Raw genomic sequence first — 414,870 nt, forward strand, 5'->3', positions numbered from 1 at the left:
GGGCAGGGAGCCAAGAATGATGGGGAGCAGAACTGGACGCCCTTCTCTGAACATACTGGATGTACTCTCCTGATGTCAAGCCCCACGGGTGAATGTGTGGAGGGGTACACTCTGTAGCTCCCTCCCACCATCCTAATGTCAGGAAGGACAGATTTGCCCTCAGGGTTCTGGAGAGAGACTAATTGCCTGTGGCAAGATGAGAATAGCAAAGTCAAGTGAAAATTGAAAGTGAGTTATGTTTCTGAATTCTCATTGGGACCCTCACGCCTGGTTTTCTACTGAAACTTGACTGAGACAGAGATTAAGTCAGACTATTTTTTAAAAGATTCCCTGAGTGAACCAATTTTTAGCATAATTTGAGAAGAGAACAGTAACTCTCCGGATACTGTTTCCTTTGAGTACAATACCTAGAGAGGCCTTTATAGATCTTAGATACTATGCCCCATATAAATTATTAAAGTTGTAAGCATTTTAGAGAGTTACTTTAAAGAGAACTTAAAGAAGTCCATTTTTCTTAGTTGTCTTAGATGCTACCTGTACAGTAAGAGTGCATGCAGTTCACATGGTTTCTGGTAATTAGGAAGCTGTGTTAACTCCTGGAGGCCAACTGGGAAGGCCTCTAAGACTGAGGACTCTAAGAAATCATTGCAGTTTAATTTTCTGGAATTTATGCTACCAAGACATGAACTTTTTGGAGTAAAGGAACTTGCGCACTACGAAACAGATGTATAGCATCACTCGGACAGATGGAGAAGCCTCCATCCTAGTCACAAAGCACAAGGAGTTGGGCAGTTTAGTAATCACTGGACTTTTATGTTACCAAGAAGTCACTCTGATGGTTTCTTTCTCCAACTCTGATTTCATCTGATTTATTTAAAGCTTGTGTGTTTTAGGCCAGCCATGGTGGCTCACGCCTGTAATCCCAGTGCTTTAGGAGGCTGAGGTGGGCAGATCGCTTGAGCCCAGGAGTTCAAGACTAGCCTGGGCAACATGGTGAAACCCCGTCTTTACAAAAAGTACAAAAACTAGCTGAGTGTGGTGGTGCGCACCTGTAGTTCCAGCTACTCAAGAGGCTGAGGTGGGAAGATTGATTGAGCCTGGGAGGTTGAGGCTGCGGTGAGCCATGATCCTGCCACTGCACTCCAGCTTGGACAACTGTATTAGTCTGTTTTCACACTGCTGATAAAGACATACCAAAGAGTGGGTAATTTATAAAGAAAAAGAGGTTTCATGTACTCACAGTTCCACGTGGCTGGGGAGGCCTTACAATCATAGCGGAAGGCAAAAGGCACATCTTATATGGCAGCAGATAAGAGAGAATTGGGAACCAAGTAAAAGGGGTTTCCCTTATAAAACGATCAGATCTCGTGAGACTTATTCACTACCACGAGAACAGTATAGGGGAAACCGCCCCCATGGTTCAATTATCTCCCACCAAGTTCCTCCCACAATATGTGGGAATTATGGGAGCTACAATTCAAGATGAGACTTGGGTGGGGACACAGCCAAACCATATCATTCTGCCCCTGGCCCCTCCCAAATCTCATGTCCTCACATTTCAAAACCAATCATGCCTTCCCAACAGTCCCCCAAAGTCTTATTTCAGCATTAACTCAAAAGTCCACAGTCCAAAGTCTCATCTGAGACAAGGCAAGTCCGTTCTGCCTATGAGCCCATAAAATCAGAAGCAAGTTAGTTAATTCCTAGATACAGTGGGGGTACAGGCATTGGGTAAATACAGCCATTCCAAATGGGAGAAATTGGCCAAAATAAAGGGGCCTTAGGCTCCATGCAAGTCCATAATCCAGCAGGGCAGTCAAATCTTAAAGCTCCAAAATCATCTTTGACTCCATGTCTCACATCCAGGTCACACTGATATAAGAGGTGAGCTCCCATGGCCTTCGGCAGTTCAGCCCCTGTGGCTTTGCAGGGTATAGCCCCCCTCCTGGCTGCTTTCATAGGCTGATGTTGAGTGTCTGCAGCTTTTCCAGGTTCACAGTGCAAGCTGTCTGTGGATTTACCATTCTGGGGTCTGGAGGATGTGGCCCTCTTCTCACAGCTCCACTGGGCAGTGCCCCAGTGGGGACTCTGTGTATGGGGGCTTCAACTCCACATTTCCCTTCTGCACTGCCCTAGCAGAGGTTCTCCATGAGGGCCCTGCCCCTGCAGCAAACTTCTGCCTGGACATCCAGGCGTTTCCATACATCCTCTGAAATCTAGGTGAAGGTTCCCAAACCTCAATTCTTGATTTCTGTGCACCTGCAGACTCAACACCATGTGAAAGCTGCCAGGGCTTGGGGCTTGCATCCTCTGAAGCCATGCCCTAAGGTATACCTTGGCCCCTTTTAGCCATGGCTGGAGTGGCTGGGAAGCAGGGCACCAAGGCCCTAGGCTGCACAAAGCAGGGGGATCCCTGGGCCCAGACCACAAAACCATTTATTCCTCCTAGAACTCCGGGCCTGTGATGGGAGGGGCTCCACAAAGATCTCCGGAGACATGCCCTGCAGGCATTTTCCCCATTGTCTTGGAGATTAACATTTGATTCCTTGTTATTTATGCAAATTTATGCAGCAGGCTTGAATTTCTTCTCAGAAAATGGGTTTTCTTTTCTATCTCATTATCAGGCTGCAAATTTTCCAGACTTTTATGCTGTATTTCCCTTTTAAAACTGAATGCGTTTAACAGCACCCAAGTCACCTCTTTAATGCTTTGCTGCTTAGAAATTCCACCAGATACCCTAAATCATCTCCCTCAAGTTCAAAGTTCCACAGATCTCTAGGGCAGGGGCACAATGCCACCAGTCTCTTTGCTAAAACATAGTTTTACTCCAGTTCCCAACAAGTTCCTTATCTCTATTTGAGACCATCTCACCCTGGATTTCATTGTCCATATCATTATCAGCATTTTGATTAAAGCCATTCAACAACTGTCTAGGAAGTTCCAAACATTCCCACATTTTCCTATCTTCCTCTGAGCCCTCCAAACTGTTCCAACCTCTGCCTGTTCCCCAGTTCCAAAGTTGTTTCAATATTTTTGGGTATCTTTACAGCAGTACCCCAGTACCTAGTACCAATATACTGTATTAGTCCATTTTCATGCTGTTGATAAAGACTTACCTGAGATGATAATTTATAAAGAAAAAGAGATTTAATTGACTCACAGTTCCACCTAGCTGGGAGACCTCACAATCATGGTGGAAGGTGAAAGGCAAAAAGCACATCTTACATGGCAGCAGACAAGAGAGAATTGAGAACCAAGTAAAAGGGGTTTCCCTTATAAAACCCTCAGATCTTGTGAGACTTATTCACTACCATGAGAATAGTATGGGGGAAACGGCCCCCATGATTCAATTATCCCTCCCACAACATGTGGGAATTAATGGGAACTACAATTCAAGATGAGATTTGGGTGGGGACACAGCCAAACCACACTAGCAACAGAATGAGACCCTGTCTCAAAAAAATAAAAATAAAGCTTGCATATTTTAGCTTTAGGGGCCTTATTTCCACTGACATCATGTAGACACTATTTGGCAAAAATTAGGTTCATTTACAGATTGAGGATTTAGACACTCTGCTACTTCTAATAAAATTTTATTTGTGCTTGGCTGGGATCACTTAGAAAAGGAAGGAAAAAAAAGCACTGCCATTTGTTGTCTGCTAATAGTAAGCCAGACAGCATGTGAATGCTCCACCTGCATTATTCAACCTCTGCATCACAGCCACCAGATAAAGGCATTCAGGCACTTGAGGGTAGTATTCTGCCTGGTTCCATTTTCTGCCACTCTGTTTGAAAATTGCAGAACCAACTATTTCCAACTGAGTTTAAATTGCAGGATTGAAAATTATTCTTTTTTCTCTAGTTAGTTCTAAATAGAAACACTTTTATATTGAGTTGAATAAAGTTAAAAGTATCCCTTAATATAGAGCAACTGCATGTTAGGTCTTAAATTTTACATTCTTAGGGATAAAAAAGGGGACAATATAGCTCCTATTTGTTGAATGCTTCACATCAGGCACTGGCTTTATACACATTGTCTGCAATTCTGTCAACAATCCTCAGAGGTAAGAATTAATTATTCTCACTTTATACAGGAGGAAATTAAAGTTTATCAAGATTAACTTACCTAGGGTCACACAGCTGGAAAATGATGGATACCATCCCCAAATATCCTACTGTACTTCTAGCTCTATATTATTCTGTATATATTGTAAAAGCTAACATGTATTCTGTACTTACATGGACAAAGCACTCTAGGTATTTATCATATACTATATTAACTCATTTAATCCTTGCAACAACTGTATGACATGAGTACAATTATAACCCCCGTTGAACAGATAAAGAAACTAAGGAACAAAGAGGCTAAATGTTTTTCCCTAAGCTCAGTAAGCTGGGAAGTAGCAAAGTCAGAATTCAAGCCCATCTGTCTGCCTTACTCTTAACCATATGTGGTATTTCTTATTTACCTTAGGAACTTTCCATCTTACCTACTTTTTGGACTTTAAGACCATAAAGGACTTCCTCTGCTGAGGACCCAAACTGAACCCCAAGGCCAGACAGTATTCTTGATATACCACTGTATGCTGCACAGGTATACCTCATCCCCTCACCCCAACTCAGTGTCCCCAAGTGGTGCTATTTGTATCATTTGTCTATTTTAAAGACTATTATTTAGTTACATAATAGAATTAGGTAATTCTATACATGTCATTCTTAATTAAATTATAGTTTTTAATTTTATGTTGCAGCTTTTAATTAGATGTATGAGATATTAATTATTGATTTTGTTTATTCAACATGCATCAAGAAGCAAACTACCATATGTCAGGTGAAGATGCTTGTGTTCATGGTACATAAAATAAGGAGTAGCCCTTACAGTTAGAGAACTCAGTGAAGTGGATAGAAAGACAGTGAACACACTTGTTATGAGTATTAGTCTGTTCTCACACTGCTAATAAAGACATACCTGAGACTGGGTAATTTATAAAGGAAAGAGGTTTACTGGACTCACAGTTCCACATGGCTGAGGAGGCCTCACAATCATAGTGGAAGGCAAAGGAGAAGCAAAGGCATGTCTTTACATGATGGCAGAAAAAAGGGCATGTGCAGGGGAACTCTCCTTCATAAAACTATCAGATCTTATGAGACTTATTCACTATCATAAGAACAGCATGGGAAAAATCTGCCCCTATGATTCAGTTACCTACCACTGGGTCCCTCCTACGACCATGTGGGGATTTTTACAGTTCAAGGTGATATTTGGGTGGGAACACAGAGCCAAACCATATCATTATGTTTGAGGGCTGGAGAAAAAACAATAATGGGCATGTAGCACCACTTAATAATTGATATTATACTATACTGGTGGGTGTCAACACTTAGAATCAGTGGCCTTCTAGCCTAACTGATATTCTTCCTTAGTGCTAAGTCCTCTCCACATTAGTGAAGGAATGGCTTGATTGAAAATTTGATTTCAGCATACAAAGTGTATTCTACAGTGTCAAAGACAAATTTTCCTAGTTCTCACATGTTTGTTCTTCTCAAGATTTCAGATGGTCAGGATAATGGTTGTTTCCTCTATTGGTTCAGGACAATAGGTTTGTACCTGACAAAATACTGTCTCTGGGTTCTTTGGAGTGTAAAGACAACTCCAGACTCTTTGGGAAGGGCCTTGGGAGATATAAATAAAAAAATCCTAAAGTTGTGGTCACCAGTTCCAGGGATCTCAAGAGGGTCAAGGTCTACCCAGAAATTTGACATTTTGGTGAGGCACGGTGGCTCATGCCTGTAATTCCAGCACTTTGGGAGGCCGAGGCAGGCAGATCACAAGGTCAGGAGATTGAGACCATCCTGGGTAACACGGTTAAAACCCGTCTCTACTAAAAACACAAAAAATTAGCCAGGCGTGGTGGTGGGCGCCTGTAGTCCCAGCTACTCAGGAGGCTGAGGCAGGAGAATGGCATGAACCCAGGAGGCGGAGCTTGCAGTGAGCCGAGATCGTGCCACTGCACTCCAGCCTGGGCGACAGAGTGAGTCTCCGTCTCAAAAAAAAAAAAAAGAAATTTGACATTTTGTTTTGCATTTTTATCCCTTGATTTCTGGATAATTAAAAAATAATTTAGTATCCTTTAATTACAAATAAATGAAAGAAATAAAAAAGGTGATCATTGAAATAATTAACTGAAATAAAAGATATCCTTTTATATTAATATGGTTTTGTAGGCCCATGGGATCAGTTAACAAAAGGCAATTATTTGCATACCATCCTCATTTTCACCTACAAAGTCATTTTCTATTGCTTGTCATATAATCTAGAAGTCATATTTCTAGTATGATTTTACTCAAGAGAAATTAAAACATATATCCATACAAGGACTTGTATACAAATGTTCATAGCAGCCTTATTTATAATTGTCCCAAATTGGAAACAGCCCAGATGTTCATCAGTTGGTGAATAAATTGTGGCACGCCCATGCAATGGAATATTACTCAACAATAAAAAAGAATAACAGGCCGAGTCTGGAGGATTGCTTGTGGCCAGGAGTTATGACCAGCCTTGGCAATAGAGTGAGACCCTATCTCTACTAAAAAAAAATAATTTCTACAAATTAGCCAGATATGGTGGTGCATGCCTGTAGTCCTAGCTACTTGGGAGGCTGAGGCAGGAGAGTTGCTTGAGCCCAGGAGTTTGAGGCTGCAGTAAGAGCTATGATTGTGCCACTGCACTGCAACCTGGGCAACAGAGCAAGACCCTGTCTCTTTTTTAAAAGTCAATAACATACATGTGACAACATCATAAACCTCAAAAGCATTATGTAAATTTAAAAATTCATCCTCAAAAAACTACTACCATATAACTCAATTTATATAAAATTTTAAAAGATGCAAAACTCTCATGACAGAAAAGAGATCAATGAGTCGTTGCCAAGAGTCAGAGAGTATGGGAGAGAAGCCGACTGTGAAGGGGCATGGGAATCTTCTGGGATGACGGAAATGTTCTATATTATGACTTCAGTGATGATTACACTACTGTATACTTTTGAGATGCATCTAATTGTGTACTCAATATTGGTGAATTTTATGTCTATTAAACCTAATAAAGCTGATTTCAAAAAATCATTCATAGGCTGGAAGTGCTGGCTCACACCTGTAATCCCAGCACTTTGGGAGGCCGAGGTGGGTGGATCACCTGAGGTCAGGAGTTCAAGACCAGCCTGGCCAACATGGTGAAACCCCGTCTTTACTAAAAATACAAAAGTTAGCCGGGTGTGGTGGTACATGCTTGTAATATCAGCTACTCTGGAGACTGGGGTGGGAGAATAGCTTGAACCTGGGAAGTGGAGGTTACAGTGAGCCAAGATCGCGCCATTGCACTCCAGCCTGGGTGACGAGTGAAACTCCATCTCAAAAGAAAAAAAAATTCATAATTGCACCATACAGGAAGAAATCCTTCATACACTCCCATTTTAGCTCTTCATTTCTGCATAGTAGCAGTATAGTGGCCTGGGATTGGGCTGCTTACATGTGAATCTTGGTCTACCAGTTGGTAAGTGGCTGGCTTTCAACAAATTGCTTATTAAGCCTCAGGTTTCTTCACTTACAAAATGAGGATAATAATTGCACCTGGTCCACAGGGTCATGACATGGATTCAGTAGAAAGCTCAGCAGTGTACCTGACTTAACAGTTGTTCACACTAAGATCTTTAAACTTTACAATGGTGAAAAGGCAATATGCATTCCATAGAACTCATACAACCATTTTGTTCTTAACTTTCAGTAAAATATTCAATAAATATTCAATAAACTAATTCAAAAAATTACTTTATTACAAAATAGGCTTTGTGTTAGAGGATTTTGCCCAACTGCAGGCTAATGGAAGTGTTCTGAGCACATTCAAGGTAGGCTAGGCTGAGCTGTGATGTTCAGTGGATTAGGTATTAAATGCATTTTTAACTTACAATAATTTCAACTTATAATGAATTTATCAGGACTTGATCCCGCCATAAGTCAAGGAGCATCTGTACACCAACTGTTGGTTATTATTTTTCATCCCCACAAGACAGATATAGTTCTGCATTTCTCATGCAGATTCTACAGGCCTTTATTCTAATTTTTTAATGTGCCAATTTTATCATATTTGGTTTCTTCAGTCTTTAATATATTCATGTAGATGTCTGTGAATTATAGTCTATCTATGCTTGTAGGCTTTAAAATATATTTAGTCAATGGTGGGTAGAAATTTTATTTTAGCTTAAAAAATTAATCTTATAAAATGCCTGCTGACATTTCATGTAAGAATTCTTTTACTCAATTCATGTTTTTCTCTTCTTCCCTGTGGAGTATATTTATTGACTGCAGATGGAAGCACATTGCTAAGGAATGGAAAGCTGCAAGATAGAACATGCCCTTCACCTGCGTGGTTGCATAGAAACCAGTCGTTTGTCCAAATCTTAAAGAACTCAAGTGGAAAGCATACTTAAAAATGTAAAGGTTAGAATCACAAACTACAGTTTGAATTGAAATGACTGAAAGATTGTTTCAAGAATATAAGAATTCTATCTAAAAGAAGTGAATGAAAGGTATATTCTGGTAAGTCCTTTATAATTATGATTTTGAACAAACTGCTTTAAATTATGCTATAGCATGAACTGAGAAGGAAAAAAGTGAATAGAAGGATATCAGGATTGCTGAAGCACAGAACCCAGAACAACAGTCCAAACCAATGATGGAGGTGAAACTAAGATAGCAGCCACAACCAGAAGTTGATTCAGAAAGAATTAATTCGGGCTGGGTTGTGGTCATTTATACCTGTAATCCCAGCACTTTGGGAGGCTAAGGCAGCTGGATTGCCTGAGCCTAGGAGTTTGAGACCAGCCTGAGCAACATGACAAAACCCTGATTCTACCAAAAAAAAAAAAAAAAACTAGCCTGTGGTGGCAAGCGCCTCTAGTCCCAGCTACTGGGGAGGCTGAGGTGGGAGGATGGCTTGAGTTCAGGCAGGGGAGGTTGCAGTGAGCTGAGGTCCTTCCACTGAACTCCAGTTTGGGGGACAGAGCGAGACACTGTCTCAAGAAAGAAAGAAAGAAAGAATTGGCTGGGCATGGTGGCTCACACCTGTAATCCCAGCACTTTGGGAGGCCAATGCAGGTGGATTGCTTGAGGACAGGAGTTCAAGACCAGCCTGGCCAACATGGCGAAACCCCATCTCTACTAAAAATACAAAACTTAGCTGGGCATGGTGGCCCGGGCCTGTAATCCCAGCTACTTGGGAGGCTGAGACAGGCGAATCACTTGAACCCAGGATGTGGAGGTTGCAGTGAGCCCAGACTGCCACTGCATTCCAGCCTGGGAGAAAGAAAAAAAGAAAGAAAGGGAGGGAGGGAAGGAGTCAGGAAGGAAGGAAGGAAGGGATTGATTCAGAGACAAAACAGAAATAGACCTTGTTTTTCGTGATTAAAATATGCTAAAAGCAATAGCTAAGATTGCAGCTGAAGAGTATGAATATAATAGTAGCCCACAAAATACCACAGCATTGTGGTTGTTGCTGTCGTTGGTCTTAGTCTTTGTCTCTATCTTGGTTTTGGTATAGATATTATTGTTTGCAAGGTACTAAACTAGCTCATTATAAATTTCAGGTTAAAAAATAAGCAGCAAGGATATCTGGAGACATTCTGACAATAAATGCAATGATAGAGCACTAGCCTTTTCACTATAGACCAATAGAAATGGAAGCAGTAGTTGTGGGGCATGAATATACAGACACAAGAATCAGTGGCACAGAATAGAATTTCCAGAAACAGATACCAATGCACTTATGCATTTGTTAATTTAGTATATGACAAAGATCGCTGCTGTGGTTTGTATGTGTCCCTCAGATTTCATGTGTTGGCAACTTAATCCCCAATGTGATAGCATTGAAGGGTGAGGCCTTTAAGAGGAGATTGGGGCTGGGCACGGTGGCTCACATTTGTAATACCAGAACTTTGAGAGGCTGAGGCGGGTGGATCACTTGAGGTCAGGAGTTTGATATCAGCCTGGCCAACATAGAGAAACCCCGTCTCTACTAAATATACAAAAATTAACTGGGCATGGTGACCACACCTGTAATGCCAGCTACTTGGGAGGCTGAGGCAGGAGAATCGCTTGAACTGAGGAGGTGGAGGTTGCAGTGAGCTGAGATCGCCCCACTGCACTCCAGTCTGGGTGACAGAATGACACTCCATCTCAAAAAAAAAAAAAAAAAAGGACAGGAAGAATGATCTGAGCTAGCATAGTCAGCACATTCAGCCCACTTCCTATTGTGAAGCCCTGTACCACCTGGGATCTGTAGAGAACCCCCCCCAACCCGCAAGAAGGCTCTCACCTGCTGTGGCCCCTCAACCTTGGACTTCTAGTTTGAGGTATTCTGTTATAAGCAACAGAAAACAAACTAATATAATGGCATTTCAAAGTAGTGGAAAAAAACATGACATTCAGTTAATGGTTTGAAGGCAACTGGAGAGTTATTGAGGTGAAATATTATTGAATCCTCTCTTATAATACATCAAAATATATTCCAAGTAGATCAAAGTTTACAAGTAAAAATAAAACTGCAAAAGTATGAAAAGAAGTCATGTAAGAATTTTTACATAAATCAGATTGAGGAAGACCTTCTATTTTTAACACAAAACCCAGGGGTGAAACAGTATTAATAAAAAATTGATGACTTCAACTTCATAAAAATTTGTTTAAAGCTTCTAGGTCAAAAATCATAGGCTTCGGTGGAATATTGCTGTAAAAGAAATTTTTTAAAAACAGAAAAAAGAAAGAAAAACTACAGGCAAGGTCAAAAGATAAACCACAAACCTGAGAAAAATATTTGCGTCTCCTATCACAGACAAAGGACTTATTTCTTGACTATATAAGGAACTCTTAAGCATCAATAAGAAATAGATTAACAACACTATAGGAAAGTAGATTAAAATTTTACATAGAAAATATAAAAATAACTAAACATCATTGAAATATAGGAAAGATTTTTCAATCACTCAAAATAAATGCAAATTAAAACTACACTGAGAAGACTTTTTAAAATCTATGAGACTGGCAAAAATAATAAAATTATAAAACTGTCTTGGTGAAAGTATGGAATTCAATTTGGCAATATCTTTGGCATATATATATCTTTTGCCCCAGAAATTCCACTTCCGGGAATTTATCCTACAGATACTCTTGTACATGCAGAATAACATATGGACTAGATTGTCATTATGGTATTATCTGTTAAAAAAAAAAAAGGACCAAACAATCTAAATATAACTGGTTACATAAATTATGATACAGCTTTCCAGTGGAATAATAAGCTTCTATTAAAAAAAGAGAATGGGCTGGGTACAATGGCTCATGCCTATGATCCCAGCACTTTGGAAGGCTGGGAGGATTGCTTGAGCCCAGGACTTTGAGAAGACCAGCCTGACTAACATAGGGATATCCTGTCTCTACAAAAAAAAAAAAAGAAAGGAGAAAAAAAAGTATGTGTACTATGGTTTGGATGTGGTTTGTCCCCTTCAACATTCATATTGAAATTTGATCCCCAGGCCGGGCACGGTGGCTCAGATCCGTAGCCCTAACACTTTGGGAGGCCGAGGCAGGCAGATCACTTGAGCTCAGGTGTTTGAGAACAGCCTGGGCAACATGGCGAAACCCCATCTCTACAAAAAAATACAAAAATTAGCTGGGGTGGTGGCACGTGCCTGTAGTCCCATCTACTTGGGAGGCTGAGTTGGGAGGATGGCTTAAGCCTGGAAGATGGAGGTTGCAGGCAGCCAAGATCACGCCAGTGCACTTCCAGCAGAGCCAGACCTTGAAAAGAGAGAGAGAGAGATAGAGAAAGAGAGAGAGAGAGAAAGAAAGAAAGGAAAGAAAGAGAAAGAGAAAGAAAAAATTTGATTCCCAGTGTGAGGGTGTTGAGGGGCGGGGACTAGTAGGAGGTATTTGGGTCATGGGGAAGGACTCCCAAAAATAGATTAATACCCTCCCATGGGAATGAGTGAGCTCTTCCTCTCCCGGGAATTGATTAATACCAGAGAGAGCAGGTTGTTAAAAGTCTGGCTTCCTCAGTTTGGTTTCTGTCTTCTGCTTCCTCTCTCACCATGCGATCTCTTTGCCCATGCCCACTCTTCTTCCACTTTCTGCCACAAGTTGAAGCAGCACGAGGCCCTCACCAGATGCAGCTGCCCAATCTTGAACTTTCCAGCTACCACAATTGTAAGCCAAAGGAACCTCTTTTTTAAAATAAATTACCCAGCCTCAGGTAGTCTGTTATAGCAGCACTAAATAGATGAAGACAATGTGCTAATAAGAAATTTCCAAGATTTTCAAGATACCTCATGTGAATAAATATATCATTAAGTGAAAACAAGACACAAAACAATATGCAGAGTATAATTTATTTATTCACATATCCAACAAATACTTTTGAGCATCTGCTATGTGTCAAGCATCACACTAGACACTTGGGATAAATCTATAAGTAAAGTAGTCAAAGGTCTCAACCATAGTGGAGCTTACACTTTGTTAAGGGAGATGGTCAATAAACAACAAACATGCACAATATATAGTATATTGGAAACTGGTAAGTTCTATGATTAAAAGAAAAAGTAGAGCAGGCCATGGGAGATCCAGGGGCTGCCTGTGGGGAAAAGACACTATTAAATATTGTGGTCGGCCGGGTGTGGTGGCTCACGCCTGTAATGCCAGCACTTTGGGAGGCCAAGGCAGGCAGATCATAAGGTAAAGAGATCGAGACCATCCTGGCCAACATGGTGAAACCCCGTCTCTACTAAAAATACAAAAATTAGCTGGGCATGGTGGCATGCGCCTGTAGTCCCAGCTACTCGGGAGGCTGAGGCAGGTGAATCACTTGAACCCGGGAGGCGGATGTTGCAGTGAGCTGAGATTGCCCCACTGCACTCCAGCCTGGTGACAGGGCAAGATTCCATTTCAAAAAAAAAAAAAAAAAAAAAAAAGTGTGGTCAGGTTGGGCCTCAGAAGGCAAGATTTGAACAAAGACTTGAAGGAGATGAGAGAGTTAGCCAAAAGAGGATCTGGGAGAAGAGAGTTGCAGGCAGAGAGAGCTAGAAAAGGTCCTAAGGCAAGAGTGTGTCTGGTGAATGCAGGGAACAGAAGAGGCCAGCAAAGCAGAGCAGAGTGAGCCAGAAAGAGCATGAAGGTAAGGAAGATAAAGCAGGCAGATCAATGCAGGGCCTACATGCAGGACTTCATCAGTGCAGGACTTTGAAGTGTATTCTGAGTAAAAGCAAACAATTATAGGGTTTTGCTTGTTTTGTTTGTTTGTTTGTTTTTGAGGCAGAGTTTCGCTCTGTCACCTCACCAGGCTGGAGTGCAGTAGTGCCATCTTGGCTTACTGCAACCTCCGCCTCTCGGGCTCAAGCGATTCTCGTGCCTCAGCCTCCCGAGTAGCTGGGACTACAGGCACACACCACCACACCAGGCTAATTTTTTGTATTTTTAGTAGAGACAGGGTTTTGCCATGTTGGCTGGGCTGGTCTTAAACTCCCAGGCTCAAGCAATCCACCAACCTCGGCCTCCCAAAGTGCTGGGATTACAGGCGTGAGCCACTGTGCCCGGCCTACTTTTTGTTTTTGAAGCAGGGTCTTGCCCTGTCGCCCAGGCTGGTGTGCAGTGGTGCGATCTCGGCTCACTGCAACTTCCACCTCCCAGGCTTAAGGCATCCTCCCACCTCAGCAGGGACTATAGGCAGGCGCCATCATGCCCGGCTAATTTTTGTATTTTTTGTAGAGACGGTTTCGCCATGTTGCCCAGGCTGGTCTCTAACTCCTGGGCTCAAGCGTTCCACCTGCCTCGGCCTCCCAAAGTGCTAGGATTACAGGTGTGAGCCACTGCACTGGGCCTATTGTAGGGTTTTGAGAGGAGTGGCATTTATGACTTACAATTTAAAAGGATCTCTCTGCTTGGTGGAGAACAGACTGTGAGAGACAAGGTGGAAGTAGAGAGTGTGGTGAGGCAGTGGTCCCTGTGAGAGATGCTGGTGGCCAGGACTAGGTGACAGGAGAGGAGGTGGTGAGCAGTGGTCAGATTCTGGAAATGTTTCAAAGTCATCAACAGACTTTCCTGACAGACTAGATGTTAGCGTGAAAGAAAGACAGGAGTCAAGGGCGCCTGAACAACCCGAAGGCCGGGGTTGCTATCAACTGAATGCGCAAGCTACAGGTGGAGCTTATTTGAAATATTTATTAGACATCCAAATGATTGTCTAATCAACGTCATCCGTAGACGGTATTTAGAGCCGTGAATATGACATGTATTTACTATTTGAAAAACAAATTTGTATATTTGTTTATGTATATATATTAATGTGCATATATATAATATATATAAAATATATGTATAGGTATATGTATATATAATGCCTCTTTTCTAAACATAGGCACAAAAACTGGTCACTTTGGTTACCTCTCAGAGAACTGAGTGGCTGGAGATTGAGGGTTAAATGGAGTCTTATTTTTCATGGCATATCAATTTAAACCTTTTAATTTTGAACCATATGAATATATGATAGTTTAAAATTAAAATAACATTTAAAAAATAATAAAAATTACAAGCCACATTATAAAGCTGCCACAAAGCTGTGGCTTAATGGTTTTTTATTGTTAATTTTTCAGAAAATGCTAAGATAAATTAATTTTACTAATTCCAAAGGTATTCATTGAATACCTACCACATATAAGATACTGAATTTTTTTTTTTAATGGAGTCTCGCTCTATCACCCAGGCTGGAGTACAAAGGCACGATCTTGGCTCACTGCAACCTCAACCCCCCGGGTTCAAGCGATTCTCCTGCCTCAGACTCCCAAGTAGCTGGGATTACAGGCGCGTGCCACCACACCCGGATAATTTTTGTATTTTTAGTAGAGACGGGGTTTCACCATGTTGGCCAGGGTGGTCTCGAACTCCTGACCTCAGGTGATCTGCCCACCTCAGCCTCCCAATGTGCTGGTATTACAGGCGTGAGCCACTGCACCCACCTGTACTGAAATTTTTAAAAAACCTACACGATGTGGTCTCTTCTTCAACATGATAATGTGTTGAATCTGAATGTAAATCTAAATCGGCCTTTTAGAACTAATTAGTTGCAAAAGTTACACCTTATTAGGATTAGCAAGCAGCTGGTTTTGTAAAACACAGCAGCTGGGGTTTTTGAACACATAGTGTGTAGTTCATTATCTGGCTATTTCTGACCCCAGAAAAAAATTCAGAATTATTTTATGACCCCAAACTAAATTAAATATCTTATAAGGGTTGATCATATGTAGAAAAGAAAACCAATACTTGATCTACCATTTTAGCTCTTGCTCAATACTTTCTGGGTTAAAAAAATTTTTTAATATAGGAAAGTCCAAAGACTAGTATGAGAAACACCTATGGCTCACCACCCAGAATTAACAAATATCAACATTTGTTCATGTTTGCCTTGCATATTTTAATAACACATCTAAAATGGTGCAGATAAAATGTAGGTCTTCTTTATTCTTCCAGTCCCATTCTTTCTCCTCCATAGAGATAACCACTCTCCTAGAGAGAGTGTGCAACCTTCCAGCATAAATAAGATATAAATTTTAAATAAAAGCTATTCTTTTCTACACGTTATTCTGCAACTTGCCTTTTTTTTACCTAACATTGCATTTTGATCTATCCATGTTGACATATGTCACCGTTTTATTTTCTAGAGAGACGTGAAATCATAGCAATTTTTATTTTTCATAAGGACATCATATATGAATTAGAATAGGAATGTTTGCTAACTGCCCTAAAACATAAAGATGGTGCTCCTGAACGCTACACCAGTTGCCCCAGGGCACTGTAGTGAACTCACAGGGAGGCAGCCGGACATTTTTAAATTTCAAGGGAAACACAGTGACATTTGCCAGCTACCATGCAAACTGCCGTTATTAAATTGTTTAGACCCATTAGGCACTTGCTTTGGCCTAGGTCCAGAACAATTAGGTACTTCTTTTGGCCTAGAGTTTCCATGAAAAAAACTACTGAAACACTAAAGATGCTGGGAACCAAGAAAGTTTAAGAATCTCTGTAATAAGAATAAGAAATCTATACGAGGCTGGGCACGGTGGCTCACGGTGGTAATCCCAGCACTTTGGGAGGCCAACAAGGGTGGATCACTGGAGGTCAGGAGTTCGAGACCAGCCTGGCCAACATGGCAAAACCCCATCTCTACTAAAAATACAAAAATTAGCCAGATGTGGTGGCGGGCGCCTACAGTCCCAGCTCCCCAGGAGGCTGAGGCAGGATAATGGCTTGAACCCGGGAGGTGGAGGTTGCAGTGAGCCAAGATTGTGCCACTGCACTCCAGGCTGGGCAACAAGAGTGAGACTTTATCTCAACAAAAAAAAGAAAAAAACTATACAAACTGCTGTTCTCTGTCAGGCTCCACTACTCTGGTGTGCAACTGCAAGAATTACAGACAGAGTGCCTCAGAGAAACTGACTGGCCTTGAAAACCTAAAACTATTCATTGATAAAAACAGTGAGTGATGATATGGAGCACCTGGAAGGAACAGTTTGGTGTTACAGCTCTAAAAATCTCCAGCAAACTCTATTAGGTGAGCTTCTAAATTATTTCAAACATATGATTTTCATCAAAAATGCCCCTCATGCTGTGATAAAACTTAAATGTGCATCTGGCTATTTACCTATGCAAAGGGAGGGCAAGAGTTGAGAGGGATCAGGTAGAGCAATGGGTGTTGAAAGGCTGCAACTGAAGAAAAGGAAGACCTCAGGCATGGTTTTTAATGAATAGTCAATCAACCTATTTTACTCACAGGTGGTACTTCTGAGATTTAACCTATGCTTCATCCCTCCTGAAAAACCGGAACTCAGCTTGAGGAATATTTATTGAAAACTTACCCTCATTTTTACTTAAAAGGATAGCATCAGGGACCCTATTTTAGGAATACTGTGTCAGCCTAAATAATAACCAGAGACAGACTCTCTAAAAGAAAGGATATTTATTTAAAGATAGAGCATTGCAATGTCAGTATGCATGCCATAGTAAACTATGTGTGTGTTCAGGGAGGTAAAGACAAAGGTTTTTAAAGGGAAAAAATGAGGAAGATTACATCATTGTTTTGAAATAATTATCCGTGGCTACAAAGATCAACAATAGGGGTGATGCCAGCCTGAGGTTGGACAGGCAGTAGTGGGACAGGTGTCCTTGCAGAGGTACTTTTTATATAAGGTGGCAATGGCCTTTGTGCAAGGTTGTGGGTTTTGCAGTTTTTTGTGACAGTTTTTGTTACCAGACATACACGGATGAGAACCCTCTCTTTGTGGCCTTCCCGGCTCTATTTGTCATGGTTTTCTTAACTTTAGCAATTCCATTTTGATTCTAACAACTATCACACTTGCATTTGTGCTTATATAGCACCAGGAGTACTATCAGGACACTTTGAGTTTCCCTGCAGAGGGAAAGGTGATTGAGTAGATAGGAAAGATGACAAAGCTATTCTCCTCAACCATGGACACATCTGCACATGTAATCCCAGGGCCAAGGCCACACTTGGCTTGCTTCGCTGATCTCTCTTTTACATAAATTCCATTTAGCATTTTGGCTACCAGATAAATTTCTTTCCATTTAAATATAAAAAGTCCTATCAGAGGAATGAAGGATTGCAATTTTATAAAAGGTCATAAGGAGAGGTTATAACAATCTTTAACAGGAATATGAAAAAGCCTGAGTTTGGGGGAAATTTTCTGAACCTGAAAAAGGAAGAAACAGTAGCCATAAGGGGAAATGGCTTTTGAATTTTAACAAAATGAACTTCGTATGTTGCTAAAAAATATGAGCTGAAAATATACTGCTTTTTTTCCCTGAGTTATACCTATCTCCTGAAGGACCAAGAGTGGCCCGTGTGATGTCACTTGGCAACACTAATCGATGAGATGTCTCGATCTAAGGCATCTTAGCACCAATAACAAAAACATTTTAAAATCAATGATTATATAACCTATTCCTATTTTCTTTGAGAGAAGAGCTCTTCCTAAAAATACCACCAACCATATTCTCTTTCAGCTACAAATGAATTCAAATGTAATTTTTTTCTATAACATTAATGTCAGGTTTTATGACCCACTGCAGAGAAATAAATAGTTTAAAGTGTTTTTGGACTACTGGCATTTAAATGGAAAGCCAGCCTTAAGGTCGTGTGTTAGGTCATGTAAAGCCTGAAGCTGTCCTAGGTCAGCGTCAGATTCCGAGTCATGTTTGCCTAGTCCGCACATGACTGCAGTACTTGAATAAGTGCCTACAGCAGACATTTCTCATTTTCCCAGAACTATGATTTGTAGGTAAAGAAATGGAACTGTGGTGTATCCAACATCATGTCATATATGCTAAGGTAAAATCTGGCACTAAATAAGAAAAATGGTTTAACTCTTAAATGGAATGAAACTTTTAAAAAATCTGATTTTTTCAGCTCTTAAATAGGGAAGTTAGGCTGGAGACAGTAGGCTCAGTCATCTCTTAAGCATTCATGGAAAAACCTACTATGTGTAGTCATTTTGCTAGGGTCATGGGGCCTACAGAGACATATCAGACAGTAGTAGGAGATGATAGGTTCATAAACAATAACAATAACAGCACCATGGCACATGTATACCTCTGTAACAAACCTGCACGTTCTGCACATGTATCCCAGAACTTAAAGCAAAGTAAAAAAAAAAAAAAAAAGAAAGAACAGAGAAAAAAAAAATCTTAACCTGTCTCTTGACTTAACAATTCCACATCTAGGAATCTGTTTTGTACAATACTAGCAAGGATACATAAAAGTATGCATACAGGATGCCCACTGTAGCATTATGTGTGGTGGCAAATAAAAGCACTTACTAGAAAATTAAAAAATAATAATAATAACAGCACAATGCCAAATTGGGGAATGCCCCAATAAAGGTATTAACAAAGGACTGTGTGAGTTCAGAGAAACATAATGGCTAGTTTTGACCTGGGACTTGAAGGACCAGTCCAGTTTCAACGGACAGATTTGGTGAGAAGATGGGGGTAATCTAAGCAGAGAGAAATATATGAGGAAGTGTACAGTTAGGAAAATGTAATTTAGAATGATACATAAAAGGGGGCCATGAGAAATAAAACTGGAAAGAGAGGTCAGGGGTTAATCATGGAGGCTCTCCAATACCATGCTAGAGAATTAGGAAACAGGCCTAGCACTGTGGTTCATGCCTGTAATCCCAGCAACTTGGGAAGCCAAAGTGGAAAGATCGCTTGAGCCCAGGAGCTCAAGGCTGCAGTGAGCCATGGTCTAGCCACTGCACTCCAGCCTGGAGGACAGAGCCAGACCCTATCTCTTAAAAACAAACAAACAAACAAACAAACAAACAAACAAAGAATTAGGAATTTATTTGCCAGGCAACATGATCACGAACACCTTCAAAATGGACCAGAGAGATGTCCACAGTAAAATCAGAAATAGAGAACTAAATCAACCAAGTGATACTGCATATCCACAATGCAGGAAGCTCTTTGTTCAGTGAAGAGATACTTGCCTATTAAGAAAAAAAAGCAGGGGGCGGGGAGAATGAAAGCTTTTTGTTATTTTGTCCATTATTGTAATTTGGAACTGTTTTCAAATGTTTGAGAGAACTGAAAGATTAATGAAATAATATATGAAAAAGCTTTGCAAATAATAGTCCTTTTTATTTAATTATTTCTTCTCAAGTAACATGAAACAATTTACATGAGTAGAAGAATAATATGACATTAAGGACATGGAACAGAAATGTTTTATCCATATAGAAACTATAATAAATTCAGGTTGAATATACCTTATCCAAAGAAGTGTTTCAGATTTCAGATTTTTTTGGCTTTTGGAATATTTGCATATAATAATGAGATATCTTGGGGATGGGACCCAAGTCTAAACACAAAATTTATTTATGTTTCATATATACCTTATACACATATGCTGAAGGTAATTTTGTCAATATTTTAAATAATTTTGTGCATGAAACAAAGTTTGTATACATTGAGCCATCAGAAAGGAAAAGCATCACTATCTCAGCCAACCATTGGACAACCTGTGGTTGTTTGGCATCACCATCATTTCTGACTCTGAAATTATATGCTCAGGCCGGGCACGGTGGCTCATGCCTATAATCCAGCACTTTGGGAGGCCAAGGCAGGTGGATTGCTTGAGACCAGGAGTTTGAAGCCAACATAGCGAAACCCCATCTCTACTAAAATTATAAAAATTAGCTGGGTCCGGTGGTGCACACCTGTAATCCCAGCTACGATGAGAGGCTGAGGCAGGGGAGTTGCTTGAACACAGGAGGCAGAGGTTGCAGTGAGTGGAGATCACACCATTGCACTCCAGCCTGGGCGACAGAGTGAGATTCTGTCTCAAAAAAAAAAAAAAAAAAAATTATACGCTGCTGATAGTCATTTTCATATACTTATTTATACATAACTACTTATTAAAAATATGACATACATATCTGGTATGCGCAGAAAAGATATATTGCAGCTGAAGGTGGCTGGGAAGGTCTTTTTTCCTTTGGGGATGCTGAATAAACTATGTAGTGGGCCTTTGCTTTGACTTTTGGCATAAGGATGCTCAACTTGTAATATTCTTCAGGCCAAAGTGAGGGAGGAAAAGAAGGGTGCAGTGGGGGCAGGAAGATGGAAGAAGGAAATAGGAAAGACAAAAGGAAAAAGGGAAATGGGCAAGAAAGGAAGGCAGCTGGAGGGCCGCAGAGAGGCCTCATAGGAGAGAGACATGGGGGTGGCAATGCTCAGGCATACAGCTAGCAGGAAGCTTCCCAAGGTTTCTCATTTGTTCACTTCCCTCTCTGACAGCTTTCTCCCATATTCCATCACTGGCACATTCTCTACCGTTTTGAGCTGAATACTGCTTGCTCCTCTACAAAGCAAGGATTCGTAGAATAAAGAGAACCTAAAGGTTTTATTTAGGCCGTGATTCACATGGTGATAAGACTCTTAACAGCCTATGAACGAATAATGATCTTAGGAATTATCTACTTTTGCAAAAGGCTTTCTACATATATAATTTTACTGCAAGGACACTTCACTGTTATTTTTTATATTTTTATTTTATTTATTTTTTTTTTGAGACAGAGTCTCGCTCTGTTGCCCAGGCTAGAGTGCTGTGGCGCAATCTCGGCTCACTGCAAGCTCCGCCTCCCAGGTTCACACCATTCTCCTGCCTCAGCCTCCCGAGTAGCTGGGACTACAGGTGCCCGCTACCACTCCTGGCTAATTTTTTGTATTTTCAGTAGAGACGGGGTTTCACCTTGTTAGCCAGGATGGTCTCCATCTCCTGACCTCATGATCCAACCGCCTTGGCCTCCCAAAGTGCTGGGATTACAGGCGTGAGCCACCGCGCCCGGTGTCACTTCACTTTTAAAGAGCCTTCATATCTGTCATCTTATTTGAGCTTTCAGTTACACAGGATGAACATTCTTATCTTCATTTTACAGAGCAGAAGAGATAAAATGGCTATAAGGCCTTCCTAAGTAAGGGATATCCATCTCCAAAAGGATCATCTGTGGCCATTTTGATGTCATCTTGGTAGAAACTTGAGGATCTGAGTGGATCAGATGTCTGGGGAGTGAGTGAAAACCACGTTTAGTCTTGTTAAAACACCAATAATATTTTAAAATCAGTGATTCTATAACCTGTTCCTGTTTTTTTACTTCAGTGTGGGAAAGAGGTGTGCTATTTAGTGTAGTGAAAAGGGTACTGGGCTGAAACAGAAGATCTGAGTTTTAATAGTAATAATATTATTAGTTAATAAAAATAGCTATGTTTAGTGAGCACTTATGGCATGCCATACACAGCACTAAGCCCCTTAGTCTTATTTCTTTTCATCTCTACCACAACTGTATGAGGTCAACACTATTTTTTTTTTTTTTTTTTGATAAGTGATGTAGCTAAAGCTAAGTGAGCTGAAGTAATCTGGCCAAGGGCTTCAGTTCAGGCTCTGTATCATTCAGACTATTTATACCCTTTTTGAGCTTTTCATTTCTACATCTGTAAAATAAGACCACTGAGATCATTTGAGAAAAGGATAAAGACATGGAATATGCATCAACATAAGAGAGTCTGTTACACTATGTCAGGGGTCGGCAAACTTTTTCTGTAAAGGACAAATAGGAAGTATTTTAGGGTTTGTGGGCCACACAGTCTTTGTCAAAACTACTCAATTCTGCCATTATAGAGCAAAGGCAGCCTGAGATGATACATACAGGAAGGAGCATGACTGTGTTCCAATAAAACTTTATTATAGATTTTGAAATTTGGATTTCATGTAACTTTCACATTTCATAAAATATTATTGTTCTTTCAATTTTGTTTAACTATTTAATAATTTTAAAAAATCATCCTTAGCTTGCAAGCCATACAGAAACAGGCAGGGGCTGGTTTATGGAATGTTACTCTATTTGGAGATATCACTGATATCCATGTTTATGATTGGCACATTTAAGTGATCAGAAAGGAAATATTTTTCAAGTGGAACAAACTGTTTCATCTCTTCTCACCAATGACCACTGACCCTACAATGTCTTCTACTTTTGGTGTGTGCCATATCAGAAGAAATTGCTGGAGCATGTAAGAATCTTTATATTTTAAGGCTAGCTGAGCTGAGGGTTCAGTAGAGGGCAAAGACCAAACTGATACCCAAGGCAAGCTCCAGAAAAGAAATTTCTAGGTAAAGCATTGTTGCCTGATAAAGAAATAGTTTATTTTTTAAAATAAAAATAAAAACATCAATCAAGCACTTAATATACATCAGTGAATAGCCTTTGAGCTCCTACAAGCATGGGTCTGGGTCTCCGCAAGGTAGTCAGGCTCTTGGCACCAGTAGGCAGACAGGTTTGGAGGCAGCACCAGCAGAAGTGATCCCGAAGGCACTGTCCTCCACTTTGTCTCCACATGCAGTCTTCCCAGTGATCTCCCAGTCACTAGCACCCCAAAAGGCAGTATCTTGAAACAAAAATGCGTGTACCACCTTTCTCATCCACACTCACAGGCCCATGTGCACATGCATATGGCATTGTCAGGATGAGCGCCTAGTGAGAGCCCCTTCATCTTATTGGCTTCTTTTGAACTCTTAGACATCTGGGTGCAGTGATTCCTTTCATCTCTCGATACCCTGACCAAAGGAGTTGGTTTGCGGACAGCTATTACTTGTACCTATTATTGTACATGTAAATATGTTATATGGACTAGTTAGACATTATGGTGTCCATTTGAGGTATGTCTTAATCTGTTTCAGCTGCTATAACAAAGTAACATAAACTGAGTAGCTTATAAAGAACAGAAATGTATTTCTTACAGTTCTGGAGAAGTTTAAGATCGAGGCACCGATTTGGTGTCTGATGAGGGCCCACTTTCTGATTCATAGATGGCTTCTTCTTGCTGTGTCTTCACATGGTAGAAGGGGCAAGACAGCTCTGGGGCCTCTTTTATTTATTTATTTGGAGATGGAGTCTCACTCTGTCACCCAGGCTGGAGTGCAGTGGCATGATCTCGGCTCACTGCAACCTCTACCCCCTGGGTTCAAGGGATTCTCCTGCCTCAGCCTCCCAAGTAGCTGGGACTACAGGCACCCACCACCACGTCCAGCTAATTTTTGTATTTTTTAGTAGAGACAGGGTTTCACCATGTTGGCCAGGCTGGTCTTGAACTCCTGACCTCAAGTGATCCCCCTGCCTCAGCCTCCCAAAGTGCTGGGATTACAAGTGTGAGCCACTGTGCCCAGCCTGGGGTCTCTTTTATAAGGGTACCAATCCCATTCATGAAGGCTCAGCCGTCCTGACCTAATCATCTCCCAAAGACCCTACTTCCTAAAACCATCACCTTGGGGATTAGGTTTCAACATGTGCATTTTGGGAAGACGCAAACATTCAGACCATAGCAAGGAGCAAGGCTTAGGAGCAGGTCTCATTCCTGGAGCTAGTAGCTGAAGGGGAAGGCATCTACCCAAGAGAGTGGTCATCTACAATGTCCATCATATGTACAAGTTCCAGGCCTTGATAAAGGAAATAGAAATTCTCACACCACTGGAAACTTCCACCTCCTCCTGCACCCGGCTCTCTAGGGGCTTGACTTTGAAGAGAAAGGTGCCAGGTGATTGCTCTTCTGTCACAAACATAAGAATGGAGCCACTGCAGGAAGGAGGGTCAAAAAATTTATTTTGTTCAAGCCTTGGAGAGCGAGCCACATCTTGTAACCAGATTGTGGTGCTCTATGTTATGTACTTGTCCTATTACCCTGGACGTTAGTAAATGTTCCAGCCTTGCCTCAGGGTTGCTGTGGGTTTGGGAGCATTGCCCCCATGAGGTCAGTTCTGTGATGGCAGCAGTAACTCATGAGATCCCCAAGGGAAAGAGACATCAATAGTTGAGAATATGCAATCCTTCTGTGAACCTTCGCCCTCCTGTACCAATCCTACAAAATTAGGAGTCATTGTTCTATGAGAGAAGGCCATCTTCCTCATGGTGTATTCACTGCAATTTCTAAATCCCCTTGTAAATAAGCTGTTTGTTTGTTTGTTTGTTTGTGACGGACTTTTGTTCTTGTTGCCCAGGCTGGAGTGCAATGGCGCGATCTCAGCTCACCGCAACCTCCACCTCCCGGCTTCAGGTGATTCTCCTGCCTCAGCCTCCTGAGTAGCTGGGATTACAGGCATGCACCACCACGCCTGGCTAATTTTGTATTTTTAGTAAAGACTGGGTTTCTCCATGTTGGTCAGGCTGGTCTCGAACTCCTGACCTCAGGTGATCTGCCCACCTCGGCCTCCCAAAGTGCTGGGATTACAGGCGTGAGCCACCGTGCCCGGCTGTAAATAAGTATTCTTACACAGTAGGTGCAAGATGATAGCATATAGGTTAGACATAGGCTAGAATCTGTGGGACCTTAGGCAAGTTACTTCACCTCTCTGTGTTTAGCGTTCTCATCTATAAGATATATATAATAGTACTTCTCTGAAAAGGCTTCTTGTAAGAATTAAATAATATATAAAAATGCTTAGCACAGTGCCAGGCTTATAGTACATGGTTAACACAAGTTCCCTATTATTGCTATAGTACCTTGCCAAACTTCTTTTTTATCAGCCTGATTAATGGGGGGGAAACTACCTTCTTCCTCGGGTCTTCTGATTTCCTGGAAAATTAGTAAACTGTAGTAAAACTATGGACATCAGTCCCTAAGATCATAGCACTAGGCTAGGCAATGTGGGAACTTCAAAAGAATTTTAGAACATAGTTCTCGTCCACCAAGTGCTTACAAGTAAGTTGGAAATGCAGATACGTGGGTTTAAATCTTGACACTACTGTTTAATAACCTTAAGGACCTTGAGCAAGTTTTTTTTTAAATCTCTCTAGGCCTCAGTTTCTTCTTTTTAAAAATGGGGATTATAACAGTAATCACCTCATTGAGTTAATATGATAATTAAATAAGTGAATAGAAGGAAAATGGTCCAACAGTGTTGACATATGGTAAATGCTAACTATTGCTATCTATCACCATGAAGCAGTGTATGTATGAGGAAGTGCCCACAGGAGTGTGCCTCCGGGATGAAGCAAAGCAACAGAGATCCAAGCAGGAGAGGCTGCAACAGGCTGGAGATATGCAGAGTCTTCATGGGGGAGGTAAGACTTAGCTGAGTTTGCAGGCTAGGTAAGCTTGAGACAGGCAAAGACACGTTCAGGAAGAAATAGCATTACCAAAAATACTAAGAAGGAAATTGGCAGGGGCATTTGTTACTACAAACTGCCTTACTAATTCCAGCATACCAGGATTCTCTTTGAGACTTGCAATGCGTAACAGGTAAGTGCTTAATGAATATTTTCCAACTTGTAAAGGACACAGGGAAGTGTGGATTATTCCTTCCCACCCCCAAAATTATTTTACGTCAGTTTCTTGAATTCTGCAAAATTCTCATCTAAATTATTGCAGCTAAGTTTATGCAGTTGTATAGTTGGGGGTGGGCAGTGGGAGAATTTGTAGCTGTAATATCCTGTTTTGACAGTAGGTGGCTCCCTTACATATATGTAAGAAAAGTGGCACTGTGGTCTGTATAGGAAATCACTTAAGTCACTTGAGTAATTGTCACATACTGTATGTCATTGAGGCTGAACATGGAGGCAGTTCTTCACATTGATTTTTGTATGAAAGATGACATTAATGCAGCAGAAGGAACTTTCTTCCTTCTTAGGAACTATGCTTACCTCTTGAGGGTGACAATCTGATTATTATTCTGGGAGTGAAGGTCAGATCCTTGGCAGTACATGTTCCCTCAACTTCTCTCATAAAGATTGGCATTCAGCTTTAACAGTACCTCGTTCATACATGCTATAGACATCACAATCTGGGCTTCTAACTACTACAAAATTATGCTAGAACTTTAGTAATGGCATGGATAACCCACCAGGAACCTTTTCATTTTACCATTCCTTGATATTTAGACTCCACAGACATCAGCTTCATTTCATTCAATATCAGAAATAAGTAGTAGCTCCAGTTAGTCTCTCTTTTTCCGTCAAGTGGACCTGCTTAAATTCTACAGCTGGTAATCTCAGCTCCATTCTGGCCAGTTCGACCCATTGTCCCATCCTGTTACTCCTTATCGATCTGAGGTTTGCTAGAATCCTCTGTTCTGGGGTACTGTGGGAGAAAGTCTACAAATAGAGCAAATCTGGGCCACTGCAGATTTCAATCACATGTGACTAAATTACAATCAGATCATAAAAATTAGTCTGCAACACTGATATTGATTACAAATTTTATAAGTATCAATAAACTATGCTCTCATTTTTGGTACTTCAAGTCATTTTTATTACTAAGTTGCTGACAGGGATAACCTATTTTTTTAAATGCCTAATGCACACATGTATCATTGTCCATCAGAATCAAAGACAGAATTTGTACATAATATTGAAAAATGGAAAAGTGCTTGCTGCACATGGTATTTTAGATTAGCTACTTTTGCAAAGTGTGTACCCCTGGACCACCTGAACTAGAATAACCTGGAATGCTTGTTAAAATGAAAATTTTCAGCTGGGCGTGGTACCTCATGCCTGTAATCCCAGCACTTTGGGAGGCTGAGGTGGGCGGATCACGAGGTCAGGAGATGAGACCATCCTGGCTAACACGATGAAACCCCATCTCTACTAAAAATACAAAAAATTAGCCAGGTGTGGTGGCACATGCCTTTAGTCCCAGCTACTTGGGAGGCTGAGGCAGGAGAATTGCTTGAACCCGGGAGGCAGAGGTTGCAGTGAGCCGAGATCATGCCACTGCACTCCAGCCTGGCAACAAAGTGAGATTCTGTCTCAAAAAAAAAAAAAAAAAAAAAAGAAAGAAAGAAAGAGCAAGGGATGTCCTTAACCAGAAAAATGATATTTATTTTTTCATTTTCAGCAAACATCATACTTAAAGGGGTAATGCAAGCATTTATTTTAAGCTAGTGGAACTGAGTATTACTACTGCTACTATTCAAAATTGAACTGGAAGTTTTAATTAGAACAGTAAAAGAGGGAAAAGACATGAAAAGTAAATGTACTGACTGATACTACCTGACTTCAAGGCTTACTGAAAAGCTACCAGACAGTGTGGTATAAGCCAAAGAATAAATAAATAGATCAGTGGAACAGAATAAGGAGTCCAGAAATAGACCCACACAGACATAGTCAATTCTTTTGAAAAAGGTGCAAAGGCAATCCAAAGGAGAAAAGATAATATTTTCAACAAAAGGTGCTGGCACAACAGGACATCCAGAAGCAAAAAAGAAAAAAAGAAAAAAAAATGAAGACACAAACTCTATAGCCTTCACAAAAATTAACTCAAAATGATAACAGACCTAAATGTAAAACACAAAATTATAAAACCTATAGGATATAACAGAAAAAAACTAGATGACCTTGAATTTGATGATGATTTTTTAATAGAATACCAAAAGCATCATCCATAAAAGAAAAAATGGATAGGTTGGGCTTCATGAAAATTGAAAACTTCTGCACTGCAAAATACCTTGTTAAGGGAATGAAAACACAAGCCACAGACTTGGATAACATTTTTGCAAAACACATATGTGATAAAGGACTGTTAACCACATCATACAAAGAACCCTTAAAACTAAACAATATGAAACAAAAAACCCAACTTTTAAAATGAGCAAAAAATTTCAACAGATATCTCACTAAAGGAGATATATAGATGGCAATTAAGCATATGAAAAGGTGTTCAACATCATATGTCATTAGGGAATTGCAAATTAAAATAACAATAACATACTACTACACACCTATTAGGATGGCCAAAACAATACATTTACAACAACAAATGCTGCCAAGGACGTGAAGAAATTGGAATTCTTTTCTCTGCTGACATGTGGGAATGCAGAATGGTATAGCCACTTTGGAAAGCAGTTTGGCAGTTTCTTACAAAACTAAACATAGTCTTACCATGTGGTTCAACAATTGTACTCCAGTAAAAAGATCAGTGGTTGCCAGGGGTTGGGGGAAGGGAGGGATGATAGAGCACAGAGCATTTTTATAACAGTAAAACTATTCTGTATGATACTGTAATGGTGGATACCTGTCCTTATACATTTGTCCCAACCCATAGATTCCACGGCACCAAGAGTGAATCCTAAACTATGGACTTCAGGTGATAATGATGGGTTCATCAATTATAACATGTGCCACCGTGGTGCAGGATGTCAGTAGCCAGGGAGGTTAGGTGTGTGGGGATAGGGATAGACGGGAACTTTGTACTTTCTACTCAATACTGCTGTGAACCTAAAATTGCTCTAAAAAATAAAATTTATTAATTTTTTTAAAAGTGGGGACAAAGTCTTCCCTGGAACCTGTCACAAGACATGCCTATGACATGCTTTTGGTGTCTACATATCAAGCCAGCTTTTTTCCACTTAATTAACATCTCATATTCATTAAACAATTATTAATAAAATACCTACCATGGGATAGGCATTGTTCTAGGTACTAGGAATAAAGTAGCAAATGAAGCAGATATTTAAAAACTCAGATATTTCACATCTGGGAATCTGAATAAATTACATGCGATACAAAAAATTCTTATACTCAAATAACTCCACTGTTATTTATAATGGTGAAAACTTGAAAATATACTACATAATAGTGGGAATACTTCAGTAAATTATGACACATCCACTCAATTGCATATTATACAGCTATTAAAAATACAGCCCATAATAAGATATAAAAATGTCTGTGTTGTAATGTTGACTGTAAAGGAGTAACATAAGATATGGTAAGAATGTAGATAAGGTGAGTCATTACATGAACATGTTAACAACATTAATCCTTTGTTAATGAATCTATGGGTGGCAGATTTGTACTCCCAAATTTTCATAAAGAGCATGTCTTATTTTTATAATGGAAAATGTCCCAATAAAATATTTTTAAGCCTAGACACTTAATATTTGAATTGACTAGCCAAATCTTCATGCTTTTAATGTCGTAGGTGTGTATCTAATAATTGCTGAAGCTGGAATTTCCTTCGTGTGCAGTCAGCCACACCTCGCTATACCTGTCAAACCATCTCAATTATCCACTCCAATTGTCATGCCTCTCGTGGGTTAGTTGTAAATGGAACACAACTCTAGCATGACATTGCGACTTAAAAGAGCATATCCAGTATTTCGATGATCATTCTGGAAATATATTTCCTCTTCAAAGTTTTTACCTGTCAGTGAGGCATTTAAATTGGGGCATTCTCTTGTTTCTGAAGTCTGATAAAATCTTGACCTTAGAATATTTATTGGTAATATTTATTCATTCACAAAATTAGTTCTTAGCATATCCTATATGTCAGGCATTAGTCTAGAGCTGGGGCTAGAAAAATGAATAAGATTGGGTTCCTGACCCCAGCCCAGGCTCACACTGTAGTAAAGGGAAACAGACATGAACACTAGGTGACATGGAGTGTTAGGGGCGCTATGGTAGAAGTCTGCAGAGAGTGCAATGGGCGTCCAAATGAGGAAGTGATCACTTGCACAAGAGTGGGAGGCTTGGCTGGAAAGGCTTCTCTGAATAGGATGACATTTGATCTGTGTTTTGAAGGGCATCGTTGGCAAGGTAAGTAATCCAATTAAAGGAGGTTGCCTCAGCTAAAGCACAGTATGCTCAAAGGTGCGGATCATTTGAAAATTTGAGTTCAGGTGCAGTAGGGGTAAGGTAAGTATCCAACAGAATTTTCTACAATGATGGAAATGTTCTATATTGTCACTGTCCAATACGGTAGCCTCTAGCCACATTTGGCCAGTACAACTGAAGAATTGAATATTAACTTTCATTTAATTCTAGCTAATTTAAATTTAAATAGTTTCATCAGTTAGTGGCTACCATATTGAACAGTGCAGGTTTAGAGATAAACAGAGGCCAGTTGCAGGAGGGTCTTGCATCCCATTGAGGAGGACTGAATTTTCTTCTGCAGGGCCTTCTGTGGTCTGCAGAAAGGGCAGTACACAGGCAGTAATATTATCAGCTTTGCCTGTGGGAGTGCCCCAGCCTGGAAGCAGATAATACAGTTAGGAGATTCCCATAACCTGCCTGAGTGAGAGCATTAGTAATTAGGGAAGGAAATGGATGTGAGACTTGCTGAGAAGGGCTGGACAGGCTTAGTGACAGGTCTGAGTGTGAGGGGAGAGGGAGTGGGGGAAGTGGGATCAGGTTTGAGCCAGCTATTAAATCAATGCCAATTCATCCCATAAAGAATGCAGAGAGTGGGACAGGTTTGGAGAGTGTAAGGAACATGGCTGTGCTGTAGCCAAGCAGGCATAGGGTAGCAGGAATAGGCCGAGGTAAACAGCCTAGACATCTCAGCGGGATTGGGGTGCAAGTGCACAGTCCTGTGTCTTATATAGTCACAGCCATGTAGGCATAACATAGAGCAGCTCCCCACCTGGCTCTCAGCCACTAGTGTTTGTGTAGTGTATAAATGTAACACTGACCCTGTGAAGGGGCTGCTGAATAAAGCCATGTCTCATTTACCTGCTGTCTCTCCAGTGTTCTTCCAGCTCCCTGCCCCACATCCACCCACTGTCCTCAGACCTCAGCTGGGGCTGCACCCCAACCCTGAGTGTGACAGAGAGAAGATGAGTGTTAGAGATCATGATCCTGAAGTGCTGACGAGAAATTCAGGTGAGTTATTACTATCTTTCTTTCTTTTTCTTTTCTTTTCTTTTTTTGAGATGGAGTCTTGCACTCTGTCTCCCAGGCTGGAGTGCAATGGCGTGATCTTGGCTCACCCCAACCTCCGCTTCCCAGGTTCAAGTGATTCTCCTGCCTCAGCCTCCTGAATAGCTGGGATTACAGGCAAGTGCCACCATGCCTGGCTAATTTTTGTATTTTTAGTAGAGATGGGGTTTCTGTACGTTGGCCGGGTTGGTCTCGAACTCCTGACCTCACGTGATCCACCCACCTAGGCCTCCCAAAGTGCTGGGATTACAGGCATGAGCCACTGCTCCCAGCCACTTATTACTATCTTTCTACTTGCATTGTGCCAAGAGGAAACTGACAGTTCAGCCCTCGTCAACTGAGAGACAGTTGAATTAAAGTAATCTGATGGCATCTCTGGCATTTATTCAGCCATAAGAAAACAGCTGCTAAAAGTGGAATGCAGCTTTTTTAGAATTTCAGCAAAGGTGGAAGGAGATCCAAAAAATTCCTTCTTAGCTGTGCATGGTGGCTCATGCCTATAATCTCAGCACTTTGGGAGGGCGAGGTGGGGGATCACTTGAGGCCAGGAGTTTGAGACCAGCCTGGGCAATATGGTGAAACCCTGTCTCTACTGAAAATACAACAATTAGCCGGGCATGGTGGCATGTGCCTGTAATCCCAGCTACTTGGGAGGCTGAGACACAAGAATCACTGTAACCTGGGAGGTGGAGGTTGCAGTGAGATTGTACCACTCCACTCCAGCCTGGGCAACAGAGTGAGACTCTGTTTCAAAAAAAAAAAAAAAAAAAATTCCTCCTCACAAAATTGAGGACTTATGGACTACAGAGAAAGGCAGTTTTCTTGATGATTGAGAAAATAGTATGACTTTAATAAGGGTTTAGACTGTCCCAAATTAAACTTCGTCGTTGGGATTCATGCCGTAATGCTTCCCATAGTGGGAGGGAATCATAAAGATGAAATTCAAACTGGAGCCCAGTCACCATCCCCCATACCCACCTCCACTACCTGCTCTCCTAGGAAGCCTGCAAGCCTAGAGGTCAGCTCAGTGGCCACCTTCTGAAGCCCAGGGCACCATTGGAAGCTGCCTAGTTTGAGGCACGGATGGAAGAGGAAAACACTGAGAACAACATCCCTCTTCCTGAGGAATGCATACAAGGGTGCTTGGGGGTGGGTTGGGGATCCCAAGGCAGGAGAGCCAAAGCTGGAGTCAGAGGAAGCTCTTCTTCTGAAACCTGTAATTTCAATGTCTTTTCCTTTCCCTTCAAAATTGTAATTTCCTTCTGAAATCATTCTAACCCTTTAGTAAAGACATTAATTTAAAGATGTTTAAAAATCTCCCCCCACCCTCTTTTTTAACCTACTCACTTCTATACTCACCTCTTTAACCCAGATGGTCAACTGTGACTATTACATCCCAGGCTCTCTTCTTAGGTGTGGGGAACTCAACAAGGTATGCTCCCTGTCTTCAAAGAGCTATGGTCTAGTGGGAGAGACAGACAGGAAAATAGACTTCCATAGAGTATTGAGAGCTTTGTCAGGTGTAAGCAGTGGGGGAATGGAGAAATGGGGAGTTACTGCTTGATAAGTATGAAGTTTCTTTTTGCAGTGGTGGAAATGTTTTGGAACTAGTTAGAGGTGAAGGTTTAGGACCCTAAACCCAGTATCGCCGGTCAGAGAAAGTTTCATAGGAGAGATGGCTTCTGAAGACATGGAGGAATTAATCAGATGAAGAGGAAAGGGGACATTCAGAGATAGAGGGAGTAACCTCTAGGCAAAGGTCTGGAGCCCAGAAAAAAATGGAAGTTAATGCAACATGGCCAGAGAATGGCAACAGTGCAGTCTGTCAGGAGAGGAGAGGCAGTTGTGAAAGCTGAGGTTGACATTAACGGCTTCGTATACCATGCCAAGGAGTCTGGAGTTACCCAAAGACCATTGAGAAACCTTTACAAGGTGTTGAGCAGGGAATGACATGATCAGATTTCTATTTTTGAAAGATAAGTTTAGGCAAATAATTGGGGGAGTACAAAACTGGAGAGGCAGGGAGCTCAATTAGTTCTTCATTGCAGTCATCTAAGCAAGCAAAGACAGTTGCTTTAATGAACGTGGGAGAAGTGGGAATGGAGAAAGCAAGTTGGTTCAAGAGAAGTTAATAAAGACTTGGTCATTAGTTAAGGATTGGGTAGATGGGTGCGAGGGTGGGTGAGCAAAAGACAGGGAGATATTCACCTTTAAGAAAAGCTACACAGCGACATTTTCCACATATACAAAATAGATCAGTAGCACATATCAGAGTTGCTCATGGTGGGCTGCCAATGCATGGCTGATATGCTGTCCTTCACTCTCTAGAGTTGAGAATCATTGCCACACATGCTACAGTAGCAAAGATTTTGATGCTTTGAATCCTGTTTTCCTAATTAAGACCATGTGGTATGTGTATGAAGTTGCACCTGGTTTATAATTCTAAGAAAGAAGAACCACTATTGCCCCCACTTTTTATAGAAGCTTGATGATTATAACAGAATTCACTGATTCTTTTTTTTTCATTTTTGTGCTCTTATAATTTTGACTTCTTTTGTAATATATAAAAAAGCCCTATGCTTGTTTATCTTCCTTAAATGCCTCAATTACCCTCCCTGATTTAAGTGGTGAAAATCTGATGCTAAGGTCCCTTATTTCTCCACTGACTGATTCATGCGATGGAGAAAGAGATGGAAAATGAAGAATTAAGGCTTTCTTTCGTCATTCATCTTACCTTTAAAGATTCTTGGCCAGGTGCTGTGGCTCATGCCTATAATCCCCAGCACTTTGAGAGGTCAAGGTGGGAGGATCATTTGAGCCGAGGAGTTGGAGATCGGCCTGAGCAATGTAGCAAGACTTTGTCTCTACAAAAAAATTTAAAAATTCACCAGGTGTGGTGGTGCATACATGTAGTCCCAGCTACTCAGGAGGCTGAGGCAGGGGGATCCCTTGAGCCCAGGAGTTCAAGGCTGCAGTGAGCTATGATCACACCACTGCACTCCAGCCTGGGCAACAGAGAAAGAATCTGTCTCTTAAAAAAGAGAAGAAAAAAAGAAAAGGATTCTTTTTTTGTTTTTTTTTTTGAGACAGAGTCTGGCTCTTTCGCCCAGGCTGGACTGCAGTGGCGCGATCTCGGCTCACTGCAAGCTCCGCCTCCCGGGTTCACGCCGTTCTCCTGCCTCAGCCTCCCGAGTAGCTGGGACTACAGGTGCCTGCCACCACGCCCAGCTAATTTTTTGTATTTTTAGTAGAGACGGGGTTTCACCATGTTAGCCAGGATGGTCTCGATCTCCTGACCTCGTGATCCACCCGCCTCAGCCTCCCGAAGTGCTGGGATTACAGGCGTGAGCCACAGCTCCCGGCCAAAATATTCTTGATAATTACAAAGAAAAGTAGATTTTTAAGGGTTAGACAGGACCCTTGAACTCAAGAAGCTATGCTATGTTTGTATCAGGAAACGAAACTATCTGCTTTTTTTTCTGCCTTTTTGTATCTGTGCCCATGTAAATAACATTTGAAAAAGAATCTCCATGAAGAAGATGGTTAAGGAATAATCTTGTGATCCTCCTGACTAAAAGGATATGGGAAAGTACAAGAAAATAGCTCATGCTTATCCTAAGAGAAACGGAAATAAGGGTGACTTGCATTGTCTTACTTGTTCCATAATTTCTTTCTCATTATTGACCTGAAATCTCAACTTCCCTCTCCGTTATCAAGCCTTTTTGTGGAGAAGGAAAGATAAACTGGAAAAGGAGATTGTCAGCTAATTCCAGGACTCTGACTTTCACAGTTTCAAAATCGATGCCCTACATGTAATATACAGGTTGTGTTTTTTTTAAAAAAGGAGAGCTGTTGTGAAGCACATGGATAATAATGGAGAAAGACAATGAAAACAAAGTGAATAACACAATATATATTTTTTTAACTTTTGAGGATTTTTTAGGAATACAGCTCTGTTTTAATGCTTAACATCCACAAAGCACAACTAAAAGTAGAGAAGTTCTATATTATTGAGCCTTTATTTTTTATTATAAAACATATACAGAAAAGTCAGTGTAACATATATATTTATATATACATATATACATATGTGTATAAATACATATGTATATATACGTATGTGTATATGTGTATATATGTACATATACATACGTGTATGTGTATATGTGTATATATGTACATATACATACGTGTATGTGTATATATGTACATATATGTATGTATATGTGTATATATGTATATATCTATACAGTTAAAAAATTATAAAGTGAATAGCCATGTAACTACTATCTAGATGCAAGTTAAAAACTAGAAATTTTTTTTTCCCACCCTGTCTTACAGTGCTGAAAAAATTAGAAATTTTAAACCAAGAGTACACTGCCACTTGCATGAACTTCAGGGAATCTGTATATTATCTGAAATTATATATAAAATTAGGGGCTCTATGAATTTTTTGGGAAAAAGAGTCTAGAATTTTCAGAAGCTTAAAAGAATTCCCCTCATTTTAAGTACTTATAAGAGCAATAAGACTTAAGATGGCTCCGTAACTTAGTAGCTTTGCAGTCTTAGACTAGTCTCTTGCTCTCTGAATATTGATTTCTATATCTGTAAAGTGAAATAATAATGTTCACTCTCATGAGGCTGTTTTAAGGAACAGATGAGTTATCTATCTGTGAAATAGCTTTGTAAGCTCCAAAGTACTCTTTCAAATGTTAATTATCTATCTTTGTTAGCAACTGAAAAATTTAGCTTAGATCTTCACAATATCTAAAGAACTGCTGGCTGGGCCGGTGGCTCATGCCTGTAATCCCAGCACTTTGGGAGGCCAAGGCGGGCAGATCACTTGAGGTTAGGAGTTCAAGACCAGCCTGGCCAACATGGTGAAACCCTGTCTCTACAAAAAATACAAAAATTAGCTGGGCATGGTGGCACATGCCTTTAGTCCCAGCTACTCAGGAGGCTGAGGCAAGAGAATCACTTGAACCTAGGAGGTGGAGGTTGCAGTGAGCTGAGATTGTGCCACTGCATGCTAGCCTGGGTGACAGAGTGAGACTCTGTCTCACAACAAACAAACAAACAAAAAAACTAGTAAATTGCTTTTGTTGCTCTACATTGGTTTAAATGCATGGTCTAGCATGATAATGCTAGTCTGGCAATACGCTAGTTCCTGGTCAAGCCAACCATTCTTCAAGATCATGCTTGCTCCTGAGCTGCTGAATAATTTCCAAAGAAAATCACTTAACATGGCAAAATGCTTTCACTTTAAATTCATGATCCTGACACTCAGATGCACATTCATTACTTCTCAGTAATTACTGAAAGTTACTGAAAGTTTCTAGTAAGCCCACCCACTCTTCTACCCTCCCAGATGGTTATTTCCTATTAGCCTCTCTCCAAGGTTACCCAAGGTTCCACTTCTGACCATGATGGAATAACAAGGACTGGACTTAACTTCCTACCACAAACAACTAGAAAACTGGGCAAAATATATAAAACAACTGTTTGCTATTATTGCCCCCAAATTTCTGCCTGGAGGCAGTTTCCAGATCCTGGGCATAGAAAGGTAAACCCACTGCCTAGGGACTTTATTGAGTTGAGGAGACAGAGATCAGAGTTCACAGATGTGGAAATTGAAGGGCAAAGTTTTGGAAGGGATGAAGCTATACAAATAAATAAATAGAATTCATAAATCTGAGACTTTGCTAAGTACTTGGCTGTTCATGTATGGATTGACAATCCACACAGTCGAGCACAGAATGACCAGGGAGTATAAGCTAAATAATTCTTAGAGCTCACAGAGGATGAGAAGACATTTGAGCTCTGACCAGCCAGAGTGAAGAGTCCTCAGTGAAAACCAAGGAATTCATTGAAGACCTCTGAGCAGTTATTAATTAGTAGTAAGGTCAAATTATTTCTGGAATGAAGACTACTCTAGACCTACCCTAATAAAGCTTAAAAACAGTCCACAAATGAATCAAACTCATCCACAAATAACTGGCTGAAAAAAACAGCACAACCCTTCCTAAAGGGGGACAATTCAGACACTGAACAAGGATGCAATTCACAACGTCCAGTATTCAATAAAAAATTATTATTATTTTTTGTTGTTGTTGTTTGTTTTTGAGACGGAGTTTCGCTCTTGTTGCCCAAGCTGGAGTGCAATGGAGCGATCTCTCGGCTCACTGTAACCTCCGCCTCCCAGCTTCAAGCAATTCTCCTGCCTCAGCCTCCCGAGCAGCTGGGATTACAGGCGCCCGCCACCGTGCCCAGCTAATTTTTTGTATTTTTAGTGGAGACGGCGTTTAACTATGTTGGCCAGGTTGGTCTCAAACTCCTGACCTCAGGCGATCCACCCACCTTGGCCTCCCGAAGTGCTGGGATTACAGGCGTGAGCCACCGTGCCCGGCTCAATAAAAAATTATTAAACATGCTAAGAAGCTCAACTCATTTGAGCTTAAAACTTCTTAAAGCCTGAGGAAAAGGAAAAATATATAATTCTCTCTTTAAATGTTGAACAGTTTGTGACATATTAAAGATACTTAATCAGAAGAAATTAATTCTACAATATTCTTAAAGGCAATCTTTTAGCTTTTAGATAAAAAACATTTGATAAAATGGGTTTCACTTCTTCTAGGATGACTTCCATCACAATTCTATTTTAAGACTGTTTTATGTAGATTTGTAATCTGGTGTTTTGAAACAACATAAAACTTGGTTTCTCTTTTAACAAAACTGAGAAGAGTTCTCATGCCTTCTTTTTCTCAAGGTAAATATATCCAGTTCTCTCTATCTTATTCTGACAAAATTTTTCTTATTCTCTGGATGCACTCTGGTTCCTCCGTGTTTTTTAATTAAATGCCATTGCTGCCGTGTTAAAACTAGGAACAAATAGTTCTACAAAGACTAGAAGTCCAATAAACCATGGGAGTATAAAATATATTGTCATAGTTGATGTTGTCAATAATAACCATGATAAAGGTCATAAAATACTAGTTTCTAAAATTTATGAATCCTTTTATCTATGTCAGATGCTGTGCTAAGTGCTTCATGACGGCTATCTCATTTTACTCTCACAACTCCACGAGATAGATACCATTGTTTTGTTTTATAAATGAGAAATTTAAATCACTGAAAGGTTTATAAATGAACTCTTTCCACACTTATACTGTATAATAAGCCACTCAAAAACTCAGCGGTTTAAAACAATACTCATTCATTATCACACATCTACAGGTTGACTGGAGTTTGGCTGATCTAGGCTGGGCCCTAGTTGGGCATCTCTGCATCTTACTAAAAGATCGGTTCAGGCAATTCTGTGCCATATGCATGTGATTCTGGGACCAAAGAGCTTGCTTTGTATGTACTTCTCATGGCAATGATACAGGCACAAGAGAGAAAGCAGAAATATGGGGTCTCTTTAAGATCTTGGATCTGATTTGGCACACCGTTGCTTCACCACAACCTATTGGCCAAAGCAAGTCACATGGCTAAATTCAAAATCAAGGATTGGGGAAGTATACTCCACCAAAGTCCATGGCAAAGGTGTGGATGCTAAGAGGCATGAAGGATTAGGGAGAATAATTCAATGTAGCACAAAACGCTAAATAATACTTCCAAAGTCATACCCATTGTAGCAGTCAGGGATTCAGTTTGGCTGAATGTAGCAAAAAACCCAAATAATAGTAGCTTAATAAAATAGGAGTTTATCTTCTCTCATGCAAAGTCTGGAGATAGCCAGTCAAGAAGCTGATAGGGCTGTTCCATGACGTTACCAGGAACTCAGGTTCCTTTTTCATTTTTGTTCCACCATCCTTAAGATGTGACCCTCATGTTTATGTTCACAGCAAGGCTGCTGGAGCTTCAGCCAGCATATTCTCATTTCAAGTAGAAAGAAAAGGAAAGGCAATAGACATAAAATGGAAGTGCTTTCCCTGACACCTCATCCAGTGATTACACTTACATCTCATTGGCTAGACCATGTCACAGGCCACTCTCACTGAGAAAGAGGTTGAGAGATTTTTTTTTTTAAAAGAGAACACTGTCATTCCCAACACAGGGTTAAATTAGTAACAGAAAGAGAAGAAAACATTGACATTAAGTAGGAATTAACAGTATCAAACATACTTCAGGGAGTATTTGTGCCAGGATTTGCCCATTAGTTTAAAACTATACTTAATATGATGGTATTATTCTTACCATCTTAAAAGATATTTAATATTCTAATATATAATATATGCTCATGGAAGACATTTTGGTAGCTATCTTAAAGTATAAAGAAGACAAATCAGCCATAAGCCATTACAAAGTTACAACCACTGTTAAAATTTTGCTATCTCACCGTCCTTTGGTTGCTTTACCTTGTATACTTACAGTATATTTGTATATCTAAATTGGGTTCATTCTCTACAAATAGCCAGTCTCATCTCCCTTGTATTTTTAAATTTTGTTTTATAGATCATAAGACAATATATACTCATTATGGAAAAATCTAGAAAAAACAGAAAAGTATAAAGAAATAAAAGTAATTTACCTATAATTCCATCCTTAGATCTAATTGCTTGCTGTGATTTTGAAAAACTGACCTACACTTTTTGTGCATTATATGTATGTCAATATAGTTTAAGTCATATTATATAAAAATTTCGCATTTGGCTTTTAACAAATATAAGACAAACACAAGGTTTTTGTTAACATAATTTTAAATACCTGCCTGATATTTTACTTAAATAACGTGTTTAGATTTCTAAGGCTGTGCTATTATAAATCTTGTTACTCTGAACATCTATTTTTACACAAGCTTCTTCCACATTCCGGGAACATTTTCTAGAAGGCGGAAATAAAATTGTGTTATATTATGATGTATATTCTTGAGTTTTTGTGTTGATTCATTTCCTAGTAATCAGGGAATGTCCTTAAGCAAAGCATATTCTGCATATTTGTTTGCAGTTTGAGAAAAATTACTGTTTAAAAATAAAACCTTGTTGTTTGATGCTCTCCTTCTAATGAGTATTTAATCCTTTTTCACACTTTCACGTCTGAAGGTGGGCCTAACGATATTATCGTTAAGGGATAAAACCTCATTATTTTGACTCGGACACTAATGTGTTCTTATCATGTGCTTCTTGAATGAGCAGTTTTCTCTTCGGGCATCTTGGAGCGTTCTGTTACAGACTTCCTTTGAACAACGGGACATGAAATAAAACCTCGATACTTTTTACTTTTGTTTTTTAAAACTAGATACTTTTACAAGAACTCTATTTGCCCAGGATACAGCCCTTCCGTTTTCCCAGCCTCTCCAACTGGCTCCTCCCTCTCCCCCACCCCGCTTTCAAAGCCGCCTCATCATTCCCACGCTAGCAAGTTAATATCCTTATTTACGAGAACTTGTGTTTCACAGTCTTAACCACGGAGGTTAAGATGTCTCTGCCTGAAATTCCTTTGTTTTTAAAGTTTTTCCAGCCCATCTTTTGGGGGAAAGACCCTCAAAGTGGGACCCCGCCCCACCCCCACCTGGCCCCGCCCCCTCTGGTCCGGAGCCTTCCATCTCCATGGTTACGCGGCGGTGGCTGCGAGCGCCCAACTGCTCCGACCGTCGCGGTGAGGGCCCCAGGACAGAAGCAGACAGACACGGCTCCTGCTGTCGATTCCGATCCAGGTCAGCCTACTCGGGGCTCCGCGCCCTTGACCCGGAGGCGTACCCCGCCAGGCGGCGAGCTTGGGGCGGCTGGCGGAGCTCGGGCGGCTGGAGGACCGCGTCCTGCCTCGTCGAGACTTAGCTCTCAGTCTCGATCCTTTAGGCTGCGCCGCCGCAGAGCTGGAACAGCGGTCCATTCCTGCCGGAGGCGCCACCCCAGGGCTGCAGGGCTGCCCTCTAGCCTTTGCGCGGGTGCCTGAGGCCTCCCGCTTCTGTTTCGCTCCACTGGCTACCCCAGAAGCCGGACCTCGGGAGACTTAGTAATTGGAGGGTGGGTGCAGGGAAGGTGCTGAGCCGCGTCCCTAGCGACCCGGCAGCGGCGCGCATGCGCACACAGATCCGGAGCGCGCACACAGATCCGGAGCGCGCACACAGATCCGGAGCGCGCACACAGATCCGGAGCGCGCACACAGATCCGGAGCGCGCACACAGATCCGGAGCGCGCACACAGATCCGGAGCGCGCACACAGATCCGGAGCGCGACGGACTCTCCCACTGACTGGCACTTGCGCATGCGCTGCCTGTGATCTTGGAGTACTGATTATAAGCTGTTTTAAGCGATTCCCTTAAGCCGCGCACTGTTGTAACCACTAAAAACAGGACTAATTTAGTCCTCACACCTCTGGAAAGAAGTGAAGCAAGTGCCCAAGGTCTCACAGCTGGACAGTGGTCGGGTCACCATGGAATCCAGGCAATCTGGTTTCACTGGACAAAATGCCTAGTGCTTCGTACTCATCCATTGGAAAGCTAATAATGCTGAGGAGTTGGCTTTATCTACCTGATATTGCCTTTGTTATACTCTACATGCCAACTTCCATTGTGCTTAGTTACTGATATTCAGGAAAATCAGAAAACTCGATCAAAACCTACCACTTTTTCCTTATAGTAAATGCTTTTTTTTATCGAGAGTCTGAACTCTATTTTAGATGTGCGGAAAAGATCATTTTAATGATCTGAGCAAGAATTGTTTTCCAAGATTCTAGTACAGTTCTGAAGGGTCATTTAATGAATGTGGTGGAATAAGCATTTCTCCTTTTAAAGCTGTACTCTTGGGTTTCTCATTAATTTTACCTCCCTCCCCTACAAATACTGCTTAGCCTTTTTTTTTTTTTCCTGAGACACAGTTTCGCTCTTGTTGCCCAGGCTGGAGTGCAATGGCACCGCAACCTCCGCCTCCCGGGTTCAAACGATTCTCCTGCCTCAGCCTCCCAAGTAGCTGGGATTACAGGCGTGTGCCACCACTCCCGGCTAATTTTGTATTTTTAGTAGAGACGGGGTTTCTCTGAGTTGGTCAGGCTGGTCTCGAACTCCCGACCTCAGGTGATCTGCCTGCCTTGGCCTCCCAAAGTGCTGGGATTACAGGCGTGAGCCATCGCGCCCAGCCTGCTTAGCCTTTTTTTTTTTTTTTAATTAAGAATATCATGATAGGAATATATGTTTAGTGACCATAATTTAAATAATTGAAAATGTTATTTATCAAATGTTTCAATTATTTGAAATCCCAATCGTTGTCTGTCTTCAATAAAGTCCTTCATTTTTAAAAATAATGAAAAACAGGAGAGGCCTAGATACTAATAAAAATGCTAATAAGCTAATAGATGATATTATGACTGTTTACAAATACAATATTGCAGAAATCAAAAGAGGAAAAAAATAAATTTGCATAAAACCACGGTTTTTTTAAAAAAAATTGTTGTTTTATTTAGCCAGAATGCCTCCAACTCAGGCCGAAAGTGTTATAAGGAGTATTATACGAGAAATAGGACAAGAATGTGCAGCCCATGGAGAGATTGTTTCTGAAACTCTGATTGCTTTTATGGTAAGAAGAAATATTTTTGTGATTACTGTTTTATTAAGAGGTTTTTTAAGATGTGGTGTCCATTTTCCCCTTTAAATTCTGTGAGGCTTTCATAAATGTTTTTCAGTTGAAGCATAACGAGATAATTGGACAAATTTGTGAAAACATTTTTAAAAAGTTTATAGAGCATGTGAGTTCTAGATTTATAGAGACATTTAGAAGACCTTGATGAGTTTTGGAAACATCAATAATGTTCTCCTGTGTGGGAATTTTTTGACGTGTATTTTTGTTTGCCGTTGTTAAAAATTACTCATTGCTGTGGTTTCTCTGTTCTTGCTTTTGGTTAACAATACACAATAAAAATACAATAAAATATGCCATAGTTTCCCAATTGAAAACCTAGCCATTGCTTTCAACTTATTTCCCCATATAACTTTTCTAGCACCATATTCAAGTTTGATGTTTGTTGCTTCCTTTTTTCAACCTCTAACAAGGGTACTGATGAGTTCAGTAATAAGAAGAATAGTTGGAAAACCAACCCCAACGTAATCAAGAGGTAGTTGTTTAAAAAATGGAAACATATTAAGCTAATAATATGAAATAAAATTGCTTAATGGATTCTTTCCTAGTTAATGGACTCGTTCCTACTTTTTTCTAGGTGAAAGCTGTTGTCCTGGATCCAAGTAATGGCTTTAACATGGATAGAACCCTCATGAAAAGTGATGTGCAGAATCTTGTTAAGGTGATTACCCAACAGTCCTCAAATTTGCAATTACTTATTCTCAGTTGTAAATACAATATTTGTATTAGTCATTATTGCCTTCAGCTGCATGAAACAAAAGCCCACAAAATAGTAGTATACACGAGATATTTTTCTCATAACACAAAATCTGGAGAGACATAGACCATTCTTCCTGGCTTCCTGGGGCACACCATCCTTGCAATATGGTCATCTGGTGGTCAAAAGATAGCTACCCTGCCTCTAGGCAGAAAGAAGGGGGAAAGACAAAGGGCAAAATATGTGTGCCAATTGGGTCTATCACCTTCTATCCAGAAAATAATAATTTTCCCAGAATCCCTCCCATCTACTTAACATTTATTGACCAGAATGATATTGTAAGTGACCCAGGGACATTTCACTTCTTTTTTCTTTCTTAGATGAATAAATCCTTGCCCCAATCCAAATTGAGGCTCTGTTAGTAAGGAAGGAAGGGCAGGGAAATTGGGCAGGTAGCAGCATCTGCTACAGTATTTTAGTGAAACCTTGTTACTAATGTCTTACATTGCAAACATTAACTAGTTCGTCATATACTGTGAAGTTAAATAGAACTAAATTAATTTGCATTTCTCTAATGCTGAGTGATGTTGAGCATTTTTTTCATGCTTTTTGGCGATTTGTATGTCTTCTTTTGAAAAATATCTATTCATGGCCTTTGCCCACTTTATAATGGGGTTATTTGTTGTTGTCGAGTTGTTTGAGTTCCTCGTAGATCCTGAATATTAGTCCTTTGTCAGATGCATAGTTTGTACATATTTTCTCCCATTCTGCAGGCTGTCTTTTCACTCTGTTGATTATTCATTTTGATGTGTAGAAGCTTTTTAGTTTATTTAAATCCAATTTGTCTATTTCTGTTGCATTTACTTTTAAGTCATGAATTCTTTGCGTAGGCCAATGCCCAGCCCCCTAGGTTTTTTTCTGTTATTTTTATAGTTTCAGGTCTTACATTTAAGTCTTTAATCAATCTTGAGTTGTTAATTTTTGTATATGGTGAGACATTGGGATGGGTTTCATTCTTCTGCATATGGTAATCCAATTTTCCCAGCACCATTTATTGAATAGGATGTCATTTCTCCAGTGTATGTTTCTGTTGACTTTGTCAAAGATCACCTGACTGCAGGTATGTGGCTTTGTGTCTGGATTTTCTATTCTGACAATGAGATACAATCTTACACCAGTTAGAATATCTTTAAAAAGTAAAAACATAACAGATATTGGTGAGGATGCAGAGAAAAGATGGTATAAAGCTTGTTCTTAGCAATAGGGGAAGTGATTGTGGCAGTCAGAAATTTTATTGGAAAGCCGTGGAAGAGAATCCAGGAGGGGCAGAAAATAAGTTGTTCTCCTTGTCATGACCCAAGAAGAGTTTTCCATTCCCCCCAATTCCCCAACTCAACTAAGTTGGAAAGAATCAAGCCAATATACTTTTAGTACGACAGGTACATAAACTAACAACATATGTTATATTCAAGTGACAATTTTTTTCTCAACTAAAAATCATGTGGATGAGCTATTTTTTTAAGTGTGCATTTTAGAACAGTACTTCTGTATGTGGAGGGATCCAGGTGCACAGGCTTCTGCAAAGACATAGTGTCCAATCCTCAGTCTTGCATTCTCCCCTCCCTCCTCCCAGGAAAGCAGGGCTGGTGCTCAGGGAGATGGGTTGAGAGTGATGCTGCCAAGTGCCTGCCAGCTGCAGTATATTCAGCCTACAGAGTGAGCAGTGAAGGAAGTGGGGGAGGGAGGTGACCAGTAGAGATGAGAGAAGGAAAGAAAAACTGAGGTTGATATTCAATATAAAGAGGCAAGGCAGAGAAGGGGAATGAGCCATCTATGTGGGGGCTCATAGGAGAAAACAGACCAGGAGAAGAAATATCAAGGGTAGAACCAGAGAAATTTTGTGAAGAGAGGGGGGTGGTTGCAGCAGCTTTTTAATTTTAATTTAATTTAATTTAATTATATTTTATTTTTTGAGACAGAGTCTCGCTCTGTCCCCCAAGCTGGGGTGCGGTGGCATGATCTTGGCTCATTGCCATGTCCACCTCCCGGGTTCTCAAGCGATTCTCCTGTCTCAGCCTCCCGAGTAGCTGGGACTACAGGTGTGTGCCACCATGCCTGGCTAATTGTTGTATTTTTAGTAGAGACGGGTTTCACCATGTTGACCAGGCTGGTCTCGAACTCCTGACATCGGGTGATCTGCCCACCTCTGCCTCCCAAAATGCTGGGATTACGGGTGTGAGCCACTGCACCAGCTGCAGCAGCTTTTTATAAAATAAAATGAGGAGTGTTGTTCAAGGCACAAATAAATAGTAATGAGGAACTCTAGAAGAGTTTTAGACTGGAATATAAGCTTTGTGGAACATTTACCCACATTTAGACTGCTCAAACTAACCAAAACATCAGGTTTCTTGCCTTCAACTAGACTACTAGCCACCTGGCATGATGATTATTGGTTAACTCAAGGGAAATAACTTATTACTTAACAAATGTTATTGGTAGTAAAGATATGGAATCAACCTAAGTGTCCATCAACAGATGATTGGATAAAGAAAATGTATACACACATACACACAATGGAGTTTTATTGAGCCATAAAAAATAATGAAATCATGTCTTGTGGCAACATGGATGGAACTGGAGGCTACTATCTTAAGTGAAATAACTCAGAAAGTAAAATACCACATGTTCTCACTTATAAGTGGGAGCTCAATAATATGTACCCAGGGACATAGAGAGTGGAACAGTAGACATTGAAGACTTGGGAGGGTGAGAGGGGAGCGAGGGATAAGAAATCACTTAATGGGTACAATGTCCACTATTCAGGTGTTAGCTACCCTAAAAGCCCAGGCTTCACCACTACACGCAATATATCCATGTAACAAAATGACACTTGTACCCCCTAAATCTATAAAAATAAAAAAAGTTATTGGTTAAATAAACTATAAAGCCTGAAGTCCTCAAGGAGAAAAAAAAAATAAAAGGGGTTATTGGTGAATCAATATCAGGAACCACTGCTTTTCCCTTTATTTTTGAAAATAACTTTAGGAAATACTTGACTGTCTCAAAAACTATAACTAGAAGTATTCATGGGACATTCTTTTCTAGCTTTGTATGACTCGGCTATTGGATACTAAAAATCCATCCCTGGACACTATTAAGATGCAAGTCTACTTCGATATGAATTATACGAATCGAGGTAATGTATACTACCTATTTTTATACTTAAAAAATTTCATACTGTGTTTCAGCTAAGAAGGGCTTCATTTGGTTGACAATGAATTTAATTGTTTAATCAATTTAACAATTTAATTTTTGGCAATCAACTTTGAGGAATACAACGTTAGAAATGCTAAATGAAAAAAAACCATTGGCCTTTGTGAGTGTTAAAAGTGAATTCCAATTATTGTGCTCATAATTATTGTTTCCAGTGGCACTAATACATAATAATTAGGAATTCAGCCCATTGAAGTTAAAAGTTTTTAATTTATAGATTTTCTTGTTCCTGGTTTATGTTATTATCTCATTATAATTACCTAAATTATGTAACTATTCAAAAATGAACGATGGGGAGTTTAAGTTTAGAAAACGTTTCAATATGTAAATTTTTTTTGAGACAGAGTCTTGCTCTGTCACCCAGGCAGGAGTGCAGTGGCACGATCCACAGATCACTGCAACCTCTGACTCCCATGTTGAAGCAATTCTCCCACCTCAGCCACCCGAGTAGCTGGGACTATAGGTGTGTGCCACCATGCCCAGCTAATTTTTGTATTCTTAGTAGAGACGGGATTTCACCATGTTGCCCAGGCTGGTGTCGAAATCCAGGCCTCAAGCGATCTGTCTACGCCTTAGACTCCCAAAGTGCTGGGATTATCAGTGTGAGCCACCATGCCTGGCTCATTATGTAAATAATTTAATGCATACATCAAAGACAAGTTGGAAACAAAAGAAAAAGGAAAATGTAATTCTCTATGGACTGCCTCTGCACCTGCTATATAAAACAAGTCTATTTCTCTATGGACTACCTCTACCTCTACTGTATAGTACAATCATTATTAACAATTTGGTGATGTTTCTCTTTGTTAGTTTCAGTTATGCTACCTATGTAAAAGTATATATCTTGCGTTTTTGCTTAATAGTGAAATTTTAAAGCAAGAAATAGTCATATAATTGATAAAATTTAACCTATAGATTTTTAAATTTGTTATTTAAACATATTTTTAATTTGCAAAAAGTTCTCAGTTGGTTTTGTGGCAAGGGTATAGGTATAAACTGTGCGTGGTGGATATGTTAATTATTGACCTTGTAATAGTAATATGGGTTGTCTTATAGAGTCATTGCAGAATTGTACTTGCAACAACTCAGGGAACATAGTGTCCTGCCAAAGTGAAGCCTGTCCCTCAGCATATCACAGGAGGAATGAGGAGGGATACAGTTCTCGATGCAACATCGTATTATCAATAATGCTTTTCAGAGGAAATTTATCTAGAACTGAAATAAAAATACACGTAACCGAAAGGAACATATATACTACATATATATTTCTGCTACTATATATGCTTATGTATAGTATACTACATGTGCTTACATATAGCATAAATATATAATATGTATATATTTATTTTTTCATATAGTATTAAAATTAAAATATATAATATATATTTTGTAGAAATGGTCTTCTTTATTTTCTGCTTAATTGGGAGGTTTTAGCCTTTTCTGATATCTCCTGTTTAGTTTGGCTGTTTAAAGTCTTAGGTGTTTTGACAAAGTATTCCATTTAAGTCACTGTAATAAATCTTCCCTCCTGGATTTTTGTCTTGAGGCTACATGCTGGCCACTGTTTTTTATTTCATTATTACAGCTTAAGAAATTACTTGTTTTCCTGAAGTAGAATTGCCATATCCAATCCAGTTTTTCTCTAGTTCTTACGTAAGAAGAATTCTAAAAATTAAATATATAGAACATTGTTATTTGGCAATTTTAGTGGAATTTCTCGAAGAACATCACCGGGTCCTAGAGTCTAGATTAGGCTCTGTTACCCGAGAAATTACAGATAACAGAGCATGTGCTAAAGAAGAATTGGAAAGCCTCTACCGGAAGATTATCAGCTATGTGTTACTCCGCTCTGGCCTTGGATCCCCTACAGACATCAAGACTGTCAGAGAGGTAACAGGTAAAAAGTATAACCAATTTCCATTTCATAAGTGAAAATATATGGTCATTGTATTTTATAAAACATGTTAAATTAGAAGTGTTAAAGATTGAAGTTCCCTTTTTATCTGAAAAAAAAAAAAAAATCAGCACAAATGAGTTAAAATGTACCCAGTCTCCTTTTACACTGTGTATCCATTCTAAAACTCAAGTAGCACCTCTAGAAAGTGAAATATTGCTAATTTTCCTAGAGCTGTACATATCTAGGCACCTATTACACCCCATTAGAGAAACATTGATAGTAGGATTGAGGGTACCAGGCTGATTGAGTAAATGGAAAAGCTGAAAACGGATATTTCATATTGATGAAAGAAATTGAGTCTGTCATTTAAAATGGGTGATGGAATGGGGCACCATTTTATCCTTAGGAAGTCTTTGCCCTCTTTCATCCTTTAAAATGAGGAATAGGAAAAATGTCTAGCTCTCCTATGGCTTTCTTCCATAATTATTTTAAAGCATCCATTTTTTGGCTCAGATCCCTAATTAGAAAGCTTGTTTTCATGCCCATTGCCAAAAAGTTACTGCTGGATGCTTAATTATTAAAAATGGACATGAGGCAATGGCATAACTCTCAGTAATCCAGCTTTGATGCGTGATAAGTTTTATTATGTATCCTATAATCAGGTATCAGTAATTTAAAGAATCATATAAGTAACTCAGACCCTTAACTTGCTGCTAAAGAAAAACGTTATTTAACGTCTGATATCTTTATTCTATCATTTTGTTTTCCTTTTTTTTTTTTCTGGTTTATTTTAGCTGCTCTACAGAGTGTTTTTCCTCAGGCAGAGCTTGGGACATTTCTAACTCTTTCTAAGAAGGACAAAGAACGCCAGCTGAAAGAACTCACCATGATTGTTACTGGAATTCGTTTATTTAACAGAGACTGTGGAAAAGGAGGAGAAGGCATTGATGATTGTAGGTATATCATTAGATTAATTCTAAAGGTTATGTATGTTTAAAATTTAACTTGCACAGTGAGGAAAATAATAAACAACACACCACTGGCATTCTTAAATTTAAGATTTGCATTTTTTACTGTTTCCTTAAGAATAACTACTGTTTATAATGTGTAGTGATTTTTACTTTTGCTGGGGCAAGACTTTACATTTTATGTACCATGAAGCTAGTAGGAGAAAGTGAATCAGTGAAAGCAATGAAGGGTCCTGCTCAAAGCTAACCTCCCAGTTCAGCAGGGCTTTGTGTTCATTACTGCAAGTCCGTAACCAAAAGGGAGTACAATTTAGTTATTTAAAAAATAAAAATCTTCCTGAAAACAGTTCCTGGTGCAGTTAATGGAATGAAAAGATCCACGAGGAGATATTTCAAATCTCTAAATTCGGGGGCATTTACTTTGTGGTTATATACTTAATGCATTCTTTATAAGTTTGAAAGTACTTATGAAATATTTAATGAAGTACCTACCAGTAGAAGTAACTTCCTTATGAAATTTGGTACTCCTGTAGGCCCACTGATAAGGTGTTAGTGTCTTTCACCAAATCACTAATCTAGTATAAAAGGGTAATTTTTTCTATTTTAAAAACTGTTCTAAAAAGTCAAATTTCCATTTTCATAAATGACCCTCCCTTGCTAGACTATTCTGTCATTTTTCACCATCCAGATGAGTTTCTTAACAAACGTTCCTTTTTTTTTTTTTTTTAATAACTAGAAAAGAAGATATACAAAAGGAAGGGTCAGTGGCTTTTCTGGAAGCACATGGTTAACAACACATAATACCAAACTCTGCCTATTCTCTGAACTCTTCTATATTTAGTGGCAAAAGCTGACCTACTGTAACTGGGTTATCATTCTGTTAATATCTTTTGTTTGAACTTGTTTTAGATTCTTTTTTTTTTTTTTTTTGAGATGGAGTTTCGTTCTTGTCGCCCAGATTGGAGTGCAGTGGCGCGATCTCGGCTTACTGCAACCTCCGCCTCCCGGGTTCAAGTGATTCTCCTGTGCTGGGATTACAGGCATGCGCCACCACGCTCAGCTAATTTTTGTGTTTTTAGTAGAGACGGGGTTTCACCATGTTGGCCAGGATGGTCTCAATCTCTTGACCTCGTGATCCGCCCGCCTCGGCCTCCCAAAGTGCTAGGATTACAGGTGTGAGCCACCACCCCCGGCCTAGATTTTCTTTATGTTGTGGGACCCAGGAAACACATGCCTCATTATTACTAATTTGATTGGGGAGAAAAACCCTAACTTAATGTTTAAAATGTAACTACTTTCTAGGCTTCTTCTCCTTAATTGTTTTTAGTCTCCTTTATGGCTGCCTTTTCATACTCTTACAAACAGTGCCAGCTGTTCTCCATGTAGCAATCCCAGCCACCATGCAGCATATTGATTACCAGCTTGAGACTGCCCGGAGCCAGGTATACCGCTACACAGCCATCCTTGAGAAGGCAGCCAACGACCCACTCATGAGGGCTGAACTTCAGCCATATATGTTAAAAGAAGCGCTATATAATATACGACAATATGAGGTCTTCCTTCAGATCATTTTGGTGAGTTAAGTTCATAAGACCTGACCTTTTCTATATAATGCAATCTCTTTATATAAGGCCACATCAGGTAGAACCAGGTCACTAATTAAGGAGAAAACCTCAGTAACTGCTCGGTTTATATTGCTTTGGTAGAGTTAGGAATCAAAATAGAAACAGAAAAGTTGGGTTTTGATTTTAATGAAAATATTTTGGTAGAAGTTGAATTTGTATTTTTTCATTGGTACTTGATAATATGATTGTTAGCATGCTGTAGTTAAACAGTGGTGTATATGTAAGTAATACTATGTTTATTTTAGTTCAGAGCAAGTATGTAACATTGTTTGGCAGGTAGTTGCCTTTCAAATAATTTTTGTGTAATTATTTGTTCTCACTGTAACAACTGGTACAAAATATTTTTTTAAAGGTTTTTTGTAGGCCAGGCAGAGTGGCTCATGTCTGTAATCCTAGCACTTTGGGAGGCAAAGGTGGACAGATCGCTTGAGCCCAAGAGTTCAAAATCAGCCTGGCCAACATGGCAAAACCCCATCTCTACAAAAAGTACAAAACTTAGCCGGGCACAGTGACATGTGCCTGTATTCCCAGCTACTCAAGAGGCTGAGGTGGGAGGATCACTTGAGCCCAGGAGGCAGAGGTTGCAGTGAGCCAAGATCACACCACTGCACTCTGACAGAGGGAGACCCTGACCCTGACTCAAAAAAACGTTTGTTTTTTTTTTTGTTTTTTTTTTAAATATAGATTGGAGTCTTGCTATGTTGTCCAGGCTGGTCTTGAACATCTGGCCTCAAGCAATCCTCCTGCCTCAGCTTCCCAAAGTGCTGGGGTAACAGGCATAAGCCACCATACCTAGCCAGATAAGATTTTTATATCTGGTGTTTTTAGATCTAATGAACAAGCCAAACAGTATCCCTAGAGAGTTGAAAAATATGGTAAAGTGGTGGTTATAAACTTTTTAAAAAGTAGCAGTGACCTTTCTGTCAGATAGAAACTTACTCAGAATCTTACAAATATAAAACAGATATCTACATAAAGGGACTGGAGGACCTTTTCACTAAGGGATATCCCCTTGACACTCTAGGGTTGTAAGAAACACAGTCTGTTAATTACTGCATGATGGCAGGTTATGTTCCCACTTGTCACCGTTTACTTTTACACAACCTCTGTTTTCCAGTAACTATGAGATTCTCGGTTAGTGGAACTGTCTTTTGTATGAGTGAATGCTAATTTCTTGAGGGATAGAATAGGATGTATTCTGACCACCTCTTCTTTTTAACTTGCATTGTAATGACTTGGTCCTTCTATTGGATGCACTTGGTCTGTCCTCTCTCCTTACCTAGCTGTTCTGATGACATGACTTCATTCAAACTAGGGGTTGTCCTCACAACTAGCCTATCTAATTGTCTTCAGGAGGAAGGATCCTAGCTGGGAGGCTGAGGTTAGAGAACTGCTTGAGGCCAAGAATTCAAGACCAGCCTGGGCAACATTACAAGACCCTGTCTCTACAAAAAATAAAATTAGCCAAGCATGGTGGTACTAACCTGTAATCCCAGCTACTTGGGAGGCTAAGGTAGGAGAATTGCTTGAGCCCAGGAGCTTGAGGATACAGTAAGCTTTGGCTATGCCACTGCACTCCAGCTTGGGTAGCCAAGGAAGACCCCATCTCTAAAAAGAATAAATAAATAAATAATAATAAAAACCAAGTCACACTCTTGGGGTGGATATTTCCCTTTACATTACCTTGTGGCTATCAGCCTTATGTTAACTAGTCAGCTACTAAGGGGATTTTGTAATCAATTTATTTTGAAGTGCATGTGAGTCCACAGGAGTAGAACTTCACATTCACATTTGTCACCTGTATTCAGAGGTGATATTATAAGAAAGAACCTTGAGAAACTGTCACACAACTGTAAGGATGTTGCAGAAGATGTCATTCATTATATAGAATCTTCTCATAGCTTGCAATCATGAATCCACCAACTAAGTCTTAAATTCTCATTGGCGTTCTACTTCTCACAGCTGGAGAGGACAGTGAGTAAAATGTAGAAATGATGAGTGTGGTCTTTGCAACCAGACTACATGAATTCTAATCATGACTTTGCCACTTACTAAATCTGTGTCCGTAAGGAAGCTGCTTAACTTCCCTGTGCCTTGGTTTCCGTATCTGTAAAATGGGGTTATTCATAGTCTTCACCATGTAAATAAGGCGGCATAGTGCCTGGTGCAACGGCTCAATAAAGTGATGATGATGTTGTTTATGATTATCATCATCATCATTGTTAGGGCCTTAGCTGAACAGCTGTGATTTCATTTGTCTAGTGGAACAAGCTGAAGAGCTTTTATTTTTCCATACAGTATCTCATTTCCAAGCTCCTTGCTGCTCACGTTGTTGAGAAAGTTAATTTTCTTATCCAAGCACTCTTTATGGCTGTTTTGTACTGACTTTAGTCAGGATCAGGATGAGTTTTCTTAACTTTCTGATTCTCTGCTCAAACAGTCTTTTTTGTTTTGTTTTGTTTTGTTTTTAAACTATTCAGTCCTTCCCCATCAGTCTTAGTGACAATTAAGGTTGATTATTATGAAATGGATATTGGTTTAATCAGTATTATCTCTAGATTATAAACTGCATCAATTTAAAATTAGCCAAGATTTTTCCTATATTAAAATCTATGAATATTCGTTTTAAAGTCACATTATTTGAACTAATTAAAAATTTTAAAGTAGCAATTTTGATTTTTAAAAATTCTCTCATCAAAGTTTCAGTTTATGTGAACATTTTAAAAATCCAATATAGGCCGAGCGTGGTGGCTCACGCCTATAATCCCAGCACTTTGGGAGGCTGAGGCAGGCAGATCACCTGAGGTCAGAAGTTCGAGACCAGCCTGGCCAACATGGTGAAACCCCGTCTCTACTAAAAATACAAAAATTAGCCGGGCATAGTGGTGGGTGCCTGTAATCCCAGCTATTCAGGAGACTGAGGCAGGAGAATCGCTTGAACCCAGGAGACAGAGGTTGCAGTGAGCTGAGATCGTGCCACTGCATTCCAGCCTGGGCGACAGAGTGAGACACTGTCTCAAAAAGAAAAAAAAAATCCAATATATAGCCTGGGTAAGATAGTGAATTATTTTGTTTTAATCAGGCCTTTATCTTCTGCAGTGAACACATTGAAATATTCTAGAAAAGAAAAGGGAGTGATGATCGTAGTTTTGTTGACTCTTAACTGAGAGAATAAAATTCCATCTTCCATGGGCTTTTAAAGTGCAAGGCAGACACCAAAGAGGGAAAGCTGCATGTTATTGTGCAAGTAAGAGCTGCGTTTGACAGCACATTTGTTAAAACCTGTAAGTCAAGATTTTTGTAGAGTTATTTCCCCCCAAGCTATTTTTGCAGGGCCCATTCACAGACACACAACACAGGGCTTCTTGATTTTTCTTGATAAGGCAAGTAAAAAAATCAGTTAGGTGGAATTTGTGCTTGTTTTATTATATTTTATTTCTGTTGTAATAAGAACATTAAACATCAGAGATTCCATTCTAATTTCTGCTTCTATAAGTTTGACTAGACTTGTTGAAAATTGTCCGTGGAAGAAAGTATGAGGAACTTATAAAAAGTGTTTAAAAGGTAGGGGGAAGGGGAAGAAGACAAAGAAACATGCTGGGATCACATGCTTTTGCCAAACATTTGAATGTTATGATAAAATTTTTTTAAGTGATAGCATTTTTAGAGGACTAATATTATAATTAAAAACTCTAGATGGGCCGGGCGTGGTGGCTCACACCTGTAATCCCAGCACTTTGGGAGGCCGAGGCAGGCGGATCACCTGAGGTCAGGAGTTCAAGACCAGCCTGGCTAACATGGTGAAACCCCATTTCTACTAAAAGTACAAAAAATTAGCCAGGCATGGTGGTGCGAGCCTGTAATCCCAGCTACTCGAGAGGCTGAGGCAGGAGAATTTCTTGAATCCGGGAGGCAGAGGTTGCAATGAGCCAAGATCACACCATTGCACTCCAGCTTGGACAACGAGAGCGAAACTCCATCTCGAAAAAAAAAAAAAAAAAAGGCCGGGTGCGGTGGCTCACGCCTGTAATCCCAGCACTTTGGGAGGCCGAGGCAGGTTGATCATGAGGTCAGGAGTTCAAGACCAGCCTGACCAAGATGGTGAAACCCCGTCTCTACTAAAAATACAAAAAATTAGCCCGGTGCAGTGGCAGGCACCTGTAATCCCAGCTACTTGGGAGGCTGAGGCAGGAGAATCGCTTGAACGCGGAGGGTGGAGGCTGCAGTGAGCTGAGATTGCACCACTGCACTCTAGCCTGGGCCACAGAGTGAGACTCTGTCTCAAAAAAAAAAAAACAAAACAAACAAAAAAACAACTCCAGATGATTGTGAATAAATTCTTTTTAGTAAAATGTAAGTAGAGTAATTTCTAGGACATTATTAGAAAAAAAGCAAGAAGCTCTGTGTGCCTACTCTGAATGGATCCTGCAACTACAGCTTGGGGGAGGGGTCTAGAGTATTTTTTTTCTTTTTCAGACAGGGTCTCGCTCTGTCACCCAGGCTGGAGTGCGGTGGTGCAATCTCGGTTTACCTCTGTCTCCAGGGTTCAAGCGATTCTTCTACCTCAGCCTTCTTGGTAGCTGGGACTACAGACACGCGCCACCACGCCTGGCTAATTTTTTTGTATTTTTAGTAGAGACGGGGTTTCACCATCTTGGCCAGCCTGGTCTCGAACTCCTGGCCTCAAGTGATCCACCTGCCTCAGCCTCCCAAAGTGCTGGGATTACAGGCGTGAGCCACTGCGCCCAGCCTTAGAATATTTTTTTATTTTTATTTTTTTATTTTTCTTTTTTTTTTTTGAGACGGAGTCTCGCTCTGTCGCCCAGGCTGGGGTGCAGTGGCGTGATCTCCGCTCACTGCAAGCTCCGCCTCCCGGGTTCACGCCATTCTCCTGCCTCAGCCTCTCGAGTAGCTGGGACTACAGGCGCCCGCCACCACGTCCGGCTAATTTTTTGTACTCTTAGTAGAGATGGGGTTTCACCGTGTTAGCTAGGAAGGTCTCTTATCTCTTGACCTCGTGATCCACCCGCCTCCGCCTCCCAAAGTGCTGGGATTACAGGCGTGAGCCACCGCGCCCGGCCCAGCCTTAGGATATTTTTAATTGTAGGTTTTAATAAGTATTGCATGTCGAATGCAACTTTTATTTTGGAGAACGTATGCAAATGTATTCCTGTTTCTTGTTGCTGTTGCATAAATCTTAAAAGACTTTAAAGACTGCATTTTCGTATTGATTCCTAAAACAAAACTTAACAAGCAAGGGGGAAAAAACTCTATGAGGGTAGACAAGAGACCTATTTGATATAATAGATAATAGTGTATGGAGGAATAAAGCAGGAGGAGGAGTAAAGCTTAAACAGCAGTATGGGTAAAATTAAACAGGATACACGTTACATTTATGAATAAAAATTTGTTAGTTGTAATACAATGATAATAGTTGATAGTACTCATGAAGTAATTATTTTTGTCATTTAAAAGAGTCTAGAAAGCATATAATTAGGCTACATACAGATGTCTGAGAATTCAGATGCACCTTTTTCTCTTCAAATAGATGTCATTCTTTTATGCTATACTGATAAACCCACACCACAACCATTTCTGGTGACATCTTGGGCAACACAGTATAATGGTTAAGAGCTGGGCTGTGGGCTCAGATGGTTTGGGATCCACCAAGATTGCTACCCCTTATTAGCTGCATATACTTAGACAATTTACTTACCTTACTATTCTTTGATTTTCTCATTTGTACTTATCCCTTTTTGTATTTGTAAGTATTTAATGTGGTGCTTAGCACATAGTAAGAATAAATATAATTATTTTTTTTTATTTTTTTGGGACAGAGTCTCGCTCTGTTGCCCAAGCTGGAGTGCAGTGGCTCGATCTTGGCTCACTGCAACCTCCGCCTCCCGAGTTCAAGTGATTCTCCTGCCTCAGCCTCCCGAGTAGCTGGGACATAGGCAGGTGCCACCACGCCCAGCTAATTTTTTTATTTTTAGTGGAGATGGGGTTTCACCGTGTTAGCCAGGATGGTCTCGATCTCCTGACCTCATGATCCGCCTACCTCAGCCTCCCAAAGTGCTGGGATTACAGGCGTGAGCCACCGTGCCTGGCCAAATATAATTATTTCAAATTCAGTGTTTAGCAACTTATTTTCAGACCATGATTGTTGTATCAAATATATTGTTTTTCTTTCAATGCTCTGACTTTTAAGATTTTCTGCATTCTTCAATGCGACTTTTTTCTGTTTAATTTTTCATACTTTATTCCTTGTATCAATAGATTAAGAAAGTTAAAGTTTCCCAAGTGTTGATTTATAATGTTTGTGTCATACAAAAAGTTCAGTTTCACAAAGAGTAACATTCAGTGATCTATTTAAATGTAATTTTAATCCTTATTTTAAGGTAAGGGCTTTACAATAAGCTAAATACACACAAACCTGTATATCCTGAACTGCAAAAGCAGATTCCATAGCCATATATGTTTTAATCAAGTACACATTTCCACAGTGAACAAGTACTTAGAAATATGTTAATAGAATACTATCCCAAATGCTTATCCTGTCATCAACTTTTAAAACTGTTCTTGCTACTGAAAGCATTTATTCTGAGAAGATTTAATCTGATATGGGAAAATGAATTCTCCTAAAACTTAACAGATAGTATTTTATAAGCCTCAGAAGGTTTTAAATCAAAAATGCCTTCCAACAAGCATTCACGTGAAACTTTTAGTTTCTTGAAAAATAATCACTCTTGTTATAAGAAGAAAAGAATATTAAGACAAATTTTCTTTTAAGACAGATACAAATTCTTACAAAGAACCGTATTTTTCTATATCATCTCCTTAGAAGGATCACAAACCAGTTCACTACCTTTAATAACCTTTCAGTTTACTGTTGTCCAAAAACTTTAGGATACATGAAGCATGTCTTAGTTATCATAAAGTCAAATATATCTTTTAGATCTTGCATAATAAATAGCTACAGTATAGCTTACAATGGCACAAATATAGCTAACATATAAATACTACTTCATCCTTTAGATAGTCAAAAGTCAGAAGGAAATAAATGGTTTACAAGGTACTTTAACTTATTATGTGTGATCATTGAAACCCAAGAAGTATTTCAAGTATGCTTATTATGTAAAGACAGGCGATTAAAGGCTCAAAGATCACCGTAAAATTGAAGGCATGAAAATAAAAACTGAAAACTTTGTGTTTCTCCATCTTTCAGTTACATGGCTTGATATCTATCAGGACCTTACTATAGAAAATATACAGTTAATATATGTACTTCCCCCAGACGATAATGAAGTTTCAGAAAGTACAAAAGGTGTCAAGATCCATAGTTTACTTCGTCAAATGGTTTTCCAGTTCATTTCAGTTCTGCATTCATAGTAATCAAGTCTTTAACCCTAGCAAACTTCCTTAGGTCCCTTCAAATCAAGAAAACAATATTGTAAACTTGTACTCAACCTCATCTTCCAATTCACATTGCCTTGTGAGTCATTTCAATGATGAACTCTATGACAGGGTCTTCAAGAATATCCCCTGCTCAGTACAAGGATTCTGGCATCCCCTAAACCACATGGCATACATCACAGGTGAGATCTCACTAGCTTGCCAACCTGCAGTGCCCTGCTGGCTCACTCCTAACAGGTTTTTCTCAATGTGATTTTATTAAATCTTGTTATCAACATAATTTTCAGAGGAACCCCTAATTAATTTTATCATTGAGGAATAGGAAAATAACAGCTATACAAAAACGGATTCTTGAGGATCCATTTCTCAAGAATGCAATTATATTTAAATCTAAGAATACCTGTATACATTTAAGAAAAATTATACCTATTGTATTTCAAAAGATTCATCCATCTCACAAATATCTTGGGAGCCCCATACATATGCTGGTACTGTTCTAGGTGTTGAGGATCTTGCGGAGAACAGACTTCCTGCTGTCATTGAGCCTACTTTCAGAGGATGTGGGGAGCAGGTATGGTCTGAAACACATATGATTTTTATAGTAGAATTATAAAAATATTAATGCAAATTATGTTGTTTTCACAGTCAGATATAATTACTGGTGCTCAAGAAGTGGAAATGATGACAAAACAGTTAGGAGCCCATCTGGAACAACTAAAAATGACCATAAAATCAAAGATAGCGGTCCCAACATCACAAGTCTTTGTAAGTATTTGTCATAAACTTTGACCTTAAGGTGAATTTCCTTTTGAGCCCTATAATATTGGATCGCAAGTCATTATAATTATATTTAATTTCTAAAAATATAATGTTTTGTATAAATTGATCCTGTTCTTTATGGTTACTTTGCCGTAATAGTGTGCTATAAGTTGGATGAGAGAATTCCCCCACATAAGCAACTGCTACTAAAGGAACTGCAACTGTATAGTATGATAACCATATCAGTATTGGCTGTGACAACAGAAATAATCATTGTACTGTGGTTGAAAATGTATTCATAGTAGCTGGTCAGAAATTGCCTCCAGTACAGAGATGATGTAACTTGTGACCTTTCTGAAAAGACAGATAATAATCACTTTGTTTACCAGGCCTGCACTTACATTGAGTTTCTGATTATCTGCACCATTTTATGGACAAACCTGGCAAACCTTATCTGGATAAGGAGGTATAAAATGTATGTGCAGTATTATTTTTATTTATTTATTTATTTACTTCAAGACGGAGTCTCGCTTTGTCGCCCAGGCTGGAGTGCAGTGGTGCAATCTCGGCTCACTGCAAGCTCCGCCTCCTGGGTTCACGCCATTCTCCTAGCTCAGCCTCCCGAGTAGCTGGGACTACAGGCGCCCGCCACCATGCCCAGCTAATTTTTTTTGCATTTTTAGTAGGGACAGGATTTCACTGTGTTAGCCAGGATGGTCTTGATCTCCTGACCTCGTGATCTGCCCGCCTCGGCCTCCCAAAGTTCTGGGATTACAGGCATGAGCCACTGCGCCCAGCCTATATGTAGTATTATTATAGAGGATATGAGGCTGTAATAACTTTCTGCAGTCATCCCCAGTATTTGGTTTAAAAACCAAGAAACAAAAGGCTAAATTGTTTAACTTAGATGTGGGGCCTTATTGATTTTTTCATTTGTTCTATAAGTCAGTGACCTTTAATAGGAATAAGAAACATATCTCACTGGCCTCAAATATTTAACTTGCAGCTCACAAAACATGGCCCAAGATATATCTCTATACTTTCCAGGTTCTTTTGCAATGATTTGGCCAGAAAAAATCTAATTATAGTGAGTCATATTTAGCTTTTTAATTTATTTTTTACTTTCTTAATATTGTTATATTTTATTAGATGATCAGTCAGGAAAACAAACAAAAAATGGTCTTCAGTGACACTTTTGTGTTCATTCTCCTCTAAACACATCTTCAGCATCTGATTTTTGGTACTTATGAAGGTGTTTTTTTCTGTATAAATAGGTGTTAACTTGGTGTCCTTGCAGGGTGCGTGGGGGGAACTTTCTATTTTGCCACCTTGCTCCACCCTCCTTTTTTTTTTTTTTTTTTTTTTGAGAAGTAGTTTTGCTCTTTTTGCCCAGGCTGGAGTGCAATGGCCTGATCTCAACTCACTGCAACCTCCGCCTCCCGGGTTCAAGCGATTCTCCTGCCTCAGCCTCCCGGGTAGCTGGGATTGTAGGTGCCCACCACCACGCCTGGCTAATTTTTGTATTTTTAGTAGAGACGGGGTTTTGCCATGTTGGCCAGGCTGGTCTTGAACTCCTGCCCTCAGGTGATCCGCCCACCTTGGCCTCCCAAAATGCTGGGATTACAGGTGTGAGCTACTGTGCCTGGCCGTATTTTTTTTTTTTTCTTAAGACATTTTTCCCTTGGTTTTTTGAGGTGAAGAGTCCATAAATCTTTCTTAGGTGATCACATGTGTTTGGCTTTTTAAAGTAAACTAACTTTATAATAATCGTACTAAAATAAAATGCTTTGAAATAAAATGCAAGTTTATTTTCTCATAATTTATGAGTTAAATGTCTATCTAAAGTCTACTGTCTAAGTTCGTAAGACTTTTGCTTAGGGAGAATTAACTTCTTTACAAATGACAATTGTATTTATCTTAAAGAGTACAGTGATTTATAATTTTATTACACAGTTGCATTTTGAATATTTTTTTTCTCTTCCTCAGCCTATCTTCATTGCACTTTCTACTCTGTGGACCAGCTTGCAAGACGAAACTATTGTGGTTGGTGTCCTCAGTAATTTATTCACTCACATTCAGCCATTCTTGGGTGCTCACGAACTATACTTTCCTGAGAGAGTGATGCAATGTCATCTTAATGGAGCGACTGTGAAAACTGATGTGTGTAGAATGAAAGAACACATGGGTAATGAAAATCATCCATTATTTCCTCTTCTTTTTAAAATTACCTCTAGAATAAAGTCACTCTTTTGTTCTAAAAATTTCATATCTTTCTGATAAAGCATTAAACATTTTTCTTGATTATAAAGTACTAATGAGGGCCGGGTGTGGTGGCTCACGCCTGTAATCCCAGCACTTTGGGGGGCCGAGGCGGGTGGATCACCTGAGGCCAGGAGTTCGACATGGCAAAACTCCGTCTCTACTAAAAATACAAAAATTAGCCGGGCATGGTGGTGGGCGCCTGTAATCCCAGCTACTGGGGAGGCTAAGGCAGGAGAATCACTTGAACCTAGCGGGTCAGAGGTTGCAGTGAGCCAAGATTGTGCCATTGCACTCTAGCCTGGGTGACAGAGTGAGACTCCATCTCAAAAAGAAAAAAAAAAAAAAAGCACTAATGTTTATGAGAGGAGATGTGGAAAACAGAAAAAATGTAAACTGAATAACTTACTGTCCAGCAATAACCATTCGTAGTGTTATCGTTCATGTTTTGGTTAACAATCATTTTTTGTGCAGATGTGTTTCTATTGCAGTCCTAGTAATTTTATTATTGATTTGTTGGAGAAAAGAATATTAATCATTGCTATTTTGTTGCAAATAAAGCTCCATTTCTTTAGAATGTTATTTGTTATATATCTACCTCAGATTCAAGTTGGGAATTTACAAACCAATAAATGTTATCCCTGTAAAATTAATTGAGCTTATTTAGGTCCTTTAGAAGATGCATTGATTCTTACAGAAAAACAATCTTTATCAATAAACTTTTAACCATTTTAGACCCTTCTATCTTAGCTAAAGATACTTTAACATTTATGAGGAATGCCAAAAAAGAGCTTGGGACTTGAGATGTTGATGTTGCATAAAAAGAGAGTTTTTTCAGAAACTGAAATTAATAATTTACTCTATGAATTTTCTTTTCAAATTCTATTTTTTAAAGATGAAAAATAAAAATATAGCAGTCATTTCCCAAACTATTAGAATTCATAAAAACTGAAAACTAAACCAGAAACTAAAAAATATCCTTTCAGTTCAAGTTTTTTATTGCTCATTTCATTTCATTAAAGCAGCATATGTAAGCAAATATTAAATGAAATTGAAAAGTTAAAGTATCTCCAACAGTGTATATTAAGCTAACCATATTGGCAAGACTGTTTACCTGCAACTTCTTAGATTTAGATGTGTCATTTTCTACCATACGTCAGAACTTTTTATTCACTAGAACACTATTAAATTACCACTCCATTGAATTGGTCAAGCCAGTGTTGTTCTAAAAGAATTTCATTTACACCTGCCACATATTGTCATTGTTAGAGGCTTTCAGGCATATCAGGAAAAAAGAGAGAGGATTTATTTTCTCTAAATTATGCATTTACTTTTAGTGGTAGCCACAAGATCGTTTGTGGTGCCTGCTTTTTGGGTTTAGAACCAGGCACAGAAGTGTACGTGAGATTGTGAAAGCTAAGAAACTTCAGGAACAATGTTTTATAAATACGTGGTATTATTTGTGTAAAAATTTATTCAGTTTGCTTATCAAATGTAAATAGGTAAGCTAACCAACATAGGAAGAATTTTTAAAAATATAAAGAACAAAAATTACACACCTTGTTATCAAAATCAGGTAACATTTTCTTGACTTTCTGCTCAGAACCTTCTCTGTTGTTTCAAGAAGCAATAGTCCTAGTTTATAAGCATCATATTAAACATATTTTGCCACCTAGCATATTATTAAGAACAACACTATATTGAATGAGGTCAATATATCTCTTTCTGGGTCACATAGCAGCCAGTCTATTCTGCTCAACTCCTTGGGTTATTTACTCTGCAGCAGCAGGAAGCACCACACACTTTCGGAAGTGCCCCAGTCAGCTTTTCTCTCAGCAGCAGAGCATGCTTGTCAGAAATGGCCTCTCCTTTCTGTTCTTCATTCTGGAGCAAAATCCTACCTCCAAGTTTGCCCCAGAAACTTACGTGACGTTATATGTCACTGAGGTCATTTGTACTTCTTTGCTTGAATAGACTTCCTCATAAATCTGGTTTTGTGAATATCAAGTTTTTGCCCATCGGGAAAAGTACAAAGCAATAAAAAGGTAATGTTTAGAATGAGCTACTGCTGATTTATTTTGGAAATTTAACCTTCTCACTGAATTAAAGCTTTTCTTCTTCTCCTTCATTTTAGAAGATAGAGTAAATGTGGCAGATTTCAGAAAACTAGAATGGCTTTTCCCAGAAACAACAGCAAATTTTGATAAACTGTTAATTCAATATCGGGGATTTTGTGCTTACACGTTTGCTGCAACAGATGGTCTTCTCCTTCCAGGTATATCATTGGAAATGAGACTGCTCTCCTTTCCCCGATTTTTTCTTTATATGGAGTTCTGTCATTGTCACTTGAATATTCACTTTAAAAACTTTATGGAATCTAATGGTGAACTAACAAAGGATCTACAAAGATGATCCAGACAAAGTCTTCATTTTGGAGGTGCTCTGGTAGACTGACATAAGCAAGAAATTATAAGTGATTAGTAATGGAAAGTGTATATGTGTTATGAAATATGGATGCTGCAGTACCATTGAAAGGGGATGACTCATATGGCCAATGAAGAATTCTAGAAATGTTACACGACATTGGCTGCATGCAGTGGCTCACGCCTATAATTCCAGCACTTTGGGAGGTCAGGGCGGGTGGATCACTTGAGGTCAGGAGTTGGAGATCAGCCTGGCCAACATGTCGAAACCCTGTCTTTACTAAAAATACAAAAATTAGCCAGGCATGGTGGCACACGCCTGTAGTCCCAGCTACTTGGGAGGCTGAGGCAGGAGAATCACTTGAACCCGGGAGGCAGAGATTGCAGCGAGCTGAGATAACTCCACTGCACTTCAGCTGGGCAACAAAGTGAGACTGTCTCAAAAATAAAACAAAAGAAATGTTACACAACATTACTAAAAATATATCTTCCAAAGTAATTACTGAAAGAGCAACACTTATTTGACATGTTTGTTAAAAAATATTCTTTGTTACTTTGCAGTTATATTTCACTGGCATAGATAGGATTTCTCTGTTAGACGCCTATAAGGAAATGGCTAATATCAAGTAAAATTTCTCTATGATGTATATATTATTAGAGCTTCTCCAAAATAAAGAATAAATCAGAGATAGAGATGAAAGAAATTATCATCCAAAAAGTGCTGTGTGAATTGTGAATAAGAAAAAGCCTGCCAGGGCTAGAATGAAAACAGTGTGACAAGATTGTGTCTTAATTTACTTTACGCCATTAACCTTATTTTTCTTCTTTCTTCATTATTTTTTTCTTTATTTCTTTTGTTATGTTTCACAATTGGGTATTTTTTCATTAAAAATAACTATTGGGATTGTGGGTATACAGGCTAGAGAGAACACACAATTGGCTCATTTAAAAAATGTTATTACATTTTTGATAATGGGAATAACAAAATATTTACTGTGGGAAGTTGAAAGTAATATTCTGAGGCCCAGTGAGGGTCACTGATACTGGGGAGAAAACAATCAAGAGCCATGCAGAAGTAAAATGCAATGGAATGTAGATAGTTTCCTTTTCTTTCTCCTCCCTCCCTCTCTCCCTCCCCTCCTGCCTCCCCCTCTCCATTCCTTCCTTCCTTCCCTGTTTCACACAAATAAGAAGGGAAAGGAGAAACACGGATGTGGGGTGATGGCAGAGGAAGCAATGATATGGTTGGAAAAGCTATGGGCTAGGGTTCAGAAGAGCCTGGTCTGTGTCCTTAGTGAACTAGGTAACCTTTATGAAATCTCACACCTTCTGTGGACCTCAGTTTCTCCTCAAGAAAATGAAAAGGATCAACCAGGAGGTCTGTATGGTCCCTTCCAGGGTCTCCCAACTCTGGGTCTAAGAAGAAAGAGGGTGAAGTAGAAAAGTAGAAGAGCTTTTGGGGCCATGAGTTTCATATTCCTCTCTGGATAAGTGAATTCTGACGATTTCTGCTTACTACATTATTTCTACTTCATTATTTTCTGGGCAGCAGCAACCTGCATTACCTCAGATGAATTCTGTAGAACTTCCCTTCTTCCATTCAGGAGTGGAGACCACATGCCTTAAATCCCAGGGTAACACTGGCACTTACCAGTCAGAATCCTTTTCCGATGACTTCATTGACTTCATTGCCTACCACGCTTTGCCTCGTTTGCTCCACTTCAGTGGCACTGGCTTTCTTGCTGTTGTTGAACAGTTGAAGCCCACTTTCACCTCAGAGCCTTTGCACTCTTGGAAAAACTCTGCCTCCCAGGTTGCTAATCGCCTTGCTGCCTCATTTTATTCAGCCTTCCCTAATCACTCAATTTAAAATATCAATTGCACACTTCTTCCTTTTACTATGTATTTAACCTGCTTTATTATTTTTTTCATGTAGCACATGTCACTCTGTGACCTATGATATATTTGTGATTTTTTGAGAGCAGGGAATTTGTTATCTTCTATAGCCTTAGCACCATGAACATGGTCAATAACTATTTGTTGGATAAATGAAAGAATAAATGAGTAAGACAGTGTTGCTCTTTCTAATACAACTTCCACAAACTATGTGGATATTTAATTATCTATAGTCTATGTAGTATCTTTTTACAGTGAAAAATATTTGCTAATATGCAAATTTGAGTTTTGGAAAAGATGTCCCATTTTTGTAGTTCTTACTGGGTTATTTTAAACATAGTCCTTGCAGTAGTTAGTTGAAGTAGCTTTGAAAAATCTACCAGATGAGTAAGTGGCTTTTCATAAAAGATTTTTACAATTATTATATCTGGATAGTGGAAAGTATTTTTACATAAAATACAGTTTAAAATCATACTTTAACATAAAAATATAATTAGTATGTATTTCACATATCATTTAAAAATGTATAAATTAAAATGATAATTATAACATTTTAGCAAAATAAAAGCATAACTGATATGTTAAAAATGGAGTGGAAGGGGCTGGGCGTGGTGGCTCATGCTTGTAATCCCAGCACTTTGGGAGGCCAAGGTGGGTGGATCACCTGAGGTCAGGAGTTCAAGACCAGCCTGACCAATTTGATGAAACCCCGTCTCTATTAAAAATACAAAAATTAGCTGGGTGTGGTGGTGCACACCTGTAATCCCAGCTACTCAGGAGGCTGAGACAGGAGAACTGCTTGAATCCAGGAGGCAGAGGTTGTAGTGAGCTGAGATCACACCACTGGACTCCAGCCTGGGTGACAGAGCAAGACTTCGTCTCAAAAAAAAAAGGAGTGGAAGGGCCAGGAACAGTGGCTCATGCCTGTAATCCCAGCACTTCGGGAGGCCGAAGTGAGCAGATCGCTTGAGTCCACGAGTTCGAGACCAGCCTGGGTGATGTGGTGAAACCCCATCTCTACAAAAAAGGTTAGCTAGGTTGGGAGACACATGCCTGTAGTCCCAGCTACCTGGGAGGGTAAGGCAGGAGGATCTCTTGAGCCCGGGATGTTGATGCTGCAGTGAGCTGAGACTGCGCCACTGCACTCCAGCCAGGTTGATAAGACGCAGTCTTATCAACTTATCTTTTGAGACACAGTCTCAAAAAAAAAAAAAAATGGAGTGGATGAGGAATGGCTCTATGGTATGTTACAAACACAGAGTAACAATATTTCTTTTTCTTTTTCTTTTTTTTTTTTTTTGAGACAGTCTTGCTCTGTCACTTAGGCTAGAGTGCAATGGCACGATCTCAGCTCACTGCAACCTCCGCCTCCCAGGTTCAAGCTATTCTCCTACCTCAGCCCCCTGAGTAGCTGGGATTAGAGGTGCACACCACCACGCCCATCTAATTTTAGTATTTTTAGTAGAGACGGGGTTTCACCTTGTTGGTCAGGCTGGTCTTGAACTCCTGACCTCAGGTGGTCTGCCTGCTTTGGCCTCCCAAAGTGCTGGAATTACAGGCGTGAGCCACCATGCCCAGCCAGAATAACAATATTTCATAAGTGATCAAGACATTTCATATCTAATTCTTTTTTTATTTTCAGGAAATCCAGCAATTGGAATTTTAAAATATAAAGAAAAATATTACACATTCAATAGTAAAGATGCTGCATATTCATTTGCAGAAAATCCTGAACATTATATTGACATAGTTAGAGAAAAGGCCAAAAAAAATACAGAGTTAATTCAACTATTGGAACTTCATCAACAGTTTGAAACATTTATTCCATATTCTCAGGTAAGCAGGGTCAATATTTTATGAATTTATGACATTTAAAAATATAGTTAATTTAAAAGTTGTATTTTGTTGTAGAATGCTTCCCAGGTCCACACAGAGAGAGTCAGATGAGGGTCTTTACAGGTTGTCTGAAAGGGATTCATATCTGAAGATGAAAACTAATTGAATCAAAGAATAATGAAAACAGGATATGGAGTCAAATTGATGAATTAGGAAATGGGGAAAATCTGAATCAGAACAACTTCATTGACTTATAAATAATTGAAGCTGCAGTATATTTCTGTATCTGAAATTGGAGGAGCTCAACACAGATAACACAGATAGTAACTTATACTCAGAGCTGCAAAACAATTTAACAGGTTTAAATTGTAGTAGTCTGAAAGGCCACAGAATGGATCTCAAGGTGGGTTTCTTGTATGTCTGTGCCTATTGATTAATTCATTCATCTTATTTAGTAAGCCACTTATTGTGTGTCAGTAATTATTCTTGGCATAAGGGATTTCATGAAACAAAACAGATAAAAATCTCTACCGGTTTGGAACTCACATTTGAATGCCGTATATTCTAATGTTCTTCCTCTTTGTCTCTCATTTTCGTTGTTCATCTCTTTTTTTGTTCTTTTTAGAGGCAAGGTCTCACTCTGTCACCCAGGATGGAGAGCACTGGCACAATCATAGCTTACTGTACCTTCCAACTCCTGGGTTCAAGGGATCGTCTTGCCTCAGTCTCCCAAGTAGCTGGGACTACAGGCAGGTGCCACCATGCCTGGCTAATTTTTTTAAAAAACTTTTTTGTAGAGATGGGGTCTCGCCATGTTGCCCGGGCTGGTCTCAAACTTGTGGCTTCAAGTTATCCTCCCGCCTTGGCATCCCAAAGTGTTGGGATTATAGGCACGAGCCACCATGCCAAGCCTGTTGTTCATCTCTTAAGTGGTCTTTCTTTCTCTCCTGTCTCTTGTTGAATTCCTCTCTTTTAAACTCACTAAAATGAAAACATTTTGAAATACATGGTTTAAAATGTCTGTTGTTTCCTTTTTTTTTTTTTTTTTTTTTAACCAAGTCTTGCTCTGTTGCCCAGGCTGGAGTGCAGTGGTGTGATCTCAGCTCACTGCAACTTCCGCCTCCCAGGTTCAAGCAATTCTCCTGTCTCAACTTTCTGAGTAGCTGGAACTATAGGCGGACACCATCACGCCTGGCTAATTTTTGTATTTTTAGTAGAGATACGGTTTCACCATGTTGGCAAGGCTGGTCTCAAACTCCTGACCTCAGGTGATCCACCCACCTTGGCCTCCCAAAGTGCTGGGATTACAGGCGTGAGCCACCACGCCCGGACTTGTTTGCTATTTTTATCAACATTTTAACTCTAAAGCAGGTGGGCTTTGTGCCATTGACCTGGCCAGCAGAGATCCAAGCAGTAAGTAGTGAGAGGACTGTTGGGCTGGTGACAGAGGAGCACAGAGGATGGTCTGAACACACAGGCAAGAAGACCAGAAACAAGCTAGGGACTAAGTCATCTGAGGAGGGTGGGGGGAAGTATGGTAGTCAGGACCATGGACAGCTCAGTTGGTGCTGCTATTCTGACATCGTGATGTGCTGTGTTCTGACATTGTGTTATTCTGACATCGTGATGACATCGTTGATGTAGCACTCCAGCTCCCCTTTCCAATGAAGCTATTCTGCAGAGTCCTAGGTTCCTACTGTTGTGATGAGAGATTGGTCTCGTCTACAGTGCCTTTCTGTATGTGAGCCAAATAGTAGGTAGGCCTACAATTTTTGTTTCCACTAAAAAGTTACTCTGAAAATGTACTAATTTAACTTCATTATAAGGCTTGTCAGTTACCCATAATCCTGCGAGGACGTGTTAATACCTCAGTTTGTAATATTTGCCAATTTGATGAATTTAAAATGGTACTTATTATTGTTTGTTTTTTTTTCTGAGACGGAGTCTTGCTCTGTTGCCCAGGCTGGAGTGCAGTGGCGTGATATCAGCTCACTGCAACCTCCACCTCCCAGGTTCAAGCAATTCTCTGCCTCAGCCTTCTGAGTAGCTGGGATTACAGGCGTCTGCCAACATGCCTGGCTAATTTTTGTATTTTTAGTAGAGACGGGGTTTCACCATCTTGGTCCAGCTGGTCTTGAACTCCTGACCTTGTGATCCACCTGCCTTGGCCTCCCAAAGTGCTGGGATTACAGGTGTGAGCCACTGCACCAGGCCCTTATTACTGCTTTATTGTGCATTTTTCTGATAGTGATGTTTAGCATTTCTTCTTATTTATCTGTTCAGGTTTCCCCTTCTGTACATTGCGTATTTATAACTTTTGCCGTTTTTTTTTCCATTTGCTGTTTCTGTTTTTAAGTTGTTGATTGGCAGTTCCTTGTCTATTCTAAATATTAATCCTTTATAAGTTATAAAAGTTGCAAATGTCTTTTCCCAGCCTGACACCTCTGTTAACTTTGTAAGTTGAATCCTTCATTGAAGACACATCTTTAATTTTAATGTAGTCATATCTATTAATTTTTTCCTTTACAGATTGTGCTTTTTTTAAAATCTTATTTTAGAAATTCTCCTCTGTCCTAGGATTATTCTTTACATTTTATTTTTATTTTATTTTTATTTTTTTGAGACAGAGGCTCACTCTGTAGCCCAGGCTGGAGTGCAATGACATGAACATGGCTCACTACAGTGTTGACCTCCTGGGTTGAAGCAATCCTCTTGCCTTGAGCTTTTGTGTAGCTGAGACCACACAGGCATGCACCAACCATGCCTGGCTAATTTTTTTTTTTTTTTTTTTTTTTTTTAGTTTTAGTTTTTCTAGAGACGGTGCCTCACTTTGTTGCTCAGGCTGGTCTTGAACTCCTAGGCTCAAGCAATCCTCTTGCCTCAACCTCCCAAAGTGCTGGGATTAAATGTGTGAGCCACCACATCCAGCCCATTTTCTTCTTTTTAAATTGTCAATCTATATAACAGATACTCTCTAAAAGGAAATGATATTTGTTCAGGACCAGGCACTGCAATGGGAATACACTTGCCATAGTAAACCATGTGTGTATTAAGAGAGGTAAAGAAAGACAAAGTCTGTTAAGGGAAAAATTAGGAGGATTACATAATTGTTTAAGATAATTATCCTGACCAGGCGTGGTGGCTCACGCCTGTAATCCCAGCACTTTGGGAGGCTGAGGCGAGTAGATCACAAGGTCAGGAGTTCGAGACCATCCTGGCCAACATGGTGAAAATCTGTCTCTACTAAAAATACAAAAATTAGCTGGGTGTCTTGGCACATGCCTGTATTCCCAGCTACTCGGGAGGCTGAGGCAGGAGAATCGCTTGAACCAGGGAGTCAGAGGTTGCAGTGAGCTGAGATTGCATCACTCCACTCCAGCCTGGCAACAGAGCGAGACTCTTGTCTCAAAAAAAAAAAAAAAAAAAGATCATTATTCTTGGCTTAGTTGGACAGGCAGTTGCTGGGCAGATGTCATCACAGAAATATTTTTTCTGTGTAAAGTTGTGGTGGCCTTTGTGCAGGATTGTGTTTTTTGGAGAGTCTTTTGTGATAATTTTTATTGGGGATTTGCCACAAGAGCCCTTCCTTCATGGCCGATTTGCCACAAGAGCCCTTCCTTCATGGCCGTCCCTGGCTCTATTTGTCAGAGTTTTTAACACAAGTGACAACATTTTTATTCTGACAACTTTCACACAATTTATTTTTTACATTGAGATCTTTAGTCTATTTGGAGATAATAAAGGATTCTAATTTTATTTTTCTTCATGTAGTAAGCCAGTTTTCCTAACACGATTTACTAAATAATGTAAATGTATTTCCCACAAAATACAGTGCACCTCTATTGTATTAACAACTTTCATATGAAATAGGTTTGTTTCTAGGCCTTCTATTCTGTTGCATTGGTCTATTTATCATCTCTATCCTAATACCACACTGCTTTAATTACTATTGCTTTGAAATGTATTTTATTATCTGATAAGGAAGCTCTCTTCTTTGCCTTTTAGTTTTCAAAATTTTCCATGTAAGTTTCTTAATGAATTTGCTAAGTTTCCCCAAAAAATCTTACTGGAATTTTAACTGGAATTGCATTAAACTAATGAAATAATATGTGGGGGAATTTACATATTTATTATATTGGATTGTCCCATCAATAAAAATACCATTTGCATAGTGTTTTTTCCTATGGTAGTTTCATTAATTATGCCTTCATAAAACTTGATGGATTTAGTTATATTTTATTCTCTACCTATTTCTAAAATAGTAGTTGAGTTTTTGCCATTCATGTATGTATTCCTAAATAATATATTTCTGTGAAATGACCTCATTTTGCCCAATTTTCTGTTAGTTGATTTCTCTTTATCTTAGTGATTTGCAGGAAGTGTTTTTTCAAAATTGTATTTTGCTTATGAATTCTTTGTTAAATATATGTTTTGAAGATATGTTTTCTTAGTTTGTAGCTTATGTTTTCATTCTTTTTGTGGTGTCTCTTGATGAACAAGTCTTTTATTTTAATGTGTAATTTGTCATTATTTTTTCTTCATGTCTTGTTTAAGAAGTTCTTACGTATTTTGAGATCACGAAAATATTCTTACCTTTTTTTAAAAGAAATATGTTTTGTCTATTATGTAGAGCCTTTAGTCCACTTGGATTTTATTTTTGTTTGTGGTGGGAGGTAAAGATCCAATTTTATTTTTTTCCCATTTGTAGTGAAATTGTCGTAGACCATTTGTTTAATAGTCTCTCCTTTCCTCACTGATCTACAGTGTCTTATCAATAACCACAGGCTTAGTTTTGCACTCTCTATTATGTTCAGTTATTCAATTTTAAAAAAAATCCTATACTGATATCTTCAATAGCTTTATAAGTCTTGATATCTGGTAGAGTAAGTTTTCACATTCTTTCTTCTCCGAAAAGTCTTGTCTGTACTAGAATCTTTACTTTTATAAATTTGAGAAGTACATAATGAAGTTCCATTAAAAACCCTTGAAGGAATACTGATTGAAATTGCCTTGTATATGTAGGTTAGTATGAGAAGAATAGACATTTTTACAACATTGAGTCTCCCTATCCAAAGCATCAATGTAGTTTTATAATATTTCCTATCAAAGAATTGCACATTTTTTGGTTAGATTTATTTGTAGGGACTTTATATTTTTTGTTGCTATTTTAAATGCTGTTGATGCTTAGGATTGAATTTTAGTTCATTATTGCTTATATTATGGAAATGCAGTTTAATTTCTGCATATTGATTTTATATTCAGCAACCTTAATAAACTCCCTTACTAATTCTAATAATTGATATTTGAGAGTCTATTGATATTTAGAGTCTGTTAGTTTTTTTTTCTTAATGTGGGCCATCACAATATATGCAAATGATAATTCCTTCCCCTAGACTTTGTATTTTTTTTAACGCGATATTGCTTTATTACAGGAGGTGAGTGTTGTTGTGGGGAGCGAGGGCATCATGGTGAAGAAATAAATCAGAGGACTGCAAATGCAGGGAGCGATAATGTTAAAATCGTAATATGCAAAATGAACAATTGCAATCATTTTCTTAAGACTCAACTCATAGATGGAAAATTTTAATTGCTAATGCAGAAAGCATCTGTATGAAGTAGAAACTGGTTTTGATAACATAAGTAGAGAATATCTAGAAAATGGAGGTAAATTAGATGTAAAATTCTGGCAGCAATGTAATGTCCCCAGTGGTAAGGCTGAGGCCAGCATCTAATGAGGATGAAAGTTCTGTAGGGAATTTTGGGTGGTACTTGGAGAAATATTACACTATGCGTAAACCAAGCTGAATTGCTTTCACAAGTGTTAAGAAGTATCATATAGTAAAAGGTTTGTTTGTTTTTTCTACAAGCACTCCATTTTCACAGCAAGAGTGGTACAGAATACTTAAACAAGGAAGAGAGTATTCATGGAAGATATAGTATGTAGCTCTTTGATATACTAATGCATAAAATTCAAAATGATTAAACTATAGTACATGTGGAGCTTTTTACAATGGCAAGGTGGTGGTTACAGAAAGCATGGCCCTAGGGTATCAGTCTCTAGAAAGCAACCACCACCCTTCTATGTGTGTTCTCATTTTTCATTTTTCTTAATCAGCTCTGCTGTTGGCTGCTTCTTAGCAAAACTGGTAAAAACAAAATTGTAATCATTGAACATAGTACTCTAGCAATCAGGACATTTAAAATCTTCCATATTCTAGGGGCAAAGAAGGTAGTGAGTGACATTTAAAACTATGATTTACAAGCAAAGTGGTAAAAACTTTTCCTGCATGAAAGACTTCCACAACTTTCCCAATCAGGTCATCACAGAAGGTCTGACTTAAGGTGGTTTTGAAGCCAACGTAAAAAATTCTGTTTCTGGAGTGATGTGAATAGTCTGGTAAATTCCATCCTATTTCATTCCATTGATTAAATACCCACAAGGATTTAACAGTGTGGCAGAACCTAGTATTAGGTCACTATTTCCACTCTCATGAGTGACATCCTTTGTAGTGATGCCATCATTCATGTAGGACTGACTCATAACTGCTTGGTCAAGCTCACTATCAGAATTTCCAGGGTTTAATCTGTTTGCTTGCCAGATTCTCTGGGAAATCCAAAGTATATACAAGTACCAACAGTCAGAATTCACACATTCCATACAATATGTCGTTCCACTTGGGAAAATTACATTAAGAAACTGTTTCTTCCTAGAAATTCTGGTGTGGGCACACTTGGTGAGAAGGCTTCATGAAATTTCAGGCGAATAAGAGAAGCTTTTCATTGAGCCAAATCCGATGTCATCCCTAGCAAACTTCAACAGGGGAACCAGTGCTTTCAGCAAAAGTTGGTCCCATATGTCTTCCAAATAAAATGTCTCTTGGAGATAAACGTGCTACTGTCACTGAGTACATAAGCTTCCTGATTGTCAGTTTTTGTCACACTTATGATGGAAAATTGCAGATCCTTCCAAAATATGTCACCCTCAGATCTTGGAGTGGTGAAAAGACTTCCAGATTTTTGGTTTGCATCGGGTTGCTGCCAGGAGGACCTCCAGCAGCTTCTAGGTCCCATTGAAAAACTGTGCAACTTCCATCATCGTGAGACTAGAGAACAATCAACAACCACAGCAAATCAACTAAATGAAATACCTTTTTCTTTTTCTGCTGCTGCTGCAAATTGTTCAGGATGTGTTACATTCTGGTTCCTTTTTTGCTATAATTTTATATTGATATTTTTTAAGGATTAAAAACTCTTCCTGGCTTTTTCTTTCTTTCTTTTTTTGGTAAGTAAAAGTTGAATTTGAGACAGGAAATAGAGGCAGATACAGTTCAGTCTCCTGTAGTCTGTTGTTTCACCATTAGAGAGTAGAGTGAGCACTAGCTAATGTTGCAGTACGTACTGTGGAGGACTGTAGATGTCATTATACTCTTTACTTTTATCTTACTACATTGACAAGCAACTCTAGTATAGTATCAAATAGAGGTAGCGAAATTGGGCAACTTTGTCTTCTTATCCCCCCAAATAATATTTCTGATATTTCATAATTGCAGTGTTCATTGTAGCTTTTTGTGGATTTTGTTTTATTAGGTTAAGGGTTTCCTCTCTAATCTCATTTGCTGAGAGTTTTTTATATGAATAGTTATTGAATTGTATCAAATACTATTTCTGTGTCTTTTGAGATGATCGTTTGGCCTTTATCCTTTAATCTGCTAATGTGGTGAATTATATTATTTCTAAGATTAAGCCAACTTTGCATTCCTGGGCTCAATCCAACTTGGTATAGTTTATTTTATTTATTTAAAAAATACATTCTTGAATTCAGCTTTTTAATTTTTCTTTAGAAGTTTTACATTTATATTCCTCAGTGCAATTAACCTATGCATTTCCTTTCTTTTGCTGTCCGTTGTTTAGATGTGAAAGTTATACATGTCTTATAAATGAGTATGAATGTTTTATATTTTCTTTTCTCTGAAAGAATTTATGTATAATTGGAATTATCTGGTAATGTATGCTGATAAAGCTCTCTGGGTTTCTTTGGTTGGAAACATTATAACTATGCTAAATTAAACTATAAGTTTAACTACTTTTGTGATTACAGGAATTTTTTCCAGGTAGTTTGTTTCTTTTGTATCAGATTCAATAAGTTGCATTTTTCTAGGAATTTATTCAAATCATCTAAGTTTTTAAACTTATGAAGATTTCACAATATCCTTTTACTATTTGTTTAAACTCTACATTATCTTATGCTGTCTTTTAAACTCCAGATATTGTTTATTTGAGTCTTCTCTCTTTTTATTTTGATTAATCTTGCCAGAGCACTAGTTTCTCAGTCTTTTTAAAGAATCAGCATTTGACTTTATTGACCCTATTTCATGACTGCTTTCATTTTATATTTTCTTTTCTGATCTTTATTATTTTCCTTTATCTAGTTCCTTCATTTTATTCTGTTTTCTAACTTTTAAAGATAGATGCTTAGCTCATTAGTTTTTAGCCTTTCTTTTTAACTTAATGCAATAAATTTCCTTTTTACTATACTATGAGAGTTGTATGTCACATAAGTTTTTTAAAAATGATTACAACCTTTATTTTAGATTCAGGGTGCAAAAGTGCAGGTTTGTTACATGGGTATATTGCATGAAGCCGAGGCTTGGGGTATGACTGATCTTGTCACCCAGGTAGTGAGCATAGTACCCAACAGTTTTTCAGCCCTTGCCCTCCTCTCTCTCTCCCCACTCTAGTAGCCCCCAGTATCTGTTGTTGCCATCTTGATGTCCATGAGTACCCAGTGTTTAGCTCCTACTTATGAGTGAGAACATGTGGTATTTGGTTTTCTGTTCCGGCATTAATTTGTTCAGGATAATGGCCTCCAGCTCCATCCATGTTTCTGCGGCATACTTTTAAACATAGCTATTTTCATCATAGTTCGGTTCTGAATGTTTTCTAATTCTCTTTAGCATTTCTTCTTTAGATTGTAGGTTATTTATGTCTGTTAGTTTACTCACAAAGAGTTTCCATTTTGCAATGCAAAGCTATTATTGATATCTAATTTTTAAAAAGAATCAAGAGACTTTTAAAATTTGTTTTGAATATTTTTAAGGTTTAAAAAGTGTTTAAAGTTTGTAATTCCTAGTAGGAAAACATTATCTGAATGGATACGCTAATGGCAAACCACTGTAAAATGCTTCAGCTGCATTTGGGGTAGAGGGGTGGGGATTATTCTCAAAGCACCCCAGTTCTCTTGATGAGAAGGTCAGAGGTACACTGGTTTGTATTGTTGCAACATGCATTAGGTGGTCCAGGTTGCGTTTCCTTCACCAAGGGCATTATTTATCAGAAGGGCATTACGCTTGACCTACAAATTTGGCTGACAATTTACTAATGAGATTTGTAACCTTTCCATTTTACTGGTATTTTGACATACTTGCTGGGTTGTAGGCCACATCCTAGAAGGCCACCATAACTTCTGGACCCTGTATGGCTGCAAGAACCTCTGGATCACTAAGAATGTCATTGAGTTCAGGCATTCCTGCCATTCCAGGCATTCCTTCATGAACATTAACAGGCCTTCCCACAGGAAAGCCAGCTGGAAAAGAGAGCCTACTGAGTTCCTGATCCCTCTGGGCTCTCTCATGCTCTTTTCTGAGCCTTTTTAACTATTTTTTCTTTGATCGCTCACTCTTCATGGTTTTGCTCATACTTTCTCTGATGTTCTGCAATTTTCTAGGCCCTAGGTTGAACTTCTTTCAGCATTGTGCTAGCATCTTTGTAATCCAATTTACAGACAAGGGGCAAGATCATGGGCTGCTTCTTCCCAGTGGCCCAGAAGTCTGTGTGTGAAAAGCGCTTGTAAGGCTCACCACTTGTAAGCCTGGGCTGAATCAGGATTTATTTCAATGGCTCTGTTACAATATCAGATGGCAGCATTTGGCTTCTGTAATTCGTTGAAGACACTGGCTCTCTTTGGCATGTAGAATGGTCAAGAGAGGATTCAGCTTGAAGGCATCTGTGAATAAGTCAATGGCTTTCTACGGTTCACCATCATTTAGGGCTTCAGTGGCAGCCACTTTCTTATCATTTGCGTAATCCATCATCTGTTATAGCTGCATTTTCATCTCCCCTTTCTTTTTTATTTTTAAAATTTATTTTATTATTACGTTTTAAATTTTAAGTTCCAGGATACATGTGCAGGACATGCAGGTTTATTACACAGGTAAATGTGTGCTGAGGTGGTTTGCTGCCCCTATCAACCCATCACCTAAGTATTAAGCCCAGCATGCATTAGCTATTTTTCCTGATGCTCTCCTTCTCCTTGCCCCTCCAGCAAGCCCCACTGTGTGTTGTTCCTCTCTGTGTCCATGTTTTCTCATTGTTCAGCTCCCACTTATAAGTGAGAACACGTGGTGTTTGGTTTGCTGTTCCTGCGTTAGTTTGTTGAGGATAATGCCTTCCAGCCCCATCCATGTCCCCGCAAAGGACATGATCTCATTCCTTTTTATAGCTGCTTATTATTCCATGGTGTATATGTACCACATTTTCTTTATCCAGTTAACCATTGATGGGCACTTAGATTGATTCCATGTCTTTGCTATTGTGAATAGTGCTGCAGTGAACATACACATGCATGTATCTTTATAACAGAATAATTTATATTCCTTTGGGTATATACCCAGTAATAGGATTGCTGAGTCAAATGGTATTTCTGGTTCTAAGTCTTTGAGGAATCACCATACTATCTTCCACAATGGTTGAACTAATTTACACTCCCACTAACTATAAAAGCATTGCTATTTCTTCACAGCCTCACCAGCATCTGTTGTTTCTTCACTTTTTAATAATCGCCATTCTGACAGGCATGAGATGATACCTCATTGTGGTTTTGACTTGCGTTTCTCTAATCAATGATATTGAGCTTTTTTTCATATGTTTGTTGGTTGCATGAATGTCTTCTTTTGATAAGTGTCTGTTCATGTCCTTTGCCCACTTTTTAATGGAGTTGTTTGTTTTTCTCTTGCAAATTTGTTTAAGTTCCTTATAGATTCTAGATATCAGACCTTTATCAGATGGATAGATTGTAAAAATTTTCTCCCATTCTGTAGGCTCTCTGTTCACTCTGATGATAGTTTATTTTGCTGCGCAGAAGCTCTTTAGTTTAATTAGATCCCATTCATCAGTTTTTGCTTTTGTTGCTGTTGCTTTTGACATTTTTGTCATGAAATATTTGCCCATGTGTATATCCTGAATGGTATTGCCTAGATTTTCCTTTAGGGTTTTTATAGTTTAATAGTTTTGGGTTTTACATTTAAGTCTTTAATCCATCTTAAGTTAATTTTTGTATAAGGTGTAAGGAAGGGGTCCAGTTTCAATTTTCTGCATATGGCTAGCCAGTTCTTCCAGCACCATTTATTAAATAGGGCATCCTTTCCCCATTGGTTGTCAAAGATCATATGGTTGTAGGTGTGCAGTTTTATTTCTGAGTTCTCTATTCTGTTCCATCGGTCTATGTGTCTGTTTTTGTACCAGTACCATGCTGTTTTGGTTACTGTAGGCTGCAGTATAGTTTGAAATTGGGTAGCATGATGCCTTCCGCTCTGTTCTTTTTGCTTAGGATTGTCTTGACTATATGGGCTCTTTTTTGGCTCCATATGAATTTTAAAGTAGTTTTTCTAATCTGTGAAGTATGTCAATGGTGGTTTAATGGGAATGCCATTGAAGGTATAAGTTACTATGGGCAGTATGGCCATTTTCACAATATTGATTCTTCCTATTCATGAGAATGGAATGTTTTTCCATTCGTTTGTGTCTTCTCTGATTTCCTTGAGCAGTGGTTTATAGTTCTCCTTGAAGAGGTCCTTCACTTCCCTTGTTAGCTGTATTTCCAGGTATTTTATTCTCTTTGTGGTAATTGTGAATGGAAGTTCATATCATGGTTTGGCTCTCTGCTTGCCTGTCGTTGGTGTATAGGAATGCTTGTGATTTTTGCACATTGATTTTGTATCCTGAGACTTTGCTGAAGTTGCTTATTACCTTGAGAAGCTTTTGGGCTAAGACAGTGGGGTTTTCTAGATAGAGGATCATGTCATCTGGAAACAGACAGTTTTACTTCTTCTCTATTTGAATATCCTTTATTTCTTTCTCTTGCCTGACTGCCCTGTCCAGAACTTCCAGTACCGTGTTGAATAGGAGTGGTGAGAGAGGGCATCCTTGTCTTGTGCTGGTTTTCAAGGGGAATGCTTCTAGCTTTTGCCCATTCAGTATATTGGCTGTGGGTTTGTCATAAATGGCTCTTATTATTTTGAGGTATCTTCCATCAATACCTAGTTGATTGAGAGTTTTTAACATGAAGAGATGTTGAATTCTACGGAATTCAATATTGAGATAATCATGTGGTTTTTGTCGTTTGTTCTGTTTATGTGATGAATTACGTTTATCGATTTGCATATACTGAACCAGCCTTGAATCCTGGGGATGAAGCCGACTTGATCATGGTGGATAAGCTTTTTGATGAGCTGCTGGATTCAGTTTGCATCAGGATTGCATTGAGGATTTTTGCATCAATGTTCATCAGGGATATTGGCCTGCAGTTGTTTTTTGTTGTTGTATCTCTGCCAGGTTTTGGTATCTGTATGATACTGGCCTCAAAAAATGAGTTAGGGAGCAGTCTTTCCTTTTCCATTGTTTGGAAGAATATCAGAAGAAATGGTACCGGTTTCTCCTTGTACCTCTGGTAGAATTCAGCTGGAAATCTGTCTGGTCCTGGGCTTTTTTTGGTTGGTAGGCTATTTATAACTGCCTCAATTTCAGAACTCGTTATTAGTCTATTCAGGATCCAACTTCTTCCTGGTTCAGTCTTGGGAGGGTGTATGTGTCTAGGAATTTATCCATTTCTTCTAGATTTTCTTTATTATTATTATTATTACTATACTTTAAGTTCTGGGATACATGTGCAGAACGTGCAGGTTTGTTAAATAGGAATACATGTGCCATGGTGGTTTGCTGCACCTATCAATCTGTTATCTACATTATGTGTTTCTCCTAAGGCTATCCCTCCCCTAGTCCACCAACCCCTGACAGGCACCAGCATGTGATGTTCCCCTCCCTGTGTCCATGTGTTTTCATTATTCAACTCCCACTTATGAGTGAGATCATGCGATGTTTGGTTTTGTGTGATCATAGCCCACTGCAGCCTCAAACTCCTGCTTCAAGCAATCCTCCTGCCTTGGCCTCCCAATTAGCTGGGACTACAGCCACACGCCACTGTGCCTGGCTTTAGAATCTCTTTTTAACTTGAGTTTTCATGTGCCCTTAATTTTTAAAGATTTTTATTGATACATAATAAATGTATATATTTGTGGGGTACATGTAATATTTTGATACATGTATACAATGTATTATGATCAAATCAGGGTAATTGGCATATCCATCACCTCAAATGTTTACTACTTCTTTGTGTTGGGAACATTCAGAATCCTCTCCTCTGGCTATTTTGAAATATAAAATAAATTTTTGTTAACTATAGTTGCCCTACTGTGCCCTAGAACACTAGAACTTATTCCTCCTATCTAACTGTAATTTTGTCCCCATTAGCTAACCTCTCCCCATCCACTTCCCTTCCCAGCCTCTGGTAACCACTATTCTACTCCCTACTTATATGGGCATGATCTATGGGATCAACTTTTTTAGCTCCTACATGAGTGAAACATGTGATATTTGTCTTTCTGTGCCTTGCTTATTTCATTTAACATAATGTCCTCCAGTTCAATCCATGTTGCTGTAAATGACAGGATTTCATTCTTTTTTATGGTTGAATGATATTCTATTGTGTAAATATACCATATTTTCTTTATTCTCCTGTTGGTGGACACTTAGGTTGTTTCCATATCTTGACTATTGTGAGTAGTACTGTGATAAACATAGGAGTGCAGATATCTCTTTGACATACTAATTTCCTTTCCTTTGGATATATGCCCAGCAGTGGGATTACTGGATCATATGGTATTTCTATTTTTAGTCTTTTTGAGGAGCCTTCATACTATTTTCCATAATGGCTTGCATTCCCATCAAACTTGCATTTCCATAAAAAGTGTATGAGTTCCCTTTCCTGGGCCAGGCGCGGTGGCTCACGCCTGTAATCCCAACACTTTGGGAGGCCGAGGTGGGCAGATTATGAGGTCAGGAGATTGAGACCATCCTGGCTAACATGGTGAAACCCCGTCTCTACTAAAAAATACAAAAAATTAGCCAGGTGTGGTGGCAGGTGCCTGTAGTCCCAGCTACTTGGGAGGCTGAGGCAGGAGAATGGCATGAACCCAGGAGGCGAAGCTTGCAGTGAGCCGAGATCGCACCACTGCACTCCAGCCTGGGTGACAGAGTGAGACTCCATCTCAAAAAAAAAAAAAAAAAAAAAAAAAGAGTTCCCTTTCTCTACGTCCTCACCAGCATTTGTTGTTTTCTGTCTTTTTTATAATAGGCATTTTAACTGGAATGAGATGATAGCTGATTGTGCATTTCCCTGATGATTAGTGACATTGAGCATTTTCTTACATACCTGTTGGCCATTTGTATATTTTATTCTAAGAAATGTCTCTTCAGATCATTTGCCCATTTTAAAATTGGATTATTTGTTGTTTTTGTTTTGTTTTTGCTGAGCTGAGTTCCTTGTAAGTTCTGGATATTCATCCCTTAATGGATAGTTTGCAAATATTTTCTCCCATTCTGTAGGTTGTCTCTTTTCTCTGTTGATTGTTTCTTTTGCTGTGCAGAAGCTTTTTAGTTTGATATAATCCCATTTGTCTATTTTTGCTTTTGTTGCCTGGGCTTTTGAGGTCTTATCCAAAAGATCTTTGCCCAGACCAATGCCCTGAAACATTCTTCCAGTAGTTTCTTCCAGTAGTTTCATAATTTTGGTTCTTATATTTAAGTCTTCATTTTGAGTCAATTTTTACATATGGTGAGAGATAGAGGTCTAGTTTCATTCTTCTGCATGTGGATATCCAGTTTTCCAAGTACCATTTATTGAGGAGACTGTCCTTTCTCCAGTGTGTCCTTTTGGCACCTTTGTTGAAAATCAGTTGGCTGTAAATGTGTGGATTTATTTCTGGGTTCTGTATTCTATTCTATTAGTCTCTGTGTTTTTATGCGAATACCATGCTCTTTTGGTTACTATAGCTTTGTAGCATATTTTGAAGTCAGGTAGTGTGATGCCTCCAGGTTTGTTCTCTTTGCTCAGGATTGCTTGACTAGTCTGGCTCTTTTGCGGTTCCATATGAATTTTAGGATTGTTTTTCTATTTCTTGAAGAATGTCATTGGTATTATGATAGGGATTGCGTTGAATTTGTGGATCACTTTGGGTAGTATGATGTGACTTTTTAATGTACCATTTCTTTATAAATGTGTGTATATATTTCCTTTGAATAAATGAAAATGTGTGTGTGTGTGTGTGTGTGTGTGTGTGTGTGTGTGTAATTTTGGAGCTATGATATAGCCACTTACCACAAAAAGTCTCAAAGCTACTTATGGCAAAAAAAAAAAAAAGGTATGTTTCACCCTTCAAATTACCACCAGATTGAGAGGCAGAGCAAGATGGCAGAATAGAACCCTCCAGTGATCATCCCCCGACAGGAACATCAAATCAAACAAGCATCTACACAAGAAAGTACCTTCATAAAAGAATTAAAAATCAGGAGAGCAATCACAGTACCTTTTTTAAACATCATACCAAGGAAAGAGGTACTGAAGAGGGTAGGAAAGACAGTCTTTAATTGCCTATACTACCCCTCCCCGCATGCCCCAGTAGCGGCCACGTGACACAGATAGAGAATCTGTGTACTTGGTGGAGGGAGAGCAAAGTGATTGTTAGGACTTTGCATTGGAATTCAGTGCTGCCCTGTCATAGCATAAAGCAGTACAGGGCAGAATTCGGCCAGTGCCCATGGCGGGAGCATTTAGACCAGCCCTAGCCAGAAGGGCATTGTCCATCTCAGCAGTTGGAACCTGAGTTCTGGCTAGCCCCAGTATCATGGGCTATAGTGTACTAGGGTCCTGATAAACTTGAAAGGCAGTCTAGGCCACACAGACTACAGTTCCTGGGCAAGTCCTGGTGCCATGCTGTGCTCAGAACCAGTGGACTTGGGTGCATGCGACCCAGTGAGACACCAGCTACGGTAGACAAGGGAGTGCTTGCATTACCCCTTTCCCAACTCCAGGCAGTGCAGCTTGGAGTTCTGGGAGGAAAGGGAAGAGTACAGAGGACTTTGTCTTGCAATTTGGATACCAGCTCAGCCACAGTAAAATAAAGCTCCAAGCAGAGTCCTGAAGCCCCAATTCCAGACCATAGTTTGTGGATGACATTTCTAGACCCACCCTGGGCCAGAAGGGAACCCATTGCCCTGAAGGCAAGGACCCAGTTTTGGCAGAATTCACCACCTGCTGACCAAAGAGCCCTTGGGTCTTGAATAATTATCAATGGTAGCCAGGCAGCAGTCACCATGGGCTTTGGGCAAGACCCAGTACATGCTGGCTTCAGGTGTGATCCAGCACATTCATAGCTGTGGTGGCCACAAGGAGAGACTCTTTCTGCTTGAGGAAAGGAGAGGGATAGTAAAAACGGCTTTATCTTGCAACTTGGGTACCAGCTCAGTCACAGTATAATAAAGCACAAATCAAACTCCTATAGTTCCTGATTCTGGGCCTTAGCTCCTGAAGGGCATTTCTAGATCTGTCCTGGGCCAGTAAGAAATCCGCTTCCCTGGCGGAGCTTGCAGTGAGCCGAGATAGTGCCACTGCACTCCAGCCTGGGCGACAGAGCGAGACTCCATCTCAAAAGAAAAAAAAAAAAAATTCCGCTTCCCTGAAAGGGGAGGCCCGGTCCTGGCAGGATCTATCACTTGCTGACTAAAGAGCCCTTGAGCCTTGAATAAACATCAGCAGTAGCCAGAAAATAGTTGCCACAGTACCAAAACCCAGTACTGTGCTGGCTTCAGGTGTGACCCAGCATAGCCCCAGTGGTGGTGTACAAGGGGGTGCTTGCATCACCTCTCCTCCCACTCCAGTTGGCGCAACATGGGGAGAGAGATTTTGTTTGCTTGGCAGAAAGTAAGGGAGGAGAACAAGAGACTCTGCCTAGTAATCCAGGGAATTCTCCCACATCTTACCCAAGACCACCAAGGCAGTACCTCTGCGAGTCTGCAACGGTCACAGTGTTACTGGGCTTGGGGTGCCCCCTAATATACATAAGGCTGCAATGACCAAAGTCATAGATCACAACACTCAATTCCCTTTGAATACTTGGAAAGCCTTCTCAAGGACAGGTACAAACAAACCCAGATTGCTAAGATTAGAATAAATACCTAACTTGTCAGCGCCCAGACATTGACAAACATCCAGAAGCATCAAGACCATCCAGGAAAACATGACCTCACCAAACAAACTAAATAAGGCACCAGGGACCAATTCTGGAGTGACAGAGATATGTGGCCTGGCCTTTCAGACAGAGAATTCAAAATAGCTGTTTTGAGGAAGCTCAATGAAATCCAAGATAATGCAGAGAAGGAAATGAGAATCCCATCAGATAAATTTAACAAAGAGATTGAAATAATTAAAAACAAGAAATTCTGGATCTGAAAAATCTGACAAATCAAAGAATGTATCAAAGTCTCTCAATAAATACTTGACCAAGCAGAAGAAACAGTTGGTGAGCTTGAAGACAGGCTCTTTGAAAATACATAGTCAGAGGAGTCAAAAGAAGAAAGAATAAAAAATAATGAGGCACATTTACAGGATCTAAAAAATAGCCTCAAAAGGACAAATCTAAGAGTTATTGACCTTGAGAAGGTAGAGAAGAGATAGGGGTAGAAAGTTTATTCAAAGAGATATTAACAAAGAATTTCCCAAACCTAGAGAAAAATATCAAAATTCAAGTATAAGAAGGTTATAAAACGTCAAGCAGATTTAACCCAAATACTACCTCAAGAAATTTAATAATCAAACTCCTAAAGGTCAAGGATAAAGAAAGGATCCTAAAAGCAGCAAGAGAAAAGAAAGAAATAACATATAAAGGAGCTCCAATACATCTGGCAGCAGATTTCTCTGTGGAAACTTTATAGGCCAGGAGAGAATGGCACGACATACTTAAAGTGCTGAAGGAAAAAAAAATTTTTTATCCTAGAATGGTATATATCTGATGAAAATATCCTTCAAACATGAAGGAAAAATAAAGACTTTCCCAGACAAACAAAAGCTGAGGGATTTCATCACCAGACCTGTTCTGCAAGAAAAGTTAAAGGGAGTTCTTCAATCTGAAAGAAAAGGATACTAACAAGCAATAACAAATCATCTGAAGGCACAAAACTCATTAATAGTAAGTACACAAATACAAAATGTTATAACACTGTAATTGTTGTGTGTAAACTATTCATATCTCGAGTAGGAAGACTAAAAGAATAACCTATCAAAAATAGTAACTATAACAACTTTTAAAGACATAGTATAATAAGATTTAAATAGAAACAACAAAAAGTTAAGAAGCGGCAGTGGCTGGCTGGGGGATGAAAAAGTGTAGAGTTTTTATCAGTTTTTTCTTTGCTTGTTTTTGCAATCAGAGTTAAGTTTTCATCAGTTTAAAATAATGGGTTATAAGATGTTACTTGCAAGCCTCTTGGTAACCTCGAATTTAAAAACCTACAATAGATACACAAAAATATAAAGTAAGAAATTGAAACATACCACCAAAGAAAATCACTTTCACAAAAAGGAAGACAGGAAGGAAGGAAGAAAGAGAAGACCACAAAACAACCAGAAAGCAAATCACAAAATGGCAATAACAAACCCATACTTATCAATAATAACACTGAATTAAATGGACTAAACAATTCTCCAATCAAAAGACAGAGTAGCTGAATGGATTTAAAAAAACAAGACCCAATGATCTGTTGCCTACAAGAAATGCACTTCACCTATAAAGACAAACATAGACTGAAAATGAAGGGATGAAAAAAGTTATTCCATGCAAATGAAAACCAAAAAAGAGCAGGAGTGGCCATACTTGTATCAGATAAAATAGATTTTAAGACAAAAACTATAAAAAGACACAGAGAAGATCATTATATGATAAAAGTATCAATTCAGCAAGAGGATTTAATAGTTATTAATATATATGCACCCAACACTGGAGTATCCAGACATATAAAACAAATATTAGAGCTAAAGAGCGAAATAGACCCCAATACAATAATAGCTGGAGACTTCAACATCCCACTTTCAGCATTGGATATATCTTCCGGACAGAAAACCAGCAAAGAAACATCAGACTTAATCTGCACTGTAGGCCAAATTGACCAAATACTTACAGTACATTTTGTTCAAAGGCGACAGAATACATATTCTTTTCCTTAGCACATGGATCAGTCTCAAGGATAAGACCATATGTTAGGCCACAAAAGAAATCTTAAAAATATCAAAAAATTGAAATCATATCAGTAGCTTCTCTAATCATAATGGAATAAAACTAGAAATTGGCTGGGTGTGGTGGCTCATGCTGTAATCCCAGCACTTTGGGAGGCCGAGGCAGGCAGATCATGAGGTCAGGAGTTTGAGACCAGCCTGGCCAACATGGTGAAACCCTGTCTCTACTAAAAAAATATAAAAATATCCAGGTGTGGTGGTGCATGCCTGTAATCCTAGCTACTCAGGAGGCTGAGGCAGGAGAATTGCTTGAACCCGGGAGGCAGAGGCTACAGTGAGCTGAGATTGCGCCACTGCACTCCAGCCTGGGTGACAGAGTGAGACTCTGTCTCAAAAAAAAAAAAAAACAAAACAAAACAACAAAAAACCCTAAAAATCAATAACAAGAGGAACTTTATTATTTTATTTTTTTATTTTTTATTATTTTTTTTATGGAGTCTCCCTCTGTCGCCCAGCCTGGACTTTAGTGGCATGATCTCTGCTCACTGTAACCTCTGCCTCCCGGGTTCAAGTGATTCTCCTGCCTCAGCCTCCCAAGTAGCTGGGATTACAGGCATACACCACCATGGTCAGCTAATTTTTGTATTTTTGTAGAGACTGGGTTTCACCATGTTGGCCGGGCTGGACTTGAACTCCTGACCTCAAGTGATCCACCCACTTCGGCCTCCCAAAGTGCTGGGATTACAGATGTGAGCCACCACACCCAGACTGGAACTTTGGAAACCATATAAACACATGGAAATTAAACAATACGCTCCTTAATGACCAGTGGGTCAACAGAGGAATTAAGAAGGAAATTAAAAAATTTCTTGAAACAATAAAAGTGGAAACACAAAAGCAGTAGTAAGAGAGAAGCTTATAGCAATAACTATCTACATGAAAACAGTAGAAAGACATCAAATAAAGAACCCAAGCATGCATCTTAAAAAACTAGAAAAGCAAGAGCAAACCACAGCCAAAATTAGTAGATGAAAAGAAATAATAAAGATCAGAGCAGAAATAAATGAAATTGAAATGAAAAAATATAAAAGATCAATAAAATGAAAAGGTACTTTTTTTAAGAAAAGATAAACAAAATAGACAAATTGTTAGTCAATAGTTACACTTTAGCCAGGCTAGGAAAACATGAGAGAAGACCCAAAGAAAATCAAAGATAAAAAAGGAGACATTACAACTGATATCACAAAAATTCAAAGGACCACTAGAGGCTACTATTAGCAACTACATGCCAATCAATTGGAAAACCCAGAAGAAATAAATTCATAGACACATCAAACCTACCAAAATTGAACCATGAAGAAATACAAAACCTGAATAGATCAATAACAAGTAAGGAGATGAAACCCTTAATAAAAGGTCTCCCAGCAAAGAAAAGCCAGGGACCCAGTGGCTTCACTGCTGAATTTTACCAAACATTTAAAGAAGGATGAATATCAGTCCTACTCAAACTCTTTCAAAAAGTAGAGGAAGAGGGAATACTTCCAAACTCATTCTACAAGGCAATTATTATGCTGATACCAAAACCAGACAAAGACACATCAACAAAGGAAAACTAGAGGTCAGTATTGCTGGTGAACATTGATGTGAAATCCTTAACAAAATACTAACAAACTGAATTCAACAACACATTAAAAAGGTCTTTCATTATGACCAAGTGGGATTCATCCCATAGATGCAAGGATAGTTCAACATATGCAAATCAATGTGATACATCATGTCAGCAGAATGAAGGACAAAAACCATATGACCATTTTAATTGGTCATATGCTTTATCAAATGCTGAAAAAGCATTTGATAAAATTCAACATCATTCTATGATTAAAAAACCTCAAAAAAACTGGGTATAGAAGGAATATACCTCAACACAATAAAAGCCATATACAGCAGACCCAGAGGTAGTATCATACCGAACGGGAAAAATGAAAGCCTTTCCTCTGAGATCTGGAACAAGACAAATATGCCCACTTTTAACACTGTTATTTAACATAGTACTGGAATTCCTAGCTAGAGCAATCAGACAATAGAAATGAAGGCATCCACCTCGGAAAGGAAGAAGTTAAATTATGCTTGTTTGCAGATGATATGATCTTACATTTGGAAAAATCTTAAGACTCCACCAAAAAACTAATACAACTGATAAACAAATACAGTAAAGTTGCAGAATACGAAATCAACATACAAAAATCAGTAGCATTTCTGTATGCTAAAAGCAAAGAATCTGAAAGAAATCAAGAAAGTAATCCCATTTTCAATAGCTACAAATAAAATTAAAAACCTAGGAATAAACTTAACCAAAGAAGTGAAAGATCTCTATGAAGATAACTATAAAACATTGATGAAAGAAACTGAGGTTGGCTGAAAACGCAGTGGCTCACACCTGTAATCCCAGCACTTTGGGAGGCTGAGGCAGATGGATCACAAGGTCAGAAGATCGAAACCATCCTGGCTAACACAGTGAAACCCCGTCTCTACTAAAAATACAAAAAAATTAGCCACGCGTGGTGGCAGGTGCCTGTTGTCCCAGCTACTCAGGAGGCTGAGGCAGGAGAATGGCATGAACCCAGGAGGCGGAGCTTGCAGTGAGCTGAGATTGTGCCACTGCACTCCAGCCTGGGCGACAGAGTGAGACAACCTCTCAAAAAAAAAAAAAAAAAGAAAAGAAATTGAAGAGGACACAAAGCAACATGTTAATGGATTGGAAAAATTAATATTGTTAAAATGTTCATACTACTCAAGCATCTACAGATTCAATGCAATCCTTATCAAAATACCAATGACATTCTGTAAGAAATAGAAAAAATAACCTTACAACTTATATGGAACCACAAAAGACCCTGAATAGCCAAAGCCATCCTAAGCAAAAAGAACAAAACTGGAGGAATCACATTACCTAACTTCAAATTATACTACAGAGCTATAGTAAGCAAAATAGCATGGTACTGGCATAAAAACAAGACACATAGACCAATGGAACAGAATAGATAACCCAGAAATAAATCCATACATCTACTGTGAACTTATTTTAAACAAAGGTGCCAAGAATATACGTTGGGGAAAGGACAGTCTCTTCAATAAATGGTGCTGGGAAAACTGGATATCCATGTGCAGAAGAATGAAACTAGACCCTATCTCTCGCCATATACAAGAATCAAATCAAAGTGGATTAAAGACTTAAATCTGAGACCTCAAACTATGAAACTATTAATACTACAGGAAAACATTGGGGAAACTCTCCAGGATATTGGACTGGGCAAAGATTTCTTGGGTCATTCCCCACCAGCACAGACAACCAAAGCAAAAATGGACAAATGTGATCACATCAAGTTAAAAAGCTTCTGCACAGCAAAGAAAACAACAAAGTGAAGAGACAACTCACAGAATGGGAGAAAATATTTGCAAACTATCCATCTGATAAGGGACTAATAGCCAGAATATATAAGGAGCTCAAACAACTCAATTAGGAAAGAATCTAGTAATCCAACTGAAAAATGGGCAAAAGATCTGGATAGACATTTCTCAAAAGAAGATATACAAATGGCAAATAGATATATGAAAAGGTGCTCAACATCACTGATCATCAGGGAAATGCAAATCAAAACTATAATGAGATATCATCCCACCCCAGTTAAAATGGCTTATATCAAAAAGGCAGGCAATAACGAATGCCGGTGAGGATATGGAGAAAGGGAACCCTAGTACACTGTTGGTGGGAATGTAAATTAGTAAGCCACTATGGAGAACAGTATAGAAGTTCCTAAAAAAACTATATAGAAATACCATGTGATCCTGCAATCCCACTGCTAGGTATATACCCAAAAGAAAGGAAATCAGTATATCAAGGAGATATCTGCACTCCCATATTTATTACAGCACTATCCACAGTAGCCAAGATTTGGAAGCAACCCACGTATCCATCAAAGACAACTGGATAAAGAAAATGTGGTACATATACATAATAGAGTACTATTCAGCTATAAAAAAGGAGATCCTGTCATTTGCAAAAACGGATGGAACTGGAGAATATTATTTTCAGTGAAATAAGCCAGGCACAGAAAGACAAACTTCATATGTCCTCGCTCCTTTGTGGGAGCTAAAAACTAAACTAATTGAAATGGAGATAGCAGAATGATGGTTACCAGAGGGCTGGTAAAGGTAGTTGTGGGGAGTGAGAAATGGGGATGGTTAATGGGTACAAAAATATAGTTAAATAAAAGGCGTAAGATCTAGTATTTTATAGCACAACAGGGTGAGTACAGTCAGCAGTAATTTGTTGTACATTTCAGAATAACTGAAAGAGTACAATTGGAATATTCATAACAAGACATGATGACTGTTTGAGGTGATGGACACCCCATTTACCTGATGTGATTATTACACATTGTATGCCTGTATCAAAATCTCTCATGTAACCTGATAATTATGTACACCTACTGTGTACCCATAAAAATTAAAAAATACCACCAAATTAAGTTTACCAAGTCAGTAGTTCTCAAATTTGTTCAAATTGTAGAGTTCCTGGAGCTGATAATTCATTTTGATGAGTATTATAAATGTTGCTATCTTAAGTTTAATACATGTAATTTTTTGCTTAATTAGATGTTATACAAAATTCTAATTTAGAACAAATGATTGCAGGAGCCAACTACTTTGAAAAATTATGAGGGGAAAATTTACAATAGAAAATTTTAATAATTTTTCTGCAAATTAGAAAATGCCATTCATTTTACTCTGAATTCAAAACTCTTCCGTTTTTTGTCTGTAAGATGAAATCCAAATTTTGGGGACTGGTGTTCGAGGCATACATGTCTTTTTATCCTTCTATTTCTACTAATTCCCTCCATGACCTCTCTGTCAGAAAAATTGTGAGTTATATACTGGTTTTAAAATACTTGTTCTATATGCTCTAGTCTTCTATTTGTTAAAAGATAGTTTTCAGAAATGGGTAAAATTATTGTCATGCAGATAAGCAGATATAAAAGTCAACATGTGTTAAGAGTAATCTATTCATTAATCAATGAGGGGACCAGGTAGATGTTATAACCAGTTCAAAAGAGAACCCTAAGAACAGACACATTTATAGATCAGGAATATTCAAATGAATGTGTAAATGGAGGCAATGCTGATTTTTCCACATGGGGAAAGGGAAGTCAGTTGAACGTCTACAGACAGGATATACTGTGCATGTCTACAGACAGAAATTATTTGGTCTTGCTATCACTCACTTATAACTTACAGAGTTGTAAGATACCCCAAGGACAGTGAAAGGCTAGAATCAGACGACTGGAAAGGTATGTTGTATGTGGATAATGCCTCGTTTTCCACTAAAGCATAATTTTTTCCTATACACCTGGTCTTGTTTTTTCCTGTCTTTCTGGATATTTAATTCCCACCTGTTCTTCAGTGACCTTTAATATCTGCAGAAATGAGTTTTATCTCTGTCTTTTTCATGTAGTCCTTGCTGTCTAATTTACTTGCCATTTACTTGTATGGTACAGTATTATTAACTATCTTTTTAGCATTTTTAAAATCTACCTAAATATATCATAAGATAATTTTATAGTCAGAAATTATATCAAATGTTAGACACTCAGTGATTATCTGTTGTTTGGAAAGAATATCTTCTCCCTCCTTTTTACTGTGACCTAAGTACCTTAAACCTCTACCACTCCCTCCAACAACGTCAACAATGTCATGTCCAGCACCATCATGTCTTGTTTAGCCTGGAATTAGTGAATTCTTAATATTGGGTTCCCCAAAAGAAAATCAGTATATTCAACTAAAAACAAAGCAAAAACCTTGGATAATAACCTGCTATGTATGCATAGCTTGAGTTCAACATATGTCTTAAAGAGGTTTTGATAGTTCAAATAGATGTGATTTTTACCTAATAAAGCTATTTTCAATTTCTATCCATTTTCAACAGGTATTTACTCATGTTATCAGTTGTGCAAAGTGGGGAGGGATATTTGACTTGGGAATGAGGGATGTTTTCTCCTTCCAAAATACATGTTCTACAGAAAACCAAACACTGCATGTTATCATTTATAAGTGGGAGCTAAAAATTGGGTACACATGGACATAAAGATGGGACCAGTAGACACTGGAGACTGCAACAGTGGAAAGAGTGGGAGGGGGGCATAGGCTGAAAAATGAACTAGTGGGTACTGTGGTCACTACCTGGGTGATGGGTTCAATCCTGCCTCGAATCTCAGCATTGTGCAATATACCCTTGTAACAAACCTGCACATGTGCCCCCTTGAATCTAAAATAAAAGTTAAAAAAAAACACCCCCTACATTAACAAAATCACGAAGCCATAATTCCCAGAAAAACAATTATATTCAGCTCATTAATTATGTGTTTATTTTCTTTATTGGTATTTACAAGTATATTCCATGTCCAAAAATTATTGTTTTTTAAGTGTTTTGTTAGTTTTAGCTAAATATTTTAGTTATCAGTAAATAATGTTTATTTTTTACAAGCACTAACTACAAAACTCCACTTCTTTAGATGAGAGATGCTGACAAACATTATATAAAACCAATTACAAAATGTGAAAGTAGCACACAGACGAATACACACATACTGCCACCAACGATTGTGAGATCATATGAGTGGAATGAATGGGAATTAAGAAGAAAAGCTATAAAATTGGTTTGTAACAATACTTTCTAGAATTATTTATATGTTGGGGAATTTTAATCTATTGTTACTCATAGAGTTGGTAAATTAAATTATTTATATAAAATAATGAGTTTTATACAGAGTTCTTTGCTAACAAAAATATAATTTATAACTTGCTAGGTTTACATTATAAGATTGTCTTCTAATTTTAAGCATATATAGAACAATGATAATATCTATATATCTATCTGTCTATCATCAGTTTTAAAACTTGGTGCTAGTATTTAAAGCACTCCCAACTTCCTTTAATCACTTAAGGTATACCATTCTTTTTTTTGTTTGTTTTTTGGACCTTTTCTATTAAAGCATAGATATTTTCCCCTCAACAACATATTATCTCCAGACCCTGGGCACTCTCATCCTTCTGATTCTCAGTCACCTTAATTACAATATAGATACCTACCCTTAAAGCCTGTCTTTGAAACTCTCATCCCTGTCCAACTGAGTGAAATTACCCCCACCATCCCCTCTTTATGGTATCTTGTCATTTTAAACAACAAATATTTATAGTATGGAAAAAATAAAATATTTTGTCTGTAGCCCCTTTTTAGTATATTTTATCCATCTCTTTAACTGAAATCAGGTGTGGAAATAAACAATGCCTACCCAAATGAGAACAAAGCAAGGCTATTTATTTAGAGCTTACTGTAGCAAGGGAGTCAGACACTGTCACTTGTGTTTGGTAGACTCAAAGCATGCAGGGGAGTGGGAAAGCTTTATAGTCAGAAAAGGGGGAAGCCTTCAGATGTTCTCTGATTGTAGTTTGTTAACATGAGAAAGCTGGAAGCAGGCTAACTAGAAGCAGGGCATTTTATGAGATTGGTTTGGTGAGCATATCTAGGTTTCTCTGGTTGGTCCTGAGTTGGGGCAGAAGGGGCCAAAAAATGGAGAAGTTGGCTAAGTCTTCAACATTCTGGGTCAACTGCTACAGCTATAGAGGTTGAGACTGGCTTCCCTGACTGGTTGATGTACAGGCTGCAAGTCAAAGAGTTCTATTGTCATATATGGTCTAGCCTTTGTCCATTTGTATATTCAGTCCATTTGTATATTCAGTCCCACTGACCACATTATTTCCTTTGCTACTCACTCTGGTGGCAGCTTTTCAGTTCCCTGGCATGAGGAAGGATCAGTTTCCCCATATATCTTCCAGATCATTGTTCCATTAGTATTCCTTCCTATCAGTTACTCTCCTGTAGTTCATGAAATGCCCAACCCCCATATTATTTTCTATTATCTACTAAACTCACTTGAGTTCATTAGATTTATTGGGTAACATATATATCCCACTACTTTGTTCTAGCAAGTGATACTGTTACATTAAAAATATTTCAGTACCTCCTTGTAAGTGGTACCTCCTTGTAAGTGGTGTAACAGAAGTGAAATGAAAATTCTACTAAATTAACATAGGTGATATTTTATGTTGCTTTTGAGATACAAATAGGCAAAGAGGAGGAGGGAAGTGATGGCTGGATAGGATAGGAGAGATAGAGGTGACAGCATAGGTATGGACTGGAAATGTTAAGAGAATGGGGTATTCAGGGGTCTGAACTTCATACTGACTGAGCCCTCTCTTCCCATTCCTCAATCTCCACTTAATTCTGACTCTCACCTTGGGCCTTATTATTCCCTAGAACTGTATTATATTGAATGCCAGCTCCCCAAGTGTCACCTACCTAACCTGTGGATAAGACAAAGCTGAGTTTATTGCTTACAGCCATAAGGGAAAACACCACCTCAACAGTGCTTTGGCAGTGTCTCAGAAGAGGAACTGCAAAGTCAGAATTGATTGAGAATTTGAAGTTTGCTAAGGCAGGTCTTCCAATGACTGAGGTGGACTGGGGGTAGGATGGAGGTTTGAATCGGATTGGGTAAGGATCATGAAAAAGCAGTCCAGCATTGGTGGGAATAGCAAGAAGATTTTTTGAGGCAAGGGATGCAGACTCTTAGGACTGAAACTGTGTTTTGATGCTTACTACTGAAGAGTTGACACATCTCTCAGGTACTACTGAAATGAGCAATCAAGTTATTTGCTTAGGCAAGAGTCTCTTGGAATGGTAAAATCATGCTAATGAAGACAATGGAATAGTAAAGTCATATTAATGTGGACAATAACCTGGGTATTGGGGAGTAGTTTCGGTTCTCAGTCACCTGCAGTATCTCAAACTCTGAAATGTTTCCTCTAATTCCAGGTGTCACCTTCTTCACTCACATGCTATAATGCCTTTTGAGTTTTTTCTTGGCTTTTACTATAAGTGCAGCAACCTTATTCTTCTTTTTATAAGCTCCTCCTTGCTTCCCAGCCTGAGTAATCTGTTTAACCTCATGTTTACTAATAATCTATAAAGGGAGTAAGCAAAATGTAGAATACTGTAAAATACAAAATGGAAAGCATCAGACTCTTTTATGTTAAAAATCTAGGGTGAAGTCCATTTTTAAAAGATAATACTGTATAAATCTTATATTTTTGTTAAAAGAAAACAAGTATAGTGGAAAAATCCAAGTTATATGAATCTCAAAGTATAATAATGAAGGAATTAGATTATATTAATAAATAACTGGTTGAGTTCACTGTAATTTTGAATCTGTATGTTTTTTGAGGTCAATTTTCAACATTTTACATATTTTTCTACGTCTTGGTAAGGGATATTTAATTTTCTATTATGTTCTAGATTTTCCAATGTTTTATAGAAAAAATGCTATGTTATGGAATTAATTTCTTGTGGATTGAAGACAAAAATAGGCAGATATTAACTGGTATCTGATAATATTTTATGTTATTTGTTCTTTAGAGAAATGTTAATTCCTGTATTCTCTTTCTCTTTAGGCTAATTTGCGCCAGAAAGTTACTCACTCAGTACAAACTGATCTTAGTCACTTGAGAAGAGAAAATTGTTCCCAAGTGTACCCTCCAAAGGACACTAGCACCCAGTCCATGAGGGAAGACAGCACTGGGGTGCCCAGGCCTCAGATTTACTTGGCTGGTCTTCGTGGAGGAAAGAGCGAAATCACCGATGAGGTCAAGGTGAACTTAACTAGAGATGTGGATGAAACCTAATTACAGACAACGTTTTAAAATAGATGCTACTCAATTATGAACAATAGCAAGTACTTAAAGGTATATTAACATCTATACAAATTAATTTTGTAGGGGTGGCACATTCATTGGTTGTGTGACTGTTTATTGGGTTCCCATATTTTATCAAACTGTTTTCTGTAACACATTTTTCATTCTGTTGAAATTGAAAAATAAAACTGTCCATTTATCTTTTATTTGTTAGAAAAATTTGTCAGCATTAAGATTGAAATTATGATAACATTTAGATATAAATATAAGATTATTACTGGAATAGAAGTCTATTTCTAAACCATATTTAATGTTAAACGTTACAAACTTAAAACCTAATCAATATTTTCAGCTCTGTTAGCTATTAAATGTTAACATGGATTAAACTGATATGTAACAAAACCTTACTAATTTGGAACAATTGGAGCAAAGGTCCACATGATGTTTTTTTCTTTCTTTTTTTTTTTTTTTTTTTTTTGAGACAGGGTTTTGCTCTGTCACCTAGGCTGGAATGTAGTGGTACAATCACAGCTCACTGCAGCCTCGACCTCCTGGGCTAAAGCAATCCTACCTTAGCCTCCTGAGTAGCTGGGACCACAGGCGTGTGTTACCACACCTGACTAATTTTTAAAACAATTTTCTGTAGAGACAGAGTTTCACCATATTCCCCTGGCGGGTCTGGAACTCCTGGGCTCAAGAGATCCTTTTGCCTCAGCCTCCCAAAGTGATGGGATTATAGGCATAAGCCACCATGCCCACCTCACATGGTGTTTTTCAAAATGTAGAAATTTGACATAAAATTTGTATTTCTGGCCCTTCAAAAAAAGAAGAAATCAGAATATCTGCTAACACTTGGCCAGCATTCCTGCAAGTAGTAGCTTTGCCCATTCATAGGGCAGGCACTTTCAATCCTCCATTGCCTAATCTAGTTCCTGCTGCCTTATGGGCCTCCCACGTCACTGCTTTGCCTTATTTGCCTGACTGCATAGGCAGTTGTGTTTAAAGCTCCCATGAATTGCTGGTAGCTATATTTTATAACTGTGGTTTTATTACTGTCTTACATACTTCTAATACCAATTCATGGATAATAAAGCTTCTAGGAAGGGCTGTTTATCTTGCTTTAGTAGCTAGGAGGTCATTTGTATTTGGCGTATTTTTTTCTGCTCAGGTGACCTTTTACTAAGGCATTTGTATAATTTGCTTTCTGTGTAGCTTAAATGTTTTTGTTTATTTGTTTTTGAGATGGAGTCTTGCTCTGTTGCCCAGGCTGGAGTGCAGTGGCGCGATCTCGGCTCACTGCAATCTCTGCCTCCTGGGTTCAAGTGATTCTCCTGCCTCAGCCTCCCAAGTAGCTGGGATTACAGGTGTGCACTACCACGCCTGGCCAATTTTTGTATTTTTAGTAGAGATGGGGTTTCACCATGTTGGCCAGGCTTGTCTTGAACTCCTGACCTCAAGTGATCTGCCCACCTTGGCCTCCCAAAGTGCTGGGATTACAGGTGTGAGCCACCGCACCTGGCTACTTAAATGTGATTTATACTATGAATATGCTTTCAAATCCATTTTCTGCATATAAACTTCAAACAAACCTACTTCTAATTTTTTGTGATTTTCATACCTGTAGTTTACAAATGATGTTTAAGATAGACTGGCTGGCTGTTAAGGCAGGGCCTGGAGGAGTGGGGTGATACTAAAATTTACAAATTCAGGAATGTCATTTTATCTGTTCAATTAACCCTTATTTGATTCTGCAAGATTCCTAAACACAGAAAAGAATGGCTGTAACCTGAAATTTGGGCTTATCAAGTTAAGGCTTGGAAGTAGAATGGCCAAGTGAATAAAAATACCAAATCCAATTTAAAAACCCAATCCTAATATCAGACAGTCACCTGGTAAGTACAACAGAATAAAGGGAGCTACATCCAATGGAAAACTCATCCTCTCCCTGGACCTCCACCATCTATTCAAGCCCTATCCTTCTGAAGATTTCCAACCATATGCTGAATTTAATGTCTGATGGTCACCCCCATTTCAGCAGGTCACAGATCAAAATAACTTTCTCTGCCAAACTTGTTTCTTTCTCTTTATTTTCTTCTATTTTCAAAGGCATCACTGCCTTACTCAGTAGCATAAGTTAAAAACTTCCTGTCTTTCTCCCCCTACACTTTACTAGCCTTCAAGCCCTGTTCATTTGACCTGAATTGTCATTGAGATTCATGTCTTCCTATTCTCACCTCCCCAGCAGGACTTTGTCTTACTGCCTGGGTCACTGCTCTCTCCATTTTTCTATATGGTTCATCAGGATGTTTTCTCATGCATAAATCTGATCCTGTCATCTGGCCTCCTCTTCCCCACAGCCTTTGCCTCAGTTGCTTAAAAGTCACCAAGACTCTTGTCCGCTTCCTAGGGAATGAACTAAAACCTCCTTCATGTATTATGTAAAACTTTTTAAAATATGATCTCCATTTATCCTCCAGTTTCCTCTCCTACTCTTCCCATACTCTCTCCACACACCACACACATTAGCCAGATTGAACCAAAACTCTTCAAATAGGTCATGGTCTTTATTTTTTTTATTTTTTTGAGATAGAGTCTTGCTCTGTTGCCCAGGCTGGAGTGCAGTGGCGTGATCTTGGTTCACTGTAACCTCTGCCTCCCTGGTTCAAGTGATTCTCATGCCCCAGCCTCCTGAGTAGCTGGGACTACAGGCATGTGCCACCATGCCCGTCTAATTTTTGTATTTTTAGTACAGATGGGGTTTTGCCATGTTGGCCAGGCTGGTCTCGAACTCCTGACCTCAAGTGATCTGCCCACCTCGGCCTCCCAAAGTGCTGGGATTACAGGCGTGAGCCCCCACGCCCAGCCCAAATAGGTAATGGTCTTTTATACACCTACTCTTAACTTGTGCTTTTCACACTCTGCCCTGGAATGTAGTCCACAGGTACAGTCCTCAAAGAGTGTGATCAGACTTTATCTTTTCCATGAAAGTTTTCCCCATTTCTTGTGAGCAAGTTGATTGCTTCCTTCTTTGAATTTTCATTGGATTTTATTATTACTTTTATTATAGCACTTAAAATAAATTGATGTATAGATAGTAGTGCATCTGTATTCTTCCTGTTAAATTTGAATTTCTTGAGATTTGAATTATGCATTAGTCATCTTTATATCCCCTGGCATTTGTATCTTGTTGGATAAATGAATGAATTAAAAAAAGAAGGAATGAAAGGGCAAACTGGAAGCAGGGTATTCGTTGAGTGATTATTTGAATAGTCAAGGTGGGAGCTAATAGAATTCAGCAATAAAGTAGTTATTGCAAAAGGAGAGGGAGAAAAATGGTAAAGAGGGAAAAGGAGATTATTTTTGAGGAAGTACTGGCAAATAAAGTTGAATAAACAGAGTTGGTTGGTTTACTTTCTGGAGGACTTTGAAAGCCAAGCAGAGAAACATTTTGCCTTCCTGTGGTAGGACATTAGAAAATCATGGCAGATTCTTGAGTAGAATATTGATTGTGGGAGAGGGATACTCGCTTTGGAGAGATGGCTAGGAAGCTCCTGCAAGAACGGGGCATGCATGATGGGGGATGTTGGGGGGCAAATGCTAGATTAAATTAAGCGGACAAGATATAATATCTCAGGAAAAGGAAGAAAAATTCAAAGTATGACCTCAGGCTTTCTGCCCTAGGAGATAAAGGATAACTGAGAAGGGGAGCTGGTTGGTCAAAAAGGATAACATGTTCAGCACTAGAAAATTTGAGTTTAAGAGATGACAAGGATAGTAAAGCAGAGGTGATAGGAATTTGGGCTGCACAAAGATAATTTGGGAGGTCATCCCCATGAGAATAGGGGTTACATGAGGAGGAAGAGAAGACAAAATAAGACAGAGTAGCAGTCAGAAGAATAGAAAAAAGATGTAAAGTAAGCTCTGTGATCATGGAAGAAAAGTCTAGCTCTTCTACTTACCAGCTGTACCACTTAACACCTCTCTGCTGCAGTTTCTGTATCATAAAAATGAGATAATAATAGTTCCAAATTCATTGATTGGGTTGTCATAAGGATTAAATAAGTTAACACATAAAAAGCACTTACCTGGTAAGTGCCATGTCAATCTTAGCTAAGAGAATAGAGATTCTCCAATGTTTCAGGTCTATTGTACCCCCTTGCCCATTTTTCTGCACTTTTTGTTTTCTAGCCCTCAGTTAATGCCTAGAATAATGCTTGGCACATTATGACTTTCAAAAAATGGTGAATAACAAAAGAGGATGATGGATTAGAGTTATCAGTGGAGTAGGCAATTGTCAAACTCTCTTTTCCTAGAGTTGGCTTGAGTGGAAATACCATTGATGCAAAGCAAGCATAAAATGGTAGAAATAGGTACAAACCATCAGTGACTGGCAGGAAAAGGAAAGAGGGATTACGGTAATGAAAAAAGAAAAGAGAGGCAAGGGATAGTTAAGCTCAAATATGAAATGTCTGGATACACATGATTATTACTCATGTTTAATTCCTAATCCAGACATTGAATTTTACATTATCTCCCTGTATCCTTTTATCAATTATAAAATGTGACAATTATTGGCTTTTTAGTCATATTATACTGTAGGAAATAATTGCTTTAAAATAACAATAACTTGGGAGGCTGAGGCAGCAGATCAGGAAGTCAGGAGTTTGAGACCAGTTTGGCCAATATAGTGAAACCCCGTCCCTACTAAAAATACAAAAAATTAGCTGGGTGTGGTGGTGTGTGCCTGTAATCCCAGCTACTCAGGAAGCTGAGGCAGGAGAATTGCATGAACCCTGGAGGCGGAGGTTGCAGTGAGCCAAGATTGTGCCATTAGACTCCAGCCCAGGCAACAATGCAAGACTCTGTCTCAAAAAATAAAAATAAATAAAATAAAAACAATAACTTAGCAAATAGGTTTTGGATGCTTAATAGCACAATGAAAGAAATATGCTTAAACTGTCAGGGAAATAATTTTCTTTTGGTATCTATATCTATATATGTTCTTTATGGTTAACTGCTTACTATTCTTTAAACATTACCACATTTAATAATCTATTATATAGCTACCATATTTGAATTCAATTATAACCTCCTTAAGCCTTTTGGTATTTGCTTCCTCACAGCCTTTTTATTTAATTAAGTTCATACTTTTACTTTATTACCAATGGATACAGTACTGGGCTTCTTTTTATATACATCATTGAGACTAGGGTAGCTCTGATACATGAGCAGGAAATGGAAGAGAGCAGGGGATTGAGGCAAATACTGTAGTTTTCTAGTGACAATCAGAAATCATTAGGGACTCAAGTGGCATTAGCAATGGCTGCTTGAAGCACTGTAAGGTTATCTTATCAGGCACAGGGGCTTGTATCTCATATGTTAAGGATTGCTGCTGCTTTCTCTAACCAGAGTTGTAAGGAAAACTAGGCACACATGAAAGAAAGACATTAAATCAATATTTTTTTCCTCCAAGACTGAGGATAATTCAGAGTGAGAAAGTAAAAATTAGTTCAGAGTAAGACTGTAAATAGCTGCTTGGTCATTAATTGAGCTGGGATAACAAACCCAGGTAAACCCTGCTGCAAAGTTAATGGGAAATAACTAAGTATATGCTGACACTATAAAGTATAATAGCAAGGCCCTTCTTTGAGTGTTTGCTTTCTAATTCACTGAAAAACTTTGTTCTCTAAAATCATATACTCTAGGAAAACTTGCTGCTTGAAATTACATCAGTAAGAATGAAACACCCTACTTTTGCTTGGGGGGATCTACATCATTTTCATACAAAGAAGCAGCCTCAATTAAGGGGCTCCTGAATACAACATTCCACATCTATGGTAACTTTGTAGTTTTCAAGAAACAGGATCCTGAGACTGTTCTACAGTCCCTATTGGATACATATAGTCCTGCTTTGAGTTTATCAAACACTGCTTCCTTTAAATTTCACCTAATCCCATCCTTCCCTAAAATTCTATAAATTTATCTTTTTTGTTTCCTGAGATACCTCTGGTGTTCAGTTTCCCTCATTGGAATGTGTTTTAGGTGGTTCTTGCAGTGCTATAAAGAAATACCTGAGCCTGAGTAATGCATAAGAAAATAGGTTTAATTGGCTCATGATTCTGCAGCCTGTACAGGAAACACAGTGCTGGCATATGCTTCTGGGTAGGCCTCAGGTAGCTTTTACTCATGGTGGAAGGCGAAGTGGGAGCAGGCACATCACATGGCCAGAGCAGGAGAGAGAGAGAAAGAGAGAGAGAGACTTTTAAAACACCAGATCACCTGTGAACTCAGAGCAAGAGCTCACTTATCACCAAGGCGATGGCCCAAGCCATTCTTGAGGGTTCTGTCCTCATGATCCAGAGCTCCCACCAGGCCCCACCTCCAACATTGAGGATTACAATTCAACATCACATCTGGGCAGGGACAAATACCCACTTTATATCAGAAGGCATCAGTAAGCTCAACTTTGTCAGACTATAGTTTGGCAGATTTGTCCTGTTGGTATTGGGCTAACTGGGTTAGGACAAAGAGGCATGAAAATCTAGTTAAGTTTGATGCCAGTGAAGTATAATAGTCTTTTGAGGCAATGAAAATGTATAAGAAAAGTAGGATTCAACAGCATGATGTTATGTGAACCAGAAATGCCACAAAAATGGCTCAGCAACATTTGACCCACCACTTTAATTGGGATCTCTGTGTGTGTGTGTGTGTGCGTGTGCGTGTGTGTGCATGTGTGTGTGTGTAAAATGCGCTTCCTCACCAGAAGGAATGATAGTTCCTAGTTGATTCTACCACCTAGGACAGGAAAAAACAAAACCTCTTGTTGCCAGAAATTAAAACATGCTTCAAAAAGCTAGTGCAGGCCAGGTGTGGTGGTTCACACCTGTAATCCCAGAACTTTGGGGGGCTGAGGTGGGAGGATTGTTTTAGGTGGGGAGTTCGAGAACTAGCCTGGGCAACAAAGTGAGACGCCCCCACCCACAATCTCTACAAGAAGAAAAAAAGACAAAAAAAAAAAAAAAGTAAAAACAGCTGGTGCAGACTTGAAAACAGAGGCAGGCTTACAAGTGCCTTTTGGAACAAATTGAGCATTTAGAAATTATACTTAATTGATGTAAGCTGACACTATAATGATAGTCCAAAATGGGACAAGATAAACCATACAAAGCAGTAGCTGTAAAACGAAGGACTATATGATATAATATTTTTAATTTTTAAAATTAATTTCACGTACATATATGAATATTGTTTAAATGTATGCATAAGTACATACACAGTAGAGAACTGAATAATTCTACTAGTGGAAACTGTATCAATTACAATAAGGGAAGATTAGCACCAGTGAGCACACTTACTACCAGGTAGAGGAAAAGTCCAACACTATTGCAAAATGAGATTAATCAAATGTCTGCCTCTACAAAGTCAACTCTGGTCTCCTGGGAGCCCCTCCCAATATTAATATGATGCTAATAAGGCATGCAAAATGTTCCAACAATGTTAACAGACCAGATATATCTATATGTATATTTAACAAGACAATGGTATACAACCAACCCTCTAAAAGGACAATTTTGGGGAAAGAACATGCTGCAGAAGGTGTGGGCTGCTGGGCAGCTCAGAATCTTGCATCCCTATTCCTGTAAGTGCTGAGGTATTTTCATATTATTTTAAACCAATCCACATATCTTGAACATCATTTATTTCACCAATGAATTATTTCTAATATCAATTATGATAGCTAATTAACATCCCCTAGTGAAAGTGGAGATTATAGTGGTTAAAATGCCTGTTGATATATCTAATTTTTTTTGTTTTTTGAGACGAAGTCTCGCTGTGTCGCCCAGGCTGGAGTGCAGGGGCGCAATCTCGGCTCACTGCAATCTCCCGGGTTCAAGTGATTCTCCCGCTTCGGCCTCCTGAGTAGCTGGGATTACCGGTGCGCGCCACCACGCCCGGCTAATTTTTTGTATTTTTAGTAAAGACGGGGTTTCGCCATATTGGCCAGGCTGGTCTCGAACTCCTGACCTTAGGTGATCCATCTGCCTCGACTTCCCAAAGTGCTGGGATTACAGGCGTGAGCCACCACGCCCGGCCGATACATCTGATTTTTTAAAGGCCGTTTTGTTGTGCGAAGATCATTAGTTAGAATGCCTGGCTGGGTAAATACAACCGATGACTGCTGACGATATGGAACAGGCACAAGACTTCTGAACGATATGTAGAATAAATTATAACTTATCTAGAACACAAGGTAACAGTGGAAGATAATGAGCCAGGTGGAAGTTACAAATGTTGCCGCAAGTAGTTTCTGTTACTTTACGAGTTCTGGGAGCTTCTCTAACAGCTTTGACAGGAGTGAATCCCCAAGGCTAAACCCAAATCCTTATTTGCCGCCTACTCACGCCTTTGTGAGGACTACGATTCCCAGACGGCAACGCTCCCTTCACTCAACTTCCTTAGCTGGCGGGGAGACGCAGTTTACAGAACTACCTCCCCAACCGAATTTCACACACCTGTCACCTAGGACGCGGCCGGGAAGGCCTCCCTTCGATCCGCGTTCTCCCCATTTTGGGGTGTAGCTTGGATTCCTGAGCCCAGTTTTAGTGCGTGGCCGACCGGGAGGCCGGCGAGGCGCTCTAGGCCGAGCGGCTTCGTCTCTATGACCACAAGGGGCGGTCCCCGGTGTCCTGCGCGGGGGCGCGGAGGGGGCGGGCGTCAGTTCCGCGGGGGGCTGTCGGGGAACCATGGCTGCCCCGAGAGGTGAGAACTGGGTCTGCTGGGAGTGGGGAGTCCGCGGGGGGCGGCGGCGGGCGAGCATCTGCGCTGGTCAGCCCCTGTCGGGCAGCGGAGCACCCTGGTTGCCCAGTGCCTCTGGGGCCTGGCTGAGGCGTCAGGAGTTTGCGTGGAGCCGCTCCCGGCAGTCAGGGCAGCCTGCCTTCCGCTGCGGCTGCAGTCTCCGCGGCTGACTCCGCGCTGGGCAGGTCGGAGTCAGAGACCGCACTGACCTCCACTAGCTGGGAGTGGGTGGGAACCGAATTCTGACAGGCCGGGGCTGCGGCGGACCCGGAGAGAGGCCAGGGCGTGGGTCCGGGGCTGGACCGCATTACCCAGCGAGGCAGGACAGTTCTTCACCCTGGCCCCGCGGCTCCGGTCTCCTCTGCGCCTCCTACCCTGTGGATGCTCAGAGGCTTAAAGGCAGGCTCCGGGCGCAGATCCCATGCGGCGGCTGGGCCATGCAACAACCACTAAAGACATCACTGGGGCGTCAAAACAGCACTGAAATCGTAACGAAAGGAAGATAACAGTCGTTAACAGTTCCCACCTGTATGCTGTGTGTAATTATAGAGAATGCTGTATGCTGCTATTTGGGGTGGAAGCTGAGATCCACCTCCCTCCTCCTGAGGGATGGCACATTCGGGTGAAGGCGTATTTGTTGACTAATTGACATTTAAGGAGGGCGAGTCTAATTGACTCCGCACCACTTTTTGCTGAGCAGTGTGTGTAAGTTGGGACCAGAGGTGGATTCTTTGACTGTGGTGCATTAACCAGGAGAAGTTGGGCAACACCCGGATTCTTGCTCCACCCTTCCTCCATAGAGCACTTGGCTTCACCCTTGAATAAATATTGAACGAATACATAAGGAATATCTTCTTGCGTGGGTTTCAAGTTATTTTCCCTGTTGCGGGGTCCATGTTTCTCATCAGGCCCTGCCCAGGGGCATTGTCTTTAGTTGCATATGCTTCTCTTATGTCTTCTTTCTGTTTCATTTCAAATAAGTCCAATCTTAAAAGCCTTTTTTTGTAGCAACACAGGAAATAAAAGAAAAAGAAATAGAATTGTTTTGATAACTAAAATGGAATGGGGATAGCAAAATTGATCCGAACGAAAACTTATAAATTACAGAAGTCAAATCATTACTTGAAATAGCTGCAACAATGTAAAGGTTTAGGCTTATTGCCAATACATATTTGTTGAGCCTTGATTGTAATCCTAACAAAACTACAGTTTCCATAGTTTCCGAATATCCACAAAGGATTTATCTGGGACTTACAGAATTTCTAAGTTCTTAAGTATTACAAATAATGTCCCCATAAACTATAGTAAAACATAACCGAAAAAAAACATTTTAAACTGTAAGTTTCTTTTGGGGGACATTTCCACACAAACACTATATGGGAGCTAATAGAATTTCGTGAGAAGCAGGGAACAATGCAGGGTTAAGATGTGGCTGCCAGTTGAGTTGTGGGCTAGCTTTATAGTTACTGGCATTGGGTGTGATTTGAATTATTTGCCCAATTTGAAGTGATTACATATGGACTTTTGCTGTTACCCTGAAATAATTGAAATTGCTAATAACTGAAGTTTTATACTGGAGAATTTGTGAATGGAGTGAACAAGAAATAGTTTGGTCTGATGTTAAACTGCCAGAGAAAATCGTACTTAAAAACATTTAGTATTTAAAAGTTGAAATACGTTTAAAAACTGGTATTCCATGTCAAAGCCCAATCTGTTTTGCACATACCTAAACTTATTTGATTACCCTTCCACTTAGATCAGTAGTTATTTTCAAGAATATAATATATATTCCCATATACTCACTATGCAAAAAGGTATTTTTTCAAGTTAATGACAATATTATAAGTCAGAATATGTTTGTAGGCTATCAATATTTGGTTTAGTGTTTAAATATTCACTTTGTTGTTTTTGGAATCAGGAACCTGTACAGTAGCTAAAATAAAGTACTTTTTAGTTTATCAGCCCTAACTTCTCTTATTTATGAAAGTGTTGATAATCTAGGACATGAGATGGCAAACTTTTCCTGTGAAGGGCTGGATAGTCTCTTGTCATAACTACTCAGATCTGCTGTTGTAGGGAAAAAAAAGTAGCCTGGATAATTTAGAAACAAATGAGCATGGCTATGTTCTAATAAAACTATTCATGGACACTAGAATTTGAATTTCCTGCAATTTTCACATATCACAAGATGTTATTACATTTTTTATCAACCATTTAAAAATGTAAAACAATCGTGAGTTCACAGGCCTCATGTAAACTGGCGACATATATAGTTTGTTCACCCTTTATCTAGAAGATGGGAAGTGCCTTCTCTTCTACTGATTAAAGGTTATTGCTGTATATTTTTGAAGTCATATTTCTTCCCTTGTGTAGGAAAGTTTTAGAACAAAGGAAGTATTATAGTGATCTCCTTCACTTCCTTTTATATAAACACTGATTTTTTGGCTCCTCAGATCTTTTGGAAAGAAAGTTTAAGCAGTTAAAAACTATTTCTTCTGTTTTACTTTTTATTTAAAACCTGATATGGTTTTTAAAAATTGCCTACAATTCAGAAAATATTCTTTAATGCACTCGGGAAAATATTTATATTGAAGAACCTGTTTCCTTGTAAGATCCAACCATACTGTATCTAAAGATAATCTGTTTGAAACTCCTGTTTTATTTCCCTATGAAAACTATCTTTGAATTGTGATTAGGCTCCCAAAGCAGTGAACAAAATCTTACTTAGCATATAATGTAGTTAAAGTAGCAGGCTGGAGTCACCTGGTGTCCTTCTGGTTCTTAACCTGGAGTTGTCAAAGTATGGCTCTGGAAAGCCTAAAATATTTGTTTCTGGCCCTTTGCAGAAAAATTTGCTGATCCCTGTTTAACCTTGAGCCTAAAGATTTGAATGGAGGTGAAGGGGAACTGGGGGACAATAGGTGGGAGGTGGGTGAGGAAAGTAGAAATAGTTTGATCCTTGGGTGATGGCAGTACCCGAGCAGGTCTGGGAATAAGGAAGTATGAGGGAGACTTGGTACCCACTGCTTATGGTTTTACCAAAGGTCTTGGACAGGCTCTGGTGCCTGAGAGATGGCTGCTGCTCAGATATACTTGCAGGCAATTCTTAAATTAAGTGTTTATATGTTTCCTGCATTTCTAGTTTTATAGAGGTGTGTTCTTAATATTCTTTTCCTGTGTTATGAATTATTGTTTTGTATAATGCAATGAAATGAGTGGCTAGTTGTAAGTTCTTATTGTGAAAAAGTTTTATATTAAGCCCCACTCATTTCTCAATTATTATTTTCTTTCTGCTGCCTTTAAATCTAGAATATACATTGCTGCAGTTGGTTTCATGCTTTGCATCCACAAGTTTGTAATCATAAAAATATTTAAAATATGTGCTGGGGCCAGGCGTGGTGGCTAATGCCTGTAATCCCAGCAGTTTGGGAGGCCGAGGTGGGTGGATCACCTGAGGTCAGGAGTTCGAGACCAGCCTGGCCAACATGGTGAAACCTCTTCCCTACTAAAAATACAAAAATTAGCTGGGTGTAGTGGCGGGTGCCTGTAATCCCAGCTGCTCAGGAGGCTAAGGCAGGAGAATTGCTTGAACCCGGGAGGTGGAGTTTGCAGTGAGCCGAGATCACGTCAAGATCATGCCACTGCACTCCAGCCTGGGTGACAGAGTGAGACCCTGTCCTAAAATATATGTCTGGCACGGTGGCTCACACCTGTAATTCCAGCACTTCAGGAGGCGGAGGTGGGCGGATCACTTGAGGTCAGGAGTTAGACACCAGCCTGGCCAACATGGGGAAACCCCATCTCTACTAAAAATGCAAAAAATTAGCTGGCTGTGGTAGTGCACGCCTGTAGTCCCGGGAGGCTGAGGCACGAGAATCGCTTGAACCTGGGAGGTGGAGGTTGCAGTGAGCTGAGATCGCGCCACTGTATTCCAACCTGGGGGACAGAGTGAGACCTTGTCTCCAAAAAAACCCACCACCACCACCAATATATATATAATGTAATTTATAACATCCTGAACTAGAATCAGTACGCTACATAGTCTTGCAATTGGGGCACTCCCTAGGAACAAAACTTATGCCTAATTGGCTGATGTTTAAAGTCAGCTGTGGTGTGTGTGTGTGTGTGTGTGTGTGCACGCTCATGTAATTGGCAAACATTGTTTTGAAAAAAATTTTTAAGCATGAGTTTTAGAAAATATTTTGTGCTTGGAATTGGAAAGTATTTTTAGGCTATAACTAGTTTATTAACTTATATATACATATATTGTCTACTAAGTAATGTCTTTGTTGCACGTATTTTCCAGACAATGTCACTTTATTATTCAAGTTATACTGCTTGGCAGTGATGACCCTGATGGCTGCAGTCTATACCATAGCTTTAAGATACACAAGGACATCAGACAAAGAACTCTACTTTTCAACCACAGCCGTGTGTATCACAGAAGTTATAAAGTTATTGCTAAGTGTGGGAATTTTAGCTAAGTGAGTATAAATACTTATAGTGTGTTAAATTATTTTTCTACCTGGTGAGGGTATTTGTTAGAAAATTCAAGCTACATCTTTATATGTTTAATTGCTCTGGGTCAGTGTTTCTCAACTAGGGGTGATTTTGCCCCCCAGAAGATTTTTTAGTTGTCACAACTTGAGAGATGCTACTGGCATCTAGTGGGTGGAGACCAAGGATGCTGCTAAACATCCTGCAATCCCCATGACAGCCTCACAACAAAGATTTATCCAGCCCCAAATGTCAGTACTGCTGAGGTTGAAGAACGCTGCTGTAGAATAGAAGTTGGCAAACTATGTCTCATGGGCCAAATCCAGCTTGCTCCCTGGTTTTGGTGTAATGGAGACTGACTGGCTTGCAAAGCCTAAAATATTTACTGTTTGGCCCTTACAGAAAACAATTATTGACTTGTGTTTTGGATGAATATAATAATAATAACATTTCTTGAGTGTTTCCTATGTTAAGTGCTAGGCACTGTGCTATGTGTTTTTTGTGTTTTCTCATTTACTTCTTCCACATTTTCAAGGTAAGTACTTTACCCCTGTTTTATTGACGCAGCATCTGAGGTTCCTTAAGATTACACTGTTAATATGTGGCAGCACCGGGCTTTGAATCAAAAACATCATGCAAGAATTGTTTAGCTAAGGATGTGGTATAAGAGAGGGTTAAGAATTAGGGGCATTGGAGGAGATAGACCTAATTTTAATCCTAGACTGAGATTGTGGCTGCATACACACTTGTAACCTCTTTAAGCTTCAGTTTGTTCATTTTTTTAATTTGAGAAAATAATATGGGGTGCTGAAAATTAAATAAAATCTAATAGGTAAATTACCAGGGGAAAGATTTATGAGATGGGGACCTATAGGAGTCATTGGGGCAGTTAAGAAGTCATACAGGTTTCAAGATGTGTGTTGGTGAGTGAAGGGAAGCAGGGAGGAATAGTGTTGTGTGTAGGCTTTTATGTAGAAACAGACATTACATTTAAATATTGAAATGTTACACGACATTGTGATTGCTTCAGCTTCAGCAGTGTGTGATGAGACAGTTGATAATGCAACTGCAAGCATGGCTATCATTTTGGGAAAGATACCGAGTGAAAGTGTTGAAAATTGGTTCTAGATCTTGAAAAGGCTTATACTAATCCACTTGAAGTAGTTCGAATATGAAAAATATGTGTTATAAATAAAGTTTCAGTGCCACACACAAAAAAACAGCACTCGAATACAAAATTTTCTTTTTTTCTTCTCAGCAAGGCAGTTTTCCTTCTATAGAAGGGTGTGCCCTCACAGATGGAGCAATGGTGAGCGCACACCTGGACAAGGGAGGAAAAGGGGACTTATTCCTTATGCACGTGGCCTCTATGGCTCTGTCGTTCCCCTATTGGCTAGGGTTAGACTGCACAGGCTAAACTAATTCCAGTTGGCTAATTTAAAGAGAGTGATGGGATGAGTGGTTTGGCGGGAAAAATGGTTATGGCAGAGCAGGAAATCGGAATGAGTCAGGGTGGAGAGGGTAATCAGAAAAGGTTGCTTTACGAGGAAGTTAAATTTAAAAGTAGAAGGCAAAGAATTGAACATACTGACATACTGATTCTTCGAAGAGAAATTTAGAACTCATATCTAACAATCCCCTCCTCTTGCATTTTCCTTACACCTCTTTCTCTTCAAACTTCTTTAACATGCCTTGGCTTAGTTCTGCTCAATTTTCCGAAAGAAGAAGCTTCTCTGGATAAGGTGGAGGATAGTTAAGGGAGGTTTTAGTAAGTGCCATTTCTATGAGCACTTACTCTGCACCAACCCACAGATGCATGGTATGACACAGCACCCGACAAGAATAAGTACACCCATTACAGCTGTGAGGGAAGTAAGAATTGAGGCTGTTATTCCTTTCCATTTACCGAACCACTTTTCTAGCCATCCTGTAAAGGGGTCATTTACCCCTGAGCTGCTGGCTAACTCATTGGACAGAGCAGTCAGACCTTGCAATGCCTTTGTTATACTTCCATTAGGGGCAGTGTTGTTTGGGATGAAGGCACAACATTCAGTTTTAATCATGATGCAAACTCCTCCTCTTTCTGCTAATATCATGTCTAAGGCTATCCTATTTTCCCAAGCCATCTGGCAGTTAGTCCCTAATTGCTCAGCTATTCCTTTAACAGCATCTCTAGTGTAGTTCATAAATTGCTGTTGGTTATAATAGATGTAGTTTATCCAATCTATGTTTTTATTAATTGTGACCCACCAAAATATTGACTCAAATCCTGCAGCTATTTGATTTCGGGCTTTAAATTGATCTGGTATTCCCCGTGGGACTCCAATTGCATCTAAATAGACATGAGAGTTGAATGACCTATAAGGAGCTTCTCTCACTTTATGATGTCTTATTTTTCCTTCCTCTGGTTGATGAAATGCCAGAGTAAAAGGGATAGCCAATTGAACTAGAGCATAACTACTGCTCTAATTATTTGGCAGAGTGTCCAGTAAAGGTCCTCCATAATACCACCATACATCCGCTCAGGGATGAATAAGGGCAGATTGACGGGTCACCTCTTGGAAGTGCCTAACTTCACTGCATCCTGTTAAGTCTCCAAGAAATGCCAAATTTTTCCCCGTGTCGTTAGAGACACGAGGTAAAATTGGTTTTGGAAGATGGAGGCTGGATGGCCCTTGGGGGCTGACCTGCAGGGTGTTGGACTTCAGGAAATAGCAGAGAAAGAGCTTAGCACAATTTGTTATTCCAGGCAGTAGAATCTTGAAAAAGCTACCATGCACTCCATGTCCACTTGATTTGAGGACCATCCCAGTGGAAAGGTAACAACCTGGGCCTCTAGCCTACCGTGCACACAAGTGTAACAGTTACTTTTGTTTAAAGTGTGAATGGAATATTTAATACATTTTAACCAGGCATTTACATCTTTATACCCTGTCAATAGCTATGGTTTGCCTTAGGTCTCCTATTTCTACTACTGAGACCTTGCTTTTGTCATTTGGCATGAGGCGAGGCATAGTTTTATTTCGTAGGTTTGTGAAAGGGGCAGTTGTAGGAGGTAGAGCAGGGAGAACAAAGCGCATCTTAAAGAAGCCTATAGGGTCCTTTCCAGTGACTTCTGCTCCTAAACCATAGAAACGCTCTAAAGTGGGGTTAGAGTTGCTAGTGGTAGGAACAGTAATGGATATAGGCACTGTGTTAGGAAAGGAAGGAAAAGATAGATAGACTAAGCTTTTCTTAGCTTTAATTTGGTAAGGCTTGATCCAGGAACAATGGTCCATGATTCTGATGGTAATGGTGCTTGCTTGACTCGGGTGTGATGTGTCCATCCCCCTTCTGTGGTACAAACCATAGTCTTGGTGGTTAGCAGCACAAGGTAGGGTCCTTCTCAGGCTGGCTTGAGTTTTCCTTCTTTCTACCCTTTGATGAGGGTGTGATCCCCAGGCTAGTGCCCGTTTACCAGAAATTCTAGGGGTGGTACCTGTGCTAAAAGACTTGTAGTTTTGAGGGAAAGGAAAGTGGAAGATAAACCAAGTATATAATTTATGAGAAACTGATCTTTTGTTTTAAATTTGGGGACACCAGGCTGGGCGCGGTGGCTCATGCCTGTAATCCCAGCACTTTGGGAGGCCGAGGCGGGTGGATCACCTGAGGTCAGGAGTTTCAAGACCAGCCTGGCCAACATGGAGAAACCTTGTCTCTACTAAAAAATACAAAATTAGCCAGGCTTGGTGGCACATGCCTGTAATCCCAGCTACTTGGGAGGCTGAGGCAGGAGAATCGCTTGAACCTGGGAGGCGGAGGTTGTGGTGAGCCGAGATCGCGCCATTGCACTCTAGCCTGGGCAACAAGAGCGAAACTCTGACTCAAAAAAAAAAAAAAAAATTGGGGGACACCAGCAGTGGACTTTATAGTCCTTAGTGCCTTCTTCCTGAGAAACTTCCTTTAGAAACTTCCTGAGAAACCTATTTTTATTAGTTTTTAGACCAAAGAAAGCCAAACACCATTTTATATTTGACAGTGCTTCCTGTATGATTATACCAGATAAGCTAAATTTCACCTTTATATTAGTGTATTATTAATATTAAACTCAATTTTAATAAAACCCTGTAGACATATTTATCCGATTTTAATGTCTGACCATAAGGTAAGATTTCCATAGACTCTTTTTAACCTTTTATAAAATTTGTTAAAGAGCAGTTTAGTGTTTTTTAGTGTTTTAAGAAAAACCCATTGTGCTTTTATTTTAATGTCCAGTTCACAGAAAAACTGGATGATACCCCTTTAACTTTAGCCAATATGGTTACACACAGAATTTCCTTTACAATTAACATTTTAAAACTTGCTTAAACGCTCAAAACAAAATTTTTTTTAACCTTTTAATGTAGGTAAAAATCCACATTCTATGCCTCCTTATTATCCTTTTACCAAAAGTATATTTTACTTTCATTATACACCTTGCACATAAACTGTTTCTTCAATAGTTTTACATTCAGGAGGCCTAATTACTTTTAAATTATACAACATTTCTTGCATAAGTTCCCTTTTATAGCATTTTTCATGACTTTCGCAATCTTCGACAGGCCTCAATTTTCTGACTTCCTGTAAACATCGCTTTCTTTAAATAACCAGTTAATTTATTTTAGGATAATAATTTACCATATAACATTCTTTTTATATAAATTCTCCCCCCCCTCCTTTTTTTTCCCCCAAGATGATAACCATTCTTTTCCAAAGCAAACTTCCTTCAGGTCTGTGGACTAGACTGCCTAAGGCCACAAGATTAGAAGTTAGGATAATACATATTACACTGCTAACTTTTGGCAAACTTTACCTTTGTGGAAAACCTTGTAAGTTTGGTATTTCAATTATCCTTTGCTATTAATAAGACTTTCTTTAGTTTAAATTAACTTAGAATTGGTATAGACCACTCCTTCCTGATTCTGTAAGTACTTTAAGGCTTAGCTGAGTGCAAACAGCTTACCAACTATTAGGCAATTTTCCTAACTCTACTTCTATAAGAGTTTCCCTATCACTTACTGAATACCCGTTGTGGCTTTTTCCCTCAGTCACACGGGAGGAACCATCTATCGTCCTGTCCTGAAGGGAGTTCCTTCTAGGTCTGGTCGGACCTTTATATGGTAATTAATTAAGATTTAGATCCCCTGTGAGGAAACCTGCTGGGTTAAGGGAATTATCAGTGGTTAATGTTAAATCATCTTTTTCTAACAGAATAGCCCCATACTTTAAGATTTTTGAGTTAGTAAGTTACCTTTTTGTCTTAGGATACTTCTGAACTGGGTGAGGTGTGCTCACAATGAGGTTTCCTCTAAAAGTTATTTTTCTACTTTCTTCTGTTAGCAAAGCAGTTGCCGGTACAGATTGAATGCATTTGGGTCATCTGCGGGTTACTGGGTTAAGGATTTTTGATAGGAAGGCTATGGGTCGTCAGTGATCTCAGTGCTTTCAGGCTGTGCCCTTGTTTACACTGACAACAAGGTGGTATTGGAGTGTTATAGAGTCACGGAGAAGACCTTCAATTATCAATTATAGGTTTTAAATTTACCCTAGCTTTTAAAGGAATAGGGTACACTGTTTTTATTACTTCTCTCTGTCTCTCTCTCTCTCTTTCTCTCTCTCTGACTCTCTGTCTCTTTCTCTTTCTCTCTCTCTCTCTGACTTCCTTTCCCAGTTTCTCTTTCCTCTCTGCTGGTCTTTCCCTGCCTCTGCCAGCCGCTTATGCTGCTGTTCTTCCCTCTCCTCCTTCCCCTAGGGGAGCGACCAGTGGGAGTGGAGTTTAGCCTTTCTTTCCCCCGAGAAGAAGCGAAAGGGGAGTTCTGAATATTTTTCTTACTACTGGAGGTTTCTGTGAGGTTCAGCCCCCCACAATGGGGATTTCTCACCTCACTGAGGTTCAATGTACCCCTATTGGGATTTTTCACCTCTTTTGAGGTTCAACCCCTCGTAATGGGGATTTCTCAGTTCTTTGAGGTTCAGCCCCTGAAATTAGCGGAAGGCTCAACCCATCAAACCAGGGGTGTCTTCCCTCGCCTGTCCTGGAAGACTCAACCCCTCAAACCAGGGATGTCTTGCCTTGCCTGCCGTGGAAGGCTCAACCCCTCAAACCAGGGATGTCTTGCCTTGCCTGCTCCGGAAGCCTCAACCCCTCAAACCAGGGTGTCTTGACTTGCCTATCCTGGGAGGTTGACATGTTTCCTCCCCTTTCCCCCTCTGAAGGTCCCTTGCACACTTCCCACTCATGTTGTCCTCTCTGGCTGCTCCCCCAAGGGAGAATTAGGCCCTTCTTAGTGTTGGCGTGCTGGTATAAATCCCACAGCAGGATCCGCCCTAAGCCATACGAGGTAGCTGTGGAACTGCAGAGAGGACGCACTCACTCCATCCAGCAGTAGGACTTGTCACCATCCACACAACACCACAAGCAGGGTTGTCTGTGATCATTCACGCACACACACATTCAGCCCTCCAGACTTTGACCACCAAGGAAGTACTTTACTGGCTCCCGTGGTTTCTTCTTCATTGGTCTGTGCACAGTCATTGCTGTGGTATGTGAGGATCCTTTACCTCAGGTTGCCAGCCGGTTTGGTTTCTTTCTGTGTTGCTGAGAGCTCGGGTTATTCCTTGCACTGGGCGGGTCCTGATTTCTCACCCCTGAGGACGCCACAAGGGGGCGGGGTGCACCTCCTCACAAGAGAGAACCAGAGACCGCCTCTGGAGGGGAATGTAATCCCAGATGAGCCCCTAAATTGTTATAAAGTTTTGGTGCTGCAAAAGAAATAGCACTCGAATATAAAATTTTCTTTTTTTCTTCCCAGCAAGGCAGTTTCCTTCTATAGAAGGGTACACCCTCACAGTTGGAGCAGTGGTGAGCACACACTTGGACAAGGGAGGAAAAGGGGGTCTTATTCCTGATGCACGTGGCCCCTGCTGCTGTGTCATTCACCTATTGGCTAGGGTTAGACCGCACAGGCTAAACTAATTCCGATTGGCTAATTTAAAGAGAGTAACGGGGTGAGTGGTTTGGCAGGAAAAATGGTTATGGCAGAGTAAGAAATCAGAATGAGTCAGGATGGAGAATGAACAGGTAATCTGAATGAATCAGGGTGGAGCAGGTAATTGGAATTAGGGTGGAGCAGGTAATCGGAATGAGTCAGGGTGGAGTAGGTAATCAGAATGAGTCAGAGTGGAGAGGGTAATCGGAAAAGGTGCTTTACAAAGAAGTTAAGTTTAAAAGTAGAAGGCAAAGAATTGAACGTACTGACATGCTGATTCTTTGAAGAGAAATTTAGAACTCGTATCTAACAGATGAATAAAATACATGGCCAGACTGTGGGCCATTAAGAGTGATATGAACAGTTAAGAGGAGCAGCAAATCAAAGGGCCTAGAGCTTTATAATGGTCTTTTAGATTTAGTGTTTGCAAAAAAGTAAAATATTTTCCAGGTACTCTGAGTGTTGTCAATTCTTTGTACACATATTAAAATTGGTAATTCAAAAAGAGTAAGTAGATGAAAGGCAAACAGGATGTTATCTAGTCTGTTAAAACACAGGTTGGATGTCAGTGTTTTATTTGCTGTGATGGAGAGGCTTCTAAATATCAGAAAATAATTGTTACAAAAAATGTTATGAGATGATTTGTTATATGCACAGGAAACCAAAGTTGATTCATGTTTGAATTTATATTTGCTTGAAAATTCTTTTCCCATGTAATGTTAAAATAATTGTGTAGAGCTAAAAAAATGAAATTAGACTTTTTTCTTTGCTTTCAAATCAAGGAAGACTTTATCATCTCACAGAAAGGATGACAATTTCAGGATATTATGGGAGGCTGTGGAAGAATTATATTAGAAATAACTAAAGGTTTAGAACTTGAACTTTCTCTTCAGAGGAGAAAAATTAAGAAGAACTTAGATCTTGGCCAGGTGTGGTGGCTCACACCTGTAATCCCAGCAGTTTAGAGGCCAAGGTAGGAGGATTTCTTGAGCCCAGGAGTTGGAGACCAGCCTGTCAACATGGTGAGACTCCATCTCTACAAAAAATAAAAAAATTAGCTGGGTGTAGTGGTGTGTGGCTGTAGTCACAGCTACCTGGGAGGCTAAGGTGGGAGGATTGCTTGAGCCTGCGAGGACCTGCAGTGAGCCATGATTGTACCACTGTACTCTAGCCTGGGCAACAGAGCAAAACTCTGTCTCAGAAAAAGAAAAAAAAAAATTAGAAGAACTTAGATCCTGATGATTAAAATAGTGTATTTCCCCCATATTTCCAGAAAAATACTGCAGAGTTAGTGTAAAAATTAGTAACATTTGCTCAATGTTGATTTGAGTTTTCTGGAGAATGAATACAGGGAAAGGAAAAGAAATTACTATTTAAATGGAAAAAAATTAAACTTCATTTAAAACTATGATTAAATGAAGTAAAAGCTTCTTCCTTTTTGCCCATTCTTTACACTGTGATAAAGTACAATAACTTTATAGGGTTGATACAAAGTATTATACTAGAACTTCAATTTTTTTGGAACTGTGCAAAGCTTAATCTCATTATAGAGCAGTCCATTTGGTGGTTTGTTTATTTAGTATGGTCTCTGATGCTGTTTGCTCAGTAATGTTCTTTGCTTAGTGAATAGTCTTGGCTAATTGTTAAAGTACATATATTATACGGGAGTGGGAGGTGGGGGCAGAAACTTATCGAAGTAGCACCTGAAACCATGTTTTGGTTATAATTAAGGTTCACTTAGATAATAACATACCACTGCCATATTCAAATCTGTGTTTCATTCCTTCCAAACATTGGAAGCAAATAGTCATTCTAAGTTGTTTCAAGGTATTGTTAATAAGATATAATGGGACAGTCAGGTTCACGCATTCATTTATTTAGTTAGAAAATACCTATCAAACCTCAATTATATACTCAACACTATTCTAGTGTTTTCACTAGAACACTGCAAATTAAAAAGGTGTAGTTCTGCCCTCATGGACTTATAGTCTGTTGGAGAACCAAATATTATAATAAATAATAAATAGGTGATGTTATGAGGGAAAAGTAGAGGGTGCTACAAACATGCATGATAGAGGGCCTGCATTTGGATTAAAGGGTTTCCTCTCTGAGGAAGTTACGTTTAAACCTAGACCTGTCAATTGAGTAGACTTTAGGCAAGAAAAGAGCAGAGAGGAGGCAGAGAACTGCGTGTTTGAAATCCCTGAGGCAGAAAAGTCCTTGACTTTGGTGCTGAGATGAAGCAGGAGAGGTCATCAGGGTATCACAGTAGTAGTATGGACCTGTTAAGGATTTTAGATTTAATCTGAAGTGCATTAGAAAAATCATTGAGTGGAGCCAGGTGCGGTGGCTCACACCTATAATCTCAGCACTTTGGGAGGCTGAGGCAGGTGGATCACTTGAGGTCAGGAGTTCAAGACCAGCCTGGCCAACATGGTAAAACCCCATCTCTACTAAAAATACAAAAATTAGCTGGGCGTGGTGGCACATGCCTGTATTCTAGCTACTTGGGAGGCTGAGGCAGGAGAATTGCTTGAACTTGGGAGGCAGAGGTTGTAGTGAGCTGAGATCACACCACTGCACTCCAGCCTGGGTGACAGAGCAAGACTCCGTCTCAAAAGAAAAAAAAGAAAAAGAAAGTCATTAAATGGTTTAAGTGAGGGACTAACATAGAACCCATGTTGAGAGTCACTTTGACCTCTTTGAGAATGAATTAGAAGTAGGGAAACAATAGAGGCAAGAGATAATCAGCTAGGATGACAGCACAGGTCACGAAGAGAAGTTAATGGATTTGAGTTATGCTCTGGCAGTAGAATCTGTAGGACTTCGTGATGGGTTTGGATAACCTGCTCCTAGGGGATATACAGGGTAGTTTCCTGTGAGCAACTGATCACATTTTTGTCAATTAATCAATACAATAACCTTGTTTTGTGTGTGCTTCAATCTAAAGACACTTTATTTAATGTACATTATTGATTAATTAGCATTGAACTCATGGCCAACAGCACTATAACATGCCTGAACAAAGCTTATCTATCACATGTATTTTCTCCATAATATATAGCATATCCTTCTTATACTTAGGAACATCAGACAGTGCGTCAGCCCTACAATGCTTGGGAGCCATTTAAACAAAATCACCAACACAAAGCACAAAAATGCAAAAAATGTGGTACTGAATAGATTGCACTTGTTTATGATCTGAAAGCGGAAACAAGGCAGAATGTTAACTTGTTCAGCGTCAGCCAGGAATGTGCACACTTGGTGAATCAAATTTTTTGCCACTCTGCACATGTCTGCCAATGACTGCAAGTGTTACCAGCATTGATTTGGGGGTTACAGATACATTTTAATGAGTGGAGAATTCACACGTACAGTCCATGAATAATAATAATCAACTATAGTAGGGGAAGGAAAGGGAGGTATCAGGAAGCATATCTGTGTTTCCTAGTATAAACAATTGGGTAGAGTTATTATTATTTTTGTTTTTTGAAACAGGAAAAACAGATTTGGGGGAAAAAGATATCAACAGTTTGATTTTGGGTAGGTATAATTTAAAGTTTTTAATGTCTTGAGACATCCAAATGGGCAGTTGGATTAAATGGGTCTGGAACTCAGAAGAGAGGTCTGGGCTAGAGATATAAATTTGGGAGTTCTTATCACATAAAAGTATTTAATCTCATGGAATTGGAAGACATTGTTAAAAAACAATGATCGTGTAAAAACAATCTTATTTGTAATGTCATTTGACTCCATGTACCTTAAAGATTGCTGTTTTCTGGACAGGATAACCAGAAACCCCAGGACTAATATAAAGAGGAACACATGATAGGTGTGCTCTGTTTAGAGAAATGGAAGGCAGCTTGTTTAAGAAACAACAAAGGAGTGCTTGCTTTGGCAGCACATAATACTAAAAATTTGGACAGTACAGAGAAGATAGCATGGCCCCTGTGCAAGGATGACATGCAGATTTGTAAAGCATTCCACATTCAAAAAACAAAGGAGTCAGTCTGGTACTGAGGCAGTGCCCTAGAACTTTGTAAGAGTTAAATTAAGCAGGCCAGGGTAGGTATAACTCAATCAAGTGTGCAAATTAGAATCTTCAGGTCCCAAGAATTTAAGCAGAGGCAATTGTAGCTCCATGGATTGTTCTTGGTGAGGTTTTGGAGATCTGAAGTCTAGTCACACTCACTTCATGTGTAAGAACTTTGAGCCTGGAAAGGGACTAATTCATACAATCTCTGACTAAAAATTTTGTGTGACCAAATGGATCAGCAAGGTTCCAGATCCATGTTTTAAATGAAATGCCAGTCTCTTTTTCAGAATTTGAGGTGGTAGAGAGGTTCTATAACCAGGTAGTCCTTTTTGGACAGAACCCATGATGGCAATCTAGGTCAAAGGGCTGAGACCCCATTGTCTTTTGTTCTTTCTCTTGCCTTTAATGCCTTCCTTAGGGTAGCTGTAGATGGGTTGCATGCCATGAGGCATGGATATCCTAACATTCACATTAGTATGGTAAAAGTTTTGTAGGCTGAAGGGTATAACTGGTTTGCTAAAACATTGGAAGACAATAGCTTAATTCTAATTCCAAATATTTTCTTTGTCCTGGTTATATGCTGTGGCTTGGATGTGATTTGTCTCCACCAAAACTTATATTGAAATTCTATCCCCAGTGTGGTGATGTTGGGAGGCGGGGTCTAGTGGGAGGTGTTTAGGTTGTGGGGGCAAATTCCTCATGAATGGTTTGGTACTGTTTTCCTGGTAGTGAGCTGTGGCTCTCAAGAGACAGGATTAGTTCTTGCAGGAATTGATTATTTCTCGGGAGTGGGTTATAAAGCCAGGATGCTCCTCATGTTTTGCTCTCTTCACACGTGTCCACCTCCCCTTAGACCTTCTCTGCCATGTGATGCAGCAGGAAAGCCCTCGAAGAAGCCAGGGCCATGCCCTTGAACTTCTCAGCCTGCTCAACTGTGAGCTTTTTTTTTTTTTTTTTTTTTTTGTAGATGGAGTCTTGCTCTGTCATCCAGGCTGGAGTGCAGTGGCGCAATCTCGGCTTACTGCAACCTCCGCCTCCAAGGTTCAAGCGATTCTCCTGCCTCAGTCTCCTGACTAGCTGGGACTACAGGCATGTGCCACCACGCCTGGCTAATTTTTATATTTCTAGTAGAGACAGGGTTTCACCATATTGGTCAGACTGGTCTTGAACTCCTGACCTTGTGATCTGCCTGCCTCAGCTTCCCAAAGTGCTGGTGAGCCACCGCGCCTGGCCAAATTTTTTTTTTTTTTTTTTAATACCAGTCTCAGGTATTCTTTCACAGCAACGCAAAGCAGACAAAGACAGTATTTAACATATTTAAAAGAGAACTCTATTAAACATTGTAAATGCACACTGGGTGTAGTGGCTCACACCTGTAATCACAGCACTTTGGGAGGCCGAGGTGGGTGGATTGCTTGAGGCCAGGGGTTAAAGACCAGCTTGGGCAACATGGCAAAACCTCATCTCTACAGAAAATACAAAAATTAGCTGGGTGTGGTGGTGTGCACCTTTAGTCCCAGCTACTTCAGGGGCTGAGGCAGGAGGATCGCTTGAACCTGGGAGGTGGAGGCTGCAGTGAGCTGAGATTGTACCACTGTACTCTAGCTTGGGGGATAAAGTGAGCTCCTGTCTCAAAAAAAAATTATAAATGCAATTTACTTGAAAATTTTAGGATATTTAACTTCTTAGAAGAAATACAGACTTGCTTCAGTGAAGGGTGCCTGATATATATTGTCATCATTTTTTTTTTTTTTTTGAGATGGAGTTTTGCTCTGTTACCCAGGCTGGTGTACAGTGGCGTGATTTCGGCTCACTGCAGCCTCCGTCTCCTGGGTGCAAGTGATTCTCCTGCCTCAGCCTCCTGAGCAACTGGGACAACAGGTACACACCACCATGCCCAGCTAATTTTTGTATTTTTTGTAGAGATGGGGTTTCACCATGTTGGCCAGGCTGGTCTCGAACTCCTGACCTCATGATCCACCTGCCTCGGCCTCCCAATGTAATTTTTATTTGAAAAAAAGGAAAAAGATATTTCTTTCACGTTGGGGTAAAAGAACAGAAGGCAACGGTGCATATGTTGCTGTGGTCTCCAAGAAAACTAGGCAAAAAATATGAGGAAAGCACTGAAAGTGTATTATTGCTATAAATTTAAAATGCCCTAGAAAAGCCAAAGAAAAGAATAATGCCCCCTTTTGGGACTTTGAAAAGTATTTTTGAAAACCTCATGAGTAGATGTCTTCTTTAGAGAGCAGGTAGCTATACTCTGTAGAATACCAACTAGTAATCATTGTCAAAATGTGTTATGTAAAATGCCACACATCCTCCTTTAAGATTATATTTGCTGCCTTCAGTTATTCAGAATTGTTGCTATTGAGAATGGCAGGCTGCCAGAGGGTGAAAGTGTTAAGGAAACACTCTTTGATGTCCAGCCTTAGAAACAGGTGAGGGAAACAAGCTGGTAAATACAGCTTATTTTCATTTCATTCTTGTACATGTTGACTAACCCTTATCCAAAGTGCTTGGGACCAGAAGTGTTTCAGATTTCAGGATTTTTAGGATTCTGAAATATTTGCATTATATTAATTTGATACGAGCATCCCAAATCTGAAAACCTGAAATCCAAAGGGCTCTAATGAGCATTTCCTTTGAATGTCATGTTGGCATTCAAAAAGTTTTAGGTTTTGGAACATTTCAGATTTTGAATTTTCAGATTTGGGCTACTCAACCTTTATCTTCATTTTGGCTGAAACTATTATTTCCTCTTCTTTGATGAGAAATCTTAGGCTGAGGGAAATTTTAATTTGCCAAAGGAACCTAGAAAGTAATTGACAATGACAGGATTAGAAGACAAGTTTCTTGAACTCTGATTTTCAAATTATGAGTCTTTCAGAAAAATGAAGTAATTAAGTATTTTTGATTAAGACAAAGATAAGCACAGTGGCGTTGTTAGACATTTCAGTAGTTTACAATAATTTTTTCTCTTAACTTTTTATTTCCAAATGTTAACACTTTGCCATGTGTCTTCTTCATTCAGGTGGCTCTATAATAAAATACCATAGACCAGTTGGCTCAAGCAACATTTATTTCTTACATTTTTGGAGGCTGGAAAGTCCAGGATCAAGATGCTGGCAGATTAGGTGTCTGGTGAGGGCCCTCTTCCTAGTTTGCCGACTGCTGCCTTTTTGCTGTATCTTCATGTGATGGAGAGAGAGATGGCTCTGGCCTTTTCCTCTTCTTATAAGGCACTAATTCCATCATGAGGACTCTACCCTCATCACCTCACTAAACCTAAGACCCTTCTCCAAATACTAATCACATTTGTGGATTAGGGCTTCAACATATGAATTTTAAGGGGTAACACATTTAGCCCATAGCACATTACACATACAACAAAACATTTTTGTTTTATGACATTCTTCTATTTGTGTGAACATGTATAGAATTTTTTTCTGATTTGTTTTAGAGTAAGATTTAGACAAGATGCTTCTTTGTCCCTAACGTTCTTCAGTGCATGTTTCCTAAAAACAAGGACATTCTCTTATATATAATCAATAAAATTATCGAAATTGAGACATCAGTACTGATATAGTACTATTACCTAATTCACGGACCTTATATAAATTTTTCCAATTGCCCTCCAATGTCCTTTATAGCAAAATAGTTATTTTTCTTGGACTTCAGTCCTGTCCAGGATTACAGTTTGCTTTTAATTGTCATGTCTCTAGTTTCTTTTAATCTAGAGAGTTCCTCCATCTTTTTTTTTCATGTCATTGATATTAACACAGGCCATTTAATTTGTAGAATCTCTCAAATTATGTTTATTGAGTTTTATGATTAAATTTAGGGTTTTTTTGGGTCAGGGATATCATAGAAATGATGCGTCCCTTTTAGTGCAGTATATAAAGATGTACGTGGTATCTATTTGTTCCATTACTGGTAATTTATCTTGATTTTTTTTTTTTTTTTTTTGAGTTGGAGTTTCACTCTTGTTGCCCAGGCTGGAGTGCAATGGCATGATCTCAGCTGACTGCAACCTCCGCCTCCTGGGTTCAAGCAATTCTCCTGCCTCAGCCTCCCAAGTAGGATTGGGATTACAGGGATGCACCACCACACCCGGCTAATTTTTGTATTTTTAGTAGAGATGGGGTTTCACCATGTTTGCTAGGCTTGTCTTGAACTCCTGACCTCAGGCGATGCACCCAGCTTGGCCTCCCAAAGTGCTGAGATTACAGGTGCGAGCCACCACACCTGGCCTAATCCTGGTTTCTTGATTAAGGTAGTGCCTGCTAGGTTTCTCCACATAAAGTTACCAGTTTTCTCTTTGTTATTAACAAGTGTCTTTTGGAGAGATACTTTGAGACGAGATAAATATTCTCTTTCTCATCACACTTTCACCTACTGGTTTTGTGGTCTGATACTGTTGTCAAATGATAACTTCCTGATACTTCATCATTACCTATACATTTATTGGCATTCTACTCTAGAAATTTCCCTTCTTCCCCCCTTTCTCTCCCTCTTTGTATTTATGTGAACATGGACTCAAGGATTATTTTATTGTGCAGGTTAGAATCCATTATTATCATTATTTTGATGCTCAAAATGTCCCAGATTTGCACAGTGGGATTAAACAGTTTCTTTTTAGCATATCTTGTTACAGGCTTTTCTTGTACTTTCCCTGCCCCAACCCTGAAATCATACATTTCTTCAAGGATCCTTTATTCCTTTTTTTTCCAGAATGGTATTTGGAAACCAGAATCTAGGCATTTGGTATACACATTGATACTGGAGTATCATTACTTTAGACCCTTTTAGCAGAGCTATGAAATATATATGCATGTGTATGCATAGACACCTATCTAAATCTAGTTGTGTGTGTGTGTGTGTGTGTATAACAAAGAGTTCTACATTGATTGATACCACAATTTTGATCTAACATCACTGTGTTCATTCTAAACTTCTCCTTACCCATGTTTGTTCCCTTATCTAATGGTGAGGATTCTAGCTCCCATTATGCTCAAGATGTTTACTTATTTGCTCAATCCTAGAATAGATAAGGAGTAGTTTCAGAATTTCTAATATTTACCTGAGAAAAAAACAAACTACTAACTGAAGTATGTATTTGTATGTAGTTCTCTTTGTTTTAGTTTTACAGCATACAGTAAAATACTGTGTTTTAGAATATTTGAGTTCTCTTTTTCTCCAAGTATAATTTTGTAGACAGTTGTTTTTGGCTTCTGTTTGTATTTAACTTGAGATTCCCCCATCCTTGTTGATTATACTTACAACACCCTGGAAGTTTTGGCATGTGAAATTATACTTATTTCAATAAGAAGTTAGAACTGGAAAAGAAAAAGGGAGTGTGGGAAGGAATTAATGGATGGCTACTTTGATAGATAAGGTTGACGTGGTCAAAGTAGTAAATGTTATGTGCAAGAGATTGCTGGGCCTTGTGTGTGATGTACACTGTACCCCACTTTCCTTTTTTTTTTTTTAACACAAGTATTTTACCTTAGAGGTGGTTTTATGTCAGTACATAGAAATCTATCTCATTCTTTTTAAAAGCTGCATGGTATTCCATTATGTATAGATACCATATATACCAGTCTGTACTGATGGGCATTTGGGTTGTCTCCAGTCTTCTACTCCAACACAAAGATGTAATAATTATCTTTGTACATACACTGTTGTGCATATGAATTATTATATCAGATAACTTTTAAATTAAAAGAGAAATTAGTAAATTCTGTTTTGAGGGAGGGGCAGATTAGCAGTTGGATATTGCGAAAGCTGTACATGTAAATAAGGTGATTTTTTTTAAATATTTGAATTTTTTTTTTTTTTTTTTGAGACAGAGTCTCGCTCTGTTGCCCAGGCTGGAGTGCAGTGGTGTGATCTCAGCTCATTGCAAGCTCCGCCTCCTGGGTTCATGCCATTCTTCTGCCTCAGCCTCGCGAGGAGCTGGGACTACAGGTGCCTGCCACCACGCCTGGCTATTTTTTTTTGTATTTTTTAGTAGAGACGGGGTTTCACTGTGTTAGCCAGAATGGCCTCGATCTCCTGACCTCATGATCCGCCTGCCTCAGCCTCCCAAAGTGCTGGGATTACAGGCATGGGCCACTGCACCCGGCCAAATATTTGAATTTTAAGTTATCAATTTCTAAGCTATAATTTGGTTGAAAGATAAACAATACAACATTTAAAAGTACTTTTTCATAAAATTAATTACTGCTGCAATTCACGGGAAAATTGTTATAATGCTTTACTAGACTCTATCACAGCTGTTAACACTAACAGTTTAGATTTAAACCTGTCATTGTTAGTATAAAGAAAAGGAAGTGAAAACACTTTCATATTGCCTTGGAACAAAGGAACAAAGTCAACTTTTTTTTTTTGAGACAGGGTATCACTCTGTCACCCAGGCTGGAGTGCAGTAGCGTGATCTTGACTTGCTGCAACCATCGCTTCCTGGGCTCAAGCAATCCTTCTGCCTCAGCCTCCCCAGTAGCTGGGATTATAGGTGCGTAGCACCACACCCAGCTAATTTTGTAGACATGGGGTTTCGCCATGTTGTCCAGGCTGGTCTCAAATTCCTGGACTCAAGCAATCCGTCTGCCATGGCCTCCCAGCATGCTGGGATTATAGGTGTGAGCCGCTGCGCCAGCTCAAACAACTTTTTATTGTTTGCTATTCACCATAGTTTATAAAGACTATCCCTAGCAGGATGTGTAAATGTTAATGTACATACACTTTGGGTGTGTTTAGTAACAAACCAAATATATCTTAACTTTGAACTACATACCCATATTAAGACCAGAGAAAATTATTCTACTGTTTCATAGTATTATCTAGAGAAATTAATGTATCTGTCAAATACTTATAGATTATCCAGCTTTGTTTATTTCTCCTTCTGGGTTTACATTTTCAGTACCCTTTTGTACCCATGCTATAATGGGTTCAGGGTGTTGGGGAGGAAGTAAAAATCATGTCCCTCATATGAAGGGTATTTTTGTCCTCAAATTGACCTCATTATTGGTTTTTTAACCTAGCCCCTCAAAGTCTTTTTTTTTTTTTCTTTTTTGAGACAGAGTCTAGCTCTGTCGCCCAGGCTGGAGTGCAGTGGTGCGATCTTGGCTCACTGCAAGCTGTGCCTCCCGGGTTCATGCCATCCTCCTGCCTCAGCCTCCCGAGTAGCTGGGACTACAGGTGCATGCCACCACGCCCGGCTAATTTTTTGTATTTTTAGTAGAGACAGGGTTTCACCGTGTAAATCAGGATGGTCTCGATCTCCTGACCTTGTGATCCGCCCACCTCAACCTCCCAGAGTGCTGGGATTAGAGGCGTGAGCCACCGTGCCTGGCCAATCAAAGTCTTTTTAGGTGAGTTAATTATACTTAACTTTGTAGATGATAAGAAATTTATAAACAAAATTTAACTTTCTTAAGCTCATGAGTAACTTCTGCTGTGTTCCATTTTGCACAGTGACTTGGTAACCTAGCCAAGGATTTTATGCCTCCTAGTAGTTCTTGTTAGATCAGTAGCTGGAAGAATGAGGCCTACTTTTGACCAAACAGAGGTCAGAAAGAATGGTTTCAGCTGGTTGATAGGAAATTTAGTGGGAGAGGCAGCAGCAGAATCTCTCTGCAGTCAACATGGAGCTTCAGAATTTCTTCAGGTAACCAAAGGTTGCACAGGGTCTATTCCAATGATAAAAATAAAAAGAATTGTTCAAATAGAAAATTTAACAAGGAAGACTATATCTAAAAAGAAATTTAATATATGTTTTTGATTATATACGCTCTTTTGTCCTAGCTAGCAGTGTCATTTATATAATTAATAAATTTGTTTTTAACAGAGGTGCTCATTAAGGTGCTTGTGATTTGATTTCTAAGAAAGTAAGTTGAGGGCCAGGCGTGGTGGCTTACGCCTGTAATCCAGCACTTTGGGAGGCCGAGGTGGGTGGATCACTTGGTCAGGAGTTCAAGACCAGCCTGGCCAACATGATGAAAAACCCCATCTCTACTAAAAATACAAAAAATTAGCCAGGTGTGGTGGTGTGCACCTGTACTCCCACTTACTTGGGAGGCTGAAGCAGGAGAATCACTTGAACCCAGGAGGTGGAGGTTGCAGTGAGCCGAGATCACACCACTGCACTCTAGCCTGGGTGACATGGCTAGACTCCATCTCAAAAAAAAAAAAAAAGAAAAACCCACCAAAACAGAAAATATAAGTTCCGGAAAATGGAAGAAAAAGTAACCTTTTTACAATATATTACAGTATATTTAGGACTGATCATTTGTTTCTATCTCTTTCATAGTAAAACAAAACGATGATTACTAGTGTTTTCTAGCAGATATATTGCTCTTGTTACTTTTATGTAACTTCAGTGAGTAAAGCTAAATATAAGATTAAGAGCTGTATTCTTAATAAATACATTAACTTAAGCAGGATTTAACCTGATTAATACTGAAATTATTTACCCTCTTCTTTAAAACTTTCTGTGTGGTGAGATTCCCACATATTCTTTCCAATACCTCCTAAATCTCCTCTACTTTCTGATACTTTTCTGTTATTCTCTTTTACTAGTTCTTTTAGCATCCTCTGTTTTTTTTTGTAACTTATTTCAAAATATCTTATGTAACATTGCTATAATCTTTGGTACTACAGTGATATTTGCACTTTCCAGCAATTAACATTCTGGTATACCTTGGTTTCTCTAATGTCTACATTAGAGAAGGAACCAGAAAAAGATACCTTGGCCATCCTGACCGTGAAAAAATAGCTCCTAAGCATCCAACAAAAAGGATATGGCCAAAAGAGACAGATCTGAAGGTTAATCCTGACGCACTGTACTTTACTTTTTGCTCCACTGAAGGAAAGGAATACTCAGATTGGCTGCTAATTTGTTTCATAAGCCCTTCTTTTTATGTGAAAAGTGAGGGAGAAGTGATAAGAAAGAAAAGAGTGGGGAGAAAAGGGACCACAGCAGCCTTTATTGGTGCAGGTATCGTGATTATTTGGAGTAGCAGTTGGATCCTTAAGTAGCCCATATTCTGACAGGACAAAGAGAATCAGCCCTGTTTTTTGGAGAGTCAAAAGGTCGTTTGTTACCAGTGAAGGCTTCTAATGTCTTATTTTTTTCTTTTTTTTAAAAGAGATGGTATCTTACTCTTTCACCCAGGCTGGAGTGCAGTGGTGGCATCATAGCTCACTGTAGCTTCAAACTCCTGGGCTCAAGTGATGCTCCCACCTCAGCCTCCTGCGTAGCTGGGATGATAGGCATGTGCCACCACTCCTGGCAGTTTTTTTTTTTTTTTTAAGAGAAGGGATTTTCCTCTGTTACTTGGGCTGGTCTCCAACTCCTGGCCTCAAGTGATCCTCTTGCCTTAGCCTCCTGAGTAGCTGGGATACAGGTGTGAGCCACCACACCCACCAAGGCTATAATATATTTAACAGGTGGAGGTAAAGTGGCATTGCCCATAGCTGGGGATTAGGGAAAGGATAAATAGCCATTATATTGTAGCTTTTGAGGGTTTAGCATGAAGAATCTTACACCAGGAGATAAATGAATATGGGAGAAGGTGGAGTGTGAAGCATGGGCACAAACAGCCACCTCTCAGCAGTTCCTTCTGGGTATCACCTTAAAGACACATCATCAGTGTATGAGTCAGCATTTTAGAAGGGCACTAAAACTTGCACTTCATACAGTCTGTAAAATTTATATCTATGCTATCATGATACTAGAGATAATTATAATGTTCAGTTATCTTCTCTGATACATCACCTTATTAAGGTGATTATTTTACATTTTAATCTCTTTTTCTCTAATTTTTTCATCAGTTTTATAATTGAGGAGAAAACATTTTGAAAATTATTCTTTATACTCTATTTAAGATGTTGGCCAGGTGCAGTGGCTCATGCCTGTAATTCCAGCACTTTGGGAGGCCGAGGCAGGAGGATCACTTAAGGTCAGGAGTTTGAGACCAGCCTGCCAACATGGAAACCCCGTCTCTACCAAAAATACAAAAATAAGCCGGGCGTAGTGGCCTGTGCATGTAGTCCCAGCTACTCAGGAGGCTGAGGTAGGAGAATCCATGAACCTGGGAGATGGAGGTTGCAGTGAGCCGAGATTGCACCATTGCACTCCAGGTTGGGTGACAGAGAAAGACTCCGTCTCAAAAAAAACAAAACAAAACAACAAAGATGTAAGGAAAGTATATGGGGCATCTTAGATTTGCATTAAGCAGTTAAAAAAAAAGGCAAACATTAGTTTAAAGAGCCAATCTTCAGAAGCCTGGAAAACTCTCCTACATAGATTTTTTGGTGGAAAATCTGTGGTATTTTTGGTATTCTTCTGCTTTTCGAATAGAGTTTGTAGTCCACCACTAGGCTGTGTGCGTTCCTTTTCAGCATATAGACTTAACACTGTGGTGTGGGTTTGGATTTGGTAATACAAAGAGATCTGTAACTAAGAAGGATGTCTTTTGTTTCTGTGGCTTAGGTCAAAGTTCCTGTCTTATTAATTAAGCATTTTCTTGGAGGTAGAATGTTCTACAGCAAATAAATAGGCACAGGTTAGTCAATTTAATATAATGGACTTTTGCTTTCTCTCAGAACTTGGGCAATTATATTTGCAGCATTTAAAAATGAAAAAATTCAACTCACAACTGTTGATTCTAATATATTAACCAAAAATACAGAATCTCATTGTAATTATCAAACTTTGAGTTGGAACAGAGCTATTTCACCAACAAAGTATTATGGTTTTCTTAAGGATATCGTGAGCTGCAGTTAGGACCATTATTATAAAGCACTTCTTTTGGGGTATTGGTGCTTATTATAAAACATTGCTTTATTTTTACTTTCAGGAAATCAATGAGCTGATTTATGATACAGGAAATACAAGCCAGATTAGCCACGTCCTTCTGAAATAATAATAGCAAAAATAATAGTTAAGAGCATGCATAATCAATATGCAGTCAAACAGTAAACTTTATGTACATTAGAGATATAGTTTACTTTTGTTGGAGTTAGTAAATTATTCAGATCTGCTACAGAATTATACAGATATAAAGTATGAGAATATTCTTACATAAGGATTTATTATCTACTATATTTCATAAGTACTAAATTCATTTATAAATAATACTGACCTGACTCTTCCTAACCCACTTAACGAACTACCAAAGCCTTTTTATTTGCAATTAAATCTATTGTAATTTAAAAAAAACTTTAAAAATAGGCCAGGTGCAGTGGCTCACGCCTGTAATCCCAGTACTTTGGGAGGCCGAGGCGGGCAGATCACTTGAGGTCAGGAGTTTGAAACCAGCCTGGCCAACAATACTAAAAATACAAAAAATTTAGCTTGGTGTGGTGGTGGGTGCCTGTAATCCTAGGTACTCAGGAGGCTGAGGCAGGAGAATCACTTGAACACGGGAGGTGGAGGTTGCAGTGAGCTGAGATAGCGCCACTGCACTCCAGCCGGGGCGACACAACAAGACTCCATCTCAAAAATAAATATAAAAATAAAAATGGATATGCAAACTGATCAATTAAAAAGTAATCAGGGTGAACTTGATGAAATAGTTAAAGTAGCAGGGGATGAATTTTTTTATAGGTAATATCAACAGTTTTCCTAATCTCATTATTCAATATACTCAGAATCTCTCAGAGCTTTGACTAGAGATAGTGGTAAATCTAGTTGTTGTCATATTTTCCCAAACAGAACTATAATTTTTTAAAGAGGATACATTATTGGTATGTTTCTTTTAATCTAAAACTAGTTAGAAATTATTAGTTTGCTAAATTACAGCAAGCATAGTATGCTTGTCCTGTGTTTGAAGAAGTCTTATTAAAATAATACTCTTTAATTTTCTTCCTTACCACCCTCTCATCTCCCCCTTTTGTTTTCAAAGAGAAACTGGTAGTCTGGGTAGATTCAAAGCATCTTTAAGAGAAAATGTCTTGGGGAGCCCCAAGGAACTGTTGAAGTTAAGTGTGCCATCGTTAGTGTATGCTGTTCAGAACAACATGGCTTTCCTAGCTCTTAGCAATCTGGATGCAGCAGTGTACCAGGTAAGTGGAGTTAATGATAATGAAAAGCACAGAATCTTTTATGGTAAAAAGAGTTTTTATTAACTCTTTATCATATTATCAATTTTTTTTTTTTTTTTGAGATGGAGTCTCGCTCTTTCGTCTAGGCTGGAGTGCAGTGACGTGATCTCAGCTCACTGCAATCTCCGCCGCCCAGGTTCAAGCGATTCTCCTGCCTCAGCCTCCCGCGTAGCTGGGACTATAGGCACATGCCACCACACCCAGCTAATTTTTTGTATTTTTAGTAGAGATGAGGTTTCACTATGTTGGCCATGATGGTCTTGATCTCCAGACCTCGTGATCCACCACCCGCCTCGGCCTCCCAAAGTTCTGGGATTACAGGTGTGAGCCACCGTGCCCGGCCATTATCAAATATTTTTTATTGATAATTTTATCAATGATACCAGAAATAATATATTTGTATCAGAGACTAACATTAACTGAATTTATTAATTCATTCTCTTTTTTTTAGGTGACCTACCAGTTGAAGATTCCGTGTACTGCTTTATGCACTGTTTTAATGTTAAACCGGACACTCAGCAAATTACAGTGGGTTTCAGTTTTTATGCTGTGTGCTGGAGTTACGCTTGTACAGTGGAAACCAGCCCAAGCTACAAAAGTGGTGGTAAGAAACAAAATGCACACCATAACTTCCCATAAATAGAAAACTTCCTTAAGTCTTATACTGTTCAGTTACATTGATGCATGCAGCATGACTACATTTCTTTGATTTAAAATAACTTTTGCCTTATAGATAGGCCTTTTTTCTTTAGCATATTATTAGGGATAATAATACTTATTGGTTGTTTCTCAGAGGAGAATATGCATAAAATATGTTACAGATGGAACATACCTTAGAAATAATGTGTTCCATCCCCTCCATTTTATGGATGACAGTCCCCAAAGAGGTGAAGGAACTTGTCCTAAATTAGTTAATAGCTAACTTGTGACCACAACTGTGCCAGTTTCCATACTGTATATGTTTAGAACTTCTAGACCTCTTTCAAACATCTCAGAAACACTGGGCAAGGTTTTTCTGCATCTAGTTTTCATCTTCTCTCTCAACTGTCAGTCTCTGGCACATCTCCCTACTGTCAGTGATCAGGATGACAAGGGAAGGAGTGTTCTTACTGATAATTGATAATTATCTTTAGTTTTTAAGAGTTAATGTGAAGGTACATAACAGATTTTTAAAGAGTTAACGCTAAGATACATACATGATTTTTTTTCTTACATTGTATGCCTCAATCAGTTATTTCCCCAAAGAGAAACAGGAAATGGGATGCCAGTGAATAGTTTTGTGAAGGTCAGGAGTTTCCTACAGTTGAATATTTACTCTAACTTTTAGCAAACAGACTATGGTTCTCTTAGGAATGGAAGGCGGCTGGGATGTACAGTGCTTGTGAACAGTATCATATCCCCACCCTCCAGGTCCCCTCCTTCCCCAATTAAAACCCTACTGTTTCTTTCTATAATATGGTTTCTAGACAGACTTCCTGATCCCTGCCTTCTGCCCCTACACTTTTCCTTATATTTTTCTCCTAGATGCATTCATCTGTCATTATTTCTCAATATATCCTAAAACCCCACTGTCTCCCAATGTTGTCTAAGTAATACGAGGCACAGTTTGGTAATTACCCCTTTGTTCTGAATACCGGAGACTTGTTATACAGTCATGCATCGCTTAACAAAGAATGTAAGTTCAGGGTTCTGAGAGATGCATCATTAGGTGATTTCACTGTTGTGCAAACATCATGGAGTATACTTACACAAATCTAGATGGTATAGACTACTTACTACACATCTAGGCTGTACAGTATATAGCCTATTGTTCCTAGGCTACAAACTTCTGCAGCATGTTACTGTGCTGAATACTGTAGCGAGTTGTAACACAGTGGTAAGTTTAGCGTACCTAAACATAGAAAAGGCACAAATATAGTTTTATCTTACAGGACCGCTGTTTTATATGTGGTTCATCATGGACTGAAATGTCATTATGTGGTACATGACTGTTAATTTCTGGGGGGCAGGCAAAGTATCTATTTTACAATTGATCATAAACCACTACATGTAACTGTGTCACCCAAATAGTTTGTCTCAAATGTATCTTGTATCCCTCTCACCCCACTGTTCCCTCAATCTGTCTGCACTGCCATGCACTCCTCCACTACTGGTTAAGTGGGTTCCAAGTGTCAGGACTGGAATAGACTCTCATTGACACTAGAACTCAAACTCTGGCTTATTCTAAACCAGAATGCAGGTTGAGTTTGTATTTATTAAGCTCTTCTTGTTAGCTTTGGGTCATTGCTCAGCCCCTTGAGTTATTTCCAGTTCTTACCCATTATTAGCTTCTCCTTTGGGTATTACGCTTTCCAGAGTCAAAAAAAATATGCCTTCTGGGTCTTTAATGAAAATTTTAGGTAGAACAGGACCAGAGTTCTGTGGCTGTACCTTTAGAATTCTCTCTAGCTTGATCTTTTTCTTGCTTACTGAACATATCATCTCTCATAGTTTTTATGGGTCAGGAATTTGAGGGTGCCTTAGCTAGCTGGTTCTGGCTTGAGGTTGCAGTCAAGATACTGGCTAGGGCTGCAGTCAACTGAAGACTTGACTACGGCTGGAGGATCTGTTTCTAACGTGGCTTATCTATATGCCTGGCAAGTTGGTATTGGTTGATGGCCTAGCTTGATTTTGTTCAATTAACTACCATTTTTCTGTATGAGCATTCACACACTTACGGATTGTACCTTTATCCTCACTACAGTTCTGTGTTGTCTATAAAAATATTATGTGGCTGGTCGCAGATCACCAGGTGAGGAGTTCGAGACCAGCCTGGCTAACATGGTGAAACCCCGTCTGTACTAAAAATACAAAAACTTAGCTGGGCGTGGTGGCAGGCGCCTGTAATCCTAGCTACTCAGGAGGCTGAGGCAGGAGAATCGCTTGAACCTGGGAGGCAGAGGTTGCAGTGAGCCGAGATCGCGCCACTGCACACCAGCTCGAGTGATAGTGCGAGACTCTGTTTCAATAATAATAATAATAACAATAATATGCAAGTCTGTCACATTTTTTGCCAAACATTATCTCTATGGAATTCCCCTCATCACTTAACATTAGGAGTCCTTTCAGTAAGGAAATCTGGTATGTTTCACACTTGGTGAAGTCACACTATTTTCCACTGATGACCATTAAGCTTTTTAAGTACAAGTCATCTCTAAATCTGTTCTAACATTTTGCTGGTAATCAATGTAACAATAACAGCTGCAATCATTTATAATGCACTAAATACTAGCATTATCTAAATGCTTTATATACACTAACTCACCTACTTTTCTTGATAGTCTTTTAAATTTATTTAGCTAGGTAGTCTAGGCGGGGAGAATTGCTTGAGCCCAGGAGTTCAAGACCAGCCTGGGTAATATAGTGAGACCATGTCTCTACAAAAAAATTTAAAACTTAGCTAGATGTGGTGATGCATGCCTGTAGTCCCAGCTACTTGGGAAGCTGAGGTGGGAGGATCACTTGAGCCGAGGAGGTTGAGGCTGTAGTGAACCATGATTATACCACAAGATCCTGTCTCAAAAAGAAAAAAAAAAAAAAAAGCTTTCTTTAATGCCTTACAGGATTTTTTGCAAGCCTCCACTTATTCTGAGTTTTCGATTTCTTGATACTATTCTTAAATTCCTGGTTAGATTCCTCTTGGTGATCTGTACTTCGGCTTTGTTCTTGTAAAATCAGAATTCAGTGAAGATGCCCTTATTTAGATATGTTGATTTCCTTATGTATTCTTTTTTTTACTTTTCACCAGAACCTCCTTCTTCAGTAACTCTTAATCTCTCTTGAATGTTCTTCTCACGAGCCATGGAATTCTAACTTGAAGTTTTACATTTTTGAGTTTTGATTTATTCAGGACTGGAGCACATGTCTCTTAACTGTGCTGTGTTTGGCTCATGCTCAGATCACATGGTTGCTTTCTGCCAAAGTTCCCATCACATCTACTTCATCACCCAGCAGTTTCTTGTCAGAATCAAGTCCAGATAAGCTGTTTCCATCACTATTTTTCCTAACTGTAGAGACATTCAACTGGCAGGAAACTAAGTCAAGAATTTATCAGGCACTCTATTTTTAGCAGTTGGAGCTTCCCAGCAGATGTTGGGATAGGTGGTATCTCACACTATGATTTTATTCTATCTATGCCAGTCTTGAAATTTGTATTATAGGAAAGTATACTTGTTAATAATGTATAGTCTATAGCAGTGGTTCTCAAACTTTAGCGTACATCAGAATCAACTGGAAGGTTGGTTGAAACAGATTGCTAGGCCCATTCCCATAGTTTATGGTTCAGTAGGTCTGGGGTAGAGCCTGACAGTTTTTATTTCTAACAAACCCCCAGTGGTGCCACTGCTGCTGATCCAGGGTCCATACTTTGAGAACCACTGGTCTACAGTGTCTTCTGTTTCTCCTTTTATCTTCATGCAAACAATTTAGACCAAGCTTGCTCTCTCAGGTACCATAAAGTGGCACTTTTCTTATATCAGGCTTATTTATTTTGAACAAGGTATATACTTCCTTGTCATATTACAGTCATGAATCTCAACCCTCTAATTTCAGTGATACTATTGAGATAGTATTTATCTTTCAGGAAAGACTGATGAAAGCTCCTGACAGTTTAGAAAAGAAAGAGAAAATAAAGTGAAACAGAGGGTTAGGACCCATATACTTGGATCTGTGAGCACTGGTCTCACACTATTTTGGTTATATATACTTGTCAATTTTGCCTATACATAACAGAGCTGTGTATTGTAATCTTCTTTATTCATTTAGTATGTATCTTAGTCCATTTTCTGCTGCTATAACAGAATACGCAGAGTGGGTAACTCATAAAAAACAGAAGTTTATTTGGCCCATGGTTCTGGAGGCTGGGAAGTCCAGAACACGGTGCTGGCATCTGGTGAGGCTCATTCTATGGCAGAAGGCAGAAGCGATCCCATGTGACAGAGGGAAGTGGGCTGAACTCATCCTTTTTATCAGAAACCTGCTCCCTCAATAACTAACTCATTCCCTCAGTAATGGCATCAATCCCTTCTTGAGGACAGAGCCTTCATGACCTAATCATCTCTTAAATGCCCACCTCTTAATACTGTTAGAACGGCAATTAAATCTCAACATGTGTTTTGAAGTTGACATTCAAACCACAGCAGTGTGTATAGACAATGTATCTGGTACACAGAAGGTATACTAAAAATTCAATAAATTGGGGAGTCTTAAGAGGCAGCACTGTATCCTGTAGGTGATGAGGAATAAATAAGTTAAATTGTTATCATTTTCAGGATTGATGCTATAAGCTCTTAAATTAGAGTGATAATAGAAATTAAAATTAAGTAGTATGCTGACTTGGCCTGTTCAAAAGTTCATGCTAGAGTGCTTATTGGTATTAGGAAACAGTGGGCACATATTATATTAAGCATATACTATGGCTGTGATTTGAGGGACACATTTTTCACTTAAGCCAAGTGCCCTGGTTAATTTCTGGAATGGTCTTTTTGTTTAGTTGTCTTATTCTGTAGAATAGCTGTGTCTGATGTGGAATATACTTTTAGTAAGACTGTAACAGGTTTTTGTATTTATTTGTTTGGACTCTTGGATGAACTCTGTTTATTAGTCACTAAAAATAACTTTAACAATTAATATTGCAGGTGGAACAAAATCCATTATTAGGGTTTGGCGCTATAGCTATTGCTGTATTGTGCTCAGGATTTGCAGGTAAATCATGAAAGCATTGTTTTATTCTTTTGTCATATTTTTCGAAAACATCAAACTTTAGACACCAGTCTAGTTTATCTTGCTTTCTCAGTTTTATTCCCATTAAACTTGATCTTCTTGCTTATATTTAGTTTTATGTCAGCTGTTTTTCCAGTAAATGTATAGCATTGTTCAACTAAGTTCAGACTCAGTCCCTATTCATACTTGCAGTTAACTACTTCTGTTATCCTTGACCATCTCAGTCCGGCCAAAAACCCAAAAGTAAATGAAAAAAGACTTCTGAAAATGGAGGAAATTAGTCTTCAGAAAGCCCTTTCCTTTTTTCTGGAACTGCCACTATCAAGTCAGATCCTGCTGCTTTAGGTTGTTAATGTTACCAGCTAAGTATCTTTTTTTCCCCTATAACCTCAAGTTCTTTCTCTGCTTTAACAGGTTAGGAGCTATGGAGTAGGATCATGAGGTGGGTCGAGAGTACCTTAGAAAACATAATACATAAAGCTAATAACCAAACAGGGAGGAAAGACAACACAAAATCACTAACATCAACAATCCACGGAAGTCTGGCGTTGTATGTGTAGGGACAAGCACTCCTCCAATGCATCAAGATAAGAAAGTATGAATATTAAGTGTAACATAAAAAAAGTTTTAGAAATAGTTCCAGCAGAGATTTAGTTTTTAATATATTCTGCTTAAAGCTTTTAGTAGAATATATTAGTTATAGCTATACATCTTTATTATTTATTTGTACCTATTTCAAGTCAGGACTATTTTTGACTAGGAAAGCAGGCTGAATACAGAAGTAAAATACTGCTTGTAAATAAGATGTTTTATACGAGGGGAAAATTTAAATTCAGGAATATACTTACTGATAGCATTGTGTTCTAGAAACCAACAAATTGGGAACAAAAATTGAGTTACCTAAAAAATATGCTATTTGATTTTTTGCAATATTTTGAACAGTTAAATGATTATGTCCAACATTTTATTAGTTCACTCTCTTAATACACAATTGAGGAAATGGAGGGTGGTTTAATATCTCTCTGTGTTTACGGTAACTGAGCACTGGATAAATGCTTCTCCCAGAAGGTAAAATCAGAGGTGAAAATAAGAATAGCTATTTTATGTTCCCATTCCAACAGACTCATCAAAAATAATCTTGTTTTTCGTTAGACTTTTTAGTTGATAAGTACTTCATTGGCAGTTCCTAAGTCTCTAGCATGATATTTATAACTAAAATCTTTAATGGCTTTGTAAAATATGCATTCATTTTAAGCATAAATCCAGAGATAGGGGACTTTTGTTGGGGAGGGGTATCATGTACTCCTTTGAAGTATCTGAAAAAATCTATGGACCTTCAACTCCAGAAAAATGCACATATACACAAAATTTATTATCCAGTTGGGGAGTTCATGATCCTTCTGACCTTGTGTATGAACTTGGCTTGTGGAACCCTGCTTTAAAGGAAAATGGCTTTACACAGCAAATTCTACTTCAGTTTTGGTTGTTACTCTGAAAAGATTCCTAGTGGTGATTATAGATTATATTGCAGAATTAGGAGTATTCATTAGTAGGCAGATATTACAGGGATGTGATTAAGATAATTCACTCTTAATGTAGTTTTTCAGCTGACCAAAGCAAATGACATACTGGCATTAAGTAGTACAGAGAGCTTTTGTGGTCTTACTGCTCTAATAAAGGCAGAAACTGTCTTAATTTAACAGCCTTCTGTTAAATGTAGCTTATAAACTTCCCAATTAGTTATTATTCTATATACTCTGTAAAAACATAAATTTATAATGTACAGTATGTCATGTGTCACACAACCTACATAATAAATGCACATTTAAGTAAAGTATGTTTTGTTCCCCAAATCATATACTTTATATATCTCTAGGGTATTGTTCTAAATGAAAGACATTTTAAGTTAATTTATAGTAATCTTTAATATTTGCATGTCTAATTTTCTTTCAGGAGTATATTTTGAAAAAGTTTTAAAGAGTTCAGATACTTCTCTTTGGGTGAGAAACATTCAAATGTATCTATCAGGGATTATTGTGACATTAGCTGGCGTCTACTTGTCAGATGGAGCTGAAATTAAAGAAAAAGGATTTTTCTATGGTTACACATATTATGTCTGGTTTGTCATCTGTAAGTATCCAGGAATTAAAGGTTCTTAGTAGATCCTTTATTTTTTTTTTAAGTTAGATGTCCATTTTAAGCTGTTATAACATTTTGAAATTAATCCTTTGATACTGTAAATACCAGTTTGAATATAATTTTCATTTTGTTGACTTAGTTTTGATTGTGAAGGCAAAATTGCTTTGGGATAGCAATGCCCCAAAATATCTAACATTAGCAAAAAATGTGTAAAATTTAATAGACCACATAGCCCTCTGGGCATTGTTTTGGAAAAACAGTGTTATATAGGAACTACCAATTTTAGTACAAACTCTCAGATGGCTCCTTCTAAGGAAAACAGTATTTTCCTTTTCCTAGGTAAAGTATGGCATCTCTGGGGATGAAAATTGCCTCACCATTATGTAATGTTTCATTTATTTGAGTGATAAGATTTTATTTCTCTCTGTATACAAGTTCTTGCAAGTGTTGGTGGCCTCTACACTTCTGTTGTGGTTAAGTACACAGACAACATCATGAAAGGCTTTTCTGCAGCAGCGGCCATTGTCCTTTCCACCATTGCTTCAGTAATGCTGTTTGGATTACAGATAAGTATGTCTTAGTTTGTGTTGAGTTTTTAACATGGAAGAGCCTCCCATTTCCTTGATTCATTTAATCCCTTATTTAAAAGTGGCAGTTGGTCATACTGTTTACAGAAATTCCTAGCTTTGTTACTACAGTTTATTCCACCAGTACAGCTGTTCATAGTTGTGTGGGATGTGGCTAAGCAGTACTTTGGTTGTTTAGGTGGTCTTAGAGGTTAAGACGAGGGGTGCTAGTTCTATGTGAAAGTGAGGGGACTTTTTTTGCAGTCAAGGCCTCCCTGTATTTTTAGGTATTGTATATAGGACAACTTGAGTGTCTGAATGTGAGAAGGTACTCAAGGAAATACATATAAAGACTTTAGGAAATTATTTTCAGCAGTCAGTTTAAACTATATTGGCTCATTATTTAGAAGAATGTAGAAAACATCTTTTAGTCCTCCCTCAGCTTGTACTTTCCAACTGCTTTGCATTTGGGTGTGAGACGGTTTTGAAAACAATCAAAATCTAGATTTTGTCTTTTGTATCTTTGTTTCATTCAATATGTAATTAATACAAAACTCATTAATATAGCTGGCATTCCAGTACCACTGCTTTGTTAGTCCTAATATAATTTTCCCAACTCTCACACCCAGCATTAATTTGGCTTCTAAATTATTTAAGCAATGATATTGACTTAACATTTCAGGGTGCTTTTATAGTGTAATAATTTTCTTTACTGATCAATTATTATAATATAAACCAATGTATGAAGAATATCTGTTAAATATATTAAGTAAAAGAGACCTGGCTTATATTTACATTTCATTTTAAAATTGACTCCTGTATATAAATGGAAATAGTGTTGTAGAAATTTTAGAAAACCATGTATAGTCTGTGGCAAATCTTGCCTGTACCATTTCTTAACTGTGCAGCCTTGGGGAAGTTATATTCCCTGGGTGACACTTTCTTCATCTGTAAAATGGGAATAATATCACCTATTGCCTAGTGGTGTTTTCAGGTGAAGTGCTTAGAGTAGTGTTTGACACTACTTACCAACCACTTACCATTTCAGTATCAGGTACTTATAGGCTTTCCCTTAGATGTTTTTCTACCTGATTTGGGTGAACTTTTAGCTGTAATTCTGATCTATCTTTATGTTCAACAAAATCCTTATACCATTGCTCATAAGAAATATATAGGAACAGTAGAAAATGCTTTTGTTTAATGTTCTTACTGATGGTCAACTAGCATGTCTTAGCAATCTTTCAGTTAACTGTTTAGATACAAGTTTTTATCCTACCTTCTCCTTTTTTGAAGGCAAAGCTGGTCTTTTTTAGTTAGGAGTGAACTAAAATAAAGCTTGATGTCATATAAATATATTTATTTGTCAAGTTAGGACAAGTTATGATTTGGTTTCTTGCATCCTGATTTTTAAGATTAAAATGAAAAAAGGTGCCGGGCATGGTGGCTCATGTCTGTAATCCCAGCACTTTGGGAGGCTGAGGCGGGTGATAACCTGAGGTTGGGGACCAGCCTGACCAACGTGGAGAAATCCTGTCTCTACTAAAAATACAAAATTGGCTGGGCACGGTGGCGCATGCTCCTCCCGGCTACTCGAGAGGCTGAGGAAGGAGAATTGCTTGGACCTGGGAGGCAGAGGTTGCGGTGAGCCGAGATTGCGCCATTGCACTCCAGCCTGGGCAACAAAAGCGAAACTCCGTCTCAAAAAAAAAAAAGATGAAAAAAGGGTTAAGACTAGTAGGAAATGTAGTTTTATTCAGTAAATTATCGCCTCATCTCCGATTAAGAAATTATCAATGGTTTGAATGATTGGTCACCTGTCTTTTACTCTAAACTTTCACAGGTTCCTGGTTGTCACGGAAAAGCCAATCCTACCACATTTTCTTTTGTACTTATATATATTTATACTTACATTTAAAAAAAATTATATATTTTATAGGGAAATTAGTTATGTTCTTTGTCAGAGTGGTCAGATAGTGTCAGTTAGGCATACTCATGTTCTAAAAAGTCTGTAATCAGTGATCAACAAAACACTGCCTTGATTTTACCCGCCCTGCCTCCCCCTCTCCTTTTTTTTGGCTGTAATGGAAGACCTTTCTAAACCTTGCCATCATAAAAATATGATCTGATAGTGTAAACCCACAATTAAGAGTTTTCAAAATTTTAAACTGATCATTAGGCATTTTAAAGACACACATACAGATAAAGCTATTTTTTTTTTTCTTTTCAGCACTCACCTTTGCCCTGGGTACTCTTCTTGTATGTGTTTCCATATATCTCTATGGATTACCCAGACAAGACACTACATCCATCCAACAAGGAGAAACAGCTTCAAAGGAGAGAGTTATTGGTGTGTGATTTTAGCCTCACGTGAGACTCCTTTTAAGACTAAACCATTTGCATTAAACTAGAGCCTTAAGTCAATCTCAGAAGGTAGCATAAACAAATAAAAATTAACTGTATGGCATGATCAGTGCGGTTATGTGGAAACAACAACAAACAAACGAAGCTATCTGAGTGAACTGCTAATACAGAAACTTAATGTAGACCTGTTTGGGGTCTACTATTGTTTTAGAATGAAGGAATTGTATTATTGTGTGTATATATAATTTGTAAATAAAAAGTATGGAGATGATACGGTGTTAAAAAAAATCATGGTAAGGCTACAATACTCAAGTAACAAGGTTTGGGACAATGTCTAAGGGTTAAAGTGCCAAAGCCATTTCTGTACTAACTGTTCTCTTGTTCCGGTACCGGGGAGAAGGATGACCCCTCCTTATTCTCCAATTCATGTACAGTATTTTGTCCTAGCAGCATAAAGACCTAGCTCTTTTCTTACAAGAGGCAGAAACAAGACAGGCTAGTTCATAAACAAACTGTGTAACTTCTCAAAATGAATCTATTTCATAACTCGGACAATTTCTGGGTGGTGACTGAGTACCCCTTTAGTGAGTACCCCTTTAGTGCTATATTTGTGCCATTCATTATCTGGTTCATATTTCTTTTCTGTTAGATGATACACATTTCTTCAAAAAAATTTCTAATGTCACTTTTGTACTTTTTTAAATAAAGTATGTTTAACTGTTGGGCTCTCAATAATTTGTGAAATTTCAGTGTTTTCTATAATGTTAATGGGGAAATTCAGCAATAAACTTTATTTGTAAGAAAGAATTGTTTAATCACTTTATATTATAGATATGACCATTAAGATAATGCACTTTTATTTTCTATATGTAGAAATGCACTTTTATTTTCTATATGTGGAAGTCTATCGGTTAGGGTTCTCTGGCTGCAAATCAACTCAACTCTGGCAAGCCTTAAGCAAAAAAGAAAGAATTTTTAAGAAGGTCCACAATCAGGGCTACAGGCGTCTAGGTTCTAAGAATTAATGGACAGTTGTCTTTTCAGCTTTTGTAAAGATCTGGCTTTACCTATTACTGTTCCTGTATGGTTTCACTCACGATTCAAATACTCGGGAAGACACTACTGATCTTGGAAGGGGAAAGTTTCTTCAAACAAGTAGAGAGGGATATTGGATGTGTAAAACATGTCCCTACTTTATATTTTTATCCCATGGCTGGTTTATGCTAAGAAAAATGTGACACTACTTTAAGTCGAAAATTAGCTATCTGGGAGCTAATTCACTTAAATTGGAACTGCAAGGCTGAATCTTTTCTAGGACTAAGAAGGTAAGCCATAGTTGCTAATATGAAACAATTTTCACTCTAACTAGAGAAGCTTCAGTTGTGCTAACTTGGTAAATAGACCGTCACTGGTATTCAAAAGCCTACTATTAGCAACATTTAGAATAAATTATAGCAGACCTGAATGGAAATGCTGGCTGATGGGAATGGCCGTACTGATCAAACACATCACATCCTACTCTTGTTTCCTAAGCCATGCTCATGTTATCTAATGAAGCCACACAAAAATATGAAGATAGATACATGAAGGAAACCATAAGAAACTCCATTTCAAATTATGGTTGAATTAATGGACTACATTTTACAAAAAGATCCTAATTCAACGTCTTTACAAGTAATTCCTTCCTATTAAAATGTATTTAGTTCCTGAATTCACACAATAAGAGTTACCTGTGTGTGTGTGTGTATATATATATATATATATATATATATTTTTTATTTATTTTTTTTGAGACAGAATCTCGCCCTGTCGCTCAGGCTGGAGTGCAGTGGTGCGATCTCGGCTCACTGCAAGTTCCGCCTCCTGGGTTCACGCCATTCTCCTGCCTTAGCCTCCCGAGTAACTGGGACTACAGGCCCCGCCACCACGCCTGGCTACTTTTTTTGTATTTTTAGTAGATACGGGGTTTCACCGTGTTAGCCAGGATGGTCTCGATCTACTGATCTCGTGATTTGCCCGCCGCAGCCTCCCAAAGTGCTGGGATTATAGGCATGAGCCACCACGCCCAGCCCTGTATATATTAACTCAAAGGGAAGCACGAGGTCTATTGTCTCTAGGAGTAGCTGTCAGCTATATTGACAGAACGGTGCTTATTTTTGATCTCCCTATGTTTACTCCAAACTAGCCACAATTACAAGAAAATTGATAATATTTTCCCCTCACCAATTCTTTTATTTCATGAAAACATTAAATCATTTCAGTTATAAGAATAGTTTCTGGAAGAATGACATGGTAAGAAACTTCAAGCCAAAGTTTAAACTCAAATCCTTTAGCCCCATTAGACCACAATGCTTTGGGTTTAAAAAACTCAATGTCTATTTAAATACCTACTGACCATGAGAGAATTCAGATAACTCATTTATTTAAGGATAAAGACTGAATAACTTGACAAGTCACATTTAATACAGATTCTGACACAGAATAATAGTTTAACTTTGGCTGGGCGTGGTGGTTCATGCCTCTAATCCCAACACTTTGGGAGGCCAAGGCAGACAGATAACCTGAGGTCGGGAGTGCAAGACCAGCCTGACCAACATAGAGAAACCCTGTCTCTACTAAAAATACAAAATTAGCCTGGCGTGATGGCACGTGCCTGTAATCCCAGCTACTCAGGAGGCTGAGGCAGGAGAATTGCTTGAACCTGGGAGGTGGAGGTTGCAGTGAGCCAACATCACACCATTGCACTCCAGCCTGGGCAACAAGAGCGAAACTCCATCTCAAAAAAAAAAAAAAAAAATTTAAATTTATTCTGAACAGCAAGGCATCTCAGAATAGATAACTAGAATTCACTTGACATTTTAAAAGCCATTTTAATGGAAATTACATCCTACATACAGGTGTTATTCCAAGAAGTTTCATTCCATTGGCTAGGACAGAACGGACAGCTTTGAAAAGATGAAGTCTGGCCTACAAAATAAATCAAAGAATGATTTAAAATATTCAGTAACAGGAATGTATTCAATACATGAGAATGGTTTTAAAGGTTATTCTTTCTAGTTTAAAGCAGGAACAATATGTCAAAGTGCCCTAGAGTTACTATAGGCAAGAGAAGATAAATTCCTGGCATCCCTTACAGTAAAACCTGTACATAAAGTGTCATGGAGTGGGAGTGATAGTATTATACAGTATGGCTTCAGATAAGGGGAACTTATCACTGTAATATTTCATGTAGGAAAATGTGCTTTATAGTCTAGTATGTTGGGAAGTATATACACATTGATTGTTACAGCCTAATTATTAGCTAAGGAAGTATACTGCTACAGTTGAACAACAGAATGCTATTTTAGAAAAATTTACAAGACTGACTTAGTAATATTAGTCTCAGGAGCTAGGGATTATACAGAAAACATTCAACATAACGTACCCCAGCCACTTCAGGAGGACTATCTTTTATTTGTAGTGTTTTGTGTGCCACAGCTGCAAGATGACTGAAACAGGAAGAGAGAAATCACGATAGTACCAGCAGTAATTTCCTGTTGTAAGATATGAGCTTGATATCTAATCTTACTCCTTCAACTTAATAAAGCCCAGAACCATTAAAGGATGTATTCAAAATTGTGAAGTTGAAACTGGAATTCAAAACTCAAGCTTTAGATCTTGGCCCTATTCTACTACTAAGAGGTGGGCAATTCTTAAGATTATGATTTCGCAGGGCGCAGTGGCTCACGCCTGTAATCCCAGCACTTTGGGAGGCCGAGGCGGGTGGATCACAAGGTCAGGAGATCGAGACCATCCTGGCTAACATGGTGAAACCCCGTCTCTACTAAAAATACAAAAATTAGCCGGGCGTGGTGGCATGCGCCTGTAGTCCCAGCTACTCGGGAGGCTGAGGCAGGAGAATGGCGTGAACCCAGGAGGCAGAGCTTGCAGTGAGCCGAGATCACGCCACTGCACTCCAGCCTGGGCAAGAGTGCGAGACTCTGTCTCAAAAAAAAAAAAAGATTATGATTTCAATGTTAATTTTACAAATATAAAGAATCCTTTTCTAATCATTTTTCCTCATTTAGGCAGCCTACAATCCAATGTATAACACAGCATGGCCTTTCCCTCTGTACAGTGAGGTGGGTAGAAACTATCCACTCTCCACACACACTGGCCACTCTTTAAAGTATCTTTTTAAATTTAGGTATGGCAGCAAGTATAACAATGTGCCGGAGAAATGATACTTAAGACATCAGTTTTAATGATAAAATGACATTTCATAAGACTTGGTATATTAGCTGGGCATGATGGCACGTGCCTGTAATCCCAGCTACTAGGGAGGCTGAGGCAGGAGAATCGCTTGAATCCAGCAGGTGGAGGTTGCAGTGAGCCGAGATCACGCTCCAGCCTGGACAACAGAGCGAGACACCATCTCAAAAAAAAGAAAAAAAAAAAAAAAAGACTTTGTAGCTTCTTCACCTCTGTATGTCTTAAGTGTCATTTAAAGGAAGAAAAAAATCCTTACATAAATCTAGAGAAGACAAGGTAAAAAGTATAATCAAGAAAACAGTCCTGTTAAGTGTCTGATTTCAATACTTGTTGAGTAAAAGCAACATTTCCTTTATTAAATGGCTTTACAGAAGATACAGCTGCTGCTGCTATACAAGGGTGGACTCAATTTTGATTTCAATTTGCTAAAATAGACACCATGAAATTGTCATTAAAGATTAGAAAAATTAAGTTTTCTAGCTTATTTTTCTGTGCCTCTGCTTAAAATCCCTGTATGGACCCCACCACCCCGAAAATAAGTTTAAATGCCTCAGTACATGGCAAACAGGTTTATACACGCTTCATTCATCAGCCCTCCCAGGACAATGCTTATGGATCCTTTAAAATGTATTATTACGTTCTTGCTCAACTCTGGGCTTTCTTCTTCTTCCCAGCCACATTCCTTCTGATTAATATCTCCTTTCCTCTGAGAAGCCCTCTCTGATCGCTCAAGGCTGGGCTGGTTGCCCTAACACCATCTCTTACGTTCACTCTAACATAACACATGCACTGTGCTGTAACTGTAGTTGTCAGTTCCCATTCTCCAGTCTACAGTGACAGTACCTTGTATCACTGAATGAATGAAGGAACATTAACTGCTAATTTGTATAGATGAAGCAATAATTCCTGTAACTAAAAGCACATCAAATTTTAGGCCAAGGAATTTGTTTACAGGAAACCTTTAGATGAAAGAAAGGTCTCAAATGCCATTAACACCTGAAAACAGGAAGATTATAAAGTACCTTAAAGTTAGAAGGTAACTGACGATATGCCTGGGTTGAAAGTCCTGAGATGATTTATAAAGCACCTCGTCGAACCTAAAAGATGACAGGAACAGTGAACAGGAAAAGACTGTACACATTACACTAAGACATTAGACATTAAAAGATTGTGAATATAAGGTTGACTCGACACGATTAAGAGTAGAAGGTATGGCCAGGCGCAGTGTCTCACGTCTGTAATCCCAGCACTTTGGGAGACTGAGGTGGGTGGATCATGAGGTCAGGAGTTTGAGAGCAGCCTGGCCAATATGATGAAACCCCATTCTCTACTAAAAATACAAAAATTAGCCAGGTGTGGTGGCACGCGCCTATAGTCCCAGCTACCTGGGAGGCTAAGGCAGAAGAATCACTTGACCCCGGGAGGTGAAGGTTTCAGTGAGCCGAGATCCAGCCACTGTACTCTAGCCTGGGCAACAGAGCAAGACTCCGTCTCAAAAAAAAAGAAGAGTAGAAGGATATGAAAAAACTGTGTGTACATTTGAAGGCAAAGGAACATTTTTCTTTCTTCCAAATTCTTTGATGGCAGGGACTTTCTAAATCATCTTGCTATTTCCTAGACCTAGTCCACAGCAAAAACTTAAATCATGGCTGGTGAATGTAAAAAGCCTCCAGCCATGTTTAAGAATATAAAATATAAATTAGCAAAGTCTACCCTCAATGCTAAGAAAACCCAGTTGGCTTATTTTTCCGTACATTCCCTATTGTACATGTGAGTAAATTTTTCTGATTCCAGGAAAGAACCACTGACTACTATATGGCAATCAAAGAAAACCACCTTGTTCATAACCATCCACATCCCTTCTAGAGACTAATCTCTGGCATGTTTGGCTTCACCAACAATGCCCGTCAGAGCTAAAATGTGTGGGTGTCTTGCCTAGCATGGGAGCATCACATACATATATGTATTTGAGATTGTGAACCGAAACCAAGAGGCAAATGAAGGACTTACGGTCTCTGGGAAGCTGCACAAAGGCAGGTATTTTCCTTCACTTACCACAGAGAGCAAGAAGATGCTCTTTCTCAAACTAAAACTAAAAAAGGTTATGCTTTTATAAGGCTTTATGTGAGCTAGAGGCAGCTAGACATGTGCGCTATTCATCAGTGATAATATTCTGAAGACCCAAAGACTGTCCTCCTTGGGCATTGGCTTAATCTATGCCCTCTGTCCTCAAAATGCAAATAATCACTTTTTAAGGCATACCTTTGGGAAAAGTCTAGAGGCAGAAGGCAGCTACTGGACTGTTGACTCTACTGGGCAGCAAAAATGCTAATAGCCATTTTGATAAGCAGAAGCACACTTGATGATCCCTGGAAAACATCATACCTGAGAAGATGCTGAAGAATTGAAACAGACTGTGGCTCTTGTAAACAAGCAGTGTTGAAGTCATTCAGGTACCCACATCCAAAAGTCTCTTCCAAACTTATCAAAAGTTTAAAGTTAAAAACATCAAAAGATTAAAAAGTCATACAAGGGCACAGAGCTGCAAGTGATGAACATGACCTTATAATACACAATTTTGGTCTCCTTAATATCCATACACAGTGGAGGTAACAGTATATTTTTCGACAGGGTTATTCTGAGGACTAAGATAATACACATAAATGTATTTCTAACATAGGTGCTCAATAAATTTTTTTTTTTTCCTAAAAGAAGGTCTACTCTAGTCAGATGTGAATAGAAGATATTGGAAAAGCCCAGAAAACAGGGCCTCTGGTCTTAGAATCACAGGACCTAGCCTAAGTAAGCACAGTGCAGCACAAGGTTTCCCTGCAGCCTCTTCTCACCTGTGGAGGCGGGCGTGTGTGTACTGTAGGAAGACTCCTGTGTCCCCGCGACTCTGGAAAACACGATCCCAGCTGAACTTGTAGTCAGATAAGAGTAAACCTTTGAAGTCCTAAAACGACAGAGGAAATCTTCACTGCTGGGATTTGCTCTAGTACCAAACAAAAGGGCCTCACAGGTAGGAGTCTTAACAGACCTGAATAATGAGTGCTGCGAGCCCGACCCTCTCTGCAGTCTCTTGTGGGTTCTTGAGTTCTTTAGTTGCTGAAACAGACAAAGGCAGCTATCTTTAGTCTACATGACACTGTGCCAATCATGGATCCAAGTGAAGGTAACATCTGCCAAAAATGTATGCTGACAATCAAGAACAGATTCAGAATGAGTAATTACTTGCCTAATTTAGGCTATTTTACCTTTGATAATGACATTTCCCCTGCCTACATTAAAGGGAAAGAAATCCAAATTTATTTATTCAAAAGATACTTGTAGGAAAAATAAATTTGGATTTCTGATTTTATATATATATATGTATGTGTGTATATATATATAAATATATATGTGTGTGTGTGTGTGTGTGTGTGTATATATATATATCTATATATATCTGATACTTAGTTTTCCAAGGGTGAAGGTTAATTAAAGTCATAAGGACTGGTGACTTGTATCCAAATTATAACATAGAAACTTCACGTAATCACCTAGACAACAGAATGTCAGTGCTCAAGCTGTTCATGAAAAGAGGACCAAGGTTATAGTAATTCAGATTATTGAAGTGACCAATTCCTGAGTAGCGAGTATAAAAATTCTGGCACCTCTAATTAGTGAAAGGTATTTTTGACAAAGTTAGTGACACTTCAATGGAGGGACAGACATAATAAATCACACTGCCCAAAGTCCAGAATAACATAAAAGTGGCACGTAAGTTATGACTTTAATAAGAAAAAACTGAATTCACTCTTAATTGAAGCCATGTTCTGTAGCATCCTTAATTGAATCTCATTTAAAACATCTTCCAGGAAAGTGACATCTCCTCTTCGAGTCTTCATTCCCTGTACTACTCCAAAGGGCACGTGCTGGCACCTAAAAGAGTGGGCATCTAGTTAACTGAAAGCTAAACAAGAGCTGCTGCTGAAAGCATATAATACCTTTCAGAGAGTGGTTTGAACTTTAACCATCAGAGCAGAGTTTTTAAAAATTAATAAAATGAAATTGATGTGATTTGTATGCTACAAAGGACGTTAAGCACAGCTTCACTTTATAATCACCAGCATGTGATTACACTACTAGTTGCCTTTAGGAGAAAAAGGAGATGTGGATTAAGAATTTTGAAAACTAAGCCACTGAGAGCAGATAACTAGTAAAAATACAGTTATTTAATGTTTATAAGGTGGAAATTATTATAACCAAGACATAATACAAAAATCAAATCTACCTTTCCACACCAGTATCTTGAAACAAAGAATTGAAATCTGAGTGAAAAACTTTAACCACTAGGTACATTTTCAGGCTCAGCTGACCCTGCACAGACAATTAAGAACCATGCAGACATTACCTTTCTGCCCAGTCATATCCCATGATCTTCAGCATTTGGAATACTTGCTGAAAATGCTTTTTTTGTCCTTTATCTGTCTTGGGAAGAAAATATATATAAAATAAAAGAATACTGACAAATTAATGTATAAAAATAGGTTGGACTTGAATCAAATTAAGATATTTGAGGTCTGACAGACTAAAGTCGTCAATTGATATGTTTTAACTAAACACAAAGAGGATGCCACAAGAAGAGTGTCTAAGTGGACTGCTCTACAAGGGAGGGAAATAAGAGCCATACAACTCCACCGAGTCAGTAGGAAATGTGAACTTCAATCTTCTGAGTATTCTATTTAAGTTTCTGCCCTCTCGGCTATTATGACCCTGGTCTCTGAGACCAAAGCTAAACTCTAAATAAATATTTGATGGTAACTTTCTTCTAAGTGGAAAGGAAGGTTTCACATGATAAGTAAGGAAAGGGGAAAAGATACTAGAATACCACTCAGCAATAAAAGGAACCAACTACTGACACACAGGACAGCCTGGATAGTTCTCCAGGGCATTCATTATACTGAGTGAAAAAAGCCAATCTCAAAGGTTACATATGGTATAATTCCATTTATACAACATTCTTAGAGTGACAAAATTGTGCTGAAGAACAGAGCACTGGCTGCCAGGGGTTAGGATTGGGTGAAGGTGTGATTATTAAGTGGCTGACCACGAGGGAGTTTGTTTTGTGATGGAACAGTTCTATATTCTGAATGTGGTGATGGTTACATGAATCTATACATGTGATAAAGTCTCATAAAACCATAGCCACACAAACATTTACAGGAGAGTACATGTAAAAGCTGGCGAAATTTCAGTAAGGTCTCTATCAATGTTAATTTCCTGCTATTGATAAAAGTACTATGGTTATGTACTATCTTTGGGGGGAAACACCGTACTATTTTGAAACTTCTTGTGAGTATTAAATTACTTCAAAATAAAGTTATTTAAAAACAACTGTTGAGCCCAAATCAGAATTGAAAAATAAAAAACAAAAAAACTTGGTATTATAGTGACCTGTATATATTAATTTCACATAACCATCTTACTGATTCAGGTAATTTTTTCTTACTATGAAGCAATGTAAACTTTTTCATTTTTAAGTGTTTAAACTTTTAAATAGAAGTTGCCCACTTTAAACATACTTAATGTTGACTTCTCTCTGTAGTTTTCCATAGTTTTTCAACATGGCATCCAATTTCTACCTCTGTAGTTTTCATGAGTTAAGAGATCATAACTTTTTGTTCTGATTACTTACCACATATATCATTGTATCAAAATTATACTTGTCCATTCGATCTATAGCAGCTGCAAGATCTCTGAAACAAAGTGGCCATAAACCAAGAGTTACTAAGCAGATCCGGGTAATAATTGGTCTTACCTATTTAATAGCAATGAGCATTTTCTAATTAAGAATTTAAATTATACCACAGCCTGAGGAATTCCACCCACACTTAGATAATCCGAATATCATGTTTTGATATAAAATGATAAAAATAGGTTTGGGAAAAACAACAATAAAAACACTGGGAAAAGCAAAACCTAAAATAAATATAAATAAATAAAATTAATACATAAAAGTTCTACAACAAGTAGTAATAACAACTAAAATAGCTCTGGGTGAAGTGTCTTGTAGATAAATGTTTTATGATTAAGTCTCTACTAAAAAGAATCACCTGTTACTTCTCTGCAATATATTCTCTTAATGAACATATTTAAAATATAGATGATGTAGTAAACAGGTATTGTCTAGATACTCTCCTATTAGTATTACTAAGGACTTTCAAAGTCTTGGGTCAGTCAGGGGGAATACCTTCTAACGCATTTAAAAGACCATAAAGTCGGCCAGGTGTGGCGGCTCACGCCTGTAATCCCAAGCACTTTGGGAGGCTAAGGCGGGAGGTTCACGAGGTCAGGAGTTTGAGACCAGCCTGACCAACATGGTGAAACCCCGTCTCTACTAAAAATACAAAAATTAGCTGGGCGTGGTGGCGCACGCCTGTAATCCCAGCTATTCAGGAGGCTGAGGCAGGAGAATCGCTTGAACCTAGGAGGTGGAGTTTACAGTGAGCGAAGATCGCACCACTGCACTCCAGACTGAGCAACAGAGCAAGACACCGTCTCAATTAAAAAAAAAAAAAAAAAAAAAAGACCATAAAGTCCTTTGACAGAATTTCTATCTCTTTTATCTCTGATTAGATACAAATATCTAGTTTGCATATGAAATAATGAAAAACCATAAAATTTCATAAACCAAAACTTCAAGTCAAGGATTATGAAATATTAAAATTTAAAATTAGAGCTATTTTTGATTATATATGATACTGGAAAGACTGAAAAAATTTCTCGATCTTTCAAAATGTTAGGGATCATCAAAATGTCATTAGTACCTATCTCATGATCCTGACATTGCACAGAGCATGCATTCTCAATGAAGGCAAAAACTGGCTAATTTTTGTGTTTTTAGTAGAAATGGGGTATCATCATGTTGGCCAGGCTGGTTTCAAACTCCTGGCCTCAGGTGATCTACCCTCCTCGTCCTCCCAAAGTCCTGAGAATACAGGCAAGAGCCACTGCATATTTTTTGTAGAGATGGGTCTCATTATATTGTCCCGGCTGCTTTCAAACTTCTGGCCTCAAGTGATCCTCCTGCTTTGGCTTCCCAAAGTTCTAAGATTACAGGCGTGAGCCACTACAGCTGGCCAACAAAAAATCTTATTCTTCATGCATAAACCACAGATATGTATACAATATATACAGAGATACAGAATATCTGTGGGATAAAATTTCATGAGGATTGGCAATTAGGAAAAATATGGCTGAAAAGGTTGCTTGGAGGAATTATAATTTTTAAAATGTTGAGAAACAGTTGTAGAGCAGATTATCACAAAAATGATGTCACAAATAGACACCTGTTATATTTTTTTGGTTTAAGATAAGGACAAAACAAAGGGAAATTTTTTGATTCAATCAAAAAACAAAAAAGAATAAGAAAAATTTCTAGGTTGAGTTTGTAGAAACTGAATTTCAAAGCCAGAAGACGTGCTAGGTCATTTAGTCCAGATCTCTCATTTCACAAAGTAGAGAATCATGGCCCAGAGAGTTAAACGACAGTCCCAGGTCTCCAGCCTCACACTCTGTTCTTTTCAGTATTCTCCTGCAGTTTTGTCTGCTATAACAACTTTCATTTACATCCCCCACACAAAGGTATTCTATAAGAAACCCATTAGAAGGCAGAAGCAACTGACATTAAAGCAAAGTGAAAAAATCAAACATTTCAATAAGTGGCAAAAAGACAATTATTTTCAAAGAAAAAAGAGAAAGTACAGGTGTTAAGGTAAATACACAGAAAAGTCTACATCTAATGACAGCCTGAAAAAACACCAAATTAGGATAGTTATAGAGACTTCATGTCATAGGGCCCCTTTTCTGACGGGATGTTTCTTTTTCCAAAGAAAAATATAGGTGTTGAAAAACTGACACCTAATGATAACCCAAAAAAGACACTAACCAGACCCGGATAGTTACAGAGCCTCTGTTCTCAATGGATACTTCTTATAACCACTGTGCAATAGTTTATTTACTTAATCTATCTAGCAATAATTAGTTGATACAAAAAACTTTTCTAATATATATATTTGCTTATCTAGAAAAATAATGTACCTCTTAGATATATAAGCTCTTCTCACTTCCTAATCCCAATTGCATAGAAATGGTAAAGGGAAATGTCGAAAAGTAATAGAAGGTAAGAGATGAATTTCCTAAGGGGAAGTTAAAAGACTTAATTGGTTGCTTAAAGTTGTTTGGAACAAATTATGGTAGTTAATATAAAACAACAAAGTATCATGACTTTGTGTTACAAAAGTGATTTGTGACCTAATATAAAATTCTGGCCTGGGAGACACTTTTGCCAGCAGTGCTTCTCTTTCCTATTAGCTTTGTCCCAGAAATAAAGGTGCTGATAAACCCACTTCTTACTGATGAACAGAGATTGGCCCTTCCACAAAGGTCAGTCACAGAGATGGATGGGAAAAAAAAATGTGACATGGCTGCTTTCTCCCTCAGCCTGCTTTACCAAATCCCAATGAGTTCTGGTATTTATGTGCATGTAAGATGTTCTTTACAGCATAAGGAAACCCCTGAGCTAATATGGTCATCTTTTAGTATACATTTCCTGCCAACGTGCCATTGTAAAATACTTTTAGTTGATTATGAAGTACTTCAGTTTTACAGTTTATAGAATAATGTCATCAGCTGTGGAATCCGATAATGCATAATTAATTGTACATAGTGTTTCATCTGAAAGCAACAGATTTAGAACCAAATGTTGACCCTCACAGAGGCTACAAACCTGGTTGCATAGAGAGAAGTCCCATCACTTCGCATTACAGTACAAATTGAGGAGGGGTCGCCATTCCCAGAGAGATCTACTACAGCCGTTCCTTTTCTAGAAATTCGAAAAGGTAACTCTGAAGCAACATAATAAATTCAGACCTTTAAAATTTTAATATCTAAAACATTAGCAAACCAGAAGCTATTTTTATTACCCACGTTGCAATGAGCAGTGCCAATTCAAGCTTTAATCAACAATGGAAAAAAACAAGAATATGACCAAGAATCTCTTATGAATGGGTATGATGTAATTAATATTTGGTTATCTTAGCTTTTAAATCTGTAGCTCTGGATAAGGTACTCAGAGATAAATTCTTTAATATACCCAGTTGAAAAATGAGATGCAGCTGCATTGTAACTATGAAATGTCACACATTCTCCTTCTAATTCATGGTATTATAACATTCAATATTGGGATAATTTTTAACATGCCACAAAGTACCCAAGTATTAAAACTACAGATTTTTGTCTTTCCTGTATGACCAAAATTTGGAATCTGTATATGACAATCTAAAAATTTTCCTTAAGGACATTACCGAGGATGCTATTAACTATGTTTCACATCTTCCTTACAAATATGACAGGAGAAAGTTTGCTTTGGTACTATGAAAAGTGACATGTCTCTTAAGCAATTGGTTTGCCTCTACATTATAGAGGTCTGGGCTTCTTTCACTGCTATTTCTCTGTTTAGCTGACAGGAAGCTAAAAGCTAAATTAGAAAACAATTAGGCAAGAAACAAAATTAAAGGCATCCAAATTGGAAAAGAAGTTAAATTGTCTCTGCAGGCAACATAATCTTTTTTTTTCAATATGATCTTATAAATAGAAAACTCTGAATATGATCTTATAAATGGAAAACCCTGAAGAATCCGCCAAAAACTGTTAGAATAAATGAATTTCATAAAGTTGCAGTATAGAAAATCAACATATGAAAATCAGTAGCCTTTTTTTCTTTTTTTTTTTTTTGAGACGGAGTCTCACTTTGTTGCCCAGGCTGGAGTGGTGCAGTGGCACGATCTCAGCTCATTGCAACCTCTGCCTCCTGGGTTCAAGCAATTCTCCTGCTTCAGCCTCTCAAGTAGCTGGAATTAGGCGCGCGCCACCACGTCCAGTTAATTTTTGTGTTTTTAGTAGAGACAGGTTTTCACTATGTTGGCCAGGCTGGTCTCGAACTCCTGACCTCATGTGATCCGCGCCCCCGGCCTCCCAAAGTGCTGGGATTACAGGCGTGAGCCACCGCGCCCAGCCAAATATCAGTAGCATTTCTATACACAACAACAAACTATCTGAAAAAGAAATTTAAAAAAAAATCCCATTTATAATAACATCAACAAAATTAAAATAGGAATAAATTTAACCAAGGAGGTAAAATATCTGTACACTGAAAACTATATAACACTGATGAAAGAAATCAAAACACAGATAAATGGAAAGATATCCTGTATTAATGGATTGGAAAAATCAATATTTAAAAAATGTCCACACCACCAAAAGCAATCTACAGATTCAATGCAATCCCTACCAAAATTCCAATGACATTTTTCACAGAAATAGAAAAATCAATCATAAAATTCATATGGAACCACAAAAAACCTCCAAATACCCAAAGCAATATTGAGCAAAAAGAATAAAGTTGGGCCAGCTGTGGTGGCTCACGTCTATAATCCCAGCACTTTGGGGGGCCAAGGCAAGTGGATCACTTGAAGCCAAGAGTTCAAGACCAGCCTGGGCAACATGGTGAAACTCCATCTCTACTAAGAAATACAAAAATTAGCTGGGTGTGGTGGCACATGCCTGTAATCCCAGCTACTTGGGAGGCTAAGGCAGGAGAATAGGTTGAACCTGGAGGTGGAGGTTGTAGTGAGCCAAGAAAGCACCAATGCACTACAGCCTGGATAACAAAGCCAGACCCTGTCTTAAAAAAAAAAACAAAGCTAGAGGCATCGCACTACCTAATCTCAACATCTACTACAAACTATAGTAATCAAAACAGCATCATACTAGACAAAAACATAGGACCAATGGAATAGAATAGAGAGCCTAGATACAAATTCACACATTTATGGTCAACTGAATTTTTTTTTTTTTTTGAGATGGAATTTCACTCTTATTGCCCAGGTTGGAGTGCAATGGCTCAATCGTGGCTCACCGCAACCTCTGCCTCCCGGGTTCAAGTGATTCTCCTGCCTGAGCCTCCCAAGTAGCTGGGATTACAGGCATGCCCCACCACACCCAGCTAATTTTTGTATTTTTAGTAGAGATGGGGTTTCTCCATGTTGGTCAGGCTGGTCTTGAACTCCCAACCTCAGGTGATCCGCCCACCTCAGCCTCCCAAAGTGCTGGGATTACAGGCGTGAGCCACCATGCCCAGCCAGGTCAACTGATTTTTGACAAAGGTGCCAAAATAACACAATAAGAAAGGGACAGTCTCGGCCAGGCACAGTGGCTCACGCCTGTAATCCTAGCACTTTGGGAGGCCAAAGCGGGTAGATCAGGAGGTCAGGAGATTGAGATCATCCTGGCCAACACGGTGAAACCCCGTCTCTACTGAAAATACAAAAATTAGCTGGGTATGGTGGCACGCGCTTGTAATCCCAGCTACTTGGGAGGCTGAGGCAGGAGATTCGCTTGAACCTGGGAGGCAGTGGTTGCACTGAGCCAAGATCATGCCACTGCACTCCAGCCTGGTGATACAGTGAGACCCCGTCTCAAAAAAATAAAAAGGAAAGGACAGTCTCTTCAATAAATGACACTGAGAAAACTGCATATCCATATGCAGAAGAATAAAACTAGATCCCTATCTCTCACCATGTACAAAAGTCAATTCAAAGTGGATTAAAGACAAATCTAAGACCTGAGCTGTAAAACTATTAGAGGAAAACACTGAAGCCTTGGCAAAGATTTCTTGGAGCTAGTCCTCAAAGCATAGGCAACAAAAGCAAAAAATACACAGATGGGATTGCATAAAACTAAAAAAGCTTCTGCACAGCAAAGAAAACAATCAACAAAATGAAGAGACAACCTAGAGGATTAAAGAAAATACGTGGAAAACATGTATCTGGTAAGGGGTTAATGTGAAAATATATAAGGAACTCAACTCAATGGAAAAACAACAACAAAAAAACTAAACCAAACCAACACCACCACTACCAAAAAAAAACCCAACTAAAAAGTGGGCCAAAGAAGCCATTATTCTCAGTAAACTAATGCAGGAACAGAAAACCAAATACCACATATTCTCACTTATAAGTGGGAGTTGAACAATGTGAACACAGAGACACAAGGAAGGAAAGAACACAGACTGGGGCCTGTCGGGGGATGGGGAGGCGGGAGAGCATCAGGAAAAATAGGTAATGGATGCTGGGCTTAACACTTAGGTGATGGGTTGCCAGGTGCAGCAAATCACCATGGCACACATTAACCTACGTAACAAATCTGCACATCCTGTACATTTGCCTGGGAACATAAAAAAAAAAAAAAAGTGGGCCAAAGACCCGTATAGACATTTCTCCAAGGAAGGCATACAAAAGGCTAACAAGTATATGAAAAGGTGCTGAACATCACTAATCATCAGGGAAATACAAAATTAAAACCACAATCCACAATAAGATATTTCTTCACACTTGTTAAGATGGCTTTTATAACAAAAAAAAAAAAAAAAAAGATAAATGTTGGCAATGATGTGGATAAAAGGGAACCCTTGTACACTGTTGGTGGGAATGTTGGTATAGCCATTATGGAAAACAATGTGGAGGTTCCTCAAAAAACAGAAAACAGAACATCCATATATATGATCCAGCAAACTCACATCTGGGTATACAACCACAGAAAATGAAATCAGTATGTCCAAGTGAAATCTGCCCTACCATGGTTATTGTAACATTATTCACAATAGCCAAGATGTGAATCAACCTTAATAGATGAGTAGACTTTAAAATATACAACAGGTAATATTCAGCCTTAAAATAAAAGGAAATCCTGTCATTTGTGACAACATGGATAAACTGAAAGGACATTATGCTCAGTGAAATAAACGATGCACAGAAAACAAATACTGTATAGTCTCACATGTGGAATCTAAAAAATTATAATCATAGAAGCAGAGAAGTAGAATGGAGGTTACCAAGGGCAGGGAATGGGGAGATGTTGGTTAAAGGCTACAAAGTTTTAGGTAAACAGGAGGAGTAAGTTCTGGAGATCTATTGTACAGCATTGTGAGTATAATTAACAATAATGCATAGTACACTTGAAAACTGCTAACAGGGTAGATTTTAAATGTTCTCATCATAGGTAAGTACGTAAGGTGATGGGTATGTTAATTAACTTGATTTCAACATTTCACAGTGTGCATATATCAAATCATGTTGTACACCATAAATATATACAATATGTCATTCATCAATTACAACTTTTTTTTTAAAGAAAAAACTCTGACATAAGCAAGAAAACAGAATTCTAGGAGGGATATGCTAACACCATCTCTGACTTCATATTACTTTTCCTGCCCCTACTTCCTGTTTTCATCATTTTCCTCATTTATAAGCCTGTTATAGTATACTTATCTTCACACACTGCCTTAAATATTTTTTGAAAAGGCAGGGATTTCTTTTAAAAGGTAAAACTGAATCAGAAGATAATAAGATATATTTCCTTTTTTCAGTTATATCATTATCAGGTTATATGACCTTAAGTAGGTCACTTATATTTTCTGTGCTTCAGTTCCCAGCCTTATAAAAAACAAGTAACATCCTTTCTCCAAGCCTGAACAGCTTTTGCTATGGAAGCAAAATACAGAATGTGGGAAAGTACTCTGAACAGGAAAAAGCACTATAAAAAATCCCAAGAAAGCTGCACATTGCATTCTGTTGTCCTTACTCAAAGGATACATCAATAACAATTTCAAAGAACAAATAATTTTACTGAAGAATAGTAACCTGATCATACATTGTTTTCAGTAGGAGTCCTTTACTCTCCAGCAACTTTAAGACCTCTTGAGATTTTTCACGATAAAATGATTCTCCTGAATATTCATCAAAATATACTCCCAGACGCTAAAAGAGTTCAGAAACAAAAAGACAAAGAAATGTTAATTGAATCTCCTATTCTTACCCTAAGGCAAAATTAAGGATGCTCTACCACCTGTCACACACATGAACACAATAAAAATTAAATCAAGGGCTGAGTGTGGTGGCTCATGCCCATAATCCCAGCACTTTGGGAGGCTGAGGCAGGAGGATCACTTGCGCCCAGGAGTTCAAGCCCAGCCTGGGCAAGATGGCGAGGACCTCATTATTTTTGTTTAAAAAAAAAAAAAAATCACTCCTCTTCTCAAACCTCCTAATAGTTTCCACTATACCAGTCAAGTCCTCACAATGGTACTGTGCTGTGCAATACAGTAATCACTAGGCCCAAGTGACAATCTATACTGTTAAACTGGAATTAAGCAAAATTGAGAATTTAGCTCTTCTGTCACACTATTCACCCTTCAAGCCACATGTGGTTGGTGGCTACTTAAGGAGACGGCCACAGATACAGAAGATTCCCATTACCACAAAAAGCACTGGACAGCCCTAGAGAAATCCTAGAATCATGCCCCATATGCTACTAGCTCTTCAACCTTCTCCTGTCGTTCATCTTGCTTACTTACTCCAGTCACACGGGCTTCTTTACAAAACTGTCGTTCCACCTGAAGACTCCATACCTGATCTCCCCAGCTAGCATCTAGAACCACTTAATAAAAACATAGTTGTTTCTTGCTTTATCTTTAATTTGTTTAGTTTGTGCTGTCTCTAGGCTAGAATATAAGGTCTGCGAGAACAAGGGTTTTCCTCTTCTATTCGCTGTTGTGTATTATCCCCTACCCACCAAATGTTTATTAAATGAATCAGTTTATTAACCATCACATACCAGCCTAAGGAAGTGAAAGAACAAAAAATAAATATGAAAAAGTGAAGGAATGCTAGAACAGAAAAGTCAGATAAAAATGAAGTATGAGAATATCACCTGACACTGCTTCAGGATTATTTTGCAGTTCTTTCAGCCCAAAAAAAAAATTTGAGTCTTAATTTTAAATTCACCTACAAATCTATTTTTAAAACACAAGCTTAACACGCAACTTTACTATGCAGGTAACAGCCGAGAGCTGCACTGCATCATGGGAAAGCAGAAGGGAGGGTCAACCAATACCTTGTAAACCCGAATGTACTCTTCAATGCTCAAGTCCCGAAATTTTTGCCACAGTGAAAGTGCTTGCACATCGCCCAGTTCCAATCGTTGGAAGAACTCCTGTGCTGCTTTTGCTACACTTTTATCATCTGCTGCTTCTTTATTAACTTGTACATAAACCTAAAAGTACAATAGTACATTAAATGAAGTACATAACAGGTCATTGTTATCTCTAACACGGAAAGAAAGCAAAAAAAGCACATTCTGAGAATTCTCATTTAAAATTTTCCAAGTTGGGTACATTACAGAGTGTAACTTTTTCTTTTTTGCCATGGGCCCCTGGTGAAGCATATAGACCCCTTCTCAAAATGTTTCTAAATTCATAAAATAAAATACACAGGGTTACAAAGAAAAGAATTACTCTGAAATAACCAAATAGCCAAAAATTAATTTGTGATATAGTAATGGAGGAAAATACTCAATTTCCGAGAGAGGTCAGGGAAAACAAAGTATAATTTTTTCTTTCCAACTAAATCCACAGATCCCCAGGGTAAGAATACCTATTTAAGACTAAACTGGCATTTCTTCTGTTATTTTTCAAAATGCCATATTATTATCCTGTAACTTCGCTGAAAAAGGTTGAATAAAGTAGGATGGCTCGATCTGGCAAAGAAACAGCTAACGGATGATTTAGCATTTGTTTTAATCAAAGATTTTAAAACTGTTCTCTAAATAGCTTACTGTGTAAAGACCAATACAATAGGTGATCTTGGTAAAAAGGACTGCTTTTGGATAGTTAGTATAATTATACTCTAAACTTAAGATCCTAAAAACTGTGTTGAGCACCTCTTCTGGAGTTTTATTTTGCATCACCTGTCTTAGCTGGTTTAGTTCCATACTCAGCCAAGAACTAGGGTGGAGTTGATGGTTTATTAAGGGCTCAGGCTTACTCTTCCAGCTCTAGGAATCTGTGTTCCCAATGTAGTTTCAATCATTTTTCAGTCTCCAAAATATAATGTTAATAAATGACATTAAAATATTAATATTATAGTTCAAGTAGTACTGAAGTTATACATATGGACAAATATTTACAAATTGTAACTCACCTGCAGGTTGAAACATCAATGATAACTTTACTATATTATTTCCAGAAAGCTATTAAAGTCTCATGAAAGCAATAAAAATTGGTGAATAAACTATGAAAAAATAAGGCTTCTAAACCCTTACAATGTTATTATCAAAACATCCGGACAGCAGTATTTGGATAGGAAAAAATGATTTTATTGCTGGAGGACACATTGGCTTATACCCACTAGATACTACCAACAAATGGGACAGGGCATTAAACATCTCTCAAGGTAAAAACGTTTCACCTTTCATAGATGATCTATGTTAATTACTGGAATGACAGACTTAAATAAATAAATACTGCTAAATAAAGTTAAAATTACCTTTTTTTTTCCCCCTAGAAAAGAGTTAACTAGCAGGTCTGATACTGTTATATTTAAAACATCCTGCTTGCAAGGTTGGCCACTGGCTGGCATCTATTAACTTAGATTTTTGGGAATGTCTCCACCAACTTAACTGATAAAAGTGGTCATTGTGCCTACACTGTGGATGCAAACAGTACAGCTTAGGCTGAACTTCTGCTTTCCTTCTGGGAGTTTGGGATTTAGGACATTCTAAGCAGAGGGTACCTACATGACCAACTCTCAATAAAAACCTTGGACACAGGGTATCTAATGAACTTTTGCCAGTGGACATTTCACATGTATTCTCATAATTTGCTGCTGGAAGTATGTGCACCTTGTGTGACTCCACTGGGAAAATTTGGGAGTCTGGAAAGCCTGGTTTCCTCTGGACTTTACCCCATATATGCCTTTTCCCTCTGCTGATTTTGCTTTGTATCCCTTCACTGTAATAAATCATAGCCACAAGTAAGACTATGCTGAGTTCTGTGAGTCCTCTGCGTGAATCACAGAATCGGGGGGAGGAGTGGTCTTAGGATACCTGACACATCATAAAAAGGTGATGTTTATGTAGTCCTATTAGTAAGTCCAGAACAACACATACAATGTCAGTTAGAAAACAAAGAAGACTTTGGTAAAGTATGGGAAAACAAAAAGGGTCCCCATAAGATAGTAAACTGCGGACTTCTTGACTTTTGAATGACACAGCCATTGACAACTGCTTAACGGTCCAGTATACAGATGTTAAAAACATAAATATATATTCACAAGTGGTTTCTGATTCTATCTCACACACATACATACATGTGCACACAAGTTATAAGCAAACACATGCAAAATGTCTTTATTTTCACAAAAGAGTTTAGTTTCTTTTTTTTTTCATAAAGCCTTTCTTCAGGGTGAAGTTTCTTTGTTTTTAAATCTAGGACTTTAAACTCAAATAACCAAACATTTAAAAATCTATTATGCATTATGATATGACTATTTTAGAAAAAACTTCACCAGAATCTTCTCTTTCTTAAAAAATAGAAATAATTAAAACAAAAAGCCCTTAAAACGTGAATATTCTTAGTATTTCCGCAATATGTACTTATAAAACAAACATTAGTGAAAATCAACTGACACTATCAAAGAGAAGAGCTTTAATAAGCACTTCCCAATATACCTATAAATGCACAATATAAAACTAAACAGTTACCATGTACCTTTTTAATTAACCCTTGGAAAGTACGCATTTTGAAGATATCTTCCTTTTAAGGCTAAATTTAGACACAAAGAGATAAAAAGGCAATTTTAAATTTGGGCTTCATAATAAGGCAGCATGGCTTAGTAAAGTTTTTGAGGATGGAAACACAATTTTTCTCTTAGAAGAAAACACAAAAACCAGTTGTGTTTCCTTTAGGGAATAAACTAAATGTCTCAGACTTCCTTAAAAAAAATTAACATTCCCTTTTCACTATTTCTAGATGTTGGGCCTGCCAAATAGCGTAACATTTTATTTTGAATTTAACTCAGATAATTACAGTAAGCTCTTGGGCTGATCTGCCCAAATATAAAGAACTAAGCATGAAAATTAAAAGTAGTATGATAAGCCTTTCTTATCCCTTTAAATTTGATCCTAGAATACCATTAGCCACATGGGCACAGTTTAACTCCTTGATGTGGGGCTCTAACCCCACTTCTAGCCATGCTTATCTTAGAAATACTGAGAATAACTGCTAAGGATGGTTAGCAAAACTTAGAAACCACAGACCCTTTTTTCATATATTTATGTCATCTTAAAATGCACTGAATTTTTACCTAGTTTAGAAAAGAACATGTAAAAATATTCATGATTATAATTTGAACAACTTCATTATGTTTAATGCTGTTTCACTGATCAGAAATTTCTTAGCTGCTAGTTGATTCCGAACATGAAATGAAAAATTAAAGACATTCAAATGTGTTTATATAATTAAAATTGAATGTATCAATACTGCAAACAGTTAATAATAAAGCCAAAATGTGGTAGGTAAAAAAATAACTAACTTGAGCTATTTCATGAGTTATCAAATTTCTCCTCCTTAATACATTAGTAGTAGGATATAAACTGTATTTCACCTTCCATTAATCTTTTCATATTTAGAATCTCCTACTTTTACTCTATGTATATACATAACCACATTCATTATATCTTACATCTTTATTCAGGGATGATAATTATTAACTCCTTGTAGAGCACCACACACAAGCACCTAATAAATGTTAACATTTCTCATGCTGATAAAAGTATTTTTTGCACATTTCAATGGTGTCAGATATTTACTCAGCTATTAATGTGTACTTTGTTCTTGCTAGGTATTTCAAAACTCATTCTAAGAGGAAGACTAAGAGGACAATGACACACTGTAGTGCTGTCCCAAATAAGCAGAGAGAGAGTAGAAAAGCAAGCAGTGTTGGGAAGGGACAGCAGGGAGCAATGGCCAAGTGGAGAAACTGCCAGGATAGAGGAAAGGAGAATTACCTGGAATGGGGAGGAGATGGGGAAGACTTCCAGAAGAGCAGAAGCTAGGAAGCCCCTGGGGTGGTGCAGGCCCACAGTGGGAAATGGTTCACGGTGTGTCTACATAGCGATCTTGTCTCTAGACCTGTGGACAGGGCAAGGACCACCAGCTAATGTTTGTCACACAAGAAGAGCTGCATGCCTCCAAGCATCACACAGGCTGGGATACTAAACATGTAAGAGACCAGTGTGCACTGAAGACAAGAAGAGTCCTCTAGGACTGTCCTAGGAGACACATAAGAGCCTGGGGAACTTTGCATGATTTAGTAGGTGGGAAATTCAATGACTTACACTGACTCTTACAAGTGATAGCTGGAATCAGATTTTCTTATCATTTAAAAACTATTTCTTACATATAAATGTTATTAAGGAACAAAATTCATACTAGCCATAACAGTAACATTCCCTGGAAAAAGAAATGTAACTTAAAACAATGATGAAATCTTGAACGCAATTTTTCATAAAATAAAAACTTCAACTGCATAAATATCCCTACATATGATGAGAATTTAGTCTTGAATTATTTACTTAAAGTTGAGAAATTGGAGACTCTAAAGTTAGGAAAAACATTGTGTCTTGAGGAATAGATACTAATTCCATGTTTTTAAAAATGAGAGCAAGTAAACATTATCACTCATTGAATCGGTGCTTTGATCTTGTCCTATTTAAAAAAATTTTTTTTTGCCTACTGATATGGGGAAGCTCAGGGTCAAAACTATTACGTAAATTATCTAGTGATACACTAACCCCTCACTATTTTTCTTTTATTAAATGCCCATCACTGTAATTACCTTAAATCCTGCTAGAAAGGGGCAAGGTAGAAATACTGAAATAGAACCTTTGGAGGCCATTTTGAACTTAAAGAAATTTTTATACTATTTGTGTTATTATGTAACTGTTTTGTTTTTTTTTTTTTTTTTTGAGACAGAGTCTCGCTCTGTTGCCCAGGCTGGAGTGCAGTGGTGTGATCTCAGCTCACTGCAACCTCCACCTCCTGGGTTCAAGCGATTCTCGTCCCTCGGCCTCCTGAGTAGCTGGGATTACAAGCATGCATCACCATGCCCAGCTAATTATTTGTATTTTTTTTTTTAAGTAGAGATGCAGTTTTGCCACGTTGCTGAGGCTGGTCTCAAACTTTTGAGCTCAGGCAATCCACCTGCCTCAGCCTCCCAAAGTGCTAGGATTGCAGGTGTGAGCCACTGCACCTGGCCTATGTAACCTTTTTTAATGTCAGTGCTAGGATACAGGCTAATCCATATTTTATTGGCATGATATTTATCTCTTATAAGAGGCTGCCCTTACATTTCATAAGAATGGCTATGGTTACAAAAGCCATATTAATAGGCAATATGCAATGAGTCAAGTTCTATTAATAAAACCTTCTATAGCAAAAAAAAAGGTTAATATGCTTAGAGATACTGTTAGATAATAAAGTCTATTCAAATAATTTAAATCTAAAAGGAAGCCTGATAAGTTACCTTTAAAAGTATTATTTAAATAGGTAAAAGTAAATGATGACACCCTCATATCCATGATTCAGATTTAACACTTGTTAACTTTTACCATAAGAAATTACTTTTTGCCTGGGCGTGGTGGCTCACACCTGTAATCCCAGCATTTTGTGAGGCCAAGGTGGGCGGATCACAAGGTCAGGAGTTTGAGACCAGCCTGGCCAACATGGTGAAACCCCGTCTCTAGCAAAAATACAAAAAAATTAGCTGGGCGTGGTAGTGCACACCTGTAATCCCAGCTACTCAGGAGGCTGAGGCAGGAGAATCATTTGAACCCGGGAGGCAGAGGTTGCAGTGAGCTGAGATCACGCCACTGCACTCCAGCCTGGGCAACAGGGCAAGACCCCATCACGAAAAAAAAAAAAAGAAAGAAAAAAAAAGAAATTACTTTTCAATATAAGTGGAAAGGCTTTTTGATATATTGTCTAAAGCTTATTGCAAATGTTTTCCTGAATCACTAATGTGAATTCTAAATAAAAAAAATATATTAGTTATTTAACAGCCAATTCACAAGGGAAGAGGAACTATAACAAAACTACTTCCCTGTTTTGTAACCAAAAAAACCAAATTAGAATAATTAAAGAAAAAGTTTCAAATGCTTGCCAACAAAATCCTAGGTCCCACGTACAAAACAGCTAGATGTCATGGGAAAAGAATGCTATAAGGTACAGAGAAAAACCACTAGTGAAGCATATGCACCAAAATGGAAATGCAATAAATGACTGTGGGTGTTAAATATTTTCATCAAAGAAATTCTGAAACTATCATACAATATCATTTCCAAGCTAGCTGAGAAACTGAATATACTAATACTGATTATAGTGCAATTTAGAGAATACTGATCATAGTTCAATTTAGAGGAAGGCAGGCCATAAAATCTGCTACTGGATGGCCTATGCCAAATTCAAAACAAATATGCCAGAAGGTTGAAAGTGCCAAAACTAAACTACTAATTGTGTCCCTGGTATAGCAACTCAAGGGATGAAAGAAAGGAAAATTCTATGTACATAATTAAACCAATGGAAATCAATGGTTCATAAAGCCATTCTATAGTGGGGGTGTGGGGACATTCACTGCATAGAGCACTCAGGAGCCAGACTACCTGTGCCGGAATCCTGGGTTTGGCCTGTGGTTTCCTCTGCAGTAAACTATGTTAACAAAGTAAGTTAAATTCTGACAAATGGTAATTAGTGTATCCTATAATAGTTACTTATTTCCTGGACAAACAATACATTTTATATTCCACAAATTATATATAATTAGAAAAGGGGGCAAAAGAGAACTATAAAAGCAAATTCATTCAGGCATTTACTGCAAGCCATAATATTTAGGGTTGTGGATAAGGAAGGTAAGGAAGACATGGTCCTTCCTCTCAAAGAGCTCACTACTAACTACAACTTGATATGGAAAAAAAACAAGGGTTCCATCAAAGCTTTGAGAAAACAGATTTTCACAAATAAGAAAGAGTAAATGCAGATTATCTTAAAGTTTTCCTTCGAATAAATCAGCCAACATTATTTACCAATACACCAAGCACTTTCCAAGCATAGAATCACGATCTCTGACTTTCTGGTCACCTTTCTGGTGACCAGAAATAACGATGGGGCAGAGTCTCTGTATTACCACCTACGCTATTTGTGACATTGCAGGGCAAGCAAAGGCATCTTTCAATTATTAAATAAATTGAGTTGTTGACATTCAGATTTTCTTTTAGAAACAGAATAACATCAACATTTGCTTAAAGCTCAAAAAAATTCCTCATTTATGCTAACAGTTGTTTTTGAAAGTAATCCAAAGTGACAAATGTAATTTTAAAATGAAAACAGAGTCTATAAAATTTGCATATATAATAACCTGTAGGCTGCCATTTTAGGCTTTGCATATTTTCTGTCCTGCAAAAGGAGAAGGAAAAGAGCAACTGAATACTCTAATGGTCTTGTCGTCTATTACAAATAGCAAAGTGGGTGTATCTTGCCTTCTTTTGTCTTTAAATGCAGTTTCCCAGTGAATCTATTCGGCAAAAGAACACTAATGAAAGCAACACCATTATTATTCGACTTTTTAGTTATTCACAGAAGTACCTTATTGCCCTTATTCCTTCCATATGTGTACCCATCAGTAAATAACCTCTAACATAGATGTTGATCTTCCACTATTTTTGAGTCTCTAAAGGCAGGAAATTATATTAAACTGCATAGAAAGAAATATATTCTTAGGTTTCTGTGGAGTTTGAAGACAGATTCCCCTGAAATATTTAAAATATTGTACAGCCTCAGCAACAGTGAGACTTCACCTCCACAAAAAAACCCACAAAACCTACACCTATATATGGCTAGGCACAGTGGCTCATGTCTGTAATTCCAATACTTTGGGAGGCTGAGGTGGGAGGATCACTTGAAGCTAGGAGTTTGAGACCTGCCTGGACAGCATAGCAAGACCCTATTGTTATTTAAAAAATTAAAAAATAGGTTGGGTGTGGTGGCTCACACCTATAATCCCAGCACTTTGGGAGTTTGAGGCAGGAGGACTGTTTGAGCCCAAGAGTTTGAGACCAGCCTGGGCAACATAGGGAGACCCTGTCTCTATAAAAAATCAAAAAATTAGTTGGGTGTGCTGGTGTGTGCTTGTAGTCCTAGCTACTTGGGTTGCTGAGGTGGGAGAATCACCTGAGCCTGGGAGGTCAAGGCTGCAGTGAGCCGTGATTGTGCCACTATATTCCAGGCTGGGCAACAGAGTAAGATCCTGTCTCACATAAATAAATAAATAAATAAATGAATAAATAAATAAATAAAAGATAAAAATAAAATGTCATAGAAGACAAAGGTTTACTATTTGCAAGATTAAATAAAAACTTTTGAGGTGGGGAAGAAGAAAGATAAAAAGAATAACTCTCACATGTCATGCTGCACTCTAAATCAATGACACAAGGTCTCCAAGCAGGTATTTGTATTTTCTGCAACATGGGGTGTCTCTGTGTAAAAAGTGAAGTAGAGGTTCCCCTTCAAAGACACTTTCCTCCCCGTCTAATTAAGGACAAATAGTGACTTCTCTTAGAAGTAAAATTTATTCAAAGACCTGTCATAACATCCTTAAATATCTGCTAGCCGTAATAAAGAAATCAATATACTTTGTGTTCTTAGCTCCTACAATTTAGCCTAAATATCTGCCTTGGCATGCTTACATTGGTCCAAGCAAGCATTAGGTGACAGCCTGTTCCTCTTCCTTATTTGGAGGTGTTTTTACCTTTCTCAGCATTTCACAAGTTACTTCCTGCTTCCTTTGTTCTCCCCTGCCTTTGCCTCTTTTGAAAAGTTAAAGTTGCTAGCCAATCGGGACAAATACAGAATGTGAGGTTCCGTTCCAGCCAATGGAAACCAGACACAGCAGTAAGGTGGATGTGTCAAGTTATAAATGACCCTGTCTCCTTTGTTCGGTATACTCTCGTGGCAAAACTGCTGGCGAGTGTACCCTTTCTGCAGAGAGTAAAAATGGCCTTGCTGAGATAATTAAATTTATGTTCAAGTGCTATTTCTTTGTGGCACCGGGGAACAAGCATGCTATTTCTAAATAAACATTTTTACATATAACATCTGTGGGCCTGGATCTCATGAAAGATTAAGCTTGAGGTAAAATTATTCAAGTGTAAAAATAAATAAATAAATACAGTAAAAACTCCAGGCACTAAGGGAACATACTTTATAGACAACCATGAAGAATTATTAATTTTTATATTCCTCCCTATCAATAAAACTCTTAATGGGAAAGAGAGAAGAAATCTTTTGGTTAACATGATAAATCAAAATGCAGTCATTTAGAGTGCAGTGTTGGCATGGACTCAGGGGAAAATGGCAAACCTTTAAAGGTCTTTAAGAACTGGAATATGGGCTAGGTGCGGTGGCTAACACCTGTAATCCCAGCACTTTGGGAGGCCGAGGTGGGCTGATCATGAGATCAGGAGTTCAAGACCAGCCTGGACAACATAGTGAAACCCTGTCTCTACTAAAAAATACAAAAAAAAAATAGCTGGGTGTGGTGCTGGGCACCTGTAATCCCAGCTACTCGTGAGGCTGAGGCAGAACTGCTTCAACCCAGGAGGCAGAGGTTGCAGTGAGCCAAGATCACACCATTGCACTTCAGCCTAGGCAACAGTGTGAGACTCCTCAAAAAAAAAAAAAAAAAAAAAAAACTGGAATATGTTTTTGTTCAATTTAACTGCAAAGCCAGCTGCAGGAAAAAATCACGTTAACAGGAAAATGATGAAGCACCCTCTGTGGCTTAAGCTGGAGAAGTAAAGCATTATTTTTGCAAGTGCTTTTTCTCACACACAAGCAGAACATGTTTAGTCTGATCCCCTGATCTGTCACCAATATGGCTGACTTCGTATCCGCGTTTCCACTGTGAGGCCCAGAAACGGCAGAGATAACAACAGGGACAACAAAAAGGAAACACATCCCTGGAGATTGTTTGGACAGGAAGGGCTTTATTAATAAACTTCAGGAAGAACTGAAGATAAAGAAGCAAAGTATCCAAGGGACTAAATGAAATAGAGTAGGCAGAAATTCACCTTGGACAAAAGCCAGGAAAAGGAGGTGAAAGATGTAAATGGAAAAAGCACACACAATTTCAGAGAGAAATAGACATGCTGTCCCCCACACCAGAAAAAGAACAAAAATACTCATTTTTCAAGTCTAATTGATATACAGTTATTACCACGAAAAAAGCTGCAGTACATATTAACTGACAGAAAATTGAGAAATTTCTGTGTCGAATAATTATCTTGCATGTTTATTCTAAAAGATTCTATACCTGAAGAAATACTGTCCCAAATCAACTAAAAGGACATTTAAAAAATCTTAGATTAGGAAATAAAAATAACCTAGTAAAATAAGTGCAACATTTTCTTTCTTTCTGAGACAGGGTCTTGCTCTGTTGTCCAGGCTGGAGTGCAGTGTCATGACTACAGCTCACTGTAGCCTTGAACCCCTGGGGTCTAGCAATCCTCCTGCCTCAGTCTCCCCAGTAACTAGGACTACAGGCACAGGCCACTGTGCCTGGCTAATATTTTATTACTTTATAGAGGCCAGGTCTCATTATGTTGCCCAAACTGGTCTTGAACTCCTGGTGTCAAGCAATCCTCCTGCCTTGGCCTCCCAAAGTGCTGGGATGCAAGTGTGAGTCACTGTGCCCAGCCAAAAGCAACATTTTCAATTATGTTTTGGTTCCTTGTTTTAAAGAACATATTTTTTAAACCTCTGGAGGCTGGGCGTGGTGACTCACGCCTGTAATCCCAGCACTTTGGGAGGCCAAGGTGGGTGGATTACCTGAGGTCAGGAGTTTGAGACCTGCCTGGCCAACATGGAGAAACCCCATCTCTACTAAAAATACAAAAATTAGCTGGTTATGGTGGCATACGCCTGTAGTCCCAGCTACTTGGGAGGCTGAGGCATGAGAATTGCTTGAACCCAGGAGGCAGAGGTTGCAGTGAGCTGAGATTGCACCACTGCACTCCAGCCTGGGCAACAGAGCGAGACCCTGTCTCAAAATAAAGAAAAATAAACCTCTGGGATTAAAAACATGTTACTAAGCTACATAGTACTCTGAAAAATTTTTGAAATGTTTTCTTGCCAACTTACTTCAAAGAGATGCTGTAGAGGATTGGACTGCAGTTTTTCCTCATAGCCAAACAGCTGGAAGCCAGTTCCCAGAAGACCTACCATGATAATCCGTAAATGAAAAATTATAAAGTTGAACAACAGAGAATAGGCATGACAGGGAATAGGTATAATTCTATAAAAAGACCAACCTGTCATATTATGTATCCTGAGAAGTATTACAAAACACACTTTTACCTTCTATGACCCCATAATCTGACACAAGTCAAATTCAATATATTTAATCATAAATTCAACATACTGAATAGATCACTGAAATTAAGCTCACAGAAACCAATAGGTTATGAGCTCATCAAAGGTAAAGTCTAGGACTAATTTATCTTTGTACTAACAGTGCTGAACACCACCCTAGCAGACATTAAAAAATAAACATTTATTAAGCATCTACTCTGTTGAAGTGACATCATGAAGCTAGACACTAGGCACTCAAAATTTATTAAAAAAACTGATGGAAACTGTTTTCAAACTTTCTTTTTAAACTTGTAGGCATTAATGCGAAGACAGCAATGGTTTTGTTGTTATATTAGTTCTTAAACAAAATTGGAGGAAAACAGCAAGGTAAAACTTGGAACATCCTTGATTATTTCTCAGGTTCAAGGTAGCCAAGCAACAAAAATCTTTAATTTGACTGTGTATAATTTTTTAGTCTTTGATGATAAATTCAGAGTTCAGGGATAGTGTTAATTTGAACCTAAAAAAAAAAAGAAAAAAAAAAACCCAAACACCAAAAACTGAGGTTGGTAAACTACATATCAAAATTCCTAGTACAGTCTGGGAGTATGTAGACTCAAGATATTCTGCATAAAGATGATCATAACTTCCGTTAGAAAGGATATATGCAGCCTGGGTTAAGAGGAATATTAGTTGGGAGGCGGGAGGGATAGCATTAGGAGATATACCTAATGTTAAATGACGAGTTAATGGGTGCAGCACACCAACATGGCACATGTATACATATGTAACAAACCTGCACGTTGTGCACATGTACCCTAGAACTTAAAGTATAAAATAATAAAAAAAAAAAAGAGGAACATTAGTTTTATTACTTTAAAAACCAATTTATGGCTGGATGCAGTGGCTCATGCCTGTAATCCCAGCACATTGGGAGGCCAAGGTGGGTGGATCACCTGAGGTCAGGCATTTGAGACCAGCCTGACCAACAAGGAGAAACCCTGTCTCTACTAAAAAAATACAAAATTAGCCTGGCATGGTGGCACATGCCTGTAAACCCAGCTACCAGGGAAAGTGAGACAGGAGAATCGCTTGAACCTGGGAGGCGGAGGTTGCGGTGAGCCGAGATCCCGCCATTGCATTCCAGCCTGGGCAACAAGAGCAAACTCTGTCTCAAAACAAAAACAAAAACAAAAACAAAAACAAAAGCAAAAAAACAAAACCAACTTATTGGCCGGGGGTGATGACTCACTCCTGTAATCCCAGCACTTTGGGAGGCCGAGGTGGGCGAATCACTTGAGGTCAGGAGTTTGACACCAGCCTGATGAACATGGCAAAACCCTGTCTCTACTAAAAATACAAAATTAGCCTGGCATGGTGGTGCATGCCTATGATCCCAGCTACTCGGGAGGCTGAGGCAGGAGAATCACTTGAACCTGGGAGGCGGAGGTTGCAGCGAGCTGAGATGGTGCCACTGCACGCCAGCCTGGGTGACAGAGCGAGACTCCATCTCAGAAAGAAAAAAAAAAAACAATTTATTTCTATATCAATTACCAAGCTTCAGATCTAAAGGGCTTTACTGATACACATTTTTCTATTCAAGGTTCAGTAGAAAGTGGGACGTGACTGAACACAGGACACAGGAATATACAATACTTTGGAACTTAGGAACAAGAAGGATGACTGAAGCTCTATTAACTTTCAAGCAAGAGCAAATGTGATTATAATTCAGGGTGGTTGGAGCAGTGTGTGGAAAGATGCTCAGTGTTCCAAAACACAAAAATGGGAAAAGTAAGGGCCAATTCCATTTAACATTCAGCCTAATACATTTTCAAAAACTAATTCTGTGCTTAGAAACTGCCAACTTTCAAATGGAGATAGCTGAAACAGCAAAAATATTCTTTAACAGTGATGGTTATAATGGAAATGCTGACAGATCATTAACCACAGCAGTCCTTTAGAGAAAAAACTGCTGTAACGAAATCCTGCAGCTAAAATTTAATGAATACCCTAATCACATATTTGCTAATGCCTCTGAAATGTCTAAATCGGTCAAATTAATAAAAATCAGTGCTATCTATTAAGTCTGACTATTGAGCCTAGGGCCTAGCCCTCTGACTACCAGCTGTTGTGAACTACAGGTTGATTTTTTAAATGCAGGGCATGTATTCTGATTCTTCCATAGTGAACAGTAATGGTTCTGTTAACAGGTTCAAGGTCTACTCTTCTTAGAGTGCTTCTTATGTGACAAGCACTGTAGATATAAAAGTTAAGTCCACGCCTTCAAGGAACATGCCTAGTAGGGCAGGGAAGCACACAAATAAGAACATAAGACAGGAGCCTTACCATACTTGAGTAGAGCTGGATACCAGGAAATTGGTGATGTGAGAAGATGGGCAAGGGTGTGTCTTTGTGTCAGAGAATGCTTTATAGAAATGATACTAGAGCTGTTTCTTAAAATACACATGGTGGTAACAACAGATTTTTTTTTAAGTTTGTATTTCACAATCTACCCCGTCCTTCACTACCATAACAACTTCATTTACCTTGCCCTCTCACACCTTGATTACTGGTTTACATGAATTAGGAATGGTTCTGAGTAAACTCATTATATGAGAGATAATTTGTGGTAGTACTTAACTGTTTGGATCGCACTCCTCTCTTTTTCTCTTTTCCTTTTGGACTTTCCCCAACCCACTCCTACCTCTCACTGTACAGTTAAAGGGGAAGACAAAGTATCACCCTTTGCTTATCTTCTGGGCCACTGGCTATGGTATAACAGGGGATCCTACTTCATGTAGAATGGCCCAGGGAGGCTGGATGTCCTTAGATTGAAAAATGGCAGGGCTGTGGTTGAGAAAGGTGTACACAGTTAGACTTACTTCTTCCCTGTATACTCACTTCTACATTTAACTAATAAAAGTAGGCAATTTCTCTTTATTAAAACCACAAAAGCCTACATCAGGTCTTACTCTGGGGTTTCTTTCTTGAGACAAGGTCCTGCTCTGTCAACCACGCTGGGTGCAGTGGACTGCAGTCTTGACCTCCTGGGCTAACACGATCCTCTTACCTCAGGCTTCCGAGTAGCTAGGACTACAAGGGCATGCCACCATGTCTAGCTAATTTTTTTGTATTTTGTAAAGACAGGATTTCGCCATGTTGCTCAGGCTGGTCTCAAACTCCTGGGCTCAAGTGATCCACCCGCCTTGGCCTCCCAAAGTGTTGGCATTACAGGAGTGAAATACCATGCCTGGCCCAGGTCTTCTTTGAATGTGTGAAGTTACCTTCCCCAAAGGTAACTTGTGTGGTGAGAATTACTCAAATAAATAGAAGATTTTATGCAAAAGAGCCATTAGGGAAAAAAAAAAAAAAATAGGTAGGACATACTACTTCATCCAATGGGATTCTGCCTATATTCTGTCCAGATCAAAGTTTTTACAAATTGAATTTTACAATGAAATGAAAAATAAAATCTCAAGTGTACTTACCAAACTGCATGCCCCAATCGCCAAGGTAATTTATTCTTATTACTTGATGTCCTAAAGCTTCTTTGAGATTTGCTATAAAATTTCCTAGTAATCAATAAAGTATATAGTTTCTCATTCTTGTTATCCATTTTTTGACATAAGAACCATGTACTTCTCTATTATCAAACATAAGTAGAAAATTCTTTTCACTAAATTTACCAACTCAATGTTTTTTACTAAAACATTCATCATTGTGTTTTCATGTGTTATGGAAAGGGAGTAAGAAATTACTTGTAGGGCAGTTATTCCAAAGAATCTCACATTTTCACAGTAACAGAACTTTCACCTACATTATTAATAGGATTTGAGGACATGTTAGAGTAACTGCTATTCTAGTCAATTTCAAGAAGAGAAAAAAAAAAAATCCCAGTAATTAACAAGAAATATATTTGTCTGTGCCCTAAGAACCGAAGCCTCACTGTTGTATTTTCCCTTTTTGTGTTTTCTAAATAGCTCATTCTATCTCCTTTTAATCACTAACATCTACCCTCTGCATGCCTGCTCCCTAACAGCATGTAATAATCTAAGGCCTTCACTTTCCCATACTGCTGATGCTGGTTTCACACTCAACATCTATTCTGCTTTCCTTCTTGGGTGCCCTCATCTACTGCCGAGGCTGAAAATGTAAAAAGTACAATTCCCAGAGTCTCCTGTGGTTAGAGTTCCAGTAGTCTTCTAGGTTTGGGCAATCAGATACAGTGTCTGTAAGATTTGGAAGGTGAGCTACTTCTATTTTTTTATGACAAGCACAGTGGTGGGGGCTGTGTTTTTTTGTGACACCATGAACAGAGGTCCTAGTATTCCATGATGGCCACCAAAGAAATTGAAAGTATATGGGGCTGCCTCTTATGCCTGTATGAATTCTAGATGGCATGGCAGGAGTAGTGGCATTTTCTTGACCATGGCAGTGGCAGCATGGTTCTAGAGCAGTGCAAGGGATTGCAGAAGAGGCAGGAGCTCCCTTGATGACAAGGTTCCATAGTGCAGTTTTGGGAGTTATTTATGTCAGCTTAATCCAAAGCTTCTGCAGCCCTCCAACAACTTTGTAAACCATTCAATATTCTACAATAAATCCTCTTCTGCCTTTACTAAGAATGGATTTAGTTTTTTGCAAATAAACCCTCACCAATATCCATACCTGACTTAAACTACTGCAGCTATCTTCTTTTCCAGCTTCCCTAGTTGTAGACTTTCCCAATCTATAAAGTCCCTGCAACTGGAACCTGTTTTTCCAGCTGGCACACAGATGGCATATTCCTATTTTTTTCTTAGCCCCTTGTTATATCACAAATCCAATTAAATGTCTGAACCTAGACTTCTGGAATTAGACTGCCTAATTTCAAATCCTGGCTACAATACTTTGGGATGTTGGGAAAGTTACTTTTGGCTGCTGAATTTCTTCATCCATAAACCAGAGTTAACAGTATTTACCAAACTGGGCTGTTATAAAATTGAATGATATAATACATGAAGACACAGCATGTTAAGTTCTCAAATATTATCTCTAACTGGTCCAAATATTTCCCTCAACTGTGAAAACAACTTTATCATACCCTACCCATCATTTACTCACTCCTATACTTTTGACTTACTCATATAGCTTTTTTTATACTGTATATTTCTTATACTTTTTCATCAAGTCCTGTCATTTCTTCTCTTAAAATGCTGCTCAAGAACAGTAAGAGCTGACCGCACAACAATCTATGCCACAAGTACTAATTTCTCCAATTCTGAAAAGTATTGAAGTACAGGTTAAACAACTTTCTCTTAAGCATGCAATAGGACAGATTTCTACATTGGAAGTGAGATTAGATTGAGATAAACTCCAAAGTCCCTTCCAATTCTAATATTATATAATTTTAATTTCAGTTTTTAAATTGACCTGCTGTATGACATGTGTTAAATGAAAATCGTAAGTATATTATACACTGAAGCATTACAACTATGAAGTACTATATAGTAATCTCTATTTATTGAAATAGTCTTTTTTCTTTTCTTTTTTTTTTTGAGACAGAACCTAGCTCTGTCACCCAGGCTGTAGTGCAGTGGTGCGCAGCTCACTGCAACCTCTGCCTCCCGGGTTCAAGCGATTCTCCCACCTCAGCCTCCTGAGTAGCTGGGATTACAGGTGCACACCATCACACCAGCTGATTTTTTGTATTTTTAGTAAAGATGGGGTTTCACCATGTTGGCCAGGCTGGTCGCGAACTCCTGACCTTAAATGATCTGCCTGCTTCAGCCTCCCAAAGTGCTAGGATTACAGGTGTGAGCCACTATGCCCGGCCAGAAATAGTCTTGTTTTAACTTCCAGTCTTGAACATTCCACTAAGTGCTCACATGACCGAGGTGAATTTTTAACAAAAATTGTTATTCGTGTTTTTTAATTTTGACAAAAATTGTTATTAAGTAGAAACCTTGTCTCTACTAAAAATACAAAAATTAGCCAGGCATGGTGGCGCACGCCTGTAATCCCAGCAACTTGGGAGGCTGAGGCAGGAGAATCCTTTGAACCTGGGAGGCAGAGGTTGCAGTGAGCCAAGATTGCGCCACTGCACTCCAGCCTAAGTGACAAAAAAACCACAAAATAAATGAACAAAAAAATCTGAAAGGTTATACATCCCCACATAACTATTTTTACTTTTGCATCTTTCAGGTCTTCCCCATATTTATACTTATTTTTAGAAAGTTAAAAATCATAACATATATAGCAGTTAAAATTAGTTTCTCAGTGAATCTTTTGGTTTTGAAATCAATTTTGTGTTTCCACAAAACAGTGTAACCAATGTCATCCATTTCCTGAATTGGCAGGAGGCTCATATAAATTTAAACTTTTTGTTTTTTGCTATTTTGTTATTTAAGCATTAAAACATTAAATTGAACTATCAAATACTTCCTCAAAGGAACGTTTAGCATTTTATGTGAAACTAAACACTTACCTATGATGGTAGAACGCAAATGTCCAACATGAAATTTTTTGGCAACATTAGGTGAACTGCAAAAAAAATGGGAAACATTTCTCTATTCTAAGACTTAAGACTTCTAAGAATCAACTAGGTCATGCCTCCATACTTTGACAAAACTGTGGAGTATGGCCTTTGGTATTAGGGCAAAGATAAGTTAAAAGTTAAAAATTTAGAGCAAAGATAAATTAGAACTCGAAATTTTGACATTGTGTTAATGAAATTGATCTTGTGACTCCTGAAGTAATAGCATTCACGTAAGTGGTATCTGCTAGTATTTACTGTATCAGAAATCAAAATTTAAAAATGTAAAAATACCCCCAGCACAATGGCTCATGCCTGTAATCTCAGCACTTTGGGAGACTGAGATGGGAAGACTGCTTGAGGCCAGAAGTTTGAGACTAGCCTGGGCAACATATCAAGACTGTCTCTACAAAAAAAATTTTTTTTAGTCAGGTGGCTGGGTGTGGTGGCTCACTCCTGTAATCCCAGCACTTTGGGAGGCCGAGGCAGATGGATCACTTGAGGCCAGGAGTTCTAGACCATCCTGGCCAACATGGTGAAACCCTGATTCTACTAAAAATACAAAAAATTAGCGAGGTGTGGTGGTGTATGCCTGTAATCCCAGCTATTTGGGAGGCTGAGGCAGGAGAATGGCTTGAACCTGGGAGGCGGAGGTTGCAGTGAGCCGAGATCACGACATTGTACTCTAGTCTGGGTGATGAGAGCAAAACTCTGTCTCAAAAAAATAAAAATAAAAAATAAAATAAATAAATAAATAAATAAATTAGTCAGGTGTGGTGGTGCATGCTTGTAGTCCTAGCTACTTAGAAGGCTAAAGTAGAACGGTAGCTTGGGCCCAGGAGCTCAAAGTTACAGTGAACTACGATGACTGCACTTCAGCCTGGGTGACAGAGTAAGATTCTGTCTGTAAAATTAAAAAAAAAAAAACATGTAAAAATATTTATGCATAAAACCTCCCAGAACAATCAGAATGTGGCTCACCACTCCAAATTCCCAATCAACACATTTATCACTCCCGTGTGTGCTCAAGAAGTTGTAATCAATCATTTAACATAGCAAATGCTTCTAGAGCACTCACTACCTGACAGGCACAGCTTCACACACTTCATGGGCATTAACTCATTTAATACTCATATGTGCTTTTATCTTTTATTTTACAGATGAGGGAACTGGGACAACGAAGAGAGATGATGAAGCAAATATGGCAATATCTTGATGACTCTTGAATATGTGTAATGAACATATGGGGGTTAATTATACTGTTCCCTGTTTTGTGCATGTTTGAAAATCTCATAAGTTTTTCAATATTTAAAAAAAGATAAATTAACTTGAACATAGCTGGTTAAAAGTGGTAAAACTAGAGTTTAAATTCTGGTCTGTCTCCAAAGTCTTGTTATACACCCTTAAGGGTACTACGATTTAAAAACTTGATCCTATGGATATGTGTGCACAATTATGAAATTATGAAACTACACACGTATTTATTTAATCATTGTTTAGAAAGAAAGTAAATGTCATCTTAAAGGCTTAAAAAAAAACCTTCCATTTCCAGCCAAAAGAAGATTGGATTTACTCTTCTGCCTTTAAATAATCAGAAAGCCAGAAAAATAGATGAAACACTGATTTTATGAATCTGGACAATAGTCAGTGAAGGACTGTGATGTCTGAGAGAAGAGCAAACAAGGGGAGTCCTAGCGCTGCACCACATTGCTGCCTTACTAGTACATTTGTTGGATGTAGCTAAAGCAGAAAAATCTACAACATGAAATGTTTATATTAGAAAAAAGGTTTTAAATCAATAATCTGAGCTTCTCCTTTAAGAAACTAGAAAAAGTAGAGCAAACTAAATCCAAAGCAAGCAGAATAAAAGAAAATAATACAGATAAAAGTAAAGCAAAAAAAATCAATAGAAATAAAAAACCCCAGAAAAACAGCTCTATATAATTGTGGAGGTAGTTACACAACTTGCATATCTTTGCCAAAACTCATCAAATTATATGTTTAAATATGGTGAAATTATATGTTTAAATAAGTATTGTATGTACTTATCCCTCAATGAAGCCGATTTAAGAAAAAAAAAAAAAAAGAATAGAATACAATGGAACAATAAAAATAATAAGCCAGCCCTGGATGCATTCATATTAAAGGAACATAAAATACATTATTTAAGAAAAAAAAAAAAAGCAAGAAGTGAAAACAATGTAAAATATGTATAGTCTGTTTACAAATGCATAGAACATCTCTAGGAGGGTGAATAAAACACTGATATTCGGATTAATAGATACCCACAGAGGAAACTGAGATGGGGAAGAGCTTTCCTTTTCATTAAATATCTCTTTGTAATCTCTGAATTTTTAAAAAACTAGGTATTTATAATGTCTGTTAAGAAAAACAAAAACAAAAACAAAAACAAAAAAAAACTTTCACAGAGCTTTCCATTTTCCCTCCGGTATTAGAAAAATTGAATCTATCCAGGTCTTCAAGTTTTGACAAAATGTCCCTTGAAATCAACAATTTGCTTCTCTCTGATACCATATTTCTACTGAGAAGGGAATACAATGAAATGGAAGATACAAATTCAATTCTTTTGGCAACTGAAGTAGCTATTATGAATTATAATTTGGGCATCTTACTGGGACTTTTGTTAAATTACTTCATGTAATTTCCTTAATTTTTGTTAAGAAGGGACAGATAACATCACTCTTGGCCGGGCATGGTCGCTCACGTCTATAATACCAGCATTTTGGGAGGCCGAGCTGGGTGGATCACTTGAAGTCAGGAGTTTGAGACCAGCCTGACCAACATGGTGAAATCCTGTCTCTATTAAAAATAGAAAAATTAGCTGGGCGTGGTGGTGCATGCCTGTAGTCCAGCTACTCTACTGGGGAGGCTGAGGCAGGAGAATTGCTTGAACCGGGGAGGCAGAGGCTGCAATGAATCATGCCACTGCACTCCAGCCTGAGCGAGACAGCAAGACTCCGTCTCAACAAAAAAAAAAAAAAAAAAAAAAAGATTACTCTTATTTTCCAGATAAGAGGCCAGAGAAATAAACTGTCCCATTCAAGATCACTGAGCCAGTTACTAACAGTCAGAACTGCTACCCTGACCTCCACAATTCTCATTTTACCAGCCAGAGGTCTCCAATCTGTTTTGCGAGAAGAGTGTCTCACACTTGGGAACAGCAGGAGTTGGGGAAAATCATGTTGAGAAAAGAAAAGAAAAGGCTACCACTGCTTCCCATGATCTTACAGAGCTGATTTGTACAAAATAGGAGAGGCTGACTAGAGAGAGATTAGAGAGGAAACAGTAATTAGCTTCAAGTCTTACACCATCTACCACGAGGAGTCCAAATCTATGATGGACAGCCATTTATCCTGTACTTTATCACACTGCTCCTAAATCAGACAAAATATATGACAACCTACACTACGTACCAGGGAGGCAGTAAAAGTTAAGTATACAGGTTTCAGAATCAAGAGTTAGCTCTGTGAACCTGGGCAAGTTACTTAATCTAGTATTATCATAATCAACTCAATTTAGGGAGAAAGTTTCTTGAGCACAGTGGTATCTCTTGTTTTCTGGGGAATGTTGCTTGGTCTGTTCAGGATACTACATATTTTAAAAATTCTCTTCTCCCACCTCTCTCATTTTCAGAAGAAATCCAAGAACAATCTTCCTGTCCCTACCTATTTTGTCTCTACTTTGAAATCACAACAGCAAGAACTATAGCACCTGGAAAACCTCTAAGGGAGAGAGAAGCAATGGTCTCACAACAATGCCACATGTGAACTGTCAGAGGCAAAGATGGCTGCTAGGAGATAGACAGGCTCTGCCTTCACCAGCATTCAGACACTCATTTAAATTCCAGCTTTCCTTAACTGCTTTAGAAAAAAGCTAAGAGAGGTAAATCCATAAGCAAATTAACTGCCATACAAAAAGCCTACAGAATACAACTCACATAGAACAGGTTATTTTTAGATATTTTTTAAAAGCATAAAAAAAAGGAGCAGTATATGGGAAACCAAAACTTAAGAGGAAAGCCAGGGAATCAATGAGTAAGGAAGACTGAAGCCACAGTATTTCTAGAGCTTAGCTGGAGTAAAAAGATGGTGAAGCTGAAAAAAAAAATGCAAAAGAAGGTAAGTAATGGTGGCAACTTTTCAAATTTTAGGAAACTTTATAATGGCATTATTTCAAGGATGAATGTACGGTAACAGGTAATATATTACCTCCCTGCTGATTTTCCTTTATTTGCCAGTTAGGTAATTGAAAGGGGTTTAAGAGTAATATGGTAATGAAGTGCCTCCCCAGTGAAGAAAGCAGTATGTCCTTTAATTTAAAGACATGAATGAAAATAATCAAAGATGACCACAAATTCTTTGCTTCTCTCACCATTAAGAGATGTACTCTATTTTTCTTCCCTTGAATCTGGGGTGATCTTGTGACTTGCTTTCATCAGCAGAAAGTGACAAAAATGATGCTGTGCCTGTTTCAAGACTAGATGATTTCACTATCTTAGAGCCTTGAGTACCTTTGTAAAGAGGTCTTGCTACCCTGCGGGAGAGACAATGTGGTGGGAGAGAGAGAGATGCCTGGCTAGAGAAGTAAAGAGCCATTTTTGATTTGTAGCCCCACTAGTCTCTAGATGACCGCAGTTACATAAGTGACCTCAGGCAAGTAGAAGAACCACTGGCCTGAAATACCCCTCTCTCCCCATTTCCTAATCCATGGTGTCATAAGTACCAAAATGGATGTTGTTTTAAAACACTAATCAGAAGCTGGCATTTTTTTTTCTTGAAGAGCCAGAGAGTAAATATTTTAATAGGCTTTTGGGCCATCTGATCTGTCGCAACTATTCAACTCAGCTCTACTGTGTTCAACTGCCATTGCAATATGAAAGCAGCCAATGTAGATGATGTAAACAAATGTGCATGGCTGTGTTCCAACAAAACTTTATTTGCAAAAACAAGCGGCAAACTGGATGTTGCCTATGGGCTTAGGTTTAACAATCCCTACACTAAGGTTTGCAGTGGTTTCTTATTCAAGTGGAGATAAAGCAGGCAAATTTCCTTAGGAGATGGCCTTAGTGTAGTTCCTCTCTAGTGTGAAGATGACTGTAGGAATCCCTCTACTCTTTGTGATGCAACAAATATTTAAACTCAACTTTAAAAATCATAATTGTGGTGTACTGGCAGTTTTAGAGTCATTCATAATATGTGTCTACTCCATAGGAGTAGAAGCTTAATCAGTAATTGGTCCTTATTACAAATTCATGAGTTTGCTCTTAGAGGGTCTGCCTTCTTTAAGAAGACAAGTGAGTGGCAGACGGTACACATGCATAAAACCCGCTCTTTCTCTGATTGTCCAGGAGCTAATCATAACTAAGTTTAAAAGCTATTAAACTGCAATAATGAGTTAGTAAACATGAGATAATACTTCCCATATCAATTTTTAAAAATCTTCCACAGACATAAATACTTAATAAGACAAAAGGCTCTTAGCAAGTTCTATCTTTCTAAGTAGAAAAACAGTCCATCAAGACTGTTCTTCAGCTTTAGGAAGACAAATGCAACATCTCTGATAATTTCCTAGGGTTGTCAATCTGTCGGCTGTACAATGAAAGTATTAGTTCTTAGTGTTCCCTTTTCTCTCTTGGTTACCTCTAACAGTCCAAATATCAGACAGTTATACTGACAGCACGTTAGAAAGTTATGAAGACTATTTAGAGGCACATCAAAACTTCAAGCTATTTTTCTGGTAATTAAAAAAATACATTTATTACAAATACTAAAAGACTTGTTTCTCTGGTAATCAAATTACTTAAAAAAATTTTTTTTGACACAGGGTCTTGGTGTGTCTTACCAGAGCTAGAGTGCATGACAATCACAGCTCACTGTAACCTTGAATTCCTAGGCTCAAGCCATCTTTCCTCCTCAGCTTCCCAAGTAGCTGTCACTACAGGAGTGTGCCACCATGCACAACTAATTTTTCTATTTTTTTTAAGAGGCGAGGTCTGCGTTGCCCAGGCTGGTCTCGAACTCTTGGCCTCAAGTGATCCTCCCACCTTGCCTTCCAAAGTGCTAGGATTACAGGCTGAGCCACCATGTCTGGCCACTTTAAAATTCCTAATATGGTAGTAACCATTACCTCTGCCTTAACAGTCTATTAAAGTAAATAACTAGTCAGGCACAGTGGCTCACGCCTGTAATCCCAGCACTTTTTGGGAGGCTGAGATGGGCAGATCACGAGGTCAGGAGATGGAGACCATCCTGGCTAACACAGTGAAACCCTGTCTCTACTAAAAATCCAAAAAAAATTAGCCAGGTATGGTGGCGGGCGCCTGTAGTCCCAGCTACTCAGGAGGCTGAGGCAGGAGAATGGCGTGAACCCAGGAGGTGGAGCTTGCAGTGAGCTGAGATCTCGCCACTCCAGCCTGGGCGACAGAGTGAGACTCCGTCTCAAAAATAAATAAATAAATAAATAAATAAATAAATAAATAAATAAATAAAGTGAATAACTAGTTCTTCCAAAAAAGTAATTGTTAATACTTAAAAAAATAATAATTATTAGACATTTTTGGAGGTCCAAAAATATATTTTTTATTCACAGTTCAATGATTGATTCACTGTGATTTCAAGAAATAACATAATTGCACTGGTTTTCAAGTTTTCCACATGTTATTTATTAAGACCCCCAAATAATGATGGTAATAACACTCCTCTGCCCAGTCAACTTGATTAAGCAACACATAAAAGGGGTGCACCCTCACCTGAATTCAACCACAATCTTCTTCTGGGGAAGTCCAGAGAAAAGTTCACTTTTTAATCCATATTTTGAGCCATCTTCAATTACTTGTTGTAGCACTGTCTGAAAATTAAAGGACTGTAATTTAATGAACAAAAATTACAATGCTTTTAATTACTCTGTTACTGAGAATTAAATGTTGCCAATTTGTTCACTCTAATTTATGGAACTGAGAATTTCTTAGCATCCTCAGTGGCACTACCTCCAGCACCACTTTTCTTGTTACTAATGCTAGTCATAGTAGTAACATGAGTTAACATTTACAAGGGTTCTGTGCCCTTTTATACTCCATGTCTATTCATTCTTACAGTAACCAGTTATGTAGGTATTTTACAGAGAAGGAAACTGAAGCTTGGTGAAGTAAAGTAACAACCAAAAGTCCCACAGTAAATATTAACAACAAAACCAGAAGCACCATTTAACACTTATTGAGTTCATACTATGTGCCAGCCACTGTTCCAAGCATTTTATATGCATTAACTTACTTACTCCTCACGACAGCCATAGAGGTAAGAACTATTTTAACAAAGAAAGAAAAGTACTGAGGGATTAAATAGTGCAGAAAAGAACTTTTCCACTTCACAGTTAACCTGTTAACTGCTGCATGCTGCTGCAGCTTTTGTGATATTAAAGACCACAAGCAATGGTAGGAAAAAGATAAAAATGTATAATGCCTATTGGCTACACAAGTGAGAAACAAGGAAATCCCACAGAAACTTCCCAAACATATTCCAGGTTAGTTTTTAGTTATTAACATAGAACTATGATATATAGTTCACAAAATTCATATTTTATGTTAATGGTGATGAACTTTTGTTTACTCATATTAGTTGGTTTTGTTTCCCTAACTGCATCTATATTTTACTTTTATTTTTATATTTTTGAGACAGGCCTTACTCTGTCTCCCAGGCTGAGTGCAGTGGTGCAATCACGGCTCACTGAAGCCTCAATCAGACTCAAACGACCTTCCTACCTAAGCAATCCTACCACCTCAGCCTCCAGAGTAGCTGCGACTACAGGTACATGCTACCACACCCAGCTAATTAAAACAAAATTTTTTTTGGAAGGGCACAGTGGATCACGCCTGTAACCCCAGCACTTTGGGAGGCTGAGGCAGGTGGATCACGAGGTCAGGAGATTGAGACCATCCTGGCCAACATGGTGAAACCCCATCTCTACTAAAAAAATTTTAAAAAAAAATTAACCAGACATGGTGGCATGCGCCTGTAGTCCCAGCTACTTGGGAGGCTGAGACAGGAGAATTGCTTGAACCTGGGAAGCAGAGGTTGCAGTAAGCCGAGATCGCGCCACTGCACTCCAGCCTGGGCGCAGAGTGAGACTCTGTCTCAAAAAAAAAAAAAAAAAAATTTTTTTTTTTTCTTTTTAATAGACAGGGTCTCTCGCTCACTCTGTCGCCCAGGCTGGTCTTGAACTCCTGGGCTCAAATGATCCTGACACCTTAGCCTCCTAAAGTGCTGGGATTATAGGTATGAGCCACCATGCCTGGCCCCAAAATGCATCTTGAGTCTTAAAAATGTGGTTTATGTTGTGAAAAATTTTATTATTAAAGAGTTGGTTAAAATGGTCTCTAAATGGAACAGGCAGAGAAGGGAGCAGCAGCCAGTACATAACAATCGACATTTAAGAAGCATAAAGTGCTAGGTCCAAGACCAAGTGCTCCTACAGTACCCGTTGTCTTTAAGCCTCATAATCTTAAAGATGGGCAACATTTCCCATTTAATGGATGCAAAAACTAAGGTTCAGAAATAGTATGTATGTGCACAAGGACGTAGAGAAAATAATACTCTCTTGACTCACATTGTGCAATAAGAAACACATAAAGGATTAATACAATATATAGACAGTATACAGAATAGTGTCTGTCGTAAACTAGGGTCCCAGTATTATTAGTCCAAGAATATATATGACAAGAACACATCAGTAAGAAGAAATCCAGATTCAGATTATTCTAAGTTGAAAGTCTACAAATCTTTCCCACTTCTTCTCCTTTTTATGTAATGAATGGCAGACTCCACAACAGTTAATCGTAGTAAGTTAGAATTCTCTTTAACAATAACCCTCTATCTACTGATTTATCTGGCACAAACAACAAAAAGGCAACATTAATAATTTTTAAAAAATTGATCATTTAAAATAAGGCTGAAGTCCCTTTCGATCATCTGTCCTTATCCTAATTCCTTCCCTCCTTCCTCAGGAGTAAACACTTTTCAAACATCATCTTACCTGGTGACTACTCCCTTCTTGCAACTATCCTCTTTCCTTGGTTGTAAAGACACAATTCTCTCTCAACTTTTGCTTCTCAATTTCCTTTGTAGGCTCTTCTTCCACCATCTGCCCTTGACTCTGCACTCTGTGCTCCATTCTTGCTTCTAGCTTTTTATTTTACACTTTTAGGTGACTTAAACCACTCCCTTAAGATTTCAAATACTTGGCCAGGCATGGTGGCTCACACCTATAATCCCAGCACTTTGGGAGGCTGAGGCAGAAGGATCACCTGAGGACAGGAGTTCAAGACCAGCCTGACCAACATGGTGAAACCCCATCTCTACTAAAAATACAAAAAATTAGCCAGGTGTGGTGGTAGGCGCCTGTAACCCCAGCTACTTGGGAAGCTGAGGCAGGAGAATCCCTTGAACCTGGGAGATGGAGGTTGCAATGAGCCAAGATCACGCCATTGCACTCCAGCATGGGCAACAAGAGCAAAACTCCGTCTCAAAGAAAAAAAAAAAAAAGACTTCAAATACTAATTACTTAATCTCTCTATTGCTACAGACTGGATATGCTTTTCAGGCATTTCACAGAAAATACACTTGTTCTTCCATCTACACTGTCTATTTCCACAAACTGCACTACCACTCACCCAACTAACCTACTCAGAAACCTAGGAGTCCCTAACACTTAACCTTATTCCCTCAACCTCTGTAATCAATCACCTGTTAATCACTGGGCCCTGTGTGTGTTATCTCCTAAATATCATTACAGTTATTTAATAACTGGTTCCTCTGCCCTGGTTTAGGCCCTCATCTGTCAGCTATACCACTGCAAAAACAACACCTACAGTAATGCACCAAGTAACAATGTGTCAGTCAGTGATGAACCACATATATACAATGGTGGTCCCATTAAGACTATAATGGAGCTGAAAAATTCTTATCACTCAGCAATGTTGCAGCAGGTCATAATGCCTAGTGCAATGCATTACTCACATGTTTGTGGTAACACTGATGTAAACAAACCTACTAGGCTAGGCTGCCAGTCAAATAAAAGTATAGCACATACAATTATGTACATCATGATACTTGATAATAATAAAGGACTGTACTGATTTATGTATTTAACCTACTATATTTAAAATCATAATTTTAAAGTGTACTCCTTATACTTATTAAAAACAATTAACTGTAAAAGTGCCTCAGGCAGGTCCTTCAGGAGATACTCCAGAAGGCACTGTCATCATAGGAGATGACAGCTTCATGTGTGTTACTGCCCCTGAAGACTTTCCAGTGGGACAAGATGTGGAGGTGAAGACAGTGATATTGATGATCCTGACCCTGTGTAGGCTAAGGCTAATGTGTTTGTGTCTTGGCTTTTAACAAAAAAGTCTAAAAAGTAAATTAAAAAATTAGAAAAAGCTTACAGAATAAGGATATATTTTTGTACAATTGTATAATGTGCTTGTTTTAAGCTGTTATTACAAAACAGCTGAAAAGTTAAACAAGCTGAGATATAAAGAAAAATAAATAGAAGAAAAAAGTTTAAAAAATGAAAAGTTTATAAAATAAAAATGTTACAGTCAGCTAAGGTTAATTTATCATTGAAGAAAGAAAAATATTTATTTTTTAGAGACAGGGTCTCTAGCCAGGCATGGTGGCGGGCACCTATAATCCCAGCTACTTGGGAGGCTGAGGCAGGAGAATCGCTTGAACCTGGGGGGCGGAGGTGGGAGCTGAGGCTGTGCCATTGCACTCCAGCCTGGGCAACAAGAGTGAAACTCTGTCTCAAAAAAAAAAAAAAAAAAAAAAAAAAAGAGACAGGGTCTTGCTGTGTCACCCAGGCTGGAGTACAGCAGTGTGATCCTGTACAGCAGTGTTATCCTAGTTCATTGCAGCCCTAACACTCCTGGGCTCAAGTGATTCTCCTGCCTCAGCCTCTCAAAGTGCTGGAATTACAGGCGTGAGCCACCATGTCCAGGCAAGAAAAATATTTTTTAATTTTTATTATTTTATTCTGAAGTTATGATACAAGGAAAAATATTTTTTTATAAACCCATTGTAACCTAAGTGTACCATGTTTATAATGTCTACAGTAGTGTAATGTCCTAGGCCTTCACATGCACTCACCACTCACTCACCCAGAGCAACTTCCAGTCCTGCAAGCTCCATTCATGGTAAATACAGGTATAGCATCTTTTATATTTAATACCATATTTTTACTGTACCCTTCCTATGTTTAGACATGTTAAGATACAAATACCACTGTGTCACAATTGCACAAATACAGTATTTGGTATTTTACATGATGCACAAGTTTATGGCCTAGGTCCGTGTAGTCGGTTTTATCATCTAGGTTTGTGTAAGTACACTCTATGATGTCCCATAATAACAAAACCACCTATGGACACATTTCTATGAATGTATCCCATTGTTAAGCAACACACGACTATATAACAAAACAATAACACCTAATTATCTTTTTACATAGCACAAACATTTAATCAAGTCTGTTTTATTTAAACCCTTCAATGATTTGAACGGTTTAAGAGATTTTTAAATTTAACTTTTTCTTTTACTTTTGGTTAAACATGCAAAGTTTAATTTGGCAAATTAAAAAGCGTGAAATAAAATGATGTTATCCATTGTGTATTTCTGAAGCATCCCTAAGAAAACAGGGTTTTGTTTGAATTTTTCCTATTTGGTTGAGATCATACTTTCTTTTTTCCCTTTTAACAATTAAATATTATTTGAAGTTACAGTTTCTCTTGAAAGTACTGCAAGCTACTGACAGGTAGAAGTTTGGTACCAAAGTGACAGTTCTTTGCAATGTCATTATGGTTATTTCTCAAACAAAGATATATTAATTCTTTGTTGGTCCTAACAAGAATCGAATTTTTTTTCTTGATGTGATCTGAAAAATCCATTAAATATGCAAATGATGGCAGGGCACGGTGGCTCACGCCTGTAATGCCAGCACTTTGGGAGGGTGAGGTGGGTGGATTACCCGAGGCTGGGAGTTCAAGACCAGCCTGACCAACATGGAGAAACTAAAAATACAAAATTAGCTGGGCGCGGTGGTGCATGCCTGTAATCCCAGCTACCTGGGGAGGCAGAGGCAGGAGAATCGCTTGAACCCGGGAGGTGGAGGTTACGGTAAGCAAAGATCGTGCCATTGCACTCCAGCCTGGGCAACAAGAGCAAAACTCCGTCTCAAAAAAAACCATGCAAATGACCATCATCTGAGACCTAAAACTTATGGTGTAAACCAACTTACTGCACTGCCAGTTGTATAAAAGTATAGCACATACAATTATGTACAGTACATAATACTTCATTATAAATGACTATGTTAGTGATTTATATATTTACTTTTAATCATTATTTTAGAGTATTATCCTACTTATTAAAAAATGGACTGTAAAACAGTTAAAATTATAAAACTAGAGATCCAATACGTGAGAAAAACAGATGCTATAAGCTTGAGAAAAGAAAAATAGCTCAGAGTAGTCTCAGCTATGTGAGGTATGCAGGCCCAGAAAGACATGCATATCAAACATCAGTTATGCACAAACTCTTCCTCCTATGGGTGGGGGCAATTGTTTTATGTGATTTTGTTCCCAACTAGCTGCCTCACACATTATCTTCATGTTACTGGCATTTGTGACACAAAGAAAAATATACAGCCTATCAATAGCTTACATTATTTTAATGTAAATTCTGGTTAACAACTCAAACTCCCTCTTCTTTCCCTTTAAAAATCCACTTGTAACTGCTGCCTATCAAAGGGTATATTCACGGCAACTTGAATCTGTGCTCCTCAGCTGCAATCCTCAAGCCTGGCCCAAGTAAACTCTCTACTTATATTAATTTTGCCTCAGTTTCCTCCTTTTAGGTTGACAGCCAAATGTAGAATACATTAAATTTTCAGTAAAGAAGAATTATCATTAAAATTGTAACACAAAGCAGAGGTACATTCAATAGTCTTTTTCTGAACATGAGTGCTCACTGCTCCAGGATCTGATTTTACTGTGACACTGAGCAGGGCAACTGTAAGCAGTCCGCTTGCTCCTTTATTCAAATTCTCACTAAGATTCAGATCCTCAAGGCTGCAATACGGAAGAATTCCCATGTGAGAAAGAGTAGTTGGACTTCAAAGCCCTGACTCTTGTCCCTTCAATGTCAATTGAGAAGGATTTGGGAATATTTTTAATAAGTGAGCTAATGGGTATCCTTAAATCAGAAAAATTCTTTAGTTTGTTAATTGCAATAAAGCTTGAAAATTCATGGCCATTGAAATTTTTATTTTGAGACAAGGTCTCGCTCTGTCACCAAGGTTGGAGTGCAATAGCACAATCACAGCTCATTGCAACCTCAAACTCCCAGGCTCAAGCGATCCTCCCACCTCAGCCTCCAGAGCAGTTGGGACTACAGGCGCAAACTATCATGTGTGGCTAATTTTTAAATTTTTTTGTAGAGATATGCTGCCAGGGCTGGTCTTGAACTTCCGGGCTCAAGTGATCCTCCTGCCTCAGCCTCCCAAGTGCTTATACAAACCTAGATGATACAGTCTACTATACGCCTAGGCTGTATGCTACAGCCTATTGCTCCTAGGCTACAAACCTGTACAGCATGTCACTGTACTGAATATTGTATGCAACTGTATCATAATAGTGTCTGTATACTTAAATATATCTAAACACAGAAAGGTACAGTAAAAATATGGTATTGTCTTATGGGACCATCATCTATACACGTTGTGTATGAAATGTCATTATGTGGTATATGACTATACAGTGCTATGAGAGCATATAAATGAAGGGGTCAGAAAGCTACTGCCAAAGAAATATCAAGATTTAAAGGATGAGTAGGTGTTAACTTGGGGTGGTACTCTCCAAGTTATGGATCAGTATGTGCAAAGGTTTTGAGGCCAGAGGAGGCATAAAGAATTTAAAAACTGGAGGAAGACCACTGTGGCTGAAGCAGACAGAATGAAAGCACAATGGCTGGATATTAACTTATTCTTACCTTTGTTAAGAGCTCTCTGTTTATTTTGAAATTTACAGTCCTTTGACCAGTACTGATTTCACTCACCACTGTATCACATCTTAGCTGAAAAGAACAAATCACACAAAGTAGGTATGTTATATAATAGGCCTAATGAGATAGGTAGTTCTAATGCTATTTTTGGCTTACAAAGACACAAGTAAGTCATCTTTCATGGTCCCTATATCGGGTCCCAGTTCTCAGGCAATCTCTTTAGTTCCATACTTCTATTTAAGTAAACACATTTTCTTTTTTTCCCAACTAACATGCTATTCTGTATTCAGTCTCTCTCTTCCTCATTCTCTTTCCCTCCCCTCAAATTCACCTTGTAACAAGTAAGAAAAATCACTCTACCCATATTCTACCTACTCTGACATACGATGAACACTTTTTATCTCACCTAGCTTTCATGAGAGCCACAGAACATGACATTCTGTCAGGGTCTACGCTAAAGCACCTGCACCAACAGATAAGATGTAATTTAGATAGTCTGTCTTCTATGCATATGCCTTCACTTTTTAACCTATTAGATGTTCGAAGCCATCTCATGAAAAACCTATGGAACTTGAAGAGATATCTGCTGTCACTAAAGAGCAACTAGTCTTTATTTTTAAGAACTTACAAGAAATGGGGAAAAGGAACTAAATACTGTATTTTGAATAATTCTATTCCTGGTAAATATCTGGGAGTGATTTTCTGATCAAATAAATATTTACTAAGCTACCAATGCTCCTTTATCATAGTCACCCTTTAAATAAGCATCTTTTTCTATGATAGTGACTTTCATTGTTCCAATTCTTTTGAGTTCCCAGACACTGACTCTGTGGATGTATGTTAATAACCTTGTCCAACATTATCTGCCTTTTCTGAGGGAATTACACTAACAATTTATGTTTAGTAATTCCTTGCAATCCTTTCAATTCCTCTGTTAGATATCAAACCCATCAGAGAACTTAGAAATGAAAGAGGCTTATTAAATCATCTAACCACCTCTTCTCTGTAATCATGATTCTATTTACATCTAATCATTTCTTCTCATATTTCAATGTTCATCTTTTCAGAAACTCATTTTAAAAATTGCAACTCACTGCTCTAATTTATCAAGCTTGTTCTCCTAAATTCAAAAGTCCATCCAGCTTCAATCTGTAAATTTAATTAACACTTCAGTCTTCCTGTAAGTGGTTAATCAAAAAATTGAACAATGTCAGCTCAAGAGGAGTGCTTTATAACTAATCTGAAAAATCATTATAACCTTATAGTACATGGCTAAAATGAATTTAAATTATATTACACAAGATGCCTCAAAGAAACACTATTAAATTCACTATTATGGCTGAGATAGCCTGCAAAGTACTTTTTTTAATAACAAGTTTATTACAATGTCAAAAAGAGATAATAGTGCTAACGTACCTTCTCTGCTAGTCTCTTGGCTTGAACTTGAATATCTGGTCTTGAATGGTCATTGTCTTTTTCCAATAAAGAATCCACAGAAAGCTGAAAATCAGCTACTTCTCTAAAGACAGACATCGAAACGAGATAGAACTGTTACCTTAAAAGCATTAGTTGTTAAACAAAGACTAATCACTATGAGTTCTCCATTGAGACATACCTTTACCAGAAGAAGGTGTTATGTGTACTTTCAAAATTAAAAGCAAGGGGGCCGAGAGCGGTGGCTCATGCCTGTAATCCCAGCACTTTGGGAGGCTAAGGCAGGCGGATCACCTGAGGTTGAGTTCTAGACCAGCCTGGCCACATGGTAAAACCCCATCTCTACTAAAAATACACACACACACACAAAAATTAGCCAGGCATGGTGGTGTGTACCTACAATCCCAGCTGCTTGGGAGACTGAGGCAGGGGAATCGCTTGAATCCTGGAGGTGGAGACTGCAGCGAGTCAAGATTGTGCCACTGCACTCCAGCCTGGGTGACAAGAGCGAAACTCTGTCTCAAAAAAGTAAATAAAATAAAATAAATAAATAAAAAACAAAATTAAAAGCAAGAAAATGAGAAATAACCTAGTATTTATTCAGAATGTTTTTCTTATCATCTTATAAAATTCTTCCTCTTCTGTCTGGGCACAGATCCCAGCACTTTGGGAGGCCGAGGCAAGTGGACCACTTAAGGTCAGGAGTTTGAGACCAGCCTGGCCAACATGGAAAAACCCCATCTCTACTAAAAATACAAAAATTAGCCAGGCGTGGTGGCATGTGCCCGTAAGCCCAGCTACTCGGGAGGCTTAGGCACGAGAATTGCTTGAACCCAGGAGGCAGAGGTTGCAGTGAGCTGAGATCATGCCACTGCACTCCAGTCTGGGTGACAGAGCAAGACCTAGTCTCAAAAAATTCTTCCTCTTATACTAGCCACCTTATTTTATAGACATGAAAACTGATGTCTGGCAAGCTAAATGTCTCCTTTAAAATCCTACTGCAAATAAAAACAGACTGAGAAAAAAGCCCAGGTCTCTTTACCTCTTCTACAATGCTTCCTCTACTACTCCAAATACATGCTTCTAATTCAAACCTCTCCACTGACCTCCAAATGACATATTTTTTAAATGTTGTAATTTGAGTTTCAACATGAGAAAAAGAAGAATATTCTTCTTAACACTCAGTAGTTCATTAAAGAGATGGACAATGCCATTTATCCTTTTCACTGGGTAGGTGAAAAAAAAATACAAAAACAAAGAAACAAACACAAAGCAACTGATTCGTGAAAATAAATCATTTGCATCATGAGATCAGTTCTCTCTAGGGAAGCAGGGTAGGGAATGCAGTCAAACAAATATATATCAGTGACTTCAACATTATCTGTAATGCTTAACAAAAATCAAAAGCTCTCCCTTTCCCTACAAAATAAGACTTGAAGTAAATTTGGAAAAAGGACTTGACAACTTAGAAAGTGACCATGACAGTACTCATTACATCATTCTCTATGAATTTTTCTGTAGGTTTGAAATAGTTCAAGGTGCAAAAAAAATTTTTTTAATCAACATATAAGCATCTATATAACTACTCACACTAATTTATCTTCTGGTGTTTAATATGGAACTAGAGAATGAGACTCGATGGGCAGAGTAAGAGGGTTGAAACTTTATTTATCCAGCCCATCTGTCACTGGAATGAAAAAACTTATTTTTGAGAAGGCACAAATTATTTCCTTCATTAACACTTATGAAACTCAGGGAAATAACTAAAAATTCCTGTGTGACTTCTGGTTAACATCACATTTAAAAACCCAGTCCACAATGACCATTAAGAATTCTCCTGAGCCTTAATACATCATCCAGCAGCCTACTATGTATTACACTTTGGCCAGGTACAGGGGCCCATGCCTGTAATTCCAACATTTGGGAGGCCAAGGCAGGAGGATTGCTTGAGCTCAGGAGTTCAAGACCAGCTTGGGCAACATAGCAAGACCCAATCTCTAAGAAAAAAAATTTATATTAAAAAATGAAAACAATCTAAATGTCTAGCAACAAGGGAATGTTACAATATTGCTAAAAGCGATATTCATTTTAAAAACAGAATTATGTCAGGAAAAGGATTCAAATATCTTATGTTTTTCTATGTAGTTTTATAGCTATGTCTTTTTAAACGCTAAAAAAATTTCAAACAAAAAAGTAAAAAATACATCAACTTGCTAAAATCAGTTGTCTTACTGTAGTAGACTATTGGGGGCTTTTATCTTTTCTTATTCTTCTGTATTTTCCTGAATTTCCTTAAGAAGATTATCTGTTTTGCTTTTATAATAGAAAAACACATTTAAAAATAAAACCTTTAAAAAGACAAAACATCTAAGCTATGAAAAGCAGTAGATATCAAAATAAACAACTGTGGATGAGGAGAGCCCAACACAGTGGCTCAAGCCTGTAATTCTAGTGTGGGAGGCTGAGGTAGGAGAATTGCTTGAGCTGAGGAGTTCAAGACTAGCCTGGGCAATGTAGGCAGACATCATCTCTACAGAAAATTTAAAAAATTAGCCAAGTGTGGTGGCCCATGCTTCTGGTCCCAGCTAATTGACAGGCTGAGATGGGAGGATAGCTTGAGCCTGGGAGCTTAAGGCTGCAGTAAGCCGTGATTCTGCCACTGCACTCCAGCCTCAGCAACCAACAGAGCTAGGTCCTGTCTCAAAAAAAAAAAAAAAAAAAAAAAATGTGGACAAGGAAAGCAGACGGCGTGTAAAAGAAACAAAACTGAGCCAGGCATGGTGGCTCAAGCCTGTAATCCCAGCACTTTGGGAGGCTGAGGCAGGCGCATGTTGCCCAAGCTGGTCTTGAACTCCTGAGCTCAAGCAATCCTTCTACCTTGGCCTCCCAAGGTCAGGAGTTTGAGACCAGCCTGGCCAACATGGTGAAACCCCGTCTCTACTAAAAATACAAAAATTAGCTGGGCATGGTGGTGTGTGCCTGTAATCCCAGCTACTGGGGAGGCTGAGGCAGGAGGATGGCTTGAACCCAGGAGGCGGAGGTTGCAGTGAGCCAAGATTGTGCCACTGCACTCCAGCTTGGGTGACAGAGCAAGATTCCGCCTCAAAAAAACAAAGAAAAAACTGGTCCCATACAGATGATGGTGGGTGATGGGCACACACAGGGTTCATTAAACTAGTCCCTGTACACTCATTCTTTATACTTAAAAAAGTTTAAAAAGCAATAGTTATTTTCCCATTAATTCTGAGGAGTTGTGATATTGGTTAGTGTGAAATCCACAGACTTGATAGCCATTGGCTTATAATAAAGTTGTTAATTCTGTTTACTACCATCAGATAGTAGACAGAAAATAAAATCGAGAGAATTAGATCAGAGTAAATTAATTCATTATATTAATTAAACCATGTTAACAAAAATACTATTTCTTAATTCTCCTGGCACTTGTAAGCACTCTGGAATAAAGTTAGAAATATAGAACGGTTAGGCTTAGTTACATACTGTAAAGGAAACCTGAATTTATTATGGCAAAGCACTAGAGGTTCCCTTTGTTTTAAGTAAACTTAATATGAAGAATTTCAGATTTGTAGGCCAGAAAAATCTTGAGGCCCTCCCCAATATTTAATTTATTTATTTACTTTTTTTGAGACGGAGTCTCGCTCTGTCACCCAGGCTGGAGTGCAGTGGCGAGATCTCGGCTCACTCTAACCTCCGCCTCCCCGGTTCAAGCGGTTCTCCTGCCTCAGCCTCCTGAGTAGCTGGGATTACAGGCGCATGCCACCATGCCTGGCTAATTTTTTGTATTTCTAGTAGAGACGGGGTTTCACCATGTTAGCCAGGATGGTCTCCATCTCCTGACCTCACGATCTGCCTGCCTCGGCCTCCCAAAGTGCTGGGATTACAGGCGTGAGCCACCGTGCCCGGCCCCAATATTTATTTTCTATAAACTAAAGTTAATACCTCAGATTGTTAAAGTGGAAGCAGGCAAAGGAAATCCTATTCAAAAGATGGGCCAAGATGGTTCAGCTTATTAAAGACCTTTGACACATTAAATGAAAATGGAAACAAACAGGCTGGGTGTGGTGGTTCATACTTGTAATCCCAGTACTTTGGGAGACCAAGGCAAGGGGACTGCCTGAGCTCAGGAGTTCAAGACCACCCTGGGCAACATGACTAAACCCCATCTCTACAACAAATACAAAAATGTCAGCCAGGCATAGTGGCGTGAGCCTGTAGTCCAAGCTACTCTGGAGGCTGAGGTGGGAGGATCACTTGAGCACGGGAGTTTGAGGCAGCAGTGAGCCGAGATCACACCACTGCCCTCCAGCTTGGGTGACAGAATGAGACCTGGTCTCAAAACAAACAAACACCAAACCAGTAACATTTCCCTTATTATGCAGAATGTCATTTATAGATTTTACGAAATAGGCAACTAGTTTGGAAGGTTACATCTATTTACATATAATCATGAGATCCTCTTGGTAGTGGCTGCCTCTCTTACAGAAAGTCAATATAAAAAGCCGCAGTGGGCCATTTTAAAGGTGCTTTTACTAGAAGGCCAAATGTAGCCTTTCTCTTTCTTTTCCACTTACTTCTTTGTTCTATTCTGAGAAGAATATTCATTCTACTCTTAAAGTCCTGACAAAGTTAAGTGAATAAAATACAAGGACAGAATGGTACTGGTAATTATATCTTAACTTCTTTTCAAAGCTTAGGACTTAAATGACTACTATGTAGCTAATTTCTTGTCATTATTAATTGACAGACAATAATCTATCCAAGTATTGAAGTTTTCTACCCAAATCGTAAACAAGAATCATTTAGGATGACCAAACTCACAAAGAGATACCTCTCTGTAACTGAGAAAGCAACTATTAGTTGTGTGTAGTCCTAACCAACAGTTTTCTATCACTGGGAGTACTCAAAAGGAAACTCAATAAACAAAAACAACATTAAAAACCTAGTAGATAAATATGGTACAACAGTATTCAAGCACCAGATGGCTGTACAATCTTTAATATCCCTTCAAAAACCCTGAGATTCTAACCACAATTTTAGTTATTTTATTTATTGTTACAGAATTGAATTTGAACCTCATTCCCAAAGACTTTGCCACAATTATAGTTACTAGCATAACTAAAATAATGAACATAAGAATACACAATCTGCCATATCAGAGTATTTAAAATACAGATTTTAATTTTATTATTTAAGTCAACAGGAGTAATAGGCTGAGTATAATGAATCATATCTTACAGTTAATTTCAAGGACTATTCCACAAACTGAAGAGTAACAATTCTTTTTTGCTTTTTTGGTGTATCAACAAAGTCAGCAACATTTTATAGATTGTTACAAGTGTATTATACTTAACTCTTTTTGGGAAATTGGAACTGCAGATATTGATGTGATCAAGTTTTCTGGTGGAAGATTCAACACTCTGGAAAGCTAAAAATCAAAAAGAACAAAACAGTGTAAGATTGTTCACATATTTGTTCCATTCAATGGAATACCACTTGTAAGAATAAACTATTAATACACTTAACACGAATGAGCTCCAAATGCATTCCAAGTGAAGGAAGCCAGATTCAAAAAGGTATATAGTGTATGATTCAATTATTTGACCCTCTGGAAAACCCAAAATTCTAAGGATGAAGAATAAATCTGTGGTTGCCAAGGGTTAAGGGGAGGATTTGACCATAAATTAACAGAACTGTTTAGCAAAAAGAATGAACTTTACCTTCGTAAATTAAAAAAAAAAAAAAGTATGGCAAGAGAGGAGATAAACCACTGAGAATCCACAGATAATTTACTTATTTTTTTCATTAAAAAAATTGAGTGGCTACTTAATGTGCCAGGCATTATTCCAGGTATTAGGGATACAGCAGTGAACAAAACAGACAAAAAACAAAACAAAACAAAACAAAACCTCATGGCATTTACAAATAAACAAGTAAATAACAGGGAAAATGTGATCCCCGTCCCTATCAAAGGCTTAATCATTAGAATAGCGGGGTGGATGTGTTATATACATATATTTTGTAGCACAGACAAAGTCTCGCTATGTTGCCCAGGCTGGTCTTGAACTCCTGGCCTCATGTGATCCTTCCACATCAACTCCCCAAAGTACTGGGATTATAGGTGTGAGGAACTGTGCCTTGCTGGATTTGTATTTTCTAAAAGCTCCTCGCACGACTGTTAATACATAGCCAAAGTTGTGAACTATTACCCTAATTGGACACTCAAAGTTAGGTGGAAGAGACATTCCCATGTACTGAATGATTTATTTTTTTTGAGACAGAGTCTCGCTCTGTCACCCAGGCTGGAGTACAGTGACGTGATCTCGGCTCACTGCGGCCTCCATCTCCCGGGTTCAAGCAATTCTCCTGCCTCAGCCGCCCAAGTAGCTGGGATTACAGACGCACACCACCAAGCGCAGCTAATTTTTTCTATTTTTAGTAGAGACGGGGCCTTGCCATTTTGGCCAGGCTGGTCTCAAACTCCTGACCTCAGATGATCCACCCGCCTCAGACTCCCAAAATGTTGACATTATAGGCGTAAACCACCATGCCCAGCCAGATTTTTTATTTCTTATAGAGACAGTCTTGCTATGTTGACCAAGCTGGCCTCTAACTTCTGGCCTCAAGCAAACCTCCCACCTCCGCCCCTCAAAGTGCTGGGATTACAAGAGTGAGCACTGCACCAGTCCTGAATTATTCCTATCTGACAGGCATGTCTTAAGTACCTTAATTTTTCTTTGCAACAATCCCAGACTTTCCTACTATTTCAACCCTCATTTTATAAATGATGAAACTGAAGTACAGGGAATTTACTTAACTTGCCTAAGTGGAAAGAAAAGCTAGGATGTGAACACAGGCTATCTAAAAACAGAACCTATACTCAACCCCTATGCCATATTGATATGGTTTGGTTCTATTTCCTCCCAAAATCTGATCTTGAATTATAGCTCCCATAATCCCCACGTGTCATGGGAGGGACCAGGTGGGGATAACTGAATCATGGGGTGGTTTCCCCCATTCTGTTTTCGTGACAGTGAGTTAGTTCTCACGAGATCTGATGGTTTTAAAAGAGGCTTTCCCCCACCCTTCGCTCAACACTTCTCCTTGCTGCTGCCATGTGAAGAATGTGTCTGCTTCCCCTTCTGCAACGATTGTAAGTTTCCTGAGGCCTCCCCAGCCATGCTGAACTGTGAGTCAATTAAATCTCTTTCCTTTATAAATTACCCAGTGTCACGCATGTCTTTATTAGCAGTGTGAGAACAGACTAATACACATATGTATATCCTTTCATTGAGAAATGCATAAAAACAAAATAGTGAAATAACAGCATAGCCAGTATAAATTTACAACTGTCTTCAACTTTTCCCCCACTTCTCCAATACTCATATAGCCTCTGCAAAGGACTATACATGGCTGTAGAATTGGGAAAAAGAGAAGGGAATGATGGGGGAAACAGAAAAAGTAAGAATGTAAGAAGAGTTTAAGAAGAAATCATCTTCAAGGGTGTTTGTGACTGTTCAGGAGAGCAATAAAATTAAAACCACTGTCTCTTGATTAATAACAACATATACTCTCCTGTTGTCAACAGAAGTTATTTGTTGAATTTCACAAACATATTAACCGTAAAAACTTGCCCAAACTTGCAGACCTGGAGACGTCACTTTCTTTAAGAGGCTTGTACATTTCCACTTTGGCTTGGTACAGATTGATTTTTTAAAGTTTCCTCTCAGGGTACAATATTTTTATTTTCTAGACTTTAGGAAGTAAATTACTGTATTCCTTACTAAAAAGTCATTTCTTTAGGATGTATTTACAGAAGTAGGTAAATATTTCCAAAGCATTTATAGGATAAAGGCTCAAACAGTTCATGTTTATAGTACGAAATGTTTCTAGAACAGAAACATCAGTAATAAAGGTTCTATCGTAATTTCTCAGAAAAAAAAAAAAAAGGATCCAAATTCCAAATTCCAGTTCTACTTTTATTAGTTAAGAGACCTTGAGAAAGTAATTTTACATGAATGAGCTATAGTTTTCACAGCTGAAATACGGGGATAATAAATCTGTTAAATAATAAACTAGGGCTCTTGTGATGACTAAGAAAAATATGTCATATAATAAACATGTAATAAATATTTCCTTCTCCTTTTAAAAAGTTTGTTTATTTTGGACACATCTTCCAAACTTAACCATAATCACTAAGATTTTATGTCTATCTTAAATATAACAATTCGGCTGAAAAAAACTCAGTTATTAGGTCAATTTTGAAGCATTTCAGCTGACAAATAGGTTGTGAACCTGGGTAGCAATAAAAAGGTTACATTTAAATGAACAACATGCAATTCTCATTTGGAGAATTCTTTTGGCTAAACTAAAAGCTACTTAATAATTTCTTCTTCTTCTTTTTTTTTCTTTTCCCCAGAGAAAAGGTCTCACTCTGTTACCCAGGCTGGAGTGCAGCGGCTCACAATCATACTTCACTGTAGCCTCGACCTCCTGGTCTCAAATGGTCCTCCCACCTCAGCTTCCTGAGTAGCTGGGACTCCAAGGAACTGCGCCACCATGGCTGGCCTCATGTATTATCTTACTATATTTCATTTGCTACCAAAAATGAAATGGGGGACTTAAGCACATAAAATGAAATGGAGGTATAAATTTATACCAGAAAACTCTAAGCTCAAGGTACTTAACGCTTCTTGGCAATCAAGGTACAAAGGGAATCTATCTACACAGCATGTTTTACACCTAGTAATACAGGGTAAACATATATATATACATACTCAGTAAATAGCAGGAATGAAGTTTTCCTGAAAGTAATTCTAAGACTAGTTTATCTTACTCATATGAAGATATAAATAACAAGACAGTAGTTTCAATAGCAGTTTCACAAAAGATACATGTATAATTAGTTCTTGTACTGCTATAAAGACATAACTGAGACTGGCTAATTCATGAGGAAAAGAAGTTTACTTGGCTCATGGTTCCACAGGCTGTACAGGAAGCACGTATGGGGAGGCCTCAGAAAACTCAATCATGGCAGAAAGCGAAAGGGAAGCAGGCACATCTCACACGGTGGGAGCAGGAGGAAAAGTGTGAATGGGGAGATGCTACACACTGTTGAACAACCAGATCTTGTGAGAATTCTATCACCGAGGCAGCACTAGGGGAATGGTGCTAAACCATTAGAAACCATCCCCATGATCCAATCACCTCTCACCAGGCCCCACCTCCAACACTGGGGATTACAATTGAACATGAGATTTGGGTGGGGACACAGAGCCAAACTATATCAGTATAGAAACATTCTTACATAATGTAAATTTTAAAACAAACAAGAAAAAGGGGGTTGGGGTGAATGTGGAGTTATTGTTTAATGGGTAGAGAGTTTTAGTTGTGCAAGATGAAAACTGTTCCGCAGACGGATGGTGGTGATGGTTGCACAATGTAAATGTACCTAATGCCACTGAACTGTATACTTAAAAATGGCTAAGATGGTAAATTTTACGTTATGTGTATTTTTTCACAATTTAAAAAAACACACAAAAAAAAACCAAGAAGACTTCCGGGATAAAGTAGTGAAATGAAAGCTTCTTCACATAATCTCCCATCTTCAACCAACATCAAAAAGAAAAGGAAGGAAAGTAATTAGAGAGTAAACAGGTAGGTAGGTTGGTTCTCCAGCAGCAAATACACAAGACAGAAAGAGCTCAAAGTCACAAACTTCAAAGTTGATAGTCAAGTAAAAATACAATAGCTTCTGGAGGAGAATGGAACAGCCCTGTTTGGCAAGGCTAACTCAGTCCTCATGTATCAGAAGTCAGAGATGAATTAACAATTCTCATTAACACCCCAAATCTGGAGAAAAACAAATTGAATAAATTCCATTATTTTTTCCCTCTTGCAACTAAGAGATGCTGCCCAAGCTGTGGGAAACAATTAGTAAGACAGAAATGAATTCCAGCACTTTCCAGCAAAAGTAAAAATTCTAGGGTAACACACCAATGGCCTTTCCAATGAAAACACAATACATTCTCCTACTGCAGAAAGCAAACCTTGATATGGTGTTGTGTGAGCAGTAAGAATCAGAGAAGTAGTTTTTACAGGAAGACAGAAAAATATCAGGGCTAGTTTGCAAAAATTTAATATACCATGTCAGAGTTGAGGAATAATGTGTACAGGTCACCATGACCTACTAGAGAGAGAGACAAAAGAGGAATGGAAAGGGGGAGGAGTTTATATTTTTGCAACCACAAAGGTGAGGTAAGCCAAAAACAAACGTGACATGAGGAGTGAAGAAGTCATCCACACAATGTGCAAACAAATGGAAAGCTGGGGCAGAGCTGTCAAGCATGAGCAAGAAGAAAAAGAACAGGCATCACCAATAGGTGATCAAACTGAAATAAACAAAAATAGGGAGAGAGAGAATAGGGAGGGAGGCACAGACCAGAAGATAGACAGCTGGAAAAAATGTGGCATACAACAGATCAAAGAACTCTGCCCAGGAGAAAAATGTAACCCAATGAATACGAAGAACATTATTCACAAATGCTTCAGGATTTGGAACTTACTGAGAATGTGAATAAAATAAACAAGAACTAAAAGACAAGATGAAAAAACAGGAGTGAATTTTATAAGGAGTCTAAAAATTAGTGACCAAACTTTTTACCATAAAACTAATAATTAAGAAACATAACAGTATAGTCATAATTGAAAAAAATACTATGACACAGAAGAACTAATCAGAGAATACAAAGATTAATGTAATCAGAAAAATAAACAGAATTGAAGAAAGATAATCCAACCTTAGGAAAATTGGTGTCCTTAAAATACAAAAAGAATGAAGACTAGCAAACAAACATGCAGACAGGAAGGAAGGAAGGTAGACTGCTTCCCTAGCAACCAGTCATAAGGATAGAGACAAAATTCAAAGCCATAAACTTCAAAAGAGATCTCCAAGAAAAGATAATACAGATTATGAAGCAGAATGGAGCAGCCTTATTTGGCAGGGCTCCTAACTTGATCTCACTTATCAGAAGCCACAGAGATGAACCCTAAAAAATAGAAAGCACACACACACACACACACACACACACACACACACACACACACACACACACACCTTGGCTTCTTCAAAAGCAGGGCCTGAGAAAAAGACTTGCAGGCAAGTAGTTTATTTGGGAGATGGTTCCTGAGGGCAGAAGTGATGAGAGAGAGGGAAGGAAGAAAACTTAATACAAGATTATGCCATCAAAGTCATTGCTATAAGCAATGGAGGCTTAATTTCCATGGTACCTCGTAAAATACATACATAGTGTCTACCAGAATTGTCTATCCAAAATAATTCCACCACACTGGAGCTATGTATGTGCTGGGACCAGCAGGCTCCAGAGAGGATGAGGTGCTATTAGCAATAAGTGAATGGAAGCACACACAAAACTGTTTACACCTGTGTAAATAGTTGTAAACCTGTATTTACAACTGTGGCAGCTGGAATCAGAGGTGTGACCAAGGTGATGGGAGACAGGGCACAATATAAACAATAAAGGGAAAAACTTCCACGAAATAAAGAACCAAATCTAAATTGTGGTACACTACTGCTATGGCACACCACTCAGCAATAAAATCAAAGAACTAGACCTCCATGCATCATTGTGGATAAATTTTTTTTTTTTTTGAGATGGAGTTTCGCTTTTGTCACCCAGGCTAGAGGGCAATGGTGTGATCGCTCACTGCAACCTCTGCCTCCTGGGTTCAAGGAATTCTCCTGCTTCAGCCTGGGATTACAGGCACCCACCATGCCCAGCTAATTTTTGTATTTTTAGCAGAGACAGGGTTTCACCATGTTGGCCAGACTAGTCTCGAACTCCTGACCTCAAGTGATCCACCCGCCTCGGCCTCCCAAAGTGCTGGGATTACAGGCGTGAGCCAATGCGCCCAGCTGGATAAGTCTTCTTTAAAAATTGAGTCAAACAAAAAAATCCAAGCTGCAGCTGCACAAAGATAATTACACTTTGATATAATTTATATAAAATTTAATAACTTGTAAAATAATACTATTTAGAGATACATTCATAGGTAATGAGTGACATTTACAGGTATAATAAACACAAATTTCTTTTTTTTTTTTTTTTTTTTGAGACGGAGTCTCGCTCTGTCGCCCAGGCTGGAGTGCAGTGGCGCGATCTCGGCTCACTGCAAGCTCCGCCTCCCGGGTTCACGCCATTCTCCTGCCTCAGCCTCCCGAGTAGCTGGGACTACAGGCGCCCGCTACCACGCCCGGCTAATTTTTTGTATTTTTAGTAGAGACGGGGTTTCACCGTGTTAGCCAGGATGGTCTCGATCTCCTGACCTCGTGATCCGCCCGCCTCGGCCTCCCAAAGTGCTGGGATTACAGGCGTGAGCCACCGCGCCCGGCCAACACAAATTTCAAGATAGACATTACCTATTGTGTAAGGTAAGAGTTTGCCAGAGATGGGTACTCTCGGGAATTTAAAAGTATTTGTAATATTTTATTTTCGAAGCTGGGTGTGGGGCATATAAGTATTAACTATATTCTTTTCTATGATTAACATATTTCAATTAAAAAAGAGAAACTGAATCTACATATCAAGATAAATTATATCAAGAAAATATACAGAAAATTCAACACAGATGTATGCTGGATAAGTTGCTAAATTTTGAAAATAAAGCACCCAATCAAGAAAACTCCATGGGAAATGAAATAAATGTACTTTACTTTGTAGTCACATTAAATCACAAAGATCATGATCTGGTCAAAGCAGATAATTTAACGGTGATATTATATAGGAATAGATTCATTCGATAAAGAAGTTGCAAAGTAGTGTGTTTCACCTGCTCAGTTGTTGTTTTTTAATTTGAATTAATTGACAACACAGGAAGATTGGAAAATTTTACAATTACACTGGGATTGCCCTACGCATTTGCATCCATGGTATCAGAAGAAAAAATGTGAGATAAGAACTAAACAATCAGTGTTATTCCTTTATTTCTAAAAGAAAGATTTTGACTCTTTTGTTGTTGTTGTTTTCTGAGACAGGGTCTCACTTTGTTGCCCAGGCTGGAATGCAGCAGTATGATGATGGCTCACTGCAGCCTCCAACTCCTGGGCTCAATCAGTCCTCCCACCCCAGCCTCCTGAGTAGCTGGGACTACAGGTGTACACCACCATGCCTGGCTAATTTTTTGTATTTTTTTGTGGAGACGGCATATCTCACCTTTGTTGTCCAGGCTGGTCTCAAACTCCTGGGTTCAAGCAATCATCCTGCCCTAGCCTCCCAAAGTGCTGGGATTATAGGTGTGAGCCACTGCACTCAGTCTTATTTCTAAACATGGTAATTTTCTAAAGATTAAGCCTCCTTTTGATATTTCTAGGATTACTTTTTCTGAGAAGTCATAATTTCTTAAATACAGCCAATTAAGCCATATATCAGGAAAAAGATTGGTGGTAAGCATCTTATCTGGTTCAACATAAAATGAACAGTAGAGGTTGTGCAGATATGGTTACTAAACAGACTATAAATGTTATAAACTTTGAGTGAGAAAGTTACCCAACATAAATTGGTAAAGGTGGAAGAAAATTATATCATTTGTGAGAGTGCCAATGTCTTCATCCCTTATGGTAGACGGTGATGCTGTCTAAATTTGAAACATGAAGATCTTTTTGTAAAAACACTACGAATTGTAATGTTTTTCACAATTTCTTTTCTTACTGTAAAAACCTCATTTAGGAAATACATCAATAATTTTTTGAACTGCACTTTGGTTTTTCACTGAATTCAAACAAAACTACTTTTAACATTTTTATTTAAAACAGCATTTCAGGCCAAGCGCGGTGGCTCATGCCTGTAATCCGAATACTTTGGGAGGTCGAGGTGCAGGATCACTTGAGGCCAGAAGTTCGAGACCAGCCTGGGGCAACATAGCGAGACCCCCCCCCCCGCCATCTCTATTTAAAAATAAAAATAATAAAAACAAAACAGCATTTCAGTAATGAGCACATGAGGAATAATAGTACTATTTTACTTTTCAATATGTTGGACATTTTTCCATTGTAAAACTTAAAAATAACACTCTGAAAATAAAAACTCATTATAATACAGCCTGGATTTTGTAAAAAGCATATTTATCCAGTTTTCCTTCCTATTTTCCTTCCTTTTTTCTGCCTGTATATCTGCATAGAAATATACCTAAAAATAAAAGTCAGTGTTGATGATTTATGGGGTAGTTTAAAAAATTCTTTGCATCCTTTTGTATTGCTTAATTATTTAAAATGAGCAGGCATTATTTTGCAAAAATGAGAACTTTTCGCTTACCAAACCACAACTTTATAAAAGTATGTTTAAGGAATTCCTGTTGAATGTTAAGCAGTATGGCTCAGACACGTACTGTTTACTAACTCCACATGGTGCTAAGCCTAGGATGGTGGTGAGGCGGGGAGAGGTATTCAAAATACCCCACCCTGAGATATTCTAAAATAACATAATAATGACTAATATTGGCTGGACGCAGTGGCTTGCGCCTGTAATCCCAGCACTTTGGGAGGCCGAGGCAGGCAGATCACCTGAGGTCAGGAGATCAAGACCAGCCTGGCCAACATGGCAAAACCCTGTCTCTGCTAAAAACACAAAAAATTAGCCAGGCGTGGTGGCTGGTGCCTGTAGTCCCAGCTACTCAGGAAGCTGAGGCAGGAGAATCACTTGAACCTGGGAGGCAGAGGTTGCAGTGAGCTGAGATCGCACCACTGCACTCCAGCCTGGAGACAGAGCGAGAGACTGTCTCAAAAAAAAAAAAAAAAAAAAAAAAAAGACTAATATTTACTGATACTGAATACATACAATATACCAAACACAATTCTCAGCACTCCATATGTATTAATACCTTGCATCCTGATGACACATCTATACGGTAGCTAAATAATTTTCCAGATTTTACAGACGAGGTGAAGAAAACTTAAAAATCTATCAGAGGAGAAGCTGGATTTAAACCTGAGTCTTCCATGGTCAATGTTCTTAGTCACTACACCAGCAGTTCCAATACTTTGCCGTATATGGGAATGACCACCGGAAATCTTCAGGAAAACCCGCCTGGCTCCCATGTGCAAATATTTTGATTTAATTAGTACAACGTGGGCTCTGGGCAGAAGGATGTAAAACATTCCCCAGGTGATCTAATGTGCAGAGAGACCACTGTACTACACCTTTCTGCCCCTGGGTAGCCGTTCGGTAGTGGTTATCAAGCTCGGATGAACATCTGAATCACCTGATAATTTTTATAACTTCTAGGCCGATGCCCAACCTCAGGCTAAAGGGCCTGGGCTTAAGCAGTTTTAAATGCTTCTCAGGTGATTCAAGTCTGCAGCTAGTGTTTAAGAACCACGGCTTAGGGAGAGAGCAGTTGCCTCCCATTTTAACAATGCCCAAAGTAGTGAATGTTTTTAATTAGAGGTTTATCTTTCTCTCAAATGGGTGCAGCATAAAAAAAAAAGAGAGAGAGAGAGAAAATAAAACAAATTGAGAGCCACCGAGCATAGAGCATGTTTTTTTTTTTTTTTTTTTTTTTTTTTTTTGAGACAGAGTCTCGCTCTGTCGCCAGGCTGGAGTGCAGTGATGCAATCTCTGCCCACTGCAAACTCCGCCTCCCGGGCTCAAGCGATTCTCCTGTCTCAGCCTCCCGAGTACCTGGGACTACAGCCTCAGCCTGGGATTACAGGCACCCACTATGCCCAGCTAATTTTTGTATTTTTAGTAGAGACGGGGTTTCGCCATGTTGCTGGATGGTCTTGATCTCTTGACCTCGTGATCCACCCGCCTCCACCTCCCAAAGTGCTGGGATTACAGGTGCGAGCCACCGCCCCAGGCTTGGAGCATGGTTTTAAGTTCACTTGTATTCTCACAGGTTTAGAATTATTCTGGGAGTAATACGACTTTCTTCAACTGTCTCTGAGATTGGATTTGGAGCTTTCTTGGATCAGAATGTGACCAATGGGTTTGCTTAGCTTCAGGGTTTATTTTCTTTTGCTCCCTTCGGGTAGGGCTGTTTCACCTGGCATTGGGCTTCATCTAGGACTAGCACAAGCGAAAAGAAGGTCTACTGATAACTATCTTCTTTAGGCCTCAAAGTAATAAAAGTTTCACAGAATAAAATATCCTAAAAAGGTTACACAATGCGAACCAAATAATAAAAGACTGACAGTAAACCTGAAAATTTTAACAGAGAAATAACATCCACAAAATTAGGCACAGTCCTTGAGAAGTAAACTAAACAACACATTGAATGAGGAGCAAATCTGAGGTTGAAAGCAAGAAGCACTTCTTGCCAGGTGCAGTTGCTCATGCCTGTAATTCCAGCACTTTGGGAGGTTGAGGCGGGTGGATTACCTGAGGTCAGGAATTTGAGAGTGAAACCCTGTCTCAAAAAAAAAAAAAGGACTTTTTTTTATTTTTCAGATTTTTGTAGAGATGAAGTCTCACTATATCTCAGTATATTGCCCAGGGTGGTCTTGAACTGGACTCAAGCAATCCTCCCACCTCAGCCTCCCAAAGCGCTGAAATTACAGACATTGGCCACTGCACCTGGCCTTTTATTTATTTATTTATTTGCTTACTTATTTTTAAGAGGAAGCACTTAAGGGAATATCAAGTGAAAATTCACAACTGCCAGATCTCGTTTGAGAACCTAAGATCAGAGATTCTAATATGTAATATAAGAATGGCTAATATGTAGTGAGTGCTTACAATGTACCAAGCACAATTCTAAACTTTAGATTTAGGAACCTAGTATCAGAGATTCTAATATAATAGAATCTTTGGCTCCAGAGCATTCACTAGGAAAGCACATCAATCAATTAGCTTGTCAGCAGTCCTCAACCATTTATTTTTCTGATACAATGGCAAATATGATTCTTACCGCTAGTACTCAGATAACTGAGCACAAAGTCAAAAAATATTCTCAGTCTGGCTCTAGATAGGTACTAAATTCAGCTAGGAGCTAAACTTGCCAGGTTCAGGATCAAAATCTGTGAAAATTGCATAAAAACCTAATTTTGCTAATGAAAAAGGGATCCATATCTTTAGCAACCAGACATTCAGGTGGCAAAACTGACATCATCTTATGAAGATTAGCTCTGTATTTTTATCCACATTAACATAATCTATAGGCCATGAGTCTAAAAAGGCAATTACCCCAGTTGTTCCTCACTTCTGATTCTCCAACACTACCAAGTCAGGCACTGTAGGTTTGCCACCAAGACCAGTGCAGAAGCCCTCCCAAATTTGCAGAAATTTTCCTCAGGAACAGGTCTGCATTAGTTTCAAGACACAAACAAGAAGCAAACAAAGTAAGAATTAAAACTTTGGGGCTTAGAAGAGAATATCCCAAACAATTTGGAAGGCAAATTATGACTATAATAAATTTAGCATGGTTCTTTTTAAAAATTAAGTTCCGGGGTACATGTGCAGGATGTGCAGGTTACATAGACAAATGTGTGCCATGGTGGTTTGCTGCACCTATCAACCCATCACCTAGGTATTAAGCACCACAAGCATTAGCTATTTTTCCTAAAGCTCTCACTCTTCCCACCCCACCCCCAACAAACGCTGGTGTGTGTTCTTCCCCTCCCCATGGCCATGTGTTCTCATTGTTCAGCTCACACTTACAAGGGACAATGTGCAGTGTTTGGTTTTTTGTTCCTGCATTAGTTTGCTGAGAATAATGGTTTCTGGCTCCATTCATGTCCCTGCAAAGGACATGATCTCGTTCCTTTTTACGGTTGCACAGTATTCCATGGTGTATATGTACCAACCACATTTTCTTTATCCAGTCTATCATTGATGGGCATTTGGGTTGATTCCATGTCTTTGCTATTGTGAATAGTGCTGCAGTGAACATCCACATGCATGTATCTTTGTAGCAGAATGATTTATATTCCTTTGGGTATATACCCTGCAATGGGATTGCTGGGCCAGATGATATTTCTGGTACTAGATCTTTGAGGAACCATGACACTGTCTTCCACAATGGCTGAACTAATTTACATTTCCACCAACAGTGTAAAAGTGTTCCTATTTCTCCACAATCTCACCAGCATCTGTTGTTTCTTGATTTTTTAATGATCACCATTCTGACTGGCATGAGATGGTATCTCATTGTGGTTTTGATTTACAGTTCTCTAACGATCAGTGATGTTGAGCTTTTTTTCGAATGTTTGTGGCCACATAAATGTCTTCTTCTGAGAAGTGTCTGTTCATGTCCTTTGCCCACTTTTTAATGGGGTTGTTTTAAGTTCCTTGTAGGTTCTGGATATTAGACCTTTGTCAGATAGATTGTGAAAATTCTATGCTACTCTGTAGGTTGCCTGTTTGCTCTGATGATAGTTTTTTTGTTTGTTTTTTGCTATAGTATGGTTATTATTATACAACTTGTGCTTCTAAGCAGAATGGAATGCTGGTGGGTCTGTGAGAATAGATTGGAAGCAAAGAACAGTACAAACGTAGATAATTCAGTCAGTCCTGCTGTTTACCTTAATGTGGATGAATATCTGCCCAACATACATATTGCACCTCAGGACTAAATGACAACAATTAGACAACTAGTTTAATTGCTTCTTGAGGCCACACCTGAAATTTGATAATAAACTCATCAGCAGAGTCAAGAAAGCCGGTCTTCCTGCTCACCATTAGCAGGGTAGCTCCTCTATCAAGCTATGCAGATGTAAGTTAATAACGAGAGCGTAAAGCTACTTAAAATGTACCAGTTACAAGAAACTAAATGCAATTTGTGATCCTATATGGGGAAAAAAATCAACAAGACTGGAATATGGACTGTAAGTTAAAGCATTTTATCAATATTATATGAATCTGATAACTGTACTATGGTCATGTAAAACAAGCCTTGTTCTTAGGAAATAAACAATTACATATTAAGAGGTAAAGGAGCATTATGTATGAAACCTACTCTCAAATGACACAGGAAAAAGTTATACAGAACGATGAAGGAAATGTGGCAAAATGTTAATAACTGCTGAATCTAGATAAAGAGGATATGGAGTTGTTGGTACTATTATCACAACTTTTTATAAGTCTGAAATTATTTCAAAATTAAAAGTATACAAAATTAAAATGAACTAGCTGAGCCAGGAATGGTGGCTCTTGCCTGTAATCCCAGCACTTTGCGAGGCCGAAGCATGCAGATCACCTGAGGTCGGGAGTTTGAGACCAGACTGACCAAAATGGAGAAACCCCATCTCTACTAAAAATACAAAATTAGCTGGGTGTGGTGGCATATACCTGTAATCCCAGCTACCTGGGAGGCTGAGGCAGGAGAATCGCTTGAACCTGGGAGGTGGAGGTTGCGGTGAGCCGAGATTGTGCCATTGCACTCCAGCCTGGGCAACAAGAACAAAACTGCGTCTCAAAAAAAAAAAAAACAGAACCAGCTGAATTTAAGTTTAATGAGCAAAATGAAAAGCAAGTAAGAAAGGGAGACAAATCTACATTCCATCATTATTTCGGAGCCAGACACGTACTGGCCATTTTACAAATTTAACTCTACATATAGAATACAAAGAATTCTGGCTTTGAGGCAAATAGCTAGGTTAGTAGTTCAACTCTAGAATTTTATAGCTGAGTGACCTTAGGTTATTCCTTTCATGTTCCTGAATCTCAGTGTCCTTTTCTGTAAAATAAGGATACAATACAAATAGCAATGGCATGACTGAGATGATGAAATGAAAATTTCAAGTACTGTACATTGTATGTGTACCACTAAGCACAATATACCACTGTGCTTAGTGTTGAGCGACAAATCCTCGTGGGACTCCAACATTTCTGCGTATGTAAACAAGACACAAATTGCCTTTGTTCTGGACTATCTTTCAAGGATACAGATTTGTAAGATAAAGATGGTTCCTCACTCCAGAGCAAAGGGCAGGCATGCTTACTGCCCATTATAAAAGACTCAAGGTTTCTCTCCTGTAACACAGTACACAGCTTATATAGAGGTATTATCTTCACATTGCGGCATGGGAAGAAAAAGAACTTGGGAAATTGACACACAAAATATGTTGATACTGTGGCTACTGCTATTGCTATGAATAGTAAAATCCTTTTCCCTCATTCAGGGGTCTGATGTTTTCTGCTACCATCCATGGAACAGTGGTAGAAACTTAAGAGGGTAAAATCACAGACCCTTTGCAACTCCTGACATTAAGCACTGTTATCTTTATCTCATTACATTTTATTAATAGCCCTATAAAGCAAAGCAAAATACGGCACCGTACAAGTGAGGTATCCCATAAATAGTAGTTATTATAATCTTCAACATCATTATTAATCCTTGCAGCAATCCTGTAAACTTGGAATCAAAACCATCATCTTACAGCTGACTTGCCAAGAGTTAGTTACACAAATAGTGAAGCTAGAATTCTAATCCTTCCCACCATTATTAAGTGCTCCATGGTAAGCAGGTCTATACAAATCTACCCTCAAAAGACTGAGGATGCTGAGAGACTGAAGAAAGCAGCTGACAAACCCAGCTTCTCAGAAAGAAACATTTAATATGGATTTATGAACAGAAGTCATATCTCAGGAAGCTAAGAGACAAGATGATGAATCCTTGTGCAGTTATCTACCCCAAGACCCAGGGCTTCTCTATGGTATATACCATAGAGAAGGGGTAACCATGCTTCAGAAGGGATGTCTAAGACAACCGAAGTCAACCCCTTAGAAAAAATCAAGAATGCTATGTCATAGCCTATCATTTGCTTAAGGGCAAGAATTATAAATCCTGTCCTTAAGTACTATAAACAGTAAATAAAATAGAAATCCTGCCCTTAAGTACTATAAACAGTAGATAAAATAGAAATCTTACAGGTATTCCTGGAACTGGGGATAATCAAAAGTCAACATGGCAGATTAGCATCCAAGATGGAGTTCCTTTAGCCACCACACCACGTCATCTCCATAGATTTAAAATTATGAACTCATTCAGTGAAGCTGCATATTTTATATGAGATCACAACAGAGATACTCAGGTATTCATTCTTCAAATACACATTAAACACTTATGTTTCGGGCACTTTGCTGGTGCTGAGGAAATAAGAGTGAATAAGACATGTTCTGTCTTCATGAAGCTTATAGAGGAAACAGACACTAAAACAAGTAAAACAAAACAATTACTCTTATTATTGTCATCATAGAAGCAAACAAGGGACTAAGAGAACTAGAGGACACACTTTTCAAATTATAGGTTGCCAGTTAGAAATAAATTCCTTTGCCTGGCGCGGTGGCTCACGCCTGTAATCCCGGCACTTTGGGAGGCTGAGATGGGTGGATCATGAGGTCAGGAGATCGAGACCATCCTGGCTAACACGGTGAAACCCCGTCTCTACTAAAAATACAAAAAAATTTAGCCGGGTGTGGTGGCGGGCACCTGTAGTCCCAGCTACTCGGGAGGCTGAGGTGGGAGAATGGCGTGAACCCAGGAGGCGGAGCTTGCAGTGAGCAGAGATCACGCCATTGCACTCTAGCCCGGACGACTGAGCAAGACTCCATCTCAAAATAAATAAATAAATAAATAAAAATAAAAATAAATTCTGTTGAGTCCCAACCACCAGTCTTAAAAAATACGTATAAAACAGGACAGAATACAGTATAAATAAGTATTGTTTCATGAAACTTTCATCGTGCATAAAGAGTGATAGTATAAAATGCATTTCTTTTAGGCACAAGGAATAATCTACGCAATGGGAATGGAAAGACCCTGCTATGTTAGAAAAACAAATTAACATTGTAGCTAGGTTCCTACAAAAATGATAGAATGGGGCATGAATGGAAGTTGAAGAAGTTAAGGTTCTGGTAGAGACTCGTGCAACAAAGAAAGATAAGTGATATGATTTGATTCACAATTTAGATGTCACCTTTCTTGATACATGGAGAATGAACTGGAGGGAGGGCAAGAATGGAAACAAACACCCCATCAGAAGGCTGTTGTAAGCAGTCAATATAGGTGATAATGGGGGCTTGGTGTGGAATAGAGAAAGGAGAGGGGGAGGCAGCAGCAATAGTGTAGATGGATTCAAGATATAAAGATAAAATCAACAGGACTTGCTGAAGAAAGGAATCCAAATATTGTGATTCTATGTACATATCATGCTTTCCAGATGTCTGTGTCTATGCACATCCTCCTCTTGCAATACCTGACCTCTCCCCAAGCTCTCACTCTATTTACTTGGCACACTCCTACCCATATCCCTTTCAAAACTGAGACCTAACATCACCTTTCTACAAAACTTTGTCTGACCCTTAGGAGCTTTCAAGTTCCCTTGGCACTTTGCACATGCTTCTAATACAGTGATTACAGGCTGCAATGCAATTACCGGTTTACATCGTTTTCCAAGCATGTCTGAGGCCATTTCAGGGCAGAAACTATTTTCCGTTCACTTTTAGCCTTGGGACTGATGACAGTGCTTAGAAAACTGTCGACTAATTAATCAAAGTTAGCTAAATGCATTTGCCATTGCACGTTACACATTCCTTCATTCCTAAACTATTATAGCAAAACGATGCTCATTCGCAAAGGTATTAAATACAGGCTGGGTATCCTTGGGACCACAAGTGTTTCAACTTTTGAATTTTTTCAGATTTTGGAATATTGGCTTTATACTTACCTGTTGAGCATCCCTAAACTGAAAATCTGTGGGGTTGGTTATTTATTTATTTATTTATTTATTTATTTATTTATTTATTTTTTGAGACAGGGTCTTGCTTTACCACCCACGCTGGAGTTCAGTGGCACAATCTTGGCTCATTGCAACCTCCACCTCTCAGGTTCAAGTGATCCTTCCACCTCAGCCTCCCAAGTATCTGGGATTACAGGAGGGTGCCACCATGCCCAACTAATTTTCTAATTAGTTTCCCAGGCTGGTCTTGAACTCTTGGGCTCAAGTGATCTGCCTGTCTCAGTCTCTCCAAGTGCTGGGGTTATAGGCATGAGCCACCATACCCAGCTCCTAATCTGAAAATCTGGAATTCTCCAATGAACATTTCCAATTTCCAATTGAGCTCCAATGAACTCAATGAACATTGAGTCTCATGTCAGCACTCAAAAAGTTTCAAATTTTGGAGCATTTCAGATTTCCAGCTTAGGGATGCTCAAACTGTACGGAACATGTTTTTTCTTTGCTCTTTTTTCCCCATGTCCTAACGTATTGAAAATATTATTATTTATCCTCAAGTTTCAGATCATTCCCCAATGACTCTATATTCAGAGAAATACATATATATCTGCATAATTTACACTGCTGTATAAATCCATTAGATTCTGTTCAATGATTGGACTGTGCTTCTTGCTTTCACAAAGAGCACAGTATATAGGAAAGATCTAATTTTAAAGTTAGAGTTCTGTTCATAAACCAACTCTACAATGTATTGATGATGTGGCTTTGGGTAAGTTATTTAATCTCTGTGGATCTCAACTGACTCAATTATATAATAAGGTTAATACTTCTATATCACAGGGTTGCCATGAGCTTAAATGTGAATGTGTAGTAACTAGCACAAATATATACTCAATATATTAGTTCTTGTTTCTCCAACTTATCTTTTTCTTTTTTTTGAGACAGGGACTCACTTTGTCCCCCAGGCTGAAGTGCAGCGGTGCAATCAAAGCTTGCTAGTTTCAGCCACCTGGGCCCAAACGATCCTCCCACCTCAGCTTCCCAAGCAGCTGGGACCACAGGTGTGTGCCACTACACCTAAGTTTTGTTTTTTATTTCTTTATAGAGATGGGGGTCTCCCTATGTTGCCCAGGCTGGTCTTGAACGTCTCAGTTCAAGGGATCCTCCCACCTCGGCCTCTCAAAGTTCTGGGATTACAAGTGTGAGCCACCATGCCTGGTCCAATTTACAGTCTTTACAAAGAACACAGCCTTTGCAAAACTAAACACAATTTGTTTCTCATCATGGCACTATCTTTACTTAAGGGCTAAGAATGGAAAACGTCCACCCTTACACACAGCTTAGATACTAAGGTCCAAAACTACCTTCCCTGATATGGTTTACTGTCTACATTAACATGAATTTATTATTTTTTGTCTTCATTAGCATAACTTTACTGTTCTAGAAGACTTCTGCCCAAATAACTTAATCATTCATTATAAGAACTTCATGAGAAATCTATTAGCTTTTCACGTTTTTTATTTTTATTTTTTGTTTACAGGGTCTCGCTCTGTCACCCACCCTGGAGTGCAGTGGCACAATCATAGCTCACTGTAGCTTCAAACTCGTGGGTCCGTCCAAGTGATCCTCCAGACTCAGCCTTTCAAGCAGCTAGGACTACAGAGGTGCACCATCATGCCTGGCTACTTTTTAAAAAAAATTTTGTTGAGACGGGGTCTACCTATGTTGTCCACGCTGGTCTCGAACTCCTGGGCTCAAGCCATCCTCCCACCTTGGCCTCCCAAAGTGCTGGGATTATAGGCATGAACCACATGCCAGGCCTATTAGTTCTTCCAATAGAAAACCTCAATAGTTTATGCCTTAAGGCTTCTTGCACTCTTTGCTTTTCCTATCAATCTTAAACCGCTGTATCAGATCAGAGTCCAACCCTAATCAAGCCATCTTCCTCCAACACCCTCCTACCCTCTCCCTCTGAAAGACCAGCCTTAAGCCATACCCATCAGTAAAATCTGACCTTGCTTTCCCAGTTTAATACACTACCAAAGCTCTCAGTGGTGTTCTTCCTTATCCCAGTGAGCAATAAATTCAGCTGTCTTAACAAAATGTCATGTTGGTGATATTTGGCGAATTATCACCGGACAGGGCAGTACATCTATAAACATAAAGACAAGGCAGAGGGATTTCCCCACAAATGTCTAGAAATACTGTAAAAATGAGCCAAGATAAATTATACACCAGGCTAATTACGTCCACTAGTACATCCATTAATCAGAAGGAAATGGGTTAGCCAAGACCACAATAGAAAGTTTCCTTGCAAGGGTGGCCAATGAGTCTTAAAAATTCTTTTTGATTAATTCCACATTTATACTGCAATTTTGCCCAGCGCGGTGGCTCAGGCCTGTAATCCCGGCTCTTAGGGAAGCAGAGGAGGGAGGACAGCTTGAGCCCAGGAGTTTGAGGCCTGCCTGGGCAATACGGCGAGACCCCGTTCTCCACAAAAAGGAAAAACAAAACAAAGCAATTATATTGCAATTTTGTAAGCCCTTCCTCACAACAGAGCTGTTCAAATACGACCCTGAACCAAGAAAAACTGAGTCTCAGATAGCTCTTATATCTTTGGGCGTTACCAAAAACAATTCTAGGGTAGGCTGCCTAAGTGACTGCAAGAGAAATAAGCAGCTTTAAAATGAGGTCCTTCTGAAGAACAATCCAGATCCATCATCAATGTCACTAAAGTGTAAAGAACACTAACTTCTATGGGGTCTAATCATGGTCTAATGACTTGCCGCCACCCAGGTAAAGCATTCATAGCTGTGGGGTGGGAAGGAGAGAAGAAAGCACCAGGTACCTTTCAAAGTTTACTTTTCACCGAGACAAACTGATCCCAGCCGACGCTCCACAGGACTTCTGAAGCTCCACCAGCTCCAGAGAAGGGGGAGGAGGTGGTAGAAACTAACAGGATTCCGTGGGACCCACCCTCCAGCTGACTGAGGACTGGCCCGCAGCGGTGAAAGGCCTTTGGGGTCCCTAGCTCCTCAGGGACTCCTCTGCGCGCTCCGGGATCCATACCTGGCAAGCAATAGCGCGGCGAAAGCCGCACGCCATGTCCACCTCTACGGAAGTGCGCCGCAGTCCGCCAGTTCCGGCCTCGCCCCACCTCCTTATACGACCCGCCTCCCCGCGCCGGAAACCCGCCCCGGAGGGTGATGCCAGCCAATCAAGGAGCCGTGTGGCTCGCCACTAACCTCTGCCCTGCAGCCGCGAGGGCGCGCGGGAAATCCCGAGTGCATCTGGAATACGCAGAGTCAGTAAGACCATGGCTACGTCCTCGATGTCTAAGGTATGTGGTGGCCGATGCGCACTGTGGCTCTACCGCTGCCTCATTCCCCTTTGAAGAAGGGATGAAGCCGAGGTTACGTAGGCATCCCTTCCCTGGCTGGAGAGGAGGGAGGGAGCGGCGTACTGAGCTGAGGCGTCCTTGCTCCAGATCAGTTGAGGCCAACTTTGCTTGGGGAGCGAGGACGCGGATCTGCCTTGTGGTATGGCTAGGAGGATTTTTAAGTTCTGGTTGGTGGAGGTCGGATGTCCTGATGATGTGGCCCAGTCTCTCATTTTTCCATCTCACAAATACTGTGCGCCAAGCACTCCGTTAGGTACCAAGATGCAGTGGTAAACAAAACAGATTCAGTTTCTGCAGTCAAGAAAGTCGGTAAACATAGATAAACTGACGATCACAAATTTTAAGTGTTAGCAAGGAAAAGAGTTCTAGGCAGACAACAGAAGAGTGGGAAGAACCTAATATAGGTTGTCGGGGGTTAGCGGAGGCTTTTTGGAGAAAGTGACCCTTTCGCTGAGACCTGAAAAATGAGTAGAAGTTAGGTTAAGGATTAGGGCGAGGAGGGCAGAGAGAACAGCATGTTTCTTCGGCCCAGAAGATAGAAATAAAATGGCATATTAGAGGAATTTAAAAATCATAATCAGAAAGTAGACAAAGAGTGGGAGCGTCATGAAAAATGAGAATGAAAAAGTAATGTGGATGCGGGTGTGTGTGGTGGGATATCTTATAGACCTCCTCATGTTGGCTACCTAGATGGCAAGAAATTGCAAGACATAGTGTAGTTGGTAAGAAGATAAGCCCTAGAGCTGTATTGTCCAATGTGTTAGTCACTCACCACATGTGGCTATTTAAATTTGAGTTAAAATAAAGTAAGATTAAATAAAAATTCAGTTTCTCCGTTGCACTAACCACATTTCAAGTGCTCAATCATCACATGTGGCTGCAGCTACCATTTTAGATAGTGCAGATATAGGACATTTCTATCATTACAGAAAGTTCTGTTGGACAGCGCTGTTCTGGACCACAAAAAGTAAGACCTTGAGTTCTATTGTAAGTGCAGCGGGAAGCCCCTGAAGTTAAGCTGTCTGAGAAAGCTGAAAAATGCACATGAAGAAGCTACATTCTCCCTATGTTAAAACAATGGATTGATGAAGAAGGCTATGTCATGGATCTGATTTTTTATTTTGATTAAAACGGTTTATGAGAAGCAGTGCTTTTAAAGACTACATCTCAAGGAAAAAGGACAAGCCCTGGGGTTTAAGGTTATGCTAGTAGAGATTCAAAGGTAGTATTTTTATTAGAAATGGTACTGGTTTTATTTTGTCCTGGTTATAATGTTCTGTAGGTTTTGAATGGTCTATCCCTTAATCCTGTTGATTGCATAAGCACCTCTTATTTTTATGTATCTTGCAGAAAGTAAGATTTTTCAGGAAAGCATTTTTGGTATTATAACAAATGTCTGTATTGGGATGAGACCTTACATGAATAAGAAGCTTTAAGAACTATTTCATGAATTTATGGAACTGCAAGCTTTTTTTCTTTTTCTTTTCTTTTTTTTCTTGAGACAGAGTCTTGCTCTGTTACCAGGCTGGAGTGCAGTGGCGCGATCTCGGCTCACTGCAACCTCCACCTCCCCGATTCAAGCTATTCTCCCACCTCAGCCTCCCGGGCAGTTGGGATTACAGACATGCCCCACTACACCCAGCTAATTTTGTATTTTTAGAAGAGACAGGGTTTCACCATGTTGGCCAGGCGGGTCTCGAACTCCTGACCTCGAGTGATCCGCCAGCCTCGGCCTCCCAAAGTGCTAGGATTACAGGCGTGAGCCACCACGCCCGGTCCTTAAACATATCAAAACATTTTAGTGTCTCTTTCATCGTGAAATTTTCTGGCTGTTGGCCTTCCTCTATCTCAAACACCATCACTTGACCAGCAGTTCCAAATGGTTAACCATGTTACTACCACTGCCCTATATTAAGATCCTTTCTGATCACTCCTCATGTCTTGCTCCTTTGAAGCTCCTTTTTCCTTTACTGAATTGCAGGTGGATTTGGAAAGGAGGTAATGACAGGTTTGTCATGGTATCACATGATTTTTCTAAATATGTATGTGATTTCGCACACTTCTGCTAGTTGCAGATATAAGAATATAAGGCACAGGGCTGTGTGCAGTGGCTCATGCCTGTAATCCCAACACTTTGGGAGGCCGAGGTGGGTGGATCATCTGAGGTCAGGAGTTCGAGACCAACCTGACCAACATGGTGAAACCACATCTGTACTAAAATACAAAATTAGCCTGGCATGTTGGTGGGCGCCTGTAATCCCAGCCTCTCAGGAGGCTGAGGCAGGAGAATCGCCTGAACCCGGGAGGTAGAGGTTACAGTGAGCCAAGATTGTGCCATTGCACTCTAGCCTGGGCAACAGAGGGAGACTCTGTCTCAACAATAGCAGAAAAAAGAATCTAAGGCACAGTTCTTAAATGGGAACATGTAATCCAAATGGCTACTTTATAGTTGCACAGCGGTCTTTAACACTATCCTGAGACAACTTTTCCTAGGTATCGTTCTTTCATTCTGTCTTTTATTTTCCATAGAAATCGAAATATTTAAGAAGTTATCCATCAGGCCGGGTGCAGTGGCTCATGCCTCTAATCCCAGCACTTTGGGAGGCCGAGGCGGATGGATCACGAGATCAGGAGTGCGAGACCAGCCTGGCCAACATAGTGAAACCCCGTCTCTACTAAAAATACAATAAATTAGCCAGGCATGGTGGTGGGCACCTGTCATCCCAGCTACTCAGGAGGCTGAGGCAGGAGAATGGCTTGAACCCGGGAGGCAAAGGTTGCAGTGAGCCAGGATCGCACCATTGCACTCCAGCCTGGACGACAGAGCGAGACTCTGTCTCAAAAAAACAAACAAACAAACAAAAAAAAACTATAAGCTATCCATCATGTATGACTTTAGAATTGGTAGAATAGACTAGGACCACTAACTTGGGGGTGATCTACCACTGGTCAAACAATAATATGAAACTAAACATAGCTGGGAAATTACCAGGACAGTTATTTGGCAAGCATTTATTCATTCCATATTCTGATTGCCTAATATGTATGTTAGCACTATTCCAAACATTGGAGAAACAATTATAAATAAAATACAGTTTGTGCTTGAAGGCACTCACAGTCTACTCAGGGAGACACACCCATAAACAACTACGATATACAATTAAAGTGACTTAAAACAATGCAAAATAAAGATGTTCAAGTACTGAGAGATCTCGAGGAAAGGAGAATTTCTGGCTAGAGAATTGTGAAAGGTTTCCTGAAGGAGATGAGTGTTGAGTCAAACTTTAATGGATAAATGAGTAGGCATTTATCAGATGAAGAGAAGTATGTAGAGTGAAACAGCTGCAATTATCTATTTACTACTAAGGTTATAGATACTTCGAGTTTAAATAAGTTTCGGGTTGGGAGAACATCACTATTTTCAACCTTTTTAATCTTCATTTTTATTTATTTATTTTTTGAGACAGAGCTTCGCTCTTTGTTGCCCAGGCTGGAGTGCAATGGCACGATCTCAGCCCACTGCAGCCTCCATCTCCAGGGTTCAAGTGATTCTTCTGTCTGAGCCTCCCGAGTAGCTGGGATTACAGGCTCACACCAACACGCCTGGCTAATTTTTGCATTTTTAGTAGAGACAGGATTTCACCATGTTGGCCAGGCTGGTCTCAAACTCCTGACCTTGTGATCCACCCGCCTTGGCCTCCCAGAGTGCTGGGATTACAGGCATGAGCCACTGTGCCCAGCCCATTTTAATGTGTAGTATTAATTCCTTTAAGTTTATGAAAATGGAACCTTTCTGGGCTTAAATTTAATCAGCTTTTATTTTCTTTGTCTACCTCTTAGATCAGGTGTCAAAGAGCAAAATCAAAAATGGGCATCTCATGGGAGGGAGGGGAGAGAGTAGATAGTCCCCCTTGTTGTTTTAGAATTTTCCTTCTATAGGTCAGAGAGAAGTGATGTGATTTCTTAGAACCTGAAAGAAATGTGTTCTCTCCCCTAACATCTTTTTTTAAAAAAGTGCTTACCCATAAAATATTTGGTTAATCAGATTTCTCTGCTCCTTGGCTACTTTGACTTTATGCTTTTCGTCTTTCTTTTTATAGGGTTGCTTTGTTTTTAAGCCAAACTCCAAAAAGAGAAAGATCTCTCTGCCAATAGGTAAGGTGTCTGAATATTAAATTTTTTATTCCCTACCTTCTTAAACTATTAGGAACTAACCCTAATTGAATTTAGTAATTCTCTTGTCTAACCTTGGCTTACTTGCCATGTTGATGTAGCATTTATGTTCCAAGGCATTGGTCAAAGAGATAAGAGGACACCCCAGGGCTCTAATTGAAAAGAGAATCCAATTACACCTTCCAAAGGTAAGTTGGAAGCAAATTTCCTTCAAAGGATATGCTGCTATTCTTTAAAAGAGATTGTCTTTTTGATTACTTCTCTGCCATTGTTTTTTTATCTACAACTTTAGAAATGAAAGTGAGTTTCTGCTAGAGAAACATTTTGATCCTTGATGAAGTAATCAAAACAATAAAGGCTGACTGGCAACCCAGATTTCTAATGATGGGGGAAATGTTATTTAGAAAATAAAATGATAATTGGTAACATAAGGAAAACCTAAGAAAGAATGATTATAAATTTGTATATATTTTCTAATGAAAATTGTATAAAAATTATTTTTGAGTTAAAATACAATATTCATGGGGAGACTTAAATATGCTTAAAAATTTTGATGTGATATTCCATTTTATGAATAAACTTGGCAAAATAAATTAAAGCAATCATCTATCTGTATGGAGCATTTTAGAACTTAGGGCTTAGTAACTACATGTGTGTTAGAATACTGCATGTTCTAACTTAGGGATAAATGCTGTGCACATCAATACATGCTGAGAAAAAAGCCCAAGGTCTTGGATCTCTTACAGTAATTCTACCTGCTAGAGCACAAAGTTATGGAATCACCTGGACTATAAGTAAAGGAATTGGAGTGTGATCCTGAGCCTGACCAGCTCTATGGCTTTGGCCCTGCTGTTTAACCTTTCCCTAAGTCTCTTCATCTGTAAAATGAGCAACTATACTCACTTATCACTAAGATTTCTCCCTATTCTCATTCTATCTCTCTAAGAGCTAACATGTAGTGCTTTGTAAGACTATCATAAATACCATGTGAATAAATTTGTGTTATTATGGATTGTTACCACCTTGGCCTTATAGTTTGTGTTCCAAGACTCCTATCTCTCACTAGCCTGAGGGAAGGGAAAAAGCTGAGAATGAGTAGCAGAAGACTTTCTACTCTCACAATGGCTACATATTTCCAAGTGGCCCAGATTTCCTCTCTTAGTCTTCACATCCTTTCTACCAGTTTGCACCCTCCATCATCTCTCGGAAGCACCAGGGTCCCACACAGTTCTCAATCACTCTTCATTTCATAAAACAAATTTGTTAAATTATTGAGTTTTAATCACTCATAGACACACATACTCATGATATTAAGGGAGTGGATTTTTATCACTCACTCAGACATACGCATACTCACACACTCATATACCCATGTGTGTAAGAGAGGAAAGACATTTCTTTTGGTTTTGTTTGTTGATTTATTTTAGAGACAGGGTCTCAGTCTGTCACCCAGGCTTCAGTTCGGCGGCCTGATCATAGCTCACTTCAGCCTTGAAAACTCCTGGGCTTAAATGATCCTCCCACCTCAGCCTCCCAAGTACCTGGGACTACAGGCATGCGCTACGACGCCTGGCTAATTATTTTTTAAAATTTTTTGTAGAGACAGGGTCTCACTTTGTTGCCCAGGTTGGTCCTGAATTCCAGGGCTCAAGTGATCCTCCCACCTCAGACCTCAAAGTGCTGGGATTACAGGTGTGAGCCACTGTGCCCAGCCTAATTTGTTTGTTTGTTTTTGTTTTTTTTTTTTGAGACGGAGTCTAGCTCTCAGCATGATCTCAGCTCACTGCAACCTCCGCCTCCCAGGTTCAAGCGATTCTCCTGCCTCAGTCTCCCGAGTAGCTGGGACTACAGGCATGCGCCACAATGCCTGGCTAATTTTTGTATTTTTTAGTAGAGATCGGGTTTCACTATGTTGGCCAGGCTGATCTCGAACTCCCGGCCTTGTGATCTGCCCACCTCAGCCTTCCAAAGTGCTAGGATTACAGGTGTGAGTCACTGTGCTCGGCTGTTTGTTTTTTTGTTGTTTTTTTTTTTTTAAGGCAAAAACAACACAGGTTGTGTTAAAGTCCCAGTGGTTTCCTGGGATGAAGTAGGGGGAATTAACTGCAAAAAGGCAAGAGGGAACTTTCTGGAGTGATGGAAATGTTCTCTGTTGACAGAGTGGTTATGTAAGTATATACCTGGGTCAAACTGTTAAAATGGTTGTGTTTAATTATTTGTAAATTATACCTCAATAAAATTCAATTAATAAAAAAAGATACTGTCTTCACTTTTTTCATTTATATCCTGATACCTGTTTAGTGATCAAATTAAGAAGACTTGACTTCTTCAATCAAATCCAGTATTACTATCAGAATGTATTTATTGCACCGGTTCTCAATCATAGCTTCACATTAGAATCATTTGGGGAACTTTGAAAAGTCTTATTTTAATATAATTGTAGATGCACATATAATTACAGGTAATACTCTTCCACCAGTAAGTACCCTACGACCAGTTATCCCCAGTGGCAGTATCTTACATAACTATAGTACAGTGTCACAATTAAGAAACTGATATTAATACAATCTAGTGACCTTATTCAATTCCAACTTGTGGGACTTTGAAAAAATGCAGGGTGAGAGTTCCTTATCCCAAATCTTGGGACCAGAAGTGTTTTGGTTATTGGAATTTTTTCAGATTTTGAAATATATACCTGTATATAATGAGATAATCTTGGGAATGAGACCCAAGTCTAAAAATAAAATTCATTCATGTTTCATATACACCTTAACCACATAGCCTGAAACGAATTTTACATAATATTTTAAATAATATTGTGCATGAAACAAAGTTTTGGCTGTGTTTTGACTGCGACCTGTCACTTGAGGTGAGATATGGAATTTTCCACTTGTGGCATCATGTTGGTACTCAAAAAGTTTCAGATTCTGGAGGATTTCAGATTTTTGGATTAGAGATGCTCAACCTGTGCCAATGCTAAGACCCTAACCCGGATCAATTGAATTAGAATCTCAAGAGTGGGGCCTAAGTGTTAGAATTTTTCAAAAGCTCCCCACAGGGTTATTGAGTATATACATTCCATATTCAGCACTGTGAAAATTAATTCCAGTGGAAAAATTATGATATGGAATTAAGCATACCCATGTACTAGTTTTGAATTGAAAAAATGAACTATGCCACTGTTTGACTAAGGAAATAAATGGATAACTTGAATATATAGAATAGGATTTTTTTTAAGTAATGATATATATATATACACACACACACACACACACACACACACACATATATATATAATTTTTTTTTAAAATAGAGATGGGATCTTACTATGTTGCCCAGGCTGGTCCTGAACTCCTGAGTTCAAGTGATCCTCCCACCTTGGCCTCCCAAAGTGCTGGGATTACAGGCGTGAGTCACCATGCCTGGCCACACATTTCTTTAATGTTGCAGATTGCTCAACTTACTAGAAATAGGTCAGAGAAAATTAAAGACTTGTTCCCCCATTATCATTAGGGACACATAGCATGCAGTGACATCTAATATCATCACCAATGTAATTATAACTAATACAGTTGTTAATATTTCTTGGATGTTTACAGTGTGCCAGACTGTTTTGTTTTTCAAGACAAGATCTCACTCTGTCACCCAGGCTGGAGTGCAGTGGCACAATCATAGTCCACTGCAAACTTGAGCTCCTGGGCTCCGGGAATCCTCCTGCCTTAGCCTCAGCTAGGACTACAGGCTCATGTCACCTTGCTTGCTAATTTATTTATTTTTTTTTTAAGGTGAGATCTCACTTTGTTGTCCAGGCTGGTCTCAAATCCTGAGCTCAAGCAGTCCACCTGCCTTGGCCTCCCAAAGCGCTGGGATTATAGACCCAGACTGTTTCAATCATTTTATATGTGTTAATTTGATTAATCCCCTCAGCAAACTACAAGGAATGTATTATCGCCATTGAAATATATAAGGATACTTAGACATATAACTTTCTCAATGTTATAATGTTAGTAAATGATAGAGCTAGGATTTGAACCCAACCTGTCTGATTCCAGAGCTCATGATTTAACCATAGCTTAATACTGCCTCTCATTATATAAGGCCAAGTTTCTATTTAGAACTTTTTGTATTGAATTTAAGCTACAACTTATTAGGATTGGTTTATAGTTTTTAGTACTAGTAAACCTGATGTGTATAATTGTATGATTTGAATTTTGCTTTAGAAGTTTGCTAGGCTTTTTTTTTTTTTTCATTATGTGGCTCTAAGACCAACGGGTAGTGTTATAATACGAAAATCTTTGAGGAATTGACCCTGATTATAAGGCAGATGGAGCAGGAATGAGGGAAACATACCCAGACTTTAACATTTGCCTTCACTGGCTTCAGTTGTTGAAACAGATTGACTGAAGAAGTAGGAAGATGCTCTGCATTTTGCCCACCATCTGTCCCCTGACTGAAGACACTTGGGCACGTAATTAAGACTGGTAACTCTCCCTCTCCTCAGTATTCTGTGGATGACTGCATATCCAGCAAAACAACTGGATAGGAACTGGAGAGAGAGAGACTGGCAGCAGCACTGGCACTGTAGGAGATACCCACACTGAAGTATAGCACTGTGAATAGGAGCCGAGGCAGGTAGAAACCTGGCAACAGTGAGAGCTTATATTCTTCAGTGTAGTTTTTAAATTTACCTACCTGATCTGTAACAGACTGAGAGAAGTCATGGTAACAGTTTAAAGTATCCTACTGCTGTGTTTCCCAGTTTCTAAGAGGTTTTTCATGTGTATTTTGATGCGGCATTATTCTGCACATAAAAATTGTGTCTTGATTTGCCACTTTCATGTTATGCTATGATTTTACCTATTAATGTAAAGTGACTATTTTTGTTCTTTTTAAAGCTACCTTGTTGTTCTGCTTTGTCTCTTTTTTTTATTATTTATTTATTTATTTATTTATTTATTTTGAGGCAAGGTTTTGCTCTGTCGCCCAGGCTGGAGTGTAGTGGCACAATTTCAGCTCACTGCAACCTCTGCCTCCCAGGTTCAGGTGATTCTCCTGCCTCAGCCTCCTGAGTACCTGGGACTACAGGTGTATGCCACCACGCCCGGCTAATTTTTGTATTTTTAGCAGAGATGGGGTTTCACCATGTTGGCCAGGGTGGTCTCCAAGTCCTGAGCTAATGAACCGCCCACCTTGGCCTCCCAAAGCGCTGGGATTACAGGCATGTGCCACCACGCTGGCCTGCTTTGTCTCTTAATAATAGTGTCCTCTGGCTAGGTGGGGTGATGTACGCCTGTAATACCAGCACTTTGGGAGGCCAAGGTGGGCAGATCACTTGAGGTCAGGTGTTCAAGACCAGCCTGGCCAATGTGGTGAAACCCCGTCTCTGCTAAAAATATAATTAGCCAGATGTGGTCGCGGGCGCCTGTAGTCCCAGCTACTCGGGAGGCTGAGGCAGGAGAATCACTTGGACCTGGGAGGCGGAGGTTGCAGTAAGCTGAGATCTCACCACTTCACTCCAGCCTGGGCAACAGAGCGAGACCCTGTCTCAAATAATAGTAATAGTAATAATAGTGTCTCCTTGCTTTCTTTTTTTGTTGGCATTTTAATTCTATAACCTTGTCTGCCACTTTACCGTACGATGACTTCAATGTATTCCAAGGCTTTTGATAAAATTAAAAATCAATAGTTGCTAAAAACTCTGAGTTAACTATGATTAGGAGAGAAGTTCCTTAACATGAAGTGAATTTATATTCCAAACTATCAGTTAACATTAAAACTTGGTGGTAGATTATTAGCAGCAGAAATTTAACGTGAACACTCCAGTTGTTACAATAAAATACGTAGCAGTAAACAACAAGAAATATGAGGGAAAGTAGAAAACTATAAGGAATCTAAAATATTTGATTAAAAAAAGAGACCTGTGATATTGGGGTTGGGGATTTTTTAACATATTAAAGATGGGATTTTTCCCCAAATCAGTCTATGGATTTGATTTTATCTAGTCAAATACCAGTACAACTAGTTTTGAGAAGTGACAGGATTACTGTAAAATTAATTTGAAGAAGTGGCTTAAATTTTTTTGAAAGAGAATAACAATGTTTGGGGGCAGTGGGAGGAAGACCTAAATGTATTTGATAAAATGTACAACATACAAAGCCATAATAATTAAAACAGTTCAAGACTGGTAGGAGAATAGGGTTGGATTCAGTAGAACAAAATAAAAAGTTCAAACATAGTTCAAAGTATATATAAGTATTTAGACTATAAGGGCATGTCAAATCAGCGGGAGAAGGATGGATTGTACAATAAAGGAGGGTTTTTCAAACCAAATGTCATAATTTATGTGTGAGTTATGAAATCAATTTAGTGGACTATGAGTATAAAACAGGAAAGAAAACATTTGCTATTACATAATAAGGGTGAGTGTTGTTTTTTGTGACTTTAGTTTTTGTTCATGTGTATATGTGTTAGGTTATGATATAAAGTGTATTCCTTAATGTGGATTATAGTTTGAAAAGTTTGAAAGCCAGTGCAATAAATGGTATTTTCACAAATAGCTAACCATTTGGAGAAAGCATTCAAAAAGGATACAAAAATATACAGACAGAATAAATGAAAGACTGGACTAAACTATGTCAGTGGAAAAATGTAAGAATAGTAGTAGTAAGTCATTCAATAGAGGAGAGTTCAAAGCAAATGTATGAAACAAAGTATACAAGGTTGTAGAATAACAGCAAATAATGAAAACATTATTAAATGTATATAACTCAAAAAAGCCACTTAATAAAAACTGTTAGAAATTAAAAAGCAAATGATAGAAATACAGTAGAAAGATTGACATTTTTAATCTTAAATATGCCATAAATATGGTAAAAATAAAAGATTATAAAAAATGAAATACAGAGGATATTGAATGTTACCTGTCCCCAAATATATGTTTTTGATGAATGTAAAAAAAATTAAGGCCAGGCAAGGTGGCTCACACTTGTAATCCCAGTACTTTGGGAGGCCAAGGTGGGCAGATCACTTGAGGTCAGGAGTTTGAGACCAGCCTGGCCAACATGGTGAAACCCCATCTCTACTAAAAATACAAAATTGAGCGGGCGTGGTGGCACGTGCCTGTAGTCACAGCCACTCGGGAGGCTGAGGCAGGAGAGAATCACTTGAACCTGGGAGGCGGAGATCGCACTGAGCCAACATCATGCCACTGCACTCCAGCCTGGGTGACAGAGTGAGACTCCATATCAAAAAAAAAAAAAATTTCACTTCTGTCACTTACTGTGTAACTTTGCACGTAAGATCTATAACTTATACTATTATATGAAAAAAGAAACTGACTTATTTCTTTCTGTTTTTAGAGGACTATTTTAACAAAGGGAAAAATGAGCCTGAGGACAGTAAGCTTCGATTCGAAACTTATCAGTTGATATGGCAGCAGATGAAATCTGAAAATGAGGTGAATACTTTTTTTAATAATTTTCTGTAACACCCTAAGTCTCATTTTTGTTGCATCTCATCTTCCTTTCCACCAGTTTACAAGAGTATTGATGAAATATAGGAAGTATTGGTCAAGCATAGCCTGTATATCCTTAAAAAAACAACCATAATCCAGCCTGGGCAACTTGGTGAAACCCTGTCTCTACAAAAGCTACAAAAACTAGCTGGGCATGGTGGTGTGCACTTGTAATTCCAGCTACTCAGGAGGCTAAGTTGGGAGGATAACTTGAGCCTGGGAGGTGGAGGTTGCAGTGAGCCGAGATAGTACCACGGCACTCCAGCCTGGGCAGCAGAGAGAGATCTTGTCTCAAAAACAAAAACAAAAAAAACTCATATTTCTTGTGAGTGGAACAGATGTTTATGATAGCTGTTAAGGCAAGGAGCTTTCAAATGGTGACGCTCTTAAATTATCCTTTCAGGTATACAACTGTGAAATCAAGCTGTTTCTAAACTCCTTCACTTTCTCATCTTTATATTCCAGCTCTGAAACATTTCTTCACTATAGCAAATTGGTAGCTCTAGGGCCAGCATTTTAGGCTGACAACTTTTTTTTTTTTTTTGGCCAACACAGTGTTGTAGTTTTTGGTTTAATTGCCTTTCGGAAGGTTATATACTTTCCAGTTTATTACTGCCGCCTACCAGTCCTTACTGATTTACACCTAGTGGTAATGAGCAAAGGCTCATTCACGTATTCCATGTGATCCTTCAAGGTATTTGAATTTGTGGTTTCCAGTTTAGGCCGTCTTCATTTCTGAATCTGGATTGTTATATCCTCCTGACTGGCATCCCTGACACCATTGGCCAAATTAGAAAAGACCCTTTTCAAGGCAAATGCAGCCCAATTCCAGGCAACCCCTCCAGCCCTGTTGCCAGATTAACCCTTCTTAACCCTGATCCAATTATGTCTTTACTTCACATCCCTTCAGTGGTGCTCCCCATAGGACAAAATCCAAACCCTTTAATGTCATATATCATATATATATTATATATTATATATATATATACACGTTTATATATATATACACATATATAATATATATATATATATACATATATATATACAATTTTTTTTTTTGAGACAAGGTCTTGCTCTGTCACCCAGGCTGGCGTGTAGTGGCATGATCATAGCTTACTGCAGCCTTGACCTCCCAGACTCAAGTGACCCTCTCACCTCAGCTTCCCTAGAAGCTGGGACCACAGATGTGCACCACTACACCCAGCTAATTTGTCTTTTATCTAAAAAGATGAGGTCTCACTATGCCGACCAGGCTTGAGAGGGAATTTTTAATGGGGGAACCCAGAGCACTAATTACTAGAGATTTAAGGAAAAAACATTTTTTAATTAGGTTCATCTTTTGATCATTTTACATCATTGAATCCATGACAATTTTCTTTCCACAACCAGGAAAGACATCAGATTATTATTTCTAATAATAATAAGTTTTTGTGTGTTCTTTGTAGCGACTACAAGAGGAATTAAATAAAAACTTGTTTGACAATCTGATTGAATTTCTGCAAAAATCACATTCTGGATTCCAGAAGAATTCAAGAGACTTGGGCGGTCAAATAAAACTCAGAGAAATTCCAACTGCTGCTCTTGTTCTTGGTATATATGCGTATGTTTGTTCATGCATGCATCTCTGTGTATTTCGTTTTTAAATTTTTTTTTATTGTTGAGAATAGTGGAAGGACCTGTTTTGATGAGCCTATTTTGTCTCTCTTATTTGTACAATTAAACCAACTATAGTTTATATTACATATTTTCAAAAACCAATAAAAATTCCTTATCTTTACAGACGATCATATGTTTGTAAATTAAAAGGAATTTATCTAGCTAATGTTCTCCCCAACTTTTGGTCGGAAGGGAAAATATATTTGTTTTACTCTTTCTTTGTAGATACATTACAAGAGTATATGAGATTTGGTAATAAAGAAACTACCAGTGTTAGTAGATTTGGTTTTCATACTTTTTTTAGTCGTATCTTCAATGGAATTACTCTATGACCTTAATTTTATTTTCCTGTGCATAGTTTTTCCATCTTAGATTGTTTCATTATATTCATATTAATTACCTACAAGGAGGTGTTTGGATGAATTGCACATAAATTGCTTTCAAATTGCAGGTTGTAAATTTCTTAAGTACTTAAACATCCATCATTAATATCTCATCTTTACCAAACATTTGGATTCCAGCACAATGGAAAAAATTTCTTTGGAATATTAGCAAATTTTCTTCATTCCCTTTGAAAACAAAGTTGAATTTATTTGGGTTCCAAACATGCTCTTAATTTCTCTTTCAATTTATTCAAGATTTGTTATGCTAGTTAGCTCTGAGATAAGGAATTAATTCTCAACCTCAATGCACCCACAGATAACCTCCAGGGATCGTATTAAAATGTAGATTTTGGTTAATGGGTCTAGGGTGGGGCCTGAAATTTTACATTTCTAACAGGGTACCAGCTGATGCCCATAGTCCCAGGACCACACTAATAAGACTCAAGGGAATGATTTTTATTATGCTGTGGACCAGCTTTACAATGCAACATCTAAAAATTCTCCCATTTGAGGAAAAACTGAGGCCCAGTGATGGCCCACTTGTACCAAGCTAATGGAAAGAATGTTTTAAAATCATGGTCTGAGGAGAACATTTTTCTAGTTAAACACATTGTTGATTATCTTGTTTGTGATAGACAAGTTCATTGTTTTATAATACAAATATAACGAATATAATGTTATTAATAAATAGCTTATAGCCAGTCAGTGAAAGCCAAGATAACCCAGTGTTTTACTGAACTTCTAAATTTGTTCAGGGATGTGTTATTATAATCATAGACCATAATGCATGCTAGGAATCATTTTGATATTTTCTATTTTCAATATCCATTTAAAAAATAGTCTGCTAATATTTTTATTCTTTGGCTCTCCTAGAAAAAAAAAATGGTTTATTATTGCTGGCATGGATGATTCTGAAATTTTTCTTTTTCTTCCAAGCAATGAAAGTTTTGCAGCTGTAACTCTTAAGCAGTTTGAAAGTGGCTGCTGCTGTTATCTGCCTAAGCACCAAATGACTTTCTAGAAATCACAGATGGTTATGTTAGGGAAGATACCAGTTAACAGAATTTTTTTCCAAAGTAGTGGGAAATTTTTCACTCAAAAATTTGATAACTGTATGCGGTGCCCTGAAACTCTGATTTGCAGAAATGAAAACCAGGGATTCCGTAAATACCAAAAGAACCCATAGTTTTACTTTTTTAAAATTTTTATAGAGACAGGTTCTCACCATGTTTGCCAGGCTGTTCTTGAACTCCTGGCTTCAAGTGATCCTCCCAAAGTGCTGGGATTATGGGCATGAGCTATACTGCACCTGGCCAGTTTTAATTTCCTTAAAGAGCTTGTTAGGAATTTGACAAAGCAATGAAATTACTTCTAAGATGTTTTCAAGGGTCGGCTGGGCACAGTGGCTCACGCCTGTAATCCCAGCACGTTGGGAGGCTGAGGCGGGTGGATCACTTGAGGTCGGGAGTTTGAGACCAGCCTGGCCAACGTGGTGAAACCCTGTCTCTATTAAAACTACAAAAATTAGCCGGTGTGGTGGCACATGCCTGTAATTCCAGCTACTCAGGAGGCTGAGGCAGGAGAATCACCTGAACTTGGGAGGTGAAGGATGCAGTGAGCTGAGATTGAGCTGCTGCACTCCAGCCTGGATGACAGAGCGAGATTCTGTCTCAAAAAAAAAAAAAAGAAGCTTTCAAGTGCACATCCCAGTAATTTGTTTGAAAGAGGAATTGTGCAAAATATCTTTCCTGACAAATATAGTTTATGCCTTTGGATAGCTATTGTTAATGGATATCATTTATATAGTATATTTCCTTGGTTTCTGTTATTAATCATTTTTTAAATGTTTTTACTTGTTTGCTTGATATGTTAAATAGCTTTTGTCATTAAATTATTATTAATAAAAATGGTGATGTAATATTGATGTATTATCTCATAGGTGTGAATGTCACAGATCATGATTTGACATTCGGAAGTCTAACAGAGGCCCTTCAGAATAATGTCACACCATATGTAGTCTCATTGCAAGCTAAAGATTGTCCAGGTAAAAATATAAATGCCATAATAACCTTGATGAGATGTTACAGACTTCTTTCATCCTTTTCTCTCTTTTTCAGGCTTTCTTTATCCCTTTTTTTGGTGGAAAGAACACAGTGCTATGTTTTAGGCAGGGTGAGGTTTGGGGGCTCTCAGAGTAATTGTGACTATTACAGAACTCTGCCTTCTTTTGCTGTCTTTGTTCTTGACCCATTTCTGCCCTATCAGCTTAACTGCCGGTAGCAGTCCAGGCATTTTGTGAGATGCATTCTTTAACCCAGTGAAACGTTTAATAAGTAGAAAGACTTAGGACAGAAAGCTGAGAATTGGGGAATGAGGAGCTCTTGTCAGCTCAAAAGAGAGTAGACCACATGGGCTCATGTTTCAGCCATAAATCATCTTATTGTCCCACTTTGAAAAGCCACCATGGTGAAAAATAGTCCACTGACAGAGGTAATCCTGAGCATGTGAACCCATGAAATCATAAAGAGTGTTCACACTAATATATTAAAAAGCTTTTTTTTTTTTTCTTTTGAGACAGGGTCTCACTCTGTTGCCTAGGCTGTACTACAGTAGCATGATCATAGCTCAGTGCAGCTTGAACTCCTGGCCTCAAGCAGTTCTCCCACTTCAGCTTCCCCAGTACCTAGGACTACAGGTGCATGCCATTACGCTCAGCTACATCAGCTACATTGTGGGGTTTTGTTGTTGTTGTTGTTTGTAGAGATTGGGTCTTGCTGTGTTGTCCAGACTGGTCTTGAACTCCTGGGCTCAAACAATCCTCCTGCCTTGGCTTCCCAAAGTGCTGGGATTACATCTTGAGTCACCATGCCTGGCCCTAATGTGGTAAAATTTGTTTGGATTAGATTGATAAAAGAGATTTATGTGCTTATATTGCTTTCATATTCATAAACTGATTGAAATTAAGTAAAAGCCCTTAAAGGCATCTTTAAAAATGGCTATATGAAAGATTTATAATCAGTAAAATAATTCATATGACACTTGATTTTTCTTAGGGAACTTGAAAACTGTTTATTTTCCTATGTAATTTAAATACATATTCCTAAAATTTATAGTTTGCATATCTACACATTTGCTTCTGTGACCTTTTTATTATAGATAATATACATAAATGGCTGGGAGCAGTGTTTGATGCTTGTAATCCCAGCACTTTGGGAGGCTGAGGCAGGCAGATCATGAGGTGAGGAGTTCGAGACCAGCCTGGCCAACATGGCAAAACCCCGTCTCTACTAAAAAATACAAAAATTAGCTGGGTATGGTGGCACGCGCCTGTAATCCCAGCTACTGGGGAGGCTTGAGGCAGGAGAATTGCTTGAACCCGGGAGGCAGAGGTTGTATTGAGCCGAGATCCTGCCACTGTACTCCAGCCTGGGCAACAGAGCGAGACTCCATCTCAAAAAAAAAAAATAAAGATAATATACATAAGCTTTGGTTTAGTCTTAGTCTGAATTAATGAAGGTACTAATGAGCATCAGTAGTTAATATGTTAAATGTTACATTAGCTGTATTGATGGTAAGTATAAAAAAACACATTCTACCAAAAAAAAAAGTAATACACTCAGCAAGAAGTTTCAAGAGCTTTGGTTTTATTTTTAGAAGAGGCAGAGATAAGCTTTCTTACTTTTTATATTCCACAGATATGAAACATTTTTTGCAAAAGTTGATCTCACAGTTGATGGACTGCTGTGTAGATATAAAATCCAAAGAGGAGGAAAGTGTTCACGTCACCCAAAGAAAGACACATTATTCAATGGATTCACTTTCCAGTTGGTATATGACTGTCACACAGGTAGATATAAACTGATGATTTTCTCCCAGGAAATTGACGTATGATTGATGTGGCTTGGAATAATATTAGACAGTACTGTTTTGATCTAACAAGGATATGTTTCTGCAGCACTAGGTGTTAATTTAAAAGTAGGTATTTATTTTTTCTAATGCTACTCGAATTTTAAAATGTTCTTTTATTAGTATGCAGCCTAATTCCAGGTAAGTGCTTAGGTTTTTACAAGGACATATTATTTGTTGGAGAATGTCCTCTAATGACAAAAACAGAGCATCAGGAATTGCTTCTGTTGCATGTTCCATCTCTGTGACAGTAACTATAACTTTAGTATATTATCTCTTATGTTCCTCAATGTTTGCTTTGTCCAATAGAACCATGCTGCTAGTATCCACTGTCAACTTAGTTCAATGAAGAATAATCATGTATTTTCTAAAGTCTAATTTGTTTTATGTTTAGAGTTCTTAGGGAATCAGTGTTCTTTAAGTAAAGTATGTTAGACAAACAGATAAGTAAAAAGAAGTTCCATTCTACCATGACAGTCTGGTGAAAAATAATAACCTAGGTTAACACTAGGTAATTGCGTCATAAAACCATAGTCTTAGGTTATGGTGCTGTGTAGCCAGACAGTATGGGAAAAAAAATACTGTGGTTACATTTTCCAATCAACATTTTTGCTGAAATCATCGTAAGTGAAGTTTCATTTTGCTTTATATAGGGACTAAACTACGTCTAATACTTACCATAATACCTGATTTGCTCCACAATTTTAGACTTTCCAGATAAAATGCTACTTTTGGTTTATGTCAGATATCTTTTTAAAAATTGAGATTGGACCAGATGATACCTAGTATCCATTTCAGGCTTGAAATTTCACAGTGGCAGAGTAGCAAGCACTACTATTCATTATATTTTTTTCATTAAAAATACTAGTTCTCACTATAAAGCAAAGCAGAATATAACTTTCTACCAACAGAAAAATCAATTTTGTAGAAAATTTCCTCTTCCATGTTTTTTTCTGTCATTTCCTTAGCAGAAAATATAAATATTTCATATGAGTTATAGATTTTTACTGAACCTTTTTCTTCTTGGTTATTATTCCCATGTCAGACACAGCAAGATTCTAGTAACCTGAGTTTCTATTTATCGTGTGGTAGAAAAAAAATAAACAGTGTTATTGTGAAATTTAAAGAGAGATATGTCAACATGTGGCATTATAACATTGTTTGAGTGGTAAGGCTTACCTTTAACTCTTTCTTTCTGCAATGGCTTAAAAGAAGACGGACCCAAAAATGCTAAGCAAAAAAAGGACTACTTCTAGCCAATGGCAGTCTCCTCCTGTTGTCGTTATCTTGAAGGATATGGAAAGCTTTGCCACAAAAGTACTACAAGACTTCATAATTATCAGCAGGTAGATGGTGTATTACCTGGCTTTTATGAAAAACTCCCTTTTTAAGAAAATACTACTTTTAACTTGAAAAGTATAATCTTCATTTTAATACCAACTGGATAAAAATCAAAGTATTCAAATTCTTTATAATTGAATATTCAAAGACTTCCTATCAGATTTTCCATTTGCTTTTTGAGCCAAGAATGAGAATCAAAGGCACATTTAGCCAGTTTTAAATTGACATGGTAAGATAGTATTAAATATGGTTTTTCTCACCAAGATTGACTGTCTCTTACTCACCCATTAAATAGATAAACTACTCCAGGTTGAGTTTGTTGTTTTTGTTTTTTTCTTTTTTTTTTTTGAGATGGAGCTTTGTTCTGTTGCCCAGGCTGGAGTGCAGTGGTACGATCTCGGCTCACTGCAGCCTCCGCCTCCTGGGTTCAAGCAATTCTGCCTCAGCCTCCTGAGTAGCTGGGATTACAGGTGCCCACCACCACACCTGGCTAATTTTTGTATTTTTAGTAGAAACAGAGTTTCACCATGTTGGCCAGGCTGTTCTCGAACTCCTGACCTCAGGTGATCTGCCTGCCTCGGCCTCCCAAAGTGCTGGGATTACAGGAGTGAGCCACCATACCTGGCTAAGTTGAGATTTTTATTAGGTCTTATTTTCTGATACCCATCCATCCTTAGATGCTCTGAGTTGCATATAGTTTTACTAAGCAAAAGTGTCTTCTAAATAACATTATTTTGCATTTATATAATACTTCTAGTGAGAAACTATTTTCACGATTGCATTGCGTCTTCAAAGCAATCATGTGAGACTCAGAATTGAAATAATGAACTCTTATTTTAAAATCCAGTGACATGCATTTTCCCTGGTGTATTTTTTAGGATGGAATTTATTTTGGCCTCTTCTATATGTCAACTTGTTTTAATAGTTATAGCTACATTTGCCTAAAGCTATATATTGTGTTAAATAATTTACTAGTATACTTTATTTTTATTTTTATTTTTGGAGACAGAGTCTCGCTCTGTCCCCCAGGCTGGAGTGCAGTGGCGCCTTCTCAACTCCCTGCCACCTCCGCCTCCCGGGTTCAAGCAGTTCTCATGCCTCAGCCTCCCAAGTAGCTGGGATTACAGGTGCCCGCTGCCACGCCTAGCTAATTTTTGTATTTTTAGTAGAGACAGGGTTTCACCATATTAGCCAGGCTGGTCTCAAACTCCTGACCTCAGGTGATCTGCCTTCCTTAGTGCTCTTTGGGGCCTCCCAAAGTGCTAGGATTACAGACATGAGCCACCACACCCAGCTAATTTACTAATATACTTTATTTTTTTTTATTTTTTATTTTTTTTGAGACGGAGTCTCGCTCTGTCGCCCAGGTCGGACTGCGGACTGCAGTGGCGCAATCTCGGCTCACTGCAAGCTCCGCTTCCCGGGTTCACGCCATTCTCCTGCCTCAGCCTCCCGAGTAGCTGGGACTACAGGCGCCCGCCACCGCGCCTGGCTAATTTTTTGTATTTTTAGTAGAGACGGGGTTTCACCTTGTTAGCCAGGATGGTCTCGATCTCCTGACCTCATGATCCACCCGCCTCGGCCTCCCAAAGTGCTGGGATTACAGGCGTGAGCCACCGCGCCCGGCCTACTAATATACTTTAAATTTCTACTTTGATAGGATCTTTTTTCCTTCATTGATTCTAAGAGTTCTATATATTAGGACTTTTCTTTTTTTTTTTTTTTTTTTTGAGACAGGGTCTGGCTCTGTCACCCAGGCTAGAGCGCAGTGACATGATCTTGGCTCACTGCACCCTCCACCTCCTGGGCTTAAGCAGTCCTCCCTTCTCAGGTCCCCAAGTAGCTAGGACTATAGGCACACACCACCATGCCCGGCTAATTTTTGTATTTTTTGTAGAGATGGGGTTTTGCCGTGTTGCCCAGGCTGGTCTCAAACTCTTGGCCTCAAGAGATCTGCCCTCCTCAGTCTCCCAACGTGCTGGGATTACAGACATGAACCATCGCACCCAGCCCAGATCCTAGGACTTGCATGAACCATTGCACCCAGCCCAGATCCTAGGACTTTTCTTAATGCTGACACTGAACTGCTTAGCATGCTTGGAAAGTACATAGTACAAAATAGTGACAGAAAAGCTGTACTTTTTTTTGGAGCTTAGACTTAATGACTACCTTAGCCATCAAAAGTGAGGAAGACTATAGAAAGGGCTCAAACTTTGAATGAGATATTAAATGGAATGGTATCTAACATCTCTTCTAACACTTAAGATTGTATAATCTTCGGCCCGGGCATGGTGGCTCACGCCTGTAATCCCAGCACTTTGGGAGGCCGAAGTGGGTGGATCACATGAAGTCAGGAGTTTGAGACCAGCCTGACCAATATGGTGAAACCCCATCTCCACTAAAATTAAAAAATTAGGCATGGTGGCACGCACATGTAGTCCCAGCTACTCGGGAGGCTGAGGCAGGAGAATCGCTTGAACCCAGGAGGTGGAGGTTGCAGTGAGCCGAGATTGCACCACTGCACTCCAGTCTGGGTGACAGAGCAGGACTCCATCTGAAAAAAAAAAAAGAAAAAAGATGGTATAATCTTCAGGAAAACTTTCTGGACCTCTCTGTTCTTATTTATAAAATGAGAGGATTTATTAAGAGATTGATTTCAAAGCTAGACTGTCTGGAAAGTAATTATTTCTCTGTTTAATAGAAGAAAGTGAAAGACTTAGAAAATTTTAGTGTTTGCAATGATAATCCTTAACAGTGTCTTATAAAGTAAGCATTAAAATAAAGTTTGTCTTATGTTGAAATATGATGTATTGAAATATATTTGCTAAATAAATTTCACTTTTGTGTCTGTCTTTCAAAACTAGTCAACATCTCCATGAATTTCCACTAATACTCATTTTTGGAATAGCCACATCTCCTATTATCATCCACCGATTGCTTCCTCATGCAGTATCATCTCTATTGTGCATAGAACTGTTCCAATCTTTGTCTTGTAAGGAGCACCTGACTACGGTACTCGATAAGGTAAAAAGAATAAGTTTTACCAGTGAAATAGGATGAAAAGAAAACTGCCAATAATAGATTGTTAAGATAACTGTTAACAATAAGCCTCTACAACTCTCTGAGTACTATATTGAACATATTCCTTCACATACTTTAATATTTTTACTTAATAATTTTTGTAGTGTTTTATAGTTTTACAGTGATTTTGTATATTACCTCTTCAGGTAAAATATAAGCTTTATGAAAAGAGTGATCATATCTCTCTATGTACTTAATCTCTTTATATCTTTACTCAATAGAAAATTATAGGTTTATAATGTAAATTTTTACAGAATTTGTAGACTTTGTAGTAACAATGTATTTTGACTCTTACATTTTGATTTTTCTAATTTTTATTTTTTTGAGAAGGAGTCTAGCTCTGTCATCCAGGCTGGAGTGCAGTGACGAAATCTTGGCTCACTGCAACCTCTGCCTCCCAGGTTCAAGTGATTCTCCTGCCGCAGCATCTCAAGTAGCTGGGACTTCATGAGGTGTGCCGCCACGCCTGGCTAATTTGTATTTTTAGTAGACACAGGGTACCATATTGGCCAGGCTGGTCTGGAACTCCTGACCTCAAGTGATCTACCTGCCTTGGCCTCCCAAAGTGCTGGGATTACAGGCATGAGCCGCCACACCCAGCCTGACTCCTTACATTTTGTATAAAATGATTTGAAGTTTTTAGTGGACTGTTTCCTAACTGATTTGTCATGCTGCTCTTGACAACAAATACTAACATTTTCCTAGACCTTAGCAACTAAAGTTAATTAACTATGTTTCTACATAAATGCAAGTATGATTCTTTAATATTGACTGTATTAGTCTGTTCTCACGCTGCTGATAAAGACACACCTGAGACTGGGCAATTTACAAAAGAAAGAGGTTTAATGGACTCATAGTTCCACTTGGCTGGGGAGGCCTCACAATCATGGTGGAAGGCAAGGAGGAGCAAGTCACATCTTACATAGATGGCAGCAGGCAAAGTGAGAGAGCTTGTACAGGGGAACTCCTCTTTATAAAACCATCAGATCTCATGAGACTTATTCACTATCATGAGAACAGCACAGGAAAGACTTGCTCCCATGATTCAATTACCGCCCACCAGGTCCCTCCCATAGCACTTGGGAATTCAAGATGAGATTTGGGTGGGGACACAACCAAACCATATCATTCTGCCCCTGGCCCCTCCCAAATCACATGTCCTCACATTTCAAAACCAATCATGCCTTCCCAACAGTCCCCCAAAGTCCTAACTCATTTCAGCATTAACTCAATAGTCCACAGTCCAAAGTCTCATCCGAGACAAGGCAAGTCCCTTCTGCCTATGAGCCTGTAGAATCAAAAGCAAGTTAGTTACTTCCTAGATACAATGGGGGTACAGGCATTGGGTAAATACAGCCATTCCAAATGGGAGAAATTGGCCAAAACAAAGGAGTTACAGGCCCCATGCAAATCTGAAATCCAGCGAGGTAGTCAAGTCTTACAGCTCCAGATGATCTCCTTTGACTCCATTTCTCACATCCAGGTCATGCTGATGCAAGAGGTGGGTTCCCATGGTCTTTGGCAGCTTCACCCCTGTTGCTTTGCAGGTTACAGCCTCCCTCCTGGCTGCCTTCATGGGCTGGTGTTAAGTGTCTGCAGCTTTTCCAGGCACACGGTGCAAGCTGTTGGTGGATCTACCATTCTGGGGTGTAGAGGATGGTAGCCCTTTTCTCACAGCTCCACTAGGCAGTGCCCCAGTAAGGACTCTGTGTGGGGACTCCAACCCCACATTTCCCTTTCACACTGCCCTAGCAGAGGTTCTCCATGAGGACCCTGCCCCTACAGCAAACTTCTGCCTGGACACCCAGGCTTTTCCATACATCTTCTGAAATCTAGACGGAGGTTCCCACACCCCAGTTCTGTGCACTCACAGGCTCAACACGATGTGGAAGCTGCCAGGGCTTGGGGCTTGCACTCTCTGAAGCCGTGGCCCGAACTTTGTGTTGGCCCTTTTCAGCCACAGCTGGAGTGGCTAGGACACAGCACCAATTTCCTAAGCTGCACACAGCACGGGGACTCTGGGCCCAGCCCGTGAAATCGCTTTTGCCTCCTAGGTCTCCAGGCTTGTGATGGGAGGGGCTGCCATGAAGACCTCTGACATGCCCTGGAGATATTTTCTCCATTGTTTTGGGGATTAACGTTTGGCTCTTTGTTACTTACGGAAATTTCTGCAGCTGACTTGAATTTCTCCTCAGAAATGGGATTTTCTTTTCTATCTCATTGTCAGGCTGCAAATTTTCCAAACTTTTATGCCCTGCTTCCCTCATAAAATGGAATGCCTTTAACAGAACTCAAGTCACCTCTTGAATGCTTTGCTGCTTAGAAATTTGTTCCTCAGGATACCCAAAATCATCTCCCTCAAGTTCAAAGTTCCACAAATCTCTGGGGCAGGGGCAAAATGCCGCCAGTCTCTTTGCTAAAACATAACAAGAGTCACCTTTGCTCCAGTTTCCAACAAGTTTGTCATCTCCATCTGAGACCCCCTCAGCCTGTTTCATTGTCCATATCATTATCAGCATTTTGGTCAAAGACATTCAATAAGTCTCTAGGTAGTTACAAACTTTCCCACATTTTCCTGTCTTCTGAGCCCTCCAAACTGTTCCAACCTCTGCCTGTCATCCAGTTCCAAAGTCACTTCCACATTTTTGGGTATCTTTTCAGCAGTGCCCCACTCTACTGGTACCAATTTACTGTATTAGTCTGTTCTCACACCGCTGATAAAGACATAGGCGAGACTGGGCAATTTACAAAAGAAAGAGGTTTAATGGACTCAGTTCCACATGGCTGGGGAGGCCTCAATCATGGTGGAAGGCAAGGAGGAACAAATCACATCTTACATGGCTGGTAGCAGGCAAAGAGAGAGAGCTTGTGCAGGGGAACTCCTCTTTATAAAACCATCAGGTTTCATAAGACTTATTCACTGTCATGAGAACAGCATGGGAAAGACTTTTCCCCATGATTCAGTTACCTCCCACCAGGTCCCTCCCACAGCACTTGGGAATTCAAGATGGGATTTGGGTGGGGACACAGCCAAACCATATCATTGACCTTCCCCAAATTGCTTCTGGACTCACCTCCTTTAAGATGTGCTTTATGCTGCTTATTTAAGGTAAACTAAAAACAACCTGCCCACTAGCCACTTACACATGGGTTTTAGTGTTTTTCTTTTTTTCCATAAAGGTGATTTATAGACACTTTAAGGAAAATGTTTTCAAGCTGCTATTTTTAAATTTGCTTGGCTAGGCCGGAAAGGGTGGCAAGCACCTATAATCCCTTTTACTTGGTAGGCTGAGGTGGGAGAATCACTTGAGCCCAGAAGTTCAAGGCTACAGTGAGCTATGATGCCACCACTGCACTCCAGCCTGGGCAAAAGAGCAAGAACTTTCCTCTACAAAAAGAAAACAAAAAACTTGGTTATAGCCAAGTTCAATTGGCCTTTTACAACTATGCTTCTGTTTAAGAAGCCTTGTGTGACTTTTCATTTCCAGATGTAAAACATCACTATAGACAATTGAAAATTAGCCAAATAATACAAATTCAGCTATTCTATACTTTTGAAATAGACATCTGTGAAATAGACATTTGTGTTTCTCATTCAACAATACATAATATATTACTCTTCATTAATTTGAATCAGTAGTAATGAAAAAAATCTCATCTGGTAATAAGAATTGCCAAAGCCTGCAGCTTCTTCAGTGGTTTCTGGTGAGGAAAAAAAAAAGGATGATATAGTTAATAGGTGGTATTTTTTTTTAATTAGGAATTTGATGGAAGATGGTATAGATCTTTGGTTCTGAAGATACAGTATAAGTAGCTTCTTTTTGTTACTCTTGTATAAATTAACTTAAAATTTTTGTTGACATTTGAGCTTAAAAAACTAGCTATTATTGCAGCTTTCATAGTTAACTGTGTCATAATATCATTCTTTGCCTCATTATTAATACTTAGTATTTATGAAGAGTGAAGACTAACAAGGAGTGTGTCCCCCTCCCTTTTAATCTCTTTCAGCTACTTCTTACAACTCAGTTTCCCTTTAAAATAAATGAAAAAGTATTACAGGTTCTGACCAACATCTTTTTGTATCATGATTTCTCAGTTCAAAACTTTATAAAAGGACTTCAGGTAAGAACACAGTAATGGGTTTGAAAATTCTCAAGCTGATTCTAAATAATTTGCACATTATTTCAGGCTGTCTAGTGTGATAGGCATTTTAAATGGCAAAATCTAGAATAAGTAAATTCCAGTTATTTTATTCTAGGTTCTACAATTCCTTTGTTACCTTGCAGCAAACTGTAGAGAATGCACTCATTAGGATATCAATAATGGGAAAAGACTTCTATTCCAGCAATTCTTAACCATTTTGGGGGTAGGGGCAAGCAGACTTTTTTGGTTTGTTTCCGAGACTCTCATGAGAGCTTATGGACTTTTTCTACCAAGGAAATGCTATATATAAGGGGTCAGCAAACTTCTGTAAAGGGCCAGATATTAAACATTTTTAGCTTTTTTTTTTTTCGAGATGGAGTTTCACTTTGTTGCCCAGGCTGGAGTGCAGTGGCATGATCTCAGCTCACTGCAACCTTCGCCTCCCGGGTTCAAGCAATTCTGCCTCAGCCTCCCATGTAGCTGGGATTACAGGTGCGTGCCACCACGCCTGGCTAATTTTTGTATATTTAGTAGAAACAGGGCTTCACCATGTTGGCCAGGCTGGTCTCGAACTCCTGACCTCAGGTGATCCACCCACCTTGGTTCCCAGAGTGCTGGGATTACAGGCCTGAGCCACTACGCCCAGCCCATTTTTAGCTTTGCATGCTACATGTGGTCACTGCTGTTGCTGTTTCTGTTTCTTCTTCTTTAATAATCCTTTAAAGATATAAAAAAGGTTTTTAGTTTCTGGACCATGCATGTGTGTGTGTGTGTGTGTCTCTGTAATTTGTATTCTGATACATTGGGAATTCATTTTCACTAGTTTCATGAATTGCCTGAAGCTAATTCAGGAATTTAGCTTCATGATATATGCTGTAACCTAAAAAAGATCCCCATTCTCCAGTTGTTTAAAAGTTAGTATTATTTCCTTTTCTTGGAAGCTACATAAGTGTAGTCATTTTGAATACATGCCAGTTGTCTAGTTCATTAAAACCTATGTATTATGCCAGGCACGGTGGCTCATGCGTATAATCCCAGCATTTTAGGAAGTCAAGGTGGGAGGATCACTTGAGCTTAGTAGTTTGAGACCAGCCTGAACAACATAATGCAGCCTCATCTCTATTAAAAATAAAAAATAAGCCAGGCGTGGTGGCTTATTTATAGAGTCCCAGGTCCTCGGGAGGGTGAGGTGGGAGAATCACATGAGCCTGGGAAGTCAAGGCTGCAGTGAGCCATAATTGTGTCACTGCACTCTAGCCTGGGTGACAGAGCAAGAGACCTGTCTCTATAAAAAACAAACAAAATTCTGATTTTAAAAACCTATATATGTATTAGTAACCTTTGGTGCAAAAATTCAATTTGATAATACTTCATTTTGTGTAGTGCCTTGAAGATTATAAATTATTTCTCATGTTTCCTTCCTTCAAAAAAAGATTGCAGTGGTTTCTTTGGCTAATATGTATCTTTTCCTCCCAACTTTGACTTTTTAAAGAGTATTTTAAAAGAATAAAGCATTATTTACCTTAGGAATATGTAGAATTAAATGATATTAAGATTAAACTTTCTAAATTATTTCTTTAATTTCATTTCATTCATTTACTCATAAATACTTGTCAAGAACCTATTGTCAACCAAGCACTATGCTGAACCCTGAAGATACAGATAAAAATGAAATCTCTGGGCTGGGCGCGGTGGCTCACGCCTATAATCCCAGCACTTGGGGAGGCCGAGGCAGGCAGATCATGATATCAGGAGTTCGAGGCCAGCCTGGCCAACATGGTGAAACCCTGTCTCTACTAAAAATACAAAAAATTAGCCAGGCATGGTGGCGCATGCCTCTAATCCCAGCTACTTGGGGGGCTGAGGCAGGAGATCACCTAAACCTGGGAGGTGGAGGTTGTAGTGAGCGAGTGAGCGGAGATCATGCCACTGCACTCCAGCCTGGGCAACAGTGTGAGGCTCCATCTCAAAAAAAAAAAAAGAAATCTCTGCCTTCAAATTGTTATTTGTTTAATGATGGAGGCAAAACAGTAAACCCACAAATCTGAGTAGTCAGTGCTATGAAAGAAACATGCCCTGGGGTTCCATAGGAAAACAGAAGTGTATGCCTAAGAAATAGGAGCGAGCCAGGTCAGAATTTCAGGCAAAAGCAACAGTAGGGGAAGAGAGATCTGTTAGAATGCTATTGCAGTAATCTAGACAGGACATGACAAGGACTTAAATAAACTAAGGTAATGGTAGTGGAACTGGAGAGGAGGAAACAAATTTGAGGATGAGATCGAATAAAAAAACCTAGTGACTAAGTAGGTCATAGGATGTTCTGTTGTTTTTTTTTTTCTTACTTGACTTGAAGCTGAAAGGTTAAGAGAGGAGTAAGATGACACAGGCTCTAGCTTGGCAGATTGGAGGTTAGTACCGTTTATTAACTGTACATGTTAATACATAGCAAAGAGCAAGGTTGTTGTGAGAAAAGGATGAGTTTCTTTTTGTATCTGGTTAATTTAGGGGTGTGTTAGACATAAAGATTTTGTGCTCAGGAGAAAGATTTGGACTGGAAATAGATATTTAGGACTTATCCTTAAAAGGTGGCAGTTAAAATAATGTTATGAGGATGAAATGTCAGCTAGAGGGAGTAAGGAAAGGCTAAGGGCAGCACCTTAAGACAAACTGACCTGTAAAACTGAGCAGTAGAAAAGGAGACTAAAAACAAGGAGAACCGGTAGAAAGTGGAGTACCACTGAAGCCAAGGGAAAAAGAGATTCAGGAAATAGAAACTGTACTCTAAATACCTTGAGACAGAAAGTAAAGGACATTAACCAAGTTACTTAATCTCTCAGGGTCTCAGTTTTCTCATTTGTAAAATAAAGCAATCAGATTAGATGATTTTATGGTTTCCTGATAATTTATTAAGCACTTCCTTTATGCTTGACACTTTACTAAACTATTTACATGGTTTTTTTGTTTTTGTTTCTTTTTGAGATAGGGTTTCGCTCTGTCGCCCAGGCTGGAGTGCAGTGGCATAATCTGAGCTCACTGCAACCTCCGTCTCCCGATTTCAAGTGCTTCTCCTGCCTCAGCCTCCTGAGCAGCTGGGATTACAGGCATGCGCCACCACGCCTGGCTAATTTTGTATTTTTAGTAGAGATGGGGTTTCACCATGTTGGCCAGGCTGGTCTCGAACTTCTGACCTCCGGTGATCCACCCACCTTGGCCTCCCAAAGTACTGATATTATAGGCGTGAGCCACCTTGCCTGGCCTGCATGGTTTTATTCATGTGTATTATCCTCAGTTTTGCACATGAAGAAATTAAGATTTAAGTTAAGTGGCTTGGCCAAGGTCACACCACTAACAAGTGACAGCATCTTTAGACCTCATTTCCCCAGTTTTCCTAGTCCTCAGTGGAAAATATTGGTAAGTCGTGATTTCTACTTGAGACAGAGTCTCACTCTGTTGCCCAGGCTGGTCTCAAACTCCTGAGCTCAAGCGATCTTCCATCTTAGTTTCCTGAGTAACTAGGACTATGTAATTCCTGATTTCCATAGGATGTACAGCAGGACATATTATCATTCTGTGTGTTTTAGCCTTCCCTTCATTAGGTGGATATGTTAACCAACTTGTTGATTGACCCAGATATTGAAAACACACTTGAACAAAATAGTTAAGTGATAATGGGTTCATATCCTATTTGTAGCTCTACTGTAACTTCTGTGGCTTCCTCCCATTCCTCTTCCGCAGCAAGCCCCTTAGCCTGTTTAGTTTTTATTTTTCTCATGTCCGAAAAGTACTGTTAACATTGGGATAAGCATTATCACTTTGACATAATTAGAAAAGAGAAGAAACAAAATTATGTTAATATGTGCAAAAGTAATTTAGCACCTGGCATAAACAGTTGCTTTCTATTTTGTACTTGTTTCTAAGTTAGGCAGGCCCTTTGCCTTACAGCCTTAGAGAATGGACTATTTTGGAAGATTTCCTCTAGCCTTGGGTATCTTGTTGTCAGCATTATGAACTCAGAAATTCATTATCAGTTCCCCCAGGAAGGATCAAGCCCAAGATTATTGATTCATCCCAAACAAATACCTTAAGATGGATATGTAACCTAACATGCTAATTTATTAATTTGTGATGAGGAGTGACCAGTATCAGGGTACCTGAAAATACCAAACTGGTCAAGCAAAGTTTGCTTAGAATCAACATAATGAACATTTGCATAGTCTTGCAAGTTATACCAGTTTCTAGGTATAAAACTCAAGACTATCCAAATGTATACAAGATTATCCAAACGTTCATTATGTTGATTCTAAGCAAACTGAATGTTAGAATCTGGAAAATTGTCTTCCCTTCTACCATAGAGCCCACAGCATTCTATTATTAAAATGCTTATATCTACCAGATAGTACACCATGTTTTCCTCCATGGGAAAAAAATTAATTTGTAAAGATAAATTTTCATCATTCACTTTAATCCATAGGCACAGCTCCTACCATTGCAGCATTATTTTTTGTAACAGACCAGTTTTTACACTGATTTTAGATTGGCATTTTCTTATGAGTTTTGGGGTATCTATTAGACCCTTTCTTTAAACCTCAGTTTGGTCCACACCACATTTGTAATTATTATGTGTTGCTTTTGCAGATAGCTGTTCTATCCATTTGCATTAGTTTATCTTAGTTTGTATTTCAAAGATTACCATTTTCTGACCTTCTTCACAGAATTGGAACCTTAAAATATGGAGTTATATAGCCATTTTTATGTTGTTTGCAGTGTTATTGTGACATTATTAAATATATTAGTGCCATAAATACTTTGGCTCTTTAAAAAAATCCTTAAAATTGAGCAGATTGTAGCGCAATAGATTTACTGCCAAAATATAACAAATATGTTTAATCTTCACATGTCTTTCAGCTTTCTCTATTAGAGCATTTCTATTCCCAGCCCTTAAGTGTCCTGTGCTGTAATCTTCCAGAAGCCAAAAGAAGAATAAATTTTTTATCAAATAATCAATGTGAAAACATCCGACGTCTACCATCTTTTAGGAGGTAAAAAGAGAAGTACATGTTTAACACATACTATACTAGAATTTGGTACTAAATAAGAGATCTCAGATCCAGTTATTTCTGAAGTAGGGAAAGAAATAGTAACCTATTCTGTTTTTAATTGTGGGATTTCCCTTGTTGGATTTGAAAATTTGGCAAAAAGAAAAGTATTTTTACAAAGGGACATAATTTGCAAGTTCTCCAGAGTTACTTTTTAGAAATAACATTTCCTATTCCTGGGGTTTATGGCCTTTTTTAATGTTTATATCTATAGACTATGAAGTCCAGCTGATTTAAGGAGTTTAAAATTACCATTAAACCATAAATGTCATACTGAATTTATTTTTGTGAAGAAATGAAAAAAATGTGGCTACCAATCTAGGTAGTTCTTTTTCCCAATATGCTATTTAAATATGTTGAATGTTTAATTTTCTCTTTTTATGTATGGAATGGTGAAAATTCTAGGTACGTGGAAAAGCAAGCTTCAGAAAAGCAAGTTGCGCTCTTGACCAATGAGAGATATTTGAAGGTAGGAATGTGAATGTGTTTCAGTTTCATTCTCTTTTTCCTTTCATAAAGAAGAATATGCATGTAACATTTATTGAGTTAATAAAACATATTTGTGCATCTTAATATTTATACAGTGAAGTACTGGGTCTTGATAGTCACCTAGGAATGTGAGTTTTAAAGATGACATAAAACCTTAGCTCTAAAAGTTGAGGCTTTTTTTAATCAAGAAAAAATATTAAACACCAAGTTTCTCTTGTGGCCTATTTTGAAAGCACCTTTAGATCTATAGAGATCTGCTATGTGAATCTTTTTCCACCTAGCAGTTTTGGAATCTGCCAGCAATTTCGTTGTAATGTTCTTTTTAAAGGCTGTGATAAATAAAAGCATTTAGAAGCCAGGCAGCTTAGGCGTCTGCTGCTAAGTGGGTATTGATTTGATTTGAAGAAATATCATTATATATTGATAATATAAAGCTAGGAAAGAAGTAATGAGCTTAGAAAATTATCAGTGAGCTGTACAACATAAGGAATATCAAAAGAAGGAGGGCTTCTTTCTTGAATAAATAATACTTGGATGTAGTATATAATTCAAAATGGATATAGTATACTATATATGTTATAGTATATAATATACAGTGAAAGGCTTCGTTTCACCTGTCTTCCAACTACCCATGTCCCTTCCCTGGATACAGCCAGTGTTACTAGTTTCTTATATTTCATTCTAGATAGAGTCTCCATACATACAAGTAATTATATTATATTTTGGCAGTTGCTGCCTTCTTACAATATTCTGCACCTTGTTTCATTTTGTACTTAATCTTGGAAATCATTCCATATTAGTACTGAAGAGTGACATAGTAGTCTATTGAATTAATGTACCTTTTTTAAGAACATGCCTCTTACTGATGAGCATTTAGAAACACATAATGTCACATTTATTTTCATACTCCTCATGCCTTTTTTAGGAAAAAGTTGTTAGAATATTGTAATGATAGTAAGATGAGATTGAAGGTAAGCCATAGTGCTAAAGATGAGTTTTGGTAATACATACGATTTTCAGATTTTGAACAAGAGAATGTTAGATCTTATACATGTACAATTATATATCCATTTAAAAAATTAAAAATGTGTTTTAAAAAATGTTAGATTCTAGAGGGCATGTGTTTCCCTCCATTGGTAATTTATGCCCATTATAAATGCTCAAAAAATATTCAGAATGGCTTTTATTAAACATTATTTCTAATGTAGAATCCACACTGGGCCGTAATATAAAGTCACTTCTAGATTGGGCTCAATAATCATTTTAGTAATCTCTGTAATGCCTTCAGAGCAGTATAGGAGGTTCTCAGACCTCCATGCAGGTTGTTTTGCTGGGAAGAAATTTAAGAACTAGTGAGAAAGAATGTGTGCATGTTTACTGAGTCTTTGGAGATTAGCTAGATTAGCTCTCTGTTGAGTCAGCTAGTTGCCAAGTCCATTTCCTGCTAGAACTTTCTGTCAGAGTTATTTCAGAAGCCAGGAATAGATTTTTTAAGAGTACCTTTAACCATTGAGATGACAGAGGGAGAGAATGTCTAGGCTAGTGTATTATAGAAATTGCCTGACATTGGTCAGGCACGGTGGCTCACGCCTATCATCCCAGCACTCTATGAGGCCTGGGTGGGTGGATCACTTGAGGTGAGGAGTTCAAGACCAGTCTGGCCAACATTGTGAAACCCCATCTCTACTAAAAATACAAAAATTAGCTGGGCGTGGTAGCGCATGCCTGTAGTCCCAGCTACTCAGGAGGCTGAGGCAGGAGAATCACTGGAACCTGGGAGGTGGAGGCTGTGGTAAGCCGAGATTGTACCATTGCACTCCAGCCTGGGTGACAGAGCAAGACTCTGTCTTTAAAAAAAAACAAAACAAAACAAAACAAAAAGAGCCTGACATTTATGTCTGCTTTTCAGTGACTTTTTACATATTTTCTTAGCATTTATTTATGCTATCCTTGTTCTTGTTGCACTGTCAGTTTTGCTTGTTATGATCTTTGGTGTATTCATTTTCAAATTACATACTTTGTCATATAAGTGCATGTTTTCTAGAGACTTATACAGTGAGAAATATGAAAAAGCACAGAGATTTGTACCCTTACCCTGAAAAAGTTAGCTGCAGGCTACCTGCTGAAATCAAAAGACAGAAAGTGTCTAAGAAAAAATGAATGTTTTAGGCCAGGCACGGTGGCTCACTCCTGTAATCCCAGCATTTTGGGAATCTGAGGTGGACGGATCACTTGAAGTCAGGAGTTCAAGACCAGCCTGGCCAATATGGTGAAACCCTGTCTCTACTAAAAATACAAAAATTAGCCGGGCATAGTGGTGCATGCCTGTAATCTGAGCTACTCCAGAGGCTGAGGCAGGAGAATCACTTGAACCTGGGAGGTGGAGGTTGCAGTGAGCCAAGATCATGCCCTAGCGTCGGCAACAGAGCAAGACTCTGTTTCAAAGAACAAAAACAAAACAAAACAAAAGAATGTGTCTTGATTTTTTAGTTTAAAGTATCTTTGAATATTCTCATAATAATGCTTCTCTTTTTATGGTTTTGTAAAAATACATGACAATAATGTGGTACTACAAAATATAGGAAATTTTGTATTTGAACTGCAGTTACTCATTAGCTATCTATATTTAAGAAAATCACTTACCTTATTTAAGCCTCAATTTTCTTTTTTTTAATTATACTTTAAGTTCTAGGGTACATATGCGCAACGTGCAGGTTTGTTACGTGGGTATATGTGTGCCGTGTTGGTTTGCTGCACCCATCAACTCGTCATTTACATTAGGTATATCTCCTAATGCTATCCTTCCCCCAGCACCCCCACCCACCAACAGGCCCTGGTGTGTGATGTTCCCCACCCTGTGTCCGTGTGTTCTCATTGTTCAACTCCCACTTGTGAGTGAGAACATGTGGTGTTTGGTTTTCTGTCCTTGTGATAGTTTGCTGAGAATGATGGTTTCCAGCTTCATCCATGTCCCTGCAAAGGACATGAACTCATCCTTTTTTTATGGCTGCATGGTATTCCATGGTGTATATGTGCCACATTTTCTTAATCCAGTCTATTATTGATGGACATTTGGGTTGGTTCCAAGTCTTTGCTATTGTGAATAGTGCCGCAATAAACACACGTGTGCATGTGTCTTTGTAGTCGTATGATTTATAATCCTTTGGGTATATACCCAGTAATGGGATTGCTGGGTCAAATGGTATTTCTTGTTCTAGATCCTTGAGGAATCACCACACTGTCTTCCACAATGGTTGAACTAATTTACACTCCTACCAACAGTGTAAAAGTGTTCCTATTTCTCCACATTCTCTCCAGTATCTGTTGTTCCCTGACTTTTTAATGACCGCCATTCTGACTGGTGTGAGATGGTATCTCATTGTGGTTTTGATTTGCATTTCTCTGATAACCAGTGATGATGAGCATTTTTTCATATGTCTGTTGGCTGCGTAAATGTCTTCTTTTGAGAAGTGTCTGTTCATATCCTTTGCCCACTTTTTGATGGGGTTATTTTTTTCTTGTACATTTGTTTAACTTATTTGTAGATTCTGGATATTAGCCCTTTGTCAGATGGGTAGATTGCAAAAATTTTCTCCCATTTTGTAGGTTGCCTGTTCACTCTGATGACAGTTTATTTTGCTGTGCAGAAGCTCTTTAGTTTAATTAGATCCCATTTGTCAATTTTGGCTTTTGTTGACATTGCTTTTGGTGTTTCAGTCATGAAGTCTTTGCCCATGCCTAGTCTTGGTATTGCTTAGGTTTTCTTCTAGCGTTTTTATGGTTTTAGGTCTTACATTTAAGTCTTTAATCCATCTTGAATGATTTTTTTATAAGGTTAAGGAAGGGATCCAGTTTCAGCTTTCTACATATGGCTAGCCAGTTTTCCTGGCTCCATTTATTAAATAGGGAATCCTTTCTCCATTGCTTGTTTTTGTCAGGTTTGTCAAAGATCAGATGGTTGTAGATGTGTGGTGTTATTTCTGAGGCCTCTGTTCTGTTCCATTGGTCCATATCTCTGTTTTGGTACCAGTACCATGCTGTTTTGGTTACTGTAGCCTTGTAGTACAGTTTGAAGTCAGGTAGCATGATGCCTCCAGCTTTGTTCTTTTTGCTTAGGATTGTCTTGGCAATGTGGGCTCTTTTTTGGTTCCATATGAACTTTAAAGTAGTTTTTTCCAGTTCTGTGAAGAAAGTCATTGGTAGCTTGATGGGGATGGCATTGAATCTATAAATTACCTTGAGCAGTATGGCCATTTTCACGATATTGATTCTTCCTATCCATGAGCATGGAATGTTTTTCCATTTGTTTGTGTCCTCTTTTATTTCACTGAGCAGTGGTTTGTAATTCTCCTTGAAGAGATCCTTCACATCCCTTGTAAGTTGTATTCCTAGGTATTTTATTCTCTTTGTAGTAATTGTGAATGGGAGCTATTTAAGCCTCAATTTTCTTATATAGAAAGTAGGATAATAGGCTGGGTGTGGTGGCCCATGCCTGTAATCTCAGCACTTTGGGAGGCCAAGGCAGGCAGATCACTTGAGGCCAGGAGTTTGAGACCAGCCTGGACAGCATAGCAAAACCCCTTCTCTACTAAAAATACAAAAAATTATCCAAGTGTGGTGGTGTGTGCTTGTTAACCCAGCTACTTGGGAGGCTGAGACACTAGAATCCCTTTAACCAGGGAGGCAGAGGTTATAGTGAGCTGAGACAGCGCCACTGCACTCCAGCCTGGGCAACACAGCATGACTCTGTCTCCAAAAAAAAAAAAAAAAGTAGGATAATAATTCCTAGTATGATTTTTTCATAAGGTTAGTGATAATCAAAGTTTGTTCAGCAAATAAAAGTGATTTGAAAACAAATATAATGATAAAGCTTTTATAAATGAAAATAATAACTTGTTATATATTTTTCACTCATAAAAATTAAGATCAATATGAACACATTTTATTTATTTATTTATTTTTATTTTATTTTATTTTTTTTGAGGTGGAGTTTTGTTCTTGTTGCCCAGGGTGGAGTGTAATGGCGTTATCTCGGCTCACTGCAACCTCCACCTCCCAGGTTCAAGAAGTTCTCCTGCCTCAGCCTCCCAAGTAGCTGGGGTTACAGGTGCCTACCACCACACCCGGCTAATTTTTTGTATTTTTAGTAGAGACAGGGTTTCACCATGTTGGCCAGGCTGGTCTCAAACTCCTGACTTCAGATAATCCACCCGCCTCGGCCCCGCAAAGTGCTGGGATTACAGGTGTGAGCCACCGCGCCCAGCTTTTTTTTTTTTTTTTTTGAGGGGGTCTCGCTCTATCGCCCAGGCTAGAGTGTAGTGGCACGATCTCAGCTCACTGCAACCTCCACCTCCTGGGTTCAAGCCATTCTCCTGCCTCAGCCTCCCTCGTAGCTGGGATTAGAGGCATGGGTCACCACACCCGGCTAATTTTTGTATTTTTAGTAGAGACGGGGTTTCACCATGTTGGCCAGGCTGGTCTTGAACTCCTGACCTCAAGTGATCCGCCCGCCTAGGCCTCCCAAAGTGCTGGGATTACAGATGTGAGCCACCACACCCAGCCAATATGAACACATTTCAATGTATATAAAGATGTATATACATTTTTATGTATTATAATATACAATCTATATGTAATATTTATAATACTCTTATGTTATATAGTTGTATAGACATGCCTACCATTAGAGTTTATCATTTTGTGCCCATTTTCTATATTCAAGTGTCTAAGAGCTAGACCTCACAGAATATTCCAGAGAAATTTACAGTCTGTATAACTGGAAACCACACTTCAAGAACTACTAAGTTAGACTGCCTCCCTAGGAGGAAGCATTTGTTATTGTTTCCCCCATCACCTCATTTTCTTAAGCTAGAACTAATCTATTAAGTTCCCACCTAAACAAATGATTGATCTCAGTTATCCTCTGACTAGAATCAAGACGTTAACAAAAACCTTTAACTCCCTCAAAATTATGGATCCACTGCTTCAGAACTATATGTCAGCTTTGAATTTAATGAACTCAGTAATGAGTTTTTTAAAAAGTGTACTTTTAAATGTAAAAATTTAGCTGACTAAAACTAACACAGGAACAGAAAACCAAGCACCACATGTTCTCATTTGTGAGTGGGAGCTGAACAATGAGAGCACAGGTCGGAGGGAGAGCATCAGGATAAACAGCTAATGCATGCGGGGCTTAATACCTAGATGATGGGTTGATAGGTGCAGCAAACTACCATGGCACACATTTACCTAAGTAAGAAACCTGCACGTCCTGCACATGTATCCCAGAACTTAAAATAAAATAAAATTTAAAACTTTACCTGACTAAACAATGTACATTTGTAGGTGATTTGCTAGGAATTTCCTACTAAGGAGGGACATTAGAAGACCTGGTACAGCTGATGAAATACTGAAAATCTTCATACTATGTAGAAAGCTTAGATTCATTCCCTTGCAGGTGACAGTTGAAGTTTTATTATTCTTACTTGTTAATGTTTCACGTCTTTATACCTATTTTCCCAACTAGACTTTAAATCCTTTTAGAGTGAGAAATAAACCTTGAACTCCTTTAGCACCCTCATTTCAAAAATGAAGAACTGCAGCCAAGAGAAAGGAAGTGAAATATCTCATGTCACAGAGCAAGTTCATGGTAGAGTAAGGACTTCTTTTCACCGTTTAGTATGCTTATCATAGTGTCTCATGAACAAAAGGCACAAAATCAGTTCATGAGTTTGATGAAGACCTGCCTTTCACCTTTGACCCCACCTCTTTCTGTTTCTTTTGTCAGACCTACAGGGCAGACAGGGGGAAGAAAATTTCTTAGAAAAAATAATAAATGGAAAAGTAAAGGAAAAAGGAAAACAATCACAGTCTATCAAATGTGATCAAATGAGCTGGGCATTAGCCTAGTGTGTCAGGAATTAATCATTTAAATTCAAACTCTTTGTCAAGTGCTTCTCTTGATCTATACTGCTGAGGTAGGAATATGGAGAACAAAAGGTAGAGACAGATGAGAAGACTAGCACTCTTGCCACATAAGTGCTAGGAGAAAGCTGTGGTTTGGCATTCTTATTAGATAGCAGTAATATGCTAAGTCTGGAAAACACTGCCAGCCAGCATTTTTCTCTAATGAGAAAAATAAGGCTTAGTTATAACAAGATAATAAATGAGAAAATTCTGTGTTCTTAGACAGCTGATATCTCTTAATCCTAAAATTCAACAGTCTGTTTTACCAGTTTTTAATGATCAGTGAATTGATTGAAAAGAAATTACAGAAGTTTATAGTCATTTTTACATACTTTATTTTATAATCTGAGGTCACTGTTCACCCCTATACATACAATTTTAGAGACAAAAGTGGTAAGTACTATGGAAGTAGAAGAGAAATAAATGCATGGCAAATGTAATTCTGCCTAGCCTTTTTTTCTTTACCTGTATAAGTTTTACATATGTATTGACTTCTCCTCCAGAGAAAGCAGCTAGCTCAATAACAATAGGGGGTCTGTCATATAAGTAAACAGTGATATATGATTTTTAAAAAATAGATTCAGGGGGTTACAGGTGCAGTTTGTTACATATTGGATGATGGTGAGTTTTTGGCTTCTAGTGTGCCCATCACCTGAATAGTGAACATTGTACCTAATAAATAATTTCTCTGCCGTCACCCCTCCCAACCCTACCCCTTTTGAAGTCCACAGTGTCTGTTATTTTACTCTGTATATACATGTGTACCTATTATTTAGCTCTCACGTATAAGTGAGAACGTGCGGTATTTGATTTTCTGTTTCTGAGTTATTTCACTTAGGATACTGGCCTCCTGCTCCATCCATGTTGCTGCAAAAGACATGCTATCAGTGAATGATTTTTGTATGAATAACAGACAGGATTGATGAGGTTGGAGATGACTAATTTAAGAGGGTATATTGCACATTAAGAGGCAACCCACAGTCTAATGTAAATGTGTTTTTTAAACATACATTTAAAAAAAATGTTAGAACCAATATTTACATATTGAGAAATTTTACGTTACAAATTCAGACTTTTGAAAAATCAGGAAATCTAGACCACATCCAGCAAGACAAAATATGGTTGCTCTTACTTAAAAGAGAGACTGAGGCTGGGCACAGTGGCTCACACCTGTAATCCCAGCACTTTGGGAGGCCGAGGCAAGCAGATCAGCCTGGGCAACATAATGAGACCCCATCTCTACAAAAATTAGCCGGGTGTGGTGGTGTGCACCTATATATAGTCCCAGCTACTTGGAAGGCTGAGACAAGAGGATCACTTGACCCTGGGAGGTCAAGGCTGCAGTGAGCTGAGATTGCACCACTGCATTCCAGCCTGGTTGCTAGAGCAAGATCCTGTCTCAAAAATTAAAAATAAATAAAAGAGAGACTAAGTGTTCAGCCTTCATTCATTAATGTACTCTTCATTCAGCCAATATTTTTCTAGTGCCTATTATGTGCCCGGTGTTAATCTAGGTTTTGAGAATACAGGAGTGAACCAAACAGCCAAAACTTCTACCGTTTTCATTGTATCAGGGAGACAGACAATAAATAAGATAAATAAGTAAAATATCTGTTAGTGATAAGTGCTGAGATAAAAACAATGAAGCAGAGAAGAAGGATATGAAGTTCCATGTGCGTGGGAAGTGGAGTCAAAATTTTAAATAAGGACCTGACTGAGAAGGTAAATTTTGAGTAAAGACCTAAAGGAAGTCACAGAGCTTGCCACTCAAGAATCTGGAGGAAGGGAATTCTAAGCAGGTAGAAAGGACCTGAGGTTGGAGCATGTCTGCCATATTTGAAGAAGAGCAAGGAGGCTGTTATGTATTGCTTTGCTTTTTTTTTTTCTTTTTGAGACAGTTTCGCTCTGTCACCCAGGCTGGAGTACAGTGGTGCAATCATAGCTTGCTGCAGCCTTGACTTTCTGGGCTCAAGCAGTCTTCCTACCTCAGCCTCCTGAGTATCTGGGACTACAGGCACATGCCACCATGCCCAGCTAATTTAAATTTTTTTTTTTTTTTTTTGTAGAGACAGGGTCTCTCACTATGTTGCTCACTATCAAGCTGGTCTTGAACCCCTGGGCTCAAGTGATCCTCCCACTATGGCCTCCCAAAGTGCTGGGATTATGGGCATGAGCCACTATGCCATGCCTGTTTTTCTTATAGCAGAGAAATATTTCTGTTCCTTTGTCAAAAATCAGTAAAGACTAAGAAGTCTTCATGCTTAAAGAACAGAGAAAGCATATCTTTTTAGTAAATAATGCATATTCCTAGACAAAGTGTATCTCCGTAGAAAAGAATCATTGTAAACACAATTATGAAACAAAATGGTGACAGCTATGACTAGTGTGCAGAAAAAGTGCCTGAAGAAAAATTTAACATATGGAAAGTAGGGTTAATATTTCAACAGGCTTTATTTTCACATGTACATGGTATGATGCTGCTGTAATGTATTAAATGGAAAATTTTTTTTTGAGATGGAATCTCACTCTGTCACCCAGGCTGGACTGCAACAGCGCGATCTTGGCTCACGGCAACCTCCGCCTCCTGGGTTCAAGTGATTCTCCTGCCTCAGCCTCCCAAGTAGCTGGGATTACAGGCTCCTGCCACCACACCCAGCTAATTTTTGTATTTTTACTAGAGAGGGGGTTTTGCCAGGTTGGCTAGGCTGGTCTTGAACTCTGACCTCAGGTGATCCACCCGCCTCGGCCTCCCAAAGTGCTGGGATTACAGGCGTGAGCCACCCTGCCCGGCCCGAAAATTTTCTCATATATCAAAACCTTTTACAGGTTTGAGTTTGTAAAATAGTGTCCATAAGTACATTAAGAATTATTGTTTTAAGGCCGGGTGCAGTATCTCACGCAGTGTCTAATCCCGACACTTTGGGAGGCCAAGGTGGGCAGATCACTTGAGGTCAGAAGTTTGAGACCAGCCTGGCCAACCCAGTGAAACCCCATCTCTGCTAAAAATACAAAAAATTAACCAGGCATTATGGCAGGCGCCTGTAATTCCAGCTACTCAGGAGGCTGAGGCAGGAGAACCGCTTGAGCCTGGGAGGTGGAGGTTGCAGTGAGCTGAGATCACGCCACTGCACTCCAGCCTGGGCAACAGAGCAAGACTCCATCTCCAAAAACAAACAAACAAAAAAGAATTATTGTTTGAATAAGTAAAGGCAGATACATATGTGCAGGTATCTAAGTAAGATGGAAAACTTAGAGGACATGTTATAAGAAAATGTTAATCATTTGTGATGTTTTTTGTTGCAACTGATAAAAACACATATAAATAACAATGAAATCTTTATTATGTGGAGATTAGGTTCTAAAGTCAGCACATAAGGTGAAGATCTGGGATGGTCAAAATTACTCTTGAAAAATCCCTTAGAAAGGTACAGCAAACCTTCTCTCATTCGTTAAGTCCATCATAGCCAGTCTTTTTCCCCATTGTTGGAACCAACCACCATTTCCTCAGTTGAGCACCAGATGATATAGTCTGCCATGTTGTATGGAACAAAACAAAACAATACAATACAAAACATTTTTTAGGCCAGTCACGGTGGCTCACACCTGTAATCCCAGCACTTTGGGAGGCTGAGGTGGGTGGATCACTTGAGGTCAGGAGATCAAGACCAGCCTGGCCAACATGGTGAAACCCTATCTCTACTAAAAATACAAAATGTTAACTGGGCATGGTGGCAGGCACCTGTAATCCCAGCTACTCAGGAGGCTGAGGCAAGAGAATCACTTGAACCTGGGAGGTGGAGGTTGCAGTGAGCAGAGAGTTAGACTTCATCTTAAAATTTTTATTTTTATCTTAAAATAAAATAATGATTAAAGCAAAACAAAACATTTTTTAAACACTAGAACTCTACTCAGCACAGGGATGCACCACACAGTGAAAAGTATGAAGGAACTGAGACCACCTAGGAGAAAAACATGTTTATATTCCTCATCGAACACTTATTCCAGGGCAGGTATGTTCCTTGAGTATGCAGTATTGCCCTATAGTGGGTAAAGTATTTCTTTTCTCTCCTTATCCAAGTAAATGGAATGAAGATACTCACTTCTACTGCATCACCCAGATACTTGTACACATAGCTATTCCACAAGGCAAAAGAAAATAGGTAGCACAAGTAGCATGCAGTGTGATTACTCAGTAATAGAGTTCATTTTCTTCAAAATATTCCCCCTGTTTAAAAGCTATTTAAGCACACATCAAGGTAATTAATGGCTTTATGCCATCTGTATGTTATGGCTCACAGTAAAAAACTAAAGAACTAAGCTAAAGTTTAGAACTAAAGTATACCCTCCCAATGGTGGTTAAAACAATTTTTGATTATGGCTACTTTTGTTATGATAGGAGATTTAGATTTTGTTGTGATAGGAGACATAGATTTTGAAATTACCAATCAACTCAAATAATGGGAGGGAAAACATTTAGGTGCTAAAAACTTTTCTTTAATCTGCCATGTGCTTTCAGGTAATGACCCGTAGATCGTTGACCAAGGAATTGATTTCCTAAGTGAGTTGGTGTTTAGGAAGATATGTCATATTTATTGCTTTATAGAGGTTAGATTTGCTTGAATTTATTGATATCTGAGTTATTTTCTATATGGCTGACCACTAAAAATAATGGGTATCTGCAAGATATTACTGAAATAAAGACACAGCCCAGCAAAGCCTTTATTTGACTTCTTAAAGGAGAAAAATATTGAAGACCATGGCACAGATGATAATCCTCTTAAGAAAATGTTACAGAGTAAGTGGTTATAAAAGGAATTGAGGCCTGAAAATTACCTGATAGGATATAATGTTTTAAAATCATTTCTAAACTATTTCAGGAGGCTCTAGAAAACCTCTCTCTCCCCTCAACAAAACCTTTTGAAACTGATTTGTGAGATTAATCATCCATAGGTTTCTTCTTTTTTTCTGTATCTAAATCCCTAATATGGCGAGTAGGGCTAGTTTTCGGTTGTGGGTTTTTTATTTTTATACAAATGAGGTCTCACTATGTTGCTCACCCAGGTCTTAAACTTCTAAGCTCAAGCTATCCTCCTGCCTCAGCCCTCCAAAGTGCTGGGATTACAGGCGTGAGCCACTACACCTGCATAGATTTCTTAAGACACTATCCCTCATGTCATCATCCTTGCTAGATTCTAAATTATAAAACTTGTTGGCTTCAGATTTATTTATTTATTTATTCTTTTTTTTTTCTTAATTGGTGAAGCAAATAAAACCAGTATTGGAGATCTCAGCAAGAGGCAGGGACTCATCAGAATCACTTGTGTTTCTGCCATAGTCTTTTCATTTTCCCCTTCAAACACACTAACACACTTGAGTAGTACTTTAGGAAAAGTATGCAACATAAGCAGAACTTTAGCAAGTTCATTAGGTTGGTACCATTCTGTCTGGTGATCTCACTCTTCTGATGCTAGCAAGGTGGAGGATAAAGCACCTTCCCTTGCTGTGGCACACACCAGGTGATGGGCACAGGCAAGCATCCACTAAGGTGCTTTCTTGCATACTTGTAATTTTGGTGGCCAAAGTATTGTGGGAATGCTAGAGCTATCAGGAGATTAAAATACAGTATCAATTCTGGCTTGTGTAAAGTATCACCAGACTTGATACTAAATCAGAAATGCTCTGCCTGTATTCTGGATTTTATATGTATTTCAAATTTTCATGAATTAATTTGTAGTTTTGAATCTTGTCAGTTTTCCAGAAATTTTTATAGCCATGAAGTAGATTGTATTATTATGCTCTTTTATTAGCTGACTTACATATTAATAATATATTCTGTGATTTTTAGGAGGAAACACAATTATTACTAGAAAACCTGCATGTTTATCATATGAATTACTTCCTGGTTTTGAGATGTCTTCATAAGTTCACCTCTTCTCTTCCCAAGTATCCACTAGGTCGACAGGTAATCCAAGCCTCCTCATTTGTAATCCATGAAGTAGGAATGTTAGTATTTTCTTGCTTTGGTTTTTGTAGCATTCAGGCATCAGAATGTGAAATGAAGCCAATCCTTACAATGAGAACACAATCTAAATCCATTCCAGCTGTAAACATTACTGGTAATTGATATTGTTTTTTTGTTCAGATGGCCACAGCTAGAAACAGCCGTATGAATCCCAGTGGTGTTGCTTCCCCTACAATGTTTTTGTACTAAGGCATTTGAACTTTCCTTCTTTAACACTTCCTTGTCACCTGTACTGAGAGAGCTGTTTCTCTTCCCTTAATGGAAGAAGGAATCTGTTTGAGAATGCTTGATGGTTAACCTTGCACTACACCCAGAATAAAAAGAGAAGCAGTACTTCTGCTGCTTGAAAAATTATGCTCAGCTGGCCTTTATGTTATTCGATAAACCTATCAACCATCTGTAGAGTAGATTTTAGCAGAGAAATTCTATATTCCTAAATCATCTTAGCTCAAAGCTTTGGAGAACAAATACCAGTATGTAAGAATGACTTGTTGGCTGGGTGCAGTGACTCACGCCTGTAATCCCAGCACTTTGGGAAGCCAAGGCAGGTGGTTCGCCTGAGGTCAGCAATTCGAGAACAGCCTGGCCAACATGGTGAAACCCTGTCTCTACTAAAAATACAAAAATTAGCCCGGCGTGGTGGCACACACCTGTAGTCCCAGCTATGAGGGAGGCTGAGGCAGGAGGATGGCTTGAACCTGGGAGGCGGAGGTTGCACTGAGCTGAGATCACTGCACTCCAGCCTGGATGACAGAGTGAGACTCCGTCTAAAAAAAAAGAATGACTTGTTCATGAGGTGATTTTTGCCATTGAGCCTTAAATGAGCCTCTTTTTCTCATTTTTCCTTTATCAGTTTCTTATTTTAAAATGACCACTGATATCAACCAATCTCAGTATAGCCTCATTTTACTTTTATATAAATTGCATTTTTTTTTTTTTTTGAGACAGAGTCTCGCTCTGTCACCCAGGTTGGAGTGCAGTGGCGCAATCTCGGCTCACTGCAAGCTCCGCCTCCCAGGTTCACACCATTCTCCTGCCTCAGCCTCCCAAGTAGCTGGGACTACAGATGCCCGGCTAGTTTTTTGTATTTTTATTAGAGACGGGGTTTCACCGTGTTAACCAGGATGGTCTCGATCTTCTGACCTCCTGATCCGCCCGCCTCAGCCTCCCAAAGTGCTGGGATTACAGGCGTGAGCCACCGCGCCTGGCCGTAAATTGCATTCTTATAAAGCCTGATCCATGAGATATATGCCAAGTCTATTATAATCTAAAGAAAATGACTTTTAATAACATTAATTTTTTTTGTGTTGACCAGAAATGATTTTTGCCAAACTAGTAGTGTGTATACACTTTTGGTTCCTCACAAATGTGTTGTTCCCTTACAGATCAGAGAGTTGTACTGTACATGTTTAGAAAAGAACATATGGGATTCAGAGGAGTATGCATCAGTCTTGCAGCTGCTGAGGTAGTTTTGTTTTTTCTTGTTTTTCTATTTTTGTCTGCTATAAGCCTGCCAGTAAGTAGCACCTTCCTCTAGAACCCTGCCTGCCAAAAAGTTTCATAAATAGCCATGTTGTGTCTAAGAATATTTGCATATATCTTGAATTTATCCATGTAGCTTATGATGTTTTTAATATAGCAACTATCCGTTTCTTTGCTGGTTTAACCTTGCATTTGAGCTTGTGGTTTTTAAAGGAAAATCCATGATTGTTTAGTCAAATACTGACACTACCCTAAGAGAGCTTAGATATGGATCATTTGAATCCAGCCAACTTTACATCATGGCAGGGAAAGCAAGTCATGAAAAGTGAGGTCACCATGTCCCCAACCTGGTTGAATGCAGGAAGAGCATCATTGGGTGATATGTACCCAGTGGTCACAGCTGACCTTGACTAGGAGCAGCAAGGAGTAGGCAGTGGCCTTGGTGCCTTCCCTCACCTTAACATTGGCTAATTCATAAATTATTTATCTAATAATATACAAGTAAATAAAATATCTTAGTGTTAAAGTTATTATTTATATTCCTTGGTTTCACTTCTTATATGTATAGTTACTTTTTAGTCTTCCATAAAAAAATGACACTTGGATAGTTATAAGGGGAAATCACATGTGAGCTAAGTTTCGCCAGTTTTATAATTTTCCTCAGAGGTTGTAAATGCTTATATAAAAATATTTTAAAGAAGTCTGAAAACTGAATATTTATTAAGTCTTGCTTTCCTCTGGGCCCACAAGAAAAGAACAGATGGGCACAGTAGGAGGAAAATTCACACTGAAAGCACTTCAAGTCCAGAGACTTAATAATACAAATATTAGTGATCTAGCAGGTGCAGCTTAAGATAGAAAATGAATTTCATGCTATCTGGAAAAATACCTCCCCATGGAAACTAGATTGCCACTGAAAAGCTGTGTTTTATTTCATTTTTTAAAATCCCAACAAGATTTCTTTTTTCTTCTTTTTTTTTACCCATAAGGAAACCAAAAAATCCCAATAAGATTTCTATGTATTTATAAGCTTATGTCAACTATAGTATTTCTGAGACTTATTTTGCTTTCTAAATATACCTATCTTATATACCCAGTTGATTCTTTCAGGTTTTTCTCTTTTAAGCTTTGTGATTAGTAATTGTCTTCCTTCTCCAGTGAGGTGTTCCCAGATTCATAGATTCTTTTGTCAAAGAGGAACTTGTTCTTTTTGTTCTGAACCTCCCAACACCAGTTGTCTTAGGGTACAGTCAAGAACCAAGAATGCCAGTTCCAAAGTAGGGTAAGGAAACATGAGCAGCAGTAGTAATGGTGATAGCAGTAACCATCACTTATTGAAGGCTTGCTGTGTGCAAGGCACTTTGTTAGGCACTCTCAGTACATTTTCCAATCTAAAACTCTTAATATACCTTTATGGTAGATATTATTAGGCACACTTTACCCCCTGAGGAATCTGAAACACACACAGGGATTAAGTGACTTGCCTGAGATCACCTAGCTGCTGAGGGAACCAGGATTCTACTCCAGGTCTGACTTCAAAGCTGTTATACCTTCTGCTTTTCTTGGCCAAGATCTAAAATATGGATTTGGAGATCTGAGTACAGCAGAAGCAAAAAATAGAAAATGAGATTTCATTTTGCTAAGCTGAGGTCAGAAACATGGGCAGTCAAGAGCAAAGCAATGTAAAAAGCACTATGGGTCAAATATAATACCTACAGCAAGGACAGGCAGGAGTCTGGGTTCTATAAAAGAGGAAAGGAATTGGGGAACCTCTGGGCTGGAATCAGCCTTTTCTCCTTTGTACAGATTTGATGTAGAGCAGAAGTCAGGGACGCTTTTTAGTTAAGGCATTCTCAATAGGCATCACCTGAACTTGAGACCATTCTCATCACCTGTCTTGAAATTTTATTTAACTCATGAGAGAAAAGACTAAAATGACCCCTGAATGATGCTTTGGAAAGAATAACTGCTTAAGGTACTATTAGAAACATAATCTAATTAAATTTCTTATTTGAAATTTTTTATAAGAATCAGCTTAAATTATTTTTCAAGAAAAAATGCTTTTTACAGATTGAGCATCTCTAATCTGAAAATCTGAAATTCAAAGTCCTCTAAAATTTGAAACACTTCAAATTTCAAAACTTTATGAGCACTTGTGATACCACAAATGGAAAATTCCACACCTGACCTCATGAAATGGGTTGCAGCAAAACAGAGGCACACCACAGTTTATTCAGCTTGCCATTGTTTGTTGCTGTTGTTTAACACTGATATGGGTATTACTTAGTTACACTTAACACATTATTTTTTCACTGTACCAATGGTGTGTCCTGTTTTTTAAGTGTTAAGTACTTATATGTGAATAAGTGTAAGAAAATGGTTGCATATAAATTCAAGAGTCAGTAATGATGGGGATACCAAGCAACTACAGATTGATTGTCCATCTAGTTGGCCGAGATAGTGACACCTTTGCTTTCTGATGATTCAGTGTACCTTGTTTCATGCAGAAAATTATTTAAATTATTCTATGAAATTACTTTCAAGCTGTGTGTAGAAGGTGTATTTGAAACATAAATGAATTTTGTGTTTAGACATGCATCCCATTCTCAAGATAATCTCATTATGCACATATGGCAAATATTCCAAAATCTGAAAAAATCCAAAATGCAGAACACTTCTGGTCCCAAGCATTTCAGATAAGGGATACTCAATCTGTATGTGGAAGCTGACATGTTTAAATAACCACAGATCAGATGAGATCCAGCCCATTCAGGTTAGTATGGCTGTAGACATCCCTCTACCCCTAATTCTTCTGCTTTGTTTGGGAAGAACATGGAAGAAAAGGTGACTTCTGCCTCCGCTGCTCTTACCCCCACCATAGTGGCCTTTGGCGATGCCTCCTACCTTCCCCCAACAACTCTCTTGCGTGTTAGAGAGAAGGGGCCCTCCCAGCACAAAGTTGCATTCCTCCCCCCAATTTATTCTAATTTATTAATTTAGTCCCACCCCTTCTGAGCCTGCAGCCTTCTGCAGCCTGGGGACTGTAGAGTAAGTAGCTGCCCCAGCCCCTCCCAGGCCTGACCCAGCCTGGGGAGTGGGACAAGGTGTGGGTGTGGCCCTGTTGGAGGTTGATGTTGCTGTTTTTATCTCTTGGCTTTGTGTTTGTGTTCTGTGATACTTTTTGAGAAAGAAGAGGCCAGGCACAGTGGCTTACGCCTGTAATCCCAGCACTTTGGGAGGCCAAGGTGGGCGGATCACTTGAGCTCAAGAGTTTGAGACCAGCCTGGGTAACATGGTGAAACCCCCTCTCTGCCAAAAATACAAAAAAAAAAAAAAAAAAAAAAAAATTAGCCTGGCATGGTGGTGCACATCTGTGGTCCCATCCTTGGAGGCTGAGGTGGGAGGATCACTTGAGCTTGGGAGGCAAAGGTTGCCCTGAGCTGAGATCGCACCACTTCACTCCAGCCTGGGTGACAGTGAGATTTCGTCTCAAAAATATACATATAAAAGAAAGAGAAAAAAAGAAATGTGAGCAAAGCAGAAGGAGGCGGATTCAAACCCCAGTGTGTCACGCCTCATGCCTTTTCTTTAGTGGTGGGAAACCCTTATCTTGTAAAGGGAATGTGTCCCCTTCTTCAGCCAGCCTCTAGTGTATTTCACAGAAAACAAAACCTCCCAATAAAACTGTTGAAACCTGGAAAATAAAACAAACAATATGTCATCTACTTGAAGAAATATCTGGTGACCATTTAAAACATATTTACAGTGACTTTGTAATAATGTGGGAGAATGTTTATGTCACATATTTATTAGTGGAAAAAGACCTATATAATTTTATATCACAGTTATTTTTTAAATGTATGCAACAGACATTCATGTGTGTGGGGAGCATGCAAGTGTTCATTTATAATATATGCCATTATTTGACATGAGCTCAGTGGTTCTGCATATGTTCTGCCTTTCCTTGCTCAGTCAACTCTTGGAGTATGAAGACCACATCCCTATATGGGATATGAGTAGGTTAATTTTTCACTCAACCCTGTGTCATTATATAAGGATATGTTTCCATTAAAAAGCCATTTGGGAACAGAAAGTAGTAACAAATGATGCTAACCCAGCAGTGAGCTAGGTAAGTACAACTGTTTTTCCTTATCAGATGTGAAAGACTGTAAGAGGAAAATTTTACCCCTCTATTGGAGAAAATTTCTGAACACCCATCTAGAAATCAAATGCTAGGCCAGTAATTTTTCATATTTTTAAAATTCACTGAACCTTGCATAAATAAGGTTTTAAGGGTTATTGTAAATCAGAGGCAGCTGGGTGTGGTGGCTCATGCCTGTAATCCCAACGCTTTGGGAGGCCAAGGTGGGGGCAGATCACAAGATCAGGAGATGAGGAGTTCGAGACCAGCCTGACCAACATGGTGAAACCCCGTCTCTACTAAAAATACAAAAAATTAGCCAGGCGTGGTGGCAAGCACCTCTAATCCCAGCTACTCGGGAGGCTGAGGCAGGAGAATCACTTGAAACTGGGAGGCAGAGGTTGCAGTGAGCCGAGACCTTGCCATTGCACTCCAGCCTGGGCAACCAAGTGAGACTCCATCTCAAAAAAAAAAAAAATCAGAGCCTCAACTTAAAGGAGTATGTTGGATCAGCCAGATCTGAAGAGTACTACACTCTCATACCAGTAGCAGTGGATTCTTGGATTGGGGATAATGAAAAGTGTGCCCCACTTCTTAGGGGAATTTATGTGCTCTACCTCATCAATTGAGAATTACTCATCTACAGTTATTCCATTTTCTTTCAAATGAGGAAACCAAGGCCAGAAACATTGACTTTTCTACAGTTGACAGAGCTGAAACTCTTTCAACCCTATTCCAGTTACTTAGAGGTGGTAATAAAAGGAAATTTATGGTTTTGTGGCCAGTATTACATGTTCAGAGTGTATCCAAAATTTTAAACCAGCAGAGCAAGCTTCTGTGGACTCAGATACCCTCCTCCCCCATCCTGACACTAGTCATATTGGCACAGGACACAGACATAAATGAAAGGAGCCACAGTGTCTAGTCTGCTTATCCTAAGTGTAACCTTATGAGCTTGCAAAGAAACAGACTTACAAATCGAAGGTGATTGATAGCTGGAGGAATTTACCTTAGGCTAAAGGAATTATTCTAATTTCTGAGTAAGGCTTTTGACTTAAACAGTAATATATTAGCAGGTCAGCTCAGCTTTCATTGAGTAAAAAAATAAAATAAAATAAAAACATGACCTGAATAATGATGTTAACATTTGATCACTTCAGCTTAGTTCAAAGAGACTAGAAATTTGGACTCTAAGTAATGCATTATTTCCTGACTTTGCAGATCAACTTTAGGTGATATTTAAAGATCTACTTAGGAAAAATGACACAGCTCCACAATCTATGATAAGCTTCCTAATAATCTAACTTATGATGATGTAGATTTATCCATCCAAGAGCTTTGTAAGACTGCATCATTAAAATATAATTTCTGGCAGGCACGGTGGCTCACACCTATGAATTAGAGCACTTGGGAGGTCAAGGCAGAGAGATCACTTGAGCCCAGGAGTTAAAGACTGGCCTAGGCAACATGGAGAAACCCCATCTCTACAAAAAATACAAAAAGTATATGAGCGTGGTGGTGCATGCCTATAGCCCAAGCTACTTGGAGGCTGAGGCAGGATCACTTCAGCCCAGGAGGTTGAGGCTGCCGTGAGCTGTGATTGTACCACTGCACTCCAGCTTGGGCAACAGAGTGAAACCCTGTCTCAAAAAAATTAATAAATAGGCCGAGCATAGTGGCTGACGCCTGTAATTCAAGTACTTTGGGAGGCTGAGGTGGGTGGATCACCTGAGGTCAGGAGTTCGAGACCAGCCTGGCCAACGTGGTGAAACCCCGTCTCTACTAAAAATACAAAAATTAGTGTGGCACATGCCTGTAATCCCAGCTACTCAGGAGGCTGAGGCAGGAGAATCAATTGAATCCGGGAGGCAGAGGTTGCAGTGAACCAAGATCACACCACTGCACTCCAGCCTGGACAACAGAGCAAGACTCCGTCCCAAAAATAAATAAATAAAATGAAAAATAAAGAAATAAATGGCCGGGTGTGGTGGCTCACGCCTGTAATCCCAGCACTTTGGGAGGCCGAGGCGGATGGATCACGAGGTCAGGAGATTGAGACCATCCTGGCTAACACGGTGAAACCCTGTCTCTACTAAAAATACAAAAAATTAGCCGGGTGTGGTGGCAGACGCCTGTAGTCCCAGCTACTCAGGAGTCTGAGGCAGGAGAATGGCGTGAACCCAGGAGGTGGAGCTTGCAGTGAGCCGAGATCGCACCACTGCACTCCAGCCTGGGCGACAGAGCAAAACTCTGTCTCAAAAAAGATAAATAAATAAAAAATAAAAATAAAATGAAAAATAAAAATAGAAATAAATAAAATAATATAATTTCTTTATTTTAGAAAAGGAATTGCCAATCCTGAATTTGCATCACATTAGGGCCTTCACAATTATCTGTAGGCTTACAGATGATGAAATCAGGCTTGGGACAGAATTGTTAAAGCTCTCTTTGAAACAAAAGATATTGAGAGTCACTGTTTTTTTGTGTAATGGTTTCCAGGCTTCAATGTGCATAAGAATTAGCTGAGATATGGCCTAGCGAGGTGGCTCACGCCTGTAATCCCAGCACTTTGGGAGGCGGGCTGATCAGGAGGTCAGAGAATTAGCTGAGATATTGATCATTTCAGCTCTTTCCCCAGAGCTTCTGTTGGGAACGCTGGTATGGTGTTTCAGCAGGAATTTGCATTTAACAAGCACTCTGGCACATTCAGACAGATGACCCAGGAACTATACTTTGACAAATACTTCCAGAAAATAAAGGGAGAGGTTAAAAAAAAAAAAAGCGGGGAGGGGGAAACTTTTGAGGAAAACAATGAAGCCATCAAAGGAAAAGTCTTTATTTGTGGAGAAGCTGAATGGCTGTAGGCAGTTGATCTCAAATTGGCTCGAAAACTGGACTGCGGTATTCCGCTAATAGTGAGCTAATGGTTTTTATCACAGTAAACAGAAAAAAAGATCTGAATTTGTATTTTGTTTTTCTTTATTAAACATTTACTGCCTACTGTCACTTTTCTGTTAGCAAAATGAACAGATAACTAAGAAACATTAATTTTAAAAACTCAGAAATAACTCATCAAATTTTGACAACTCTTTTCTTTCTTTCTTGTGAACTCAGGGTTATACAGTCATCCATCACTGTCTGTGGGGGATTGGTTTTAAGAGGACACCGTAAGTTCCATATATGAAATGGTATATAGTGTTTGCATATAAGCTGTGCACATCCTCCCATATATTTTAAATCATGTCTACTTTTTACTTAATACAATATAAATGCTATGTAAATAGTTGTTACATTGTATTGTTTAGAAAATAATGACAAGAAAAAAGTCTGTACGTGTTCTATACGGTCTCTTCTCCTACCCCCCAAAATATTTTCAATCCAAGGTTGATTGAATCCACCAATGTGGGACCCACAGATACAGATGGCTGACTGTCCTTTTTTTTTTTTTTTTTTTTTTTTTTTTTTTGAGACGGAGTCTCGCTCTGTCGCCCAGGCTGGAGTGCAGTGGCGGGATCTCGGCTCACTGCAAGCTCCGCCTCCCGGGTTCACGCCATTCTCCTGCCTCAGCCTCCCAAGTAGCTGGGACTACAGGCGCCCGCCACTACGCCCGGCTAATTTTTTGTATTTTTAGTAGAGACGGGGTTTCACCGTTTTAGCCGGGATAGTCTCGATCTCCTGACCTCGTGATCTGCCTGCCTCGGCCTCCCAAAGTGCTGGGATTACAGGCGTAGAGCCACCGCGCCCGGCCGGCTGACTGTACTTTTAAAAATTACATCAATAGGCCAGGCATGGTGGCTCATGCCTATAATCCCAGCACTTTGGGAGGCTGAGGCAGGAGGATCACCTGAGTTCAGGAGACCAGCCTGGCCAACATAGTGAAACCCTGTCTGTACTAAAAATACAAAAATTAGCCGGGCGTGGTGGCACACGCCTATAGTCCCAGCTACGAGGGAGGCTGAGGCAGGAGAATTGCTTGAACTCGGGAGGTGGAGGTTGCAGGAGTTAGCCAGCCTGGCTAACATGGCGAAACCCCGTCTCTACTAAAAATACAAAAATTAGCCTGGCGTGGTGGCGTGTGCCTATAATTCCAGCTACTCTGGAGACTGAGGTGGGAGAATCACTTGAACCTGGGAGGTGGAGGTTGCAGTGAGTTGAGATTGTGCCAGTGCACTCTAGGCTGGGTGACAAAGCGAGACTCCATCCAAAAAAAAAAAAATTGCATCAATAAAGTATGTGTATATTTGAACTTACTCAAGTTGCTTCTAACCATGTGATGAATTAAATTTATTCTTTTTGATGTATTCCACAAAAAAGCATGGCATCCCACAAAGGGCATCATGACTTCCAGGTGCTTCCCAGGATGAACCAGTTTGAGAACTGTTCTCTTTAGAAAAAGTATTCTTCACTAAGGCATTAGGTTAGGAAATTATTAATTATTGCATGGTTATTGCTTTGCCCATCCATTAAAAAAAAAAGGGGTTTTTTAAATGCTTCATTTTTGAAACCACTGATCAGATGACAAAGATAACCCTGGTCCTTACCTATACAGAATTTTGGTCAAATCATTGACATGAACAGTAGAGAGCTACAATTCAGAGTAGTAAGAGCTGTGATGGGTCAGGGCTAGGGTGCTGAGGAACCAGTAGACTGGACAGTTAACCTCCATTTGTGGGGTTGGCAGCTTCTCTAGGAAGGGGCACCTAATATGAAATATCAAGGCTTAGGAGGCGATACACATACTTTTGGTTTCTGTTTCATTGTTATCATCCTACATAATTGCTTTGTTGTGTTAGTCTTTGAATAAGACAATTTCTTATTTTTACATGCTTCTTAATTTTTTTACATGCTTTTTATTATTTTTACATGCTTTTTTGTTTTGTTTTGTTTCCTTAACTTCCAGCCTTCATTGATATATATACATTTGCAAGTTTGAGTTCTGAGTATTTTTCAAAACTAGCTGGTAATGGTAATGTTTGTTTAGAATTTGAAAACTCGTCAGGCAAAAGATGTTTTCATTAGCCATGGATTGGCCAGTTTTTCCTTGTAGCCAGTTCTTATAATCAGACATTTATATAATTAGTACTTAACCAGAAATTATTGGCTTTCTGTATGATGAAGCAGAATACTCCATTGCCCTGCAGGATGATTGCTTTTAATGATTGCTTAATGATTCTCTTTCTTAGTTAAGAAAACTTTTTTAAAAAATGACAATCTATAAAGCCTTTATTGTTTTTCTCAACTCCTGTGACAGATTACCTATAAAGCTTTTAATACATTAGGTATCACAGGCATTTTTTGGACCATTTACCTGATAGTGAAATAATTTTTTCTTTTTTTTTCTTTTTTTTTTCTTTTTTTTTGAGGCGGAGTCTTGCGCTGTTGCCCAGGCTGGAGTGCAGTGGCATGATCTCAGCTCACTGCACGCTCCACCTCCCAGGTTCACGCCATTCTCCTGCCTTAGCCTCCTGAGTAGCCGGGACTACAGGCGCCTGCCACCAAGCCCGGCTAATTTTTTCTATTTTTAGTAGAGATGGGGTTTCACTGTGTTAGCCAGGATGGTCTCGATCTCCTGACCTCATGATCCGCCCGCCTCGGCCTCCCAAAGTGCTGGGATTACAGGCGTGAGCTACCGTGCTCTGCCAATTGTGAAGTAATTATTTCTTAATTAAGTGGGATAAAGATAAATCGCTCTTTTGTGGCATTAATGTGACCTATCTTAGACATTTTTTTTATTTCTCTTTAATCTCACATGGTGGCTTTCAAACTTTTTAGTTCTGCTATTTTCTTTACAATTTTATTCTCTTTATTTTAAAACAAAATGTTAGTTGGAATGTACCAAAATTGGAAAGCATTGTCTCACTGTCTCTAATTCTTCTCCCATTCTCTTTAACTGATTACAATTAGGCTTGTGCTCCAGATCACAACTAGTTTGATCAAAGTCACCAGTGACCTCCATGTTCCTAAATCTAGCATTAACCTGTTATCAGCATTTGACTACAGTTCATCACTCCCTTCTTAATGGATTTCTAGGACTTTCTTGGTTTTTCTCCTACCTCAGTATATGCTCCTTTACATTCTCCTTTAGTGCTTTCTCTTCTCTCTGACATCTTAACATTACAGTGCCCCAGGGCTTAATCGTAAGCCTATACCTCTCTCCTGAGTGCCAGGCTGTTATGTCCATTTATGTCCTATTTAATACCTCCACTTAGATATCCAATACACACCTCAAAGTTAACCTACCCAAAACTGAACTCCTGATCTTCCCCTGAAATCTATCATTTTCCTACTGTCTCTTATCATTCTGATTTTTCAAACCAGAAGCCTGGGCTCTGCCTTCATAATTTATCCAGAATCAGACCTCTTCTTGCCACCTTCCTTCACTTGTACCATCATAGTCTAAGTCATCGTCGTTGCTCACCTGTATTATTGCAGTAGCCTCCTTTCTGGTTTTTCTGCTCCCCTACAGGTTCTTCTCAAAGTAGCAGTCAGAATAGTCCTTTTAAAATATTTCAGATAATGTTACTCCTTTGCTCAAAACCCTCCGTTAACTCCGCATTTCACTCAGAGTAAAAGCCGTATACAGTGACACTATGTGACTGCCCCCCTCCTCTCCCCACATGGCCTCTCTCTGATTACTGCTCATTTTCTCTCTCCATTTCAGACATCTTGGCCTCCTTGTTTTCTTGAATATTCCAGATATGCCCACTATGGAACCTTTGCACCCATTGTTCTGTCTGCCAGGAAAAGCTCTTCTGGATATTTGTATGGCTAACTTCCTTTCCTCCTTTATGTACTTGATCAAATGTCATCTTTTCAGTGAGGCCCTAACCATTTAAAAATTGAAAGCTTCCTCCTCCCATGGCTCTCCGCTTATTCTGTTCAATATTTTTCCATAACATTTATCAATTTTTAACGCATATATCGTATATATGATATAGATAGATAGTGCATGTCTGTGCTTCTCCCAGCTCTCCCACTAGAATGTAAGTTCCGTGAGGACAGTGATTTTTGATTCAATAAGGTGTACCTCAAATGCCCAGAACAGTGACTAGTATGTAGTGTGCATTCAATAAATATCTCTTGAATGATTGGTTCATGACTGACAAAGGAGTTGAAACCCAGTTTGAAAAATGCTTGTCTGATAGCTAGACTCAATCCTTAATTTTTTATTTGAGGTGCTATATATAAACACACTTTTTTGGAATAAGCTAAATATTTTGTAGTTGTTTTCAAGTGATCTTCTTCAGTTAGGTTTGGTTTATCCAAAGTGCTTTGATGGCCGCAGTGGCTCATGCCTGTAATCCCAGCACTTTGGGAGGCCGAGGCAGGCAGATCACTTGAGGCCAGGAGTTCAAGACCAGCCTGGCCAATATGGTAAAACCGCCTGTCTACTAAAAATACAAAAAATTAGCCAGGCATGGTGGCATGCGCCTGTAGTCCCAGCTACTCTGGAGGCTAAAGGATGAGAATTGCCTGAACCCAGGAGGCAGAGGTTGTAGTGAGCAGAGACTGCCTCACTGCACTCCAGCCTGGCAACAGAGCAAGACTCTGCCTCAAAAACAAAACAAAACAAAACAAAACAAAACCAAAAAAAAAGTGCTTGCTATAGTCATTCTAATAATCTAAGTGAAAAAATAAGTATTTTTCTGATATTACCCCTTGTATTATATAACCTCGAAAACCAGTCATCCACTGTTAGCTATTTGCACTTCAGATATTTTTCCACACACAAATGTATATTAAATAATACTATATATGGTGTTCCACACTTGCATTTTTTGTTTTTTTGTGTTTGTTTTGTTTTTGTTGTGGTGGTTATTTTGGTTTGTGCCTAATATTCTACCACAGATGCCATGTTTTGAGATGCAATATAGCATGCTCAGTAAGAGCATGGATGTCAAGCTGAACTGTCTAGGTTCAAACCCCAGCTTTGCCAATTACCAGCTATTGGATTCTGGACAAGTTTACTTAAGTTCTCTGTGCCTTTGTTTTCTCATCTCTAACATGGGAATAATAATAGTATTTACATTGTATTGTATCAAATGACACTTGATACACATATGTGGGTATAAATGTTAGCTGTCATCATTAGTATTACATATTGCCCTACCTCATTGTTTCTCATCACTATATAATATCATGTTTTTAAAGTGCTTTTTATTTAATCAGACCCTTTTTTGATACATATTTAGATTGTTTCTAATTCTTCACTATTACAAACAATAATCATGAGCAGTGGTAAGTCTGTGTATTTGTATAACTATTTCCACAAAACAAAGGTAGATGTAAACATATTGAGTCTAAAATATAAACATTGTTGTACAGTGTACACTCACACCAACCATGTACCAGTGTGTATTTCCCTACACTTTTGCTGCTGCTGGATATTATCAGGCTTAAATATCTTTCTTGGTTTTCTTCTAGTATTTTATGGTTGATGAGCTAGTTCTTTTTCCCTGCTCCCAGACCGTACTTACATTTTTATTCTATCTGAAATGCATTTTTGTGTATAAGGTGAGATAGTGACCTGTTTTTTTAAAATAGTTAATTCTGATACCCAGTATCTTTTCCCTCACTGATTTGAAATGCTATCCCTGTGACATAACAAACACCCATGTACACCTAGATCTCTTTCTGAACTCATTCTCTTCTGTTGACCTGTCTATTCCCAAGTACCATCAATTTTAATCATCATAGCTTAACACTGTTTAATGTATTTACAGCCCTACCATACACACTCAAGTGTACACACATTGTTCCTGTTTTTTAGAACAATTATTCCAGATACATTTCAGAATAATTTTTAGTTTTTAAAATTTACGGCCAGGCGCCATGGCTCACACCTGTAATCCCAGCACTTTGAGAGGCCGAGGCGGGCAGATCACCTGAGGTTAGGAGTTCGAGACCAGCCTGACCAGCATGGAGAAACCCTGTCTCTACTAAAAATACAAAATTAGCCGGCGTGGCAGTGCATGCCTGTAATTCCAGCTACTCAGGAGGCTGAGACAGGAGAATCGCCTGAACCCAGGAGGCAGAGGTTGCGGTGAGCTGAGATTGCACCATTGCACTCCAGCCTGGGCAACAAGAGCCAAACTCCATCTCAAATAAAAATAAAAATAAAATTTACCCTCTGTAATTTTGTTTCAAACTGTTAAGAATATCGATTAATTTGGAAAGATTTGTATCTTTACAATAGTGAGTGTTAAAATGTCTATTCATTTATTCAGGGCTTTTTTAATATAGGTCATACACATATATTATAATGTGTATTGCTGTGTATTTAGTAGGTTTTGTTACCATTTTGAACATGGGCTTTTTTTTCATTATGTAGTTTAATATAAGATATTGATTACATTATATGGATATGTATATATGCATGCATATATATTTTTTATTCACTTACTTTTTTACACTCTCTTTTTTTTTTTTTTTTTGAGAGAGGGTCTCTGTTACCCATGCTGGAGTGCAATGGCATGATCACGGCTCACTGCAGCCTTGACCTCCCAGGCTCAAGCAGTCTTCATACTTCAGCCTCAGTAGCTGGGACTACAAGTGTGCGCCACCAGGCTGAGCTAATTTTTTCTATTTTTTGTAGGAATGAGGGTCTCACTTTGTTGGCCAGGCTGGTCTCAAACATCTGGGCTCAAGTGGTCTTCCCATCGGCCTCCCAAACTGCTGGGATTACAGGCATGAGCCACCACGCCCAGCTCTTTTACACTCTCTTTTATTTGCAGTTCTTAGATTTTCTAACTTTACAGTCACATCATATGAAATGATTAATTTCATCCTCCTTCTTAACATTTATACCATTTCTTTTTCTTAATTTATTGTAGCATCTAGACTCCAGAATGATGCTGAATAATAGTGATGATAGCAGGCAGCATTGATTCTGTGTGTGTATAATTTTACTGGAAAAAAAATTTTAAATAATGACTTTATTGGGGTTGGTTAAGTTATTATTTCTAATCAGCCTTATCTCAAGTCTTGTCATTTTACATTAAACAAGAGAATACTTGAGAAAGTGTAAGATCTTTCTGCTCTGGGAGCAAAACATAATCTTTGGCTAAGAATAAGAGGACTAGACTGGGTGCAGTGGCTCACGCCTATAATCCCAGCACTTTGGGAAGCCGAGGTGGGCGGATCACCTGAGGTCAGGAGTTCGAGACTAGCCTGACCAATATGGTGAAACCCTGCCTCTACTAAAAATACAAAATTAGCCGGGCATGGTGGTGCATGCCTGTAATCACAGCTACTCGGGAGGTTGAGGCAGGAGAATCGCTTGGACCTGGGAGGCAGAGGTTGCGGTGAGCCGAGATCACGCCATTGCACCCTAGCCTGAGCAACAAGAGCAAAACTGCGTCTCAAAGAAAAAACAAAAAAAGAATAAGAGGACTAATAACTATTTGAATCCCTGGCAGTTTACATCTGAGTACCTTCTCCAAGTGACACATTAAGAGTTATGACTAATGAAGTTTGCTTCCAAAGTTATATGAAATAATGCCCTCTTTTTTGGTCTCCTGGATAATAGGCTAGGTTTGGCCTTCCTTGATATTCAGTTATTTGGAGCTCAAAGTGGACAAGAGCTGTTGCTGCCCCTATCCTGGGAAGCTAATCCTTCACATGCTGCTAACTTGGGTTAGATCTTCTGCCAGCAGAACCTCACCCGTCTTTCCCCTCCAAGCAAGTCAGTGCCGGTGATTCCTTGGACACCAGAAATGCTAATCTTGTCTATTTGAATAGGCCTAAAGGTCAGGTTTAACAGATTGTTCAAGTGTATCTGACTTTGAGTTAACTTTCTTCTCATAACTCTATCTGGGCAATAGAAAGCCACAAATTTTAAATCTCAACTGTAATCAAGTATGAAATGTCTTGGCTTATTTTTCCTTGACCAGTTAGCTGCCTTTCACAGATAAAGATTATATCTTAGATAATTATTGTAGAAAGAGGAAGATAAAGTTTTATACTTTTAAAAAAACCCTGTGGAAATTTACTATTTGGTCTACCCTTAACAATTGCCATATTTAGTGGTTGTCTACTTTTTGTTGTTGTTGTTGGGGTTTAAATTTTAGTTCAAGTAACCAGTTCAATTTCTCAGTAATCATAGTCTACTTAGCTTTGTTTCTTTCTCCCAAGTTAGCAATATTAGTATTTCTCCTCATTTTTTTATTATGAAAGATGTCAAATATAAGTGAATTAGTTGTATTACAAAATGCCCACATTCTGGATTTGTCTGTTACTTCATGGTTAATATTAGAACTTTTTTTTTTTTTTTGAGACTGAGTCTCACTCTGTTGCCCAGGCTGGAGTGCAGTGTCGTGATCTCAGCTCGCTGCAACCTCCGACTCCCCGGTTCCAGCGATTCTCCTGCCTCAGCCTCCCGAGTAGCTGGGACTACAGGCGCCCACCACTACACCCGGCTAATTTTTTATAATTTTAGTAGAGACGAGGTTTCACCGTGGTAGCCAGGATGGTCTTGATCTCCTGACCTCGTGGTCCACCCGCCTCGGCCTCCCAAAGTGCTGGGATTACAGGTGTGAGCCACCGTGCCTGGAAATATTAGAACTTTTAATCATCATAGTTTTAATGACTTAGATGCATTTGCTGAGAATAATTTGAATATTTGTGTAATGCCACTGCTTAAAAATTCCTAATATTGGTCTGATTCCTTTTGATGCCATTACTGAGTATGATCTTAGTGGAGAAATCCTGTAAACTCCAAGAACAAGATCCTAACTTTAGAATATCTGTATTTTCTCTCCATTTCTAACAAAGATTTCTTCTATAGCTGTGAATGAGCTACTCAACCACTCTGCCTGTGCTATAAATAACAATTAGATCTGCCTACTTCATTTAAAGTTCAGTGGGTTTACTGACTGATGTTTATAAAGCCCATAGGAGATGTAAAGCATAGTTTAAATGGTGATAATTAGAGAAATGAGTGTACTATTTTGGTTCTTTCAAACAAGTTTACATTTAGCACGTCATATCTTCTGTAGACATTTCTTATTTCATATGTACGTTTAGATCAAAAGAAAGGAAAACTATCATTAAATGCCTACTGTGTGGTAAGCACTGTGCTAGAGTCTTCCACTGCTTCTTCTCATTTAATTTTTAAGTCTCCATCTAACCTGTGAAATAAGCAAGTTATTATTTCCATTTTACAGACAACGAACCAAGGATCAGAGATGTATAATAACCTTATTCTTTATTACAAACATCATGTTAGAGCCACACTATGAATCCAGACCTTTGTAAATTTTCTAAGCTAAACTTTATCATGAGAACCCTTCAAGAATTCTTCTGAATGTCACATATATGGAGGAAAATCTCTCCAAAAAATGTTGGTAGCTACTAATGAAGAATTTCTTTTATCTTCTGAGCGGAAACATTTAATATGTATATTAAATAAAATGTTTTTTAAGTGTTAATTTTCTAGTTATATTACATTTCCTGTCACTGACTCTGTTCTAGGATGTTGGCAAAGGATGAACTGATGACCATACTTGAGAAATGTTTCAAGGTTTTTAAGTCTTATTGTGAAAACCACCTTGGCAGCACAGCTAAGAGAATAGAGGAGTTCCTGGCCCAGTTTCAGAGCCTCGATGGTAAGAGTGTAATATCCTTCCAATTCTATTGGCCATGACAGTCATTTAACTAAAATGGCATGGAAAACCCCACCTTCTGATGTGCTTAGAGATAAAGAGATAAAGTAGTTCATGATCAGTCAGTATGCCAAGCCTCATAGTATCACATTTTAACAATCACAAATAGGCCAAATGTTTCTCTTCTAGATTTGGTTTAAACAATGGAGAGCATCAAATGGGCAGAAAAAGAAAATCTTTCTCCAGATCGACAGTTTGGGGGATTTGTCTTTAAAAAGTCAACAAAAAGAAATCAAAAAGATTGGAAAGAGTAGCAGGGTGTCATAATTAAGAACTCTTTTTAGAGGTTTTTTCTTAAGCATTTCATCAAGTTCTTTATAGATTTCCAAAGCACTGCATAAATCATCTGTAAGCTTGAAAAATTAATAGCTATGAACTGCTTTCACAGCAGTGAGGCTCATTGGTATGTTGATTACCAAAATCTGCATGAGGCTTACTTTAATCGGATTTACAAAAGCTGGAATCTTTCAGTCCTAAATTAACTGAAGCAGCCTGGCACTCTTCACTGTTGGAGGGTTACAGTTTCTCTCTTTTGCTTGACCTCCACATGATCATTTATATATCCTGAATGCTTAGGGTGTCTGATTGTATATAGGTAGCCATGTTCTGTTCCCTAAATACTAGCTTTTCATGGGCTCTTCTCTTGCTCTGTTTCTAGCACCAAAGTATGGTATTCTTTTAGTAGAACAATAACAACAATAAAATATATTGGTGTGTACGTTTTACTTTTCCCAAATTTAGGGCAATTTTTTAATGGAGTTTTGGGGGAACAGGTAGTTTTTTCATATATAATCACATAGAATTGGACATGACATGTTGAAAATATCTTATTTAAAATGTCTGTTTTAATCCTTTTTTATGTTTGGCAAGTGCTTCTTTGTCTTAAAAATCTTTTGGCTTTAGGAAACTGCTTTTGCAAAAATCTTCCCATATCTCTCCATAGCTACAATGTGAGGCACCTGATGAGTGCTCAGTCATGGAAGATGAAAGAGAATGTTTGCCTGACTAGAGTGGCCTGAGCAGCCAGAGTGAGGAAGTCATCAGCAGGCACTAAGGGATTTTCTTTCAGGTTATGTGTGGGCATTGCTCTTGCCACTGCAGCATGAACTCAACCACTCTTCAGAACACAAAAACTTTTAAGGGCTGGATGTTGGTATCATTAAGATCATTGAGTTCAGCTATATAACCAGAAACTAAAGTCTAGGAGAAGACGGCAGCTTGTTTGAGATCACACAGCTAGCTAGTGGTAGCACTCAGACCAGAGCCCATCTCTCTTAACCACTAGTTCATTGTTTTTCTGTCGCTAATTCACGATATAAATACGCCCTAATAGTGATCACTGGATCAGCAAGGGGCCAACCTTAAGTACATAAATAGGGTAAAAGGCTTAGAAAAATAGAAGGTAAATACTGTGTAAATTTCAGTCTTTTACAAAATGGGACTTATGGAGATTGCTGTAAAAATAAACTGCACATATAATTTTTTCTTCTTTTTTTGCTGGGCACCATTAACGAGGTAATCTAGATACATTTTTAATTAGAGTTCATATAATATGAGCTAGTAAACAAATTCTGTGATATGCTAGAGCTAAATAAAGGAATGCAGCTTTTGAAATGGGAAGGTCGAAGATTAAGATGATTAGTAGCCTAAAGAATAAAGAATTTTACAAATTAAAGCACAACCACTGTCTTGAAGAAATGTCTGTTATTTCCTGATTTTCAAAAGTGACTCATTATTAATAATAAACTGAAACTAAAACTCCCCACGTTGGATGAGTAGAAATATTTGGCTATATGCTATCTGTGTTCCTTAACATTTATTACATATTACAGTTTGGGTTTAAAATTACAGTTGGGAAGAGTTAAGTAGGACAGAGTGTCATATCAGATTTTTTTTGAGACAGGATCTTGCTGTGTTGTCCAGGCTTAAGTGCAGTTGTGCAGTCATAGCTCACAGTTCCCTCAGACCTCCTGGGCTCAAGTAATCCTCCTGCCTCCACCTCCTGAGTAGCTAGGACTACAGAAAAGGGCCACAACATCCAGCTGAATTTTTTTTTTTTTTTTTGGAGACAGAGTCTCCCACTGTTGTCCAGGCTGGAGTGCAGTAGCATGATAGGCTCACTGCAGCCTATACCTCCCAGGCTCAAGTGATCCTCCCATCTTAGCCTCCCAAGTAGCTGGGACTACAGGCACGTCCCACCACACTTGGCTAATTTTTTTGTATTTTTGTAGGGATGGGGTTTTTCCATGTTGCTCAGGCTGGTCTCGAACTCTTGGGTTCAAGCAATCTGCCTGCCTCAGCCTCCCAAAGTGTTGAGATTATAGGCATAAGCCCCCTCATCAGCCTAATTATTATTATTATTTTTTTTTTTTTTAAATAGAGACAGTGTCTCACTATGTTTCCCAGCCTGGTCTCGAACTCCTTGTCTCAAGTGATCCTCACACCATGGCCTCCCAAAGTGCTGGGATTATAGGAATGAGGCACTTCATTCAGCCCATATTAGATATATTTCAAAGGCATATTAGGTTTATTAACATGTAGCAAACTACATGTTAATGACATGGGACAAAGAATCTAGTAGACATTTTAACCTTTAGTTATGTCTTTTTTGAACCAGAAATTAGCTGTAGCTAAAAAGCAGTTTATTCTTTAAGCCAATGCATATTCTCCAGCTGCATCCTCCTGTCATAGTTTTAGGCCAAACAAACCATGTGTGTGGGGTTCACAAAACCCAACCTGCACTTGAAGAAGAATATGAGAGCATTATGCTCTCTAGAAGGAGCACAGCTGTACATTTAAGCAGTTATGGTTTTCTTTCCCTTTGCTAAAGAACCATGATGCACTTTATGTTTTAGTGGATTATTTCAAAACTTTTACACACTACCCTCCTCATACTCAAATTTTGTTGTTTACAATCTTGACATAATCAAAGGAAAACAGTTTTAAGTTTTTATTATTTTTTTAAAAAGCTATGTATAACATCAAAAATATTTGAGACTGGCTGGGCATGGTGGCTCGTGCCTGTAATCCCAGCACTTTGGGAGGCCAAAGCGGGTGGATCACCTGAGGTCAGCAGTTCGAGACCAGCCTGGCCAACGTGGCGAAACCCCTTCTCTACTAAAAATACAAAAATTAGCCAGGCATGGTGGCCGGCACCTGTAATCCCAGCTACTCCGGAGGCTGAGGCAGGAGAAGCACTTGAACTGGGAGGAGGAGGTTGCAGTGAGCCAAGATGGCGCCACTGCACTCCAGCCTGGGCAACAGAGCAAGACTCCATCTGAAAAAAAAAAATTTTTTTTTTTGAGACTTTTTGCTGTTGGTTTGAGGGAGTTTTGTTAGGTTGTATTTTGTTTTGTTTTCATTGTGGTTACACTTTTAAAATTCAGTAGCTGATTTTTTGAAGACATCACTACAGCACAAGTTATATATTATTGGCCTTCAGCTTCTGTAAGAAATCATTTATCAGATGGAATCTTGATCCCTTGCCACATTAAAAAAATATATATAGGTGAAACTTTTACTTTGGAGTAGTAGAAATGTTTGTTCCCTTGACTTGGATTTACCCTCATTGATGTCTACTGGTTTTGTATTAAAAGCAGAAACCAAAGAGGAAGAAGATGCTTCTGGGTCACAGCCAAAGGGGCTTCAGAAGACAGACCTCTATCATCTTCAGAAGGTCAGGTCACTCTCTTCCCTTCCAGCTGCATCCTGTGACACTCCCTTTTTTCAGTTTGTGCTCTAGATTAACTCTGCCTGGATGTTTTTGTTTTCATTTTTAAACCACAACCAGGAACAAAGCAGACTTTTAACTCACTTCTAAGTTGAACATCCTGTTAGTCCCATTGCCATCATTACTCTACATATACACATTCTGGAACCTACTAGCTAACATAGGTGGAAACCATTCCTGTGGGCTCAGCAAGAGAAAGAGAATCAGCTAGCAATAAGAGAAAATGGGAACATGGCTGCACAAATCTGATTATTTATCTGATGTATTTTTCTGTTTGATCAAACTGAGAGATTTAAAAGAGCCTAACTAATTAGTTTTAGTTACTTTCCTTGATTTTTTAAAATGCATATTCAAGTATAGAGCAGAAATTGAGCCACAGTATATCCAATATATTCTTTTTCAGATAGTTCTAACTTTAGGATCTTGATTGTCGAAATGAAGAACCTTCTTTGTACTGTGATACCAAATTATGATAAATGTAGAGTAAAATTTCAATCTAAGTAAAATAAAACACATGGAATCTATTCTGTTAGTATGGCAAAAAGGCAAGATTTTTTTCTTTATCCTGTTAAGTCCTTTTCTTAAATGACTTAATGGACTGAATAGTGAGCACTCTGCCATGTAATTTAGTAGTAAAGTGAACTGCCCTTTTCTTCTTTCCCTAAAAATTTGCTTGTATATTATAAAGCAAAACACCTTTGAGGCGAGATTCTTGCCAGACCTTAAAAATAAAAAGAATAAACAAAACCCATTTTGATCTTTCTCTGTACATCCTGTCTTATGGAAAGGGCATCAGGTGCTTCTATAGAACTTACCAACAGAGCTCCCTCTGAGGGGTTTTCTGTCTGAGGATCACCAGAAAAGCTATGTTCTTTTATCTATAGTCCTTATTGGAAATGAAGGAGTTAAGAAGAAGTAAGAAGCAAACCAAATTTGAAGTACTCAGAGAAAATGTTGTGAACTTCATTGACTGTCTAGTGAGGTAAGTCTAAATTTAGCTCTTAAGAGCTAAAAATCATGCTGTTTTTCCAAATAACACTGGTGTCATAGCTGTCTATAGCCAATCCAGAACATTTTTCTCCTAGGTTAGGCTTTATGCTTTTCAGGTCTCTCCATCTAGCTTAGAGTTGTAATTTTTAGGCCAGGCGTGGTGGCTCACGCCTGTAATCCCAGCACTTTGGGAGGCCAAGGCTGGTGGATCACGAGGTCAGGAGATCGAGACCATCCTGGCTAACAAGGTGAAACCCTGTCTCTACTGAAAGTACAAAAAATTAGCTGGGTGTGGTGGTGGGCACCTGTAGTCCCAGCTACTCGGGAGGCTGAGGCAGGAGAATGGCATGAACCCAGGAGGCGGAGCTTGCAGTGAGCCAAGATCGTGCCACTGCACTCCAGCCTGGGCAACGGTGCAAGACTCCGTCTCAAAAAAAAAAAAAAGAATTGTAATTTTTATTCTTTTTCCATCATTATCAAGATGTCTAATCAAATGACTTAGTTCATTCTTTTAATCTCAGTTAAGAATATAGGCTTAAATTTGATCTACTTCATTAGGTCAGGTGGGGAGAGATGAGATAGAAAGTGAATGTTTCTCTTTCTAATAATAAAGTATTTGTATTACACTTTATCTTTGCTAGGAGTAAATGCTGGATCTGAGCCAAGCCCAGAAAGTAGAGCAGACTAGCCATGCTGCTCTATTTTATCCTGAAGAAAGAACATTTAATTCTAAACAATGCCAGTGCACCTCATTATCAGCACTAAATTTATGTTGAGACATGTGCTGGGTAAATTTAGAAGTCTACCAATCCAGCCTGTATTTTAAGATGTTTCCTTTTTAGGAAACCCAGATCATTCTGATTCATGGATTTCCCAAAAGTCAGCTTTATGTAGCCGTGTAAAATCACCCACCTAAGTTTGGTGGAAGTTGGGCATGCTACAGAAAAAAATGAGAAGTGTGCAAAAGAAAACGATTTAATACCTAAAAAGTGGGGCGGGGGGGGGAGAACCTGTTATCATTGTTTATTGTAATTTTTTTTTTTTTTTTTTTTTTTGAGACGGAGTCTCACTCTGTCGCCCAGGCTGGAGTGCAGTGGTGTGATCTTGGCTGACTGCAACCTCCGCCTCCCGGGTTCAAGGGATTTTCCTGCCTCAGCCTCCCGAGTAGCTGGGATTACAGGCATGTGCCAACAGGCCTGGCTAATTTTTGTATTTTTAGTAGAGACGGGGTTTCACCATGTTGGTCAGGCTGGTCCTGAACTCCTGACCTCATGATCCACCCACCTCGGCTTCCCAAAGTGCTGGGATTACAGGCGTGAGCCACCGCGCCCGGCCCTGTTTATTGTAATTTTTAATGGCAGTTTAAACCCAACAGCAGGCTAGGCACTGAATAAAGTACTGAGAAAATAGCAGCACAATTATTAAAGAGAAAGAGTGCTTTTCTGACAAATTACATGTCTTTTCTGAAAGTGAAAAGCTTAGTTTTCCAGAATAATGTGGGGACAGAGTCATTGTTCCTAGTCATTGGGGAGAAATTGCTAATGCCATGAAAAGGTCCAAAACGATCAACCAAGGCCGGGCGCATTGGCTCACGCCTGTAATCCCAGCATCTTGGGAGGCCAAGGTGGGCAGATCACTTGAGGACAGGAGTTTGAGACCAACCTGACCATCATGGTGAAACCCCGACTCTACTAAAAATACGAAAAATAGCTGGGCATGGTGGCGCACACCTGTAATCCTAGCTACTTGGGAGGCTGAGGGAGGAGAATGGCTTGAACCCGGGAGGCAGAGGTTGCAGTGAGCTGAGATCGCACCACTGCACTCCAGCCTAGGCAACAGAGCAAGACTCCATCTCGAGAAAAAAAAAAAAAGTGATGAACTGCAATATTGGCCAAATACTGGTCAAAAATTACATAGAACCCACAGAGTTAACCTTGCCCTACTGGGCTTTCCTGTTCTTGTAGAGTCTAGCCCCAAACTCTTGACTCTTCCCTTTTACCAGGCAGTGAACATGGTAGTCACTAAAAATAATTTTGCAATGTGATTTGCCAATTTTAGGCCAAATGTCAGGTTCCAGAGTTCTTACAAATTCCAAATTGTAGGCTCTGAAATCACATCAGCCGTTTCCCTGTCATGATCCTTCACCTAATATGTCTGACTTTTTACCTTTCTGAGCAGTTGTTGAAATAATGCTCAGTATAATTAAATGTGTTTTGTTGTAAAATCACAAAATCTTCCATACTAGGATTTAGTGTCTTTACCAAGATTGTCCCAGGAGGGAAGAGATTAGAATTGTAGCATGTTAAAGCTAAAAGAGACCTGAAGAGTCAGCCCTGTGGCAGCTAAAGGCCAGAGAGGGGCTGTGACTCATGCAAGGTCACACAGTCTCATTCTCCTGACATCTGCCAAAAGGCCCTCTCCATTTCTCTACACTGCCCTCAACAGCCACACCACAGATGTCTGGGCAGAGCTTGGAGTTATGGAGAAAGGATGTCCTTTAAAGACAAATATAAGCAGGAGACTTCAGGAGGCAGAGTTCACAGTATACCATGAGCAGCTCTTGGCAAAAATACTGGCAGGCAAGAATAAGTTGCCAGATCTTGAGAGATGAGAATAAATTGCCACTTTCTAAGTTACTGTTTTTGCCAATAGCAAGCTTCAACTTTGTAGCCCTTGTTGATACTAATTCCTCCAGTTCCTTCAGAACCACCTCTTTCAGGGAAGGCCTATCATTTGTCTGGTCTGAATCCAAAATGAGCATAATGCAGTGCTTTAGTGCCAGACTCATTGCTTACTTCTTCTCACATAAATAAGTCACAGAAGTATATTTCTATGTCAATCTCCAAGTCTGCAGTCAGATAAAAATTCTAATGTATAATGTATTTTGTTACTGTTGTTGTTCAACTAATGTAGCCAGTGGAAACAAAATTAAGGCAGATATTTTATTTTTGCTCTGATGGTTCTTTGAGGATATCTAGAGAGGTCTTTTGCCTTGGGAAATGCCTGAATTTCTATATATCACATGTAAAAATGTTAAAATGTGAGGCGATAGTTTGAGTTTCTGAAGTTGACTCTATCTGATTGCCTTGTTAGATATCCAATCCTTATTACATAGCAGGGACTGCAACAAGATCTTTTAATGACAGCCATGTATAATGATTGGGAAATAACTGCCTGAGGTTAGTGTAGGAAGAGTTTATGGTCAGAAATTACAAATTGGTAGCCAGCCATCACAGAAACTATTTCCTGAAGCTACAGCTAAGTTAACTTAACCTTGAGTAATTAAGATGTTAACAGTATCTGAGGTATAGAATATTGTTTCTTAGTGAGGATCAAGTCAAAATCATACACTCTTTGCAAGTAAGTTTTGTTCCAGTTGACTCTGGAGAAGGAGCAGCACCTAGAATTAGAATGAGCAAGGGGTCATTAGCTCTTGAGATGGGGGAGAAAAGGAGGATGGTGAAGAGTGATGTCCATGTTGAATACCCTTTCCACTTCCTCTCTTCTTCAGAGCTCCTGGCCACATCGGGACAAAGCAAGTGTAGGGGATTTCTAGGGAGTGGTATCCTCTCCAGAAGAAGAGAAAGGATACTTGGAAGAAGGGGAATAATGTCCCCAGTGACTGGGCTGAGGTAGCTGCTTTGCTCTGCTTGTACTGGTAGGAAAAGGAGCTGACACAAGCTGTCATGTGGCCAAAATACTTTAGGCTCAGGACTGGACTAAGCCCCAGAAATCTTCTTTATGAAGTCATGTGAGTTAACTATATACTTTAATCCAGTTAGTGACATTACTCTGTCTATGGGTTATGTGTGCCAAAGCTTCTCCCCTCCAATTTGCCACCCTCCAGGCATCCAGTATAGTATCACTGTCATGGCACAGACCACCTGATGGGCTCATTATACATGCAAAGCAAATTTTTAATGCCATATTTTTTAGTTCCGAATTTATTAAAATTGTTTTATCATCTAGCTCATAGGTGAAAAAAATCCCAAATTATGGCAGATTTTTTATAAGTGAAATTTTATTAATGATTTGTTTTTCAATACTCTGAAACTAAGATTTAGTCTTTTCTGCCTTCTAACGTAATAAGTAATTCCAATATATAAAAAACTTTTGGGCCGGGTGCGGTGGCTCACACCTGTAATCCCAGCACTTTGGGAGGCCAAGGCTGATGGATCACCTGAGGTCAAGAGTTCAAGACCAGCCTGGCCAACATGGTGAAACCTCATCTCTATTAAAAATACAAAAATTAGCCGGGCGTGTTGGTGGGCACCTGTAATCCCAGCCTCTCAGGAGGCTGAGGGCTGAGTCAGGAGACTCACTTGAACCTGGGAGGCAGAGGTTGCAGTGAGCCGAGATTGCACCACTGCACTCCAGTCTGGGTGACAAGAGTGAAACTCCGTCTCAAAAAAAACCAAAACAAAACAAAAAAACCCCACAACTTTTGAGGTGTCATTTCCATGAAAGATATCAACTAAAAATTTTCTGTGATCCAAGAAGAATTTCCTGAACTCTTAATTCCAGGCCTGTGTTTAATATTGCCAAAGGTTAAATGTTTGCTGTGCTAGAAAATGTAGATATCTGTTTTCTCATTTACTTTAAGAAATGCTATCTTAAAGATTTCTAAGCAGAAATGTAGTATATATACATTTGTTCCTAAAGGTTTAACTCAGAACTGAAATATACAGCTTCTTATAAAGAGTCTAGAGGTAGTTTTAAAAACTATTATATGGAAGAGATGCAGTTCTGAGTGAAACTGTATTAGAGCTGATATTTGGGTTTGTTTCATTCGTTTGTTTTTGGTTGTTAATTTTGCTTTTAGTAAATGGTTCAGTCCTCTACAGAGAGAGGATTGACAAAAATGTTATAGTGAAAATTGAAGTCCAACAGAGCTTAAAGGAAAAAATATATATATTATATATAAAGAAAATAAACCTGTGCTTATCTAAACATGGATGCCTGACTGGCTGTTTCAGAGAATACCTTCTGCCTCCTGAGACACAGCCTCTCCATGAGGTGGTGTACTTCAGTGCTGCCCATGCCCTTCGTGAGCATTTAAATGCTGCTCCGCGAATTGCCCTCCATACTGCACTCAACAATCCTTACTATTATCTCAAGGTAAGATGAACATTTAGTTTTCTGATAGTTTAGCTCAGACTCTGGGCGTCATTGTCATAAAAATATACTAAATTTGCAGTTATGTTTTAATGAGCAGAGAGTCGGCAATTCAGGGTTGCACGTCTCATATATTTTTAAAAATTCTTTAGACTGTAGAAAAAAATTTCTAACCCCATAAAGATAGCAATTAGTAGTCAACTGTTGCTGCCAGTTTTTGACCATGTGTAATCTTTGCCCTTCACATGCTAAAGTCAGATCATAGGCACAAAGACTTGAGAGTATAATGTTACCACTCTTGTGAAAATAAAAGAAATGTTTCCTGTAAACATAACAGCAGACAGGGATTAAACAATATGGCCTAATAAATTACTGAAAGACCGAAATGGTTGTTTCTAGTGGGAAAGAGAAATACTTTGGGACTTCATCTTGGATTTTAAAACAAAGAAAGGTCTATTCTGAGAGCATCTGCAGAGCTGAGTGTAGAGGATAACCAGCAGTCTGCCACTAAAACTCCTGGGGCAGCACACTTCAGCTGCCCTTGCTAAAGTCCAGACACAGTTATCAACTCCTGGAAGCTCTTTAAACAATAGTTCAAGACAGCTCACAATTTTAGAAACTAGCTTTCTTATGACCGGGCAAAATGATCACTTTAAACATTCAATAAGCTGTATATACATGAAAGAGTGGTAAGTTAAATACCCAGAAATCTTGCCACAATAAATACTTAAGAAACAACTCCGTAAGACCTATGAAGAGCATTCCAGTGTACTGGCTTCTCATTGCAAAACGGCACACAAACATGCAGAGTATTACAAGAATATTGAGTAGGACGATATAAGTCAATGGTTTTCAGTGATGGTGAAAACCACTGAATAATTTCATACTTAACCAAAAAATCAGTTAATTTTAATATATAAACCATAAATTAAAACTTACAAAATCTGTCTTCTTCTTGGCTGGTGGGTCACAGAAGAGAACTGGTATGATTTCAGTTGTCTTTGGGTGGGATATATTATAATATACCCCTGATATTATAATATCAGAGCAGGGTGTGTATGTAAGACTTTGTGTTTCTCAGTAAAAGCCATGGATTTCAAATAGGTTGAAGAAACACTGATGGTTTCTATAGGGCTTAAGGTCTGCAGTGTTGACAACGTAGTCTTTTCTTTAAAAGAAATTTATACCCCTGGTAAGTGGTATTAGTATTTACTAATACAGTATAGTAATTGTTAGAATTCAGCTAATTATAAGTGTTGGAAGTACCATTTTATTAAGTATTCCTAAAGATTTCCATAAACTTTTTACATTAAGTGCATTCAGGTCTGAGAAATTAGTAATTTATGGATTGAAATGAAAAATATGCTTATCTTCTAATCCTGGGAATATTCTTCTAGTGACTAAGAACTAGAGGGGTTATGACCAAGACATAAACCTAAACAAGAACTAGCTAACTATTGAATAGACTCACTCACTAAATAAGGGAAACCAAGATTCCATTTACTGGTTTACTCAGTTTAGGTTGGGGGCTTCATTAATGTCTGATTTTATTCCTAATAATTTATAAAAGTTAGTCATCTTAGTTTACTGTTAATTGTTAGAATGAAGCACTGAAAAGCGAAGAAGGCTGCATTCCGAATATCGCCCCAGACATCTGCATAGCATACAAACTGCACCTAGAGTGTAGCAGGCTCATCAACCTCGTGGACTGGTCAGAGGTAGGTTGTAGGGAAAAGAACAAGCTAGATATTTTTCTAACCATCCATGATGACTTTCTCAGAATAGTTTTATACTTTTAGTGCTTTGGAATTTATCTTGTGTTTAATGCCTTGTCTTTTATTTGGAAAGCATAAATCATTTCAAACTTTAAAAGTTCCTTAGGAAGTGGTAGTTCAACAGTCCCCACTCCCAATCCCCTGCCCTCTGATCCTGAATTCCTTAACCAAGCCAATTCTGTGTTCATGCTAGGTCAAAATAAGTATGTGATCTAACCCAATAGTTAGCATTAAGCAAAAACTAAACAATTTAGGTCAGTTCTGTTATTTCACAAAATAAAGTATATTATTAACTAGCATTTCTCTTCTTGCTTAAAAGAAAAAAAATTGAAGTAACTACACAACAGATTTAGCAATCAGGAAGTATAAGGAATACTTGGCAAGGCAATAAACAACTGTTGTTATTCTTTAAAATAAACAACTATTCTTTCTGTCTTCAGAATAGTATTACAAAGATCTTAACTCTATTAAAGGCCTTACAGATGTCTTGTCACCATTAAAAAATATCCATAATTGGCTGCTTCCAAGAAAAATAGATATTTTCCTGGAGTAAGATTAGTAGAGGAAACAGGGCTTTCTTGTTCTTTTACCTTTGACTAGCTTCGTTTCTTTTCTCTGCATACTCTTAGTTCTCTGAAACAAGATTATTCAGGAACCATTACTTTATCTTTTAATATATAAGTGGTTTAAAGTGATCATCAGTGTAGTTTTGACAATCTTAAATTTGATATAATGAAGAATATGTGCCAGCTATCAACAGCCATTAAAAGAAGTATAGTAAAAGATGTTTGGCAACTGTAGACATTTTTATTTTCTTCTGTCTTGTCTATTCAAAAGGCTTTTGCAACAGTTGTGACAGCTGCTGAAAAAATGGATGCAAATTCTGCAACCTCAGAAGAAATGAATGAAATTATCCAGTATCCTTTTAAAACCATTTCTACAATGTCCAACTACACATAAAATATAAGTTTATAATTTCTCCAGGTCTACACTAGATATTTATAAAGGCGTACTCCAAACAACCGTATTACTTGTTAATATTAACCATATGGTGCTAGAATAACTGAAATTTCTGAATCTTTATTTTGAATTTAATCCAAAATGAGACCAAACCTAAAACTTTTGGTATCAAATTTATATCAAGATTATATTTTAAAATTTACCAAAAATGAAACTGCCATTATTGAATTCTCTTTTTTTGGTTTTTGTTTTTTTTGTTTGTTTGTTTGTTTTTGAGACGGAGTCTCGTCTATCGCCCAAGCTGGAGTGCAGTAGTGCGATCTTGGCTGACTGCAACGTCCGCCTCCTGGGTTCAAGCAATTCTCCTGCCTCAGCCTCCCAAGTAGCTGGGATTACAGGTGCCTGCCACCAAGCCCAGCTAATTTTTGTATTTTTAGTAGAGACGGGGTTTCACCATGTTGGCCAGGCTGGTCTCGAACTCCTGACCTTGTGATCCGCCCGCCTTGGCCTCCCAAAGTGCTAGGATTATAGGTGTGAGCCACCTCACCCGGCCTAATTCTTTTTTTTTTTTTTTTTTTTGAGACAGAGTTTTGCTATTGTTGCCCAAGCTGGAGTGCAGTGGCACGATCTCGGCTCACCGCAACCTCCACCTCCCGGGTTCAAGCGATTCTCCTGCCTCAGCTTCCCAAATAGCTGGGATTACAGGCGCCTGCCACCATGCCTGGCTAATTTTTGTATTTTTAGGGGAGATGGGATTTCACCATGTTGGCCAGGCTGGTCTTGAACTCCTGACCTTAGGTGATCTGCCTGCCTCGGCCTCCCAAAGTGCTGGGATTACAGGTGTGAGCCACTGACCTGGTCTGAATTCTCTATTTTTCTAATGTACGTTTAGAAGTGGGGGCGGGGAGCAATTTCCATACTATGTAGAACATTAGATTTAGGAAGCATTAAGTACTTTTCCATTTATGTTTTATTGATAGTGGATTCTAATTAATGTTTTCCAGTAACAGTTATAGTTTAATTTAGGAGTTTATATCTGAACTATCTACTTCATTTTACCAACTAGTATTTTAACATTGAGATTTTAATCCCTTTTTGTCAAAAATACAGCACGGCCAGTTTCCTTAATTAAAGCCTCCAGTGCTCGGTTTATTAGAGCTGTTTCTGAACTAGAACTTTTAGGATTTATAAAACCTACCAAACAGAAGACTGACCATGTGGCAAGACTAACATGGGGAGGCTGCTAGAAAGCAAATAAGCAAAGCCAGAACTATCACATTTAGCTTAAGAGAAAAAGGTGACCAGTCATATTTACATATATTAGAGGAGCCTGTTTTGTTGAGAAGATAAATGTGTAACCCCCATTGATGTTTAACCAGAAAAGTACATTGCTAACCCCAAACAGGCATGTATCAAAACACCTGTGGAGTACTTTAGACTCCAACAAATAATAATGTAACTAAAACTGCTCACACATTTTACTGTACTTTCCAAAGTCATTACTAAATTGTGAGTAAATCATTCTTGAACTTAGAGTATGTAAATGTAATAAATTCCGTTATCCAGGAGTATAAATTATTTGCAGTTGCTTTAGCAATCCTCATTCCTCCTCTCCCAATTCCCTGCATTGGCATTCCTCACTTTAGTGTAGTAGGCAGTAAGTAACATGAATATCTTACAGGTTGTTTCTCCTGGTGACTACATAGGTTCCAAAACTGTCTCTGCCTCTCCATTTCCTGTAGTCTTACAACTTTAAAGAAAAAAAAAAAAGGCCAGGCGTGGTGGCTCACACCTGTAATCCCAGCACTTTGAGAGGCCAAGGCGGGTGGATCACAAGGGCAGGAGATCGAGACCATCCTGGCCAACAAGGTGAAACCCCATCTCTCCTAAGAAATACAAAAAATTAGCCAGGTGTGGTGGCACATGCCTGTAGTCCCAGCTACTCGGGAGCCTGAGGCAGGGGAATTGCTCGAACCCGGGAGGCGGAGGTTGCAGTGAACTGAGATCGGCCACTGCACTCCAGCCTGGGTGACAGAGTGAGACTCCGTGTCAAAAAAAAAAGTCCCAAACTGTTTGGCTTTATTTAGGCAGTAAATATTCTACTTCGGGATGACCTGTCATGGAGCCAGTAAGGCCTCTACAAATCACATCCCAAACAAATACAACTCAGATGAGCAAAGTAAGGCCCAGATGAAATGACATCTCGATCTCTTCTATGGCAGAAACTCAGCAAGACATAATGAAACAAAGATAGCTAAAGTTCATTATTTAATGCTCTACTCCCAAGAGAATTATGGGACTTTAAGGCTACTCACTAACATACAAAATTACCATGCAGATATGGGGGGAAAGTCCATGTCCAGAAAAAACTTGGTTTGCAAACCTTAGAACTATGTCATTGCAGGATTATGTGTGTGTGCCCGTGTGTGTGCTCACAGGCTTTGAAGAGTTTTATGAGTATCCATTATCCAAAATGCTTGGAAACAGAAGTGTTTTGGATTTTAGATTTTGAAATATTTGCATTATACTTAACAAGTTCAGTTCAGCATCCAAAACCCAAAATGCTCCAGTGAGCATTTCCTTTGAGCATGTCAGTACGCAAAAAGTTTCAGATTTTGGAGCACTTAAGATTTAGGATTTGGGATATTCAGCCTGCATAATCAAACCTCCTTCATTCAGGAATGTAAAAGGAGGTATTAATATGAGCTTAGAATAAAGAACACCTTAGACCTCTGGCAGCGTGGTGGGCTGAGATGACATTAATGGGTAGCTGCTCACCCTCCCCACCTCACTCCCTGCTTTAAGCACATAAAAATGCTAGATGAGCTGGGTACAGCAGCTCGCGCCTGTAATCCCAGCACTTTGGGAAGCTGAGGCGGGTGGATCACGTGAGGTCAGGAGTTTGAGACCAGCCTGGCCAACCTGGTAAAACCCCATCTCTACTAAAAATACAAAAATTAGCTGGGCGTGTTGGTGGGCGCCTGTAATCCCAGCTACTGGGGAGGCTGAGGCAGGAGAATCACTTGAACCTGGGAGGCGGAGGTTGCAGTGAGCCAAGATTGTACCATTGCATTCCAGCCTAGGCGACAGAGCGAGACTCTGTATCAAAAAAATAAAATAAAAATACAAAATTAGCTGGGCGTGGTGGCACACGCCTGTAATCCCAGCTACATGGAAGGCTGAGGCAGGAGAATCGCTTAAACCCAGAAGGTGGAGGTTGTAGTGAGCTGAGATTACACCATTGCACTCCAGCCTGGGCAGAAAGAGTGAAACTCCGTCTCAAAAACAAAACAAAACAAAAGCTAGATGAAATATATCTCAAAAAATGTCAAAATGTTGCCAAGGCTAAAAGGAAGGGGAAACCCCAAGGTACCATAAATAATCAACTGCAAGTCAGAGCAGAAAGCACCTAGCCCTGCAGAGCTTTGGGAAAGACAATGACCAGCGTAGGTAGTTAAGTTAGATTAGGTATCTTTTCATCTTCATTTAAAAGGTGCCAGGATTTCTTATTCAACAGAATGTAAACACCTGTACATATGTACACAGGACTGTCAGCTTGAATGTTTGTTAAGGAATTTATTATATGCAAACACAAGTACCACTACTACCATAGAAAGCAACTGGACAAATAGAAGCCTTGACACCTTGGAATCCATGTATTAAAGACAGAGCCTCTGTCATTCTAAGGGTCTTTGAGTGAGGGTGTGGAACACAGCCCACCAAATGAATATGATCAAAGAATAAATTTCTCATGTTAAGTCACTGAGATTCCATGATTTACCTTCATAGCAATTAGCTCAATATTTTTTCGCAATATTCTAGTCATTCTTCTTCTAGTCTTGCCTCCAACCATGTGTTTCATTTTTTAAACAATGGTTGGTACAAATCTAGGGAAAGAATAGGTGATTTTAATGATTTTTCCATCTATTTAAGGTAAGGAAGTTGGCAACAGGGAAGGTCTTCCAATACAAGGACACCATCACTACGTACAATGTAGTTTCAAATGATGCATATGAGCACCAGATAAAATTGTCAGTGTTTAGAAACTATTACTTTGAACAACACTCATACAGCAAGATGCTTTTTACACTGTAAGGTACAGAGGAACTGGCCTCACACAGACCAGCAGATTCATATATAAGGCACAGATTCACTGAGTAGAGTAAGTAGCCATGCCTTACTTTTCCTCTGCTGGGCACTAAGTTGAATTTATCCAACATAAACGCATGTCATGCCCTGAACCACTTTGACTTTCCTCACTAAAGATTATGTAAGAAAGTAGCAGGATGGCAACTGCCCTATTTTCTTTTTCGAGACAGAATTTCACTCTGTCACCCAGAGTGCAGTGACACGATTTGGGCTCACTGCAACCTCTGCCTCCTGGGTTCAAGCCATTCTCCTGCCTCGGCCTCCCAAGTAGCTGGGACCACAGGTGTGTGCCACCACGCCCAGCTAATTTTTGTATTTTTAGTAGAGATGGGGTTTTGCCATGTTGGCCAGGCTGGTCTTGAACTCCTGGGCTCAAGCGATCCACCCACCTAGGCTTCCCAAAGTGCTGGGATTACAGGCATGAACCACCGTGCCCAGTCGAAAACTGCCCTATTTTCACAATGAATACACAAAAGAGCTATAAAATTAAAACATGAAGCTCCTTTGTGGTAATCATTAATGGAGCACAAAACCCTCAAGACAGCCTATGAAATGCCAGTTCAATTCTGTGTCCATTCTGTAATTCAGGAAACCTCTACCAAAATATCTTACAAAGGAAGTATTCTGCCTTACTAAATCTTTCATTTAATGAAATACTGATCTGAAAACCCTGAATCGAAGTAGGGTGAAATACATTCAAAAAGTACCAAGCATGTGCCATGTGCCAGGCACTGTATGCCAGTGAGCAAAGAACCCTGCCTTCACTGCGTTTAGCACAGGAAGTAAAACAAAGAAAGCAGCAGGGCAGAGCACCAGGATGTCAGGCTGCAATTTTAAAGAGTGGTCAGAGCAGGCTTCATTGAGATGACGTTTGTGCAAAAAGTCAAAAGTGGTGAAAAAATTTTCCATGAAGTTTTGTGGGAGAAGAGCATGCTAGGCAGACACTAGCAGTAACAAAAATCCTATGCTGGAAAAACAGCAAAAGTGGCCAATGTGGACAAGGTAGAGTGAGCAGGAGGAATTCAATAGGAATTGAATGAGGTGGGGTAGAGTGCAGGTAATTTAGGGCTCCACAGACCTTTGTGAAGTTTTACTTTTACTTAGGAAGCCATCTAAACAAGACTTAGACTTTTAAAGGATCAGTCTGGTTGCTATGAGAGTAGAATAGGATGGGTGAGAGGAGACAAAATGAGGCAAAACAAAGACCGGTTAGGAAACCACAGAAATAATCCAAGCAAGCTATGATAGTGTCTTGGATTAGGGTAATAGCAGTAGAGATGTTAATATTTTAAGGTGGAACTAAGATCAGATGAAGGATGTGAGGAGTGCAAGACCATTTCTGCCTAGAAACAAAGAATGGAGTGGCCATTAAGTGATTGAGGATGACTGAGAGGAAAAATTTCAGAGGCAAAAGTAAGTTTTAGACGTAAATTTCGAGGTGTCTACTAGATACCTAACTGAAGATGTCACATGAAGACGTTAATATAATCTGATGTCCTTATGATGAGATCACCAAGATGAGTACTAAGAGAGGAGGCAAGCAGCCCAAGGTCAAGCTCGGGGGCACACCTATGTTTTAGCAAAATGCAGGGAAATGAAGATTGGGCCAACAGCAAGACAGAGAAGGAGCAGCCAGTAAAGGAGAAACGTCAAAGCAAGTGTAGTATTTTGCAAGCCAACTGAAGAGTGCTTCAAGGTCAAATGCTGGCTGCTGATTAGATTTAACAATGTGGAAATCTTTGCTGCCTTTTACTAAGAGTAACAGAGAGGAGACGAACTCTAATCACCTATCAGATGACCTAACCAAGTGTCCAAACTTAACAGCCTGGAAAAGCCGTAACTGTTGTGATGCAATATGGAGACCATAGCATCACCTTGCACTCTTGCACAACAAGTTTAACCCGAAACTTGCGAAAACTTTAGACCTTTCAGTTTACAGAAAGTTCAAAGGGATATCAGAAGTTAAAATTAATGACAGTACAAAGAAAAACTCAACAAGACAACAGGCCTAGTATTTCCAGAAAGTAGGAATCTTAATTGAATCGTGTTTGGGGGATGAGGGTAGCTATTTAAAAAAGAGACACATGGAAAAATCTGAAATAAGGACTCGATGTTAAATTAGGGAAGTATTTTAAGTGGGAAAGTCAACTTTTCTGTTTGAATTTCTTTTCCTAATAAAACAAGTTGGTGAAAAAAAAGGAAGGGGTAATAAACTGGAGGAAGTTTAGAAAACTGAGTTTTGCTTTTATAAAGGGGAGCACTAAAATAATCACTAGCAAGGGATATAGGATCAAAAGATTTTTTAATAACATGCTTATTATGCTTTTGGAAATGATTTAGTAGAGAAAGAAAATAGATGCAGTAGAGAGAGGAGAGGACTGCTGGAGCTGTATCTTTGCCTGAGACATAGGTTTGCATCTCGTGCTCCTTACCTGGGGCAAATGCAGGAGCAAGAGAATTGTGGGAGCCATGTATCCATGAGTAGACATAGACTATTCGGGTGCTTTTGTAGAATATTCATTTAATACCAATTACTGTAAGAGTTTGAAAGGAGTAAAGAGAACCCAAACAGGGCAAAAACAAGTCATTTCCAACCCTAGCTGCTTAAATCACCTAGGCAGCATATTAAACAGATTCCAAAAGTTCTCCCCTCCCACCAATTGTCTAAAGCAGTCTCTGGGGATAGGTAGAGCCTGAGAACCTTCTACCATTTTCTTTAGGGTCGTGTCAAGTGCTTGCCATAGGCCAAAGACAGCTTTAGTAGTTTAAACCTCCAATATTTATTTTTCTCAGATTGCCTATTTTTCCAAAAGTACAAACGCTTATACCTATGTGCACTTGTTAAAGATTTACTAAACACATCATAGTACAGTACTGTATCAGTACTGCCTTTTACTGGAAGAATAAGATGACTATTAACACAATTCTGTAGATACTTATTACAAGCAATTTCAGGGATTTGGGGAATTCAGAATCCCTAGGTAGCTAAAATAATCTATTGAAATCATGTGTGGTTGGTTATTTGGACTAATCAACTACCGGACCCATCTAAAGTCAGAGTAGCCCATAAGCTAGGACTTTTGCATAAGTGATAATGCAGAAATTTGGCTGTGGAGCAAAAAAAAAAAATTTTTTTTTTTTTTTTTTTTTTTTGAGACAGAGTCTCACTCTGTCACCCAGACTGGAGTGCAGTGGCATGATCTCAGCTCACTGCAACCTCTGCCTCCTGAGTTCAAGCGATTCTCGTGCTTCAGCCTCCCAAGTAGCTGGGACTACAGGCTATCCTGCTAACCAGTGGTTCTTAGCTGGGAACTGTTTTGTCCCTCAGGGACATTTGGCAATGTCTGCAAACACTTTGGTTATCACAATTGTGGGAGGGGGTTTAACTGGCCTCTAGTGGTAGAGGCCAGAGATGTGGCTAAATATCCTATAATGCACAGCAATAGCCACCACGACAAAGAATGATCTGGCCCAAACTGCCAGTAGTGCTGAAGTTGAGAATCTCTGTTCTAGACCATTAAAAGGGGGTAGAATTGGCCAGGCGCAGTGGCTCACGCCTGTAATCACAGCACTTTGGGAGGCTGAGGCAGGCAGATCATGAGGTCAAGAGATCGAGACCATCCTGGCCAACATGGTGAAACCCCGTCTCTACTAAAAATACAAAAATTAGCTGGGCGTGGTGGTGCATGCCGGTAGTCCCAGCTACTCGGGAGGCTGAGGCAGGAGAATCACTTGAACCCGGGAGGCGGAGGTTACAGTGAGCCGAGATGGCAGCACTGCACTCCAGCCTGGTGACAGAGCAAGACTCCATCTCAAAAAAAAAAAGTAGGGGGGAAGGGCATAGAATCATGCACCTTATTGCTACCCTGTGCTATACCAATGTTTCTCAACCACTAATTGGCATATAAATTGCCTGGGCACCTTGTGAAACCACTTTCTAGGCTTGTTTTAAACAGAGAATTGGTGAAATGTAATTACCAAAGCTAAAAATAAAAGAGGTCTGGCTGGGCGCAGTGGCTCACGCCAGCATTTTGGAAGGCCGAGGTGGGCAGATCACCTGAGGTCAGGAGTTCGAGACCAGCCTGGCCAAAATGGTGAAACCCTGTCTCTACTAAAAATACAAAAAATTAGCCGGGTGTGGTGGCACATTCCTGTAATGCCAGCAACTCAGGAGGCTGAGGCAGGAGAATCGCTTGAACCTGGGAGGCAGAGATTGCAGTGAGCCGAGATCGTGCCACTGCACTCCAGCTTGGGCAACAAGAGCAAAACTCTATCTCAAAAAAAAAAAAAAAAAAAAAAATTCCTTTTTCTTCTAACTTGGTCAGTTATAAATGTGTATTTAAGATTGTCTTAAATTTTGGAAATATGCTACTAGAATTCAACAAATGAATTCACTGAAGCATGTTTTTGCTTACTTCATTATAAGAAAGCTATGTCTAGAAACCATGTATGGAAAGGGAGTCAAATTTGCTGAATCATGCTTTTGCATATCAAGTTCTTAAAAGAAAAAACTGGATCCTACTGATATCTGAGGTAATTCTATAGCAATTAAAATACCTGTAACATTCTATCAGGCAGTAAGTTACAGAAGAAGGAATTTATATATATATATATATATTTTTTTTTTTTTAGTAGAGATGGGGTTTCACTGTGTTAGCCAGGATAGTCTCGATCTCCTGACCTCGTGATCCTCCCGCCTCGGCCTCCCAAAGTGCTGGGATTACAGGCATGAGCCACCGCGCCCAGCAGAAGAAGGCATTTAGAATCAGAACTCAGTGTTTTGAAACAGCACTCAAATCTTAGAAAATTAACTTCACTGATTCCTGGAAAATGCTTACGTTTTAAAACACCAACTTTATTCAAATACTAACCCCATCTGTACATTAAGAAACAAGCAAAATAGAAGTAAATGTTTTATTCTTCCAACTAAATTCCAGTACTACAAGGGCAGTAAAACAATGATACACTGGAAAAAAAAAAATGCAGCAATAAACATTTGTTAAAAAGACTGATAGAATAAATAAAACTACAAAAAAAAAAAAAATCATACAAACCCATTCTGAAACCCCAAGAAGTCCTGGAATACAGAAATGCCCTCCTCCTTCACTATTTCACAGGAAGCACTGCAGGCTATTTGCTTAATATTGTCCTGGGATTACATTCTAAAATTAGTAACTGGTTACAGCTCGGTTGTAGTGCACAATTAAAATCACACTAACTTCATCTGAAGTGTCATTCTACAGTTTTATTTACACAACCAGTGAAGGGCATGTTCTAGAATACCAGCTTTAATCCTTTTCAAACATTAATATAAGAAGCCAAATTGTAATGATACAGCAAAATGAGGCCACTGGTATTAATACAGGTAGCAAAGGTCCACATCCAGGTGGTACTGACATCAGGGAAATTTCCAAAACCAGTTGCTGCTGCCTAAGAGTGGTTGCCACTGACGAAAGCTTGAAATAACCTGTATTCACAGAAGGGGTATTGGCATTGCTGCATGTCATAATTGGGACCTCTTGCAACAACTCAACAAGGAACAAGGCAGCCCACAAATGCAGGATACGTGATTCATGAAACATCTAAAGGGTGAGAAAAAGAAAATTAGTGCAAAATACAGGTCAAAATCCAAACGAATACTAGATCTTGATTCCCAATTTTGCCCCTAGGTATTTAAGTAACCAAAAGACTTGCAAAGTTATGCTGCCTATTTCCTCCATACATTCTCAGTAATTTTGTTGAATTCTCTTTTTGAGTATGAAAATAATTATAATGTCTTCTCCTTAAAAGACAGTCTTATTTTCAGTTTATAACTTCAAAGGTGAAATACTTACAGCTAGCAGGCTGTTCTCCATATCGTCGCATTATTTGATCATGCGTAAACTTCACAAACGCATCATATTGTTCTATAAATAAAGGTACTTGTCAATTACATTTGTAAAATGCCTTATTAGAGCCAGATAAACTGAAAACACAAAATATACAGTAAAACAATTCTAAGTTGACAAAATCACTTACATAACCTCAGTAGTACTAATAGTGTATCAAATAAAAACAGCATGCAACTTATTAGTCAGGAAACCTAGGTTTTAGTCCAATCACATGACCTGACATAAAGGCTAGGTGAGATTTATTTATTTCCTAACAAAAAGGCTGGGACCGGGTGCGGTGGCTCACGCCTGTAATCCAAGCACTCTGGGAGGCCGAGGCGGGCGGATCACAAGGTCAGAAGATCGAGACCATCCTGGCTAACACGGTGAAACCCCATCTCTACTAAAAATACAAAAAAATTAGCTGGGCATGGTGGCAGGCCGCCTGTAGTCCCAACTACTCGGGAGGCTGAGGCAGGAGAATGGCGTGAACCCAGGAGGTGGAGCTTGCAGTGAGCCAAGAACGCGCCACTGCACTCCAGCCTGGGCAACAAAAAAAAAAAAAAAAAAAAAAAACGAGGCCGGGCGCGGTGGCTCACAGCTGTAATCCCAGCACTTTGGGACGCCGAGGCGGGCACATCATGAGGTCAGAAGATCAAAGCCATCCTGGCTAACATGGTGAAACCCCGTCTCTACTAAAAACACACACACACACACACACACACACACACAAACATAGCTGGGCATGGTGGCACACACCTGTAGTCCCAGCTACTCAGGAGGTTAAGGCAGGAGAATCGCTTGAGCCCGGGAGGCAGAGGTTGCAGTGAGCCAAGATCGTGCCACTGCACTCCGGCCTGGGCGACAGAGTGAGACTCCATCTTAAAAAAAAAACAATTGGCCGGGCATGGTGGCTTACGCCTGTAATCCCAGCACTTTGAGAGGCCAAGGCGGGCAGATCACGAGGTCAGGAGATCGAGACCATCCTGGCTAACACGGTGAAACCCTGTCTCTACTAAAAATACAAGAAAATTAGCCGGGCATGGTGGTAGGTGCCTGTAGTCCCAGCTACACAGGAGGCTGAGGCAGGAGAATGGCGTGAACCCGGAAAGTAGAGCTTGCAGTGAGCCAAGACTGCGCCACTGCACTCCAGCCTTGGGTGACAGAGTGAGACTCCGTCTCAGGAAAAAAAAAAAAAAAAATTAAAAACAAAGGACTTTCAATAAAAAGACCTTTCTACTCTGAAAGTTATTGTATGTGGTCTATGAATGGCAACTGACTGCAATGAGAATAGGATAACAAAAGCTAACAACAAAACACTACCTAAAACCTGATCAAGTATCACAGAAAAAGTTGTTATATATCTAAGCAAATTATCTTCTCTACATTAACACCTCTATATTAATTCCTTAAAATAAAAAAGCTTACATATCTATATAAACAGTAAATCTGTGGCTAAACATTCTATTTATGTTACCATACATAATAAATTTTATTTACTTAAATTATCAAATTTTACTGAATTTTTTGATAACTAAAACAGGACTCCAGTTTGATACTCCAATGACTTACACAGTGACAGCCAATTAGATATTTTAAATGTCTACATTGATGGTAACGTTATGAAAAATATAAAGTCAAAAAATCCACAACCAAATTGAGGTAAACTACTAACATCAGTTTTTAGTACAGGGTACCTACTAATATTACTGCTGATCTACACGGCTAGCCAATACTCTTTTCCTCAGGTTACCAAGGCGGGCATGAGCTATAAGAAGGTTAATTTTCTTTCCTGAACTGAAATTTTCTCATTCTCAGAGAATATACCGCACCAGTGTATAGAAAGTGAAATTAAAGTACACGTGGAAAATGCATTTCACACAACTGAGTTCCTCAGAAACTCTAATAAACACACCTCATACCTGCAAGTTTTGTGTTCAATATTTCTTCATATTCTTCTCGAACTTTCTCTTCACGTTCTTTCAACAAACGTTCACAGATCATCCCAACCTGCCGTAGAGTAAATAAGGGCTGTTCTTTTTTTAATGGTGAGGATGCTGCAGATGAAGTCCCTATGTACAATGAGGACAAAAAATAGCACCTGGTTTAGAGCCATGATATAAAGCAGTTTCTAAATGAAGAGGTTTTATTTGGATCTCTTCAATCTTGATATAAAAGCATTTTAAAATCAGATTTTAAGCACAGCATTTCACAAGTCTTAAAACAACCAAAATAATAATTCCATCAGCTGGTGACGCTGGAAAAACACGGCAAGATGTAATTAAGATAAAAAAGACTAAAGGTGAGTAGAAAAAACTTTAAGACATAAGAAAGGTTGGGCGTGGTGCTCACCGCCTGTAATCAGGCCGAGGTGGGCGGATCACCTGAGGTCAGGAGTTTGAAACCAGCCTGGCCAACATGGTGAAACCCTGCCTCTACTAAAAATACATAAAAAAATTAGCCAGGCATGGTGGCGGGCACCTGTAATCCCAGCTACTCGGGAGGCTGAGGCAGGAGAATCACTTGAACCCGGGAGGCGGAGGTTTCAGTGAGCCGAGATCACGCCATTGCACTCCAGCCTGGGCAAAGAGAGTGAAACTCCATCTCAAAAAAATAAAAACAAAAAATTAAAAATTAAATTTAAAAAAGACATAAAACTTAAACATTACAATGATGGGTCCCATTACAAAACATCTTATCTCCTTTCTGGAAAATACCATACCATGAAGTATTTTAGTGACTAAATTACTTTCCTACACTAGGAATGAAGAACACCTCAGGTCTAAATTTAATTTTATTTAGTCCCAGAATAACAAATCATTATGCCTGTAAAAAGACACTTAGTCTTCAAAGCCATACCATTAATATCTTAAGAGCCTACACACAATGAACTGGTAATTATTCTACCATCATTTCACACCTTTAGAAAGGGGTTTTCCTTTATTGAAAAAGAAAATACGCCGGGCATGGTGGCTCACGCCTGTATTACCAGCACTTTGGGAGGCCGAGGCAGGCGGATCACCTGAGGTCAGAAGTTCAAGACCAGCCTGACCAACATGGAGAAACTTAGTCTCTACTAAAAATACAAAATTAGCCAGGCGTGGTGGCACATGCCTGTAATCCCAGCTACTTAGGAGGCTGAGGCAGGAGAATCGCTTGAACACAGGAGGCGGAGGTTGCAGTGAGCCGAGATCATGCCGTTGCACTCCAGCCTAGGCAACAAGAGTGAAACTTCATCTCAGAAAAAAAAAAAAAAAAAGAAATTTCATGTTGGCACAATAAATTTTTATGTTTAAAAAAAGAAGGTACAGCATGAATCCTTTTTAGAAAAGATTAAAAAACATTCTGGAACCTAGCTTGTGTGGTGGCTCATACCTGTAATCCCAGTACTTTCTGGGAGGCCGAAGCAGGTGGAACCCTTGAGCTAAAGGCCAGCCTGCGCAACATGGCAAACCATGTCTCTAATAAAAATACAAAGATTGGCTGGGAGTGGTGGCACGTGCCTGTAGTTCTAGCTACAGGCTAGGCTGAGGTGGAGGTTGCAGTGAGCCAAGATCTCACCACTGTACTCCAGCCTGGGCAACGGAGTGAGACCCTGTCTCAAAAACAAAACAAAACAAAACAAGACATTCTGAAATCTACTTTGCTGGAGAAGCATAAATGATTCTAAAGGTTTTTGAACTCATTGACCACTAATTCCCATTAAGTTAACAACAATTCGCATGGAAAAATAAGCTCAAGCATTGAGCTGATAATGCTATGCTCAAAACTCTATACCATAGAACTACACTGTCATCACACTAAGAATCCCAAAGCAGCTGCAACATCAGCATCTGTCAATTTCAAATATTCCTTCAGCATTTTTATACCTATTAGGATATTTTTAATAAAAGAGAAAATATTTTGTAGTAATAACATCTACTGTAATACTGCTAAAAGTATTTTATACATATTCAAGTGCACCATTCGTTACCAATTGTTTCTTCATCTCGCTCTGTGAATTTGCCCTGGTACCACCAATATTACTTACTCTCTTAACTTGCTCCTTATAACCTGCATGGCAGGAGCTAGTTAACTATGCTTATTAGAACTGTGCATACCACAATAACAAAGCCCACCAGCTTTATTCCATAATTATCCAAAGCCATCTTAATTTACTTTCACATTCCCAGCTTTGTTACTTAAGACTGCCAGTTAACTGATCTTCTAAGTAAAGTGAGTAAGGAAATAATGATCTTGGTTTCCTGCTAATACAGTCTAGTGCCCAACCCTCACCTCTATGTTTCAACCACTAATACCTGGCCCCCACAATGGGCATGGCAGTATTTAGTTTTGAACAAGTTCATGTTTCCTAATCTAATTTTATTTGACTATGTTATGGTCTTTGATTTTTTTTTTTTTTTTTTTTTTGAGTCTCATTCTGTCACCCAGGTTGGAGTGCAATGGCGCGATCTCTGCTCACTGCAAGCTCTGCCTCCCGGGTTCATGCCATTCTCCTACCTCAGTAGCTGAGACTACAGGCGCCTGCCACCATGCCTAGCTAATTTTTTGGATTTTAGTAGAGACGGGGTTTCACTGTGTTAGCCAGGATGTTCTCGATATCCTGACCTCGTGATAAACCTGCCTTGGCCTCCCAAAGTGCTGGGATTACAGGCATGAGCCACCGCGCCCAGCCGCAAATTTTTTTATTCTGCCAGGTTTTCCTTCCCTTGCTAGGGGGAGGAGAGAAAGCGTTGAACAAAGGCAACTGTTGTCACAAGAAAAGCTATTTTCCTGAGAACTTTACTAAAGATAAGAGCCACTATTGATGGCTCTCTCTCAGCAAAACCTTCAACTTTCTCTTTGCTTCAAGTAGCCCTTATTCCCCGCCCCCCCCCTTTTTTTTTTTTTTAAAAAAAAGGAAGGTTATTTGCAAACATTCCCCCCAACAAAAAGTAGGTAAAAACAGATACAGGATCAAAAAATAATAATAATCCACCTTTAGAAATCTAGCCCAATAAGACAAGTGTGTGAGGCAGGGTATGTATACAGGGATAGTTCTTAAAATACTATACCAGCAAAACTTCTAAGTTGAATTATCTATCATTAAGTGTTCAGTCATGACAAGGTACATCTATACCTAACAAAGGAGCATACAGTATTGTTATTATTTTTTTTTTTGAGACAAAGTCTCACTCTGTCGCCCAAGCTGGAGTGCAGTGGCATGATCTCAGCTCACTGCAACCTCCGCCTCCTGGGTTCAAGTGATTCTCATGCCTCAGGCTCCCGAGGGGCTGGGACTACAGGCGCGTGCCACCACGCCCAGCTAATTTTTCTATTTTCAGTAGAGACAGAGTTTTGCCATGTTGGCCAGGCTGGTCTCAAACTCCTGACCTCAAGTGACCTGTCTACCTCGCTCGGCCTCCCCAAGTGCTGGGATTACAGGCATGAGCCACCGTGCCTGGCCTATTGTTAATTTTTTTTAATAAAGGCTACAAATCATAGTACTTACAGGATGTCCACTTTGGGGATATTATATGCAGGTGGTTGTCTCTGGTTAGTGGGAATCCAGTGGTAACTCCTTATTTTGTACCATATTATTTTTTAAGATGTCATGCATTACTTGTATAAATGTTTTTTTAAAACTCAGAGGAGATACAGTAGCTTAAATGACTAAAGACAACTTGGATTAGACTTTTCCCACTCTAAATAATAAACTTTGTAAATGACAAGAAATGTTATTACCTGGTGAAGCTGGTCCACTGAGGAGAAATGCATGTGGCTGTGCATCAGAAGTACAACACGGATCTGTCTGTTGGAAACTCGTTTCTAAATGTCTTCTCTTCTGCATTCGTTTATACTCTTGTTTTATGTTGTACAGAATTTGTTCTAAAATAAAAAAGTTAAAATTTGGCAAGATAAAAACTTTCACATTAAAAAAGAGGTTGGCTTTCCAACATTATTTAGTAGACCAATCTACCCAAAATACTCCTTTCAAATAATATCCAGAAAACTGACATTTTGGTAGGAACTCATTTCAGCATAAATGGGGACATTCACTTAGCACATACACACCAACTGGAATTCAGCTGTTCAACAATATTCTTGCTGAGCACTGACTAGCAAAAATAAAGTTTTTCAGTCAAAATAATGGTCAAGGAGTCTGTGAACCAAAACACCTATTTTACTCAGATTCTTAAGAGTTCCAAACTTAAAGCTCATTTATTCATCACATAGAACTATTACACTAACAGGCTTTTCCAACTGCCTTTACTGCCTTTATGCCTTTTCCAAGCCCATAAATAAGAAGGGGCTTGGGAGATTATGTATATTCAAGCACACAACAGTCTGAAGTGATAATAGGTCAACAAAATGACAAAGTAGATGGGAACTTAAAAAGTCATCATACATTAAATGGCCATGGCCAATTATTTTAAGCTCAATAAAACCTAAGAATACTACAGCATTCTGAATCTTGGGGCTGGAGGGTAGGGTGAGGGGGAGACCATGTAAAGTGATTGGTACATGACAGGTCCTCAATAAATAAGAACCACTATACCACAGTGCAATTATCTTGAACCACAATCACACAAATGAGTAAAATTATATCTGGCACATCCTTTAGGCCACTATGATTCATTTCAGAAAGATTTCTAACTCAAAATAATTACCATCTGGCCCCTCCAGAAAATCCCTGCCTAGGGGTTTCCACTCCCCTTCCAGACTTCCTCACTACACCTCCATACTCCATAGCTCCCAAGTTAACAGGTTATCAATGTGAAACTACATCCCTAGAAGTTTACTAACCAAAATCCAAAGCAAGATTAAACAAAAATGAAATTTTTAGGTGGCAATAAAAAGACTGATAGAGTGGAGTGTAGCCTTAACATTCAATTCTACAATGATGCATTAATTTAAGAACTGTTAGATATTGGTCAAGTGTGGTGGCTCAACACCTGTAACCCTGGCACTTTGGGAGGTCAAGGTGGGAGGATCACTAGAGGCCAAGAGTTCGAGACCAGCCTGGGCAACATAGAGGGACCGTGTCTTTATGACACACAAAAAAGAAAGCTAAAGATTTACATACAATAATTCTTTTTAAAATTTAATACTGGTGGTTTTCGTAGATAACCACCATATCTACAAAATCCTGTCACTTATTTTCTCACTTTATTTCCCTAGGAGAAGAACTTTTAGAATTTTTGAGAGACTCTGGGAGGACAAATAAGTTCCTTAAACATTTTAGATACTGCCTGTTTCATTATTTAAACTGAAAAAAAAGTGGCAAGACATATCCAGTTAAAGATACCATTTACATAAATTTTGTTGTATAAAAAGACCTGTTTATACATACACGAATGTGCAGTTTAAGTACAAAATCACTCATTCATGTGTACATAAACAGGTCTATAATGATTAATTTCAGGATGGTTATGTCGGGGTGCTTTAGCTGTATTTAACATTTTTCATTTGTTAACATTTGTTTAATACGGGTTATGCTCATTTTCAGTTCTTTTCCATTTATTTGAACTACTTTGTAATTTGAAAACAAAGTTACTCCAATCGAGTGACAGTCGTTAAATTATTAAATTATCAGTGTTGGCATGAAACAGTTGTCTACTGAATGGTAAGCATACCTTGATATAAATGGGTTTCCTAATATTCACCAGAGGTACCCAATAAAACTAATGTAACATCCAGTATCAACCAGGATAAACACAAATATCCTCATTTTTTAATAACAGACCTCTTTTCAGTAACAACAATCTAAAGGGTTTTTCTTTTCTTTTCTTTTTTGAGATGGAGTCTTGCTCTGTCACCCAGACTGGAGTGCAGTGGCGTGATCTCAGCTCACTGCAACCTCCATCTCCCAGGTTCAAGCAATTCTCCTGCGTCAGCCTCCCAAGTAGCTGGGACTATAGGCTCGAGCCACCATGCCCAGCTAAATTGTATTTTTGGTAGAGACAGGGTTTCACCACATTGGTCAGGCCGGTCTCGAACTCTTGACCTCAGGTGTTCCACCCTCCTCGGTCTCCCAAAGTGCTAGGATTATAAGTGTGAGCCACCGTGCCCAGCCATTCTATTTTGCTGAGAGAGAGTAAGCTTCACTCATATTCATCACTTTCTGTCCAAAGCTACCATTATCCTGATCAAAAGTGCCATTCAAAACATCATAAAATTTATTTATAACCAGAGATGTTAAGAGGTACTAGTTTGGAGTAACTTGACCTTAATATTTATCTTTTGTGTGACTTATATACGTTCTTTTATCACCACATAGCTGTTCTCAGATTTAGTCTTACTTCTGCTTCACAAGTCAACCAAAGCACAACTAAAATGTACCAAAAGAATGCTTGTATAATAACAACCTCAATTTGTTCATTTGATAATCTCAAATGAAAGCTAACCCAGAATTAAGAAACGGTAAAACTTTTAAAAATTTTATCTTTGTAAAACTCCATACCATCAGATACTTAGGGACATCACTAACAATTTTAAGGTATAATTTACAAATGACAAAATTCACCAATTTAAATGTACAATCCATTTGAGTTCTGACAAGTACATACATACAGTTTTGGAACTAACGTAACTATGATAAATAACTTTTTATCACTCCAAAAACTTCTCTTGGGCTTCTCTGCAGTTAATTCACTACCAATATCACCACTCCCCCATACAGTCCACCAACACTCATCTGCTATTACTACATAGTTTTGCCTTCTCTAGAATTTCACATAAATAGAATCATAAAGAGTGTAGACTTTTATGTCTGAACTACTTTCACTCAGCAAAATGCTTTTGAGATTCATGTATGTTGCATGAATCAGAAATTCCTTTTTATTGGTGAGTATTCCATCATATGTATGTATATATACACACACAGCTAGCCTTTCTCCTGTTAATGGACATTTAGGCTGTTTCCAATTTGGGACTATTACGAATATTCAAGTACCAGTCTTTGGTGGACATGTTTTCATTTCTCTTGGATAAATACCTAGGAGTGGGAATGGGCTGCCTAATCATATGGCAAATGAAGGGTTTATTTTGTTCTTACAAAATAAAATTGCTAAACCATTTTCCAGAGTGATTTTGTCATTTTGCATTCCTACCATAAAAGTATTACAGCTCCAGCTGTTCCACATCCTTGCCAACACTTGATATTGTCAGCTAAAGAGCTGAAGAATTTTTAATACTATTGCCTGCATTGCTTTTTACATCTAATATGATGCAACTATGTCATCTAAGCCACACTGTGCCCTCAAATGCTCTAATACTGGTAACATGTGATCAACAATGTTATGCAGTGAAGGGTCCAATTTAACTTGGCCAAGATCTCAACTGCACAAGTAGCAAACAGCTAACTGCAATGGCCTCAAGCTCAATTTATTTCAGTTCAGGGATATAAACAGTCTTGAAGCTGATAACTCAAGAAATTTCCTCAGATTCAATATTCTACAACTACATTGCTAAGCTCGATCTAGATACTTGGCTAACCTGAGTTGCTTTCATACCAGGTAGATAAAGGCCTTCCATATATCAGTCAAGTACTTGCCTACTTAGTCTTAAGCTACTTAGATCTGGCCATCTCTTATCATACCAGCAAGTTAATATTTTATCCAAGGTACATGTAATATCTGACATTGTCTTGCCAACACAATTTACAGTTCATTAAAGAAAAAAGAAGTCCAAGCTTCACTTGTATTATCAGTTGCATATTCCAGTTTTAATCATATGCCTTCCTATTTGGCTTATGAGGCATAGACTGAATTTGCAGCAACCATTTAGAGCAAAATATCTAGAGTTATCTTCAAGAAAAGCTAAAGCACACAAATGGCTATATATTCTTTTTCTAAATCCTAAAAACTACCTTACTCTTTTACCATAAAATACTGCTAAATGGAAGTCATTATTAGCAAGTTCTACAACTCACAGCATTTTCATTCTCAAACCTAGTACATGACACTAAAATTGCTAATAAAATTCTCCTTAGCAGGTAGGCAGTATCAACAGGTCAGCACCTATTCCTTTGGAATATTTTTAACAACAAATTAGGAGGCCAGATGCAGTGGCTCACCCCTTTAATCCCAGCACTTTGGGAGGGTGAGGCAGGAGGATCACTTGAGGTCAGGAGTTTGAGACCAGCCAGGCCAACACAGTGAAACCCCATCTCTACTAAAAATATAAAAATGAGCTGGGTGTGGTGGCGGGCCCCTGTAATCCCAGCTACTTGGGAGGCAGAGGCAGGAGAATTGCTTGAACCCGGGAGGAAGAGGTTGCAGTGAGCTGAGATCATGCCACTGCACTGCAGCTTGGGCAACAAGAATGAAAACTCTGTCTCAAAAAAATAAATAAATAAGGTAAATGTGGAAAGAAAAGGCCTCTTTTTAGTTGCCACTGATTACTTAGGAAATGCTGGACACCATGAATAAGGTCAACAATATAAACAGGAGAATGTAGTTATGGGATAAAAAGCATAATGGAATTGATGGGGGCAAGATAAACAGCATCAAGATAAGACCAAGCAAAGGGAAGAACATGGAATTAGAAGCAACTAAAAATAAGTTTAAGGAGAACCACAAAGGAAGGGAGGTGGGGTGTCAAAATATCTTTCTAGGGTCCATAAATTTAAGTTCTAAAAATCTGACATGTGAAACTAGAAACTTCTGCTCCAGACCCACAAAGCTTTACTATTTTCCTCCAGACATCATTACTAGATCAAACATTACGGTTTCGCGAACAGTTTTAAGTTTAGGTGTATGGGGCCCCTCTGTACCATTTTATAGGTCAATACCATTTATTTCTCCATGGAATATCTTTGGAAAACACAAAATGAAAGTGGACCTAGAAAGACAATTCAAACAATGGAATTGAAAAAGAAATCTTGTGGCCGGGCGCGGTAGTTCATGCCTGTAATCCCAGCACTTTGGAAGGCCAAGGCAGGCGGATCACCTGAGGTCAGGAGTTCGAGATCAGGCTGGCCAACATGACGAAACCCTGTCTCTACTAAAAATACAAAAATTAGCCAGGCATGGTGGTGGGCGCCTGTAATCCCAGCTACTCGGGAGACTGAAGCAGGAGAATTGCTTGAACACGGGAGGTGAAGGTTGCAGTGAACCGAGATTGCACCACTGCACTCCAGCCAGGCGACAGAGCAAGACTTAGACTCAAAAAAAAAAAAAAAAAAAATCTTGAAAGTCTGCCAGTTCTAGTCAGGAACACAAATGATATGGAAACCTGTACATAATTAAGTAAAGAAAACTTGCAATAGTCATTAAGACTTAAAACTAAGACACACTGTTCCAAAATAACAGAGCAATGTACAGTTCTGAACTACATACTAGATACTGTCATGACTACTTTCTAAATTAAAACACACAACTTGGGCAGGGCGTGGTGGCTCACACCTGTAATCCCAGCACTTTGGGTGGCTAAGGTGGGCAGATCACCTGAGGTTGGGAGTTCGAGACCAGCCTGACCAACTCCAAGAAACCCTGTCTCTACTAAAAATACAAAATTAGCCATTGCACTCCAGCCTGGGCAACAAGAGCAAAATTCCGTTTCAAAAAAAAAAAAAAAAACACACTACTTGGAGTTGCTATGGAGACCCATCTTTATTAATTGGCTATTTTCCCAGGATCATCTCTGCAGAAACTAAAACAGTTATGTTCTCCTTGATTGAATCTTAAGGACAATATTCTTATCCAACCAAGAGCTATTGGACTATAAAGAATGAGCTGATACCATTTTAAATTCACTTTAAAATACTATTATTTCACTGGTACATATAGCCAATGATTACTTATTTGAAAGAAACGACTCAATTTGTTATAACTCTGCAGGTAAATGTAAGTTTTACACCTCCAGCTTATATTACACTAAGGGGATACATTAACCTTGTTGCTATTGTTATGTAGCTCTTAACTACTTTTAAGTATTTTCTCAAATAACTTACAAGCTATCAAAATAGAGTAATAACAAAGAAAGCATGGCTGCACGCAGTGGCTCATGCAAGGCCGAGGCAGGAGGATCACTTGAGGCCCGGAGTTGGAGACGAGCCTGAGCAACAAAGTGAAAACTCTATCTCCACCAAACATAAAAAATAAAATTAGCCAGGTGCGGTGGCTTGCCCTTTAGTCCCCAGCTATTGGCAAAATGAGGTAGAAAGATAGTTTGATCCCAGGAGTGCCAGGCTACAGTGAGCTACAATAGCGCCACTGCACTCCAGCCTAGGCAAGAGTGAAACCTTGAGTTTTTTTTCTTGTTTTTGTGGGGGGACAGAGTCTCGCTCTGTCGCCCAGGCTGTAGTGCAATGGTGTGATCTCAGCTCACTGTAACCTCCACCTCCTGGGTTCAAGCGATTCTTCTGCCTCAGCCTCCAGAGTAGCTGGGATTACAGGTGCCCGCCACTATGCCCAGCTAATTTTTGTATTTTTAGTAGAGACAGAGTTTCACCAGGTTGGCCAGGCTCGTCTCAAATTCCTGACCTCAGGTGATCCTCCCGCCTCAGTCTCCCAAAATGCTGGGATTACAGGCTGATCCATCGTGCCTGGCAAGACCGTGTCTTTAAAAAAATAAAAAAAAAAAATGCCAGGCACAGTGGCTCACGCCTGTAATCCCAGCACTTTGGGAGGCCAAGGCAGGCGGCTGACCTGAGGTAGGGAGTTAAAGATCAGCCTGACCAACATGGAGAAACCCCATCTCTACTAAAAATACAAAAAAAAATTAGCCAAGCATGCTGGCATGTGCCTGTAATCCTAGTTATCCGGGAGGCTGAGGTAGGAGAATCACTTGAACCCGGGGGGAGGTGGAGGTTGCAGCGAGCCGAGATTAAGCCAATGCACTCCAGCCTGGGCAACAAGAGTGAAACTCCGTCTCAATAAAAAAAACACACAATAAATGGAGAAGAAGGGGAAATTGAACTGCCCCAAATCCAAAACCCAACATGTGCATGCTACAGAAACATTTGGTTCCAAGGCAGAAGGTTCAGCTTCTATTCCAATTAACCACAGCCACAGGGCCAATGTAATGTGTATTTACCTGCAGGGTTTTAACAAATTGAGTAATTTACTTCAAATAAGTAGCACTAGCTATACAGTACCAGTGAAATGAAAGAATTTGACCTTGTAGTGATTCTAGTTGTTCCTCCTCCTGCAGGGAAGATAAATGAATGCCTTTTATACAGTTAAATATTATATAAGTATAAATGCAGAACCTAAGCCAGCTTGCAGAGACTGAGAAGGCAGACTCTTTGAGGACTCCAGTACACCACGATCAAGCTGAAGAACAAAACAATCTCCTATAACAACTTGTTCAGGCACCCCCCAAAAAATTAGCATACCCGGGCCAGGCGCGGTGGCTCATGTCTATGATCCCAGCACTTTGGGAAGCCGAGGCGGGTGGATCACCTGAGGTCAAGAGTTCGAGACCTGCCTGGCCAACATGGCAAAACCCCATCTCTACTAAAAATACAAAAAAATTAGCCAGGCAAGGTGGTGCATGCCTGTAATCCCAATCGCTTAAACCTCGGAGGCAGAGGTTGCAGTGAGCCGAGACAGTGCTACCGCACTCCAGCCTGGGCAACAGAGTGAGACTCGGTCTCAAACAAAAAAAGCATACCTGGAACCAGGATTTGCAAAACTGATGACTAACAGGCCAAACTCAGCCCCATGGACATGATTTTTTTAAAAACATGTTAATTTGTGGCCATTTAAAAACTGGGTGGTTTTACACATAAAGTCAGACTTCTGACTACTCTTGGGAAAACCAGATAACACAGCAAAACTCAGCTGAAGATTCAAAGTGACTGTTACCTTTTGGGCCTAAGTTCTCAAGTGCTTCTACAATTTTAATGCACACACAGATTACCTCCAGATCTTGTTAAAATGTAGACTCTGAAGGGTGGAGCTTAAGATTCTACGTTCCTTATGAGGTGATGCTGCCGGTCAGGACTGGAATTCACTAGTTCCCTCCTAGTTTACTTTAAATCATTTACACATCTGGAACTATGCGTATTTAAAGTTTCTAGCCCCTGCTTAAAATAACAACTCTCTTGGCCACGGGCGGTGGCTCACGCCTGTAATCCTAGCACTTTGGGAGGCCAAGGCAGTTGGTCACTTGAGGTCAGGAGTTGGAGGCCAGCCTGGCCAACATGGTGAAACCCTGTCTCTACTAAAACTACAAAAAAATTAGCTGAGCATGGTGGCAGGAGCCTGTAATCCCAGCTACTTGGGAGGCTGAGAATCGCTTGAGCTTGGGAGGCAGAGGTTTCAGTGAGCTGAGATGACGCCATTGAACTCCAGCCTGGGCAACAACAGCGAAACTCCATCTCAAAAAAAAAAAAACCAAAAAAACAAAAAAAACCAACTCTTAATTGAACATTTTTTAAAAAGTGGTTTACTATTGGACATACTAAGGAGTGGAGAGGAAGGAAAGCAAGACATTAGCAGCAAGGTTATTACAAGTAGGAAAATACCTAAGCTAACTTAAAATCATTTTGCCACCCTCACCTGAATGGTTTTTGCAGTTGTCAGTTCATTGCTTCTCAGCCTTTTGGCTAAGATCAAGTGTAATTCTAAGTCAGACATACCCCTCCTGTAGGAGGAAAATATTCTGCAAATTAATTTAACTTGATTGGACCTACTTAGGAAAACTCATTACATGACATTAACCTATATACAATGATTATTTCATCTCTCCTTATACACTTTAAAAAAGGAAATTCATATTCGTCATTATGTGACTGATGATGAAGCAATTCATTTACTTTACCAACATGACCACTTATTAAAAAGAGGAATTAAGACCACCTCTCAGGCCAGGCACGGTCACTCATGCCAGTAATCCCAGCACTTTGGGAGGCCAAGGTGGGCAGATGGCTTGAGGTCAGGAGTTCAAGACCAGTCTGGCCAACATGGTAAAACCCTATCTCTACTAAAAATACAAAAGTTAAACGGGCATAATGGCGGGCACCTGTAATCCCAGCTACTAGGGAAGCTGAAGCAGGAGAATCACTTGAATCCAGGAGATGGAGGTTGCAGCGAGCGGAGACTGCACCACTGCACTCCAGCCTGGGCAACAGAGTGAGACGGTTTCAACAACAACAACAAAAAGACCACCTCTCACACCATAAGACACTCATTAGAAGTCTACATACATCTCTTATTTATCCCATGTATTTTGTAAATTAGTTGTGAACATTTAAAAGTCAATCGATTTCACAAAAGTTCTGACTTCTAGTGGTGGAGCGAAGGCTACCAAGATCTGACGATAAAAAGTCCAAATTAGGCTGGGCGTGGTGGCTCACACCTATAATCCCGGCACTCTGGAGGCCAAGGTGGGCAGATCACTTGAGGCTAGGAGTTGGAGACCAGCCTGGCCAACATGGTGAAACTGTCTCTACTAAAAATACAAAAATTAGCCGGGCATGGTGATACACATCTGTAATCCCAGCTACTTGGGTGGCTGAGGCAGGAGAATTGCTTGAACCCAGGAGGCAGAGGTTGCAGTGAGCCGAGATCGCACCACTGCACTCCAGCCTGGGAAACAGGGCAAAACCTCATCTTAAAAAAAAAAAAAAAAAAAAAAAAAGTCCACATTTCCCATGGCTGCAACTAAAGAGGAACTGTCTGAACCAACTGAAGATACAAATTAAAGAGACATCTGTAAATGGAAACTGAAGTCAGGAGCAGGCATGTGACTGCTTAGGGAGCTATTAAGTGACATAAGCATGGAGCTAAAGCTAGAACTAAAGAACTGCAAGGTTTAATGCCCAGGTAAAGAGAAGAACAGCTAGGGAGTAGAGGGAAATTGTAGTCAAAGGAGAAAAAGGCCATTTCAAAAAGAAAGGAGTGTGCCAGCAGGCAGAATGCTGAAAGAAAGGTCAAATAAGAGGAGGACTGATTGAGTGTCATGGAAGTCACTGATGACCTGACAGGAGCTGCTTGAGGCATGTCAGGAATTAAGAACTGAAGAAATGGAAGCAAACAGACTATTTGAAAGCTCTCTGAATTTGATTTTGAAGTGGAGGAAATCTGGAAGATAGCTGGAGGAAAATGAGTATGTTTTGTTCTTTTACTTTCTCATGGAAGGCTTGTGAATATATAAAGCCAAAAGCAAAGATCCAATTGAGAGAAGAAATGGAATAATCAAGAGGATAAAGTTACTTTGGAGAAAAGTGGAATCTTTCCCTCACTATATACAGTGCTTTAATAATTGTTTAATCCTCGATGATACTAGAACAGGACAGGCTCAAATGTCAGTAGTGCTGGTACTAAAAACAATGAAAAAACTGTGATTTGATGGCAACTCTTTTGTAGAAGGCAGGCTTAGTCACTGAAAGGCAAACTTGCTGGTGAGTAAAAGTCCCATTTGAGGTTGCCTTCTTGAGACCATTTCCATCACTTGGCCAGTAAATGCTCTTAATTCTCACAACCCTAAGAGGCATATGCTACTATCATCATGTGCACATTTCCTGAGATGAGAAAAATGAGGCTCTGCTTCAGTGTCTTCTGCAATGTCACACGGCTTGAACATGGCAGAGCCAGGTTTGACCTCAGGGCCCAAGTTCTTAACATCTACTACCCTCTCCAGTAGTACATTACTACACTTAATCAAAATTCTATTAGCATTTAATGTTAAAATAAATCACAATGGGCTGGGCGCGGTGGCTCATGCCTGTAATCCCAGCACTTTGGGAGACAGAGGTGGGCAGATCACCTGAGGTCAGGAGTTCAAGACCAGCTTGGCCAACATGGCAAAACCCTGTCTCTACTAAAAATACAAAAATTAGCTGGGTGTGGCGGCGCACGCCTGTAATCCCCGCTACTCAGAAGGCTAAGGCAGGAGAATCGCTTGAACCCAGGAGGCAGATTGCAGTGAGCCGAGATCGTGCCACTGCACTCCAGCCTGGGTGACAGAGTAAGACTCTTGTCTCAAAAATAAATAAATATCACAACGAGGAAAGTTAATTTTTAGAAAACAGGAGTTAGAATAGACATCAGTACTATGCATAATTTATACTTTCATACACTGAAACTTCAAAAAATGGGATTGTCAAGAAGGCAATAACTGGTCGGGCGCAGTGGCTCACGCCTGTAATCCCAGCACTTTGGGAGGCTGTGGTGGTCGGATCAACGAGGTCAGGAGATCAAGACCATCCTGGCTAACATGGTGAAACCTCATCTCTACTAAAAATACAAAAAAGTAGCCGGGTATGATGGTGGGCACCTGTGGTCCCAGCTACTCGGGAGGCTGAGGCAGGAGAATCACTTGAACCCAGAAGGCAGAGGTTGCAGTGAGCGGAGACTGCGCCACTGCACTCCAACCTGGGCGACAGAGTGAGACTCCATCTCAAAAAAAGAAAAAGGCAATAACCAAAATGAAGCATAACTCTCATCTAATGAGACCCCTGAAACAGCAATGACTAGCTATAAAAAAAAATTGTAACACCTCTTCATGTTACATCCAGAAATGTATATAAGGGATGCTTCAAGACTCTAAAATGCCTCATCTTAGGACAGGTATTTATATCTAGCCAGAATGCTTTATTGGTGTTTTAAAAGTTAAGAAATGGCCGGGCGCGGTGGCTCACGCCTGTAATCCCAGCACTGTGGCAGGCCCAGACGGGCGGATCACGAGGTCAGGAGTTCAAGATCAGCCTGACCAACATGGTGAAACCCTGTCTCTACTAAAAATACAATTAGCCAGGTGTGGCAGTGCGCACCTGTAATCCCAGTTACTCAGGAGGCTAAGGCAGGAGAATCGCTTGACCCCAGGAGGCAGAGGTTGCAGTGAGCTGAGATTGCGCCACTGCACTCCAGCCTGGGCGACAGACTGTGACTCTGTCTCAAAAAAAAAAAAAAAAAAGTGAAGAATTATTCCAAGTTGATAGGTCAGTATTTCCACACATGTACAACTAATTACAATGCCAGGCTCTGATAATGCACTATTTTACCCTGGGCTATGAAAGATTGTCACAGTGAACATCAAGTCCCCCTCTCTATCATAGCAACTAAAATCTTCTATACTTTAAATCAAGTATACCACTTAGAAAAGTTCTTCTAGATAATCATATTTTAGTAGGAGGAACAAGACAATCTCCTATCATAATTAAAAGGCACAGTTCAGGGGGACAGTAATGTTTGAAAAATTGGCTTTCTTCAAACTTCACTGTACATTCTACTCTTCATTTACTCATCAGTTCAACAAAAATAAACAAAAGAAAAATCCAAGTCCCTCTCTCAAACCATTCCAACTAGTTTGATTTTTTTGAGGGAGTTTTACAAGAATTAACATTAACAGAAATGAAAATGAATGCTAACCAAAGTGAGAATACACATCATATACTGACACAATTTCAGAAACTTAGTAAACAAGCCTTAACACTTTAAGGAAAAAAACTGTTTCAAAAGTGATTTAATCAGTAAACCAATTTCAATATTTAGGCTATCAAAGGGGAAATGAATACTAATGTGGAAAAATATTAATAAGAAATGAAAATAGGTATACTGATAAAGCATAAAGTGCTAGCTAATAAAGTATCAACAGTGGCTGCTCTATCATCAGTCTCTCAAGAGAGACTCTTACTCTTCTTTGCCTAGCCAGTGCAGTATCTAGAACTCAAATGAGGTTCATAAGGGTTCGAACAAGTGACTTCTAGAAGAAGAATTTAAATGTTTTAATAATGTTAAGAAATCCAGGTACATCAAAAGACCTAAAAAGTCAAATCCAGAAGTTGTATTTAATGGAAAGATTACAATGTTAATAAAATCACAATAGCCACTAGTACATCTCAAGATGATCTGCCTGTGACACTTGTGACAGATAAAAACTAAAGGGAAAAAAAGCTACACCCCAAGACAAACTAAAAGTATATTATTATGAGCTGCTTTCTTAGTGCTAGAAAGTTTACCACCCAACAAAGCCTACCATCACAAGAAATATTACAAAAATTGTTATACTGTAAAATCCTCATCACCAAAAATATTACAAAATCTATTATACTGTAAAATTCTGATTAATAGGCCCAAAATAAATATCAAAGCTGAAAAACTAACATCCACTAGAATTTTAAATTACCTGCAGGGATTCCCTGCTTAATATAGATACAATATCATCTCATGTGAGAAACTTGCTATAACAAATAATTCAATTTCTTTGGAAATAAATCACAACTTCTTATTAAAAAGTATTTTCTTCTAAAAATCCTGTGAAACCCTTTAAAATGTTTCTTCCAATGAGCAAATACCTGATAATAGAAAAATTCTTATACATGGGGCTACTTAAAATATTGTAATTCATGTAATCCATGTTCTCATCATTATCCAGAAAAATGAAGAGAGAAATATACTTAAAGTTCCTCAGAAAAGTATTATTCAAAGTCTTAAACTAATTGCAGTATTTATTACGACTCGTTGGAGTCACATTTTTTGTCAAAAATGTTACACATTATGACAATGTCATAGAACAGTCTAAAAAGAAAATTTGGTACAGAATTACAGGGTAAAACTGAAATTACATTTTTTTCCAACCATAGCAACTCTAAGAACCTTGGGAAATGTCAAGACTTAAGATGCCTGATAGTTTTGTATAGGCTTAAATAAATATTTTCTCTCATACCTTTTTAAAAGCAGGCGGTGCTCTCAAAGGCAAGAAATTCCCTGTAGTTTCACATATATAGAGAACGTTCTTTGAATCAACAGTGCTAGGCATAGGGTTAACACAAGGACTACAGAGACTACAAATTGCTGGTTAACTAATTCAGTGATAGGTACTTGAAAATACCTACTCCCACTCCTAATACCATTATCTAGTTTCATGAACCAACTATTCAAGAGGCCCAAACTTAACCCATGCTATTACTTCACATTCTTCTTTTATAAAGAGAAAAATCTCTTTTCAAATAGGAAAGATACTCACAACTGGGCACTTCCACTGAAGCTTTTATTCTCAATCTTTCAAAACGAAAGCTTTCTATCACTGTCTTTCTAGATCTATCAAAACACTTAGCAGAAAAAACCTGCCGGGCACAGTGGCTCAAATCTGTAATCCCAGCACTTTGGGAGGCTGAAGCGGGCAGATTGCTTGAGCCCCAGGAGTTTGAAACCAGCCTGGGCAACATGGTGAAACCCCATCTCTACAAAAAAATACAAAAATTAGCTGGGCATGGTGGCACATGCCTGTATCTCCAGGTACTTGAGAGGCTGAGGCAGGGGGATCATTTGAGCCCAGGAGGCAGATTGCAGTGAGCCGAGATTGTGCTGCTGCACTCCAGCCTGGGACAGAGCAAGACTGTCTCAGAAAACAAAAACAAAACAAAGACCCGATTAGTATGTACTACATTCTTTTTCCAATAAAGCCATTAAAAAACTGAAGAAATTTATATTATTCTCCTTTACATCTCAGGTTATGTCTCCGTGGCAACCATAGTGAATAGTACCTTCCACACCTAAAGAGGGGCTAACCTCTAATCTAGCCATGTTTAGCCTATGTGTTGCTGTGCTCAAGTTAGGCTTTATTTTCCTACCTTAATAAAAAAGCCGGGAGCTGGGCGCAGTGGCTCACGTCTGTAATCCCAGCACTTTGGGAGGCTGAGACGGGCAGATCATGAGGCCAGAAGATCGAGACCATCCTGGCTAATACGGTGAAACCCCATCTCTACTAAAAATACAAAATATTAGCCAGGCATGGTGGCGGGCACCTGTAGTCCCAACTACTTGGTAGGCTGAGGCAGGAGAATGGCGTGAACCCGGGAGGCAGAGCTTGCAGTGAGCCGAGATTGTGCCACTGCACTCCAGCCTGGGGGACAGAGTGAGACTCCATCCAAAAAAAAAAAAAAAAAAGCCAGGGAGGCCAGGCGCGGTGGCTCACGCCTGTAATCCCAGCACTTTGGGAGGCTGAGGCAGGTGGATCATGAGGTGAGGAGTTCAAGACCAACCTGACCAACATGGTGAAACCCCATCTCTTCTAAAAATACAAAAATTAGCCGGGCGTGGTGGTGTGCGCCTGTAATCCCGGCTACTCAGGAGGCTGAGGCAGGAGAATCTCTTGAAACTAGGAGGTGGAGGTTGCAGTGAGCTGAGATTGCGCCACTGCACTCTAGCCTAGGCGACAGAGTGAGACTCCGTCTCAAAACAAACGAACAAAAAAAAAGCCGGCGGCACAGGCTCACACCTATAATCCCAGCACTGTGTGAGGCCAAGGCAGTTGGACCACCTGAAGTCAGGAGTTCAAGACCAGCCATGCCAACATGGTGAAACCCCATCTCTACTAAAAATACAAAACAAAATCAGCCAGGTGTGGTGGCGCACGCCTGTAATCCCAGCTACTCCAGAGGCTGAGGCTCGAGAATCGCTTGAACCCAGGAGATGGAGGTTGCAATGAGTTGAGATCATGCCACTGCACTCCAGCCTGAGTAAGACTTTGTCTCAAGAAAAAAAAAAAAAAAAAGCTCTATATTAGTAATGAATACAACTGCAGTTTTTAATGGCCATAAACTTACAGGATTCTTAAATGCATAAATCACAGAAATATGCAGTAACTGCAGCTACATACACAGTCCTAAATAGAATATCAGGTTTAAGACTCAAAGTACAAAGACCATTAAAAACATTTATTTGCCAAATCCAGTGAGAAACTAGGAGCAACTTAACAGCTGTCTAAATAACCACAAAATATTAAAAAATACTTCTGGCTCAATGTAAATGACATCTGAAGAGAGATGCTGCCTCCTCCAACAGACGTCTCATTTGTTCGCCTAGAACCATTTATATTTCATTGAAGCCAGCTGGTGTCTCCGTTTGCAGGCATGCATCAATGTCTGGTGAACAATCTATGTTCCTGTAAACCCTTCCCCATTCACAAGCTGCAGTTTCCATTTTTAATGGCAAGTTTCCAGCAAGTACAATGAGTTCTTACAAAGGAACTTAACTCTTCACAGAATTCAATTCCTAAGGCAGATTAATGGTACCAAGCCATAAACAATGTGAATTAATGTGCCTAACAAACTCACAAATACATTAACATTCACAGAAGGGTATCTTCAGACCATTCATTCACTACATAATGAAAACAATGTGCTGGATTTGATTGACGGTCTCTTATAATGTTGCAATATTTTGGTTTTATTAAAATTCTTTCTTGGGAATGTCATGACAATCTTTTGGCTAAATGGTAGTATTATGAGATGTTTCAAAAACCAATAGTAAAGCATACTTTGGTTTTCAACTAACTTACCAGGGTAAGTATTGATGCAGCTACTAGAGGCATTCATTTCACCAACGATATTCAATGCTTCTGCTCCCCCTCCCCTTACTTCCACTGATCACTTTTCCTTTTCCATACCCAGGGGTATTATAAACCTCACTGCTGACACCCCACATGAGGGTAAGCAAACTTTTTCTGTAAACACCAGAGAGCAAATATGGAGTTTTCGGGGCAATATACTGTGTGTGACAACTATTAAACTCTGCCATCGTCACCTGCAATGAACAATACTTAAAAAAAAAAAAAAAAGAATGAGCACAGCTGTGTTCCAATAAAATTTTATTTATGGACACTGAAATTTGAATTTCACATAATTCTCACGTGTCACAAAATAATTCTTTTGATTCTTTTCCAACCATTTAAAAAATGTAAAGAACATTCTTAGCTCTCAGGCTACACAAAAATATGGCTATACTTTGTCAACCATCCCTAGACCCTGAACAGCATTTCTGAATTAGTAACACTTAGGTGTCCTAAAAAACAGGTTTGGGATAGCTGTGTGTTAAGGAGTCCCTAAAAAATTCATAATGCCAATTAGCATAATAAAGGCTCTAAGCCTTGCGGTTAAGAAAGCAAGCTTAACTTCCGTCAGCTCAGCTAGTCCTTCCTTTTTCCTAGTATTAAGTTGCAACAGTTTGAAAAATATTTAAATAAGAATAGTCAAGTCAAACTTCCTGGGATGACTAAAATGATAGCTAAGGTTTAAAACAGACATCCAAGTTCCTGAAACTAATAAAGCCACAACATGACTTCAGCTATGCCATCAGAAACTGAAAGTATCTAGAGGAGAACAATGATAAAATAAAGTGTATACATGCTCTGAAAAAAAGTCACTTTAGTACTCTAGTTCTACATTAATTTGTATTATATTTGAACTCACAGATGTGAAAGGAAAACAAAGAGTTCCCACAAGTTTGCCAATCTCAATTTGGTAAGCCACTGTCTACTTCCAAACCTAACTACTCATTTTAGTTAATGACAGATGGGTATTTACTCCCATAAAGTTTAAGAATAATCGGTGTTAAAATAGGAAGCTAAAAATCAGGTGCATGAGAAAATTATTTCCAAGTTTACTAACATGAAAACTGGGAAGCTCTTTGATACCTGCACAACACTGCAGCTCCCATTATGACATTACAAAAAACATACAGGACCATACCCCAAATTGGCCATATAAACACAAAGTCAAACTAAATTACATTTAGAATGTCATTCAAAACTACCGTTTAAAAAATGTAATTTTAGCAAGTCAAAATTTCAATTTCAACTTGTTTTCTCAAGTAAACTTTTTGCGATAATATTCAAATTAGTTTGGAAATAACTTTTAGCAGACTCAGAATCAATAAGGATGTGATTTTAGGTTTCAGGATATAATCAAACTTCCAAAGTAGATGTCAAAAAAAAAACACCTTGAAGAAAATAGCAGTATTTTGGAAAGTGAATGTGAATCTCAATCAGCTGGCTTAAACAATTCCAATAATTCCAGTCGTTTTACTACAACAGTCCAATTAATTTAAACTTGAGATAATGTGGAGCCAACTGTATTAACCAACGCTACAGATATGCCAATGAAAAGTCGTTTACAAAGGATCACAATTCTGAATAAGTGTGCTTTAAAGGGGAGGAACATGGTATAGTCCCCAATTGTTCACATACATGCCCAAGATTATTTTGACATTGAGATATAGTACTTTAATTCCCAAACCTAGCACTGTATTAATTCACTCCCTCGACTGAAATGTATTGCTGGTTAGCTCCTTAATGACCTTATTTTGAAATGGCTTTATTAGTTAAGTACAGAATCCATTTCAATTTCCAATGATACCATTTCACTAAAAGACAAATTCCAAAAATGTCAACCACCAGTAGCTCATTCTTGACATTGGCTGTTTCCTTTTTTTTTTCCCAAAGTAAAGCCTAACAATTAATCAACAAATGCCTTTTCAATCTAATTAAAACACAGTTTAGTAAGGTCATTAAATAAATTTATCTAAGAATTTCCGTAAAAACTCACTACAACTCTAAAACAGTATGTCCTTAAATTAGACCAAATATTTAATAGCAAAAATGGTAGCTTGCATATTCGAGGGTCACTCCATGGATTTAGAAAATATTTTTAAATGTGACAAAAAAAAAAAAACACTAAAGTCAGTTTCAAATGGAAGTCACCAAATACAGAGGTATATACTTCGGTTTTTTAAGCTACTGATAACGAGACATTTAAATCAAGCTATGGAAAGGCTTTGTCTAAAGGGTGATATTATTACTAAAGGCTCACACAGAAATCTTTGCATGCTACACACAAAGGAAACATTTACACTTCTAGTCCACAAAAGCCTATCCTAGGATTGTGCCAGGGGCACACAAGGATTTCAAAGTACAGAAAAAACTGGGCATACACATGCCCTACAAAGCAGCCAAAAGACATTCCCCAGTCTCTCTCAGGAAATGTTTCAAGATGAAAAGCAAAAGTCTGAAGTCCCTTGGAATCTTGGGTTGATTTCTTCATTATTCTCAAGGCTAGGTTGTTTTCCCCCAGCATACTTTGTTGGGCAAAAATAAAACATTTCCAAATAAAAGCAACTCCTCAGCCCCAATTTTCAATGCAATATGCTTATTAAAAGTTCAACATTTCTCAAGGTCTAGACTTATAGTGTGATCATATTACAGTACTCGGGAAGAGCATTTTCTTTGTTGTTGACCCTGCTAGGGAAACAGGTCTTGACTCAGCCAAAGTGGCGTTCTTGTGGGTGATTAATGACAGGCCTAGATCTCGCCCTAGTGACATCCATCCCCCACCCCCCACCCCCACTATACTAAAATCAGCCGTGTCTGAACTGAAGGAGGGGCTGTAGCCTCGCCTCAAACCACCCAGTCCCAGAGTTAATAGCTGCAACCAATCGATTACGGCAAGCACACATCCAGATTGGGGTGAAATGTGACCCTTTCGCCTAAATTTACGAATAATATCGTCCTCTCTGATCATTTCCGCTGGGGCTCCAGCGACTACGGAAACAATTCCAATCATTCGGCCCAAAGAAAAAGATGTCCCTGTTCTACCCAATACGGGCAAGGCAAAGCCCCTACCCACCTCCAAACACTATCCCCTTGACATCAGCCCATTTCTATTGTGTCTTATTAGGTCCTCGGGCTACGAGGACCTAGTGAAAAACGTGGCTGCCCTACTACTTTGCTAAGAACAAGAACCACACAGTCCGGCACCCCCACCCCAGGGGCCGCATCCCACACCCCAGGACCCCTGTTCCCAGTTCTCTCCACTACCCCGGCGGCCGCGGGGCCGGGTCCCACCTGTGGTGAGGCGGGAGGAGACGTCGCCGAAGGGGGATGGCTCCATTCGGAGATACTTCTGCGGCGAGGCGGCCGCAGCGGAGAAGGAGGCGGCGGTGGCCGCGGCCGCCGACAACGGGGAGGCAGCGGCCGAGGTGGGCGCCGACAATGGCGCACATCGCCTGCGCTTCGGGGACGCCGGGCTCAACAGCGGGTCGAAATCCAGAGTCCTTTTCAGAGTGGCTCCGCACGCCATGGCCGGGGGCAGCTGAGGCGCCGGGCTCGGGTGGGGTCGGGGACGGGTGACGAAAGAAGAGGGTGAGGGAAGGGGTGAAGAGCGGGAACTCGAGGAGAGCCTACCCGACGGGCTCAGGAGCCAAGCGGGTCGCGGAGCGCCGGCTGTGGAAAGGAGAGCCGCTGCCGCCGCTGCCTCCGCGGCAGGGGCAGTGGCCAGGGACGGCCCGGGTGAGAGCGGGAGGGGCGGTGGCGGGCAGAAGCACACGCCAGTCGCGTCAGGGGGGTTCTTCCGCCTCCTCAGGCGCGGCTCCCCCGAGAGAGGCTCCGGCCGCCCCCGCCGTCCGCTCGAGCTTTGCGCCGCGCCTGAGGCGCTTCTGTGCTGAGACTAGATCCTTTCTGAAGTCGAAAACAGCACCGTGGGGTGTGAGGCTGGAACGCGGCTCCTAATACGCCCGAGTACGGTCAGTAGCTTGCGAGCGGCGATCGATGCAGAGAGATTGCGAGGTAGCTGCCGCAGCAGGAACCCAAGCGAACACGTCCAACCGCTTCCCCTCCCTCGTAGAACTCTCCCACCCGCCGCCGGCCCCAATATGGCGTCAATAACAACGCCGCCGATTCAAATCCGGCGGCCTCAGAGCGCTTGCGCACGGGGGCGGGCCAAACCGGGGATGCATTTTGGGAGTTGTAGTTTTTAGGTACCGGGAGGAATCGGCTTGAAAGGCGGGAAGGGAGGAGTCACAGAAACTACGACTTCCGTCATGCAAGGCGCGCGATTCCGAGTTCCGGGTTGGAATTTAAATCCCCCTACACAGCTTGAGTGTAAGAGGAACTAAGCAAAAGAGAAAAAAAGAGAAGGTTCTGAGACAGTGGGAGATGGGAAAGCGAACCCGTGGCAAAAGCAGGCTAAGCGACATAGAAATCTTTTAAGATTCTCCGTATAGTTGCTCCCACAGTGATTTCAGATCTGGGAAATATAATAAACCAATCTCTAGTCAAAGTTAGCTTAATTTCGGTAGCGACAGTACCCAAAACAAGACCTTTCACATGGAGAGGATAGGAGATAATGAGATTATGAAACCTATTTAGGACTGGCAGACAGAACAACAGTAATAGTATCAGGTTACAGGATCCTTGATTCAACTCGATGCTCTACCCTTCGGAGGTAGCTGCTTCATCCACTAATGAAATTCTGTAAAGCCAGCTTTGCTTCTGTAAATGAATAGGACTTGAACGACTTACAGAATCAAATTGTTTTGCGTTGGGTAAAAAGCAAGTGGTATCAGACATTGCATTACTTCTGTTGAATATTGGTGCATATATTGTGAACTTTGTTACAAAACTAATCAAAAGACAGTGAAATGTTTAGGTAATAGATATTGGATGGATCCATTTTGTAAGCGGAAGGGGAAAAAAGTGTTTCTAGAAGTTGTACTTTTAGTCACATACCTAAAATAAGAATCAAATACAGCGCTAATTTAGAAAGTGATCTGTGTAGCCGGGCATGGTGACTCACGCCTGTTATCCCAGCACTTTGGGAGGCCGAGGCAGGCGGATCTTCCTGAGGTCAGGAGTTCGAGACCAGCCTGGTCAAAATGGTGAAACCCCGTCTCTACTAAAAATACAAAATTAGCCGAGCGTGGTGGCGCGCGCCTGTAGTCGCAGCTACTCGGGAGGCTAAGACAGGAGAATCATTTGAACCCGGGAGGCGAAGGTTGCAGTGAGCCGAGATGTTGCCACTGCACTCCAGCCTGGGTGATAGAGCGAGTCTCTGTCTGAAAAAAATGAAAAGAAAAGAAAATGATGCCGGGCGCGGTGGCTAACGCCTGTAATCCCAGCACTGGGAGGCCGAGGCAGGCGGATCACGAGGTCAGGAGTTCGAGACCAGCCTGTTCAACATGGTGATACCCTGTCTCTACTAAAAATAAAAAAAATTAGCCGGGCGTGGTGGCGCACACCTATAGTCCCAGCTACTCAGGAGGCTGAGGCAGAAGAATCGCTTGAACCCGGGAGGCGGAGGTTGCAGTGAGCCAAGATCAAGCTACTGCACTCCAGCCTGGGTGACAGAGCTAGACTTCGTCTCAAAAAAAAAAAAAAAAAAAAAAAGTGATATATGTAGAAACTATCACCAGTGCAATATGAAACAATTTTGTGAATGCCAACTGTCAAATGATTATAAATACTGATTTCCAGTGCTCATGTATTCTTCTTTATTCAGTAACAGATGTTTTATAGCCATTTTGTCTATTATTTTTAAACCATATTTAGAAGTAGTTCAATATATTCTTTTTTATAGACAATTTTATAGAATTGTCCAGTGCTTCAGAGATCAGCAGTCCTGATCACACTGTGTCAACAAGTAAGCCCTTCTAGTTTTAATTTAGGATATTTGGAAATATCCTACATTTCCTACATTTGGAAAATCTTTTGAAAAAGATAAGCATTTAATGAAACAGCAGCTTAACTAAGACACCTACTAGGTAAATTTCTAGTAAATTCTAAACACTTGGTAATATTTTCTGAAATTAAGATTTGCCCATAAGTTATAAAACCTACATTTGAAATGTGATGTTGTGAGTTAAATTCCCTATGTTTGAGGGAATTCAAGGACTTCAAAATTCATATGAAGTCCTAACCTCCAGTACCTTAGAATATGACTTTACTTAGGAATAGGATTATTTCAAATGTAATTAGCTAAATGTAGTAGGATGGGCCCCTAATCCAATATGACTGGTATTCTTATACAAAAAAGGAAATTTGGGCCAGGTGCGGTGGCTCACACCTGTAATCCCAGCACTTTGGAAGGCCGAGGTGGGAGGATCACTTGAGGCCAGGAGTTTGAGGCTAGCCTGGGCAATGATAAGAAACCTCATCTCTACAAAAATTTTTAAAAAATTAACTAGGCATGGTGGTGGTCACCTGTGGTCCCAGCTACTCGGGGCAGCTGAGGTGAGAGGATTGCATGAGCCCAGAAGGTTGAGGCTGCAGTAAGCTGTAATCACACCACCACACTCCGGCCAGGGTGTCATAGCCAGACCCTGTCTCAAAAAAAAAAAAAAAAAAAAGAAAAGAAAAAAAGGCCAGGGTGAAGGGGAGACTGGGTGGGGGTGGGAATTTGAACCCAGGCATGGGCCCAAGGGAATTTTGACCCACATGAACATGAACATGAAAATAGAGATTAGGGTGATGCTTCTACAAGCCAAGGAATGCCAAAGATTGCCAGCAAAACACCAGAAGCTAGGAGAGAAGTTGTTCTCCCTCAGTCCTCAGAAGGAACCAACCCTGAAAACACCTTCTCAGAGTTGTATTCTCTAGACCATGAGACAATAAATTTCTGTAGGTTAAGCCATCCAGTTTGTGGTACTTTGTTATGGCAACTGTAAGAAACTAATACAGAGAGGATTGTGGTTATCAGGCTATCATTTGAAATATACCAGAATGCCTAGAAAATGAGGAAAGTATTTTTTTGTTTAATTGTGGAGACAGAGGTCTAAGTTGCCGAGGATGGTCTCAAACTCCTGGCCTCAAGTGATCCTCCCACTAGCATTACAGGCTAGCATTACAGACTAGCATTACAGGCCGAGCCACTGCACCCAGTCAGCAAAGTGTTGTTGTACTTAAAGGTGGTGGGGGATATCTGGTAAACTTGATAGTTTAGTCATAATAGTTGCCTGTGTGGTCACCGCTGCACAGTATATTTGCAAAAGGCTGTCAAGATTAAACAGTGACAGGGCTGGGGTGCCTCCCCTTCTACCAATGACTCAGGAAGCTACTTCAGAAACTAAAAAGACAAGGGAGACCCTTCCCTATTCACCTATGTCTTTGCTTAGGCTCTCTGCTCCACACTTCTTGCCTGACTACTTATATTTTAAGACTCAAGCCAGGCATTAACTCCTCCAGGAAGCCCTCCGCAGTGTTTCAAAGCCAAGTTAGTTTTATAGCCTCACAGAGAAAGAGACACCTATCTGCATATTTTCATCATTATCCTCACCACACTGCAATAAAATTCTGTTCATGAATCTGCCTCTCCTGTCATTGTGTTAGCTCCTTACCAATAGTATAATACCTTGCACGCTTCAGTAAATGTCCACTGAATATTTCTTAAACATTTTTTATCACACTATCCCCAGTAGCCCACATTATCCTTGTTCCTTTATAGATCTGCTAAAATACTATAGCAACCCTTTTAGAGTAGAAGGAAGCTGTTGAAAAAAAAAAACCTACAAAAGTATTTATTAGGCTAAACTTGAAAATAAAGATAATACTTAAAAGCCGTAAGTCATGACATAGTATATTTTACTTTTATTTTTTAGAGACAGGGACTTGGTCTGTCACCCAGGCTGGGGTGCAGTGACACAATCAAGGCACACTGCTGCCTCGACCTCCTGGACTCAAGTGATCCTCCTGCCTCAGCCTCCCAAGTAGCTAGGACTACAACCTTGCACTACCATACCCAGCTAATTTTTAAATTTTTTGTAGAGACAGGGTCTCAGTACATTGCCCAGGTTGGTCTTGAACTCCAGGCCTGAAGCCATCCTCCCACCTCGGCTTCCCAAAGTGCTGGGATTACAAGTGTAAGCCACCACAATATATTTGAAAAATGAATTTATTTTGTTGATCAAGAAGAAAAAGACAGCAGACCTTAAGATGGGAGACGGGGGGAAGGAAGTACTAAAGAGGAAAAAGAGCTGAGGGCAGTGACTCATGCCTGTAGTCCCAGCACTTTGGGAGGCCAAGGCAGGGAGGAGGTCAGGAGTTCGAGACCAGCCTGGGCAACATAGCAAGACCCCCATATCTACAAAAAATAAAAATGTTTAAAAAAAGAAAAAGAAAAAAGGAAAGAAAAAATAAGAAAAAGAAAACTATATTTAACACATTAATAAGTTGAATCAGGTCACATGAATCTAAATATACTGTACAGCTAATGGCTCCAGTGACCTACACAGACCAGAATTGCTCTTGTTGTAACTAAAAAGCCTGTAACAAGTTTTAAAGGTTTAACATATTTAGAATAGTTTTACCATGACCTAGCAAGTATTTTCTGATTTGTACAATCTCAGAAGCCTCTGAAGAAAATTAAACTATTTTACCAAGATACTGGTCTTGCTTGGTATTAGACTTTCCTAACACCTCCCAAAATATTCTCCAGGATCTGATTCTGATGAGTCATTCTTTGACTAAAGCCAATAAAAGTAGACATAGCTGGGTAACATAAGACCTCATCATCCTGAGCCTGAAGATTGTCTGCTTATATTAAATCATTTTCAAACAATTTTTTTCTGATGTCAAATAAAGATAAATGCAAATATATAAGGTGTGGGGAGGTGTTTGCTGACTTCTCATACTGAGTTTGAATAATCATAGGCTCAGCATTAGGAACGGCAGTTCTAATTCAGGAGCCACTTCAAATCTATATTCAGAACAAGGATTGTCTAGGGCAGAAAAATTGTTTAATCGTTGTGTAAATGAGTGCAGTTAGGGAAGAAGAGACATTGTAATTCCTTCTGCATAAGATTTTGCAAGCTGGCCCAAATCTCTTCTAAGCACCATATTTGGAATACACAGTACTTTCTGTTGTAGATATGATACTGACTAATTTTTCAGTTTTCATAATTTTGGATGTGGTCATTATTTTGAGTCGATTGGGTAGATCACAGAGTAAGCAGAACCATATATCTGCCAGTTATTTCAAGAGGTCACCTAGTGCGATCCAGTCTCAAGGCAAGATTACCTGTTAACTACTCAAGCCAGACCAGTATCTGACTCTCCCCAAAGATTGTCAAGAACATTCAGCATCCCGTTCAAGTGTAAAAAACACAATTGCAAATTATTTTATCAATTCAGTTGGCGCAAAAGTAATTACAGTTTTTGCCATTACTTTTAATTACTTTTGCACCAACCTAATATAGCTTTCACCTCTTCATCAGCGACTGAGTTCTCCTTATACAATGCCCTATGCACTCCAGGAAATAAACCATGATTCACTTAGCCTGAGGAACGTTGAAAAGAAATTACAGGATAATCTCTGGCAGTCACATTAAGATATTATGAAGTCCTTATTTTTATTTTTTTTTTTTTATTTTTTATTTATTTTTTTTTTTTTTTTGAGACGGAGTCTCGCTCTGTCGCCCAGGCTGGAGTGCAGTGGCGGGATCTCGGCTCATTGCAAGCTCCACCTCCCGGGTTCACGCCATTCTCCTGCCTCAGCCTCCCAAGTAGCTGGGACTACAGGCGCCCGCCACTACGCCCGGCTAATTTTTTGTATTTTTAGTAGAGACGGGGTTTCACCGTTTTTAGCCGGGATGGTCTCGATCTCCTGACCTCGTGATCCGCCCGCCTCGGCCTCCCAAAGTGCTGGGATTACAGGCGTGAGCCACCGCGCCCGGCCGAAGTCCTTATTTTTAAATTTGCATACTTTTCTTAAGTATGTGCCCTCAAGTACCTGCACCCTTCTTCAAAAACTGTTTACTCTTAACTTGACAGAAAATTCAAATGTGCTTGGGGATCTTATTTTCCAGTCCAAACCAACTGGAAGAATATACTAGGAGAGAGAAAAGAGAATTAAAGGTGCTATACACTGGCTACAACAAGCAGTAGAATCATTGGATAGCAATAAAAGAGACTGTCAAAAATAACTACAGAATTGAAAAAGAACAACAACGTTGAGACACCTCCCTGTCAGGACAATTAGCCCTACCGCGGCTCAACTGCAGCTGAGGCTCCCTTGTATTATTATAATATCATATATAACAGTGGTAGGGTTGCCAGATTTAACAAAAATATAAGATGCCCAAATTCAAATTCAGTTTGAATTTCAGATTAACAAGGAATAATTTGTTAGTATAAATATGTCACAGGCTGGAATGCAGTGGCCCATGCCTGTGACCCCAACACTTTGGGAGACTGAGGCAAGAGTATTGCTTGCGCCAGGAGTTTCAGACCAGCCTGGGCAATATAGTGAGACCCTATCTCTATTTTTTAAGAAAGTCACAAATATTGCATGTATTTAGCTGAAATCCAGATTTTACTGGGTACCCTGTATTTTATCTGGCAACCCTAAGTAAGGAGCACAAGACAGTGACCATGAATCATCAAGAAAAGCACAAACTATGTTTAGTATGCAGTTCAAAAAATGTGTAACAAACATGATATTAGAAAATATTCTGCCCGGCCATCAGAGAAATGCAAATCAAAACCACAATGAGATACCATCTCACACCAGTTAGAATGGCAATCATTAAAAAGTCAGGAAACAACAGGTGCTGGAGAGGATATGGAGAAATAGGAACACTTTTACACTGTTGGTGGGACTGTAAACTAGTTCAACCATTGTGGAAGACAGTGTGGCGATTCCTCAGGGATCTAGAACTAGAAATACCATTTGACCCAGCCATCCCATTTCTGGGTATATACCCAAAGGATTATAAGTCATGCTGCTATAAAGACACATACACACGTATGTTTATTGCAGCACCATTCACAATAGCAAAGTCTTGGAAGCAAGCCAAATGTCCAACAATGATAGACTGGATTAAGAAAATGTGGCACATATACACCTTGGAATACTATGCAGCCATAAAAAAGGATGAGTTCATGTCCTTTGTAGGGACATGGATGAAGCTGGAAACCATCATTCTTAGCAAACTATCGCAAGGACAAAAAACCAAACACCGTATGTTCTCACTCATAGGTGGGAATTGAACAGTGAGAACACTTGGACACAGGAAGGGGAACATCACACACCGGGGCCTGTTGTGGGGTGGGGGGAGGGTGGAGGGATAGCATTAGGAGATATACCTAATATAAATGACGAGTTAATGGGTGCAGCACACCAACATGGCACATGTATACATATGTAACAAGCCTGCATGTTGTGCACATGTACCCTAAAACTTAAAGTATAATTTTAAAAAATAATAATAATAATAAAAGAAAATATCCTGGCTGGGTGCAGTAGTTCACACCTGTAATCCCAGCACTTTGGGAGGCCGAGGCGGGCAGATCACCTGAGGTCGGGAGTTCGAGACCAGCCTGACGAACATGGAGAAACCCTGTCTCTACTAAAAACACAAAATTAGCCAAGCGTGGTGGCGCATGCCTGTAATCCCAGCTATTCAGGAGGCTGAGGCAGGAGAATCACTTGAACCTGGGAGGCAGAGGTTGTGGTGAGCAGAGATCATGCCATTGCACTCCAGCCTAGGCAACAAGAGCGAAACTCCATCTCAAAAAAAAAAAAAGAAAGAAAAGAAAAAGAAAATATCCCATAGAAGGTATTTAAGATTCAGATAATTTAAAGTTTCAGTTGTTTGGAAAGTTAAATACATGAAATACTTTGGACCATGCATGTTCTATTCACTGCAGAGTGCCAGCTATAAACTAAACAGTAAACATTTGATGAATAATGAAAAGCTTCACACACTATCTCCCCATTGGTGGGGGACCTCAAGCCCCTAAAGGTTGTCTCTAGCCCCGCCTCATCATTTAGTTTTAGAATTCCCTCACACCTTCTACTGCAGCTGTCTGTTCCGTTGTCTTGCTTAAGTCCAAGCCTGACTCAGAATTGGTGTCACTGTCTGTGTCAGGCTCTCGTTCCCTCTTGTGCCTTTTGTCCTGTGGTTCCATGATGCCACCACAAACCTTCTCTGATGAGGCTTTTTGAGAGAATGAGATGATGCCTGCACTTCCCCAATATTTTGGGCTTCCTCTGCAAGCCCATTGTTATAAGGGTTAGCCAGGTGCATGGTGTGAAGGAAATGATAAAAGAGGCTCAACTCTTACCCCAGGAGCAGCTTTCCTAACCCCACCCACTGATAACAAGCATCACCTTGGGACTGATTATTGGTCCCTTGCAGTCCTCAGGGCTTGTGTTAAAGTTAGGGCTTTATAGAGTACTCAAAAAATTGCTAGATTTTATCTGAAACTTGTGTGCCACAGTTTGTTATATATTGTGGCCAGATGAGTACAAGGAATTGTCCCCATCTTGTACTTAAAGGAGACAGTTCACACTCCTGGTATGGTTTGCCTCTGAGTAGTGGGGTCATGGAGTGGGTCCATGGGAATAAGACATTCCTACCTTCAAAGCTTACTTTCTATCTTACAAGCTTGTCTGAAAATTCTTTTTCAAAAGTCCCATTTATCATAATAATTTGGAAAAATAAAATACAATTTTTTTTCTGGAGAAAAAAAGTCATCCCAGTTACCATCAATCTGGAAATTAAAAGCCAGTACATCACACGATACTGTCTAGTGCATAATAAACCCTTAGTTAGCCATGTCTATTATTATCATGCTAAGGAAAACTCCAAAATCTCCCCAAGCCTTTTTGTCTATTAGATTGCCTACAGTCCAGTTACGGCTGCTGAGGTCCAGTTTCTGAGCCAGCTGCCCCCACCACATACACACCCAAGCAGAATGCTGCCAATGACTTTTATTCAATTTTGTCTTCCTCCTGGGTAGTGAGTTTAATTCTCACCTCTGACTGCCTTTCTAGGATGTTCCTTATTATCTTCTATTGTGTTTCAGAGACTTCTTACATGTCTTCGCAAAGAAGAGTGGGAGTTCAGACTCAAAACTGTCAAACTAATATTCCCAACCATTCTCCAGCTGACATTCCAATTCTAATGGAGTCTCAACTTTTAATGTTTTGGTCATGCACAATTGTCAATTTAAAAATTCACAACCCTTCTGAAAGAAAGTCCATGAGTATTCATTGAGAAGAGAATCAGCCAGCCCAATTGAATGTTCTCTGATAAGCATGCAGTACAGGAGTAGTGACTGTCAGGATTATGGCCTAATTTCCAACCTCTAAAACCTACTGTGCCTTTTAGGTTACAACAGAAGATAATAGTGATTGGGTTCATTAAATCTGTGTGTTGGCAGTTTATTTTGGAATATGAAAAGTGACGTGAAAGATGAGATTGGGGTGCACACAAAAATTATTTTGAACACCTAGAGTAGTCTTTCTTGTTTAAACAACCATGTACTGCGAGTCTGCTATGTCTAAGACACTGTTTGACAACACGGAGGCTAGCAAGATGAAGAAGACACTGCCCCTCCCTTACGCTTATAGTCTAGTGGAGGAGAAATGTACACAAATATCACTAGAGAGAGTGCAAAAGAGGGAACTCAGATAACATCTAAAGTTCCCAATCAGTGCAGTTGGGTTTTAGGGTGTGTGTCACTTTAATCCTGCCTAGATAGGTGAGTTACAGCCTAGGTTGGCAATATGTGAGGGGAATATGGCAAAACCTGCAATGACTTTTGCACCAACCTAATAAAAGTTATTGTTTACAGAGGATCCCACCATGGCCCAGGTGTGTTCTCAGCTTATCCTAATAAAAATCCTACATGGTCATAGTGTTAATCCCATTTTACTATTGAATTTGTGGCTCATGCCTAAGGTCACACAGTCTAAAATGGAGCAGAGTAGAGACTATTACTTTCTATCACAGGGGTCATGTCTTAGTTATTAGTTATCTTAGTATCTCTGTGGCCTCACAGAGGGCTTGCCACACACCTGAGGACCGTGGCATAGTGTCACTGACACATCTGCCAAGAAGTTAAGTGAACTAGAGCAGAGCTTCTCAAATTTAAGATGCCTGTGAGTCACCTGGGGGATCTTGTTATAATGCAGATTTGGATTCTACCAGGTGATGCCAATGGTGTCCTACCAGGTGATGCCATTGCTTCCCCTGGTCTATGGTTCACATTTTGAGTGTCAAGGAACCAAGAGGAATGAAAGGAACCTGAACTTCTGTCTATTTAGGTGAAGTAAAAGATGTGGTTAATATAATTTGGGAATGATTTTTAGTGATCTGTAGGTAAGTGCTAGCTGTTTTAGAGAAAAGATGAAAGACATTACTTAGAAAAGGCAAATAAGTCATGTGGACCATGTCATTTCACAATACTCTTGGAGAACTCAATCACTTAGAACAGAAACGTGATACTGCAATAATCAATCATCTTTTAAAGCTTGGTACTCAAGTGTTAGGTTCCATGGAGAAACAAAACAGTGAGGGTGTGTGTGGTGGCTCATGCCTGTAATCCCAGCACTTTGGGAGGCTCAAGGTGGGCGGATCACTTGAGGTCAGGAGTTCAAGACCAGCCTGGCCAAAATGGTGAAACCCTGTCTCTACTGAAAATACAAAAATTAGCTGGCTGTGGTGGCAGGTGCCTGTAATCCCAGCTACTCAGGAGGCTGAGGCAGGAGAATCACTTGAACCTGGGAGGCAGAGGCTGCAGTGAGCCAAGATCATGCCACTGCACTCTAGCCTGGACAACACAGCAAGACTCCGCCACAAAAAAAAAAAAAAAAAAAAAAAAATGAGGCCTTTGTAGGAGACATGTTTTGTGCCCTCTGGAACATAGTGAGACTCTCTTTAAAAAAATTTTTTTAGGCCTGGAGCAGTAGCTCATGCCTGTAATCCCAGCATTTTGGGAGGCTGGGGCGGGTGGATCATCTGAAGTTAGGAGTTCGAGACCAGCCTGGCTAAAATGGTGAAAACCCGACTTTGCTAAAAATACAAAAATTAGCCAGGCATGGTGGTGTGTGCCTGTAATCCCAGCTACTCAGAAGGCTGAGATGGGAGAATCGCTTGAACCCAGGAGGCAAAGTTTGCAATGAGCCGAGATTGCACCATTGCACTCCAGCCTGGGTGATACAGCAAGACTCTGTATTAAAAAAAAAAAAAAAAAAGAAAAAAAATTTTAGTTAACCACTTCTACTTATTTCCATTATGATGCTCTGTAAAATTTAATCCATCTCCTTCCTTCAGAGTTTCTTTACCACCCAAGTCAACAGTGTGAAACGTGCCTTTAGGATCTTATTAGGTTGGTGCAAAGGTAAATGTGGTTTTTGCCATGAAAAAATTTAAATAGTAGTATACAAGGTGTTTGTTTCAAGTGTACATATCAGCATTTAACATAGAGAATTGCTATTTCCTTCATGACTTTTTGTTTCATCACAAATAAGGAATAACAAGAAAGTAGTGAAGCAAGACTCTATTAATTGTGTATACCTAGGCTTTCAATTAACAATATGTACATTTTTTGTAATTTATCTTTTCCTGTCTTTCCTCTGATTTTTTTTGTTTTGTTTTGTTTCACTCTGTCACCCTCTGGAGTTCAGTGGTCCCATTTTGGCTCACTGCAGTCTCAACCTCCTGGGCTCAAGCAATTCTCTTACCTCATACATGCCACTACACCCAGCTAATTTATTTATTTTTTATTTTATTTTTATTTTTTTTTCAGAGAGAGACAGGGTTTTGTCATGTTGGCCAGGCTGGTCTTGAACTGCTGAGCTCAAGCAATCTGCCTACCTCGGCCTCCCAAAGTGCTGGGATTATAGGCATGAGCCACTGTACCCGGCCTGCCTCTGATTATATTTATTAAAATATATGTCTATTGAATCAAATAATAAAAAATATGGGCTTATATTTCATATTTTCTCTTTTTTATTTCTTTTTTCTAGTAATTAATTTTGTTCTATTTACTAAATTATTGGTAAATATGGATTGGGGAAAAAATCTGTTCCTTCAGGTAGTTTGAGAAAAATTTCTCTATAGTAGTGTAGCTGCCTGTTAATGACTACCACCATCAAAGCCAGCATGGTGAAAAAGAACACTATTAGCTAATATATACAGAGTGTTGACTGTGTGCCAGGCACTGTTCTGAGGGCTTTATGTGTATTAACTCATTTACTCTTATAAATTAGCTGCTATTGTATCATTCTTTTACTGATGAGAAAACTGAGACATAGAGAGGTTGAGTCCCTTGCCCAAGGTCACACAACACTGAAGTGGCAAAGCCCAGTTCTAGAGTCCATGCCCTTACCCACAAGGGGATATAAGACACAGATTGTAGTCATAGTTCACGTAATAGCTGCAGGCTTAGGTGACTCATTTAACCCCTGTGGGAAAAGAAAAGAAAGAATTAGAAAACATAACAAAAGCTACATGGCAGAGTCCTTACATTGTGCCAGGCATTGAGCTTAGTGCTTACATGCATGATCTCACTGTCTCCTAAGTGTGGGGTGATACAGGAAATGGCTTCAGGTAGTTGATGGTTTAGTGGCACATGGGCTAGGCAGAAATCAAATTGCATCACATATTGAGAAAGCCGTTCCTTCTTTAAGCCTCTGACTCCTAATTACACCTGGCAGAGAGTCTCCCTTTGGTGCAGGTCTTGAATGACTTTCTAACATCAACTTACTTCCTTTTGTTATAAAAAAAGAGTAGGCCTTAGGCTTAACACTTTCTCAGGCAACAAGTTCTTTAATTTTCATTGCACCTTCAATTTAGGGCAAGTAGTGTTGCATTTATAACAGTGATATAAAATTTCCTTTTAAAACATTTATTGAAGTTTAAAAAGTGAGCAACAGAAAAACACCAAGAGGATAATAGTATAGGTCTTACACGGACTTGGCAAATGTTATGACTAAGGAAGTTTGGAAAATACTACATTATCTTTCAAAAACTCAGTAAGGTAGGTACTATTCTCTATTTCTAGGTAGGAGATCTGGAATTTAGAAAAGTTCAGTAACCTTCCCAAGGCCACTCTGTAGGAAGTTGAGGAGCTGAGCTTCAAACCTGGAAGTGTCTGCTTCCAAAATCAGTGCCCTTGACCATGTATTGCCTCCTTAAGATGATGACTATGTATGTTTCCTGCCAGGACTAGCACTCCAGACTGCGTATATGTCATGATTTGAAAGAACAGTTATCAAACAGTTATTAAAGTGTGGTCCTTTCAGGCGGTCCTCTGGGTAAAGGTATTTTCACCAAATACTAAGATGTCATTTGTGTCTTTCACTCGTTTGCTCACCAGTGTATCGGGGAGTTTTCTAGAAGCTATGTGACATGTGATATATCACAACACATTGAGTACAGAACCACAGATGTGAATCCAACTGTCTTCTCTTATGCTGGACATTAAAAAGACTTGCAGAAACATACATGATGCCATTCTTCTCAGTAAATCTTTTTTGTTTGTTCATTTGTTTTGGAAAACACAGGTTTTTTTAAAGTCATTTTTGTTAACATGTCATGGGTTTATTGTTATTTTTAAATGAATTAGTAAATACTTGAAACATTTATCCATCTTAATTTCTAAAACAATAAACATCAATACAATATAGCCCACATAAACAAGTTTTTGGGGGTTGTCAAGAACATAAAGGGGACCAGGTGTGGTGACTCACCCCTATAATGCTAGTGCTTTGGGAGGCCAAGGCAGCAGGATAGCTTGAGCCCAGGAATTTAAGACCAGCTTGGGCAATATGGCAAAACCCTATTTCTACCCAAAGTACAAAAATTAGCTCTGCATGGTAGCACTCGCCTGTGGTCCCAGCTACTTGGGAGGATGCGGTGGGAGGATCACTGGAGCCCGGGATGTTGAGGCTGAGTGAGCTGTGATCATATCACTGCACTCCAGCATTAGTGACAGGGCAAGACCCTGTCTCAAATAAATAAATAAATAAGTAAATAAAAAGAATGTGGCTGGGCGCGATGTCTCATGCCTGTATTCCCAGCACTTTGGGAGGCCGAGATGGGTGGATCATTTGAGGTCAGGAGTTCAAGACCAGCCTGGCCAAGATGGTGAAACCCTGTCTCTACTAAAATTACAAAAATTAGCCAGTCGTGTTGGCAGGCACCTGTAATCCCAGCTACTCAGGAGGCTGAGGCAGGAGAATTGCTTGAACCTAGGAGGTGGAGGTGGCAGTGAGCCGAGATCGCACCACCGCACTCCAGACCGGGCAACAGAGCGATACTCCATCTCAAAAAAATAAAAAATAAAAAAGGCTGGGTGCGGTGGTTCACGCCTGTAATCCCAGCATTTTGGGAGGCCGAGGCAGGCGGATCACCTGAGGTCAGGAGTTCAAGACCAGACCGACCAACATGGAGAAACCCTATCTCTACTAAAAATACAAAATTAGCCGTGCGTGGTGGTGCCTGCCTGTAATCCCAGCTACTCAGGAGGCTGAGGCAGGAGAATCGCTTGAACCTGGGAAGCTGAGGTTGCAGTGAGCCAAGATCATGCCATTGGGCTCCAGCCTGGGCAACAAGAGCGAAACTCTGTCTCAAAAAAAAAAAAAAAAAAAAAAAGAGAGAATGTAAAGGGGTCTTGGGTACAAAGTTTCAGTTAGGAGAAATAAATGATAAGTATTTAAGGTGACAGATATGTTAATTAGCTTAATTCAGTCATTCCACATTATATACATATATGATAACATCACTGCGTACCCCATCATTATATAAAATTATAATTTGTCAAAGAAAATTATTTTATAATTTAAAATAAAAGAAAAAAGTGTAAAAAAGTCTTAAGATGAATATGTGATAGAATAATATTTTTAATAATTAATGGTAACTTTTTTCTCCCATATTTCCACCCTTCTTTTTCTCTCCCACTCCATTCCATTCAAGCATGTATTCCTTGCATCACATTCGAGCACGTGATTCATTGCTTCAGAAGAGGAACATTACCAAGTGGAAAGCAGAAATGGTTTCTAGCTTTTGTGTTTCCAAAAAGCCTAAACCTATTAAGCGAATTATGCCCAGTGCTTTGAGGCAGTAATAACAAAATGGAGCAAGTGCCACTGAGAAAAAATAGCAGCAGTATTGAGAGAGGGCAGCTTTCCCAGGACTAGAAAAATATTTCTAACTTCCTGAGAGTGGGTGTAGGGAAGAACAAAGACAAGAGGGAGATTAGGGGATCAAAAACGAGAGGACTGGGCTGAAGAGGCCAGGAAGACAGAAACCAGACACATCTCAGCTACAGTGGGCCATCTTCCAGAGTCCAGGAGCCACCTGGGAGCTGGGAACTGCCATTGCCTAAATCCAGAGTCTCTGAGAGCCAGCTATTCCCTCTCCATGTTCATGACTGTCTGCAGGAGTAACACCATTTGCCTCATGCAACCTGAACAACTGCACCTTCAAAACATCCTTAGCCCATCAGAAGCCCAAGTAAGAGTAGCTGGGGTCCTGGATACCCAGAGGTTTGGTGAAAGTCAAGTGGAAATCAGCTCTAGAGTTCATATGGGGGGATTCTGCCTGGAATAAGCTGTAGGTCCACCCTGAGCTGGGAGAGCAGTTCAACATACCAGAATATTAGGATCACCAGACAGACCTGCTGGGAGTCTATAGCAAATAAGGGCCTATGCTGTGTTCTAACAGAAGCGCCAACTGATTGTATAATAGTTGATTGAGGTCAGCTTACAAGTGAGTTTTCCTGGTCCAGTATAGGGGATTTGCTTTGGTTGGTTGTTCTCATCAGAGTGCTTTTGGGAAGAAAAAACTCTGCAGGCCCACTGTCTTTCTTCACATCTAGCCCCTTCACTCATTAACATTCCTGCCTGGCCCCTGAGGACATCTAAATTTTCTGAGCCCTCCTATGCAAAGTGCTCGACCTACAATAGGGGGATTCCTTGACATGAAACCCTGACACTATACAAAATCACAAATACATGCATTTTTCTAAGGAGCAAGTCTTAGCTTTCATCAACTACTCAAAGGAGTGTCTGATACTTGGGTTGGAATCCTGGCTGCTGTTTACTAGCTGTGTGACCTTGAGCATGTCACTTAACCTGTCTATGCTTCCATTTCCTTATCTTTGAAATAGGGATGGTTATTTATTTTTGTATTTACTTATTTATTCAGAAACAGAGTCTCACTCTATCATCCATTTCATCCAGGCTGGAGTGCAGTGGCACAATCATAACTCACTGCAGCCTCAAACTCCTGGGCTCAGGTGATCTTCCCGTCTCGGCCTCCCAAGTAACTGGAACTACAGGCACATGCCACCATGCCAAGCTAATCTTTTAATTTTTTGTAAAAACAGGGTCTCACTATATTGCCCAGGCAGGATTCAAACTCCTAACCTCAAGCAATCATCCTGCCTTGGCCTCCCAAACAGGGATATTAATAGTATCTAACTCTAAGGGCTGATATGAGGAGCAAATGAGCTAGTATATGTAGAGGGCTTTGAATGACCAACTCTATATAAGTGTTTGCTATCATTATTATAGAGGACATAGACCACAGGGGGGATGGGAAGCCTGTGTCTAAGGGAAGACAGTGTAGAGAGGAGAGTGAGTACACCTTTGTTAAACCCAGCCCATCTTTAGGACGTACCTGCACAACCTTCAGAGCTTGCTTACTCAACAAAGGGTCCCGGCATAAACCTCACACTGGAAGTGGGCAGGGAGGCTGCGCTGCCTGTGGCCAGAAATGTGCTAGCTGCTAGGTTATTAGTGTACCTCCTGTTCTAAGAAAGACAAGGATCTGAAGGTGGTAGTAAGAGGGCGCCTGAAGTCGTAATCTTGGAGACCACGATTCTGCCCTAGAAGCCAATGTCCCCTAAGTTCTGGGCTGTAGTCGCCAAGCTGGCCTGGAGCAGGAGGTATAGCAGAATCAGACAGCAGAAACTGGAAACCTGCTCCTCCACTTTCTAGCTGAGTGTTCTTGGGCAACTTACTAAACCTCCCTAAGCCATCATTTCCTTTTCTGTCAAATTGAGCAATAATATACGCACTATGGTCAAATAATTAATGTATGCAAAGCACTTAGCAAGTACATAGTGAGTGCTCAATAAACAGAGCCAATACTATGGTAACGCTGCAGTATTGAGATCAGGCTGACAGGGAGCTGAGTGGCAACTGATCAGATGGGGAATCCTAGAAGAGCAAGTTGAAGGAGTAATACAGTGATGACACATGTGGTCCATTGTGCAATTTTTTGCTTTGGCTTGCCTCAAAGCTTGGGATCCCAGATTTGTTAGGGTCTCTTTGGGCTTCTTAGGAACCAGGAGGGAGGAAAATAAAGATCAGAATATTCTTTCAAAACCATTTCCTCCCTCCCCACCCTAACATTCCTATGAAGAGAACTTGTGATACTGCTTATCTTAACAGAAATCCAATCAAACTAGCTTAAGGACACAGAACTTTCTCACAGGCCTGGAGAAAGGATGTGATCAAGGCCACAAGCCCTCATCTCTTCTGCTTCCAAGGTATCCCTGTTTCTTTTCATTCTGCAAACCTACTTTCTCCTTTTTATGATGTACATGATAAAAAATTGTTGACCCAGACAGCACTGCATGATTTCCTGGCTTAAATACAGCAGACTAGAGGTGCCCTATTCTCCAACCCAAATTCCTGGAAGAGGGAATTTATTGGCTCAGCTCCTATCACATACCTGCCCCTGATACTCTCAATCAAATGTACGTATATATGGGATGGGGGGATTAAACAGATTGAGTAGTGCAGACACATAATTTCAAACAATTTGTAGAAGAAAAAAACCAAATGGCTAACAAACACTTGAAAAGATACTCGTCTTCACTAATATTCAAAGAAATGCAAATTAGTACAACAATGTGAGGTACTAATTTTTTTTTTGGACTGTCAGATTGGCAACAATGAAAAATAAAGGTAACTGAAGGAAACTTGCTAAGAGAGGAAGGTGATATGATTTTTCTGGTGTCCTATTGGGCATTATGTTTTAATATTTTAAATGTGCATAAGCTTTAACCCAGTTATTTTACTTACACAAATTTATCCTAAGGAAATAATCAGAACATGCATAGGCATATATCTACATATATGTTTATTGCAGTATTTCAGTATTTAAGAAAAACTTAGAACATCCTATATGCCCTTCAGCGGAGGGCAGAGATTATGGTACAAAAGAATGCTGAGAGACCATTATAAAAATTATAAAGAATGAGATGGATCGGTATGTAAAATGTATATGACAAATTGTAGAGAAAAAAAAAAAGCCAGGCATGGTGATTCATGCCTGCAATCCCAGCACTTTGGGAGACAGAGGCAAGTGGATCACGTAAGGTCAGGAGTTTAAGACCAGCCTGGGTAACATGGTAAAACCCTGTCTCTACTAAAAATACAAAAATTAGCCAGGCATGGTGGCACACACCTGTAGTCCCAGCTACTTGGGAGGCTGAGGCACGAGAATCATTTGAACCCAAGAGGCAGAGGTTGCAGTGAGCCAAGGTCATGCTACTGCACTCCAGCCTGAGTGACAGAGCAAGACTCTATCTCAGAAAAATAAAAAAAGCAAGGCACAGAAAAGAGTGGATAATATGACCCCATTTTTGTTAACATATAGAGTATGTATTATGTACTATACATAGTATATTCGGGGTACATACATATATGTATACACACACATATATATATTTGCGTGTGTGTGTGTGTGTGTGTGTGTGTGTGTGTGTAATATGTATCTGAAAGAATACATATTAGATCCTTTTGTAGTTCATGAGCAAGATGATTGGGTGATCATGCACATGTGTGAGATGGGCCATCCTCAAACCTTGTTACAACATTGGCATATTACCCATCTGATATGAAAAAACATATGAAACTAATAATTGTGGCCTCTGGGAATGGAATTATGGGAAGTTTTCACTTTCCACTTTATCCCTTTTCATATTGTTGAATTTTTTTTAAGCATGAATTACTTTTATAATCAGAAGAAAAAGCAGTGAGATATTCAATTTTGGGAGGAAAAAAGAGTACAGATTTCATATGTGAAAGGAAAATACCTACTATTTTAAAATTAAAGAAGGAAAACAAAAAATCCAATATTTTCCCAGTAACAATCAGGCATAGCAGGTGGCAATAAAGTCTGCCCCTGCCCAGGGCCTGGGGTTGTTAGGAGGAGCTCTCTAGGTTAGACAAGAGAAAAGTCAGAGGAGCACCACAGAGTATATAGCACTATCCTTTTTTTTTTTTCCTCACTCTATTACCCAGGCTAGAGTGCAGTGGCATGATCATAGCTCACTGCAACCTTAAATTCCTGGGCTGAAGCAATCCTCCTGCTTCAGCTTTCCAAGTAGCTGGAACCAGGATGCATTCCACCATGCCCAGCTAATTTTTAAAACTTTTTTGTAGAGATGGGGGAGTGTCTCACTACCTTGCTTAGGCTGGTATTTAAATCCTGGCCTGAAGTGATCCTCCTGCCTCAGCCTCCCAACGTGCTGAGAGTACAGGCATGAGCCACCACACCTGGCCTAAGGACCATCCTATTTGAAGAATTTGGCTTACCTGCAACCCAAGGGCCTTTCTCTTCTGCTATAAATGAATTAATGAACTTAATTAAATCGAATTTAACTCTTCAGCTCAAGGCCAAAAATAATATATTTTTACATTTATATATGAAAAGAAGAGGCAGGTAAATGATGAGAAATGAGGTATGCAACCGAGTGAGGGCTTGGATATAGGAAGACCTAGAGGCCCAGCTGGGAAACTGGAGGTGGCCTGGGGTAATTCCAGAGACATATTTACTTGCTATCAAACATGGATTTGTATGGGTGCTCAGATGTTTTTTCTTTCTTTCTTTTTTTTTTTTTTTGAGATGGAGTCTTGCTGTGTTGCTCAGGGTGGAGTGCAGTGGCGCCATCTTGGCTCACTGCAACCTCTGCCTCCTGGGTTCCAGCAATTGTCCTGCCTCAGCCTCCTGGGTAGCTGGGACTACAGGCACGTGCCACCACACCTGGTTAGTTTTTGTATTTTTAGTAGAGACAGGGTTTCACCATGTTGGCCAGGCTCGAACTCCTGACCTCGTGATCCACGCTCCCCACCCCTCCTCCACCGCCAAAGTGCTTGGATTACAGACGTGAGCCACCACATCCAGCCGGATGCCCAGATTTTTAAAAGAAACTTGAGTAGGTTGAGAAATTAAGATCCTCACCAGGATAATTGTTACTTTTCTAAGTGTTTCCCTTTGGATCCTTCCTTTCTTCATAGGAACATACTAAACGTTCAATGCCACAATGGATTTCAATGGGGAAAAACTAATCTTGCTTTGTAGACAACTTTACAGGAATGCCTCAGTTTCATACACTGCAGGATAGTTGTATTAATTTGGCATAGATAGAAATTTCAATTAACATAGTCTTTTTTCTTTATTTGCAGCAGTTCACCAACAATGCATTTTAGAGCATTGCTCACCCTCAGCATTAGAACTGAGTGAATCTTCTGTTGAAATGGAGGCATCTATTCACCACATTACTTTTTCAAGCCTCTAACACCTTAACAGGCAAACCTCAGAGGAAGGTCTGCTTTCCTCTTCCTTTAGAAATCCCCCCTAAGCAAGAAACATTTGCTGAATGCCTAGCTGGGGACTTCAACATTGTTAGCACATGTGAGCAGCCTTCCAAAACTGTTTACAGTAATGGTAACGTTGGTAATAATACACCATTGGACTTACTGCAAAGACAATTTTTTCAATGTTTGTTCATATAAAACCTGCCAAATTGTCGATATTAGAGTTGGTCATTCCTTACATTATGAGATTCCTAAAATGAAAATAGCAGTAATAGATCCTGAGAGCTGTGAGGTCATTTTGTTCAGTTTACATATTAAGGACATGAGTCTTTGGAAGATTAGGAAAGTTGTCTATAGTTTCATGACTACGAAATGGCAGATTTTTTTTTTCCAAACCCCATGCATTTTTTTTTAATCACAACCGTGCATGCCTCTCTCAGCCCCATATCTGCCCCAGAGATGTCAAACATTCCCTCCTCCCTACCCATATACTGCCTTGGAGACTCTACCCCGCTCCTAACTTGGAAGAGAGAGTACTACCTGCCATGTGACTGTGCCCCATCAGTCTCAGTTACTGACCCAGGAGTAGACATCTGACTCAAACTGGGTTGATCGAATTCTCTCCCAGGAATTTGGAATAGGGACAAAGAGGCTGAGTCATTTAGCTGTGTGGAGCCAAGCTGCAAGGTCATGCCCAGCTGGCCTGCCACAGCAGGCCAAAACCTCATGCTAGCCACAGTGAAGGGAAGCTGAGAAACCATGAGTCAGCAGAAAAAGCTCATCTGCAAACAAAAGAGCACAAAGATGGGGCCGACTGATACTCAGAGTCAAATAGAGAGGCCATGTACCTCAAAAGGCAGAGGAGAGAGAGAGAGAGAAATAAAATCTGCATAATCCCCTTCTTGGCCCTATAATGCCCAGCAGCTGTATCTCCAGCGCTGGCTTACTGTGACCCCCATAATAACCTCTGCCTTTCAATCAACCCTCTTTTTATTTGAGTTAGTGGAATTCTGTTCCTTGCATGCAAATTCTTCCTAAGACACTTCACAATTCATATTGAATATATTTTGGGGTAGAAAGACTATTCTGCTCTTTATGACGATTATGGAAATTGAGGTTTTATCTCAAAACCCACAACAGGCTGAGCAGCTTTCGGCATTCTCGCCACTAATTATCCAGACTCCGGAGACTGAGCTTTCAAGGTGAGTGGTTTTCAGAACTGCAAATGAGAGCCAGCCCCATTCTGGGTCTCTTTCCCCAAGGATATCTTAGAGATATTCAGTTCAGGAAGAGAGGTCTTATTGTAGTATGTAGTTGCCATCTTGGGAACATATGTCAGGACTTCCTAAAGTCTTTCTGCTTAAAGTTTCCAAGAAAGTATGGAGCCTGATTTCTCATAAAGCCACTTTTCCTTTAAAGGTACTTGTGGAATCTCTATAGGCCCAAGGTTGACATGACCATATCCGTGAAAAGCTCAGGTACTATTTCTGTGCTAATCTCTTTAGAATAACAGAAAGAATTTATTTTAAAAATTCTACTTATCTTTCTCAAATTATTAGAGCTAATCCTAGTATAAAATAATGGAGAAATAGTTGAGTAAATTAGAGTGCATCAGCTGGTGGAATACTATGCAGATGTTAAAAGGGATAATTAACAAGATTAAACAACATGAAAAGACGTTTTTGATTCAATGAATGAGGAAAAAGGTAGAATACGAAATTGTAAGTATCAACCTTATAAGTATCAACCATGTGAAAATGGGTTTACATAAGGACATTTTTCTTGGTGGTCTTTTTTTTTTTTTTTTTGAGACAGAGTTTCGCTCTTGTTGCCCAGGCTGGAGTCTGGAGTGCAATGGCGTGATCTCCGCTCACCACAACCTCCACCTCCTGGGTTCAAGCGATTCTCCTGCTTCAGCCTCCTGAGTAGCTGGGATTACAGGCATGCGCCATCACACCCAGCTAATTTTGTATTTTTAGTAGAGACGGGGTTTCTCCATTTTGTCAGGCTGGTCTCAAACTCCCGACCTCAGGTGATCTGCCCGCCTCGGCGTCCCAAAATGCTGGGATTACAGGCGTAAGCCACCACACCCAGCCTCTTGGTAGTCTTTAACAAGGTAACTGAGGTTGCCACAACCATAGATCTTGGTACGTAAGATAAAATCTATTGAGCATTTCTGCCTTAGAGGATTTTGGCTAAGGTAATGTCACTGTCCTAGTTCAGTTCCAGAATTTGTTCCTATATTGTCCAGATTCTGTGCCTTTTGCTGATCTACTTCTGTGCTGGTCCATAGCACTCTCAACTGATGGGACCCACTGATTATAGAGTTCTCAGTCTCTCTGTCTGCAGTTACTTAAACTCTGGTATGGAGATCTTTTGCTTTGCACCACACAAATGTTAAGAACTACATTTAAATTGCTTTCATTTTTTTTCTGCCTACTCTTTTCCAAATCTGTGTCAAGGTGGAGATATGACTGTCCTCCAGTGTGCTAATAATGTCTGCAAAGCTTCTGGGAATACCTGCCAAAGCCAAGGTGTGAGGGAGAGACCTTGAATCTCTCCTTGCATTTGGTGGGAAAAAAACAATTTATAGATTGAGTGCCTCCTGCAAGACTTTTTTTTTGTTACAGAAAAATCCTTTTATGGCTGTTTTCTGTTCCAATCATGAACAGAAGTCTCCTTGCAAACAGAGGCCTCCTGCTGCTTTTCAAGGGTTTGGTGGCCTAATCATTTTGTGCCTGCCCTAGCAGACACTTTTTATGTTTGTGGCTTCTTATCATCTCTTAAAAGCCCTTCCAATATCAAGGGAATTTCTATATTTTGAGTTCTGTTTTTCAAGGTGAAACTAGAACTCTCTATTCTAGTCTTATTTGCGGCCAAGATGCAAGCATGTGACCTAGTTTCTGCAATCAGATGTAGCCATGCAACACTGAATGCAGAAGAAAAAACCATGAGAAAGCAGGTGTCATGCAGAATCTGTTTTCTGGTGAAGCTATGGAGCTTGCCAGTGGCACAGAAATGGCCCAGCACCAGTGTTGGTATCCCCAGCAGAGAGTTAGTGCAGCCACAGTGCCAACGCCAGCGGCGTTCTCTTCTATAACAGTCCAGCAGTATGATTTGGATATAACTTCCTGCCAAGTAGCCCAGAACATGATTCTCTGGCCCTTCCAGACAGTCTATGTGCTATCTAATACCCTTTAATACTTTCAATTTATTTTATTTTCCTTCTTTTTTTTTTTTTTGAGACGGAGTCTCACTCCGTCACCCAGGTTGGAGTACAGTGGCGTGATGTCAGCTCACTGCAACTTCTGCCTCTCTGGTTCAAGTGATTCTCCTGCCTTGGGCTCCTGAGTAGCTAGGACTACAGGCACAAGCCACCACGCCCAGCTTATTTTTTGTATTTGTAGTAGAGATGGGGTTTCACCATGTTGACCGGGCTGGTTTTGAACTCCTGACCTCAGATGATCCGCCCACCTCGGCCTCCCAAAGTGCTGGGATTACAGGCGTGAGCCACCACGCCCGGTTCATTTTATTTTTAAACTAGCAAGAGTGGATTCTGTTGTTTGCAACCAAAAATCTTTTTTTTTTTTTTTGAGACAGAGTCTCTCTCTGTCACCCAGGCTGGAGGGCAGTGGTGCGATCCTGGCTCACTGCAGCCTCTGCCTCACGGGTTCAAGCGATTATCCTGCTTCAGGCTCCTGAGTAGCTGGGACCACAGGTGCACACCACCACACCAGGCTAATTTTTTTATTTTTAGTAGATACTGGGTTTCACCATGTTGGTCAGGCTGGTCTCGAACTCCTGACTTCAGGTGATCCACCCACCTCGGCCTCCCAAAGTGCTGGGATTACCGGCGTCAGCCACCATGCCCAGCCACAACCAAAAATCTTGAACAATATACCTATATTCATGATTTTACATTAGGCTGAAAGACAAAAGTGGGCCGGGCACGGTGACTCACGCCTGTAATCTCAGCACTTTGGGAGGCTGAGGTGGGAGAATCACCTGAGATCAGGAGTTCAAGACCAGCCTGGCCAACATGGTGAAATCCCCATCTCCACAAAAATACCAAAAAATTAGCCAGGCATGATGGCGGGTGCCGGTAATCCCAACTATTTGGGAAGCTGAGGTGGGAGAATCGCTTGAACCCAGGAGGCGGAGGTTGCAGTGAGCCAAGATTGTGCCATTGCACTCCAGCCTGGGTGACAGAGTGAGACTGCATCTCAAAAAAAAAAAAAGTCTTAAAAGTGATTTATTGGCCAGCCATGGTGGCTCACGCCTGTAATCCCAGCACTTTGGGAGGCTGACAGGCAGATCACGAGGTCAGGAGTTTGAAACCAGCCTGGCCAACATGGTGAAACCTCATCTCTAATAGAAATACAAAAATTAGCTGGGTGCACTGGCTGGCGCCTGTAATCCCAGCTACTTGGGAGGCTGAGGCAGGAGGATCACTTGAACTCGGGAGGTGGAGGTTACAGTGAGTTGATATCACGCCATTGCACTCCAGCCTGGGCAACACAGCAAGACTCCGTCTAGAGAAAAAAAAAAAGTGATTTATTTTTCTTGTTCATCATGTTTCCCCAGCCTGTAGATATAAATTTGGTCACTTTTTTTTTTTTTGAGATGGAGTTTTGCTCTTGTTGCCTAGGCTGGATGCAGTGGCACAATCTCAGCTCACTGCAACCTCCACTTCCCGGGGTCAAGTGATTCTCCTGCCTCAGCCTTCTGAGTAGCTGGGATTACAGGTGCCCATCACCATCACCAGGCCCAGCTAATTTTTTGTATTTTTAGTAGAGACGGGTTTCACCATGTTAGCCAGGCTGGTCTCAAACTCCTGACCTCAGGTGATCCACCAGCCTCAAACTCCCAAAGTGCTGGGATTACAGGTGTGAGCCACTGTGCCCAGCCAATTTGGTCACATTAATGACAAATCCTAAATTTTACTGGCTCTTGTTTCAACCTACATAATGCAGGTTTTCCAGCCTCACCCGATGTCTCTCCCAGAATCCCCAAGGATGATCTCATATGTGCTCACAAACAGTTCTCTCATATTCCTCTGTTTTGCCTCCTATGTTGTTGGCTATGGCCCAAGAAGCCATTTGCAGGTCCATACCTATGTCAGTGCCAAGCATGACAAGACTGTTGTCCACGATAAATGTGTGCTGCCTCCTAATGCTTTCACTCCATGTCACCCCTCGACCCAGCACCACAATGTAGGCCCATTTGCCTTACAGATGTCTCTCATAAAAATGCTTCCTTTAACAACTGTATGAAGCCCTTTTGTCTCTGGGGCTCAGAGGTGTGTACTGGGAATGAGCTGAGGAATCAAACAGGGTGCTTGCTTGCTTTCTCTCTCTCTCTTCCTTCCTTCCTTCCTTCCTTCCTTCCTTTCTTTCTTTCTTTCTTTCTTTCTTTCTTTCTTTCTTTCTTTCTTTCTTTCTTTCTTTTTCTTTCTTTCCTTCCTTCCTTCCTTCTTTATTTCTTTCTTTCTTCTCTTTCTTTCTCTCTCTCTCTCTCTCTTTTTTTTTGAGACACAGTCTCGCTCTGTCGCCCAGGCTGGAGTGCAGTGGCGCGATCTCTGCTCACTGCAAGCTCCGCCTCCTGGGTTCACGTCATTCTCCTGCCTCAGCCTTCCGAGTAGCTGGGACTACAGGCACCCCCGCCACCACACCCGGCTAATTTTTGTTTTTATATTTTTAGTAGAGACAGGGTTTCACTGTGTTAGTAGGATGGTCTCCATCTCCTGACCTCGTGATCCGCCTGCCTCGGCCTCCCAAAGTGCTGGGATTACAGGCGTGAGCCACTGTGCTCGGCTCTTTTTTGTTTCTTTATTCTTTTTCCAAATCACAGGCTTCTCTCTCCTCTCCCCTCGTGCAAATCAAGTCACACAAATTGACATCTGCAAATAGATATCACTGGCTGTACCTAGTCATCATTCAAGCCAGTCAGAACAGTTTAGGATCAAGCTGGTGGACTTCTGAAGCATTATTTTTATTTTTCAATGTTTCACAGTTGTTGTTATAATGGTATTTTTCAACAACTAGAAAAGTATGGCCTAAAACAGTCAACTTGTCCTATAAAATTTATGCTGACACAGTGTGCCTTTGCCAGAATACTTTCTTACACGTCTTCTTCTCCTACACCCCAGTGTATTTGTCTGTTAACAGAATACAGGAACTTCTTTGGCACGTAGATTCTGAATGTCAGCACAAGCACTGAGTCTTAGGAAAATGGAACAAATTAGGGAATTTCTCAGCAGTACCACTGCCAGCTTTCTCCGGGCACTTGTACCAGTGTTTATTTTAATGACTTCAATCAGGATATGTTCCTCACCTTAATGCAGAAGCTCAAGATTTTAGAGATCAGCAGAGGATTCAATGTATTTTAGTCTTGCTTTGCAGAAATTATTGGGTGGAGTTTTTCTGTGAGGAAATGGAGCAGTAAAAATCCCTTCTTGCCACCACTTTCCACCCCAGCTTTGTCATTTGGCATCTGTCCACCTGAATTTATTTTAACAGTTCCAGCTTATGGTTCATAAAAGATCATAAACCAATATTATGTCCACAGATTGAGTTCTGCATATAGCATTTAAACATCTCTTCTCTAGAAAAATTACAAAAAATGCCTTAGAGTTCTGTAGGTACAAGATTTTCATTGTTTTTTTGTTTTTTTTTTGTTTTGTTTTGTTTTGTTTTTTGATTCAGTTTTATGATGTCTTTTGGAAACATGGTTTGCCCCTTGTATAGTGAACCCTTGTACATTTTTCAAAAGTCATCAAAGGACAAAGAAAGGAAAAACTGGTGAATGTGACAGAGGCACCCAGCAATGTTCTGAGGGACAGATTTCACAAGCTGCCCAAGTGGCCCAAAAGAATTTACAGGGAAGGCAGGTAAGCCCTTTAAGTTTGATTTCAAGTTGAAGATGCATTCTGGGGAGCTTTGACCATGGAAAAGGTATCTGAGGGTCTCAGTTTACTCTTCGTATCTGTAGCTGAACCTTAGATGAGAAAAGAGACAAATCTTGAGGATGTGGTAGGCAGGCAAGCTACATGAGGAGGAATAGCAGGAGATGTGGAGGAGAAACGTGACTCAGGATGTACTTGGAAGATAGATGGCTTTCAGGGAGATGGTTCCTTCATCAATGCCTGTTTCCATCACTGTCATGCAGTGTCTACCCTCTCTTATATTTTCTCACAACCAGTTTTACAAAACATCCAGAGGGAACTGACACAGCGTGTCTTTGCCAGAATACCTTCTTACACGTCTTCTTCCCCTACACCCCAGAGTTTCATATACATAAAAACATGGAACTAAGCACCATGTTTTTATGTATATGAAATCGATTGTCAGATCATTTAGCAGTGGTTATATTGAAAGTGGAGAGTGAAAAAAAGAGGTAGTGAGGGAAAAAGATATTGAATCTATCCAATCATCTTTGTAGGATATAAGAAGTCTCATGGTACAGGTATAGTCAATGTGAAACCTTAACAATGCATTAATTATAAAGCTCAAGCAGTTCTGAGATAAGATGATTTTGGTTTATGGGGATACAATAAATTTGAGTCTGCAGCATATGAAAGAATTTTCCCAGATATTGCGCTTTCTTTTTCATTTTTCTCATTTTAATCAATAGAATGTAAGGATAAAGTACAAAATGTATGGAAAGAATAAAACTTTCCTGCGTCCTCCTGACTATAAAAAGGTGAGTGAATCATCTGCTTAAACACCAACCCAGTCATTTTATCTCCTGTGTCCTTGAATGAGAAGCTGGGCTGGGCACCCCTCCAGCTGGTAAGAGGATCTTTGAGTCGCATGATAGAAGGGAGAAGTCTGAACCTGCAGCTCTCTCTTTCTCTTCCCTCTGGTTTCTGGCAGGCTTTCTGCGCAGAGACCATCCTCTGTCATGATTGTGCACACACATTTCCAGTGCAGGTCCCCTTTGCCCCATTACTGTTCTGATCAGAACCCTGAGCCTGTGTGGAGATGCCTGTAAGGACAGGCAGGTCTGGCTCATTACAAAGAAACAGGATCTTTAGGCTTCCTGGGAATGGTTCACACAGTTGGGTGGGCTCTGAGATCAAGGTGTCTGCATGATTCCTGGAAAGAGATGCAGAGTAGGCATCCCTAACCTGGGCCAGGTGCCTCAAATCATAAGATTTTAGGACAGGAATTGTGTGCTCTGGTTCTTGAGAAGAACCAGAAGAGTGAGAAAGGATGCAGTGATGCACACCAACACCTCCACAAGGGAAACACGTGAATGTGCCTGTCCTTAGGACAGGGCTTAGCCGGGCCCCCCGCGCAAAAGAAGTTCAGCAGCATGGGTAGTGGAAATCAGACAAGCAGCCCTGCCCTGCATGACAGACAGCCCAGGCTCTCCATCAGAAGCTGCAAAAGTCCTAATCACTTTCCCCACAAAGTGGACATGGAAGTCCTTCTTTTTTTTTTTTTTTTTTTTACTTTTTCTTTTTCAAATTATTCTTTCTTTTTTGAGACAGGGTCACACTCTGTGGCCCAGGCTGGAGTGCAGTGGTGCAATCATGGCTTACTGTAGCCTTGACCTCCTGGACTCAGGTGATCCTCCTACCTCAGCCTCCTGAGTGGCTGGGACTACAGGTGTGCATCACCATGCCCAGCTTTTTTTTTTGTATTTTTTAGTAGAAATGAGGTTTCACCATGTTGCCCAGGCTGGTGTCAAACTTATGGGCTCAAGTAATCCACCCACCTCATCCTCCCAAACTACTGCTGGGATTACAGGTGTGAGCCACCTTGCATTTTCTTTTTTGCCTTTTTTTTTTTTTTTTTTTTTTTTTGAGATAGGGTCTCACTCTGTCGCCCAGGCTACAGTGCAGTAGCATGATTTCAGCTCACTGCAGCCTCAGCCTCCTGGGTCTAAGTGATCCTCCCACCTCAGCAGCCTGGTATCTAGGACCATAGGTGTGTGTCACCATGCCCGGCTAATTTTTTTTATTTTTTTGTAATGACAGGGATCTCCTTGTGTTGCCCAGGTTGGTCTCACACTCCTCAGCTCAAGCGATCATCTCACTTTGGCCTCCCAAAGTGCTAGGATTCAGGGATGAGCCCACTGCACCTGGCCGAAGTCCTTTCTACTTCAGATTTCCATCATGGGTAACTGTGAAATCAGAAAGGAATTGAAATGAAGAAAACTCTGTGGCTTCCTTGGTGAAGTAAACCAGTTTGGGCTAGAGAGAGGTGAGCAGCCAATGTTACAGTAGGAACAATACTTCCTGTATCCTCTTCTGAATCATTGCGTAATAGGTTTCTGACATGTAGAAAGCCCTGAAGAAACATAGCAGGGAAGGAAGTGAATGAGCCAACTGCATTGGCTCAGTGCCCGCGGAACACCCTACTTCAAGGATAAAATTGCACCTCTGCTGCCAACAGTTCAGGCAAGGGAACCTAGACAAATAATGCTTGGAATTCAACAGAAGAACAAGCCAAAAGAGGTCTAGGCATTTTAAAAAATGACTTCTAAGATTGCTCTTTTGCTTGGCTTGTTTGCGTGCTTGCTTTAGTTCAGGTGATGAGAATAGAGAGTAAATAACCCACCTCCTTATTCTAAGTAGCATCTGTTTAAATGACACAGAGGGATGTCATCCAGGTAAAAGGGTGTGGAGCCCTGCTACCTCATACTTCCCTCCTGGCTAAATGAAAAGCCAAGGGCTGCTATAAAAAGTAATTTGTGTCCAACTCTTTGGGGAGGGAAGTATTCTCATACTGAAAATGTCATACTCCAAATTTTAACCTAGTGCTCTTTCCTGCTCTTGCTCATAAAGTGATTCACATGACTTTTAGTAGCTTTAGCTTCTTCAGAATGGAGGAACAAGCAACCAGTGATCACCTGATGGAATTACACAACATGGTTTATTTTGGAGAAAACAGAAGTCAGAGTGAGGATCATTTATTTCATCAGCTTCATAATCACAAAAGTTACCCAGGCTAAAAATGATCTTTAGTCACTCTGCCTTTTATGCATCCCCCTCTGGCTTCCAAAGTCTCATACTTAATTTTTTTTTTTTTTGAAAGCTACTTTTAACTTAAAAATTCAGGCTGGGTGCTGTGGCTCACACCTGTAATCCCAGCACTTTGAGAGGCCAAGGCGTCCGGATCACCCGAGGTTGGGAGTTCGAGACCAGCCTGACCAACATGGAGAATCCCTGTCTCTACTAAAAATACAAAGTTAGCCAGGCGTGGTGGCACATGCCTGTAATCCCAGCTACTTGGGAGGCTGAGGCAGGAGAATTGCTTGAACCCGGGAGGCAGAGGGTGCGGTGAGCTGAGATCATGCCAGGCACTCCAGCCTGGGCAACAAGAGCGAATCTCTGTCTCAAAAAAAAAAAAAAAAAAAAAATCAGCTAGGCACAGTGGCTCACACTTGTAATCCCAACACTTTGGGAGGCTGAGGCAGGAGGACCACTTGAGGCCAGAAGTTCAAGACCAGCCTGGGCAACACAGCAAGACCCCATCTCTACAAAAAATTTAAAAACAGCTCTACAAGAAATTTTAAAAATTAGCTGGGTGTGGTGGTGTGAGTCTGTAGCCCTAGCTACTTGGGAGGCTGAGGTGTGAGGATTGCTTGAGCCTAGAAGTTCAAGGCTATAGTGACCTACAAATGTGCCACTGAACTTCAGCCTGGGTGACAGAGCAAGACCTTATCTCCAAAATAAAAATGAAAATAAATAGGGCCAGGCGTGGTGGCTCACACCTGTAATCCCAGCACTTTGGGAGGCCAAGGCAGGTGGGTCACTTGAGGCCAAGAGTTCAAGACCAGCCTGGCCAACATGGTGAAACCCCATCTCTACTAAAAATACAAAACTTAACAGGGTGTGGTGGCACGTGCCTGTAATCCCAGCTACTCATGAGGCTGAGGCAGGAGAATCGCTTGAACCCGGGAGGCAGAGGTTGTAGTGAGCCAAGATTGTGCCACTGCACTCCAGCCTGGGTGTCAGAGCAAGACTTGGTCTCAAAAAATAAAATAAAATAAATAAAAATTATTTCTTCTGCCCTTACTTCTGTGTCACTTTTCTCCTCACTTAATTCTTTCCATTATTCAATAATAGAAATAGGATAGCACAAGGAGTTGAGGGGGTCTCCTGAATCAGTCAAAATATGGGAGTGAGAGGGAAATGGAAGACCCTCTTACCCCAGTGTTTTGGCTGTAATCAAGAAACCAGCATGAATCCAAATTTAATCAGTCTGGTTGTACATTACAACCAGACTGAGGTAATGATGAACACTAGTGTGGTGGTTTGACAAAGGAGACCAAAGATCAAGAATTTCAGGATCTGACAGGAGGACACTTGATCTGGCAAGATAGCTAATACTTAGGAGCTTACTGTGTGGGCACTGCTCTAATCACTTTACACATGGCAACTTATTTAACCTTCACAACAATGCAGTCAGGCATTTACCATTATTGTTGCCATTTTGCAGATAAGAAAACCCAGGCACAAACTGGTGCTTTCGTTAGACACAGAGATGCACTGTCCAGATCCTCACTGTTTAGATCCTCCTTCACAGGCTTTATAACCAGTTTCCTCAACGAGAGTGACCACTGTCCCAGTTTACTCAGTCATCTCCCGATTTTAGCATTCCTTGCCCCAGTAAACCCTCAGTTGCATACAAACCAGGATGGTTGATTGCTTCAGCCCAATCCTGCTTCCTTCCCCTGCCTTCCACAGGTGTTGATCCCTAATAAACATCTTGTACCCCAGTTATGGTTGACGGGCATTCCAGCATCAGACTATGTGTTGTTTTTGTTTTTGAGACGGGTCTCACTCTGTCACCCAGGCTGGAGTGTGGTGGTGCAATCAATGCTCACCGCAACCTCTGCCTCCTGGGCTCAGGTGATCCTCCCACCTCAGCTTCCCAAGTAGCTGGGACTACAGGCACGTGCCATCACACCCAGCTAATTTTTGTATTATTATTATTATTATTATTTTTGGGACAGAGTCTTGCTCTGTCTCCCAGGCTGGAGTGCAATGGCACGATCTTGGCTCACTACAACCTCCACCTTCCGGGTTCAAGCAATTCTCCTGTCTCAGCTTCCTGAGTAGCTGGGATTACAGGCACACACCACCACGCCTGGCTAATTTTTGTATTTTTAGTAGAGACAGGGTTTTACCATGTTGGTCAGGCTGGTCTTGAACTCCTGACCTTGTGATCCACCCGCCTCGGCCTCCCAAAGTGCTGGGATTACAGGCGTGAGCCACCGTGCAACGCCTAATTTTTGTATTTTTTGTAGAGATGTGGTTTCACCATGTTGCCCAGGCTAGTCTCAAACCCGTGAGCTCAAGCGTTTCACCCCTCACGGCCTCCCAAAGTACTGGTATTACAGGCATGAGCCACTGTGCCTGGCCCCAGACTGTGTGTTCTTAATCTCAAAGCCTCACTCTCCCTTTACATAAGTGTTCTGGGCACTGGAAAGGGGTAATCAACAGAAGTCCAGACAGGTTCTCCAGGCTCTGTATAGCCCAGATGAAATATTCCCAATAGTAATGAAAGTAGCTCACGTTTACTCAGTGTGCTAGGAGATGAGCTAAGTGCTTTGCGTGTGAAGGAGGTTCTATCAATATTCTTTTTTTTTTTTTGTAGAAGCTTTATTTTTTTTATTTTTTTTTTTTTTATTGATCATTCTTGGGTGTTTCTCGCATAGGGGGATTTGGCAGGGTCATAGGACAATAGCGGAGGGAAGGTCAGCAGATAAACAAGTGAACAAAGGTCTCTGGTTTTCCTAGGCAGAGGACCCTGCGGCCTACCACAGTGTTTGTGTCCCTGGGTACTTGAGATTAGGGACTGGTGATGACTCTTAACGAGCATGCTGCCTTCAAGCATCTGTTTAACAAAGCACATCTTGCACCGCCCTTAATCCATTTAACCCTGAGTGGACACAGCACATGTTTCAGAGAGCACAGGGTTGTGGGTAAGGTCATAGATCAACAGCATCCCAAGGCAGAAGAATTTTTCTTAGTATAGAACAAAATGGAGTCTCCTATGTCTACTTCTTTCTACACAGACACAGCAACAATCTGATTTCTCTATCTTTTCCCCACATTTCCCCCTTTTCTATTTGACAAAACCGCCATCATCATGGCCCGTTCTCAATGAGCTGTTGGGTACACCTCCCAGAAGGGGTGGCGGCCGGGCAGAGGGGCTCCTCACTTCCCAGAAGGGGCGGCCGGGCAGAGGCGCCCCCCACCTCCCGGATGGGGCGGCTGGCCGGGCGGGGGCTGCCCCCCACCTCCCTCCCGGGTGGGGCAGCTGGCCGGGTGGGGGCTGCCCCCCACCTCCTGGACGGGGCGGCTGCCGGGCGGAGACGCTCCTCACTTCCCAGACAGGGCAGCTGCTGGGCGGAGGGGCTCCTCACTTCTCAGACGGGGCGGCTGCCGGGCGGAGGGGCTCCTCACTTCTCAGACGGGGCGGCCGGGCAGAGACGCTCCCAGATGGGGTCGCGGCCGGGCAGAGGCACTCCTCACATCCCAGATGGGGCGGCAGGGCAGAGGCGCTCCCCACATCTCAGACGATGGGCGGCGGGGCAGAGACGCTCCTCACTTCCTAGATGGGATGGCAGCCGGGAAGAGGCGCTCCTCACTTCCCAGACTGGGCAGCCGGGCAGAGGGGCTCCTCACATCCCAGACCATGGGCGGCCAGGCAGAGACGCTCCTCACTTCCCAGACGGGGTGGTGGCCGGGCAGAGGCTGCAATCTCAGCACTTTGGGAGGCCAAGGCAGGCGGCTGGGAGGTGGAGGTTGTAGCTAGCCGAGATCACACCACTGCACTCCAGCCTGGGCAACATTGAGCACTGAGTGAACGAGACTCCGTCTGCAATCCCGGCACCTCGGGAGGCCGAGGCTGGCAGATGACTCGCGGTTAGGAGCTGGAGACCAGCCCAGCCAACACAGCGAAACCCCGTCTCCATCAAAAAAATACGAAAACCAGTCAGGCGTGGCGGCGCGCCCCTGCAATCACAGGCACTGGGCAGGCTGAGGCAGGAGAATCAGGCAGGGAGGTTGCAGTGAGCCGAGATGGTAGCAGTACAGTCCAGCTTCGGCTTGGCATCAGAGGGAGACCACGGAAAGAGAGGGAGAGGGAGACCGTGGGGAGAGGGAGGGGGAGGGGGGAGGGGGAGAGGGGGAGGGGGAGGGGGGAGGGGGAGGGGGAGGGGGGGAGGGGGGAGGGAGGGGGAGGGGGGGAGGGGGAGAGGGAGAGGGAGAGCCAATATTCTTATTTTACAAATGAGAAGGCTGAGGCTTAGAGAGTTTACTAGCCCAAGAACAAGTCTCAGGATTTTAACCTATGCACTCTGCCCCTAGACTCCAAATTAGAGATACAGATAAAGCTGAATAGCTTAGTGTTACAAAACGGAAAGAGGTGTTTTTTGGAGTAGAGTTGTAGACGGGTTCAAGGCAGTCAGTGAAGATGTAAAAAGAGCCCAGCAAAATGTCAAGAGGCTACAGTCCAAGTTGTCAAAAAGAAACTAAGAGAGTTTAAGAACAGGACATTAAATATTCAACTGTAAGTTGTTTATATTGCAATAAACCTCTATTGTTCTCTCCATCTTCTCAAATCTTCTCAAGCCTTGAGTAAAGTCTGACGCAGCAGGGCCTTACATTTAGTGTGTGAGTGTAAACCACAAAGAGACTGCCTGAGCAGAGTATAGGAATCAGTAGAGGCAAGAAATCAGTTAAAGGTGTCTTGTGACAGCCCTCTTCAAATTCCCCTCACTCTCCCACCTGCCCCCAGCCTGGAAGAATTTAGAGATGTTTAGGAGATTATTGGACTTTCCACAGCCTTGGAAAGAGATTTGAGCAAAATTTATCTACGTCTTTAGGGACAGGGAGATTCCACATAATAGGTGACAAGTACATGCATGAGAAGGAGTTTATTAAGATAAATAAAAAATGATAATGGTAGCTCTCTCTAAGAGAGGGAAGTAGGAAAATGGTTAATTTGCATTTGCCTTTTAGTGCTTTTCCTAGGTTTTCAAAATTTGTACAACAAATATGTTACCTTTGTAGCCCGAGAACAGAACAATAAATTATCAAAAAATTATCAAAATGATCAATGTCTGTTTCTCTTTTGTTCCTAACTATATAGACTCTTCTGTCTCTTGGATGTGTCTAGTCACTAAAAAGAAACAGACAAAATAAACACACATGTAAACCATGCCATTGATTCATTTATGTATAGATGTTTCATATAATTATAGAAAAAATGGTCTACATATCAAGTGAGAACTCATTACCTTAGTGATAAAGTACACAAAATATTTTGGGTCAATATCATGAGACTAGGAAGAACAAAGTATCTTTAAGATATAAAGTCAGTCCTTCAGACTTTGATCAGGCCAAGGCTGAGACTGATAAGACCTAGTTTTAGTTTTGACTTGCTTCTTGACTCATGTACTTTTGAGTGTGCAGGCAATTTCCTGTCTTCAGCTTTCCTATTTTCAAAGTGACCAATATTACCTGCAAACAGATTCTTATAAAGATTTTTGTGGTCTCAGGATTAAAGTGTCTATATAAAAGGAGAGTTATGATTGTGACATATTTCAGTGTTACTGATCAAACAAGTGACCACTAACGTTCAGACCAAAAAACAGAAACAAGGCCAAGCATGGTGGCTCACGCCTGTAATCCCACACTTTGGGAGGCCGAGGTGGGTGGATCACCTGAGGTCAGGAGTTCGAGACCAGCCTGGCCAACATGGTAAAACCTCGTCTCTACTGAAAACACAAAAATTAGCTGGGTGTGATGGGACACGCCTGTAATCCCAGCTACTGGGGAGGCTGAGGCAGGAGAATCGCTTGAACCTGGGAGGCGGAGGTTGCAGTGAGCTGAGGTAGTGCCACTGCACTCCAGCCTGGGCGACAGAGTGAGCCTCCATCTCAAAAAAGAAAAAAAGAAGAAAAAACAGAAACAAAAAATTATGAACAAATTTTCTTGCTTCATTTAAATAACATAAGTCCTAGTACTTAATGAAAAGGCTAATTTAAAACATGAATGTTTCCCTCTTATTCATCAGAAATATTTGATAAGAAATAAAGTTGTAGTTTATTGTCTTTGCATAGCTCAGATACTTTGCGGGTACAAAGGGATGAAAGATACATGATTTCATATCTTGGAAATATCACTTTGACTTGTTAATTTCCACACCTGGGCAGGGTGTGATGTGAAAATGAATACTCTTTGTTCTTTTAGTAAAATGAACAGACTCGGAGGAAGGCATGGAAAGTTTAAAGTGTCATTATAAAGAGAAAGGAGATTCTGTAAGCCTTTAGCTCCCAGTCCTCTTCACTGAGAAGTCGAAATGTATCATTTCTCTCATCCTTGATGTTAGTGTGAACCTAGCTACTAGTTTCCCTCTTTCTTCTGCTGAGATAGTGCTTACACCCAAGGCGCTGATTCTGTTTCTGATTCTTAGCCACTGGGCAAGATTTACTACTTGGATTCAACTTATGAATGAACATATTTCAATCTTATAGTGATTTTAATATTTCTTTATCGTTAGTAAGAACTTAAAAATCATGAGGATATAATGTTATTAGTGATAAATTTTATTTTACTTTTTTGGAACCAGAACTGCCAGATGAGGATTCTATTTTTTTATTTTTTTTATTTTCATTGTTTTGAGACAGAATCTGGCTCTGTGGCTCAGGCTGGAGTGCAGCGGTGTGATCTCAGCTCACTCCAACCTCCACCTTCAGAGTTCAAGTGATTCTTGTGCCTCAGCCTCCCGAGTAGCTGGGATTATAGGTGTGTGCCACCATGCCCAGATAATTTTTGTATTTTTAGTAGAGACGAGTTTTCACCATGTTGGCCAGGCTGGTCTCGAACTCCTGGACTCAAGTGATCAGCCCACCTCAGCCTCCCAAAGTGCTGGGATTACAGACGTGAGCCTATAAACTGAACCACACCCGGTTCAGTTAAAAATTTTAGAACAGGATTTGTAAATTTCCTAACTACATGCATATGACATTCACCTACTGCAATGACAGCAATAACATTTCTTTTTTTCCTTTTTTCTTTTTTCTTTTTTTTTTTTTTTTTTTGAGACAGTCTTGCTCTGTCGCCAGGCTGGAATGCAATGGCGCGATCTCAGCTCACTGCAATCTCCGCCTCCCAGGTTCAAGCGATTCTCCTGCCCCAGCCTTCTGAGTAGCTGGGATTACAAGCGCACTCCACTACACCCAGCTAATTTTTGTATTTTTACTAGAGATGGAGTTTCACTGTGTTAGCCAGGATGGTCTCGATCTCCTGACCTCATGATCCGCCCACCTCGGCCTCCCAAAGCGCTGGTATTACAGGCGTGAGCCACTGTACCCGGCCAACATTTCTTTTTAACTAGTGGATAAAATATGAAATTAAAAGGAAAAGTCTGTATCTAAGGTAATATATATTTTAAGGTTTTTCCTATGATCATTTAAAAATTGGCTTCTCTGGTTTAGATCCCAGTTTGGAAAATCAGATATAAAAGACATTTTGGGAATTGGGAGAAAATTTGAACATGGACTGAATGTTAGGTGATATTAAGGGGTTAGTATTAATTTTGTTCAGTGAGATAATATTATTTTAGCTATGAAGGAAAATGTTTTTACATTTTAATGACATATGCTAAAGTATTTATGGGTGGGATATTACTATGTCTCCAATTTGTGATGGCAAAAGATCACTCCTTAGATGGCTTGGCAGTCACTCTGAAGGGGAAAAACACAACTTTACAGGGTGAAATCTGGGAGTTACCACCTAAACCCAGTGACCAATTTTGGCATCACCAAAAGAGAGACACTAAATTATGTACCTCTTGATATACATAAATACATATATACATATGATACATGTGAGTTACATACATATATATATGTATGTATGAAGTACAGCCTTGTGTCTGTATTTGTATCAGCCTTGTATCTGTACAGCCTTGTATCTGAAGTATTGCTGCCAAGATGTTTAATCTACATTTTTTTTTTTGAGACAGGGTCTCACTCTGCGCCCAGGCTGGAATGCAGTGGCATGATCTTGGCTCACTGCAACTCTGCCTCCCGGGTTCAAGCGATTCTCCTGTCTCAGCCTCCCAAGTAGCTGGGATTACAGGCACCTCCCACCACTCCTGGCTAATTTTTATATTTTTAGTAGAGATGGGGTTTTGCCATGTTGGCCAGGCTGGTCTCGAACTCCTGACCTCAGGTGATCCGCCCACCTCAGCCTCCCAAAATGTTGGGATTACAAGCGTGAGCCACTGCACCCGGCCGACAAATAGTCTTAAAATGGGAATACTTGGCCGACAAATAGTCTTAAAACGGGAATATCTGGCCGGGCGTGATGGCTCACGCCATCTCATAAAACAAAACAAAAAAGAAACTGGAATACCTAATATAAAGGTTTTACTACACAAGAGGAAGGGGAAGATAGCTACAATCAGTATTTTATGAGCACTTACCACACGCTAGGCACCATGCCACGTGTTGGAGATACTGCAATCAACAAGTGGCCCCTGCATAGTGGAATGTACTGTCTGGAGTGAAAGACAGACAAAAACATGCAAACAGACAAATAACACAAATAACATGAGTTTGGAGAGTAATTCCTCTGATGGAAGAAACAAACAAGCACTACGGAGAAGAACAACAGTTGTGATGGTCAGAAAAGGGATCTCCTTGAAGGCACATGCAGGCTGTGTCTTATAAGAGAAGCAGGAGTCAGCCAGAGGGAAGGTAAAGAGAAGAGCTATCTAAACAGAAGCAGCTGTGTGCACAGAACTCCTGGGGGGGAGATGGAATAAGGAAAGCCAATGTGATTCAGGTGTAGTGAGCAAGGAGGACTGTGACACAGGGTGAACTAGAGAAGTAGCTTTCAGGTCACGGCAAAAAATTTAATTTTTTTCCCCCAAAGTGCAGTGAGTAGCCATATTCCACAATATTCTTTTTTTTTTCTTTTCTTTTGTAGAGATGGGGTGTCATTATGTTTCCCAGGCCTGTTTTGAATTCCTGGTCTCAAATGATCCTCCTGCCTTGGCCTCACAAAGTGCTGGAATTACAGGCATGAGCCACTGCACCTGGCCAACGATATTCATTAATTTAAGGAAATTCCACTTTTAAGAATACTTAGGGCATTTGCTAATACACTAAAAGCTTAAGAGTCACAACTACATGTCTTACACTCCAGCCATACTCAACCACTCACTGGGACCCTTTCAGTTCTATTTGGATGCCTCCCACCTGCCAATAGAGCAAATTGATACTCATCTGGGGTATTAGGAATCTATTGCTGTATAACAAATTATCCCAAAAGGTAGTGATCTAAACCAATGATAAACATTTATTACCTCACAGTTTCTGGGGTTGGGAATTCTGAGTGGCTTAGCTGTATGGTTCTAGTTCATGGTCTCACATGCAGTTGCAGTCAAGATGTTGGCTGAGGCTGCAGTCATCCAAAGACCTGACTGGGACTGGAGGAGCCACTTCCAAGATGGCTCACCCACGTGGCTGTTGTGGGCAGGAGGCCTTACTTTCTTGCCATGTAGTCATCTTCATAGATCTGCTTGAGTGTCCTCGTGACATGGCAGCTGACTTCCTTCACAGTGAGTGATCCAAGGAAGAGAGTAAACAGGAAACCATAATGCTGCTGATAACCTCATCTTTGAAGTACACTGTCACTTCTGCCATTTTCTATTAGTGTCACTAGTAGACAGCACAAAGAAGTTGACACCAAGTGCTGTGGCTCATGCCTGTAATCCCAGCACTTTGGTAGGCCAAGGCAGGCAGATCATCTGAGGTCAGGAGTTCGAGACCAGCCTGGCCAACACAGTGAAACCCCGTCTCTACTGAAAATACAAAAACTAGCCGAACATGGTGGTGGGTGCCTGTAATCCCAGCTACTTGGGAGGCTGAGTGTCACTAAGTCCAGTCCACACTCAAAGGGAGGGGAGTTAAGTTCCACCTCTTGAAAGGAGAAGTATCTAAAAATTTGTGAACATATTTTAAAACTACCACATTTGGTGACCCAGCTCAAATGTCATCTTCTATGTGAAGCCTTTCTTGATTTTCCTGAGCAGACCTAGTCATTCTCTTCTCTCAGTTTTCACAGCATGTCATTTCTATTCCTTAAAGCTCTTGTCTTTTTAACTGTAATCAATTGATTTACATGCTTGTCTTTCAACTAGCCTGGAAGATGCTTCAGGCCAAGATAATGTGTTTTATTAATCATTTGTATCCTCAATCTGCTCATTAGTGAAATCCTAGGAACACTACGAAATACTACCTTCCACCACTCCTAACACAAGTTTTTAAAAGATCCCTTCGCACTTAATGCTTTTCTTGCTTTTTCATATTCTTGGTTTACTCTCCCTCTCCCTTCTGAACTAGAAGACAATTTCAAAAATAAGACTGTATTAGTTATCATTTTTAAAAATTCTTTATAATGACAAAGACAATGCTCTGCATTACAGTAATAGATTTTTAAAAGAATTAAATAAGAGAAGCCCCTTTAGAGTTAAAAAAATATTTCTAACTTCTTTAATAATCAGAATATCTAATGGCTATCTCGGTTCTATGTAAACCCTAACAAGAAAAAGATAACCTCAGTTCATAATGCATAAAACATGCAGCACTGAGAAAAAAGACCTCTGAAGTACAGGGGTGTTCTATTCTGTTTTGTTTGCTTCCTTATTGTTTGGGAGAGGAGACAGCTAACAATGAAGCTTTCTTTAGCATTCAGTGGAAAGAACGTCAAGAAATCTTGTTTTTATTTTCTCTTGAAAAATGAGAAGCCATATTCCCTCCCATAGTTACAAAGTATCATCCTGTCCTTGATCTCTGTTTCTAGAATGTTCTCAATTCAGATGGTTTTTATCTAGATTCAGTTGGAGGCCTGGATGGCCTTGGTTCTGATAACTAGAAATCTTGTGACAATCTCAGAAGTCTTCTGGGGCAGATTTCTTTGGTTTTGGGACAAGATTTGACCAGCCCTGAATCTGTGACAGGTCTGGGAGGGGCAGGGGAAGAAATGAGCAGAACCTGGAACAAGGTCTACACCTCCGCCCCCTTACAACTTGACTAGGAAGTTCTTTCTGATGGTCCCTCATTCAAGAGTCAAGATTACTACACATTAAAATTTTAAAAAGACAATGGAAGAGCTCCCAGCAAAATAGCCTATGTGGCAGTTTAGAGGGTGACTTTCTTCTCAAAAAGAGAAAGTGGATGTAAACCAACTCTTCTCCTTTCTTTCTCTGACCTGTAAAGGCAGAACTGCCTGGACAGGACAAAAATGCCTGATTTTACTGAACAATCCTATTTCTTTCTCTTCTTTTCTCTTTCTTTCTTTCCTTCCTTCCTTTCTTTCTTTCTTTTTTTTCAAGACAGAGTTTCGCTCTTGTTGCCCAGGCTACAGTGCAATGGCACGATCTCGGCTCACTGCAAACTCCATCTCCCGGGTTCAAGCGATTCTTCTGCCTCAGCCTCCCGAGTAGCTGGGATCACAGGCGTGCAGCACCACACCCAGCTAAGTTGTATTTTTAGTAGAGACAGGGTTTCTCCATGTTAGTCAGGCTGGTCTTGAACTTCCGACCTCAGGTGATCCACCCACTTCGGCCTCCCAAAGTGCTGGGATTACAGGCATGAGCCACTGTGCCCGGCCATGGACGATCCTATTTCTTTTTTTCTTTTTTTATTTTATTTTTTGAGACAGAGTATTGCTCTGTCACCCAGGCTGGAGTACAGTGGTGCGATCTCAGCTCAAACTGCAGCCTCTGCCTTCTGGGTTCAAGTGATTCTCATGCCTCAGCCTCCCGAGTAGGTGGGATTACAGGCACCTGCTACCATGCTAGGCTAATTTTTGTATTTTTAGTAGAGACAGGGTTTCACCAAATTGACCAGGCTGGTCTTGAACTCCTGGCCTCAAGTGATCCACCTGCCTCGGCCTCCCAAAGTGCTGGGGTTACAGGTGTGAGCCACCACCCTCAGCCTGGATAATCCTATTTCTTTCCTTTTTTTTTTTTTTTGAGACAGAGTCTTGCTCTGTTGCCCAGACTGGAGTGCAGTGGTGCAATCTCGGCTCACTGCAACCTCCTCCTCCTGGGTTCAAGCGATTCTCCTGCCTCAGCCTCACGAGTAGCTGGGATTACAGGTGCACGCCACCATGCCTGGCTAATTTTTGTATTTTTAGTAGAGACTGGGTTTCACCATGTTGGTCAGGCTGATCTCAAACACCTGACCTCGTGATCCACCTGCTTCAGCCTCCCAAAGTGCTGGGATTACAGGCATAAGCCACCACATCCTGGCCGACAGTCCTATTTCTAAGAAGGTGATCCACTCATGCTGAATCAGATAACACAGTAAGCTCACAGTGGGCCCTCAAACAATGGTCATTGCTCTGATAGTTATAATGCTAATGTTGGTTGGGTTCTCTGATACTGGGACACCAGGCTGTGATCAAATCCTGGGGGACCTCTTCAGCAGGAGAGCAAATAGGTTCTGAAGGAAGAGTCAGAGAATCTGGATTTCATGGCATTTATTTGTCCTGAATGCATTCAATTTTTTTTTTCTTTTCTTTTGAGACAGGTTCTCACTCTTTTACACAGGCTGGAGTACATTGACATGATCATGGCTCACTGCAGCCTCTACCTCCTGGCTCAGGTGATTCTCCCACCTCAGCCTCCCTGGTAGGTGGGACTACAGGCACGTGCCACCATGCTCGGCTAATTTTTGTATTTTTTGTAGGGCTGAGGTTTTGCCATGTTGCCCAGGCTGGTCTCAAACTCCTGGGCTCAAATAATCCTCCCACGTCAGCCTCTCAAATTGTTGGGATTATAGGCAAAAGCCATTGCACCCAACCCACATTCACATTTTACATGTCTCAATTAAATAGCCCACCAAATTTGGAAGGAAGAACTAAGCTTTTAAAAATGTCTGAAAGAGGTACATCCTGGGAAAACTCTCCCTCCTCTCAGTATGGAGGAGGCTTCTAAGGGAGGAGGTCACCTCCATCCTTCCTAGAGAGAACAGAAGACACAGGGGTGTTTGTTTCACCTAGGAGATGACAGCACAAATTACTGTTTTCTCTGTTAACAAATTTCTGAAACATGTTAGTGCCTTGTCTGTTGCCTGAAAGGGTGGAGGGCAGAGTATAAAACTGCAAATTGCTAGTTAGGTATCCGGTATTCCAGTTTTAAGAAATCTGGAATTCATGATTATGTTATGTTTAATTTCAAATTTAATGTTAAATCTGGAAAATCTAAAATATTTGTGACAACAAATTAAATGACAAATGAACTTGAAAATAAATGCAGAAAGATCAAGAGTTAAAAAAAAATTCAGTTAATCCACTGTCTGTTTACCTTGTGGCTCTCTTTTCTAAGTTAACTGGAAAATATTTAATCACATGCCTTTAATTAAAGCTCTGTACCCGTGGAGAAGCACAAGTAGGGTTTGTTTCACTTAGGCAAGAATGTCCAATGGTTCAGTTGCTAGAAAATTGGTATTTAATAACATCTAGCAGATGTTAACATTCTAGAAGAGATTCCCATTTTTTTAAAACTTGTGGAGAAAAAAACTGAACCTTACTGAGAGGGAAACAGCCTTCAATATCTTTTCTCCTCCTCCTCCTCCTCCTCCTTCTCCTCATCCTTCTCCTCATTCTCCTCCTTCTTCTCCTCCTTCTCCTTCTCCTGAGCATATTCAACATAATTGTCTGGGTGGGATGGACACTCTGAGATCCATTTGTGAGAAACACTGACTAATTTCATTAACTACCGCTAAACCAACCTGCAGATGTCATATGATAAACAGACCAGAGGCAAGGTCCTGTGTCATGGGGGAAGGCACCACATTGGGCTGGCAACCAGGGATCCTGCTTCTAGCCCAATTTTTCTGGGAACAATCTATATAATCCAGGTAAGGTCATTCATTTCTCTGGGCCTCAGTGTGCCTCTCTAGACCTTCAGTGGGTTGACTAGATGGCTGATAATATGTAGCTAATATTTGGTGGGTCTTGCAGCTCTGCACATGGCCAGATACCCTGACGTCCAATGTGGTATACAGCACAGGCTCCAGGGCAAGACTGGGTTCATTCAGACTGACTCTTAGGTGAGTGTGCTCACTGCCTCATTCTTCAGCCTTCACATCTATAAAATGGGGATGATCATAGACCCTACATTATAGGACTGCTACAGGTCTAAATGTGATATTATACCTAAATCCCTTAGAATACAGCCTAGCATAAATGTTTGCTGACATTTGATTTAAAAAAATGCCTTTCTGGCCAGGCACTGTGGTTCATGCCTGTAATCCCAGCACTTTGAGAGGCTGAGGTGGGCAGATCACTTGAGGTCAGGAGTTTGAGACCAACCTGGCCAACATGGTGAAACCCTCTCTCTACTAAAAATACAAAAATTAGCCAGGAATGGTGGCAGGCGCCTGTAATCCCAGCTACTTGGAAGGCTGAAATAGGCGAATCACTTGAACCTGGGAGGCAGAAGTTGCAGTGAACCAAGATCACACCACTGCACTCCAGCCTGGGTAACAGAGTGAGACTCTGTCTCTAATAATAATAATAATAATTTAAAAAATGCCTGTCTTTCCAGATGGATTTTTCTGAGTTTAATACTTTTGCCTGGTCACCAATACCAACTGTCTGGAGGGTCCATATGTGCCCTGTGAATATTTTGTGACTTTTATCATCCCGTGGAAGTATTGAATGAATGTTCTGCATGGCTTTTAGAGTTCTAATTTTCAAGCTGTGAAAAAAGAGAAATTTGGTAGGAAAAAAGCCCTATGCTTTAAATACCTCTAATATTTTTTGGTTTTAATTTCATGCGGAGTGGCTGCTGTTCAATCACATTAAGTTCAAGATCTGAAGGTTGAGTATCAGGATCCGAAGGGAGATATTAGAAATGCTGATAGCCCCCATGGTCTTACAAGTCATTAGATCTTCCCCAGACCCCAGCTCAAAGGCATTTACTCATCCACTTATCTATTCTTTCACCCACAAGCTTATATTGAGCACTTGCTATATGTTAGTCACTGTACAAAGTAAATAATACATGGTTCCTCCTTTTGAAGAGCTCAGAGCTTATGAGGAAGACAGATGAACAAATGGGTGAATTACCAAAGTGGTAACTGTTGCTACAAGGACATAAAACCAAGCAATTAATTGTGCCTGGGGGAGCCAGGACGTGACAACTGAAGTGGGCTGAGAATGGCAAGTGAAACCTATGTGTGTGTGATTGTCTGTCTTTATCTGTCTGAGTATTATGGGCAGGGGGAAGAGAAAAGGCCTTGTGAAAGGCATTGAGGCCTGTTGGGAGGCACAATCTACATGCTTTGGAAATAAGAAACTTTTTTTAACTGGCAGGAAAAAGAAGGGAAACCACCCCATCTAACTTCCCACCTTCCTTCTAGGAAGAGAGAATTTGTATTAGATGTACTGATGATAAAGGGAATATACCCATAAGATATTTAAATGTTAAGTCTATAAAGTAGGAGCATAGGCTGGGCATGGTGGCTCATGCCTGTAATCCCAGCACTTTGGGAGGCCGAGGCAGGTAGATCACTTGAGGCCAGGAGTTCAAGACCAGCCTGGCCAACGCGATGAAACCCTGTGTCTAATAAAAAAATTAGCCGGGTGTTGTGGCACACGCCTGTAGTCCCAGCTACTCCAGAGGCTGAAATGCAAGAGTCGCTTAAACCCAGGAGGCGGAGGTTGGAGCGAGCCGAGATTGCACCACTGCACTCCAGCCTCAGTGACAGAGAAAGACTCAAAAAACAAAAACAAAAAAAAAGAAAAAAAAAAGTAGGAGGCAGAGATTGCAGCGAGCTGAGATTGCACCACTGCATTCCAGCCTGGGTGACAGAGTGAGTCTCAAAAAAAGCAAAAAGGCCAGGCGCGGTGGCTGAAGCCTGTAATCCCAGCACTTTGGGAGGCTGAGGCGGGCAGATCATGAGGTCAGGAGATCGAGACCAACTTGGCCAACATGGTGAAACCCCGTCTCCGCTAAAAATACAAAAATTAGCTGGGCATGGTGGCACGTGCCTGTAGTCTCAGCTACTCGGGAGGCTGAAGGCAGGAAAATCACTTGAACCTAGGAAGCGGAGGTTGCAGTTTGCCGAGATTGTGCCACTGCACTCCACCCTGGCGACAGAGTGAGACTCCGTCTCAAAAAAAGAAAAAAAAAAAAGAAAAAGAAAAAAAAGTAGGAGCATAATGATTTTGAGTACCTCCGAAAGAACCTGGTATAGGCACAAAGCAGCTAAATTATTCCCAAAATGTATGCAGTACAGGATGACATCTACAATTCTCAAAAAATCTCTTTTGGCTGGGCACGGTGGCTCACGCCTGTAATCCTAGCACTTTGGGAGGGCGAGTCGGGCGGATCACCTGAAGTCAGGAGTTCAAGACCAGCCTGGCTAACATGGTGAAATCCCGTCTTTACTAAAATTACAAAAATTACTCGGGCGTGGTTATGCGTGCCTGTAATCCCAGGTACCCGGGAGACTGAGGCGGGAGAATCGTTGGAACCCAGAGAAAAAATTTTGAGACAGAGTCTCGCTCTGTCGCCCAGGCTGGAGTGCAGTGATGCGATCTCGGCTCACTGCAAGCTCCGCCTCCTGGGTTCAAGCCATTCTCCCGCCTCAGCCTCCCGAGTAGCTGGGACCACAGGCGCCCGCCACCACGCCTGGCTAATTTTTTTGTATTTTTAGCAGAGACGGAGTTTCACCATGTTAGCCAGGATAGTCTCTATCTCCTGACCTCGTGATCCGCTGCCTCGGCTTCCCAAAGTGCTGGGATTACAGGCGTGAGCCGCCGCGCCTGGCCTAAAAAAAAAAAAAAAAAAAAAAAAAAAAAAAGTCCTTTTTAAGGCAGGCTTGTGAGAAGGTAAGGAGAAATAATGTGAAAATATGGAAGATAAACTCACTCTAGGAGTTTAGAAGCCTGCAAAATCAGTATAATGAGCACTCATATCCCTAGCACCGGGATTCAACAATCATTACATTTTTCCATTTCACCATATTTGATTCATATATATGTATATGTGTATATATACATTTTCAGAACCATTTTAAAGAAAATTACAGATATTTTATACTGCAATACTTTAACACACATGCACACATTTCCAAAAATTAAAGATGCTCTCCTTCATACCCAGACAGCAGTATCACATCTAAGACAATAAGAAATAATTCCCAGGCTGCGCTCGGTGGCTCATGCCTATAATCCCAGCACTTTGGGAAGCCGAGGCGGGCGGATCACCTGAGGTCGGGAGTTTGAGCCAGCCTGACCAACATGGAAAAACCCCATCTCTACTAAAAATACAAAATTAGCTGGCGTGGTGGAGGATGCCTGTAATCCCAGCTACTCAGGAGACTGAGGCAGGAGAATCGCTTGAACGCAGGAGGCAGAAGTTGCGGTGAGCCGAGATCACGCTCTTTAGCCTGGGCAACAAGAGCAAAACTACGTCTCACAAAAAAAAAAAAAAATCCCTAATTTCCAATGCGGGGTCCATATTTATATTTCTGTATAGTCCCCAAACTATCTTTTATAGCTATTATTTAGACAAGACATTTATGTATTTTTAATGGGTGGCATGTTTTTTGGCACCTTTTGGGCACGGACAAGTCTAATTTCTACTTCGAACTGTTTTTTTTTTGTTGTTGTATTTTTTTTATTATTTTTTTTTTATTGATCATTCTTGGGTGTTTCTCGCAGAGGGGGATTTGGCAGGGTCATAGGACAATAGTGGAGGGAAGGTCAGCAGATAAACAAGTGAACAAAGGTCTCTGGTTTTCCTAGGCAGAGTGTTTGTGTCCCTGGGTACTTGAGATTAGGGAGTGGTGATGACTCTTAACGAGCATGCTGCCTTCAAGCATCTGTTTAACAAAGCACATCTTGCACCGCCCTTAATCCATTTAACCCTGAGTGGACACAGCACATGTTTCAGAGAGCACAGGGTTGGGGGTAAGGTCATAGATCAACAGGATCCCAAGGCAGAAGAATTTTTCTTAGTACAGAACAAAATGAAAAGTCTCCCATGTCTACTTCTTTCTACACAGACACAGCAACCATCCGATTTCTCAATCTTTTCCCCACCTTTCCCCCTTTTCTATTCCACAAAACCGCCATTGTCATCATGGCCCGTTCTCAATGAGCTGTTGGGTACACCTCCCAGACGGGGTGGTGGCCGGGCAGAGGGGCTCCTCACTTCCCAGAAGGGGCGGCCGGGCAGAGGCGCCCCTCACCTCCCGGACGGGGCGGCTGGCCGGGCAGGGGGCTGACCCCCCCACCTCCCTCCCGGACGGGGCGGCTCGCCTGGCGGGGGGCTGACCCCCCCACCTCCCTCCCGGATGGGGCGGCTGGCCAGGCAGAGAGGCTCCTCACTTCCCAGTAGGGGCGGCCGGGCAGAGGCGCCCCTCACCTCCCAGACGGGGCGGCTGGCCGGGTGGGGGGCTGACCCCCCACCTCCCTCCCGGACGGGGCGGCTGGCCTGGCGGGGGCTGACCCCCACCTCCCTCCCGGACAGGGTGGCTGCCGGGCGGAGACGCTCCTCACTTCCCAGACGGGGTGGCAGCAGGGCGGAGGGGCTCCTCACTTCTCAGACGGGGCGGTTGCCAGGCGGAGGGTCTCCTCACTTCTCAGACAGGGCGGCCGGGCAGAGACGCTCCTCACCTCCCGGACAGGGTTGCGGCCCGGCCGAGGCTCTCCTCACATCCCAGACGGGGCAGCGGGGCAGAGGCGCTCCCCACATCTCAGACGATGGGCGGCCGGGCAGAGACGCTCCTCACTTCCTAGATGGGATGGCGGCCGGGAAGAGGTGCTCCTCACTTCCTAGGTGTGATGGCGGCCGGGCAGAGACGCTCCTCACTTTCCAGACTGGGCAGCCAGGCAGAGGGGCTCCTCACATCCCAGACCATGGGCGGCCAGGCAGAGACGCTCCTCACTTCCCAGATGGGGTAGCGGCTGGGCAGAGGCTGCAATCTCGGCACTTTGGGGGGCCAAGGCAGGCGGCTGGGAAGTGGAGGTTGTAGCGAGCCGAGATCACGCCACTGCACTCCCGCCTGGGCACCATTGAGCACTGAGTTAACGAGACTCCGTCTGCAATCCCGGCACCTCGGGAGGCCGAGGCTGGCGGATCACTCGCGGTTAGGAGCTGGAGACCAGCCCGGCCATCACAGCGAAACCCCGTCTCCACCAAAAAAATACGAAAACCAGTCAGGCGTGGCGGCGTGCGCCTGCAATCGCAGGCACTCGGCAGGCTGAGGCAGGAGAATCAGGCAGGGAGGTTGCAGTGAGCCGAGATGGCAGCAGCACAGTCCAGCTTCGGCTGGGCATGAGAGGGAGACCGTGGAAAGAGAGGGAGAGGGAGACCGTGGAAAGAGGGGAGAGGGAGAGGGGGAGGGGGAGGGAGCCGAACTGTGTTTTGCGCCCTACCAGGTTTCTTTGAATCCTGAAATATCACTTGGGCTTGTCTAGGTACAGCTCAATGGCTGCAAATTTGTGTATTCACATAAACACACAAGTGAAATAGGATTAATCTGCTGAGTGAAGCTAAAGAAAAGGAGAGCTGGGGTTTGGAAACAGTGACAGTCTAAGAACTAGGTCCGTCTGCCTTTTTTCTAATAGACTGTCCTAGGGAGATTAAATTGATTGTAAAACAAAAACGCTAACAGATGATACTCAAGTTTTCCTCTTGACACTCCACAGTGGACTTGGGTATTTTAATCAGATGTGAGGAAATAAAAAAAGTGGGCGCAGTGGCTCATGCCTGTAATCCCAGCACTTTGGGAGGCCGAGGCAGGTGGATAGCTTGAGGCCAGGAGTTTGAGACCAGCCTGGCTAATATGATGAAACCCCATCTCTACTAAAAATAAAAAAATTAGCCGGGTGTGGTGGCGTGCGCCTGTAAGCCCAGCTACTCCGGAGGCTGAGGCAGGAGAATCGCTTCAACCCGGGAAGCAGAGGTTGCAGTGAGCCGAGATTGCGCCATTGCACTCTAGCCTGGGAGTCCCAGCTTCAAAAGGAAAAAAAATAAAAAAGTGAAGCAAGAGCATTCTGACTGCCTTTGAAAACCATTTTATCCCACCTCTCCTCACCATCTCCTACCGCCCAGTATTCAATCAGTGCTGTGGTTACTCCTGCCAGATTTTGCACCCCGGGCTCTGGCCATGCTCTGATTAAGTTACCTGGCCAGAAGGTGCTCTGATTCTGGAAAAAATGAGAAATATCCATTTCTACTAGGAGAAATGAATCAATGGTTAAATGGAGAAGACTTACTGATAGTATAAGAAAAGGATTTTGGATCTGATGATATATATTTTAAAATCTTTGAAATAATCTCCAATTTACAAAAAAGTTACACAGTACAATTCTTTTTCCAGAACCATGACAGTAATTTGCCAATCCAACCTGATTCCTCATAATACCTCAATACTTTATTTTCCTATATAACCACAATACAACCACCAAAATTAGGTAATTAACACTGATACATTACTACCATCTAATACTCAGATCACATTCAAGTTTTGCCAAATTCCTTTAGAGCAAAAAATTCAGTTCAGAATCACATGTGGCCTTTAGCTGTCATGTCTCTTTAATCTTCTCCAGTCTGGAGGAATTCCTCAGTCATTACTTGGCTTTATGGCCTTAAAACTTTTGACAAATATGGACCAGTTGTTTTGTTTAATGCCCCTAAGTTCGGTTTTGTCAGATGTTTCCTCATGATTAAGTTCAGGTTGTGTATCTTTGGCAGGAATATCACAGAGGGGATGCTGTGTTTTCCTCATCGCATCATATCGGATGGCACACTATTTTCATTTGTTCCATTACTGATAATATTCACTCCGATCACCTGACTAAAATGTTATCTGCCAATTTGTTTTACTATAAAGCTACTTCTTTCCTTTTGTAAAATAATTAATTAGTATTTTGTGGAGTGATAGTTTGAAACTAGCTAAATGTCCCATTCTTTTTTTTTTTTTTATTTTTGACACAGGGTCTTGCTCTGTCGCCCATGCTGGAGTGCAGTGGTGCTCCTTGCAAACTTGACCTCCCAGGCTCAAGCAATTCTCCCACCTCAACCTCCCAAGTAGCTAGGACTACTGGCACACGCCACCATACCCAGCTAATTTTTGTATTTTTGGTAGAGACGGGGTTTCACCATGTTGCTCAGGCCAGTCTCAAGCTCCTGGGCTCAAGCAATCTGCCTACCTTGGCCTCCCAAAGCTCTGGGATTACAGGTGTGAGCCACCGGCCTGGCCTTAAATGTCCCTTTTTTTTTCTTTTAATTTTTCCGTAAGATATTCCGGTACAGGTGGTATTTGGTTACATGCGTAAATTCTTTAGTGGTGCTTTGTGAGATTTTGGTGCACCCATCATCTGAAAATGTCCCATTCTTAAGCAAACATTTAATTTTTACTTGCTAATTTATATCATTAGGGACTCACGTCTCTATTTTATTCAATGGTTTATAATGTATTACTCTTATTATTTATTTTGATGCAAGTTGTCTCTGATTTGTCTTAATAGCAGCCTCTTCAAGCTGACTCCTGTGTCCTTTTGACAAGCCCTCACCATGCTGAGAACTTCTTGTTTTCTGACATGAAAATATATTCCAGGTGGCCGGGCGCGGTAGCTCACGCCTGTAATCCTAGCACTTTGTGAGTCCAAGGCGGCAGATCATCTGAGGTCAGGAGTTTGAGACCAGCCTAACCAACATGGAGAAACCCCATCTCTACTAAAAATAAAAGATCAGCTGGGCGTGGTGGCGCATGCCTGTAATCCCAGCTACTCGGGAGGCTGAGGCAGGAGATCGCTTGAACCTGGGAGGTGGAGGTTGCGGTGGGTCGAGATGGTGCCATTGCACTCCAGCCTGGGCGACAAGAGTGAAACTCTGTCTAAAAAAAAAAAAAAAGAAAGAAAAGAAAAAGAAAAAGAAAAAAGAAAATATATTCCAGGCTTGTCTTGTATTTCCCCTGTCTCAGCCCTGAATCAGCCATTCCTCTGAAGAGCCATGGTTCCTTTTAATGGAGAAAGGTATTTATCAGCTAGGTGTGCTCATTGCTATTGGGGTATTGCATCTCCCAAGAGCTCTCACTGGACAGAACTACCCAATATAACAGTATGTGTATTACAAACTTAACAGCTTAAAACAACACAAATTCATCATCTTCTAGTTCTGAAGGTTAGAAGCCCTAAAATCAAGGTGTCAACATGGCTGTTCTTTCTGGAGACTCCAGGAGGGCATCCCTTTTCTTCCTTTTTCCAGCTTCTAGAAGCTGCCTACCTTCCTTAGCTTGTGGCCCCTTCCTCCATTTTGCAGAGCTAACAGCATAGTATTCTCAAATTAACATCTGTCTCTTTCACTTCTGCTTCTGTTGTCATATCTCCTTCTCTGACGCTGACCCCCACCCCTCTTTTTTTTTTTTTTTTTTTTTTGAGACAGAGTGTCACTCCCATTGCCCAGGTTGGAGTGCAGTGCTATAATCACAGCTCATTGCAGCCTCTACCTCCCAGGCTCAGGTGATCCTCCCAGCACAGCTTCCCTAGTAGCTGGGACTATAGGCGTGCGCCACCATGCAAGGCTAATTTTTGTATTTTTAGTAGGGATGGGGTTTCACCATGTTGTCCAGGATGGTCTCAAACTCCTAGGCTCAAGCGATTCTCCCATCTCGGCCTCCCAAAGTGCTGGGATCATAGGTGTAAGCCACAGTGCCCGCCCTCTGCCTCCCTCTTATAAGGACTCTTGTTATTATATTGGACCCACCCAGATAATCCAGGATAACCTTATCTCAAGGTTCTTGACTTAATCTTACCTGCAAAGTCCCTTTTGCCATGTAAGGTAACATGTTCACAGGTTTTGGAAATTAGGATACAGGAATCTTTGGGGGTCTACTATTCTACCTTCTACAATATGTATGTATGTATGCATGCACACATTGCTATATTTATTCCTATATCTATATAAATATATTGAAGACCATAACATCATTTAGATACTTCCAATTTCAACTGGACAACTACAGGGTTCATTCCAGATTTCTGTTTCAATATTTGTGACTCCCTCCTCCAACAATGGGAAACCTGGCTTTCATTATCCTTAATAAGTTACTTATTTGACTAATCTCCTCTTTGTAACTAGTGTCCTATTCTCCTTCTGTGCTCTTATCCTGGGAATGTCCTCCCACTCTACCTGGACTCTGAAACTTTATACCCAGCCACCCTTCCATGGGGACACCCTCTTCACTCCACTGGGATTCTGCCACCCCAAGCCAGGCTGCCCCTGCAGGAACACTGTCCTATCCTGTTCAGTCTCTGACACCACACAGCAAGCAGCCCTCCTGTGCAGACACTTTTCTCACCCTGCTGGGGCTCCAACACCCAGCTCTGGACCACGGTGGCTTCCCTCATTAGTCACAGATGTTATCCTGCTCTGCCCCACCTAAAGGCTTTAGCACCAAATTGCTGAGAGGGAAGGGAAGGGAAGAAAATTCCAAATGACATATTTTTGGGAGTGAGAAAGGGGGCACTGAACCTTGATCCAAACGAGGGTGGGAAATGTGGAATGCTGAGCAGGGAGAAGCAGGGAGATGAGGTGGAAGTTAGTACATAATAGAGGGTTTGAGGCTTGAATAAATATCGGCTATTGGAGTGGGTCCCTGTTCTTGGGCCTGTTTGCGTGTTTGAGGACCCGACTCATATTTTTCTGGGCTGAGAATGCTGCCACCAGCCTGGAGCCTCATCAAACCACTTTTTATTAAAAAACCACCCGTTGGCTCCTGTTGTTTTTTATGCTGATTAAGAACACTGACTTGGCTAAATGAACAAGGGGGCTGATTGTTGCTCTGTCTCTTGAAGCAGGAGAGGCTTTTGATCGAGTTGAGTGGGAGTTTATGTTTGAGGTACTTTAAAAAATGAAATTTGGAGATAAGCTTATGAACTGAATTTGAACTTCATTTCAAGCTCATTGAACAGAAATGTTTTAGATCCCTTTAATCTGAAAAAGGCCCATTGCAATTGTCCTTTGAATCTCTTATTTTTCTTTAAGATAAAGCTTCTTCTCAAATTACTTACTATTTATCTACGTACTGAGAAGGGAAAAATAAACTTAAGTTTAAAGATGTTTGGATATTTTTCTTTCTCTGAGGATAGGAAACATGGCTCGGGTGCCTTCTCTCTCCACCCTGGCACCCAGAGCAAGGATGTTGCTCATTAGTGACTAAGTAGGACCAGCGTCTCAGGTGGCAATCTGGGAGCAAGCTCAGCTTCACAATGGGGGACTGTGGGTTGGTTGCACAGAAAGCAGAAGCTTGTGGGTTCTAATCTCACTTCCTCCATTGGCTTCTGGGTGGCTTTAGGTGAGTCATTTAATTTCCACATGTTTGGTTTGCCCCATCTGCCACATGGAGCTAATGATACTCCTCATCTACTTATTTCACAGGGATGTTGTAAGAGCTGATTAATGTACAGGGTGGCCAAACATTGCACATGTATGATGAGCTAAGAAAAGTAAGATAATGAGCCCAGAAACCTTTTCAAATTAGGGGTGATCTTTTCCTTTAGGAATGAGCTGTGCTTATGATGCTGTTTTTTTTTTTTTCCTGAGTCGGAGTTTCACTCTTGTCGCCCAGGCTGGAGTGCAAGTGGTGTGATCTCGGCTCACTGCAACCTCTGCCTCCTGGGTTCAAGTGATTCTCCTGCCTCAGCCTTCCGAGTAGCTGGGATTACAGGTGTGTGCCACCATGCCCCAGCTAATTTTTGTATTTTAAGTAGAGACAGAGTTTTGCCATGTTGGCCAGGCTGGTCTCAAACTCCTGACCTCGGATGATCTGCCAGCCTCTGCCTCCCAAAGTGCTGGCATTATACGAGTGAGCCACCACGCCCGGCCTTTTTTGTTTTTGTTTTTGTTTTGCACTCTGTCACCTGAGCTGGAGTGTGGTGGTGTGATCTCAGCTCACTGCAACCTCCGCTTCCCAGGTTCAAATGATTCTCCTGCCTCAGCTTCCCTAGTAGTTGGGATTACAGGCGTGTGCTACTGTACCTGGCTAATTTTTGTATTTTTAGTAGAGATGGGGTTTTGCCATATTGGCCAGGCTGGTCTCAAACTCTTGGCCTTGAGTGATCCGCCCGTCTCAGCCTCCCAAAGTGCTGGTATTACAGGTGAGCCACTGTGACCAGCCATGGTATTTTTTTTTTTTGACCATTTCTCTGTCTTATTAATTTAACTCATGCTATTATTAATTATATACATAATATGTTTGGCTCAACATGGATGACATCATTCATTTCAATATATTTTTGTTTGCTTCCTATGTGCCTGGCACTCTCTGTATTAGAATTAAAAACCTAAGTGAAAGCCAAATTATAGGAAGGTCAGGAAATGGGAAATATTTATGAGCAAATTCATGCTTATATTTCTTTTGTTAACTCTGAAGATGTATTTGTTTGAACATACACTTCTGCCCGGTGGCTCACGCCTGTAATCCTAGCACTTTGGGAGTCCAAGGCAGGCGGATCACCTGAGGTCAGGAGTTAGAAACCAGCCTGGCCAACATGGTGAAACCCCATCTCTACTAAAAATACAAAAAAATAAGCTGGGCATGGTGGCACATGCCTGTAATCCCAGCTACTTGGGAGGCTGAGGCAAGAGAATTGCTTGAATCTGGGAGGCAGAGACTGCAGTGAGCTGAGATCGTGCTACTGCACTCCAGCCTGGGCGACAGAGCCAGACTCTGTCTCAAAAAAAAAAAAAAAAAGGCTGGGTGCAGTAATCCCAGCACTTTGGGAGGCTGAAGTGGGTAGATAATCTGAGGTTCGAGACCAGCATGGCCAACATGGTGAAATTTGTCTCTACTAAAAATGCAAAAATTAGCCAGGTGTGGTGGTGGGAGTCTGCCTGCCTTGGACTCCCAAAGTGCTAGGATTACAGGCGTGAGCCACCGGGTGGAAGTGTAATCCCAGCTACTTGGGAGGCTGAGGCAGGAGAATTGCTTGAACCCAGGAGGCAGAGGTTGCAATGAGTGGAGATCGCACCACTGCACTCCAGCCTGGGTGACAGAGCAAGACTCCGTCTCAAAAAATAAAATAAAATAAAATAAAATAAAATAAAATAAAATAAAATAAAATAAAATAAAATAATTAAATGTATCTGAGAAAAGCTGAGCTATAGTTTCCTGAGTATTGATAAAGGATATATCTTAGTTTTTGAAAGGAAGGGCTCCCCAGTAGCCAACTTCTAGAATGACAGTCCTCCTAAAGACATCATCTTCCACCTAATGAATTTCCATATAGCTGTTCCTTGCTAAAAAGGACATTAACCTAAATTAGGCTTGCCATTTTACTGTGTCAAGCACATAGTAACAATGAACATAATCGGCGGGGCATGGTGGCTCACGCCTGTAATCCCAGCACTTTGGGAGGCCAAGGCAGGCAGATCATGAGGTCAAGAGATCGAGACCATCCTGGCCAACATGGTGAAACCCGTCTCTACTAAAAATACAAAAATTAGCTAAGCGTGGTGGCAGGCGCCTGTAGCCCCAGCTACTCGGGAGGCTGAGGCAGGAGAATTGCTTGAACCTGGGAGGTGGAGGTTGCAGTGAGCCAAGATTGTGCCACTGCACACCAGCCTGGTGACAGAGCGAGACTCCGTCTCAAAAAAAAAAAAAAAAAAAAAAAAGAAAGAAAAAAATTAACATAATCAGTATATCCTCAATATGGGGAAGTTAAGTCAGATTGCACATGAACTGAAAACTAAACTGAAAATGATTATTTCATACTCCTGAAAAACCCTCATTTACGTGCATGTGGAAATAACTGCTTTTCACAGCATCCTCCTACCCCATGCAGATGGTCACTGTGTTCAATGGCACTGTCTTTGAACATGCTGTAGCAGGAAAGCTTCATGCTTTTATATCAACCAGGGCTGACATCTAAGTTCAAAATGCCAAGGGAAAAGTAAAAAACACAAAATAACACAACACAGAGAGGGAAATAAGGTTTTGGCATCTTTGTTTCCAGTTGTTGGTTTTGGCTCTTAGTAGGGCTTCTGGTTGGCAGCTGTAGGGAAACTTTTGGACTATTTTCCACAGACTGAACAGGCCACATGAAATTTCTATTATTACTTCAATCTTGGCTGACTCTAGTAAAACTGACTGCCTTATATCCCTTGTCCTGGAAGCATGTCATTTCTAAGGGTAGCTGTAGTTCATGAGAACACCCCAGAGCCTGTTTTAGGACTATTACCTTTTAGAGATGAAACCACCTCTATAAGGTCTTCACATTTTCCTGTAGCTGCTGTTTCAGGGCAGTCCAGACCAGCCTGATCTTCCTATTCGAAAACTGTCATAACTATCAGAGACACCAATAAGCCCTTAAGTCAGAAACTAGATACAGTTTTATAGAATTGTAACATACAGGAGTAGCACCTCAACATTTTTTTTCTTTTTTTTTGAGACAGAGTCTCGCTCTGTTGCCCAGGTTGGAGTGCAATGGTGCAATCTCGGCTCGCTGTAACCTCCACCGCCTGGGTTCAAGCGATTCTCCTGCCTCAGTCTCCCAACTAGGTGGGATTACAAGCGCCTGCCACCACGCCTGGCTAATTTTTGTAGTTTTTAATAGAGACAGGGTTTCACCATGTTAGCCAGGCTGGTCTTGAACTTCTGACCTCAGGTGATCTGCCCGCCTTGGCCTCCCAAAGTGCTGTGATTACAGGCATGAGCCATCACACCTGGCCACACCTCAACATTTCTTTCTTTTTTTTTTTTGAGACGGAGTTTCACTCTTATTGCCCAGGCTGGAGTGCAGTAGCACGATCTCGGCTCACTGCAGTCTCTGCCTCCCAGATTCAAGCAATTCTCCTGCCTCAGCCTCCCGAGTAGCTGGGATTACAGGCCTGTGCCACCACGCATGGCTAATTTTGTATTTTTAGTAGAGACAGGGTTTCTCCATGTTGGTCAGGCTGGTCTCGAACTCCCGACCTCAGGTGATTCACCCACCTCGGCCTCCCAAATTGCTGGGATTAGAGGCATGAGCCACTGAGCCCAGCCCAGACCTCAACATTTCTAACATGTATTAGAGAGCCAGGGAGAATGTCAGTTCTGCAGGCAACTCCCATGTGGAGAGCTTGATTTTGCTTCCCAAATCCTATTTTCTTCTCCAGTTAAGGAGGAAGGATAAGGCAGGATAAATGATCACTTTGGGATTTAAACAGAACCCATGAAGCTTCAAGTGTTTAAAAGTGATTTTTAAAAAAATGTTATATGTGTCTTTACATGTTATAACCTTAGGCACTGAAAAAGCTTGAGAGGCCTGCGGTCTCATCCATTGATGTTCATGTTCCCTGACCTCCTAAGCAAGAGGAAGGACTTGTCTGTTTCTCTAGACTTTAGACCATGTGAAGTTCACTCTATGGTGTGCCAGAAGGTCGAAGTTGATTGATTTCTGTTTTGCTTAGGAATCCTGAGCTTCAGGAAAATAGCATTTTATTCAGGGGGCAACTTTGCTTTTGAAATTGATTTTTGTTTCTTCCAGCAGAAGTCTTATAGCCTTGAGATCTATTAAAAATGGAATAATGAGGCCGGGCACGGTGGCTTACACCTGTAATCCCAGCACTTTGGGAGGCTGAGGCGAGTGGATCACCTGAGGTCGGGAGTTTGAGACCAGCCTGACCAACCTGGAGAAACCCTGTTTCTACAAAAAATGCAAAATTAGTCGGGCATGGTGGCACATGCCTGTAATCCCAGCTACTCAGGAGGCTGAGGCAGGAGAATCGCTTGAACCCGGGAGGTGGAGGTTGCGGTGAGCCAAGATTGCGCCATTGCACTCCAGCCTAGGCAACAAGAGTGAAACTCTGTCTCAAAAAAAACAAAAAAACAAAAAAACAAACAAAAAAAACCCAAAAGGAATAATGATAATGACAGAGGAAATGTCTTTATGTAGATTGATGGATAGAAAATTGGGCCAAGAAAGATCCAGGATTCCAGAGTGTTCTGACTTTGCTACTGGTTCATTCATTCAGTGACCTCAGGCAATTCTGGTTATTATTTCACAACTCAGTTTCCCTGTCTGTAAAGTAAGAATCCTGACATTTATTATGCAGGTAGTATGGCAAGTTGGTTGAGAGCATGGGCTCTGAATGCAGATTGCCTGGTTTGACTTCTGACTCTCCCACTTCTAACTGTGATTCTGGGCAAGCCACTTATGTCTATGCTTCGGTTTTCTCATCTGTCAAATTATTATCCTCATAATAGTAGTACCTACTTCATAGGATTATTGTGGGGAATACATGTGGTGATATAAGTAAAATGCCTGACACGTTGCACCTAGTCAGCATTAGTACTAGTATTATTTTACTTATCTAGAGTTCGTATTGATATTATTATCATAACCTAATCAAGGATACTGAGATTCAAAGAAGTAGAAAACTAAGGACAAATAGAAGTTTGTCTTGAATTTACTTAAAAAAAAATTAAGCCCAAGCCGCTTTATACAGAAGCCAAGATTTCAAGAACGTTTGCAAATGTAGAATCACTGGAAATACTTTCCAACTATCTCCACATGACGTAAGCAAACATTCAAGGAACAAGTGGAGTGCAGCAAGGCCAGGGAGCAGAGTGGGAGGTCCCTGCCTCTGTCAGCAGGTCCAGGGCTAAGCCAAGGCATCTGCAAAATCTCCAGCAACATCCTCATAATAATTATTTTAGGTGGCATCTGGATTTTACAAACATTAATTAGTTACTTGGATAAGGTGTGGGCTATACCACTCCCAGGGCTGGGTTAATTGAGGTACAGATACATGCCTAGAGATGATGCATCCCAAAGTGTTCACTTACAGAGAAAGGAAGACTCAAGGCCATGGAGATAAAGCCAGAAGCCAGAGGAAACCTGGGTTTCATTTTAGTCTCATCTGTGAGCTGGCCTTTCTCCATCTTTTCAGGCATATTTTCTGCTTTTTTCCTCAACAGGCCCCCTTCAGCTCTGCTTCTGCTCTGCCTCTCAAGCGTCCCATGGCTGTCCCGTGCCCAGGCTTCTACTCATGTTGGCCCTATTGGAAAGCTTCCTTTCATCATCCTGTTGTTATATTTTAATCATTCTTTAAGGCCTTGCACACCAACTTCTCTCTCCATACATTCCTCCTTACCCTGCTGCTGTCATGGTTTATCTTGGCATCTACAAGAATTATATAGTCAAAATTTGTTGTTCATTTCTTTCTTTCTTTCTTTCTTTTTTTTTTTTTTGAGACAGAGTCTTGCTCTGTTACCGAGGCTGGAGTGCAGTGGCACAATCTTGGCTCACTGCAACCTCTGTCTCCCCGGTTCAAGCGATTCTCCTGCCTCAGCCTCCCGAGTAGCTGGGATTACAGGTGCACACCACCATGCCCGGCTAATTTTTGTATTTTTCTTAGTAGAGACAGGGTTTCACCATGCTGGCCAGGCTGGTCTCGAACTCCTGACCTTGTGATCTGCCCACCTCAGCCAATATGATGTTCATTTCTTTGCTATAGCCATAGCACCACATCCCTGCAAATGATGAATACGTTCTTTCTTTTTGTCCTTTGTTGCACATTTAAAAAATGCCTACAATGTGGCATATCTGTGCTAGCAGCCAAACATTGTGGAATATTATTCCCACTTCCTAGATATTTGTTAAAAAATGAAACTTTAAGATACTAAGTTATTTTGCTCAAGGCCCCAAAGCTATTAGGTGACAGGAATGGGATTTAGATCTGGATCTGTCCTTTACCCAATTTTCTCTAGAGAATCTCATGTTTTGAATACAAGCAAGGTATTCAAAACATGAGTAGGTGAGTAGGTAGGAGAGATGGGTGAGTAGGTAGGAGAGATGGAAAGGATTTAGAAGATCTTGGAGATAAACTTGACTGAGGAATTAAAATTGGTTACCGGAGGGCCGGGCACAGTGGCTCATGCCTATAATCCTAGCACTTTGGGAGGCCTAGGCGGGTGGATTGCCTGAGGTCAGGAGGTCGAGACCAACCTGGCCAAAATGGAGAAAACCGTCTCTACTAAAAATAAAAAATTAGCCAGGTGCAGTGGTGCACGCCTGTAATTCCAGCTACTTGGGAGGCTGAGGCACGAAAATCTCTCGAACCTGGGTGACAGAGGTTGCAGTGAGCTGAGATCGCACCACTGCACTCCAGCCTGGATGACAGAGCAAGACTCTGTCTCAAAAAATAAAAAGGAGAATTTGTTACCAGATTTAGTGGGTGGTTGGATGGGGTGGGTTAGGGAGGCAGCATGTTCAGTACTGAGGAAACAAAGGAATGAAAGGCCAAATGGGATCTCATGGAAACCAGAGGGAAATGGGGCTTCAGGGATGGCGAAATCTGTCTGACATCCTCTCTTGTGGGAGACATGTTTAAACTTGGCCTGAGTGCTCGCCAGAGGCCTGGTGCCAGGGTGGGAGTTTCCCCAAACAGTCAAGTAGAGAGATCTAAAGGATAAATGTAAGCTTTGCCCTTAGGAAGGAAGAAGGCCAGAGTGGGCTGTTCCTTCAGTCATTGAACCCAAGCGTTGAGAGTGAGACTAGAACTGGAGACAAAGCTCAGTGTTGGAAGCGAGGTGGATGCTAGAATGGAGTGGAGAGTCAAGAGTAAGTGTCGAGGCAGAGCTTGGGTTCAAGGCACTTTTGATGAACAGAGCTGGTGGGCTGGGGCTAGTTTGAAATGACTTCAAGGAGCAAGGGCAGACCCATGTGGCTTACAGGCACAGAGTTTGGAAATAGAAGAAAATGGGCCAGGCGAGGTGGCTCATGTCTGTAATCCCAGCACTTTGGGAGGCCGAGGCGGGTGGATCACGAGGTCAGGAGTTTGAGACTAGCCTGACCAACATGGTGAAACCCCGTCTGTACTAAAAATACAAAAATTAACTGGGCGTGGTGGTGCGCACCTGTAATCCCAGCTACTTGGGAGGCTGAGGCAGGAGAATCACTTGAACCCTGGAGGTGGAGGTTGCAGTGAGCTGAGATCGCGCCACTGCACTCCAGCCTTGGCAACAAGAGCACGATGTCATCGCGAAACAAACAAACAAACAAACAAACAAGAAATAGAAGAAAACGAAAGGCCTTAAATGATCAAATTAAGGGGGCAGAGTTTTAAATAAACTTTCATTCCTCTGACATCAGAGTGAATTGACCAGGTGGAAAGAGGGGAGGTAGGGAGCAGGACTGTTGGAGGCAGAGTCAGTTAAGGGTGTTTATAGAATTAATTCACTGGGAGCAGGGAAGATATGGATAAAATGCCCTATCTCCAAAAAAGCCTCAGTGTAAAGTGCAATATGTCTAGGAAAAGCTACATTAGATTGAAAGTTTTATGGTTGCCCATTGGAGGGCTTCTGCAGGGAGGCTGAGGGATGTTTTGGGGGCTGTGACATTTGAGGGCTAGATAATTGATCAAATAAATAGATGAATATTTGTGTCCTTCCTCCCACAAATATTCATCTGTTTATTTGACTAATTATCTGTTGAGCACATACCATTGTGCTAGCTACTGTTGGGCACCAGAAACAGTGGGTCCCAAGACATCAATATCTCTGTGTACATGGACATAGATTTATTATAGTGGGGGAGACAAAGATGGAACAATTAAACATACAATTTAAGGTTTAAATTTGGAAAGTGAGTGCTATGAGAGAGATGATAGAAGGATATAATTTAGATTGGGTTGAGTGGGGAGGCCTCTCTGAAGAATTCATATCTAAGCTGAGGTCTGATGGGTGAGCAGGGGTTAATGACAGGCAAAGCATAGGGAAAGAGTATTCCAGGTTGAGGCTGAGTGTTGAGGTTGAGGTTGAGGTGGCTCACGCCTGTAATTCCAGCACTTTGGGAGGCCAAGGCGGGCAGACCACTTGAAGTCAGGAGTTCTAGACCAGCCTGGCCAACATGGTGAAACTCCATCTCTACTAAAAATACAAAAATTAGCTGGGCATGGTGGTGGGCGCCAGTTGTCCCAGCTACTCAGGAGGCTGAGGCAGGAGAATTGCTTGAACTTAGGAGGCAGAGGTTGCAGTGAGCTGAGATTTTGCCACTACACTCCAGCCTGGGCAACAGAATGAGACTCTGTCACAAAATAAATAAATAAATAAATAAATAAATAAATAAATAAATAATAATTCTAAGTTTTATCTTTATTCCAAAAGAAGCCATTAGAGAGCCATTAAATAGGGAAATGATATAAAGAATTTATGTTTTAGCCTGGGCTGCTGCACGGAGAGAGGATTGGAGAGGTGAACATAGGAAGATTGATTAAGAGGCTCCTAGAGAAGTCCCAGCAAGATAAGACCATGTCCAGAAGGACCAGTGGCAGTAAAGCTGGAAAAGTGACAGTTCATCTGGGTTATACAATATTTTCAAGGTAGAATACAAGACTTGACAATATACTCTAACCTCTGAAAGTGAAACAACTCTTCATAATTATGTGGAATGTAGAGCTACAACTGTACAATTTGTTTTGATGCCAAAGTTTCAACGAAAATGCTGAATTATTTTTAACATTTACAAAGAAAGAAAGCAAATTATATATTTTTTCTTGATGATCCCAGCAAGTTGGTGCATTAGATTATGAGCAGTGAAATCTGATGTTGTGTGCCTCACAATTTTGAAGCTCATGTTCTCTTGGTTGCAGTCATTAATCTCTTGTCTTCTCCAGTTATATTTGTTTATTTAAGACTGCAGGCTGGATTGATTTTACTAGATATGGGTCTCCTTGGTGAGAGGGTCATGAAGGGACAGTGAGGATGTTATGTGAGCTGAAATCATGACATACAAACAGCAAAGAGCAGAGGCTGGGCCCCATCAGGGTTGCTGGATGTTGTATGAATCCATTCGTGTTTTGAGACGAGCATCTCCTTAGAAAAATACTTTCTGGCAAAGTAGTTTACAGGTATTTATTTCCAGATTTGGATAATAAAAACATAATAATACAAATATATAGATGGTCTTAAACTTTATTTTTTTTAATTAAATTAAATTTTTTTTGAGATGGAGTTTCGCTCTTGTCACCCAGGCTGGAGTGCAATGGCACTATCTCGGCTCACTACAACCTCCGCCTCCCCGGTTCGAGCGATTCTCCTGCCCCAGACTCCCAAGTAGCTGGGACTATACGTGTGCACCACCACGCCCAGCTAATTTTTTTTTTTTTTTTTTTTTTTTTTTGCGAGACGGTGTCTCACTCTGTTGCCAGGCTGCAATACAGTGGTGCAATCTCGGCTCACTGCAACCTCCACCTCCCGGGTTCAAGTGATTCTCCTGCCTCAGCCTTCTGAGTAGCTGTGATTAAAGGCACCCACCACCACGCCCGGCTAATTTTTGTATTTTTAGTAGAGATGGGGTTTCACCATGTTGGCTAGGATGGTCTTGATCTCTTGACCTCCTGATCCTCCCACCTCGGCCTCCCAAAGTTCTGGGATTACAGGCGTGAGCCACTGTGCCTGGCCTAATTTTTGTATTTTTAGTAGAGACAGGGATTCATCAAATTGGCCAGGCTGGTCTCGAACTTCTAACCTCAAGTGATCTGCCCGCCTCTGCCTCCCAAAGTGCTGGTATTACAGGCATGAGCCACTGCGCCCAGCCAGACTTTAAAGAGTTTCAAAGAGAATATATAAAAGAGACTTATAAAGAATGCTAACTCATTAAATATGGACAGGGAAGTCTCATGGATGGAATCTGATGTTGAGGCTGTATGTGTTGAGCCTATATTTTTGAGACTAGGACAAAGCAACAAAAATGGAAATACCTTTTGTTCCCCCTTCCAGCCACTTTTCCCCACCCTAGCTAAAATCTAGGAAAACATTTCTAAAGGAGAAGCTGGAGGGCAATCCTATCTTATCATTCTCTTCCCAATGTCTTCCCCCTTCATTCAAAGGGTCTGTGTCTTCAAAAGTAAAACCTTCCGGAAGAGAAGTTCTATGGGAGTCTCTGATCTCAGGATGTGTGATATGTGACAACATTTCACACTTCCCTAATTCAGAGCGTTGGGATGGCAGCAGCGGGGAGCAAGAAGAATTCTAAAAGACTGTGAAAGATGGCCGGGCACGGTGGCTTATGCCTATAATCCCAGCACTTGGAGAGGCCAAGGCAGGCGGATCACGAGGTCGGGAGTTCGAGACCAGCCTGACCAACATGGTGAAACCCCGTCTGTATTAAAAATACAAAAATTAGCTGGGCGTGGTGGTGCGCGCCTGTAATCCCAGCTACTTGGGAGGCTGAGGCAGGAGAATTGCTTGAACGCAGGAGGTGGAGGTTGCAGTGAGCCAAGATCACACTACTGCACTCCACCCTGGGTGACAGAGTGAGACACCATCTCAAAAAGAAAAAGAAGACTGGGAAGAATAAATATCTTTGTCTTGTCCTCTTGAGACTGCAGTCAAAGATCTGGAAATAGGACACCAAGGCAAACATGTATGAGTGGAGAGCAGGGCCCCAAGGAATCTTTAATGTTGCTACAATACAGACAGGACCTGGGTTTGGATGTCTCCTTTCTGAAGGCTCCATGTAGAAATAAAGACAAGAGACCAAAGAAGGAGAAGGAGAGATGAAGCCAAGAAGTAAGCAGCAGCAATTCACAGCTGGGATGTAGTATCGATTTATCTCAGACTCAAAGGATCTGAATGGTTCTAACGACTTAACAAAGGGGGTAAACTAGCCTCTTACTGGATGTCTTTCCTATAGTGCTAACTAGAGTGAGAAATCAAGGTATATGTTGTAATTACCAGTAAATAATAGAGAACTTAGTCCAACCAAGCTTAGAATGTAATTCATTGTTAGTGAACCATTCAGGGGCTCTCTCTCTCTCTCTCTCTCTCTCTCTCTCTCTCTATATATATATATATATATATATATATATATTTTTTTTTTTTTTTTTTTTGAGATGGAGTCTTGCTCTGTCACCCAGGCTGGAGTGCAGTGGCACGATCTCAGCTCACTGCAACCTCCACCTCCCGGGTTCAAGCAATTCTTCTGCCTCAGCCAACTAAGTAGCTGGGATTAGAGGCATGCACCACCACACCCAGCTAATTTTGTATTTTTAGTAGAGACAAGGTTTCTCCATGTTGGTCAGGCTGGTCTCGAACTTCTGACCTCAGGTGATCTGCCTGCCTCAGCCTCCCAAAGTGCTGGGATTACAAGAGTGAGCCACCGTGACTGGCTAATTATTAAAAAAAAATAACACTTTCTTGTTCAGTGTGGTACAATAGATGGAGAAAAGCTAGTCTTTCTAGTTAGAAAATCTTGGTTTCAGTTTATTAGCTTTTTGAACTCGAACAAACTCTTGCTAGAATGCAAGTGCCATGGATTCAGGTTCACTGATGAACCACCACATAGTAGGCACTTATCGGTAAGATCAAGTTAAATGAATGAAGCCATTTATAGTTTCCTGAGCTTTGATTTTTCTCTTATTATTGTTATTATTCTGAGACAGGGTCTTGCTCTCTTGCCCAGGTTGGAGTGCATGGCGTGATCTTGGCTCACTGCAACCTCTGGCTTCCGGGTTCAAGCAATTCACATGCCTCAGCCTCCCGAGTAGCTGAGATTACAGGTGTTTGCTACCATGCCCAGCTAATTTTTGTATTTTTAGTAAAGAAGAGGCTTTGCCATGTTGGCCAGGCTGGTTGTGAACTACCGGCCTCAAGTGATCTGCCCGCCTTGTCCTCCCAAAGTGCTAGAATTATAGGCGTGAGGCACCACTCCTGGCCTGATTTTCTCATATTAAAGAGGGACATGTAATACTTCAAAGGGTTGTCATGAAAATGATAGATAACGTGTTTGTTATAAAATACCTGACCAGGGAAGACAATCTGGTTACACAGAACTTTGGAATAACTTCAGTTGTATTGTTGCCCCCAGGCATGGTTTCTTCTCGTCTCTCTTTCCCTCTTTCAAGTTTTTTTTTTGAGACAGAGTTTTGCTCTTGTTGCCTAGGCTGGAGTGCAATGGCATGATCTCAGCTCACCGCAACCTCTGCGTCCTGGGTTCAAGCAATTCTTCTGCCTCAGTCTCCCGAGTAGCTGGGACTACAGGCTTGCGACACCATGCCCAGCTAATTTTTGTACTTTTAGTATAGACGGGGTTTCACCATGTTGGTCAGGATCATCTCGAGCTCTTGACCTCGTGATCTGCCTGCCTCAGCCTCCCAAAGTGCTGGGATTACAGGAGTGAGCCACCGTGCCCAGCCTCCCTTTAGATAGATTTTAGCTTTACTGAGGAATGCAAGCAATTCATTAGAAACTGCCAGCCAGAAAGCAGACGCATGTGCTGCCATTGGGTGACCTCTTAATGATGTGCTCAAAGAGTATTTACCTATATGATAAATATGGTGCGTTGTTCTTTGGGGACTTTTAGCAGTCTAAACAAATGCTTTTTAACAAACAGGATCCTCCAGCTGTATCCTTTTGTCTCCTTTCTGCCTTTCCCTGTCAGTTTTTGTTTTCTGGCCACCCTAAGCTGCTCTCAGTTCTTGAACAAACCACAGCTTTCTGCATCTCTAGCCTTCACTACCTGGACTTCCCATCACTTTGCCCTGCGCTTTAGGTCTCATTTTAATACCACATCTCAAAGACGCCTTTTTCAGTCTTTCAGGGTAGCTCTGGTCTCTTGTCGTATGATCCCATAATTCTCTGTGGTTCCTCTTTCATGATAGTAATCACACCTATTGCTTCTTCATGACTATCTTCTCCACTACACTCTGAGCTTCATGGTGGCAGAACCTGCCTTGTTCACCATCGCATCCTCAGTGTCTGGCACAAAGTAAACATGCAGAGACATTTTTGTTGAATTCAAAGTGGGCTGGGCAGGGTGGCATGTAATCCCAGCACTTTGGGAGGCTGAGGTGGGATGATCGCTTGAGGCCAGGAGTTCGAGATCAGTATGGGTAATATAGCAAGACGCTGTCTCTATTTAAAAATAATTAGAAAAAGAAAGTGAACAAATTAAACAAATGTCTCAAAAAGATTTCAGCACCAGAAGAGATCTTAAAGGTATAGTGATCATATTTGCTCAAACAAAAGGCAGAAATTATTGCCTGGTAAAGGATTTTGTTTTTGATTTGTAAAATTGCTTACATGGAAATCCTCTTTTTTTTTTTTTAGTTGGAGTCTTGCTGTGTTGCCCAGGCTGGAGTGCATTGGCACAATCGCAGCTCACTGCAACCTCCATCTCCCAGGTGCAAGCGATTCTCCTGCCTCAACCTCCTGAGTAACTGGGACTACAGGCACATGCCAACATGCCCAGCTAATTTTTGTATTTTTAGTAGAGACAGGGTTTCACCATGTTGGTCAGGCTGGTCTCGAACTCCTGACCTCAGGTGATCCACCTGCCTCGGCCTCCCAAAGTGCTGGGACTACAGGCATAAACCACCGCGCCTGGCCAAAAATTATAATAAAACTGGAATTTCAAGAATTTTTGGTTATATATTTAATATATATATTTTATATATATATTTGCTTTTGTTAAAGATATGACAATTATTTGGCATTATGATAATCAAGAAGCATCTGGCATAAATGCTCTTACACTTAAAGTAATCTAGAGTTCAATAAAATAAAAATCTATGTAGTGAGTTAATGTTTTTAAAATATTAACAGGTATTTTTCATTTTGGTAACTCCTAATTTCATGTTACCTCACAGTTCTTGATTCTAGAGCCAGATAGCCTGGGCTCAAATTCTGTCTCCACCACTTAGTTCTTATTGATTTTTCTTTTTTTGAGATGGAGTCTTGCTCCATCGCCCAGGCTGGAGTGCAGTGGCATGATCTTGGCTCACTGCAACCTCTGCCTCCCAGGTTCAAGGGATTCTCCTGCCTCGGCCTCCCAAGTAGCTGGGACTACAGGTGCCCACCACCACGCCTGACTAATTATTATTTTTTTAAATATTTTTAGTAGAAACGGGGTTTCACCATGTTAGCCAGGATGGTCTTGATCTCCTGATCTCGTGATCCACCTGCCTCGGCCTCCCAAAGTGCTGGGATTACAGTCATGAGCCATTGTGTCCGGCCGGTTCTTATTGATCTTAAGGAAGTTTCTTAAACTATGTACGCCACATTTTCACTATTTGTAAACTGGTATAAAGTAGTATCTGTTGGTCAGGCTTGGTGGCTCACGTCTGTAATTCTAGCACCTTGGGAGGCTGAGGTGGGAGGATCACTTGAGCCCAGGAGTTCAAGACCAGCCTGGGCAATATAGTGCAACCTTGTCTCTACGAAAAATTTAAAAATTGGCCAGGTGTGGTGAGCTGTGCCTGTAGTCCCAGCTACTCAAGAGCTGAGGTGGGAGGATCAGTTGAGCTTGGGAGGTCAAGGCTGCAGTGAGTGGTGATCGTGCCACTGCATTCCAGCCTGGGCAACAGAGTGAGACCTTGTCTCAACAACAACAACAACAAAAAAGTATCTATGTAATAGAGTTATTTTGAAGGTGGACTGAGATAATACATGTAAAATTACTAGAATGGTGCTTGGCACTTGGCTGTCAATACATATTATTTTATTATTATTGTTATTATCCTGAGAGCAGTCACACCTGAAAACAAAATAATCATTGCTTAGCTTTGCATTTTAAAATGGTTTTAAAAGTCTGTATTTAAAAACCTATTAAGTCAAAAGTCTGTAACAGGGCAACATCAGAGAAAATGGTGAAGTAAGGGCCTATGAAAATTCTTTCCTCTGTGAAAGCAGCAAGAAAACTAAAAAAGATTGTCAGAATAAATTTTTCTCAAACTCTGAAAATTAATCAAAGGTTTTCAGCTATCCAGGGACATTTATTCAGGTAAATAATAGAGAACCTAGTAGAAGTTTCTGACTAGAAAACAGCTAAATCTCAATTAGAAAAGTGAGCTTTGGGGCATTTTAACCTGGTGTATTCCCATCCTCTACTCTTCAGTCTCATGGCAGCCTGAGAACTAAGAGCTCACAATCACAATGAAAACCAGCAGTGTGGTAGCCATTGGAGTAGGCAGAACAGAGTTGTAGCGCCTTTAATGCCTCACTCAAAGAAAATTGTCATTATCTGATCCATCTGGTGGTTCTCTGGAAGACCTATTTACAAGACTGTCTGTATTTAACCTAACTTGGGGCTGATTCAGTGTCACTGCAAAAGACCTTTTCCCCCTGAGATGGGTTTTTGTTGAAAATATTTAAACGTGATTGTTTAGCTATTTGGCTGCCTGAGGTAATGGATAACAGCTGGGGCAAACAATAGGTTAAACAAAAAGCTTAAAAGGAAAAACTGAGGAGTGAGATGTTTACAGGGATTTTGAAAAGCCCTGGCATATTTCCGGGGAATTTAGAAGGTCATGTGCATGTGTAGGGCTCTGTGCATGCTAAGAGTTTTAGAGCAAGTAGCTAGGCAGACAGGAGCAGGGCAGGAGTGGGCCTCCCACCCCACCAGGAATGTCAGGCAACCATCAGGTGATGGTCAGATAGTTGTTGAACTGTCTGTCTAAAATAATAATTGGTTGCAGCCAGTGCCAGGGAAAGGCTGGCTCCCAATAGACACAAAACACCTGAAACTGGTGATCAGCAGCTTCCTGATAAGATCTCAGGAGCTGGGCGAGTAGGCTCAAGCATGCGCACTAAGGGGCAAAATGATGAAGTTTAGCTGGTATATGACCTTCCTTTAGGAACACTTGACTGGTAAGGGAAAAATGCCTCAAATAAGCATGTGCACAACTTTAGTAAAGACACTGTGCATGTGGCCCCTCCCAAGTGCTGGCAGGCCACTGCACATGCAGACAGCCCACACTAAGGGAAAAATCAAGGGAGAAGAGACGTAAAACCCCAGAAGCATGCCAACATACAACCCCCAAGTCAAAGGTCAAACAGTGCACTTGGATCTCTGAAGTCTCCTGCTTGTCCTCCTTTTTGTTCCTGCTCTAAAATTTTTAAATAAACGTTCACTCTCGCTCCTGCTCTAAAACTTGCCTTGGTCTGCCTTATATCCCTCAGGTGAATTATTTCGTCTGAGGAGGCAAGAATTGAGGTGCTGCAGATTTGTATGGATTTGCTGCTGCTAACAAGAGCTGTGTGTATGCTCGGGAAAGACCTGAGAAAACCTTAAGCTGTCACCTCTGGCTGCCCTTGAGGCCCTACAGAAAGTGAAGCCTAAGGCAAAGTTGTCAACTGCCTGGCTAAATATTGAAGGCAGCCCCAATATGCACACAGAGCCCTTCAGCAAAGACTGGGAGAAGTATCCATTCCAAAAGTGTAAGAAAATCTCTGTCCAATCACTAGAGGAACACTAAGCTAACTGAGCAGAGACTTACCAGCCATACATAAAAAAGAATACAAATTTTATTTTATTTTATTTTTTTGAGACAGAGTCTCACCCTTTCACCCAGGCTGGAGTGCAGTGGCATGATCTTGGCTCACTGCAACCTCTGCCTCCCAGGTTCAAGTGATTGTCCTGCCTCAGCCGCCCGAGTAGCTAGGACTACAGGTGCCAGCCACCACACCTGGCTAATTTTTTATACTTTTGGTGGAGATGGGGTTTCATCATGTTGGCCAGGCTGGTCTCGAACTGCTGACCTCAGATGATCCACCCGCCTTGGCCTCCCAAAGTGCTGGGATTACAGGTGTGAGGCATCATGCCCGGCCTCAAGAATACAAATATTAAAAAATTAGTTCTTAAAAGTCACTAAACAACAGCAAATAGAAACCAGCAACAACAAATCCTGAGCAGGGCAAAGAATCTAATTTCCAGAGTTACCACATTTTAAATTTATATTTTATTTATTTGTATTTTATATGTCTAGTTTAGTGGTTAACAAATATTTCTAGACTTTCAAATAAAAAGTATGGCCCAAACACAGGAAAAAAAAAGTAGTCAACAGAAATGCTCCCTGAAGAAGCTCAGGCACAGGACTTTAGACTAAAGACTTTAAATCAGCTTTTCTTTTCTTTTTTTTTTGCATCCCTGGGTGGGCATGATCTAAACCACCTACTTTAAAATATGTTCAGAGAACTATAGTAAAGTATGGTAATGATGTCTCACCAAGTATAGAATATCAATAAACAGATAGAGATTATTTAGAAAAAGAACAAAATATAAATTTTGGATGTTAGAAGTATAACTGAAATGAAACTTTCATTAGAAGAGCTCAACAGAAGATCTGAGTAGGTAGAAGAAAGAATCAGCAAATGTGATGATCAGCTGAAATTTTTCTGTTTGATGAACAGAAAGAAAAAGGAATAAAGAAAATGAGCAGAGCCTTAGAAACCTGTAGGACACAATCAAGCATGCCAACATATGCATAATGGGAGTTCCAAAAGGAGAGAAGAGAGAGAACTATGCAAAAGAATACTTGATAAAATAATGTCTGAAAACTTCCCAAATTTGGTGAAGAGTCTGTAGCAGATACAATGACCTAGGAGCCAAAGAGTTTTTATTTATTTCATTTATTTATTTTTTCGAGACAGTGTCTCACTCTGTTGCCCAGGCTGGACTGCAATGGCTCACTGCAACCTCTGCCTCCCAGGTTCAAGCAATTTTCCCACCTCAGCCTCCTGAGTAGCTGGGACTACAGGCACACACCACCACACCTGGCTAATTTTTGTATGTTTAGTAGAGTTGGGGTTTCACAAGTTGGCCAGGCTGGTCTCAAACTCCTGAACTCAAGTAATGCACCTATCTTGGCCCCCACAAAGTGCTGAAATTACAGGTATGAGCCACCATGCCCGGCCATCAGAAAGCTTTTAGTTTGCAAGAACCAGGGTTTGGAAGGACAGACGTGCCCCCTCCATCATTTCTTTCCTTTTTTTTTTTTTTTTTTCTTGAGACGAAGTCTTGCTCTGTCACTCAGGCTGGAGTGAAATGGCACAATCTTGGTTTGCTGCAACCGCCGCCTCCTAGGTTCAAGCAATTCTCCTGTCTCAGCCTCCTGAGTAGCCGGGACTACAGGCACCCACCACCATGCCTGGCTGATTTTTGTATTTTTAGTAGAGACAGGGTTTCACTATGTTGGCCAGGCTGGTCTCGAACTCCTGACCTTAGGTGACCCACCCACCTCGGCCTCCCAAACTGCTGGGATTACAGGTGAGAGCCACTGTGCCCGGCCCCTTCATCATTTCGATTTAAGACATACCATTTACACATGGTATGAAGAAGCATGTCTGACGATGCCAAATGCTTCCAGCCTGACAGAAAAGGTGTAAGACTTCTTTCTGGGCTAGTTTGAAGGGCTCAGAGATAAATGGAGGAGCTAGTTGAAGAGAAAAAATAGAGTTGAGATGTTACAATGGGACTTTGCACTCTACAACCCTTCTCTCAAGATAAAAATTCTCGTTACACATGGATAGAAGACAGAAAACTCAGAGGTGTGAGGATTCCTCAATCCATCTGGAGCTCTGGGAAGAGTGCCCTGGGCCATTCTGGGTGGGGGTGGGAGGGTGGTCACAATAGAGACGAAGGGAAAGTGCAGTGTGTTTAGGTGGAGAGGATATGACAGAGTTGGCTTGCTCACTCACGTGCCGCCACCCTCACCCCCCTCCACCAAATGTATTTCTCCATCCATGGGGCTGGAATATGTCTAAAAGTTATTTTCCATGTCTTAGCGGGACCCAGAATGAGTTCATAACTGAGGATGGGTGTGTCCATCAGAGGGTCACCATGGTGTGAAATAATGGGACCTCAGAGTAGAGGTCATGGTAGAATAGTTTAGCATGGATAGGATAAGAGATGTGGCTGAATGGTGGAGAATCAGCAGTGCCATTGTGAGACAAAGAGAGAAGACTACCCTGTCTCCAAGCAGTCCTGGAGCACCAACCAGCAAAGAGGACAGATTATCTAAACTTGACCTTGACCGTCAACATAGCGGGGACAGAGGCTGCCGCACAAGCCACACCTCAGGAAAGCTGGTGAAGAGGGAGATAACACATGGAACAATGCTCCCCTGATGCTGGGATAATATGTAACCCCCCTGGAATTTAGATTAGTCTGGGAAGAAAAGGAGGTTAAAAAAGGTGAAAGAAAAATAATCTTTTCTTTTGTTTTTTGTTTTGTTTTGTTTTGTTTTGTTTTTTTGAGACAGAGCCTTGCTTTGTTGCCCAGGCCAGAGTGCAGTGGCATGATCTCGGCTCACTGCAACCTCCACCTCCCAGGTTCAAGCAATCCTCCTGCCTCAGCCTCCTGATAGCTGGGATTACAGGCATGCACCACTACTCCTGGCTAATTTTTGTAATTTTTTTTCTTTTTTAAAGTAGAGACTGGGTTTCGCCATATTGGCCAGGCTGATCTCAAACTCCTGACCTCAAGTCATCCTCCTGCCTTGGCCTCCCAAAGTGTTGGGATTACAGGCATGAGCCACCATTCCCAGCCAGGAAGAGAATCTTAAAAGATGACATCTTTAAGATGGAAGTGACTTGAATCCCTGAAATGGATACAACTAAGTTTTCTGCTACCAGAGACAATGGGATCTTGAGAGCTAAAATTAATTTCAGCCATAGACAAGGAAAATTATATCTTTGCACATCTAGACTGTAGTACTGTGAAAATGTATTTCTACTGTACCTGTTTAGGTTATCTCTCATTTCATCAAAATTGCACTTATTTTGTATCATATGTGCATTTAATTGTGTACCTTAGATATTCCACAAAAAGAAAGAGAAATATTCTTTGAATATTATGGGAGAGTCTACCCACTATTCCTTCCAGGAAGCACGTGAATAAGCCATTCCTTAGCTCGGCTCAGTACCCGAGGGCTTCTCATAGAGTGAAAATCTCACCAAACTGAGCACAGTTCTATTTCTAAAGACACTTAATTTTCACAACCCCAACTGCATGTCAGTTATTTCATTCAGTGCTCCACTCAAGAGACAGCAATCTGTTCCAACAATGGAGCAACACCTGTCTCTGTAGAATTTCCTGAGAGAGTCTTCCTGAGGATTGTCAAAGAGAATTGGACTGTGTGCTTTTCTCTGTACGTGCTAACATTTAAATCTAACCCTAAGGTAAGATAAGACTTCAAATTTTTGGCTGAATATCTAGAGAACAGTTTGAGACATACCTCCTTTAAAGAGCTGACAGTGGCTTTATGTTTGTGGGTTAATTTTTCTTTAATAACATCACAGATCAAGTTAAATTAATGTTTACTTTTCTCAAAATGTTGGGATGGTCTCCCTAAATTAAGTACAAAGGTGGTAATTTAATGTATTCTTTCAACAAAGTACTAATGTTTGAGGAAAAAAGATGGCCTTGTGAATTTAGTTTCATATATACTGGGGTCTCTCAAAGATGAACAAACATTTAGAGCCAACTGGAACTTGATGCTGAGTTAAAGCATTCAGACACCTACACACGGTTGCCAAGGCCTTGGGCAGCGATCCTGAAATGGGAGCCACGGCAGGTGGGGCCCTGTTTCTAAGTCTCAACAGACTCTAGATTATATCTGGGCATTTTTCCCTCTTATTGGTCAGAGTCAAAAAGGTGAATTCAGTGGTATTGACATGCTTTTATTATTGTTATTATTTAGGAACTGCCTTTGTTTAAAACTGAATTTTTATTTTTTACAAAGTAAGCACATGTACATAGTTTTATTTTATCTATTTTATTTTATTTTTTATTTTATTATTATTTTTTGAGACAGAGTCTCGCTGTGTTGCCCAGGCTGGAGCACAGTGGCGCCATCTTGGCTCACTGCAACCTCCGCCTCCCGGGTTTAAGCGATTCTCCTGTCTCAGCCTCCCGAGTAGCTGGGGTTACAGGCGCCCGGCACCACTCCTGGCTATTTTTTTTTTTTGTATTTTTAGCAGAGACAGGGTTTTGCCATGTTGGCCAGGCTGATCTCTAACGCCTGACCTCAAGTGATCCGCATGCCTTGGCCTCCCAAAGTGCTGGGATTACAGGCATGAGCCACCGTGCCTGGCCTTTTTTATTTTTTAAATTGAGACAGGGTCTCACTCTGTCATCCAGGCTGGAGCGCAGTGGCACCATCACGGCTTACTGGACCCTCGACTTCCTGGGCTCAGGTAATCCTCCCACCTGAGCCTCCTGAATAGCTGGGACTAGGCGTGTGCCACTACACCCGGCTGTACGTAGTTTTAAAACTACAATAATATACTGGACTTCATAATCTCCTAATTCTTGCTTCTATGAGGTAAAAACGTTCAACATTTTCAAATGTTTTCAAAAATAGCAAAAAGAAGCTAGTGATTTTTCTGGTATTTTTCTTTTCTTTTTTTTTTGGGGGGGGGTGGTGGTGGTGGTGATGGAGTCTCACTCTGTCACCCAGGCTGTAGAGCAGTGGCACCATCTCGGCTAACTGCAACCTTTGCCTCCCGGGTTCAAGCGATTCTCCTGCCTCAGCCTCCAGAGTAGCGGGGACTGCAGGCACGCACCAACACAGCTGGCTAATTTTTGTATTTTTAGTAGAGATGGGGTTTCACCATGCTGGCCAGGCTGGTCTTGAACTCCTGACCTTGTGATCTGCCCGCCTCGGCCTCCCAAAGTGCTGGGATTACAGGAATGAGCCACTGCGCCCGGCTAGGATTCAGCATTGTTATACATACAAGTTTTTTTTTTTTCCTTTTCTTTTCTTTTTTTTTGAGACAGGGTCTCACTCTGTCACCCAAGCTAGAGTGTAATGGGGTGATCACAGCTCACTGCAGCCTCGACGTCCTGGACTCAAGCAATCCTCCAACCACAGCTTCCTGAATAGCTGGGACTATAGGCGCATGCCACCATGCCTGGCTGTTTTTCTTTTTCTTTTTTTTTGGTAAAACGGAGTCTCACTATGTTGTGTAGGCTGGTCTTGAACTCTTGAACTCAAGCAATCCTCCCGCTAGGCCTCCCAAAGTGCTGGGATTACAGGTGTGAGCCACCATGCCCAGCCCCACACATAAGTATTTTTGGTCTGAATCACCTTGGCTTGAATGATCAAATATAATAGTTTTGAACACTTCTTGTGTGCATCTTACATCCTTTTGGCCGCACCTCTTACTCTAGCCACTGCTTTGGTAATTAGTTCTCATAGGTTTAGACTAGGTGCATGCAGTCTTATTCTGATAGTGCCTTATCTTAGTCTCCAGTTCCTGCCCTAGAACTTCTCTAACACCGAGTGGTGGTATCCACAGAATTTCTGGACACTCATGCAGGGCAAACAAGAAGTTTAAGGGAGTTAATATTCATGAGGTCATCTCTGACCAGATGGGGATGGGAGCCAATGAACAAAAGCTTCCATCTTTTGTACCTGGCAAACAGTTCTGAGATGCATCTCAGGAGGTTTCACCCTCTTGCTCCTCAATCCTGCTCATTGGGACCACTTCCCAAATAACTACCTGCACCCAGACTTTGTTTTGGGTCCAAGTCTCAGGCAAACCTGGGGTGAGACAGTATCAGAAATGCCACTAGAAAGCAAGCTGTCATCATGGAATTTAGAGCTGGGTCACTCACTGCTCAGATGGCAATAAAAATCCCATTGCAGGTAGTATGTGGATGGTGATAAATCCTGGCATGTGATTGCATCAAAATTACTAAAACTCATTTATGGTAAATTGGGATGAGATATCAGTGGAAGGAGAAGCACTAAGTTAACATGATTGTTATTCACTTGAATGATACAGGAACAGTGAGAATTATAAAGACTGTGAAGTTATGTGGCCTTTATGGATTTCTTTGGACACCTTCAGAAAAAGATAACACAGGTGTGGGACAGAAGGCCTCCATGGTAGAATTTAAGGAGACTAATCTTCTGTAGTTGCAGGGAAGACTGCTGAATATTAGGACTAGGATTTAACTGTAAGGGAGGCAGAATTGTAACTTTGGCAATTCTGCTAGCAGCTTTGGCAGGTCTCTCATGTCAAAGTCGGGATTCTGATAGGCAATGAGTGCAACCCTGAGATCTAGGATAGGAATATTTGGGTGCCCAAGCCTGAAAATCTTGAATCTTTCAAATCCTCTTAAACTTTTGGGATGGCAAAAAAAAAAAAAAAAAAAAAATCTCCTTTCTCATTGCTAAGGAGAAGAGCCTCCACTTGCTTGGAGACTATGTATTGAGCTTGCCTGAGGCAGGTGCCTCTGTTCTCAAGAGCCACCCCTGCTACCTCTCATTGCCTGTGGGTCAGTAACAAGGGTCAGGTGTCAGCACAGCTCAAACAGAGATGCAGAGTTCTTGCTCCAGGAGAAAAATATGCACTGGAGGAATTGCTGGATCTGATTAATATGTATGAGCACGGACTAGGGGAACATGAGGGAGTAAATCTTGAGGGAATTGGGCCATGAAGAGCAGAATATAAGTCTGGATAGGGAAGGGTTTACTGGGAACTTATAAACTTGGGGATTCAATATTATATGAAGGACATGTAAGGTCATCTTTTTTATTTTAAGACGGAGCCTCTCTCTGTTGCCCAGGCTGGAGTGCAGTGGTATAATCTCAGCTCATGCAACCTCCCCTCCTGAGTTCAAGCGATTATCCTGCCTCAGCCTCCCAAGTAGCTGGGAGTACAGGCACATGCCACCATGCCTAACTTTTGTATTTTTTAGTGAAGACTGGGTTTCACCATGTTGGTCAGGCTGGTATTGAACTCCTGACCTCAAGTGATCTGCCCACTTTAGCCTCCCAAAGTGCTGGGATTACAGCCGTGAGCCACCGGGCCTGACAAAGGACATGTAAGGCCATCTAAATAATCTGTTTGATGCCCTGAACCAAAGCTGGATACAATAATGAACTGAAGGACCGATGAAGATTTGGTGAAGACACCAAACTGCCTTGGCATGACACTGAGTGGATCTTCAGAAGATCAGGGAAAAAGCTGAACATTCATCCTCTGATTATGTTGCCCTGAGGGCTCTGAGAAGATTCCCTTCATTAAGACAGTAAGGAATTCATCAGTTACAGGAGACCTGTCTTTGAGAAACTCAATGGTGGTCCTCTTCTGTAGGCCATACTGCCATGGAATTGTATCTTATAATATCAATGGGGATGATGGTATTCCAGAATGGTAGAGGTCAGATGTTGGTACTTAGCTATTAGGAGGAAAAAGAGAACTTAACCATCAAAAGAAAGCAAGACTAGAGTGGCAAACAGGTCACCATAGCTTGCAGATTTCTCTAGTGATAGCCTAATAAATCACAGTGTTCTTAGGAATTAGATAGACAGATAGCTAATTAGGATGTAACTCAACTTGCTAATCTAAAAAAAGAATTGAAAGCTGTTAAGTAGAAGGCTAATTTTAGGCACTGCAAAAGAAAACTATGGTCCCTCACCCTGTTGCTAGATTTAAGTAATTCAGAGATCCAGATCCCTTTGTTTGAAGGGGAGAACAAGTCTTTTT

At 39.9% G+C, this 414,870-nt stretch overlaps 5 protein-coding genes, 2 long non-coding RNA genes, 1 other non-coding gene and 4 pseudogenes across 61 annotated transcripts, besides 28 other annotated features; 6 read left to right on the plus strand and 6 right to left on the minus strand.

Annotated features, from left to right (window-relative positions):
• Window positions 1-30,005: 30,005 nt before the first annotated feature.
• Window positions 30,006-32,623, plus strand: LINC01590 (long intergenic non-protein coding RNA 1590). Its single transcript, NR_026784.1, has 2 exons — window positions 30,006-31,259; window positions 32,320-32,623. It is a non-coding gene; the product is annotated as a long intergenic non-protein coding RNA 1590 (long non-coding RNA).
• Window positions 32,624-40,853: 8,230 nt separating this feature from the next.
• CFAP206 (cilia and flagella associated protein 206) lies at window positions 40,854-97,347 on the plus strand. Its single transcript, NM_001031743.3, has 13 exons — window positions 40,854-40,971; window positions 42,717-42,829; window positions 43,467-43,550; window positions 46,692-46,782; window positions 48,568-48,756; window positions 49,551-49,709; window positions 51,090-51,298; window positions 59,408-59,527; window positions 61,508-61,706; window positions 63,915-64,055; window positions 67,742-67,935; window positions 93,904-94,047; window positions 96,902-97,347. The coding sequence occupies exons 2-13, from the start codon at window positions 42,722-42,724 to the stop codon at window positions 97,130-97,132; spliced, it is 1,869 nt and encodes a 622-aa protein (NP_001026913.1). The 5' UTR covers window positions 40,854-40,971; window positions 42,717-42,721; the 3' UTR covers window positions 97,133-97,347.
• On the minus strand, window positions 58,322-58,938 carry TAF13P1 (TATA-box binding protein associated factor 13 pseudogene 1; annotated as a pseudogene).
• Window positions 73,856-75,198, minus strand: LOC100420741 (adenosylmethionine decarboxylase 1 pseudogene; annotated as a pseudogene).
• ST13P16 (ST13, Hsp70 interacting protein pseudogene 16) lies at window positions 77,080-78,059 on the minus strand (annotated as a pseudogene).
• On the minus strand, window positions 104,332-105,827 carry LOC124901357 (uncharacterized). The gene is made up of 2 exons (XR_007059668.1): window positions 105,655-105,827; window positions 104,332-105,380 (listed from the first exon to the last, which is right to left on the minus strand). It is a non-coding gene; the product is annotated as an uncharacterized LOC124901357 (long non-coding RNA).
• Window positions 105,503-106,409: an enhancer, noted in NCBI's record as "H3K27ac-H3K4me1 hESC enhancer chr6:88182339-88183245 (GRCh37/hg19 assembly coordinates)". NCBI's record gives its function as "activates a minimal SCP1, AML or CMV promoter by ChIP-STARR-seq in naive and primed H9 embryonic stem cells {active_cell/tissue: H9 hESC(naive and primed)}" and the evidence as "EXISTENCE:reporter gene assay evidence [ECO:0000049][PMID:30033119]".
• Window positions 105,815-105,954: a silencer, noted in NCBI's record as "silent region_17374". NCBI's record gives its function as "represses an Ori minimal core promoter by ATAC-STARR-seq in GM12878 lymphoblastoid cells {active_cell/tissue: GM12878}" and the evidence as "EXISTENCE:reporter gene assay evidence [ECO:0000049][PMID:35858748]".
• On the plus strand, window positions 105,856-145,218 carry SLC35A1 (solute carrier family 35 member A1). 2 transcript variants are annotated; one of them, NM_006416.5, is made up of 8 exons: window positions 105,856-105,901; window positions 110,244-110,421; window positions 133,390-133,549; window positions 134,040-134,192; window positions 139,264-139,330; window positions 141,302-141,478; window positions 141,923-142,057; window positions 144,281-145,218. In NM_006416.5, exons 1-8 carry the CDS (start codon window positions 105,886-105,888, stop codon window positions 144,406-144,408), a joined length of 1,014 nt encoding a protein of 337 aa, NP_006407.1. In that variant the 5' UTR covers window positions 105,856-105,885; the 3' UTR covers window positions 144,409-145,218. The 2 variants fall into 2 exon arrangements, with proteins under 2 accessions (NP_006407.1, NP_001161870.1); NM_001168398.2 differs by lacking the exon at window positions 141,302-141,478.
• Window positions 106,405-106,574: an enhancer, noted in NCBI's record as "active region_24795". NCBI's record gives its function as "activates an Ori minimal core promoter by ATAC-STARR-seq in GM12878 lymphoblastoid cells {active_cell/tissue: GM12878}" and the evidence as "EXISTENCE:reporter gene assay evidence [ECO:0000049][PMID:35858748]".
• Window positions 106,625-106,724: an enhancer, noted in NCBI's record as "active region_24796". NCBI's record gives its function as "activates an Ori minimal core promoter by ATAC-STARR-seq in GM12878 lymphoblastoid cells {active_cell/tissue: GM12878}" and the evidence as "EXISTENCE:reporter gene assay evidence [ECO:0000049][PMID:35858748]".
• Window positions 116,914-118,113: an enhancer, noted in NCBI's record as "P300/CBP strongly-dependent group 1 enhancer chr6:88193750-88194949 (GRCh37/hg19 assembly coordinates)". NCBI's record gives its function as "activates an origin of replication core promoter dependent on BRD2, BRD4, P300/CBP, MED14 and CDK7 cofactors, with strong dependence on P300/CBP, by STARR-seq in HCT116 cells {active_cell/tissue: HCT116}" and the evidence as "EXISTENCE:reporter gene assay evidence [ECO:0000049][PMID:35650434]".
• RNU6-444P (RNA, U6 small nuclear 444, pseudogene) lies at window positions 121,327-121,434 on the plus strand (annotated as a pseudogene).
• RARS2 (arginyl-tRNA synthetase 2, mitochondrial) lies at window positions 146,820-222,869 on the minus strand. 39 transcript variants are annotated; one of them, NR_146744.2, is made up of 22 exons: window positions 222,583-222,869; window positions 202,399-202,472; window positions 197,012-197,114; window positions 195,584-195,667; window positions 188,290-188,387; window positions 181,473-181,528; window positions 178,498-178,581; window positions 174,800-174,876; window positions 167,617-167,740; window positions 163,666-163,824; window positions 162,424-162,530; window positions 157,439-157,534; window positions 154,346-154,406; window positions 153,062-153,138; window positions 152,465-152,589; window positions 151,706-151,773; window positions 151,512-151,621; window positions 150,928-151,034; window positions 149,688-149,762; window positions 147,839-147,902; window positions 147,310-147,381; window positions 146,820-147,190 (listed from the first exon to the last, which is right to left on the minus strand). NR_146744.2 is itself a non-coding variant. In XM_047419092.1 (22 exons), exons 8-22 carry the CDS (start codon window positions 178,505-178,507, stop codon window positions 147,146-147,148), a joined length of 1,242 nt encoding a protein of 413 aa, XP_047275048.1. In that variant the 5' UTR covers window positions 178,508-178,581; window positions 181,473-181,528; window positions 188,290-188,387; window positions 195,584-195,667; window positions 197,012-197,114; window positions 202,399-202,472; window positions 217,928-218,145; window positions 222,804-222,869; the 3' UTR covers window positions 146,820-147,145. The 39 variants fall into 39 exon arrangements, 16 of the variants coding, with proteins under 16 accessions (XP_047275048.1, XP_016866562.1, NP_001337434.1 ...); NR_146740.2 differs by lacking the exon at window positions 150,928-151,034 and adding an exon at window positions 151,051-151,146; XM_047419092.1 differs by lacking the exons at window positions 150,928-151,034; window positions 167,617-167,740 and adding exons at window positions 151,051-151,146; window positions 217,928-218,145 and having other exon boundaries at window positions 222,804-222,869.
• Window positions 206,129-206,188: an enhancer, noted in NCBI's record as "active region_24797". NCBI's record gives its function as "activates an Ori minimal core promoter by ATAC-STARR-seq in GM12878 lymphoblastoid cells {active_cell/tissue: GM12878}" and the evidence as "EXISTENCE:reporter gene assay evidence [ECO:0000049][PMID:35858748]".
• Window positions 221,999-222,960: an enhancer, noted in NCBI's record as "H3K27ac hESC enhancer chr6:88298835-88299796 (GRCh37/hg19 assembly coordinates)". NCBI's record gives its function as "activates a minimal SCP1, AML or CMV promoter by ChIP-STARR-seq in primed H9 embryonic stem cells {active_cell/tissue: H9 hESC(primed)}" and the evidence as "EXISTENCE:reporter gene assay evidence [ECO:0000049][PMID:30033119]".
• Window positions 222,724-222,953: an enhancer, noted in NCBI's record as "active region_24798". NCBI's record gives its function as "activates an Ori minimal core promoter by ATAC-STARR-seq in GM12878 lymphoblastoid cells {active_cell/tissue: GM12878}" and the evidence as "EXISTENCE:reporter gene assay evidence [ECO:0000049][PMID:35858748]".
• Window positions 223,017-310,705, plus strand: ORC3 (origin recognition complex subunit 3). Of its 15 annotated transcripts, none has more exons than XM_017010632.3 (20): window positions 223,017-223,074; window positions 227,235-227,289; window positions 234,666-234,763; window positions 236,266-236,410; window positions 238,799-238,903; window positions 240,555-240,706; window positions 241,978-242,111; window positions 244,971-245,130; window positions 249,196-249,309; window positions 254,236-254,369; window positions 254,832-254,895; window positions 267,727-267,843; window positions 269,289-269,368; window positions 285,998-286,131; window positions 289,785-289,864; window positions 290,803-290,900; window positions 295,885-296,026; window positions 297,625-297,741; window positions 298,636-298,715; window positions 310,596-310,705. In XM_017010632.3, the coding sequence occupies exons 1-20, from the start codon at window positions 223,051-223,053 to the stop codon at window positions 310,624-310,626; spliced, it is 2,064 nt and encodes a 687-aa protein (XP_016866121.1). In that variant the 5' UTR covers window positions 223,017-223,050; the 3' UTR covers window positions 310,627-310,705. The 15 variants fall into 15 exon arrangements, with proteins under 15 accessions (XP_016866121.1, XP_016866122.1, XP_005248761.1 ...); XM_017010633.3 differs by having other exon boundaries at window positions 289,788-289,864; XM_005248704.3 differs by lacking the exon at window positions 310,596-310,705 and adding an exon at window positions 299,893-300,333.
• Window positions 224,334-224,834: an enhancer, noted in NCBI's record as "H3K4me1 hESC enhancer chr6:88301170-88301670 (GRCh37/hg19 assembly coordinates)". NCBI's record gives its function as "activates a minimal SCP1, AML or CMV promoter by ChIP-STARR-seq in naive H9 embryonic stem cells {active_cell/tissue: H9 hESC(naive)}" and the evidence as "EXISTENCE:reporter gene assay evidence [ECO:0000049][PMID:30033119]".
• Window positions 224,835-225,335: an enhancer, noted in NCBI's record as "H3K4me1 hESC enhancer chr6:88301671-88302171 (GRCh37/hg19 assembly coordinates)". NCBI's record gives its function as "activates a minimal SCP1, AML or CMV promoter by ChIP-STARR-seq in naive H9 embryonic stem cells {active_cell/tissue: H9 hESC(naive)}" and the evidence as "EXISTENCE:reporter gene assay evidence [ECO:0000049][PMID:30033119]".
• Window positions 236,964-237,465: an enhancer, noted in NCBI's record as "NANOG hESC enhancer chr6:88313800-88314301 (GRCh37/hg19 assembly coordinates)". NCBI's record gives its function as "activates a minimal SCP1, AML or CMV promoter by ChIP-STARR-seq in primed H9 embryonic stem cells {active_cell/tissue: H9 hESC(primed)}" and the evidence as "EXISTENCE:reporter gene assay evidence [ECO:0000049][PMID:30033119]".
• Window positions 246,623-247,124: an enhancer, noted in NCBI's record as "H3K4me1 hESC enhancer chr6:88323459-88323960 (GRCh37/hg19 assembly coordinates)". NCBI's record gives its function as "activates a minimal SCP1, AML or CMV promoter by ChIP-STARR-seq in naive H9 embryonic stem cells {active_cell/tissue: H9 hESC(naive)}" and the evidence as "EXISTENCE:reporter gene assay evidence [ECO:0000049][PMID:30033119]".
• Window positions 272,226-272,742: an enhancer, noted in NCBI's record as "H3K27ac-H3K4me1 hESC enhancer chr6:88349062-88349578 (GRCh37/hg19 assembly coordinates)". NCBI's record gives its function as "activates a minimal SCP1, AML or CMV promoter by ChIP-STARR-seq in primed H9 embryonic stem cells {active_cell/tissue: H9 hESC(primed)}" and the evidence as "EXISTENCE:reporter gene assay evidence [ECO:0000049][PMID:30033119]".
• Window positions 305,440-305,640: a silencer, noted in NCBI's record as "peak5943 fragment used in MPRA reporter construct". NCBI's record gives its function as "represses an SCP1 promoter by STARR-seq MPRAs in K562 erythroleukemia cells {active_cell/tissue: K562}" and the evidence as "EXISTENCE:reporter gene assay evidence [ECO:0000049][PMID:32103011]".
• AKIRIN2 (akirin 2) lies at window positions 307,742-335,115 on the minus strand. Its single transcript, NM_018064.4, has 5 exons — window positions 334,332-335,115; window positions 314,502-314,645; window positions 310,700-310,849; window positions 308,742-308,813; window positions 307,742-308,489 (listed from the first exon to the last, which is right to left on the minus strand). The coding sequence occupies exons 1-5, from the start codon at window positions 334,564-334,566 to the stop codon at window positions 308,479-308,481; spliced, it is 612 nt and encodes a 203-aa protein (NP_060534.1). The 5' UTR covers window positions 334,567-335,115; the 3' UTR covers window positions 307,742-308,478.
• Window positions 331,371-331,890: an enhancer, noted in NCBI's record as "NANOG hESC enhancer chr6:88408207-88408726 (GRCh37/hg19 assembly coordinates)". NCBI's record gives its function as "activates a minimal SCP1, AML or CMV promoter by ChIP-STARR-seq in naive H9 embryonic stem cells {active_cell/tissue: H9 hESC(naive)}" and the evidence as "EXISTENCE:reporter gene assay evidence [ECO:0000049][PMID:30033119]".
• Window positions 334,287-334,496: a silencer, noted in NCBI's record as "silent region_17375". NCBI's record gives its function as "represses an Ori minimal core promoter by ATAC-STARR-seq in GM12878 lymphoblastoid cells {active_cell/tissue: GM12878}" and the evidence as "EXISTENCE:reporter gene assay evidence [ECO:0000049][PMID:35858748]".
• Window positions 334,677-334,846: a silencer, noted in NCBI's record as "silent region_17376". NCBI's record gives its function as "represses an Ori minimal core promoter by ATAC-STARR-seq in GM12878 lymphoblastoid cells {active_cell/tissue: GM12878}" and the evidence as "EXISTENCE:reporter gene assay evidence [ECO:0000049][PMID:35858748]".
• Window positions 335,007-335,066: an enhancer, noted in NCBI's record as "active region_24799". NCBI's record gives its function as "activates an Ori minimal core promoter by ATAC-STARR-seq in GM12878 lymphoblastoid cells {active_cell/tissue: GM12878}" and the evidence as "EXISTENCE:reporter gene assay evidence [ECO:0000049][PMID:35858748]".
• Window positions 335,377-335,686: an enhancer, noted in NCBI's record as "active region_24800". NCBI's record gives its function as "activates an Ori minimal core promoter by ATAC-STARR-seq in GM12878 lymphoblastoid cells {active_cell/tissue: GM12878}" and the evidence as "EXISTENCE:reporter gene assay evidence [ECO:0000049][PMID:35858748]".
• Window positions 338,512-338,631: an enhancer, noted in NCBI's record as "active region_24801". NCBI's record gives its function as "activates an Ori minimal core promoter by ATAC-STARR-seq in GM12878 lymphoblastoid cells {active_cell/tissue: GM12878}" and the evidence as "EXISTENCE:reporter gene assay evidence [ECO:0000049][PMID:35858748]".
• Window positions 343,084-343,223: an enhancer, noted in NCBI's record as "active region_24802". NCBI's record gives its function as "activates an Ori minimal core promoter by ATAC-STARR-seq in GM12878 lymphoblastoid cells {active_cell/tissue: GM12878}" and the evidence as "EXISTENCE:reporter gene assay evidence [ECO:0000049][PMID:35858748]".
• On the plus strand, window positions 353,797-353,900 carry LOC124901528 (small nucleolar RNA U13). The gene has a single exon (XR_007059959.1). It is a non-coding gene; the product is annotated as a small nucleolar RNA U13 (small nucleolar RNA).
• Window positions 357,908-358,017: an enhancer, noted in NCBI's record as "active region_24803". NCBI's record gives its function as "activates an Ori minimal core promoter by ATAC-STARR-seq in GM12878 lymphoblastoid cells {active_cell/tissue: GM12878}" and the evidence as "EXISTENCE:reporter gene assay evidence [ECO:0000049][PMID:35858748]".
• Window positions 358,708-358,767: an enhancer, noted in NCBI's record as "active region_24804". NCBI's record gives its function as "activates an Ori minimal core promoter by ATAC-STARR-seq in GM12878 lymphoblastoid cells {active_cell/tissue: GM12878}" and the evidence as "EXISTENCE:reporter gene assay evidence [ECO:0000049][PMID:35858748]".
• Window positions 364,640-364,789: an enhancer, noted in NCBI's record as "active region_24805". NCBI's record gives its function as "activates an Ori minimal core promoter by ATAC-STARR-seq in GM12878 lymphoblastoid cells {active_cell/tissue: GM12878}" and the evidence as "EXISTENCE:reporter gene assay evidence [ECO:0000049][PMID:35858748]".
• Window positions 368,174-368,838: an enhancer, noted in NCBI's record as "NANOG-H3K27ac hESC enhancer chr6:88445010-88445674 (GRCh37/hg19 assembly coordinates)". NCBI's record gives its function as "activates a minimal SCP1, AML or CMV promoter by ChIP-STARR-seq in naive H9 embryonic stem cells {active_cell/tissue: H9 hESC(naive)}" and the evidence as "EXISTENCE:reporter gene assay evidence [ECO:0000049][PMID:30033119]".
• Window positions 369,960-370,019: an enhancer, noted in NCBI's record as "active region_24806". NCBI's record gives its function as "activates an Ori minimal core promoter by ATAC-STARR-seq in GM12878 lymphoblastoid cells {active_cell/tissue: GM12878}" and the evidence as "EXISTENCE:reporter gene assay evidence [ECO:0000049][PMID:35858748]".
• Window positions 370,100-370,149: an enhancer, noted in NCBI's record as "active region_24807". NCBI's record gives its function as "activates an Ori minimal core promoter by ATAC-STARR-seq in GM12878 lymphoblastoid cells {active_cell/tissue: GM12878}" and the evidence as "EXISTENCE:reporter gene assay evidence [ECO:0000049][PMID:35858748]".
• Window positions 375,141-375,290: an enhancer, noted in NCBI's record as "active region_24808". NCBI's record gives its function as "activates an Ori minimal core promoter by ATAC-STARR-seq in GM12878 lymphoblastoid cells {active_cell/tissue: GM12878}" and the evidence as "EXISTENCE:reporter gene assay evidence [ECO:0000049][PMID:35858748]".

Source organism: Homo sapiens, chromosome 6, assembly GCF_000001405.40.
Source record: "Homo sapiens chromosome 6, GRCh38.p14 Primary Assembly".
Taxonomy (NCBI): Eukaryota; Metazoa; Chordata; class Mammalia; order Primates; family Hominidae; genus Homo; species Homo sapiens.

Excerpts from the sequence above, each read along its gene's own strand:
- CFAP206 (NM_001031743.3), top strand. The coding sequence starts at position 42,722 with ATGCCTCCAACTCAGGCCGAAAGTGTTATAAGGAGTATTATACGAGAA. Across the intron at positions 51,299-59,407 it reads TCTTCCTTCAGATCATTTTG|TCAGATATAATTACTGGTGC; the intron begins GTGAGTTAAGTT and ends TTGTTTTCACAG. Across the intron at positions 94,048-96,901 it reads GAAGAAAAGCTATAAAATTG|GCTAATTTGCGCCAGAAAGT; the intron begins GTTTGTAACAAT and ends CTTTCTCTTTAG.
- SLC35A1 (NM_006416.5), top strand. Across the intron at positions 110,422-133,389 it reads AGTGTGGGAATTTTAGCTAA|AGAAACTGGTAGTCTGGGTA; the intron begins GTGAGTATAAAT and ends TTGTTTTCAAAG. Across the intron at positions 141,479-141,922 it reads TTATGTCTGGTTTGTCATCT|TTCTTGCAAGTGTTGGTGGC; the intron begins GTAAGTATCCAG and ends TCTGTATACAAG.
- RARS2 (NM_001350505.2), bottom strand. The coding sequence starts at position 222,839 with ATGGCGTGCGGCTTTCGCCGCGCTATTGCTTGCCAG. Across the intron at positions 195,668-197,011 it reads CCAAGAGACTAGCAGAGAAG|CTAAGATGTGATACAGTGGT; the intron begins GTACGTTAGCAC and ends TGTTCTTTTCAG. Across the intron at positions 188,388-195,583 it reads ACAGAGAGCTCTTAACAAAG|ACAGTGCTACAACAAGTAAT; the intron begins GTAAGAATAAGT and ends TTTAATTTTCAG.
- ORC3 (NM_181837.3), top strand. The coding sequence starts at position 223,051 with ATGGCTACGTCCTCGATGTCTAAG. Across the intron at positions 267,844-269,288 it reads AGTATCCACTAGGTCGACAG|ATCAGAGAGTTGTACTGTAC; the intron begins GTAATCCAAGCC and ends GTTCCCTTACAG. Across the intron at positions 286,132-289,784 it reads CCAGTTTCAGAGCCTCGATG|CAGAAACCAAAGAGGAAGAA; the intron begins GTAAGAGTGTAA and ends TTGTATTAAAAG.
- AKIRIN2 (NM_018064.4), bottom strand. The coding sequence starts at position 334,566 with ATGGCGTGCGGAGCCACTCTGAAAAGGACTCTGGATTTCGACCCGCTG. Across the intron at positions 314,646-334,331 it reads CTCCTCCCGCCTCACCACAG|AACAAATTCTGTACAACATA; the intron begins GTGGGACCCGGC and ends TTTTTATTTTAG. Across the intron at positions 308,814-310,699 it reads ATTGAACACAAAACTTGCAG|AACAATATGATGCGTTTGTG; the intron begins GTATGAGGTGTG and ends CTTTATTTATAG.